Raw genomic sequence first — 570102 nt, 5'->3', positions numbered from 1 at the left:
TTAATTCAGCACTCCCTATACAGTGCTGTCTGTCTGTCAGTGTACAAACGTCATGAAGCATCTGTGTATGTGCTCATATGAAGGTTTGGGCATAGATGAGGGCAAAGCAAGAGTCTAAGTATATATGTGCATGTTTTGTGAGTTAGTCTGGGTAGCGCAGGGCATTGATGATGTGCTCTGCGGGGGGTAAGCCGTCTCATAAATCTCTGGATTTTTGCTCTTTCATGGAGGGTCTGTAACAGGAATGATAATGAAACATAAGAGACGGTGTCCCTGTCTATCATACGAACACATGCGCACACACATACTCAAATATCTAGTTTAGACATCTCTCGAACAGCCGAGTAGAAACTGTGTTGTGGATGTACAGGCCAAGGTTGCAAATGCAAAAGTTGCAATGTGCAAATTTTGCAGTATGCAATAAGCATTTCAATTCAGATATAATGTTGTCTTTATGGCTTATTATTATTCTGTTTGGGGTCTCGGAGAGTTTATTTTAATAGCACAAAATATGTACATATTGAAATATCAGGTTGCTGATGCTTGAAGGGATGGTTCAATTTTGTTGTCATTTTACTGACTTGCTTTTGTAGAACACAAAATAATATATTTTGAAGACTATTTCAGTTGTTTTTGTCCATATAATGACTAGAACAGTGGTTCTCAATTCCAGTCCTCGTGACCCACTGCTCTGCACATTTTGTATGTCTCCCTTATTTAACACATCTGAACCAGATCATCAGCTCATTAGGAGAGACTCCATGAACTGAACTGAGTGTGTCAGATGAGAGAGACATACAAAATGTGCTGAGCAGTGGGTCACGAGGACTGGAATTGAGAACCACTGGACTAGAACATTAGACCCTATTTATATTCATTTTATGGACAAAATATCTTAATTTGTGTTCCACAAAATAAAGAAATGCTTATAGGTTTGGAACTTCATGAGGGTGATTAATGATAACATAATTGGCAAACATCCCTAATAGTTTTGAAAACTGATTATAAGCAATATTTCAACATTTATTTGCTTTTGTAATTCAGCGCTCTCCATGTTACATATGTTTGGGATCTCAGACCCCAAATTTTTGCACGGGTCAAAACAGAAACAACGCAACTGATTACTGTTCTAATTTCTAAAAAAGTGTATACTTGCTTTTGCTTCAAACAGATGGTTAAAGCTTCAATAACATCTGTCTGATGGCTTTAGATTTAGGTTAGAAGAAAAATAAGTTTTAAAAAAATTCAATTGCTATTGGATTATTACCATAAAATGATACATGATGCCTTACAAGTAAACATCTGTCTGTTGAGCTTAATTTAATGAATACAATGTGTTTGGTTTATTTTGAATGAATATTTCCATGGCAGCATGTGTTAGATTCTATTCTTTGTATGTTAGTTTGTTGTCACATTAACCTTAAAAATAAGTATCCATAATTATGTGGAGAGTGATTAGGCTACTTGTAGTTCAATAGCCTGAGTGATCACTACACAGTTATCTGATCTCCAAATATATCTTAAAACACAATCCATATGTAAAACAGTACCAGTAGTTTGAAAGTTAGTAGTAGTATCAGTAGTTAGTCTTGAACCAGTAGTTTATATGGAAGAGGTCACCAATGAGTCTGCTGCAGCATGTGCATTTAAAGGCCTTAGTAAGCATACTACTTTGTACCTCATTTCAAACTGTATTGCTCATTTAGGCCTTCTGTATAGTTTTGCAAATGACCAACAAATGAGATGTTTCTGGCCATGCTATTTTTGGAAAACAGCCTGTTATGTCAAAACATATGGCCAAACAGCAAGCCACGGAACTGTGTGCTGCAGTCCCTGTACCTCCTATTGCATCCCATTAGCAAATATGTATCTGTATTCTAGGCTAATAAATCCATAAATAAGAATATTTTTCCTTTTATATATAAAATGAATGACATGAAACTAGCCAGTCAGCTTTATGGGTTACAAAAAATAAATAAAACCAGAAATAACATGAATCCATGAGGGGTTAAGACAGGTGTATTTGCTCTGAATTCAAATTTTAAAATGTAAACTCTCTCAAATATTAAACTGAAGAATTTTATATAGTTACTGTTGTATTTTGTAAGTTTAATTATATATTGTATGCTTTATTGTTTTATTTTAATTTATGAATATATCCTTTGATTCTAATATGAATTACAAAATGTAATAATCTTTAAATAATCTTGCTTTAAGAATTTTAACAAAGTTTTTGGTAACATTGCAATGAATATCGTTACAGGCTACGATAAAGGACAAAACATCGATAAATGCAAAGCAAACAAGAAAGACAAAAAATAGAGACTCGATGACAAAAAAAAAGAAAAGGAAGCTGGAGGTGGACAAAGGCAGGAGCGTCCGGCTGCAGAGAGAAAGAAAACAAGAAAGACTCTTTTGTGAGGAGAGGGTGCGGAGCTTCGCAGAGGTGAGTCAAAGTGACAGCCGAATGAGAGAGTGTCAGTCTGGGCCTGTGTGTGTGCGGGGTAAACCCTTTAGTCCTGCGACCCCGCTCTGCACAGGGACCACAGCATTTCCCTAATCCACCCGCACTAAAGTGACCGACCAGCTACTCGCAAGCCCCATTATGCAAGGCAGCCTTTAGGCACAGGGTCATTAACATGATATTAGGTGCCAGACATAGACTAGAGAGTGTGTATTTGTGTGTTTGTGTTCATGTTGGTTTAGCCAGTGTGTAAGCTGCACTGGTCCTTTCATTGCCCTCTCAGTCTGAATAGACCGAATGTGACAGTCTGACTGCATGGGGATATACTTTGCTAATATATTGTGTGTTAGAGCAGTAAAGCAATACTGAGCATACATACATAAAAAATTATTTGACATCTGTTACAATGATTTGTAAATATCAATTAAACAACATAAAAAACATAAAATACATAAAATGTTTAGGTTGATAAAAGTCAAATAGATTTTTTTAAACATTACACACATAATTAGGTGTTTGTGTTCACATGCCTTTCGTCATTTAATTAAATTATAAAGTAATGTTATGTAAAATATAGTGTGTGAAACAGTATGCATCTTTATCTTTTAGGATTGCTCAAGTGGATTCTCCAATATAAGTCTACTAAATATTTCTACAGTATTCTGATATTAATTTTCTCTTTACACAATATATCGTTCTCTGTGTAAAGTGGGTCTGTTTCTGGCTTTCCCAGCTCCAGGCCCATGCTGTGCACAGTTGGGGGGCCTGAAGCACCAGCAGCCACTTCTTTAGGGAAAGAAAAGCGAAATCTTCAGTGTTCCAGCCTCACTTTCTTCTTACAAAGCCACAGAGGACTGAACACGGACTTGGTCTCCGTATTAATTTACCTTAATTTTCTTTTTACACCATTTTATGTCTTTCTGGACCCAGACTTCAACCCTGGATCAGGAGATTCCAGTTTATCGAGTTAATCGACCTGCAAAAATTCCAGCCATTTGACAGCTGGGAATAACACATAGTTCTGAGCAGAAGGTTCTCACAAAAGATCTGAGGTATGTAAAAGTTAGGGTTATATTGTTCTGTGTAATGGAACGCTATTCTAGCAAGACACTGAGTTGCTAATGCTTGAATATTCGCATTCACACTATAGAAGCATAATGATGGCAGGTTATGATTTAATGGGAGGTTTGAGGAGATGTGTCATAATTCGATCGATACGGTACCTGAGGTAGAATCCTACAACTTTTAGGAGCTGATCAATATTTGGCTCACCTCTCCAGGTGTGCAGTATAAGAGGAGATTTGTGGTCAAATATCATTTAAAGTCAGCATATGCTCATATTTTCAGATTCTGCTCTGTGATAGTATTGGCTTGACTTCAAATTCTTGCCATAGCGGAGAGTCTAGGATATTTGGTTTGGTGGGAAGCCAATGCTGAAAATGTCATAATAGTTACTGCGGGCCTAGCAGCAACTAAACTTACAACCTATTCGAAAATTTTAATTTCTCTAGTCTAAATCTGTGATTAAAAAACAGCTCTGAAAAACAGCACACTTTCCTCAGGTGGATGAACTGTATAAAATGGAAACATGAAAAAGAACTGATTGTTGCATGTCACCCTCCTGTTTGCAATATACTCAAAGTGTACATGTAAGTCATTTCAATATCTTTGTGCTGTTAGATTTAACTCGAGCGAGGGCTTGAAATGGGCTGTTTTGCTTAGGATGATTTCAAGGCTTTAGTAGATGAGGTGAGAAGTGCTAACTGTTATTAGATGAAAGACAATTTATAATCCCTTGTATCCATCCAGATATCTGGTATTAGACAGATTCACATGAAACGCATGCCTAAAATGGAGCTCTACGGGTATTAAACTGTAAATTGTCGCATATCCCTTTCAGAACAATGTCTTTATTTTGTGTAATGTAACATAACTGATTACCATCTTGATGTAATCTGCTTGTTAACTGATCAAATCAAAATGAATTGTTCTATGGAATAAAATACCTTAAAACATTTTTAAAACCTCTTTACCCTTTAGGGTTTTATAATAATATTTTGTATTAATTTTACACTGTTTACATTCTAAATAGAAAATTTACAGCAATATATCTTGAATTTTTTTAAATTCCCATTACATCCATCACCTGTAATCCCTTATGAGATTACCGTGGTCTGTTATTATAAATGTAAAAAGCAGTTTGAAAGCACAATAAATTAGTACATTTAGGATAACTCTGCATTATACTGTATATTTAGTGTTTGAAATATACAACAATTTGTCATATATATTTTTCTGGCTCATTTTATTTGCCTGTTTAAAACTGCATTGTTCTATATCTAAGACCTAGTTGCTATAAAACTATTTGAGACAAAACCTGAACATTGTTAAGGCATGTACAGAAGTGTGTAATAATACTTAAATAATTTTAGATTTTTAATGGAATAAATTGCTATTTCTGTGTGACAAAGAGCACCTTTCTGGAATAATTTGAATGTTCATGCACACTGTTTTTTTTTTCCCTAATGCGAAACTCAAACACAGCCAGAGCATTGACTGAATTACTACTAATAAAAATAAATTCAATTACATTGCTGCATATGAAAATAGACATCATTATACTGGGAGTCTACATACTGTGATTTTAAATTTAAAAAGATCACAACTTTGATCTCTGCAATTTTCTCATTTTAAAGCACACAGTGTTCTTCGCCTACAACTCTGAATCATGCATTCGTTTCTCAAACCAATGTTGTAGCGAATCAGAAACGGTTATTTTGTGTTCATGTGATGTACTACCCAATCACAGATGAGGAAGGGTGACTGAAACTGTGCTGGCTTGTAAGAGGTGCAATTTGAAATATAATCACCAGCAGAGTAATTAAAACAAATTAGCTTGTTTTGTACCACAGGTTATGCAACCCATTTGAAACATACATTTTAAGATTAAGAAAAAACATAGCTCTAATTGAATAATACCAGTCTAAACAGCATATTTATTCTAAAAGTAGAGTCCTGCTGTACAGGGGAAACTATCCATCCAAATTGATCCTCACTGTACCTTGCTATTGTCCTGTACATTTTCTCACAGAATAATATGTTTATCGATATATAAAGTCTGGCAGCAAAATGGAATTTATGTCTCCTTTGACATAAAATGAGGCCTCCATCTCAAAGGCAGTTGTGTCCAAGGGCATCTTGAAGTGATGGGCTATTTGTGATATTCTTGTAGGGTATAATACAATCTGAAAAGGTATAGACATAAATTTTCACATATTTTCCACCCCTTTTTTTCTGAGCATGTTGACGCTAAATGAAGGTCATCATTCCAGCAGTGGCTAAGAATGCTCATGTATGTTGAAGATACATGTGTATTGGGTTTTATAGGCATGTCTTGATGTCAAGGTTCTGCTGACAGCATATATAAGTGTGTGAGTGAGGAGTGTATGTGTTCATGAATATGTGTTTTTAGCTTCACCTTGTACGTCTTTAATCAGTACTCGCATTAGAGAAGGATCATTTCCAATATAATCTGTTTAGCATTCCATGGAAGCTTACGATGAGTGCCTGATCTCTAAAATAAGCCTTCAGATACTCACATTTAGTGTGTGTGTGTGTGTGTGTGTGTGTGTGTGTGTGTGTGTGTGTGTGTGTGTGTGTGTGTGTGTGTGTGTGTGTGTGTGTGTGTGTGTGTGTGTGTAATAAAATTGCATATTGTGCAGCTTAGCTCAAGAACATACAGTATTTTCACATTTTATTTGCCTTAACTATAAAAATGCATCTGTCCTTTATTAGAGTCTATAAATAATGCAAAGTGCAGCATCTGTCACAGGATGATGTCCTATTTCTTGACGCACAGTCACACATATACAAGTATTGAGAAAACCGACAGTGATGGTGTGAATGATGCTGATCGGAGGGAGAAAATCTAGTTATGCTGTAGTGAAGCAAAATGGACACTACAAACATTAGCTTCACTTGTATTGTATCACTCTCTCAGACAGAAATACATATGCACATTTTAGATCGAATTCTGGATATGATTATAGTTGGGGATGAGGAGGAAGATGTGAAATGAAGAGAAATTAGACTCCCAAAAATGTATTGCTATGGTTTCAGCAATGTGTTGTTGGAAACGCGTAGCTTTCACAATGCACATTCACCCTCTCTCACTCTCAAACACATAAAGTCTATTCCAGGAAATGAATTAGTGCCACTGTATGCTTTTAATTACCAACAAAACTGTTTATGGCTTATTGCAGGGAAATTAAAATAAGCAAATGTGTCAAATTCATAACTATACTGACACTGGTAAAAATATATTTCATAAAACCGCAGTACATGGCGATACAGTTTACTGTAAGTTGCATAAAGCCAACACACCTAATTATGCGTAATTTCTAAGATATTTACACACAGTGTGTCAGAAATATTGGCCCATATCCGGTTTCTCTGAAAATCTGTGCTTTCTGTTGTTCAAACCTGTTTTTATTTCTATTCTTCTTAACACTTTACTGTGAAGTCTACCATCATTGGGTTTTAGTGATCTATTAAAAAAGAAAAAGGGTACCGAATTTAATACTTTTTTGTTTTGTTTTTGTTTTGATTAAAGGGTTAGTTCACCCAAAAATTAAAATTCTGTCAGTAATTACTCACTCTCATGTTGTTCCAACCCCGTAAGACTTTCGTTCATCTTCTGAACACAAATTAAGATATTTTTTATGAAATCTGAGAGCTGTCTCACTCCTTCGGCTACTAGGTAATTGCAATCTGCCAGCCCAGAAAAGTTAGTAAAGACATCGTTAAAATAGTCCAAGTGACTACAGTGGCTCAACCTTAAGGTTATCAAGCGACGAGAATACTTTTTGTGCGCAAAAAAAACTAAAATTACGACTTTATTCAACTATTCGTTTTCTTCTGTGTGGGCCTCTGACGTGAGTTCACGAGATCGCCACGACGCATGCACGAGAACTGAGAAGATATTCATAAAAGAAAGAAGGGCAGATGGCATTAGAACAACACCAGGGTGAGTAAATGATGGATTAACTTTCATTTTAGGGTGAACTATCCCTTTAAATGAAGTTCAAATTTTAAAAACATGCCATTTATCAATGCTGCGGTTCTGCAGTTGAATACTATTGTGTGGCATGGTGCATTTTTAAAACAACAAAAAATGGCTCCAAACAGGCGATTCGCACAAAAGGCGGTTTTGCGTTTTATTTCTCTGCATGTTTTTAAATGCTATTTTTATGTAAACATCCACTGGATGACATTTTAACCATTGCTCCGCTTGCTCAGCGTCTGAGCACCGATGTGAACACGTTTCAAAATTGTTACCTCTTACGTTTTTAAATGCAAGAACACTCTCAGTGTGAACAAACCCCTAAGAGGCCTATAATATTATGAATCCAGTCTAGGAAAGAGTGCACATTTGTTTGTAGGCAAAATATGGATAGAGAATAACAGATAAACATAATGGAAAGAGACTGCTGAATAGAAGTATTGTAGCACCAGGCTCCTTATCCAAGCAAAATCCTGCATCCTTTTCTGGCCAAATGTCCCGCTGTTCATTTGAAGAGCTGAGATGCCAACTCACTTCTCATCTCACACATTACCAAAACTCCAGGGTTGTGTCATTTGTCAAAAAGCACAAGTAAAAAGCAATATATATATATATATATATATATATATATATATATATATATATATATATATATATATATATATATATATATATTCAAAGCCCTCTTTTTTTATAAAAAAAAAAAAAAAACGTTTTTTTCTTTTGTGCCAAGTCCTCGTACTCTTTTCATGCTGGCCACCAAACCATGCCTAATGGCTCCTGGGGAGAGGAGGCCCAGATTGCAGCGTCTTTTCCCCACAAAAAGAGCTTAGAAAACTAGGCTTAAAATTTCAGGGTGCCACCCCCGCGAACCCACCCCTCCTGGAGCGCGCATATGCCCCTTCTATCCCAGGAGAAACGAGAGATGTACTCAGAAATGGATGCGAACGTTGAAAGCAAGCAATCTCAGTTCTCTCTTTTTTTGGCCATATACTGTAAAGTACATTTAAACAGAAACTTGCTTTTTTATACCGCAGGTGAATATCTGGGTTAATATGCAAATCTGCCCCTTCAGGAGTGGAGGAAGTTGCATTTTATATGGGTAAGATTTAGCTTGAATTCATTTGACTATGCTAATGTTTTCCTATTGTGGGTTTGGAGTAGAAATTAATGATGAAGACATATTATTCAGGCTCATTACAGTGTTCAAGAGATGACAGTGAAAGGAATGCAGGATATATTGTCGAAACCAAGATGGCAAAATAGTTGTACTATGATGATAATGGATACGGACAGTGTGTATGTAATGTAATGAAATGGATTATAAAGAGAGCAATTTGGTTGATTATTTTGAGTGTTTATGCAGTTTTACTATCACTGTTTTTGAATTAATATTTTCAAATAGGTCAGATGCTCAAATGGAACCAGTGGCAGTAAAACCTGAAATTACTTACATTGTGTTAATTTTAGCTTGTGTTTCCCACGAGAAAAACAGCTTAATAAACAAACTAATGCATGTTTTAATTAAAATATACAAAATGTAATAAGGTTAATGCAAGGATTTGATTTTGTTAAAGAGGTAACAATGGTAAATGTGTTGATATAGTGCACTTCCATCAGGAATCCTTAGTGGGAGAATACATGACAAAAAAGGTAATTTATTTGTTCATTTAAATACCCTATGTTATGTTAACATGTTAAGTGTGACACAATATTACATGAATAATATTTGAAGCAACCGTACATGAGAGTTTATTTGCAGAGTATTGTCAAAGCTGTATTACGAGGCAGCCGATTCCTTACGTCTGTTCGGCTATTTAAACACACACACACACACATACACACACACACTTTTAAGGCAAGGAGATGAGAGTTGATTGATTTTCTGCTTGGTTTAAGGTGTGCTCTGGTTTTTAAGAAGATCCCTCAAAAAAGGTGAAAGACAAACACAGTTCTGTGAAAGCAGAATAAGATATGGAGTCTATATTAAGATGACTCAAGAAGCCTTCCCTCGGTTTTTGTGGCATTTACAATGTAAATGAAAATGAAAAATGGGATATAGGAGAAACTAACATGGGCGTCAATATGAATCATATCTCTCCCTTTATTCTATACCATCTGCAATCGATCTGTGCTTGCTAATCTTCAGTACAAAGGCCTCAGTCTCGGTGATTTCCTCAGGATACACGTCAATGTGGGACTGTGTCATTTGTATTAAATAGAAAAAAAGAATGTGATGAGAATAAAGATAAGAAAAATCAACCTCCTTTGATAATTTTTGTTCAATATTTCTTTAACAAACCAAATCGAGAACATTTTAAATGTATTTTTGAATTCTTTAATTTAGGACAAACAAATAAAGTGTTTTTTACTGTTTTATTGTCATTTTATTGCCTTATTAGTTATAGAAAATAAATATGTTTGCAGCAATCATAATTTTTTACCTAAAAATGAAAAGGGTTATTATTTGTCATATCATTTTATGATGGTTATTTGGTTTAGATTTACATTTCACATTTAAATGTATATGTTTGATTAGGTTTTTAAAATCTTCAGAGTCCAAAATTAATTTTATAATTGTCCTTTAATGCTGACATTTTTAATGCTAAAGAAGGCAACAGATCCACTCCAATATAAAACCAAAAACAATATTATTCCCCCTAAAACGCTCAAAGCAGAATTGTAAGATGTAACAAAATCAATATTTTTAAGGTATTGTTTTAAATCTGCCTGTGAAAGTAGGATGAAGACAGACGTGACAGACAGATTCTGCAGGCCGTGGTAAATGTGGCGAGGAATAAAATAAGGAACAGGAGGAGGTTATTAAAATATGACTGTTTGAGTTTTGGTTGACTACCTCACACCTGGTAGCTCTCAGCATGAACTCAAAGCGAGGTGTACCTCTTGCCAAAAGACAAAACGGGTTAGATAAAAGACAAATTGGTAAATTTCTGTTTATTCTTTTTTATTATAATAAAACTGCATGGATTTTTTAAATATAATTTACATTCTATTATATAACAGAATCCTAACAAATATTAATAAATAAAAATGGGTGGTAATGATTTCATTTTCAAAGAGAAAATCTTTTCTTTCTTTTTTTTAATCATAACATCTTATTTTTATTTAAGATGAACAGGCCCATAATATAAGAGATCCTATCTCTTTTGATGTGGGTCATGGGGGTTGGCCTGATGAAAGGCATAAAGCACTTAAATTTGTTAAGGACACTCCCACCATTCAGAAACTTTGTGGCCACTGCCCAAAATGTGCATGCACAATTACCATTGGAGTGTGATATACGGAAACACACACACAAGCACTTATAAACACCAATTTGGGATGTCAAATGGCTTTAATAATAAACTGATGATGTTTTGTTACAACATTTCAACATGCTTTGTTACACCTAATTCAAGAATAATATTGTGCTAGCACAAATTAAGTGTATGCATCTAAAACTGTGATCTGATAAATTGCATCATTCCTGAATCATGTATGTAAGCAGTGGTTAATGCTTTTTTAAAAGTTTGTATCGTCAAATTAAAATGATGAATAACATGTTTACATTTTTTTGTTTGTTCTCGATTTCACCTGTAGATAATGTTTAACATTTATATTAAAATAAATTGATGCTCACTTGTCCGAAGTGCTTAACAAATTATTGCTTATTTTTCCCTTTTTTTTAAAAAACCTCTGCATACTGACTTTTGAATTTATAGTGACACAAATGAGGATCACACACACACACACACACACACACACACACACACACACACACGACCCTAACATCTGCAGAATACTTACTGATGGAAACCTGCTCCCCTCATCACTGTTCTCATTGATAACTGCTGTATATGTGTCAATTATATTCTGAATTAATGTGTATGTCTCATCTGGAATCTACTGCTGTATGTCTTCCTTATTGTAATGTAAACCAATCATATTCAAATCACCTGACATATTTTAATTTATCAATTTTTAAACATGATACATGAATTTTAGATAGACTTGAATTTTATTTTTTATCTTTGATCGTTACAATAAAAAATGTATTTGTAATATTTACAGCATTTGTGCTTGCTTTCTTTTTGTCTTTATTTGTGTTGTGCTATTTGGATATGAAAATATGTTGTGCTATTTTGATATGAAGTGTTAAATGCGTTTGTAAACAGTAGCTATTATTATTAGTAACATTATTTTTAAGCAAAACCACAAAAGGAAAAAAATAAGTGTCAAAACAAACAGCAAATTTTGCAGAAGTAAAAAGACTAGGGTTTTTTTTTCTCCAGAATTTATGATTATTCCAGTTAAATTACTTTTTTTTTAACCACAAAAAAAAAAAAAAAAAAAAACAGTGACAAGACCTGAAGGGCTAGAAGATGAAGGTCCATTGCATGAGCAAAATTATTAGCCTTCAGTGTTAAGTGCTGGTTAGGTCCTATGATTTAAGACATTATAGCCTAAGATAAACCCAGTATACAAAAAAGTTACAAACTATTTAGTAATAAAAAAAGAAAAGAAAAAACTGTGTAACTTAAGTTAACCATCCTGCAGCAGCAGTGTTTCCTGTATCCCTAATACAAATGTTACCTTTGTATAGCTGCTCCCGACATCCCATTCAAAACACCCACATTCCAACCTAATGGACGCACCTCGCCCTTCCTGTAGCTGCTATATTACTCCGCGCATACCACATTCCTGGTGTCGACTTAAAAACATCCAGACCTCAGACAAGGTACTCTGAATATGATACAGTATTTATTGATTATCACCTGTCAACGTATACATACAATATTAACGCTTAGTTTCATACTGGACGAGCCGCTGCTGCGCCCTAGTTTTTCACGTGCGGTAGGATACATGAACTGCATTCCTTGTATAAGAGCTGCGTCTTAGCGACGCCATTTTAAGGTCTAGATTTACATCAGCGCGGAAGGTTTGCAGCACCTCTAACGCAGGAGAATAGCTACCCGTCCGGGAATTTCACCGGCTGGCTTGGCTGTTTCGTTTCCTATCTGAATAACAACGCGTTGGTCATCCTTCGCCGGCCAAAAAAAAGGGGTTCGTCGTTTTAATTTCAGGTAAGCTTTTTAAATGAGGATTGATTAAACTCCAAGTAGTTTGATTGGAGGAGCGGGAGGATCTTCCCAGGTTTTTCCATGCGAGACTTGGGGTTGGATTTACCTTCCGCGACCTGGGCATTTAAAAACGCTTGGTTTAGATTTTTACTTTTTGTTTTATACTGGTTTTAGCAGGAGTTTGCAGGTTTATACTCGACGCACATTTACTCTTGTATTTGTTTACGGTAGCTTCGCAAACACTGGCTAACGTTAGCTTCATTCAGTTATGGCTCGAGCAGCGAGCTAACAGCAAACCAGCAGATCTCAATCGATAAACTAAAATTTATAATAAATACGCGTATGATTTCACCAGGGACTCCACATGTTGTTTTTCTATGCACATATTCTACCCATTTTTTTTCTTAACCACATCATGATTTTAGTTATCTCTCCTTCAACGGTTTAACCCATGTCGTCAGGCATACCGGGGAGTTTTTAACTTACGTTAACTTACTTGTTTTGTCTTTTGCGAATATTTTCAAATGAGTAAAAACTGAGCCGATCCGTTATGTTGTAGTTTGTAAGATTAAGGTAAGTTAAGTCAGTCGGGTAAAATTGTCAGCTAGAAATGCGCTTGTTTTATCAGGTTAGAATGAAGACACCCCCCCCCCCCCCCCCGTATTTTTATTTATTTTATTACTATTTATTTTTCTTGTTCTTTTTTTTTGCTCTATCGCACACCTCAATTTACGTGTATTCAGTTTGAAGAAGTGCAGTGTAAAACTCCTGAATCTCTCTAAAACTGAGATTGCTGGGCATTTTATTCAAAAGTGGATTGTTGGGTTGAATTTAGTTATGTTCATTAAAATTGCTGTTTTGACAACCCATCCAGCAACACGTACGTGTGTGTGGGTGTGTGGTGGGTGGGGGTGGTGGGGGGGGGGGGGTGTTGTGATGTTATAGTTGGTCCCATTTCGGTGTCATCCGATAGGCAAGTTTGCGAATGGGAAACTGAGTCAAAACATTTCAGGGTTCATTACTCTTTCTCGAAACAAAGGCACCGATGGCCGAATTCCTGCGTGCTTTTAGGAGGGGCTCGGGTTTCTCGGCTCCCAGAGCCCGGAACAGCTGTTTCACACACTTTAGTTAGACGTACCCACCTTGAGAGGCACAGCAGAACTGACCTTAGATCAGCCACCGTGCGCGTCTCCGCTGGAGGAAGTGTGGGCGGGGCTAAAGTCTATCGGCAGCGTGCGCTGTGGAAACTGAAGAGGTCGAAACTTTTCCACGATTGCGCGTGTGTGGTCGCTTTGTCTAGCGGAGAACGAATCTCGGGTTTCGTACCTGTGCGGGAAATACCCGCAGTAGTCTGTTTAAAAACAACCTCTGTTTCCCATAACACGCAGACAATGGTGGTTTTATGGAAGAACCTGTGGAAATGGTCTTTGAAAATAATTGACTGTGGATGTAGTCCATTTAATGTTGCAAAAATATAGTTCTAATAGTTTTTTTTTATAAATATATTTGACTCATGTTTACTTTTGTAAATTATAATCACTTTCCTCAAAACATAATTTAAGAAGATAGTTTAACAAAAAATCTAAATTGTCACTTCTCACCTTCATGTTCCAAATGTGTATGATGTTGACAAAAGTAGGATGATCAGTTTCATTTTATTGAAAAGATTCAGTGAAGCTGAATGGTGGCAAAAGGTTCTGTTTATAAGCGTGCGCTACTATGTTGTTTGCCTGATTTTAAAGGGTTAGTTCACCCAAAACAATGTCCCATAAATTACTCTCCCTCAAGCTATCGTAGTAGGCATGACTTTCTTCTTTCAGACAGCCAAACACAATCGGAGTTATATTAAAATATCCTGGCTCTTCCAAGTTTTATAATCTCTATGTTCTGCCGTGTTGACCATGTCTCCCTGGAAGAAGAGATTGTGATATCTCAATGGGATCTTCCTGGTTAAAGGATAGGCTAAATAAAATAATGGGAGTGAATAGTACCTGAGATTGAGCTGTATTACTTATGATGGATGGATGTGCTTTTTTGGGGCTGCTCGATTAATTGAAATTAAACCAATATCGCGATTTGGCATAGTGCGATTTATAAAATCCCAAAGGCTGCGTGCCTTTCTGTGCGAGGGCGACCTCTGGGGCTTCCAGTGTGAATTTGGGCTGGGAGAAAAAATGTTTTTTTTTGTTGTTTTTTTTTATTCTAAAATAGATTTATTCCAGAATCGATATTAATTCAAATTCATTTGCTTTATTTTTGTCCTTGCTTGTAGATGAGGTTGGCAGAAGTTAGCCACTTTCATTCCAACAGAGGATGAAATGTCATCTATGAGTGTTGAGTGACGTAATATCCCAAGTGGACGAATGGAAGAGACGTGAGACTGAAAGCACTGAAAAGCCCTCGCGCCGGCGCTACTCATATGCTGAGAGATGACAATAGAGCTGCACGATTCATCTTTAAAAGACTGATCTCGATTCAAACACCCACGCGATCTTTCAATTCGTCTGTCTATTAAACTTTGACAAAATCATATCGCAACATTCAAAGCTGTTGCCGCTGACCCTGATAGAGTTGTCATGAAACGGCTTCACAAACTTTTTAACCTCATTGTATCATCATTGCTGTGATGCAATAGTTAATTATCATAGAAGTACTTGGATAAAAATTTAAAGTTCAAATATGATCACTGATGTCTACGATAGTGATCAAAATCAGCTTTTGATAGAAACTTGGTGCTTAAAATAACGTATTTATCGATTACATTGTTTGGCCACTAAGTGATGATAAATGACTGTTAAATTTATTTATTGAATCATTTATTCAAGAGAATGTAGTATTGTATGATGCTTCTGAAATAAAATTCAGAAAGATGTGGTGATTTGTTTTTTGTAAATATGGCTCGGCTTACATGTACAGTCTGTATAAGTATAATTAAGCAATTCTTAAAAAATAAAAATAATAATTGCAATGCATATCGTATCGGCACCCAAGTGTCGTGATAGTATCGGATCGGGAGAGAGGTGTATCGTCCCAGCCCTAGTATGAATCAAACAGACTTGTGTTTGGCGCTCAGTTAATGCTTACTTCATTTTGGGTAAGAAAAAATTGCCTTTTTATTATTTTTCTGGTTAAAATTGCGATTTCCAACTGAATTTGAATTGAATTTGAAGTTAACCAGGGTGTGGAAACCCTGCCCCCCACCCATCCCCCAAACAAATCGTGCAGCTGTAGCATGGATTTGCCTATTCTCACAATTAGAAATGAATATTAAAACTTTATAGTTATAGTCTTTGAGGCTGTCAGTTTTGCCTAAAATCACCTATTTTCTGTCATCAAGCAATAGGCTACATAGCCTAAGTGTTTGGAGCAACTTGAAAGACCAATTTATTCATAGTATAGCTTTTTGACTAGCTAACCTAAACTTGCTTTGTTTGCACTGGCCCTGTGCAGCAGCAACATCTCTGCTTGTGTTAACAGGATACAGTGAATAAACTTTAAACAAGCCCATTAAAAGTGCTAATCAGGCAGCCTTCCGTTACTTTGAAGGTTCGGTTTCCAAATCCGTCCCATAATAACACAGTGATTCGTCTGCAGTCTGCACGTCTGCCTCCCGTGCGTCTGTGTGGAATGCTGACTGGTGCCGCAAGGAAAACCTTGTGAGTTTGCGTCTGACTTCCTTCTGTGTTTATTGTCTGGTAAATTAATTCCAGGTCTGTCTCACCACTGTGGATGATGATGCATTTTGCATAAACTATTGCAGCTACCTCTATTTGCTCTTGAATCAAACCATCTCCCTTCACACGCACCCTTAAAAAGCCTAATTTATTAACATTGGCATGGCTTCACAGCACTGTTTTTCCCGCTAGCAGGGTCTTTCAGTGCATGCCTGTATTTGAAATGCTGTATCTTGTGTCATGCAGACATACACAGACAGGAGAGGAATGTCCAGTGCTGACTCCAGGATGTTGTCATAAGGTTTTCCATTAATGCCTGTATGTGAAAGCAGCTCTTGTGTTGATGTTATATTTTGGATGTCATTCAAATTCTGCTACACTAGTGCTATAGATTGGTGTATGTACCATGTTGTTTTTTTCTTCTTTTTTCTTTTGTGGCTGGGTGAAGGATGACATTGTGATTCTACAGCTTCCCCATCATTAAGAGCTGTTCTCACTCAGCATTGTGTTCTCAGACAGCCTGGATACTCACCCAGCTGAGAACCAGCACTTAACCTAGTTGCACAGGTTTGCAATTTAGCTGAAGAGCTCTGGAGTGCATGTGACTTGAGCAGTGTTCTCATTCAGTCTCTCTTCACCCATGACCATGGGACAGCTGTAGAAGTTCAGTTCTTTTGACAAATGTGTTCATTTGGGATAGCCTACCTGCAACGTCCTCAAATGTCAGATTTTTACATTTTACATAATGGTACAGGCTATTGGTATGCCGATATCACAAACAAATGGTTTCAAGATTGTAATAAAGCATTTGTTCAGCAAAAAACAGGTTTTCATTCATTTAACGGTCATTTTAACTGATAATAATAATTGATTGTTTAATACTGAGAAACCATGATATTTTCTGAGACTGTTATCATACCGTGAAAATCTCATACTGTTAACAACCAAGGGTTAGGGATGGGTATTTTTGTTAATTTGATTTAATGTACTGATAGGTCTCAAAAACAAGTAGGCCTACTTGGGGGCAGGGTGGGGTGTGTCCTATAATGTTGATATTTTAATTAAAACCGTTACAAAACTTAATGTTGACAAAAATGTCTACCAAAATATGAAAATGACTATAGAAAAATAACACTGCTGCCAGATTATCAAAAATGCATCAATGTTTTTGAAAAAGAAACCTCTCTAAAAGCAATAGCTGCATCAGGTGAAGTTGAAGAGTGAATGAACACCAGTAAACGGAGATCCGTTCTATAAGATACATTCTACATAATGTTAATCAGATTTCCTATATACAAAACATAGGCTAAACGTTACTTTACCACCGTCTGCACAAAAGGATGCAAAATATGCAAGTGAACTTGACCCAAGTTACGTGCTAGCCAGAAAGTGTTACTCTTCCTGTAACAGCGTGCTGAAATTCACATTCTTTAGAGTTCTCATTATAATGGTATGTAGCCAAAATTGCATATTGGCGCTGCACATCTTGCACTTACTGTAACTGTATTTTCATCTACTTTATAAAGTGATTCTAGACATCCCTGCACATTTTCAAAGTCATGATAAACTATTTTAATTAAAATACTGTTTAAAAATGGCATTACGGTGTTATGGATTAAGATCAATGTTTTGAATAAGAAACATCTGAAAAGAATGACTCTTCAATAGTCAATGTTGGGCATTTGCTGTTTGAGCTGATGCTGAAGGATGAATTAATGAACAACGGTAAACTGAAAGAAATGCTTTGATAGCGGTAATATTACACCTTACATCTGCACAAATGTACATGAATGCGCGCGTGAACATGACTGTGCTTGTAGGAATGTGTAACTACAAATTCCCGTTGTTACTTTCTGTAACAACGCTGAAACACTGGCAGCTAAAGCACAAAGAACTTACAACATTCCATTACAATAGTGTTCTCATAATGTTATGTATATGGCAGATTGGCACTGCACATCTTGCACTTAACTATTTTTATGATCAAAGTGATTCCAGGCATCACTGTGTGCTTTCAAATCCATGGTTTCATTTTATTTTGCCGGTCTGGACATAAAAAAATAAAAATAAAAAATCACAATTTTAACCAGAAAAATCACAATTAGACTTTCCCCAAATCGTGCAGTCCTAAGTTCTTGTCTCCGCTGCGGCTGTCTGTCGTTCTTCTTTTAAATGGTGCCTCGCGTTAGGTTACAAAAGTCAGCATGGTAAAACGTTCTCCAAGATCATTCAGTATTCTCATACACTTGATTTGTAAATAAAGGTCTTTGGTTTTGCATAAAATTTTATCTTGCTGGAGTTTATTGCTGTTTCTAAGTCATGTTCCTTGCGTCGGGCTGTCTGTTAAGCCTGGCCGACGCCAACGAACTAGCGCTGACGAAAGCCGACTGTGTTGTCGCCTGCGTTTGGGGGGAAAAAAGCTACACTTGAACACACCAAGAGAATTACAGGTGACTGTCAGCTAGAATGCATGTTCTGCGCCTGCGTGTAAATGGGACAACTGTCTATTTCTGCAGATATATTAATCTATATTCGCCATTCAAAAAGGGAGACAGACGCTACGGGCTGCAGATACACAAACCGTAAACAAAGCAATGCGTGTTTACCGTTTTGAATATCAGTCCTGCTAAACACTTACTTTATTCCACTCCGCTCATGTTAATATTGAAATTCACCAAGGTACCCTTAGGTAAGATGACATTAGAACAGCCTTCTATCTGTACTACTTTGCTCGCTGTTTTGCTATTATTCTCGTGCACTGACTCGTTGCAAACTGTTGCATAAATATAAAACACTACGCATCAATATCTCCTCCCTGTGTTCTTTGAACTTTAATGCGAAGAGCTGTGCGCTTTGACTCTGTTCCTTAGTGCATCATTCTGCTCATGGGGATGCCCATAATTTTTGGTATCGGGATCAGATCAGTACTGAAATTTATCGGGGCATCCCTATTTGATATACTTGTGTAAATGATCATAATGTACTAATTACCGTATTTAAGTACATAATGCATATACATTTATTTTACAGTTAGTCATTGACCCCTAAATTTAGTGATGTTGGAATGTTTAATATGCAGTTTAATGCACAGTTCATATTGTGTGCAGTCTTTCACTGATCTCCCCTGCCACATGATGCTCTTCCTTTCCATGGCACCAAATCAGTGCTTAGATGACGCTTGCTTGCGGTTGGATTAACCACATTGATTGTTGCTGAATGTCTAGTTTAGTTGGAAATGAAGCTGTTGGTTTCTTGCCATGTTGTAGCCTACTTTTGCATTTAACCCTGATATCATGACGCATATCAGATATTTTAAAGCCTGCAAGATGTGAGGGCTGATGTTGTTCTTCACTGCAGCAGGAAACTAGATTGTCAACGTGTCAGTTTCCAATGCTTGTCCACTTCCTTGATGCTATGTGAAAATGTCTGCTATTAACTATTAAGGCTATTCACTAACCTGTTTATACAGAAGTTTAATCTAACGCTGATTTATACTTAAGGATGTTTTAGACATATATTTTATTAGTTTCTTTTCTTTGAGCTGAGGAGGGATGTTAGACTCATTTCATTGGTTTAATTGCTGCTTGGCGCGTTGAAGACTCGTGCAGGAAGGAAGACTGGCCCTGAAGCAGACGTGAGCAGTTTCCTATGGAAATAACTCGAACTCTCTGGTTTGAGGCCAGTGTGAGGAAACTTTTCACATTCTGAATGCTTGACAGCTTTCCTTTCGTTGCAGCATCTTTTCACGCTAAATATGTCCTTCCCCGTGAACTGGCATCACTAGCCTGAGGCTCTGCACAAGACTAAGGTTTACAGAGGTCATTACAGCACTGTGACTTAACTTCAAACACTTATATCAACTGTAGTAATAGTAAATGCTTAACCTACTGTTTGTAAATATGATTTAAACACTACCATTTAAAAGTTTGTGGTCAGTAAGATATTTTATACATGTGATTTTTGAAAGGTTTTATAATGTTGCCGTTATTTGCACGTTTGAGTATCTTGCAAATAAGGTTGCATTTTTAGACTGTTTCCCTGTCCCAAATGGCACTTCATATGCACTTTTGGTCTTGTGGACTACAATGGCTGTCGCATGCGCGTCCGCCAAGTCCAGGAGACCATAGGGTGTCCCATTTGTCATTTTAGGTTTCAGAAGGGTGCTCGCGAACACCCACTTTGCTGTCAATATGTGCCCTTGATGCGCACTTTTGCTGAGCCGCACTGAAGCGAGCTCCTCAGCAGACTTCTTCCCGACAGTCAAAGCTGCGTTACTTCACGAAAGTGCAGACTCGTAGGAAGAACGCAAGTGTTTAGGGTGCCATTTCTGTCTTGAGTTCCCTGCATTGTTCCATTCTATTGCACTCCATCCAGCTGCTTTTAACTTTTGAACAAGAATGTGTCTTGTGTGAGTACCCATTAAAAGTGTACTTGGAGATTAGTGTTAATTTTGTCAGTTTTTTTTTTAAATATAGGCTTGGTTTTAGTTCTGTGTGAAATGTACCTTTTTAGTTTTTATCATATATTTAGTAATAACAAATCAGAGAATGTCAACCCATACTCATGGTTCTCGCTTAGTTTCCTGATTTACTGTAGGCTGTTTATCATATAGGCCTACTGGTAAAACAAGAAGCTTAAAGTAGTTTAAAATGGTAATTCCTAGTAATCCAATAATTGCAAATTACTTTAATGTTTTAAAACAACAGCGAAAGACTTGTCACACAGAGCAGTGTGAACAGAACCGAACAGAGTTAGCAACGTAAGTGCATTTATTCAGCATCCACCATCCATTTTTTTTTTTTTCATGATTTAGGTGATTTGTCAAGTTTTTATTTATGGCATGTTGATGGTCGCATTTATTTAATGACATTGGTGTCATCACTTCATCGTAACCACATTAAGGACACAGTCTCTTGCTAGTTATAGTATCTGTTTCTGTAGTGATCTAAACCAGGTTGAAGATTTTCACCTATAAATGAATGGCTGACTATTTATAACCTAAAGATTTCAACAATAAAATGTAGCAAAATTGTCAAAGAAAACATACTTAATGCTTGTTTTCTTGTTAGTTGGGTCTAAATATCCTAGAATAATAGTCTGCAACCTATATTCAAATTTGCCAGCCTAGTAGGGTAACAAGTAAATTTGATTTCATTAGGTTAAGATCCTAGTAAGCAACGGTGTTTATTTCATGTCCCCTGGCTCTTTATAATCACATAATTTGTGATGCTTTATGCTGTATTGTTCTCATCAGCTTTGGATGAATGAAGCTGACTAACCCTGTCAGCGTGTTTTTACTGGTATTGCCAAGATGACTCACCGTCCCGTCTCCTACTCTCGACTTCTCGTGTGACACCCTATAGTCTAAATGAGGGGAGTTTCCCCACCATTTACACTACCTTTAGGGTATGTAATGTAGTTTGAAGCCTCTTTCTCGCTTGTAAAAAAGCAGCTGGTGTCTGAGGGGAATAGCCAAATGTTACTGCTAGTTTGTAAAATGGAGCATTTTCTTGACCTTTTATATGCTTGACCTGTTATGTAGTTTTATTCCTATCCTTTTTTTTTCTACAGGTTTGGAAGTCGCTCAGGCTGAGGGATTGAGACAACGATGGCTACCCAGTGTGAGTAATTTTCCAAAGTATCCAGTCAGTTTCAGCATGCTTGCCCGATGACTGTTTCTTGACGCAGACACACAAACACAGATAAGCTGATAAAGAACTGGTTTATTTACTTGACAATCCTAACCCTCAGAGAGCCAATATATCAGACACAAAGTAAATACCCCTTTTTATTGAATGTACCAATTGTATCAAATTTAGTGATATGCAAAATATTCTATATTAGTAGTATTCAAATGCAAAATTCTAAACTTGATTTTTTTTTTTTTTTTTTTTTTTTTTACTTCAGTCATAGGACAACTATGCAAATAACAAATTAAAAATTAAAATTTTTCTAACTTAAAGGTTATATGTAGTTACTGTTATGTTGCAAGTTTTTCCCCCTACATGAATTGTAGTTCTGCTTTGCAGGTATAGCAAAGTAGCAGAAAAATGCAATTTCACATACTCCACTGCCAGTTCAGTAAGATGTATTGTGTGCTCCTGAATCTTTAGTGTAGTAGGGCTGTCAAAATGGCTGAAACTAAATTTGAATTTGTGCTTAAATATTACTAATAATTCAATTATATTCAAATTTAAAAGGTGTAATTTCAGGTGGGGGAAAAAAGCTTTTGGCTTGTCTCCTGAGGCCACAAGAAGGCACAATGAGCAAAATATGAATGCACTGCAAAGCAAGGAAAAAACATAAGGAAAATAGTCAAAACAAAGACTGTCAAAAAAAAAAAGTGATTTTTATAACATTTATAAGTCGATATAATTTCATAAATTGCATAAAAACAATTATGAACAAACAGCATGTATGCATAGTTTAATACAAAGCCGAAGTGCCGATCTCACTTTAAAAAAAAATTTTTTTCTCAGTCTCCATGTTTTTAAGTCTAACTTTACATGGCTTTCTAAACATGCGGCTGTCGTGTGAAACAAGTGCAACGGTCAAAGATGTCCGTCTAGCGCATGCTTGCATGGAAAAGAATGGAAAAGCACCACTCTGTGAATGGCTTGGTTGTGGTTTTGACGTAACTAGTATCTTTGCTGCATGGAGCTTCTCTATTTCTGCAATATTTTGAATGAACAATGCAGCAGCGCCACATCTAGTCTAGTCTAACAAAAATATTAAAACGCAACAACGACTCTTACATCGTTGTGCATGATGCTCACCTACATAATTTTTTGTGGATTTTATTTTAAATTTGACATTCTAAATTCGTATTTTAATTTGACAGTCCTATAGTGTAGCAGAGGACTGCTGAGGAGAACCCATCTAAAAATGTATGTGGAACATTAAATTTGTGTCTTTGTATTGATCTCCTGTAGCTGACCTTATGGAGCTTGATATGGCCATGGAGCAAGATCGTAAAGTTGCTGTGAGTCACTGGCAACAGCAGTCCTACCTGGATTCAGGTATTCACTCTGGGGCCACCACCACAGCGCCATCTCTCTCAGGCAAAGGCAACCCTGAAGAGGAGGATCTGGACAACCAGGTGCTCTATGAGTGGGAGCAGGGCTTCAACCAGCCCTTCACACCTGAGCAGGTGACGGGTATGTGGCTGTATTTGCTTCCAACACCCTTTGATTCCTGTATTAGTCTAAAAATAAATATGGAAGCCCTTCTGCCTGGATATTTTCAGTCTTGCCATTTTCCTACCTGCCTCCTGTCTGGCTAAATCACAAACTTCCTCTCTTAGACCTGGATGGGCAGTATGCCATGACCCGTGCACAGCGTGTCCGTGCAGCCATGTTTCCTGAGACTCTTGATGAGGGCATGCAGATCGCTTCTACCCAGTTTAACTCTGCCCACCCTACCAACGTGCAGCGGCTGGCTGAGCCTTCCCAAATGCTTAAACATGCTGTTGTCAATCTCATTAACTACCAGGATGATGCTGAACTGGCCACCAGAGCCATTCCTGAGCTCACCAAACTTCTCAATGATGAGGACCAGGTTAGGAATGTTCCAATACTTAATGTTTGTTTCCTAAGGTGTTAAGCCATCAGAATTGCAATTTCCTTTGACAAGACATTTCTGCTCCTGGGAATGTTTATTTGCAGCTGAAGCTAAAAATGGAAGCTCTTTTAGCAAGAGCCTTCATTAAGATTATTTTTAGCCATATAGTGAATTTTAAGCAGTGACAATGCTTTCTGAATCACCTGAAGTTTTGCTTTTGGATGTTGTCAATTTCATAAGGTAATGTTTGCCTATTTGTGGATGTGAGGTTGGAAGAGTGAGTCAATAGTTTGAGGTGACCCTTGAAAGTTTTTTGCATTTGACAAGTAAATTAGTCACTTCAATCCAGGTTTCTCTGATTGATCAGTGTCTGCAGTTGTTCTATTAAAGCTCACTGATAAATGACAAGTTGCCAAATTCCAGTAGTTTCAAATTCACTCCATCTCGATTACCTTTAAGCACTCACACTTGCTGTCCAGGTGGTGGTGAACAAAGCCGCAGTGATGGTGCACCAGCTCTCCAAGAAAGAGGCCTCTCGCCACGCCATTATGCGCTCCCCCCAGATGGTGTCGGCCATCGTGAGGACCATGCAGAACACCAATGATGTGGAGACTGCCCGTTGCACTGCCGGCACCTTGCACAACCTGTCCCACCATAGAGAGGGTCTTCTCGCCATCTTTAAGTCAGGAGGAATCCCTGCACTTGTCAAAATGCTGGGGTAAGAGCAAAGGCAGGTTTTAGAGAGCCTTGAGTAGAGCTCCATGGAAACTCCTGAGACTCAGAAGATCCTAAACAAAGGCACTTAAGAGATTTTGATTACATGATTGTGTTTCCAGGTCCCCCGTGGACAGTGTGCTGTTCTATGCCATCACAACCCTGCACAACCTCCTACTCCATCAGGAAGGTGCTAAAATGGCTGTCCGTCTAGCTGGAGGACTTCAGAAGATGGTGGCCCTACTCAACAAAACTAATGTCAAATTCCTCGCCATCACCACAGACTGCTTACAGATCCTGGCATATGGCAACCAGGAGAGCAAGGCAAGTACTGCATTGGTCTTGCTAAATGGGGAATAAAAATACATAGATATATTTATGCTCTTATCTAAACTCTTACCGCCACAGTTGATCATCCTGGCCAGTGGAGGACCTCAGGCTCTGGTCAACATCATGAGAACATACACGTATGAGAAACTGCTCTGGACCACAAGTCGTGTGCTCAAAGTGTTGTCCGTCTGCTCCAGCAACAAACCTGCCATTGTCGAGGCTGGTACGTACTTGCCTGGTTGTGCCATTAAAGTGTGCATTCATGCATGTGATGTCAGTGTCTCATCTTTTGCTTCCTTGTGTGGTTCAGGTGGTATGCAGGCTCTCGGCCTTCACTTGACAGATCCCAGTCAGCGTCTGGTTCAAAACTGCCTCTGGACCCTCAGAAACTTGTCAGATGCTGCCACAAAGCAGGTACATGCTTGGACTGAAGCGCTAACAAAATGTGTAGATGAGTTAATGTAACTGCTGGCACCTATTTTTAAATTTCCCATTTTCTCATGGGTTGTAGGAAGGGATGGAAGGACTTCTTGGAACTCTAGTTCAGCTTCTTGCTTCTGATGACATCAATGTGGTCACCTGTGCTGCCGGCATACTATCCAACCTCACATGTAACAACTACAAGAATAAGATGATGGTTTGCCAAGTTGGTGGAATTGAGGCCCTGGTCCGCACGGTTCTCAGGGCTGGTGACAGAGAGGACATCACTGAGCCTGCCGTATGTGCGCTACGCCATCTTACCTCCAGACACCAAGATGCTGAGATGGCCCAGAATGCTGTGCGTCTTCACTATGGCCTACCTGTAGTGGTCAAACTGCTGCACCCACCCTCACACTGGCCGTTAATTAAGGTGAGTGTGCTAGATGGCATCTAGTTTTTCTGCATTTTCTGAAATGATTGCACATTCTAACAAGTCTTTCCACATCCTCGTAGGCTACGGTCGGTCTGATCCGTAATCTGGCACTATGCCCAGCCAATCATGCACCACTCCGTGAGCAGGGTGCAATTCCTCGATTGGTCCAACTGCTGGTGAGGGCACACCAGGACACCCAGAGACGCACTTCAATGGGTGGCACACAGCAACAGTTTGTGGTGAGGAGTTGTTGTTTTTTTTTGGGGGGGGGGGTTTGTGTAATAGTGGGAAGGCATTTGGAAAAACAAATGTTTTATACTAATTGTCTGATTTGTAATATTCAGGAGGGAGTTCGTATGGAGGAGATTGTGGAAGGCTGCACTGGAGCACTTCACATCCTGGCCAGAGATGTGCACAACAGAATCGTAATCAGGGGGCTCAACACCATCCCCTTATTTGTACAAGTATGACTTGACTTGCTCATTGTCTTCATGTGCACACATTCACCACCTAATTACTTCCCTACAAAATCAACATGCAAGATGGCTGCCATCTTTAATCTAGTAAACCCTGTGATTTTTGTTTCTCTTGCTCTGTAGCTGCTTTATTCGCCCATTGAGAATATCCAGCGGGTAGCAGCAGGAGTGTTGTGTGAGCTGGCTCAGGATAAGGAGGCGGCAGAGGCCATTGAAGCAGAAGGAGCCACTGCTCCTCTCACAGAGCTGTTACACTCCAGAAATGAGGGAGTGGGTGAGTGACTGCCCCCTATTGACTGTCAAATACTGTACATTACAGCAAATATATTTATATCCGTAGCACATAAAAACATATTTTATAATTATTTCTTTGTTGTGGATTGTGCTACCTGCTAAAGGGTGGAAGGGGTCTAAGACACAAAAGCTTTCCATTTAATCTAGACTCTGTCATGTACTTTTCTCTATATAGCCACATATGCTGCAGCAGTGCTGTTCCGCATGTCTGAGGATAAGCCTCAGGACTACAAGAAACGTCTTTCTGTGGAACTTACCAGCTCTCTTTTCAGAACGGAGCCCATGTCCTGGAATGAGGTATGAACTTTCATCTGCACACTGATGGAGAAATGGTCTCAATCACTCTATAAATCCATGTTTATGGAATTAAAAAAAAAAAAAAAATTTGTTTTAAATGTTGTCTTAGACTGGTGACCTAGGTCTTGATATTGGCGCTCAGGGAGAGCCTCTTGGATACAGACCGGATGGTAAGACACTTTTCATGGCACTTTATTTAAACATTATTTAATTAAAAGAAATCTGCAGATGTAATTATTAAAAAAAAATGATTTTGATCTGAACACGTTTACACTACTAATGGTTTTTTCGTATCCCTTTTAGACCCCAGCTATCGTTCTTTCCACTCTGGCTATGGTCAGGATGGTCTCGGTATGGATGGCATGCTGGAGCATGAGATGGGAAGCCACCATCCTGGAGCAGAGTACCCAGTAGAGGGACTGCCTGACTTGGGCCATGCTCAGGACCTGATGGATGGCCTTCCCCCTACAGACTCCAATCAGTTGGCGTGGTTTGACACGGACCTCTAATGGTCTAAAAGTATTGAAGGTAAGATGACTTTCAAAAACTCATTGCATTCTGCTTACATTTTAATATAAAAGTTAATGTACTTCTGTTTTTCCACAGATGTATGTTGAATGAATCTGCATTGTGATTTTGAAGAGTCGTGGAAGGTTTGCAAGAGGGTGGGCCAGTGTTTCAGAAAGTGCCTGACGCACAACACGCTTGTCACAGACGAAAGGGAGATGTCTAACAGGAAATTTTGGATGTCTGTCTCCTTAATTGCTATGACCCCTTTTTTATTTTTGCCCTGGATGGAAAAGTGCAAGTACAAGAGGGATTGTGATGTGGATACTGACGAGTGCACATGAAAAGGATCTTTTATGATGGAACTCTTATCTTTTTTTTTTCTTTTTCCTTAAATCAACCTTTTCATGGTACTGACCCCTAGCTTGGTTTTAAACCTGGCTATTTTTTTTTCTGCCATACATTTGTATTCAATATTTTTCTCTTTTTTTTTTTTTTTTTTTTAAATGTCTTCTATAGTGTTAAGTTGTAGTGGACTTGCCTCATTGGTTTCTGGATCTTTATCACATGCTAGTAAACAACACTAATCTCAGTTTCTATGTAATCTGACTGGAAGTGTAACAATGTGTAGCTTTTTATATGATCAATTAAAATGGTGGTTGTTGGGAGTTCAAAAAAAATTATATGCATTCTTACAAAATGTCTAATGTTAAGCAAGGAGAAGCAGTTTTCAATGTCACGATTGTTCCAAAAAGGGTGTGGGTGCAGCAAGGGAGGATGGGTGGGTGGGGGGGGTTGTAGATTGGGTTTATGAGGTATACACAGAGACAGAAATCTTTTCTATGCTATCTGGAGGTAGTCTCTATTGAAGCAATGTCATTGTTAGCCTGTGCGACTTTTTTTGGGGATCATGGAAAATGACATGGCTAATCAATAAAAGACTTTTATTCCAATTGTTTGTGTGATTACATAAATGGAGAAGGCACTTATTTTGAATTTTAAAACATGTTTAGGTCACATTACTACACATAATTCAATGTTAATTCTAATGCACCTTCCTTGCCTTCAAAGTGCTACAAGCAATGTATTATTTAGCACTTTTCACCCTTCCCCTGTTATCTTGATGTTTAGTCAGTTTTCTTTTTTCATAATGCAAGAACATTTTAATGGCCCTAAAAATACATGAGTGTATATGTTACCGGCAAAGTGTGAAATCCCGGTATTGTATAGAATGCCTAGGTAATCTATAGAATTCCTGATGTTTTTTGCAAAAAATACATTACCTAATTCTATACATTACCTAGGCATTCTATAGAGTGCCGGATTACACACTTCGCCGGTAACATGTATAAATAAAATGTTTTGTGCCCTGTCTTGTTTTTAAAGGCAGGCTATTTTATTTTTCTTAGTTTTTGTTATTCTGGTTGAAACTCTTCACATCCTGATACCAATCAATAATATAAGTGGCTGATCCGAATGCAATGATAGAATGTCTTACCTGACTGTCAACCTGTGTATTTGCATACCTCTGCGCACACATCAGCTTGTTCCATAAAGCCATGCAGAGTTATAGGCTGTGTCCCAATTTGAAGACCGCATCCTTCAAAGGACTCGGACTTCAAAGAGCATGCCTTTGAAGGACTTTTTTTTAAAGTTATATTAGTGTCTGAAAACAAAACCGGGATCGCAAACTGTCTAAATATGTTTAGTGGTCCATTTCTGTGTAATAAAGGGTATAAACTATATATAATATCTTAGTAAGATGTCAGCATTTGAACTGCTTTAAAGAGTTTTTTTTTTACATTTGTATCATTAGATATTTAAGTGGAAACCCAATACTTGTTTAAAAGTGTAATTTGGCAATTTCTCTCAAAATATTGTCATCACTGGTGCGCAATGAATTCGGGGGTAGGCAAGGCCGCGAAGGATCCACCTGTTTTATCCATTTCACGAGAAACAGGACGAATTAGGAGGCCACATTTGAAGGAGCCTTTGAATTGGGACAGCCTTCGTCGCACTGCGTGACGCAATTGGCCTTCGAAGGATGCAGCCTCTGAATTGGGAGGCAGCATTCATCAAACTGTCACCGAGCACTGCAAACAGACAGCAGCCACCTTTTACAGTTTTCCTGAATCAAAACAAACTTATGCTGCGTTCATGCCATGATTTGCATTTCTCTGGCAACATTATCAACGCTAATCTGCAGGTGGTACAAGTCTGAGCTCTAAGTCACGTTCATTAATATTGTTATTGTTATGTGCTTTGAGACATTAAGTAATTTAACGTTGTCTCTCGTGACGCTTTGCAGAATCTGCTCTGGGGGTTATTCCAGAAAGCAGGTTTTGTGTTAAGGGTAAGCAAGCGGATAACCTCAACACTCGGTTCCAAAAACGGAGGTAACTTTAGGGTAAGTTGCCATAGCACAAGGTAATATATGTCTATATTCTATGCTAATGTATTTCTATAATTTAAAAAAAAACATACCTTTCAAGCAATGTGGAAGCAATATGACTATACAAAAAATAAACATCTTTGCAAGCACAGACTGTTATTTAGTTAATCAGTCTTTATTTTTAATATATAATTAGCATCAAACAAACAATAGGCTATATTCACAATATAGTTAATATTCACAGTGATATTATTAAACGAAAAGATTGAAACATGATTGCACAACCACCAAATAGGTGGTGATATGCACTAAATATATAAATCACCAATAAACAAAAGAAGAAGAAAGAAGTATGTCGCGCTTTTACCAGAGTTTGGCTGCGTCCAAAAACTCATAAATGCTGCCTTCGGAGGACACATTCCAAGGTTGGAAGGCATCAAGGCACGTCCTAATGCAATGTTAGTTTCACTACCTATCTCCTGAAATACCTTCATCTGATCGATTTTTGAAGGCACCATAGATGTATCCTTCGCTGCCTTTGATATCCCACAATCCTGTGCTTTCCATTCTGTGACAGCTGAGCTAGAAAAATAAAGATGGCATCTGAAAGTTGCGGATGGTCGTCAGTTTGTGAGAAATTACTATTGTAGTAACTATTGTACTATTGTATCATTAAATGTTCTTAGTTTTCACCAAAGCTTGCACTATTTTGCTGTTACGATGCCTGTCCGAAATCAGTTTTGTGAGGTACCTGCGTAAATGCAGCCTGCAAAGTCATTGCCTGATAGGGCAGTGACGCAACAAGTCAGCTGCCTAAGTTTTCGGACTCAGTCATTGTCTTATAGAGTCGAGCAGATATGACGTCATTTTGTAGGCCAATCAGCAGTTAGGATAACACTGAACTTCCCTCAACAAAAACCCAATAGGATTTTTCCATAGGCTTTTGGATTATCACAACAAAACAAGCTCTGTGATCAACAAAAGTTTATGATACTTACACGTTTTGTCCATCAAGATAATTTTCACAGATGAACAGCTTTTATGAATTTGAAGCCTGAAGGCCCTTTCACATAAGCACATAAGGATAACTATAAAGATAATGTAAGCCCGTCTAAATCGGTCCAATGGCGGTATCTGATAGAACGGGTGAAGGTACCTGCGTGTTACTGTCTTTCCTTTCACGCAACACAACAAGATTAAATTAAATACATTTTCTCATATGTATTACCTCGTTATTTCATCTGACTCCATAAATGAAAAAGGTTTTAATGATATCTGAGCATCATTAAATGTGAGCGAATGTTTGATTATTCCTTTTAACTCCTTACTTATATTTTACCCGTTCATATTAGGATGCTATGTCGCTCTGAGGTCCTCACGCCTTCTGTTTAACGCGGGTCTCACGATCACAAGCTCATCAGTTTTAGTCATTAAACAGAGGTAATTGGCTATATACCTGAGATGGTCACAATTCACGCTTACACAATCAAAGATACTTTGGTATAGCCCCCGTGATTTCGCATACACTTGAATTTAACGTAACGTTTACTTCAGCCAGAGGTATGGCCACTACTACAGATATAAGTCGACCAACATTACTAGGCTACTCTTATAATAGCTTTGGACTGGCCATGCCAAGGTTTCCCATGTACACTTATCTAAAGTAACATTCAATTAAAACAGAGGTAAGACACACCCAAATTTAGATTGGTCAAACAGCATTTTTACTGTTCTAAATGAAAATTCACTTCTTGTCTTTGCGAACCAAGTACACTTGAATTAATGCCAAATATTAGTCTTCACTAATCTGACGCAGATTTTGCGGTAACGTACGAATCTGTTTAATCTACTTGGGAAAACAATTTCAGAGTCAGTCAGAATAAAATCAAATGTAACAATTTATTATGTCAGGTAAATGTATCATGCTAATCAGTCCAAAGATAATCAATATAATAACATTAAATGCTCAAAGATAAAGAGTAAAAAGATGTAGGCTAAACCCGACATTTAGAAAAATACATAATGCTGAAGTCTTTGAGGTCATTCAATATTATGAGATGATCTGAGTTACAGAATCGCCCTGAGCCTCTTGTTGCATTTCTTTATATAGACAGAAACTTCTTTCACATGGAAACATTTAATAACAATGGGAATTTGCATTCAGAGTTAACACCTTTTGGGAGCAGAATGCCATTTGCCTGGAAGACACACCCTCCTCTGTGTGCAAGTTATTTCTTAACTGATAAGAACTTTATTATCTTTTGGTTTACTTCACTGGGAATGAGACATTTGTATCAGTCACACTGAGACATTTCAAATGATACCAAACGTATAATATAAGATAATTATTCACATTAACCATATAGATGTTTGGGTGAATATCTGGTGGAATATCTCAGCGTGAGAGGGAGACAACATGGGGGAGGTGATTGACTCGGGGATTCTAGTTTCTAAAGAGAGAGTCAAATGTTAATTTCGAGAAAGGTCGTTCCTCAACCAGACTGCCCGGCATTTTCTAATTTCTCAGTTCTTACAATAACAATAAAGATATATTTCTAAAATGAATGAAATAGTTATTTTGAATGACTATGTAACCACTGGCAGCCTGGCTTTCTTAATTATGACAGAATCGTGGCTATCCGCTGGAGATACCAGTTTATTTTCTGAACTTGTTCTGCACAACTATAATTTTTTTCATTCCCCCCGACTTTCCAGCCGGGGGAGGGCTGGCATCTATTTTTAAGAACAGCTTTTGTTGTTGGACACTTGAAACAGACTTATACATCAGTTTTGAAGTTCAACTATTTTTATTGGACCAGATAAACTCTCTTGTAGTAGCCACCTGATTCTGTATCGGCCACCAAAATCAAAAAAAAAGATCTTATGAATTCTCTGACTTTTTAGGAGTTATTACTCCAAAATATGAGAGGCTCTTAATTGTTGGTGATTTTAATATTCATGTTTGCTGTAATCCTACTGTTTTAGCTAAAGATTTTACTAATCTCATTGATGCATGTGATCTTGTTCAATGGGTTAAGGAACCAACACATATCCATGTTCACACTTTAGACCTGGTTCTATCTCATAGTCTATCCTTTTTAACTATTCAAATTGAGGAGTTAAGTTTTTCTGACCACAGGCCTGTCGTGTTTACTACTGACCTTCCATGCTGCACTGTCAAAACTAGGAAACTTGTAAAATGGTCACGAGTGGGCCTTTTCAGCCCTTCGGCTGCTGAGGATTTCACTACAATGTTTGAAAAGGAATCTCATTTGATATCAGTAGAATATTGTGCTGAGGTTTTAAACTTCTTAATATGTTTAATTCGCTGTGTACCAGTGTCTTAGATACCATTGCTCCCTTGAGACCGAAACAATATAAAGATAAATATGACCCTTGGTTGAATAATAACACTCGACATCTTAGACAAGTCTGCAGAAGAGCAGAGCGGCGTTGGAAAAAGGACAAGCTACAGGTGTCTTATGAAATTATGCATGAGTCCTTAAGTGTATATCAAATAGCTGTAAAAACTGCCAGATAAGTATTTCTCTGAACAAATTACTAAAAACTTCAATATTGAACTATGACGAATCCTACAAATAACATCTATCTTTCTGAATATTTTTTTTGGAGTGAAAACTTTCTTAATTTTTTTGTTGATAAAATAATGATGCAGGTGTTCAGATAGCCAAGATTAAGGTTTACATTAGCCTTTTTAACTTGAGGCCCAAACACAATAACTTCGGTTTTGCCAGAATTTAAGCATAAAAAATGTGAAGTTAGCCAAGGTATAATGTCCTCTGTCCAGTTTTCCTATAGCCTTTTCATGTCTTTTTGCTTCAGAGGTAGATATGTTTGTATATCATCTGCATAAAAGTGAAATGACACTCCATGCTTCCTAAGTATATTTCCTAATGGGAGCATATACAAAGAAAACAGTGTTGGTGCTAGAATGGACCCTTGGGGAACACCACAAATCAAGGTGGCAACTGATGAAACAGAGTTTCCTATGCCCACTGAAAAAGTTCTGTCACACAAAAAAGATTTAAACCAGCTTAGGGCAAGTTCTCGGATGCCTTCACACTGTTCAAGACGTGTCGAAATAAATATAGTGTGATCAACTGTATCAAATGCAGCACTCAGGTCAAGTAAAACCAGAATAACTGAATCCCCATTATCAACTGATACTAGGATATCATTTAATACTCTTAGTACGGCAGACTCAGTACTATGATTTCTCCTAAAACCACACTGAAATGTCTCAAAAATACTATTTGTGTCCAGAAATTTTTACAATTACACTAATACTGATTTCTCTAAGATTTTTGCTATAAAAGGCAAGTTAGAAATGGGTCTAAAATTAGATAAGACAGTTGTGTCCAAATTTGGCTTTTTCAAGACGGGTCTCACCAAGGCATGTTTGCAAAAAGATGGGACAAACCCAGTAAGAAAACTCTTATTAACAATTTCTAAGACCCATGTCCCAAAGCAGTCAAAAATATGTTTGAAAAAATGTGTAGGATTATCTAAAGAGGAAGTTGTAGTCTTCAACTTATAAACTATATCCAATAAACAGGGCATAGTAATTGGCTCAAAAAAATCTAAAAACTCAGTAGTAGTCGAAGAGACAGGTAACGATTCAAAAGGAGATACAATGGACTGCCTGATAACCATTATTTTATCAACAAAAAAATTGTAATGAGCTCGAGCATTTAAAGGTGCATTGCGCAACATTTCATGTTAAAAATACCCGTTTTTCTAACCCATACATGCTTAAACAATTGCCTTATGGGCTGAATGAGCCCTTCTCTGATCACTGCGATTGCCTCTATAATCCTGTACAGTAAAATAAATAAGAGGGATTCGGGACGGAATTTGAAACTAGGCGTGACGTCATGCGCGTTCACGCTCACCTGGTAATGTCTGGCAGGTTTGTGTATTCGCCGCCATTATCCGTATCAGCGAAGACAACTCGAGCGACAAAACTTTAGTCAACTAACTTTCGACAAAAGTAGAAGATGGATTCAAAGAGACCGGCTTGTAGTTCATTCCAAACCCCAACGCAAACTCCACGTAAGACAAAGAAAAGAAAACTTTTGTCTAGTGCCACAGGCGTCGGAATAAGACGAGAGTCAACATCGGGAAGGCTTTCAACAAATGGAGAGATCTCCGGTCTGCACCTTACAGTCTATGGTCTGCACACTAGGAAGCGCCCGCGCCCTCAGATCACTTGGACGTGGCTGTGTACAAAAGGTAAAAACGATATAAATACTGTTCGTTGGAATCTCCGGTCTGCTCTAGGGCTCAAACGGGATCCTCAGTTGGCTTTTTTCTTGATAAAACGGTAAGATATAGCCCAGTCTCTAATGTCTGATACGGCAAATCTATGACAACAAACGATGTAATAATCTATGAATATTACCTTGAGACATTTGAGTGTACTTTGTTGACCAACTGTGTATGATATGATTATTATTTTGAGCTTTTACAAAGTAATAACAAAGTAATAAGTTATATTGTTCATGAACGTGTTTCCATAATAATACAATCATAAGTGGATACAGTAAACACATAAAACAGTTCAACATGGAGATAGATGGAAACAAAAACCGAAGTTTTCTACTACCCCCGTTTTCCCCTCACACATAAGTGTGTAATTTACTCAAATGCCTTTCCTTTCACATATTTATAATGACTTGCAGATTTATAACTTTATTACCTCTGAAGACATTATGACTGTAAACAAAAGATTTGTGCGGCTGATGCTCCTTTGGTTATGAACAGCTCGTGCGTGCGTGTGCGTGTGGTCCATGAGTGTGCACACCTCTGGTTGCAGTTTCGCTTGTCGCCAGAGGGGGCATAGTTCTGCAAAAACTCAGAGACTTGCGCAATGCACCTTTAAAGTGACAGACAAGCACACGCATGGAATAAACAGAACAATATCGCCCGTTGATGTGGATGCTAATATAGTTATCTTATAGTTCTTAGTGTGAACGGGCCCTAAATGCAGCTGCCAGAAGTAAAAAGCTAAAGGTAGGCTATAAACGAACTACACCACGGTCCCACGACTTTAAAATGATTTTTTTTCCCAGAACCTAAGAGTTAGAATAGTTTATAAGAGCACAATTATAAGCATAACAAGGCTGTAAAAGCGGACTGAGTTTACCTGTTCGGCGTGATGACTTTTAAGCTCCTCGACAGCCTGGTGGTAATGCCGTAAATGAGTCCTACCTGTCGCGACATTCCCTACTCTGCCTTCTAATTACATTTTTCTCACAGTAAAATCTACACATAGTTCCCAACAAAAGTATTGTTTAGTGTAAAACATGTTAAATATTAGCGGACAGGCAGTCGATTCATTAAATGATAAGCTATTTCTGAAATACCACCCTGGCTGTGTGCGTTCATTTGTTTTGAAAGAGACGTGGCTTTGGAGACGTTCTGAAGGGAGAGTGGGATCTAATGCTTTCAAAGCTAGCTTGCTGTTGCTAGCCTCTCCGAGTCCGAAATTGCCCACCCTACCTTTAACTTGGTTTTAAGTGACTGTGCAGTTATGTCAAAGAATTTCTTTTCTCTGCTGCCAGGCTGCTTGCTTTCCCAGGGAAATCAAAGTTTAAGGATCATTATCAATAAATCAGCCTTGGAAGAGTGAAGATTTCCTTTTTCTTATCTGAATGTAGAGACGAGGGTAGGCGATGAAAATCTACACTTGTGCATTGTAGGGGTGTGTTAGCTACCCCCTTTTTCTAAATCGGATCCATATGAGCCTCTGATCAGACAGCAGGTTTATCTTAACGGATGTCAAGTCAGACAGCAGTTCTGAATCTGATATGATGCATTAATCACATGTTTGGCGAGCTTTGCAATTGATTTGTTAAAGTCACATGTCTGTTGTCCCTAATAGAGTTATCATTCATTTTTAAATTTGAGGTTGAATTTAAGGCTCTGCAGTCTGCATAATTGTTGTTTTCACGAAAATATATTCTTACAAATATTGATTGTTTTACCAATAAATTAGCTGTTTAGAACCAGTATTTTAGCGTGCGCTTGGAAAGTTTTATGAACGTTTCCATTTTCTGCCTCCACCTCTTTTTTTTCGTTGGGAGAGGAATTTCACTGAGGCCTTGCCAAACGACGGCTGCAGTTTGAAGTGTTGCCAGAGCGCTTTGTGCTGAGCAGCCCTCACAGTCACCGCCTCCACAAAAACACTCATCCCCCTCTTCAGATAGAAAAAAAAGCAGGGGAGGGGGGGGTTGCCCAGTTTGGACAGGGGGCAGGGCAACATGTCTATACATTGGACTTATGTGAGCCTGGAAATTACACAAACCAGAAACATTTCTTCAACTTCAGTCACTGTGACAGGGGTTGATTTTTTTTATTCAAATGGATTTCAACTTTTTTCTTTTTGTTATATGATTTAATAATTATCACATAAAAGTTTTTTACATGATTATTGTTTAGTTTTCTTTTACTTTTCAAATGCATGTTATGTTTTTGCTGTTTTACCCTTGTCCCAGGCTCAAATTTTTTATTTTAACATATCAGAATCCATCATAGAAATATTGATGGTTAATTTACACCAACATTTTTGCCTCTAATAAAGTGAAAATGTATTTATATATATACAGAACTTGAAATGAAATATGAGATAAGTGATGTGTGAATAAAATAAAAGTACACTACCATTCCAAAGTTTGGGTCAGATTATTTTTAATGTTTTTTTTAAAAAGAATTTTGCATTAATTTGATCAAAAATACAGTGTAGAGGCCAAGCCCAAGCTTTAAGCCTCTGAGCTATTATCCCGGGGTTTGAGTATTTGACGCACTTTTACCTTATTTGATGAATGAAAGTCCAAGTCGTATTTGCAGTTAAAACCATGGGTTCTCTTACGAGAGGTTCTCTCGTATTGCGTAAGCTTGCTTACGCTGCGGGAAAGTCTTCTTTTCTCGAGATACTGAAGCCAAAATTATCCTTAATTCATATTTTGTCAACGCAGTGCAGCTGCGGGCAGCTGAGCTAGAGCGGCATACTGCACGCTCATTGGCTGCCGCGCGGCAACTGCTTAAGCCTACCAGTGAGCCTGGCGTGACGTCACGCCCAATGAGGGCGCGCGCGCCCTCGCGCGTCACAGCCCGCCAGAATGGGCGGCGTCAGAGCGTATATAAGGAAGGCTCGTAGGCTATATTCTCTGATTTCTGTCTTTTCAGCGAAGCACTCGCATCGCTGAACTCTGAGAGGAAGCCGTCGCCGTTGTCCTGCAAGGAACAGCTAACGAGCCAGCTTAGGACAGCCTGAGGAAGCCGGTCGAATCTCGCCGCCTTCAGCCTGCCGTGCCAGCTCAGCTATCCGGCGATATCCTTTATAAAGCTCTTTTTGTGTGTTTTGCTTCCGCAGCACTTTCTAAAAGAGCGGAGGCGTTGTTGCAAATGCCTCGCACCACGTGCGGCTCATGCCGCTCTACGCTCAGCGACAGAGACCGCCATCTTATCTGCGCTCTCTGCCTGGGACGGGACCACGCAGCCGTCGCGCTTTCCACGGGCGGCTGCACCTTCTGTGAAGAGCTGCCGATGTCGACCCTGCGGGCTCGACTCGCCCTCTTCACAGAGCCTGCTCCAACCGTCGTCGGGCCGCGGAAGAAGAAACGCCGCTCTCAACGACCACCGGAGCCCGAGACTCGAGCCAGGGCCTCGCCGGAGCCTCTCCCGCGAGCCTCGCTCTCTCCTTCTCCGCCCCCCGCTTCCCGACGCGCAGCCGACGGCTCTCGCCCTCGATGCCGTCGCCTCAGGGGATGAAGCGGATGACAACGCGCTACTGGACACGTGCTCGTTAATGGCGGCGGACAGCGAGGGATGGTCCGGTTCTGTCCGCTCCGCCTCCTCCACCAGAGCGTCCAGCAGGACTCACGCCAGTGTGGACGCCGAGCTTCTCCGCCTCCTCACTTTGGCAGTCGAGCGCCTGGGCCTCGAATGGTCTCCGCCAGCGGTGTCCCCGCCCAACAGGCTCGACGGATGCTTCCTGCCCGCCAGTCGACAAGCGCCAGCGTCCAGACCAGCGCCTTTTTTACCGGAGCTTCACGAGGAGCTTGCTAAATCGTGGAATGCTCCAGTTTCGGCCAGACTCCGCTCTCCGGCCTCAGCAGCTCTTTCCCGCGTGGATGGAGCCACGGAGAAGGGGTATGACCGGATCCCACCGGTCGAACAGGCGGTTGCAGCGCATCTTTGCCCCCCATCTGCTAGATGGCGTTCAAAGACTGCCCTCCCGTCTAAGGCCTGCAGGGCTACTTCGGCGTTTGTCAGCCGCGCTTTCTCCGCCGCTGGGCAAGCCGCCTCGGCCCTGCACACAATGGCGGTCCTTCAAGTTCTCCAAGCCAACCTCCTCCGCCAGCTCGACGAGGGAGAACTGGATAAGTCTGCCTTGACCGACCTGTGCAGTGCGACGGATCTCTCCCTTCGCACGACAAAGACAGCGGCCCAAGCTATCGGACGTTCCATGGCTTCGCTGACCGTCATAGAGCGCCACCTCTGGTTAACGCTAGCCGACATGGGGGATCAAGAGCGGTCCGTGTTTCTCAACGCCCCGCTCTCACCCACCGGTCTCTTCGGCCCTGCGGTGAGTGGCCTCGTGGACCGCTTCTCTGAAGTACAGAAGGCGTCACAGGCCATGAACCTCTTTCTGCCTCGCCGCTCGAGCTCCGCTGCAGGCCGCTCTAACACTCAGCCTCCTGCACGCAGCTCCACGCAGCGCCCGTCTCGACCTCCAGTTTCGCAGCAGCGCCAGCGCGGCCGACCTAGGTCCCGCTCCACCAGCCAGCACAGGCCGCTACCCCCGCGGGGTCCCCGGCCTAGAGTTTCGCTGAAACCCAAGCCTGCGAAGTCCTCCTAGCACTCGTCGAGAGGAAAAGACGGTTGAGTCCCGCCGCGGCCGGACCGACGTCAAAACTAACTTGTATCCCTCTGCCAGTCCCCTTGATAAAGGCTACTGCAGTAGTGTCCACCGCAGCCAACGAGCCAGTTTCTCAACTCTCTCGCCTGCACACAAACGCCGTTTTCACGGCGACCCAGATAAATCAAATAAAGAGTGTAAAATCTGGTCATTCGGCTCACGCCGTCAGTGTTATGAGTGTAGTAAACATGCCCACGCCCCAGTGTTCATTGCTACACACAAGCACAATCCCCCCTGTGTACCCCACAGAGTGCACTCACATAAAGCGCGCTACGGCCGCTCGAGTGTTAGTTGTAGGTCACGTGCCCACGCCCCAGTGCTCACACCTACACAGTGCTCGCTCTGTTTCACACATTCTGGTTCCAGAGCAACCCGTCACCGACTGTGTGTTAATAAAGAGCCCTGTGCCCGCTACACAGCACGCACACTCTCATGTGAACACTCACGAGCCCGCCCCGCTTCCGCGCCGCGAGCCGTCACACACAATACTCTCTCACAGCGTCACTCAGCCGGTTGCCGCTGTCAGCGAGCCCCCGTCTCCCCTCACTGCCACTGCGCGACTCGCGCACATACCGCCACAGGTTCCTTGTCCCGCGCTGTATGGCGGGCGGGACCCGGAGGCGATTCGACCCCTAGCTATGAGTGCGAATGCATGGAAAGCTATTCCGGGAGTGTCGAAGTGGATACTAAACACAGTGATAAAGGGCTATTCGCTTCAATTCGCTCGCCACCCCCCGCGCTTCCGTGCCCGGGTCGAGACTCAAGTGAAGGCGGATGCAGCTCATCTGCTTCACGCAGAAATAGCGAATTTACTGCACAAAGGGGCGATAGAGCGAGTTCACCCGCCGGTTACCGAGGCAGGTTTATACAGCCGTTATTTCCTCGTACCCAAGAAAGGCGGAGCGCTCAGACCTATATTAGATCTGAGACATTTGAACAAAGCGCTCATGAAACGACCGTTCAAAATGCTCACGACCAGTCAAATCCTCGCGCAAATTCGCCCGGGGGACTGGTTCATCTCTCTCGATCTGAAAGACGCGTATTTTCAGATTCAGATTATTCCCCGTCACAGGCCATTCTTGAGATTCGCCTTCGACGGTCAGGTATATCAGTACACCGTCCTGCCGTTCGGCCTGTCCCTGGCACCCCGTACATTTACGAAGTGCATGGATGCGGCTCTCGCACCCCTGAGATCGAAGGGAATGCGAATTCTGATTCTGGCTCATTATAGCGCACTCAACAGAGGAACTAGTTTCTCACAAGACAGCGCTTCTCGGTCATTTGGAAAGCCTGGGTCTTTCCATAAACTGGGACAAGAGCTCTCTAAACCCCAGCCAGTCTATCACTTTTCTGGGTATAGATCTGGATTCGGCGGCGATGACGGCCAGATTGTCAACACAGCGCGCGCTGTGTTCGACACCTCGCCGCTTCCATTCAAGTGGGGAAAGTTTTTCCCCTGAAAACGTTTCAGAGGCTCTTGGGCCATATGGCGTCAGCCGCAGCGGTCTTGCAGCTGGGCTTACTTCGAATGCGCCCGCTTCAATGCTGGCTAAAGTTGGAAGTGCCCCGCAATGCATGGTTTTCGGGCCGTGCACCAGTCAGGGTGACTCAGCGCTGTGTTTCAGCCCTGCAGCCCTGGCTGGCGGCCGAATGGTATCAGCGGGGAGTGACGATGGGGGTCATCGCACACCGCAAAGTGGTCTCGACAGACGCGTCCAACATGGGTTGGGGAGCGACTCACGAGGGCAGTCCGATTTGCGGCCCATGGTCGAACAGGGAAAAAAGCCTTCACATAAACTGTCTAGAGATGCTAGCGGTCGAGAAAGCGCTGAAGCACTTTCTACCGCTTCTACGGGGACACCATGTGCTAGTTCGCTCGGACAACATGTCAGTGGTGTCTTACGTGAACCGCCAGGGCGGAATCAGATCCAGAACCCTGCGCGCTCTCACAGAGCGCCTCCTATTCTGGGCTCAGGGCCCGCTGCGCTCCCTAAGGGTAGCTCATGTACCCGGTCGTTTGAACGACGGCCCGGACAGACTGTCCAGGGACAACGTTCCCCCAGGGGAATGGTCTCTACACCGCCAGACGGTACAAACGCTTTGGCGTCGTTTCGGCGAAGCGGAGATCGACCTCTTCGCCGCGAGCGAGAACGCTCAGTGCCAGAGGTTTTTCTCAAAACACGAGGATGCGCTGGCCCAGACCTGGCCCAGCGTTCCGCTGTATGCATTCCCACCGATCTCGATGCTGCCTCAAGTGCTAGCGAGGATCAGGGAGGCGAACTGCGCGGTGCTCCTCATAGCTCCGCGCTGGGAAAACCAGTCGTGGTTCCCCGAGCTAATGAGACTGGCAGACACAGCCCCATGGCCGATTCCGGTGAGGAGAGACCTTCTCTCTCAAGCCCGAGGATCGATTCTGCATCCCCATCCAGAGCACTGGTCTCTGCATGCGTGGGAAATCAACGGATATTCGTTGATCTGCCAGAAGGGGTAATTAACACGATCACGCAGTCCAGAGCCCCCTCGACGAGGCGGCTCTACGCGTCTAAATGGTCGGTGTTTAGCAGATGGTGTGTGGAAAAGGGTTCTAATGCTCAGTCCTGTGGAGTCCCACAGGTGTTAAACTTCCTACAAGAGATGTTGGACGCGGGCAGGTCCCCCTCCACGCTCAAGGTGTACGTCGCGGCCATAGCAGCGTTTGCCGATTCGGCGCGCGGCCGCTCGCTGGGCAGGAACGAACTCGTTACCCGCTTTCTGCGCGGGGCCAGGAGGATGAACCCTCCTCGGCCCCCGTCAGTTCCTATTTGGGACCTGTCCCTGGTCCTAGAGTCCCTGAAAGGGCATCCCTTCGAGCCGTTGGACTCTGTGGAGTTGAAATACTTGACGCTTAAAACCGTTTTTCTGCTAGCTCTGGCTTCAGTCAAACGAGTGGGTGATTTGCATGCGCTGTCCGTCAGCGCGTCGTGCCTCGAGTTTGGTCCTAACGACTCGTTAGTCATTCTCAAACCGAAGCACGGTTATGTCCCCAAAGTGTTAGGTACTCCCTTTAGGGCTCAAGTCATTACCCTATCGGCCCTGCCGTCATCCGGCGGCGAGGAGGGTGTTAACCGCCTTTGCCCGGTCAGGGCGTTAAGGTGTTATGTTATGCGTTCTGCAGCCTTCAGGCTCTCAGAGCAGCTTTTCGTCTCGTTTGGAGGGCGCGCTAAGGGCCGCGCCGCCTCGAAACAGACGCTATCCAGATGGATAGTGGATGCTATTGCAGCAGCATATGCATCAAAAGACCTGCAATGTCCATTGGGCATACGGGCTCATTCCACCAGAGGCATGGCCTCATCGTGGGCATGGTCCAGCGGGATTTCCATTCATGACATTTGTATGGCGGCGGGCTGGGCATCCCCCTCTACATTTGTTAGGTTTTATAACCTGGAAGTTCCCGCCCTGCAGGCTAAACTTCTGTCAGTCTAGTCGTGTGCATATCCTGCTCATGTGCGCAGGCTGTATTATCGATTAGCTTGTCTGTTGAGCTGCACGCTCAGGGTATCAGTATGCATAGACCGGCCGTGCCGTTCTTGTGTTCCCTAGGTGTGCTTATGAACATGTGTTGGCCCGCACCGCTGGCCACCTGTCATTTCACCTCTATGCTTTTCATAAAGAGTCATATGTGATCGTTAGGCGCGCACGGCGTGGACAAGGGGTTCCCGCAGCGTAAGCAAGCTTACGCAATACGAGAGAACCTCTCGTAAGAGAACGATACTTGGTTACTCACGTAACCTCGGTTCTCTCTAGAGAGGGAACGAGTATTGCGTTCCCTGCTGTGCTTAAAGCCTATAGCTCGTGTCGCTTCATTCGACAGAAAACAGAGAATATAGCCTACGAGCCTTCCTTATATACGCTCTGACGCCGCCCATTCTGGCGGGCTGTGACGCGCGCGGGCTGTGACCCTCATTGGGCGTGACGTCACGCCAGGCTCACTGGTAGGCTTAAGCAGTTGCCGCGCGGCAGCCAATGAGCGTGCAGTATGCCGCTCTAGCTCAGCTGCCCGCAGCTGCACTGCGTTGACAAAATATGAATTAAGGATAATTTTGGCTTCAGTATCTCGAGAAAAGAAGACTTTCCCGCAGCGTAAGCAAGCTTACGCAATACTCGTTCCCTCTCTAGAGAGAACCGAGGTTACGTGAGTAACCAAGTATCGTTCAGTTTATTTCCATCCATCGCCATTTCCAGACAAACTTCATTACACGTGTGTGACTTTGTACTGGTATAGTATGGTGTGTGCGGATGTGGATGTGGATGTGATCAAAAACTGTTTGTGCTTCCGGGTAACATCTAAGGAACCAAAAGACTGATTCCTATTTATACTAGGAGCGCTAATTGGCTCTTACACACCGGCCCCTTAATTGTAAATGACAGAGACATTACAATTCAAACAAATAAACAATAAAAAGCCATGTACAGTACACAAACATCAATATCCATGCATATGTACATCACCATAAATCAGACTACCCCTCTTTTATTAAGCACAGTTTAGTTATAGGTCTCTCAATAATATTGGTTTTGGTTTTTAGCTTGACAGAACGTACTAGGCCCCTTTTGTCAGGATACACTTCCAGCACTTTGCCAAGCGGCCAAGATCCACGTGAAGCTGTTGAATCCATGATAACTACCACATCTCCAGCAACTAGACTCCTCTTCCTTTGGCTCCACTTCTGTCTTTCTTGCAACAACGGCAGATACTCTCGGATCCATCTTCTCCAAAACAAATCTGCAAGATATTGAACCTGTTTCCATCTCCGTTTCAAATACATGTCTGAGGGTTCAAAATGTCCAGGTGGCAAAGCTGGTTTTCCCTTTAATAGCAGGAGATGATTGGGTGTGAGAGGTTCCAGATCGTTTGGATCGTCAGATAGCTGTGTAATAGGACGATCGCTTCCACTTCACACATAATAGTGTGGAGTCCATCAACATCCAAGGTCTGCTGGTGCAAAACTGATCTGAGAATGCGGCGTACCATTCTTATCATGCGCTCCCAAACTCCACCATGATGAGATCCCGCCGGTGGATTGAAACTCCATTCAACCCCAGCTTGAATGAGAGCTCCTTGGATTTGCTCATGATTTAATGCAGCCAGAGCCTTTCTCAACTCTCTCTCGGCTCCAACGAAGTTGGTCCCATTGTCTGATGTAATATGCGTGACTTGACCCCTTCTGCTGATAAACCGTCGTAATGCGTTTATGCAGGCATCAGTCTCAAGTGAAACGGCCACCTCCAAATGAATTGCTCTGCAAGCCATGCAGGTAAATATTACTCCATATTGTTTGTAAGTTGTTCTTCCTTTCTTTATTTCCACAGGTCCAAAATAGTCTACTCCAACGTTGGTAAATGGAGGTAAATCTGGGACGATTCTCACTTTTGGAAGATCAGCCATCTTTTGCTCCATAAGTCTCCCATTGTAACGTCTGCAAAAACTACATTCAGCAATAACCTTCCTCACGGCAGAGTTGGCTTTGGTTATCCAGTACTTCCTTCTTAGTGCAGATAATGAATGATTTCGACCACTATGACCCAATAGTCGGTGAATATCTTTGAGAATCAGCTTGGAAATATGCTGCTCCTTCGCAAGAATGAGGGGATGTTTTGTTTCCAATGGCATTGCTCCTTTGCTCAATCTCCCTCCAACTCTTAGGAGTCCATCTTCCAATATCGGATCCAGCTTATAGATGGTACTTTGTCTGCTTACTATCCCTTTCTCCGATAACAGGGAAGTGATTTCATCCTGAAACCTTTGCTGTTTCAAAATAGCGAACAATAGCCAACTCCGCTTTCTCCAGATCCTTTGGTGTCAAGATATCATGCTTCGATGTAATTGTAACCTTTACTCTTTCCCTTTGATCAGCCTGTACATTTCCAGTGGCCTCCAAACCCTTTCTTCCACGGCTGAGCTCCAACAGCATTGTCTTCAGCCTGAGAAACCAAGCCACTGCAACTTTAAGCCTCTTCCAGTCTGAAAAATAACTCACAAGACGATCTGTAGCTTTAAGTGTATCGTCAACCACAATGTTCACCAAGGCTTCTCTTTTGACCTCTGGATCATCAGTGTCCACTCTGATATCACCGTCATACCTTGCTGGCCAATCTTTCTCCAACTTCAAAAGAAACCTTGGACCCTCCAGCCAACCGCTATTCTTTAGGAAGTCCGGAACTTTCATTCCTCTGGATGCAATATCAGCAGGGTTGTCTTTGGAGCTGATGTGCCTCCATTGGAAAGGGTTAGAAACCTCTCTTATGGCGGTAATCCTGTTTGCCACAAAGGTTTGAAATCGTTTGTCTTCGTTATTAATATACTTAAGTACTGAAGTACTATCCGTCCAAAACACAGATTCCTCCAACTCAAATTGAAGCTCTGACTTCAGCATCACATCCACTCTGGCAGCTACAACTGCAGCTATTAGTTCCAATCGTGGAATAGTTATAGACTTCAGTGGTACGACTCTGGCTTTACCCAACAGGAAAGCTACATGAACTTCGTTTCTGCAATTCTGCAGCCTGATGTAGGACACAGTTCCGTAGCCATCCTTACTGGCATCAGCAAAGTGATGTAACTGCCTGTGTATGGGTGCTCCAAAGTCCTTCGGCCTTATACATCTGTCCAATCTGAATGAAATCAGCAACTTAATATCTTCCAACCACCGCTTCCATTGAGTCAAGATATCTGATGGTATGACATCATCCCATCCACACCTTCTCCTGCAGAGCTCCTGTTGCATCATCTTTGCAGACAAAGTGACTGGTGCCAAAATACCCAAAGGATCATACACTGAGCTTGTGATGGACAACATGCCACGTCTGGATAGCGGTTGCTGTTTTACTTCGACTTTGATCTTAAAGGAGTCTGACTCGACACACCAAAGTAGACCTAAAGCTCTTTCCATTGGAAGATTATCTCTATCAAGATTCAACTCCTTTAACTCCTTAGCCCGCTGTTCTTCTGAAATTGTGTGCAAAACTGCCCGGCTATTGCTGATCCATTTCTCCAGTACAAATCCACCTCTTTTACAAAGAGCATTGAGTTCTTTAACTATCTGGATGGCCTCCGTTTCCGAGCTCATGCTCATCAAACAGTCATCTACATAGAAGTTTTGGTGAACAGCTTGAACGGTCTTAGCAGAAAAGTCAGATTGATTGTCAGTAGCAGTTCTCCTTAGTGCATAACTAGCACAACTAGGTGATGAAACTGCCCCAAACAAATGTACAGTCATCCTATAGTCCTGAAGTTCCTTGCTCAAGTCCCCTTCTGGCCACCAGAGGAAACGAAGAAGATTTCTATCTTGTTCTACCACCTTCACTTGATGAAACATAGCCTGTATGTCCCCCATTACTGCTACAGGTTCCTGCCTGAATCGAGTGAGAACTCCTAAGAGTGAACTGGTGAGGTTTGGTCCTTGCAATAACTGGCTGTTTAATGATGTTCCCTTATAGGTAGCTCCACAATCAAACACCACTCGTAAAGAGCCTTTTCTGGGATGGTAGACACTGTGGTGTGGGATGTACCACACCTTACCACCTTCACACCGCAACTGCTCCGAAGGTACCTGCTCGGCATAGCCTTTGTCAATAACCTTGTTAAGATAGCTGGAATATTCTTTGTGCAAAGTTGGATTATTCACAAACTTCCGTTTTAACCCAAGTATTCTTTGTTTAGCCACTGCAAAGTTATTTGGTAAAAAGATCTCTGGTTTCCTAAGAGGCAGCTTCAGCCAGTACCTCTCATCATATAATGTTGCAGAAGATTCCATGATTCCCATAAATCTGCAGTCTTCTCTAGACATCTCTTTGTCCTCTGTGTTCTTCTCATTGAAGTCATGACTATACTGATTGTTCAGCATAAACTCCAAGTTTGATACAGAAATCCTATTCACCACAACAGAAGGACGCGCCACTTCAACAGCATTGCCACTTCCATTTAAAGGACCGTTGATGACCCACCCCAACACTGTTCTTATAGCATAGGGGCCACCTCCACAGCTGTTGACAACTTCCCATGGTTCCAATAACTTGGGAGCGTTGGTTCCTATCAACATGTCAACATTGACCCTTAAGCTGGGAATGTGAACTTTTGACAAATGTGGCCACCTTTTAACATCTGTAGTTGTAGCAATGTTGTCTGTAGTGACTGGCATCTTTTTCTGTGTGAGGACTTCAGGGAGAAGATAAAAATTGTTTTCCTCCAAACCAGACACCTCCAAACCACATAAGGAGTATGCTAGAACAACCTTTTCATATCCCATCGTTTTCAAGAGAAAATTAGTCTTTTTTCCTTTAACGTTTAACCTTTCCATCAGCTCCTCTGAACAGAATGTAGCTGAACTTCCAGGATCCAAAAATGCATACGTCTGTATGATGCTACTTCCTTTCGTGGACTTGACCTGTACCGGAACAATAGAAAGAACACAACTGTCCTTTCCGGCCCCTGTATGTCCACATGTCTGTGATACTGTTGATGGTCGAACTCCAGGTGACTCAGAAGTTTGTTCTGACTCCACATTAGTTTTCCTGATATGGAGTACAGTGGGATGCTGTTTATCACAGACTTCACAAGTCATACGCTTACCACACTCCCTACTTATATGTCCCATACACAAGCACCCAAAACAAATTCCTTTCTCCTTTAGAAAAATTATCTTGTCTCTGTGCTTCTTACCTTTAAATTGTTGACATTTCTCTAAAGGATGAGCACGTGTACAGCAATGACAAGACAAGCTCTGTTTCTTAGGGCAATTGGCTGTGGGTTTGTTTTCATCAGGATCCACTTCAGTCACCGTAGTGGCAAAACTGCTTCCTTTCATTCTGCTCTTTGACTGTAGCTTAAACTTGTTTGAAGTGTTTAAGCCAACAGCCCTTTGTGGTAGGCTTGCACCTTCAATGTCTCCAAAAATTGGGTCTGACAGAATTCTTACATGTCTCTCAAGAAATGCAACCATGTCTGGGAAATGAGCTCTGTCATTAGAGGCTTCCCAAATGTCATGAGCTTTGGCTCTCCACCGTTCTCTTAGCTTGAAAGGCAACCTGGACATAACAACTTTCATATTAGTTGGTATATCTAACTCTTGCATAAAGTGAAGTTCTTCCATCACATTACAACATCCGCGCAGGAATAATGCATAAGCTTGGAGAGCTCTGACATCCTCAGACTTGATGGTTGACCAAGATAAAGCCTTTTCTATATATGCAGTAGCAATCTTATACTCATTCCCGAAATTCTCTTTCAGAAGACCCTTTGCAACAATATAGCCACGTTCAGGAGACATGTGTTGGCAGCTACGAACCAGTTCCTTTGGCTGCCCTCTAGTGAACTGTTCCAAGTAGTATAAACAGTCCGCTCCACTAGCTTTATCCTCCACTCCTTGTTCAAATGCCTTAATGAAAGCCCTATATTGAAATGGATCTCCTTCAAATATGGGAATATCTCTTGTAGGTAAAGACAGCAAGCGCTGCTGCTGAGTAAGTGCTGCTGTAATTTCATTCTGCTTCTGCATAATAGCCACAACGTCTCCTGATGATATTTGCCCATGCATGTTTGCTTGATTTTCCAAAGTAATGGTTGAGCCAAGTTGCAACACTTGTGCCCTTTCCTTATCGGATTGTTTCTTGGCCTCCAATGTTGATGAAATATGCATTTCCCTTTGCTTTGGTTTACCATCCTGTGCAGGCAGTTTGCTTTGTGGGAATGACCACTTTGTTTGCTGTGTTTTCCATGTTTCAGGCTCATACTCCTTTGCCATGGGGTTAAGAGTGTTGAACTGTTCCAGTTTCCTTTGTTCCCTTTCAAAATAAGAGTTCATTCCATTTGACAATGCATGAGAGGAATGTTGTCCATCAGTTGCTTGCAAAACTGCCAACTTAGCAGTAGATGCAGCTAACTCTATTTCCAGCTTCATTTGCTCTTTTTTCCTCTTTATTTTAAGCTCCTCTTCCTCTAATGCATGTAACTTCTTCAAAGCTGCCATGCGTGCCATTACTGCAGCCCTTTCAGCTGCTGCTTTAATTTGCGCAGAGGATGTGGTACTTGATTTATTACTGATGTTGCTTTTGGTTTTACCCGTATTGGAAACGCTGTCATCTGGATTTATACCATCATGTTCACCTTCATCAGAATTACCATTTTCATTACCATCATTTTCAGAAACATGTTTTCCAACCCACCTTTGCATGTTGACAATAAACTCATCATTAAACATCATTTTTGCTTTAAACCAAATTTCATGTTTTTCTTTTTCCTCCTGTGGTAACAAACTCAGTATAGACCCATGCATGCATCTTATTTCATCACACAATGCAATGTAACCTTCAAAAGCATTTTGCACATCTGAATGTTTACCAGTTTCCATTAAACCTTGCAACATTTTTCTTAAATCATAAGCCTTATTTAGCTTTGATTTTCTGCCAGCTTGTAGTTTATCCAACTTATCAGCAAGTGCTTTAACAGACATTTTAACAACACGCTTGCTGCCTTGTGTTTCACTACTGGCCATACTGTCCGCTTTGCCAGCAGATAACGCACGCCAAACTGGCGCTTTGTCCATGTCCACAACACTTTCCGACATATTTAAAAGTCTGACAGTTAGCGATTTACAATAACCCGACCGACACAAAGCTTATTGTTCGTCCACTTCAGCAACCAATGCATTGGGATTACGCATATGTGTGCACACAAATAGTATATTAGATGGCCATTTAAACCCGGTGGTAGCGCTACCTTACCTCATCAGATGAACATACAGCTCCACAACAACCTCCATTCAAGTGTCGCTCCTCTCTGGCGCCCTATGCAGCCGATGAGCGTTGACTGTAGCCAAGCGGTCCCCTCTCTGCCGTCCTGATCAGCTGATTACGAGTGGTAGCCGCAGCCGATTAAACACTCCACACATTCTCTGTCTCCATTCTTCCTCGTCGCCGCCACCAATGATATGGAAACGTTCGTTCTTCAAAACTTAACCAAGCAGAAGTTTTTGACTTTAGATGTAGAGGCCAAGCCCAAGCTTTAAGCCCCTGAGCTATTATCCCGGGGTTTGAGTATTTGACGCACTTTTACCTTATTTGATGAATGAAAGTCCAAGTCGTATTTGCAGTTAAAACCATGGGTTCAGTTTATTTCCATCCATCGCCATTTCCAGACAAACTTCATTACACGTGTGTGACTTTGTACTGGTATAGTATGGTGTGTGCGGATGTGGATGTGGATGTGATCAAAAACTGTTTGTGCTTCCGGGTAACATCTAAGGAACCAAAAGACTGATTCCTATTTATACTAGGAGCGCTAATTGGCTCTTACATACAGTAAAACAGAAATATTGCCTTACAATTTTCATTACAGTTTAAAATGACTGTTTTCTCTTTTAATTTAATATGTAATTTATTCCTGTGATTGTAAAGCTGATTTTTAGCAGCCATTACTTCAGTCTTCAGTGTCACATGATCCTTATACACAATATGCCTCTTAAAAACATTTCTAATTATTATCAATGTTGGACTCGATCCGTTGAGGAGTAATTATGCTCGGCTTCCAGAAGGCCGAGCCAATCAAATTGCCAGGGCGGGCTTTAATCGATGATGGACCAGGGGGGCAGGGTTTTATATTATTTTGTTTCCCCGGGCGCCGCCATTGGCTAGCGGACCATCACCTGCTGTTAGCATCCCATTGACTCCCATTCATTTTGGCGTCACTTTGACAGCTTTGACTCTTACATCTGAGGCATTTAAAGACTCCATTTGTCCATTATTTATTTCTAAAGAAACACGAAAATGTATAAAAGGCTCCATTACCTTGTATCTTACATTATGGCCCTGTATGCAGTTTTGTAAAAATAGGCTAACGATTGCGTCATAACCACGCGACTCTCTGTCGCACAGTAGAGAGATTACCGTATGGACAGGAGGAGAAGCTTGCACGCAATCGGGGGGACGTGGAGGCAAAATGACAAAGTAATTAATCAGAATACTTAGCAAAAGTTACTCCTGCTCCTAGCTCATGGACAGCTCCTACTCACGCTCTCCGCCTCTGTAAGTTTCGGAAGGGAATGATTCAGATTTCTCTCGGCACAGCTACTAGAAGACAGACGGGTTGCTCACGTCACATCTACGTCGTCAAGCTCAGTTTGAGTCTGCGCAGTACGCTCGACCATCAGGAAGTTAGTGCTTCTAATTGACTTCACTTGTCTCCGTTGAATCCAATGGGGTCGCTGTGTCCAGTTTATATACTGTCTATGTGATGGACAGATGAGCAACGGTAACGTAATCATCCACGTCATCAAAGAGCGCTTGGGTTGAATTCGTTTACAACAAAGATGCATAGACAGTAAAAGAAAAGATGACTGCCTCTGGAGAATTTAGATTTCATGAGTTCACACTTACAAATAAGTCAGATAGAATAAATGCATATTTGGGGTGTTGTCCGAGGAGAGGGCGGGCTCGGTATTCGGCCCGAACCCAAAGTAGCCTAACGTTACTCCCCCCGTATTCCAGGCTGTGGAAGAACAAGCCAAGAGTGATTGGGGGGATGATGAAAACTGTCAAGGAATGTTAGGTGAGTTGACAGAGTGAATATATATATGCTTCCTCTCATGCTGATAGGGTAGACATGGTAATTGTTTGATGACAAGTTGATTGGATTGATTATTTGAACGTGCTCCTCCCGAACTTTGTTTATTAAACATCATGTGTAGATTCCGCCATCGCGTATGTTAACGTTATAGAAGATATCGACAGCGCATTAATTTTAAAAGAGGAACAGAGAACCGCGATCAAGGCATTTGTCGATCGGAAACATGATGAATGAAAAACATACGTCACTTACTCCGTTGCTCTGATTGGTTGTAGGTCTATCCAATTAAGTGCAGAGGCATTTTCTTTCCTGGTTCGGTTGAAACACGCCCCATAATCACAGCCCAATGGAGCAGTATCAGACTCATATTCTGACTAGAATCTGAGTATGACGACGTCAGGCTAGTTGTGCATTTTTTCAGGATTCTTTGAAGAATAGAAATGTCAAAAGAACAAGATTTATTTGAAATAGAATATTTTTGTAATATTATAAATGTATTTACTGCCACTTTTTGATTCATAAAGTGTTTCATGTATAATCATATTGTGTATTTAAAGCACATAGCCTAAAATGCTATAGCTAAAATTAGCCTAAACAAGAGCAAGGGGCCATTTTCATCCACAAATGTTTAAAATGAAATCTTGTCATTTTCATCAGACAATGCTATCAAAGGCCTATAATGATATTGTGGTGGAAATAAAGTTTCTGAAAAATTACACAAAATAAAATCCTGCGATGGATTTCCACTATTTGACGTGTGTTTTGAGTGAGATTGAGTACAAAGGAAAAAACTGGCCATAGTTGAAGAAAAACCACACAGAAATGCATAGTAAAATATTTTCTTAGAGGTCACATCGGCAGATCCCAGAAAGAGAAGGAGAGACAGAATACGGGATATTTCGGCTGCCCTGGAGAGAGAGAAAGACAACACAAGAACTCTCTGACCTTCCCTCCCACATATTCTCTTACCTCGAGGCAACACACCTGTGAGGACGTCTGTGTGTTTGAAAGAGACCGTCAACGAGATCAAAGCTCATAGACGGATCATGATCTAGTGTCTGTCAGTCCCCGCGCTGTGAAGATGGGAAGTGTCAGAGTAGAGAATAGTTTACTGCAGTTCATATTTCTTTCTCTGGAGCTATATGAGGTGTGGGAGGCACGTTCGATATTATTATTATTATTATTATTATTATTATTATTACTGAATTCACTTTAGAGTGCAATAGTCATTAAAACAGCACAAACGTGAACTGTAACCAAGGATGATAACTAAAACTATAAAGATTATAATTTTAAATATTGTTCTTAATGTAAAAGATCAGCAGAATCCACATCACAACATTAACCATAATGGCACAGAGGAACGATATCGTTGGAATCACTTTTCAGAACAATTTTTTCAGCTGTTCCAGAATCCATTCAACTTCAAAGAGCTTGAGCATTTAAATCGGAAGATACATAACTGGACTTATGATTTGTTCTGTTTTTTATGTGGACGCTAATATAGTTCTTGTTATAGTTATCTTAATATTTTTGTTCTGTGAGCAGAAGGCCAGCATCACTGTTACTTTTGTTCATACTAAATTATTAAGCTTAGCTTGACCATGCAGCTAAGACCAGCCTGGTCAGCTAAAACAGAGTGTCCAAAACCCCTCTAAAACCAGCCTGGGAGACCTGTTAAAACTAGCCAACCAGCTTAGGCTGGTTTTTAGCTGTTTTTCAGCAGGGACTCATCAGTCAAAATAAACTTAAACTTTTATGAAACAGCCTCATTCATGAGTTAGACCTTGTCCCAAATGTTACACTTCATGTGCACTTGCGGTCTAGGGTGTTCTGCTTGTCACGTAGTCATGTTGGAAAGGTCACATGTGAGTGACATAGGCGGAAGTACCGACCCAGTGTGGAGAAGGAGGTTTTTCCAACGTTAAAATTGTCCGACATCGTTGTTTTACTTTTTTTCTTTTTTTTTTGTAAAGGGCATTTGACCTAGTCTTTGCACGTTCGCTTTGTAAACACTGTGTCAGTACTTCTGCCTTCCGTGTGACCTTTCCAAAGTGATTACGTAATGCGTGAAGTTGTGGAAACCCATCGCAGAGCTAGTGCAAGACAAGCATTTGTGGTTAAAAAGTATATACATTTATTTATTTATTTATTTATTTTTGGAAATGTCTGATCGTTCCCCTAGATAAGACCCTTATTCCTCGGCTGGGTTCGTGTAGAGCCCTCTGAAGCTGCATTGAAACTGCAATTTGGACCTTCATCCTGTTGTACCCCATTGAAGACCACTATATGGAGAAAAATGCTGGAATGTTTTCCTCAAAAACAAAAGACATGAACATCTTGGACGACATGGGGATGAGTTAATTATTAGGAAATTTTTATTCTGGAGTGAACTAATCCTTTAATGCATCTTGACTGTCGTACAGTTTGACATTAATGACAACTGAGATCCTACAATGTGACATTGCTTACAGCGGGGATCATGTTCGTACAGTTCGTACAGTTTGACAAGCAACAGTCATGAAGGACTATTATAAATAATTCCAGTGCACACCCGGCATAAGCCATATCTAGGGATCATGATAATAGAGTTGTTGTTTTTTACTTGGGCCAGTAAGTAACCACCTAGCAACCTCCCAGAACACCCTAGCAACCACATAGTAATACCCTGGAACCCATCTTGTGCCAGCCAGTTTTGCACTGGCAATATCACTCACATTATCACCACAAAATAATGTTTAATAAAGAGCTACTCTCTTAGGAAATCTCTAATACACCAATTTAAACACCAAAAGTATTTTCGGTAACCCTTTACAATAAGGTTCATTAGTTAATATTAGTTAACTACTTTAGTTAACATTAACTAATAATGAACTTCACTTATACAACATTTGTTAATCTTTGTTAATGTTAATTTCAACATTTACTAATACTTTATTAAAGTCTTGTTAACATTAGTTAATGCACTGAGCTAACATGAACAAACAATGAACAGCTGTATTTTTATTAACTAACGTTAACAAAGATGAACAAAAACAGTAACAAATGTATTGTGGTTAGTTCATGTTAGTTTATACATTAACTAATGTTTAATAAATGAACGTTATTGTAAAGTGTTACTGTATTTTCTAACAATCTTCAAGATGCAGCAGGGCTGTCATGAGTGATTAGCTGACACAACAATCCCAGCAATGGCTGATTCACCATTCGTTTGCAGTTTAAGTATTTGCTTGAAATGTTTAAAAGGTCGGGAAGCCCCATAAACACACACACACACACACACACACACACAGAGAGAGAGAGAGAGAGAGACATGCTTATTCAGCCTCTCTGAAAAGAGCAAGGGGCCTGTTGCCTGGCAACCAGGGGGTTTATGGCAGGAGAGGCTCTTATAGCCACTCTCACACTCACTCACATGTGTGTGTGTGTGTGCAGGTGTCTATGTTGGTTGAGTGGAGATGCTGGGTGGGGACAGACATACACTTGAAACAGGAAGATGAAAGCCTGCTTTTTACTCAGATAAAAGAGATGAACTGAGAGATAAACCCAGATACACTGAGCTTTCTGCTAATGTACAAGCGGTTTAGTTAAGAGTGAGAGGAGAGAAGCTTCATTATATGTGCAAAGAGAGCTAGAGAGATCATATGAGGCAGTATATGATGTTGTTAATTAATTATGTCAGCGCTCCAGAACCAACCAACAGAAAAGAGTTATCTCTGTAATATCTGTAATATCTCAGTTGTTTCTCTTATGGCAACAATGCGGTTAATTATAAAATTGGAAGCAAATGAAGGCTTGTCCTTCTAAGATTTGAGAAAAATTACTTTGGTATCTCAAATGCACCTCTGGAGGGAAAGAAGAGATCTCAACAATGACTCAAACTGGATTTATATTTGTCAAGATAGATACCAAAGTCTATGATAAAAAGTTAGAGATTGTGATTCATTTTGATTCAAACTTGAATGTTTCAGCGTATTCCAGGAACAAATTATCTGGTTAATTATGTTAACTGTATCCACCTTCTTTTTAACGTATAAGAGCAGGTGCGACCATTTGTAAATTGCAAGGCTTCTGGTGTCATTTTCTTCCAGTTATTTTAAAGCAGTCTGTTATGCTGCTTTATACTGCAAACTGCTATCATAATCATAAAAACACTGGTTTGTCTGATGAATTGGAAGTCTCACACATTCAAGAAAATAGCTGCAATAGTTTGCCAAAAAAGCTTTCATATCTTTATATATTGTTATTGTGTTGTCAATTCTTTTTTGTGTCCATTTAATTACTCTATAAGGAATTTTAGGATACGTGAGACAAACATGAGGTATAATGGGGCACTCAATTAAGTCTGAGCTATGAAGGAACAACTTTTAAGCAGTCAAATTTTCCTTTCAGGATCAAGTAAAGCGTATTTAATAATAATAATCTGATAAGGATATATATATATATATATATATCTTGATCATAAATTAGATTGAAGTCACTAGAAAAATCTCTTTCTTTCTCCTAGTGTCTCTTAATCTCTCTGAGCTTTGGGCTGTAATTATCTGTTCAGTGGACTCTTTGTTGCACTGAAATGAAGGAAAAGAAAATGGGGGCAAGTTGCGGTTAGACAGCTGAAGGGGTCCTTAGAGAAGTGAGACAAGAATATCACCTGTCTTTTGGTGCACAGTAGCACAAAGAGGATTTTTCCTAGATAAAGAAAGAACCGGTTTATTGCACCTTAGATCATGTATTTCACAACTATCTCATATATAAAAACTTAATCAAACATGCAAATATGCAGATTCCTTATTATGTAATTGATATTCAGATTCCTTATGCATTTTCGCCTCCAGCGCCATATACAGGCCTTGAGCAGTGTGTGTGTGTGTGTGTGTGTGTGTGCGCGCATTGATTCTCTGAAACATACTGTATATATGACCTTCACAACCCTCACACTAGGCTTGAGGCAGCGGCAGTGTCAATCATGCTTTACTAGCAGTGATTCTCAGACTTAGTGCCAGAGGCAGGTTTAACGTAAGCCACACCCCCCAAATCCATGACAGTGCACAGGGAAATCAAACACACTGTGACCTATGATCTCTTGACCCGATGACCTCCCAGACTCCCCTATCTGCTCTAATAAGCAGCTCTCTGATATGTTTGAGTGTGTGTCTGTGTGAGAAAGCAAAACCAATGTGTGTTTCTCACAGCAGAGATCATTGTGATTGACAATCCCTCAGTCTCCAGTGAAATTTCTATTGCTAATGAAAGCTCAACTTACAATCCTACATGAAGTAATCTGCATGAGTAACATGTCTGCCTTGTAGTATTTCATGTCTGTCTTGCCTTGAGCTTGTTTGACACGCATTAATAAAAAATCCTACTGCATATAAAGTCAATTTTCCTAAGGTGTTCTGAGTATTTTAGCACATTGCCATGTGGTTGCTAAGGTGTTCTGGGTGGTTGCTATAGCATTGCATGCTGGCTCAAGCTAAAAGAGCCCATCCCAAATCAGATTGCAAATGGGATATTGCTTTAATAGCACAGAGCTTTTATAGAACAGTTCCATTAACAATATGTTGGTATTGAGTAAATATTGCCAGTATTGAGTAAATATTGCCAGTATTTTTGCTGTACCAATTAAGATTATTTCAAACGAAGAGTCAAACCTTGGATGTTTCCCAGCAACACACGTTAGTTTAGTTCCTGAATGAATCAATGTTTTTGAACAAATCGGTTGATTGAATGATTCAGTGGGAATGAATGAATCAGTCAAAGTGGCGTTAACGTCACAAAAGTGTGGACTTGTAGAAAGACCATGAGTGTTTTTAGGGTGTCATTTGGGGGCAATACTTGTTTTGTTCCTGAACGAATCAATGTTTTTGAAAGAATTGGCTGAGTGAAAGAATAATTGATTTACTCATAATACACAAAATGTCACGTCACTAGTAGCGTAACAATGTAACCTGCAAAGTCACTGACTAATCCCGGGGAAACTTTGCATTTCAGCAGGTACTTACATAAATGACTGTAAAAGCATCATCTGAATTTTCAGACTGTCCATCTAGATAGATTTTGTTCGTCTCTTTCTGTTTTTGTCTCCTGATGTATTGCATCATTAGTGGATTAAAAAAAAAAATGTAAAAATCTAAAATTCGATTACCTCATTGAATATGGCCCAGGGCTATGAAGTTCGACAACTCTAAAATCCCAGAGGGCAGGGAAAGTAGACTAATGAATACCCTTTTGTGGACCAGCTGCATTTATGTATATGTTGTACTTGAAGAGAGAGTCCATCATTTAATTGGGAACAGAAATGCTGCACTGAAAGTGAGGTGATTCATTTGACTGACAGCTCCTGGAATGAATTGGACAGGGGGCCTCGGCCCAGGGGATTGGAGATCTTTTTGATGGTTGGATGCAGCCACGCCCCTTTTTGATGACCAGACACTCCCTCCAGCTCCCAGAAGACTATACATGGGCCCCAAGAAAGACACAGTTCACTGCCTCTTCTCCGCTTCCTACTCCTTTTCTTTCTTTCTGCCTTCTCCATCTCTCCCAAGGGAAATACGGTTGGTTAGGCTCTCAATCGAGCAAGTTGTTTAAAAAAAACACACACAAAAAACAAGACGCAGCCATTTACTGACTGAAAGAAAGATGCAACTAACGCTGAAATTAATAAATGTTATTTTTTTAAAGTGTGCACCCATATGAAAGAAATGTCTTTGATCCTGAATGAAAACTTATACGCCTAATACAATTTGTCCACTAAGCAAGTCAAAATAATTTTCATCATGAAGGAATAACGTAATTTGTAGTGTGGGTCTGTGGCTCTTGTTTGTGGCTTGAGAGGGTGTTTAGATTGTAATGGGTTTTTTTTGTAAATGAATATGACACTAATAGACATAATTCTTGGCTGTGAACAAGGGGCTCTTTGAAGTAAACAGAGTCTGGCTAGTGTCTCGATGAGCATAAAGGCCCAGCAGTGATGTTGGGACTGAGCAAACACACACCCACACCCACACCCACACCCACTCACAAACATTGATCTTATATACATATTTATGCTTGACCACAAGTGACACCAAATAGGCAGATAATGAGAGCCACTGGGATCTCTGGTACCCCAAGGGAGAAGATTTCTCTCTCTCCCACACACACTAGACAGTGGTAATAAAGTTTGCCTCTAGACTCAGTGCCGTTGACTTCTAGAGGCCATAAAAACACGCACACACACACACTCAGGAAACACACTATAGAAACAATTATTTAAAAGGCAGGACAGTTTATGTGTCTCTGAATATCAGTGACACTAATATTGATTTTCTAGGAGTTCAGTTTTTATTTATGTAACTTACACTTCATAATGTATGAACATTATGTATGAATAATGTATGAACTATTCACAACTATTTTAAAAAGTGACCTAAGAGTCTAATTATTTTTTGGGACACTGTAAATATCCATCATGTATTAAATATTATGTAAACTTCTTTATTTAAGTAGGGGGTGATTTATTTATTTATGTTTTATTTTAAGTCACACTTAAGTTACTTGACTCACATGAAGTTGCACTAATATTTCATATATTTTTAAGAGTTACTTCATTAATTGTGGATTAAATATTATTTATTACAGTTTTTTTGAACTGCTTACTCACAAAATCCTTACTTGTCACACAATTACTGAAACCTGACACTGAAACACCAGAACCACACACAAAATCTGCAAAACCATACACTAATTCTCGGCCTTCGACTCAGTTTTCAATTTCATAAAACACTTTGCAAACCACAACACACAATTCTCTATGTAACACAAAAATCTAACAGGATGTATCTTGATTTCCTTTTTCAAACACAACCTATCAAAACGCCACACTAATTCATCAGTGCCTCTCACTAACTCCTCACTAGACTTGTAGTCAAGACCGCCTAAACCGAGACCAAGACACTACCAAGACCAGAGGGTATCAAGACCAAGACAGACCAAGTCGAGACCAAGACCGAGACCGGAGGGGAAAAAAACAGACTAGTGTTGAAGCTAAGCAATAACTTGTATGAATTCAAGAACAGCAGCATAGGGTTCAGCCGCAGTTTACATTCAATACATATGAGATGGTATTACTTCAACTACACAGGCAGAACAATACAGAGACAGACCATGTCATGTGTGTGACTGTGAGCTCACTGTAAATGTTTTTGCAGACTGGGTGAGATCAACTATGTGTAGCAATTGCATGACGGCTGTTACTGCACTATTAGAGGATTGAGACTCCCTTAACTTTTGTGTACTGTTGAGGACTGACATGACTGGTACTGACTGGTTCATCTGACAAAACATCAAACACCTCCAACACCATCTTGCTCCTCCAACAACTGTCTAAAGAATGAGAAATATGTAACCAATTGAAATTATAATGAATGTGTAGATGAAAACGTATAACATCAAATTAAAGATACACAATTATAAACTTGGATTAGGCCTAATGTTTAGTCAACACAACGGAGATATGCAGATGATATTTAAACGTACAGTATGGGATTTTTTCTCCACTAGGGGTCGCTAACCTATTTACAATAACAAAGGCGTAGTTTGATGACGCAACATTTGCTAAGAATTATGGATCTTGTCGTCAACGTCAAGCCGACCGATCTAATAATGTTTATGGATGACTGAATACATCGATGCTTTTATCATGACTGTGATATGAAGCAGTTCGGGATTGCTAAGAGACAGCTATCAGCTCCAAACGCGATGCGAGTCCCGCGGATATAAAAGGAATATGGACATTTCATTCTACCGAACTACACGCAGAATTACTACTCACAGGTCAGTTTATTAGACAAATTAAACTTGTGAGGTAACGCAGCGCTGTTTCACTTGGTCTAACATTACACTAGCACACTAAACTGCATTTGAATGTGTTGAAATGTATGTGTTAGTCTGTCTGTATGAGACTAGCAGTAAACTAGATCAACATTAGAATAACATACAGATCATATTCTGACATTTTATCATTGTTGAACTATATAACATTGATTAGTTTTATGTAAATGTGCTCACCTGTTTAATAAAGTACATGTAGGAGCGGTCGAAGTCTCGGACGTGGAGCTCTCGTTTATATACTGTCTATGGGAGCTCTAGGCATCTCGAAAACACCGCGCTGATATTGATTCTCGTTTTAGTTCTCCTTTTTTATCCAAAGTCTGCTTGCCATGGTCCATAATGTTTGAACGAAACAACAACAGCGTGCAGCTAGACATTGCAAACTACAGTGGTCCACGTCTGTCGTCTTGGTTACTATCAGAGGGCTCTGGTTCATAACTCTGGTTACCATGGCAGCACGAGCGGAAACCAGGGACAACGCGGATATGACGCCATTGACTGCGACAAAACGGAAATAAAGAAACGTCCCGTGTCTTCGAATTAAATTAAAATTTCTCCTGGTTTGAAAGTTGTTGGAAACAGTCGGGATAATGTAAGTACACAACTAAAAAAATATATATAACATAGATATAGTGATTTTTGCTATTTTTAAAGCAAAAAAGTTACATATTGTGCCTTTAAAAGACCATTTATTTAGTCTAACACCAACAACACAACATACACACACACACACAGATATCAAAGACACAAATTCATCTAAGCAAATGCCTGCCTATCTCTGCCGATTTCGGAGTCTCAGACTCCAAATGAACCCATTCTGCAACTTTTAAATACTTAATTACATTTTTAAAAACGAAATTATAGGCTTAAGTGCGGGATCCGAAAGTTGGTCGTTTTGTCGCTATAGTTACACACACACACACCGTTGGCGGTGCGCTCAAAGTCATCTGTCAGTTGTGTAGTTAGTTACCCAAAATTAATGACTCCTGAATGAAGTTAAAACCCATCATGTTACTGATATGTGTTTTTTAAACCAAGTGATCAAAGTGCTCGTTGCCGCTGCGATCAGTGGCCGCGGATAGGCTACAGTGTTTTCTCGTGTGGCTCGAGAACACGCCGCACTGTCAGCACTCGGACGCGCGCTTCAATCCATTCCGTTGCGGATAATAATGTTGCATTATCGAACGTTGTGTCGTCGTGGATATTGTAGTATTGTATTGCTAAATCCCCCGACCACTATGTTGGTCTGAGACAGCGAGACCTAGACAAGACCGAGACAAAAGACCGTCAAGGCCGTGACAAGACCGAGACCACGTAAAAGTGGTCTCGAGACATACATCACTACTCCTCACATGTGCAAACACACATTGCTTTACTACTTACAGTAGCCTAACACCAACCAATCATGGCTTTAGAATAGGCCTATAAATAGGCCAAAGGTCAAGTTATAGGTTTTTCGGACTGTAATACTGTATTCACAACCACAAATGCTTACAGTAAAAAAAGTTTGGTTTCATGCTTTCGTGTTTACCGTGAATTTTTCAACATCTCTCTGCCAATTATTTTCAATATTGTACAGAAATGTACATAGGAGCTCATGAAAGAAGAGCATTAGGTTTTGAATAACTGTGTATATGATGTATCCAAAAATATAACATTATGGCAAAGGTGTTTGCAACGTAAGACAAATGTTTGCTTTTGATATGTGTTTGTGATATTTTGAATCCAATGCTTCATTTTGCAAGAGATGTGAGGCATTTTGCATTTTGTGAGTGAAATTCTTGGATTTGTGTGTAAAGGTTTTTTTTTTTTTAAAAAGAGGCAAAGTTTTGAAAGTGCAGTTGAAAAAAAACTGTAAAGTAATCCAGAGGGTGATTGGACAGTAGAGACAGACATTAAATTATTGAGGAAAGAGAGATGGGGTCAGCGCATATGCAGTCTTGACCTGATCCCTCATTACCTACGTGGCACCATGGCTCAATGTGTCAGAAGCATGAGAATTAACCACTATGCCACAGATCATTTGGCTGTATTTTGGCTGTAAAAGAGCTGTATTTTGCCATGATTCTTGAATCAAGTTCTCGAGTCACTTGAATCAAGTATCCTTCATGAAAGGCTGCATTGGTCAAAGTCAAAGATAAACAGAAATGACAGCCGCTATACAGTGATATGACTGATGAAGAGCAACCCTGGTCGCACATTCACCCACAAACACACAATTCCCACTCCACACTAACAACTTCGACAGATTAAATATGGATTAAGCCTATTTGCATATGAATTGTGTTATCAAATATTTCTTCCAGGGATTAATAAAATGGAGTTTTGCTGCAGTAGCGTGAATATATTTTTCATTTATTTGCCGCCCTGTAAAACAATCCCTCACTTACTTGTCAAACTGAAGAGAATCGAAAAATGTGTCGTCTTTATTTGTTTCTTCCCATGTTCTTTGTCTTTTTTTGTCTGCTCATACAGGTATATCCTATAACCCCAATATATACTTGGTGTTTTTTGTTTTGTTTTTTTGTTTACTGTATTTTACTTCACTCTTAGATTAAAATGTTTTGAGACTATAAAAGCACCAAAGCTTGACATATATTGATCAAGTACTTGAATGTTATTAAATGAGAAGTGTTTGCATATGAAAACACATTTTATAAAAAGCATATAAAGCCTTTTATCAAATATTACCCTCTAGCTGCCTTTTTATTTACATGATTTTTAATCAAAACAAACTTCTTTACCATTTTGTTGTACAATAATTATTTTTCCCCATCAATTTTCAATAAGTACCACTAAATTTGGTGCAGAGGCTTCCAAAGCAGCAAAAATACAGTTGTATTGGGCTGCGTTTGAGTCAAAATTGTATGCCCTTCCCTTGCAAACTTCTCTCCGTCTCATTCACTCGGATGTACGTCATTGCTTACTTTGCATGAGTACCCACTACTGGCAGAACCCTTGCAATGTGTTTACAGTCTTTCTGAATTGCTTAAACACATTCTTTGAAACCATCACTCACTTTCTCAAAACCTTAAACACAAAACCAAATTTTCAAGCCACATTCAAAGAACCTCTGACTCTTCTGGCAAAATCAAACAATTGACTCAAAACCATTTTATCTGTGCTCAAAATCAAACAATGCTTTCAGATCGTACACACAGCAAGCCGATTTTATAAACAATACAGATCATTCGTTAGACACTGCATAAAAAAATGGAGAACACAGAATCCAAAGCATGCAATTACAGAAAAAAAAAAGTATATTGTAACAAAGTAAACTAATTTTGCAATTACGTAAAAAGTATAGTAATGACAACTTACAGTAGTAAGGTGAATCAATTGTATACTGTACCCACTGCAAATATAGTATTGTACTGAATTTTGTATTGAATGTCTGTATATTCAGCACTTGCATACTGTGAAAATTCAGTGACCCAACTGCAAAAAGATTACAGTAAAAAACTCTAAATGAAAAGCATGTTACAGTAAAGTACACTCAGAAGAGTTGTGCAACCGCAAAATCAAGGTCAGTGAGAGAGATTCATTCTGTTTCTGCATCATGTCTTCATGTTGGTCCGGCCGGAGGACTGTCCACATTACAGACAATGTCATCTCTGCAGGCAAAGGGAAAAACCCTAAAGCAGATCCAGCCTTGACAACATTCTCCACACCTTGCTCTTGCTCTTCCTCATCCTCTTCCTCCTTGTTCACCACCTCTTACTCATCATCTTCCTTCTCTCCCTCTTTCCATCCATTGTTAGTATCAACATTCAGTGCAAAATTTGTTTGTCCATTTTGGGACTCTGAACTGACTTGTATTTTGTACAGTTGGTTTGGTCACATCATTAGAAATAAGTGTGACCGATTCACACTTATCGAGTCGTTGTGTGTAAATGATGTGTTGTAGTTGTGTTTAACTTTTGTCTGCCTCTGTTTAGTGTTTTGAAACATAAGTGCATCACAGTGTGAAATGTTTTTTAGTGAGTGAGAATGTGTTTAGAGTTTTGCAAAAAGAGTGCGTGAGATTTGCAAACAGTGTTTTAACTACCTTGAACTTGTTTAATGTTTTACAGAAAGAGTGATTTATTCGGCAAATTGGTTTAGGCTATTGAGAATTTGGTTCAGGGAATGGGGAAATGGCAATTCAGAAATGGTTTCCATCCATTGTTGGGATCAACATTCAGTACAAAATTGTTTGTCCATTATGGGCCTCGTTTTAGTGTTTTAGCAATTCAGAAATGGAACTGTAAATGGAATGCACTAAGCCCTTGATTACTTGGAATACACAATGGATAGGGATAGCTGGAGGATGATGCAAAAAAATAAACTTTTGTTGTGTTCGCTGCATACGCTATATGTCTTACAATGGGTGAGGAGAGGAATTATAAGTTAGAGTGGGTATGCTGTCCAGGGGTATGGTGGGTGTGGGTTGTTAAATTATTGAATACCTTAAAACACTCAACACCCCCAAAGGATATATATTTTAAATGATAAGGTTTTTCTTTTCTTTTCTTTTCTTTTCTTTTCTTTTCTTTTCTTTTCTTTTCTTTCTTTATCCTTATTTTTTCACATCTCTCTCCTTGTCTGTTCTTATATTGTTGTTTATCTGTATTTTGTTTTTGTTCGTTTTTTGGTCGATGTGTGTATTTTGTTTCTGTATGTATTTATGCAATGATAATAATTTAAAAAAAGGAATATGCAATGAAGCAGATTGATTATATACAATTTTTTTCCTTATGAATTTGTTTTGCATACCATTCTATGGGCCTGTATGCTTGGGCTGTTGGAAAAAATATAAAAAATTGCACAAACAAAAATAAAAACAATACAATAAACTATAACAGTCAGCTTAGCATTATGCGGATAAATGTCAAAATAACTCCAATATCATACACTAGAGTTGTGCAGCTCTCCCTGTTCAGTTCCTTCCTTTCCTATTAATCCTGCGATCTCCTGCATGTTGGTCTGTTCTTTAATAAAGTATGTTTTGTTTAGGACTCTCCTTCATTGTGCGCTCACTATAGCATCGTAACAATTGATTTGTTATGGATAAATCAGTTTTTGAGGCAACTTAAGAATTCATTATTGAGCTTGCTTACGTCAAGTATGACCTTAATGCAGTAATGAGTAATAGAACAATAATCAGACCAGCTTTTATTCTTTCTTCAGCTTTGAATGTCAAGACAGGTTTTGATGTATTTATTCTTTCACTGAGGGCCTCCTATGTTTCACATAGGGAGTGTGTTTAGACATGTTTGTGTTAGACCCTCTCTCTCTCTCTATTTTATATCATAGAGAAAGACTAATTTTCTTACTCTCAGATCCACTCAAAGACGCTAAATCTTTTTCTTTAAATCTTTTCTTCTTTGTTGTCTGAGCACAGGTGGGAGAGGGGCCTGTAAGGACATGACTCTCTGTTTTATGTGGGTAACCTCACACAAACACGGGCTTACTGCACACGGCACATGATTTTTAGTTGTTCTAAACTATTCCTTTGGTGTTCTTTAAACGTATAGAGCTCTTCATGCTCGTTGGAGTGAAAAATATCAATGCAGTCTTTAACGTCATCCATGCGCCCACTTGCTTTGTATAAATTGGTTTCATCTGTGAATGTTTCGGTACAGAAGCCTCCAAACCAGATAGGCGGCTTCAAAAACTGAATCTCCTATAACTTTTTCTCTTTCCTCTGTACTCCTCTTTCTCTCTCCATGTCTTCCACACTCATTCCTTTCCGGCGTCTATCTGCTGAGTTGTTTCCCCCCTGTTAAACGAGCATTCAGCAGCAGCTCCATCACACACATCCACTTAAAGAAAAAAAAAAAAAACAGATTAAAATTCATAACTTTCTCTATGCAAATTTGCGACAGCCACTTATCAATCCAATTTCAGCCAATTAGACTTCTTCTCATTAATCTGCCTTCAAGGCAGCGAAGAGCGCTCAAAAAGGAATATTACATTTGATACAACAAACACGCACAGAGTATTTGACTGAGTAATGAGTGTGTGTCAGAATAATATGGGTTATGAATCTGAACATTAATGGATTACTACTTTATCTGTGACAGTAGAGAAAAGATATTTTCTGAAAATGATGCCAATCATTAAAACTGCAGATATGCACAGAGAAACTATGTTTGAGTGGAGATGTTAAGATCGTTCATAGAACCGTGTGCATTTATTGGGTCCATATTTAAAGTAAAATAACAACACAAAAGGATCTCATTTTGCTAGATTTGGATTTTCCTCTCATTGTTTAGACACCAACCTAAGAGGAACCTTAAAACAGCTCTAAACATTAAAAATTATAAAATTTTCAATTGTATCAAAAACATCAAAGCCATGTAAGCAATAGTATATTATTATTATTATTATACTATCTCTCATAATACATTATACAGACCATCATTTAAATGTTTAAAGTAAGATTTTTTTCTTGTTTTCTTATATTTCTCTTTTTTCTCTTAAGTCTCTTATACTCACCAAGGCAGCATTTACTTGATCAAAATACAGTAAAAGCAGTAATATTGTGAGAAATAACTGTTTTCTATTAAATATCATTTCAAATGTAATTTATTTCTGTGATGGCAAAGCTGAATTTTCAGCATCCTTACTCCAGTCTTCGGTGTCACATTCTTCAGAAATCATTATAATATGCTCAATATTTCTAATAACTATCAATGTTGAAAACAGTTGAGCTGCTTAATATTTTTGTGGAAACTGTGATATCTTTTTTCAGACTACAATATAGTTTTTTAACACTAAAAATGTCTTTACGTTCACTTTCGATCAATTAAATGCATCCTTGCTGAATAAAACTATTAATTTCTTTAAAATAATCGTACTGATCCTCAACTCTTGAAAGGTAGTGAATGCATTATAATTTTATATTATGTATATATTGTCCTTTAAAAATATTGTTTTAAAAATTGCACCAGAGCTTTTAGACTCTTTAAAATCCTCTCTTTTTATTTATTTATTTATTTATTTATGATTTTGTGTCTGTTTCTGTTGGATAGCCTAGCTATTCATTTTGCAGTAGAGCTGTGTCTAAAAAGGTTTCATTTGACCGTGGCTCCATCTAGTGGAAACCCTTATATTGCCCTTATATTTTTCTGCATTAATTATTATGCGAGTCATTATTAATGAATGCGTGCCATTCATTATGACTCACATCAAATATTTTATTTCTAATGGCAGCGGGAAATTATAACTCTGCGCCCCTTTCTCTTTCTTTTAATAATTTATAATTTCATCAAAATATTGACTTTATTCTTTTGCTGCATCGAACGGTCTGGTTTTTCCTTTAGGAAATGCAATATCTAACCTGGTCAGGTGTATTTCTGGAGGAAGTCAACTGTGGTTGTTAAAGATTGGGGTGGTCGGTGGGAGGAGTCTTTTCTGCTGCAAACTCAGAATGCAAATAAACATTTTTGATGGTTTTCAGTGGAGCTACTATTTATGAAAAGTATATGGACTCGTCATCCTCTGTACCTGGTACTGGCATTTAAAAAACAGACTACATATTTATCGGATGTTCCGCGATTTTGGCTCGTATAGGCCTACACCTGTACGCAGAAGAAGAAAAAAACTTTTTTTGGAGTGGAGCAGAAAGATTTTGGGTCGCATTCATGGCGGAGGATCCAAACTCTCGACCTGTAATAACCACCGCGAGCAGTCCTTACCTGGAATGCGGGAATTCAAGCACAGAGACCCCGTGGTACGACAAAGAGTCCATGCTGCGCGTGCCTATGTACCTCATCCTTGTTGAAGTTGTGAGTAAACTTTACTATCATGGCTTTAAAACTCGACTCGAACTTTATTAAAACGACTAAAATGGGCAATTGATGAACAAATCCAACAGACTTGTCGGAAAGAATCTGTGCCAGTTTTGAGAAACTTATACGGGTTGTCTGTTCTGTTCTCTTACCTTTTTGCTTTTTCACTGGAATCTGCGCGAGCAGAATAGAGCCATTCATTACGTGCGCTGGACGGCGCGGTTGCTAAGCAACCGAATGTAGGCTATTCTCCTATCCAAAACGAAGTTATGCAGCAGTTATCATAAGCCGTTCATTCAAAGCCGTTCGTGATTTTAGAAATTGTAATATGTTAAACGTTATTATTTTCACGGTGTAATTCACTCACCTTAAAGTGATAGTTCACCCAAAAATGACAATTTTGTCATCATTTACTCACTCTCATGTTGTTCCAAACCTGTATGAGTTTCTTTCTTCCGTTGAACACAAAATAATACATTTTGAAGAATGTTGGTAACCAGTCGTATTTTTTTTCCTACTATGGAATTCAATGGGTGCCGTCAGATGTCTGGTTAACAACATTCTTTAAAATATCTTCTATTGTGTTCAAGAGGTTTGGAACAACATGAGGGTGAGTAAATTATTTTTGGGTGAACTATCCCATTAAAATCAGTGATTCAGGTTGTCAAACATTGGTTGCGTGTTGATTTTAGATTATCACGTTAAAGGCAAATGTGCACTGTAAAACGCCTGCCTTTGTATTCAGGAGGAAATAGTAATGACTGAAGGGCTTCTAGCCTACACTGCATGGCTGGCTGTGTAACGTTAATCTTGTTTAGTTTTTAAAGATACGGACATCTACTTTGTATGTAGGCCTATAGCCTTGCATATGTGAGCTGCAAAATCCCCATAACAACTTATATGGAGAGATTTTGGGATTTATGTACGTGATCTTTAAGGAGAAGAAACCTAACCTACAGCTTAATTACAGCCTTCTCTTAAACTCACTGTGTGTGTGTGTGTGTGTGTGTGTCGCGGTCGGTGTGAATGTTCCTCTTTCTGTCTCAATGTAGGTAAGGTCGTTGCTGAGGAAGTGAGATTGTGATAGAGCTATGTATTTAAATGGCATGTGCTAATGGCTGGTTGATTTAAATGTCCCAATAGCCTAACCCAGTTTTGAAAAAGTAGTGGCTTCTGCTTTTATAGTTTAAATTTAATAATACACATTTTTGTTTTAAATATGTGAAGTGATATCTTTAATGACGTAACTTTTTGTTAAGGTTTTTTTCTGTGTATTTATTTACTTGTTTGTGTTTCTGTTCATCTGAACAGAAACTACAAATTGAGATATTTAACAACACCTAAAATCAAGATATTTCTTATTTTAATTCACACCCTAAACAACAAGGACAACAAAAAAAACTTAATCCTTATCCAGTAAATCACAAATTACTGGAAAATCATGGGGCATTCAAATACAGTTATGGACACTGGAGGTTTAAAAAGGTTGAGAACCACTGTCCCACAACCTTTTGTTTTTCCAGAGGATTAAGTAATTCAAAGCAACAGGAATTCTTCTGTTCTTCAGATTTTGGGCCTGCTGGTATGGGCACTGATTGCAAGCACAGAGTATTTCCATTTTTCCCCATTTGGATGGGTGATGTTTGTGACTGTCTTCTATTGGCTTCTCACCCTCTTCCTCTTCATCATCAACCTGGCCAATGGAAAAATACGTCACATTCCTTGGACTAGAGTGGTGGGTGCACTTCTATACAGTTAGTTGATTCATCTCTACAAAGTTGTGATTAAAAAGGATGCCATGATGGTAGGCTATGTGAAAATAGTTCTACATTTTGATTTAGAAAAAAACAACTCTAAATTTATTATTTTAATGACTTCCAAAAACAACATGGTTTAATGCAGGGGTGCCCAATCCTGCTCCTGCCGATCGACTGTCCTGCACAGTTCATCTCCAACCCTAATCAAACACACCTGCCTTTACTTTTCAAGTGATCCTAAAGACCTTAATTGGTTGCTTCAGGTGTGTTTGATTAGGGTTGGAGATGAACTGTGCAGGACAGTCGATCGGCAGGAGCAGGATTGGGCACCCCTGGTTTAATGGTTTTGAAGGAACAAAATTGTGCTAATTGTCTCAAATAATTGTAGTTCCGTCCCTGCTCTCTTAGGTTCTCATTTTTAACTGCAGTGCGGCTTTATTGTACACTTCGGCTGCTATTGTTGAGGCAGCTCTGGTCAATCGGGTGGTCAAAGGTCATCATGATTTTAACTGCTGGGCAGCATCAACGGTAATAATCATTTTATTGTTAGATGTGTGCGAGGCTGTAACCAACATAACATTGAGGGGAATATATCAGTGTCCGGCTGGTTTTCAGTAGTTTTAAATTCTTAAGCGATTACACTTGGTCTCCTCAGCCCAGAATATGTGGTTACATTCTTGATTATGTGAAATACGTTTTTCATTTACTTTGCATAAAATTGTTACAAGTTTTAATGCTTGCCTCTCTTTTTTTCTCCGTTCTAGTTTTTTGCATTCCTAGTATCTCTGAGTTACGCTGGTAGTGCGTTCTTCAGTTACAAATCCTGGCACAGAGGAGATGAATAAAATGTGATGGGCAGATTGTAGTTTTTAATCACATTTTTAAAAACATGGCTCATCCTTATATTGTTCAGGAATTGAATAAACTTGTAAAAAAAAAATATTGATGATTGTCTTTTTTATTAAAAATTAAGAAATTAACCTTTTGCAATCAAAATCTAAATACACAGATTTGTCTAATGCACAATAGATGTTTTGATATCTTTTTTTTTAAATAACTTATATGGATATTACTTTATATTTTATTAACTTTATTGAATATTGACTGGTTGTGAATGAATAGACATTTAGGCCTGGTTTCACAAACGGGGCTTAGATTAAACCAGGATTAGGCCTTACGCCTTGGTTCAATTTGGACATTTAAGTAGCTTTTACAAATGTGCCTCAGAAAAAAAAAAAAGATTACTGATGGGCAGCTTGAGACAAAACAATGGCAGTGACACATTTTAAGATATGTCAGTGCAAGTTGCTTTCAGGTAAAACAGCTCAAACATGCATTTTAGTCTGAGACTACGTTTAAGCCTTGTCTGTGAAACCGGGGGTAGATGTTTTACCTATGTGAATGTTGATTCTTATTTGCATGATCTGAAAGTATGTCGAAAAACCTCATGTTTGGACTTACCTGACTGACTTTTTATGAGAGCCTCATTGTATTTTAAGAAGCATATGTACAACTCTGTTTTCACAAAACATTTTGTCATTACATTTGTCCTTTGAAACAGGATCTAAGTCATTTACTTAACTTTTATATTTTCAAATGTCAAACTAGCTATTACGGTTACACACAATAAAGCAGCTCACATTTGGCAAAGCAGAAAAGGAAGTTCACAAAAGTGAATCCATACAGCCCACCACCACACAAATATGTATTCACTATAACAGGAATGTGATGCGATACTTATTGAGCTCATATATTATGTCATTACTGTGTTCCAATGAATTGTGTTTCATGCTCTCAGATATTGCGAGCATGTATGACTTGTGAATCATGATGTGAAATTGAGCAACGCGAGTTAAACGCGTCAGATGCGGTTTCCTGGCCACTTGACTAGCCTATACACGCGCGCTTTGTTCGTTTAAAGTGTAGTGATACATCAACCACCGAATGATGATGGAGTTTTTATTTTTGGACTACTTGCTATCAAAACAAGGAATTCTGAAGATAGCTCAGCTCGTAAGTAATTCAAACTGACACCCATGTAACATGACAGCATAAAACTTTGTCGCGTTTCATTTTTGTGAATTATAAAATCTGTCAACAATTATAATGTACATTTAATCGTGACTGCGAATCTTTATAGTGCGAGAGGAAACAGTATTTCATGTGTGTGCAGGTGATTCTCCTGGTAGCGTTCGCGTGCGTTCGCTCGACGTGGTACAACAGATTTTACGCGTACGGTTTCTATGAATGGGTCACGCTGGGTCACTCCGTCACAATTGTCCTTTACCTGTTCCTGACTGTCTTTGGGCTTCAAAAAAAGGCATCATGTGTGAACTGGCTCATAGCCGTGAGTATTGCTCCACATAATATGTGCTGCTACTCTATTTCATATCACTATTCTTTCTTACCTAAAGCTCACATCTATCTACCTTATAGTGAATTGTCTATATAGATAGTTAACGTATAACGTCCATGGACTAAATTATGTTAGATTAGGCTGGTGTAATTTTTTAACGCGTTCCAACAAACAACAAAGTTGACTAGATGTTGTTTTTGTTTTTTAAAAAAAGGTTGTTACTAGCTACCTTTATTTGATTTCCCAATCAGGGAAATCAAGACTTTAGTTGAGCATGTATATAAATGGTAAATGGACTGCATTTATATAGCGCTTTCATAGACCTATGGCCACCAAAGCGCTTTACATAGCCTCACATTCACCCATTCACACACCGACGGCGGTGTCAGCCATGCAAGGCGCCATCCAGCTCGTCAGGAGCAGCTGGGGTTAGGTGTCTTGCTCATGGACACCTCGACACTTGGTCAGGTGGAACCGGGGATTGAACCACCAACCTTCTGGTTTGTAGACAACCTACATGAACCACTGAGCCACTGCCACAGATAATCATCAAAAGTGCAGTTTAAAATAATTAATATGGAGTATAGCATGTCAAACTATGTTATACATGTCAACTTTCCATAGTTCTTCCCACATTTTCATGTCAAGTGCCCACATTATAATCATACCCACATTTCATGCCCACATTATAATCATATTAGTATAGTATATACAGTATATGATTATGGATGTTCTGATGAAGAATGTTTTTCCATTTGTTCTTCAAGGAGTTTGTGCTCGATACACTGGGATTCATCTTCATCTCCACTGGATCCATTATAGCTGCTTTGAAGTCTTTTGAAGTCCCCGTTCTGGTTGCCGCCTCAGTAAGGGCTTCATCACAATGAATGTTCATCAGTTTTATTACATCTAATCAATCAAACTTGTGATGAAGGAAAAGTCCTTCTTTTGTGAAATAAAAATGTATGTAAAAGACAGTTGTCTGGATGTTTGCAGGATTGGTGTTCTCATTTTAATTTCCATAACTGCTCACCTCTCTATAAAAGTTTTGTAGTTCTGTCAGACTGATAATATTGTAAGCTTTTCTGATGTTTGTTTTTCAGGTATGTGGTCTTCTGGCCTCATATCTCTTAGTTGGTAGTGTGATACTGTCGTTTGTTGCCACTCAACGCCCACAACCTGCGGGTAAGTTAAGAGCTGTGTGCATTTTCTGTATTTCAGCATATTAAGATAAACTGAACATAGCTGGATCTGTAAACTGTTCATGTGCTTCTGGATCCTGAACTGTTTATCTAAAATAATGTATTTCTATTCCAGATCCACCTGTATAAAAACCATGTTTTGATATTTGTAATGCTCCTTCTGAAATATCTAACTGCTCTCAACACTTGGATGGGGCATTTGGATGGGGAATTGAAAAAGGGTATGGTTGTTTCAGTAAATTTACATGGAATATAAAAGACTATCACAATATCACTTATTGCACTCATTTTTTATTGTAGCCAGATAATTAGGGGCCAAGCACCGAAGGTAATTGTTACTTCTTCCACTCTGGTAGTCAATAGTAGCCCATAGAACCGCTTGCGGGAAAGTTATGAAATTTGGCACACAGATAGAGGACAGTCGGATCTATCACCATAGCAAATTTGGAGTCTCTAACTCAATCCCTCTAGCGCCACCAACTGTCCAAAATTTCACTTAGTTTATGCTAATAACTTTTGAACTGTAAGGGCTAGAAACAAAATTCTCAAGCCGATACGATTTTCTGTCATGGAAATTTTCCTGCTATTTTGAATTTCCAGGAAAAAAATAAAATAATTCGACTTGGCCGTTAAAACTCCTAGGCCGTCGCTCCGATCTTCACGAAAATTGAACCAGATCATCTTCAGACCCTGTCGACAAAAAGTTATGGAATTCAAGTTGATTAGTTCTCGAATAACACGCAAACGAATTTGACATGCCAAAATGAACGTGAGGCTATATCTCCGCAACGCTTTAACATATTCTGACCAAACTTGGTGTATATTATGACAACCATGACTTGAGGGTACCTGCACAGTTTCAGTGCAGTGCCGCCTGGTCAGGAGCTTTTTTGCCAAAAATCCCAAAACTGGTCTCTTTAGATTCGGTGCAGCATGCTTAATCGAACAATACCCAATTTTCCCATATCAACCATATTGGGCGTCGGGCCATCGGCCATTTTGAATTTTGTCGTAAAATGCTTTATTTTACGAATGCCTTGGCATATCAATACGAATCTTGGTATGTGTCTTCAGCACCATGCCCTGACAGTACTCAAAAAGATTTGGGGCAGCGCCATCTTGTGGTTAAAAGTTATAATGAAAATTCCAAAAATGCTAATGACTTTTGATTAAATTAAATTGTTAATACATTCCTTGGGGAATGCGAGAACATAGATACCAATCTTTTCATAGTCGTTCGTACTTCCTGTCCGCCATTTAGATTTTCTTTAAAAAACTACTTTTTCTGGCTCCTCCTAGACCGTTTGTCCGATTTTCCCCAAAATCGAATCATCTCACTGCAGGCAAAAAGTTATGGATTTCGTGTCAATAGATTAAACCGTTTTTGTATACCGCATCAACAAATTTCATGGGATGATGCCAAAACGACTCTGAGGCTGTATCTATGCAATGCTTTGGCACACTGACACCAAACTTTGCAGGTGTCATTATCACCTTACTCTGACCACACCACATCAGTTTTGTAGCAGCACCACCTATTAGTCAAAAGTGATAAATCATTAAATCACATTACCTAAAAACATCTTAATATGCTTATAATTTCTCATTGTTGCAGTTGGTCTAATGCTCTTTATATGATGCATTTGATACTATAATAGTTAAATAATTTAATATTATAAAAAGCTATAATACCCTGCTAATAATTTACAATAATTTAATAAAGATTTATAATTTTAATCTTAAAAAGGGCCTTTATTTTGATCAAATTAAGTCTCAACATTATTTTGTTAATCACTTCTTTACTAATTTATTTTTAGTATTTCTTTGAGCACTTTTGTTTATTTTTGTTGGTTTGGGGCCAAATCTAGAGTTTGTCCAATGCTTTTTTTGGAAAAACAACAAACTTGTAAATATGTTGATCTCATTTCAGCATTGAGTAAACTGTTCCAAATAAGAACTTCTTTTTTTTTTGTGCTGAGATCACAGACTTCCTGTGTCGAAATGCAGGTTCCTATCTCTCTCCACCCACACAAAAGAACAAAGACAGCAACCATTCCCAATAAATACAACTTTAATTGAATGATTACAGACCTGATCCAGAGAAACATCACTACATCTTGTGAAATTACAGGACCATAATAGCATATGTTTATCCACCCCGCCCCCCCTCCCTCTCGTAAGAAGTTCGGTTGATGACTGTACATGCAGGTGAGCGTGTTCTGAGATCTCACCTGCCCTGCCACCTCTGCCTCGCCCTTCCCTTCCCACTACTAATTTCTAGCTGTTAAAGTCTCTAAACAGACAAATCCGGTTGAATTTTGCTCAACTCCCGCACACACACTCAGACACACACCAATGTAAAAACAGTAATACTGATCTTGTTTGCATGATCTCTAGTGCATCCATTAATAAACAGTGGTAGTTGAGAGATGAAAACAGACATACACAGAAACATCCAATTTTCAAGCTCTTAAGAACATAGAAAACAACAAACAAATTTTTTTTTACACTGGACATAGTTGTCAGTCCCATCAACAGTCTTGCTCAGCAGTTACACAGACGACTTCATAAACCATGTCTAAGCTAAAAACTCTCTCGCTCTCCAGTTAAGTGTACTATTTTGCTACAATCAGCATTGTAAGTGATTATTTTCAGTGTCATAGCCTAATATTGTGTAGTAGTGCAATATTTAGAAACTTACTGTATGCAACAGATCACAGGTGACGAATCAGACTTGGTGACTCTGTTGACAGTTTCTCAGCAGCAAAAAAAGGGGGTTATGAATATTCTAAAGCATTGAAATCATGTCAGTATGTTTGTTCTGGTCCTGTGATCGATACACTTTAGAATAGGGCAGATATTAAGAGTGCTAAAGATGACCATTTAATGAAAACACAAGGTGACCATATCTAATGAATCATTTGATTGAATTGTCACTCTGACTGAAATGTGCTGCTTCCCTTTATTTTTATTTTATTTATATTTGTTCAGATTAGACAAGGAAAAAACAGAAGCTGACTGATTTTTACTTTAGATGAACAGGATCCTTCATATAAGTTAATTCACTACCAAAAGCCAAAGAAAAGTCTAACTTGCATACAGATACACCTACGTTCACAAACCCCCTTCATTTTCTAATGCAGACTTGGCTCTACATCTCCATTTCCTCTCTAAGCCTCTCCTTTAGTGTCGAACGCTGATCTAGTGTCCTTCTTTTTATGACAACCCTGCCTCTGTGGTTAATTACGGACCTGTCCGCTGTACATGTGTGCGTGTGTGTGGAGACAGACATAGCAATCGCAATTTGTCCGACATGCAGCTTCAAGTCACTGGCCTTACAAGTAATAAACAGGAATAAATCCCCCTTCTGAACAAGATCAAGAGAAAGAGTGAGGGAGAGGAAGGGAGGAGAGGTGGCAGAAGGGAGGCAGGTTCAGGGGGGGCAGAGATAGCAGTGTAAAGGGGGAGGGGCTTGCCCGTGAGTAATCCCCGCCTCTCGTTCAGGATTCGTCATTTTCGGCAGGGGGTGTGGTGGCGTTAGGGGCTGAGGAGTCCAGGTCTGATTTATTGGAGATCCGGTCTAGCTCAGCCTGGACATCTGTCAACCCCAACTTGGAGCCTGTGAACAAACAAGATAAAATCGGATGGAATTAATACGAGTACGCTGACCACATTTCATATCACGTTATTTAGAAACAGTATACCAAAGCTTTAAAAGAAGATTCTGGGTTCAATACAAGTTAAGCTCAATCTGCAGCATCTGTAGCATAATGTTAATTACAACAAAAAATAAACACACACAAATATATCTATTTTGTAATTGAATCCCTTTAAAATATTTTTTACATTTTTGGTAACAATCATGGTTGATCTTATAATGGAAGTAAATGGGGCCAATTCTTGGAGAATTTAAAGGCAGAAATGATGTTTATAAATATAATGATGATTATAAAAAACATTTATTCTTCTGTTAAACCATTTATTTTAGCCATAAAGCTGGTTAAATAAATTGTATGGTTATAGGCATAAGTTGTAAAATTGGACATAGTTTAGCAAGATCAGAAAAGCTTAGTAAGATTTTTTCCCCCATGTTTTTATGTTAATATACATATTGTTTAAGTCTTTTGATTATACTACACATTGCCCCCATTAACTTCCATTGTAAGTGCCTCAGTGTATCCCAGATTTTGGCTTGAAGAGGGGACAATTTTTTGTGGAAATAAACATTATGCCACAAGTGCTACCAATTGAGATTAACTTGTATTGTACCCAGAATATTCCTAAATCAGTGACAAGGGATGGCAATTCACTTAAAACCTATAGCATGTCAGTGTTTATGAGTCTGTGAGCCATTGCTTTCCAATTGATCAATGTTAAGCAGAAAGATCAGAAATAAGATTTTGGAATTAAAAAGTTTTTTGGAGCTTGAAAAAGAAAAGTAAATACATAAAGATGGAATGAATGGAGATGAAAGACTGTCAATGAACCTTCACACAGACTCACACACGCATTCAGCCTGAAAGCTGAAATGAAAAAAAAATTAAGGAACATTCAGCCAACACAATAACATTAAGCATGCAATGAAAACTTTCACAAACAGACTTATTTTGAATAGAAATTGATCTGTGAATGAGAACCATCTGTGTATCTAGGGCTTTAAAAGGTACAATTCACAATGCTGAGATCTTCAGTCGTTATCACTGTTTGAAGGCTTATTGTATCTTAAGCCCAAAGTATACATCGGCCTTTATACGTACACGAGGGTCTGCATACAGAGTGCGTGACGCATATTTCGTCACCATAATAGTATGCACGAAACCCAATTTTTGTAACTATGCATACTTCTGCACATGCGAATTGAATTTGTTTTGCACCAATCAGTTGTTCCACGATCCGGGCCGCAGTGTTGCCCAATTGGCCGGGTTCCTGCCCAATTGGCCGGGTTCCTGCCCAACTGGGATTCTTTCGATCGGGTTGGACCAGAGAAAAAGACATTGGGCGGGTGGACAAAATTTGGGCTGCTTTTTTAAATAAAAACCAGCCTGAGCAGCTGCGTTTTTAGATTTTTTTATTATTGTGTCTTATGTGTAGTAATTTTACTTTAATACGTTACGAACATTATTGGTTATTGCTTCAGTTGAACCAATCAGGGCCAGGTAAGGGATACCTGTCAATCAATTTACTGTCTTATGTTGGTGAGATATGATGACAGGGTTTTGGCGCAACAAGGGACCAGATTTTTAACGTGTAGCTGTATATTCAAGCGATCGCAAAGTGTCCTAAATATAAGTTGCACGGTAGAGTGGGAAAGTGACTTGACTCAAAATGTGAATTACACTTGTGGTGCGAGATGACTCGAAGGCTCGTTGTAAATAATTGAATGATTTAATCAAAATCTGTCCAGCATCAGGATATCTTTTAAACCATCCAGGCTGTACTCGTATACTCAGTTTTGATTGTGCAAAGTTCTCCATTATGCTCTACATTATGTACTTCACGTACATAGACGTACTATTGTTCTGTCTGAACACAAAGGTAAGCGCATTCTTCTTGTTGTTAATTTTTTGTTGTTCAATTTTCTTGGAGTGGGCGGGTTTTGGTAATCTTTTGTGCTGGAAATCGTCGACTCAATATGGCAACACTGCTAGGCCATTGTTTCAAGTAGAAATCGAGACTAAAGAGACGGAACAACAACAGATGCCCGCACTGACAGGCGCTTGTGTGAGGGGGTTATGAGATAGCCACAACTTTAGTTTAAAATAAAAGACATTTTTAGCAGTCATAACCTCTGGAGAAAAATAGCGCAGTCACTGGACAAAGATGAAACTTTCTAGAGCACGTGTCGACGGCCTGCGTTCTCGCACAATATCAAATATGAAAGGCTATGTGTTTGACTATACGCATACACTAGCGTGCACGTAAAAAACCAAAGTATACTTCATGCTTTAAGTTTGCTAATTATGTGCTAGCAATTAGCCCTGCAGCAATTGTGGATGGCACCTTACAGGATTTAATTTGCTTGATCTTAGTTTTGACATAATTCTTCACCTTTACAGTGCCGGAACGCAACATTTACTTATTGTCATCTACATTTACACATTTGGCAAAGTCCAAAGTGACTTGCATTGCATTCAATTTTTATCAGTTTATGCATTCTCTGGGAATCAAACCCATGACTGATTCCCTGGGAATCAAAGTACCATGCCAAATATATAGTGCAACTAAGAAATAGTGTGGTCACACTAGTCTTTGTGTCATTCACTATTAATATGCATGCAACCGGAAATGCAAGAATATACAAATACGTTTGAATTTTTTAACCTTTCTGAACCAAACTGATGTCTGAAGCATAACTAAAGACATTTGACCAACAGACCATCTTAATGTCACAGACTGACCGGTTGGATGAACACAAACTTAAAAGCTGCATGTTTTGCAGTGTTGCGGGTCAGAAGTAATTTTGCATGCACAAAGCCTAGTGTGACCTCGTCTAAAGACAAACTTAACCGCGGGTAAAAATAGCTAAAGAAAATATACACTACCATTCAAAAGTGTGGGCCAGTAAGATTTTTTTTTTTTTTTTTTTTCACAAGAATGCAATATATTGATCAAAAGTGACAAAGTACATTTATAATATTATTTCAACTAAATGCTGTTCTTTTAAACTTTAAACTATTAATCAAAGGATCCTTAAAAAAAATATCATGGTTTCCACAAAAATATTAAGTAGCACAACTGTTTTCAACATTGATAATAATAAGACTTGTTTCTTTAGCAGCAAATCAGCACAGGATTTCTGAAGGACCGTCTGACACTGAAAACTGTAGTAGTGAAGCTGAAAACTCAGCTTTTGTTTCACAATATTACTGTATTTTTTTTTATCAAATAAATGCAGCCTCAGTAAGCGTAAGAGATTTCTTTTAAAAACTATTATTATTATTGTTGCATATAATTTACATGGTAACACTACAATAAGGTTTAATTTGTTAACATTAGTTAATGTATTAACTAACAAACTAACCATAAGCAATACATTTGTTACTGTATTTGTTAATGTTAGTACAATAGTTGTTCATTGTTTGTTCATGTTAGTTCACATTGCATTAACTAATGTTAACAAAAGTTGAATTTGAAATTGTGTTGAAATTAACATTAACTCAAATTAATAAATGCTGTAGAAGTGCAGTTCATTATTAGTTCATGTTAACTAATGTAGTTAACTAATGTTAACAAATAAAACCTTATTGTAAAGTGTTACCATTTACTTTTCAATTAGATACACTGAGTGTAGTAGTAGTACCAGAAAATGCCAGGACCTTGTAATCAGAAAAACATGCCAAATTAAAAGATAACCTATGGATTTAATGAAGCTTCATGCAATGATTATTAGGAGGCCTTACATTGTGTAATTTGAAACTAAGTGTTATTAAGTGTTGACGGACAGTGTTAATAACAAAGGAGCAAGACGAGGGGCCCGAAACGAGAAGGACAGTGATGTATAACACATGCCAAAGTTAAACATGCTCAAGTGTGTAAAAGTGCTAAAAGAAATTCATAGCTGTCATAAAAAGGGAGATGCAGCAATGGTTAAAGCAAAAGGAAGTGAGGGAAAGTAGCCTAACACACACCTTAGCGTGGCCAACATCCCCTGGCTAACACACATGATGAAAGACAGTTTGAAGGGGTTAAATATCATGACTGGTGAACATAGTGCACACGAATGTTGTTGCTCACTCATTCATACATACGTACGTACGAAAGGTAAAAAAGGGTAAAAAAAACTATTACAGATAGACTTACACATAGTAACAGAAAGAAAATCAGGGCAGAGATGATGATGAGGTCACTGTCACCAAAGACGTACTTTACCTTTAATACACTCCCATAAAACCAAGCTGCATTATGGGTTCAAAAACAAACCAAGATGCAGAAGCATAATATGAAAGAACACAAAAGCGTGTGCCGTAAAATGACTGTGTTAGCTGTGTTAGTTTTAAAGCCTGAAAGTTGAATGCTAAATCTGTACAAACCCTTAGTGAGCATGTTAAACATATGCGTTTCAGCCCAAACTATTGTTGTTTAATTGTTTTACTCTTATTACTTAAGCTCTTGTTCCATTTTAAAGGTCAAAGTAATAATTCATTAAAAAATGTCCTTCTTTCTTGGGACACAAAATAAGATATTTTTGAAGAGTGTTTTAACTGTTTTTGTCCATATAATGAAAGCCCTTAACAACAATGAACCCCCTTAACTTTAATTGTATGGACAAAAAAAAGTCATTTTCAAAGTATCTTCTTTTGTGTTCCACAAAAGAAAGTATATCATACAGGTTTGGAACAACATGAGGGTGAGTAAGAGATGACAATTTCATCCATTTAAGGTGGTTGCATGTACGCTAATTTGCTCTGTTGCATTTTGGGATAGATTACTGGGTTATTAGTAATCTGATGAACAAAGAGGTTAACATTTTAGCTTGAATGATTAGCTGGGTTTTTAGCTGCACATGCAGAGGAGATTTTATCAAATATATTTATTTTACCGTCACTGATGTCAGAGATCTGGGATGGGAGGATAAAGGTACAGGAGAGGAGGGTGATGAGGACAATATAATGACAAACAAACAAAAAGGGAGAACGGGACAAACTTAAGTGACCTCACACGTGTACAACATGAACAAGACAAGATTTGAAGTGTTTTGAAGATAATCTGACAGACCTGTTCCTTCATTTGCAACTTCAAGATTCTATCATCTACTGTGTCAACATAACTCTTTCTGAGGGATGTATTTCATATGAGGTGGGTCTTTAGGGAGATATTTCTCATTTTGAAGCCATGACTCGCAATCTTTAAAGACTAAAACACACCAAGGCTCTTAGTCCACAGAAACAGTAAATCTGTAAATTGGCATGGTCACAATACTGCTTTTACAAAATGAATGTTGAAAAATGGCAGATATTCTCAAAAACAGGCCAAAGTACAATTTGTAATTTTGTATCATCTATTTGAGTGAAATTCATCAAATTAAGTAGTTGTAAAGGTCATTTTACAAGGTATGTGATTAGATTGTTTCCACTGAGCGATTGTTGAATGTCTCAACGTCTGCACAACGATGCCCACTATTGCTTCAGCTGAATCCTTGAAAGTCAATAAAGTCAATAAGAAAAACAGGACTAACAAAAAAAACTAAATTTTATTCTCCATATAATATATTATTTATGTTCCCCTCCATGTTCCAATGTTCATGACCATATTCAGTCTTATGGTACAGTCACATTTTCTGTTGTTCTGTGATTTTTTTGTTAACAAAATCCAGTCATTTCCATAAATAAAAAAAATCATGCAATCTGGAATTGCGAGAGCACGAAAGACTTCCCCATGCAGATTTAACAACAGTTTCATCCCTTGATTTGCTGCATTGACCAACAGAAAACTGGTTGGTTTGAAAGTGACTTCTGTGTGAGCTGAGCTTCATACATCGCTACACTATTGGAAACAGACATTGGGCCTTTTTTGCCTGCAAAATTTAACCAAAATGTGACCACACCTTTAAACTCGTCAACAAAATTACTGACAATAAAGTTCATTATGGATTCTGATTTTGCAAACAATAAAGAAGATGAGACAAAAAAAATGTCCATTTGATTTGTAGTACATAAGCAGTAGTTCAAAAGTTTGGGGTCAGCAAGATTTTTGTCAAGTTAACCAGAGGACCCTGACTAATATATATATATATATATATATTATTTTTTTTTTTTTATTATTATTTTTTTTTATCTCTTTTCTGGTGAAAGAAATACAAAAATGAAGAAAGCCAAAATAGTAAATGTCATGGATAAACATTTACCAAGTAATCCAGTATTTTGCAGAGGTTGTGATAATGACAATTTTCACCTGAGATTTGGATTACAGGGGGATAAAAAATACTTTAGAAACATGGTAGCATCATTACAGCAGCATTATATGCCAATAGTTAAAAAATTGGAAAAGCACTTTTTGTGTTAGGCCCTATATGGTTAATTTCCAGAGAAATGGGGATTTCAATGTATCTTCAAAAACCAAAAGTGTGCCACTTGCATATAGCTGAAGGAATGTCTGAAGAAAAAAATTGTGTTCAAACTACAAATGTGTCTTGTTTCCAAAAGCAATTGCATAAAACATACCAGTCTGAGTTCTCTTTTGGAATCTTAATTTTTAAGGCCATATGGTTCAATCCCAGAGATATGGGGTTCCCAATATGACCATATTCAAATTGTTGAACTTTACCCATTTTCAATGGTTGAAAACCAAATATGGGTCACTTTGCATATAGCCAAAATGTATTGTATTACAAGAAGAATCTCTGAAGAACAAATAATATTGAAAGTAGAATATATTTTGTTTCCCTTTATCAAAACAATTGCATATAACATACCTGCCTGAGTGGCATTTTTTTTTTTTTTTTTTACAAAGTTTGCCTGCCTGTAACTAAAGAAGTATTGAAGATATCTTAATATGATTTTAGATTCTGTTTCCTACGAAATGGTTCTTTTGGAATCTCCATTTTAAGGCTATATGGATCAATCCCAGAGGTATTGGGATCTCATTGCGGCTCCATATCCAAATTGTGGAATTTTACCCTTTTTCAGTGGTTGAAAACCAAATGTGATTTGTGTTTATCCAGTCATGACTGTTGACACCGCAATATATGCAAATAAGAACAGTAACCCAGGGTTTAGGAATGTATAGAGTGACATGTCAGATTATGAATAACCAGGATTAATTGTTAACTCTAGGTAAAGTATGAGCAGTGTGAAACATAAAATAAGGGCCTGGTTTCACATACAGGGCTTAGACTAAACCAGGATTAGGCTTTAGTTCAATTGGGGCATTTAAGTAGCCTTTATATATATATAAGTCTTAGGAAATAAACATTACTGGTGTGCATCTTGAGACCAAACAATGGCACTGAGATATTTTAAGATATGTCAGTGCAAGTTGATTTCAGTTAAAACAGCATTTTAGTCTGGGACAAGCTTTAGCCTTGTCTGTGAAACCGGAGGAAGATAACCCCAGGATTACATTAACCCAGGGTTTAGAATTACCCAAGGTGAACCATTTCAAGTGTGAGAGGAGAGCCCTTAAATGTTTAAAAGTTTGAGGTATTGACAGTTATTCCTCCAAATATGCCCCATAGCAGTGGATGCTAATCGATTTACGACTATGCTTCACATGTTATAACAATAGGAAATTGTAATACTTAAACAATCCAGGTGAGGCAAATCTTGGTTTATTGATGTGAATACAATGTGTGGGGAGAGCAAACACACTTTCCTAGGAGGCATGAAATTGTTTCAAACATGTAGGTACAATACTGCATATTTGAACTCTTGCTATCTTCAGAAGCTGTTTAAATTAACAAAACCCCTTCTTCCAAATATCTTTGTTCATAAGATTCAATATTTCAATTGGTTTCAGACTACTGAGAACAAGTTAATGTGCCACAACTTTCAGTGTATTTTGGCATTCAGACGGGTGTGTTCTATAATGTGCAATTGTTTTGATAAAGGGAAACAAGCTACATTTCAGGTTTCAATATTATTAATTCTTCAGACATTCCCCTTTAAATACAATAAGTATCAGCTGTAAGCAAAGTGACTCAGATTTAGTTTTCGACCATTGAAAAGGTGTACAATTTAACAATTTATGCTTCCAATATCTGTGAAATTAAACCATACAAGGCCTTCAAAATGAAGATAACAAAAGAAAAGTTGCTAAAGAACCAGAATGTAAAATCATATTAAGATAATTGAGATTAATTAAGATGTTTGTCTTTCTTCAGAAAAAATATGAACAAAATAAAAAATTTGTGCCAGGGAAGTTTCTGATATTTGGTTGATTTGACAGAATGACCCAATACTTTTATTCAGCAAGGATGCATTAAATTACTTTAAAAAACAAAACAAAACAAAAAAACCTTACCGACCCCAAACTTTTGGACGGTAGCGTAAATCCTCTCTGACTGGTCATTAGCCATGTTTCCATCCAACTATGCAAATGTTTGGATATTGCATTAAAAAAACGCTGGGTGGAAATAATTGAGTCGGTTGTTCATCTTTTTTTATACAATAAGAAGACATGCGCATAAACTTTGATGGAAACACATTTACCAAATAAATCCCTCAATATGCAAAAAAAAAAAAAAACCTTGGGTGACTTTGCCTCAACAGAGGATGTGAATAAATAACTGGACTAACCAGTGGATTAGTTTCATTGCACAGAATCTCAAATGTTGTATTAACTCATTTGAAATGCCTAAGCCAAAGTCTGCCATCAAAATTATTTGGTATAATGACCTCCCAGAACTGTCTCACATGACAGCATTTACAAAAATCAGGCATCCGAACGCAAGATAACAGGACGCCATTTATAGTGTTTCATCTGCACACTCTGAGGCGCAAGTCATTTATGATGTAGGACATAAGAGCCGGGCTTCCCCAATTGCAACAACTTCCATTTTTATTACAGATATTTTGTGCCAATTTCCAAGATTTTTTCCTCTTGAACGCATGGAATAGAAACGGTGCTTTATTTGCAAATGTTTTATGCAATATTTCAATTAGGTGCATACGTTAAATTCGCAACTTTGGATGGAAACATAGCTAATGATGTCACAAAACATACAATTGTTTAATCCAGCATGGTGATAAAGCTAGGAGTCGTGCACGACAACACGTCCCGCTGCGTACCATGCAAAACAGGTTTTATCCACAATTTTCTGTTGTTGAAATACAAAAAGTCAAAACACTTCAAATATATACCATGATAGTGGACATTTATATGAATGTGTGAGTGATATAGTGTCAAGAAGGATCCCTCACCTGACTTGCGGACTGTTCCTGGTGTGTTGCTCCCTCCTCCTGTAGGTTGGCCGCCTGGGCCGGGTGAGCCTGCTTTCTTAGTCAACAGACTGTTGAAGAAGTTAGCCAGCACGCCCTCACTTGTCTGACCTCCTGCCATGAAAAATGACAATAATTAGCACAATCATTCAAGCTGAAACTAGCCTAAACTAGTTTCAGATCAGTGCAAAACAGTAAAATGTACCGACCCTAAGTTGGAATTAAAAATGTGTTTAAAGGAGGTGAAGTCAAAATGAAAGTCTTAGAGAAATTCAGCAAGGAAACAAGCTTTAATCCCAACAATCTTTTCTAATCCTCTCCAAACATGGCAGCAATGTTCCTATGATTTAAAACCATGAGAGTAGAGTCCTCCTTATCTGCATACAGGAAGAGACCCTGAAACACAATCTCTGGAGACACTGAAAGTGTATTCATGATCACTGCGGCCCAAAACAAACTAATATTTTCCCATAAAGCTAAATAAATAAGCTTTGCCACAAAAAAAAAAACAGGATGGGATCTCATGTTGAAGGTCAAATGTTACTTTTATTCCCAAGATGAGAGGGTGATGAAAACCAGGAAACCAGATCCAAGAAAAAATAAATGTTCAGGAAGTAGAAAGGTGTGACTCCAAAAGCTCTTGCTCCCAAAGTTGGAAAGATGCAGCCGAGGAGAGAAAATAGAGAGCGGGATACAGAAGGAAAGAGAGAAAGGTGGAGAGAAGACGGAGGCATGCATCCTGAATACAGCGTTCTTATACACACCTTTCATGTTGGGATCAATCTTCTTGGTACCTGATTGCATGGGCATGACGTTTGCCACATTAGCTGCCGCTGAACGGTTGGTCGTCCTTGGTGAGCCGGTGGGAGCTCTGTTTGTTGGGTCCTATTACACACACACACATACAGAAATCTTTTAGGATTATAAAACTTTATAATAAGAAAAATTAACTAAAGGAGTAATTCTGTAGTCACATGCAAACAGTGTGCAATAATTAGTATGGATCTTTACTTAAATTGCTTTGGATAAAAGTGTCTGCGAAATTAATACATGTAAATGTCTTGCAGCAGAAAAGGTCTCCACCCAAAGCATGATTCAACATTGAGTAACACTGTGGGTTGAAATGTAAATGGAGCACATGTAAAACACTCACCACTGGTCTTCCGGCACTGACTGGAGGCTGTTTAGATAACAGAGACTGAGAACAGAACAAAGACAGAAAAATCATTCAGAGATTATTTCTGTCCTGTTTGGTAATGATTTGTTTGACAAACAAGTTTCATGCATCACTAACAAAACTTCTCAGTTAACTAGACTTATAAATAGTGAGCTATAGTCTAAATCTCACTTTATGCCACATTTCGTTTTAGACAGGAAAATTAAACATTTGGGTAATGTTTCTGTCTGTGTGTGTACCTACTTAACTATATTTTGAGGACAAATTTGTACCCAGAAGTGACCAAAACCTGACAAAATCTCCAAAAACCTCCCTTTAGGGACGTCCTCATTTGTAAATCTGGTATAATAGATTAGTATAAATAGTTGGTATCTGGTATAAATAGTAATTAAAATGTAAAAATGCAGAAAGTTTTGTGTGATGGGAACAATAAGGTCTATGGAATGTCCCCATTTAGATAGCTAAGTAAACGTGTGTGTGTGTGAGAGAGAGAGAGAGTATATATATTTTACTTTCTATTCATTTTGTATACATTCAGCTTTGCCATCACAGGAGTAAATTATTTATATTTTTAAATATATTCAAATAAAAGTTATTTTAAATTGAAATAATACTTTACAATATTACTATTTAAAAAAAAAAAATCCCAAAACTTTTGAACGGTAATCTATGTATACAATTGCAAGTTTAAGAATAAAACATCACACCACCCAGGCACTTTGGAGAATAAATCAAGATTTTTTTTATGATGATGATATTATAAAATATTTAGCAATTACCTGCAACTTAAGTAGAAAAACTTGGTCATCTTCAGCTTGAACTTCCTTCTCATGTACAAACTAGAAAGACATGTCAGAAATGAGCAGTCGCTAGGAAAGAGAGACTCTATAGCTAATTGCACAAACACTGGCAAAGATCTAATTAGGACCGAGCCTTTACCTTTCTAATTGGAGGTTTCACTATTACATCTTCAAAGTTGTCATCTGCTTTTACTGACTGGAAGTTTTCATGCAGAATGGCGATCTTTTTTTCATTGTCCCATCCTGACGGACTGAAAGTGAGACACAGATAATAATACATTTACCATTTAAAGAAACATTTGAATGACAGCCAATTTTACACCAATAATCTGATATATTCCAGGTGAAGGAAAATATATATTAATACAAATAAATTAATAAAACATTTATTACATTGTTTTTTACATAACAAAGATTATAAACAATTTGCAATTGATTTTGATTCCATGTGCAGACTTTAGCAGTAAAATAAATATCTACATGTTTCTTGACATCCAACTACTTACATAAACACAGAGTCTTTCTCTACCACCTGAGCTGGGATGTTGAAGGGAAAGCCGTATAACCTGTGAACAAGGTATTTGTATAACAAATCTAGATTTTTGTTCTCCTTCATAGATGTGTAGAGTAGTGCTGCCCCATCTGAAAGGTCACTTGTGAAGGAGAAAAACAAGATGAGGTTACATTTAAGCAGAAACAAGACTCTCCCTATTTGTACAGATTTTTTGGAAAGCAGCCATTGTGGCAGGTCAGCTGATCACGTTACCATCCTCTACTGTTAAAAAGTCGACATGAAACGGAAGTTGTCATACTCTGTTCTTCCCTATTGTGACGTATATCTGAGTGAAACAACTTCTGGAATGAGAAAAATGTAGGGTGGGATTTGATTTCGTCCTTCGGGAATTGACTGGATCGTAGGAAGTTGGGTGTTGCTAACTAAATTGAGGCCGATCTGAATGTCAGTTTGCAGTCAGTTGTGGAGGATATAGAGACGTTTTTGATTAAAGATTACAAAGGCATATGAATTTTTAAAAAATTATGTGAAGGGATAAATAATTTATAATAAGCACAAAAAAATAAGAATTGTAAATGTTGATTTTATGGCGAATTTAAGAAGCAGAACATCTATCTGTGCAGCCCCTGTTGTTGTATTCAGATGCACACAAATGTACACTTCTGACGAGGAATGCTCAATTATGGCAAAAATCATAACAAAAAGTAGTTTTGGTCAATATTGAAATCACGATTATTTAACACGATTATTGGTGGGCGATATGATCCAAGTCTTATTTCAAGATATCAGTCATTTTAAATATCAGTGAAATTTCAAATTGATTGATACTTCAGCAAAAAATAATACTAGGTTAACTAATGCAAGTAAAAGGTCCTCAAAATAATTACATAAGACAAGTAAACAGTCAGCAATACAATAAGAACAAAAACTAATTCCAAACAAAACAGACAAATAAATACAATAGAACAAAAATGCTAATTAAATAAACAGTGTTTTTCAGGAAAATTTACTAACAGTATTCAGATAATAGACTACAACAAAAAAACACTGTATAGTCTTACTGTACACATTAAATACAGATTAATCCTTATACTTAAGTTATTCAGTCAAGATTAGTGAGTGATTTTCCTTTGTCGTTTGATTATCAATGACATACTGCAGTAGGTATTTAGGCTGCTGTCACTTTAAGAGCTAATGCACGGATCCAATATACTGTTACACATGCGTTTTCTTTCTCAACTGTGTACGTTTACTAGTAAAGACATAATCCACTGTGTTTACGTGAATACTCTCCAAAAAGGCATTTTGACATTTTTGTGTACACATTTAGGCTCATATCCAAAGCCCTTTTGCTTATCAGTGTTCGGCAGAAAGCAGTCTGTGGGCCAGCGTCTCTTTTTGCTTTTAATAACACTGTTTAATATCAAACACATCCAGTAGTTTAGCAACAGTAGACTGCATTTTACAACGCTAACTTATTTGGCTGATTTGGATGTCATGTTTGAGGTTTTAGGGAGGAACGAAAGCGCACCACTGTGAAGGAAAGGAAGGTGCGTTGGATGGAATGTGGCACAAAATAGTTTTAATTATTTAATTATAGTTTGATTAATATGATTAATCACACTGCCCTACTCCTGACATTTAAAGATAAAACTGAACATGGAAATAGCCTGGCCATCAGATGACTAAGATGTGCAGAGTGAAATATAATTGTCATTACATCTTTGGTTTAGATGTGTTGATGTGTAAGGATACACTGCAAGCAGAAACGTCGAATGTGAGACTGGATGAAGTCTAAGTGCTCATCTTTATAATCGTGCTCCTTCTCCAAAGTGCTGATCGCATCACACTACAGAGAAAGAAAGAGAGAGAGAGAGAGTGAGAATTATGAAAGGGATTCTCCATTAATATTTTAGCCATCCTTGTTTTGTAACTTGATATATTTGGGGCTTATAGTGAAAGTAAAAGCAAAATCATCTTGGTAAACAATGGACAGTAATGGCAAGATGATCATATTCTTTGAAATACGTGGGGTCCAATAGTCTGAGAGCACATTGGCAAAATCCAGAGTAATAAACTAAAGGCTTTAAGTTTCCGGAAATATTTAAAATAATGAAAAAGAATTAGAAATATACAGAATTCTGCACCCTTTCTAGTTTACCAATGACATTTGTGACATTGAACATGTAAATTGCTATGTACAAAAGGTCAAATGTTAACTTTTCACTCAAACTGTTATGCTAATAATATAAATACAATATTTCAAAAATACAGTGTTCAAAAGTTGTTGTTTTTTAAGAAATTCAGATTTTTATTCAGCAAGGATGCATTAAATTCACAAAAAGTGACATTAAAGACATTTATAAGGATGTTATAAATGCTGTTCTTTTAACATTTATATTAATTAAATCCTGAAAAGATTTCCACAAAAGTATTAAGCAGCACAACTGTTTTAACATTTGTATATTTGTATCAATATTAATAAAAAATGTTTCTTGAGCACCAAATCAAATCAGCATATTAGAATGATTTCCGATGACAATGAAGACTAGAGTAATGCTTGCTTTAAAAATATATATTCAAATATATAACATTTTAAATTTTAATAATATTTCACAATATTAATTTTTTTCCTGTATTTGAATCAAATAAGCATAAGAGGCTTCTTTTAAAGCCATTTTTAAAAATGTTACCGCCCCCAAACTTTTGAATGATAGTGTATGAATGCATCTGGTGTTGTATGTAGCTGCTCTTTTAAATACAATTTAATAACATGTCAGGAGTAGTTTGAGGCAGCAGGTGTACCTTAGTGCAGACCACCACTATAGGCAGGCCCAGGTTGTGTGTGAGTGTGTTATCTCCCAGAGGTAGCAGGATGCTCTCTTCCTCTGACTCAGGATTCCTTCTCTGGGGCACAGCCTCCAGGTCACTTCCTGGTTCCACATACTCCTGGAACTGCTTTGTCACTGCATGCACACACAGTCACATTCTAACTGCATTTACTATAGGTTATTTACTAACTGGAAACTCATTCAGTATAAGAAATGCCTGCAGCGATCTAAAAAGGACCATCACAGATCAAAATGCATCAGCACACTACATCATTCTTACAGGGTACTTGGCATGCGAACACGCTCACAATCTCAAAGCACACACAAAGAAGCTACTCACATCTGAGCTCCAGCTCTCTCATGGTTTCAGGGGGAACTCTGAGCTTGTCCACAAAATCCCTCACCACGCTGCCCCATTTCTGCAGCGAATCGATGGCCAGCCAGGGCCGGGACAGATCCACCACAAACACAACCAGCGAGTCCTCCAGGTTCTCCGTCGATACGGCGAACTTCTGCAGGCCTTTGTGGTACAGGTCCCCATCCAGCACCCATGCATTACACCGTGCATGATCTGCCAAAAAGAGTTTCGTTAGCTTTAGCATGCCTGTTTTGAATTTCCTAATGTTGGTCATTAAGGTGCCTCTATACTCACAGATTACAGATATGTGGATAATTAAGTTGGCAAAACAGTAACAGTATTTATACTTTAGATTGACTTAAACCATGCATAATGGTGCATCAAAATTAATAAATAAAAAATGACACAATAAATTTGGGATCTCAGAGCTCAATTAGGGCATTTATTATTGTTTACAACCAACACCTTCCCATTTCAATAGAGGACATGACTAAATACTTACTAACTAACTGCTAAAACATTTGCTTCAAAATACTGCAGTGTTAAAAGCTATTGATTGTTTGTAGTGGATCACAACCAGCTTTCTTTAATTCAGTGTCATTTAAGATTACACATCAAAAACTGTCTATATATTGCCAATATGAAACTGTAGACTGTCTAATCCTTACCATCTATATCATCATCGTGAACATTGAAATACAGGTACTCTAAACCCCGGCCCTTCATATACTCTTCTACACCTTGTAGTTTGGCCACCAGGGTGGTCTTACCGGACCCCACCTCACCTGTAAAACAAGTCAGATTAACACGCAGGCAATTATATCAAACATTTAGGAGCTTAGATACTTTTGGATTCTGAAAAACATATGTAAGCATGCTGCATTACTCTTACCTGTTGTTATAATAACATGCAGAGAAATGCATGAAAAAACAAGTGAATTGAAAACTGTACATATGGCTGCAGTGCTTTTATAATGGCTGATTTAATTTTATAGCTTTTGTTACAAAGTCAAAACAGAGACATGTAACTCTGGATTGCTAATAAAATATTTAACAGACATTTACTCCTTAAGTAAATCATAAAAAAACATACAACAAGGGTCTGAAATTAACCAGAGATTGAGGCAAAAATTATGATTTCCTGTTTTTTTGTTGTTGTTTTTTTTGTAACGACTGGTACTATATTACTTAAATACATGTCTTATTATATTTTTTATTATATTTTGATGGAGAATTTATGGAATAATGCATAATCATTTGTTAGCAAACATATATTCATTACTTCAATGAGCATTATTTCTGCCTTAAATTATTACATTGTTTAAATTAATACATTTTTAGCTAACTGTGTGATTTGTTATGTACATTTCTAAAATACATAACTTAGACAGCTACCTCTGATCAATACCACAGATCAATCTAAATTGTAATGTGGACTCATGCATTTTCTGTAAAGCTGCTTTGAAACGATGTGTATTGTGAAAAGCGCTATACAAATAAATGTGAATTTAACTGAATTAAATGTGAATTCAGGTATTTGTAAAAGACAACAAAGTGTGATTATATATGGTGAGAAAAACAAAAAAGGATTGCTCTCTGCACACTGAAATTACAACTCCAGAAAGTTCACTAATAAAACATTATTATTATCTTAAGATGGTAAGAAAAAAACATGCCCAGAGCATAGTTAAAACAGTCCTTAAAATAATAATGAATTATACTAACAAAATATATATATTTGAAGATCTTCAACAGAGATGACAGTATCATGTCTGGCGCCCTATGAGTAAAGAGCACTGAGGCAGCAAATATGAGCCATTCACTAGCTGCGTCTCAAAAACTAGTGAGCTGCCTACCTAGACATCATTTTTAGCCATCATAGACGCCTAGACAGCACTTTATGTGCATCATGTGCGCCCATACAGCCTTTTTAGTATCTCATACGGTTCGAGTGCAGCATTTGTTCATCGGAACACACCTATGATTCTGTCTAGGTAGGCTGCACGATAGGGTTTGAGACACAGCCCGTGTCTGAGAGTGCGGATTATCTCTATTCACCAAAACCGACAGTCTGTAACGCATGTAAACCGTTGAGACGGAATAAATGTCTGTTTATTTATATAAAATTCACGCGACAGACACTATTGTCTTTTGTGCGCGCGGTGTCTGACAGCGATGACTGGAGTGGAGACAATGACGTGCGCTCATTAACAATAACAGCACACTTACAATAACATCAGTGCCATTAGAGCGAGCGAACGGCAGCGTCAATTCAGTCAGCATTGTATGTTTTTTAATAATAATGAATGAACCATTGGATGCAGGTCAATAGGATGCACAGCAGACATGAAACAGCATTTATGTGTGACAAGAGGAAAAAACACCCACCCATAACCACCACATTCTTTCCTGACGGCAATTTTGATCGAGATCGCGTCGACACCTCACTCAATATCGATGACCTGGACGTAAAGGAACACAGAGTTTAAATCACGTTGCTTTATTAATTTTGCATCCCTGCGATCATTGATTCAGACTGGCCTGTGTGTACCTGCCCGGCTGGGGCAATTTGCAAGTTAGCGGCTAACAACTGTCACATGCGGCTCTGGGCCACCTAAAGCCGCGTTCTGCACATAACATCCGAGATTGAATGGGGGATAAAAGAACTGGCTAGGCCTACCATAAATTCTGTCCGTCATCCTCCTCAGGGTTTTGGCTTTCGGATATGCTGTTATTTACATTTGAGCTAACCGATAGGAGTGTATTTCTGCCTGTCGTCGCCATCTTCGCAGGCTTGAGTGACACCCCTGAATGAGCCCCGGATGTGTCGCGCAGAGCCGAGCTTTGCTTTTCTGCTGGGCGTGGACCACTGCGAGCCGCAATCACAGACCCAAAGCTCAGATTCATAGAATACAATCAAATCTTTTCAAAAAAGGTACTTTATTAGCAGCTATGGCTACATAAAGAACATTTAGCATCCATGGATCATTTCAATTGCACAAAAGGTGGAATTAAATTAGTAGATAAAAAGGTTCTTTAGATTATGAAAAATATTCTTCATAAGAAATAAATGGGTCTTTTATGAACTTTACACTGAAAGGTTCTTTGGGGAACCCAAAAGGATTCTTCTATGGCATGCTTTGGAATCTTTATTTTGAAGAGTGTTGAATAGAATAGAATAGAATAGAATAGAATAGAATAGAATAGAATAGAATAGAATAGAATAGAATGATTATAGGCCTACTATATTATTATAGGCTATATAGCTACTTTAGAATATAATTGAATGTGGTTATTAAATAGAACAGAAAAGAAAATAATGAAATACAATAAAGTTTTTGATAAATTATTATATAAGCCTCTCAATTCATTTCATTTCAAACAACTCATGGGATAAATAGAACCAACAAACTCAGAATAGTTTTGTGTGCAATGAAATGAGAGGACATTAGATAGCCTATATCAAATCATCAAAGAAAGAAAGAAAGCGGTAACATTTTACAATAAGGTCTCATTTTTTAGTTAATGCAATAACCAACTAACAATTAACAATAAAGTAAAATGTGTGAGTTCACAGTGCATTATCTAATATTAACAAATACAACTGTTGATCTTAATAGTGTATTAGTAAACGTTAAAATTAACATTTACTAAGATTAATAAATGCTTTACATGCATTTAGTTAGTTAATGTTAACTAATGTAGTTATCTAATATTAACAAATTAAACCTTATTTTAAAGTGAAACCAAGAAAGAAATGAGTGTGGACCACTGTGAGCCTCAATCGCCTGAATCAAAGCTCAAATTCAATCACCTGAATCAAAGACTAGAACATAATAAAAATTTTTTTAAAAAAGCCATTGAAGAGAATGGATTTATAAAAATCTAAATTCATTAATTTGAAATAACTCAGAATAAAGAAATAAACTCAGAATAGAACTATTGTATTGAATGGATGAACAGAGGACACATAGAAATGTCAAAACATCACAACAAGAAAGAAAGAAAGAAAGAAAGAAAGAAAGAAAGAAAGAAAGAAAGAAAGAAAGAAAGAAAAAGAGTGCCGAGTAACCTCAATCACAGCCTCGATTCAAGCTTAGACATGATATTGAATAGAATAGAATAGAATAGAATAGAATAGAATAGAATAGAATAGAATAGAATAGAATAGAATAGAATAGAATGTCATTGATGCCTATTTTTATGTTCATCTCATCCTGGGCCGTATCTGAGCCCCTTCACTCTGGATCTTTTATTTAAATATATTTTACACAGGAAAACAGACTGATGTGTTGGCAATTGTTTTGTTTCATTAAAAAAAGTTGAAAAAGAAATGAATCATGTAGGCCTACTCGTGCTCATGTGGGCAGACATGTTAAGACATCAGACATGGGACTTGGGCACCGAATCATTCCAACATTTCACAGCATTGATTAGCTAAGGCCCTGCTTGCATTCATCAAGATACTGTACTTTTCACAAGATCTCACACCAATTGTAATTTACTGAACTAACCGCCAGAGTGCAGGATTTCACTGTTCGCAACTTGCACTTCCTCTCCACCTCTCACAGTGGAGGATTAAACAGTGAAGTTAACTGGAGTGCGCGCGCCTGCCCTGCTCTTATGTTGAGAGAGGAGACTGCGGGTCGGACTATCCATCGCCTTTTTTAACGCTCAACCCGATGGAAATGCTTTTATCACCGTAGACAATCTGGACATGGAATCGGATGGAAAATGAGTCCAGTGCGCTAACTGCACTCAGACCGATCTTAATACTGAGGAACTTTTTCTGGCATCCCTTGGAATTTGTTCTTATACTTAAACAGTGGGTAAGTTTTATCCATTTTATATCAAAACGCGCAAGAATTTGGTGATGTTTTACGCATTGATGGAATAACCATTTTACCTCACAGTGTAATGCATATGGTCAAATATATTGATGTATGGACACATTTTGCATTTTATGTATAGCCTATATACGAAATATTATTCTGACAGTAGTGATTTTGTAAAAAAAAAAAAATTAAGTGCAGTTCAGACTTGTACTGTTCGAATCCCATTGAGGTAGAAAGAAGGCGCACTGAAAGGCTGAAATCCTTGAAAAAAGAAATGATGGCATAAGTAGTTTGGAATACCATTTTATTATTATAAAAAAAAAAGAAAAGAAAAAAGATAATGAGGGAATCAGTTTTTTATATAGCACTAATATATGGGAAACTTTTGCCTGCCAAATCAAAAGTTTGGCGTAATATATGCTACACTATATGCTACTGTATTTATATATTTATATACTGTATTTATATAAATATATATATATATATATATATATATATATATATATATATATATATATATATGACAGACTAATATATGTAGGCTATACATAAAATGCAAAATGTGTCCATACATCAATATATTTGACCATATGCATTATATATATAGTGCTGTCAAATCGATTGTTATCGATTGAATCGATGTTATGTATATTATATACACATACATATACACACATTTATATTTTATAAACACAAACTTTTATGTTAGATGCGATTAATCATTTTGACAGCCCTAACACACACACACACACACAGACACTCATTTATTCCTAATCCACATAAAAACAGAGCACTTGGAGGCTTTGTCTGTTTATTTTGATCTCTACATTTTAGTAGTTGCGCAAGTTTTCCTCTGTCACTGCAGACAGAGATGAATCAATTCTTGTATCCCTCATTTGTAAGTCGCTTTGAATAAAATCGTCTGCTAAATGAATAAATGTAAATATTTACATACTATATGTAGCAAATCTGCAGCTGTTGTCCATTCACCTTTATAGCACAAATTAACACCATGAAAACTAGACCACTGGTGCACGTAAGGCTGTCCAGCAGCACAGCTCATATGAGTGCTTGATTATTCATCATATTTCAGGAAACCCCATGCTTTCCAGGATTATTTCAATATATGCAATGCACGGGAGCATAACAGTGCCCGAACACCTGCACTGGGGCTATTCACACGCAGTCACCTCAATTCATCTGGCCAGGTGCATTCAAATACTGCATCAAAGTGGGACACGCTTAGGATTGCTTACTGTAAGAACTGCTAGAGGTTGCTAGCAATGGTTTTGTCCATCTTGCAGGGCTAGAAGGCTCAGGAGGGTTTCAGCAGCCCGTAAAGGCACGTCGGCCTCTTTTATCTAAAAATAACAATAATGATAACAAAAATGTTGCTCTCAAAGGAAGCAGAGGGCATGAATAATTAAGTGACACACAGATACACGTTCTCTGTGGTGTGGTCTCAGAGTATTGGGGTCAGCTCCTCACTCTGTGTTCCAGGGAATCTCTCCCACGGGTTGACGCTGAGCTCATTCCACACGATGCCTGACTTAAGAACAATTTTCTTATGAAGCAGCATTATCGGAGTCTCTGACTTAACAAGTCACCCCCTTTTCTGTTTTAATCAAAACACTTATCATGCTCGAACTTGTCCATTGTGTAGAACTTGTCCAAGTGTAACATGATTAATTCAAATTATTTCAAGGACTGCCTTCCTCTAGAGACTACAGTGTAGCTAAAAATGTTTTGTCAGCTAACCTATAAAACATGCTTCATCTTAACATGACTGAATTTATCTGAGTTCAAACCTTTTATTTCATGTGACTGAATCAACCTGACTACATGAGGTTACACCAATGAAAGTATTTTTTAAGTGTCAGGTCAGATAGATATAGCTTCTTAAGTTAAGTGTATGGTGAATGAACGAAAAGTGGGGCAGTTTTGGTAGATTCAAAATGGTGCACTGATAAACAAGAAAAGAAGAAAAAAAAACAATCTCTTGCTCTCAGTTTTTTGTGATTCAACCATCGAAATAAATGTAAATATGAAGAGTTCAGATGCAAAAGCCTCTAAGTGCCATCTGAAATTTTCTTCTAGAATGATCATTTTTATCAAGCTTGTCTATTTAAGTTCAGTAATTTCACTTAAATTACAATTAATAGGTAATTTTCATTGCCATTTAAGTGAATTTACTGAACTTAAATATACAAGATTGATAAAAATAATCATTCTAGAAGAAAATTTCAGATGGCACTTAGAGGCTTTTGCATCTGAACTCTTCATATATTAAAAGTGTAATAATAATATTAAAATAATATTTCATGTAATTCCTATTTGGTAATTATAGACCTTTGAACACTGCATTAAGCATTAAAATGCTTAAAATGCAAAAAAACCCCAGCATTATTATTTATTTTTTTCCATTTATGAAGTATGTTTGCTGCAATTTAAGAACTACAGAAAATATTCTGCTGGAAAAGCATGTCACCTTCTCTTAATGTGGTCAAGGTGGCTTTTCGAAATTTGTAGCTGGTTCATTTTGATCAAAGTGCCAGGTCAGTCTCTGCATCACTGAGATGATTCATTATCTTGGTCGAGCTAGAAACTGTGTAAAACCAGCTACTACCAGAAGGACGACACACACTGTAGGCTACAATATGTACACTATAAAGTTTGGGGTCGGTAAGATTTTTATTTTATTTTTTAGACTGAAAGATGTCTCATGCTCATCAAAACTGCATTTATTTGATTAAAAAAATACAGTAAAAACTATTGTGAACAATTATCATGATTTGAAATAACAGTTTCTATTTTATTATGCTAAATTATAATTTATTTCTGTGATGGAAAAGCTGAATAACTCCAGTCTTCAGTGTCACAACACTGAACACTTCATTTTAATATGCCGATTTGCTGCTCAGATAACATTTCTTAATATTATCAATGTTAAAAACAGTTGTGTTGCTTAATATTTGTATGAAAACCATGAGACAATTTTTGATTATTTGATGAATAGAAAGTTAAAAAAAACAGCATTCATTTAAAATAAAAATTGTCTTTACTTTTGATCAGTTTAAGGCATCCTTGCTGAATAAAAAATGTGTAAAATGTATTTAAAAAAATAATGAATAAAAAAATTATAAAATGTATTTTAAAAACACTATAAACACACAGGTGATTATTATTATTATTATTTAAAGAGATTTATATGTATCCACTAACGCTTTAGCTGAAAATTATATTTTCTTTCACAGCTTGAAAACAGGAACGGAAAATGAGTAACATCTATGAGTCCGCTGCCACCACGCTGGGCCTCTTCAACAGCCCATGTCTGACAAAAGTGGAGCTCCGTGTGGCCTGTAAAGGAATATCTGACCGAGATGCTCTGTCCAAGCCTGACCCCTGCGTCGTCCTCAAGATGCAGTCCCACGGACAGTGGTTTGAGGTGTGTTATTTTTTTTAGGTTTTGTATGCTCTAGCACAAACAGTATGATGTTTTTCATGAAGGAACATCTCATTTTCACCTACACAAAAACACATTCTAGAGTGTGATTGTCATATGTGTGTTTGAATACCTTTTTTAACAGTTTACAATGACTTTTTTCATACATCAACTGTTTGTGTGTCAGGCAATCACACACTCCCTTTCTTCACATTGAAACTGTGTAGTGAAATATTTCAAAAAACTTCTGGTGTTATTGTAAAAGTTACATACTTCAGTAACAGTCCTTTCACGAACACTAATCTGGACTGAACAGAAGCTACTTATACAGTGCATGAGAACCAGCTCTTTATGGAACCGTATGCCCTTATGCATGTGTGTATGACTGTTAAAGGCTGATTAGTGTTCTGAGGCTGTAGTCTATGCTGTGATGTGAAAGTAATATTAAACAGCGCCGTTAGATCACAGAAAACGTTCTAACTGTCACGCTGTCTTGTGCCTCGCTAACAAAAAACAAAGGCGAGGTTGTGCACTTCTGCAGTAACTCAAGTGAATTGGCATGTTATCAGGGCTGGACTGGGACCAAAAATCGGCCCGGGCATTTTGGCCCAGACCGGCCCACTATATGATCATAAACACCACCCATCTTTGCACGCCCTTAATTATATGCATACCAACTCCTATTCATTAAAACCACTAATGCCATGTAATGAGTGAGTATAGGAACGAGTGAGAGCTAACAGATGAAATAAGTAAAAATTTGACATTTATTAATACAGTCGAACTATACTTCACAGTGGTGAATCCTAAAACAAGCTATAATCTGCATTGGCATAGCAATACAAGTGTTTCTTACAGGATTTTTGGTAAAACTGTGGTGGGTGGACCTCGGTCCTTCTAGGGGGGTTTGGGGGCATGCCCCCCCGTGAGAAAATTGTGTGCATTTTAATGTTAAATTCATCAATCTGGTGCACTTTGAGAGTTCAAAATTAAAAGCTCCAACCCATATTCAGTGTGCAAATTAAACAAAGAAAAATTCAAACTTTTAGTTACAGTGTCTATTTACATTACACCTACTACATAATAATAGTTAATAATATTAATCCAATGACAGTAATTGCCATATTTTGTAAAACAAATGCACTAAAAAATAAAGGAAACTTTCATAATTAGTTTTGTACCAATTTCTATACTTGAAAGAGATAAGCACATGATCTTTTATTTTGACGCAAACTGCATCAAGCTTTTATTTTGGTGGAAAACATGGTTTACAAACGCCTCTCATTAGATTTCTAGTGAATTGCGTAATCGTCAACTATGCAGATGTGGAAATAATCTGTAACTCGGTTATGGGTTCCTACACTCATGACATAGCCTAAGTGTTTTGAAAGTAGTTCTGCTTACCGCAGGCTCTACACTTTCTCATCTCTCTCCTGATCCTCCTCACTATCATCATCTGCCACTGGAGCTGATGAAGGAGCTGATGAAGGTCAGAAAACATATATTTTGACACATAAAGCGTCTGCTTTAAGGGCCTGGTTCTATTTTTTCACGCTATTTCTCTGCACATTCCTTGCGTTTCTTCTCCATCTCGCTGACTATTTTGACAGATACACACTGACGCTGCTGCACGCTCGCACACCTGTTTAAAGTTGTGATTGGGCCAGCCCAGTGTCAATCAAGAAAAGAGCCAATGGGCCGCTGATCTACGTGTTTCATGGGCTGGTCTGTCAGAAAAAAAAACTAACACGGACTTTTTTGGACCAATGCATTACACCGGCACAAACCCAGCGCCGCCAATTAAGCAAAACGAAACCAAACGAATGTGCCGCCGATGTACAAATTTTATGGGCCGTTAAAAATAAATAAATAAATTATGTAAAAGTATGAGATGTATCGGCCCAAAAAGCACGTCGGCCCACCGGGAAAATGCCCGGTATGCCCAATGGCCAGTCCAGCCATGCATGTTATTTTTTGCTAGGTGTCTGCGAAAGGTTTCAGTTGCAGCACAAAACAGGTGTTTCTGACACATGGGGGTTTTGCTTGGCACAGTTAAGGGTATGATCCATAATTAATAAGGCAAAGCCATTTTATCTCCAGCAGTGAGCACTGAAGTTAAAAACAAAGTGATGGCACAGTAGTCTCATGTAGAATGAGAATCTCATGTAACCTGTCAATAAAATGTTCGGCTCATTCATAAGCAATACGGTTGTTTTCATTGTGACGTTACTTTTCGGGACAATTGAGCATTCCCCTGCATTCATTCCCACTACTGTGAAGCTGTCAGAGTTATATTCTGTTTTGGTCATGTTTTTTTGTGTTTTTGGTTCTGTCAATGTTTCCCTGCGTGCCCGTTAATTTGACACAGTTTCCTAGAGTGTCTGATTATTGTATTCAGTTCATCTGTTGTCTAGTTAATTATCTCATTAGTTCCTATGTATTTATACTCCTTGCGTTCCTGCTGTCTTTGTCCATGTCAATGTCGAGGTCTTTTTTGAAGTCATTTTCTCTGAGTGATTGTCAATTAAAGACAATTGTTTCCTGATATATTCATCTTCGTGCGCTACTTGTGTACAATAACCCGTGACAGAAGCAACAATGAATCTTGTTTTTATATTCTCATTGCCATAATGTGACTAAAAATATATATTATTTAAAGAGATTCACAAAAATGAAAATGCTGTCATTTACTCACCCTCATGTTGATCCAAACATGTATATGGCTCTTTCTTCTGTAGAACAAAAGAGGATATTTTGAGGAATGTCTTTGTGTAATTTTTTTGTCCATAAAATAAAAGTCAATAGTAACCAAAACTGTTCCAAAAATATCTTCTTTTGTGTTCCGAAGAAAGAAAGTCTTACAGGTATAGAACAACTCGAAAGTGAGTAAATGATGACAGAATTAAAAAAAAATTTGGGTGAACTGTTCCTTAAAATTATACTATCCCTTAAAATTGAAAAATGCATATATCATGGTAGTATACAAAGACTCAAAGATTTTGAAAATAAAATAAAATAATCACTTCCATTTATTAACTGTTATTTATTAGTTCATAGGTGCAAGTAAATGCGAACTTAGCATAGTACAATAAAAACACAACAGTTTAAGTCCCCACAGACCTTCTTCAGTGTTAATTTAGTCTAATACAAGTAATATTTCTAGGCTTTACTAAAAACCAACACATGTGTAATCAATTGGTCTAATACAAACAGGTTAATCAGTTGATTTGTAAAGCAGTCTACACATTAGCAGAAAAACTTTGCTGATGAGTTTTATGAAGTTTATTGCACATCACACAAAAGATGAAGAGTCCGCTTTCGCTTGTCACTTTTTTTTTTATAATTCTCTTTTTTATATAGTTAAATGTAAGTAAGTTGCAATTTGAGTATTTGTTAAACTGCCTTCAATTTATGCTTATTTTAATTTAAGAAAGCTGTACAATACAATGAAAAAAATAATGAATATAATGGGAGTAGTCAAAGAGAAATGGACGGATGCATTACAGTAATGAGAACTGATTGATTGAAAGATACATGTGCTTAATTGTCCTGGAAATAATATCACAATGCAACAACAACAAAATCTTAATGTAGGTTTTTGTCATATTCTGAGTTTGTTTTATTCATGTATCCTGTTCAGTTCTTGTTTTGTTGTCATTGCTAATTGGTTCTGTTTGTTTTGTTCCCTTCTGATCCATTGCTATGGTTACACATTGATTGTAGTACTCTATTTAGGTATTTATACCCTCTGTCTTAGTTTACCTCTTGTCTGGTGTTAGTCAGATTTAGTTGTTGAGTGTTAGTATTTCTTGTACAATTTCTCAGTTTTTGGGTCTAATAAAGGCTTTCGGGTTGTTACTCCGTCCTCGTGTCGTGAGTATTCCACACAGCATCCTGACAGTTTTATTGTCTTTATGTAAAATGTATTTATTTACATTTTAGAATTAAATATCATTAGGGCATATCCTACTATTCAAAAGTTTAGTTGGGGGTCAGTAAGATTTTTTTTAATGTTTTTGAAAGAAGTCAGAAATGCTGCATTTATTTGATCAGAAATACAGCAAAAACAGTATTGTGTAGGCTACTGTAGTAATATTGTGAAATAGTATTATAATCTACAATAACCATTTTCTTTTAGCAAAAGAACCATCTTCACCATCTTAATGGTAAAGCTGAATTTTCAGCCTCATTACTCCAGTCTTTAGTGTCAAATTATCCTTCAGAAATCAATATAATGTGTCGATTTGTTGCGCAAGAAACAATTCTTATAGGCCGCTGTAGGTAGCCTAAAAGAGGCCTAGAAATAGGGTTTCGTTCCGACAAACGGGACACTACTTTTTCTTTTGCTCAATATGTTCAACGTTAATAAAAGGTATCCAAGCAAAAAGTTCTCCACGCATTATCCTGCAGTTAATGAGAAAAGTGTAATTTATTGGCGCACTATATTGACTGCGTATTGAGACATATAAAACTGTTGAGCTAGATTTTCAACCAATCAAGTCAATATCACTACGCACATGTAAACATGGAGGAGGACGTAAGCAGCGCATCTTCATCTGATAGCGGCGATCAAGCTCGATTAACACCTGTAAAGTGTATTCTTCATGTCGGAAAAGATGGTGGGAAAGGTCCGCAGCCCTTTACTGAAGTCCGATGGGAAAAAATCAAGCAATGTGCGTAGGAATGGCTCAAAACGTCGGACACTACGGAGCTAACGTTAGCTATTGCTAATAAACATGTTGCCCTCCTGGACAAACCGGTCTCTGATGTCCCAACAACTACGGGTTTCACCCGGCCTGCTATCTGCGTTTTATAGACAAAAACCGCTTGACTTGTGTGTATGTGTGTGATGGGTAGGTTTAGGGGTCGGGTTATTGTGTGTGTGTGAGAGAGAGAGAGAGAGATGGGTAGGTTTAGGGGTCGGGTTAGTGTGTGTGTGTGTGTGTGAGAGAGAGAGAGAGAGAGAGAGAGAGAGAGATGGGTAGGTTTAGGGGTCGGGTTAGTGTGTGTGTGTGTGTGTGTGTGTGTGTGTGTGTGTGTGAGAGAGAGATGGGTAGGTTTAGGGGTCGGGTTAGTGTGTGTGTGAGAGAGAGAGATGGGTAGGTTTAGGGGTCGGGTTAGTGTGTGTGTGTGAGAGAGAGAGGGGTAGGTTTAGGGGTCGGGTTAGTGTGTGTGTGTGAGAGAGAGAGATGGGTCGGGTTAGTGTGTGTGTGTGTGTGTGTGTGTGAGAGAGAGAGAGAGAGATGGGTTGGTAAATAAATAAATCAAAATCTTGTTTACAATAATCATTCCTGTGAATATGTACATGTAGTGCAGTTACTGCTCGTGTATGCAAATTAACAATTCACCATTAAATGTGTTATTTTTAAAAGTGTTTTTATTGTATACTTTTGAGTTTAACTTGGAGTGAGATTTGGGGAGATTAGGGGGGGTTTGCAAAAAAAACTTGCATCACAATAAGTGTATTGTGATTGTCAAAACATTTTAATAACTAAACTGAATTTTATTAGGTTTAGTTACAACATGTTACAATGTTTATATGGTACAATTTCTGGTAAGCTATGTTTTTTTTTTTTTTTTTTTACAAATTTCTTGAAACAAATTTCACGATTTCAATTCAATTCTTGTGATTTGATTTAATATTGACTCATTTGGATAAATATTAGGTACACAAGATAGGCGTTAATTTTTCTCAAGAAAAAAAAATACATAGGCTACATACAGACAGCCCTATCAGCTGGAAGTATTATTTAAAGGAGTCATGACCTGTAATTTTCACTTTTCCACAAGAATCAATGTATGTTATGATTGCCTAACGATTATACACTGGCCGGGAAGCCGATATTTAAAAGTGAAGCGTTTGTTTACCCCTGGGTTCGTAAACCAGCCCACGTGCACGCGCACTCAAATACGAGATTTTAATTTCTGCCCCGACTTGACGTCAAGACGGGGCAGGATATACCATATATGGACACCGCAGACCTATGCTGCAGGAAGCCCGCCCTGCCCCTCTCCCCCTCATATTCAGACCATAGACTGTAAAAAAATATGGACGTAGTGTCCGTGACGTCACCCGTAGGTTTCTGAAGAGCATTTTTGAAGCCTAAAGTGGGCGGAGCCGTCCATCGCCATCTTGGCCTTGCGTCACTCCCGGATAACAGAAAATAGACGAATCCGGCGAAACTACCGGAAGTAAGCGGGCGCCATAACTGAGCTGTTGCTGGGTAGCGTTGCGCCATTGCCTCCTATTGGTTTGTTTGCGTCCACTGGAATAAACAGCCCGCGATTTACGACTGTCACTAACGTTACATCTACAACTTTCCTATTCTTCCTCTGCAGAGTTATTTGTACAGAATTAGTGTTGTTAATGGTCTGTGAAAATCGGACAGGTCCTTTAAGAACTATGTGTTTATCATCTGGTAGAGTGTGCATTATTTGACCAACCCATCCGGAGCTCAGATAATTTTTTTGACCCTCTATCAGTGACCTGTAGTTGGCATTTTGTGGAACATCGGATGCCCGGCGAAGGAGAAAATACTCTTGAATACCTTTAAAACAACAGAAGGGGCGCGTTGGGGCAGTAACATTAATGTCTGATGTTAATGTTTGATTTGCTTGACTGTGACTCTCACTCTGAGAACCAACAACGCTAGCAGTTAGCTGTACCTTACCCTTTCCTTTTGAAATGTGAAAATGAGATAAATAATGGTCACAAATGAAAAACCTGAATTCGTTTATTTGATTTCATTCATTTATTTTTTGTTGCCAAATGGACAGATCTTTTTATAGTTTCCTCGTTAGCTAGCCTAGCTAGCATAGTTATTGCCAAGCTATTTTCATAAATAATCTGTAAAATCGTTTGTACCTTCATCTGTGACTGGAGGCCACTGTCTAACATCATCAACCCAACAAGTCATACTGCCCGGCTGTAGCTGTCATCGAGGGTGCGTTATCACGGAGGTTTGTTTACATACCGGGTAACAGCTCAGTAATGGCGTCGACAGCTCAAGATGGCAGCCTACACAGAACGCTCGTCGGATTCGTCTATACATAGTTCCCACATGACGTCACAACATACGGGCATTTGCCGACCCGGCGCCATTTCTGAGGGCAGAACACAACATTCTTACAATGCAGAACATGAGAAGAAGAAGCTGAAACGGAAATTTTGTGATTAAAAAGTGAAAATGGTCATCTCCTGCTGGGTCAATGGATGTTCCAATCGTGCCGGAGGTTCAGTTAAATTTAGTTCCCTATCAAGGCGGAACTTCGACATTACGGATGTCGTATATGGGAACTCCCTCCTTCTTCACATCTGCTGAAATCTTATAGGCTAACGCCAGCTGACACAGCTGGCCAATTGACGCAAAATATGCAAATACTGGCAAGGCACCTGGCAGTATAAATTGCATAAACGCGCCAATTGCATCAGAATCTCTCATTTCACGCTCAAATCAAGTGTGCTATATCGACTGGAATATAAAATCTACCCTGCCATCGTTGAAGGTGCACCGAAGATACCTCACTGTCTTCAGCATCCGATGGCGACCATGTGCAACCTGTGCGCGGGCCCCATCGTACAGCCCGACACGCACCTTTTTTGCATCGCCTGCATGGGCCTGGCTCACGCCGAGTCAGCGCTCACGGACGACCTCGCGTGCGACCTCTGCGCTGATATGCCCATGAGAGCACTCAAGGCCAGGCGGGAAGTAGCTCGTGCAGCAGCGGGGATTGGGCCCACCGCCGCTAGCGGGCCGCTGGTGGGTCCCCCCACCCCCGGGGACAAAGATCAGGACGCGGTGAGCTTCCTAGATGCCTCCTTCCACCCCCCTCGCGAAGTCGCTGACTTCGTCTCCTTTGGAGCCAGCGTGGAAGATGACTCGATGTCCCTGTCGGCTTCAGAGAAGGACTGGGCGTCCGAATCCGTCAGGCCGGAGGAGGGCCCTGCAGACCTCCATGAGGAGCTCTTCAGGATCCTCAGCAAGGCGGTGTCCGAGCTGGACCTCTCTTGGAGCGCTCCGGATGAGCCTACCAAAAGTAAGCTCGACTCATGGTTCCTCAACTCGAGCCGCCGTCAGGCCGCATCGAAGAGGGGAACCCCCTTCTTCCCGGATGTGCACGACCACGTGGTGAAGTCGTGGGCTGTGCCCCAGTCGGCGCGCACCCTCGCCTCTACCCAGGCCATGTTCGCTCACGTCGACGACGCGGAGGCACACGGGTATCTGCACGTGCCTCCCGTGGAAGAGACCGTCGCCGCCCATCTATGCCCATCGGCACCTGCTCTGGGCGCGGACCGCAGCCTGCCGTCCAAGCCCTGCAGGTTTACTGCTCATCAGGCGGATAAGGCATACGGAGCGGCAGGAGAAGCAGTGTCAGCCCTCCACGCGATGGCTATTCTCCAGGTCCTCCAAGCAAAACTGCTCAAGTCCCTCGATGACGCCGCCTCAGTTGACGCTGGCGTCATCCGAGACCTCCGCTCGGCGACGGACCTCGCCCTGATGGCGACCAAACGCTCCGCCCAGGCTGTCGGTCGCGCTATGGGGTTTCTCGTGGTCCTCCACAGACACCTGTGGCTCACCCTCTCCGACGTTAAGGAAGCGGATAGGAAGACGCTGCTAAACGCGCCGATCACCCAGGCCGGGCTTTTCGGGGACGCCGTGGAGAAGGTGACGGAGCGCTATTCGGAGACCCAAAAGCGCGCGAAGGCCATGAGCCACGTCATCCCGCACAGGGCAGCGCCGCCTCAGAACCGCTCCCGCTCATCGTCTGCCTCGCGTCGCCCACAGCCCTCAGCCAGTCAGCCAACGGCACCCCGCGCCGAACCAGATGCTCGCGCGGGACGGAGGGGGCAGTGGCAGGGGCCCGGGAGAAGGAGGCTGAACCAGCGGAGGAGTCCGCGCCGAGGGAAAGTCAACACGCCCCCCTCGGCATCCAAGAAGTCTTCCTGACGGCCCGGGCAAGAGGGAGAGAGAGCGCCAGGGAGGGCCCTCCCCCAAGCGCCGTGCTCTCATGTTCCACGTCCCTCAGAGTTCCTCGCTGAGCGACGAATGTGTGAATATTGTGAATGTTGTTTGCTGTTCAGACAAAATATATTCAATAAAGCATGCTACCACTTCACAAAAAGAGCTCTTTCCCCCTCTTGCACCTCTCACCGTGTATCCCGTCCTGCCCGCGAGCAGCACAGGGTCACGGTTCATACCTATAAGGCCACCTCGCGAATGCGAGGGGTCCCCAATCGTTCTCAGCCCACCGGCAGAGGCGATGACCGCAGATCTAGACACGGCCCCGTTGAGTCACTTTCAAGCCGCGTGGGCGGCTATTCCGGGCATTTCGCCGTGGGTAATGAACATAATTCGGCACGGGTATACGCTTCAGTTCAAACGCAGACCACCCCGCTTCCGCGGCGTGATTCCGTCATTGACTTTGCCCCAAAATGCCCATGTCCTGAGACAGGAAGTTCGCGGCTTGCTCGAGAAAGGAGCGATAGAACCGGTTCCCCCGAGCGAGAGGGAAAGCGGTTTCTACAGCCGCTACTTTGTGGTGCCGAAGAAAGGAGGAGGTCTCCGTCCCATACTCGATCTGAGACCCGTCAACAGAGCGCTCCACAAACGCGCGTTCAGGATGACGACGCTGAAGCAGATCCTTGCACAGGTTCGTCCCGGGGATTGGTTCGCTTCAGTGGACTTAAAGGACGCATATTTTCACATACAAATAGTGAAGCGTCACAGACGTTTCCTAAGATTCGCGTTCGAGAACACGGCTTACCAGTATTCGGTGCTTCCGTTTGGACTGGCTCTAGCCCCCCGCACATTTTCGAAATGTGTAGATGCTGCGCTTTCTCCCCTCAGGTCGAGCGGAATGCGCATTCTGAACTACCTGGACGACTGGCTGATTCTAGCTCACTCGAAAGAAACGCTGATCGGTCATGTGGAAGCTCTGCTTCGCCACCTGAGTACGCTTGGGATGCGAGTAAACGTCCAGAAGAGTGTGCTCACGCCGAGTCAAACCACTACATTTCTGGGGGTGTGTTTGGATTCGGTGAGGATGCGAGCCCGTCTCTCCACGGAGCGAGTCGAGGCTTTAAGATCATCTCTGGGTCTCTTCAGACTGGGCAGGTCGGTCCCACTGAAAGATTTTCAGAGACTACTGGGGCGGATGGCAGCAGCTTCATCAGTTTGTCACCTGGGTCTGCTGCATATGAGACCGCTTCAACTCTAGCTGAAAGATCGAGTCCCTCCGAGTGCGTGGTCCTCCGGCCACAAGCGTATCACGGTTACCCACAGCTGCGTTCGCGCTCTGGCGCAGTGGAAAAACACGGAGTTATTCAGCTCAGGAGTCCCCCTGGGCATCGTGACGCGGAGCATAGAGGTTTTGACGGATGCGTCGTCCTCAGGCTGGGGAGCGGTCTGCCTGGGTGAGCCCGCTTCGGGTCAGTGGCCAGAACTGCAGAAGAAGTGGCACATAAACCGCTTGGAGCTCATGGCGGTTTCCCTAGCCCTCAGAGCTTTTCGGTCTCAGTTGGAACAACGGCACGTGCTGATCCGGACCGACAACACGTCAGTGGTTTCCTATATAAATCGCCAAGGCGGAGTGCATTCCAGAGCCCTTTTCAAGCAGGCGGAGGCTCTCCTGCTATGGGCAGACAGGCACTTTCTCTCCGTGAGAGCAGCGCACATCCCCGGTGTCCTGAACCGCGGGGCGGATATGCTGTCGAGGGACGGGATTCCTCAAGGAGAGTGGAGGCTTCACCCGGGGACGGTCCAGCTGATTTGGAACCGTTTCGGCAGAGCAGAGATCGATCTCTTTGCCACGGTCGAGAACACGCACTGTCAGGCGTTCTTCTCTCTGACTCGTTCCCCGCTGGGCAACGCGCTGACTGCGCGCTGGCCAAAGACCAGACTCTATGCATTTCCTCCGGTGAAAATTCTGCCCACGGTGTTGTGCAAGATCAGGGAGGAAAAAGCGTCAGTGATCCTTGTAGCTCCCAACTGGCCAAACCAGCCTTGGTTTGCGGACATGAAGGAATTACTAGTGGGAACGCCATGGGAAATTCCTCTCAGGAGGGACCTGTTGTCCCAGGCGAGCGGCACGATCTGGCATCCCAACCCGGGGCTGTGGAACCTCCACGTGTGGCCGCTGCGAGCTCGCTGAGCGGCCAGGACGCGCTGCACTCGCGGGTTTTGAACACCATTGCCGAGGCGCGGGCGCCGTCGACCAGACGTTTGTATGCTCTGAAATGGAGTGTTTTCTCTAAATGGTGCCAGGATGTCGACATCGACCCAGGGAACTGTTCTGTGTCGGATGTCCTGCGCTTCCTTCAGCACAGGATGGATAACGGGAGTTCACCGTCCACTCTGAAGGTGTATGTGGCCGCTATTGCAGCGTTTCGCTCCCCGGTCGACGGAAGGTCGATCGGTAAGCATGCGTCTGTGATCGGGTTCCTTAAGGGAGCTAGGAGATTATTCCCCGCGCGACCGCCTTCGGTACCGCCGTGGGATTTGGCTCTGGTTTTGAAGGCTTTGTCTCTTCCGCCGTTCGAGCCCCTAGCCTCGGTGGCGATCAAGGAACTCTCCATGAAAACGGCTCTACTCATAGCTCTCGCTTCGGCGAAGCGGGTCGGAGACTTACAGGCACTCTCGATAAACGACGACTGCATTCGCTTTGGACCGGGAGACTGTAATGTTACGCTTAGACCGAGACCTGGGTATGTCCCTAAGTCGCTCAATACCCCGTTCAGAGCGCAGATTGTTTCCCTGCCTGCCTTATCTGCTGAGCCTTCAGCCTCGGGTGACGCTGATGCTCGGAGTCCTGTTTGCCCGGTCAGAGCGTTACGGACGTACATTACTCGCTCGGCCGCTTTTCGGCAATCGGACCAACTGTTTGTGTGCTTTGGCGGGTGTAACAAAGGTCGGGGAGTTTCGAAGCAGAGGCTTGCTCACTGGATTGTGGACGCTATTGCTTTGGCTTACGATCGCATGGGGGAGGAATGTCCCCTTAGCATCAAGGCCCATTCGACAAGAGCGGTTGCCTCTTCATGGGCTTGGACCAAGGGTATGTCTATTCAGGATTTGTGCCTTGCGGCTGGCTGGTCTTCTCACAATACGTTCGCCAGATTTTACAAATTGGATATACCCTCTGTAGCATCTCAAGTGCTTTCGGTGAGTTAAAAGCTTCCCTTACACAGTTACAGTTGTTTTACTCTGCGCTTTGCTCATGAGTCATCTGTGTGTTTACTGTGTTATGCTTAGTGCACTGTCGCCGCTATGCGTTGACTTGTTCTCTGATTGAGTTGTGTTGCCCTAAATGACTGTCAGTGCATCCTTCTCCTTATTATTTTGCCTGGGATATGCAAATTCTAGCAGGGTCTAGATTAGCTTGCTATTGGCCAGTTTCGGCCTATCAGGGTAAGAGGCATGCTATTGGACAGCTTCGCCCTATCAGATGATCGCATTCCCAGAAGGACGGTTATTGGTTGTGGGTCTGTCAGTCTCAAGTGGTTTGCTCCACGGCGGGATTCTATACAGTTCCCATATACGACATCCGTAATGTCGAAGTTCCGCCTTGATAGGGAACGTCTCCGGTTACTTTCGTAACCTCGGTTCCCTGAAAGGCAGGGAACGAGACATTACGCTAGCCGCCGTGTTCGCTTCAGATTTAGCGTTTTTCGTTATTCTGATGCAATTGGCGCGTTTATGCAATTTATACTGCCAGGTGCCTTGCCAGTATTTGCATATTTTGCGTCAATTGGCCAGCTGTGTCAGCTGGCGTTAGCCTATAAGATTTCAGCAGATGTGAAGAAGGAGGGAGTTCCCATATACGACATCCGTAATGTCTCGTTCCCTGCCTTTCAGGGAACCGAGGTTACGAAAGTAACCGGAGACGTTTTTTAGCATTTGCCGACCCGGCGCCATTTCTGTGGGCAGAACAATAGTAGAAGAAGCTGAAGCGAGTTAATTTCGTGATAAAAAGTGAAAATGGTGATCTCCTGCTGGGTCAATGGATGTTTAAATCGTGTCGGAGGTTCAGTTAAATTTGGATTTTACAGTATACCCGTCATTAGACTTCATGAATGTGAGAAGACTAACGTTAAGCTTTTGTCAGAACAACGACGGAGGTTATGGCTGGCGAGGATAAACAGGAAAGAAACTCCCTCAAAACACGCAAGAATTTGTTGTTTTTTATTGCGAGTGTACACAAATATAAGTTAACACTTTGCAGTTTGAATTATGTCCTGTATGAACAAAATGACGAGATATTAAAAACATACAAAAACAACATTGTTTCCACTGTTCGATCGTGCCCGCGACTCTCTCACTCTCACACACACACATTCCAGCACGGCAATCTCAGATTATGTCCCTAAAGAACCCGCGTATAAAGTAGTTCCGCATTACATTAATTAATTTGCACGCGAGTTTTATTTATTTTCATACCGTGTATATTACCGTGTATATTCATATTCATGCACATATTTCCAGGCTCGGAATTGCTCACATGTATTAAAACTCCTAGCCAATACCAGATAATGATACACATGATAATACTGTATCTGCTGCATAATCAGTGCTAGTGCTTCCTTTGTTAGCGCATACGGATCCACACCATTTATGACTGAAATTTTCGCATTGTAACGTTACCTCTCTCTGTCTTGTGTTAATAGAGTCTCTTTATAATCTCTGTCACTTTGTCTCTTCATGATTTTCGTAACATTATAAATGGAAAGAAATATTCGAAATTTGCTTGTAAAATTCATAGACAGTATGGTAAAACATTGTAAACACAGCAGCTTTTGCCCTCAAAGATGGCGTCTCCGGGGAGGTCACGTGACATTAATTGGCCTGTGGGAACTATCTATAGGCAAACAGTGCGTGAGTGGAGCTGAGGAGCCTGGCCATAGATATGAGCCTGGCTATCTGAAATCACCTAGCTCGACGTGATCGAGTTAGCTGATGATGTAAAGCCAATTAAAAGTTCCTGTTTTTGCCCTTCGAAATATTATAATAGTTAAAATACATGGCTACAAGTGAGACTGTGTATTACTTCGAGAGTGTTTGTGTGTGACAGTGATTTATGTGCATACATGTCAGTCACTCTTTCATGGTCCGTCAGCGCGGCATCGCTCAAGTTCGTAGAGAGCTTATTCAGTCCATTTTAAATTCTGATTTCGGCCGCCTCTCAAATGGGTTAAACCGTTAAACCATAGATATATTGCCTTTGAAGTGCAAGTAACGTTAAATGCGCTAGAAAATCCGCGCTCATTCATGGATGTGCATTTATTGCATGAACGGAGAAAGCGCCGACGCCTGCATGATTTCATCTGACGGTACATAAGCATATAATCCATCTGTTCCGTGAGAGCAGAACGAACGAGCCTTTATTGACGTTTTAAATTTGAAAACCCCAAAAAGTAACGAAATTGTCAGACATCCATTAATGCCTGTTCACAGAGGAAAACAACTGAAATACAGCGCTGGTTGTTCTCTCAAACGATACTCGACGACAACGACTGAATCCAAAGACGTTGGCTTTGTACCCAAGTATTAAATTGTATGAAATAATCCCGAAAAAAAGCACAAACACTGCAGAGAAGGCAAGTTCAGCAGCTAACATTTGCTGAGGTGAAGTGACGGCTAGTAACAGCCATAGGTAACAGCAGACAAACGGCTAGCATTGACATCAGCGGGAATCCACCTGTCACTCAAGTGGCCACACCCTTAAATTTAAATATTAATCAACTAAACGGATGAGTTATAAAAAAATTCACCCCCCTCACAGTTGTTATGAAGGGCAAAATTAGCTGTATAGACCAAAGCCACAGAGAGAACCAGGCTGTAAACATGTTTTTTTCTGCTGTAAAGTTGGTAATTTTAACATGAGGGAGATACAGATTTGACTCACTTCTGCAGCCAGGCCAAGCGGCCAGTTAATGAATTGCAGTTTAACTCACTTCCGTGTTGGTTTCAAGAGAGAGACGGGGGAGGTTGCCGCTTGATTCAGACGAGCGCCGCCATTACTGAATTCCGATTCGAAGTACGCACTCGACCGTGAAAGATGCAGAAACGTGGTGCACACGTGAGTTGCTCTGTTGTTGACTGCCGCGGCCAGGTCGGGTTCATTCACAACTTGCGCCATGATGTCATTTTGGAATGATATGCTGAAGCGTTACCTGCGGTGTCAACCCCCCTCCTTCCTGCCACCAATCAACGCGCCCCTCATTTGCATTATTACAATGACCGTCCACGACAGCCAAAATATCGCATCAGATCTCGTGAGACAATAATGCCTTCAGAAATAAGGGTCAGAGGAGCTCTGTGTTTATTTTTTATCAACTTTTCTTTTTTAGAAGGGCCTGAAAGACTATAATAGAGCGTGGGAATCCAAGGTAATACTAGGTTATGACTCCCTCTGGGGTCCTTCGTGTAACAGTCACACTTGGGACCTTCGGGTCCAAATGGACCCGAAGGGCGGGATTAATATATAGAAAAAAAAATCATAATATTTTTTTTTTTACTTGTTTTTTATAATATTTTTTCTTTTCTTTTTTGGTGTTTTGAAATAATTTTATGATTTATAATTAATATTTATGCAATAATTATGACCCATTTTTTCCCATTGAATATAATAGAATTTTTTTATATATATATAATTTTTATTTTATTTTTATTAAAGCTGTATTTCATTTTAGAGTCAAGCCTAGGCCTCATGAAAGCAATTTTTGAAATGAGATGGGCGCCAACTGGTGGACACACTGAGCATTTTTATCACGCAATAGCACATTTTTACCACTAGTGGATATACAGCTCTCTGTAGAAAGGCTTGCGAATTCTAGTGATTTTTGCCTCAACATATTTAGTCTGTTTTGCACTCTTGATGTTTAAGAGATTCACCCCTTCACTGTTGAGTCCTTTTTTCTTCATCCTGGCTGATTTGTAGATTGTATGCACCAAAAAACTCTGTGTTTTCATATTTTTGGCAATTTCCCATTCATTTCCTATGGGGGTCATTTTTGACCAAAGAGCAGAAGTTTGATGACCACTTAGTATGCTTGGATCATGACCTCAATATTTTTTGTGCGTTCACATACCTAATACCATAAAAGTCACCTAGTTTCGTAACATTCCGATGAAGCTGTGATTTTTAAAAATTCAAAACAGATTTTTGTAATCTGAATTTATTAGTGTGTATGTGTATAAAAGTGTGTTTGTGTGTGTGTGTCTGTGTGTGGATGTGTCTGTTTTGCACTCTTGATGTTTTAGAGATTCACCCCTTCACTGTTGAGTCCTTTTTTTCTGCATCCTGGCTGATTTGTAGATTGTATGCACAAAAAAACCTCTGTGTTTTCATATTTTTGACAATTTCCCATTCATTTTCTATGGGGGTAATTTTTGACCAAAGAGCAGAAGTGTGACGACCACTTAGCATGCTTGGATCATGACCTCAATATTTTTTGTGTGTTCACATACCTAATACCATAAAAGTCACCTAGTTTCATAGCATTCCGATGAAGCTGTGATTTTTAAAAATTCAAAACAGATTTTTGTAATCTGAATTTATTAGTGTGTATGGGTATAAAAGTGTGTTTGTGTGTGTGTGTGTGTGTGTGTGTGGATGTGTCTGTTTTGCACTCTTGATGTTTTATAGATTCACCCCTTCACTGTTGTGTGCTTTTTTTCTGGATCGTGGCTGATTTGTAGATTGTACGCAAAAAAAAAACTCTGTATTGTCACATTTTTGCCAATTTCCTATTCATTTCCTATGGCGGGTCCATTTGGACCCGAAGGTCCTGAGTGTGACTATTTTTTTTACAACCGCTTAGACTATTCAAATCCTGTCCCCAATTTTTTTGGGTGTTCATATACCAAGTACCAACAAAGTCACCAAATTTCGGACCATTCCGATGAAGCTATGATTTTTTACATTTTTTTATTTAAACGCTTCGGGACCATTTGGACCCGAAGGACCCCAGAGGGTTAAGGTTAAAAATAACTCAAATTAAATATAATGCGTTTTTTATTATAATAACTTTATTTAATGATATAAGTACAAATATAATATGTAATATAGTACACATATTTAGCAAAATACTCTCTATAGCTCTTTTTCTAGCCAACTAACCTGCCTATATTATGGTCATTAAATGGCTTTCCTGAGGTAATGGTCATCATGTTTACTGTCCCTAGATAGCAACTTCAGGTATATCACACATTTCAAACTGGTTTATTTTGTACTTCAAGTGGTAATTCGGCATTTTTGGGTTTATATGATAAACAGGTTTGAAAGTGCAAAATTCCCTATGTTTTCCCTTTTTTCAAAATGGGCACCTTTAGCATAATTTTTCTCAAAAACTGCAAGGTTGTGTGTGGAGAACTTTTTCCTAAGGAATCTCTATATATTTCTGATGTTAAATATAAAGAAAGTAGGTAGTGCCCCACTTGGTGGAACGAAACCCTATTTCTAGGCCTCTTTTAGGCTACCGACAGCGGCCTAACACTAACCCGACCCCTAAACCTACCCATCTCTCTCTCTCACACACACACACACTAACCCGACCCCTGAACCTACCCATCTCTCTCTCACACACACACTAACCCGACCCCTAAACCTACCCATCTCTCTCTCTCTCTCACACACACACACTAACCCGACCCCTAAACCTACCCATCTCTCCATCTCTCTCTCTCTCTCTCTCACACACACACACACACACACACACACTAACCCGACCCCTAAACCTACCCATCTCTCTCTCTCTCTCTCTCTCTCACACACACACACACACACACACACACTAACCCGACCCCTAAACCTACCCATCACACACATACACACAAGTCAAGCGTTTTTTGTCTATAAAACGCCGATAGCAGGCCGGGTGAAACCCGTAGTTGTTGGGACATCAGAGACCGGTTTGTCCAGGAGGGCAACATGTTTATTAGCAATAGCTAACGTTAGCTCCGTAGTGTCCGACGTTTTGAGCCATTCCTACGCACATTGCTTGATTTTTTCCCATCGGACTTCAGTAAAGGGCTGCGGACCTTTCCCATCATCTTTTCCGACATGAAGAATACACTTTACAGGTGTTAATCGAGCTTGATCGCCGCTATCAGATGAAGATGCGCTGCTTACGTCCTCCTCCATGTTTACATGTGCGTAGTGATATTGGCTTGATTTCGGCTGAATCGGCTCTGACATACTTACATTTTCGATGCTGATTGGTTGAAAATCTAGCTCAACAGTTTTATATGTCTCAATACGCAGTCAATATAGTGCGCCAATAAATTACACTTTTCTCATTAACTGCAGGATAATGAGTGGAGAACTTTTTGCTTGGATACCTTTTATTAACGTTGAACATATTGAGCAAAAGAAAAAGTAGTGCCCTGTTTTTCGGAACGAAACTGAACGATACAGCTCACGTACAGCGGCCTATTATTATTATCAATGTTGAAAACAGTTGTGCTACTTAATATTTTCGTGAAAAGGAAGATTTTTTCAGGATTATTAGATTAATAGAATGTTCAAAAGATCAGCACTTTTAAAAAATATTTTTTAACAATATAAAAGTCTATATTGTCACTTTTGATCAATGTGTCCTTTCTGAATAAAAGTATTAATGTCTTTCAAAAATGTATTGACCCCAAACTTTTTATGTCACGGATGCTGTGTATATAATCCACAAAGAGGATGTTTGACTCTAAATGAAGTCACTAAGTCTAAATGACCATGGTGGAGCCAGAGGGACAAGGGAGCCCGGTGGAGCCTGAGAGATGACAGACCATTGTGGAGCCGAGGGAGAGTTGATTCAAGGTGGAGCCGATGGGTCAAAAGCCCCTGGTAGATCCGTGCAGCTGAGTGGAATCTCTGGAGGTGCCAAGGGGCTAAAGGGAGACAGTGGAGACGAGGCTGAGGAACTGGATGGTTTTGGCAGAGGAGGAGGGAGACACAGGCTGGGCAGGACTATCCGCCACAGAGTCTTGGAGCTGGACAGAGCCAGTGGCGAAAAATGAGACTTGGTGCTGGATGACAAAGAAGACTTGGGGCCCTATTTTAACGATCTGAAACGCAAGTATCAAGCACGAAATGCAAGTAACTTTGTGGGCGGGTCTTGGGCGCTGTTGCTATTATACCGGCGAGATAAATGACTCTTGCGCCCGACGCAAATCTAAAATGGGTTGGTCTGAAGTAGCTTCATTATTCATAGGTGTGGTTTGGGCATAACGTGAAATAAACCAATCAGAGCGACATCTCACATTCCCTTTAAGAGCAGGCGCGCTTGTTCCATGGCGGATTGCTATTATAACGGCGGATTTGCCAGGTGCACACCAGGAGCGGTTCACAGCCGAGGAGACTGACGTTCTCGTCAGGGCCGTAAAAGACAGAGAAGTGACATTGTATGGGGATGGGAGAAACCCACCCAAATTAGCTTCGGTTAAACAGGCGTATAAAAATTTGGGTAAATGTGTAAGCTAGATTTATGACTATTTTTTCACATCTTCATGGACACAACAATGATTTCCCTCGTGTGTTAATATTTTTCCTTGTAATAATGTATGGTTTTCTAAAAATGAGAACTGCTCATCTACTGTGTGTAGATGAGATAAGCAAAGTGCATGCACATTGTGCACACGCTACATTGATTATGGACAAGTATGCGCCCTTAAAATAGCATATGAATAACATACTGACTTTAGACTAGGTTTTTCCTGGTCAGTGGCGGAATTGTTTTCTAAACCTGCAAAATAGCACCAGGGAACGTTTGCGCCGGAACACGCCTCCTCTTTTCGCTGCACCGCCCCCAGGAGCGCAAGTTCATTTCCTAATTTACCGACGTGCGTCTGTGGAGGGAAAAGTCCGCTGTGCGTGGGTGCAAAATAGGAATGATACATGCGTCGGTGTACAAAGTCAATTGCGCTGGGTGCAAGATAGGGCCCTTGGTGCTTGATGACGAAAAGAGACTTAACCAGTGGCGCAAAGATGACTTGGGACTGGACTGAACCAGCAGAGACAAAAATGACTTGGGACTGGGCTGAACCAGCAGAAATGAAGACGTCTTGGAACTGGACTGAACCAGCGGCGTGAAAGACAACTTGGAACTGGATTGAACCAGCAGAGACGAAGATGACTTGGGACTAGACAGAACCAGCAGAGACAAAGATGACTTGGGACTGGACTGAACCAGCAGAGACAAAGATGACTTGGGACTGGACTGAACCACCAGAGATGAAGACGACTTGGGACTGGACTGAACCACCAGAGATGAAGACGACTTGGAACTGGCCTGAACCAGAGGAAACAAAGACGACTTGGAACTGGAGCGGAGAAGGTAGACCAGGATACACTATATCATCCATCTCCTTAAATAATTTTTCCTCAGCGACCCAGCTTATAGCATGCACATAAGCAACAGGAGTGTGGACGGCGCTCCAATCCATTCCGACGATATATGCCCTCGACGACAGACGCTGATGCCGGCTCATACCCCTGGACAGACTCCGCATTGGGCTCTGACTCCGGGATAAAAGTAGCCTCTGGCGTTCGCTCTGGCTCTTGCTTTGTGGTGGGCTTGGGCTCTGAGTCTGCAGTGGGCTCTGGCTTATGCTCCGTCCTGGGCCTTGCTGAAGGCTGGCTGGGCTCTGGGTCTGAAGTGGGGCTGGTGTTGTCCTCATCCGCAATGCAAACAGTGTACGGAGAACCACACTTTACCAGCTCCCACTCCACAAATTGCAAAACTTCCTTGAGGACCTTCCATGGGCAGGTGTGACTTTAAATACTTGTTGAGACCGGTCTTATAGAATACGTACAGCGAGCGGTCAGGATAGTGAATGAGGCATGCCAGATCTAGAAAATCCCTTGTGTGATCCTTGAGGGAGCGATCCCCCTGCTCCAGCAGGAGGAGGCGAACAGCAGTTATATCCATAGTTTTAAATACTTTTACTGTTATAATCCAATATGTGATCTTGGATTCTGTCAGTGGTGCTGTGCATACAGTATAATCCACAAAGAGAATGCATGATGCAGAATGAATGACAAAAGGTAGCCTACTTTTAATGAACACCAAGAACTAGAATACAACACAACAAACCATTAACGTTAACACAAGACAATGAACAGAAGAAACAGAGGGCTTAAATACACAGAGGAAGATCATTAAGGAAATAGGTGAGAACTAATTAGAAACCATGACAACAAATGAATAAACGGAAACAGTGACAAGGAAAAGACTAAAGGACTAGAAAGTAAACAGAACAAGACAATGAAACTATACATGAAAAAAAACACTTCATTATTGATGGCACATACATGGGATTAAGTATAATACTATTTTAAGCAGTTTGTTATAGTCGTAATGCCACCTGTCATAATAGCCTGTAACAAATTAAATTTGGACTTTAAGTACAATAACCTATTTTGCACTTTAAGTACAAAAAGTCGTTCTGTGGCCCTGTTCAGCTAACATTGACAATTGACATTGACTTTAGATATGACTGAATGTGGACTGAATCGATTAAGGATATGAACCAGATTGAGTAAAAGGAGGTAGATTGAGCAAAATCCTTTTCATCATTCAAACATCCAAACAATCAGCCTGGAGGACTTCGTTGATCCCAGAGCGGAATATTTTTTGTAAAAAGATCTGAACTAAATGCCTGAAATTTGTATTAAATCAAAACACCAGAGCTGGAATGTGACATTTGCCATGTTCTGATTGGTTCCAGGTGGATCGGACAGAGGTTATTCGCAGCAGCATCAGTCCGGTTTTCTCCAAAGTCTTCACAGTGGACTACTATTTTGAGGAAGTGCAGCGCCTCCGTTTTGAGCTCCATGACATCAGTAGCAACCATAATGGACTCAAAGAGGCTGACTTCCTGGGTGCCATGGAGTGTACGCTTGGACAGGTGAATGCATGAAGGAGCGGCAGAGTGCACACTTAACTGAAGCACAGTAGGGAAGATGAAAGCTTGTGAATGGAACGAGTGCGTGAGAGAGAGGATGAGTACATGAGAGGGATTGTGTGGATTCAAAAGGGTAGCAGAGAGCTGACAAGCGCATGAAGGTGCCTGGTGGGCAGATGGATTATTACTCCAAACTCTTTTTATCTAGTCTATTATAAAACAAGACTACAACCAGTGGTATATAAAGGAACATAAGAGGGTAAAGAGGACTTGAGTAAAGAAGAGTTCATGAGGACAAGAAACTACAGGATTTGGATGGTAATAACAGACGTTTCTTTCGTTTCTCGCTGTTAAAATGATTTTAAAATAATTTTCAGTTGAAATCACTTACAGTTGACAAATAGTATATATTAGATGGTTTGAAAATACTTTTTTGTGAGTTGAACATGCTAAACAAGGTACATTTTAGGAGATGTTTTGGTAAAACTTAATTTTAAAGTGACGTAGTTACATGTTACTACATGTACTTACTATAATAACAGTTATGCATAATTACAACTAACCCTAAACCAAACCCTAACTGTAACTCTATAGTAAGTACATTTAGTTAATTAGTACTTACTTGAGTAACTACATTACCTTAAAATAAAGTGTAACCAAATTTTGTTTCCAATACTTCTTATTGGTTAAGTGGTCTGAGTTAAGTGCACATTCTTATTAAACCTGAGTGGTCCTGCTCACTAGGTTACTAGATATTTACTTTACTATTTAATATTACTATCTAAAGCATGTGGATAAATAGCCTTGTTGGTGATTGTGGTGTAAATGTGTAATTCAAAATACAGTTAAAGCACCTGTGAAAAATCAATATGGAAAATTACCTCAGGTTTTTGGCCCTTATTTTTTGCAGACGTTTCTTAGACTAAGTTCATAATTTGTTCGAGTTTACGGTCTGGTTTTCTGTATAAGTGTATCTGCTTGCCTCATGTCCTCTCCTTTTCCTTCATAGATTGTATCACAGAGAAAACTATCCAAAGCTTTACTGAAGCAAGGAAATACATCTGGCAAATCATCTATTACAGTAAGATAGACATTTCACCCCCAATTATTTCACACTGCAAATTTGTGCTATTTCGTAATCTGAACTATGACTTCTTTGAAATCACAGGTCACAGCTGAAGAGCTGTCTGGGAATGATGACTACGTGGAGCTCGCCTTCAGTGCCAAGAAACTGGATGACAAGGTGTGATCTCTGTAATAGCTCAACAGGCACTTTACAACAATATTGAGAAACAATCAGATAATGTTGGTCTTCATACGGTTTTACGGTTTTACGGTTTTATCCCAATGGTTTATGAAAAGCCAAAATTCAAATGGAGCAATGCATTTGCTAATTTATTAAAATATACTGCTCTTTTTAATGTACCATAATTACAAAATGACGAAAAGTCTAAATACACAGTGGACCATTCAAAAACAAGAAAGTATGTGCAATCTAATATAGACTCTAAATAGGAGAAAGTCATTACACAATAAATGTGCCTGGGATTGATGTATGAATCAATCAAAAATTCATTAAAGCTCAAGTGTCATTTCTGTGCTACTTGTGGCACCGAATAAAATTGCAAAAATAATGATTTAGATTTTCAGAAAGGCTTCTAGAACACGTATTTAATATTTGCAGATGTTACATTAACCTTAAAAATAAGAATGAGTTTGATTCTTTGTTTGTTTAGGACTTTTTTAGCAAGTCGGATCCATTTCTGGAAATCTTCAGAGTGAATGATGATGGAACAGAATCACTGGTGCACAGAACAGAAGTGAGATTGATAGAAAGACATATGCATCTGCAAACATGCATATTAAATTCTTATTTAAGATATATAGTGTACATGTATTAACTGATCTCAGTATTTTTCTATTCGCAGACCATTATGAACAATCTAAGTCCTGTCTGGAAATCATTCAAAGTTTCTTTAAACACACTCTGCAGTGGAGACCAAGAGCGGGAGTTAAAGGTAGGACAGCTATTTCAACTAGATCCACTAATAATTTATTACATTATTATGCATACTGTTATGATAACTATGCTATTCGAGATATTTCTGACATAAAGCAGTGAATCATCTAATCGAAAGATAAACACACTCTATACAAGGCTTTTATGTCAGTGTAGTTTTGAATTATTATTATTTATTTTTTTTGCTCTTTATTCTGGTCTCAGCGTGACCATTTGGTCACATTAGATTAGAATCATCTTGGCAGATTTATGTAATGGCAGTCCTATCCATTCTTCCTCACCATTGCAGCTGACATCTTTCATAGTGAGCTAATTATTGAGCGGGTAAATGGAGCCCGGCTGTTCGGAGGGTCCTGACAGTTGGCTGAGAGAAGCAGACATAGTGGAACCAGTGACAGAAATTGATGTTAATGCCCTTTAGTCCATTCAAGCCCATACTGTCCTTCTGGGTTTGAGAACTTTCTGTCCCTGGGTCCAGTTGTATAAAAGAACATAGGGTTCTATGGAGAGCAAGAAGCTGTGTTATTCACCAGACAAGATTGATTTGGGATCAGAAAGTGAGATTAGACTCAAAGTCAGCCATGGCTCATCTGTAAGGGCAGGTGGTGCAGTGCCCTGCCAAAATATTCATCCAAAACGTAGACCTCGATATGAATTGAATCAATAATAAATTGTAAATGTGTTCAGCATTCTGTAACATATATTTTTGGATTTTCTAGACTAATTTAAGTCATAAAGTGAGCAGGATATATTAAAATTAGGCGCATGTATTATGATACTTAGCGTGGCAGAGGGTGCTTGTGTCCACCCCAGCTCTACAGCGCCCCACAATTTTCCAATGTAAATCTGTGGTGAAAAATGAGAGCCATGGGGCAGATTTTAGACTGCCCCGTTTATTTTCACTTTACCTTACGTAAACCTTGCTCCAGACCAAGATGATATCAATCTGCTTCAGAAGTGTATATTAGTCTGCATCAAGTCAGTAACTATTTGGTATGTCTGTTCTTCTTATCAAATTAATGAAAATTTAAACATGCTAATGTGAAGAACCTTTATATAGTTTGGTTGTGTTTGTTTTATGTTTTTTATCTGAGCATGTCTAAATTAATGGTAATATTTCTGTAAATAAGGAGGATTTTTTTTTATTTTTTTTTATTTTTTTTTACTGAATGATCATGTGACCCAAAGACTGGATTAATAATTACTGAAAATCCAGCTTTGCCATCACAGGAATAAATTACATTTTAAAATATATTAAAATAGAAAACATTTATTTTAAATTGTATCAATAGTTCACAATATTAATTTAATGTGTTTTTTAGACGGCAGCTATTACCCTGTAGCCCAAGACAGGTTGCCCACAGAAGCTAAGCAGGGTTGAGCCTGGTTAGTACCTGGATAGGAGACCTCCTGGGAAAACCAGGTTGCTGCTGGAAGAGGTGTTAGTGAGGCCAGTAGGGGGTGCTCACCCTGTGGTCTGTGTGGGTCCTAATCCCCCAGTTTAGTGATGGGGACACTATACTGTCAAAAAGCACAGTCCTTCGGATGAGATGTTAAACCGAGGTCCTGACTCTCTGTGGTCATTAAAAATCCCAGAATGTCCTTTCGAAAAAGAGTAGGGGTTTAACCCCGGCATCCTGGCCAAATTTGCCTCCTGATCATCCCCATATATACTGATTGGCTTCATCACGTCTCCTTTCCACCAATAAGCCGGTGTGTGTTGGGCGTTCTGGCACAATATGGCTACCGTCGCATGATCCAGTTGGATGCCGCAGATTGGTGGTGGTTGAGGAGATTCCCCCTTCCATATGTAAAGTGCTTTGAGTACCCTGAAAAATATGATATTTTATGTTCATATATACATGCATTATATATCAAATATTTATTAAATATTTATTACAATTAAAACACAGCTTCTATACTGAAAGCACACTTTTATAGTAATACTCCAAAATTCTATTGAACAAACCTAACGTGTCAAGCTCTAGGTTTTTATAATGTATGAAAGGGGATTGAAAGGTTCAAACCACAGCATTACAGTTTTTCTGAATTGCTAAAACACATTTCTCTGAACCATCACCCACATCACAAAACCTTAAACACAAAACCAAATCTTCAAACTACATTCAGAGGACCTCTGACTCTTCAGGCAAAATCAAACAATTGACTCAAAGTCATTTTATCTGTGCTCAAAATCAAACAATGCTTTCAGATCATACACACATCAGTCAATATATAAACACTACAGATCATTCATTAGAAACTACATAAAAAAAATGGAGAACACAGAATCCAAAGCATGCAGTTACAGAAAAAAAGGTATATTGGAACAAAGTAAACAAATCCTGCAATTACATAAAAAAGTATAGTAATGACAACTTACAGTAGTAAGGTGAATATATTGTATACTGTATCCACTGCAAATATAGTATTGTACTGAATTTTGTATAGTATTGAATGTCTGTATATTCAGCACTTGCATACTGTGAAAATACAGTGACCCAACTGCAAAAGTCAAAAACGTTACAGTAAAAAACTCTAAATGAAAAGCATGTTACAGTACACTCAGAAGAGTTGTGCAACTGCAAATCTCTCAGTGAGAGAGATTCATTATGTTTCTGCATCATGTCTTCATGTTGGTCCGGCCTGAGGACTTTGTCCACATTACAGACAATGTCATCTCTGCAGGCAAAGGGAAAAACCCTAAAGCAGATCCAGCCTTGACAACATTCTTGCTCTTTCTCGTCCTCATCCTCTTCCTCCTCGTCCACTTCCTCTTACTCATACTCTTCCTCCTCTCCCTTTTATATTGTTTCCATCCATTGTTAGTATCAACATTCAGTGCAACAATTTGAGTCAGTTTTGGCTCTCTGAACTGACTTGTATTATGTACAGTTGGATTGGTCACATCATTAGAAAGTGTGTAAATGATGACAACTGTGTTGTAGTTATGTTTAAACTTTTGTCTGCCTCTGTTTAGTGTTTTGAAACATAAGTGCATCACAGTGTGAAATGTGTTTTAGTGAGTGAGAATGTGTTTAGAGTTTTGCAAAAAGAGTGCATGAGATTTGCAAACAGTGTTTTAACTACCTTGAACTTGTTTAATGTTTTACAGAAAGAGTGATTTATTCGGCAAATTGGTTTAGGCTATTGAGAATTTGGTTCAGGGAATGAGATTTAGAGTTTCAGCAATTCAGAAAGTTTTTTTCCCCTTAACTATATATAGTGGTATATATATCGTTACATGTATTTAGGGTTTCATTGTTGGGAACGCCTCTGTGTGATTGCTTCTGAAACGTGTGTTAACTAGTCCAATGGGGAGACGGAACGTCACGGGTGGGTGCACATCTGGAATGACTAGCTTCTTTGCCTCAGCAAGCGCTCTGTGTCAAACTGTGTGTTTTATTTATTGTTGTCTGTCCCGATTTAGTGCAGTACACAAAAATCACACTTATTATAGCGAACCAAACATTCGAGCCTTGTGCTTCTCCCTGCCCGCGCTTCCTAATGGGTGGGGATTCACATAACTTGTGTGTTATGTGTTTGGAAGCGGATCATGCTCTGTTAGCCTTCGAGGGGGCTGACTGCGAACATTGTTTGTCAGAGGCTGCCGCTTCGCACACTCCGCTCCTGACTGTAACTTTTCGAGGAAAGTGTTCAGGTTGATGTTCCTGATGGTTCTGGCCCCTCTGCTGCCGAGGCAGCACTAAGCTGAGACGGGCGCCGCTCTGGTAACTCTGGTGGCCACTGAGAGGCATTAATGGCTCAATTTCTCTGAGATTAAAGAAAAAGACCTGCTATCGCCCTCTGGCCTCTTCATGACGCTGTGAATACGGTCATCGAGAGGTTCTAGTAGACCAAAAAGCAGGCGGAGGCATTCAAGCGCTACCTCCCTTGTCATCCCCAACCCTCCCAGCAGCCCCAGCCTTCAAACTCCTCATACAGGGCACATCAGAAAGAGAGTGTCACATCTCGTGCTCCACCACAAAAATCATGTGGGCCGGGACGACACTCTCAGCTGAAGCCTTCTAAGCAGAAGCCAGATCTGAGAACCGTTCTTCTCGCGAAGAAGGCACCACCAGCACTTCTGAGGGCAGCCCCCCGCGGGGTGGAGCGGTTTACATCTCATTATACGGTGCCCACGCCACTTCGTTGCCCTCAGGAGTGCATGACTCAAGGTCTACAAGACGTTGCATCAGGCTCGCGCCCTCTGAGGAGGGTCAAAGAGCAGTCAAATCAGTCGCTTCCTGACTCTTTGCTTCAGGTCATCGAGGTGGCTGCTTTGTGTACACCAGAGACCAGCCTCGAGAGGCAGAGTGGAGGCTTCTGCCAAATGTATCTTGATGGGTTTTGCAGATTGTAGAGAAAGGTTACAGAATCCAGTTTGGTTCTCGTCCACCGCTATACAACAGGGTGTTACTCACGTTAGTGCATCCCGAGCAGGCTCTGGTGATGGAACAAGAAGTAAAATCTCTATTAGCAAAGGAAGCTATAGAGCGGGTTCCTGCTTAATTGTTCCAAAGAAGGATAGGAGGTTGCGTCCTATATTAGATCTTTGTTAACTGAATCATTCAGTCAAGAGGCTCAAGTTCAAAATGTTGACCGTGACTGGTGACTGGTTTGTCACGATAGATCTAAACGACACATACTTCCATGTCTCCATCCTTCCACAACACAGGAAGTTCCTGAGGTTTGCTGGGGCAAAGCATATCAGTATCAGTGTATCGATGTATTGATGACATCACTGTTTTCTCCAGAGTGGGTATATATATAAATTAACTACATTTTGTACTTTTTTACAACAAAAATGAATCATCACTGAACTTACTTAAACCAGATCTGCTGATCTGCTTACCAGATCTCCTGAACAGCAGAAACAAACTCTGTTGCATTATTTTCCTGTTATCACTGTAAAGCTGCTTTGAAACAATCTGTATTGTAAAAAGCAGTATATAAATAAAGGTGACTTGACATGACTATGATCAAGATCACACGGCGGTGTCTCCGCGCCTTGGATATATGGAGGAAGCCTTGGTTCCTGTCCCAGGGTCCTGTGTTAGGAGCTTATTGTCATCGAGTCACTTTCACGACAGATGCCTCTCTCACAGGCTTTGGAAGCGGTAATGGAAGGCCGCTCAGCTCAGGGTCTGTAGAGGAGTCATTATCTTCCGTCGCACAGAAATTGCCTGGAGATGATGGCGGTCTTAATGGCATTGAAGCACATCCACCCAGACCTAAGAGGCCATCATGTGCTTGTCTGCACAGACAACACATTGGTGGTCTCTTACATAAATCACTAGGGGGGTCTGCGTTCGCGTTCAATATGCAAACTGGTGGACCAGATCCTCCTGTGGTCCCTAGGTAAGATGCTCTCCTTGAGAGCAGTGTACATCCTGGGGTACCAAAACATAGGAGCAGACATCCTGTCGAGGCAGGGGCTGAGTCCAGGGGATGGAGACTTCACTCTGAGGTGGTGAAGCATATTCCGGCCAAGCGGAAGTGGATCAGTTTGTGTCTCAGGATATGACGCACTGTCCACTTTGTTGTAGAGACTCAACTGAGGTTGTAGAGACCATACTTTCCTCCAGAGCTTCGTCCATGAGGAAACTTTACACCCTGAAGTGGAAAGTTTTCACTTCTTGGTGCAGAATGCAACAGTGGGATCCAGTTAACTGCCCGGTGGGTTCAGATCTAGAGTTTCTACAAGATCGCATTTTGGCAGGGCTATCCCCTTCCAAATTAAAGGTTTAAGTGGTGGCCATATCGGCTTACCATGTCCCTTTGGGTGGTGCATCCTTGGGGAGGAACCCTCTAATAACGCGTTTATTCGTGGCACTCTGAGGCTGAGGTCTGCAATTCGTACCAGGGATCTTGCTTGGGACCTGGCTATTGTTTTAGAAGGCTTATCTGCAGCTCCCTTCGAGCCCCTTGATATGGTTTCAGAAAAATTTCTGACTTTAAAAACAGTTTTCCTTCTAGCCATTTCTTCTCTTAAAAGAGTAGTAGATCTTCAGGCCTTATTGGTATCCCCCACTTGCCTTGAGTTCGCACCGGGGATGGTCAAGGCATTCCTTTACCCTAAAACGGACTATGTCCCTAAGGTGCTGACCAACGTACCACGGCCTATTATTGTGCAAGCCTTCTGTCCTCCTCCTTTCAGAGATCAGGACCAAGAAAACTGAAGCTTCTCTGTCCAGTAAGAGCACTGGATACATATGTCCACAGAGCTGCCCTGTGGAGGAAATCTGATCAGCTGTTTGTCTGTTTTGGATTGCTTAAAAAAGGTCTTCCTGCTTCAAAGCAGACAGTCAGCAAGTCGAGGCTATCTCTCTTGCTTATGAGGTCTCTGGTTAGCCTTCACCTTTGGCTATCAGAGCTCACTCTACTAGAAAGTTTGGTGGCCTACAAGGCCTTAATTTCAGGTGTATCCCTTCAAGAGTTTTGTGTTGCGGTGGGTTGGTCTTTCCCATTCACATTCGTAAGGTTCTAAAGCCTGGACTTGGAAGCTGCCCCAGGTGCTCAAGTCTTAGTTGTGCCACAGTTTCACACGGACAGGCACTTGTAAGTATGGCGTTTGGGCATTATCGTTCCCAAAGCGCCATCAACGCAGTGCAAGTTCCCTTGAAAGGGAACATCTCAGCTCACGACTGTAACCATAGTTCCCTGAAAAGGGAATGAGAAGCTGTGTCGCCTTGCCATACTTCCTACATCCCTGTGATCGACTTGCTTCGGGTAATTGAAGCTAGCGCCGGTAATTCCGGATGTGCTTGTCATTAGGATACGTACCAAAAACCTTTAAGCTGGCTATGATTAAACCGCTTGTTAAAAAACATAACTTGATCCTACAGAATTAGTCAATTACAGGCCGATCTCGAATCTACCTTTTCTGTCAAAGATACTAGAAAAGGCAGTATCCTCACAACTATGTTCCTTTTTAGAAAGAAATGGTATCTGCAAGGATTTCCAGTCAGGATTTAGACCATACCATAGTACTGAGACAGCTTTCATTAGAGTCACAAATGATTTGCTCTTATCATCCGATCGTGGTTGTATCTCTCTATTAGTGTTACTCGATCTTAGTGCTGCATTTGATACTATTGACCACAATATTCTTATAAATAGACTCTAAAGTTATGTTGGCATTAGTGGAATTGCACTAGCATGGTTTAAATCATACTTATCTGACCGTTATCAGCTTGTAGCAGTAAATGAAGAGATGTCTTATCGATCACAAGTTCAGTATGGAGTACCACAAGGCTCAGTACTAGACCATTGCTGTTCACTCTGTACATGCTACCCTTGGGAGATATCATTAGGAAGCATGGCATTAGTTTTCACTGTTATACTGATGATACTCAGCTCTATATTTCCTCAAGCCCTGACAAAACTTACCAATTCACAAAATTAACGGAATGCATAGCTGATATAAAAAACTGGATGACTAGTAATTTCCTACTACTTAACTGTGAAAAAAACAGAGATTCTAATTATTTACCTCACGTAATAACCTAGAATACTCTCTAACACTTGATGGCTGCTCTGTCAAACCTTCGTCGTCGGTTAGGAACCTTGGTGTGCTCTTTGATACCAATCTTTCATTTGAAAGTCACGTTTCTACTATCTGTAAAACTGCATTTTTCCATCTTAAAAATATATTTAAATTACATCATATGCTCTCAATTACAAATGCAGAACAATTAGTTAATGCGTTCATGACATCAAGATTATTGTAATGCTCTTATGGGTGGGTGCCCTGCATGCTTAATAAACAAACTACTGCTGGTCCAAAACGCAGCAGCTAGAATTCTTACTAGAAACAGGAAGTAAGATCATATTAGCCCGGTTCTATCAACACTGCATTGGCTCCCTATTAAACATTGTATAAATATTGCTGATTACTTACAAAGCACTAAATGCTTTAGTTTCCAAGTACTTGAGCGAGCTCCTTCACGTCTATTGCAATCTCAAAATTCCGGCCAGTTGATAATACCTAGAATATCAAAATCGACTGCTGGCAGTAGATCCTTTTCCTATTTAGCACCAAAACTCTGGAAAAATCTTCCTAGCATTGTCCGGGAAGCAGGCACACTCTGTCAGTTCAAATCTAGACTAAAAACACATCTCTTTGGCCTAGCATACACATAACACATTATAAATTTCTATAATTCAATGTTAGGCTGCATAGATTAGGTCAGACGGAACCGGGAACACTCCCCATGAATCCTGATGTACTCGTTACATTATAAAGAATGACGTCTACGCTAATATTAGTCTCTCTTTTTATCCCTAGGTTTACCGCAGTCCGCCGGATCCAGGCCCTCTTCTCCTATATATATATATATATATTTATTTTTTTCTTCAAGGCTTGCACCTTGGAACCTATTTCAAGGTTTGCGTTCTCGAGCCACGGGCACTGTTGTTGTGCGAGTGAGCGGGCCCCAAGTTAATAACTAATGATCTTTGCAAAGGAAGTGAATCGATCAAAACTAACTTTAGCTGGACAATAACTTTATTCTAGAGCTGCTGTTAAGCCAAAACAATCTCTGTTACTTTAATTTCCTATTGTAAAGCTGCTTTGAAACAATAGGTTACTATCGTAACCCCGGTTCTCTGAAACATTGAGTGGAGAGATCCACCTATGGGAAGGGCATCCGTACCTGACCTCTGCAGAAGCATCCAATTGCACCAAGTCTGGCTAGACAGACAGAAGCGCGCATAGCTGCTATTCCTCAGTAAGTATATTCGCTTCTCGTGCGGCAAGCGGGGCAAAGCTGGTGGATCTCTCCACTCGATGTTTCAGAGAACCGGGGTTACGATAGTAACCTATTGTTCTCTTTCATCATCTCGTGTTCGAGATCCACCTATGGGAGAGACATGGACAGCTCCCCGATTGCCCAGTACACTCACAGTGAGGTTCTGAAAGCCAGAGAAAGACGGTCACCTTGGGGAGGCGGTGCCTGACACGTCCCTTAATCATGAACCTGCAAAGGTGACACCACACCTAACTGCTGTGGACAAGCAGGACATGAAACATGCATGAGACACATACATGATAATAACCCCAACCCACCAAGGCACATAAACTATAGCCATGAAGGGAAGTAAATGTTTGGTGACAGGAATGAACATGGCCAGCCGGCCCATTCACTCTTATTGTTTTTTTACCCAACAGGGTTGCAGGGAAGAGCTAAGAAGGCCCCACCCCTAAAACCGAATGTGCTACCGAGGTTCTGGTGACATCCAGCCGGTAGTAACGCACAAAGGTATGAGGAGAGGCCCAACTGGCAGCGGAGCAGATGTCCTGCAGTGACACTCCCCTAAACAAAGCCCAAGAGGTGGCTAAGCCCCTTGTGGAATGAGCTCTGATGCCCCTTGGGGGCTGCACTCCTTTTGCTTCATAAGCCATAGTTATAGCGTCCACAACCCAATGTGAGAGACGTTGCTTCGATATGGGACTCCCTGAAACAAAGAGCTGGTCGCTCTTCCGGAAAGCGCTGGTCCTGATCATATATGCCTGTAAAGCACGGACTGGACACAGAGCATTCAGCCTCTGATCCTCTGGAGAGGTAAAAGGTGGAGGGTGAAAAGCGGACAGCTCCAACACCTCCGATGTGAACGCAGGGAAGCACTTCGGCATGAAGGCCGGGTTAGGCTTAAGGGAAACCTTATCTCCACTGAGGGAGAACTTAGTGCACGAGGGGTGAACCGAGAGTGCATGTAGCTCACTGACACGTTTAGCAGATGCCAAGGCCAAGAGCAAAGCTGTCTTGAAGGACAGCAGCTTAAGGGAAATACTCCCCAGAGGTTCAAAAGGATGTTGAGACAGTGCTTCCAGCACCATGGAGAGGTCCCACTCCGGAACAGTTCTCCTGATGACTGGCAAAGAGGGGCGTGCACCCTTCATAAATCTGTGGATTAGAGGGTGCTGCCCGACAGTAGAGCCCTCAAAACCCACATGACAGGCTGAAATCGCAGCCAGGTAGACCTTAATGGTGGAAAAAGACCTCCCTTTTTCCATGAGGTCTTGAAGGAAACATAAAATATCAGGCACCGAGCACTGATAAGATGTGAGACCGCGCCCATCGCACCACCCTTCGAACACTTGCCACTTACAGCCATATAAGGACCGTGTAGAGACGGCCCTGGCATTCTGAATAGTGGCGATCACACGCGGCGAAAGCCCAAGTGCGTTCAGGTTCGTCCTCTCACGGGCCAGGCCCAGAGAGCCACCCTGTCCGGGTGGGGGTGGTAAATCTCCCCGTTGGCTTGGGACAATAGGTCCGTGCGAGCGGGAAGGCACCACGGCTCGGCGTATAACAGAGGAATTATCTCCGCCAGCCATGGGGCTTTGGGCCACCTGGGTGCTATCAGAATGAGAGATAGGCCCTGCTCTCTCACCCTGGCCAGTGTGGGAATTATCAGGCACAGGGGAGGAAAAGCATACAGGAGCACTCTGGGCCATGGGTGGGCCAGTGCTTCTACCCCGAGGGGCGCGTCCATGTCCCTTAGCGAGAAGAACATAGGACAATGGTAGTTTTCGCGCGAGGCGAATAGATCTACGCTCGCCCGTCCGAATATCATCCATAGCATTTCCACTATCTGCGGGTGAAGACACCAATCCCCGTAGATTGGGTTTCCTCTTGATAGAAGATCCGCACCTCTGTTCAGAATGCCCGGAACGTGAGTTGCGCGTAACGACAGGAAAACCCGTCTGCTCCACACCAAAAGCTTGTAAGATAGAGCGTGAAGTTTCGACGAGCGCATGCCGCCCTGACGGTTGATATAAGCCACAGCCGTGGTATTGTCGCACCTTACTAGAACGTGATGTCCCTGCAGGCGAGGCAGAAAATGATTCAGAGCTTTCCAAATGGTTAAAAGCTCTAAATAGTTTATGTGCGCTGAACGTAGTCTGTTTGGCCACAGACCGTTCACCGTTCTGCCTTCCTGGGTGGCACCCCAGCCTGTTAAGGACGCATCTGTCGTCACAACTTTCCGTATCGTAACCGCCCCCAGAGGGGTTCCCCGTGCGTAAAAGTCTTCGCTCTCCCAGTGGCGCAAGGCTGCCGAGCAGGCGCGTGTCACTGTTACCGAGCGGCAAAGTTCGCGAATCGGGCTGAAATGTAGTGACAAAACCCATTTCATGAACGCCCTCATCCTTAGGAGTCCCAACGGCACAACTTGGGTGGATGAAGCCATGAGACCCTGCAGCCTGAGACATGTGCGATATTGCAGACAGTTCATCAGAAAGCGAACGCGCTCTTGAGAGAGACACGCTCGCATGGAGACCGAGTTCAACTCCAAGCCCAGGAAAATGACATTCTGACTGGGCGTGAAATTGCTCTTGCTCACATTCACTTGGAACCTGAGCGATGTGATGTGCGCGAGCACACGGCCGGTGTCCTGCAACACCTTCTCCTTTGATTCGGCTATGATGAGCCAATCGTCTATGTAAGTCAGGATTCTCAGACCTGATATTCTCAGCGGTGCTAAGCCCGCCTCCGCACACAGACAGAAAGACCGGGGACTCAAACTGAGCCCAAACGGAAGAACTGTGAATTCGTAACATATGCCCTGGTAGGCGAAACGAAGAAACTTCCTGTGCGGAGGACAGATGGTTATGTGAAAGAAAGCACCTTTCAGATCGACTGATGTGAACCAGTCGTTCTGTTTTATGGCACGGGCGAGTGCGCCTTGTGTCAGCATTCTGAAATTGTATTTCCTCAAATGTTTGTTCAACACTCGAAGGTCCAAGATAGCGCGGAGAGAGCCGCCTTTTTTTGGGACCAGAAAATAACGGGAATAAAAGCCCTGGTTCATCAGATTGGGGGGCACCACCTGAATCGCTTCCTTGTTTAGGAGAGATGATATTTCCTCTTTCAGAATGTGTGAGGCGTTCTCTTCCGTGTGAGAAAAGAGAATGCCGTTGAAATGCGGGGGATTTATTGCGAATTGCAATCTGTAACCCTGCATTACTGTACGCATCACCCGCTTCGTGACTCGCGAGTACTCCCGCTCGGGCCAGAGCGGAGCTATGTGAGACCAACCGGTTTATTTGTGATGCAATGGCGCCATCTAGTGGGCACACTAGAGGCGACATGCAGGGGTTCGGAGGGATTTCCTCTCTCTGGTCTTCTCTCCGAAACGAATTCATTTGATTCGTATTTTTGTGTGTTTTGTGCGTTTTGTGTTGGGCAAACACTGGGGCCGAAGCTTTTATTGACAGAGTGAGGGGAACAGAGTGTGAGCAGTGTGGTGCCACTGTGCTTAAACTTCCCCTCACAAAGGGCCCCCTGAACGTGGGGGGAAAACACACATTTCCTGAACACACAAGCTGGGCAGTCTCGACAGGCGGTGAGCTGACCCATCCGCGGGAGCCCCTGGGTCTTTTGGACGGGGGTCCTAGAAAAGGAGGGGAGTCCGAAGGGCTCGCGGCCCGTGAACATAGACTCGATGCCCCCATCGGCTGAACATCAGGCAGGCCGCTTGTGTTTCGAGTCGGTGGGGTTGGGATTCGCAGGTCTCCCGGCTGCGGCGGGAGCGGACTTACCCAGTGCTTGGTAGGTGCTGGGTTATTTTGCCGTGGGGGTGGTTTGTTGCGGGGCTTTTCCTTGCCCTGATGAAACTGTCGTCCCGTGGCAGGTGGGTTAGGCAAACGCACAGGGGGCGCCTGGCGTGGGACCGCCTTACTGGGAAGGCAAAGCTTGAAAGCCTCATCCTCCTTCTTATCGCCACACCGTTGTTGCATCAGTGCGACGGCGGGGCCGAAGAGAGCCCGGCCGGGCTCCACCGGCGCGCCCGCGATGCGCCGCTTCTCGCTGTCAGGGAGTCCCGACAGGTTCAGCCAGAGCGCGCGCTCTCCCACCACGGAAAGCGCCATGGAGCGCCCGCAAGCTTGGACAGCCTGCCGAGCGTTACGGAGGACGAGGTCGTTCACCGTGAGGATCTCCTTCCACAGGGTCTCAGAAGGATTCCCCTTTTCCAGTTGTTGCCCTAATTCTTCGAGGATCTCCGCCTGGTAGGCAGAGAGGAGCGAAGAAACGTTTAGGGCCCTGACAGCCACGGCCAAGGACTTATAAGCGGCCTGGTGAACAGAGGCAGCAAAATGGTCCATCTTGTTGGGCAAGACCGGCTTAGGGGGAGAGAGCAGGCAATATAAGGTGCCTGGCGATGGAAGGCTCAACGGCGGGGGGTTCGCCCATACCGTGAGCTGCCATGTCGTTAACCTCGAGTCCCGTGAGACCGTGTCTGAAGTCGAGCGAGTCGCTCCAATAATTTTTCATGTGCTTCGCGCACGCCGGGAGGATGGGGAAGAGTTGTTTCCTCGGGCCGGGAGGGGGTCCCAGCACTTTCCCATCATATATATCCCTCTCCTGGTCGGTGGCACTCTGTGGTGCCGGCCATTCAATGTTGAGATGAGCGGCCGCTCGCTCACACACTTCCAGGAGGATGGCTTGAAGCAGAGCCGCGTGGGCACTAGCCTGGGGAACACCAGAGGGTGGGATGGCCTCCTCGTCCTCTGAAACCCCAAGAATGGCTGCATCCTCCTCTTCGCCAGAACCGGGCGGTTCGTGGACGAGAGCGAGGTTGTCCTCGAAGATGTCCTCTTCGGGGAAGGCGGGATTGGGCTGGTCAGCCCAGATGAGAGACGTTGCGCCCCGGGAGGCCCCCGGGAGGCCCCCGGTAGCGCGTCGTCATCACCGTGTCCCCCGTCCGAGTCAGAAGGGCTGAGCCCGGTGCACTGTGTCACAGCCACCTTAAAACGGCGTTTAAGCAGCTTTCTAGGCAGCATGAGGCAGAAACTGCAATTCTCCGGGTTCTCCAGGGCTTCCTGAGCGTGCTTAGGACCCAAACAGACCACGCAAAGCTGGTGAAGATCCTTAGCTGCGATAAGGGCATCACATGCGGCCGGGCAGGCCCATGATAGGCTATCTCCTGGAGAGGCTGCAGGCTTAGACAGTGACATGCCAGCGAAGAAATCGGAGAAATCCGTGGCGGGCAGCCATGAGGAAAAGCGGTGAAAATAGCGAGAGCATGGGCGGCTCCGAGTGCAAAGCAGCAGCAGTTGAAAAAGACGACTGTCACGTCCGGCGGAGGCTGATCTGGCCGATATGTCCTCCTGAAGACACGAGGTGAGCAGTGTAAAATCCAACCGAGCTGTGAGATGCAGAGATTGCGAGAAGCGAATGTCAACTGAGGAATAGCAGCGCGCCCAGCCATTATATGCCCGTAGGTAAAGGGGTGTGGCCTCACCTGGCATTGGCTGCACGCTTCTGTCTGTCTAGCCAGACTTGGTGCAATTGGATGCTTCTGCAGAGGTCAGGTACGGATGCCCTTCCCATAGGTGGATCTCGAACACGAGATGATGAAAGAGAACAGTCCATATTGTTTAAAGCGCTATATTAATGAAGGTGAATTGACTTGACTTGACTTTTATTCTTTCCTGGTCGTGACGTCACCCGCCCGTGACGTTTCCTCTCACCATTGGACTAGTTGACGTGCTTCAGACGCAATCACGCAGAGGCGTTCCCAGAGTGGCATTGACGCAGCATCTTGTTCCCTTCTCAGGGAAGTATGGTTACAGTCGTAACCTGATACATTTGTTTGCTTATTAACTCATGAATGCTCCAAACTGGGGAGTTTTCATGAGTAAATAAGCAAACATTCCCTCTCTTCTCTTTCTCTCTCTGTCACATACACTTATTCAGACCTCAGAGTCAGCACTGCAGGTGTAAGATACTCATTGGTATGCCAATGCAGAAGGGGGGTTAGGAGAGCTGTATTGTAATAATCTGGCACTAAAGATGCTTCTCTTTGTATTCTCATAATAGAGTTTAGATGAGATTTAGTCTGCCACACCACACTGAGATTCTGCACTAAAGATGTTTGGAACTAAAGACTTTATAAAATGTTCACATACTGCACAGGAGACATTTTCGAGAAAGTAAAAGATACAGGCCAAGAAAAAGACAGAGAGAGCAAAATTAAGAGCTGATGTCTCAATATGTTTATTTGAGAACTGAATCCCTTGATCAGCTCCACGTTGGCACATTACATTGCTGCTCTCAGCTTTACATGAAAATAACCACCACTTACAGCAAATTAACTAATACTTTAAATGCTTGGAAACAAGCCACTTTGAATTAAGTCTTTGGCAATTATATCAAGTGGCTGAATGAGCAGTTGTGCAACATGTTCACTTAAAGTTGGTTAAAATAAATTTTCAATCTAATACTCAAACATTGTTGATTTGAGTCCAAAAATGTGTAGATGATATTGAAAAGGTCAAGGACATGTATCCAGACAGATGGGAAAACAGTTATTTTAGGTGACATGTCCCTGAATAAACATTAACTGGTTTGTTTAATATTCATGCCTCTGCAGTGAAAACACATTTTGAATTCAGATTCACTGAGTTACGGAGCCACTGCAGTTACGTTTTATTCATGTAATGAGACTTATCAATAGATTTATAAGACAGAGCAGTTAATGCGTCATGTTATATTGAAACAAGCTCACAATCACTCTGCTGTTTGTCCTTTTTTTGTGCAGATTTTGACACAGTCATTTATCATTTAAGCACTTTATTAAATCTTTGACAAATATTGATGCAACTGCCCAAAGGCAACAATATTTTTTAATAATAATTTAAAATCTAGTCTGTATGCTTTTTCCTCACTATAGACTGTTACTGTATTATGTTGTTAGAGCTTTGATCGATTAAAAAAATGTGTTTTACTTGCACATTTGGAATCAATTGAGGTAACACTTTATTTTACAGTGACTTTGTTACATATGTTATATGTAGTTACTATAGTAATAACAGTAAATTATGCATAATTAAATGCAACTAAACCTTAACCAAACCTTAATCCTACCCTAACCCAGTAAGTACATGTTGTTAATTAATATTACTCTGTACTTAAATATATAATTACACTGTAACAATGACACCTTAAAATAATAGTGTAACCTCAATTAATAGTATGCTCTAAGAAAAACATTTTATTTTAGACTAATATTGCAGATTATTGCAGACTAATATGTTATTTTATTAACATTATATACAAATATTTCATTTTAGTTTAGTTTAGTTTAGTTTAGTTTAGTCTGGAGCCCAGGGTAAATGAAACACACCATCGCTTCATCTGTCTTTTGGGGATGTTTTCAAACTTTATATTGAGAAGAGATGCAGGTGTGAGTTTTGCATGGTGAGTTATTGCTGGTTCTCGCTTCTTCAGCTGAAAAGTCAACCACAGCATCTCTGTATTAATATTTTAAATGGCCTTCAAATTTTGATTACCACCCGCTTATGTCCCGGCATCAATGATTCATTAACAGCAATGCTACAGTGTGCTGTCTTCCTGCCACTCCTGCCACACACCAACACTCACAATGACACATATACACAACGTACAGGCATGGCTGTTATACTGTATTTTTAAACCAACAACATGACAAATAATATTAAAATTCAAGAAGTGTTATGAGAACAAGATGACCTGTTGCAGTTTGTCTGTACATCTGTCTGTACACTATCACAATCCTTTATTATAGATCTTGAAACTTTAGAGTCTTCAGCTTGTTCCAGATTCAGCACCGACTAGATAAAAGATCTTCTAAATGAACTGTGACATTTCATTTTCACTATAGCAAGAAAAGCTGATGCTGTTTCCATTTTGCTACATTTGTGATGTTATTAATTATCTCAGCATTTAGTTCTTGGACACACTGTTTACTTCGTGTGCATATTTACACTCTGTACAATCTATCATTTCTGAGACAATACTATTTTTGCTCCTTGAAGCAACTCTAGAATTAAAACAAATGTTTGCAAATGAATGCGTATGAGAAGGTTTGTGGAGGTTAAAAATTCTCATAGTTGTTTAGCTGAACTGTGTTTTACTTTTATTCCTTCATAATCCTAGTAGATTCGATCTTCAGATATAATTTAACTCTTGTGCATCTGATGACTTTCCATATCCCCATAATGTCTTCTTTTTTTTTTTTTTACTCAAACACTACACAACCATTTTTCCCCCCAGTATTTTTTTCAATAAAATATCTAGAAAAAAAAATTGGATAGTAAGACTTACAGTTTTTTTTCAATTGTTTACACACAATTTTGAAAACCGGGTTCTTTTTTTCAAAATATAATCACAATTATCCAAACACCACACTCAATTTGCATAATTCCTAGATTGTTTGCAAAATGACACACTTCAGTCAAAACATATACACATATACATACACATTTTCATTTAACCAACACAGTCCTCAATGATCAGACACTATTGCAGCCAGTTTCACACTGCTGTGATAAATAAAAAACACATTTGTAAAAAAACTAATTTTAGGAAATAGCATGTGCTAGATTTTTGGCCAGACATTGTTATGTAAGGGATAATTTAGATGAAAAAAAAAAATAGTGACAAACCCACAACATTCTTCATGATTAGTTTGAGATATAGGGAGAATGTACACAAATAGGCCTACTATAAACTTACCAAGCACTGCACAACACTGATGCTGCAGACTGAATATTTCAAGTATTTATTTCAATACTTACAGTATTTCTTACCATAATCAGTTACAGTAATCAACCAACAATGAAACAAATAAAATCTGTAGACAAATAAAAATTACTGCATGAAGTACAGTGGTGTGAAAAAGTGTTTGCCCCCTTGGTAAATATGATCAAATATGGCTGTAAAAAATAAATCTGCATTTTTAATCCTTTTGATATTTTATTTTAAAAATGTGCAAAAATCTAACCTTTCATTGAAGTAAAATAATTGAAAGTAGTATGGAGCTTATAATATAACAAAATGATTTGAATTTGAATTGTGTAAATTTGAATTATTTGCAAGTGTAATCTAACAAAATAGAATTTTAGGTGGTAGTTTAAATAGTTCTGAATTTGATTTTTTTTAAACGAATATTGAACATTTGAAATTTAACCAATTGAAATGTCTTTATGGCTTAATTTTATAGACATGTATTTTCAAACAGATAGTTTTTTTTGTTCTGAATTCGTATACTGCAAATATTCAGTTTAAAAAAATACAGATTCAAGTTTTCAAGATGAAGAAATTCGGAACTTCAAATTCAGTTTTCTAAAATTCAAGTTAAAAAATTCAAGGTCAAAAATTCAGATCTTACAGAAAGTAGGTCACAGGTCATCCACAGGGAAGAGTAAAGGATCTCAGATAAGTCGAACAGAGCATTTTGGCTGCAGTGCAATAGTTTTCTGCCGCAAACGCGGTGGTGGTTCAAGAGAATCCGTGTATCTTTCGTTCAGTCGTTTTTTTTATTTAATATTAAGAGTAGAAAAATGAGAAAACAGCTTTAGTATTAGATTTCTAATATTCTAGTAATAATAGTCCGCTGCAGCAGTTGCACGGAGCTATAGTGTATTGCAACTATAGGCTACATTTAATTTTCTCATCAAACAACTAGACTAACGAATGGCTCGGTACAACAGAAGAGCCTAGAAAGGGCTTTTTCTCTGTGTAGACCAGCAGTTGGTCTGAATTTGCTATAACCTATAGCCTATTTTCTGGACTGTATAGGCTAAGTCACGTTTTATCATGAAACACGCTGTGATTTATTCCAAAGTGACTCGGGCATATATAATGCATTTAACGTTAAATAATCTAAATGTTGACTTTCAAAAGTAGGCGCGCCAAGAAGGCTATTCTCTGTATTTTGGTTCATTTGTGGTGAGCGCCAGAAAGATCTAAAGAGACCGAGACGCGCTAAAGCAGCGCATCATGTTGTTTTATTTATTTTTCAATGACATGATATTTTGTAGTCATTTTGAATGTACACAAATAAAACATTTTACTGTTCCGGATGATGTCATATTATCTGTATGACTATAAATAACAGAGTATTAAGTTAGGCTATTTCCCATCAGTGGAACAAATCCAAGTGATGGCGCTCACGCTTCGCGCTCTCACACAACATAGTAGCCTATCAGTTCTGGCGTTGCTTCATATCGCAGACTGTTCATTATCAAAATGAAACACAGTCAACCAAACATATAAAAAGTTATTCTGCCTAATTTAATTGGTCTGTACAATATAAAGGGCAAGCTGTGCCGCACACAGTCCTACTTGTTATTCCAAACATTTCCCTTGCTGTGAAGACGCTGATTTAGCCTATAAGTGTATTTTGGGACTCGACTGAAGTATGAAGCCTTCTTTATATTAATAGTTAGCATCCACATGTTACATTGCAAATATGAAAACTTTTGACTGAATGAGAGATGCGCGACCGTTTCGATTTAAATAAATTTGTTTAGGCTTGGCATTTAAAATAGGCTAAATGTTGTTTGCAATAAAGGGCACAATATAGGCTATTTTTATAGGCTATGTAGCCTATATTATTTTATTATACATGGCTACTTATTTTTCATTCTTGTTGTTTTCTGCATTCATTTGTCATACAGTAAGGGAAAGTAAAATAGGCAACACATAGCCTACATGTTAATAGTGTTTATCATGTAAATGTTGTATTTTATTTACAGGTCTTTTACACTATTGCTGAATAGGCTAATATTAAAATGTTTTTTTTTATGACGCGTTTCTCTCTCAACATGATCCGGTGTGACTTGCACTCATGTGCATGTGACTTATTTTCTGGCAAATACGGTCAGTTAAAAAATGTTGCTGTATTATTACAAAATGCATAGAGTGGAGACCATTTGGGCAAAAAAAACAAAAAAAAACATATTGTGTTCATTACCCCCACACATATTTGGGCTTAATCACTGTTATTATTAGGAAATGTATTTAGGTGTAGACAAAATCAGTTATGTTTATTTATAAATATGAACGTACCTCGCATTTCCCGGACACTAGCCGTTAGTCTACTTCTTTGGCCTATTTTTTTTAGCTGGCAAATTCTCAAAATCTGTGTGGAAAAGCTGCGGAGCACGGAGAGAACGCACAATGGCTTTGCTTTGGAAGGTTTTTTTTTGGTTTTTTTGGAAGTTTAGTTGCCAGTGAAAATAACACACCGTTTTGTTTAACATCAATTGATACTCAATATTAATTAAATAAATAAATATATAATGTCAGAGAATGCACAAAGCGCATCCTTTTGAGATGTAAATTATAATACATTTTAATAAAACACACAGGCCTACATCATAAAACTCAGAAGATTATGTATTTTAATATATTACATTATAATACAAATAAAAAGGCGTCATACTTCAGTCGAGTCCCAAAATACACGTAGGCTATAGGCTAAATCAGCGTCTTCACAGCAAGGGAAATGTTTGGAATAACAAGTAGGACTGTGTGCAGCACAGCTTGCCCTTTATATTGTACAACAGACCAATTAAATTAGGCAGAATAACTTTTTATATGTTTGGTTGACTGTGTTTCATTTTGATAATGAACAGTCTGCGATATGAAGCAACGCCAGAACTGATAGGCTGCTATGTTGTGTGAGAGCGCGATGCGCGAGCGCCATCACTTGGATTTGTTCCACTGCTGGGAAATAACTTAATACTCTGTTATTTATAGTCATACAGATAATATGACATCATTCGAAACAGTAAAATGTATATTTTTATTTGTGTACATTCAAAATGACTACAAAATATCATGTCATTGAAAAATAAATAGAACAACATGATGCGCTGCTTTAGTGCGTATCGGTCTCTTTATAGATCTTTCTGGCGCACACCAAAAATGAACCAAAATACAGAGAATAGCCTTCTTGGCGCGCCTACTTTTGAAAGTCAACATTTAGATTATTTAACGTTAAATGCATTATACATGCCTGAGTCACTTTGGAATAAATCACAGCGTGTTTCATGATAAAACGTGACTTAAGGCCTCATTATACTTCTGCGTCGGACCTACGCCGGAGCCTATACGCCGTAGGCAACGTGTTGGTTTTAATTTATACTTCTGTGTCGTTGTCCGCGTTGACGCGCACCTAGGGAGCATGTGAAACCCCGAGGGAGGGGTTCTGGCAGACCAATCACAGCGCTTGTGTCCGCGTAGAATTGACACGTTGTTACATTTTTGGAGAGGTGCACGTCAGGGTACGCCGTAGGGTACGCGCGCTACACACAGCCTACGACGTAGCTACGGCGGCAGTTCGACGCAGAAGTATAAATAGGTCTTTAGCCTATACAGTCCAGAAAATAGGCTATAGGTTATAGCGAATTCAGACCAACTGCTGGTCTACACAGAGAAAAAGCCCTTTCTAGGCTCTTCTGTTGTACCGAGCCATTCGTTAGTCTAGCTGTTTGATGAGAAAATTAAATGTAGCCTATAGTTGCAATACACTATAGCTCCGTGCAACTGCTGCAGCGGACTATTATTACTAGAATATTAGAAATCTAATACTCAAGCTGTTTTCTCATTTTTCTACTCTTAATATTAAATTAAAAAAACGACTGAACGAAAGATACACGGATTCTCTTGAACCACCACCGCGTTTGCGGCAGAAAACTACTGCACTGCAGCCAAAATGCTCTGTTCGACTTATCTGAGATCCTTTACTCTTCCCTGTGGATGACCTGTGACCTACTTTCTGTAAGATCTGAATTTTTGACCTTGAATTTTTTAACTTGAATTTTAGAAAACTGAATTTGAAGTTCCGAATTTCTTCATCTTGAAAACTTGAATCTATATTTTGAATATTTGCAGTATACGAATTCAGAACAAAAAAACTAGCTGTTTGAAAATACATGTCTATAAAATTCAGCCATAAAAACATTTCAATTTGTTAAATTTCAAATGTTCAATATTCGTTTAAAAAAAATCAAATTCAGAACTATTTAAACTACCACCTAAAATTCAATTTTGTTAGATTACACTTGCAAATAATTCAAATTTACACAATTCAATTTCAAATCATTTTGTCATATTATAAGCTCCATAAAGTGGGGGGAAAATCACATTATGAAATAAATGTTTTTCTCCAAAACACGTTGGGAACAATTGTTTGCCCCCTTTTATTAAATACTTTTTGCAACCTCTTTTTTTCCAAGATAACAGCTCTGAGTTTTCTCCTATAATGCCTGATGAGTTTGGAGAACACCTGACAAGAGATCAGAGACCATTCCTCCATACAGAATCTCTCCATCCTGTTCTCCGTTATAAGATTTCTAGCACAGGCTGTCAGGTTTAGATTTTTTATCTGTTGGTATTTGATCGAAATCCGTGATGCCATGTATCTGAACAAGATGTCCAGGACCTCTGGCAGAAAATTAAACCCACAGCATTAAAGATACAGCAGAGTATTTCATTTTACACATGGGGTACTTTTTTATCCCTGTGTGCACCAAACTCATCTTAAGTGTTTGCTGCCAAAAAAGCTAATGTTTTTGTTTCATCTGACCATAGAACATTTGAAAAGTAACTGACACTACTGGAACTTTTTGGCAGCAAACTCTTTGTCCAGCTTCCATCAGTGTCAGTCCATGGTTGATAACATGGTCAATAAGTGTTGCACGGATTTCTTGAGTCAAATTTGGTCCTCGTCTTCTTTGTTCAGGTTCTATCAACTCTTCAAGTCCTTCTTTACCTCTTCCTCTACCTAGGCCTCTATCTCCTTCTTCTCCTCTTCCTCTACCTGGGCCTCCTCCTCTACCTCCTTCTCCTCTTCCTCTACCTCTACCTCCTTCATCTCCTCTTTGAGCTCCCCCTCTCATTCTCACTCTTCTTCTTCTTCTTCTAGCTCCTTCCATTTTTGTTGAAGACAGGTGAACTCACCTGCTGCCTTTTATAGCACACCTGAGTGCTGCGTTTTCAAATTAGCACGTGTGCTTCCACACCTGGTGGATGTGATTATCCAATTCGTTCATTAGTGTGGTCATTGGCAATCCGGGGCTTTGTAATGACAAGGAAGTAACCTCACAATCCTTATCTGTGTCTAAGGTGTGTAATGTTTTGCAAAAAGGGTGAAGCAGACATTGTGTGTAATGTTGTGCAAATCTGTGGAGGTGTTTTGCTCATTGGAGTAGAATTTAGCAAATTGTGTGGAAATTTTTATTTTAGTGTGTAAACAATCGTAAAAAACTGTAATAATTATTAGTTAAATATTTTATTTTTCTTATTCTATTGGCAAGGTATTTTTTTCCATGTATCAATCTACATTTTGCTTTAAACAAGAAAAAACTAATTGCCAGTTGGGTAAGAAGAACAAACGTAGGCTCAATATTGCAGGTGCATCATAAGAAGAATATTGTATACGTTTTTGTGCGTGTGTGTATGTGTGTGTGTGTGCGATGTGTGTGTGTGCGTGCGTGTGTGCATGCGTGCACGCTCGTGCGCGCGTGTGTTACCTTTAGTACTGTTATAGGAAACTACTCAGCACAGGATATTTATCACAGTTCTCTAGGGACTGACGTTGCACACCTTCATGCACAAAGTAAAAAATATTCAGATATTTATTTACCCCATAAAACATGTGGATCAGCATCTTATAAATGTAGGATAATGGTGGTTTCTGTGTTTCAAAAAGCAGTTATATTTGAATAAACTCAGCTCAGCTGTATCATAAACATCATGTTTATCATAAACATGATGTATATTGTCAATTCTATGTGATTAGCTTTTTTACACTTTTGTTTATTGTTGTAGTGTACAGTATGGGACTGGGATTCTAATGGAAAACATGACTTCATAGGAGAATTTCAAACCACCTTCAAGGAGATGAAGTCAGCCATGGATGGGAAGCAGGTAAAATAAACATACACACACAGTCACAAAATGATCCTTCTTCCAAAATTCTCTTATCAACACAATAATTCAATAATTCAACGCAATACAATTGTTCAACAAGTCAAGTCTAGTCACCTTTATTTATATAGCGCTTTTTACAATACAGATTGGGGGGCAAGGATATTATACAGTTTTAAAGCACTGAATATACCCTGAAGCACATGGAACTGAGTAAGAGCAATAGCATGTATTCTTCATAACTCCAGCTTATGGATATGTGCTAAGAAGAAAGCCTTTATTAATAAAAACTCATATCACATCATCTAGACTGGAGCTTGCCCATGGGTATGTGAAAGGCTGTAGAATTTCAAAGAACCAGACCAGATTCTGTGGTCTCATGAAGCCGAAATTGAACCTTTGAGCCTCAATGCTAAGCACCCTAGATTAGAACACACTAACTGCATATCTACAGGCTACCACTCTGAACACTTAGCAAAACGTTGACAACCATCCTAATGCCCTCTGAAGGTAAGGTAAGGTAAGGTAATTTAAAACAATTAAAAACAACGGGTAGTTGACCAATGTGCTGTACAATTTGTAAAAACATGCAAAAAGCAAATGTACAAAACATTTATACAACATTATGCAAATATTTAACTACTCTCATAAAACAAACAATCAACTAACTCAGCTATTTGGTTTAGACAGGAAAGCCAGTGAAAAAAGATGAGTTTTTAAAAAAGATTTAAAAGATACCACTATGGAGGCAGTTCTAATATGCAAAGGCAGCCTATTCCAGAGTTTCGGAGCCAACACTGAAAACACTGAACACCTTAACAACCACATAGCAACACTCTGGCAACCAATGAAAACTTAGCAACTGTATAGCAATGGGCTAACAACCACTCTGAACACCATAGCAACCACATATCAACACCCTGGCAACCAACCAGAACACACTAGCAACTGCATAGCAATAGGGTAAGTAACAACCACATAGCAACATTCTGGCAACCAACCAGAACACCTAGCAACAGCATAGCAACAGGCTAACAACAACTTTGAACACCTTAGCAACATCCTGGCAACCAACCAGGGGTGCGTTTCCCATACAACGATGTAACTCACTGATTAACCATAGTACGATGGATCGTTGGAGAAACTAACCAATTAGTCACAACTGTTTCCCGAAACTGTGGTAACATGGTCACACCTCTGTCATTTTAACCACACTGGTTCAACAACATAGGAGTGTTGACACACAAGTGATATCTTCTGCTAATGTATCCATTCAAGATCTCTGAGATGCTGCTGAAACGTTTTTGTTCCATGTCATTTTGCTTTATTTGATGTTTGAGTCATTGCGGGTTCCCTCATACGTCATACTCCGGAAAACGGCACGATTGTTATTAACACGCTAAAATAAATAGATTAAAATATACTATATATTTGAACAGAATGAAAGATATAGAATGTACTGAATGTTAGGTTGGTTATTGTGCCCAAGAGCATGATCTAATTAAGTCCATATTCCATTTAACAAGAAACTGTGCTTCTAACCACAGCTCGAGAGTGTGTACAGTTCCAACCACGTGAGTTTGCAATGCTGTTTGCAAATGTTCGTTGGAAGTATGATTTCAGGAAACGCCAAATCGTTGAACTATGTTGGTAACGACGGAACTTGCGACCATAGTTGGCTAACTATGCTTTCGGGAAACGCACCCCAGAATAGCTAAGCAACTGCATAGCAATGGGCTAACAACAACATAGCAACACACTGGCAACCAACCATAACACCCTAGTAACTGCATAGCAACAGACCACTCTGAACATCTTAGCAACACCCTGGCATGACAGCAAGTTTTGCATAGGCAAGCATCACTCACATTTGTTTGAGAAAATAAAAAACGATCTATCTTTTTGTTCTCTGTTAGAATAATTAAGCAACATATCAGGTTCCCCCCCGTTTGACTCAACCTTGGTGAGCATAAGAGACTTCTTTCAAAAACATTTTTTTTTTTATGTTTCCAGACTTTTTAACAAGTACTATATATATAATTAAATACAACCACCATAACTAGATAATTCTATACTGGAGTCAATCCACTATACCACCTGATCGTATAGTGTATACTCAAACACACACACACTTACTCTGCTCCGTTGCTTCTCTCATTTGAAATCTATTACCGGCTGTGCTGATTAGTAGTTAATGTGTGGCTTTAAATTCCATTAACTTCATATTCACAGTCATCCCCTTGAATGCTCAGAGGAGCAAAGTCGACAGGCTTCAACATACGCTTCTCGTTGCATTTGTTAATCAGTGGAATACCTTTTCCGCCAGCGTGTGCTGATTGCACTGCAAGTGGGGTTCACAAATAGGTGCTTCATTTTCAGTGGGAAACTCTGATGCTTTCAGTCTCCAGGCGTGGAAGAAAACGTCTTGCATGCTCTTCAGTGAGAATACCTGATTTGAGATCTTTAGAACAGGCTGAGATAATTGTGCTTGGATCGATCATTTTAAATAACTCATGGATTCGAGACCGAGATCTTTGGATTGTTTGCATCACTAGGTTTTCACTGAGCTATTGTATTAACACTAGAAATGTAAATTAAATGAAGAACTGTTTGGCTGGGATAGAAATATCTCTTTTTTTTGTCCTGACAGGCATTATCACAAGAGAAACTACCAACTGATCTTGGCCAAAAGGTGACTTATTAACACTGACATACTTGTGAAAGTCTTGCCAGCACTGCTAGCTTACAGCCAATCACTCTCATACTTTCTGAAAGCTCAACTGCAGACACTATGTTATACTGAGTCTTTAAGACATCCGTCTGTCAATGTGTCTCTCAGGCTTTGGGCATCTTCCTCTCATATAGATATATCACATACACACATCAGACCAGATGAAAGACTTGCAAGCCCAGGATAGATTCATGTGGAGTTGGAGTTCACTGCAGAGTTGAATGAGTGGCATAGTGCTGTAGTGTTATTTTACTGTAACATGTTTCTGACAGATCCAGTGGGAGTGTATTAATCCTAAGTACCAAGTGAAGAAGAAGAACTACAGAAATTCTGGAATGGTAATTCTTACCCTGTGCAAGGTGAGTAATTTTCACACTCTTTTTCTAGCACTAAATAAATTAATGAAGGATTTTAGATCTGGGTTAAATAGGAAGTGTAAATCAATCCTTCTGTACCACCATTATGACTGTCCTTGTAATCACTGCACTATAAGTAATTTTGGGTAGAAAATATGCGTTTTTTACCATTTCTATTACAATATCTGGTCCATTCAATTGGTTGGAAATGCTTTGTATGTCGATCTGTGTAGAACACATTGCATAAATCAAATATTACAAAGGTTTTTTGTAACCGTCTTTGTTTTTATTTAGCAATGTAATTTTTTGTTAGATAAAGGAGTTTTTAACAGCCAATTATTCTTGGATCTAAAACAAATTTTGTGAATTTTTTTTATTTTTATATTTTGTTTACATTTTAAAAAGCAAAGCTAAAGTTCAGCTAATTGTACAAGTATATGATGAATTTTAATAGCTTATTAGAAAACATATGTGTGAGCTGGGCCAAAAAATGAACACTCGCCAAGCGCCAAATGCGAGTAAACATCAAATGCGGAGTTGGTGAGTATATGAAACGGTGTCGAATGCCAGTTGGCCGGTAATATTTTAGTGAATTCTAAAAATGCAATTTTGTGAACATTAAAAAACATGAACGACGCTCGGGACAGTTGGCAGGCCAGCGCTACATCGTCACAAGAGTTTAAACCTTGGCAATTTAAATATTTAGACACAAGATGCAAAAAGGAACTCAATTCTTTATTTGCAGGCTGTGTGGAAAGTTTTGTGTGCACAAACATCCGAAGTGCTCGCCCAGAAAGCTGCGTCTCAGACAACGGACAAATTCACACAAAATAAAAATGTCCGTCTCTATCCTAAACATAGTTGGTTATGGCTTAAGTGAACATAAAAAGTAGAGAAAGATGTGTATCAGTGTATTGGATCCATGCATTCAGTCTAAAAGTGACAGCAGCCTACTATTTCTGCTGCTGTCTTGTTTTTTAAAGGACAAAGCAAAAAAAAATTAACTGCTTTTGACTGAATAACTTTTGTAACTTTAATAAGGATTACTCTATTTAATTCATAAAGTGAAGACTATCCAGTGTTATTTTAACACTGTTCTCTACCTGAAAACTAGCTGTTACTTGTCTTTAATAATGTTTTAAATTTATATTAGTTAGGCTAGTAGTTTTAGCTGTGGTATCAAAATTGGAATAAAGATTTTTTTGTACAAAAAATGATTGGAAAACAGCTTTTATGCACAACTGGAATGATCTGTTAACTGATCAGAATCCAGGACCAGAACTATCAGTTTAATAATTATTATTTTATCTCTGTTTCAGATCATAAAGATGCACTCTTTCCTGGATTATATCATGGGAGGTTGTCAGATTCAGTTCACAGTAAGTGGTTTTGCATGGCTTTTGGAAGGATTTCCCCCCACTTTTTTATCTTAATGTCATCTTAAGCTTAAACCAAACTCCACTCATATATACATTGCAAAAAATGCTTTTCTTACTTAGTATTTTTGTCTTGTTTCCAGTTCAAGTATCAAAAAATTCTTAAATCAAGAAGCATTTACTAAAGTAGTAAAATGCCGTAAGATATTATGTCTTGTTTTCTGTTTTTGCTTTAAAAAAAGCAAAATTATCTGCCAATGGGGTAAGAAAAATAATCATGTTTCTGTTTGAATTAAGATTATTTTTCTTACCCCATTGGCAGATAATTTTGCTTTTTTTAAGAAACTACTCACTTAATTTTAATTAATTCCCTCGGAAAAGAAGACATAATATCTTATGTTATTTTTGCTCATATAGTAAATGCATCTTGATTTAAGAATTTTTTGATATTTGGCCTGGAAACAAGACAAAATTACTAAGTAAGAAAAGCATTTTTGCAGTGTAGTCAATATAGGTGTAAGGATCATACCTAGTTTTCATGTTTGTTTCGTTCTCATTCAGTTCACCTGTTGTTAATTAATTATCTCATTTAGCTTCCTCATTTGTTCTAGTATATATACTGCCTATGTCTTTCAGTTCTTTGTCCTTGTCTATTTGTTTTATGTCAACATTAAGTGGATGTATTTGCCTGTTTCTTTTGTCTTTCCCCTGTGTGAACTTATTAAAGACTGTGATTCTGATTTCTCCTTCATCGTGCGCTACTTAAACTCATGTTACGTGACGTGACAATAGGCTGGATCTTGTAATGTAAATCATTGACTCCGTTGTTGTCACAATTTTCCTTGCAATTGCATGAATAGATGCAATGTCCTATTCATGAACAAATTCTTTTGATTTCAATTAATTGTAGTCAGTTTACAAAACCATCCTGAATGATTTGTTCGCAAATCAGACTTGTTTGGTTCTTGAGTTCAAATTAAAGTTCTGTAGGGTTATCAGTGAAGAATTAAATTTAAGTCTGTTCATTACACAAAGCTATCGTATGACTTGAAATATAGTGCACAGGTCCTATATATACAATTTATTTATTGTGTTTATGCATCTATTTTTGAGGCTTTGGTCATTGTAATTGTATTGAAAAAAGCAACCAGTACAGTTCTTCAAAATTTTATTTTTGTGAGAAGAAAGAATGGCCGCATTTTCATTTTTGGTGAACTATTCCTTTAAGTGGTGTTTAAGTGTTGTTGTTCTGCAGGTGGCAATTGATTTCACCGCCTCAAATGGTGACCCTCGAAACAGCTGCTCCCTCCACTACATCCACCCTTATCAGCCCAATGAGTACCTCAAAGCACTGATCGCTGTTGGGGAGATCTGCCAGGACTACGATAGGTAACCCACCACTCAATCCCTCAATCAGCCCGTCAGTCAACCAATAAATCAGCTAATCAATCATGCAACCAATCAGGCAAACAGCCAAACCTTGAATTTTACCAAATTAAATTTAACAGAGTCTACTATTACTCTACTCTCTCATGAAATGTTTACACTTAGTACAGGCCATTAACCAAACGTTCAAACCATTAATCAGTCAATTACACATTACATCAATCAATCAGGCATTTAGTCTTATGACTGCCAGCGCCTGTAGTATGCAGAGCTGTCATGTCAAGGATTGAGTTTCTACACTTCAATCACTCTCTCACCCAAGATGTCACTTAAGCTTGGAGTCAATTATATTTGACCCCTCACAATGTCACATCCTTGCTCACCTCATTGCTCATCTCTGGGGCTCAATGCACACTCATTAATCCTTCCTCCTTCTGATCTGTTTCCAGCGACAAAATGTTTCCCGCTTTTGGCTTTGGAGCCCAAATCCCACCAGACTTCAAAGTAAGTTCATTATTTTTATGTGTAAAAAATAGAAAAGAAAAATAAATAAATAAATAAATAAGAGGTTTTTTTATGCTTTAAAAGGATATTTCACCCTAAAATGGAAATTCTGTCATCATTTACTCACCATCAAGTTGTCCCAAACCTGTATGAATTTCTTTTTTCTGCTGAACACAAAACAAGGTATTTTTAAGAGTATGGGTAACCTAACAGTTGATGGGCCCCATTGACTTCCAATCCATACTATGGAAGTCAATGGGGTCCATCAACTTTTTGGTTTCCGACATTCTTCAAAATATCATCTTTTGTGTGGGACAACTTGAGGGTGAGTAAATGATAGAATTTTCATTTTTGGCTGAACTATCCCTTTAAGTGTAAACCATTTTTACATGTAACTAGGTGCAATTTTGGAGGACTTTTTGGTACTTTTAAATAACTTTGCTTTCTTACTGTGATTCTAGTTTTCATTTGACTGTTCGACTTGTTACATACTAAGAAGTCGAAAAGATCATTTAAGATCAAATTATAATTTAGTGATGCCCTTCAAAAAGTATTTGAGCTATATCATTTTAAAAACAAATTTATTCATTCATTTAATGGACTCTGGTGAAATTTAATAGACTGAATTTGTAACCTGATTTTAAGACTGCAAGGAGATTCCCATTCAATACAATAAATCGCTGGGGAAACCAGAGTGCTCTGAATCCCTCGCTGTTACCTGACCAGAGATTTCTGAATAATTCATGAACTGCTGATGCCCTTTTACAATAATCACCTCATCATTCCTGCTAATCTATGCCAATCACTCAAAATCAGGTCATCTGATTGGTTGCCATGTTACAATCAGAGGTCATGGCCACAGCGTGGTTGGATGTGACTCTAAGAATGCATTTTATTTGACCGCAGTTTGAGCCACAGGGAAGCTCCATGTTTTATGCATGGCCTTATCCAATTCGTTGGCTGCAAAGACACTGAATATAAATGAACCTAAAAAACTTCTGAATAAAATAAAGAAATAGTTCTATAGTTCTTCCAGTACATCAACTTTAATATCATAATCTAATATCGTCAGGGTTCAAGTTTAAACCCTGCCTTTTAAACCCGAACTTTTTCTCCATGCCTTTTGAACGAAGCGTTTTGTTTCTAAAAGGAGTAACTCTGCCATCACTGATCATTGAGGTTTTGGCAGTAAACTAGGTTTTTCTTTTTCTACTCTCTTTAGGTTTCTCATGATTTTGCTGTGAATTTTGATGAGGATAACCCAGAATGTGCCGGTGAGTAAACAACATAATTTCATGCCTCTACAAACATGTTTTTTTTTTTTTAAGTTCAGTGAACTCCAATGCTTGCTTAATGTATGAGTCAAACCCACACACACTCAATGGCAAAGAGAATATGTTAGGTTTTTGATGCATAAACCAGTAACTTTTTAACTGCATACTCTTGCATTTACAGTTTTTCTCATTCACTTATTTTTAAAACCGTCTTAACATGCTCAAAACTGTAAGTTCAATTGTCACAACTTCCTTGCCGGAACATCAGAACCTTATTGCATGTCTGCAAAATGTAACTCACCCAAAACATTTAATTCATGCTTCAAAACGCCTCGGTTACAACTGTACCTCGGTTTCCTGAAGAGGGAACAAGATGCTGTGTCGATTGATGCTGAGGGAATGCTTCGCGTGATGACGTCTTGAAGCACAGTCTGAAGTAAGTCGCTGACAGGCACGTAGGAGATATGGCAAGGTGACACAGCATCTCGTTCCATCTTCAGGGAACCGAGGTTACAGTCGTAACCGAGGCGTTCCCTTTCAAGGGAACTCGCACTGCGTTGATTGACACTGAGGGAACGTCTATACCAACACCACCATAGCGAGAAGTGTCTGTCCTGTGTGAAATCGCGAGGAGCAGCTCTAGGACGAGAGCACCTGGGACCCTGGTGTAGAGTCCAGGTCCAAAGAGTAGAACCTTACAAATGTGTGCGGTGAGGACCATCCTGCCGCATCACAAACATCTTTGAGAGCAACTTCTGACATAAGGGCCTTAGAGGCCGCCATACTCCTAGTAGAGTGGGAACGGACAGCCATAGGTGAAGGCTGTCTGACCGACTCCTAAGCAAGTGAGATAGCCTCGACCACCCACTTGCTCATTCTCTGCTTAGATGCAGGGGACCCTTTGTTAGGGGGCCTGAAACATACGAACAACTGTTCAGATTTACGCCACAGGGCAGCTCTGTGGACATAGGCATCTAGCGCCCTGACTGGGCATAGCAGGTTATTCTTTTCCTGGTCTGAGTTTTGGAAAGGAGGAGGACAAAAGGCCTACAGCACAATAGATCTAGCCACATTAGTGGGGACCTTACGAATGTATCCTGGCCTAGGATGAAGGAATGCTTTAACCATACCAGGTGCAAATTCCAAGCAGATCATCAGACTGGAATGAGAGGTAGAGTTGTGTGTCGTCAGCGTAGCAGTGATAGGAAAAGCCATGTTTCTGAATCATAGATCCTAGTGATGTCATGTAGATAAAGAAGAGAAGTGGTCCAAGCACTGAGCCCTGAGGCACCCAACAGAGCATGTGAGCGGAGTGGAGCGGGAGCGAGCGGGGAGCGGGAGCGGGCGGATCTTGGACAGAGCGCAGAGCGGCATTTTTAAAAGGACGGAGCGTCGCCTTATTTCCCGCTCCAATTTCGCTCCAATTTCGCTCCGCTCACACCACGAGTCTGAAGCATGCTCAGTCAAACCTAAACCAGGATCCATCTGTCTTGCACAGTCATCAACAGTAGACTATTTTCAGTCAAAACTCGGCTCAATAATGGAGTTCAAAAAGTAGGCTACTTCAAAAAGGAAAATGAGAAGTCATACAGGTCAGGTGTACTATTAATATAACTAACTAACAATGATAATGTGGTACAAGAAAACGAATGTGGAGACATCGTTTTAGTCAGCAAAGATTCATTTTGGAATCTCAAAAGACACATGGGGGAAGAAAACGCTGGGAAGAAAACAAAAGGTTAGCAAATTGAATACGGTAACTTGTAACAAAGTGTAAATTAAATATAGCGTAATATTCAAACAAATTCGTTTTTTCATTCAAGTAGACCTAATGGTTCATTTTATTTAGCCGAATTTGTGTCGTCCGTAATAATATTTATATTATTAGGCCCATTTATTCGTTTAATTTTACAGCAGTTTGTGTGTATGGAAGCCAATTTAAATTTTAATCGTGCGCGTTGCGCAGAAGTTCACTTATCAAAATTCTGGCCTTATAGTTAATTTACTTTTAAAAAATGTATCATATTTTTGTTTATATAATTTTTATTTAGATTATTAGGCCCATTTATTCGTTTAATTTTACAGGACTTTTTGTGTAGGCTATATTCCTTCTTAGGCCTGTAATTTGAAATAAAACATTTCTATTTGAAAAATGTTGTTGTTACTCATTAGTTCTTTAGGAGGTAAGGCTGTGGTCTAAGCTAAAAGTGATATACATGTAGATTTTTTTCCTTTTTTGGAGCGAGCGGGGGGCGATTTGAGTGGAGCGCGAAGCAAACCTTGTTGAGCGCTGAGCGATAATGAGCGGAGCGGCCTGATGTAGCTTTGAGCGGGGGAGCGGAGGGGTGAAGAGTTCCGTGAGCGATGAGCGGAGATTCTCACCGCTCCACTCCGCTCACATGCTCTGGCACCCAAGTAGCTAGATGTTGGGTCTTAGACACCTCAGTTTGGAGACTTCTGCCTCTGTAAGCAGAGAGAGGGAGGGTAGAATGTGTGTGTTAGCTGGTAAGATGTGTGAGTCAGTTTGTGGTTTGGTAAATTGGCCAGTGATGGTGGTTGTTTTATTTATGAAGAATGTGACAAAATCGTCAGCTGTTAGGGTTGATGAAGGAGGAGGAGGAGGAGGGTTGAGAAGAGAGGAAAAGCATGCGAGAGTCAGAAGAATTGTTAATTTTGTTGTGATAGTAAGTCATTTTAGCAGTAGAGATATTAGCAGAGAAGGAAGAGAGGAGGGATTGATAAAGACCAAGGTCAATAGGATCTTTCGATTTGCGCCACTTCCTCTCTGCACCCCTGAGTTTAGAACGATGTTCGCGGAGAACATCAGATAATCAGGGGGCAGAGGGTGTGGCGCGGGCTGGCCTGGAGGAAAGGGGGCAGAAGTTGTCCAAGCAGGATGTTAAAGTGGAGAAAAGAGTATGAGTTGCACTGTTAGTATCTAGTGTTGAGAGCTGATCGGGTGGAGGAAGTGTGGATGAGACCAAAGAGGATAGGTTCTGAGACATGCTCTGACATTTGTGCTTATTTCTGTTATTTATATTTCCATGGCTAAAGTCTGATTACACTGTATTCAGCACAAACTCTACTACAATATGTGAGCAGCATGTATGTAAAAGTTTGTAGTTTTGAGAAAATTACGTTTATGCTTGTTTCGTGAAAAAAAAAAAAAAAATTATATAGGGTCATAAAACCCATATTGATTATTTCTTCACAAGACTTTTAAAAATTATATCACGTAGCCTAGAATATTTTCTTCAAACTATGTGAAAATCATCCTGCATTCTCATTCAGATTAAACAATATATTGATTGAAAATTTGTAAGACATGTTTTGTGTAAGAAAGCTGTATGCGAGGAGGGCGTGAATCATCATGAATATTGAGGGAAGACAAAGACCCTCCCCTAATGGCCCTATCAGATGGGACTGTGAGGGAACTTGAACAAAGAATGAGGAGAGATTTAAAAAAGAATGGCTTTTTGATTGTTTGGATTTATTTACAACACAACATAATTCAAAGGTACATAACGAAGGACAAAAAAGCAAATTATTGAACACACTGATCTAAAGACAGAGACTTGAACAGTCACACACCTTTGTGCCATTCCTGAAACAGTTCTTGTTCAACATACCTGTCATTTCCAAGGTGTTTGCTTTTTCATTTTACCATGTTCATGTACAGAGACTCATGTGAATGTTTAAGTCAGCAGGACTCATCAGTGGCATCTGGTCCCTGTAAAAACAACAACAAAACAACTGTGAACATGCTGATATCAAGAGAAACTTATAGGGTTGTGCGATTTTGGGAAGAAAATGTAGATTTTTTTTCTGGTTAGAATTGCTATTTAAATTTCACAAAATATATAAATAATGAACAGGTTTGTTGTGCATATACTTGTAGGGCTGCATACAATAATAATAACTATAATAATAACTATAATAATAATTTTTACTTTACAGATGTAAGCCCGTCTAAATCGGTCCAATGGTTGTATCTGATAGATGGGTGAAGGTCTCTGCGCATTGCTGTCTTTTCCAATTAAACTTATCTGACTCCATTTTATCACAGCCTCGAATTTAGGTTAGAATGCCAATTGGTTAATGGTCATAATAGTTTATAATAATAGTTTAGCAGCACATTTGATTATTTTTTTCAACTCTTTACTTATATTTTACCTGTTCATATCAGCCGCGGCGCTACAATTGGGCCCACCCATTTTAGGTCCGGGCCCACCCATTTTCTACTATGGTTTTGTACGTTTCTTCATTCAGATCTATTTGCGATCCATTCCATTCTAAACAAACAACGCAGTTTACATGCTTCTCCTTGTTACATTATTCATTAAGATAATAATTAATAAATGCACGCATAATTATCAGTGAACTTGATAAATGTTGCAGATATGTTTTACATGCATGCACAAACAAATGCCTTTCAACTTATGTGTGCAAAATTCAGAATAAAATGAATGTGCAGCAATTTGTACAAATAGAGAGTCTGTAGGCCTACTGTGTTGTTGCCATTAAATAAGCGCATTTAGTTTCATATTTGTTCAAATATTATAATGTTATTTTTTCATCTATGTTGATTATGAAAAGTGAACCGACATGGAGCGGGTCAGACATGATTTTGACCACTTAATTAAGTTTTGTTTTGCAGAAAGACTTTTTTTAAAGTGAATTTCGTTTTGTATAAATTGTATCTTAATTTTCATATTTTTTTTATCAACCAATTGCCTGGACTTAAAAATAAAAATATAGCAGACAACACAATCATAGAGGCGCCCGCGCGGTCACTTGCATTGCTCGTGAACAGGAGCGCATCTCATCCTAACTTAACGAAACTCAGCATATGCCTCACAGACATGAAATATATCTTAAGAAAGCTTGAAATGTCTTTTTAACAATTTAAAACGAAAAGAAATAGGCTACTCTCTGGTTATGTAATCCATGATGTGCATTTCTCTCTATAGGCGCGTTCACTATACGGAGATGGCGATCGTCAACTTCATCTTTACAGCTGTTGTTGCTGTTAATAAACTAAAAATAATAGGCCTATAATTTTATTAAACAATAAATTAAATGATATTGTAATTGTATTAAAAAAGCAACAAAAAATTCCTGTTTAATTTTTTTTTAACCTATGCTAATTACGCATTAAATTCAGGTAGGCTACTGAGTCGCTGTCCTCAGTGCCGCAGAAAAGCGCTGAAACGGAGATGAAGGGGAACCCGTTTTTTTTTTTTTTTTTGCCTTATTTTAACTGGCCCATCCAGTTTTCTGGAGTCCCACGCCCACCTACAATCAAAATCCTGGCGCCGCTAGTGGTTCATATTAGGAAGCTATGTCACTTTGAGGTCCTCACGCCTTCTGTTTAACACGAATCTCACAATCACAAACTTGCCAGCTTCGGTCACTAAACAGAGGTAATTGGCTATATACCTAAGATGGTCGCATTCACGCTTACACAATCAAAGATACTTTTGTATAGCCCCTGTGGTTTTTGTATACACTTGAATTTAAAGTAACATTTACTTCAGGCAGAGGTATGGCCACTACTACAGATATAAGTCGCGCAACATTACTTCTCTTATAATAGCTTTGGATTGGCCATGCCGTGGTTTCCCACATACACTTATCTAAAGTAACTATTTTTAATTTAAATTTAATTAAATTAAAACAGAGGTAAGACACACCCAAATTTAGGTTGGTCAAGCAGCATTTTGCTGTCCTAAACGGAAATTCACTTCTTGTCTTTACAAGACCACGTACACTTGAATTAGTGCCAAATATTAGTCGTTACTAATCTGACACAGATTTTGCGGTAGCATACGAATCCGTTTAATCCACTTGGGAAAACAATTTCAGAGCAAGTCAGAATAAAATCAAATGTAACAATTTATTATGTCAGGTAAATGTATCATGCCAATTTCATAATCAGTTCAAAGATAATAATACAAAACATCAAATGCTCTGGAATAAAGAGAAAAGACGTGAACCTGACATTAGAAAATTCATGATGCTGAGTGTCTTGCCCACGCTCCGCATCACAGGCTAATTTGAGCTACAAATCGCCCTGAGCCTCTTGTTGCATTTCTTTATATAGACGGAAACTTCTTCTACATGGAAACATTTGCTAACAATGGGAATTTGCATTCAGAGTTTAGGTGGCTGGATGCGTAAAGGAGAACCAGAGTGGACAGTGAGACGTCTCTCGTGACGCAAACAGATCCACTTCCGCCTGGCCGAACACCCTCCATATCTGCTTCACCACCTCGGGTTGGAGCCTCCATTCCCCGGGCCTCAACCCCTGTCACGGCAGGATGTCTGCTCCTATATTCTGGGCCCCAGGGATATAAGCTGCTCTGAGTGAAAGTGGCTTCCCCTGGGACCACAGGAGGATTTGGTGTGCCAGTTTGCAGAGTGGATGCGAGCTCAAACCCCCCTGATGATTTATGTAGGCAACCACCGATGTATTGTCTGTGCGGACAAGCACATAATGGCCCCTGAGGTCTGTGAGGAAATTCTTCAGGGCAAGAAATACGGCCAACATCTCCAGGCGGTTGATGTGTGCCATGAGAGATGATGGTCCCTCCACAGACCCTGAGTTGAGCGTCCTTCCAGGACCACTCCCAGCCCGTCGACAGGATGGACTCTGTGCGTGCCGGTGAGAGGCATGCCTGGATCGACATTGAGTCCCAAACCACGGCTAGAAAAATGGTCCTCTGTAGTGGAGAAAGCACACTCTTTTTGCCGTTTAGCTGCAGGCGCAGAGGTGCTAGAGCTGCATCTACGCATTTTGTGAAAGCACTGGGTGATAGTGCTAGGCCGAATGGAAGAACTCGATATTGGTATGCTTTGCCCACGAAAGCAAACCTCAGGAACTTCCTGTGATATGGAAGGATGGATATATGGAATATGCGTCCTTGAGATCTATCGTGACAAACCAGTCCTCGGATCTGATCTGTGGAATGATTTGTCTCAACGTTAACATTTTGAACTTTAGCTGCATGACTGACTCGTTCAGAACTCACAGATCCAAAATGGGACGCAGCCCCCCATCCTTCTTTGGAACTATGAAATACCAACTGTAGAACCCGGTTTCCCTGCTGGAAGGGGGTAAATGTTCTATGGCCCCTTTCTCCAAAAGGGAAAAACACTTTTCACTTCTTGTTCTATTACCAGAACCCCTGCTCAGGGCCCACCACAGTGGAAAGGACCCCCATAAACCTGGGCGGGCGAGACCCGAACTGTATTTGATAACCCTTTTCTATGGTCTGTAGGACCCAACGGGAAAAATTTGGCAGTAGCTTCCACGCTGCCAAAAATTCTACTCGAGGTACCAGCCTCTTAAGACTGGCTTCTGGTTTTTGTTGCACATTTAGCCCAACATGTGTATGTGCTCGCCAGAGACCGCCGCGCCCCAAAACACACAAGGTGGCGGGGTTGGCATATAAGCGGGCTCCGTATAATGAGGTGTAACCGCTTTACTTCAGGGGGGACTGCCCTCTTTGGCCTGATCCCTCAGGCGTCAGGACCTTTTCCCCGCAGCCTTCTTGGAAATAATGGTGGTCCTCAGATCCGTCTTACCCCTTGAAGGCTGCAGTTGAGAGCGCTTTCTCTCTCCCCACTCTTTTTGAGGGAGCACAAGAAGCTAGCTTTCAATGTTTGGGGCTGCTCCCGCTTCGCAAACTGGAGCGTCTCTTCCACCTTTGGCATCTTCCCATAACTGAGCTCTTTATAGTTTGATATAGAAGAGTAGGTAGATGTTTGTGCACTATACACTCTATAAGAAACTGTTTTTTCCCACAATCTCGACACCTCGGTGTGAAGATCGGGGAAAAACAGAAAGCCCTGGCTTTGAGGTTGTGAACAAGATGGCAGGAAGCGTTCATCTAATTTACTTTTGGTGCGAACGTCCTGCTTATCAGCTGGTCAATCGATGCTTAATCTTTCCACAGCTCCCGTCACAACCTCAACTAGCTCCTCATTGCATGAGACTGAGGTGGCGAGTCCTCAGTATCTCCTGGTTCGACACTGACAACATCTAGTTCCTCAGAACTATATAGCTGCAGTGTCGGTGCCTCAATCAGGGAGGAAGTACCCGCAACACATGCTTCCAAACCCTGAGAGAAGACACTGGATCGATCAGGTGAAGGCAGAGATAAGGCTGGGCCCATCTCTAACCCTGTTGATAGATCCATTTGCGAACCCCAGGACTGAAGTTGCCGCTGTGCCTCGGCAGCAGTGGGACCAGAGCCCTGAGTAAAGCGAGCCTGAACGTCCTAGCGAAAGAACGCCAAGTGGGATCGGAGCGTCCGCATAGGAAGCACATCACAGTGCTCACAGCCAGCGCTCTCGAGCGCTGACTGTGCATGCTCCTCACCCAAACAAGCAACACAAAGGTTATGTGTGTCCCCATCCGTTAAATAACGTGGGCATGGGTGCACAGACACTCTAAACTGCTGCTTGCTCACCATAATCATTGATATATAGTGGATGTATAGACAATACAACACCAAATAGACAGAGACAGTTTCATACTGAGCGCTTACTGAAGACACAGAAGCTAGAGACTTCAAGACTTCATCACGCAAAGTGTTCCCTCAGTGTCAATCGACGCAGCGCGAGTTCCCTTGAAAAGGAACCAAGTTATTGTGTCAGTAAATTGCCAATGACACCAAAATAAAAAGTGTTTTTGTCATTGTGTGAGCCACACTGGTCAAAATGTTTAAATGTTGGAAATATTTGTTGTATACAAATTTCATGTTTTTTCTACTTTTTGTTGACACTGACTGCTTTCTGTACTATACAAGAATATTTGTCTGTGTATCACAATGAGCTTTTTGGATACAGATTTCAACAGTAGGTAAAAATATACTGGGAAAAGTCAATACTATAGTACATTGTACACAAAAAGACATTTTTATTTATACAGTACATTTATTTCTGTAAAAATATGTTACATGTAAACTGAAAATTCTCAGTTGCTTATTTTTTTTTTTTACTTGCTTTATCATGTCTTCCCCTTAAGGTGATGATGCAACTTTTTGAGCAATGTTGCTGGCAATCTTGCCGAGCGATTGTTGCTTGGGCACTTTCCCATTGAAAATGGGCAATCAATTTCTATCTGGATAATTTAGATCGGTCGTGGGCCCTGTGTCTCATCTGGTTGCCCTTTGACGGCAACATTGCCCAGCAACATTGTTCAAAAAGTTGCTCTGTGTATCATCACCTTAACACTACCACCACCACATATTCTTACATTATCTTCCTACTGCAACTGTGAATCTTCAGTTTACATGTAACACATTTCTATAAAATAAATGTACTGTATAAATACAAATGTATTTATACAGTACTGCTGTAGCTGCTGCTGTTTTGGGTTGTGACGTTCCTCCATGTTAAAAAGTAGTAGTAATTGAGCTGGGCAGTCCATATATTTGCTTCCCAATTTGAATGGTAAGATAGTGATTCCTCTTTCATTACTAATTTAGCAAACATTACATTCCTATTTCATTTGGAAATTTAGCAAACATTACAAACATTCCATATCAGATATTTATGGAATATACATGCATGTCTGGCAGATAGTTATTGTGCAAATTGTAGGCAATTTTACTTAATGTTTTGCACACAAGTCTGAGGTCAAAGGCTATGTTTTTTTTATTTTCACATAGTCAATAGTTGTGGAATTTAAATGACAACCAATGTAATAGAAATGGGCAATATGACATCCATTCAGTGTGTCACATTACAAAACTGATAGTTCCACTCCTGGGCGATAATTGGTCATTGCAGCAGCCTGGCTGTGCTAAGCTAAGCTAAGCTAAAATACAATTTAAATAGCTTAGTTTTTTCTTATACCAAATTTGATCAATTTGTCATAAATTGGCATAAAAATCATTACAAAATTTAGTGAGTTTTATGCTTAATTCAAGATATTCAACAACAAGTGTGTGTATTTTGGAGATGACCTGACTGGTTATGTGTGTTTTACAGGTATTCAAGGTGTTGTTGAGGCTTATCAGAACTGCCTCCCAAAAATCCAGTTGTATGGTCCAACTAATATCGCTCCCATCATCCAGAAAGTTGCCGACTCAGCCTCCGAGGAGATGCACACCAAAGAGGCCATGGTTAGTGGAAGAGAGAGAGACTTTGACTTTTAAAGGTCTATTTATTTACAAAAAGTAAAAAAAAGAAAAAGAAATGCATTGATTTACTTTGTATTTAAAATTTTCCATTTAACTCCATTTTAATACAAGATTTTAATAATCCCTTTCAAATAGACACCACATCATTTGACACGACACCACACATTTTTCCGTGACAACCATATAGCCAGTTTTGCCTGCCCAAATGAAAAGTTAATTAAAACATGAGCTTCCCTCCTACTTCTGCTGTATTTTGGCCCATAAATGAAATAAACCGGTGTAAACACTTCCACCAGTCTTGTACCTCTCTTCCGAGAGAGAGAGAGAGAGAGAGAGAAAACACATTTAATTAGACTGAAGAGCTTAATTTCTGCTCAGCACCATATTGACACCATCTGCTTTACTGCTGTTGCCTTTTTATAAAAAATAACCAAAGTAGCTGATATATATACGTTTGTGTGTGTGCATAAATACATAAAGAGCATAGAAACATTATTACTTTATCAGAATTTTTGTCTCACTTTCATGTAAAATTTTAAAACATCCTTGTATCTATATACATTTTCTTGAGAATCAAACTGCATTAGATGTCAGGGCTTGTTCTCAGAAGATACTTATTGATTTATTTACTTTTATTATTAATGAAATAATGCCCCACTGGCAAATTTAGTGCCGTATACAGTATGCTGAAAATAAGATACAAAACAATTTATTGGTTCTGAGCGCAAAACAGACATCAAAACCTGCTGATCATATTTGTAAATGTTTTAATGTTCTCTCACATTTTTTTAAAAATCACTTTCCTCATTTGTCCCGTTCATTAGGAATACTTTATACTGCTAATCCTGACGGATGGAGTAATCACAGACATGGCAGATACACGAGAGGCCATCGTTCACGCCTCCCACCTACCCATGTCCGTCATCATTGTCGGCATTGGCAGTGCGGATTTCAGCGACATGCAGATGCTGGACGGTGATGATGGAATCCTCCGCTCTCCTAAAGGAGAACCCGTCCTGAGGGACATTGTGCAATTTGTGCCATTCCGCAACTTCAAACATGTGAGTATAAAACAGCAGTATCCAAAACGTATACTTCATTCAATAAATTCTGTCATTATTTACTCACACTCATGTTGGAATAACAAAATGTTTCTACACAAATCTGTTTATGAATTGAATTCACTTTAAAAGAATCCTGTCAGGATATGGTGTAACCATACAGATAGAAAGCAAAGCCTAAAAGTTTTACTGGATGCCTTATAAATCAAAGCGTAATGAACAGATGTGTCTTATGAAAATAAATGCTTCATGCCAGGTTTTCTTATTTAAGAAACTGTATGGTACGTCCGGTCAGGGCATAGTCAGGAAACCAAACTACAAGAGGATGCCGTACATCTGAAGGCATCCTGGTTTCTTTTCATCTCTCTCTTCTCTCAGGTCAGTGCGTTGCTCTCACAGCTGTCTGTCTGAGCTCCAATAACAAGCATCTCGACGCTGGAACACAGGGAAGGAAAACTTCAAAGCTCTTAGATTTTACAGCCCTGTTTAGTTTAATTAAGGAGTGAGAAATCGTTCATGTAGAACAGTCTTCATTATGAAAGCATTTTTTTTAAGTGACGTTAGGCGTATTCTGTCCTGCTTTGACCCAGAAATATCTTTGCCTCTGAAGTTTGGTTCATGCAAAGTTCAGGTTCTTTTTATGCCATTCAATACATATTTTTTTTATTTATATAAAGCCTATGTGAGTTAAAATGAGACAAAATGATCTCAAAAGTCTAGTATATCATTAATGAAGGTGTAATTTTATTTATTTCATAAATAAATATTAATGTAGTGTTTTTTTTGTGTTTTTTTTGACAGCTGTGAGATGAACTTGAATTCAGTCGTTATATTTTATCCTAAAATGGATCGCATTGGCTGCAACATGAGACACGGTTCAGAATTCATTTCAATACAGTAACATTAGATTATAACTAAAATAAACTAATAGTGCATAATTATACATGACACACAGATAATGCATTTTCACAACACTTAACTGTTTTTTTTTTGTTTTTTGTTTTTTAATTGCAAAATTTATCTCATATAGTCCATGCTTTTCTAGGATTAATGTTGATTTGGGTTCATTTTTGGGTTATTTGTTTTATTTTAAATTATTTTTTTTATTTTACATAATTATTTAAAATTTTACATTGAAGATATATTGATGCCTTTATATTTTAGGGAGTGTGAGTGTCTGTGGCATCAAAAAGTTGGGATTTTGCTCCAATATTTCCAGTTGTCCCTCCCACAACCTTGAAGTGTGGCCAATGGCTTGTTTTTGGCATTTCTTCAGATTATTTCATGAGTATGCTGTATTTTCTTAGTTGTTATGTGACTGGAGGTGTAGTTGTGCTTTTTAAATCTTCAGGTAGGTTTTTCATTTGATTTATTGAACCTTTCGTACAAGGTGTGCATTTCTTGTGCACTAAACTCCAGAGAAAGGTTTTGTTTTGCTTTTCTCCACAGTCAAGAGAACTGCTGTGAGGAAACTTGCTACCTCAGGTCAACTTCTGCAATATCACACAATTCATAAATATAGCGCAGCTCTGGAGGTGTGAAGTTGGCTGTCCGATACGAATGCTTCGGCGAGAAACAGAGAGAGTGTGTGTGTGTGCGTTTATTTTTAGTTCTGTCCTGCTGTGTTTTCACCGGTCTGTCTCCACCTGTTTTGCAGACAGAGAGAAATAGGAGTGACACCTTTCCTGTATCAGGAAAGGTGTACTCAAGCACAATAAAGTGTGAGATTTCATCTATATTCGTTTCTCTCATCCTTGCCTCTTGTCTTTTCTTCCACACAGGCTTCTCCTACAGCGCTGGCTAAAAGTGTGCTGGCTGAGGTTCCCAATCAAGTGGTGGATTACTACAATGGAAAAGGCATCAAGCCCAAATGCCTGTCGGACTATGAGTCTTCCAGGGCGTTCAGTCCCTGAGCTACGCACAGCCATATAAGCAGCTACAGAGTCTCAGCTTCAAGATATCTTCATTGATCATTTCAGAGCTTGCTGCATTAGTATAGGTATCCACAAGCAGGTCCATCCTTGTTGTTGTTGTTGGTGTTGTTGTTGGTTATTTCACTCAGGTTTTCAATAGCATTGGGCAAAAATGTCCACTACTGTTCACATTTTCTTCTTACGCAGATGTTAGTGATATTAAAGGTGCATTCAGTCTTTTTTTCTTTGGTTTGCCTGGCAAATATGGCAGTCGTCTAGGACTTAAAGTCACCATGAAATCAAAATCAACAGTTCTTGTTTTGTTCATGTTTATTCTAAATGATTTATTTGTGCACATCATTTTTTAATTCACGTGCCCTCTTAACTTCCCTTCCCTATCGCCAAAACATCTCTTCTCTGAATCCCTCTCTTCCAGCAAACTTTCACTCACATGTGATCGCAGCAATTAGCAAACTCCGATCCAGTCAATTCCCAATGAACAAAATTAAGTCCCGACACACATGTATTATCTAGGGGTGTTCAATTCTAGGTTTCTCAGAGTCGACTCCGTTTACTTTACACCAAAACAGGGTCAGGAATAATACAAAATTAAAGTTGTTATTACAAAAACAACAATTCTCCCCGGACAAAAAAACCCTATATTCCCTATAACACACTTTTGGCATGACTGTCCAAATTTGTTGAATTCAGGGATTAGCCTACATTATCTTGAGTGTATAGCTATCAACATCGTTACCTAGTTGTTGCCTATATATATATACAGTATATATATATATACAGTATATATACAGTATATATATACAGTATATATATATATATATAGTGTGTGTATATATATATACAGTATATATATACAGTATATAAATATATATATATAGTATATATATACAGTATATATATATATATATATATACAGTATATATATATATATACAGTATATATATATATATACACAGTATATATATATATATATATATATATACAGTATATATATATATATATATACAGTATATATATATATATATATACAGTATATATATGTATATATATATATATATATATATATATATATATACAGTATATATATATATATATATATATATATATATATATATATATACAGTATATATATATATATATATATATATATATATACAGTATATATATATATATTTTTTTTTTTTTTTTTTTTTTACAGAGGTAAAAGTCACGAGAAACAGCCGTGAACAACTTTTATGTCCAAATTAAATAAACAAGAAAGAGGGTAATGTATTCTTTAATGAATTCGTCTCATTATAATGTTTGGCGATGGCACTAAACGCACATGATCATGTTTAGGCACAAAAAGCTGTTTGGGCGGAGAGTTAAGATAGCTACTGAAAATAATACATAGAATACATACACTACATACAGTAATGTACTCTTATTCATGCGCTTTGATGTGAGTTTTTTATGATTTATGGTTAGTTTAATGAATGTGAACAACTTAGGTTAACATGGGAAACCAAATGTATATTTTTTACATTGATAACATCAATTACTCTACAAAACTGAGGTATGTATAATTACAAACTAAAGTTATCTAAGATTTATTTCTGAAATAAACTACATGTAGGATAAATGCATGGTATAATATGTGTGTGCGACTGTCTGTTTCTTTGCAGTGCGATAAAAATATTTTTTACATAGCATTGATGGCATGCAAATGTTCATGTCAGTCTGAACAGACATATTAACATTGAAATTAAAAGGCTTATCAAATCTTCTTACCAAACGTTCATCCTGGTGTAAACAGGCCTTTATTCGTACACTTATTGGTGTGAATATAGCATTACACAAAAGCAAAGGTTTGCACTGCAGTCACTGATGCCAATTTAGAAACAATCTATTTGCAGTCAGCCATGATTATTTTGTTCCATAAGTGTAAGTGTCTGATAACAGGGGAGTTACCAATATAAAATGAGTATAGTATTCAGCTGAGGCATAGTATTCATGAGGCGACCCACTCTCCTGTGAGATGATTTTAAACATTTGTTTAAATTACGATTAATTATGTGTAAAACTTTTTAATGGGGTAGAAATCGCTGAGTGCACCTTTAACAGTGGGATAGATTGCTTTCACTGCAACCAAACCAATCTGCAAGCACCTTTTGATCTGCTGTAACCTACTCTGTGTAAATGGAAGAAAAGCCGAAAACTGTGGACAGTGTTCCTTTAGATTCAGATGCCAGACTGATTCCAACTTGCATTCGTTCATTAGTGCTGGCTTTTTTGTTTGTTTTTTTTTGCTAGATATCATTACTTTATATTTGGTGGACCTGCTATACAAGGGCTATATGGTCCAATATAGCATAATATTCCAATACGTAATAGTTTAGGAGGCAAGTGATTATCAGTTTTTGGCCAGTGCATGACCAATGCTCAGTTAGTAAACACTGTTAGTCCTCTATAATCCGAAGTGCAACCATTTAATTGCTTTATTTAATTTACCTACAAAAAGTTTGGAGTCGGTAGATTTTAGGTTTTTTATTTTTACGTTTTCTTTTTTCTTTTTTTTCTTAAATGTTATGTATTCCTGTGATAGCAAAGCTGAATTTTCTGCAGCAATTACTTCAATCTTCAGTGTCACATGATCCTTCAGAAATCATTCTAATATTCGGATTTGGTGAATAGAAATTTCAAAAGAGCAGTATTAAATTGAAATGGAAATCTTTTGTAATATTTTGAATGTCTATACTGTAACTTTTGATCTATTTAATAGATCCTTGCTGAATAAAAGTAAAAAAACAAAATAAAAATCTCACCGACCCCAAACTTTTGAACAGTAGTGTATTTATTTTTTAACTTATTTTTGATGTGAGGCCTTTACGACTTACAAATGTTACATACAATTAAGTGTATTGTATATAGCTCTATAAATGAATGAATATTTATTGGAAAGCATGTGGAATGGACTCAATTCTGTGAATACAGTATTTAGGGATTATTTGTTTTTGTTCTTTTCTACAGGTTTCTTGACATTGGTTTTACAGAGTTTCTTAATCTATAATAATAAAGTCCCTTTCAGATGTAGGTGTGTATTTATGGTGTTGTATTAGACACATTTCTCTTTTCCTTTCTCGCATTTCTTTCTTTTCTTCTTCCTTCTGTTCAGAGAGAGAGAGTGTGTGTGTGTGTGTGTGTGTGTGTGTGTGTGTGTATGCTTGCTTACTACAGCAACCAGGACTGTATTTTGCATGTTGCCAATAAAAAATGTTTTTCCCACATTTTGTGTTTCAGCTTTTTGTTTTGATACAGATGTTCACTGGATGCACTTGCTCATCATCACATTAAACACACACAGGTCTCTCACGTCCGCTCATATTGATCTAGAGTTTTTCTTAAATGCTACATTACTGTAATTCACTAAATGCTAAATTTAGGGATGCTTGAATGTACAGGCTCTTATCAGAAGACCATGAGAAACTGGAGTCCTGGAGGTGTGATCGACTCTTTATGAGTCAGACGAATCTTTGAAGTCTAAACACACAAACATGCACACACTCCTCTTCACACACACACAGACTCTGAGCTCACTCCATCATAATTAAACACTCAGATCACCAGGACAAGACTATAGGGGATATCAGGAGAAATTGGTCATCTTCTTTATCATATCCATTAATCAAGAGATTCAGATAATTATTTCTTGTTAGTAATATTGCAGATGCTTTCTTTTTCAAAACAACTCTCAGCATTAACCACAGAGGTTGAATGGGCACAAGGGCACAGTTTTGCTGGGAGACCCCCAATTTCATGAATATTCACTAAGGTGATATTGTAATGATTTAGTCCACTGGAGGCAAGTTGAAGTGAGAACCCAAATGCAATTTATTAAAGGGGTGGTATAATGCCCTTTTCACAAGATGTAAAATAAGTCTCTGATGTCCCCAGAGTGTGTATGTTAAGTTTTATCTCAAAATACCCCACAGATATTTTTATATAGCGTGTTAAAGTTGTCACTTTTTGAGGGTGAGCAAAAACGCACCGTTTTTGTGTCTGTCCCTTAAAATGTAAATGAGCTGCTGCTCCCAGCACAGAGGGCAGAGCTTCAACAGCTTGTGTCCTTTTACCTCACACAGACATGCACTGAAAATTTCAAAAACTTTTAGCCTTTTATGTTCAAACCGGAGTCAGACAAAGATGGAGAGACTCAAGAAGAGGTGACAACATGTAGAATGAGAATGCAATAGAACATTTCTGAATGGTTAGTTGATGAATTTATGAAGTTGATGTGCAGTTATCTTCTAGTCATTGATTAGCATATCTGTAACGATAATCTATAAACCACTTTCCCAGGGGCGGGTTTATGTAAATTTTAGGGTTAGTGATGTTCACTAACCCGGGAGGAATGTCTTGTAGTCCATACCAGCCATTTGTTGTAGGCCTAGTCCTTAAAAAGTGATTTCTTTAAAAGCAAATATCTCCCTTTGTTTTGAACTTGAGCGTTGTAACTTTGCAGATGTTGTTTATGCTCAAACAGCAACATTACACACTAAATTTAGAAAAGTGAAATCATATTCAACCACCCCTTTAACAAAATGTGATCAAACTGGAAACTGGGAACAATCACTACTCAACAAAGACACGGGGCAAACGAGGGCTTAAATACACATGCTGAGTCCCAATCGCATACTATCCGTCCTAAATAGTATGCGAAACTAGAATTAGTACGTCCCAAATCGTAGTATGTTGAAATGAGTGTTCCAAAGATACCCGGATGGTCTACTATTTCCGGTTAGAATTCGAAGTGCAGATCAATGCACACTCTAACGGCTAATATTGCCCACAACCCATTGCGTGCGGGAGGGAGGAGCTTTGCGGTGATGGTGGTGATGTAAACCTGGCAGTCGGATGCAGCAGCGGAGATATGCCCTCAGTTTTGAAGTGTAAGAATTCAAATGTTTAACCCTAATAAAAGTTATATTTTATTGTCTCGTAATATTAATGGGTTTATGTTGTGCCAAAAAAGTACCGTGTTTATCTTGTAGGGTCCGATGAAGATACTGAGCGCCTCATTGCAGGCTACAAAACAATAAATAAAAAGGCTCTAGTAAAGTGTCATGCAAGTGTCTTTTTTATGTATTTATTTTGATGTTTCTGTCTGACTTATTTGTAGTAATACTGTGGCTGTACAAATGTTAACTTTATCAGTCCAACCAAAGAAACTACACTTTTACTATAGTAAAAGCATGGTTCATTTTCATCGGGGTATTTTTAAGTATTATACATAAGTATAAGGTTAAGTATAAAATACGTTAAACAATAGTTACATTTTAAACTTTAAATATTTTAACTCAGAAAATAAGTAGCTTTCGTTAACTTACACACATTTGCACATGAACGTCAGAACCAGCCGCCTCACAAACGACCTGCGTCTGGTTGATCTACGACGACGCCCTGCTTCACTCCTCAATTTGGTAAAACACATTGTAAATGTATTGTGGAAAAAAAGATGGGAATAGTAAATAAAATTATATTGGACATATAAGAATGAATGAAATGTAAAATGTTTTGTTAACAGTCGAGGTGTGCGTAACTAGGCAACCACGTTCAAGTTCACGTTGCATGATGTCATCGAAGTATGTCCCAGAACGTGCATACTCTTTTGCTACACACTCAAAAGTATGTACTTTTTCCTCACAAAAAAAGTACATACTTTTAGGTCGTAGTATAAGTAGGCGAATTGGGACTCAGCAATTGACTAATTACAAGACAAGGAACACCTGTGAACAATGATCAGATGATTAACCAATGACAAGACACATGGCAGGATCACATGACAAACAGGGATCACATGACAAGACACAGCAACATGACAATGACAAGAACAAGATACAAAACCCAAAACGTGACAGATATCTATTAGATAATGAACATGAATATTTACTAAGATTAATATTTGCATACTTTTTTTTTTCTTTGATTCACTAATGATTGCCTCCAGGATTTGAACTCACAAACCTTTGGTTAGAATGTTCAACATTTAAAAAAACATAACACAACAAAACATAACATGTCATTAATCGCATCTAACATAAATGTTAGTGTTAAATGTATGTGTGTGTGTGTGTGTGTGTGTGTGTGCACTAACACTAACATTATGTTAGATGCGATTAATGACATGTTATGTTTTGTTGTGTTATGTTGTTTTTTTAAATATTAAACATTCGTACTCGGTTACTAACGTAACCTCGGTTCTCTCTAGAAGAGGGAACGAGTATTGCGTAAGTTGCTTACGCTACGGGTAAAGTCATCTTTTCTCGAGATATGAAGCCAAAAAATTATCCTTAATTTTGTATTTATTGTCAACGCGTTGCAGCACCTAGCAGACCTAGAGCGGGCTAACTACTAGCGCGCTCATTGGCTGCCCTGCGGCAACTGCAGCAGCCTACCACTGAGCCCTGCTTCGCGCCCTCATATGTCACAGCCCACCAGAATGGGGGGTGGCTTAGCGTATAAAAGGACGGCTCGGAGGCTGCTTACCTGGTTTTCATCTACTGAAGCGAGATCAGCTCGTGGCGCGAGCACGGCAGGTTACGCAATACTCGTTCCCTCTTCTAGAGAGAACCGAGGTAACGTTAGTAACCGAGTACGTTCTCATACGAGAAGTTCTCTCGTATTGCGTAAGTTGCTTACGCTACGGGAACCCCTTGTCAACGCCGTGCGCGCCAAGCATCCACCACATAAAGTCCCAAGGGGCACGCCCGGGGAACATAGATTAGTGGGAATAGACGCCAACTAAGTGGGGCTCTACATGTACAGCACAAAGCACATAGCGTCATGTGGCAGGGAATACGGAGTGGCACAGCCGATGAACGAATCTTGCCCCGTGTCTTTACCCGCATGAACGAATCTGAACAGCACATACTCATAAGTTAGACTGACAAAAGTCTAGCCTGCAGGGCAGGGACTTCTAGGTTATAAAACCTAACAAATGTAGAGGGGGAGGCCCAGCCTGCCGCCATACAAATGTCATGAAGAGAAATCCCGCTGGACCAAGCCCACGAAGAGGCCATGCCTCTAGTGGAATGAGCCCTAACGCCCAAAGGGCACTGCAGGTCTTCAGACGCATATGCTGCCGCGATAGTGTCCACTATCCATCTGGACAGACTCTGTTTCGAGGTGGCGAGGCCCTTGGCGCGCCCACCGAACGAAACGAAGAGCTGTTCAGAGCGCCTGAAGGCGGCGGAGCGCGTGACGTAAACCCTTAACGCTCTAACAGGGCAGAGGAGGTTAACATCGACCTCGCTACCGGATTCCGGTAGAGCCGATAATGTAATAACCTGCGCTCTGAATGGAGTGCCAAGCACTTTGGGGACATAACCGTGTCTCAGCTTGAGGATGACTTTGGAGTCTCGAGACACGCAGCGTTAACGGATAACGCATGTAAGTCACCCACACGCTTGACTGATGACAGGGCTGTCAGAAAAACAGTTTGGAGCAAAAGGTATTTCAGATCCACAGTCTGCAAGGGTTCGAAGGGATGTGCTTTCAAGGCCTCTAGGACTATAGAAAGATCCCAAATAGGATCCGATGGGGGCCGCGGGGGATTCATCCTCCTGGCTCCTCTGAGGAAGCGGATGACAAGCTTGTTCCTTCCTATTGACTGGCCGCGCGTTGACTCTGCAAACGCCGCAATGGCTGCAACGTATACTTTGAGCGTGGAAGGGGTTCTACCCATATCCAACAGCTCTTGAAGGAAACAAAGTACCCCCGAGACTCCACAGGTCTGTGGGTCTAGGTTTTTGTCGGCGTACCAGCTAGTAAACACAGACCATTTAGACGCGTAGAGCCTTCTCATAGAAGGAGCTCTAGACTGTGTGATCGTGTTCATGACACCTTCTGGCAGAACAACCTGGTATCCGTTGATTATCCATGCATGCAGAGACTAGCGCTCTGGATGAGGATGCCAAATTGAGCTGCCGGCTTGAGAGAGGAGATCCCTTCTCACCGGAATCGGCCATGGGGCTAAGTCCGTCAGCCGCATCAGCTCCGGGAACCACACTTGGTTTTCCCATCGCGGGGCTATGAGGAGCACCGAGTGGCCAGTCTCCCTGATTCTCCTGATTACCTGTGGTAACAGCAAGATCGGGGGAAAAGCGTACAGTGGGCAGCTGGGCCATGCTTGGGCCAGCGCGTCCTCGTTCTGCGAGAAGAACATTGGGCAATGAGCGTTTGTCCAAAGGTGCCTCTCCGTCACGGTGAGCGAGGCCATGCACCTCCCGATAGCCTGGGCCGCGGATTTAGTGGCACGAAGGGAAAGGTCCATCGCACTCCTTAAATCCGAAATGGCAGACTGGTCTGAGCCTTTCTCATCCCACTCACGGAGGAGATCGGCCTGGAGAATCTGGAGAACGAAAGCGCGGCCGACAAGAGCTGACGTGGCCCGGCAGGCTTTGGACGGGAGGGCAACCTTTGCACGCCATCCCGCAGAGGGCGGACAAAGGTGCGCTGCTACCGCCTCTTCCACAGGGGGGATGGACTTATATCCCTTCTCACTGGCGCCGTCCACTTGGGAGAGCGTCGAGGAGATGGACGAGTGAAGTCTCGCGGAGAATGGTGCATTCCACAACTTCGAGAGCTTGTTATGGAGCTCTGGCAGGAAGGGTGCTGACCTAGAGGCGGGCGCGTGGCGGCGGCTAGGTAGAAAGCACCCATCGAGCCTGTTGGGGGCGGGCTCCTCAGGCGGGGACCACTCGAGGTCGAGTTGGTCGACGGCCTTGGTGAGGAGGCGAATTAGTTCAGCGTCCACGCTGACCCGAGTCCCCCCGGACTCCTGGAGCGAAGGGGAGGGGTCCGTACGGCTAGATCCAGACCAGTCTTCAGGAGGGAACAGCTGTCATCAGTGGCGTCTCCTTCCGCTTCATCTTCATCAACAGTGAGGGCGGCGGCCGGCATCTGTGCGTCCGTCAGGGAGCGCGGAGAAGGAGATAGCGAGGCTCGAGGGGAAAGTTCCGGCGAGCACTTGAACGCCATGGCAGGCTCCGCTGGTCTCTGGGAGCGACGCTTCTTCCTGTGCGGGCCGGTAGAGGCCAGCGGAGGTGCAGCTTCAGCGTCGAACATGTCCAGTCGAGCCCGCAGGGTCGACACTGTCATGTCGTCGCAGTGAATGTAGCCGCCTGAAGACAGGGCGAGGGCTGCGTGGTCTTGGCCCAGACAGAGAGCGCAGATCACATGACGGTCTCCGTCGCTGAGCAGGGCTCTGCAAGAGCCACAGGAATTGCGAGGCATTTTAATAAAAACGCCTCGCACTCTTTTAGTGGAGAGTGTGCGTCGCAGCGGCAAACACACACAGAGAGCAGTAAAAGGATATGACGCCGGATAGCGTGGCAGGCACGGATGGCTGAAGGCGGCGAGAATCGACCGGCTTCTTCAGGCGCTGTCCTCTGCTTGCACTGTCGCTTGCTTCGACGGCGGCGGCTTCTCTCAAGATCCAGCGATGCGGAGAGCTTCGCTGAAGAGATGAAAATCGGGTAAGCAGCCTCCGAGCCGTCCTTTTATACGCTAAGCCACCCCCCATTCTGGCGGGCTGTGACGCGTGAGGGTATAAAATATACATTTTATATTTACAAACTTTTATATTAGATGCGATTAATCGTGAATAATTGATTTGACAGAACATAACAATAACGTGACATGACATAGCGTAATTTAACGCATCGTGATGTAATATAACGCAACGTAATGTAACACGGTGCAACGTAATGTAACGTAACATAACATAACATAATAATATTAACAATTTAGCTGTTCCTATGATTTGACCTCACAAACATTAGGATTCAAAATGTATATAATATAATATAATATAATATAATATAATATAATATAATATTATATAATATAATATAATAATATTTTTTTAAATATATAATATTTTTTAAATATATAATATTTTTTTAAATATATAATATTTGTAATATAATAATAATATAATATAACAAAAAATTAACAATTGGTTGCTTTCAGGATTTGAACTTATCTTGAAAATATTTACGTATTATATCATATATTTTCTTATATTAACAACTCGTATTTATAGTCTTTGTCTATTCAATATGTGTATATTATTTCGTTGAAAGTGTACATTCTATTTGATTAAACAATCCTATTTAGTTCATATGTTTTATTAGGTAACAGACTGGTCTGTGAATTATAATGTTTATATACAGTATGTAACACTGTGGCCCTGTAAGGCATGACATTTTATCCCTTTGTATGTCTCAATGGAATGACAATGAAGCTCGCTTGACTTGACTTGTCATCAGGCATCTGAGGCTGTGTAACTCAACAACTTCTAGGAGTGAAAACAGGCTTATAGATATCCAAAATCTTTGTGTGGTCAGTTTATCCTGATATCTGGAATCATCTGCTACTGCTGCAATATGTACATACTTAATGTTCCTCAGAGCCTTATGTGAACATCAATGGCAGCGGGCAGTACTGTGAACATCAGTTGTGAGAGTGGATTAGGCAGGGAGCAGGGTGGATGAGGAAACCGCATGGTAGGTAGGTCGGAGGAAAACGCAACTGGCAGGTAAGAGGAAGAAGCAGCTGGCAGGGTGGATGAGGTAGCTGGCAGCATGAAGGAAGTAGCAGCTGGCGGGACAGAGAAGCAGCTGAGTTGTGGTTAGGGCTTAATCTGCAACGGTGCTGAGGTTAGGAGAACCATGGTAGAAGAGAGCATGTGGTCCTCCTCAAATCCTTCACCCTCCTAATCTTTTACATCCTCCAGCAGCTGGTTGGTCTTTTCTCCATCTCAGTTTATAATTGGAAGTTCACAAGGTTTTAAATTAGACTAGTTCTCCTTAAAAAAAGGACTACTAAACAAATTCGTCCGATGCGTCCTTACACAATAAATGACAGGAGTTCTGCTGAGATATATATATATATATATATATATATATATATATATATATATATATATATATATATATATATATATATATATATATAAACAGTGGCATGAGAAGTTTCTTTCTTCTGCTGAACACAAAAGAAGATATTATAAAGAATGTCAGTAACCAGACAGTTGACGGTGGCCATTGACTTAGTAGGGGAAAAAAATACTATGGAAGTCAATGGCCACCGTCAACTGTCTGGTTACTGACATTCTTTATAATATCTTCTTTTGTGTTCAGCAGAAGAAAGAAACTTATACAGGTTTGGAACAACTTAACGGTGAGTAAATGATGACAAAATTTTAAAAAAAATATATAGTTTTGAGAGTGCATGGAAATGCACTTGTAAAATGTAAAATGAAAAATTTGGTTTATTTTATGGCAGTATAGTAACCAGAGTTACTGTTCAGGGACTAAGAAAGCTGGTCCAATTTCTAGGATGTAACAACTGCTTAGTCTAACAATGTTTATTCATGTGAGCAGATTAATAAATTATATTTTTCATTGTAAGAAACAATTTATTTTATTTATTTATTTTTTGTTACAATTTAAAATAATATCACATGATTAGCCTACTTCTTTATTGAATGTTATTATGAAGTTTGGTTGGTGTTGCAGAATCTAGCCTATATTAACCACATTTTATTGTCATTTTATTTTATTGTTAAATCAACAGATCATACTGAGAGACCAACAAACACGTTTAGGCTGGTAAGTACTAAGAAATTACAACAGACCTGTAAATGATAAACCCAATTATTATTTTGCTTTCAACAACAGCAAAAAATAACACTCTACTGAGTGCTCAGAGAACTAATAATTTAGGGGAACAATATTTTGAAGTAGGAGAAACCAGCGACCGTATTTCCGTGTAACACCGGAAGTTGAAGGAATGACATTCTACTGCAGGACAAACACGAGACTGTCATTTTGAGTACAATGATGGGATCGGGCTGAATAATTTGAGCTGTTGTGTGTTGTATGATAATTTTGTAAATAATAAAAATGACAGCGTTGACGTGTAGATTTATTAGTCTTGCTGATGGTTTGCTAAGAGGAGCGCCAGTAATCGTTTGCCGAACTGGAGCAGCGCTGCAGAGGTATTTGATTACAGTTAAAAAAAAAACAGAATGTTATCATAAAAGAATATAACCTTACCTCAAGATCGTGTAAATCTCACATATACCATATACTCGTTTAATAATTTGATATCAATAATTTTGAGTTTGAATTGGTGTGCATATAAAGCAAATCTTATTATTTAGGTGTATTGGTAAGTAGGATCACATTTAACAATTTTATGTAGTCTCACTGTCAGTAGTATCACTTTTTAACGTGATATTTACGTAAAAAGCGTGACAGTTACCATCATGCAACTTTTTTTTGTTTTGTTTATATCTCAGCAGAACTCCTGTCATTCATTGTGTAAGGACGCATCGGACGAACACATGGTGGGATGAACACCTCACAGAAGATAATGCTTCATTTCTGAAGAAGATTATTACAGATGAATACCAACAACTGACCGCAGACAAACTCAACCCCCTCAAGGATGAACCCTGGCCCAGACATGAGTGGGTGGAAGGTGGGTCAGGTCAGGTCACATCGCACAAACTTTTAAGGACTTATTTATAGATCCAGAAAAACTTAAAAAATATATATATATATTTTTAGCACAAGCACATTTTAAAGATTATTTTATAGAATTGTACTCACATTCTACATTTTGGTTTGGGTTTTTTTCAAGTTGAATTTTATAAAATGTTTGTTTTCATTATATTGTATTTCATTATATATTATGTTGTTAAATGTTAAATATGTAGGCTGTCTGCCATGTAATAGCCAGTGATGCTGATATGGCAATAAACTCAAATACTTGACTTGGGTCACAACACAAGAAGTATTATGATGATGATGTTTATTTCAAACCTGCACACTAATTTTCCCACAAATCAACATAACAGGCAACATAACAGACAAATTATACAAGTGCATGGTTTGAAAAGGAGGTGGACGAAGCAAACGCTTATATAATTCCAAACCCCCTCACATTCAACACAAAATACAATACAAAAACAATATACAAACATAATAATTCAAGAACAACAGTATTCTTGTACAATACATACAGTAGAACAATTGTCACTATATAAATGGTATAAGACAAGCAAGACAAAACACACACACACACAACACACACACTTACAAGAGACACTGGCCCAAGCACTCTCTGACCCATTATGTGGTTGTCATTTGCTCTCTGGTCCTAGAGGAAGCAGCCTGCAGGATTGTTTACACTGATGCTTGATTGATACTTCAGTTTTTGTGGTTGTATTGATTTGTAATCTGCATCTCCTTAGGGAGTCGGAGAGTCGGTCTTGTGGCCGTCAAACTCGGAATGATGCCTGTGTGGACCAAATCTGGAGAGAGACATGTGGTTACCATGCTACAGGTAAACAGGATCAAGTTCATCACTTTATTACAGAGGAGGAGATGACATCACTGCTATAGATCTTGTATAAGATGTAAAAAAAAAAAAACAAAAACAAAAAAAAAACAATTATACAGAGAAACACAAAAGTTTTCAGGTTTAAAAGCCATTGCATTGCTAAGTGAAAGGGAAGAAATTAAATTGTATTATTGTAAAATGAATGCACTTATATTTCTTTTATTAATCTATTCACAATTAAATAGATTTATAATATCCACAAAAAATGTAAAGTGTTTCACAAAAATTTATAAAATTCACAAATTAATAAAATGAGATTTGCAAACAAAACAATATTTACAAACCATTGTAATGCTCTCCTAGCAAGTCTTCCAGCTTGCACTGTCAAACCTCTGCAACTGATCCAGAACGCCGCAGCTAGAGTGGTCTTTAACGAGCCGAAGAGAGCACACGTCACTCCTCTCCTCACAAAATTGCACTGGTTGCCAGTTGCCGCTCACATCAAATTCAAGTCACTGACGTTTGCTTACAGAACAACCACTGGCTCTGTTCCCTTTTACCTAAACTCATTACTTCAGACTTATGTGCCATCCAGAAACTTGCACTCAGCAAGTGAACGCCGTCTTGTGGTGCCATCTCAAAGAGGCACAAAATCTCTTTCTCTGACCTTTTTCTGGTCTGTTCTCTGCTAGTGGAATGATCTGCCTAACTCAACCAGAGCTGCTGAGTCCGTGACCATTTTCAAGAAACGGCTGAAGACGCATCTTTTTCGGCAACACTTGATCCATTAATACTAACCCTTTCTCTTCTATTCTATATCTATTATCTTTATATAAAAAAAAGTACACGTACTGCGTTAGATTAAACTGGGAAGGGTCATAGCACTTGCATATTGTTGTCCTATTGTTAGTTTAACTGCTTCTATTGTTCTCATTTGTAAGTCGCTTTGGATAAAAGCATCTGCTAAATGAATAAATGTAAATATGTTTTATGTCACAAACACTACTCTGCATGGCATTCATTTGTATTCATTGTTTCCTGTGCATTTGTTGATCCCTGCATGCATTTGTGGATTTTGAAACACTTCTAGCGTCAAGACGTGCAGACAGACCGTCTACTTAAGCCAATCCGATAACGTCCCCATTGCTCTGACCAGTCATCGCCCGCTCTCGCTCCAACCAATCACGATTAGCAAAATTTGCTTTTGCGGTCTTGCCCTGAAATAACTTTGATCAGATGTTTAAAAAAGATAAAATTATATTTTATGAGCCTTTGAGAAGGCCAGAGAAACAGCACTTGACATCTCTGTTATAGGAACGTCACGTTATTCAAGATAGAACAGAAAAGCATTAATAAGTAGCTGACTAATGAATAACTCATTCAACCTCGTGATAAACGTGAGTTTGTGTTGCTTGGTTTTTATTTTTATTGTGTATATGTAACTATTGTATTTTTATAATTCAGTTTTTGCCATGAAGATAGCCACAGATGCTGACATGGCATTAAATAAAACTATACTGATACTGTGAGTTTGTGTATTAGGTGAAATTACTGTCACACAACATGCATACATTATACACTCACAAATCTCAAGTACAGCTGCAGCGAGACATACTGTAACATCACCCGGTGATGCTTGCGTCCGGTGTAGAGAGGGTTTCACTGATCATGATGCTCAGGATCTGTGAATGATCATAATTTGTGTATAATCCTGAGTTTATCCTGATTTGCTGATTCTGATGGAAATATAAAGAAGCCTTAAACTCCAATAATCTTTTGGAAACGGGGTCTTTTAACCACACAAACAGCACTTCAGCTCAGTTTGAACAAAGCACCCATAGAATACAGTTCCTTTCAGTGGTGCAAAATGAATCTGTTCCTGCACCGAGTGTAAAGCCAAACGTGATTGGTTGTAGCGAGAGTGTGCTATGATTGGTCAGCGCATTGGGGCCGTTGTGGCGTTATCTTATTGGCTTGAGTAAACAGTGGGTGGAGTCCACTTATTTGTGTATTTGTCTGCACGTCTTGATGCTAGAAGTGTTTCAAAATCAACATGAGTGTGCGGGATCTACAAATGCACAGAAAGCGATTCACAAATGAATGCCAGGCAGAGTTTTTTTTGTGACACAAAACACATTTGTAAAAAAAAATTACTTGCAAATCTCATTTTATCTATTTGTGAATTTTATTTATTATTGTGACATTTTTTACATTTATTTGTGGATCTTAATCTATTTATTTGGAATAATGCTACAATTCTAATCTCATATTCCTCACCTAAAACAGTAAGTCAAATATGTATGCATGTGTGTTTTAATATAAACATTACTGTGCAGAAGACACTACAGTAGTTATGAATGTTATGTTAGTAGTTAAAAAAAAAAAAATTGTTATTTATATCTTTTGCTGTAGTGTTCCAATAGAAAACATCAGTTTACATTTCCAGACTTCCTTTTTGACATTAATTGTAATAGTCCAGTGAGATTTTTGTTTGCACAAGCCGATATGTTCCTCTCAGAGATCTAAACTCACCATCATTGAGTCCGTCTGTGATTACATGAAGAAACTGAGACAGACTAAATCCAAAAGAACTGCGGCAACGTTGAAGAAACCTAGTTGCAAAGCTACAGTACTGTGAAAAGTTTTAGGCACTTGTGTAGTGCTGTAGTATGCTGTGAAGTGAGAATGTATGCCATAGTATGGTTAATTAAGATTCAAAAACTCTCATCAGAAGTTTCTCTGGCAGTCATGCTGTGAAGTGTCTTAAAATTCAGCTGAAAGTTTATTGATTGTTATGAGATTAACTTATCATCACCTATTATCAAATTACATTTTTAAACTTGATTTTTCTTTTACCTTGATACTAATCTGTTTATCTGTCTCTCTCTCAGGTGCAGGACTGTCATGTGGTGAAATATCTATCAAAGGAAGAGTATAATGGGAAGACTGCAGCTCTGATCGTGGGTGGAAAAAACGTCTCTCCGTTTCACGTGAGTTAGAAATGTCTTTAACGTTTTTCAATAAGACTGATCTTATCCACACACTCGTAACGAACTCTTGTTTCTTCACCTTTCTGGCGATCCTCGTCCTCTCTGAGGTGGAACATGATAATAGACTAGAGCTGTTCTGTTTCTGTGGAGAGGAAGTATAATAAGACCTGAAGAGCTCCTGGAGAGAAATTACTGAGTAGTAGATACAGAGGTCACCTTTATTTGTGTGTGTGTGTGTGTGTGTGTGTGTGTGTGTGTGTGTGTGTGTGTGTTTGTGTTTGTGTGCGCGCACGTTAGGGGAAAAAAAACATCTAAAATATAATTCTATGGAGATTGTAATGAAAAAAAAAACTTTGCTCTGTGTCCCTTTTTTTAAATTTTTTGTCAGTAAGCTAGTGTGTGTCCGTGTGTCATCTGTCTATATTTGACATCTGCCACCAAGTGCTGCTTGAAGTGTAATTGTCAATTGTCCTGACCTTTAGTCTGAGCTTTCAGTCTCTTTGCAGTCAGTCATCTCCCAAAACACAGTAGAGCAGTTTAGGTTTAATGTATTCTCTTTCTCTTCTCCTTTTCTCCTTTTTAAGGATTATGTAAGTTAGTAAATCACTTGAAGCAACTGAAAGTCAATCTGTCTTTCCCTCAGAGGCCAGAGGGATATTTAGAGATTTTCCGGAATGCAGGAGTTCCTCCCAAACAGAAACTCACCACATTTTGTGTGTCAGACAACAGCATCATCAAACCAGGTAAAATCAAGTCACCTTCATTTATATAGCTCTTTTAACAATATAGATTGTTTCAAAGCAGCTTTAAAGTGATAATAGGAAATTAAAGTAACAGAGATTGTTTTGGCTTTATAGCAACTCTAGAATAAAGTTATTGTCCAGCTAAAGTTAGTTTTGATCGATTCACTTCCGTTGCAAAGATCATTAGTTATTAACTTAGGGGCCACTTACACAACAACGTTTTTGCAGAAAACCCTTAACGCGCTCCGGCCCACTCACTTGCACAACAGCAGTGCCTGGTGGCTCGAGAAAGAAAACCTTGAAATAGGTTCCAAGGTGCAAGCCTTGAAACATTTTGAAAAAAAAGTTATCTCTGCGCGAACTTCAAAAATGTGAACCTGTGAAAACGCTGACAGCGTGCACATGCGTATTACGTGTTTAGTCTATAGGTATGCGCATTTGAATATATATGTGCGCAGGCATGTAGTCTTTCTTTACAAATTGACCTCAACAAATAACTCGTCAGGCCGTCGTTTTTTATCGCTTCTGCGTAGCCATGTGAACTGGAATTAAAGTCACCTGTCAGAAGTCTTTACTTTTGTTGTTTTAAAGTTGTTTCAGCTGTATAATTACACGTTTGAGCGAATAAACCTTATGATGTTTGCGTTTTAAACCATATGACATTATGTGTTCGTGTTTTTATGTTTTGTATTTTGTTTTGTTTTATCTAGGCACTCCTCTCTATGCAGCTCACTTCCGTCCAGGACAATATGTGGACGTCACAGCGAAAACGTGAGTCAAATATAAACGCGCACAGAGCACCTTTTAAGTTGTGATGTCATTTTCTCATATATTCCAGCTTAATATGTAGAGACTATAAAACTATAAATAATCCATCTGTAGATTCATCTGACCTTTAAACAATGTGGCTCGATCAAAAAATGACTCTTTGTTTGACCAGCCCAGCATTGTAACATTGGCTCAACCAATGGCGTGAGTTTGGGATAGGACTCTCTATCTGCTCAACCAGTGGAAGATGGGAATTATTTCAGCCATTATTTTTTTGAATTTCCATTTAGTGATACTAACATGCATGATGTTTCATTGATGATTAAACCAACACCATGGGCCCTATCATACGTCCGGCACAATGCGGCGCCAGGCGTTACGCAAGTGTTTTTTGCTAGTTTCAGCCTGACACAGTTATTATTTTCACGTCCTACACCACGTTGTTTAAATGGCAAATATATTTGCGCCCATCCGTTTGCTCTCTGAAGGCGCGTTCAGTCTTTCTGCCATGTAAATAGCGAATCCGCCATAGTGCAAGTGCAACTGGCTTTTAAAGGGAATGGGAAATTACACTCTGATTGTTTTTTTGCACGTTACGCCCAAAACACACCCATTACTCATTAAGAGAATAGGGATAACCCTTTTAGACCATGCGCTGGGCGCGCCGACCATTTTTCCTGTTAAACTAGCAAAAGTGGATTCAGACAAGTGCACTTGCGCCTTGCGCTTAGATCGTTAAAATAGGTCCCCATATATTGTCCCCTCATTCTTAGATTAATTTTTAATTAAAGTTTTTTGGCAGAACTGTTTTTACACTCTGACTTAAATGATATGAAAGGGAGATGCGTTTTTCAAACTGTGACAAATCTTTAAGATTGACTGATATTTTAGTCAGTAGAAGCGTGCATCCTACTGTTCCAAATGGCCTGATCTCTCTCTCTCTCTCTCTCTCTTTCCCTTTTACCCCCTCCCTTCCTCCATCCATCTAATTTGAAGAGCTTCATCTTCTCATCAAATAATGAGTGTGTGAATCTCAGGGAGCGAGTGCCAGGGTCGGCTCGGCTGAGAGTCACTTCAGCTCTTTCTGCAGTAAATCAGCCTGAGATTTCCTTTCTACACAGATTTACACTTGATCACTTGATTATATCTGTGAGAAAGGCCTTTGAGAAACCACAGAGAGACTTTCTCCAGCCAGCCTGTAGGTCATTGATAAAACAGCAGTAACTATCCTTGGGAATTCACAGTAATTCATTGTTATTTCTCTATCTGAATAATAGAAAAAGTATCATACTCAAAAATACTTTACAATATGTGCAATTGTGCATTTTAAAGGGGACCTATTAGGTCCCCATAAAAAATAGTAATAATAAAAATTTCCCCAGAGAGTGCCTGTGAAGTTTGTTCAAATTACCCCACAGATAATTTATTATACCATGCTGCAATTGCCCCTTTCTGGGTGGAAGCAAAAAAAAAAAAGCAATATCTTGTATATGTGTATCTTTAAATGCAAATGAGCTGCTGCTCCCCACCCCGCTTTCCAGAAGAGGGCGAAGCCTTTACAGATCGTAAAGGGCATCAACTAACAAAACAAGTTTGTTTTTGATCATCTTGTATTGCCGTTACGCTCACGTGACATTGCAGTTCTTTGTCATCATGAAAGTTATTTATTTGTTTGCGTTTTAAAGAAAATCAGGATTTTCTGAGCACACACATCTGACGCGTGCACATATAAAGCCAGCTGTCACACCGCGTGTAGTGTGAGCACTAAACAAAGTTCTCTTTCGCATCTTATTGCGCTTAAACTGTCAAATATACACAGTTCACATAAATACTAGGGCTGGGAATCACTGGGTACTTCACGATACGATACGCGATACATTGTTCACGATACCGATAATATCACGATATGGCGATACTGCGATAATCGATATATTATCAGTAATAACTCACAATATATCATGTTTTAAGAAATAAAAAGTTTTTTTTTTTAATTAGGAAAATGAATCTCCATTTCGTTTTTGGATGAAACACAATAACAAAAACAACTTGTGTCTTATCAGTTGCAACAAAACAGTCACAGACACTATTTTTGTTTTGCTGCAGATGATTTTTTTCACTCGGGAGAAATCGAGTGGAATCGGTGATGCTCGCATGGTCGCAGCTCGTAGCGTGCGTGTGAGAGGAATTACAAGCCGAGCCGAGCACGTTACGAGCACCTCCCGACCTCCCGATAATTTTTAAACATGTTTTTTCACCAGCTGTCCCCTATTGCCAAATCATACACAACCACGTCGATGGGGCTATACCTCAGTGGCAGCAACCATACAGCGTGCGCATACACTGTCACTGTCACACACACACACACACTTTTCTCTCTCTCTCTCTCCCATTCGCAACATGACGGTTTAGCGCGAAAGCCCACGTGATTGCTGCCGGCTCGGGATAAAATTCATGCAGGACAGTCGTGCCGTGTACCAGCTGCTTTGACGCGATTATCAGTTAAACTGACTCGCAACGTGTGCAATATCTCACGACCTCCCGAGTGTCCGAACTCGCACCGTGTACGCCCGCCCTAACGGCTTTTAATATCGATACTTGGCAAGAGCGCATCGAGAATCGATCGCGGGAGAAAATATCGCGAGATATCGCCATATCGATATTTTGGCGCACCCCTAATAAACACAGTAGGTTATGTCTGTGAACGTAAACAGCTGGGAAAGAAATCACATGTGCATATTAGATCTGTGTATAAAGTGGCTGCCGCTGAATGTACAGTACCTGCTGCTCTATGCTGTTAATCTGAATCAAACAACAAAAGAAAAACAGAAAATCACTCACTGTTCTTAAATCACTCACTGATCTTAATTGAAAAACTTTAGTAGCTTTAATAAGAATCAATTTCTTACTTGAATGCTGCTGTTAAATGCTGTACCGAGGACATAAACATGGCTAAGCTAATAGGGCCGATTCCATCGCCAGTCGTGGCCAGGGCCTGTTATATTGTGACGTCACAATGCTTAGCATTCCTGAACAGCTCATTTTGAGAGACTTTTTCTGATTTAAGGGGAAAAATAACAAACGGATGGATGGATTTTTACCAAAATAGGGTGGCTGCATAACTGACACGTAAAAACACAAAGAACTTCTGTTTGTTTCTACATATTAAGCTGGAAAAGAATTAAGTATTTTGACATTGAAAGTAATTACACCCATCACCTTTTTGAAGAGAGCCTTGCTTCAAAGAACTCTTGATTAATCATAGCATCTGAGTTGTGTCAGCCCTATTTCACACCTGAGATCCTGCCTACCTCCAGCTCCATCCACATATGTCTTATGTTGTTACACAGCATAAAATAACTGAACGTTCTTTTTACATCTTTACGGCATTACACTGTTGATCTTTTTAATTGTAGAATTGGCAAGGGTTTTCAGGGAGTAATGAAGCGTTGGGGGTTCAAAGGTCAGCCAGCTTCCCATGGACAAACTAAAACGCACAGGAGGCCAGGCGCTCTGGGGCCGGGAGGGGTGAGTGTTTTTATTTCTGTACTTGTAGTGTCACTTCATGCTAATAACTACCATTCAAAAGTTTGGGGTCCGTAAGATATATTTTTAAAGAAATTACTTTTATTCGGCAAGTATGCATTAAATTGATCAAAAGTGATAGTAACAGTGTTTACATTGTTACAAAAAACTTTAGAATTTTTCTATTCATCAAAGAATCCTCAAAAAAGTATCCACAAAAATATTAAGCATTACATATTAATATTTTTCTGGCATCAGCATATTAGAATGATTTCTGAATGATCATGTGACACTGAAGACTAGAGTAATGATGCTGAAACTTCAGCTTTGCCATCACAGGAATAAACTACATTTTAAAAATATTTTAAAGACCTCCTGTGGTGAAAATCTGGTTTTTAATGTTGTTTATATGTCTATGTGGTGTTTTTAATATGCTTTAAGACAAACCATGTGAAAATTCATAAGTTGACACCATTGCTGAGTATTTGTTACTTAAAACTGCAGTTTACCAAAGAGAGTCTTTGAAATTAGAAGTTTGAAATTGCCCGTTCTCTACGACGCAAACATGTTGTAACCAATCCCGTCAACGTGCAGGGTGGTATTTAAGGGACACTTTACCTCTGGAAAGATGAATGTGTATTTAAAATAGGTCATTTATGTAGAAGAAATGTGAAATTATTTTTGAATTTGGAGCTTTCTAGACTAAGAAAAGCCAGAAAATGTTTTTTTGGCTTATGTGGATGAAAGACAACAACTCCCAGAATGCACTTGCTTCGCTGCCCTAGGAGGCCACTCCCAAGCCACGCCTACCGGTAAGAGAGGGCAGTTGACAACAACAAAGCTAAGCTACTAGCGAGTCTCCGTGATGAGCATGAAGTGCTCTGAAAATGTCCTGGTAGACGGCTGCGTTGAGTGGACAGCACAGTGGACCAACACCAGCCGATGACATGGCTCCCCAAACCAACACAGACTGTGGAAACTTCATACTGGACTTCAAGCATCTTGGATTGTGTGCCTCTCCATTCTTCCTCCAGACTCTGGGATCTTGGTTTCCAAATGAGATGCAAAATTTGCTCTCATCAGAAAAGAGGACTTTGGTCCACTGTGCTTTATTAAATCCAGAGTCAACGCAGCCGTCTACCAGGACATTTTCAGAGCACTTCATGCTTCCTTCATTTTCCAGCAGGATTTGCACCTGCAAACTGCCAAAAGAACCAAAACCTGGTTCAATGACCATGTATCACTGTGTAATTACTGTGTGATTTCATGTAATATTCAATTTTTTTGAAATCCTGTTTTCGTGGGTTTTATGAGCTGGAAGCCCAAATTATGTACAAATAAACAACTAAATACTTGAAATCGTTTAAGTTGTGGGCCCTGAATCTATAATCTATGGAAGTTTAATGTTTTGAATGGAATTATGGAAATAAATAAACTTTTCCATGATATTCTAATTTTTTGGAAAGGGTCTGTATATATATATGTGTATATATATGTATATATGGGGCGCAGGTGTGGCCGCTCAGCCCATAACGAGCAGGTGCAGGTGTGACTGCTCGGTTTCCAGGGCGACGCTGACGAGAGCTCGGGACACGTGTCACACTCCCCCCCTCTAAGCGTCGTCCTGTTCCTATGGAGAAGCGGGGAGATTGGGGAAGGGCGGGGAGTGGACCCTGACAGACCTGCGAAAGCTGCCCATATCCGGGAAAGTCCGTCGGCGTTGGCCGTCCCCGCTCGGTGTTGCACGGTGAAGCTGAAGTCCTGGAGCGCGAGGAACCACCGCGTCACCCTGGCGTTCGTCTCCTTGGCCCGGGCCATCCACTGTAGGGGAGCGTGGTCGGTTATGAGGGTGAAATGGCGGCCGAGGAGGTAGTACCTGAGCTCCAGGACTGCCCACTTGACGGCCAACGCCTCCCTTTCCACCGTGGCGTACCGTTGCTCCGCGGGGGTCAGCTTTCGGCTTATGTAAATGCGTCCGTCTGCAACAGGAAGGGGCGGTTGAAGTCGGGGGCTCGGAGTACCGGCTCCGTCGTGAGGGCTGACTTTATCTGGTGGAACGCCGCCTCCGTCTCGGGGGTCCACGGGACTTTCTCCGGCTGCCCCTTCCTGGTGAGGTCTGTTAGGGGAGAAGCTAAGGAGGAGAAGTTAGGGATAAAGCAGCGGTAGTACCCCGCCAACCCCAAAAAGGCCCGTACCTGAGTTTTGGAGGTAGGCCGCGGCGCGGAGAGGATAGCTGCCACCTTCTTCTCTTGCGGTCTTATTAGGCCGCGACCCACCTGGTACCCCAGGTACTTAGCTTCGGCGAGGGCTAGATGACACTTCCGGGGGTTGGCGGTCAGGCCAGCCCGGCATAATTCCAACAGCACCCTCTGCAGCCGCTCCAGATGGTCCTCCCAAGTCTCCGAGTGAATGACGACATCATCAATGTAGGCCGCCGCGTATGCTTGATGCGGCTGTAGGAGGACGTCCATCAGCCGTTGGAAGGTTGCCGGGGCCCCGTGTAGGCCGAAGGGAAGGACCCGGTACTGCCAGTGACCGCTTGGGGTCTAGAAGGCCGTCTTCGGTTTGGCCTGTTCCGTTAAGGGGACCTGCCAGTAGCCCTTGGTGAGGTCGAGGGTCGAGATGAACCGGGCCCTTCCCAAACGGTCCATCAACTCGTCGACGCGGGGCATTGGGTAACAGTCAAACTCGGAGACTTCATTAAGGCGGCGGAAGTCGTTACAGAAACGGAGGGTGCCGTCGGGCTTTGGAACCATGACGATGGGGCTGGACCATGGGCTGCGTGATGGTTCAATTACCCCTAACCTCAGCATCTCCTGTACCTCTTCCTCGATGGCGTGTCGCCAAGCCTCCGGGACACGGTAGGGCCGCTGCCGGACGATGGTCCCAGGTGGTGTGCGGACATCGTGCTCCAAGACGTGGGTCCGCCCAGGCTGGGGGGAGAACACATCAGGAAACTGACTGACCAGGTGTTGCAGCTCGGACTTCTGGGCGGCGGAGAGTTGAGGATCCATATCAACAACCACGGGAGTCGAGTTGATGTAGGCAGAGAGCTGAGGCCCGGTTCCGGCCCAGCGCTTCAGGAGATTGATGTGGTAGAGCTGGTCCTCCCTCCTTTTCCCCGGCTGCCGCACACGGTAAGTAACGGGGCCGACCTTTTCGGTGACGGTGACGGTGTACGGCCCCTGCCAGGTGGCCAAGAACTTGCAGGCGGCTGTGGGGACCAGAACCAGTACATGGTCTCCTCGCTGGAACTCCCGTGGTTGGGCCGCCCGGTTGTAGTGTCGCTGCAGGGCTTGTTGTGCCTTGACGAGGTGCTCCCGGACGATGGGCATGACTCGGTCGATCCGCTCCCGCATCTCACGCACGTGTGGTCCACGGTGGTGCGGTGTACGGCTGGCTGTTGTTCCCAGGCCTCTCGGGCGACGTCAAGCAGACCGCGGGGTTGGCGGCCGAAGAGCAGCTCGAACGGCGTGAAGCCAGTGGAGGCCTGAGAAACCTCTCGGATACCGAAGAGCACGTAGGGTAGCATCTTGTCCCAGTCCCGCTTATCTTCGGCCGTCACTCGGCGCAACATTTGTTTTAGGGTCTGGTTAAACCGCTCGACGAGCCCGTCGGTCTGGGGGTGGTACACTGTGGTGCGGAGCTGTTGGACCTTCAAGAGCTTGCAGAGGTCTGCCATCATCCGGGACATGAACGGGGTGCCCTGGTCAGTCAGAATCTGGGATGGAATGCCGACCCGACTACACAGCAGGAACAGCTCCTGGGCAATGGCTTTGGTGGTGGCTTTATGGAGGGGAATGGCCTCAGGGTAGCGGGTGGCATAATCCACGATGACAAGGATGTGTTCATGCCCCTGGGCGGACTTCGGCAGCGGTCCCACCAAATCCATCCCAATCCGCTCGAAGGGCACCTCAATGATGGGGAGCGGTATCAGTGGGCTGGGGTCCAAGGTGATGACCGTTGGCAAGGTTGGGCAGGCTTGGCAGAACCGCCGGACTTCGAACCTCTATGCACGGCCAGTGGAACCGGTCGCGGAGGCGCTGGATCGTCTTCTGAGCCCCCAGGTGGCCTGCCATAGGGTGTGCGTGGGCTATTTCCACCAGTCTTTTCCTCCCCCCTCCGCTGCGCGACACAGTAAAGCAGGCCATTTTTCACCACAAAGTGAGGAGTTGGGTGGGGTGCCGGCTGCAGCTCTCTTCCTTCTACAACTCTCACTTGGGCCCAACAGTGTTTTAAACGGTCGTCCTCGTGCTGCTCTTTGGAAAAAACCCCGGCCCCAGTCACCTGCTGGTAGAGATCAAAGTAGAGGTTAGAAGATGGAGGGGGTGACTCACCATTCCTGGGGCTGTCCGAGGCCAGCAACACGGGACGCCGTAGGGACCTCTTGCTGGGCTTCCGGGTTGGGCGGTTCCCGGCAGGGCTGGCAGGCTGAGTGACGGCGGCGAGTAAGCGGTCGAACCCCGGCCAGTCCCGACCGAGGAGGACCGGTACTGGCAGATCCTTGACGAGCCCGACGTCTATTGGCCAGGCGCCGGTTGGCGTAGCGATGGTAACCCACCGCGCAGGTACTCTGGTATCGCCGTGCACACAGGTGATGGGCAGCTTTGTTTTGGCTTCGGCCCGTGGGGGTAGGACCGACGTGTTGACCAGGCTGACCGCGCTGCCGGAGTCCAGAAGAGCGAGGAACGGGCGGCCGTTTACTTTCACCTCCGCCCGCGGCGCGTTCTCTGTATGTACGGCGCAGCCTGCCAGCCAAGGTCGTCCCGGAGAGCGGGGTGCTTCAGTGGGCATGGGCTCATCTTGAGGGCCGGGAACCGCCGGCCTGCTCACCGGTCGCTGGGTGCCCTCCGGCGTGCGCTGCTCCTGAACCACCCTTCGGGAAAACGGCGGCACTCAAGTTCAAGTTCAAGTAGACTTTATTGTCATTTCAACCATATACAGTTCAGTACACAGAGAAACGAAACAACGTTCCTCCAGGACCAAGGTGCTACATACAACATAAATTAACAACACAAAAGAAACAGACAGCAAAGTGCATGTGCAAATGTGCAATCAAAAAGAGCTACAGAAAACACAACAACGTAACACGTTACAGTACTTTTTGTGATGAGGTATGAGTTGAGGTAGTGGGAAGAGCAACAGTAAACAACAGTAAAAACAACTGACATTCTTAAGATAGCAACAGTAAGAGCAGATCAGGTAGGTGGGTATGGAAGGTGGTGAGGATTGGTGGTGGAAGCTGGGCTTTTCTCAGCCTTCTCAGGAAGAAAAGACGTTGTTGGGCTTTCTTGTGCAGAGAGCTGGTGTTGAGGGACCAGGTGAGGTTCTCTTCTAGGTGGACACCCAGGAATTTTGTGCTCTTGACGATCTCCACAGAAGAGCCGTCGATGCTGAGCGGAGAGTGATTGCTCCGTGTCCTCCTGAAGTCAACAACCACCTCTTTTGTCTTATCGACGTTCAGAGACAGGTTGTTGTCTTTACACCAGTCCGTTAGCCTCTGCACTTCCTCTCTGTATGCTGACTCGTCGTTCTTGCTGATAAGACCCACCACGGTCGTATCATCAGCAAACTTGATGATATGATTGGAGCTGTGTGTCGCTACACAATCATGAGTCAGCAGCGTGAACAGCAGGGGACTGAACACACACCCCTGGGGGGCCCCAGTGCTCAGTGTGGTGGTGCTGGAGGTATAGTTCCCGATCCGCACTGCCTGAGGTCTTTCGGTCAGAAAGTCCAGGATCCAGTTACAGGATCCAGTTCCTCTCTCCCCAACCTCCCGGTGTTGGGTGGCCTCCGCCAGCTCAATGGCCTCGACCAGCTCGTCCACATTGGTTGGGTTCCGCATACCGGCTGCCTGACGAAGCGGGCGGGGAAGGGCCCGCAGAAGGCGGTCGACCACTACACGCTCCGCTACCTGGTGTACGGTGGGACCCCCGGCCAGTAACCAGTGCTGGGCGAGGCGGGAGAGGCTAGCCGCTTGAGCCCGGGCCGGCTGCCGCGGGTCGAAGGTCCTCTCGTTGAAGAGTTGGGGCAACTCAAGAGTTGGATTACTTAACCACACGTTCGGTTTCCCCTTGCCGGGAAGCCATGTGCTCCATAATTTGCTGCTGGCGGATGCTCACCTCGGTGAGGTGCTTCAGCAGTTCTTCCATCGTTGGGGGAGGAGCGCCACCTGGGGAAACCAGAGAAGATACGTGAGTCAAAGGGCGCGGGGAATAAAAAAAACCCCAAAACAACCAAACCAGTCCAAAAGGGGAAACACCGCGTGGGAAGGGGTCGTCGCGAGGATGCAGGTGAATTCCCCGAAGGGTGGATTTTATTAAGGGCAAACTGGTGAAAAGGCGTTGGTGCTCGGTGCTTGGCTTCCTCTTCGGTTGGTGCGCTTGTGCGGTGTGGGTCCGTGCTCTCCCGTGTGCAGTGGGGCTGCCGCGGGTCGAAGGTCCACTCGTTGAAGAGTTGGGGCGGCGCTGATTGGTGACAGCCCCATCCGGCCCAGGATCTCCTTCCTTAATTCCTCATAGGAAACGCTTTGCTCTGGGGGAAGCGCGAAGTATGCCCGTTGTGCCTCTCCCGTCAGCAGCGGGGCCAGGATTCGTGCCCACTCCTCCTTGGGCCACGCCTCCCGGGTGGCCACGGTCTCGAACATCTGGAGATACATCGTTACATCATCGTGCACCGACATCTTTGGCAGCAACGGTGCTTGGACACGGGGGTCAGGTAGCGGAGTTCGCGGGGCGGTGGCCAGATGGAGCGCGGCGAGCTCACGTTCGGTTTCCCCTTGCCGGGAAGCCATGTGCTCCATAATTTGCTGCTGGCGGATGCTCACCTCGGTGAGGTGCTTCAGCAGTTCTTCCATCGTTGGGGGAGGAGCGCCACCTGGGGAAACCAGAGAAGATACGTGAGTCAAAGGGCGCGGGGAACAAAAAACCCCCCAAAACAACCAAACCAGTCCAAAAGGGGAAACACCGCGTGGGAAGGGGTCGTCGGTGACTTCTTCACTGTCTTGCCCGCATTCTCCACCAGTGTGGCGGGGTGAAGGACATGACGCGAGGATGCAGGTGAATTCCCCGAAGGGTGGATTTTATTAAGGGCAAACTGGTGAAAAGGCGTTGGTGCTCGGTGCTCGGTGCTCGGTGCTTGGCTTCCTCTTCGGTTGGTGCGCTTGTGCGGTGTGGGTCCGTGCTCTCCCGTGTGCAGTGGGGCTGGCGGTCACACACTGCTCTCTGCAGAAACAACAGAATAAGGGGGTTAGCCAAGTCTTGTGGAGACATCTCTCACCTCTGCGTTCGTTTGCTGGGTTTAAATAACCAGAGCTTGATGGGGCGCAGGTGTGGCCGCTCAGCCCATAACGAGCAGGTGCAGGTGTGACTGCTCGGTTTCCAGGGCGACGCTGACGAGAGCTCGGGACACGTGTCACAATAAATATATATATATATATATATATATATATATATATACATACATACATACATACATACATAGAGAGAGAGAGATTATAATTATTGACTACAGGGGGACTTCAAGATAGGAGTTATCTTGTAATAGGCCAATAACAGTTATAGAGTAATAAGTATAGATTTAAAAAAAAGATTTCTTTAAGTTTTCTGCAGTTGTACCTGCTTTAAAATTAAAAGCAGCCACTGTATATGACCTTTGGTATCATTTAAAGAGCATAAAGATGTCATAAAGTACCTTTTTTTTGCAGTCAAAATGTAGATCTATGTCTAATATTGGCCTATATATTGCTTTCAAAATACTGTATATGTAATTATGGATGATCAGTATCTGTTAACATTTCCATAATGCATTTATCAATGTGCACTATTTTTTTTTTTCCTGTTGATCTTGGATGTTAATATCTAGGCTGGATCTGTTGCAACAGAAGGTGCCGTTCAATCCTGATTGGAAATTTTGTCACAGAGATACTAGGAACTGATTGAATTTTTTTCACAGGAACACAATATATCCCTCTTAAAAATTTTCAGATATTGAAGCATTTTCTCAAAGGTTTCATATCAGTCATTTCAGCTTGCCGTAACTGTCCTGTATGGTCTCTAGAGTGTTTAGCGTGACCTCAGTGTGCTCTTTGAATGGTTAATGGATGAGTTAAGTGACTTGTCTCCTCTCCATCAGGATCCAGCAAAGGTTTTCAAAGGAAAGAAGATGCCAGGCAGGATGGGAAACATATATGACACTGTTCATGGATTGAAGGTACATCGATTAGAATGCACAAAATGCCTTTTTATATCTTTTAGATATAGCACACACAATTTCAAAGCTCAGCTGCTGTATCATAATATCTTGTGCTTAGGAGGCATCTAATGTAAAGTCACCCGGTGTCACAGTGAAAAATTGTGTGTGAGTGTTTTGTAGTTTCACTAAGGTCTTTTCTCTGGCAGATATGGAGGGTGAACACCAAGTATAACGTCCTCTACGTCAACGGTTCCGTACCAGGTCACCGCAACTGTATTGTTAAGGTAAAACGCCTCACACATACTCAAACTCCTAAGTATGCCAAGTAACAGGTACTTGTCCTCAGATAGAATATCTTTTCGTGAAGGACCTTCTCCATATTTGCTTTTATCTTCTCTGCTTCTTCACTTTCAGCAGCATTTAGCTAAAAAGATTTGTGTACTGTACTGTCCATGCCAACACTAACACTGACCTTGGCATGCTAATACACACTCGTGCTGAATCATTTATCCATATCAATGCACAGAGGCGTTCGTGTGTGCAAAGTGCATCAGTGAATCGATCATATGTAGTCAGCATTTTGTCTCGTAGAGTTTGCTTGCATACACACTCAACCGAAAGTTGAACTATCTCAAAGTGCGACTTGTTCAGCAAATGATGACATCATAGTACTTAGTCGAGTGTAGTAAAAACGGCATTATAATCTTGAGGCAGTGTTCTTGCCTAGTTGTCTAAACGTTGTGCTTACGTTCACTCGATCAGGTTAGAGACACGGTTCTGCCCACTCGGTTTGAGAAGAACAAGAGCCCGCCGTTCCCCACGTTCTTTGCTGATGGAGACGAAGAGCTCCCTGAAGACCTCTACGATGAGGACATGTTCCAGTTTGGGGAGCCCATGCCTGAATGAGGTTGTGATCCCACAAGTCTTCTTGCTTACGCTGGTTTAAAGGACACTGGCATGACGTGACCCTTGAATCAGAGTCTTTCATCTCTAGTGGATTCAGCCTTGCTGAGCTCAAAGACTTTTAAAGTACAAACATAAGAGAGTAAATTCATACTTCTGTGTTACAACTGGATCATGTTAAAGTGTCAAGCGCAGTTGTGTATTTAAACAATAAAACCTGTTTGATAAAATCTCTGCATTTCTTGTATTTTCATATGTTGTAGCATTAAAAAACTTAATTAAACAAATACAAAAATGTATACATTTGACAATCTCTGGAAAACTAGAAGATACTCAACATTAATACTTAAACTAAACTGCATGCACACATGCATCTTCATCTTATTTCAATTTGTGTGAGTTCAAAACATTTGATAAATGTGATAAATCTAATCCCCTAATATGAAGCTCACCTGTAATTAAATCAGCTAAACCTTTTATTGATTACTTAACCTCATTATTATAAGTTGTTTATTTTTGTGACTGCGTATGTAAGAGTTGTCAGCATTTCTGGACTTATTTGACAATCTGCTTAATGGACATAAAGTTGCAAATACATCAAACTGACAGCAAAACTCTGTAAGGATACCCTGATGGGACACACTGTGCTGACCTCTGTGCATTAGAAAAGAGAGCGGGAGGAGGCGGCGCAGACGGAAGGATGAATAGATGCTGACAATGGTTGACATTTCTCCCTCTCTCTCTAAGTGAGGGGAATAAATCAAGGCATTAATGTTGCATGAGTTAAAGCTCACTGACTGATGAAGGGAACGAGTGTGTGTGGATGGAGTGGCTACATTAGTCCAAAGCCCTCAAACACTGTTTGTTACACAGCTGTATACAGCATTGTAGAAAGGTCATGTAAACACTTTATATGTATGTTTTCTTCTCCCATATTTGTCTTTTTCTAAAGACACACCAGCATAGTAACGGATACAGCTGGTGGGCATTTTCTGGAAGTACAGCAAACAAAACAAAAAAGTACTCAAACTAACAACCTTTTAAACATGTTATTTGACCGGAATTTTTATTTTAATGGTAAAAATTCTACAGTAATAACCTGTTAATTGGTTAACTAAGTAAAATTGCTATAGATAGATATTGAGCACCAAATCAGCGTATTAGAATGATTTGCTTAGGAAAATTCAGCTTTGCCATCACAGGAACAAAACAAATTTTAAACCCTCAAAATAGAAAAAATTGATTATTGACATAGAAAACGTTAATTTAGATAATATCTTAATAATAATACTGTTTTTACTGTATTTCTGATCATATTTTGACTTACCAAATATATTTCTTTTTTTTCTATTTTTCCTTTATTTTAAAGTGTTTATGTAGCATGTTTTTAACAACAATGCATGAATTGAAAGTTTGCATTGAGATGAACTTACAGCTTACTTGAAATGAGACTATACAGTGAGGAAAATAAGTATTTGAACACCCTGCTATTTTGCAAGTTCTCCCACTTGGAAATCATGGAGGGGTCTGAAATTGTCATCGTAGGTGCATGTCCACTGTGAGAGACATAATCTAAAAAAAAAATCCAGAAATCACAATATATGATTTTTTAACTATTTATTTGTATGATACAGCTGCAAATAAGTATTTGAACACCTGTCTATCAGCTAGAATTCTGACCCTCAAAGACCTGTTAGTCTGCCTTTAAAATGTCCACCTCCACTCCATTTATTATCCTAAATTAGATGCACCTGTTTGAGGTCGTTAGCTGCATAAAGACACCTGTCCACCCCATACAATCAGTAAGAATCCACGGAAGGTTCCCCTGCTTAAACCAGCACATGTCAAGGCCCGTCTTAAGTTTGCCAATGACCATTTGGATGATCCAGAGGAGTCATGGGAGAAAGTCATGTGGTCAGATGAGACCAAAATAGAACTTTTTGGTCATAATTCCACTAAACGTGTTTGGAGGAAGAAGAATGATGAGTACCATCCCAAGAACACCATCCCTACTGTGAAGCATGGGGGTGGTAGCATCATGCTTTGGGGGTGTTTTTCTGCACATGGGACAGGGCGACTGCACTGTATTAAGGAGAGGATGACCGGGGCCATGTATTGCGAGATTTTGGGGAACAACCTCCTTCCCTCAGTTAGAGCATTGAAGATGGGTCGAGGCTGGGTCTTCCAACATGACAATGACCCGAAGCACACAGCCAGGATAACCAAGGAGTGGCTCTGTAAGAAGCATATCAAGGTTCTGGCGTGGCCTAGCCAGTCTCCAGACCTGAACCCAATAGAGAATCTTTGGAGGGAGCTCAAACTCCGTGTTTCTCAGCGACAGCCCAGAAACCTGACTGATCTAGAGAAGATCTGTGTGGAGGAGTGGGCCAAAATCCCTCCTGCAGTGTGTGCAAACCTGGTGAAAAACTACAGGAAACGTTTGACCTCTGTAATTGCAAACAAAGGCTACTGTACCAAATATTAACATTGATTTCAAATACTTATTTGCAGCTGTATCATACAAATAAATAGTTAAAAAATCATACATTGTGATTTCTGGATTTTTTTTTTTTAGATTATGTCTCTCACAGTGGACATGCACCTACGATGACAATTTCAGACCCCTCCATGATTTCTAAGTGGGAGAACTTGCAAAATAGCAGGGTGTTCAAATACTTATTTTCCTCACTGTATGTACAATACAATTACTAGGGTGCACATATTATTATTATCCAATATAGGCCTTTTATAAACTATAAAATATACTGTGACAAACATTACTTCATGCTATGACTTCACTGTAATGTGAAACATGGCCACTGTATTGTTACTGTATTGGTAAATAAAAAATGGTGGAAACCAGCTGCCAGTTTACCATAATTGCAACAAGATTTTAACCGTTTCAAAGTCATTAGCCCTGGAATATCTGAGGGCAACAGATGTGCTTTCTTAAAGATAACAAGCTGCGACCCTCATGCATAAAAACAGAGCTGTCGCATATTGTGTTCATGTATTATTCAGTCAGAAATGTTCGCTTGTTTGCACTACAGTTTGGAGACACTGTCATTACCGTCTGCACTGTGCATTACATTTTAAAACCAAATCTTAATTTCTGCCTAACTTCCCTTTTGCTCTGCTTTTACTTTTCCCCATCATAATTCACAACTGTCAGCGTGGATTTCTTAGATAAGATGTGAATGTTGGCCGTTTAGTTATGTGTCTATTTATAACAATTCATGTTTTATGAAATGTGACACATGATAACGCTGCTTTGTTCAAGGGACCCGGTTTCTGTCAGAAAGACAACAGCACATCGAGGGTCTTCGGATGCCACACTGCTCTTATAATGCGGTCCATCAAGATTTAACCCATATAAATCCTAACAGACCCACATACGCATGTGTCAGATGCCTGACCTAGTAATATGTTTTTGGGCTTCTCGTAGACATACATAATGCAAAGAGTTTTTTTTAAATCTCAGTACCATCATCGCATGAGTGAATTCCCTGATGTCAGCACTGCACTAAAAACTGTCTTATCAAGCTTGAACGGCACTCGGTTGGTTTCTGGCTCTGCCCCCCTAAGCATGGAACATCTTACAGAGTTTCTAGGGGTGTGCGTGGACCCCAGTGAGAGCATAATGCCAAACGCTTTGCCAATCTCCCAATCTAATCCTCTGAACACACACACATCCTGTCCCTCCAGATTTCCGCCCCAAATCGCTCTTGATCACTCCACTGAACCTCACAGCGGTCACACCCCCTCCTGTAACCACACCTGCTCAGCACAGCACGCCTCCTCTGCATACACACTTACACACACATCTCTGCCAGATGTTGATGGAACGAGATATAAAAGCCAAAGAGGCACACCGGTGTCCATTTGTGTCAATGGTCAGAGTGCTAGAAACCACCGAGGAGGTCATCAACAGTGAATGATGGCTCGTTAAAAAGGGATAGTTTAGCAAAAATGAAAATGTATTTAAAATAAATGAATAATGTATTACTACTACTTTTGTGTAACATAAAGAAGATATTCTGAGGAACTTTTAACTGTTTTGTCCAAACAATTTAAGTCAATGGGGTACAAAACAACATTGGCCCCCATATGTACTTTTATTGTATGGACAAAAAAAAAAAAGTGACATGAGAATGTATAAGCAATGACAAAATATTAATTTTCATCCAATTCAAAACCATACCTCTCACTGTAACACTATAGCGTTCAAATGTTTTGTCGTCTTAATTTACGCTACCAGTCAACTTGGCAACATTTCAGCAAATGTATATTCTCAGACTTAAAACAATTTATCAGAAGGTTTATGCTTAAATGTTTGAAATTATTTCTATAATAGATGATTTGGAGTAGATAATGAAGTAAAAAGCAACCATCAAGTGTGGTGGTTGAATAGTTTTTCTCTCTCAAATTTCACAGACATCAGGTGATTTCATCAAGTTCAACATGTTCCTGGATCAGCATCTTTGATTATCCTGGAGCGACATCCAATCAGCCAATCAGATTTGAGGGAGAAGTTTAAAGTTTATGGCCTGGTTTCATAGACAGGGCTTCGATTAAGCCAGTATTCTTTAATTAAATTAGGACATTTAAGTAGCTTTTATAAACGTGACTTAGAAAGAACATTACTGATGTGCATCTTGAGACAAAACAATGGCACTGACATATTTTAAGGTATATCAGTACAAGTTGCTTTCAGTTAAGACAGCTCAAACATGCGTTTTAGTCTGGGACTAGGCTTGAGACTTGTCTGAAAATCCGGCCATTAGGCTAGTTTAGGCTTACAACCAGGGTTAGGTGCATCTACATCAGTGTTATTCTGCTATCATTTCCCTCCGATTTTAGAGATAACTTATGGGTAGGTTATGGTTTAGGGGTAGGGATAGGGATTGGACACAATTTTCAGACAGAAATGTTGTTCCAGGATCAATAAAATATGTTGATAAAGGAACATATCTTACTTGGCAAAATCACACTTCTCTGGAGTTGACATTGTCATGGGTGTGTGTGAGTGGTTCCTCTGAATGCTGTGTACACACACACACACGTACGTTTTCATGTTTATGGGGACATTCCATAGACATAATGATCTTTATACTGGACAAACTATTCTATCCCCTTACACTAACCCTAATCCTAAACCGGTACATCACAGAAAACTTTCTCCATTTTTACAATTTAAAAAAACATCACTTTATAAGCTGTTTTCCTCATGGGGACCAAAAAAATGTCCCCACAAGGATTTCGGATATTGCCATCTTTGTGGAAACATTTTGTCCCCATTATGTAGTTTTTACCAAAACACACAAATTCAGATCATTATATCCACCTTATTTTGCAATGTGGAAGTATGCCGTTTTCTGTGACACCGGAAGCCTTGCACGTTCAAGTTACAAATGGCCATGTCCGCTCATGTTAAAAATGAGGTGAAAGACACGTGAGATTATAGTCTACAACTTTCATAGCAAACCAAAATCCACGTATTATTAAATAACAGGCTGTGTGAATGACTGAGAAGAAAGCTCTGGGAGAAACGGTGGGGGTTTAATCCAACAATCCTGCTACCTCAACCAGGAGAAGTCCTGTGGCCTGCGCGCTCTGTGTTACCCAGCATGCACTGCTCTCTGCGATTAGCATCTATTAATATTAAAGAATGTGTTTTTTTCCTTACAAACCAGCACACATTACAACATCCAAGTCCAATCATCCAATCATCACGAGCGTAGAAATGCCACCACCATTCCAGAGAAAACTAATCCTTTGATCTTCTCCTTTCATGGTTATCACTCACACCTCCGTCTTTCCATTATCCTCTTATGTAGCTGTCAAACACACACTCAAACTTTCTTGCTTTGTTAACCCATTCAAATCTTTTCTTTTCCTCTGTCTCTCTCTCTCTTTTTAAATTTATAATATATTCAAGTCATTCTAATTCTAGGAACTCTGATTCAGTTCAGTAAACTCCAATTAAAGTCTCCAAGTCTTGAGTCCATGAGAGACCAGGTGTCACCATGGTTACGGTAGAGAGACTGCTGGCTGTCAGTCATTGGTTAGTCAGAAGCAGGACCCAGCTGGGCTTATGAGTGATGAGATATAAAATATTAACATCATATTAATTATTGGCAAATGATTTCAACTCATTAAAATACATACACTTTTTTTGGATGGTCACCGCAGAGAATCCACTAAGCTTCTGAATATTTTACATCGAATATCCCTTGATATTTCTGTTCGAGAAGTGGTCTTTTTGCTCATGTCAGTTGTATTAAAGGTCTGTCTGATTTTGAGAAGATTGCATCATTAAACGATTCGCTTTACAAATGGATGTCATTCTTTCCCTTTGATTGTCTCATTTCACACTAATTAAAAATGCATCCCAAAGTAGACTTACAAACATGAAAAGTCTAACCTACCAATCAAAATAAAATAGTGCTAATGGACTAGTCGTGTCTCACACACGGGAGATGTAAATTAGTCATCAATATTTCACATAGTTAAACTCTAAAGTGACAGCATCTTTGTCTAGATTTGACTCTTTATAGATCTCTCTTTCGTTTTACTCACACTCAGATGCATCTCTCTCTGCTCTCCTGCTCTCGTAGCAGAAGTCATTGCCTCTTTGATTAAGAGTTTATTATGTTCCCATAATTCCTGGGTAAATGTCATGGTCACCCCATGCAGGCAGATTAGCACTCCACCCCGCAGAAGAGGGAGGAAAGGAGGTCTTGCGCTCAGGAAAGACTGTGGGATGTTAAACAATCAATACAGAGCGCCAGTGCTCTAGACACCTCTGGAGAAACAAGGACTTGAAGAGCGGGACATTGTTCTCCAAACAGATCTTTAGACGCATCATGTGTGCTGTGACCTTGCCGCAAGTTTCATTTTCAGTCATCACCAAGCATCAGGAAACTTTACTGCAGGCCACATAGCTGCAAATATTCCAGTTATTACCAAATAAACAAAATAAATTGCCTTAAGGTTAAATCTCCTTAAATCTCGTTTTATAGCCTATCTACCAAAGCGCCCATGTGGTTAAGTATATCTGCTATATAAACCATCTATCATACAAACTGAAATATACGGTGCACACACACATATTCTTACACGTACCGGTGACATTTGTCTGCTCTGAAAATAAGTCTTTTACCAGCTGGAGGGGAAAAGACGCAGGACAAAAGACCTGAGCAACAAAGGCCCAAGACCAGCCATGTGTAAGAGTATTAAGTGTGCATGAGAGAGAGAGAGAGAGTGTGTGTGTGTGTGTCAGAGAGAGAGTGCGTGTGTGTGCATGAGAGAGAGAGAGAGTGTGTGTGTGTGTCAGAGAGAGAGTGCGTGTGTGTGTGTGTGAGAGAGAGAGAGAGAGTGTGTGTGTGTGTGTGTGTGTGAGAGAGAGAGAGAGAGAGAGAGTGTGTGTGTGTGTGTGTGTGTGTGAGAGAGAGAGAGACACGATCACCCTGTGGTCTTTCACTGTGTAGGCTACTGTATGTATGTGTGTATGTATTTTGATCTTTAGAGCTTGCCATATTCTTTCATCACCATCATCTGCTGTTTGAGTTTTTATCTATGGAGAGACATAGTGACACAAACATGCATTTTAGAGAACTACATACAGTTGACCTTTTAAATGTTACACCTAATATTTTTAAGGTAACTACATTTTCTATACCCCGTATTTCGGAGAGTTAATCAACAGATCATAACTTATATTACACACAGACATTTTAAATGCGGAGGCTATTTGTTTCTTAACTTAATAAAGAACTCTTTTTTTTTTTTTTGGCTGATTATAATTCCTTATTCAAAACACTAAACTGATACGCTGCTGCCACCTAGAGCATACACGAGAAAAAAACAATAATAAATGTTATTAAAGTTCAACATTTCTGAGACATAAAGCAATAGACCCACGTACATTCAATGTTCAAGACTGTTCAGAATAACATTAATGAACATTAATATAAAATGTCCTATAATATAGCCAACTCGTTTTATGTTATATTATGAAATATCACCTATTCTATGAAACATTAAATATAAAAGATCAAGATTATTAAAAATTAGGTAAAAAAAAAGTTTGAAATTTGATACCTTTTGTTTGTGTATAAAAAGTTGCCATATAAAATGGATCAAATTACAACATTAATGTATAACAAATGATTTCTTTGAGACTGAAGTCGGCTACTCAGAATATCATAAATCAAATTAGAATTTTTTTTTTATTTTGAGTATTTTTAATACAGTACAAATAGTTACATATTTGGAGACAAACAAGGTAATAAAGCTAATGTAAATCGCTTATGCTATGGATGTTGACGTACTTCCGGTGACGTACTGTTTTGAAGACGAGTCAAAGGTTGGAGCGTCAGGCGGATCGGGGCGTCAAGTTTTCTGATCAAATCGAGACATTATAATTAGCTTCGTCTTTTTAGGTAATTAAAAACAAGTTGTACGAAACCGCTGAAAACTCGTGTTAAGTTGAAATAGTACTTCGTGGAGTCGAAATGGAGGCCGTTCCCAGGATGCCGATGATTTGGCTGGAGCTGAAGGAAGCTGGAGAGTTTGAGTTCAGTCCTCCTGTCAGACAGGTGAGAAAGAATCCGCGTCACATTAATCCAGCCTGTTACACAAGTGATCAGCTCCAGAGAGGATCATTCCTGTTATGCACACTAACGTTATCTTTTGATTTCCGTAACATAAACTCAGTAAGGAATAGGTATTTGCCTGTATTGTAATTTAGGGAAGTTTACTAGGTATGGGTAAAAGTATTTTTATTTATTTATTTAATTATTTTCACAAACGGTTAACTGGATGGAAAGCGATGAAAACATACACTGATTACAAGTTAGGATAGTATTATTAAGAAAATGTTTTGTTTTAAATATTTTGATATGGATGTAGACATGAAAATGAAGAAACGCCTTGAATATTGCGCAATATTCTAACGTCAGTTTCATGTTTCACAAATTAATATTTGCCTCTTGAAACATATTATTCTATTAATAACTACTGCATAGCACTCAGACTCAGATCTGTATCGTAATTTTATGCAAGGAGCTGATTTCAAGGTTTATGTTACTCGTGGATCCATTTAACAGCAGTTGTTATGAAACTGATATTTTCACAGCCTTTGTGCTTGTGTAACCTGGTCATTTGAAAACCAAATTATCTCCCTCGCTTTCGCTAGTCTTATTTTTTACACATTTGCATTAAGCCAACTAAAGGACCTTGCCTGATCAAGATTGTTTCATATTGTGTATGACAGTAACATTGGATTGCAGTAGAATAAAAATATAACAGTATTCTTTCCCCCTCTTTTGTCCCAGTACATTCAGATAAACTATGGTGAGAACCCTGAGAACTACACTGAGTCACTGAAGAGGCTGGAGCAACTCAGACAGGTGGGCTAGATCAATGGGATAGTGGGAAATGTAGTTGAACAGTTGTGTCTGTGGTTAACAAGCTTTAAAAAAGGTTCTTTATTCTCATTCTTTAATCTTATTCTCAGAGTGTGGTAAACATCCCGAGGGATTTTGAGGGCTGCAGCACTCTTCGAAAGTACTGTGGTCAGCTGCACTTTCTGCAGAGTCGTGTTCCCATGGCAGCTGGCCAGGAGGTTGCAGTGCCCGTGACTTGGTAAAATGATGTCGTTGGTGCTCACTTTGATATAAGACCATACTTGCTATGTCGACATGCAAGATGTGTGGTAGTCATGCCGTTTTAGCTTTCGTGCTTTCTTTCTGCTCGCAGGACGGACATCTTCTCAGGGAGGAATATCACACATGATGATATTAACTATGAGCAGGCTTGTGTCTTGTATAACCTGGGTGAGTTAAATGCAGTCAAAGCTTCAGCACATATATGGGTTACTGCAAATTTGTTTTGCTTAGTAATTCATCTATCAACAATCCCTCTAATGCATTTTAGGTGCATTGCACTCGCTGCTGGGAGCTGTGGATAACCGCCTGTCCGAGGAGGTGAACATGCACTCTTACATATATTTGCTCTTAAGAAATCTTAAGAAAAATGAAATGATTCACTGAAATTTCTAACCTTTTGCTCCTTTTGTGTGCATGCGTGTGTTGGTGTGTTAAGGGGATGAAAGTGTCCTGTACGCATTTCCAGTGTTCTGCTGGGGCTTTCACTCACCTCAGAGACCACTACAATCACAGCTACAGCTCTGACATGAGCGGCCAGGCACTTTCAATCAAAATCAGCCTCATGCTGGTAAACACAGTCCATCACACAAATGCTACTTTTATTACCTGGGAAAATCCCCTTTAATCTGACAACCTCTCGTCTCTTTTTCTGTTTCTATCGTTCTCTCTGAAGGCACAGGCTCAAGAGTGTCTCTTGGAGAAAACTCTACTAGACAACAGAAAGAGTCATTTAATAGCAAAGATTTGTGCTCGGGTATGAAGTTCTGGACATGTGCTTATCTGTCAACATCACAGCAGGTTTTTGATTCACAGAGCCCATTTGCCACTTCAACCCTAATGTCTGATTGCAGGTGTGTGACTATTATAAGGATTGCCTGAGGCTGCTGGATAATTCAGAATGTGTGCCAGGAAGGATTCAGAAAGAGTGGGGGAAACTCATCAGCATGAAGATCAGCTACTTCAGTGCCATCACACACGTGAGACCATCACACTCACCATGCGGTTTATATTAAAGGGATAGTTCAGGCAAAAATGAAAATTCTGTCATCATTTACTCACCCTCAGGTTGTCCCAAACCTGTATGAATTTATTTCTTCTGCTGAACACAAAAGAAGAGATTTTGAGGAATATGGGTAACCAAACAGTTCATGGATCCCATAGACCTCCATAGTATGGAAATACAAAGTCAATGGGGTACATCAACTGTTTGGTTACTGATATTCTTCAAAATATCTTCTTTTGTGTTCATTACTCATATAGGTTTTGAACAACCTGAGGGTGAGTAAATTATGACAGAATTTAAATTTTTAGGTGAACTATCCCTTTAATGCATGTTCATAGACTTGTTGGTTATTTTCATAAACCATGCCTCATTTTATTTTCATTAGTTACACATGGGGAAGCAGTCAGAGGAACAGCAGAAATACGGAGAAGCAGTAAGTATGTGCTTATGTGCATTTGTTTTTAGCTGACATTTTGAATTGAATGGGCTATTATTTTACTATTATATATTATTATTAATAGTAATATTTTTATTTATGTTTTGCTGGCTGATATTTGACATTACTTGGTGTACCTGAGTATCACTGCACAATATGGGCATAATATTCTCTGATGACAGTGTGAGGTCGCCTGCTGTTTCTCCACAGGTCGCATACTTTCAGTACTCTATCGACAAACTTAATGAGGCAATTAAGCAGAGCAAGGTAAAGATTCTCAAACGCCCGCACACAACCCACCTGTTCATTAAGCACTTTTACATGTGTACTCCTCAACCTTTTCAGGGTCAACCAGAACTTGTACAGGAAGCTTTGAAATTCACCATGGATGTGATTGGTGGAAAGTAAGATCTCACATTTATTACTATGATAATACCCAAATTACACCCTTAAGGCCCTTTCACATTGGACGCGATTTTGACGCACGAATAATTCGCGCGATGGGTTTATTTTTTGATCAGCTGTTTGTGTAATGAGTGCTTCCACACCGAACGCGAATGTGCTGCGGCGAAAAAACGACTTTTATTTTTTTCGCTTCGATGTCGATTTTTTTTTTACTTTTGCGGCGACAGAATAGGCTTCAGCCAATCACACACTACAAGGACAACAATTTGAAAGACGATGTGTGGCGTAGCATTGCCAACCAACTCGGTTATCTTGACTGTGAGTATGTTGTGTGATAGTTTTAGTCGTTGTATAGTCCTGTGCTGTGTAGGCTAGCAGGCCAAACTACATTTGGGATAGAAAGCGAACACTATTATCGTCAAAGATAGAGACAGAGACCGTGTTTACTTTGAACACGTAACAAAATGTAGTGAGACTATTTAGGGCTGCTTTTAGTATACTATACATTCTTTCTGTGATATCTACAGTTTCTAGTCGAATGATTTTTAACTTACTTCGTGTGTTACATGTAATGTGTAGTGACATTACAAAACGCACTGTGTTTAGTTGAAGACGCAAAAAAAACCTGTGCACATTAGCATACTCCCCTTCAGACTCTCTGTTCTGTAAGATTGGGTGCACCCAAAACCTTCTTTTCTGTCTTTTAAATAAAATGAAAAGCTCGTCTTCACTGGATGCTATGACTATGACTGGATGATGATGATGATGATGATGAAGTGTCCATGTTTTCTCAGCTGTCGGCGCGATTCGCGCGAAAGTTTTGGAATGTTGAAGCTCTCTGAACGTCACAGACGTCGCAAATTCGCATCGCGGCTGATGTGAATGGTTTTGATGCGAACTATTCGCACACGAACTATTCGCTTTTTCGTTTCGCTTTTTCGTTACGCATCCGGTGTGAAAGGGCCTTTAGTCTTACAAGTTTTCAGTGTATGCTGTGGTGTTTAATCTCTCCAAAAGTCTTTTTAAAAGTATTTGATTAATGTCATTTTCCTACTTTTTGTCTGTTTCAGATATAACTCAGCTAAGAAGGACAATGACTTCATTTACCACGAGTCTGTGCCCAGTCTGGACACATTGGTGGCAGTAAAAGGTATACAAACAGCTCTTATATCTCTTTTAAAATTATCTTACAGACCTTAGAAATGATTATTTAGTTCGCATTTGTAAAATCTGCTACACAGGTGCATCGTTGGTGAAACCCCTACCTGTGAGTCTAACTGATCAAAGTGTCACTGGCCCTGACCTCTTCTCTAAACTTGTTCCCATGGCAACTCATGAGGCATCATCCCTTTACAGGTCAGCTGGTACATTGGTAACATGCTTCACTGATGTGTTACTTTAAAAGTGTATGTAGAAAGTTTCTGTTTTTAACCATTATACCTCTTCTTTTTTCTCTCTCTCTCTCTCTCTCTCAGTGAGGAGAAGGCAAAGCTACTCAGGGACATTGTGGCTAAAATAGAGGACAAAAACCAAATCCTTGAGTAAGTTACTCATAAAAACAAATATTGACCTAAAAATATTCTGTCATAATTTACTCACCCTCAAAAAAGGTCATCCAGGTTTCCAGGAACGATGAGCAAATAATGACAGAATTTCTATTTTTGGGGGAACTAACCCTTTAAAAGTGAATTCACTCTGTGTATCTATAGGCTTTTACAGTAGCTGACATTTTTTTCCTCTTCTCAATTTATGCAGAAAATTTATGGAGTCTCTAAGCAGTGACGCGGTGTATAAAATTGACATGTTTAAATCTCTGCCTGATGTTGTATTGGAAAAATGTGCATTTCTCAGTGTACGACCAGACACTGTTAAGAACCTCGTCCAGGCAATGCAAGGTGAGAATATACACATAGACAAACAAAAACTTAAAATGATGACAATTTTTTTTTAAATTTGTGATAATTAAATGTGCAGTCTGCCATTTTACTGTGTGTTTAGTTTTTTTTAGAAGTCATTTCAACATTAAAACAAGGATTCTATGATCTGTTGTTCACAGGGATTCTATCTGTGAAATGTTATGTCTATGATATTTCTGACTAATTACCAATACTATTATAATTTAATTTATTATTTACTATTATTGTTTGATTTTTATTTTGATGCTTTTTATGACTTCCAATCATTTGTGTGTGTTGCAGCACTATCTAATGTTTACACTGATGTGGGTTCATCCCTGGATGAGGTCCGTAGTGCCCTTGAGGAAGATGAGGCCGGAGAGAAGAGTTTATTAGAGGTTGTGGGGCAGAAGGGATTGCCGGCCAGGTCTGCAGTCTTACAGGAGATTCAGAAAGAGTTGAAGAAATATGAAGCTGCTCATCAGACAGCCAGCAACACCAACACCGAGCTCCACAGAGCCATGAACCAGCACATACCAAACCTACGCCTGTTACAGGGATCTGTTGAGGAACTCAGAAAGAGCCTGCCCCAGCCACAACTCAGTCAAGGTAAAAGTGTTTTTTACTGATGTACATTGAAAGACATAGAAGTTATCTGTTGTGAGTTCATTCATTATCCCTAAAAATGTAATGATCTCTTTTCTTTGTAGACGAAACATCATCCTTGCAAAAATTTAAGGCTATTCTTGGCAAAGTTGATGAAATGCGAAAGCAGAGGATCTCATTGGAGAGTCAGCTCCGTGACCTTATTCATAAAGATGACATCACTGGAGTCCTGGTAACCACAGATCGTGCTGAGATCAAGGTTAATGACCAACTGAAACTGTACTGCCTTTTCTTTATCGCTTTGTGCTGTCGATTCAAATTGAACGAATGACCAATCAAAAATGTCTTTCCCTCTATCCTCTCTTTCAGACATTGTTTGAGGAGCAGTTGAAGAAATATGATCAGCTGAAGGGATATATAGAACAGAACTTGATTGCTCAGGATAACATCCTGAAAGCCCTGACAGAAGCAAATGTGCAGTACGCCCCTGTCCGCAAGACACTCATTCTCACAGAGCAACAGTATGTTTTTGTCTGTGTATTTTCATAGTCAAAAGACTCAAATTTTAAGTGTTAGTATCTGTTTCAGTGACATTGTATGCAATCCTCTCATTTTGTCCTGAAGATGGAATGGCACTGTGCAAGCCCTGATTGCCTCATTTGAGGCATATGAGAACTTGATGAAGAAGGCGGAGGAGGGCAGAGACTTCTACCAGGATCTGGACAAGAAGACCTCTGGCTTGTTGGACAAAACTAAGTCCTGTTGCCAAACCAGAGAGAAGGAGCGAGTTGCCTTGCTGGAAAAGTAAGTTGTCTCAAGTAGAAGGGTATGATATTGTACATATATATATATATATATTTTTTTTTTCTGTACACTGTTTGAAGAGACAGTCACCTGGATGTACAGGATCAAGTACCTTGACTTACAGTAGACACAATTCAGATTTCAGTAAATTTTTAGATTGTGGGATGCCTATGTTTAGATTGAATCTGAAACATACTTATCATCAGTGTGAATTATGAACCAGTTGACTACTACCACTTAATACTAAAGGTATTCATTTTCAAATGGCTGTTTTTCAACAGTGTATCTCATTCCATGCTTGTCTGACATATTACTTTCTGCAGGGAGATTGAAAAAGGGCCGCCTCCTAGACCTGCTGCCCGAAAACCTGTAGTCGGCCAGAAAGTTGTTGGTTCTAGAACCGGCCCTTCCAGTCTTGAATCTGTAGGTCCTTCTGTTGCCTCTTTTGAAGATCTCCCACAAGAACTACAAAGCTTCCCTCCAAATCTGAATTTGCCCAGAGGTCCATTACTTCCCAATCCTGTTCCCCATGGTGGAACTCCTCTTAGCTGGCCACAAGGGGAAAGCCCATTTCCCCCAACTCGGTTTCCAAACCCCCAATTTCCAACTACAGATCCAAAGCAACAGTTGTCCCACAATCTCCCACAAAATCAGGCACCTTATGGCCAGCCCTTTGCTCCCATGCAAATCCCTGGGCTGCCACCACAGCAGTTCCAGGCAAGATCAGCTGGAAACATCACACATGTCCATCCGCAGGTTAATCAATCGAACACCGCACAGGTGCCTTCTCAGGGGTACAATCCAGCTCTCTGGCAGCAAGGTCACGGTGGGCCCATTGCTGTTACAGGAGGTTATTCTGTGCCTCCACAAATGGGACAGATTCCTCAAAATTCCATTAGGCCTGGTTTACCTGGACAACCACAAGTATCCTTGCCAAACTCTTTTGGGCAGCACATGCCAGCTGTCATGACTCAGTCTTCCTCTGTCCATCAGATCATACAGGGAACACAGTGCCAAAGCTTTACCACCCAGCCTAGACAAAGCATCCCCTCAACCGCACCAAGAAGTGCATTTCCTGGGCAAATCCTTCCCCCCTTCCCACCTGGACAGGTCCAACCTCCCATGCTAGGCCAAACACAGCAACAGCCTGGCCTCCCCTCAGGTTACCGACCCGCATTAGTTCCCCACATCCAACCCCAGCATGGTCTAACAGGCCAACAGACAGTGTCCCATCCTCAGGGAGCCCTCATTCCAGGACAAGCTCAAACTCAGCCTCAGTGCAGTCTTTCCAATCAGTTCCATCCTGGACAACTTCCACAAAACATGCCTCAGCCTTATATGGGGTATGCCGCCACATCTTTTCCATCTTTGCAACCTAGGCAAATCCCTGCACCCCAACAAGTACATCCAGGCTCTCAAATCTTTCCACAGGCACCCTTGAGCCAAAATCCCCAAATTCCTTATGGTGCTCGTCCACTTAGTCAGCCTCAAATGCCACCAGGAGCTGTACCACCACAAAGTAATATGTATTCATTTGCACCAACACACATGGGTCAACAGACCATTCCACCCCAATTCAATACCATGTTTAATGGCCCAGGGGGGCAACCCATGTACACTCCTGGTCAAAGCCAAATACTTGGCCCTCAAAATGTGACTCATCCGTCATCAGGACAAGCAGCTGCCCCAATGATGGACAATCCAGTTCCACTATCACTTGCCAGCACTCTCATTCCTATATCATCACCTGTTCAGGTTTCATCCCAGAACCAGATTTCCACTCCTAGACCAGGTGTGCCATCCTCTTCCACATCAAGTGCTGCTCCAACTGATGAGATGAGGTCCGACTCCTCTACTGTTCTGAATCTTATCCAGAACAAGGTGGATAATCTCAGCATTGAGTCCTAAACTGATAGCGGAGTGGATAAATGATCAAACTCAATCATAAAAGCAGTCTCTTGCTGTGTCCCATACCAACAACTGTACATAAGCAGTTAATGATAGTCAGGATACCACACAGCGCACAATCAAATATGATAGGGGTGTCAACAGGGGGTTGCTGAAAAAAATAGATTTTTGGTGATTTGGATTCTTTGTAGTCACAACACAAGATCTAATGCCTGAACACACACTAACACCTGCCTTTTCTACATGTACAGTACTGACACAGAATTGCACTGTACTCTCTGAATCAGTAATTACTAACTTACCAAATGTGCTGCAAGAAAAAAAGGAAACTGCTTTCGCTCTGTAATTCTATGCAATTCTCTAATATGTCAAGTATCACTCTTTGTATTTCTGTTCCTAAATAGCACTTTAGTCTGCACTCTGAGAGTGATGACAACGATGATGGTGATGAGGAGATTGTGTTTTTCTTTTTTTTAATACCAAAACTATTCTAGTTCTTATAAATTGTAAACACTGCTTTCTTTTAACTCTGTATTATACCGTAACAAAACCGTAACATTTTCATTTTATAAAAAGGGAAATGCTTTTTGATTGACTTGCACCATTATTTTATGTGGAGATGTTGCTTCTGTATAAAATTCAATATTAAATAAACTAGCTTACTTGAAAATATGTTCACATGTCTACCTTTATAGAAAATTAGCAGCTCTACGCACCTGGACTTGTGCAGTTGTTCTCTTCCTTATAGACCACTTCAAGCTTGCTCAAACTGTATGGGGAGCATCTGTGAACAATCTTCAGGTCTTTCCCCCTTGCAGTGGCATCCAGGCCAATGCTTTGAAATTGTTCCCTATGTCCAGAGTTGTTTTAGGGTCCTTATAGTGAAAGGTGAATTTTCACTAGTTTTAAGCTAACTGTCCTCCCATCACTCCACACCACACCCCACTTTATGTACTAAGACCATTCTTGGACGTTTCGCAGTATGCGTTCCTTATTAATACAGTATACAAAACAAAACCTACAGATTGTGGTGGATAATACAATAAACATACTGTTATGTGCTAATGCACCATTGTTGAAGGGTATTGTCGAATGCACCACTGCCTTAATATGGCCATATGATGGCACTATCTGGTTATGTTCTGGTCATGTAGGGTTGTCTAATGAGCTTGTTTGTTCCCTCTTCACGGGTTCCTGGAGCTGTCTAGATTAAATCAATATGCTTCATTTGCTTCAGGCACAAAGAACCACAGAATTACTACACGCACATCCTGCAGTAAATGTCTGTAAATAATAAAACAGAGATGCTCAAATTGAGTCAGATCTTTAGACTAATCAAGTCCATAAACATTTGCATCTTTTTTAAACACTCTTAAACTATACTCACAAACAGGTCAGAGAAAGGCCTAAGATAAGAGGTCACAAAATTCACTCTATGCTTAATGGGTAGTGACTGGAATCTAGTATTGAACAGTATTGATGTCTCTCATTGCATGTAAACATGAAAATGGCACATACAAGACATGAGCTAGTCAGAAATGGTTTTGTCTTAGTGAGCTCAAGAGCCCTTTACTCTTCTAAAATACCCAGTCTTTTATTTCAGCAGTCTGTGCACGCCGTCCCTTGCTTTTGACTTGCTTTGATGGAGTGAGCGCTGGGAGAGGAACTGACCCAGTTTTTTCTCAATAAGATGGTTTTGGCTTGAGCAGAATAGCACAAATATTAGCATTGATGTTTTGTAGAGGACTTGGCTAGAGAACATGGTATTAGTTTAGATTATCAGCATACATCAGTCAGTCCTCTCATAAACACTGACAACTTTTTGACAAATATTGATGCACACTGTAGTTGTTTAAAATTAAAGAGTTTAGGGTAAGTTATAACCGGTCTAGATTTTTATTATTAATATTTTAAATCTTTTTTTTTTTTTTGCAGTTAAATAGTTCTGCAGTGTGACAAATGTGACCATATTCAAATTAGAATTTTTGCTAAATAAAATTTGAAGAAAAAATAAACCTTTCTACAGATGATGAAATTATTATATCACATTTTTGTCCAAGGAACCAATAATAAACAATGTCAAATTAAACAATTCTAAAATTCTTTATTTTCAGTGAAAGTATTAATCTAACATTAAAAACTCAAAAAGCACCTTGTTAATAATAACAGTTATCAATTTGTTTGTATACCCTGAAAGTTTACAGGTTACAGATGTGTATGCATGTGTGTGAATATAAATGTGCCGTTTGACAAAATACAACATAAAACATGGCACCATAACACATTTGAAAACCACTTTTGTATATGTAATACCAAATTAACAGTTTTTCAACTTCTTATTTTCCCTTTATATTCCTGTTGCACAACACTGCTACTTTGTCTTGCCATTTCTATTAACCTTCATGGTGGAGCTGTGCTGTTTCATATTCAAATATTGTTTCATGTCCAAATTAATGTCTAGTTCATCCAAAACACTCACTTGTTAACAATCAATGTCTCATAATTTGTAACGGTCAAGACATATTTCTTTTGTTCAAGTTGTCGTACATCAGTGTTGAAGGCTTCCAGTCGTATTAAGGTGTGTAGGCCGTGCCCAGGTGAGGGCTGGATGACCCGGAGAGCACTCCCGGTAAGGAGCGCGTGCTAATGGGGCTGTAGCTGGGTTCGGAGCTGCGTCTGGAGCAGAGCTGGGACAGAGGCCTCCCCTGTACGGATTTGCCCATAGGCTGGCACAGGCCGGGGGACTTTTTAGGGGATTTAGGGAGCTTGTAGAGGAAGACGTTGTAGTGAAGCGGGGGAGTTGTTTCAGGGAGCATTTTCACCTCTCTGGGGAGGAGCAACTCTAAGTCGATGGTCACACCACCCTGGACACGACACGTACACACACACACAAAGACACACACAAAGTACACACAAGCACAACAACACAAACATAGGAATCAAAAAGCACACAACACACGATTATACACAGATGGACAAACATATGATACAAAAACAGAAAAAAAGCAAGAAAGTATAAAGAATTTAACAAAAAATAAAGCACATAAATTGTTGATAACTCACTCATGAGCCGCTAAAAAAATAATCCGAGTAAAAACAGGAAGTCATTGTTTTAAGAATATTAGTTTAAGCTGAGTGATTATTTCAGTGTTGACATCAACCTGGCACAAAATATATGAGGTGGACATGACTCAGGAGCAAGTAATCAACTTGCAGGAATTGATCTCAGATTATCAAACATATGCAAGTAAACAAAGGATTGTACTTCATTTGCACTTTGTGTTAAGTAGAGGGTCAATCTTTTCAAGGCTTTTGTAATACTTTATTTTGTGGCTCATTTTCAACTTCCAAATTTACTAGACTGATTACCTACTTGTTTCTATCTAGCCTGCTCTTAATTGCTATGCAGACGTCACATCTGGCATTAATCACCGAATGAAATCAAATGTTTAACTGCTTTATCAGGAATTCAATTGTTCAAAAGCTTCTGCACTAATCCTAACCCTAACTCTCAGGGGAAGGGAGTTTGTCACATTCACATAACAGATGGGAAACTTTGGTATTAGCTTAAAGTGCACCTATTATGCTTTTTTGAAGCACAACACAACAGACTGGGCTTTCTGACCAATCAGAGCAGAGTAGGCTTTCAGAAAGGAGGGGTTTAGAGAGACGGAATCTTCAAACTAACTGTTTCAGACTCTTTGAGAAATGAGGTGATGTGCAATGCATATTATGAGAAAATGTAAATATTTTTTGACGGATGCACGTAAAACTATTGTAGATAATTCTGATCATAATTTCAGCCATCTTTGTATCTATATATCTATACACACACACACACGTTTTATATATACTGTCTATAACTGTTTTCAACATTGATAAAAATAAGAAATTATCTATTATTTCTGAAGGATCATGTGATGCTGAAGACCGGAGTAATAATGCTGAAAATTCAGCTTTACCATCACAGGAATAGATTGCAATTTAAAATAAATTACAACAGTATGTATTACAACAGTGTGTGTGTGTGTGTGTATTCACCAAGGCTGCATTAATTTGATTAAAAAAATACAGTAAAAACAGCAATATTGTGAAAGACAACAATATAAAACAGTTTTCTACTTTTCCCCCAAGGATTCTATGAATAGAAAGTTAAAACGAACAGCATTTATTTGAAATAGTTTTTCATAATTTAAAAGTCTTTGTCACTATTTATCAATTTAATGCATCCTTGCTGAATAAAAGTATTAATTTCTATTCTATTCTATTCTATTCTTACACACACAAAATTTTAGAATGATACTGAATATTTATTTTGTATAAGTAAAATAAAAAAAGGAAAAATATAAAACAGATCTGTTACGGTTCAGAAGCAATTTAGTTTTTCATTTACATTTTTAAACATTTATGATGTGTGGATTTGTAGCCATTTTACTAATTTTCTTTGCCAACTCGCAACCAGATTGGACAGCAAATGACAAATGTCATGAATATTATTCATTCATGAATATTTTTGTCCAAACCCAATATGTAAAGTCAACCTATAGCGCCAGCCATAGCGCGAAAGTTTGAATCACGTTACTGTACATTCGCTCCTTAGTGGTCAGCTGCTATAGTCTTACAATAGACTGTTGTTATGGGGGTGAAATGTCCAGTATGGTTAGAAGCAGAACCTAATGAATGCTATAGCCATGCATAGGAGCGAAGCAAAACAGTGAGGAGAAGCAGTGAAACTGAAAAGGAGTCAAAATGGGAGCAGTGGAGTTTAGGAATAAACTGGCACTCAATTGTATTGGTAAAATGTTTTATTCCAAACAAACTTACTTTATTTATTCTCATTTGTTTTATCTCAATAAAAAAAAAAATACAAAAACAATTTCCAATACATCATAATTAGTAATCAATTAGTTTCAAGACAAAATAGCTTTAAAACTGTATGATACCGCATATAAATATCAATCCAAGCAGTATTTCTAAATTTATATTCAGACATACACTGAATAAGTCAACAAACATCTACAAATCTCAGAAATGTATTTTTTAACTGTCTAAATAGTTATGTTATTTCCCACAGACGTTTTCTTTTGCACGAAAGAACACCAATGCATGCTGACTTGAGTAAGGCAGGACAGACAGGAGTTCATAAGGTGAAGGTGTCACAGCGGTGAAGACTAAAGGCAGGGTCGTCAATTGGGTATGGCAGGGTATGGTGTCTGCCATACCTTGGCTTCCTGGTCAGGTCAACGATTAATGGAGTTATATTACTAAGGCTACGGTGAGATTTAATTTGTAATTGTTTAATAAAAGAGAAAAGCAAGTAAATTAAAGCGATCTGGTTGTTATATTTGTGTCACATGAGTTCAACGGCGCTGCAAATGTGTCTATTTACAACATGATTTTGTAGCGTTTGAGTATTGTAGCCAATCACAGGCATTTCTGTTGAAAATAATGTCCAATCAGAGGAATTTCCGGTAGTGAGAATCCGCTCAGTATGAGTAATGAGTTTGTTTAGTGCAAGTTTACTTAGTTTTACATGCACACAAATCCTCTCATTATAACAAACACAGCGAACATGATGTAAATAAAAGATTCATTGTGAAGTTTAGTCAGATTCATTGTTTAAAATGGGAGTTTTCGCACTCAATGAGTTTGAACTGAACTGAAATTAAGCACTCTTAATGCTCTTAACTCGCTGCCTGACTGTGTAATTTCAATTGCAATTTCAAGAAAAGTTTTAGTTTTTTTTTTGATGAGGCTTAGTGACCTTTCCTACAAATATATACTTCCCACTTCAGTACAAAGAGTGACAAAAATTGACAAAAAAAGGGGAGTGGAAATGGCTAATGAGCAAATACGTGCTCCTCTGCCACCATTGTTTGTATTTCAACAAGTGTTCTTATTCTTACATCGTGAAACTTTTAGTTTTAAAAATTCGGACAATCTTTGAAGGATGAACAAAAATTATTTTTGGTCATCACATTAAAACTAACATTTAAATTGGATAATATTCAGACTTTTGAGCTTTAAGTAATGGAAAAAGTTAGCATAACAGTGGTCTATAAATGTCTAATTTGCTGGGTTATGATCAAAGCTATATGTGATTCATCACCACACACAGTTGTCGTCACGCCGAGGAAGCAAGATTTTGAGATGCCATCAGAGTTCGCCATACCTTGAGTTTGGTGAATTGACGCCACTGGCGGCCAAACCTTTGCATTGTGGGGTGAAGTGTTTCATAGCATAGCGTGACTTAGCGTGACATACATAGTATAACAAAGCTTGACATAACATGATGCAGCGTGACATCAGCAGTGACAGCAAGCAAGTACAAAGTGAATGTAGCAACGCCAACGTGCTGGTAGGGTACTCTGGCAATAGGAACTTCACTACGCACAAAAATAAGTTAGCATGCAAGTTCAGTGCTTCATTTGTAGCGGTGTTCCAATTCAGAGGCTGCATCCTTTGAAGGCCAAATGTGTGTCAATGGTGCGACAAAGGCTGTCCCAATTCAAAGTTTCTTTCGAATGCGGCCTACAAATGCTTTCTTAGTTTTCCCGGGCCACGAAGGATAGAACGAGTGGATCTTTCACAGCCCAGCCTATCCCAAGATTCATTGCATGCAAGTGACGTCAGGATTTTTTGAGAGAAAATGTTAAATTACACTGTTAGTTTGTAAGTATTGGGTTCAAACTTACTTGAATATCTAACGATACAAATTATTATTATTTTTTTTTAAGTGGTTCAAATGTTGTCATATCTTACCAAGATGCGATTTTACCAATAGATAATAGTTTTTATAATGTACATAAATGGACCATCGTGAACATATTTAAACAGGCTGTGAATATAACTTTCCAAAAAGTCCAGTACAAACATTAAAGCCGCTCGTCAATGGCAGCTGTCACAGTTGCTAGGCGACAAGAGCAATCCTCTATACGCTAGACCGTCCCATTTAACAATGTTAGTTCCGACCTTCGAAGGATGCAGCCTCTGAAATGGGATACAGCTTGTGTATTTTAAAGCTCACATTGAGCCACCTTGAGGTGACTGCAAGGAAGAGTGCCATGTCAATGCTTAGTCAACTAATTAGAGTTAGTTTTTTTTTGCTTGTTTGTTTTTAACACCATGCCAACTTTTGTGGCTATTTTCATAGCAAGAAAAATGTATGGTAAAACTATATCAGGTTACAATTGATTTTTTCCACTAATTAGAGAATTTTAGTAATTCCAAGGGGCCAAGTGGTGTCAAATGTGTCTCGTTACAGTCACAGCACCAGCCTGTGGCAATAAAATGTTTCTACACATTGTTCATGTTGTTCTGCAGTGAGTTTACCTCCCCTGCATTGTCTTCTGTGGCGGCCTTGTCGTTTTCGAGTTTTGCCGTGAGTGAGTTCTGGTTGTTCAAAGACTCGTCCTCTTTAGGGGGACATTTGCATGGCTCTTCTTTGCAAGTGTCATCCTGTGGAGCAACACACACACAAGATTACTACAAGAAAAAGAAAGTAACAAAATGCAACACCCTATAACCTATTATACCTAGCATTAACATCTCAAATGTTTTTTCGGTGACCACTTGCAATGACACAATCATGACATAAGTATTTGATCACCTACCAACCAGTAAGAATTCCGGCTCTCACAGACCTGTTAGTTTTTCTTTAAGAAGCCCTCCTGTTCTCCACTCACTACCTGTATTAACTGCACCTGTTTGAACTCGTTACCTGTATAAAAGACACCTGTCCACACACTCAATCAAACAGACTCCAACCTCTCCACAATGGCCAAGACCAGAGAGCTGTGTAAGGACATCAGGGATAAAATTGTAGACCTGCACAAGGCTGGGATGGGCTACAGGACAATAGGCAAGCAGCTTGGTGAGAAGGCAACAACTGTTGGCGCAATTATTAGAAAATGGAAGAAGTTCAAGATGACGGTCAATCTCCCTCGGTCTGGGGCACCATGCAAGATCTCACCTCGTGGGGCATCAATGATCATGAGGAAGGTGAGGGATCAGCCCAGAATTACATGGCAGGACCTGGTCAATGACCTGAAGAGAGCTGGGACCACAGTCTCAAAGAAAACCATTAGTAACACACTATGCCGTCATGGATTAAAATCCTGCAGCGCACGCAAGGTCCCCCTGCTCAAGCCAGCGGATGTCCAGGCCCGTCTGAAGTTTGCCAATGACCATCTGGATGATCCAGAGGAGGAATGGGAGAAGGTCATGTGGTCTGATGAGACAAAAATAGAGCTTTTTGGTCTAAACTCCACCCGCCATGTTTGGAGGAAGAAGAAGGATGAGTACAACCCCAAGAACACCATCCCAACCGTGAAGAATGGAGGTGGAAACATCATTCTTTGGGGATGCTTTTCTGCAAAGGGGACAGGACGACTGCACCGTATTGAGGGGAGGATGGATGGGGCCATGTATCGTGAGATCTTGGCCAACAACCTCCTTCCCTCAGTAAGAGCATTGAAAATGGGTTGTGGCTGGGTCTTCCAGCATGACAACAACCCAAAACACACAGCCAGGGCAACTAAGGAGTGGCTCCGTAAGAAGCATGTCAAGGTCCTGGAGTGGCCTAACCAGTCTCCAGACCTGAACCCAATAGAAAATCTTTGGAGGGACCTGAAAGTCCGTATTGCCCAGCGACAGCCCCGAAACCTGAAGGATCTGGAGAAGGTCTGTATGGAGGAGTGGGCCAAAATCCCTGCTGCAGTGTGTGCAAACCTGGTCAAGAACTACAGGAAACGTATGATCTCTGTAATTGCAAACAAAGGTTTCTGTACCAAATATTAAGTTCTGCTTTTCTGATGTATCAAATACTTATGTCATGCAATAAAATGCAAATTAATTACTTAAAAATCATACAATGTGATTTTCTGGATTTTTGTATTAGATTCCGTCACTCACAGTTGAAGAGTACTACCTATGATAAAAATTACAGACTTCTACATGCTTTGTAAGTGGGAAAACCTGCAAAATCGGCAGTGTATCAAATACTTGTTCTCCCCACTGTATATAAATAAAGGTGACTTGGCTCCATCTTGTTTCCCTTTAATTCATTGTGATTCTTTTATTCATTGTACAGCACTTTGGTCAACTTCGGTTTGTTTAAATCTGCTCTAAAAAATAAACATTGATTGATTGAAAATTAGGTATGGGTGAACTATTCCTTAAATTTCTTCCTAGCTGGTTTAAACCTTTAGTTTTAGTGCAATTATGTGTTATGTGTCTGTGGCTGCATCCAAAATAACATACTTCTCTACTATGCAGGAGGCGAAAAACGGTATGTGACAAAAGTAGTATGTCCGTATTTACAGTACTCATAAAAGAGTAGGCAAACAATACCCGGACTTATTATTTGAGGCGAGATTTGAGGCATTCAATAGACACTTATCGGTCACATGAGACCATGAGGGAGGATATATGAATGACAGTGAAGCTAAGCAACTGATGCTGGTAGGTCACATGATTATGACAACGTGGCAATACAGTGAGGAAAATAAGTATTTGAACACCCTGCTATTTTGCAAGTTCTCCCACTTAGAAATCATGGAGGGGTCTGAAATTGTCATCGTAGGTGCATGTCCACTGTGAGAGACATAATCTAAAAAAAAAAATCCAGAAATCACAATGTATGATTTTTTATCTATTTATTTGTATGATACAGCTGCAAATAAGTATTTGAACACCTGAGAAAATCAATGTTAATATTTGGTACAGTAGCCTTTGTTTGCAATTACAGAGGTCAAACGTTTCCTGTAGTTTTTCACCAGGTTTGCACACACTGCAGGAGGGATTTTGGCCCACTCCTCCACACAGATCTTCTCTAGATCAGTCAGGTTTCTGGGCTGTCGCTGAGAAACACGGAGTTTGAGCTCCCTCCAAAGATTCTCTATTGGGTTTAGGTCTGGAGACTGGCTAGGCCACGCCAGAACCTTGACATGCTTCTTACAGAGCCACTCCTTGGTAATCCTGGCTGTGTGCTTCGGGTCATTGTCATGTTGGAAGACCCAGCCTTGACCCATCTTCAATGCTCTAACTGAGGGAAGGAGGTTGTTCCCCAAAATCTCGCAATACATGGCCCCGGTCATCCTCTCCTTAATACAGTGCAGTGCAGAATGTGCAGAAAAACACCCCCAAAGCATGATGCTACCACCCCCATGCTTCACAGTAGGGATGGTGTTCTTGGGATGGTACTCATCATTCTTCTTCCTCCAAACACGCCCCAGCCCCACGCCCAAGTCCGAGGGAGATTGACAGTCATGTTTAGCTTCTTCCATTTTCTAATGATTGCTCCAACAGTGGACCTTTTTTCACCAAGCTGCTTGGCAATTTCCCTGTAGCCCTTTCCAGCCTTGTGGAGGTGTACAATTTTGTCTCTAGTGTCTTTGGACAGCTCTTTGGTCTTGGCCATGTTAGTAGTTGGATTCTTACTGATTGTATGGTGTGGACAGGTGTCTTTATGCAGCTAACGACCTCAAACAGGTGCATCTAATTTAGGATAATAAATGGAGTGGAGGTGGACATTTTAAAGGCAGACTAACAGGTCTTTGAGGGTCAGAATTCTAGCTGACAGACAGGTGTTCAAATACTTATTTGCAGCTGTATCATACAAATAAATAGTTAGAAAATCATATATTGTGATTTCTGGATTTTTTTTTTTAGATTATGTCTCTCACAGTGGACATGCACCTATGATGACAATTTCAGACCCCTCCATGATTTCCAAGTGGGAGAACTTGCAAAATAGCAGGGTGTTCAAATACTTATTTTCCTCACTGTATATCCAAATTTCACTCATACTACACACATTCATTCTACATTTTCTGCACATTTTTAGTGATTGCCAAGTAATTACTTATTCAAAATAAGTACATACTCAAGAGAATACGCAATTTCGGACGCAGCCTGTGACTCTTTCAATTGTCCAAGCAGTAATAAAAAAATAAGGACAACTAATAACTTAAATTTTTATTTTCAATAGACTTTATTTCATAGTAATAATTATGAGATAAAGCAATTAAAGTGCCCCATTATGGTTTTTCAAATATTCCCTTTAATGCAGTGTAATATAGCTGTTTGTTGAAGTCGAAAGTGTGCGATAAATAAAGTTGTTTCCAAAAAGAAAGAATCGATTCTGAACCGCCTTAATGAGTCGTCTGTAATTCGAATCCCACTGTGTGATAGTTCAATGTCACTAGAAAATACATTTGCATAATGCCCGCCTATGTTTTACGTTGTCAGCCCGCAAACATAATTTTACATCACCGCGTCATTTTTCTGAAGACTGCTTCTCAAATCTCAGAGTTCAACGTGGGATTTGCAAAACACTTGCTCTTGAAAGATTTATTTGGTTTGATTTATTTTATTCTTGACCCAGTTTATTTGGACCAGCTTGCTCCTCACAGTTAACATGTTATTACTGTCTTACTGGAATACTTCTGCTAAGCAGCTGTGGCCAGCAGCTGTGTGTCTATTAATGCAGATTGTCTGTCATTCTTACTACCTTGAGTAAAAGATGGAGCAAGATTTGTTTTACAAATGTTAATTTTACACAAGTCATTCACGAGCTCGGCTAATGTATGCACCGTTATTGATACAGTTCCCGCATGTGCACTGCAAAGAAATATACACATCAGTTTGTTGATGGACATACACTTATTAATGCTGATGGTGAGGAATTAGAGTTGAAACTGATAATGTACATAATGTACCTCAAACTGAGTAGTGTATCACTGAGAAACGTCCTGCTCAAGTCGTCCTTGCGATGAAGGTTCGGATTGAATAACTAGTTCTTCCAAAGTTTTATCATCGGACTCGCGCTCGGATTGATATGGTAAACAGTGTGTACAATCGGTGAGCTTTAGGAAGCCTCTGGACGGAGCTTAAGTTCAGTTATAGTAATGGGCGTTTAACTCCTGAAATGTAAGCGGTAGACCAATCACAACAGACTGGACCATCTGGCCAATCAGAGCAGAGCAGGCTCGCAGAAAGGAGGGATTTAGAGAGACTGATTCATCCATCAAGTCGTCTGAGAATCATTGAAAAATGTGGTGATGTGCAATGTATATTGCGAAAATGAAAGTGTTTTTGACCTTTGATGCATGTAAACCTGTTGTAGGATTAGGAGCCTTTAAAATGGCATAATAGGGGCACTTTAAAACAAAAGATTAACATCCAATTGACTTGTCAACAAGTCGATTTTAACTTTTTTCTGTTTCACATTTCTCATTTAGTATCTCAATTTCAACTGTTATGATTGACTTAATCTCATAATTGTAACTGTCTAAATTATGAGAAATTCAAAATCAACAAAAGCCATAATTATGACACAATGAAATTGAGAGTCAATAGATAAGTATTTTTTTTGTTTTAATTGATTTTTTAATTGATTAATTAATTTATTTTCTAGTAATAATGACTTAATTACGACAAAGTCGTAAGTCAAAATTATGATAATAACTTGTGTCCATTTAAATGATCTTTTTTTGACTTTGTGTCAATTATGAATCACCAAAAGTATGATTTTTTTTTCTTTCTTGTGTGGTGGAAAGGGGCTTCCATATGTGTGGGATGCTACACATTTGAAGATGTTCATCCTAAGAATGCATGGTCTGATCACTCAAACTGACTTGTCAGATCACCGGATGTTAATACTAGCTGTAAACAAGGCCCTGGAGAACCATAACATAAACAAAACTGTCTGGAGTTTATAAGTGCATGGATCTGGATTCAGTTTTTACTCCACAGCTCAGAGGAGGAAATGCTAAATTTCAGAGCATAAACTGATCCACAACCAGGAATTTCAAGGGATATCTGCAGTTTTCCCCATTTACCAAGAGACATTAACACAATATAAGCATAGTGGTTACATTAACTGGATAATATGCCACGAACAGTAAACCTTGCTCATTCATAAGGCACTGTTATAATTGTTAAGCAATACTTAGTTAAAATTATTAAATTTGGTGTTTTTAAAGCACCGTTTACTGCTGTGAGTGTGAGACTGTCGGATTAACTAATTCTAGGCATTAAAACACAAGTCGATTAAAAGCAAAGCTTTTTTGAATATTTTTTAATATCTTGCTACCTGTAATATCCCTTATGAAACCACAAAGGAAAGAAAATACTTTATTCACGCTACTGAAATCAGAAGTGTAAATACTTATTCTCAAGAGAGAGAAGATAAAAAAAGTCAAATAAATTCTCCCAGGAGGTGGAAAGACAAGTAAACAACTCATAAGTAAACAAAGCCACCTAGGGATATTTTCATGGCTCTTTCGTCAACAGTCTGTCATCAATCATCCCTCATTTCTTGCCTCATCTCAGTTTTGCTCTATTTCTCCTCCCTATTGCACAGTGAAGCTGTCAACTCTCTTTTAATCACAAAAGAGCCTTTTCCAGTACGTAATCATTGGGGGACTGGGCCGACAGAAGTTGACTGAGGTTAAAAAATTGCATTTGTGAAGGCAATAAAAAAAATACCAAAAGAAGAATGGGTAGAAACTAGACTAGTTTTTATTTTCAATTCAGAATAAATAAATGGCCTAAATCAAAGTACTGGACAATAGGGTCTGACAAGGTTCACCAGGTACTGCAGGGTAATTGGTCCCTAAGTGGGTGAATATAGAAGTAAGACAACACTTTGGTCCTCCTTTAAAGATCAAATGTTACACACTAGTCTGTGCAACATTTATTCATGGCAGTCTACTCTGAAAGGTTACCAAAAGATGGGAGCACAGAGCTTGTACTCTTGAACCCAAAACAGAAAGTTTAAACAAGGCAGAGGCAATCCAACCCTGCTCCTGGAGAGCTACCGTCCAGCAGATTTCAGCTCCAACCCCAATCAAACACACATGAAACAGCTAATCAAGGGTTGGAACTAAAGTCTGCAGGATGGTAGCTCTCAAGGAGCAAGGTTGGGGAATCCCTGAAATAGGGCTTTTTACACTGTGCTTACAGTATAACAGTGGGTTATTGTTGTTCTTATAATCCCTGGTAGAGAAACGTTTCACACTTGTAATTAAGATGTGGGGTTAGCACTGCTTTTTACCCAGGGTTATGAAACCTCACTCCAGAGCAGGGTTAGCACTGCTTTTGCGATGTTAATGTGAAGCAAGATAACCCAGGATTCTGTTGACCTGGGGTTTAGAATGACCCAGGTGAAAACCCTAATGTTTCTCTTGTTGTTTCTGTCTCTAATGTTTTCTTTTTTCTTATGTGGCGGAAATGGGCTTACATACGTCTGGGATTCTACAAATGAGAAGATACACAACATTATAATGTAGAGTAGGGGTGCGCCAAAATATCGATATGGCGATATCTCGCGATATAAACTCCTGCGATCGACTCTCGATGCGTTCTTGCCAAGTATCGATCTTAAAAGCCGTTAGGGCGGGCGTACACGGTGCGAGTTCGGACACTCGGGAGGTTGTGAGATATTGCACACGTTGCGTGTCAGTTTAACTGATAATCGCGTCAAAGCAGCTGGTACACGGCACGACTGTCCTGCATGAATTTTATCCCGAGCCGGCAGCAATCACGTGGGCTTTCGCGCTAAACACAGAGACCGTCATGTTGCATGCATGCAGGTAAAGCTTCAGATAGAAAAATGACATAAAGGTGTGTGCAAATGATTTGTTGAAAAGCAAAGATAGCCATTCCTTTCAACATAAAAACTTGAGAGAGAGAGAGAGAGAGAAGTGTGTGTGTGTGTGTGTGTGTGAGACAGTGTATGCGCACGCTGTATGGTTGCTGCCACTGAGGTATAGCCCCATCGACATGGTTGTGTATGATTTGGCAATAGGGGACAGCTGGTGAAAATCGGGCCGACTCCCCGAATTTTTTAAACATGTTTAAAAATTATTGGGAGGTCGGGAGGTGCTCGTAACGTGCTCGGCTCGGCTTGTAGCCTAATTCCTCTCACACGCTGCGAGCCGCGACCATGCGAGCATCACCGATTCCACTCGATTTCTCCCGAGTGAAAAAAATCATCTGCGAGCAAAACAAAAATAGTGTCTGTGACTGTTTTGTTGCAACTGATAAGACACAGGTTGATTAAAAAAAAAACTTTTTATTTCTTAAAACATGATATATTGTGAGTTATTACTGATAATATATCGATTATCGCAGTATCGCCATATTGTGATATTATCGGTATCGTGAACAATGTATCGCATATCGTATCGTGAAGTACCCAGTGATTCCCAGCCCTAATGTAGAGTATATAAAAAAATATTTTCATTTAGAGATTTTCTAACGATTATATTTAACAGTTCACAAGGTTCCTACATATTTTTCATTTCAAAATTCTATTCTCAAATTTCCAAACCACTCAGTAGATTTTTTCAGACCATATTTAACATACATGGTTCATACAGCATTATTTTCAGCATTGTATTTGGCATAGTGTACAGTCATCTCATCTGTAAATATTTTAATTTTCTTTTTTCATTAGTTTTCTCAAAGTGATTATATGATGAGAAGAAACCTAAAATGCTTTATAACCTGGATATGTTCACCTCTGACACACCAGTTTGATACAGTAAATGTGGTTTGATTTTGCACGATCACCAAACAGCAAAGTACAGTCTGATTTACAGTCTGCTCCTTTATCTGTTGCTGGTTTGAGTGAACATTCGTTTAGTGAAGTTCAAAAGACACTTACTTATGGTAACAGTTTAGCATAATGAAAATGTGCGCCCTGAATTCGTGTTTGACTAAATACTTGTTATGCTTGTAATGCTTTGGCCTAAACTTTTGCTATGAAAACACTGCTTGTATGACAAATGTATTTTTTGAAATCCTTAATTTTACTTCCATACTTCATTAAGCTGCATATAGAAACCCAGATTTCAAGTCATCAAATTATTAGGTTTTTTTTAAAGGATTAACTGGACATTACATGATGACAAAGGTAATCTACATGTAATAGAGGAAATTAGCATGCACAATTAAATATTCAATATTTAATTAAATATTTCAGATGATACAAAAAAAAATGTATATGGCATAGACATTACTCTGCACAAACCTTGTAGAGTAGTCAACACAAATTTTAACAAGGTCACTGTGTTGTTAGTGCTTTTGATGATGCACAAATTTTAACAGCTGACAGTGACACTATGCTGGCTAGCAAGATGTTAAGTTACAGAAATCAAGTTCTCACACTAAAAAGTCAAAATAGCAACTACGGTGAGGACGTCTCTATTTTTATCCAATTAACTCTGTTCTTGCTTTTCTATATCATTTCTCAGTAAGGGGAAAAAAAAGAAAAAGTGTTTTAACAACTATTACTTTTAGAGGTGAGTAATAACGAAGCTACAGGATTAAAGTCTAGCAGCAGGGTATCAAAGCAGATTGGGAGGTCAGTTCGAGTCATCTTACCTCACTGCAGGGATCCTCTTTGGGTTTATATTCCCACGTGTATCTGCTCATGGTTTTCTAAGGAGTGGGGTGGCGAGAGAGGATTACTCTACTGACACACTTCTAGAACTTTGTTATCATGCCCTCTTAATTAAATCGGCATCCGCCTCAGCAGATACTCCATTATATTCACTGTATCCTGTATAAAAACAGTTAGGACTAAAACTCTAATTTAGGTTTATCCATTTGACAATCATTGCATTGATTGCCCAGCCACACAACACAACCGGTAATAAGATCAGTATGTTTGGAAACACAAAATTCCGCATTATTCATGCAGCCTGTAGTACTTCACATGGCCTCAGGGGGAACAAGCGAATCAATGACAAAGAGATAGCGAGGAAGAAGAAGGTATCTCTATTTATCATTATCGTAATGATAAAGAGAAGAGTGGAAAAGAAAGATCTCCCACACAAATAAAGAGTAAAACTATAAGAGAGAAGGCAGAGACAGAGCGAGCATTTTCTCATGCACAGTGGAAAACAGAGGGAAAGACAGGAGAGGAAGTTACCTGACACATAATGTTATCATAGTAAGCCAAATCACGGGCATGGGGGAGGTTAGTCGGGGTGTCACACAGTTTCCTTACATTTGCCTGAGAGCCCTCTGCGACGGTGGACAGCGAGAAGCTATCGATGTGCTGCTCCGACTTTGGGCGGCATTTACTGAAAGACAAAGAGAGAGAACAAGAGATAGTAAAATGGATAGATCAATTAAATGGGAGCTTAATTCTGGGAGATGTTACTATTAATGATCCAATTAAATGCTTTTGATAAGCACAGTATTTCTTTCCTATGGAAGCTTGTTTCCGCCACGGAATAAAACAATTAAAAAAGATAATTGCGATTTTTTATCTCCCTACTGCAAGATCACATCTCATTTAATTTCTCAGAATTGTGAGACATAAACTCGAAATTGCGAGTTATTAAGTGAGAATTGCGAGACATAAACTCGCAATTGCGAGTTATAAAGTCCAATTTTATTCAACTTTTTTTTCAGAATTGCGAGTTTATATCTCACAATTCTGACTTTATTTATCGCATTAGCGACTTTATATCATGCAATTCTGACTTTATAACTTGCAATTGCGAGTTTATATCTCACAATTCTGAGAAAAGTCAGAATTGCGTAATATAAGAATTGCGACTTTATTGCGAAATTATATCACACAATTCTGATTTTATAACTCACAATTGCGGGTTTATATCACACAATTCTGACTTTATATTATGCAATTCTTACTTTATAACTCGCAATTGCGACGTTATATCAAGCAATTCTGATGTAAACTTGCATTTGCGAGAAAAGTCAGAATTGTGAGATAAAAAGCCGCAATTACCTTTTTAGTTTTTATTTTGTGGTGGAAACAAGCTTCTATACTTTCCTGTGTTGATATACACAACCGTTAAAAAGATTAGGGGTTGGTAAGATTTTAACTTTATTTTTAAAAGTCTCTTATGCTGACCAAAACTGCATTTATTTGATCAAAAATATACAGTAAAATGTGTCATATTGTGAAACATTACTATTTAAATGACTTTTTTTCCCCGCTGATCAGCAGCCAGCACTCCAGTCTTCAGTGTCAAATGACCATTCAAAATCATTCTAATACGCTGATTTGGTGCTTATTATCACTGTTGAAAACAGTTGCGCTAATATTTTTATGCAAACGCTGAATAAAAAGAACATTTGAAATAGAAATCTGCTGTAACATTTTTAATTGTCATAATAAAATGTCTTTATGGTCACTTGTGCTCAATGTAATGCATCCTTGATGAAAAAAAAAACTGAACCCACACTTTTGAACTGTTTGTTTCCTATTGAAACAGGACATTGTGGGACAAACAAATAAGCTTGTTCTTTTTTAATTTTTAGCTAGTTTGCAATGGGAAAAACTGTAACAAACTACTTGGCAGCACTGAAGAGAGCCTTCAAAACTATTTAATTAAATTTTTTACAAAATCCCCCCAATAAAACATGATATGACTTTCGCTAGTTCTAGTCAGAAGCAGGTGATATTCTACCATCTTTCTCCATTGATGGCCATATAAAGGTAGCTGTGACAAATTATCTCAAGCAAACTCAGATGGCCTCAAGGCAAACAAACATGAGCTACTTTGATTTTAATTTCATAGGGTCTTTAACTTGGTATTCTACTGCAGTGACTTGGACATTTTTGCTATATTTAATGCACTGGATTAAAAGCTCATGTTGTTTCTGCAAGCTCACAGATGTTACCTGCAGCAGATTAGAACTCAGACTTACACAGACTTTTCACTGTTGTCATTTTGTCCTCATCGCTATGCTCCCTTCCCTTTCTCTCCTCTCCTTTTCTCTTCTAGTCCTCTGCTCTCTATCCTCTCTAGGACTGTTTAAATGCCTTTGGCAGCACAGTATATAGGTCACCCTCTCAGTCACACATACACACACACACTCACTTGTGTTGCACTGTCAGATTGGCCTACTTTTAGCAAAGAACGGTGATGTCATTGTGTTCAAATCTCATGTTAACACTGTACATTTTATTGTACTACTCTATGTATGCGCCAATATGTATTCAGCTCAATCAATTGATAATTAAATCGCCAAATCTGAAACTAACTGTACGTTCACACCGCCGCCGACTTGAGCTTCCAAAGTTACCGGAAGTCATTCATTTTCAATGGAAGCTGGCTTCTCTCAGCTGCAAGGAGCGTCAAATCCATCGGCGTCGCGTTTTGGGCGTTTTGAGCGTTTTGAGCGTCAATCTGAAAGTTGAAAGTAGCTCAACTTTATGGTAATGAGCTATGACGCGGTTCAGCGGCAAGCAGCGGCCAGAGTGGTAGAGAAAACAGAGTGGCGACACTCCCATAGGACTCCGTTGTAAAGCTTTTTGCCACCTACTTCCGGGGTATGCAGCCTCGTAAAGTTCCCGGAAGTTCGAAACAATTCATTCAACGCGTGGAGATTTCCATTGCTGGCCGTGGAGTAGGCTAACTTCTGAGGTAAGTTTATTAAATTACTAACAATGTTGAATGGTCCACTGTCTATATTTTATCAGAGGCCCTTTATGATGCATATACTTATCTTATTTGTATATGCAAAACTTAATTATATATATCTTGGTAGACGACTGATTGATCCGGCTAACATTTTGTGGTTAGCTAGCGAGATTATATCTACGTTATATTTTTAATGTGCAACAATTGACGTTGGAAACAAGCAGTAATGTGCTCAACAACAATTTATATAGCTAATTATAAAAAATGAACCAGTTCCCTGGAGGAGATCTATCAAAACGAAAACTAAAGGAGAAAAACAGACTTGGCCCACGGCCTAAAAAGCTTTTTTTGGCCTTTAATATGGTCGCCGTCATTAAAACATCCACACGCGATTTGCAGGAAAACCTTTGCTCATTTTCAAGAAGTTACAGTAAGAATAACATTTCTATTGTTACTAATTGTTTCAAATGAATAGTTTCTGTAATGAAACAATACATAATTACCTAACAATTCATTCTCTATATTACAGTTTAATCAAGCAAAACATGTGTGTATCAAATTTGATACTGCAGGTTTATGGGTGCTTTATCCCTGAACTTTCATGTAACATTTCTGTAATGAAATCTACATATTTCCCACCACAATACAACCACACACTATTTTGATGATTTAATTAATGCCTGAAATGCCATCTTAAAATACATTTTGGGTATTCTTTCAATAAATCAATCCAACAACATCCCATAAATGGCCAAGCTGCAGTGTGATTTTTTTTTTTTTTTTTTTTTAATTTTTTTTATGTAAGATGGGGTGGCATTGATAATTTTCCAACATGGGAGACCTGACATATGCAAGCACTGCACCAACAATCTCTTCTCACATGTCTACTGTGAAAAGTGTAAGGTGCATCTTTGCCTGAACAAAGCCAGAAACTTTTCACAAAGTGAAATAAAAGACATATTTTATTTTAAAAAAAAAAGAGAAACTGCCTGAAATCTTCTATAGGATCATTAAGGTTGAATAAAATGTTTATTAAACAGTGTGACTAATTTCTTCTATGAGTAGGGAAACGCATTGACCTACAATACAGCGCTTGTCTACTGATTTGTGCTCTGCTGCATGTGGTGGCGGCTGGTGCTGGCGATGGCTGCTGAAATGAGAGGAGACTGGAGGCTGTGGACGGTGTGCCGGGAATGGAGAGGCCAAATACATCCATGGCAACCAGTAAGGTTAAATTTTTTTCTCACAGGGTAATTTTTATTTTGGGTGAACTATCCACGATACATATTGTTGCATTTTTGTCTTGCGATATATTGTGACATGATATATTGTTACACCCCTAACATTTTGTATGCAAATCCTCGGAGAATCCCTGCCCACTGGTTGTTTTGAAGCTGGGTTTACTAATATGAATCTCTCTCTATGGCTCTGGCAGCGGCAAACGCCAGCAACCAATCGGAATATAGACGTCCTTCGCGCAGGCTGATTCCGGAGAAACATACGATGTAAACTTTCGTTCCTACCAAAACATTAGTTCAGAGAAAACGGAGGAGAAGCTGATCATCGCCGTTGCTGGGTCTCCTATCATTATCGGATTAATTGCACAGTTTAACCATCACAGAGTGAAATTTTATCATTTTATCACAGAGTCCTGACCAGTTTAACAGGGCGCGCTTGACAGGGCATATAAGAACGAGCAGAGAGAGAGAGAGAGAGAGAGCCCCGGCCGCGCGCGCGCACCCACTATTAATAATAATAAATAATAATGTGACCAAAACGGTTATACAAATGCGGTCATTATAAAAGGTTTCTAGTGTCAATGTATTGCTTGTTTATTCTGTTTACTTTTCATGGTGTGACACTTCTCTTCTCCCATGAACGAACATAGAACGCTGCTACGTCAGAGCGGCCAAAGCGTCAACAAGCTTCCTCGTACTTTTTGACAAGCGTCCTTGACAGGGCGGCCAGAGCTTCTTTGCCGCTCAAGTCGGCGGCGGTGTGAACGTACAGTAAGACTCTAGGAAGTGTCCTTAGGAGTGCAAGTTTACATGTAAGTTTTACCTGTGCTTGCGAAGTCGTCGGTTTTCAGTCTTAAGCATGTGCAGCCTCTTGGAGAAAAAGACTATAATCATGAAGAGGAGGAGCAACATGATGGCGGCTCCGCCCACTGCTATACACATCACTTGGAAGTCTGAAATAACAGACTCACACCTGGAGCCCTTGTTCCATATATACTCCTGAATGTTACACCTGCAAAACAAGAGAGATGTTAGGGAAAAAATGCAACATATACAACATATTTCACATGAAATTGTCACAAAAGTGAATTGTTAGTCTATGAGCAGAATTTGGGACAATGCAGTCTATGTGAACACAGAAGTAAATCTGGTCAAGAGTTTTGGAAACAACCAAAGAACTTGTTAAATGCAATAGAAACTGAACTGAAATGCAATAGAATAGAAACTAGACTGAGAATTATTTACTGAAATAATTATTTAATTTATTATTCAATTAGAGAATTGTACAGCTCAGGAGAACATGTTTAATCCTTAGGAAAAAATAAAATGGCTATACTGTTATGTGATGATGAGTTCATATTAAAAATCTTCGGTTTTCGATGGAAAATCTTGAAATCATGGCAAATCTGAGAATAGTTTGTGACATTGAGATCTCAAGATAAAGATCTCATTTGTGATTTTCATTACCTATGGGAATATACACTCACCTAAAGGATTATTAGGAACACCTGTTCAATTTCTCATTAATGCAATTATCTAATCAACCAATCACATGGCAGTTGCTTCAATGCATTTAGGACCATTGTGGTCCTGGTCAAGACAATCTCCTGAACTCCAAACTGAATGTCAGAATGGGAAAGAAAGGTGATTTAAGCTATTTTGAGCGTGGCATGGTTGTTGGTGCCAGACGGGCCGGTCTGAGTATTTCACAATCTGCTCAGTTACTGGGATTTTCACGCACAACCATTTCTAGGGTTTACAAAGAATGGTGTGAAAAGGGAAAAACATCCAGTATGCTGCAGTCCTGTGGGCGAAAATGCCTTGTTGATGCTAGAGGTCAGAGGAGAATGGGCCGACTGATTCAAGCTGATAGAAGAGCAACTTTGACTGAAATAACCACTCGTTACAACTGAAGTATGCAGCAAAGCATTTGTGAAGCCACAACACGCACAACCTTGAGGCGGATGGGCTACAACAGCAGAAGACCTCACTGGGTACCACTCATCTCCACTAAAAATAGGAAAAAGAGGCTACAATTTGCACGAGCTCACCAAAATTGGACAGTTGAAGACTGTCGGTGGTGTAATGGTGTGGGGGATGTTTTCTTGGCACACTTTAGGCCCCTTAGTGCCAATTGGGCATCGTTTAAATGCCACGGCCTACCTGAGCATTGTTTCTGACCATGTCCATCCCTTTATGACCACCACGTACCCATCCTCTGATGGCTACTTCCAGCAGGATAATGCACCATGTCACAAAGCTCGAATCATTTCAAATTGGTTTCTTGAACATGACAATGAGTTCACTGTACTAAAATGGCCCCCACAGTCACCAGATCTCAACCCAATAGAGCATCTTTGGGATGTGGTGGAACGGGAGCTTCGTGCCCTGGATGTGCATCCAACAAATCTCCATCAACTGCAAGATGCTATCCTATCAATATGGGCCAACATTTCTAAAGAATGCTTTCAGCACCTTGTTGAATCAATGCCACGTAGAATTAAGGCAGTTCTAAAGGCGAAAGGGGGTCAAACACAGTATTAGTATGGTGTTCCTAATAATTCTTTAGGTGAGTGTATTAGCAACAGAAACAATGAATGTAGAGGAAAAAAAAGAATGAGTCCAAAGCTGTCATATAAGTTGTCATATAACTCAAACAAATTGGCCACGACAAACCCATCTGTGCATAGATAAAAGAAAAAAATAGATGTAAGTATCCTTGTTGACTATAAGTGTGCTGTGAGTGTGTTATGTGGCCTGTTGACCCATTTATCATTACAATGATTCTTCTGCAAGGTTAGTCCTACAGAGCTTCCAGCTGCACGACTGGACAGATGGTCCTGTCAAGGATGTGCATGTGCTGGTCCCACAGAGAATAAAGCACCTGAGCTATGCACAATTCACATCTTCCAAAATAGATTTCCAAATTCTCTCATTTACCATATTACAAAAGTGTTGTCATTATTCTAGTGTCTGAGGTGTTCAATATCTTATTGAAGATGCTTGGTCTATTTTTTGCATATTAGCTCATATTGTTTGTCCGTTGAGACGGAATCCAGCAGGTAAATCGCAGCCAGGTTAATACTCAAAAAGTAGTGTGATTGCGAGTGTTATATTGCTTTCATACGACAGTTCAGTAAACAAGGGGTCACTATTGAGTAAATTACATTTTTAGACATGATATTGCATGTTTTTGCTTGAAAATTAAGCCAAATCAAATAAATAAATGTCATCAGACTAACGGACAATGCAACAAGAATCACAAACCACAAATATACACTTAGACTCAGTAGTACACTCAGCATGGGTAAATTTTGTAATGAGTGAAAGGCCCATCAATACTACAGAGGAAATCATGCTCAGTGTGCATGTAGGCCATGTTTACTCTTTAGCCTAAAGATATCAATCAATTTGAAACTCAGTTTTATGGTCTATTACTAACTACCCCTCTATTTAGTGCAAGCCATTGGCCTGGTTAAACAGAAACATTTACTATTTCAGCAAATGCACACATATCAGCAAATAATTAAACCCACACCACCCTCTGGATCCCCCCAAATAGTATGTTCATCTAATAGGTCATTCTTTACATGCCCTGCAGATGGAAATCTGGGCTTTTCTAATAGCACTGACCCCATTAGTGTAGACAGCACCCTGTCACTCTTTCTCTCAGCGATCGACAAGATAGCCCCGCGGCATGAGCCACACACCGAAGTCTGATTGAAAGTTGCCCTTACAAACTACAATGGAGCCTCACTGAATGGGGGTTTGCTTAAATATATAAATGAATAAAGTAAAAGAGATCAATTAAAATAAACAGATCTTTACAAAATTGCCATTTTATTACTTATGCCCATTTTAATTTTTGCTATGAATAAATACACATAAAATAAAATTAAGTAAAATAGATCAGTAAAAAAATCTAAGTAAAATAAAAATAAAGTAAAATTGATTAAAATTAAAATGAAAAGATCTAAATATTTCTAATATTCTACTATTTTTTCTAATTATATATTTAATCTAATCCATTTTATTTTCACTTTTCTTTTTTCTTTTAAATAACTAAACAAAATGAATAATTATTTATCTAATTATTTCTATTTTACTTTCTTTTTCCCCATTTTATTATTGTTATTATTATAAATAAATTTAAATTAAATAGAAAAATAAATTCTTTCTTTTTTTTTTAAACTTGTTTACTGACCTTAATTTTTCATTTATTTTACTTATTAAACTTAATAACTTACTTATTACTTATTTTTATTAAAATATATAAAACAAAGAAAAATGTTTGGTTGTTTTAAAGTAAAGATCACGAAGCCAAGCTATTCTTTTGGAATAATGTGCACAGATCCATTACAATAAGACAAGGAAGAAAGGGATTTTCATGGGTATGAGCAGTATCCCATGCAGAGCTAGTGGTCTAAATGGTCTAATACACAGCAGCTTAACACATCACACCATTGTGGCTTCACTACACACAAATAAGATTCCCCAAACCCCACTATTATGGCTCAGACCACCAGCTCAAGGCAGGGTCTTTAGCTCTTAAACTGAAATACACACATTCACAGATCTGGGCTCTGACCCAAATCCCTTTGAGCAAATGTTTAATAAGGGTCTGCATGGGCCTCTGAGTATAGGGTTGTGGCAGTAGTGGAGGCTGGTTTAATAGAGTGACATGCCGCCAAGCCACTATGACAGGCTTGGAAATTTCAGAGTGTGGAACTGAAATTAGGCTATAGCAGTTGAGTGTGAATGAGATAAATGCTAAACATTCTTAACATGTACACAGGAATTCAACACAGATAATCTCAAGAATGATGTATATATCAGTATTAAAGCATTTTACCAATCCCTATTGTGCGTCAAACTGGTTAAAAAAATAAAAAAAGATAATGGAGATTGAAAAGCATGTTCAATTGGTTACTACACTATTGAAATTATTACTGTTAATAGCATTAATGTAATTTTTGGTGTTTCATAAGTATTTGTATTTTAATAATGGCAGATAGACTTTTAAAGGCACTGGGGATGTATTACTGAAGGTCACTGGTGAAAAACTAGATTGTTTTGTTCTACCCAACCACACAACACATACTGGATCAAGTATATTTAAGGCAACAGCTAATGATCGCTGATATTTCTAGCAGATGGAGGGAAAATAATAAATTACATAAGTGAGCTGTTTTTCCTCAACCTACAGCAACAGAGTGTAATAGCAGCAAGTTGCTGCTTCATGTTCATGCAGCAGCAACTTGGAGAACTTAAGTCCCCCTGTGTTGAAAATCAAGCTTTTAATGTTGTTTATATGTCTATGTGGTGTTTTTAATGCAAACCATGTGCAAATTCATAAGTTAACAACATTGCTGAGTATTTTCTCCTCAAAACTGCAGTGAACCAAAGACAGTCTCAAAAACACGGTTTGAAATCGCTGGTGTTTCTGACGTCACGAACTACCTTGTAACCAATCTCGTCGACGTGTAATCGTCAACGAGAGGATCTCTGAGCTGGTTTGAGCGAGTGGAGGTGGGGCTAATTTGCATATTCATAGAACCGCGTATACTAAATGAGGCAAGGGTGTAGTTACATTCAAGCTATTTCAAGGCATGACTACATTTTTTTCAAGGAAAAAACATTTGATTAAGTCATTTTGGTGATCAAATGTAAGTTAAGGGATAAAATGACTGACAACAGGGGGACTTTAAACAATGATGTAGCCTGTCTGATCTTTTCCTTTACCATATTCAAAACCAATAAGTTATACATACACAATAACAAAATGTCAGAGCGGTGGTGTTACATTAGGATCAAAACATTGTGTAATTGAGCTTTTAGATAAAGGCCTAAAGCTTTCCTATAAACCCTATGGCAAATGACGCACAGTGTAAAAATGCTTGCATGACCTGGTTAGCCCAGACCCACATGTTTGCATGAGCTTGGCCCAGTTTCAAGATCATTGAGGATAGGCCGTTTTACTACTGTTCCCAAGAGATGCCTTCAACTGAGACTCAATCCGTCTTCAATCCCAACAGTTGACTTTGGGACATTTGAGAGACCAGCACTAAGCTTCTCTTGAAAATGTAAAACAAACATAATCCCGCACCCTGAACAGATGTATGAACACAACCAAAGGATTGAGTTACATCTTCAAACTCATCAGTATTTAATCAGATGCTGTAGATTTCTAGCAGAATAAGTCCATTGAACATATTTTTGGAGTGCATTATGATGACCTTAATGAGATAACTGTCACTGTCAAAAGCCCGTTCACACCAAGGACAAAAACTATAACCATAAAGTTTTAGCCTAATAATCATTCTAATTCTATGAGAATGGGGAAGTCCACACCACAGCTATAACAATAACAACACAGGGGAAAGATAATCACTTTCAAAACCAATTTTTCCAGCCAATGAATGATAATATTGACAGAATCCAATCGACTTTAAAGAGCTTGAGCATTTAAAGTGGCAGATGACAACTGCAGCACGGCTTATGAAAAACAGAATGTCACTAGTTATTGTCATATTTATTGTTCTTGCTGTGAAGGGGCCTTTATGCACATGCATGCGTCTTACCGGCAAAAGGCGCCAATACCGTCAACCACATAACACTGTCCCCCATTGAAGCAGTAACTGGTGAAGATGTCGCACGGTGAGACACATGTGCTGTTGATACGCACAAATCCAAGAAGACAACCAGAGTTGTCAAGCATGTCCGATACTCCAGGTGAAGTTTCTCCAGATCCACCATCATCAGGGTTCAAAACTCTTGTGTTGGAGGGAACCGCGCTGGCAACGAGAGGAACGTTTTCATCATCCATGTCAGGTGGCGTTGGTTGGCTCTCCTCTAGGTAAACTTCGGTGGGTGAATAGTCTGGTGACAGATAATCATAAAAATCAGAAAGTGTCCAGGAGGTTGGATCTCCTCCCTGGAGCTCCTGAACCCAAGGAGGAGGATCATGGACAACGTGCTGTTGGTGAGAAGGGTTGTAAAAATTCACTGTGATCATTTCTTCTGGTTGGGAATGGGTAAACTCAGGAGGAGGAATCGTGACTTCATCAAACAACGTCCCATCTGCTTGTAGTCTCTCACTCTTCCAGTGAGGGGCACTATCCTCAATTCCCTCTTCGCTAAAGTCTAGCTGGGACAAGCCAAGTGCCCGGGGTTCAGCCAGAGTGGGCAGCCAGGCAGCTATGCCATCTCTCGGCAGGTCAATGAGGTGTTCCCTTTCGGCTGAATCAACACTGATTTCCTTCACAGCACTGGTTGAGGTTTCTCCACCACTGCCGGACTCCTCCCCAGCTCGTGGTTTCCGAGAGTGAATGTGGGCCTGGGCAATAGGTGTGACCTCAACAGGAAGTGCAGGCTTAAGTCCAACCCCATTCAAGTCTGAGGAGTTAGTGCCAGTAGAATTGGAGATAAATGAAATGCCTGAAAAAAATACAAATAAAATAAAAGTTATTGACAACCTTATACCTCAATTTATATTTGCTGATTGTTCAATTCAATTTATTTACCAATATTGGGAATTAATTTCTCCATTTCTACTCCAGTTTTCACATACCATTCTTTTTTTTTTTTAAAGAAACTAATACTTTTATTCGGCAAGGATGCAATAGATTGATCAAATGTGACACTGAAGACATTTATTATGTTACAAAATATTTCTATTACAAATAAATGCTGTATATGTTCTTTAATAAATAAAAAAAATCTTTTGAACTTTCTATTAGGGATGCACGATATTGCATTTTGGCCGATATTCGATATGCCGATATTTTCAAACGAATTTTGTCCGATGCCGATACCGATATATACACATTTTCCCCCTGATATATTTACACTTTCATTTTACTGAAGGGAAATCCAAGTCTCTCTCCTGTGGGGGGGTTTGTGGTGTTTAGATATGCCTATGTTTTTAAATATTGTTTAGGTGTGTGGTGTTGGGAAAAACTGGTGTAAAATTGTTTGAAGAGAAGCATGTTGGTATGACTCCAGGAAGAATAGCTGTACTTGTTACAGCTAATGGAGATCAAAATAAATACAAATACAAATACTACCTTTACCATATTACACTCATGTGTTGTAGATAAGGCAATACACAAGACAAACAAAACAACATTTGATTCTACCATAAATGTATAATTTAACAAATGTGGACAGACATTCACCCCTGAAAAATAGGTAAATTATTTCACTTGGAGAATAAATGATATGCCAGTGCCACATTTTATTTTTAAATTCAGACTTCAAACTTCAGTCCTTAGGAGTAAAATAAATAAAAATAAATTTTCAAATAAAAAATTTACATCTTCTCCTACTTGAACAGGTCTACCAAATGCTCCCCTGTTTTCGGTGCTGATGCGGTGGTGACCCGTTCATGTAACATGTAAGGGTGGTGCTGCCAATAAAGCAACTAAAAGCTGTCACAAAGAAGCGCAAAAGTAATTATTATGAATATGTCAAATATAGCAAGGAGACATTTTAATTGTTTATTAATAAACAAGTGTTTTCTGTGTCGGCTGCAAAGATGAAGTTGACTGACTCGCGATCTTCGGAGTAGGCTAGTGAACGCGCCAGAGAGAAATGCACATTTCGGATTACATAGTTTTCTTTCGTTTTGAATTGTTCTGTTTAAAAATATGATTTCAAACGTTCTGTAGATAATATATATATTTCTTCTCAGGTCTGTGAGGCAAGTAGGCTATGCTGAGTTTCGTTTCATTTATGAGACGAACTCCAGTTCACGCGCACGCCTCCGTGTCGTGATATCTATTATCTATTATCTGCTTTACTTATTATTTATTAAATCCAGGCAATTGGTCGATGAAACATTGATTAAAATTAAGATACAATTAATACAAAACGAAATTCACTTAGAAAGGCTTTGTGCTTTCTGTTTGAGGTCTCTGTGAAAGCAGTCTCTTTTAGTGCCGCTTTCAGAGCGGTCACGTCCGTAACCGAGAACTCTCACTGTTTTTCCTCATAAATGCGAACACGAAAAATAAAATAAAATGAATATTTTATGCTCTGTGGAGAGCATAGTAGCTTGGAGAGCTTACATTAGTAAGCTACAGGACATCGTCTTTCAAAACATGATCTGCACGAAAGAGAAAAAAAAATTCTGCATCATTGTACCCAGCACTTCTGAAAATGCACTTGCGAATGCGTCTCTGTCCCCAGCACATTTCAAACCAAACCGGCTCATGCTCGAAATGCCTCCACATGTTGGAAGTTTAAGTTGCTGGCACTCATGCTATGTTCACGGTCGTCACGTGCACATAGGAAACACGCCACCCTATCGGCAAGGCTCATCGGCAGAAATATTCATATCGGCCGATGCCGATGATGGTCATTTAAAGCTTTTATCGGCCGATACCGATGTTGTGCCGATATCATCGTGCATCCCTACTTTCTATTCAAAGAATCCTGGAATAAAATTATCATAGTTTACACAAAAATATTAAGCAGCACAACTCTTTCAACATTCATAATAATAATAATAATAATAATAATCGTGTTACACTGAAGACTGGATATATATATATATATATATATATATATATATATATATATATATATATATATATATATTTCAGGATCATTACTCCAGTCTATCACATGATCCTTTAGAAATCATTCTAATATGATGACTCATTATCAAAGTTGGAAACAGTTCTGCTGCTTAATATTTTTTTATAACCTGTGATACTTTTTTAGGATACTTTGATGAATAAAAGTTAAAAATAAAAAAAGCAGCACATTTTTTAAAAATAGAAATCTTTTGTAACAACAATATACACTACTGGTCAATAATTTGGGGTCAGTAATTTTTTTCTTTTTAAAAAAAAATAAATCAATACTTTTATTCAGCAAGGATGTGTTAAATTGATAAAAAGTGATAGTAAAGAAGATTTATATTATTAGAAAATATTTTTATATTTTGAATAAATGGCGTTCTTTTTAACCTTTTATTCATCAAATATATTAGGCAGCAGAACTGTTTCCAACACTCATAATAAATCAGAATATTAGAATGATTTCTAAAGGATCATGTGATAGACTGGATGTCAACTGTGACACTGAAGACTGGAGTAATGATGCTGAAAATTCAGCTTTGCATCACAGGAATAAATTATTTTTTAAAGTATATTCAAATAGAAAACTATTATTTTAAGTTGTAATAATATTTCACAATATTACTGGTTTTTTTTCTGTATTTTTGATCAAATATACGCAGCCTTGATAAGCATTAGAGACTTCTTTAAAAAATATAAAAAAAGTAATGTTTCCAAACTTTTGACCTGTACTGTATATATTCAGCACCATTACTCCAGTCTTATATATACTTGTTACCATAATAACCTGTTACCATATATATATATATATATATATATATATATATATATATATTAAAAAAAATGTAATCATATATATAAAAAATTAAATAAAAACCAGAATCATAATATATCATTCACTTTTCCATTACTTAGCGAAGCATCCTAAAATCCTAGTGTGTGAGAAATCAGTAAGATTTTAGTTTGTGAGAAATCCAAGTGGCATAAGAACACCTTCGCAATCAATTACTTGTTACCATACTGCAAACTCAGCAACTCCACAGTCATGCAGAGAGAGAACAAAAGACAAAACACATACTAAGTATCACACACACACACACACAGACACACAGACAAATCTGCTTAATTATACACTGCTGTGCGCGAGGCCCCAGATTTCTTTCCAAAGCGGCTTGTGGTAGCTGGATTAGGAGCTCTGATTTACTAATGTACCCTCCTGACTGATTCAGATTAGGATTAAGGGCTGTAGGTTGAGACTTGCATTGGTCAGTCTGGAGAGAGATGGGTAAGCTTTAATGCACAAAGATAAACACACAATGGGGAATTCCTCTTACACTGGAAAAATCTCACTGACCTAATTGATTGTCTTTTAGAGGCATTTACTCTTGATGCTGTAATCCAATCTAATGCAATGCACCTCATGTGTGTCAGGGTTTGGGGTTGAGGAGATGAGGCGAGGACTCAAGTGCAGGAAACAAGGGCTTCTTTATTAATAAAATAAAACAGACATCATAAACTATAGACTAGACTAGACGACTAGAAAACAGACAGGAGGAACATATAAGGTAGAATTACAACGACGAAACCAGCACAGGACTGAAAACACAAGGAGAATAAATAGGGAGAGCAAACAAAGCAGGTAACGAGGGAGGACAGGTGGGGCAAATTAATCAATCAGGTAACAAGATGGGCGGGGCAAGACAAATTGACAGGAGAGCACATGGCAAGGGCACAGCAGACAGCGTTGAACGGGCAGGCACAGCTGGCAAGGCAAGATACTCGGGCGGCTCTGGGATGACCTCCTTGGCCGTTTCTGTGAAAGCAGGCTGCTCAGGGACGACAGCGGGCTGCTCAGGGACGGACTCCAGGAGCTTGAGCCGAGCCGGCATGACAGGCAGCTTGGGCAGAGCCAGCAGGGCAAGAAGCTGTGTGGTCATATTGTGGAGAGCAGGGAGCTCTGGGGCCACCAGGCTTCTTGAGATGGAGGAAGCCTTCCTTCTCTTCCTCCGCTTTTGCTGCCTCAGAGGGAACTGCAGCATTCACGGCCACCTCTGGGGGAACTGCAGCATTCACGGCCACCTCTGGGGGAACTGCAGCCTCTTTAGCTGAAGGATTCCCTTGACGATCGAGGAAATCCACGAATTCCCCAAATGTCAAGTGATCCAGCCCTCTCATTCTCCACCAGTTAAGGGGCTCATCAAGGGCATAGCTTAGTAAGTCCTTAAGAGCCACATCATTAAACTCCAGTCCCTCTGTAGCAGCGCTGAACTCAAGAGCAAACTCCCTCACATTAGTCCCCTGTTGACGAAGGGAACTCAAGGTCTTGAATTGGAGCATGCATTGGTAGAGAGGGCTGGAGACAGTGGAGACTGGTGGATGGTGTGGTCCCATCTTCCGCTGAGACCTCATATTGGCTGGTTTATTCTGTCAGGGTTTGGGGTTGAGGAGATGAGGCGAGGACTCAAGTGCAGGAAACAAGGGCTTCTTTATTAATAAAATAAAACAAGACCGACTTGACTTTAGAATTACCTCTTGAAGGTAGAATTACGACAACATACCAGCACAGGACTGAAATCACAAGGAGAATAAATAGGGAGAGCAAACAAAGCAGGTAACGAGGGAGGACAGGTGGGTCAAATGAATCAATAATCAGGTAACAAGATGGGTGGGGCAAGACAAATTGACAGAAGAGCACATGGCAAAAGGAAACACATGACAAGCCATGTGCTCACACAAAATGAGACATGAACACGCAGCCAATGAGAACACTCATAAGCCACGTGTTCACACAAAACATGACAACATGAAAGCACACAGCTAGTGTAAGCACAAGATGCGTGCTACACAGCACAAGACAAAACACGGCATGAAAGCACATGAAATAAGGCACACAGACAAGACAAAACATGAGTGTCAGGGCTATGTCACAAAACCAAGAAATAGACTAGACAGAAGTGACAGAACCCTGACAATATGAACACACATTGACATTTCAATTCCTGATTGTCTAATATATTATATTATGAAATAAATATTCTACCATCCAAAAGTTTGGGCTCAGTGAGATTTTTTTTTTTACTTTTGAAATAAGTCTCTTGTGCTCACCAAGACTTCATTTATTTAATCAAAATGCAGTAATTGTGTAAAATGTGTGAAATATTATTACCATTTAGTGTAACTATTTGAATATATGTTAAAATGTAATTTATTCCTGAGATGCAAAGCTGAATTTTCAGCATCATTACTCCAGTATTCAGTGTCACGTGATCCTTCAGAAATCATTCTGTTAATCTGGTGCTCAGGGAACATTTGATTATCATTGTTGAAAACAGTTGTGCAGTTTGTGCAATTAAACGGTAAAAACTTTTCCTTTTCAGGATTCTTTGATAAAACCTGTTGTTTTGAACTTTCTATTCATATGAAATAGAAATATTGGCAACACTTTAGTTTAGGGTCCAATTCTCACTATTAACTAGTTGCTTATCAGCATGTGTATAACTAGGATATTGGCTGTTTATTAGAACTTATAAAGCAAGCACATATTAATGCCTTATTCTGCAAGACCAAATTCTACATCCCTGCATCCTGCCCAATACCTAAACTTAACAACTACATTACTAACTAATTAATAAACAATAATTAGGAGTTTGCAGCAATAGTCGTAGTTTATTTTGTATCTAAAGTGTGACCGTAATCATTTGTAGTATTAGGCCTATAAAATGTTGTTACTGTCACTTTTAATCAATTCAATGCTTCCTTGCGGAATATAAGTATTAATTTATTAAAATTTCTAACTGACCCCAAACTTTTGAAAGGTAGTGTGTTTTAAATAAATAAGCCTATTAAATAAATACAATAAAACAATAAATTAATACAAAATTTGATATATATAATAAAGCATGCAAACATGAGCATTTAAATATCCTTGTATTTGTGCACACTTGTCAAATAAATTCTGATCATTTAAATTCAAACAGTCTCAAAAAGCAGAATTGAGGAATATTTAGTAAAATTTTACTGAATGACTTTTAACAATATACTTTAAAGTATTTGACTGACACTGTGAAATTCAGTTTTCATGGTTTAATTCCTCTTCATTGTAAATTAAATGCAAGTCACACATCAACCCCTAACAGACACTCACACACAAAGTTGCCAAGAAGCAATGTAAAGAGGCTGCCATTTTGGAACATCTCAAAAGCCATGTAAAACAGAGACCCCTCTGTCCTATCCACTTGAATCACTTCCTCTCTTTCTCCCATTCATATATTCACACAGTCCCCCATGAGAGGGAAACGGAGATGACCGTGTATGCATGAATCATTTCTCACGTGCCTCACGTGAGGTTAAAGTACTCGATTAAATTCTCATCTAGGTTCCCACCAGCACAGAGTTTAATATAAATGCAATATTTGTATCCTTTTAAATCTATTTTGAAATATTTAAAGGCTAAATGATACAGAGTCACTGGATTGATGAATATAAAACACTGTCACGACACAAAGACAGAGCAAGAGAGAGGCTACAAGAGGAAAACAGTTGTTTTGATTTTCAAAGGGTTCAGCTGACAGAAAAGAGAGGTTGGGGAAAAAGAGACGCTGAAAGAAAAATAACACAAAAAACACAAGCTGTAATGGAGTGAAGATGAGAAAATGTGACAGCGAGAGTGCGTTTCTCTTTCCGCCCAGTGCCAAAGCCTTTGAGAGGGGTTTCAGTCGCCTGTTTAGTAAGCATGTCAAGATCGCAAGAGAGAGGGGAATAGTGAGGTGTGGGGGGGGGGGGGGGGGGGTAAGATGATTGAGAGTGATAAAGGAATAGAGAAGAGAACTATTTTCTCATGACCTCACCAGTGAGACATTTAAATTTTGTAAGAGTGTGTGAAAGTATGCGTTCTTCATTATCTCACTGTTGCCTCTATTTACAATCAATATCATATATAATTAGGATAGTAATTTAATAATATCAATGAAGACCAATGTAAACATAAAGCTTTAGTGCTACAGTACTGTAAAAGCAGCACTGTACTGTTGAATGTAATCCATCTCAATGTTCTCTCTTCATCTTCATTAAAAAACAGCACATAAAGTTCCTCTCTCAGTAGTTGACATTTTTGGCTTATGTAACACTCTTGAGTGGGTAAAAAACTTATTGCAGAGCATAGAAAATTGCAAATGTCAACTTGTCTTCCTCTCATCTCTCCCACCAGCTTTCTCTCTTGGAGGGTCTGTTTACACAACACCGTTTTCAACTAAAAACTGAAAACTTTTTATGCATTTTGGCAATTCATTTACATGACAATGGCGTACTGGGGGCCTGAAAATGCAAACTTTTGAAAACGGGTTTTAAAGTGCAAGTTTTTGTCGGTTTAAACTACAAAAACGTGAATTTGTGAAAACAGTGACGTCATGTGTATTACGTGTTCAGTCTATAGGCATGTAGTGTTTCTTGACCTCGCCAACTACTGGCCCGGCAAACATAATACAGCGTTTTTAATCGTTTTTACATTCCAAAGAGCTCCTTATCAGCCCCAAAGTAGAAAATTAAACCATATCCGTACCGGCACGGGTTGGAATGGTTAAGCAAATAGAACGGTTTGGCCCGACGGCAGAAAAGCGTCAAAAGCTTCTGATGGCCCGAACAGACCTGCAATCTGGGTAAATATTTGAAGGAACATGTCAAGATGCTCCAATGAAATGTTCCTGTACACAGATAATGCATTAACACTGGAATTACAAATTATCATTATGAATATAGAACATAAAGAGAAACAAAAGAATTGTCTATATTCTGAAGTTCAAAAGAACACTGGACCCCACTGACATATTTTTCAGAATATCTTTTGTGTTTCACAGAAGATTATGGGTAAACTATCCTTTTAAAAAGGCAAAAAATATTTAATATATAGGCTGTATGTATGCTTGGCTGTTGGAGAAAAAAAAAATTACACAAACAAAAATGATAATACAATAAACTATAACATTCAGCTTAAGGTAGCTACAAGTATTATGCAGTTAAATGTCAAAATAACTTCAATATCATACACTAGAGTTGTGTAGAGTGAGGGTAAATTAACCGCGATCTACTGTGATGCCACAACTGTTGCATTGTGGTCTATGGATCTGCACTACAGGCACATATTGAGTAAACTCACTCCCTCTGTCAAAATCGAGGGGTCGAGGGTTTGTCTAAATACACTACCCTCGCCCACTTGACGAAGTTGAACGCACTTCAAAATAGCGGCATGGATTCCTCCAAGGGGAAGTGCTTAGGGAAGTTTGCGAGCGTATGTCTAAATGTGGAGTTAAATGGAGTCTGTATGTGAAGGATGCAGGCTTGAAGTTGATCATTATAGTTACTGCACGCTTGAGTACTCGATGGCTTCTGAGAGTGCAGACTAGTAGCATAGCTAACTAGTTTATGCAAGCAAGCCCTAGCTAGCATTCAGATCTGCCTCTATCCAATAAACAACCGATGGATAGAACCAATTCCCTGCCCTACATGTTATTCTTTATTAAAAAATCTGTTTCACACATAATAATACAGAAAAAAAGATTTTCAACATCACTAAAATGCACAAGGGTTAGAGAACATGTTGAACTTTGTGAATGGCGCAGCGCGGGCGCAGATTCCATGTATGCTTGCCAATTAGTTCAACAATGCAGCCAATGATCTTTATGCAAGAGACTACTCAACATTTAAGCCAGCTCACCTTCATTTTAAATCTGATGATTTAACCTAAAGGCAAGTGTCATTCTAAGCTCTGCTGAATAAAACACACACTGGCACTCATGTGTTTATTTATAAATAGTACTGTGATGCTGCTTGGCAGGGGAGCTGGCATGAATGTCTCTGGCATCGGGGACAGGGTGTACTGTAGGTTCACAGCAGTATCAGCGAGAAACCGAACAGAGACATATAGAGATGCCAAACCTGTTGGATTAACAGTGCCAGAATCATGCACCCCATCCACGAAACCTGCAAAACTGTTGTACAGTATGACCCACTAATAGTTATGCCACTTTAATCAAATATTTGGGTCAAAAACTGCACTCAGTGCATTGAGAAATTTTAGTTTTGGGACATGCATCAGCCAGTAATGAACATTAGAGCAGATAATTTGAAAATCTGATTTTCAATGCACAACCTTTTTTAAGCCTTAATATTCATGAATGTTTGCTTTTAATAATAATAATAATAATAATAATAATAATTAATATATAACATTATTATTGTTATTATTCATATTAATATGAATATGAATATAACTTTTTTTATTTTATTAAATTATAAATGTATATTATAAAATAATATTTCATATTATACATCTAAAATGTAGCACACATACAGAATTACTTTTGTTTGAACATGCACATATTAAAATACTATTATTAAAAAAGTCAAAAATTAATTTAAAGCCTTTAAACAAGTTAAGTGTTAAATAACATTTCAAACACATTATTCCTGACTCCAAAATATGCATTACATCCATTTTAAAAAGATTTAAAAAAATGCACTTACATTATATTAATCAGAATTTTCTGTCTCCGCAAGCGTTATTTGGAATATCTGCTGATTTCCAAACACAGAATAGTATTAACTTCACCTCCCAAAAGATGTCAGGTGGTACAACCAAATATTTGTAAATATATTCCTAATTTTATGTCTAAGTGAAATCTTAAAATAACCCCTAGAGTGTCTACAGTGCCTAACACACACATTGTTATTTGATGGCTGTGTATTTTATACATATTAATTTATCATTACTGCATTTTAGTGGCCAGGTATTTAGTATCTTTAGCATCCAATTTTACTTTTAAAGACAGACAATAATCATAAGTATACAGATAAATGTATTCAATACAATAACCATTCACAATGTAGTTTTCAGCCATTTGTTCGCTTTGACCTTTATTTGTTGGTTTAAATCAAGAATTTACATGGTTGCACCACCTGACTCCATTAAAATGCTAAATACTGGATTTTTTTCCCCATTTCAATTACAAATACAAGTTGTTCAGGCAACAGTCTCTAATGAAGTAAAAGTATTACATTTATCAAAACAGAATAAATCACGTTATTATATTGATACAAAAAGAATAATCAGCTCAAGTCAGTTAAAACATCAAAAATGCATTCATCAAAATGTTTAAAAGATGAAATGCATAGCAACAATATAATGGAACACAATATAATAATAACTAATAAAGAAGATTCATCACATCTCTTCTCTTTTTGCAAGATATGTTTCTCTTGTAGCCACATCATTTTTAATACATTGTGTCGTGCTGAGTTTTTAGTCCCACTTTATATTAAGTGTCTTTAACTACTACTAACATTTAAATTAATCATTTGGTACAATGAACTTATCATGTACATACATGTGTTTTTACATTTTACTTGTATTTAAAAATAACTGCATATTACATCTGTAATTAATTTCTGTAATGACATGTATAATTATTGTTAACCTTTCCCTTACCCCTTAACCCTTAAACCTACCCATTCCAGCAAACCTGTCCCTAACTTTACCCGTATCCCACCTCAATATCAGTACAAGTGTTTTACAAAACAACATGAACAAGAACATTGTAACGGATCACGATCTCATTCTGTTTTAGTTTCGTTTTCATTTATTGTCATGTTCCGTTTTGCCTGATTTCTCTGAGAATTTTAGTTTCCATGGTTATTCATTATACTTTCTCTCCTGTTTCCTTTGATTACTCTGTCTGTGTTAAACCCTTAGTTTCCTCTGGGGTCAGTTCTTTGTACGTGGATTTCTCAATTAGCTGGATTTCATTGTTGACGATTTGACATGATCAGAATTGTTAAATTCTTCAAAGCTCATCCGTAAACACAAACCTACTCTCGGGAGCAGACTTATTTCATGCAAACAAATTAAACTGCATCTTTTTAAGCGGAGGTGATACTTAAAGTCTGTTCCAGCCACCGCTACTTTCTTACAAGATACCCTAATGAACCGGGAATGATAATAATTTTAAATAATAATAATGATTTAAAAATACATGTGCAAATAATATTATAATGTTGTGTAGTCTATTATAATATAGACACAGCCAGTTTTACTAATTGAAAGATTTTTTTTTTTTTTTTTAATACTGTCTGCTGTGCCATAAAAAAAAAAGAAAAAAAAAGCTTGACCCTTAAGAAACTAATTAATGCTGTCACGAAAAAATGTAAAGCCTGTAAAAAAAATTATAGAAATTGTGAAATAAGTACTTTTCATTTATCTATTATAACCTTTATGTTGTTTTGGTCGCTTGGCTGCTTCCTTATAAAGGTCCAGAAATTAAAGTTTTTCGTCAGGTGTGTGATGTTCTTTTTTAATATGATGTCATTACGTTGCTGTCTTGCCGACAGCCAATCGCTACAATGCTGATCATGGTTTCAAGTATCGATATAGGCCTATCTCCCCTTTCCAATGAACACAAGAACGCACAGTAATCTCATATGACTTAATCGAGATATTTTAATCAAATCCGCAAATTCGTTTGAAGAACCGAATTAGCCAGAGATCAGTTATCACGATTAGAAGATCTGGCATCATGATTAGATCATCACCTCTGATGTATTAAGCGAGGAAAGAAGAACGGACCCCTGTTCATTGTTCCATGTCGTCGTAGTTTAACTTGGTTGATGTTTATATATCCCTGTGTTATACTGTGTTCCCTGAGCATTGTTATTAAAGACATATTCTAGTATTTTCATGTTTCGTGCAATTTACTACAACCAAGACGCCTGACAATCATACCTAACAATTTTTTGACGTAACTGCATAGTGGTTAAAGACCTTGTGACCATTTTTTTTTTTTACTTGATTATTTAAAAATTATTTATAATTATTTAAATATTATCATCATGAAAATACTTGAAAGTGTAAAACATCCTAAACTTAAAACTAACATTTTAGAACAATAATTTAAAAAACAAAAAGAATAGACAATCTTAGCTTAAATATATTTAACTTAAATAATGTTTTTTAATTCATATAAGGACATTCATTGCAGTTGCACCACCTGACTTCCTGCTTGCGCCACCTCACTTTTGCAACTAATTTTCCTTTGAATAGGCTTCTACTTGGATGTCTGTATTAGCTTTTGCTTTCATTAGCAAGTTCACGCATATAATTTATAAATACAATAAAGAGGTTTATGATGAAATTAATGTTCCTAATTTTACACTGCTTGCACAGCATGACATGAAATGTGTACCATACTTGAAAGTAGCCATTTTTATCAGTATTTGAGAGAGATCTACAAACCTTTTCTCTCTGCCACAAACATAAATTGAAATGATCTGGATTATGCATTTTCATGCTTACTGTTATTATCGTTTCACTTCAAAATAAAAGACCTATATTTGCAGTTGTGCCACCCTGACATTTGAGAACATAACATATTGCCATAACATAACATAACATTTTTTTTTATCTCAAAAGCTTTAAAACTGATATTTATAAAAAAAATTGCTTATAGGAAAGGCTTTTACAAATAAAATGATGACATAGTATTTTATTTTGAATTTATTATTATTAAAACACCATTTTAAATAGTCTGTGACATTTTGGGGGTTTAAGATACCAAAACATAAAACAATACTTCTTATATGAACGTCATGTTACTGACCCATATAAGCTGTCGTATGTGGATTTCTAGATACCATCATTTTGTCATAATCAGGTTAATGTGTTTGAATGTGTTCATAATCAGAATGCCCAAATTCCAGTCAATGCAGGAATATTCTTGTGCATGTAAACATGATCAATGTGTGTGCACTGCACATCATCAGGCGTTCAGAAGAGATCGTCCCCTTGTCAGTTTAAACCTAGAAATGTTGAACAAGTACAAAATTGGATCAGTGACATGCTTAATTCGACTGTAATGTTTTGCACAGACGCTGAAGATCAGCAAGTGTCCAACAGGTTATGTAGTTCCATAAGTTTCCAACAGTGTAGGCAGCTCTAGTGTCAGCGTCTGGCAGGATAAATACCATTGGCCCTCACAGGGAGCTCCATATGGGCAGGCTAGGCGGGCGCTAACACTTGCTCGTTGATGCTAATGCTCATTGACAGTCTCTGCTGTTATGAGACCGCAGTGGCAGATGGCTCTCTTGTGCAGTGCATGGAAAGGATCTAAACAACTTTAGGGAGAAAGTGCCCTAAAAACGATCAGAGGTTGGTTTTAGAGGTTTTAAAATAAACATTCAGACAGACTAGTGTTATTGCATGGTTCAAAGACTAAATCTATGCACATTTTTGTGAATGCATCCTCCCTTTTTGTCTTTTTTTTCTCTCTCTCCTAAGGTTGAGGATGTGTGTGCCAGGTCTTGGCAAAAACACAAAGTACAGTAACAGCCTTTTGTCACAGCATGTCCACTAATTTCAGCTAAGCACTAACAATGCATGTTTCAGTTGTAGTAATGATTGTCCCTAGTTCAGAATTATAACAAAAGAGACAAATCATGAACAGAAGAAGGTACAGTAGCTACCCCTGCACAACAGTCAACAATACACAAGACATTTCAACTAAATGAATAACTTGGATAACAAATATGTTTGACTGAACTCTCCAAGTATACTTCAAGCACTCAGCATGACTGAGTGCATGAAGTCAATTTAAAATGGTGTTCGCAACACATTTTACTTCTTTAATGTCACTTATTTCTAAAGGAATCAGAGAATGCTGTGGGCAGGACTTGTTTTCAAGAATGGATAGATTGTGAAAAGTGGTGTATTTGACAAGTAGTCAGTGGTGAGGGGTTGAAAAAGACAACAAACATCTTTTTCTTTGGAATAATGTGCACCAATTAATCGTTCACAATAAGTGAGTGCCACAAGAACAGTGTATAGCAAAGTCCATTTTGATTTTGCGTTGACTTTAAAGTAGTGGTCGACCGATATATCACTACTGTTTGGCAAAAACGTTTCGGATTTTGACAGGAATGGGACTTTATTTGGACAGTGCCCAGAAGTGCAGACATGAGCATTTTTTTATTTATTCTTGATTGAAACTATATCCAGTTTGCTGTCATGTCACTGTGTATTGTTTGTAAAATTAGCCTTACCTGGTCTTTATTTGAGAAAATAAGATTCCCAGTGCGCACAAACTTACCAGATTACTCAGTGTATTGTTGGTTATAGCGTTTACCTTTTTATTTATGTTTTAACTATTTCTGTGTGAAATATACTATAATATGATCACAGAATCAATAGGTTTCTAAAGAATAAATCTGTTTATTTAATTATAACTTTATTTTAAAAAAAATTAAATATCAATTAGGCTATTTCTTATTTAGCAAATATATGAAAATGTTTAAATTTAATTGTAGCAATTGTTACGCATATTATTGACAGTAAATAGTGCAATATAATATATATCAGACATCCTGCTCTCCAAGATATCGGTATCAACATGGCTATCAAAAACTGAATATTATACAACTTTAAAGCCACCTATCTACAGCTAATCAATACTGTCAATCATCATTTACCACCAAGTGTGTTAATCAATACTGTCAACCATAATTTACCACGAAGTGTGTTAATCAATTCCAGCAACATGTCAGAGGAACTGTGCCATTTACATGTTCCAATCCCCACATGCATACACCCTCAGTTACAGTTCACTTCTAAAAAAGGAATTTCAATGAGAGGGAAAAGAGATCTGCATGGAATGACAGACCAAACTAGAATCTGCAGTAGTTACAAAAGCAAACTAAGCAAACTAAAATAAAAACAAGAGCACTGAATTTGTTAAATGACTTGATCATAAAAAGCAACCTAAAAGGTTAGAGTTGTGTGCTTTTTATAAGGGCATTTTGAGTTCACCAAAGTGCTTGGGTCAGTTTTATCATCAGAGCCCAAGCGTCTTATGTTGATGCAAGATGCATGCAGTGATGCTATAAATATAATACATAGACATTGGGAAGTCAGCCAAGAGGTCAGAGGTTCAGCTAAATGCAACTGTTTAAAGCTCCTTATGCAAATGATAAATTCCTTCTTTACACAGTCATTTGCTTGGCCAAGGCAACAGTAGTGTGATGCAGGTCAACCCCACCAATGTGAAAATTTAGTAGACATGCAGCAAAGCCAGTGAAAAAGAAAAATGTAAGAACCAAAATTTACCAGAATACTGCTAATTTATAAAACGTGTACGTTATTTGGTCCAAGATTAGCCATGGATAAATACACTGAAATTATATTTATAGAAATGCTAATAAGAAAAATAATACTTGAATGAACTGAATAAAAGAACTAGAATGAGGCTGTGCTTTAGTAAATGTTATCTCATTTACGTACATTTTAAAATATAAATAGTTCCTAAATTCCCAGATAACTCGAGCTGTCTCAAGTATTATAAAATACATATATATATTTTACATAGCCTAAGGTAATTCATATATAAACAGTGTTTTTGAGTGATATTTTTAGAGATACAATTCGCCGGAAACAATTTTAAAGAATATATTATAATTTTGTTTAAAATGTTTGAAAGTACATTTTATACTCCATTTGTCTTCGATGGCTCTGATTCCAACAGGTCACAAACGATCTGTTGGAATCTCTGTTAAACGCAGGAAAGGCAAGAATTTAGAAATATTCTATAATAATAACAACTCAAACATGTACTCACCATTAGCACACAAAGGAATGATGTGCAGAAGCAGGACGCTGGACAGCACCATCGACTCCCAAACATAGACCGTAAAAAACAACGTGCGCCTGGAATTCATCATGACACAAACGGTCTTCAAAAACACTTAAACTGAACGAGCTGGATCTCGTATTCAAGATATAGTCATAAGGGAGATATCTGAGCAATAATCCTGGACATAAATCTCCTTAGAACGAATGCGTGACGAAGCGCACTACTTCATGCCAACTTCGGATGTTGTCTTCAGTTGTTATTCCTCTTTGGTTGAGATTCAGGCCACCTTATGCGTCGCTAGGGACCCGTCATCTCTTATCCAACTCCAAAAAGACGTTAAGACATGTAAATGTGTCTCATTGGTAATGAGAGCCAGTATTAGGCAACCACTAAGGAAGCGGAGAGTTTCTGTAATATTTGCACGCTACAACTAACGGTAATTCCAGCGGACGCCTCGCGCGCACACTTAACCGCGCGCAGCCCGCAGCGAGTTTTATCAGTCGAGCTCAGTTTGTGTGTGAAGTCATCTGCGCATGCGTCTCATTACCAACACAGTGCCCTGATTACTGAACTAGGGAGCTGATTGAGACACCCAATTGTGTTATGTCTGATAGAATCACTGCAAAAGTCAATCAACTCAGGAGTAAATATCGATCATTTACTGTCCTCAAATGCAAAGAGATTCACTTTGAAAATATAAATATGATGATACAGAAACCGTTTAATTATAAATAATTTCAGTTATGCTGCTTGGATTGAGATACAAAAAAATTATGCAAGCGGGTACCACAAACAAAGCATCTGAAATTGGGTCACCCATAGACGCCAGTCCACACATAAGCAGTTTGTTTATATGTGCTGAAAGGAGGGACAATTAACAGTAACCTAGCTTCTACATTATGAATATGAAATGGAACAAAATTACTTTCTTACCAGTGTAATTTTAGTATTATTTATATAGAAATATGGTATTAAGATTTTTAACTTTTATTTAATTTTTCATTAGCCTATTTTTTTATTTATGTAGATTTTATTTCAGTTTTAGTATAACAATTTGTAAAAAATAAAATAAAAAAAATAATGTACTCACCCTTGAGTATGTTGTTCCAGTGAGTATGTATGTTGAAGTATACTTGGAGAGTTCAGTCAAACATATTTGTTATCCAAGTTATTCATTTAGTTGAAATGTATTGTGTATTGTTGACTGTTGTGCAGGGGTAGCTACTGTACCTTCTTCTGTTCATGATTTGTCTCTTTTGTTATAATGCTGAACTAGGGACAATCATTACAACAACTGAAACATGCATTGTTAGTGCTTAGCTGAAATTAGTGGACATGCTGTGACAAAAGGCTGTTACTGTACACCCATGTTGTTCCAACCATGTAATTCTTTCTTCAGTGAAACAGAAAAAATACATGAATGGAAATAAAGAAGCTAATTTTTTTTTCTCATTTATGAGCTCCACAGCTCCCAGTCCCATCCCCTTCACTCTCATATGTATGGAAATTTTTCTCTTAAAAATTTAAAGCAGCAAAAATTCATCTGAAACAGATCAAGGAATGGTGCAGCTCAGTTTTCTTCATAGTTTACAACAGTTCATTGCCGCAAAATTGCGAGATACTTTTATCACAAATATCAAATTAAATGTTTTAAATGTAGCAGAGAATAAGCCGCCAAATTTAAAATATAAAAGTATCAGAAAACCTTCTGAAGTAAACTCTTCAATAGATGAACTCACAAAAAATTATAACTTCATATAAAAGATTTATTCAGCCACAAATGTTTTAGTGCTTGGTGGCAATACAAAAACAGATCTACAAACATTAAGTACAGACAGATATGACAATGAAAAGCCTCAAATCATATCCTTAAATGCCAGAATCAATGCTTTAAAAATATTAAATATACACAGAATAAGTGCTATTGTAGAGGTGAACGTTGGTAACTTGTACATGATGTGACCGTGTCCTTCATGTGATCTTGTGAGTTTGGGTTTCAAGGCGGTGAAGATCTAACTGTCCGTTAGTGGACATTACATGGGTGCGGCCCCATCAGCCTGTGAGGACGGTGGAGTTTGGTCTGGGTTGGAGACAAAATGAAACTTTTCGAACACTGTGCCAGTGTTGATTAGAATTTGAGTTGTGGCATGTGTTACTCACACATGCCATTGGGAGCTCCAGGCTGGCGAGCACCCATCATCTGTCCAGCACCAGCACCAGCACTGCCCACCGGACGTCCTGAGAGGGATGCAAAAAACACAATATTATGAAGGTTGACATGAAACGGACTTTGCGATTGTCTTATCATCCCTATTATACGCATGTCCGAGTGAAACAGCTTTTCGACTTGATTGGATCCAGTGGTTTTCCAAAGTAACAAGCCACTCAACATTTTCATTGGCCACAATTTTGTTGTTGGGAAACAACGTTTTATATGATTAAAGTTGACCAAGTTGCTCAAATTTACTTGAGCTAGATTTACAACCCTTTTAAATGTAATTGATCACTGTACACACCCAAATCAAGACTACATGAAATGTATAACACTACAGGTCATTGTCAAATATTTAGCTCTGCTGAGGTTGTGTGTAAAGCAAATTTTTTATGAAAACATGCAGTCTATTAAGACATAAAAGAGTAGCGTCTTATCGCATATGATACAAGTGGTGCAGGAGTGAATAAGATTAATTGAAAAGATAAAAATTAAATTAAAAACACCTAGACAGAGAAACACGGTTTAAATATTTATTAACAGCTGTAAATAGCGTAATGCAGAGTAGAAAAATAATCTCTGCACTAGAAGAACTAACACCGCCACACTATCTTGTAGTGAACCAGCAGTCCTCGCCCGTTTTAGTCGATATGCAGCCGATATGACTAACGGATATTTCATGGAACTTTATAGTCAGGTCTTTAAAATTAGTTGTACCAACCACAAAAGAGACCACGTCCTACAACAGTACATGATTTTGTTGGCAGGATCATATACCAGCCATTCTCGACCTGACTTCCACTAATAAATATAAATAAATATATAAATATATATAAATATAAATATATATATATATATATATATATATATATATATATATATATATACACACACACACACACACACTGATCAAAATTATAAAAGCAACACTTGTTTTTGTCCCCATTTTTCATGAGCTTTTAATGAGCACTTCTCCTTTGCCGAGATAATCCATCCACCTCACAGGTGTGGCATATCAAGATGCTGATTAGACAGCATGATTATTGCACAGGTGTGCCTTAGGCTGGCCACAATAAAAGGCCACTCTAAAATGTGCAGTTTTACTGTATTGGGGGGGTCCGAAAACCAGTCAGTATCTGGTGTGACCACCATGGATGATAATGGTCATGGCACAACAATGGGCCTCAGGATCGCATCACGGTATCTCTGTGCATTCAAAATGCCATCAATAAAATGCACCTGTGTTCGTTGTCCATAACATAAGCCTGCCCATATAACCCCACCGCCACCATGGGCCACTCGATCCACAACGTTGACATCAGCAAACCGCTCACCCACACAACGCCATACATGCTGTCTGCCATCCGCCCTGTACAGTGAAAACCAGGATTCATCCGTGAAGAGAACACCTCTCCAAAGTGCCAGACGCCATCGAATGTGAGTTTGCCCAGTCAAGTCGGTTACGACAACGAACTGCAGTCAGGTCGAGACCCCGATGAGGACGACGAGCATGCAGATGAGCTTCCCTGAGACGGTTTCTGACAGTTTGTGCAGAAATTCTTTGGTTATGTAAACCGATTGTTGCAGCAGCTGTCCGGGTGGCTGGTCTCAGACGATCTTGGAGGTGAAGATGCTGGATGTGGAGGTCCTGGGCTGGTGTGGTTACGCATGGTCTGCGGTTGTGAGACCGGTTGGATGTACTGCTAAATTCTCTGAAACGCCTTTGGAGACGGCTTATGGTAGAGAAATGAACATTCAATTCACGGGACACAGCTCTGGTGGACATTCCTGCAGTCAGCATGCCAATTGTACACTCCCTCAAAACTTGCGACATCTGTGGCATTGTGCTGTGTGATAAAACTGCACATTTTAGAGTGGCCTTTTATTGTTGCCAGCCTAAGGCACACCTGTGCAATAATCATGCTGTCTAATCAGCATCTTGATATGCCACACCTGTGAGGTGGATGGATTATCTCGGCAAAGGAGAAGTGCTCACTAACACAGATTTGTGAACGTATTTGAGAGAAATAGGCCTTTTGTGTACATAGAAGACATCTTAGATCTTTGAGTTCAGCTCATGAAAAATTGGTGCAAAAACAAAAGTATTGCGTATATATATACACATATATATTTGCGCGTTCTTGAAAGCTTATTGTTCGTATGCGTTTTTAAGCATTGCGGGTGATTTTAAACTGATGAAGCACAATTAGCAGCAAAAGACATCTCATTTCAGTATATTCGCACACTCTCTGAGAGACCGCTGTCTGAGAGACGCGTGACATGAAAGCGCTGCTCATAGAGTGCATGAGAACTGAACGGAGTGCTTTTTGCTGCATAATTGGGCTTACCTTGAAGGTTAAATACACATCTAGACACCAATAAATAAACAAGTGACCATGTATTTGCAACTAAACAGTCATTTATGCCATATGTTAACATTAACAGTTGAGAGAGAAAACGCAATAATTTATTGGATATTTATGTAGTATTTCTAGTGCTTGAAGTTTTTCAGGTAGGTCTATTTCATTATGTCTATTTTCATTTACGCATGTGCATACAAAGTATGTGCGGTTACAAAAAACGGGTGACGCGTGTACTATTCTGGTGATGATATTTGCATCACGCGCACTGTATGCAGACCCTCGCATACGCGTAAAAACCGAAGTACACTTTGGGGCTAAGGGTGTACCTTGGTGAAGAGGGTTGTATGCAGTACTGCTGTTCTGTGTGGCTCCCGCTGGCTGCTGAGGTTCCACGGTCTGTCGTGCCTTCAGCTCAGCATATTTTACCTGCTCCAGGTGGAAGTTCTGCCTTTCTGACAACAACTGTTGTCTTTGCTGCTCCAGCTACAACATACAGATATCTCATTAAGTTTAAACATCCTGAAATGTCTACATTAAAAATGCTGTTGGCAGTCAAGAAGATCTTTGGAAGGTTTAGAACAACATGAGGGTGATTTTCTCTTTTAGGTGAACTATCCCTTTAGGAGATTAATGAAAATTATGAATGCATTATTTAGCACAAATAACTTCCAAAAATAAATGAATAGCAATTAAGACGCAGGTCGTAAAACAGTGCATTAAGAGAGAAACTAGTGTCCTCTCAAACGTTTCTTGAAGACTTTCTTGAAGAGATGCCAGATCTTGTTTGAATGAGGCACACTGACTCACAGCCTCTTTTTCTCGATCCATAATGGTCTCTAGCTCTTCAAAGTGTCTCAGTTTGATCTCCAACTTTTTCATCTGAGTCTCAACCAGCAGAGCCACCAGAGATTTGATCTTCCTCTCTTCTACTGCAGCCAAGTGCTAGAGGGACAGAAGAGGAAGAAAAAGAGTGAGTTCAGAAGAATCACTTTTTTGGTCTCTGTTAATGATCGTGGTTCTTTAGGGGTCACATGAAATGAGGTTTGACATTCACCTTTGCTTTGGTAGCTGCAGAGGCCAGTGCTGAAGCAGCAGCTGTTGCGATGTTGACCTCCACCAGCTCAAGCTCCACCCTCCTCTTCATCTCCTCCCCATCCCCTTGGGTGAGGCACATGTCAAAACTCTCCTCTGGAAAGACATAAAGAGTATGAAATATAAAGAAATTCAGAAATCATACACAATCACACTGCCTACAGTAGGGACTACTTGCATGACTACTTGATTTTTTTTTTTCACTAGTTGTCTAGAAAGTAATAAACTTTGTAAGAAGAAACGAGCAAAGATGACACGGGTAAGGAACAAAAGCATGCATATACACTACTGTTCAAAAGTTTGGGGTTAATTAGATTTGTTTATTTTTTAGGAAATGAATATGTTTATTTAGCAAGTTAGACAGTAAATGCATTAACATTGTTAAAAAAAATATTTCTACTTTAAATAAATGCATTTTTTAAATCAAGGTATCCTAGAAAAAATGTATTACTGTTTCCACAAATATATTAAATATTAAAATATCATGTGACGTGAAAACTAGAGTAATGGCTGCAAAAAATTCAGCTTTGCCATCACATGAATAAATTACATTTAAAAAAATATTAAAATAGAAAAAAAAGTTTTAAATTGTAATAATTTCACAAAACTTTCAAAAACATTAGAAAATCTTATTGACCCCACAAAGCACTTCTAACATGCTTTGTGAATATTAAGAGCTACAGGTTTACTTTGTTTTTACTCTGTTTGTAATTCCAAATATAGTTGGCATCTAGATTGTTATATAAATCTATGGGGGAATGTTAGGGAGAAATGTTAGATAGCATCACATAAATACAGAAAATTTGCATACTATGCATACTGAATTCCGTTTAGCATCAGTTATGCCCTGACCTGCTGTGCTCTCCTCTCCTCTCTCTCCTTCACTCTCTTCTTTCTCCTCGTTCTTCACACGCGCTCCCTCTCCCAAGATGCTGTCACCCTCAAGCTACAACAAAAATACATGCTCAGTGACAATCATATTTTCCTTTTTAAGATTTGTAAAGCAAGACTATAAAACAGCAGAATGGATGATTATTTGTATCTGAAGAAGCTTCTCATACCTTTTCATGCTGATCATATTCAGTGTTCATTGTTTCTATACCACTCCCATCTAAACAAAAGAAAAAGAGAACCATATTTTAGTCATATTCCTAATGTTAATCATAAACTTTATTATATAATATTTGGTGTATAGAGGTCATATAAGGTGATTGTTAAAATGGCATTAAACATTATGAAAATTCTTCTTTCATTTACTGCCCTCCCCTGGATTGTTTCAAGTACAACCATTCCAAGGACTCCAAAATGGCTCTTGTTTTAACATACACAATCTTTTAAAAGTTTGGAGTCAGCAAGATTTTTTTCATGTTTTTTAATATTCTAATATATTTCAGTAGTAATTTAGCCTAATTTACAGTGCCCATTACTCCAGTCTTCAGTGCCACATGTCATTCTAATATGCCGATTTGGTGCTCAAGAAACATTTCTAATTTTTATCAATGTTGAACATTGCTTATTATTTTTGTGGAAAATCAAATTTTTCAGGATTTTTGGATGAATAGGAAGTTCAAAAGAAGAGTGTTTACTTGAAACATCTTTTGTAACATTATAAAATGCCTTTACTATCACTTTAATGCATTCTTTATAAATGAAACTATTAATTTCTTTAAAAATCTTATAGATCCAAACTTCTGGAAGTTAATGTACATCTCAGGTAATTTGATACTTACAGCTGGTTTTAACATGCATTTCAAATGTGAATTCGGGGGAAGAGTTTTGATGTTGTGACTACATACATTACTTTAAAAAACATTACACGCATAAACAAGTGAGATAAATACCAGTCTTTTCTGAATTGTCATCAAGTCCTGCAATCCCGCCTGTTTGGAGCATAAAGGCCGGATCTAAATTATGCCCAACTCTCTGTGCTTTGTGAAAGCTGGCAGTGAATAACTCTGGCGGGGCCTCTTCTCTTGCTCTCGAGAACTCCTCTGAAAGACAGTTAAAACATTACATACGTATTTTATCTCACCACACATATCTTCAAATCAGTACACACACTAACAAACAAACAAACTCTTACCTAAAGCTGCCTTGGCAGCTGCAGAGGCCACTCGAGGGTCCACCACAGATGCAAGGAAAGCAACAGTGCTCATTACAGGGTTCCCTGACTGGCTGAAGGGAACAGGCTGATAGGCCAGAGGACCCATTGAGGCTTCAGAGTTCTCTAGGTATGGGTCCTCTATGGGCAACCGCAAGAAGTGAAGAATACAGTCATCCTGTGTGCGGCTGCCCACGTGCTCCGACACCTTATTCCAGTCATCTTTATACATCTCCAAAGCCTGAGAAGAGAGATATAGCATTCAAAAACGACAAATAATGAAAACCTATTTCAGGCCATGGGCCTCTTAATGGTCAGAGAGCAGATACTCCCATTATACTCGGTTTAAAACAGAGTCCGAAATTACATACTCTCGAGTAGGTACTTACTTTGAATAAGTACTTACTTTGCAAGCACTAAAAAAAGAATGAATATACAACATTCACCATGTTGCCCTTATCATGTGACCTATCAGCATCAGTTGTGTTGCTTCACTAGCTGCGTTTCCATTAAAGATTTGCGCAAACCTGTTGCGATATTTTCTAAATGTCGATAAACTATTGCGAAATGACGGTGTTTCCATTTCGTTTATGCGACTAAAACGTCATTTTTTCCTCACGCAATAAGTCATTACAAAAATAATGGCAACTGATGTTGGTAGGTTTACGCATATCCCAGCCACCACACTAGCCATTATTTTTAATCGAAGGAGACGTAGGCGTGTTATCCAAGCATTATTGGCAAGGAAAGCCCCCTATACTTGGGAGCAGCACATATGAGGTGTTTCTCCCTCCTATCTGCTTCAAGGTCTTGATAAATTGTGGCATTTCTTTGTTGTTTAGTATCCAGTATTCCCGTAATAGTTTTGTCTTATGAGTTTAATGAAGAACTCTGTCTCGTCTTCTGTCCAAACATACCGCGTCATCTTTAAAGAATGATCAACTTTTACGTACGTCAGGTGACTGTAAATGCAAAAAAACTGTTTCCATTGCAGTTTTGCAAAATATTCCTTTTTCGAATTGCCTGAAAAACCACATCATGCGATCGTAAAAACTTTTTTCTGATATATGGGAGTTTTTGCGAAATTGACACGTTTCCATTGGGCGTATTTTCAATTTGCACAATTTAGAGGAAATGGAAACGCAGCTAATGTCATTCATGGGACAGTTGCCTCATGGGATAGTCAAGTGTCCATTGTATGCGCACTTCTCGCCGGTAGCAGTAGGTCATCCGAATACTTTTTGCCTACTCTTTTATGAGAACTGTAAATTCGGACATACTGCATTTGTCACATACTCTTTTTTGCATACAATATAGTAGGGAAGTATGTGATTTTGGACGCAACTCGGGTGTTGCATTTTAAACCTGACATATCATAACATTTGTATTAGTACCCATATTAAGTTATTTAGCTAAGCAATAATATGATAATCATTATTATATATTATGACAATTATTAAAATGATAATAATAAATTATTATTGCAGTACTGCAGTGTCATTTGCAATTGCTTGACATCAAAAAAAATATTGGCAACCTCCTGCAGTACTGCAGTTAAAGACTCCTGAATACAAATCTTTAACCGTTAAAAAAAAAATCTTGTTGACTGTTTGAATGGCTTACCTCCAAAAGCAAGAGTGTTTCCTGTTCTGTCCATTCTCTCCCTGCATTTGCACCTTTACTCTAAAAGATGAAAGAAAAAGAAAAAAAATAAGACAGAAAGCAAGCATGCAGTATTGAGCTGCTAAAGCTCAATGCAATCAATAGATTCTAGAAAGTTCCGGTAAAGCACTGTTAAACTGAAACCATGAACGTTGCAAACACATTGTTTTTGTTTTTACCTTCGGATGTTTCTTAGTATAAATGTCAATCCGTAGACCAAAATTCTGCAGGTCAGATGGTTTTTCTCTCAATTTCTCTGGGAAATGCAACATATGCTGAGAGGCTGAAACCTTTCAACACACAACAAATAAACAATATATCAAATTTATTAAACATTTTGTAGAATGACCATTAAACTGTATAATTGTCCTAGGCAACTGATTGCTTTCAACTGAAATATATATTTCATGTCACTTTGTTAGATACAGTAAGTAGACAAGTAATAATTGGAAAAATGTACAGTCAAAACACTTTTGGGATTTATTTTGTGACAAGGACTGGCTGAATGTAAGAGGTGATCATTTAATCGAAGAGGTGATGATTTAGGGTGCTTTCACACAGTCAGTTTAGTCTGAAACGGGGCACGGTTTGCATGAAAAATTGGTAATGTGAAAACTGACAGCAGACCCGGGAGCCCAAAGGAGGTGGTCTGAATTTGGTTGCAATGGAACTGTGGCACGATTTACATGAATGTGAAAGCAATTCAGACTTGGGGGGGTGCACTTGTTCAGGAAGTAAAGTAACCTGTGCATGTGTTTGAGCAGATGGATGACATCACTAATTCAATGATGATGATGATGTTGATTCACCTTGGATATAAGCGAGCAGTGTCATCGTGTAGAGTGAGTGCTATCTATCATGCGCCGTGCACGTTTGTGATGACATAAGATGAAGGCAAATGCACCAGGGTTCGATAGAATCAAATTAGTGTGAAACCAGACCAGTGCTTCGGGGGGCGCCGAGAACAATCGTACTCAGACTCTGACTTGTACTGCGGCAAACGTGCCCAGTGTGAAAACCCCCTTTAAGCACAAATGTCATGTTTGTCAATACCTGTAAGGGTCTGTGTTGTAGTGGGACGAGTCCGGATGGTGAATCTGTAAGAACGTTAAAGTGTGGCGTTGGGGGTGGGCCCATGGGGAGGGGTCGACTTTCTGCATCTACCTGATAATTTATCAGCCCCCACTGCTCCAAAAACGAATGAACCCTAAAATGCACATCAGCAAGTTTATAAATTAATTGCAAATTATTTATGCACAGGTGTCAAAGATACAAGTGAATACACACACCTTATAAGTGCACACACATCTCCTGTCAGGTTTCGTCTGCAGGAGGCCGAGGTCAGATACTCCTGAGGGTTCAGCCGGTATGTGTCAATCATGAAGTTGCGGTATGCAAGATATCTACAAACAAAATATGAACATGTTTATTTTAAGTTCAGTATGGTGAATCTGATGCAGATAGTAAGCGCATATATGCATATTCACACTGACTTACATTTCTGGTGTTTTGGACTTATTTTTCACATTGAAGAACTCGGGCAGAGCTCGTCTCTCTATATGATGAATACTAACACACACACACACACAAAAAAAATCATCTATTACTCTATGTAAAATTGTATAGGAATGGTAAATGCCTGAGTATGGGCAGAGCACTAGGCCTCAGCTCTGATATCCATGTAAAACTGAGAATTTGAGTTGGTGTAATCTGGACACATGTTCAGTTAAACCCTCACCAGTTGTAGTCGAACCATGAGGTATAGGTGGGCACAATGATGTGATGCGTTTGCTCTGTGGCACTCTCCTCCCCCTCCATCCCACGGCCGTACTCCCTCTGCTCTTCCTCATCCTACACACACAATAGGTCAGAACTCACATATTTGAAGACTGTAGTTGATCTAGTTTGACTGTAACTGGGTTCTGGATGTAGATTTTGTGTTAAACTGGACAGAAAGCAACCATGACAAACTGACTCACTCTGATACCAGAGAGCAGGTCCTCTTCTTGGTCATCTGAGAGGAGCACATAGATATTCTAGGTTACTACTGAAATCACATGAATACAAACAGATTCACTGAACAGTGAATTCCACAAACAAACTTACCTAAATCAGCCATAATGCCTCCTTTAACTGGAGTGTTTTCACTGTCTTTTTTCAGGTTCACTGTAGCCAATGAGAAATAAATGTGTTACACTCCCGACATCAACATGAGCACTAAGCACAGAGTAGAAAAAAAGAACCATACCATTTTTAGGCAGAACGACCTCCTCCATGTTGGGGACTGGCGTGGGATCCTCCATGTCTTTAGTGAGATCCTCCTCTGGCTCCGCCTCTTCTGGTTGACCACGCCTCTTATACACCCCTGAGCTATTGGGTTACACCAACATAAATAAGTTACTAAGAATCAAATGTAATCCTGAATCAAATCACTGGGGATTTGATTCACTATTTCAAAGGAAAAACCTACAGTGATTTAGCCACTAATGCTCCCTGACTTCCCGCATAGGTGACCAAAAAATGTGACATAGCAGTGACTACAAAGATGTTCTTTAACCTTTTCTTTCCTCCCTTCTTCTTAGACTCAGAGGATGGTGGAGAGGGGGAGCGCCGCCGCTTCTTCACAGGTTTCTGTTCCTTGTGAAAGAGAAAACAAATAAAAGAGTCTAAAAGGACAAAACTACAAACCAACTGCAACTACAAACTAAAATAAACTTTGCAAAACAACTAACGGAGTTTAAAAAATGAGCATGAAATTAGACAAATTAACATACCTCTGTGCTTTGGTAGATACGCCTGCGGAAACTCATACTAATCCCATTCTCGTCAATCTCATAGTCTTCCTCGTTCATCCACTCATTATATATGTCAGTGTCAAGAATCCATCGAACATGAACCTGAGAAAAGGGTGTTCGAGAAAATATTCACACTTTCCTACCATTAGAAATAAAAGCCCATCTTAATCTTATCTCATATTTTAATTAGAGATCCACCAATGTATCAGCTGACGATTTTTATCCGTTTTTTTATTTATTTATCAATTTAAAACCTTTAGCATGTCTGCTATTATAGCAAAAAAAAGGCTGAATATAAACCCATAGTTTATTAATTAACTGCATGAAGGCACAGAGTTGTGTTGTCTTTCTGTTTATAAAAAAAAAAAAAAGATTCTATAATAAGTCAAATATGAGTAAATGATGTTAATAAGAAATATTTGATAGCAAAAATAACCTCTGAATTTTGTCATGTTTTTATTTGCATTTTCTTTTTTATCTTAATGTGTGCCTCTCTTATATTGTTGGCCTGTTGAATATTAAATTAATTCAATCCATGTTCAATGAAAATGATTTGATGATGCAGCAATAAACTAGCTAGTATACCTTAAAGGCGCTGTATGTATTTTGTTTTTGTCTGGACTAAAGCATAAAAATACCACATGTTTGAAGATATTTAGGAAACATTATGTTCACATACTTGTTTCTTCAAAAAACAATGCTACAGCCAGTTATTATATGTCAGAATGTCTTTTTTTTTTTTTGGTCTGTGTGATCTCACCCACTACCAATTTACCCAATAATATTTCGATACACCGGGTTGCCAGTCGGAGGAAAACAGCGTACTGCAGACATGGAAGAGGCGAACCGGGTCAGAGATCGCAGATTCTACCAATCCTAAAAAGCCTCTGCATCCATCTAAAAATCTCTATGACCAGACAGGGGCATATTAAACATGGATAAATCAACTCAACAAGGCTTGTCACCTTCCATTGTCAATTGGGCTTGTTCCTGCTGTGTGTCCTCAATATGGCAACCCACATGAGTATCTAGTCTGAGGATTTCAAATTTTGACTGCACTGAAGTACCCATTTCAACCACTAGCTGTCAATAATACATACTGCACCTTTAATTCATGTGTTTTTGAACTTTGCACTAATGAACTAAATTAAAACAGTAATCTATTTGAATGACATAAAAGTAATGAAATATTACTTTTTCAAATAATTGAGCAAGTGACAAACTGATATCGGAATTGGCCGAATAGTTGTTCGTTAAAATCGGTATTGGCAACAAAAAAAAATTATATCAGTGGATCCCTAATTTTAATCATTTGGTGGGACCCAACAACAGACAAGACATGCAAAGATTAGTGTGGGGGGGATCATGGGAACTCAAGGTATTAATCCTTGAAGAATTTTTTCACCTTCAAGCACCTGTCTGGGTTGGGAGGTTCCTCCACTTCTCCATCTATTTCATTTGCTGATTTAAGTGAGTCATAACTAATAAAATATGAAACATATATCATCATTGGGCAACAGAGCAAATTGTAGCATTTTCTAATCTCCACATTTAGATTACTTATGCGAATGTGTGATGTATTCTCTACCTGTCTGGACACATGCCCCAATGTACCATCACATGCCGATCCAATCGCATGACTGGTCGAAGCCACTCTTCTGGAAAAGGCCCAAAAGTGAATGTTATACATAGGGAGATATGAACAGTTTTACAGATACACCAAGATACTGCACATTTAACCAATAAATATACATCCATCCTTCCTGCACAGACAGAAAGATGAAATTATGTCAGAACCACTATCATCAAAGATTATTGACAAGTAGCATACAGTTTGGATTGGCAGTAATGTTCTTTTCTGGATTATGGTTTTTCAAATATTCCCTTTCATTCAGTGTGTAATATAGCTGTTTGTGAATGTAAATGTTCTGCAAAGTTGTAAAGTCGAAAGTGCACGATGAATAAAAGTTATTGTCACTCAGAAGAAAGAATCAATTCTGGACCGCCTATACGAGGCGTCTGTTATTTGAACCCCACTGTGTTACCGTTAAACGTCACTAGATAAGACATTTGCATAATGCCCGCCTATGTTGTACGTTGTCCGGCTGCGAACTTGACCCCCCATCAAACACGTCACTGCTTCTCAAATCTCGGAGTTCAACGTGGGATTCGCGGAACACTTGCTCTTGAAAGATGGGTCAGTACCCAGTCTATTTGGACCAGCTTGCTCCTCAGAATCACAACCTGCAAGTATGATTAATTATTGATGTATATATTGTAGGAAACTTTTTCTTCTTCAAAGCAGAGACCAGGAGACGTTGGGATCATGTTCAACAGAAGTTATTCTTTATTGAGAACTCCGCTGTACGTGGCTGCAGTACTTCCAACAAAATCTGACTAAGGGAACTTTACATGGTATCTTATAGGCAATTCAGTGGGCAGTCCTTAAAGGTCCACTAAGACCACTAAGTCTAATCATCTAAAGACAATAGAGTCAATTACCCCCAACTGAGATAATGGTACCCCCCAAATTGTATAAACAAACACATGGTCACGAGAACTAAGACTTTGTAACATTCACACATAGTTCATCTCTTAGTAGGAAGATTAAAGACTAACAAAACCCCTTCAAAGGAAACTGTGATAGGTGTTGTATTCCTTGTATAGGTAGACGTGGAGCAGCTGAGAGTCAGTTGATGTGAGCTTGAATGACGTGACCTGCCAGAACTAAAGCTATGCTCAAAATAAATATACACACCTTCATCTGCTGTGGAGGATGATGGGTATACCTGGTGGGTGGCTTGTGACCTCTCCTCTGTCACTGTGCCCTGAAAAGGCAAGACAAATTGTGTATACAGTAATCAACAATGTGCATATTAGGAATATGCTCAATAAAGCAACTAGTTGAGTATGTGGCATAGATGTTACACATTATTATTAGATTTTAATCGTTTTTTTGTGTGTTAAGAATACTTGACTACAAAATTACTCTAAATACCAATCTGTGTTAATGATTATATTTCTCAATTTCTTTGTTTTTCCACTGACCTGGTGTCGCACAACAATGTCTTTGAGTTTAAGAGCTTGCTTCTGTTCAAGATCAGGAGACAGGTACACCACAGGTCTGCTTAATAAGTTATTCTAGCAAAAACAAAACACAGAGGTCAAATACTGCACCACACTTAGATTTGCTTATGATCTTCGTCTTTGCAAAAAATCTAAGCTCAAATACCTGTATGAGAGTTTTCTCCACACAGACGAACATCTCTACATTGCGTTCCACTCTGGATGGATTCTGAAGATCAAAGCGTCTCCTTTGATAAAAAAATAAAAGATTACACAAGATGAGATAAATTTGACAATCTTTATCGGACACTAAATTTTATTAGATAATGAATCACAGTTTACATTTGCAGTTAGCAGTGGGAGGTATGATGACCAAAATCTTACGTCATGGAACAGTATAAGTAAAAAAATTATTATATCATCATTCTAATATATTTTAAATCATACATACACTACCATTCAAAAGTTTGGGGTTATTTTAAGAAATGAATACTTTTATTCAGCAAGGATGCACTAAACTGATCAAAAGTGACAGTAAAGACACATTTATTAAATAAATGCTGTTCTTTTGAACTTTCTAATCATCAAAGAATCCTGAAAAAAATGCATCACAATTTGCACAAACCTATTAAGCAGCACAACTGTTTTCAACATTGATTATAAAAACAAATGTTTCTTGAGCACCAAATAAGCATATTAGAATGATTTCTGAAGGATCGTGTGACACGTAATAATATTTCACAATATTACCGTTTTATTTTTAAGCAAGTAAATGTGTTGGTGAGCACAAGAGACTTCTTTAAAATACCTTAAAAACTCTTACTGACCACAATCTTTTGAATGGTAAAGTATATATAGACTTGATGGACATAAACCTAAAGATTTCATATTAAATACAAATAAATGGTACATTAGAGTCTCTACATACACATTGTACACATTTCCGCCATTATACCATCCAGCACCATTCTGCATTAATACTAACCAGCCCTGTTCTGTCTTAAACTTGTAAACCGATCCCAGAATATGACAGAGAGCACTGCCAGGCCTCAGATCCCGAAAACACTTTGCCTGAGGACAAAGAAACGATGCTGAAACAAACTCACACGGATCACTGATAATTCTGCAAATCTAGGTGTCATGCTTTGACTGATCTGGGTGTGATCCTTGACTCAGTCAATCAAGTTACAGATGAAAAAACACATACATAAATTTACAGGAATAAAGGTGCTTATGTATGGGCTTGTCAGAGAAAGAAGTGAAAAAGCAGCATCTCACTGGGAGTTTTGTGAAGCTTGGGTTATTCGCTCGCCGGCCAAATGTGTCTTCCTGAAATTGCAGCAGTTGGATGACCAGACCAGACAGAGACTTGCTGGAGGGAGCATCAGTCTGCACATACTTGAGAGGGGGAAAAAAACTAAATACCGTAAAGTTGTCTTACTTTTAAAACTGCACAACAAATGCAAAGAGGCCTATAACCTTAAGAGTGTTTATGAGCTTTCTCTACAATGGTCTTTGCTACTCACTGTTCTGGTTTATACATTTTAACAGTTTAAAACATCAGATGCATCATAATACGTGTTACCTACAGTGGATATTGGGCAGGGATGGCATGGCACTGAGAGGGGGTGTGTCAGTCAAGTCAGGTAAACAAACACCTTTTGACCACAAACCTGTTCACACAAACTTCAAGCTGCTAGCATCTTGCTAACATCAACATTTACTTAGGCTACATCGCGTCATATTGAAACTACAAATCAGTTTGATTTTGTTTTTTATACTGAATCAAAGGGTGGAGTTATGGAGCTGGATATAACCATAACTTTATTGCTAACATGCACAGAGGATGATGGTTGTGACTTCTGTCCTGTCAATCACGTATTCTGTCGAGTTAGCTTTTCATTTCTGTACTATATAAGACAAACAGACAAAATACCGCCACATAAAATATTATTTTAAGAGTCAGTTTAAGACGTTAATTAGAAACAGAAAGCGACAAAAAGAGCAAGACAACCATAGCTGTCTGTAAAAAATAAAATAAAAAACAATTAAATCAAAGAAAGCTTCGGGTATGGGGTCCTCCGGCTATCTAGCTAACCTTTTTATAATGCTTTCCAATCCAACTGCGAACTGTTTCCATCTGGGAGATTATTTCCGGGCTCTCCCAGAATTTACAGCACGGTCCACCGTCCATTCTTCTGCTCAATGAAGAGCTGCAACTGGCTTGACTTGTCGTAGGTCCCGCAGCAGCCATTGTTACATGCTAATTAGCCTCCGCTACCCAGAATCACTGAAGACTCCACAGCGCCTCTAGCGGTTAAACCAAAAAAGGCGCCAACGACGCCTACTGCATACTACGCAGTACATACTGCATAATGGCCAGTAAGACCAGTCCTCAAAGTAGAATTAATTAATAATATGGCCATGGACATTTTTAAGAATGCCAATATGGTCATTTTTAAGAATGTCAAAATATCCTTGAACATTCCTTTTTCAGAACAGCCTCACGCGTGAGATTGCGTCCTCTTCTTTTGAAGACAAGTTTAATAGATTATTAAACCTTGTACATTTTTAAATATATAATTATTTTAAATACTGCACGCAATAAAGATCAGCCCATAGCGTGTGACAAACAAAGAGAGTGCAGGGAACTAGTTTTTGAAATACCCCTAATTCTGTACTGAAGGTTGGGCCAGTGAATGGCGCATGCTCAGTGCGAGTAGGGAGTGTTGGAGACAGCCAACAGTGCAGGGAAAGGCAAGACGGGTGAAAAGAGAAGCCCGTCTTCCTTTCGAAAACGAAAAACTACGTAAACGGAGCTTCGTTGAATGTCGTCGCTTCACACCCGGCCATGCCAACGACACAGCGATGTATTATTATTGCAATCGGAATAAAATGAGCGCTAGTGCAGCCGGGCCTGGAGTGGAGAGTTGCGGGGCCGGGTGTCCGCATAGCGCCAGCCGCTGCTGCGGGGGAGGAGGCTGCGGTGAGCCCGTAAGCGTTGACGGAAGCTCGGCCGCTGCGGCTACAGCCACCAGCGCTGCCCCAGTGCGGAGCTCAGACAGGGAGAGCAGCGTAGCAGAGGCCCAGGCGTTCCGCGAATGGGACGATGCCACCTCAGTTGTTACGGATCCGGCCCAGATAATGAACGAGGACGGATTTTTTACGAACGGCGCTGCTGATATCACACGGGAGGGAGACGAATGCGCGGAATCGGGGGAATACGGTGGAGGACGCGGGCGTTTTTGTAGACAAAGCGCTGGAGCGGGCGAGGATAACAGCATTAATATTGATCACGAAGGAGCTGGTTTGCGATGTTTCATGAGCGCTACCATACGGAGGGACGAGCGCAGACCGAGCGTGAGACTGCCGCCGGTGCGCACCGCGAGAGCCCGACGAGGACACACGGCGCACGCCGAGACCGAACGCGCGATGATGACGGCCGCTGCAAGGTGTGGTCACGGGAATTCTGACCCCGCGGTCATTAAGCGCCGGGGATGCAGTTTCACCCGAGTTTCCAAGAGGGTGTGTTTCTCGGGCACGTACTGCGGCAGCTCGGTCGCCGCGGCCCGCGTTGGTTCCAATGGTGAAGCTCACGTGAAGGGCTCCGCGAGCACTGCCGAGACTTTCAAGCGCACATCCTTACGTCGCATCCAGTGCGAGAACACCACCGGGGCACAAAAAATGACTTTTGCAGCGTGCCCGCCTGATGAAAATGCCCAGCTGCCCACATCCAGGACGGCGAAGGGGCGCGTCAGACTGTACAGGGTGCGCTCCTTTCTTGCCAGCTCTGCCAACCATAACAACGGGGTCAGCGGAAACGGTGCCCCTCACAATAGCCTTCCACCGCAACCCTCCCCCCAAGCCCCCGAGCCCGAGTATGACCTACGTGACTGCGTAAAAAAGCCCATGTGTGCCCTCTCTATCAGTTCTTCTCAGGCTGTTAGTGGGCCTCCTAACGGGACAGAGCCAGAGCCACAGAAGAGTGACGGTACAGGTGTGAGCATTGATGCTGAGGGGACTGAGGGCCCCAGCACAGAGCAGATAGAGGCAGTGAGGGGTGAAGCCGAACGCAGGCAGGCTGAGCTGGAGGGTCGTACCGAACACCTCTGGAGGCGTCTGCAGGCCGTGCAGGTGAAGCAGGTGGAGAGGCATGTCACACAGCAACTGTGTGGCCTATACAGGAGCAAGGGGTTGAGCTGCCCCAGGAGGCCCAGTGCCGTGTCCAGAAACTCGACTGAGTTGAGCAGGCTGGCACGGAGCTGCAGCGAGATCCTCCGGACTGCTGAGAGTGCTCTGGACTCGGACCACACGGCCAGCAGCTCTGGAGGTGACAGTGACAGTGAGGAAGATGAGGGATTGGAGAGCGGGGGTCGTCGCTTTAGACCCCTGTCAATCAAATCAATGTAAGCCTTCCACATTATGCTTAGCACCAGGTTAATATCTCTTAACCCTGAGCTAAGGAATGTTTTAATTTTGAAAGGAGCCAGCAGTGCTTCATTATGATATGCCAAAGATAAAAAAGAAAAGAAAAACAAAAGCCCAGGGTGATGGAACAAAATAGCCAGGGTTAAAGGGATAGTACGTCCACCCAGAAATTAAAATGCTGTCATCATTTACTCACCCTCATGTGTATTCTAAACCTGTAACAGTTTGGTTCCCATTGACTTCCAGTGGGTTTTTCAGTGGGTTTCAATAGGAACCAAAACCGTTTGGTTATCGACATTCCTCAAAGTATCATTTTTTGTGCTCAGAAGAAGAAATTAAGTCATACGGGTTTGGAATGACATGTGGGTGAGTAAATGATGATGGAAATGTGGAATGGGGGGGGGGGGGGGGGGGGGGTAGACTATCCCTGTAAAAATGACCCTTTTCTATCTATTTCAAACACTCTGCCTTCTTGTATACATGCATGCACACCTACACATATGTACAAAAAGCTTCAAGATGAGTCATTGCATGTTGATGTTGCTTTTGAATCACCACTGTACTGTACAATATAAATGCTGTACTGGCAGTTGATTCATGGCCGCCACGTTAAAAGGCTACAAAGCACTTTTTCTCTGGGCTGTCGAGAATAAAATGGGTCAGAAGATGGTTCATTCTCAATTCAGCAAGAGCTTTTTTGCATTCCTGTAGCTCAAACAGTAGAGCATGCCGCTTGAAACGCCAAGGTCATGGCTTCGATCATATGAACTGATAAAACATAGGCTACCTTAACTGTTAAATAAAGTTTGTTTACTGGCATTTATGGTTCCATGAAGAACCTTAACCATGGACCTTACCATTGCACAGAGTTCTTTTTAGATAAAAAGGTTCTTCTGATTATTAAATGTTCTTCACAATAAGGAGAAAAATAGTTAGTGTAGTTAGTAAGTCATTTTGGATAAAAGCATCTGGCAGATAAGTAAATTTAATATGTAAATGTTTTATACACATTACATCGAATATTATGCATATACTCCCATTAATTTTCTCCTCTTTCAGTGTCACTGGCAAAGAATGGCAGTGGGCGGAGAGGAGGGCGTGGCTTGGCAGCAGGTGGGTGTGGCTTCAGACTCAAGTATCAGAGCTGGAGTATCGGATCCGTGCGCTGACGGAGCTTTACACACATCTACGACAGGGAAAGGTATTCTGGGTATTCATGTGTGTTTTTGGGTGATTGTGTTTTGTTTGAATCACTCAAAAAAATAAGCTGTTGAATGAACTTAATTAAATTAAGGAAAACTTTTCCACAAAATTGAATTACATTTTTCCAACAAAATCTAATTACTTTGAAATGATTTGTTGTAATCTTGTTGTATGAACTTAAAATCATTTAGTCAAGACTATAAAAAAAAAATATTTCCTTAAGTTTTGCCATTCCTAATAGAGAAATTGTTTTCCTGACTAGATAAAATCGCCAACATTATATCTAACTTGACTCTACAGTTACTTCCAATGAAAGTGAAATACTTGTTCAGTTAAATTAAACCCCTTTTTACATAGTAACAATAAATATTACTTATGTAGGTACAAGTGTGAGATTTTAATGCATATTGTATACTGAGTGCCCACAACACAGTCACCACTCTTCTGCATAATGGTAACCACACAATTCAAAAACTTTACAGAAAGTCCTCTAAGTTTCTAATATAACTGAACATTAAACACAAACATTAACTAACAACATCTTACTGAAAACATAAAATAACACTTTAATCCCTAAATTTACCCTCCTAATGCAAAGCATGCTGGGAACTACAGATCCACTGCCCAGCTAATTGTCAATGATTCATGTAGTTTTCACACAAATGAATTAAGTAAACTTCAGTTTTAAATATATTAGGTTGATTGAACACAATTAAATTAAGTTGTAACAAAATGTTAAAAACCGTGTTACTTTAGCTTATTTTATTGGTGTTCATCTATACTTTTTATGTTTCATCCAGGTGCGGTCCACTTACTCTGTGCCTGACACACCACTCAGAGCATCAAATTCCTCCCCCACATCACACAACAACTGCAAGTCAGTAGACCTTTTAACTTGCATAAAACACACACTGATAGATTTTTGGATTTGACATTTAATGTACCATTGTGCAACCCCCAAGGTTGTCCTCTGCTGGTGATTCTAACAGGAAGTGGCAGTCAGAAGACCCCACCTCCCCGCAAACAGTGCCCTGTCCACCTTCTTCTGCTGCACGGGTTCGACCGTTACTCAGGCAACGGCGACACAGACTCATTCGCCTGGAAGATTGCGCAGCGCTGGGGTCAAAGGTGAAGACAGTCTCAGAGTTGCCCTTCCTACTAGCTTTCTGTTATGCAAAGTAACTCATATTATCGGCTGCTCTCCATTTTATATTATGCATTGAGGATAATAAAACTGAATTCTTGCATTTGTGTGTCCCTCTCAGGCGGTTTCGTTACAGTGTTGGTGTGAACCCCAAACTGTGTGTGTGTTATGTGGTGGTGCTCCTCCTCGCTCCCCATCAGACAAGGAAAAGGGTCTGTGGATGCGTCAGACTTTGCTCGATATGTCCGTTCACCCTGTCCTCTCAATGCCATCAGGTGAGATCCATATATATATATAATATATCTTTTATCTTTTATCTCTTTATTATTATTATTTTATAAGCACAGAACTCAATTTGCATATCATTTATCTAATTTATGCTATCTATATTTAGCTTGTACTTCAACAGTACAAACTGTACAAGATTTTAAATGTCAATTTGATGTCCTTGAAAGTTATCCTCAGATGTGGCTTTCACATTAGTGACCCTTAAAACAAATTAGTTTTATCATTTAATATATATATATATATATATATATATATATATATATATATATATATATATATATATATATTAAATGATATCTGAGATCATGAACTGAGAATTAACTATTCTTCTACAGCATTTATTAATCTTAGTTAATGTTAATTTCAACATTTACTAATACTTAATACTTATTATTAAAATCAAATGTTGTATTTGTTAACATTAGTTAGTACTGTGAAGTAACATGAACAAACATTGAACAGCTGGATTTGTATTAACTAACATTAACAAAGATTAATAAATACTGTAACAAATATATTGCTCATTGTTAGTTAATGTTAATAAATAAGACTTTATTGTTAATATTATTTGCATTATTTTTAATTATTTTATATTATTTTATTTATTAAATAGACAAATTATCCAATCAAGTAGAATCTGTAAATAAGTGGTGCTAGGAATTTTCTCACAACTAATTTTACTTTTATGTAACATTATTCTGCCTTTTTGGAAATACTTTTACCAATCAAGGTGTATTTTAGTGGTTAAGAATAACTGACTTCATAAAAATTAATCACACATGTCTGGTGTGGTTCCATCAAGACAATAACTGAACATGTTCCAGTAGCGTTTGACAACCAAGAAGTGTCTTAATTTTGAACAGCATACCTATTATTTTATTCAAAAGCGGTGAATTTTGGTTTGTTTGATATTTTGTTGTCAAATGCAATGACATGCATATATTTGTAAGTGTGGATTAAGTGTACTTATACTTTTTGGGGCCACTGTGGATGAAATGGCTTCATGCTTTGAATTTCCTCCATTGCAGATTCACCCCTTGCACTGCATTGTGGGATACGCCCGCTGGCCGGGCACCATTCTCATAATTCACTGCAGTGGACAGACATGTCATCAGCGTCCTCTTGGCTGGGGAGGCGGGGCCAGGGACGAGTTGGGAGAGTGAGGAGGCGACTAGTTTGTCCCCGTCCGCCTAATGCACTGCCACCTTTATTTAACACACCTGGTAGGTTAAATATATATTTACACTTATATCAATAAACACACACATACAATGTATAGTACACTACTGTTAAAAGGTTTGGAATCAGTAAGATTTTATATATATATATATATATATATATATATATATATATATATATATTTTAAAATCTTTATTTATATTTATTTATTTATTTATTTATTTATTTATTTATTTATTATATATATATATTATTTATTTATTTATTTATTTATTTATAATTATTATTGGAAGACATTATTACTTAAAATCAGAAAGGATCCATTAAATTGATCAAAAGTAAAGACTTAATGTTTTTTTTATTATTATTTATTATTATTTATTATTATATATTATTACAAATTAATGCTGTTCTTTTAAACTTTGTTCTTCAAAGAATTCTGAAAAAAGTTTCCACAAAAATATTGAGGACAACTGTTTTCAACATTAATTTGATTATAATAAAAATTGTTTCTTGAGCAGTTTTCTGAAGGATCATGTGACACTGAAGACTCAGTTTTGCCATCACAGGAATAAATTACATTTTAAAATATTTTATGATAGAAATCAGTTGGTTTAAATTGTAATAATATTTCACAACATTAGTGCCTTTCCTGTATTATTTGGTCTAATAAATGCAGCCTTGGTGAGGATAAGAGACTTCTTTAAAAATAAAAAAATAAAAAAAAGTCTTACTGTTTTCAAGTTTCAAGTTAACAAAATTGCTTTTGTAGGTGGTTCCGGGTGCAGAAGCCAGAGAGGTGTTATTATTCCAAACTATCTTCATCCACGAGCTCCAGATTTGCCAATCTTGCCGGCAACACCCCCAGCGACAGACACACCTGTTCAGGTAAATCAGGCTGAAAAAGGTCAATTGTCAATAGCTTACTATTCTCTTTGTTAGCTTCTTAAATCTCTCTTGTCCCTCAGCCTTTGCGAAGGAGGAGAGCGGAAAGCTCGTTTGACATCGACAACCTGGTAATGCCTTTGGGCCTGGCTGGACTAGGAGCACGAGTACAGAAATTGCAATACAAGGAAATTATCACCCCAAGGTACAGATAATGCAACCAGAACTCCAAAACCAGCACAGAGAATATGTACTTGCTCGAAAATATTACAACAAGAATTAGTGATTACATCATTTAGCTTTGAGTTGTGGTCCTTCTGTCAGATAGCCATTGTGCAAAGTAGCTTTGGTTTCAAGTCATTTCCAATCAATTATTCAAACACTGTGCCTAGTATCCACTCTTTCCTTGTGTCCCATCTTTCATAAAGTAGTAAAGGTACATTCCAAACTAGATCCAGTAAAGAAAGAAAAGAACTTACTAGCATACTGATATGAGTTTTCAGTGGCTGATACTGATAACATGAGAGGACAGCAGGATAGTATATTGATACCACTAATAGATTTCTGAAAATGGGAAAATGTGGCTGTTATTAGATTTGGTATGTGAGAGAATTAGGAACTGTTGTGTCTGTTAATTGCAGGGTTCGTTTAAAGTACTTGAATTTTACTTTTTGAAATTGAAGTCCTGGAAAACCCTTGAAAACGGCTATATTTAAGAAAAGGTACTTGAAAAGTGCTTGAATTATTGAAAGACAAGTAAAATAAGTGTTTAATTTTATTGATAAAAGAATCTTTTCACACAAAATTAATGCTGCAGCCTGTCTAATATAGAGCCATTTTGCATGGCTATGAGCGTGATTTTTATTGCTCATATAAATATCTACGTATATGATACAGCTTTCATTCTTCAGGTCGATCATATATTCATGGCAATAAATCAGTTTGAATAAGGAAAGCGATATCTTTGTCATCGTATCCTTTCAATGATTAAAGTTTCCACTGTCATTGCATGTGATGCACTTTATTATTTGTACCATTTTGTTTTATTAGTTTATTTTTATTTATTTAATTTTTTTTAGAATTTAAAAGATAATAAGATATTGTTTGATAAGTGAGATCTCAGTCCTTGAAAAACAAAAAAGTAGTGCTTGAAGTCCTTGAAAGTCCTGGAATTTAATTTTACAGTATCTGTACGAACCCTGTAATTGGCCAAGCCAGCAGATTTTTATGGCTGATGTTGATCATCTTAAAATGTTGGCTGATATATTAGTATAGCACTATTGTTAAGTATTTTGGTTTCTGATGAAAAATGTGTAACTATGTCTTGTGTTTAGCTGGAGAGAGCTGGACTCTCTCTCAGGGGTCTCTAAATGCCAGGAGGGGCCACATGCCCTGTCGTTGAATTACAATAACATACAGCACCAGCCCAATGGGGAAGGACTGGACAATGAGGAGGAGGAAGAGGTGTGTATACTTTTCAAGTTTTTTGGAGGGATTTTCTTTACAATCTTTCTCATTTTGTCTCTTGGTTTTCTCGACCATTCAAAGTGATCACTCTATACTTGTTTACAATGTAACTATAGGTGGAGGATCTCTCTGAATCTCTGTTTCTGAGCCGCCATGCAGTGTGTGAGAGCCGAGAGAGGAGTCGCTGGGGGAGTTGGGCTCGCAGACGTCGCCGGGGCAGGTCAGAATCATCTGTGAAAGAAAAGCATATGTGATGGAGAATGCTTAAACTGGTGTCTCTGTCAGAATAATGTTTTTTTAAACGGATCTTTTGTAATGAAATCTTTCAAAATGCTGTTTATTTGGAAAAAATAGTTAGAGCTGGTTTGTCAATTAGTTCACTTTCACCAACATAAAGCCACAGGTCTCATGAGGATGATACAAGTTCAAAAATAAATGCAAAAAAATAAAATTAACATAAACACACAAAAAAAATCAATACTTTTATTCAGCAAGGATGTATTAAATTGATCAGTTAACACTACAGTGAAGACTTTCATAATGTTACAAAAGATTTCTGTTTCAAATGAATGCTGTTCAACTTGCTGTTCAAATGCATCACGGTTTCTACGAACATATTAAGCAGCACGACTGTTTTCAACATTGAGAATAATAAGACATTTTTCTTGAGCAGAAAATTAGCTTAGAATGATTTCTGAAAGATCATGTGACACTGAAGACTGGAGTAATGATGCTGAAAATTCAGCTGTGCCATCACAGAAATAAATTATATTTTAAAATATATTCAAACAGAAAATGACTATTTTAAATTGTAGTAATATTTCACAATATTACTGTTTTTACTGTCTTTTGATCAAATAAGAGACTTTTCAAAACATCTTACTGACCCCAAACTTCTCAATGCTAGTGTATTAGAACTCTAAGTTAAGTTAAAACTACACTGTGTAATTTTTTTAAGTTGATTCTTAGCAAAAAACACTTTTTTCTTTCAAAATGATATGTGCTCATTAATGTGTAATTACTTCTACCAACTAATCAAGTATTCTCGTAAGCGTAGAATCTGCCATTTAGAATACATACGAGCGAGTCGCTCGAATGGCGGCAGCCATGTTGCGCCTCCATCTTGAAAATACATTAGCCAAAGAGGGACATACCTGGAAATTCAAGCTTCGCCTTTCGCGTTTTGACACTCAGTGGCACCGTGACGAATGCGAGGGGGAGATTACTCGCGACTGCCGGCAGATTTGAAATAATACGGCCACCGTAGGAGTTAAAACGCCCTTGGAATGGGAGGGGCTAGAAAGTAATATTCAGTTGGTAGTCATAAACAATTTCACCGCTAGATGGGAGAAAATCCTACACAGTGTAGCTTTAAGTTAAGTTAATAGAATATGTAAATTTGTGTAGTTAGCAAATAACTTGCACATGAACCTTTTCAACATCAAGGATGTAGGTTAAAATTGACATATGTATAAAATATGGTTTGTTGCTGAAGCTTACATCATCATAAGCCATGTACTCTCTCAATTAATATGTGGCCATAAAACTAGTTTTAAAACGGTTTTAGAGTCAAATCAAGTCAAGTCATCTTCATTTATATAGCGCTTTTAACAATGTAGATTGTTCCAAAGCGTCTTTACAGTGATAATAGGAAATTAAAGTAACAGATAGTTTTGGCTTTATAGCAGCTCTAGAATAAAGTTATTGTCCAGCTAAAGTTAGTTTTGATTGATTCACTTCTGTCACAACGATCATTAGTTATTAATTTAGGGGCCGCTAACACAACACCGTTTTAACAGAGAACTCTTAAAGGGACACTTCACCCATTTGCATTAAGCTTTGTATTGTTAAAAACCCAGTCATATATTATAATAAACGTGGATTTTTCATTCATTTTTCCCTGAGATGGGAGAAATAAGGATTTAAGTGTTTTACTTCCTGCTTATTATGACGTAAAAATCATCATTTTGCGTCATAATAAGCAGGTAGTCACATTTCATTGAAAAGTGTAGAGACTACAAACACTAGCTCCTCATTATTCCAGGGGGCGGGACCCGCTCACGCTACAGGCCTATTACAGATCAGTGGGTGGGACTTCACTTTCTGAAACTAAAAGCAATATCCTCCATCTTGTTTGGAAGCTAAGCTAACAGGCACTGTGGAGCCAGCTGTGAAGATATGACAATAGCGGAGGGTAACATTACTCAATATGATGTAGAAGAAGAGGATTTCGGAAGTCTGATGCTCGAATCAGGTGTTTGTGGCTACCTTTACAAGCCGCATAGCGAAGAGCAGCCGAGGCAGAGGACCTGCCTGTCGCGGACGAGAAGCCCAGACTGGCTCGAGCTGGGGGCGGACTGGTGGCGCCGGTGATCTCACTATGCAACTACTAACACAGAGATAGAGTCCGTCTGCTGCAAAGAATTTCAACGATGCCAATTTCTCCTGGACGAAATCTCTGAATCAGACGAGGACACGGACGTTTGTGTTGTGAACCATCCTAGTTTCGCACCGCATCTGACTGAACATCCCGGTAACGTTACCATGCAATAATTCACCACTTCGAAAGAAATACAAATGAGGAGTAATTCACTAATGAGTTCGCCAACTAACTAACGTTAGACATTTTGTGTGAAATGAATTTCAAGCTCCGGTGGTAGCTAGCCTTATAGACGGATGAGTGATTCATATGCTGTTCTGGATTAGTGGGAGTGGCTTGCGCAGCTGTGCAATGTGGTGCATTGTGGGAGTTGTTGTCTTTCATACAAATGCGTCCTGAAGTTACTTTCTTTCTTTCCTCGATCAAGAAGGCACCAAATTCAAAATTTATTTTACATTTCGACTACATATATGACCCACTTTCAATAAAGATCAATGTTCCCATGGGTGAAATGCTCCTTTAAGTTCTCTCTACGCAAACTTTAAAAACGCGAACCTGTGAGAACGCTGATGGCGTGCACATGCGTATTACGAGTTCAGTCTATAGGTATGTGCGTTTGAATATATATGTGCGCAGGCGTGTAGTCCTTCCCTACAAACCAACCCTCAACAAACTACTTGTCTTGTTTTAGATTAAGTATAGCATGTGAAACTGCAGGACGCTGCGGTCACTGCTCGAGATTTCACTCTCTGCTTGACTTCCTCCCTCAGATCTTCTTCCTCCTTCCATGGGGATGGGAAGAGCTCCAGGGGATATGAGCAGACACCTGGCTCTCCAGACTCCAGGCAGAGTCATTTTGCAGAAGGAGACGTCTCGCCACGCAGCCCCTTCTGTACTGGAGTGGAGGATCCCTTCAGCCAGGCTGAGGAAGAACAGCAGGTGTGTGTGTGTGTGTGTGTGTATGGAAGAGGACTTGATGTTCTATTAAACTTCATTATTGCTGTAACCATGGCAATTATTTAGCTGGAAGAACATTCTTTAGTTAAAAAAAAATGTCTGCCGTTTTCTCCATGTATCATAAAATCCTCAAGTCTGCTTTTGCTTTTGTGATTCTTGAAAGATGTATATGTTTAATATTCTTTACATTGTACTAGACTATGAATGCATATAATAAACCCAGGGTTTTGGAAAACCTTCATGAATCATCATCCTCTCTTGCGTTTGCAGGCTGTGCTGCCATGGGAACGCCGGTCGTTCCCCTTGCAGGAGTCGGAACTTCAGTGGCTGCAGGAGGAGGAAGAGGCGGAGCCTGACGAGGACCCGTGCACCGCCAGCGGCCGCAGCCAAAGCACGGACTCAGGCATCTCTGTGGGCAGCCTGGAGCTCTCCCCGAGGACCCCTCAGCCACCTCAGCAGCACTCAGGCACCGAGCGAACCACTCTTCACACGCTGTCCTGCAAACCAGCCACCCCGACGACAGTCTCTACAGCTCAGGATTCTCCCACACTTCCTCTTTCCTTATACTCGTCCTCTCCGTTATCATAGCGCATTATTTGTCCAGCCATTTTTCCTGCTCTAATATGAAAACGAAACCACGACCCTGTCCTCCCCATTTATCTAACCATGAGCACCGTGTGTCCTTACATCCTGTGCCCTTACCCTGAATCCTCTGGAGCCTTACATGAAACCACAGAGCCTATTATTTATAATCTTCCCTCAAACCCTCACTCATTTGCCCAATAACAGCCCAGTTTCCCTATTGAGCATCTCTGGTCCTTCCTCTGCATCATTTCAAGTCTTCTTCACCAGCCTGCCCCCGGTTACAGATGCTGTTTGAACTGACTGCTGTTATCCCCAAAAAGAACAGATGGTGTCTGTTTCTCTGTTGTTTATTCATTTTTTGGACCTGTCTAAAGCTTTTTCTCCTGCTAACTATGTCAGTCTGTCATTTTGCGTTTTAGTTCAATCAGTACATTTCGAGCTCTAACCATTTTTTCCGATCAAGAGGTGACGACAACGTAGGGCGAACCCCATTTGAAAGCTCTTAGTTATTGATCTCCTTATAAAGGCACTACATATTACACTCGTTGTAATCATTTTCTGTGACTTAGTTACTTTATTCATGTGTTGTATTGTATGTATCCCGTGGAGATGTATGCATACTGCCGATGAATCATAGCATTTAAAATCTGTTACATGCTCTCTAGACGTTACCTTTGTCTTTCCTCCTCCTTTGTGAGCTCAACACAAGAAGTATGCTTTTGATTTCCAAATGACGTGTGTGTGTGTGTGTATTACGTTAAAGAAAGAGTGATCAGAGAGTGTGTGTGTGATTTAGACAGGTCTATTGCTGCATTAGGGGGTAGTGTTGGTGAATAAAAACATCATTTTGTAGGAGAATACAACAAAACACAAGAAGATTAAAGTAATTGGACGTTCTATTCAAAACGGACATGATGTTCTCAATGCAGACGTAATAAAAGGAATAAACACATAAATGAGAACTACTTTAGCTTGATGCGTATTTACTTCCTGCCACACAAGAAAAAAAGCATGCTTTGTTAAATCATGTCATAGTCTTATGAGATAAAGCCAAATTATGAGATAAAATGTATGTATAATTGACTTTTTGTCATAATTGAAATGCAGTCATAATTATGGTTAAATTTCGAGTTGTTAGCTTCGACAGTCTCAATTATAATTTAGTATGTTGAAATTTCTACTTTTTCTGAAATAATTTCCAGTTTTTAGATTATAATTAATACTTAGTATCTCATAATTTTGCCTTTTTCATAATTATGACTTTTTATCTCATGATATATCAAAGCATGTTATTTTCTGCTTAACTTGTCCTAAAGATGTATACAGTATTAGTAATAGTAAAAAAAATGATATATCATTGTTTATGGTGCCAACCACTGATTTGCAATGACTGGATTCATTGCGTTCTAAATTGTGAAGTGTTTGCGGGTCCATATTTCTATTCCCTACCGACAGAGGGCTCCACAAGCTCAAAGAGGACCCGCTGTGCAGCCTAAAGTTAATCAAAGGATGTGATTTTAGTAATTTATGTGCAAATTTGTTGTTTTTTCTTCTACAAGGCAAGAGTCTCAACAAAAATGTCTCCAATAGTGATACCATCGGACACTTTTAGATGGTCTCTTTTTGTGTAACACAAAATACAACATTTTAAATAGTATTCATAGTTGGCCATACATTTTTGGCCATATAACAAAAGTGAATGATAAATGGAAGGGGGATAAATCTCAGTTTGTTTGTAATGGGAATGAACCAATGATGTTTTCTAGCTAGTCTCATAACCAAACGTCATGATGTCCACATACTTGCTTTTCAAAGTGAAAAATGACTTATATTTCAGTCTCGCATCCCACAATGGCTTCGGAAATTTTGGAATGTGGTTCAAGTTGAACGGGCCTCTTTTGCAATCTGATTTGACGCTTCATAAAAGCCAATACCCATCCACTGCATGGAAATGACCAACAATTTTCCCTTTGCATTCTGCGGATGAAAGTCATTTATACAGGTTTTATTTTTATTTTTTACCCTTTAGTGCTATGAAAGCTTTCAACGTCTGTGCCAATTACTGATATCAATTTGGCTTTTTGGCTGGAACTCTAAGAGAGTAGGGTTGCCTCTTTGGTGTCGTTCACCTTAATTTAGACAGAGAGTGTAAAAGAAGTAGCCTATATAACAGAGAACGAGAAAATCATTTCTAAAAACTAAAACCTTGTTTTTGAACATATCCACAGAAAGATGCCTGTGTTAAGGGAAACCAATGACAGTGTCCTTGCAGTGAGGACACTTCTGACACCACAATAAAGTCACCACAATCATGCTCCAAAAACCAATGAGCACAGCTACTGCTTTGGAAGTCCAAAGACCCTCACTGGAAAATTGCTTAAAACAATCAGAAAATACCATAAAAATAACAGAAGCACAAAAAACAAAACAAAAAACAATCAGAACGACAGAGAATGGAGCATTTATTCTTGAAAACTGTCCTGATGTGCACAAATCCTGAAGAGAAAGAAAGCTCTTTCATAATACAACCCAGCTCTTAAGTCGTTCGCACTCACAATTCTATTCAGCTAAGGCATACAATTATGTCAGAGAGACCTTCGACTTAATGGGGTTGCCTTACCCGTCCTCGATAAGGAGATGGTGCAGCAGCAACGTAAGAGATTCTGGATTCAGTGAAGAGGAACTAGCTTATAAACATCTGCAGCAAAGGCCTAGGGACAGGAAACACCATGTGCACTAATAATGGACGAAATGGCAATTGTGAAGCACATTGAGTAGATGGCAAAAGCTCGGCCATGTAGACATTGGCACAAAAAATAGAAAGAACACCAATATGGCAACAGAAGTTGCATACTGGTATTGACAGCTGTCTGCATTCAGACTACTGGAAAGCTCCAATGGCATATTTTTTTTAACACACTGAATGACTGGGTCAGAGAAGGCTACTCTTCTCTATATAGATCAATGTTGCCAACCCATTTTCTTCATTCTGTGAAACACAAAGATCTTGGCATCTTCATACATTGAAAGAGGATGTTGGAGGACAGAAAAGTAACAAAATATACTTATACTTTATACACGTAAAAGTATACTTTATACACGTAAAAGTAGCCTACAGTAGGTCTAGTTGACAAATAATCAACTAATAATGTTCTAAAGACAATAGCTTTGAGTGACGACCAGACTGATGTGTTTGGATAACAACCATAACAAACTGTTATGGTTTTTACTGTCTTTTAATTCCGAATTTCCGCCCATGACATATTAAATTATTTTACTTGACAGGTTTGCAGGACTGTTAACGTTTTCTATTTTAAGGTTAAAATAATTACAAATAAAAGCTTTTTTCGATGTTTAATTTTAGCTTTTCGAAGTATTTTTGATATTGCAGAGCGCTGAGAGCGGTAAAACAGTGCCCTCTTCTGTCAGCCATTGATAATATGAATTGCAATAGGTGGCGCTAATGCGCTGTCTCGCCCAAAAACAAAAACAAAAGAAGAAAAAAAGCTAAAAGGAAGTAAACACGGCGTGATAAATTAACAGCACACTGGTGAGTATGACAAGTAAAATAGATTTGATTGAACACCAATACTGAAAAAAATAATACTTATGCGCTATTTAGATGTTGCACTGGTGCTTGTTTTATAAAATAGACGGCACCATTGTTTTCTTATTTAAAACTTGTGCAGAAAGACACAATGTAAGACACGTCGCAGTCAAGTGAAAAATTAACGTTAGCCATTAAAACATAAATATATATTTGCCGGTAACGGCTCCAAACCCACTATTAATATTAATGTACAACCTTACAAAAAAAAGCATATGGTTCTTGGTTCGAAGTATTAACTTTCAAAAGTTATTCACAGTGAATTAGAGACATAAAATCAACTTAATAGATGATGAAACTTAAAATGTTCGATACAGAATAAGTACAATAAATTGTCTTACAATGTAAATGCACATTTATTGACATCCAGTTTATTGATCTACAAAAGGAATTCTTTAGTAGATATCCACCGTATTTATATGAAATTATGACTTGGCTATCAACCATGTTTACCTTACTTATATGACTTTTTATTTCTGTTATATTGTTTTATATCAGGTGGAATTCAGGTAAATTAGGCTATGCAATATATGTCTGCATTCTGCAAAATTAGACAGTGTAGGTGAAAGCACATATTACAAAGTCAGTAATGTTGTGACTGAAAGTAGGTCACACATAATCAAGTGATTACCAATGACGTTAGATTATGCCTACATCCTGCCAACTATGCCAAAAATGTTAGATTAAATCTCCACATCAGAAATATTAGATCCAGTCTTTTACCAGATACCTTCAAAAGATATCCGTTTTGTCTGATGCCAAAAAATAGTTAACAAAAGCCTAAAGGGTTGACAGAGGAAGCTGTGAAAAAGCATGAAGCAGGAGACAAAGGGATGATGATTATAAATGAACAGGGTTTTACTGAATATTCTTAGTGGCGTATGTTTCAATGCTCAGACTTTGTCTGAAAAATCAGACAAGTGTTATTATACCAAAGCAAAATGTGGAAATGTCTTGCTTCACAACATCATCCTATGGACTGAAGTTAAAAACCTTGAAATGGAGATTCTCTTATCTATAAATCAGGAAGACAAATATCCTTTAAAACCCACACAATCATAAGATTAAACAGTATTAAAAAACACTACTAGAGCAAGGAAAATAAGTAAAATATTAAGTATTATAATAAAATTGATTCATTGATTATGATCAACAAGTATGAATAATAAATTAGTCAAAAAACCAAGACAGATGTATGGTCACTGTTTTTAAGCTACTTACACTGGTTACTATTAAGAATCCGTAGATCCTTCAGTAATGAGGGAATACATTAAAATTCACTGTCCCATTTTGTTATTCATTACATTTCAGTAAAAACAAGCATTATATTGTGCTGTTTCTTTTAAAAATGTCGCTTGGCTAACAACCTTTTTTGTTTCGCTTGCAGCATTTCTGTGACATCATGGGGGTTCATGGACTTACAAGCTTTGTGGAAGGAAATCGTCAATTCTTCACAGATATGAGACTGCGAGACTGTCGCCTTGTGATTGATGGGTGTAGCTTGTATTTTCGATTGTATTTCAACTCTGGATTGGATCAAGCACGGGGTGGAGACTACGACATGTTTGCGGAGTTGGTTCGACAGTTTTTTGCAGCACTTTTTGAATGCAGTGTGCAGCCGTTTGTCGTGCTAGATGGCGGAATGGACCAGACGGACAAGAAGTTCAAAACGCTGCAGGAACGAACCCAAAGCAAGATCCGAGAGGCTCACTCTCTTTCCAGAGGATCTCACGGTTGCGTTCTCCCTCTGCTTGTCTGTGAAGTCTTCAAACAGGTCCTTGGCGAGCTTGGCGTGCCCTTAGTGCAATGCATTTCCGAAGCTGATTTTGAGATAGCCTCTCTTGCCAAACACTGGGGATGTCCAGTTCTGACCAACGACAGTGACTTCTACATCTTCGACCTGATAGGTGGCTACCTACCATTTTCATTCTTCCAATGGAATAACGTTAGCGGTAAAGCCACAGAACGCTACATCCCTGCCCAGTGTTACACCGTGAACCGCTTCTGCTCGCATTTCAACCACATGAACAAGCATCTCCTCCCTCTATTTGCCGTCATCACTGGGAACGACTACACAACTGGCAAAATAACCGAGATTTTTTTCAGCCGCGTGGAGCTTGAAAGAGTACCATCTGGTCAGAAGACCGGACGTAGTTCCGGTCCTCGAATCGGGGGCTTTTTGCTCTGGCTGTCTCGGTTTACCAGCCCAGTAGATGCTCTGGAGGAAGTTCTGGAGATTCTGGGTGGACAACAGAAAGGAAACTTGCGTATGCAGCTCTCTACAGGAATGCAGGACTACCAGCTTCCTCATAATAGCAGTTTGGCTCAATACTTCTCAAGTCCTCAACCTGCACTTCCAGATGCCCAGGGGCTCCCAGCGGCACTGGTTTCTCAGCCCGAGTGGCTTTTAAGGATGGTTGCATCAGGTAAGCTGTCCTCTTTTGTCTTGGATGTGCTTGTACTCCAGAAGGTTCTGCTGGTTGCGCAAGTGGAGAATAGTAACCTGCCTAGCAGTCATACAACCTCATTGAGTATCCGAAAGACCATCTACAGCCTGCTGCTTGAAAAGGCAAGACAGGGCAGTCAAACGCCACAGGCAGTCACCCAGAGAGGAAGAGGAAGGGGAAGAGGAGACCTAAACAGACAATCTCAGGGTAAAGGAGGACAACAGTGTGACACCCCATGTGTTGATGAGTATGACAGACATGAACTGAATCTAAAGAAAAACACAGTGGAGGTTGACCGACCCAACTCTGTCACACAACTGAAACTTACCACTATTGACAAGGTGAGAAACATTTTCTGCATGTAAATATACTTTGTCTGCAAAAACGCTCCTCCAATTGTCCAATCTCCAATTTTTTATTTTATTTTAGGCGTCTGCACAAGTGAAGCTGCAGGTGTTGTTGGGAACACTGGGTGTGATGGACCACATTTTACAGCCGTTACCCCCTCACCTCTGCCTTCCAGTGTGTGTGACGTATTTCTGGATGAATAACTGTAAACCAAAGCCCAGTCACCCTCTATTTCAGGCCATATTGCTGGGAATGGTGTATGGAGAACTCAGCTGGAGAAGGGCCCATCCTAATGGTGATCCCTTTTTTACTCAACATCTGTCTCAGGTGTATGGTTTGAGATGTTGAAAAAATATTGACATACATTTAAAAAAAAAAAACTTGTGCATTTACTTTACTTGCTTATCAACTTGACAACTTTAGTTTGAGCTTTAATCACCTTGAGCCATATTGTTTTGCTCTCTCTATCTTGCAGACCCACTGTTTGGCTGCAAAGCTTCTGCTTCTGTATGTCAGCGATTATCTCAGCTGAGGGTCATTCCAGGACAAAGGAGGGGCCTAGATATGGGTGTGGCCCATTTGCTCAGCCAATGGCAGTCCTGCATGTGGGTGGCGATGTTCCTGAACCAGTTACTATGTTTCCCACTACCTGAACCTCAATGCTCCTGGTATGGTATGGCCATAAAATGATCCCACTGAAACATTTTGTAGTTCTCATCCTTGCTGTTTTGATTAAATCATCATCTTCTTTATTCATCAGATTTACAGTAAAAAGAGTACAATATTGAGGTGAAAAATACAGTTTTTTTTAATCATAATTGTATGTAACGTAATTGTACATAATCACATATATACTGTAAAATATATATATATATATATATATATATATATATATATATATACACACTGTGTTCCAAATTATTATTCAAGTGACATATCACTTGGGATTTCAGTACGATAAACATTCCGATTTTCGTTTTTTAAAGAAAGTGTTTGTTTGTTTTTATTTCTTGTATCTTTTTAGAGAACTGGTATCAATCATCAAAGTCATCACTGGTATCCATTTATCAAAGTAAATGGAAACCCTACTTAAAACCCTACTTGTTTTCCTGTAGCTCAAACAGTAGAGCGTTGGCGCTTGCAACACCAAGGTAAAATGTGTACCTTGAAATGCAATGTAAGTCGCTTTGGATAAAAGTGTCTGCCAAATGCATAAATGTAAATGTAAAGAGGTTGTTACACATTATTAAGCAAGTCACAGTTCTCATGCAATATGGGGAGGAAGAAAGATCTTTCTAAAGATGAAAAGCATAAGATTGTGCAATGTTATGCAAAAGGCATGAAAACAACTAAAACTGAATGGAGAATATCGAACTAGCGTAAGATTTGTGTGTGATTTACAGCACAAGAGAACTCGGTCAGATAAAGGCTTATGGAGGAAAGTTCCTGTCAAAAATATATTCTATTAAAAGGACCGCTATAACAAAAGCCACTGTTGAGCAGCAAACAGGTATTTGAAGCTGCTGGTGTCTCTGGAGTCTCAAGAACCTCTCCATGCAGGCTGGCAGTTGTGCGTAAAGTTGCATTTCAGCCAAACCAAAGCTCACAAAGAGAAACGTTCTGTACTGAAATCCTACTGATATGTCACTTGCATAATAATTTGGAACACAGTATATACATGTATATACACGCCGATGAGCCAACACATTATTACCACCTGCCTAATATGCTTGCCAAAACAGCGCTGACCCGCCGACTCGTGGACTCTCCAAGATCTCTGAAAGATGTCATGTGGTATTCGGTACCACAATGTTTGCAGCAGATCCTTCAAGTCCTGTAGGTTGCGAGGTTGAGCCGATAAAACTTTCTGGTCTAGCACAACCCACAGATTGGATTGAGATCTGGTGAATTTGTAGGCCAGGGCAACACCTTGAACTCTTCATCATGTTCCTCAAACCATTCCTGAACAATGTGTGGCAGTGTGCATTATCCTGCTAAAAGAGGCCACTTCCACCAGGGAACACCATTGTCTTGAAAGGGTGTACCTGCATCAGTGTTTAGGTAGGTGGCATGTGTCAAATTTACGGCCACATGAATGGCCAGACCCAGGGTTTCCCAGCAGAACATTTCCCATAGCATCACACTCCCTCCACCGGCTTGTCATCGTCTCAGTGCATCCTGGTGCCATCACTTCCCCAGGTAAACGGAGTACACGTACACGGCCGTCCACGTGATGTAAAAGAAAATAGGACTCATCAGGAACAGACGACCTTTTCCACTGTTCTAAGGTCCAGCTGCGACGCTTGCGTGCCCATTGCAGGCGCTTTCGACGGTGGACAGGTGTCATCATAGGCACTCTGATTGGTCTGTGGCTATGCAGCCCCATACACAGTAGAGTGGGATGCACTGTGTGTTGTAACACATTCCTCCCATAACCATCATTCAAATTTTCTGTGACTTGTGCCACAGTAGACCTTCTGTTGGCTCGGACCAGACGAGATAGCCTTCATTGGCCTCGTACATCGATGAGCCTTGGGCACCTGTTTGTGGTTTGTCCCTTCTCAGTCCACTGTTGGCATGTTCTCACCACTGCTGACCAGGACCAACCCAAAAGATACTCAGACCCAGTTGCCTAGCCATAACAATTTGGCCCTTATCAGAGTCGCTTAAATCTTTATTCCTGCCCATTTCTCCAGCATCCAACACATTGATTACAGGATTAATAATTACCATCTAATCTACCCAGACCTTATTATGTGGCTTGTTAGGAGAAGATCAACACTATTCACTTAACCTGTGACTGGTCATAATGTTTTAGCTCATCAATGTGTATATATATAATCATATAAACTCATATAATGTAATCTAAAGTAATAATAGTACATTTATAGTATTTACAATAACATTCCAATATTGCTTTTTTAGTAATGTTGGTAACACTTTACAATAAGGTTCATTTGTTAACATGAACTAATAATAAAAAATACCCTTCTAAACCATTTATTAATCTTAGTTCATGTTCATTTCCAAATTTAATTTACTAATATTTTTTTTTAAAGTATCAGTTAACATTATTTAATGCACTGTGAAGTGAACTAACATGAAAATGAACATTTATATGAATTAACATTAACAAAGGTTAATAAATGCTGTAAAATATATTGCTCACTATTAGTTTGTTAGTTAACGCATTAATATTAATAAATGAGATCTTATTGAAAAGTGTTACTGTAATGTTACAATAGTGTGTAATATCTTAAAACAAATCACATTGATAATATCAGTACATTTACAGATGATCAGATTTACCCTAAAAATATATGTTTGTATATTTTATATGTATTGTATTATATTGCTCTCTCTCTCTTTCTCAAAGGGTTTTCAGTGGCACTCTGCTGCATGGTCTTGAGGCTGCCATAAGAGGGGGTCACCAGTGCGAATCTCTGCTTGCAGGGGACTCTGTTGCTTGGCAGCTCTATTCCATCCTGCTAGAGGCGTTAACAGGTCCTGCAGTATCAGCAGCGAGCAAGGGTAGAGGAGGAGGAGGAGGAGGAGGGGGGCAAAGAGGGAGGAGCCATGGGGGGAGAGGACGGGGCAATGGAGGAGGAGGGAGGGGCAATGGAGGAGGAGGAGGGAGGGGCAATGGAGGAGGAGGAGGGAGGGGCAATGGAGGAGGAGGAGGGAGGGGCAACAGAAGCAGAGGAATGACGTCTTCCGACAGTGCTTTGGACAACAGGTTTGCACTGTTGACCTTTGATGGCTGTCAGCAGTGGTGGTCTTGAAATGGAAGAGGAAAATGATAGATTAGATTTGAGAGAAGCTAATTTGGGAGAGTAGAAAAACTAATTTCAGAGATTGTCTATATCTACGTTCTTGTGCGGCCTTACACTTTATAAATTCATGATGTGGCTGAGGATGTACCTCTTTTCAGATGAAAGTAGGTTTTACCAACACTTGATTTGTGTCATGTGAAAATATTTTACTATGAGAGCCGTTTATGCACTAAGCTTACTTGCACTAAAACTATTTTGCAGCTATCATAAAAATGATGTATTTAATCTAGCCTTTTATACTATTTAATTGAATGAACTTTTATCAAGAAAAAAAAAAGAGTAGACTTTGAATATTATCAAATGCCTCTCTTACTTTTGGGACCAATGTTTTTGGTGCACTACTGCTCTGTTTATGAATTATTTTATGGTGCTTGGTGTAATTTGCTATTATCATTAATGTTTTTAATCAGAATATGGTTCCTCTCAGTTATGTAATGCTTGTATTTGAGATTACATCCAATACGCTGTGAGTACAGAACTTCAGTGTCATTCTGTTTGAAAACAGCACATAATCTCTTGCTTACTGCTTTGCTGTTGCTCTCTGGCGTTAAATCATACTGAAATTGAGAGTCAAATTCTAAAAGTTTACACCATTTTATTGTAAAGTGTCATTTTGTGCCAACAAGAGACTTGCCTTAAGTGTCATATCTCTTGGCAGAAGCAGACGTTTTAGCCATTTTTCATAAAATTGTGTATCATATATCGGGGGCTTTGCCTTGAGGTAACAACATTACTGGGATTCTTATAGTGAAAGTATCATTTTTATTTCCAAGTACTTGTTTTTGAAATTTCTGATTGCACTTAACCATGAAAAGGTGTGTTGAAGACTAGACAAAGCACAAGTTAATTAGTAACACAACTAGAACATTAAAATAGCTATATTACTCTTTACAAGCAAAAATAATCATGCAAATTTCTTGGCTTGCCCCATGATGTCAGATCTGGTCGATACATTTTTGTCTAGAGATGTGTTAAATGTAACTGACTTGTTTCCTTGTCCTGGCTTTTTAAAAATTAGCAACTGAATATAATATTGTTGTATTCAAATAAAAATAAATTTTTGTAGAACTTTAATACATTGAATATCTGTTCAATTTTGGGTTTATTCAATAACATTGAATTGATTGATTGATTGATTGATTGATTTGTGTTACATATTTAAGGGAGATCAGAGCTAGTTGTCACAAAGGATATTAAAAGGTTTTTAATTGGCTCTTACCCCATGTAGTGTCATCCTATCCCAATAAATGGACACAAAAAAAAAAATCTGTAAAAAGTGTGACCGCTTGCTCCGTTTTCCAACATTGATAATAATATTCCTTACCAGGAATGATTTCTACAGGCTCATGTGACACTGAAGTCTAGAGTAATGGCAGCTTTTCCATCACAGGAATAAATTACATTTTAGAATATATGAAAATAGAAAACAGTTATTTTAAATTGTAATAATATTTCACAATATTACCGTTTTTACTGTATTTTGATCAAATAAATGCAACCTTGGTGAGCATAAGAGACCTCCTTAAAAAATCCCACCCAAACTTTAGATTTGCAATGCATGTAGACGAAAAAACATTTTGCTTACGGGTATATAGCCTACCTCATTTTATAGACACTAAATTTACAAATCATGTGACCATGCTGTCTAATAAACCTTGCGAAAGTTTCCACAGTGAACAGCCATCACCTGGTGCGTTTTTAGGATGTGAATGATATTGTGATGATCGACAGATGCAATTCGTACAGTGATGTTTCTTTTCTTAAACTGCGTTTTACAAATACATTTAAGAGAGTTCATCACATGCTTGCCCTGAATTATAGCTGGTCAGTTTGTTGGCCTGTGGTATGAAGTGTATAGTGGTAGTACGGGGGTCTAATCTTGGCATGAGGTGCTGGAGAGGGTGGATCAGATGTCAGATCTCTGACTGTAACAGCAGTCGCGCTTGGAGATTCCCACAGACTCCGTGGGAAGCATTCTTACGACTTAATAACAGCTACAATGACAGACGAGACCGAGGCAGCAGAAAATAAGGTGTGAGAGAGGGAGAGCTGCTGGTATTTGAAACTGGATGGGAGAGAGATTGAGCAGTATAGGGCGGGCACCGACTCAGATCTGTGTATTTTTGACACACTGATATAGGAACATGGCCATGAGCAGGATTGGGATACAGCTGCAGTTTCTGCTGTACTCTGTGTCAGCCTACCTTTCAACGTACAATCTGGATAATATCCTCCCAATTCCTACAGGTATGAGAGAGAGTGAGAGCGCGGATGCGTGTGCGCGCTCGTAAGTGATTGTCAATTTGTGATACTGAGAACGTGTGGTTTGTTTTATATATGCGTACGTATGTACTTATCTATGTATAGCCTATTATATCATATTTTTTTGGAAAATAGACGTAAATAGTGTATATGTATGTGTATGTGTGTATTATATACACACACACATACACTATTTACATATATTTTCCAAGAAAATATAATATATACACATACATGCTGAACTGAACAATTTACATTAATTGCTTTGTAGGCTTTTTGTTTAATTCACAGCTCCATGAACGCCACAAATTTGTGCAAAATATTTAAATATTCACATGGTCAAACAGTGCAATTAAATATTAAAAATGGAATATTAAATCTTAAATATTTGTATTCATTCAACATCATGACCCTACTGTATATTTTCTACCTATATTTTATATGTAGCCTACATTAATGTATATTCACATTTCTTTTATATGCAGGCATGAATTGATTCCCATTACTGAAAATTATTATAAATAAAGCTATTGAAAGCCTTGTTATTCCTATTTGCACTTTCTGCGCTGGCATGACCTTCATAAAATGTATGCTTACAATAATTAATACAGTATGTCAGTACAGTATTGTCAGGATTAATTCTTATATTTCAACGTAAAGGTTTTGTCAGGCTTAATATTTCAGAAGTGGAATTAAGTCTTGTTTAAGTCTCATGTTTAAATCTATTGTCATTCATCCATAAAAGCACATATCCATATGCATCCGATCAATTCTCTGTTAAGTTATCGACCTGTGTGGTATGGTGATTTTTCATATCGATGGTGCATTAAAGAGCACTTCACCTAAGTCACAGCGTTATTTCACCCCATATGCTTGCCAATAAGATTATTGAGTATCCTTTATTCTTCTCTGTCGTCTTTTTGGTTGTGTGGTTTATTCTTTAGCTCGGAATCCAAATGATGTCTTGAAAAGATTTGACCCTTGTTGTCTGCTGGCCCCGCCTCCCCCTCCTTTGTTCCCGCCCCCTCCTGGTGTCTGGAAAAGAGAGCCTGTGAGTGACACAATATTATAATTCTAGCCGCAAGAAATCACAGTATGTCTGTTAATCTACCTTTAATATCTGTATTTCAAGGCCTTACCCAGTCCTGTGGAAAGGATAAGAGGGAGAGGGGAGGATGAGGAGCAGGTGAAGGAATGTGGTGTGATGGGACCACCAGGACCTCCTGGACCAGTTGGACCACAGGTAAGGAACAGGAAGAGGTACTGAAGTCCCCTAGCCAGACAACTAAACAAGATGAGGAACAAAATACAACTCCTCATACATACATTCAGAGGTTTTTCTTTGTTTTAGGGTCGCATTGGCATCCCAGGGATGAAGGGACCCAAAGGAGATAAGGTAAGACGGTTAAACATCTGGTTTAAGGTGCAGTAAGTGATTTCTGAGAATCATTGTTGAGCACTGCTGAATCAATTTGAAATCAATCCAAACAAACACACCCCTCCCTTCATTGCTCCGCCCCCAAAATGCACGAACATGCAATGCAAGAGTGGATGTCTCTTTACCATAACAGAAGCGAAGCAAAATTAAGCAAGAGGTCGTTGTTAGTCGCCAGCAGCACATACTCAAAAACTAATGTTACTCACGTATGGAGCGGAAACAACGCAACTTCGGCATCCGTTTTCAGGCCTTCTCGCTTAGGTATCTCCAGCACTGGAAAGCTTTCCTAATATTAACGCGGATCGTAAAGCTCTTGCCTGATCATAACCCTTCTTTTTCCAGTGATATTCCTCTGAGCTTTTCTCTTTTGTAAAGTCTCTCAGCCATCTCTCTTTCAACAGTCTTTCTTCAAATCTCCCTGTCTCCTCCCCCATCATGAGTGGACACGCCCCCTACTGCTGATTGGCTACAAGTTTGTTGTGGTGCTCGGTCTGATCCACTTTCAACAGCGTTTTTCATAAATCGCTTTTCAAAAATCGTACTGCACCATTAAGAGGAACCAGTTGCTTCAGGGTCTGTTAGTTGTGAAATCTATTATGAAACTAAATGATTTGCTCTTTCTTTTCACTTTAGGGTGACATAGGACGACCAGGGTCAAAGGTCAGATTCTCATCTTTGATCTCCTGAAGTGCTATATTTGTGCCAGATGCATGGATACCACCAGTAATGATAAAAAGTCACGGATGTCTTCCAATCTTCATAGAGCACATATGGAGCAGAAGTCTTGGTTCAAAGTTCATTTCTTTCATATAAAATGTCTGTTTATGATGAGACAGGTTGCATTTTGCAGTCCTTTACGCTGTTTATGGCATGCTCTCTTGGTGCATGTAATAGTTTTATAGGATGCTGTTTGATTGGCTGCAGTCCACTGCAGTTCTGCCCTGCAATATCACTTAGTGCTGAACTCAGACATTAATCTCAGTCCTGCACTGCTGCTCTCAGTCTAAACACACACAGCTATTTAATTGCACTGAACTCTCAAGCACCTCAAGCAAAAAGAGGGGAAGGAGTTTGGATCACAGGATGATTTATGGGTGATGGCAAAAATATTTTTAATCTTAATAAGTGTTTTTATTTTGATTTCCAATATAAATCAAAATTAATATAATGAATAATGAAAAGTAATTTACACGAGAAGCACAATTGCATAAGATTATAACACTTTTTTCCCCCAGAGAAAATATCTTTAAGAATATATGTAGGCCTATTCATTAATTTTTATTTCATTTTTGTTTATTGTTGGCTTTTTTTTTTCTTGTTAGGATCTTTTACTGTTTTGAAAAAAGTGTCTTCTGCTCACCAAGACATGCGTAAGCCTTGACAGTAAAAACAGTAATATTGTGACCTATTATTAGAATGTAAATTAACGGTTTTCTATTTGAATATATTTAAAATGTAATGTATTCCTGTGAGGGCAAAGCTGAATTTTCAGCAGCAATTTCTCCAGTCATCCTGAAATAATTATAATACTGATTTGGTGCTCAAGAATAATTTATTATTATTACTGTTAAAAACAGTTGTGCTTTTATATTTGTGGGTTTTTTTCTTGTACACTTCTGATCAATTTAATGCATCAGTGCTGAATAAAACTGTTAATTTCTTACTAACTAAATTCTTAATGTCTTATAAATATGAACATTGGTGCATTTTACCATAATGCAGTTGCTGCCGTTTAATAACTTATGTTACTTATGTCTGAGCGTTACACTGATTTTACCATGAGTAAAGGCTTTGCGTTATGCTAAGAACACCCCTTACCCATGAAATGCACAACCTCTCATCGCCTATTACTTTATTATTTTACACAGTTTTACTTCTCAAGTAAAGCTTTCATTGGAAAACCAGACCAGAAATAAACTACATTTTTTTTACAGTACAGAGGGGATAGAGATAGAATCTAGTGTTAAAAGCAAGAGAAAGAGAGTGTTTGAGTATAGAACCTGGAAGGCATTCAAAAAGAATCAGAAAGATTAGATAGGCTAATGTTTTAAAGGAATTAAGAGGACTGCCGAGAGGCAGGGATGCTGAGTAGATGGTTTGTGTTCGATTAAAGCTGCTCTGTACACTCAGCACTTCCGCCACACTGCCAGATCTGGTTGGGTTGTGGTTGCGGTGTGTGTATAGGAGCAAACTAGCACACAACTATTTCTTCCCTTTGTCTTTGTAGGGTCGTACTGGGCGTCCAGGTCTGCCAGGGAAACCAGGCGCTGCAGGGCTGCTCGGCCCAGAGGGACCTAAGGTGGGTGAGTTTTGCCTCTGCACGCAACTGACCAATGTAATCTAGCCATACACTGCGCTAACCTAATTAAAATGACAAAATATCTGTTATCACCGTCACCTTTGGACGTCAGTGTCTGCATTTCAACATTATTGCTAATGACTGTATCACAGTAACCGCTAGGTCTGAGATTAACTATTTTTCCCTCCAGCGCTTTTAAAAAAAGTTTCACAAAACTTTCATGGCCCCCAAAATATTTAGCTGTATGAATATCTAACCATGAAAAGAAACAAGAAAGAACAGAGCTTTTCCACTTTTTCAACTTTAGTTAGTCTGTAATGTTGCTGTTTGGGCATAAAAAAGATCTGCATAGTAACAAAGCTCAAAGTCCACTCCAAAAGGAGATATATTATTTAACAGAATCCCCTTTTCAAGAACTACAACGAACGGCTCGTTTGGGCTTCAACACGGTTTTCCCGGATCTTATGAAGCCACAATTTTACTCATTTAAATAATCCCCAGCCACAGAATACGCAAAAAAAGGGACGAGGCCTGGTTAAGCTGCATTAGAAAAGACAGTGTTGTCGCTATGTCAAAGAGACACTGTTTTTTTTTCCACAATCTTTCCAAAACTGATTTGTTTGACCTTCCTAAGGATGACAAACTTATAGTGGCTGAAATTTATTTTAAACACTGTTTTGAACCTGAACATTATAACTCCAAATTGGTCTCCAATGGTTATCTGTGCACTGCACATTATGGAGAACAGCTTGTTTTCTGTTCCTTTTGTAAGCTCTTGCTTTTGTAAGCTCTTGCTTTTGTAAGACGGTTCACCGCTCCTTAGGAAAATTAACCATGGTTTTTAATCGATTACTGTTTCTATTACTTTAGTTTTCTGACAAATATCACGATTAAATGGTGGATAACATCGTATCTATAATGTATTAGAAACTTACAAAAAACATACCACTCTGAAATCCGTGCTAACAAAGTCTGTGCATGAAATCCGTTCTGCACGATCCTCTTATTCGTTAACATTGTCAGGGTCTGAATCGGGCTCGAATTGGTTGAAATTGACGGCATCCTTATTTAAATTTACACTAGAAAAGAACTTTCAGTTATAGAGGGGCAGGACATTTTCCTGAACACGTGCTAAGTGATGCCAATCACAACACACTAGGCTAGCTAAACAATCACAGCACATTTCGGAAGGAGAGGTTTCATCGAAATCGGCGTGTTTGAGCCAGACTGGGGAGAGAGGTGCTGTAATGTAAAATATGTAAAAAATAATGCGTTTTTTGACCAATCAAGCATAAAAAACAACAAGATAAAGAACAAAACAAATCAAGACTTCGTAAAAGGGCATAATAGGACTCCTTTAAACAAAAACAAAACAAAAATGTTTTAAGGTCCGTTCACACCAAGAATGATAACTATAAAGATAACTATGTTGGCGTCCATGCCAGCGGACAATATCATTCTGTTTATTCTAAGCATGTGCTTGTCTGACGCTTTAAATGCTTGAGCTCATTACAGCAGGATGGATTCTGATTGGCTGTCAATGTTTTTGTCATTCATCAGCTGAATAAAATTGTTCTGAATGTGATTCCAACCATATCGTTTCTCTGTGCCATTATTGTTATAGCTGTGGTGTGAACTCTGCTATTCTTTAATATTGAGAATGATTTTTAGATTATCGTCCTTGGAGTGAACGGGCCTTTATTCTAGCTTCATGCATTCTTTTTTCCATCAACACTTGAATGTGGGAAATGTTTCATTTAAAAAAAAAGCAACATTTTGGACAAAAAGCTGAGAAAATCACATTTTTCAAAGACAACAACATGCATAAGCAATGCTTTTATCGCTTGTTTCTGCTATTTTTTTGGTTTTGATCCGGAGATTCTCTACACTTTCAGAAATTGCGTAATAGCCCCCCCTACTGTATAACAATTGAAAACAAGGAAAGCCGGAAAATTCCAAGTGTGGTTATCTGCTGGTTGGAGCAGTGGGTTTGACGAAAGGTTGGGGCGTGGAGAAAGCTGTCTCTTAGGGTGTGGGGTAGGGTAAGGGGTTAGTAAATATCTCATTAGAGCCCCTTACTGTTTATATGACCTTATTGGCAGGGAGATAAAGGAGACCCAGGACTAATGGGAATGCCAGGAATGAGGGGACCAGCTGGACCTAAAGTAAGTCAAGTTCTTCAGGTGTAACTGGTGTACAGTATAAGGAATGGCGTCTTATTATTTTTGTGCTTTTTTGGTAATTACAGTAATACCTTTTCATCTCACCTATCAATGAGAAAAGAACCAACAGGGAAATAATAATTGTCTTCTTTGTCCCATTAGGGATTGTCAGGCTACAAGGGTGAGAAGGTACAGTATGTCTGTTAAACAAAACAAAAAAATATTTAACTTTGTACAATAGAACTAAACTCTAACTGACTGTACTTAACTTCTCTAAACTTATTCTTATGGTTTCAGGGAGCACGGGGGGATTTTGGACCTGCAGCTCCAAAAGGAGACAAGGTTAGAAATTAAAGATGCAATCAAATGTTTTTCTTATTAACTGTGTTTCCCCTAGCAACAAAATAGAAACACACTAAAATGTATAGAACATACTCAAAACCACCTAGCAACCACCAACAACCAAATAGCAACACACTAGCAACCACCTAGCAACTACCCAGAACATCCTAGCAGCAAAACAGCAGCATGGTAAAATATTTAAAGCACACCTAGCGACAAAATAGCAACATGCTACCATCTACAACACCATAGCAACCAAATTACATCTTTCTTAAACACATTAGCAACCATCTAGGAACCACAACAGCACACCTTAGCAACCACATAGCAACACTTAAAAATGCCTAAAACAAGCTTGCAAACACCTAGAAATCACTCAGAACATTTTAGAAACCAAAGAGCAACACGCAAAATAATTTTGAACATCAATCTCTAGAACATGTTGAATACAAGAGGAACCACCTAGAAACCTATTAGCAACATGTTAAAACACTTACAGCATGCTAGCAACCACCCAGAACACCCTAGCAATCCCATAGCAATAAAATAAACACCAAAGCAATGAAATAACAACACTCTTAAACACTTAGAACACAGTAGCAACCATCTAGGAACCACACCAGGACACCCTAGCAACATGTTAGCAACCAACCAGAACACCCTGGCAACCACATAGTAACACTTAAAAATGCTTACAACACGCTTGAAACCACCTAGAAATTACTTAGAACATCTTAGAAACCAAAGAACAACACACTAAATCATTTTGAACATCAACCTCTAAAACACTTAGAATACAAGAGGAACCACCCAGCAACCCATTAGCAACATGTTAAAACACTTACAACATGCTAGCAACCACCCAGAACACCCTAGCAACCCCATAGCAACAAAATAGCAACATGCTATCATCTACAACATAACAACCATCTACAACACCATAGCAATGAAATAATAACACTGTTAAACATTTAGAACACAGTAGCAACCATCTAGGAACCACACCAGGACACCCTAGCAACATGTTAGCAACCAACCAGAACACCCTGGCAACTACATAGCAACACTTAAAAATGCTTACAACACGCTTGAAACCACCTAGAAATCACCCAGAACATCTTAGAAACCAAAGAGCAACACATCAAAATCATTTTGAACATCAACCTCTAAAACACTTCGAATACAAGAGGAACCACCCAGAACACCCTAGCAACCCCATATCAACATGCTTACAACATGCTAGTAACCACCTAGCAACCACATAGCAACACATAAAAAATACTTACAACATGCTTTCAATCACCTAGCAATCTCTCAAAACGTCCTACCAACAAAAAAACCTATGAGAAACATGCAAAAACATTTTAAACACACCAACAACCACCTAGCAACCATCTAGATCACACTAGCAACCAAATAGCGACACTCTAAAGCACTTAGAATACACTGGCAATCACCCAGATACTGTAGCAGCCAGCAGCCCCTAAATCACATATATGTAAGATTTATTTTCTCTGTTCAAAATGAATATGTTGAATCTAAGTTTAAACATATGTAAACGGTCCTTTTTTAACCCGCTCCAAGCGGGATTCGAACCGGCGTCTCCAGCATAGGAGGTGGGCATGCTAACAAGGACACTAAAGACCGCAGTCTCTAGCACACTTCTTGGGGCAGGGGAGTGAGGTTTACACGCACAGCTCTTACTGTCTTGCCTCCATTACACTCACCCCCGCTAAACCTCACTCCCATCCGGGTCATGGCACCAAATGTAACCCGTCCCACTCAACCCACTCCAAGCAAGATTCGAACCGGCATCTCCGGCACCGTTTAGAGCGCCTCTTGGGGCAGGGGAGTGAGGTTCACACGCACAGCTCTTACAATCTTGTCTTCGTTACACTCACCCCCGTTAAACCTCACTCCCATCCGGGTCACGGCACCAAATGTAATCTGTCCCGCTCAACATGCTTCGAGCAAGATTCGAACCGGCGTCTCCGGCAACGGCTAGCGCGCCTCTTGTGGCAGGGGACTGAGGTTTACACACACAGCTCTTACTATCTTGTCTTCGTTACACTCACCCCCGCTTAACCTCACTCCCATCCGGGTCTCGGCACCAAATGTAACCGGTCCTACTCAACCCACTCTGAGTGGGATTTGAACCAGCATCTCCGGAATGGGAGGCAGGCACGCTTACAAAGACACCAAAGACTGCAGTCTCTAGCATCAGTCTCTAGCATCAGTCTCTAGTGCACCATTTGAGGCCAGGGGAGTGAGGTTTACACACACAGCTCTTACTGGCTTGCCTTTATTACACTTACACTCATATTCACGGGTGTATCTGGTCTGCTCTCTTTAGGGAGCAAATGGACTGCCTGGGATGCTGGGACAGAAGGTATGATTGACATTTTAACCATTAAAATCAATGTGATATATGTAACGCTAAGATGTTTTGGATGTCACTGATCTGACTCGCTCCTTCTCTCTGAACCTCCCCCTCCTCGTCACTCCCCCAGGGTGAAATGGGACCCAAGGGTGAGCCTGGCGTCTCAGGGAAGCGTGGCCCCACTGGACGACCAGGCAAGAGAGGCAAACAGGTGAGGACCCACACAGCATTCGACACCGCATCAGATCTCCTCTAGTTTGTTTTGATATTGAGACCTTGAGTCTTTGAGTGATAATAAGGGAGTGGATTATTGGCAGAAGAAGCTTCAGACTTATTTAAAACCCACATGCCAACAAAGTTAACCTGTCGGCCTCAGTCAGCAGGTCAGTCTGTGAGTGTGTGTGTCATTTCGTAAGTAACCTAAGAAGCTGAAAGTCTCATCATGCTGGTGGCTGGATTTGGACCAGCAGGGCCTCTGATGTTGAATCCAGCCCTGCCGATCGTGTTTCCAAGCTCTTGTATTACACTGTGGATAGGCACTTCCTGGGAATGTCTTTACTAACTGCTGGGAAATACCTGGATTGTTACCGTAGGCCTTAGATTCCTACTATCAATCAGCCCAACGCTGTGACACATGCACATTTAATGTTCCTTAGATCACTGCACAGGCCTCAGACTTGAATGTCATTTCAACACCAGCAACTAGCTTGATGACTTTTTTTGTATACTACCATTTAAAAGTTTGGGGTCAGTATTTTTTTTAATACATATTTTCATTCAGCAAGAATGCATTAAATTGATCAAAAGATTAAAAAAAAATATTATAAAAGTAAATACTTTTATATTGTTTCAAAAGATTTCTATTTCAAATAAATGCTGCGCTTTTGAACTTTCTATTAAAAGAATTCTACAAAATGTTAAGCTGCTCAACTGTTTTCAGCATTGATAATAACAAGAAATGTTGCACCAAATCAGCACATTAGAATGATTTCTGAAGGATCATGTGACACTGAAGACTAGAGTAATGATGCTGAAAATTCAGCTTTGCCATCACAGGAATAAATTACATTTTAAAATTGTACTGCATGTCTACTGTATAAAATAAAAGCAGATATGGTGAGCATGAGAGATTTCTCTCAAAAAACATTTTTTTTTAAATCTTATTGACATAGGGGCCTGATGGAGAGAAAGGTTTTCCAGGGCCAGTGGGTCCCGCTGGTCCACCTGGACCTCGGGGCCACCCGGGACCTCCTGGGGTACCTGCATCAGGTGACATAACATTCATGCTCGCATGCACTCACACAGACATGTGTATTTAGCTATCTAAAGGAGGGCTTTGTTGTTTTTTATATAAAGCTAATTATAATTACTACAGACCATTATTCAATTGTCCCTCAGCTTCTACCTTATGCATTTAAAAAAAAGAAAAAAAAGAAACACTATTATTTAAATATTTATGAATCACCTTTGAGGATGTCTGAAGATCCAAAGTGAGGTTTTGTGAAATTTAGCTAACTTCTGAAGGCAGTCTTTCTACATACAGGTAGATTAATAAGTAAATCAGTGCATTACTGCTCTAGATTAATATTCATGTCTGATCTCTATTTCCTTTTGTTTGTTGGCATCTCATGATGTACAGGGCTGTTTGTAGTTGGAGAAAAAGGTGAGAAGGGACTTCCCGGTCCTCCTGGAGTCTGTGACTGCAGCTTGCCTTCTCTCAGTCCAGCCAGTGCCCCATTACAATACCGTAACAAATATGACAAAGTTCAAGTAAGCCACACAAACCCGCAAATTATTTTTTTATGCTGAGGACTTTCCATTTACTTCTTAAGGTTAAAGATATTCAGTAAGAAACTTGATTTTATCCATTCGGAAGTGGTCGCTACATGCAAGAATGAAACCCGAATAAATGCAAGTTTGCTAAAAGGAATGTAATTTCACAGGATGAGCATGTTATTGCATTTTGGTTAAAAATTACGAAGACAAACCAATTTTTCTTTGGAAAAAAATGCATGGATGATTTATTCACAATATGACCAGAAACATGTATGCAAAAGTAAACAGGGTTAATTTCATGTTGTCTTTAAGTGAATTACTAACCCTGCTACACCTAGTCCTTAAAAAAACCTTTTGGTATTTTTCGATTTTTATTAAGACAGTATATAGTCCCTTAATTGAGCAGTTTTCATTGCGAGGAGCTCCAGATGATTTCGGGTTTTATTATCATTGTGGGTGCATTTGCTCCTACGCACACATTTTGTTTCTAATGGAATCAATATGGCTGTTTGTTCACTCTTTACATCTGCTTCTTCATCAGTTTGTGTTTCCTGATCTTCCTGGTCAGATATTCGTTGTGAGCAGTGAGGAAGAGCTAAAAGGTCTCCACGAAGATAATGCACTCGCCTTCAGAAAGGATCAGAGGTCTCTTTACTTCAAAGATAAAAATGGATGGAAGCCCATTCAGGTATAGGACTGTTTTGAATACAATGCCATGAAACATGCTGCCAGACTGGCATTTCGGGAATAGGAGCTTTTTTGTTTTCCAGCTGATGCCACTCCAGGCGACAGAGAGGATGAGGGATGGGAATGGAGTCTGTGGTGATGGAGAGCTGCAGGAACTCAACGGGGAGGAATGCGACGACGGAAACAAGGTTGTTACGGACGACTGCGTAGGTGAGTCACGTGATCCCAGAAACCATCACATACTGTAGCTAATAATGGATATGCCTAAACATAAAATTAATTAGCCGTATTATATTTATCTTGTTTCAAAAGTGTGTAGATAACTTACATTTTACACAGAAAAGCAGCACCCTCATTTTTTCTTGTTCATTCTTTGAGCGTGTCTTATCAATTCTTCACTCACTCCACTTGACCACTTCTGTCTCTTTCCTGTTCTTCATCTCTGTCTCTGTGAGTAGGCTGTATGAAGGCATACTGTGGTGATGGATATCGTAATGAGGGTGTGGAGGAGTGTGATGGGAAAGACTTTGGCTACCAGACCTGCAAATCATATTTGCCAGGGTATGCACACAACACATACACAATTTCACATGCATATTGGGTAGACTTTTTGTAATCAACAGATTTTAAGCTGAAATTTCTTTTTTTAATGTAATTTTAATTGTAATTATTTATTCATTTTTACCTTTTCGCTTTTTAAATGATCCAGGGTGTGACTTTAAAATTTTAAAAGTACAAATTTCTATCCTTTCTATTCATTTTAGAGATGCAAAATCCTTTTTTCAAAGTAGTTTTAAGAGGAGTACAGCATGTCACCCCTCAGGACATGCCAACTACCCCAAAGTATGTCATATCAACACCCAATATAATTAACGTCTCTATCTTTTTGTACACATAGCACCTTTGGGCAGCTCAGGTGCACCGACTCCTGTTTCATCGACTCAACCGGCTGTAAATACAGGACCTGAGGCCTACAAAAGTTTCACACAGACTCACACACAGATATGAGAGAGAGTCTGCTGAGATCAACAGTATTTAGCAATGATCTGAGAGGATTTGGCTGTTTCTGTCTCCCTTGCCTCCTTCACTCTCATCTAGACACACACACACACTACACTATACTATAAGGTACAACTCAGCGGGGACTGGACTATTTGCAGCACGTTCTTTGATGCTAGTATGTTTTAATGGCAGCTGAGCGGGGGCTAAATGTTTAAAGTTTGGAGCTGTGTAATGAAATTATATTTATTTAAATGAATGTATAATATGTTTATATGAAACTTATTTATTTGTTTGGTATTGCAAATGCATGATTAAGCTTGTGAATGTTTCCATACATGTAACATGTTCTTATTCTCATGGAACAACAGACTAAGCAGTATTGCATTGGTTCATGCCTTGTAAAGTATGCATTGTAAAAGCAGGTATTCATTGTATTTATTAATTGTTTTATTTATTGAACTGTGTCCAGACTTTTATGAAATTATACTTAATTCTCTGCTTGATCATTTTTCACAGAAAAAAAGTATGTCTTGTAATGTTTACTTGGGTTAAATAATTGATTCAGTCAGAGCAATAAATTGCAAGCATGTCCAGTGGGTGGCACTGTTTCCCAGATTCTTCCTCCTTCACATTCAGAGCTTTATTTCAATATTTCATACTGGCAAAGATTTCAAATACAGGTAGATGTAAAAAAAAAAAAAAAAAAAAAAAAAAGGGAAACCTAAGACTATTTTTTCTTTGGTGTTTCAGAAAATCTTGATTTTATGAAGACTCAGTTACATAGGGCTCCAGCAGCCACAAGAAATAAAAAAACGTGTTAGTTTTAGCAGATTAATTCCATTTATGTACTATTCCATCTATAGTTTCATCCATTTCAACCATTTATTCTGACCACCTTAGGCCTAAAACACACTGTTTCACTTTTACAGGTGAACTTTCTTCCATTTTACAAAAAACAGATGGCCTTTATTAGAAACTGTAAGTCAGTGAGATTTCTCAAATCTGCATGCACAGATTCAACCTTTTGATTTATTTTGTAAAGCCATGATTTAAACTTTTACTAATTTTTATTAGTTATTAATTTGCCCTTTTACTCCATTCAGTGTATGTTGACAGCTGATGGGATAATTAATAAAAGCCTTCTCGGGTATGATAAGCAAAATTAATAGGAATTATTAGGATAACACATTTGTTCCAGATATATTAAATGTTAAAGCACTTATTATTGGATGCAGAAGATTAATAAACAGGTAAACAATTTTCAATAAGAATCAGAGGTTTTAACAGGGCTGCAGCTGTAATGGGGAAACTCATTCTTGAAATGTGGATGACTAGTTTTACATCAAACTAAAATGTTTTCACAGATAATGTGAGTTGATTTTACCTACAGATTTGGCTGCTGTTCTTCCTTTACCATGAAAATGATGTAAAAAAAAAAAAACTGTCCTGATAAAGGTTAGCACCAAGCTTCATATTTCATCTTAAATGAGTCCTCATGGCAGGAGGTTGTGGGTTGACTGTGAAAACAAAACAGGAATAGTTCAATTTCAACAAGACAAGTCGTTTCTGTATTTTAAATGAAAAACAATCAACTGAGGAACTGAGAAAACAATTTTTGTATGCACAATTGTTTCAATTTTTGAATCTGATAATTGAATCTCATAATAACTGGTTCTGAAACAAGCAATTTGCATTAAAACAGAGACTTACATTTTACACTACAGCGGTTAATGATTTAGATGTTTATGAAAGAAGTATCTTGTGCTCCCTGCATATAATTGATCAAAATTTACATTATTACATTACATTAAAAACAGAAATATATAACTTAAATATTATTAAAATTGTAAATAATTGTTTTCTTTTTAAATATATATTAAAATGTATTTTTTTTCTGTGATATAAAAAGCTGAATTTTCAGCATTATTACTCCAGTCCTCAGTGTCACACTTTCTAAAATGCTGATTTGATGCTCAAGAAACATTTCTTATAATTAATAATGTTGAAAACAGTTGTGAAGCTCAATATATTGGGGAAACCGTGATACGTTTTTTTTTTTTTGGATGCTTTGATAAATATAAAGTTTAAAAGAACAGCATTTATTTGAAATAGAAATATTTTGCAACATTATAAATGTCTTTACTCTCAGTTAATGAATTTAATGTGTCTTTTCTGAATATTAATTTCTTTCTTTAACATCTTACTGACCCCATCATTTTAAACAGTACCTTTAAGTATTAATTGTATCACAAGCTATGTTTCCATCCAAAGTTGCGAATTTAACTTATGCGCAAAATTGGGATATCGCATAAAACATTTGCGAAAAAGCGCCATTTCTATCCCATGTGTTCAAGAGAACAAAATATCTGTAATAAAAATGGAAGTTGGGAAGTTGAACCAAATTATTTTGATGACAGACTTTGGCTCAGGCATTTCAGAATGATTAAACCAACATTTGAGATGCTGTGCAATGAAATTGGTCTGCTGGTAAGTCCAGTTATCCAATCACATCCTCTGTCGAGGCAAAGTCAAGCAAGTTTTTTGTTGCGCATCAAGGGATTTATAAGGTAAATGTGTCTCCATCGCAGTTTATGTGCGTGTCTTCTCATTTTTAGAATTTATGTGCATCTTTGACATTGCCGTTCCACCATTTTTTAATGCGATATCCCAAAATGTGCATAAAATAAGGTGGATGGAAACATAGCTATTGTGTTTTAATATGCACAGTTTGCTGTCCAATTCAAATACATTAATACTAAATATATTCTGGACTTTGTTATGAAAACATCCATCTTTTATCACCTGTTTTTTCAATTGTATATAAAAAAAAGATCATCTGCCTCAAGCCTGTCTAAATGAACAGAGCCAACATTGTGAGCACTGTCATTGAAGAGACTTCACCTTTCTTCACGTACACTCTCACACACAAAGAGTTTGTTGTACCTCTGTTCTCCTTGCTGGGGTAAGTACGTGGGAAGGGCCTGAACTCTTCAGGAGGGGGGAAGTCCTCTATCGGATGGAAGTGAAACTTTGATTCAAAGTCATCTGAAAAGTAGACAAAGACACTTCTGTGAGTTGAAAAAAAAAAACCCAGGAATACCATGTTAAATCGAATTGCTTTGCAGGTGATCACAAACATACAATGATGGATCACAAACATTGACACTGTATGGTTAATTTCCAACTGCTTGTTGCTGTTCATCAGAAGGTAATAGCCCATTTAGGCCTTTAGCTTCATCATTAATGCTGACCTGACTCACCTAAACTGTGCAGGTGTCCGTTGCGTACTGAGCTGGGCGGAGCTGACTGTGGGAGAGGAGGAGGGGGCGGAGTCCTAATAGAGAGTTCAGTGTTAGGAGAGCGAGCCGGGGGAGCAGGGGGTGGAGCCATCCGTGGAGGACCTGTCAATCCAAAAATCTTGATAAATGACAACCTATAATTCATTTCACTTAGGTTTTCAGTTCAGTTTTTTTTTTTTTTATTATATACATATTTATATATACATCAAAGGATTAATTTCATTTGAAAATATATTCACAATATTACTGTTTTTACTATACTTTTGTTTTTTTCTTACAAAATTTCCTAACAATCAAAAGCCAACAGTAAATAAAATTGAAATGTAAATGAATGTATTTAGATGTATCCTTAAAATATAATTTCTCTGAAAACAAGTGTTATAATCTTATGCAATTGTGCTTCTTAGCATAGATTTCTCTTGTTTTAAGGATGTTTATATTTTTACTGAAATTCCCAAAAAAATCTTACTGACACCAAACTTTTGAAAAGGGATGTGGCGATCCGATACTCAGTATCGGTATCGGTCCGATACGGAACTTTTTTGCTGGATCATGTATCGGTCAGCACAGGAACAATCGAAATTCGATACTGTGTGTTACCCATGGTTGTTCAAGTATTCTGAAGCCATAAAATTGTTTTATTTGAGGAACAGATAGCTTCCTATGATAGCTTTGCGCAAAATATCTATCATGTCAGTTGTCCTGTTAAAAATCTCCACCATGCATTTCAAAAGAAGAGCATATAATTGTAGATTAACAGTAATTTGTAATAGTTTTTAAAATCAAGATTTTACCAGATGTAGCAGTAAGAGGTGTGTGTGTGTGTGTGTGTGTGTGTGTGTGTGTGTGTGTGGTTCAGGTATGCCCTACATTATGAAAACATGAAAAAGTGGTATCGAGCAATCCCTACTTTTGAATGGTAGTGTATATATACAATATTTGCAAATATATACAACAAAGGTCTTCTACCTGCAAATCGTGGCACTGCAGGGGGGCGCCTACTGGGTGCACCACAGGGGTAGGAAGGTGGCAAAGGTGGTACGCTGGGCCTGTATGTAGATGAAGGCATGGGAGATACTTTCTGAGGTAGCGGAGGAGATGCTGAGGAGGGGTGACTGCACGCAAACGAAGCAGGAAGAGGAGGTGGTGGGGGAGGAGGTCCTAATGTACTGTCCTTCAGTTCTAACTGCCCTGGCGAAGGGGGCGGAGGGAAGAAGACTCCAGATGAGCGGTTAGGGAGCGAGGATGGAGGTGGTGGAGGAGGCGGTGGGTAGAAGACACCAGATGACCTGTCAGAGAGCGAAGATGGAGGGACTGATGGAGGTGGTGGAGGAGGTGGAGGGTAGAAGACACCAGATGACCTGTCGGGGAGCGAAGATGGAGGGACTGATGGAGGCAGTGGAGGGGGCGGAGGGTGGAAGACACCAGATGATCTGTCAGGAAGTGAGAACGGAGGAACCGAGGGAGGGAGTGGAGGAGGCGGAGTCGTGGGCATGGGAATGGAGTGTGATTGGACAGGTAACCAAGTGGGTTTGGCCATTTGAGGAGGAGGGGGTGGGGGCGGGCCGGTGGGCAGAGAAGGCGGTCTATTATTGGGCCGCTCCTGAGGAGGAGGAGGTGGAGGAGGGGCAGAGGAAGGAGGAGTAGAGGATAGTTTGAAAGTAGGATGTGCAGTTTGGCTGGGGGAAGGCGGAGCTGTGTATGAGGAAATAGGCCGAGCTTTAGACAGTGAAGAGGTTCTCTCCAAAGGCCTGTGGGAAGGGGAAAGATCAGGGGCGCTTCCTCTGAAACCATCTCCTTGTGATGGAGGGTTCCAGAGAGGCTGCTTCAGGCTGGCGGTAGAGCCGGAACGAGACACTGAAACACAAACAAGCCATAGTCATTCAAAACTTTTCCAGCACTGAAAACCTTTATTTAGCATGACAATAAATAGATCTGACTTCAATACCTGGGTTGTGAGGTGGCAGTTTCTCTCTTTGTCCGACTGGTTTGAGCACAGGAAATCCTCCAGCAAACAGTCCACCCCGAGTTAGACCCATTGTAGATGGAGTAGATCCTGCTGTGTTTGCAGAATTCCCAGCAGACACATTTCTTCCACCGTCATCCACGCTATTCACTTTAGGTTCTGCAAATACACACATCACCGTTATGTTTACAGCCATTACACCAAGTAGAACATGTTCCTGGATCTATCATGTATTGTATATTGTAGGGAAGCGCGGGGCACAACCTAACGCGGGGTTAAATGTAACACGGATAGTAGTTAGTAAATGTAACACGTTACATAGTTAGTCAGGGTCAAGCAGGTTGTGTTTCCGCTTATTTTCTCTCGCTGCCAGAAGATGATGTCCCGCTGATTTGTGGAAAGTTTTGATAAGATTTCGTGAAGATACTGGACAAAGAGTGTTTTGACACCATGCAAGTACATTTTTTCATCATACGTTTTTTTCGGTTTCTGAGTTGGGTCACCAAATCTAACTTTATATTACCTTAATCACTGTGTTGTTGGCTAAAACATAGCACCATTTTGAAACATGTCAGCAACTCCTGGCAACTGTTAGCTAGGCTTAAAATATTTTTTTACACAGCGGGGTTAGTTGTAGCACAGTGTTACAACTAAGCCGCCAAGTGTACAACGATAATGAAATGAAAACAGGGAGCCACACAACTTTTCAGGTTTGAGTATTTATCTATATATTTATTTTGCCACATTTAACTTTGTCGGACTTTCACAAACAATGTTGGAATTTAAATGTCAAAGTATCATTTTTTTCACATTTGTTTACTATGCATTGCTCACTTGTTTATTTATTAAGAATATAGCCTGTTTTTCATGCAATAAACCATTTAAAATGTGATTTTAAGCTCGTTTTTATTATTATTACTGTTATTATTATTAATAATAATCATTTTGCATGCAGCTGCCACACACAAATACAATTCAATTGCAATTACAATATTTGATGATTTTATTTATTTATTTATTGCAAAAATGTGCAGCCCTTTCCTATATCTCTATCCATGATATTGATCCATAATAGAAGGATGATTGGATGGATGTATGGATATCTATCTATACAGATGCACAAACAATATCAAACTATACAGATAAAATCGTACTGAATTATGTGTGTTACACACAAGTGTTACAACTAACCCCTCTGTCTGTAACAATTAACCCCGCAAATGGGGTAAGTTGTAACATTTGCACTTTATGTCACTTTCAGTGCAACTGTACGAAAATGGTAGGTCCTAGAAAAAAACTTTAAGTGTTCGTTTGTAGCAGAGATGTGTATGTTGCTTGTGAAAAAAAAAAAAGATTAATCTAACTTAATTCTTTTTTTTTTTAAATAATTGAGCCAAAACCAAAACGTGTTAGGTTCTGCCCTGCTCTCCCCTACATTATGCAATCACACACAATATTGTGCAGTTTTTTTTGTGTGTGTGTGTGCAATTTAGGAGGGTCTGTCCGTGACTTTAAAAGAAAGAGAGCGTTGTAACTTGTAACTTATTTAAAATGTACAGTAAGCGGTTTTTGAATATTTTGAATATTTTTGATATTTGAAAATGACACCCAAACAAACACACCCCTACCCAAAGGAAACACACCCCTCCCCCAAAATAACGAACACACTACGCAACACAGGAAACATCAGACTGCTCGCGCAAGTATGGGTAAATCAGCTGTGATTCAACAACAACAATAGCATCTTGGTTCTGGAAACATACCGTAGCAAAACAAATGTTACTCACATATCTCCCCAGAGATGTTGTTGGAAAGCTGTTCCAATATTAATGCAGGTCCTAGCTCTTGTCTCATCATAACCCATCTTTTGCCAAATATATTTCTTAGACATTTTCCTCTTTGTTAATATCTCACCCATTTGTCTTTCTACAAATGTCCCGTTCACTCACTCTCTCTCTCCTATTGCTATTTGGCTATAAGTGTTGTGGTGATCGATCCAATCCACTTTGTATTTCTCTTATTTACACTGACAGGACTATGTACAAACACTATTTTTTTCAGGCACACACACAAAACAGAAATTAAATATTCACAAAATTGTTTGTTTGGGTGCTGATTTGAATTTTCAAACGGGTTTCTCAGAAATCACTTACTGCACCTTTAATGTTGTGCAGTTCTAATGAGTTTCACTGTCCCTTTAGTTTTCTCTGCAAAACAGGAATTGCAAGCTGAAGTGAGCAAGTGACTTTTTAATGAGCATGGCATGTCCTGTGCATAAAGAATACTGCTGTCCTTTGTAATAAAGAGGAAGACGAGGTGCACTGTCACCCCACGGTTTCTGTGTGATCCTCGCTCCAGAACTTCCTGAGGTCTTGGCCCTTTATCTACCACTGTGCATTTCCATATAGATAGAAAACCTATGTGTCTTTGTGTGCACATGAGTGCTTTGAAGTGTGAGAACCCACTGGCTATAGACCTTGAGCTCAAATATAGCTCTGCCACTGATAAGCCCTTACAACTTATTAGCCATTCAGACTTTCTCTGACGCCTGGTTTTCTCTTCATAATTACTCCTTCTTTCTCAAACTCCTACAGTTTCATTTTCACAAGAGAGTAATTTAATACACATTCTCACGCTGATACAACGCTCTCATCATAAATCAACAACTGCTGAAAATGAATATGCAATGCAGGTAGCTCTGGTTGGTTACACCAATAAACAACATTCCAGTGTTGCCATCATACAGCAGATATATGCCAAATCAGATAATCAGGAAATGAACCTTAGTATCAGTTTAGTATTTGTATTTCTCATGCTTGCAAACAGACAGATTGTTGCCAAGTGACTCATTTCACCTGATCGGTTAACTTCTCAGTTGTTACATTATAGAATTCTTAATTGAAAATTGAGCTTCTGTGAATGAAATTTTAACTCACTGTCAAGGACTGGTGCGCTTCTGTCTTTGACCTGTGTGACCTTTTTCAGCCTCGCCCCCTTCTGAATGTCAGACAGGAGTGCACAGCGACCTGCTCCCTCAGAACGCTGGACTTTAGGAGGGTCTGTCCGTGACTTGTAAAAGAAAAAGGAAAAAAGTTGCAACTTAATTCATTTTGTGCAATTCTAATGAGTTGCAATATGCCTTTAGTTTTCTCTGCTATGGTTTTTCACAGTATCCCATGATACACCAAAATAAAACTCAAACTGCATGGCAACAAATAGTCTAATCTAATCATGTACTGAATGATATGTAAAACAACATAACATGGGTATGACTTAGAAAGCTACAGGATTTATAAAGCGTTGACAGTTTTGAACTCCATTGACTTTCACTGTATAGACATAAAATATTTTATAGATATTTTATAAAAAATTTCTTCTTTGTTGTTCCAGGGAAGAAAACTAAAAGTCATACAGGTTTGGGACAACATATGGGTGAGCAAATTAGTCACAATTTTTACTTTTAGGGGGAACTTCCCCATTAATGTTGGTTTCAAATGTGCATTTTAAAGTGTTCAAAAATGTCATTAGTGTGCGCATGCATTAAACAAGAAAGTCAAATCTGACCATGTGACACCTGTGCTGTATATCCCTGTGTGTGTAATTTTATCTCTAATTAATAATGCAAATCTGGCCAGGTGGTTGCCAGGAGGAACTGGGTGACGGTTACAAAGAGAATGACAGACAGAGAGAGAAGGCAACACACAGATGGAGAAAAAAAAGAGCTTATTATATACAGAATGTTTAGAGTCTGATGAACTGTATTACATTAACAGGTATCTATGAGTGTGTGTGTGTGTGTCTCACTTGTGCAGGAGCTGTAGCAGGTGGAGGTGGGGGTGGGGGTGCTGGGGGAGGTGGTGGAGGAGGGACAGGCATTGCTTAGGAACCTGAAAAACACATAACACATAGAGTTACAGTATCTGTGACCCTTACCTACCGGACCACACTATTCAACCTCTTTTCAAACAGATATTTAAATTAATATTATATCTTAAAATATATATTTTTGTAATACAATGGTTCAATAAATGCAATTTGAAAATGCTCATTTACAGTTAAAGCTCCAGCTAAACACAAGTGTTAAAGAATGTCATGGTGGTTTCGACATGACAAAGCGATCTCCCCCACATTCCCCTCTCTCTTCATGAATCATCTACATGTTCCTCTTGGCAGGAAGTGTGTCCATCACAAGATGCACCCAACAGGAACCCTCCCTTCTCTTTTAGGAAAACCAATCTCCTGCTTCCACAATGGGCCGTAAGAGGTTCGAAAGGTCATCTTTTGTAGAATCTGCATTTAATCCTGAACTAGGGCCATCTCTCACATATAAAACACTGAACTTGTCCTTTAAAAGGAATTGGCATAAAAAAGATCTCAGATCAGAGTGAAGTGGAACCTTATCAAGAGCTGGTAGTCTCCGGAGATAACAATGGAGTCTGTTGTTTGAGGAAAAAAAGCTGCCCAACTTCTGTGAGCCAAACAGCCAATCAGAGCTATAGTGTGAGAAAGAGAAACATGCTAAACACAGCTGAGAAATGCAGAAAGAATTTAGCTAATATGTTAATTTCCAGGAATGTTTATTCTTGCCAAAAAAGAGAAACATTGTGTTATTGTTCTATTGCTCTATTGAAGCACAAAGGGACAAGTTGAAGCATTGGGAAACTCTAATGTCAAATTAATGTTGATCATTAATAGGTAAAATCCCAACATTGTTTAAGAGTCACATGAAGAATTCAGCAATTCATTATTTGGCCTCTTTCATGATATGATTGTCCAAGATCTTGTGGTTTACATTTCATCCAGCAGCATAGATCTTTACAACTCTCTCTCTCTCTCTCTCTCTCTCTCTCTCTCTCTCTCTCTCTCTCTCTCTCTCTCTCTCTCTCTCTCTCTCTCTCTCTCTCTCTCTCTCTCTCTCTCTCTCTCTCTCTCTCTCTCTCTCTAGAGTCCCATTAACAGCTTTCCCATGGAGATGTTGACACACAGCTGGTCCACCCATGTGGGAACAGAGACACGCTGTATAATATCAGGCCAGTGTTAATATAACACTTGTGAATGTTTTGTATTCTATTTGCTATCATTCTGTTTGTAATCATAATTCCTATATATACCGGTCAAAAGATTGGAAACATTACTATTTTTAATATTTTTGAAAGAAGTCTCTTATGCTCATCAAGCCTGCATTTATTTGATCAAAAATACAGAAAAAACAGTAATATTGTGAAATATTATTACAATTTAAAATAATGGTTTTCTATTTTAATATAGGCTACTTTAAAATATATTTTATTTATGTAATGCAAAACTGAAAATGTTATCAGTCTTCTGTGTCACATGATCCTTCAGAAACCATTCTAATATGCTGATTTATTATCAATGTTGGAAACAGTTGTGCTGCTTAGTATTTTTTTTTAATAACCTGTGATACTTTTTTTTTTTTTTTTTAAAGTTACAAAAAAAACCAGGATTTGTTTAAAATGGAAATCGTTTGTAACAAAATGCACTACCATTCAAAAGTTTGGGGTCAGTATTTTACTTTTCTTTTTAATATGAATACTTTTATTCAGCAATGATGTGTTAAACTGATAGAAAGTGATAGTACAGATTTATATTGTTAGAAAAGATTTCTATTAAGTTTTATATACTGAATAAATGCTGTTCTTTTTAAAACTTGTTATTCATCAATGAATCCTGAAAAAAGTATCACAGGTTAAAAAAAAATAGTAAGGAGCGCTGTTTCCAGCATTGATAATAACCGAGTATCAAATCAGCATATTATAGAATGATTTCTGAATCCAGATACTAAACTCTATCACTCGAAGGGGTGTGAAATATGAGGCTGTTTAAAGGCTACATTTAAGGCTACTACTGTCCTGTCAATGACGCTCACTAACAGTGTCCAGCTGCAACGTAAACCAATGAAGTAGTCTTATCCTACTAAACATAACGGCAGTGGTTCGCTGTTAACTGTAATGTAGTTTTCAGAGGCAACTTTACCTTAGTGGTTTGCAAAGTTGAAATTTCGTGCGTTGTTCTGTTCCAGTGGACGCAGGGAAGTTTTTAGAGTCCAGTCGTGGCGCGAGGCTGGGTCCGCATAGCGCGTCGTTGACCCTCGAGATACAGTTACTGACCGCGAGCTCGTGTTATAATTAGGAAGACGCCGAGGACGCAGTCTGTAGCCTACAGTTTCACGACGACTATTTTCGTCCAATTTTCCGTTAAGTACTATACGAACCGCACAAAAAGTATAAATTGCTAGTCAAACAAATATATTTGAAGAAAACATTTGGATTATATCCTCTCCACTTGGTAAAAAAAAATTAAAAAAAATAATAATCCACTGGAAATGTTTGATTTTTAAAACACTTCGTGAATCGTATCACTTTCCAAAAGCTGTCCTCCTTTTCTCGGCTAGGAATTTATGTGTGAACTGAACTGCACGCGCAACCTGTAGTCCGCCTGTTGCGTGTAGGGTGCACGCGCAACGCGAGCGCGTACAATAAGCAACATACAGTATACAGGCTGCGTGGTGGGAGGTTGTCTTGACCATGAGCCTGGCTGTTTCATATCTTTGATTATTTACAATTCTAAACCAGACAGCGTTCATTAAAATGCATGTAGAGATAATATGTCAAGTTTATATAATTAAAATAGAATAAAAATAAAAGGTCAATGCATTTATTAGTTGTTTAACAGCAAAATAAATGTTTATGGTACTTCAGGTGGCTGTATGTAGGTTACTGAAAGCTGTGCGCGACCAGATCGCTCTCTAGTGGTAGTTTCTGACAAGGTTGTGCTTGTGTGTGTAGAGTAGAGGCATGGTTAATTAAAGATGACCTCCAAACCAGATTTAATCAGAAATAGGGTCAAAACAGTATTTGAATGTTTCATTAAGTGAAAATCAAATCAGCTACTGATAAAAAGTGTGTCACAACAACACTAAAATGTACAGTCACAACTCAAAAAACCTTAATTGATAGGCCTAATTTCTGATAAGAAAGAATTTATACTTGTAGATTCATGCAAATTAGGCCTATTTCCACCTGTTAGGGAAAGACAGAATAGACACTCTGGCTCCCTGTGAGGAACCTGTCCTTTAAGAGGGAGGAATGTTGTGACACAGGGTTGATGAGGTTAAAGATGACAGCCTCAGGCGATGTGATGAGCGTTATAGCACACAGTTTCAAATACTGTAACTCTAATAATGACCAATTGCTCTCGGTTTACTCCACCCATAACAAACACTCACGTAGGCTTACACGTAACCACATTCAGAAGCAATAACACATAGCCTACATGCAGTACATGCAGAACAAATGGATGCATTAAATGGAAAATCATCTGTTTATTTAAAATTTGATGTAGTAACACTTCCCAAAGCTGAATTTGGCAAACTAATGCATAAGACCAAAGTACATTGTAAACTTGCCTACTTGCACTGAAACTGTGTCTAAATCTTCATTGATGCATTTTTTGGTTACGTTTTATGAACACAAATCTCATTACACAAGCTCAATGAATCTGAACATTTGAATAACCCATTTTTCTTACAGCTTTGCTTATAATATGAGAACATTATAAGATCTCATATAGCTTGATCACAGTTTTTTAACCCAAGTAATCAGGTTCAGTTTTGATTTAGAATTCAAGGCATATTTAATATACTCACTGTTTGCAAAACTAACAGCTTATCATTTTGTTATATTGCGTTTCTTGACTGCTCTGTTATCTCTTTAGATATTTGACTAAACATATATTATAAGAATAGAATCTTTGGTTTGTCTAGCACAACTACTTTTGCAGTGGGAGAGCTAAATACTAGTATCAAAGTGTCCTGGATTCATTAAAACAAACTATACAAGACAATGCAGGGCTTGTTGGATCTGATGTCTTATGGATGACTATCATGGCATAAACAGCCTTTGATTCAGGATGGATAGGACCACCACCCAAACCCCCTCAAACAAAAACAAAAAAAGTCTGCAGCAAGCATCCACAAACATTAAAACAGTTCTAAGCATGCTAAAGCTGTGCACACTGAATACCGTTAAAATAATTGCTTCTAAATCCTTCTAATGTAAATTCCTTCATAAAAGATTGCAGTAGGCTAACACCACAAAACAGTGCAATTATATGACAAAGTTTTAAGAACTATGTTGTATATCCTTCACAAAAAAATATAACCTATATCTTATAACCCTGCTGGGGGGAAAACAACTTATGGTTTTCTGGTCTTAGGTTTAGACTGGTCTTTAGTCTCCCAGACTGGCCTATAGCTGGACTGAAGTGCTGAAATCCCTTTAAAACCTGCAAAATGATAAGCCTAATAGGCTAAGAGACTTTCAGCAGGAAAATGTCATTATTTCCAGCATTTGGAAAAAGCTCCTGTGATATGGATAATTTAGGTTATTCAAAGAGTTTATACCCTTAACTTCATATAAGTGCATTCATAAGTCAAAATGTTCAAAAGTGTCAGTCAGGAGGTAGTGCCGTAGCCTATATCGTGCTCTACCATCGGGTGTAAACCGAGGTTCCAGTCAGTGCTTTGACTGAACGTCGGTGGATTTGACAGCTGCAGGTTTCCCATCATCTTCGTTGTTCTGTGGAAGACTCGCGCGTGTCTTCCGTTTCTCTTTGAAGCGACCGGAGCGGGACACAAGGAGATTTCGGCGATTGGAGAGCTCGTTGAAAGTTGGCTGAACAGCGGAGTCGTCATAAGTTTCGTCGCTAGGTAAGCAGTTGCCTGCTTCTTTCGCTGGATGTGTGGTTGAAGGGAGTTGTTGGTCCGGCTCCTGGTTACGGAGGTCCTGTTCCAGTATCGCTGCCGATTCTCTGGCTGTTTTTCTCCTCTTGCCCACGAAAGACCTCCACCAGGGGGCTGTTTTCTCCGTCATTGTGAGAACTAAACAGATCATATATAAATAAACAAGCACAATCAGTTTACTACTTCAACATAAAAACTGAAACGACTATAGTTGTTGTAGCTATATTTATAGCTACATTTTAGTCTATTAACCCACGCTTATGACGCTATGACGTAAGAACAACAATAGACACAGCACGTCTATTCAAGAATAACAACAACACAGTGTAATCCGAGATAGCTTATCTGTAATAGATGTAATATGCTTTATTGAAATAGGCTAGGCCTACATCTCCACCCTTAACTGGATATCCTACATTGGATAGCCTACACAAATTGCTTAGGGTCAATGATAATAGCCTATCCAAGATGGAGAAAACTTTAAAAAATGTAGTTTAAGTTCTTAGAAATAGGCCTACATTCATGTCGGTTTCATATGAATGCGTATATCTTCTACCAAAACATAATTTTGATATAGATATAGAATAGCCTATATATGTCACAGAGTGTAGGCTACATAAGCTATAATTAAACTTGGATTTTTTTCTGAAAAAAAAAAAATATAGGCCTATATATATATATATAGGCCTATATATATATATATATATATATATATATATAAAATATAATATAATATAATATAATATTTTATATATTATATTATATTATATAATATATATATATATAGGCCTATATATATATATATATATATAGATAGATAGATAGGCCTATATAGCCTATATTTTTTTTTCAGAAAAAAATCCAAGTTTAATTATAGCTTATGTAGCCTACACTCTGTGATATATATATATATATATATATATATATATATATATATATATATATATATATATTAACACTTGTGTCCTTGTGTACTGGTTTCTATACAGGGGTATGGGGTAGCCTACTACCTATTTAGGATTTTGTCACATGACAACAAAATGGCTTCCTTCATGTTGATTACACCATTTACATTAAAAGTACTTTACTGTTTTTGAAAGAAATAATAATAATAATAAATCATAATTAAACATTATTCCAAACTATTTATGCAAACGTTTGATTAAGTAAATGTTTTTTAAATCTCCAAAGAGACTATGCACCTTGACATCTTTTAATTTAAGCAAAAAAATCAATCAAAAAAATTCAGAAATTGAAAGCATGTCTATAGAATATCTGTATTCAAGTCATATATGGGATATTTAAACATATTTTTGAATACAAAGATCAATACCAAACGAATGAGCGTCACGTCATACATGACAAACAAGGATAATTGTCCTGCGATGCAGAACAGGTTTAGAGCGCCATAACCTCAAGAGAGTATTTTAAAGGTGATGATTCATGCCACAACAACAAACCTGATCATCAGCCTGAGCGACTCACCTGGACAAAAATGATGAGAACAAGATAAACGCTGCCCGAGGTTCCTCTAAATGAAAGGTGTGTTGAGACAACAGAGACGCTGAATCCTCAGAAGAAATCTCAGTGCGTGAAAATCATCTTTCACTCCCACTTATCCGAAGACTTCAGTCACTGAGACGCAGTTTTGCCTCTTACTTTTGCCGCAGTATTTTTGTCTCTGAGAAAGCGTAACATCATCCTTTGCCCAACATCACCTGGAGGAGGTTCTGAACATACCACGCAAATTTTGAACTTACGTGAAAGACTTTATAGTGCCGTCGCAGTTTACAAGAGCACCTGAGATTCCACCTCCGAAACTACAATGAGTGCACCTGTCCCCTCTTCTGATTGGTCGACCGGTCTGGGGATCGGTCACGTGAGGAGAATTCAGGTAATTCTACTATGGAGGTAGGTTGGACTTACGGTTGCCCTGGCAGCGAACAGCGAGTCGCTTTTTCTTCGGTGAAACTTTTTTTTCTTTCTTTTTTTTTTTCAAGGTGGGGAGCATTCTTGTGTGATCTAAACAATCGAGCCAAACCCTCATCTACTATGTCAGTGTCTATTGATAGACAAAACCTCGAAATTAATCGACACTGTAGCTTAAACAATTTCACATTGGACAAAGGCAATAGGCTATCAGCTTCACATAGAAGAGTAGTGTTCCCACGAGTGGAGTGATGCCACATGCCGGTCTTAAATGTTACAGAGATGACAATGGAAAGATTATTAGGCTGCCATTCTTATAGCCCCACATGAATATAGAATGCAGTGTGTAGGATAGAACAGTGACTTGTTTGACACTTTACTGTGAATAGCCAACTAATGGTGTGACATCTGTGGTGAGAAGTTATATTTCACACTGACTGCATTAAAAAAAATTATTAAGACAAAGACATTTCAGAGCTAAACAATCCAAGACCTCTGTGCATATCAGTAGGCAGTCTCAGGGTACTGGCATTGTTTGAGGGAATCCCTTGAGGTCTTGCAACATTGCAACTCCCAGCTTGTCTGAAGTAAGAGTTTAGTGTTAAACGGAAGTGTGGAGTGATGCCAGTTTCTATAACAATGTTCCAGTACAGTCACTGCTGTACATAGTGAACCGTCAAGATTTACGACACATTTTTATTTAAGTATCTCTTTCAGTCTCAATTTGTGTCTTCCTCTCTCTTTATCAAAGGCAATCACAGATATACAATAAATATAAATCACATTTGCAACCGAAAGATAAACATAGATTTGAGCATTCAGTGAGTACATTTCCATAGCAACATTTTCATTTCATTTTCAGTAATGCTGCTTTCTAACCTGCAATTAGATTTTTGTTGTCCTATTCTTTTAAAAAAGCTTTCTTGAAAAGGTAAAATATAGATAATGATTAGTAAAATGCTCATTTTATTTGAAGCACTTAAAGACAAAAGTACAGTTTTTGGAAGCTATGATATTTAATAAAATATTATAATTGCAACAATCTTTTAATATTGGATTTTTGCTCACTTTTAATTACATCGATCCAAACTTTACCATTACAAGGCTGATTTAATTATTTAAATCGTTAAATCAGCATCGTAATGTGTTTGAAAACATTGAGCAGACACTCTTTGCTGGGTGGCCTGCAGGGTCATGGGTTCATCTGAAAGGCAGATGGAAATCTCCTGATTTCAGAAGAATGGGTCAGAGGTGGAATGGTCAGGAATGCCTCTCTAGTTAGTTTCTCTACACCATGCACCAACAGGAGGTTAAGCCAAGGAATGCCATCTGAAATAGTCTCTGCTCCATGTGAGCCAGTACCGGGTACAGTGAGGAATGTCACTCATAACAATTTCTCAACTTTTCTGTGTGTATGTGGAACAAAGAGAAAGAATGAGAGTGAGAATGAAAAAAAAGAGAGGAAATATCCAGGAATGTGGTTTCCGCAGTATCATTCAATTGAGCGAGAGGCTGTCCAGGAAGAGTTTACAATATATATATGTCACCAGTCCAGCTGCATACTTGAGGGACTCCCTTTCCTCCACAGGGATCGAAACCACACATACTCGCCATATTACATGAACACATTACAATTAATATGCACTGCACACACAAATAGAGTTGAGGAAAACTACTTGTTTATATCACAAGTATATGCATGCACTCGCTGCATGTTTTATATTGTATTGCCAAATGTTGCAAAATTATATAAATACATTTTTGAGAGATATTATTATATCTTAAATAGACATGCACACATTAACACCATCTAGTATATGATTAGGAGTAAAACATTTACTTGAGTGTAAGAGAGAGATACCAATCTATCTATCTATCTATCTATCTATCTATCTATCTATCTATCTATCTATCTATCTATCTATCTATCTATCTATCTATCTATCTATCTATCTATCTATCTATCTATCTAAAAATAATGGAAAAAGTGTCTCAGAAAGGTGAAGTCCTGAGAAAATCTGTAGCATCAATTTTTTTGCTGCTTTGATATTTTGCATATTCTGTAATAACATAGTTACAAGTGTGCAGAAGTGTTCACATACTTTTGTCCAAATACTCTGTATATATATAACTCTAAATACTTTTCAAATATGTACCATCACTTGCCTGCAGATGTACTAATGCATTGCTGAAGTAGTTCACCATTCAATGTTTGCCTCTTGGTGTTTTATTTCACATGGACATCAAAACAAAAAGGTCTTGGCTGAAATATGTCATCTCTCTCTTTCTGTGTGACCTCTCCCTCTGTCTGTCTTTTCTCTCTCTTTCTCTTTGAGCATGAGAGAGGAAGAGAAGATAGAGAAAAACAGCCTGTTGGACTGGTAGAGTGGGTCTCTTCATTCAGAAACAGCCATTTATCTCACTGTACAATGTGTTTACTGTGCGTGTGTGTGTGTGTGTGTGTGTGTGTGTGTGTGTGTGTGTGATCTGTATTTTTGCATGTTCATGCTAGTGTGCAGTTGTTATACCATTGTGATTTAAATTAAAAATGTAATATGAAATTAGGAAACGTTTATGATTCTGTCACAACTTTGCTTATTTGATTGACTGATCATGTGAACACTGTACAGACGATCAGATATTTGTGAATCCATTGAAGCACACGCATTTTGGATCATCTCAAACCATGTTGGAGAACATGATCATCAGGTTTTAAACAAACTTGCAGAGTTGATGTAGCTTGAGTGCTGCTATTCAACTTTTCACTCAAAATTAGATGCTGGTAATATCATAATGGGGCAAAATCATCCAATTAGAGAAAATGTAAAATAGAAGCATTTTACCCCACTGCATACAGAGACAGAGGGAGGGTGGTCTGCATACTTTGCATACATACTCATGCCATTTCTATGGGAAGACCAAAGTCATTTAAATAGCTGTTTTTACAACAAAAACACAGCTGTTTTCCACAACAATTAAATCCAGACGCACCATATAAGGTACAAATATCATCGGCAGCTTTTTATTAACATTTTTTATCCTTACACAACCTCAAAGATGATTATAATGTTGTTCAGCCATGCTACATGTGTCAAAACGATACTAAAAACAACCAGCAGATGGCACTGCTCGCATTTACTCAGCAAATCACCCACTGGCACAAGGAACAACATCTTGAAGCTTATGTACTTTTTTGATTCTTATCAGGCATTTTTTAAAACCTCAAATTTGTTTTAGTTAGTCTTTTGTGCGTATGTGTGTTATCTAAAAAGAGTAAAGAGATGAAAGGAATCATTTGGTACAGCGCAATGATGTGGAACATCAAACTCAACAAGAGCTGCTTGCATTCCTCTCTCTCTCTCTCTCTCTCTCTCTCTCTCTCTCTCTCTCTCACACACACACACACACACACACACACACTCAGTTTCTCTCTCCCCCTTCACATCTCTCTTGGTGTAAAGGTTTTAAGTTTTTCCAGATGTATCCCTTTTCACTGGTAACACTAAGGAGAACAACTGATACTTCTCTCCAAACCATCTGTGGCTGACTGTTACAATGTTGTTGGTTTGTTTCTTTCACGCCTTACCAAAGTTACAGTATTTGCATAAAACAAAAACAGCAGTAGTGTTTAATAGTCATGAAACCTAATATTAAATCACTGTGACTGTAAATCACTTGCTGCTGTGGTTATTGTTGTGTCACTGTTCACCAACCACTGTGGCATGAGAAACAAAAGTGTGTGTTTTAACAGCCACAGTTCACAGACACTGTGACCAGAAAAAGAAATGTGTTTCTACTGCCTCTTCAACACACTGTTATCCGTTTTAGAGGGTTTTTTGAGAGAAGTATCTAGTATGTATAGCATATAGTATATAGTATGCATATAGTATGAATGTATTTTATTATTTTTTTTTATTTTTTTGTCAGGTAAGCTAAAAATCTAGATACATTTTTATATTTTATAGTTATAATAATTTTATAGTTTTATTCAAATCAGAAATATTATTTAATATACAGCAGATAAAGGCCGGAATACTATACAACTTTTATTACTTTTTCATAATACACTACAAGACTTTCAAGTCATTTTGAACACAACAAATGCTTCGCTTTGAGACGCACCACAAATGAAAACAATATCTAAATTCAGCTCAAAATATCAAACATGCTTGGTTGACTGAATCTGAAGCTTAAAATCAGAGTCTGTGCTCATCACTACGCGATTTTCTGTGAAATCTGTCAAGTCCGACTGCCCAAATCCTGAAGACTGGCTTGGAATTTCTGCAAATATTGAAAAATCTTTGCAAAATGATGCTGTGTTTTCCAGCCTTAAGTGAAATTACAACTTGAGGATCATAACAGGTAGAAATAGCTCTTTTTAAGGATAGATCTTCATAAAAATGTAAACTCACCCTCATTTAGTTTCAAACCTTTTTTAAAGGGGTCATCGGATGCCCATTTTCCACAAGTTGGGAATATTCTTTAGGGTTTTCGTGTAAAGTTTGTAACATACTTTGGTTAAAATTCCTCAATGGTTGTGTAAAACAACACCCTTTTTACCTCCTCAAAAACAGCTCTTTTCACAGCAACCCATTTCAGTGCATGTCTCTTTAAATGATAATGAGCAACTGCTCACCCCACCCCTCTCTTCCATGGGGGTGTTGACACAAGACACTTAGGCCCTGTCCCAAATGGCACACTCCGGACTTGTGGACTTCCTCAGAGTCCACACTTTGGTGACGTCATGTAGTGCAGACCTATAGGGCCCTTGGTGCGAGTCCACAAGGGCACATTGAGAGGTATTTTTGGGACAGACTCGATCGTCAAGCCGGAAAAAACGGTCTGGTTGTTGTTGGACAGGAGAAATCACATTTTTGCGCTCCGACGTCTTATCTCCATGTCAACTACACAGCCTAATTTTACAATTCTATATTTTGATATTGTGCATGCCACCTGGGCATTAGACAATAGATACATCATGCCTATTTAAATGATGTATACAGCTGTACATAATAATACATAATGTTCCATTTGAACTAAGATTACAATTTTAACACACAATGAAAATGTGCATGAGTTTCAGATGAATTTACAGGTTTCAATATTCATACTATGTTTACATATGACTCAGTAAAGCCCTGACATTCGGTTCTATTTATTTAATGAATCATAATGTGATCGTATTATTCAATGCACTATTATTATGTTTGAGACATCAACCACTGGTCGATGACCATAATGTTTGTATAAACTGTAGGTAACAACTAGTAAAATGTACATCTAGGTCATAAAAACCGTAATATTTTCTTCTCACCCATGTCAACAATTATCCGTGAGCGAAATCTCCTCCCATCTGTTGTCTGATTGGCCTTTCGCAAGGATTCCTGGGTAGTTAAAGTATGTGGAGCCTGCATCTATGCGGGCTTTGCGGAAGACCGCTTCAAGGGTACAAAGGGGCGCAGCTGAGCACACTTCAGAGCATTAAAATGCTGAATGGGACAGCCTACGGACTCATAGACTCGGCGAGCACGCGCAGTTTAAGTCCACGAGACCGAAAGTCCACATGAAGTGCGCCATTTGGGACAGGGCCGTAAAGTGCGGCCTCGCAGAAAGTAACGACTGAGGGTGGGAATATGCTAATACAGGAAATATGCTAATATGGGACAGTCCCTCAGTAGTTGTGGGCGGAGCATGAGCAATATGACATCATATTGCTCAGAAAATCCAAAAGGCTTGATTATTGAGAGTGTTTAGGCTTTTTGAGGATTAAAAAAAAAGGAGTGAATGGATTTTTTTCATTGTATGGTGGTTGTGTCCACACACTGCAAAGACACATTCATATGCAAACACCATATAAAAGTGAATTTTGCATCCGATGACCCCTTTAAAAGATATTTTGTAAAAAAAAGTGTTTGTTTGTTTTTTTAAATAATGAAAGTTGTTTTTGACCCAATTTACTCAATATCAAAATATCTTCTTTTCTCATTCTTTTAGTCATGAAAATGATTTAAATTTTGAAATGTAGTTTTTTTGGATGAACTGTCACCTAAAGGATTTTGCATGATGCCAAAAGTTGAAAATGCATGCATTATAGTGCCATAAGTCCATTATTACCTGTTTTACTGTGTCAGAAGTTATTAATACATTTGTGCATTCACTCCACACACTCACTCATACTGTGTAAAGGGCAGTAGAGAGTTAAAGTCTGTGGAGCAGATCTAGGTTAAAGAACTTAATGACCCAACCAGCTGCTGCTCATGTCAACCCCTCAAATCTCTTTTCCTCTTCTCCCCCTTTTTCTCTTGTTCTCACGAATACCGATACTGAGATATACACAGTTACAAGCGCTAAAAATCCTGCAGACAGACAGGAATGTAAAATAATTCACACTTTCACTCATCATAAGAGAAACATGCATAAATATGTCATATTTTATAGTCAGGGTTTGGGAGTTTATCATCTTGCACTTGGATTGTTTGGGTGAATGAATTACTATAAATGAGTGATGTGTTTTTATGGAAAGCTTGTTCATCAATAAGGCAGCATGTGTTTCCAATAGACAACCGCCCTGCTTTCTCAGAGAGGGTGAGCGTATAAGAGACATGCCCCCAGAGAGAGACTGAGAAAGAGATGTGTTTGCATGTGTGTGTGTATGCATGTATGTATATGTGTTTGTGCTATGTGAGCTGAATTAAACATAGTGTACTGAGATGCGACAATGATGATGTCAGAACAGAAGTTGTGCCCAAGCTAACAATTTTGGTTTCAAGAAGGTTAGTTTATGGTTATAAAAAAGAAAACCAAATAACCATTAGACAACATTCTGTAGAGTTGCTTGTCACAAAAAAGCTCCATGCAACATTTGAAGAATGTTAGAAGATGGTTAAAAACCTAAAAAGAACATTTATAGAACATTAAGATAAAGGAAATAACCATTGTTTGCTTGAGTACTCACATAAAATATATTTTCATGATTTGTTATCAAAAAAAATTTCTGTGGTTCAGATAACATAATATTTTGAGTTTATGTTGATTAAACCAATCTCCTCCATTGTATTAACTCAAATTTGTTATTTGAATGAACTCAAATTTTTAAAGCAACCAGATTACTTACTATTTTTGTTAAGTTAAACAAGTGTACTGTATGACTTTGTGCATATATTGATTATTTTACAGTAAGCATAGAGATGCTAACACTCTGATTAGCTATTTTTAATTCACAGACTTGGTTCATGAAAACCATCTGCATCAATATCTGGCAACAGGCACGTTATTACACATCCTGCCATTTCTCATTCTCTATCTGTCTCTTTCTTTTTTCTCGTAGCCTATTTCCCCTTGGCCCCTTTTACTTTTTTCTCCTCCTTCTCTCACTCCTTTCCATATCTATTATGTTCTTTCCATTTCCCATGCTATCTGTTTTGCAGTTTTCAAGGATAATGCCACATGGCTTCTTTCTCTTTCTCCCCTCATTTACCTCCTTCATCTGTTGTATATTCTTTCCAGTGTAATTTGAAATTTAAAGCCAGTTGTGTGTGGTCTGTGTATCATATTATTTTGTCCCACAAACACATTTTGTATACGCACAACAGTTTTCTTCATCATGGCTTAGCGTGTGCAGTCACAAATCCAAGTGAGGACAGGACAGGAAATGACCCCTGGGTGTAGGAGTTCCTGGAAACACACACATGCAAACACATTTCAAAGTGCAGAGATATAAGTATGTTTGTCCATGCATTTTTCTGCATCTTTCTATTTCAAGACATTGAAATGTTTGGCATTTTGGCAAATAAAATTCATAACACCAAATGCGCCAATCAGATCCTTGCTAATCTATAATTTCTTTGACATATAAATATATAGGTTTTTTTTAGAAGATCCAATCGGCAGTCAAAATAATTCTCAACACTGCTCGTGGCAGCCCTCCTCCATGCTGAATGTTTGAGTTAAAAGGAAATTTGAAACATCTGGACCTTTCGCTTAATTGAGTGGACGTTATTTATTATGTTCTTGTTGGATTTAGAAAAGGAATGAAACATTGAATTATTCCATGATAACTTTTCTTTGACAAGCTATTTCTACTTCAAACTTATAAATTCAAGTGTTTTGTAGTTGAGTGAAGTCTACCCACGCACTCAAAAGAGCGCGCTCCGCAATCCTTCCCACGACCTGGCACACGGCCTGAGACAGAAATTTGGTCTGAAATTCCCTTTCTTTACTTTTCCATTTTCTCCCTGGCAGAGATTGAGTCTCACGGGACCTTCATGGGAAGAATGTTCGTTTGCTTGGTCTATACACACATGTAGGGTTGGGGACCAACTTCAGAACAGAGCTGGTTCCATTAAAAAAACACACACACACACACACACACACACACACACACACACACACACACACACACACATATATATATATAACACAACTAAGTAATTTTCATGATGTTCAGTGCTGTTATAAGTCGGCATGACAGGGAAGTTGCAATAGTCTTTTGTTCCTATTGTGTCGTATATCCGAGTGAAACAGCTTCTCGAACAAAAAAAGTAGAGCAGGACTTGATTTTGTCCATTGGGATTTGATTGGATCATTGTCATTTTTGCTATTGTTGCGTTCTCATGCGAGTGACAGATTGACCCGCCAGTAAACAAAAGGGAGAGGAAGTTAGTTTGATTACATGAATTAAGAAAAAATGATGATGTGAACGGATAAATCATTTATGAATACAGCAATATTCCATTGAGGTTTGATTTCATGGTGACTTTAAACATTCTGGAATGTGCATTTTTAGTACAGAACACTGCATTAAAAATACTCTGACCATATTTCCTGCAACACTACTAGCAAGGACGCCACTAGAGATTCATGGATGTTTTTGGCAGGTCTGGGCATATTTCCCCAGGGGTTGTATTTTAGTAACAACGGTGTAAAATTGATTGAAATAATGTTATTTTTGGTCAAGGTTGACTAAAAGCATACCTGTCTAATAGTTTGTCTCCAGACACTGATCTTAAATATGACTTACTTTATTTTTATCCCAATAAAGAATGTAAAGTCCCCATCCATCCAACACCAACAAAAGGAACAAAAAAGACTGCAGTAAAAATGGCTACTAGTAGCCAAAACACTTCTTGGATTATCTGGATGTAATGGGTGGTTTTTGACCTATAGTCCAACTGTGGACCCAATGGGTGGAGTTTGACCTAATTAATAACAGCAATAGTATAGAGTGTGAGTATGACGTCACATTGTAGGCCAAACAGCAGTTAGCATCACACTGGTTACCTTGACGAAAATAGGATTTTCCCATAGGCTTTTGGATTATTGTAAAAAACAAGCTCTGTGATCAACAAAATTTTATGAAACTTGCACGTTTTGTCCATCAAGATACTTATCACAGATGAACACATCGTAGGCTATAAACGAACTACACCACGGTCCCACAAATTCAACGTCACCATAACTTAGCTTGAGTTTACCTGTTCAGCGTGATGACGTTTAATGTTCCCGACTGCCTCTGTAGTCCCATCGCCACTTGTAAGCAACCGCCTTTTTCAAGACACATTACAGCTTCAAAAAATCATGAGTCTAGTAATACTTATGTGTTTTCTGTCGTAGAATAAAACGTAAAAGTGTCTTGAGCTTGTGTTCACCGCAGACCTTATTCCAGCCATTTAACCAAAATCCCATTCAAAAAACCCATTGACTTCAGGATGATGGAACCCAGAAGTGCTAAAATGCTAACTAGTTTTCACGTTTTGGCCTTAAAAGTGATGTCATACCTGCATAAGGGATAGGGTTATGGGTAGGGTTTAGGGTGTGGCTGGACCTTCAAGCTCCACCCATTACATCCAGAGAGGGGGTGCTGGACATCAAGCTCCACCCTTAGTGAGCACCACTTGTTTTACTGATCTCTTGTCAGAGGGCTGAAAACATTGAGGAGAACATCATTTTTAATCTCACTGAATTTCCAGAATTGTTATACCCTTTAAAAAAATATCATAGAAAAATGTAGACTAAAATTTAAATGAAGTTAGACCAGTGCAGTACAATTCTCGAAAGAATGACTCCATTTTTGACTCCAAGAATGACAACCAATTCTGGTTGTTTTTTAGTGAATAAAAAACCTACACGTGACCAGTGAGGTCTGATTACCGAATGAATGACTCTTAGGAGCAATTTTTTTGAGAATAAAAAACACTCATGAATCTGTCTCGACAGTTACCGACCCACTAACTAACTGATTCTGATTCGCACAGGGGCGTCGGACTGGGGGTAAAACCAGTACTGATTACCAGGGCCCCAAAGGGAGAGAGGGCCCTTGAAAATTCTGGAATATATTTTATGTTACCTAGATATTTTCATTTCCTAATTACATTTCATAATGAATGTCAGATGAAATGTAAAATTTGTGTATTGGCTGAATAACTTTGTTGATTGACTGACTGGTCCCACCCCTTGCTAATGCGCCAAATGGTTTAGTCCATCTGCACGCATTTTGTTTATGTTAGTTAGTTGAGCATCTGGAGGAGTGCAAACTTCTGCTGTAGAAATGTCTTTCTCAAAGCAAGGCAAATCAGGCCCCCCAAAATGAAAGGAACGACATTAGAAGGAAAGAAAACAAAATGAGGGGAAACAATTGGTAACTGACTTATTTTCAAAGAAAGGTGAGCACAATCTAGAACACGAAATCTGTAGTGCTAAACTGCTTGAATATCTCCACGATCGTTAGTGCTAAAAATCAACTGAGACAACCCACTGAAAGAGCAGAACATACACTTTCAGATGATAATTTGGTTATAGATGTAATCTGAGGTAAAGGCTAAATAAATAAACTGTAGCCTACACTAACAATGCTGTTTGCACAACACACCATTATAATAGCCTAAATTGAAACCTGTTTAATTTTAAATTAATAGGCTATAATATATAAAATTAGCAATAATTAGCAATTATGTAGCCTACGTTGAGTGTTCTATACAAAAAAAAATTGTAATATCATTTAGCTTAAACTTAGTAACCACAGTAAAGTAGGCTAGAGAATGTTGAAAGGAGGTTTGAAATGTGTGTGCACACATGACAAATTATCAGGCTACTCTAAGCATTTACAGTTAATAGTTATTACGCTATAAATATCTAGGTCTACAGATTCATGTGTGCAGAGGCCATATTATTATTATTATTTATTTTTTTGAGGAACATGGGGGCCCATCAGGACTGCCTATGCATAGAGTCCGGGATCTTGTGCTACGCCCCTGGATTCGCAAGTCATTTAGTCACTTTGTCAGGTCCGTCCATCTAAAAATATTTGAACCATTAATTAATTTTATGAAAACATTTCATAAAATTAATGAATTAAGTATGTTTCGATTTTTTCGTTTTAGTATTTTTAGGGCCAGTTATTTGAATTGGATTCATACTGCCTCTAAAAGTTTGCAAAAGTCATTCTAAAGTCTGTGTGTAAACAAACCCTTGGAAGAATTGTTTTCCTGATTTATTGTGTATAGGGCCTAATATGTTGAATCGTTTGGAAACGACTGATCAGTAAATGCAATAGGAATTGCGTTTCTTCCCCTACATTTTTAAAATACTAAAAGAATCCTTAACGCAACCTAAGGAATCGTTCAGTCAGATGAATCTGAACCAGAATCTCTAGATCCGTGTGTGTACCCAGCAAACACGCGACGTCAGATAGACGTTCAGATCATGTCTGTATAACGTCCGTCAGTTCAGAACCACTTTTGTACGTCCTGTGGACGTACAAAACAGGTTCAAAATTTGAACGTCTGACTAAGACCCCCTATGGATGTCTGTGGACGTACAAAACAGGTTCAAAATCTGAACGTCTAACTAGGACCCCCCCTGTGGACGTCTGTGGACGTGCAAAACTGGTTCAATATCTGAACGTCTGACTAGGGACACTTTTGGACGTCTGTGGACGTGCAAAACAGGTTCAAAATCTGAACGTCTGACTAGGACCCCCTATGGACGTCTGTGGACGTGCAAAACTGGTTCACTATCTGAACGTCTGACTAGGGACTCTTTTGGAGGTCTGTGGACGTGCAAAACAGGTTCAAAATCTGAACGTCTGACTAGGACCCCCTATGGACGTCTGTGGACGTGCAAAACTGGTTCACTATCTGAACGTCTGACTAGGGACACTTTTGGACGTCTGTGGACGTGCAAAACAGGTTCAAAATCTGAACGTCTGACTAGGGACTCTTTTGGAGGTCTGTGGACGTGCAAAACAGGTTCAAAATCTGAACGTCTGACTAGGACCCCCTATGGACGTCTGTGGACGTGCAAAACTGGTTCACTATCTGAACGTCTGACTAGGGACACTTTTGGACGTCTGTGGACGTGCAAAACAGGTTCAAAATCTGAACGTCTGACTAGGGACTCTTTTTGACGTCTGTGGACGTGCAAAACAGGTTCAAAATCTGAACGTCTGACTAGGGACACTTTTGGACGTCTGTGGACGTGCAAAACAGGTTCAAAATCTGAACGTCTGACTAGGGACTCTTTTGGAGGTCTGTGGACGTGCAAAACAGGTTCAAAATCTGAACGTCTGACTAGGACCCCCTATGGACGTCTGTGGACGTGCAAAACTGGTTCACTATCTGAACGTCTGACTAGGGACACTTTTGGACGTCTGTGGACGTGCAAAACAGGTTCAAAATCTGAACGTCTGACTAGGGACTCTTTTTGACGTCTGTGGACGTGCAAAACAGGTTCAAAATCTGGACGTCTGACTAGAACCCCCTATGTACGTCTGTGGACGTGCAAAACTGGTTCACTATTTGAACGTCTGACTAGGGACTCTTTTTGACGTCTGTGGACGTGCAAAACTGGTTCACTATCTGAACGTCTGACTAGGGACACTTTTGGACGTCTGTGGACGTGCAAAACAGGTTCAAAATCTGAACGTCTGACTAGGGACTCTTTTTGACGTCTGTGGACGTGCAAAACAGGTTAAAAATCTGAACGTCTGACTAGGGACTCTTTTTGACGTCTGTGGACGTGCAAAACTGGTTCACTATTTGAACGTCTGACTAGGGACTCTTTTTGACGTCTGTGGACGTGCAAAACTGGTTCACTATCTGAACGTCTGACTAGGGACTCTTTTGGAGGTCTGTGGACGTGCAAAACTGGTTCACTATCTGAAAGTCTGACTAGGACCCCTATGGACGTCTGTGGACGTGCAAAACTGGTTCACTATCTGAACGTCTGAATAGGGACTTTTTTTGACGTCTGTGGACGTGCAAAACTGGTTCAAAATCTGAACGTCTGACTAGGGACTCTTTTTGACGTCTGTGGACGTGCAAAACTGGTTCAAAATCTGAACGTCTGACTAGGGACACTTTTGGACGTCTGTGGACGTGCAAAACAGGTTCAAAATCTGAACGTCTGACTAGGACCCCTATGGACGTCTGTGGACGTGCAAAACTGGTTCACTATCTGAACGTCTGAATAGGGACTTTTTTTGACGTCTGTGGACGTGCAAAACTGGTTCAAAATCTGAACGTCTGACTAGGGACTCTTTTTGACGTCTCTGGACGTGCAAAACTGGTTCAAAATCTGAACGTCTGACTAGGGACTCTTTTTGACGTCTGTGGACGTGCGAAACTGGTTCAATATCTGAATGTCAGACTAGGGACTCTTTTTGACGACGTGCAAAACAGGTTCAAAATCTGAACGTCTGACTAGGGACTCTTTTGGAGGTCTGTGGACGTGCGAAACTGGTTCAATATCTGAACGTCTGACTAGGGACTCTATTTGACGTCTGTGGACGTGCGAAACTGGTTCAATATCTGAACGTCTGACTAGGGACTCTTTTTGACGACGTGCGCAACTGGTTCAAAATCTGAACGTCTGACTAGGGACTCTTTTTGACGTCTGTGGACGTGCGAAACTGGTTCAATATCTGAACGTCTGACTAGGGACTCTTTTTGACGACGTGCGCAACTGGTTCAAAATCTGAACGTCTGACTAGGGACTCCTTTGGAGGTCTATGGACGTGCAAAACTGGTTCAATATTTAAACGTCTGACTAGGGACTCTTTTGGACGTCTGTGGACGTGCAAAACTGGTTAAATATCTGAACGTCTGACTAGGGACTCTTTTGGCCATCAGTATTCAGTAGAATTACAACCCACTATCAAGTGGTGCAGAGCACGATTCATGATTATCTGGATCTTGCACATATGGTTGAGCCCACAAAGGGCCTAAAATATTACAGATTTATATTGAAAATGTTGGAGTGGGATCATATGTGTATTTTTGTTTTTGTAAAAACTCCTAATTTAATGTTGATTTAGCACATATACTGCAGTTATTAGTTTGACCATGTCCTGATGTCATTGGAGGACACAGAATCCTTTACGGATGAACAAATATAGCAAATATGTGTGAGATTAGGGTTAGGGTTAGGGTAACCCTAATCCTACTTCAAAATATTTAAATATACCGCAAATTAGGAAAATCAGAAGCTAAATCTATAATAATGAAAGAAGTTATGAGAATGTGGCAGGAACAATATAATAGAGGAAACATGAATACTGGTTTATGTAATAGTTGCAGGTACCTGATCAACATAGCATTGTTATGATGTGAATATGATAGTCAAGAGGGTTAGGGTTAGGGTTAGGGTTGTTAACCCTAGTACAAAATACAGCAAAGTTGTACAGAAAGTTACAGCAAGTAGGAAGCTATAATCGATAATAAGAAAGAAGTTATGAGAATGTGGCAGGAATAGAGGAAGGGACTCTCAGGTTGGGGTAAGGGTATGCAGAAAGAGGAAACCATCAAGATTTTGGTTAGGACACACTGCAAACTCTACACCTGATCAGCAGAGTGTTGTGCAATAAATATGATAGCAGTAGTCAAGAGAAAAATTTAGGACATGGAAGAGACTTGCATATTTGCATTAAGCGCTAGCACTTGCATATTTGCATAGCATTTGCATATTGTTTATCTGCTTCTATTGTTCTCATTTGTAAGTTGCTTGGATAAAAGGGTCAGCTAAATGAATGTAAATGTAAATGAGACTTATTAAAAGAAATGTTAAATAAATCGTTATTTATTTGAGTTTCTGAGAGCTACCAAGCTAATATATACACACTACCGGTCAAAAGTTTTAGATCGGTAAGATTTTTAATGTTTTTAAAAGAAGTATCTTCTGCTCACCAAGGCTGCATTTATTTGATTAAAAATACAAACAAAAACAGTCATATTGTGAAATATTATTACAATTTAAAACAGCTGTTTCCTATGTGAATATAATAGTTAAGTGTAATTTATTCCTGTGATCAAAGCTGAATTTTCAGCAGATACTCCAGTCTTCAGTGACACATGATACTTCAGAAATCATGATAATTTGATGCTCAAGAAACATTTATGATTATTATCAATGTTGAAAACAGTTTTTTTTTATTTTTTATTTCATGATGCTATGATGAATAGAAAGTTCAAAAGAACAGCATTTATCTGAAATTGAAAGCTTTTGTAACATTAAACACTACCCTTCAAAAGTTTGGGGTCAGCAAGAATTTTAATTTTATTTTTGGGGGAAAGAAATAAAATAAATCAATACTTTTATTCATCAAGGATGAGTTAAACTAATCAAACATTACAGTAAAGACATTTATATTGTTAGAAAATATTCTATTTTAAATAAATGCTGTTCTTTTGAACTTTCTATTCATCAAAGAATTTTGAAAAAAAAATTGTACACAACTGTTTTCAACATTGAAAATAATGAATGTTTTTTGAGCATCAAATCATCATATTAGAGATTTCTGAAGGATCATGTGACGAAGACTGGAGTAATGATGTTGAAAATTCAGCTTTCATCTGAGGAATAAATTACATTTTAAAATATATTTATATTTTTATATTTTATACATTTTAAACATTTTATATTTTCATAATATTTCACAATGATACTTATTTTTTTATTATTTTTTATAAAATAAATGCAGCCTTGGTGAGCAGAAAACTTATTTTAAAAACATAACAAATCTTACCGATCTAAAACTTTTGACCAGTAGTGTATATATAAAATATTATTATGAAAATTATTATTTTCTTCATAATAATAATAATAATAGAATAAGCATGATCATTCATAAATTGGGGGTGGCACGGTGGCATCGTGGCACACTAAAACAGTTTGCGACCATATAGTTTGCGGCATTTTGCGACCACCGTTAAAGAAAAAAACCCAAAGAAGAATCGCCACACCGCAACGTCACCTGAAAGGTATATCAAGCGAGACTGGAGACACGTTGATATCCAGAGACTCTGCTTTTATTGAACGAAATCCCGATACAGGTAACAAAAAAACATTAATTTGATATGTTATTCAGTTGACATCAGATGTAGTGAATTAAGTCACATGCCTCTTAATACCTTGAAATACTTATTAAAACGGAGGCATTTTGCGCGGGGTCGACAAACGCGCCGGCGTTGCATACAGACTAAGAAATGTGGGAAAAAATTACAAATTTATCGAAACAAAACTTTGTGCTTAAACATCTGACCCTCCGTTAAGTTTTTTTCTGGAGCACGTGTCTAATCTTAAACAAAACTCAGCAAACAGAGGCATTTAAGCAATATATCTTTATAATATAAGTGTCTACTTTTAAATGATCGAATTCTAAACTAATATAAATATTTTCTGTTTATGTAATCTGTATAAAAAGAGAGAGATGTCCGTCGTTCTCTCATCTGCTAAAGGTAGGCCTAATATGTGAACACGTGAAGAGCGCGCGCTTTTCAAGCAAATGTTCTGAGGCAATCCATGAAAACCTGTCAAAAACATATCAAATTTAATCAGATTCATGTACTTTATGTCGTCTTGTGACGATATTAGGTATAATTATTGCGTAATAGTAAGTTAATATAATGTTAATCTTGGAAAAATCGACCTCAGAAGTGGATTTTCACTTCGAGGAGCATTGGATCCAGCTGTGAATAGTAAGTTATTCTTATGTGCTAAATTGTTCTAATCGCTGAAATGTCTGAAAAACCGTAAAATGTGTGTTTAAATATAAAATCACGACATTTAAATATGTATTTGTAAGCAACGTATAACTGCAAATTAAAATGTATATGCTCTATATTAATGTAGCCTATAATAAAAATCATATGTTACAGACGAAATATGTTTAGACAATTTTCGTTTACTAGTTTTGGGTAGATTATACATTTTTTTTTTGTAAACCATACTAAATATACTATATATTTAGTCTAGTTTAAAGTAAAAATTGTATAATCTATCCAAAACTAGTAAACGAAAATTGTCTAAATATTTGTCAAAAACAGACAAACAGTTTTGGATAGATTATATTTTTTTTTACTGTAAACTAGACTAAATATATAGTCTTTTGTCAAAAATAAAGTAGGTAACGTTTGTTCCAATTCAAATCCTTTGAAATATCTATGATAAAATGTATGCTTTTACAAAGAAAGATTACACTTAAATATTGTTAAAATTGTAATTTTGTTTGACTTATATGTGAAAACTTTAATAAAATGGCAAAACATTTATATTATAAACAAAATCTTACCCATTAAATTATTTTTTTATTGTGTTTTATTAGTGACGAATTTGGGGAGAGAATAAATATTCCAAAACTTTCTGAAAATACAGTATGAGAATTAACTGTGTGTCCTCTTAGCTAAAATGTTTTCTGAAATACTCTTAGAAAAAGTCTTAAATGTTGGACTGATATGCCCATTAATTTTAAGAGTTTATCCTAAAGTGGCACATTTTTAGTCAGAAGATATTTTTTTAATACGGCCCCTGATCTGTATATTTCTGTATATAAAATAGTTGTAGAATTTGAAATATTCTTTATCTCTTTTTTAGGTTGAAGCAATAAAGACAGAAAAAGAGGTAAGTTTATGTTGAAGCAGAAAACCTTTATCATATGTTGCTTCTCAAACGAAATCAATTGTACTAGGAACTAGTTTGGTTTGAGCACAAACTAGGGCTGCTCGATTATGTAAAAAAAATCATAATCACAATTATTTTGGTCAGTATTGAAACCACTATTATGTATCTCAAATACATTAAGGCCCAGTTCCAGGAATGCACTAATGTTGTTGGTAGTACCAGTTTGCAACAATTATTAGTTACCACTAAGTTGTTAACACTCTGGAATAGGGATGGGACAATTACCGTTTTCACTATAAACCACAATAAAATGTATTGACTGTTAGTAATATTGTTTAAAATTGAATTATCATTAAAGGGATACTCCACTTTTTTTTGGAAATAGGCTCATTTTACAACTCCCCCAGAGTTAAACAGTGGACTCTTACCGTTTTTGAATCCATTCAGCCGATCTCCGGGTCTTTAGAAGAATGTCACATTGACTGGTCCCATTGACTGGTCCCATTGACTTCCATAGTATATCTTTTTTCCTATTATGGAAGTCAATGGGACCAAAAACTGTCTGGTTACTGACATTCTTCCAAAGACCCGGAGATCGGCTGAATGGATTCGAAAGTGTTAAAAATCAACTGTTTAACACAGCTATAATTTCAATTTATTCATATAGCCTACATCATTGCGTGTTTTACGTGACATCTGCATGTTAATTCCATTTGCATGACTGGATTCAGGGATGCGCTCTGCAAACGGGACATACCTTTATCTGCATGGATAGATGGTCTACGTTTCCTCCTTTTAGAGCCACATTGCGTCCACATTTTCAGCAAATTGGATATCTAACCATGCGTTTTTCCTACATCTAAAGTATTCACATAGCCTAGCCTACTGGCCATGGTTCGCTTCATAATAATTCGAGGGCGTTTCTCTTCCAGCTGAGTCAGCGTCTTTTGCACGTTTGTTCTCCCGCCCTTCAATCAATGTAGCAGTTTCCGGAGCGCGATTGTTTTTTTGTTTGTTTTTTTCAAACTTTGTAAATTATTATTATAATATAAATATTTTTTTTACTGAGTAACGGATGTGATTTAAAATGTAGCAAAGTACAATACTTCAAACAAAATGTACTTAAGTAAAAGTAAAATTACAGATTTTAAAAACTAATTGATACACATTAACAGACAACAAGCAACAAACAGACAGGGATGCATAGAAATATAAAAAATACAGAAAAAAAATATTTTAACATTCAAGCTGAGAGAGTTATGGCTTCGGAAGGGGCGGATGTGCGCGTGTCATCCAGAACACAAGCCAAAATAAGAGTGTTCATGCAAAAAAAGAACATATACTAGAACATACTATTTTGGTGATTGTTGGGAGCCAATATTGAAACTCAATTAATTGCACAGCCCTAGCTGAAACCCCTCTTCATCATTACACCAACAAGTACTGATGACTGATTTTTGTTTTAATTTTAAAATAAAGTATAATCAATCAAATTTATGCTATAGTCCAACTACGTCACGTAAACCTTGACTAATGCATGACTCTTTCAGTGACATTCTAAATACATAGATTTAGAGCTTTGAGAACTGTTGGCATAGTAAAACATTTTATTGTGAGGAAGGACATTTCAGAATCGAATTCAGGATCAAACTATGTATTACAGATGGCTTATTTAAAAGCATGGCGCAAAAGGAAGGCAGAGATGGATCAGTTCCTGCATTCTGACAGTGATGATGACCATGAAAGTCAGAGATCAGTTAAAGATAGATCAACCTGTGGCTTACATAACCAGGCTGACAGTGCAAGCAGTTTTGAATGTATTTATTCAGCAACTGAAAGTTCAACAACAGATGAATCAGACTTTGACACTGATGTAGAGAATGCGTCTTCTGATTCAGAAAAAGAAGTTCTAAATGATGATGCTGAATTGGATGTTCCCGATTTAGAAGAGAACTTAAGACAATGGTCTACAAAGAACAAAACCACACAAAGATCCTTAAATGAATTACTGACAATATTAAGAAAGCAAGGACACCTGCTACCAAAGGATGCAAGAACACTCCTTGCTACACCACGAGCTGTAGGATCTGAGCCAAAATGTGGTGGGCAATATATTTATTATGGGTTAGAAAAGGGGATTTGCCATTTACTAACTCAGACAATGACTTTCAGACATGATCATGATTCAATAAACCTCAGCATCAATATTGATGGTGTCCCACTCTTTAAAAGCAGCAAAGTCCAGTTCTGGCCAATACTTGCGAAGTTTCACAACTTTGAGCCATTTGTGGTAGCTCTCTTTTGTGGAGACAAGAAACCGTATCCTCTTGAAGAATATCTTGATGATTTTTTGATGGAGTGTAAACATCTCACAGACAATGGTATAATTCACGAAGAGAAGAGCTACACAGTTAATATTCAAGCATTGATCTGTGACGCACCAGCAAGAGCTTATCTGAAGCGCATTAAGAATCATAATGCCTATCACAGTTGTGAGAGATGCATCACCAAAGGTGCTTATGTCACAAGAAGAGTGGTATTCAATGAACAGGGGTGCCCCTTACGAACAGATGAAGCTTTCAGTGCAGTAGAGTACAAGAACCATCAAACAGGAACCAGCCCCTTCATTGCTGCTGGAATTTCTTGTGTTAGCTCATTTGTCTTGGACTATATGCATATGGTCAACTTGGGAGTAGTTCGACGGATGTTAATGTTCTTGACTCGGGGCCCAACACTTTGCCGCTTATCTGTAAGGCAAAAAGAACAAATATCGCAAAAGCTAAATGGACTAAGAGGAAAAATGCCTAGTGAATTTGCTCGCCAGCCCCGCGGCCTAGAAGAGCTGGACAGGTGGAAGGCCACAGAATTTCGGCAGTTTTTGTTGTATACTGGACCAGTTGTATTGAAGAATGTGTTATCTCCTGAAAGATACTACCATTTCCTGTCTTTGACAGTAGCCATGTCAATTATGTTGGACTCTGATGAGAGCACTCGCAATGCATACCTTCAATATGCCCATGAACTCATCTCACACTTTGTCATCCGCTGTGCTGACCTGTACGGAAAGTATTTTTCAGTATACAATGTACATGGACTGATTCACCTTCATGAGGATGTCCGCCACTTCAATTGCTCATTGAATGACATTTCTGGTTTCCCTTTTGAAAACTATCTCCAACAAATAAAGAAAAATGTACGGAGTGGGAAAAATCCCCTTGCGCAGGTGACCAGGCGATTATCAGAGATTGAATATGCAAACGCTAGCAAGAGCAAAACACAGCCTGAAGCACGGCCCCGAATGTTTGTTTCTACAAAGGAAAAGGACAGTTGTTTTCTCTTGCGAGGTGAAAGATTTGCTTTTATCAGAGAAAGAAGAGGAGATGGGATTGTGTTATGCGATGTCCTGCACCAGCGTAACACATCAGCGTTGTTTGAAAAGCCATGCAGCTCAAAACTGCTAAATATAGTGTACACAAGAAATGAACGAGGCAAGATGAAAAGACGACAACTGCTTGAAACTGATCTGCTCCGCAAGGTGGCCTGCCTCCCTCATGAAAATGGTGGTTCTGTCCTCATACCTCTCCTCCATGGTATAGAACACAGAATTTGAAGGTTTGCAGTTTTATCTTAATCAACCTCTTTGTAGATTTACCATTCTATATTTTGTTATAACTGAGTTCAGAACACTTAAAGGTGGATTCAACAATGTTTAACAATGTTTGAAATTGGGCAGAAGCAGTAAGGTACATATATACTCACAATAATGAGGTGTGGTGGAGGAGAATTTTATATATATTATATATAATCAATTTCTGGTGGCATTTGTGTTTGTAGCAGTTTCATAGATAAGTGGTGTGGAAAAGTGCTAACACTTTATGAATGTGCTTTTACTTGCCAGATCATGGTGTATGCCAGGGCTGTGTGGGTGGAGCATGGCAAGGAAGTGGAGGGAACTGCCCCAGACAACTGGATTGATGTCGACAACAAAACTATTAGATGGCCAAAAAAAGGGGAAAAGGCAGCTTTCCTCAATCAACACCCCCCTCAGGATGACTGGATGACATTCACCTTGGTGAAGCGTAAAATGACCTCTGGTAAGTTTTTGCAAATGATCTAATGAGATTCATTCCTCTGTCAAAATAAAAATTGTAAGGCAAAAATTGTCAGGTGAGCACCCTTATCAAGATTCTAGTAGTATGGTCATTTTTATTGTAATTGTAGTGTCTGTGTCTTTAACCTTACAGTTAACATTCATGAATGTGATGATTATGACATGACGAGCTGTGTTGAGGAGGAGGAAGAAAATGAGGAAGTACAAGGAAGGAAAAAGACCAAACGCAAGTTTGATGACTATGTTCTCGGTATGCTTCTATGATAATTGTTCAGAATCAAATTCTATACACTGAATTAATTTGAGGCACTCTAGTTTTAGGTCACTTAAAAAAAAAAGTAAATGTTAATTTGTACAATTACAGAATCTGACGATTTGGAGGAAGAAGAGAACGTGACTGGTAGTGATTTCCCAAGCTGTTAACATTGCACACCTATGTAGTTCTTATAGAATTGCAATGTTTTAATATTATAAATGCTTTTTTTATGACTGGTACTCCCATTTATTTAATAAACTGCATCTGTTTAGGTGCCATTATCAAGGCGCCCTCTTTTCCCATTCCACCAACAAAGGTGACAAAGTCCATCCAGATGGAGTCTGCTAGCAAAAAAGTCACTGGTAAGTATCCATCACTTGAATCTACTAATTTCTTACATCTTTTTGCATATTTATAACATGAAGGTAGTTACAAAATCATTGTTAATAATTTACATGTGCTAATTTTCAGACACTGGACATTCAAATTCAGCCAGGTCTCACACGGTCCAGGGGGCTGGGTCCAGGGACAGGTCCACAGGCAGTGAGTAATCACATTAAACCAGTCCCCTCGAACACCAAATCATATTATCAACCACAAACAATTTAATTAACCACATTATGTGTAAATCCAGTTGAATCTCCATAAACGTGCATTTAACTCTAAATTAACTCGAGGTTTGTTTTTCAGACTATGGACATTCGACAATAAACGAAGCTAGTCAGTCGAGGGGTGCTGGGTCCAGCCACCAGTCCAGCCACAGTGATGGATCCCAGCCCAGCGACAGCCACGGGTCCAGGGAGAGCCACGGGTCCAGGCGGAGCCACGGGTCCAGGGAGAGCCACGGGTCCAGGGAGAGCCACGGGTCCAGGCGGAGCCACGGGTCCAGGGAGAGCCACGGGTCCAGGGAGAGCCACGGGTCCAGGCGGAGCCACGGGTCCAGGCGGAGCCACGGGTCCAGGGAGAGCCACGGGTCCAGGGAGAGCCACGGGTCCAGGGAGAGCCACGGGTCCAGGCGGAGCCACGGGTCCAGGGAGAGCCACGGATCCAGGGAGAGCCACGGGTCCAGGCGGAGCCACGGGTCCAGGCGGAGCCACGGGTCCAGGCAGAGCCACGGATCCAGGCAGAGCCAGCAGATGGGACACAAGCAGTCCAGGCACAGTGATTTGTCTAAAGAAGGTATTCCTCCGAATGCAATTCACTGTGGCAAGAGTGTAAATGTTCTAAAGTAGCAGCCATGTTATAGTGCATATTTTTAACAACTGGTTTTAAGATTCTGAGCTTCATGGTTGACCTTAATTTATTCTCTATCAAGTATCATCATGGCTAAAAGTATATAGGTCTTTTTGCACTGACTGCTGAGTACAGCAGAGGCACACAACTCGCTACAAGAGCAATATCCATATTACGAACAATAATGTAATAGACACATTTTGTCTTTCAGATTATGACACGCCCATCCAAAGATCCTCTGGGAGGTCTTTCTCAGAGCAATCCTCTGCACATGAAGCCAGTACAGGGCCTTGTAGGGACCTACGATTTCCAATGTCCATGGCAAGTAAGTACTGAAGTGTTCGAGCTGGTATCAAAAACTATAATAAAAATGAATTGAACAGGACATACAGCATTAGTAGGTCTAACTTTGAACATCTGTTTAAGAATAACAGTAGCATAATTTTCTAATTGGCTTCTTGTCAGCAGTTTAAACCGACATGGAGACTTTTACATATGTGGTTCTTTTTGTTTTCAGAATTTCAAAAAAAAGTTTTGACAAAGCTAGTTGACATCCACCTCGAGGTGAGAAGGCTGGGGAGAAGTGAGCCTCCCCAGTCATCTGCCCACATCGAGCAGCTAGAAACGATGGACGAGTTTAAAAGAGAGGAGGAACGCCTCAAAGATAAAGATGCCTTTGAGTCCCTGGTATGCACAATCTAGAAGTGATATAATTTTATGCACCATTTAATTTATAAATATTATTCTGTGGTATATAAGTCAGAACTTGTTATAGGCTATTGTTTTTCTAACATGTCAGGAATGTTACACCCTCTCTTTAAAGGTGCTTCAACTCAGCAGAATTGGAGGGAGAGATCTGAGAGATGGAATACATAAAATTTTAGACAGGTATTTTTAACAAGATCCCTACATATAGGAACATGTTACATGCAGAACACAAAAATGTGTTACATTTATTGTCACAGTTTGCTGGTCGACGGAGGATGTGACGCATCTTAACCAACTTATACTATACACTTTATTCACTAGACCACTGTCCGAAACAAGAAAGCTGTGGAAAAATAGAAAAAGCTCCAGAAAACTGCATTGACTGCCATTTTCATATTCCATAAAAAAAAAAGTTAAACAAATGTAAGTTGCCTCTGTCATCTGCCCATATAGTGCAGCTGGAGACAATGGAGGAGATTAAATGCTTATTAATTATCTGAAATGCAATCATGAGTCCTCAAAGAAACTTGATGTGTAAGGTATAAAGAGGAGGGGATTTCACAAGTGCAGGGACAGGAAAGTATGTCATTGGAGCTATAAAATGGTCAACTCTGTTGTTTTCTGGAATCGATTAAACAGAACCATATCTCTTTAGTCTACTCTTGGCACTCTCACCCATGCATTCCTGTAGATTACCACACACGTGTCATTTCTAAATGGTGAATTTGTTTCCTCAGGCTCTTCACCAACCGGCTAATGTCGAGTTTTAACATGAAGGGGAAGGGGAAGAAGCAAAAACTGCCTCTAGAATCAACCAAAACATTTGAAGCAATTAAAGGTACACAGCAGTTTCCCACGTCATTTAAGTTTAATACTAACTCACTTGTTTTCACTACCCCAACATATTCTAGTGTCAGTGTTAGCAAAAATATTGCAGTCTTACACCTTCCAAACATACAGCGAAGCGAGTTTACAGAACCAATCTTCAGTCAGGTGTATGCTGCCATATACCACACCAGTCACCATGGGTCTGTGCAGTATTGCCACTTAGTTGATATTTGACAGGAGGAATAAGGAACTTCTCACCTGGATGTTTTCACATAAAATATTGTATGTGAAGTCATTGCAATGTAACACTGGTTTTCTATCTATCTATCTATTTATCTATCGATATATATATAAAGATGTATATACTTTTTTGTTTTTGTTCAAATCTTGCAGCGGCTGTCTTGAAATGGGACGCAAATGCGACTGAGGCTACAATCAAGCTCCATGCCGCAGACCACCTAAAGCATGCGCCGGGAAGGAAGGGAGGGGGAGGGCACACAGGGGTTTAAATATTCTATAATTTAGGGGATATTATTATAATTTTTTTGTTCACTTGCCGTTTAAATAATTAAATACATTTTATTTATTTATCAGCCTGTTCAGCGCTGAGAAGAATGGGAGGGGGAGGGCATACAGGGGTGGTGAAATTGTGTAGTTAAGTGAAAATTGTATATATTTTTGTTCACTTGCTTTTTAAAAAGTTCATTGTTTCAAATTTGTTTTAGTAATCAGCCTGTTCAGATTTTTTTTTAAATCATTAAAGATGTAAAAAAAAAAAATTGGCATTTCAAACTATTTATTTTTTTTTTGTCCTTTTTAATAGATCAGATGTCATTTATTTCCAATAAGGATACTAAAATGTATTTGCATATCAGGTGCGGGGATAGGTCATTTATTTACAATTTTAAAGCAGTAGTGCACACTGCTTTCACTATGACTCGAGTGAGTTTTATTGTATACCATGTGGTCATCCAACCTTGTAACCTGATGAAGGTTTGATGACCAAAACATGGTTTAATAAAGCTAATAGGGTTAGAGGATAAGACAGGCCTCATTAACAATTAAAATAATACAGTTGATTTGTGACATCTGAAATCAAGAAATGTGTCAACAAATTGTGTGAATGTCCTCTAGACATCTGTAGGTGACATTGAAATGACTTAAAAACTTTTATTTAGAACCCTGTAAAGATGTTGGACGTCAATAATGATAATTTAAAAAGTTCAATGTGTACGTCAATAGTGAACATTAAAAAGACGTTGCAAAAACTTTCATTCTGGCTCCTCAGTGGACATCTTCTGAACGTTCACTTTTTATGTCACTTGGACGTCCATAGTTAACGTTGAAAAGACGTCTAAAAAAGACATTCGTTCTGGCTCTTCAGTGGACGTCTTTTGAACGTTCGCGTTTTGTCACTTGGATGTAAACGGTGAACGTCAAAAAGACGTCAAAAAAAGACGTTGCAAAAACTTTCATTCTGGCTCCTCAGTGGATGTCTTCTGAACGTTCACTTTTTATGTCACTTGGACGTCAATAGTTAACGTTCAAAAGACGTCTAAAAAAGACGTTTAAGCTGACTCTTCATTGGACGTCTTTTGAACGTTCACTTTTTATGTCACTTGGACGTCAACATTGAACGTCAAAAAGACGTCTAAAAAAGACGTTGCAAAAACTTTCATTCTGGCTACTCAGTGGACGTCTTCTGAACGTTCACTTTTTATGTCACTTGGACGTCAACATTGAACGTCAAAAAGACGTCTAAAAAAGACGTTGCAAAAACTTTCATTCTGGCTACTCAGTGGACGTCTTCTGAACGTTCACTTTTTATGTCACTTGGACGTCAACATTGAACGTCAAAAAGACGTCTAAAAAAGACGTTGCAAAAACTTTCATTCTGGCTACTCAGTGGACGTCTTCTGAACGTTCACTTTTTATGTCACTTGGACGTCAACATTGAACGTCAAAAAGACGTCTAAAAAAGACGTTGCAAAAACTTTCATTCTGGCTACTCAGTGGACGTCTTCTGAACGTTCACTTTTTATGTCACTTGGACGTCCATAGTTAACGTTCAAAAGACGTCTAAAAAAGACGTTTAAGCTGACTCTTCATTGGACGTCTTTTGAACGTTCACTTTTTATGTCACTTAGACGTCAACATTGAACGTCAAAAAGACGTCTAAAAAAGACGTTGCAAAAACTTTCATTCTGGCTACTCGGTGGACGTCTTCTGAACGTTCGACAAAGACGTTGTAATGACGTCGTTTGGACGTGTCTGTGCTCAGTGGGTAGGCTATGTCGTGTGACTGTAATGTGGACATCTGGAGGGGATGGGGCGGGGTGATCCGTGCCTGAACTCGGAGATGACTATAGTGTGTGTGTGTGTGTGTGTGTAATCTGCAACAGATGACTTCTTGGGGGATGAGAGAGTCTGACGGAGGCAAATGTTTCCTTGGTTGGAACCAGATCAGTTTGCAACGGTTGTGCATGGATATCTCAATATAGCTTCAAATCGCTATGCCATCGTGCTACACCTAAACATAATCTAAATGTCTGTACTCGGGAGGCACTGCATCCGCAAAGCTTTAATTCCCGGCGAGGAAGAATTTGGCGAACCTGGACTGAAACAAAGGAATGTATTGAGAGTGTTGTTGTTTGCGTGTCACTGGAATGGCATATTTGCTCTACAGCTTTCTTTTGTTGGGCAGTGGAGCGCTTTTATTCTTCGCGCCTGTTTGCGCCATTTGCCCTGAAACATGCGACTGCCAGCACGCGCAGCATATCCTGTGCGCTAATCGCGGTCTGCGCGCGGTGCCCAAAGCGCCACAGGTGGAGCGCGCAGGGGACGTGCGGGTTCTCGGCCTTGCGGGAAACTTCATTCACAACCTCAGCGCCTTCGACTTCATGCGCTATGGCAACCTAATGAGACTTAATCTCCAGTTTAACCAAATAAGGAATATACACCCTAAAGCATTCGAGAAACTTTCCAAGCTGGAGGAACTATATCTGGGCAACAACTTAATCTCGGCAATACAACCTGGGACTCTACAGTCGCTGAAAAAACTCACAATATTATATAGCAATAACAACAAAATAAATGACATTACTTCCGAATCGTTTAGTCACTTAAACAGTTTGGTCAAACTGAGACTTGATGGAAATTCTATAGAGTTTTTAAAAGCATCCGTTTTCAAAGGTCTGACAAATTTAATGTTTCTGCACTTAGAATCGAACCAGCTTCGCCATATTGACCGCAATGCGTTTTCGCGGCTCAGCAAACTGCAGTTTTTAAACCTATCAGACAATAAACAAACAGAACTGCGAGATATTTTTATGTTTTCCCATCTTAAGTCACTTACAGCTCTTCTAATAACAGGCAACCAAATAAGGCACATTGGAAATAACGTCTTTCAGAATCTGAAAAAGCTAACAAAACTTTCGCTGAGCCACAACAAGATATTAAAGCTGGACAACGACGCGCTCAAAGGGCTCGCGCGCGTTAAAGAATTCGAGATTGACAAGAACGAGCTGACAGAGATCCTGGCCGGTCTGCTGGACCCGCTCGAGCGCATCGAACACCTCGACTTCAGCGACAATCACATATCTCACGTGGACCCCCGTGCTTTCATCCACCTTTCACATCTAAAAACCTTAAAATTGAAAAACAACCGTCTTATGAATCTCTCCGGTGGAATTTTCGCCACAAACGGCGTTTTGTTTCACGTAGAACTGAATGGGAATAACTGGACGTGCGACTGCCGGATGGAGAAGCTTAAAAGTTGGATGACGCATGCGCATTCTCAGGGAAAGCTGTTGACCGTGTTTGTGCGCTGCCTTCACCCCCCAGCGCTGGCGGGAAAATACTTGGACTATGTTAGCAACTCGCAGCTGAGAAATATGAGTGGCTATTGCGAGTCAGAACCTCTGTCTCAGCCAATGGAGAGCCGTGGAGCAATAGCAGAGACATCTATTCTCAAGGAGGAAAGAGAGAAGCGAGAAGGAGAAATACATGAACAAGTAGGGGTCCAAGGGGATGAGGGGAAGCAAGGGCTTGTGACAACATTTGAAAGAAAGAAGAAGAGGAAACTGGTCAGCTCAAGACCAAGACCCACAGCTGGGAAAAATGGCTCTTTATCTGATTTTTCCTCAACAATGTCCACGTTCCTGACGGGCCACGTCCACAACCACAGCAACTTTGCTTTGGCCCAACAGGAGCAGTTCAACCTGCCCTTTCAGGACAGAGCCAAGCATCATAACTCAAGAATAACAATGATCACTGATGCTTGTCAATTCAACCATCACTCCATCCTGAATGTTAGCGTGGAAGACGTCACTTCCAGTACAGCCACAGTCCATTGGAGCACAACTCCCGATGTTGGACTAGTTCATGGGAAAGAACTTCTCTTCCGGGTTTTATTTGACCGTTTCGGCCATTCTTTCCGTTTCCCACGCTATGTTTACACAGATGGATCTGACCGGGCGGTGATCCTCCAAGAACTTCGCCCAGACTCCACCTACATCACCTGTGTGGAGAGCGTAGTGGACGGGGCTGTGTGCCAGGTTGCCCCCAGAGATCACTGCACTGGATTTGTCACACTTTTGCCCTCTGTGACAAGTGAGGTCAACCTACAGCTGGTCACAGTGGCAGCCCTTACAGCTAATGCTCTGCTCCTGCTTCTGCTGGGCATATTCTGGCTGGGGCGTGTGTTGAAGAGGCGGATCAGAAGCAGGAAGTCGTCCGCTCATGGACATGTACGTCACATGTACTCAACCAGACATCCGTTTCGCTCGACTGTGGCTACTACCTGTGTCTCTTCTGAATTCAGCGGTTACCAGAGTGGCAGACAACTGGCCGAAGAAGGTGACCTCATCCAGTTCCCCGGCGAACGTTTCTTTGACAACAGCCCCGCACGAAGAGATGATGATGTCATAATGCTCAGATACTCTGACTGAAGTGTCTTGGGTGTCTGAAAATAGACAATTTTAACAAAATCATTTAGGCCTCAAATGATTTTTTGCCAAAACCACTGAAATTACAGATCTCTTTTCTTTTCTTTTTTTGGTTGATTGTCTAAGCCTCAGCTGCTGGTTGGCAGAATTGCTTGGTTTTGGAATGAATGTATTTTTGTCCTTGTTGAAAATGTATTACTTATTTACCCTGTACAGATATACTGTATATCAATTGAAGTACAGCACAAAATTCTTTTGTCACAGTTTTTTTTTCAACTGCTTACACACAAAATCCTTACTTGTCACACGATTTCTGAAACCTGACGCTCAAACACCAGAACCACACACAAAATCTGCAAAACCATACACTAATTCTCGGCCTTCGACTCAGTTTTCAATTTCATAAAACACTTTGCAAACCACAACACACAATTCTCTATGTAACACAAAAATCTAACAGGATGTATCTTGATTTCCTTTTTCAAACACAACCTATCAAAACGCCACACTAATTCATCAGTGCCTCTCACTAACTCCTCACATGTGCAAACACACATTGCTTTACTACTTACAGTAACACCAACCAATCATGGCTTTAGAATAGGCCTATAAATAGGCCAAAGTTCAAGTTATGGGTTTTTCGGACTGTGTAATACTGTATTCACAACCACAAATGCTTACAGTAAAAAAAATAGTTTGGTTTCATGCTTTCGTGTTTACCATGAATTTTTCAACATCTCTCTGCCAATTATTTTCAATATTGTACAGAAATGTACATAGGAGCTCATGAAAGAAGAGCATTAGGTTTTGAATAACTGTGTATATGATGTATCCAAAAATATAACATTATGGCAAAGGTGTTTGCAACGTAAGACTTTTGATATGTGTTTGTGATATTTTGAATGCAGTGCTTAATTTTGCAAGATATGTGAGGCATTTTGCATTTTGTGAGTGCAATTCTTGGATTTGTGTGTAAAGTTTTGGGGAAAAAAGAGGCAAAGTTTTGAAAACGTGTGTAAGCAGTTGGAATAAAAACCCTGTACATTTTATACATTTCACCTTTATCATTGCTTTTTTCCCCCAATAAATATATAGTTGTTAATAGTGATTGTGAATGCTAGTTTGTGTGTAATGGTTTCAATATTTTTCCCTTTATAATTAATTCAACTCTAATCTTATATACCCTTCAATGCCAAACTGGATACTGCCTAGCTTTTCTGCAAAACTCCACCATAAGATGGCGCAATAAACAATAAAAAGTTTTCACAAGCCTTCAACTCCAACACTAACCACAATTTAGCAATCATTTATTTCAACTAGCACCCATGCATTCAAACCCTCAGAATAATTCAGCAATAATTCAGGTAGTTGGAGAAATTTTAATTTCTGATCTTAATGTCACTGTATGTAAAAAGCAGGGCACAATAATAAAGGCAGTTGTATCACAGCATTATGAAATTATGATGAACCATGAAAAAAGAGATCAGAACATATGGATACAGATATTAAGTGCTTTAATTAAACATGGCCACAAATGTGTACAAAAATAGATACATATTTAAAAAAAAACTGTACATGCATAAAAGTTTAAACCTGCAGTGTTTACAAACATTCTTTTTTTTTCTTCCAGATTCATAATTCCATATTCCACAGAATGTATAGCCATATAAATGCTTTATCTAAGCATTTGTTATAAGAGATAGCACACATGCTTGCATGTCATTTCCAGGAAATTTCTGACATTTTGATTGTCTGTGAACCAGTTAGTGTGAAATGATGTAGCTATGCCGTATTGAGAATACTGTAAGACATTCCTAGTGCCATGAGTGCGATTAGTAATACAAGAGTCCTTTACCATCATTCCTATACATGATTCTGAATTTGGCTATATAAAATGCATGTTGCATGTTCTGTCAATCCAAAATTCACATGTGACACACTCAGTATTAGGTAATGTGATACCTGATCATTTGCCAAGGGGCCACTGACAATATTTACAGCGAAGACAAACATGTAACAAAAGCTTTAGCTGCATCATCATTAATTTATAAAACTAGAGATTCCTATTTACAATTACAGATTCACAACTGCCCTGATTCAATGCATTTCACACAGCCTTGCCATTAGTTTCAGGATTTAGCACACACAGCTGTCACTGAAGCTAGCAAAGCATTTACACTGAAAGTGGCCAAAAAACGACACACACACACACACAAATATGCACACATACTCCAGGAGTAACCTAGATGAGTGTCCCTGAGAAAGATCAGCTGTAAAAAAGCACGAGGAGGAGTGTAAGAAGACAGACAGAGGTACAAAGAGGGTGAGAGACAGGTTTGATAATAAGAAAACTAAATTTAGTGAGTGGACAGTTTGTTTTCCAGCACTGTTATTACAGTTTTTCTTGATTGCTTAAACACTATAACCAGGCTTTTGAACTAAAATTTTGAAACCATAACCACGCCATTTATCAAAAAGCACACCCATTTCCCTAAACTATAAACACTATTCCCCTGTTTTGACAGATGAGTCAGATTTGTTGAACTGTCACTGCAAAACTCTACACACAAATCCCTTTATTTCTCATTGCCTACACCATGTTGTCATTTAGAAAGCACTAGCATTCAATATTGTTCACTCGAGTCAGCACAGCTTCAGCTCAGTTAGCACACAATTACCCAAGTGGAAACACTAAGAGTCAAAATTGATCACACACCAATCAGAACCTTCAATAGATAGATAAAAGGGCCAGAGTCAGCTCATTGGGTTTTGGAACAATGGATCCAGAAAGAGATGAAGGAAGAGGTTGAGGACACTTGAGTGGAGGAGGAGGAGGAGGAGGAGAAGGAGGAGGAGGAAGAGGAAAAGGAGGAGGAGGAGGAGGAGGAGAAGGAGGAAGAGGAAAAGGAGGAGGAGGAGGAGGAAGAGGAAAAGGAGGAGGAGATGGGAGTGGAAGAATAGGTGAAGGAAGAGGAAAAGTAGGAGGTGGAGGTGGAGGAGGAGGAAGAGCAGTAGGGAGTGGAGGAAGAGGATGAGGAAGGGGAAGGGCAAGGCCAAAGAGACAAGCAGTGCCACTCTAGTTGCCCATGTCTTTGTCCATGGTATGACTATGAGGGAGGCTGGGCAACGAGTACAGCCAAATTTGAGTCGCTTCACCATCGCCTCGATCATAAGAACCTTCATGGAGAAAAACAGGTACAGTAGATGTACTTCAGACTGCTCTCTGTAACTTTTGAGTGCAGTACACTGTGCTGTTACAACACATACATGTACTGTAGCTGTTGCCCTATACTACTGTAATGAAAAGAAATGCATCAAATTGCCTCACATACAGATAGAGTTTTCTGAATGCTTCCATTTTGTAAAAAGGATGTGTTACAGTTACAGTAATCAGTACTTCTATTTTTCTAGGACACAGAGACGATGAAATGGAAGAAGCCTGCCAAATATTTCAGTTGATGCGTGTCAGCGGGGAACAGGCGTAAGAGGATTTTACCCCTCTGCCTGGCTAGGGCCAATATAGCCTGTGATGTGGACGAGATTCTCTGGCCTGTCCCAGACCAAAGACGGGATGCTGGGGCAGAGTATTTTGTTTGTTTGTTTGGTGTATTGTACTGTACAGTACATTAAGGAATCAAAAAAAAAATGTTGGTTGTGTCTTTTGTGTTCATCATGTGAAAAGGTTTGTGAGGGGGGGAACCACAAGCAACATAACTTACCAGTTTTGGAAATGTTGTTTTGAATTTATTGCACCAGTGTGTAAGTCTATGTTGTTGTGTGTGTGTGTTTGTGAGGGTTGTGTGTGATGTCTGAGGGCAAAGTTTGTTTTTTCAGCAAGAGTGAATGTTTTTGAGTGTAGAGCTTCATTTTGACCGGAAAATAGGAAGTTTGGGGAATTGGGTGAAACGTTATGGATTTGTGTTTACTGTTTTGAGAATAAGAGGCATAGTTTCAAGAAATGTGTTTAAGCAATCGAGAAAAACTGTAAATCACAGTGAGGTAAAATAAAACCACTGGAAACACCCATCTGACCCTTGGATAATTTCCTGAGATGACAAGGGCCATAAATATAAACAAACTTTTGATGAATTATTCCATTCTTTAAAGAGTGATGCATACATTCCCTTTTAGTCATGAATCCAAGTTTATAACTCTGGATTCAAAATTTTGCTGTTCAGTTTTGCTTTTGCACTGAAGGTACCTACTAGGTTATAGGTGCCCTGACCATATGGCTCTGAAGATGAATTGTATTTTGTGTTCTCATCATTCTGTGTCTATATAGAAACATGTTATAGTTGTGTGTTGTTAGTTAGGTGGGAGTGTGTGGTGAGGTGAGTGTGTGATAGAGTCGAACTTGAGGTTGAGATGCTGTTGTGTTGAATGGCATGTTGCTGGACGGGACTTCCTGTTGGGCTATTTACTCCACCTAAACGTGAATATCAAAGGAGTTCATGAAAATGATGGATTTTCAAAATATATAAAATAATATACACATTAAATGTAATAAAACACAATATAAATACACTACCATTCAAAGGTGTGGGGCTGGTAAGATTCTAAAAATGTTTTTGAAAAGTCTTTACTCTCACCAAGGCTGCATTTTAATCGAAATACAGTAAAGCAGTAATATTGTGAAATATTATAAACACTTTAAATAACTGTTTTCTAATTTAATATATTTTAAAATCCTGTAATTTATTTATGTCAAGTCATTACTCCAGTCTTCAGTGTCACCTGATCCTTCAGAAACATCTATATTCTATCATTGTTGAAAACTGCTTAATATTTTTGTGGAAACTGTGTAACTGGTTTTTTTTTTTTTTTTGTAACAAAATTCTTTACTGTCGCTTTTGATAAATTTAATGCATCCTTGATGAATAAAAGTATTAATTACTTTAAAAAAATCTTACGGTAGTGAAAAAATATTGAATTAAATAAATATTTTATTAAAAATGATATATATATATATATATATATATATATATATATATATATATATATATATATATATATATTAGAATTTCTTTCTTTCTTTCTAATTTAAAATTAAAATTATAATTAAAGAAAATTTGTTTCTTATTTACTTATTGTTATTCTTAATTCTATAAATGTTCCCATTATTGTGATATGGTTTTTATTTATTTATTTTTACATATTTTAATTTTTATATTTTTTATATAGTATTTTAAATGACTATAGTTCAATTATTATTTTTATTTTCAATTTGCTTTTTTCTTTACATTCAATTTACATCTTTCTTTGCAAAAAAACATAGTTGTCCTAAAATAGGATTAATTTTTTAAGCAATATATACTTTATTATTATTATTGTTATTATTTTGGGGTGAAATATGAGATGCAGACATGTTCTCCACAGGTTTTAATGTGATTCAACCAAAGAGAAGAAAGGAGGAGAGAATGACAAAATGATTCATACTCACTCTGCGTTTCTCTCTGTCTCACAGAGACAGGACAGTCTTTATGTGCAAGAAGAATTTGCTTCAGTTGAGTGACTTCCGTCCTGAGTGATGTCACCTCATTCTAAGAGAAGACAAAAAATAAATGAAAACAAAGCAGCAAACGCATGAATCTATCATGAAGTGTCAATTGTATTTGATATTGCAAGGTAGATATGTAAACCAATCGTGAATGTGTACCTGTAGCTGTAAGTTAGTGTGTGTAAGCTCCTCAGCCTTCCTCTCCAACGACGATACCCAGACTTTTCTCTTCTGTCTGCACCGCGTAGCAGCAGCTCTGTTTCTCTCCAGAAACTTCTGTCTGCGCTCATCCGGGTCGTCTCCTGCTGTCCGTCGGCGTCTGCTCGCGGTCGGCTGGGGAGGAGACTGCGGGCAGTGTGTGTGTTTTGGTGTGGAGGACATCTATAAAACACAAACATTGGATTAAATAACACAATAGTTTAATACAAACTGTAAAAGTCAGAGTTTGGCGCAAAAATCTAGACCTGTGTAGGTATTGGCTGATGTGAAAGGGGAGGGGCAGTCTGGTGGGAGGAGCCAGGATGCAAGTGCGTGGGTGGAGAGTGGTGAGCATGGCTGTGATGTGATTGGTCTAGGCTTTGACGTTGATGTGCAAGTCTTTGCGGTGATTGGCTGTGGCAGTGCTGCTGGTATGCGTGATGATGAGATGAGGATTGTAAATGCGACAGTGGGTGCTGTTGTGACGACATCATCTCCATCATGTGGCAAAGAGGATTCTGACTGCCATTGGAAACTGCAGGCTGGCTGTGAGCTGGTATGACCTTTGACCTCTGAAGGATTAGAGACGGGGAAAGATGGGTCAGAAAGGCTCATGGGGTCACCGTCAACATCAATGTCATGTAACACTGTGTATAATTGCTATTTAAAAAGGGAAAAGCCTAAAGCCAGATTTGTTTTACCAACTTTTGCAGGCAACCATGTGTTTTTAATTTCTACATCTAAGGTTTCCTGTGAGTAGTGATTGTTTGCGATGGTAAGATTGCTTGGCACTTTAAGTTTTTCAGAACACAGAGAATCTACAAAGATGGCTTTGAAAAGTCAGATAATAACCAGGTCAACCTGAAGCCTTTGAAATTTAATCTCCTCCACGTTCTGAAGAGAATCAGCGCATGAGACTCTCCTGCATGTGTTAGTGAGTGTGTGTGTGTGTGCATGCGTGAATGCTGCTTTTTAACAGGCAAGACCGCAACATTGCATGTGTCTGAATTAGATAACACAATCAAGATGTCTACATTAGTTACAAAGCACTGTGGCATTATAAGCCCTGTCTGACTTGTAATGTTTCTATAGAGACATCATAATCCTGTAACCATGGAGTCAAATCATTAGTATGGGGCTGTACCTGAAGGGAGGAGCATGAGCCAGAGTGGGCGGGGCCTGGTATGCCAATCATACTGGAGTTCATTGACAACTGCGCCTCCATCTGTTATTTTTAAAATATATGAAATTAATGCGCTGACGTAAAAAGAAATAGAGCTCTTACTTTCGATCATTATTTTACTGTGCAGGTGGCTTTGAAATGCTTTCAGATTTACTTACATTCATGGCTAATGTCCCAGGCATGGTGTTTGCCTGGGTGCTGTGCAGACAGCTGGGTGCAGATCTGAAATGAGTTAGAGGGATTCAGATAAGTAATGGAAAAAAAGACTAAAAGTACAAACAATAAAGTATTTACTCATGGGGTCAGTTTAAAGCAGTTTAGAAATTTTCAGAAAGTTAACACAGGGCTGCTATTTGTAGGGGACTTATGTCCCATTATGTGAAAAAAAGTATATAATAATTTAAAGGTTAAACATTAATTTGCAGTATTTTTAACATCTTTACAAAGACAAGCTGGCAAATTCTAAAGATGCAATGCTACATTAAAAAAATAAAATATTCTGAGTCCCATAAAATTAAATGTATGATGCTGTGTTGCATTAAATGACTTACTTTTTGACTTACTTTGTACCATGAATATATTCTGTACCCCCAAAAGTCTGTTTCAGTGAAAAGTGACCTATAATAGGGGCCAGATCTAGGCATGGGCAGGGGTGGGCTGAGCACACCCAAAAGTCTTGCCACCCAATCAGACGTTAGGCAAATATAGCGTTGATCTTTTTTATGATTTGTGCATTGATTACAAGCAATCTGAGGCAAGCTGCGTGCTGAGAAGTTTGAGGATGGGCGGAAGACTGCCCTAACAAATAATATAACCAGGAAATTGCTGTATTTTTCCTTTTTTAGATGAAAGCAAAGCTGCATTATACACAAGGCGGCTTCAGTCTGTTGTGGAAAAACAGAGGCTGACCATCTCACGAGTGATAACGGGCAGAGATATTTGCCTGCTATCAAGGTGCGAATTATGGGTTTAAAATGTATCTTAATATGCATCTTCATATTTACTTGTAAAGCAAACTGTCTGCTTAACCAGAATGTTAACAACAGCACTGAAGTAAGAGTGCGTGGTTTATCTATGTCATGTTTGTGTCCTGTTTTCATTCTGTTACCTGCCTGTCTGAGTTCTCGTTAATCTCCTTATTGATTAGTCATTCTGTTCAGCTGGTCATTATTAGTTCCCTTTGTTTGCCTCTTGTATTTATACCCGAAGGGGCTGTTTACACGACACCGTTTTGACAATGGTGTCGTCTGTACGTGGAAAACTCAAAGGAAAAACTTCTCAGTTTTAAGCATATCGTTGTCGTGTAAACGTACCATAAGTTTCTATCTTCTTTTGTCTGTTCTTGTCAATTTTAAGTGGTTGTGTTTGCTTTATTCTCCTGAGTTCTCCTGTAATTCTTGACTGTTGATGTAGTATTTCTATCGTCGTCCATCGTTCACACGTGACAGAAGAACGGACCGATTAAAAGACTTATTGGCAGTCCAACTGCAGTGCCTGGACCAGGAGCAGCAGACCCTTGAGGCCCACACCTGGAAATTTCAAATACTGGCATGCTTCACAAACTTCCCAGACCAATCACTTTGCACTTTCTACCTGACCAGCCTGAACACGGAAAAGAAGGCATGCCTGCCTGGTGTAGGTGCTTGGGGGAATTTCGCTGAGTTTGTGGAGTGGGTACTGTAAAACAGTAGAGCGGCCCACAACACTGCCCAGCAGATGATCTCAGCCCCACTCCCACAGATCCAGAACCCAGCCAGCAATAATACTGCCACATGGATACGACACCCGAGCCTCCTGCAGACGGAGAGACTGAGGCCACCACGATGCATGAGCCAGCGCTAAGAAAAGGGTATGAGCCAAACATTGCCGCAGAACGTGAGCCTCCAGAGGCGTCTGAACAGGGGTGTGAGCCGGCAACACTGTGTGACGTCTTGGGAGCATTGCTGGAGTTCGAGGGAATGGAGGAAGACCCCGCCCATACTACCACCGCTGAGGGTGAGATGCTGCTGACTTCTGCAGTTAATTTTTATGAACTAGAAATGGAATTTTACCTTGATCTACCAACCCTGATAGTCATATTTAGTAAGAAATCTCCTGTGTTAAAGCTGGTTCCACCCAGTTCAGAGTCTCCTGTCCTGCACCCCCGCTCGTTCTGCCCAGCACAAATTCTCCTGCATCTCCAGAGTTCCCACCCAGCCTCCTTCTCCCACCTCCTCTTCAAGCTTCAGCCAGTTCCTCTGCCCAGTCTCTGCTGTCTCCCGTCAGTCCCTCGGCTCCTCCTCTGCTTCCCCTCTGTGGCGTGGATCCACCTCAGGCCTACCGGCATCCAGCTCCTCCTAGAAGAAGGTGTCCCCTGGCTCCGCCTCCAGCCACTGATTCCATCACTCCACCTTGGCCCATTGTCCAGACTCTTCCGTCTTGGCTCTTCCCTCCCTCAGCTCCACCTGGGACCATCTGCCTTACGGCTCCACCGGGCTCCCTAGATCCTCCAGCTCCACCTCGGTCAGATGTCCAGACTCCTCCACCTTGGCTCCTCCCGCCCTCAGCTCCATCTTGGAGCATCGGCCTTACAGCTACAGCTGGCTCCCTCGATCCTCCGGCTCCACCTCGGTCAGACATCACCTCGCCTGCACCACGGACTTGCAAGCTGTCCTCTGCCCTCCCTCTGGCTCCACCTCAGGTCCTCAGTTGCTCCTCTACCCTCTGGTACCAAGGTTCCTCTACGGACGGTCGCCGCTGTGGCTCTGTCGCAGCCGATCTGCGTTCAGGGCTCCATCTCCATCGCTTGTCCCTATGATGTCGGTGAGGGCTTCTCGACCATGTTTCCTCCCTCCGTCGATGCTGCAGTGGGCCTCCTTCCTGGCTGGACTCTGGGCTCCTACATTACCACTCATGCTCCTGGTTCCCCTCTGGCTACTCCCTCCCTCCACTTCCCCATGGACTGTGTTTGCCCCTGACTGTGTCTGTTCCCGTTCTCTTCCACGTCCTCCTCCAGAACCCTGCCCTCTTTCCTTAGTTGGACCTTGTAAGGCACGAGGAAGCGCCTTTCCAGAAGGGGGGTGTAATGTCACTGTGTCCTGTTTTCATCTGCCTGTCTGAGTTCTCGTTAATCTCCTTGGTTACTCATTGATTAGTCATTCTGTTTCTCTGTTTCCTTTGTCTGTTCTTGTCAATATTAAGTGGTTGTGTTCGCTTTATTCTCCTGAGTTCTCCTGTAATTCCTGAGTGTTTTATTAAAGATTGTTGTAGTATTTCTATCGTCATGCGTTTTATTCACCAGTCACATGTGACAATCTGTCAATAGATAATATTTATCTATTAACTATTGGTTTACTCTAGCAACAGTAGGCTACTGTCACATTTATTTTCAGAATTGTCATTGGATGGTTTAAAAGTAAAAACTGTTTTATTTACAGTGAAAATAAGATATCTACATGCAGAGCTGCAGACAAAGCACCAATGTTTTAAAAAATCTATATATCTAAATTCAAATAAATAAAAACCAATTGCCCATCCAGGATATCTGCCAGCTCACCGTTCTATAGTCAAGAACTGGTCCTGCCTTTAATGGGAAAAGAAGAGTATGGGGGTATTCAGGTAAATGCGTGCTATACTCACTGTTTATTTGAAGTGGAGTATGTGGCAGTGCATTGAGACTGAGTCTGTGAGCTGTGTGTGTGGAGCTGGTTCTGGTTCAGATGGGCCAGAGCACACTGCTGCTGTTGCTGAGGCCGAAACTGATGATGTTGACCCTGCTGAGGTTGTGTCTCAGTGTGAGGCTGGTTCTGACCTGACACCTGAGCAGAAAAGTTCTATAAGCAAGAATATTTGTAGAATTTAGAAAACATTTATATGCTAAATATTCTATACATATAATACTTTACAAATATATTTATAAATGCTAATTGATCTAATTTCTCCTTCCTCTGCCCCTCTATTGACCTCTCCATCTGTGTGTGTATGATAACTGTTTGATATTTAATACTCTTAATATGATCATCTGATAATCTGATCTGATTGCTTGGTTTTGTTTTTCACGCTACCATCCACATGAACACATACACACAAGCAAGTTCGGAATTTACATTTTTGTTAAATGTTTGCTTACTTTTTGTTTTACTATTTAATACTACTTCATACAGCATGGACTTTTATGCAAACATTTATTTACTCGCACATTTGTGTAAGCTTTTGAAACATGTATTTCCTCTCACCGGTTTTGTCTCCTCCTCCGCCTGTGACTGGTTAAGCTCCAGGTCAGTAAAGAGGCCCACTTCCTCACAGTCCCGTAAGAAACGGGTCGGAGTTGGAGTCTGATCTATAGATGAACAAAGAATACATGTTTATCATGTATTCTCATAAAATGCTACTGGCAATATATAAAGGAAGTAACAACCCAATTGAACAATGAGATTTTTATTAATTAAGGCAAGGCAAGTTAATTTATACAGCACATTCACAATGGTAATTCGAAATGTTTTACATAAGAATTGCAGATAATAATAATAATAATAAAAAATCATAAAATAATTATAACAGATAGATTCACAAACAATAAAAATAACTATAAAAATAAAAATGGATTCAAACTTGTTTTAAAATGAAATAATAAGTAATAAGAAAAGAGAAGAACATGATACATGATACATGTTACATGATACATGTATAAATAAGATGATACAGTGCAATCAGTAGGGCGTAGCATAAATTCAACATTGTATTAATTGTTTTATATATTTTATCATATAGGCCTACTATATAATATATTATTATAAATAATATATTAATTAATATCTATGCATATATGGAAACTGTAAATGAAAATTAAAGTGCTGGAAAAATCTAATTTAAAGTTAAAGTGTAGAAAGGTATGTAGGATAAATAGATAAGATAGAATTAGAATAAATAATAAATTAAAAAATATATATATAAAAAATATATATATATATATATATATATATATATATATATATGTATTTGTGTGTGTGTGTGTGTGTGTACTAAACACATGTAAACTGAGGAGGCATTGAAGATTTCTCAAGGTCATAGAGTGAAAACTTTAGATCAGTAGATCAATATCAAGTAACCTTCAGGCTTTCTAAACAAATGTTAAGAAACTAGCCCTCTACTCAATGTCAAGAGCAGAACTTGTCTAAAGTAATCTTCTGGCATGCTGGGAAAATGTTAAAAATTAACCCTATGTCATAAACACGAGCCTGATTTTGCTCGTGTTGTTTTGGTAATTTAGAGGTAGTCTAAACGAAACTGCTTTTTCTAGACTACTATGAAAGGGGTCAGAAGGTAAAGTTCTTCTTTTGTTTTTTATGTAAATGTTTCTGTCGCTGCAATGATGGCTCACAGACCCCGGAGGTCAAGGGTCAGGCTGATGTTTATATATCAGACATTGGGTTTCCAGGGTAACAGACACTGTCTAAATCCTAAATTAAAGGAGATGGAGAGCATGACCTATCATTACACTCACACAGGCTATTATATTACTGACCTCGATCTGTAGATTGATACTGGTTGCATAGAAAATATTAATACTTGTTGATGATAAAACGTGTGTTTTTGTGTGAATAATTGCGTACCCACCCTTACCTGAAAGCATATTGTCACACTTAATAGAAGGGAATTTAAGGGTCATCTCATGTTTGTGTCTGTGAATTATTAGGTGATCTTCTCTTTGAAAGCGCTATGAGAACAAGAAACATGGTAGGCCGTGACAATACTGAAAAAGCACAGCCGCTGTTTTACATGAAAGATATTACATAAAAGATACACATGTGTTTTCTGATATGAATTGTAATTCTTCAATTTACTGCACTCCAAGTGATGGCTAAAATTTACGACAGCATACATAAAACACATAGTTGTTGTGGCTCTTGTCTAGATGTCATATCGTCTAGAGTCTAGACGACAAGACAACCACCAGCAAACTGGACATTTGTCACTTACCTGCGAGCATCCAGGAGCAGTGCACACATATGGCCTGTCCTGATCAATATTCATCACTGTGATCTAAAAAAACCTAAACGTACATATACACACACATGCACACAGACAGACAAACACATGCACACATGGGAGATGACATTATAAAATGCTCATGACAAATAAACAGACAAACAGGCAAATAAAAACTACACTAGATAAATATAGTGTCAAATACAGATCTATCTATCTATCTATCTATCTATCAACATACTTTCATGCAAATAAACGACAGACAGATCATATATATACAGAAAGATGACACCTAGTTTTTAAAACGCACGAGCTATTTACATTTCTCTCAGTTCTCTATATTTTGCTCACATTTCCTTGTTTGAGTTTGAGTTCTTTTCTTTATGAGTTCTGCGTATGTAATACGTCTTACATCATAGTCGCGCCATATAAAAACACCCGCTACTTGCCCAATCCCTCATAACGTGAGCATTCCTCTAGTCATGACATCATCATTTAGTTCAGCCGGGCCAGAGTTTGAATTGGCAAGACTGGTACGGTGCTAAAGCGTCTAACCGGCCTGCAGAATGACGTAATGTCGAAACCGGAGGACTCACGCGGTGTCAAGAATTTTACAAACCCAAACAACTGAGATCAGACATTCAAACCAGGGGCAATAATGTGACATTTTAGCGGTGAAAACATCGTGAAGTTGTCTGAATCACTTTGGAGTAGGCTATAGGCTACGTGTCGGCAGGTGTCATATTTGGGGGGAAAAATATAGCTAATAATTATAATAGCCTAATAATAATTGATTAACCCAAAGTAAATGCTAAGGCTTAGCCTACTACTCCCTCAAAACATGCGCACGTGTCCGATCAAACATTTAAATATATTTAAAATTCAAACAGACATTGAACGGTTAACTGTCAAACAGCCATTCCCCTAAAACGTTGTTGATGACAAGTTTGTTGACAATCTTTAGACTACTAAAGATTTACAAAGACACCCTTTTCGGATAGTCAAAACCTTTTTATTCTAATACTCGTTTTTAATCTGTTTTTGGTGGTGTCACACCCCCTCAAATAGACATTCACACAGTTTACGAACATCTCAATGAAACCGGCACTTTGACAGACACTAACTTGATAGTAAAACAACAACAACAGTAACAAACAAAAATACCAACAGCACTGTACAAGAAACGCGCTCCAATTGTGTTCGGAACTGTGGAATCATATTCACAAGCGAGTGTAAAACAGTAATACTAACTTACCTAAACGCACGCAGACTGAGACTAGCAACGCTCCTCGCGCTCAGACGAAGCACGCTGAAGTGAAACGCGATTACAATATGATCTATTTACAGAAGCATTACATCACCTCACGGTGACGTCACGTGGGATTCCTGAACTTCTAAATCATTGCGGTCCGCTTTTTAAAAAGAGGAGGGGTTTTTAGACCGCGCGCACCCGCCCACCGTAGGATGTAGCGGGCGTCCGATGCGGACATTGGCGCGTTGAGAGAAAAAAGGGAAATGGGAGGCGCTTCGCTCGGTGCGTGCTGCGCCAACAGCTGTCTGGTGCTGTGCGCGGGACGGTCCCGATGAGCGAATGATAGAGAGGAGAGAGAGAAAGGGCATGTATGAGCGTGTTAGCTCTTGGCTTAACTCTTTTAATTCCAATTTATTTCCAGACAGTTGTTGTTTGGTTTTTGGATGGTCAATGAAATAAACTGCTTGCCTTTTTTTAATCGGTGGAAAACTATAGTCATAGTCACACAAAAAAAAAGAAAGTCAAAAAGACCCAACAGAAAGTTACAAATCATAACATACATTTTTTTTTATATATCAGTAACATTGGTTAGCCTAATATTTCTTTACATTTCTTTTTCATTTTATTTTGTTACCTGTTAATGTAGCAATTAGATTTGAGATATTGTTGTGAATTAATTGTTATTAATTCAAAATTGGGCTCTTTTTATGAATAAATTGATAACAGCTTTAGCCTATACAAAATATGTATCAACCCAGACAGCAACATAGTGTCGGCCCAGATCCGGCCCACATCCGGTACATGTGGATTCTACGCGTACCAGATGTGGGCCGGATCATGGCCGACACTATGTTTTATGCTTTATAGAACTTTGACACTGATATCAACTTTTAGAGGGGTAAACAAAAATTAAACAGCTCTGATCATGTGACAGTTTATTGTAATTTGTCATTTAAGACAGTCTAAACTTATAATGATTACTGACAGCTTTAAGTAAAATGCACACTATTTTTTGGACTGTTCAAATGAAAAGTAAATTTGGTTAGCTGTGGATTTCGAGTTCACTTTGCAGAATCAAGGCCCATTGTGTTTTTTAAAGGGAATAATTTATAATTTAATTAATGGTTCTGACTTATGCTATAGTCAAAATGGCAGAACTTAAGGCTTCACAAACAATAAATGTAAAGCCACAAAGTGTGACCCCATCTGTCAGATATGCTTAATATGATGACATTAGCCTGATAATGAAAACAGTTTTTACATTTAATAAAGTAGGTTTTCAGTTTAACAGTGACTAACCATGTTGTGTTAAACTACAGATGTCATGTTTTCATTCGAAAGAATGTGGATTCATTCAGATTAGAGGGGTGTGTCTGATGTTTCAGAACAGCGTGGTCGGTCCTTTCGTGGTTACCGCTAGGGAAAGAGTGCAAGGAAAAGGCAGAACAAGTGGGAGGGTGAGAAAGAGAGAGCGTGATTCATTAGCCTGCTGTAACTCAGAATGCTAGTAGCTGTTTCCTCAGCAACGCCACAAAACAGGAAGTGGTAATGATGTCACATCAAGCCTCAGCCTTAGCTAACTCCTACGTCTTTGAGTATGAATCATTCACACACAGAGACAATGCAGCGGAGGGCATGCACCCACAAGTCTCATATGACATCATCCCTGTTTCTCCCATGATATAATACACTGTAAAAAGGAACTGTGTCAAGTTCAACTATTGTTTCACCATTTAAAGAATACAAATTGGGGATTTTTTTTTTTTTTTGGCTAATTAACAAAACTATAACATAATTTTTTTTAGCAGATGCCTTCCAACGTGACTTACAAAAGAGGAACAAAACCAGACAACAATAATAAACAAAAACAAACATTTGACTCTGATATCAGATGTTTATTCTTTTATGTCTTCTTCAATGGTTGGACATATGTGTGTGTGTGTGTGTGTGTGTGTGTGTGTGTGTAGCAGGTCACATGTCTGTTTGTAATTTTTCCACATGATCCTTTGTAAGGTCTCAAAGTAGAACTTCAAAGGTCTTAAGGATTTACTGCATATGAGTGATATTGCACTGAATCAATCAAGAATTTGGAACTATATAAATCCTCAACTCTTTGATATTGTTCAATCATATTGTTTGACCTGGAATGTCCGCCTCACAGTTTCTAGCATCTGGCATCGGCTGCTTATGTGTATCTTGTGTGAAACAGATGGTTGAATTTACTAACATCTGACTGGCTTTGCATTATGACATTATAAGGCACATCCCAAACAGATGTCTGTACGTTAATGAGCTTTTCAGTACAATTTGAGTCTGGATTTGGGAGTTAATCAAATTATTCAACTGAAGAGAAAATATTGTATTTCATGAGCACGTGTTTATGCAAGTCTGTTTGTTTGAAAACAGTGCCGTGGAAAATATTTGGCCATTTAGTCTCTCAGGTATTTACATAGCCCAACGGCAGAGAACGTTTATAACAGGGAGATTTAACGGATGATTAACAAGTGTTGGTCAGCACACGGTCACTGTCACAGGCTGATCAAAAGGACATTCCTCCTGCTCTTTGTGAACACAGCAGCTTACATGGGTGTATGTGTCACACCTGACACATTCTCAGTCTTTTCAGGGTTTGAGGAAGTCCAAAATTTTCTGCAGTAAAGAAATGCCAATTAGAGGTCTAATACTTATGTCACAATATAGAGGAGTCACATGATGCTGTGTTTGATTCAAATATGCGTGTTTACAAAGTATTTTCTGTAATTGTGTTTTTGTATAGAGCTGAAAACATTTACCAAAGTTACTGAAAAGATAAAAATGCTGGTCAAACATTTACACGTAGCAGACAGCATGAATCCAAAATAATTAGTGGCACAGAGAGCTGCATTTGAAAAGTGAATTTACAGTTTAATGCTGCAGAGAGAAGACATAAATGTATATGATTTAGTTAACAAAATATAAAATTAATGTATATGGAATTATGAATATAGAAAAATCAAATGAATGCAATTAAAAAATTATATTACACTAAGGCCTGGTTTCACAGAGAGGGCTTAAAGCCATTGGAATAGGCCTTAGCCCTTGTGCATCAATTAAAAAAAATTAAGTAGGTAAGTATCCTTAGAGGACATGTCATAAAACTGTCATAAAAATGTGAAGCTTTGGACTTAAGTTTGGTCTCATTTTAAAGAAGACCCTTGACTGATTTTTGTTGAAGTAAAAAAAAAAAAGGTAAAAAAGTGAAACAAAAAAGTTATAGAGGTTTAAGTTTATGAAAATGATATATGAACATTATTTTATATAAAAATAAATCTATATTTGATAAAACATGTTGAACTCAAAAACCGCTAGAAAATCAAATCCATAAATCTAATCAAGTTGTGTTCCAAATTTGAGGTTGATATCGAGCTTTCAGTAAGATTTTGATTGGATGCCAGCAAAGCTCTGCTGGTACACACAGTGGTTGGATTTGTGATTTGCAGTACAATACAGTAAAGTACAGTACAGTACAGTTTTTCTCTCTCAAATATTACATGCACACACACAATTGTTTTTTTATTGCACACATACAAACCACACTCTGACATCCATACAAACACAGGCGCACAATTATAGCTGCAGAATTTAACCAATTGGCTCTATAACAGAAAACAGGAATAAAGCGAGTATTTGCTTTATAGGCCAAACCTGAGAAAATTGGCATCATCTGGTAAAAAATAGTACATTTTTTAATTTTGAAGCCTTGTCAACAGAATGAAAGCGGTTTTAATGGGTTTCAATGGGGACATTTTTGTCCTTAAGGTCTATTTTGTGTACCTACAGTGTACAATAGATTTATTAAAGGAAATAGGGGTGAAATAGTAAAATTCCAATAAAAATACACACTTGTGCCAACAGTTGGCATAAACACGATACAGATACAAATGATACAGAAAATAACAAAAATTACCATAAGGACACACAAGGGTTAGTTAAATTAGGACATTGACAGATATGTCAGTGCAAGTTGCTTTAAGTTAAGACAGCTCAAACATGTAGTTTATTTTAGTCTGAGAATAGGGTTTAAGCCTTGTCTGTGAAACGGACATCATTTTTTTAAAGATAGGCACCAAAAGCTGTGAAATTAATGACCACTGCATTACAATTCCATATGAAAAGATATGCAGAAGTAAAGTGCTTAATGTATGAACACTTGGAAGAGTCACACAGTGTAATACCTGTGTAATGATCATTTTAAGTTTATTAAGTAAAAAGTTAATCGGGATTGTTTCTGCATTCCCAGGCAGTGGGACTATTCAACCTTACACATTTAAAGGCAGGGTAGCAAAAGATGCACTGAAATAATCAATAATATAGTTGCTTATGTGTCCCTTCCCAGGTGAAAAAGACGTACTATTAAATATATAAAAAATGTACTTGAGTATGTTTTTAGTACAATACAAATATACTTTAATGCATTTTTAATACATTTAACACGTCTTTTTCACCTGGGTTCTCAGTCAAGCATTCCTCGTTTTTCTCCGCTCAGGTGAATTGAACAGCAGCATGTTTGTTTGGCCGTTCCTCCTCCTCCTCCGTCATGCTGCTTTGCCCCCCCATCCCCCTCCCATTGGCTGCCAGCCGTCTAAACAGCTCCAGCTGCAATCCCCGCTGCCGCTGCTGCTGCAACGAGCTGCCGGCTATTAGATCACCTCATCCCGCACAGCCTCTGCCTCCGCCGGTCTGCAAGCTCACGGACCATTGCCAACACATCCATTATGACGGGCGTCGCGGCTGCCTCCTTCTTCTCCAACGTTTGCCGGTTTGGCGGATGCGGGCTGCACTTCGAGTCCCTGGCCGAGCTCATCGTTCATATCGAAGATAACCACATCGGTGAGTAGCGCTCCGCTTTCGGCCTGCTGTCGCTCTCAAGCGGCGAGAAGGCGCGTCTGTGCGCTGAGCATTTGGCTGGGTTGTATGCAGTGACGCGCTAATTCACTTGCATGAACTCGCTGCAAATTTAAAAACATTAGCACCGACTCAATTTAATTAAATGTCGATAGATAGTCATAAGTAGGTTTTAGCGACGGGTGCACGGTTACTAGACGCTGCTCTGTTTAGATCTAGGCCTGTTTGTGTGTGGCAAGCTGTTTTAACATGTGTTGCTTGAAGTAACTAGCAGTGTTAGTAATTTTAGGGTTTCAATAGTCATAATTATGAATAATCATAATTATTCATTTATATTATGAATAATCATAATTATAATTTTTGGTGTTACTAATTTATAGATTGACTACTAGTGTGAATATGTATTCATCACATAATAGAACAGTTACTATCTGTTCATTAAATGGACACTAGTATCTATCGATCAAACTTTATTAAACTGTATTCCAGCTGAATAGTTGCTGGTATGTATTCCTAGAAATGGTATAGGCCTACATATGAATACTAAATATATAAATAAATGGAATGAATATTTAACCACAGATGCAAATATAATTTAATAGCAAAGTTTTCAGTTCAAAAGCACTCGGTTTCAAAGCTGCACTGTTCCGGTGTTAAATTAAACTTGACAGCGCTTAATGGTGCACGTTCACAGCTATAATTAATGCCATTTCACACAGGACGCGGCAGTCTCAAGTGTCTTGTTTGTTTTCACAGAGAATGCGTTTTTGCATTCCACTGCAATGTTTTTCTATGTTAAGATACGCTAGACAGACATGTTTGACTGTTTGGCTCGCGTCTTTGGCAGCATCACGTGCAAGACGCAGGGTTATAAGCATGCGGTTAAAAAAACTCAAGTTAAAATAAGTTCAACTTTTGAAAAACACGCCTCTAGAAGAATAGATTTAGCAGCAGAAATGGCCTGTTGAGGCATCTGTGCCTTTGTTCATATGGACATATGACTACTAAGTAGGGTTTGTGTTTTTCAGCAATAATGTACACCCTTACTTTACTGAGAAAAGAAGGTCAGGGAAACATCTGAAGATGGAAAATCTTAAAATAAGTGCCATTTGTGCATTTTGTGTTTGTTTTTTTCTACTTGTTACTTTGCACAAGGTTTATTCAAGTTTTTTTATTTAGGATATTTAATTTTTTGGCACTTCAATTAAAGTATCTAAATATTCTTAAGAAGTAAACTTTCCTTGTCATTTGAAAGTGTGTTGGCCTACTTGCATTATTATGCAGTTATATTATGATATGATTATATAATCAGTGGCGTACAATGGTCTTAAAATTACAATAATATTGTTTATCGCAGTTATTTCTGGGACAATATATCACCCAACAAAAAGTAGTTATCGTGACAGGCCTGTAAATGTATGCTAGTAACTAGTAAAAATACATTCTTGTTAATGGAATAAATGTAAAATTGGCTTGCCATGTCTATCGTAATTAGTGCTTGCTGTGGAGAGCCATTGTTTATGCTAATGTTGTGTATTCAAGCTGTCTGTCAACTTCCACAGGAATGATTCTCTGTTTAGGTGCTTAACAGCTGCGTGAAGATTTAGAAACAACATTTTTTATTTTTATATTAATCCCAAGTTAGCGATCACTATATGAAACAGAATTAACTTTAGGTTTAAGCGGTGTGCACTGCAAAACTTGGTACACTAAAAGAAAATGAAAGTGCACTGTGATGCCAAAGTTACCACTTTGAATCGAATTATTGATGTAGAAATTCAAATTGAAACTCTGAAAGCACATATAGTTGTTATAACAAGATGATGAAAAAGTATTGTCTCCGCATCAATGCAAGGAGTAATGTTAAATATATATTGTCTATGGTAATTATTGTTTTAGTATTCAGTGACCTTACTAATACCCCTACTAAGACCTTTCTTAAAAGAATATTTGTATGCATTGCTAATCTGTGATGGAAAAATGCATGTTTATATTTAACGGATATGCAGTTTTTTTTGTTTTTGTTGTTGCTGTGCTTCTCTTATTTTGATGGCTGTGCCACACTTGTCTCCATAGTGACTGGCTGCAGACGTCACAATGGAAGGCCTCTGTCAGAATGAAACACACCTGCACCCCAGTCTGTGTCTGTCACTGTAGCCTCATAAAAGATCAGCTGGCCTGATTTCCCTCAGGGGGTCACAGATCTGACATTTGGGGTTAGGGATTTGATCTCAGAGCTCTTGTTTTAATGAGCACAACAATGAGAGACCCTTAGCTTTCCACAAAGATCATTAATACTGCTAATCAATAATAATCCTATTGAGTGGAAACCCCATGCTGTGGCTTGGTTTGGCAGTTTGCCAGTCATGAAGAAGATTGTTAAAATTTAAATTCAAAATTGTATGTGATTGTCATGATAAAATTATAACTTTAAATTATTAAGCAGCACCTTTATGCTTGAGTTAGTGTTAGTTTGTTCTTCACTATAGTGTTGGGAGATTAATGTGAAGCCTGACTGAGACAACCTATATTTTAGACAGCTGACATAAAAAGCAGGATACAGACTCCGTCTACATCTCCTGAATTACGTCCCATGATTGTCTCCAAATCCTTTCTTTCATCGATTTAGGAAACCGCACACACGTGTTACAAATGAAGTGTTAGTGATGGCAGGTCATTGCTTATCATTTTTTACTGATATAAATGCATACAAAATGTGAATTGATAAAATAGCTACAAACAATTTTAAAACAAGGTTCCTTGGAAAAGTGACTTTTGATCTTAAGTCCCATCAAGAGCCCTGGTGCTGTTTATAGTTTAGTTTTGTCTCAGCAGTGAAAGCTATTTAGATGCATTTTGCATAATATATCAGAACAATATGAGTTGACATGGCCCTAAACTTTTTTATTTTTTGACAAATTTTATTAAAACTGCATTTACTGTGTTTAATACTGTGCATCAGTCAGTTAGGTTTTTTAAAACCAGTGCATTTCTAATATTAAATGTATTTATTTTCAAAAAGTCTTCATGCTATATCCAATATAACTTTATTTAAATCATTTATTAATAAATAAATAAAAACAACCAGGACTTAGTTGGAACACTCTTTTCGTTGCAATAGTATTTGTTGTGTGTATTATGTGTTCACTGCACACCAGTATTGTCTTGACTATGTGCCATAGTTGTTAATGTGAATTCATATGGATAGTTAAAAATAGTCAAAGGTTGTGTCTGCTTGCAAACATTTACATTTTGAATAATTTTACACTAATATTCTTCAGGGAAGCTGTTTGATATGTAGATGAGATTATTTATTTTTTTGTCCTCAAGGTCATTTAAGTGATGTTAGGCAAACAGATTTACATAATTGTAGTTATACAATTAGGCTACTTCCAGAATAAAGTGTTATTGCAGTGTTACAAGCAATATCATCTCAGATGTTAAGACGTCATGTTGGTGTTTGACCAACTTTTCTTGTTACACTAAGTACTGCAATTTGATTTTGCAATGCTGTTTCTGTCAAAGTGAATGCACTTGATCTGAATGTGAATGGTGTTTTTGTGCATTTTCATTCCTTTTGTTATCAAGTAGACTGTAGACATTGTAAAATAATTAGATAAACTGCCTTGTCCTAGATGTTTTTCAGATTGACCAGTTATCTGTGGGCTACAGTTTCATGCAGTCATTCTTTCTTTACGCTTTGAGGGAGTACAAAGTTACATGAACTTATGTAATATTGCCTCCTTGTGGTAAAATTGTGGTGTTTTTACCACGACACGCCTGAGAGACGTTTGTAGACTGTCAGATCTGTGCACTTACATTAGGTAGCCTAATCAAATAGTACCAAGAAAGAGATGTCATGTTGCCCCAAATAGAAAACTAAATTATATATTTGCTTTATTGACATATGGTTTGAGTAAAATATATGGATAATTTGACATGAGGATCAAAGCTTCCTCAAAACACAGCTGTGCGTCTTGATACTGGTCAGGGTGAGTTTGAGAAAGAGATGCATGCATACAAACAAACACAGAAAGAGAAAGTTCATTGGGTATATCTGTGTTAGTTGCCTAGGCCGAAAGGAATTTTGCATTATGTCATACCCTCCCCGTGTCAGCGAGATTGTCCTCTGGGTACTCAGACATGTATTTTGGTAAGTTGTTGTTTAGTGTTGTGACTGTGGAAAATTGTTCAGACATGCCTGTCTCATTTGCTCTCTGTATTTACATGTCGTAGGTAACAGGTGACATAATTCTAAACAACTGAGAGCCGTACGGCCTGTGTTTGTTGTCGTCTCTTAAAGGGGACGGGAACCTATTATGCCCCTTTTTCCAAGATGTAATATAAGTCTCAGTTGTCCCCAGAATGTGTCTGTGAAGTTTCAGCACAAATTACCCCACAGATCATTTATTATACCATGTTGTAAATGCCCATTTTTAAAGGTGCTCTAAGCGATGTTGGGTGACGTCACTTCTTGTTGACGTTCGAAGTATTGTCAAACAAAACGGAGGCTAGCTCGACCCTCCCTCCCCTTTGCTATTTGTTCATCGGAACGTCGTCTCTTTGGTCGTGTGTCGGCCATATCAAAATTCAAGAGAATATAATTCTAACATTTAGGGCTGACTTCTAATAGTCGAGGATTCGACGATTCGATTCGGAGAGGTCTGATTCGACTATGAACCTCATAGTCGAATACATGGGCGTCAGTTTGGTTTGAAATGTGCTGGGGACAGAGACGCATTCGCATTTTCAGAAGGGCTGGGTACAAAAAAATATTTTCCGCTTTCGCGCAGGTCATGTTTTGAAAGACGATGTCCTGTAGCTTACTAATGTAAATAAATAAAAATGTATTCAAAAATCTGCTTCACATTTTCAGCAGGGCTGCGGAGCGGCTGTGAGTTGACTCCACACGGTTCTCATGGGCTTTATATATAGGCTAAGTCCTAACGTGAAAAAAGCTTTACGTGGTTTAATGTACCTAAACAATGATTACCAAATTTCCCTCTCATATTGCTCCTCATAACCACTGAAAATGGTAAAAAAAAAATCGAACCCAGAGTCCAATTATTATGGACGTTATCTGATATTAAGCGTTTCTGCTTCACATTTTCAGCAGGGCAGCGGAGCGGCTGTGAGTTGACTCCACACGGTTCTCATGGGCGTGAAAAAGCTTTACGTGGTTTAATGTACCTAAACAACGATCACCAAATTTCTCTCTCATATTGCTCCTCATGTTTATGAAATGTTATGATATATGTGTGATATGTTTTGTTCATCTGGCTTTAAATGAATAAAAGGTATTTGTTACACACCATGTTTTTCTTTTAGCTCTTTTGTTTGAAATGGAAAAAATCTAGCTGCTATCTAAAAAAAAAAAAAAAAAAAAAGGTTCGACTATCAGTCGACTACGGCAAAATCTAACGAATCAGATTCGACTATGAAAATCCTTAGTCGAAAACAGCCCTACTAACATTAGTCGTTGTCTAGGGCATCTCTCCTCTAGCTAACTTCCCTCTTCATGCTTCTCTCTCCTCCACTGCCCACACCCCCCTTCATGTGCACATGCACTAACCCCCCAACCCCCACCCCCAAATCATTCTTGTCGGTTATTGGCTGGAACACTGTTTGTTATGTTTCGTGGTCCAGGCTGGGCCAATTTGTTTTTGTTGCCGTTTGTGGAGCCTGGGCTGTCTACAGAGACCGCGTTTTTTTACAGTGTGTTCATGGGACAGGCAGCTAGCGGATAGTGAGGAGATGTTTGCTGTATGTGACAAAAAATGTTTCGGCCTAAAAAACACGGGACATCGCTTAGAGCACCTTTAAGTGGAAGGAAAAACATGCTGTCTTCGTGCATGTATCTTTAAATGCAAATGAGCTGCTGCCCCCACCCTGCTTTCCAGAAGAGGGCGAAGCCTCCAATACTCGGTCAAAAACTAAAACATCTGTTCGGTTTTGGTTAGGGGTGGGAAAAACCTTGAAATTTATTTAGTTTTTCTTCCCATTTTAGTCAACCCAATATTATAAAACAAATGCCCTTTAAGCTGACTAAAATCATTATACACAGTCTTCTGTAATAAAGCAAGGCAGACAATTTTATTTTATTTTTTATATTAAAAATAGGAACAACGAAGTAAATTACAAACAATAGGACAAATACAATAGAAAAAATATACAAATTAAATACACTTTTAAGTTTATTCAATTATTTAACATGTAGTAAAAAATAATACCGAAATTGAATAATCAAATGTAAAAATTAAACACTGTATATTCTTCACTGTATGAATTAAATACAAATTGATTAATATCAAAGATAAAAAAGTGATTCAGTCAAAAGCAGTGACACACATCCGAAGCACACACACTAGATGTCAGACTGCGAGTTTTAAACCAAGTTCTCTTTCACATCTTATCGCGCTTAAACACTTGTCAAATACACACAAGGTTATGTCAAAAACACACGAAGTTCAGGTAAACACAGTCGGTTATGTTTGTGAACGTAAATGACAAGTAAAGAAATCACATGTATATACTAAATCTGTGTATTAAAGTGAAAGCAGCGTAATATACAATACCTACTGCTATATATGCTGTTAATATGAATCGGACAACAAAAGAAAAAACGAAAATCACTCACTGCTCTTGATTGAATTAGCTTTAGTAGCTTTAATAAGACTACATTTCTTACTTGAATGCTGCTGTTAAATGCTCTGGCGAGGAGATAAACATGGCGGACTGTTTACAGCTCATTCAGGGCAGGGTCTAGGCATTTGCAATGTCACAAAAGCAAGAATCTGCAAACGGCTTGTTCTGAGACTGCTTATGATTTATGGGAATTAAAAAAAGAGTGGGTGGATTTTTATCATTATAAGGTGGTTGTGTACACACACTGCTGACACACATTTATGTTCAAACCATGTAAAAGTGAATTTTCCATAATAGGTCCCCTTTAATATTATCTGAGCATTGCATCAATGCAGGTTTCTAAGCATTTTCTGCTGACAGCGCAGCCATGGCAACAATAAAACTAAATTAAACTTTGGTGAAAGATGAAGGGTTTTAGTAAAACACTGGAAGAGATAAGTAACAAAACATCAGCCCGAGCAGTTTTTAATAGTCACCGCTAGCATAAACACAACTCTTTCACGAGTCACTAAACCATTTAAAGCTAAACAATAAATCAGCGCTGTTTGGAACTGTTTAAAGAAATTGTGCTCATGCTACCCTAGCATAATACTTTAAATGCTGTTATTTTCTTAATATAACCCTAAGTAAGGAATTTTGTGTAGACAGAGTGAATTTTGAAACTTGGGCGTGTTTCTTTCAGTGACCAGAAGATGTCAGGCTTGTTACACAATATTTGTTTGCCCTAGTAGCTCCAAAAAGTATGGAAAGGCTTGCAAATGTCCAAGTTTTATTCTTTTGAGGCCCAAAAAGTAGTATAACTAATTGCACAGTTCTCGTATAGCTTTGAGGTTTGGTTGAGGTTGGTGATGAATAATCATGGCATATCCATATAAGGGAAGTGTTGCATCTTTATTACTCAGTATTGTTTCTGTTTACCGAGTGATATTATGGTGAATATTCGGTCCATATGCTGTTCTTAATAATTGTCTGAAGATATACAATGGATTTTGGGGCGTCTGTCTGAAATAATAGTCGCAATAATTGCTATAGGCTAATAGTTTATGAAACTAATAGTAAGAAATTACAACTATAATTTTAGAAGTAAATTCTGTTCTTCTCTGTTTAGATCATTATGATTTAATTGTGTGTGTATCCTCAGGCCTCTTTATGAGGCAATTAGTGAGATCCAGTGGAAAATCCATTATACCAGCTTTCCTAGTCCCACCCAAAACCCAGTGTGTGTTTGTAAGTATGTGCTGGTGTGCATGATTTGTGTGTGAATGCTTATGTTTTTGTTTCCTTTCTCATATGTGTGCTCGTCCTTGAGCTTGCTTGTGTTTGCGTGTACATACGGAAGTGTTTGGAGCGTTGTATCCTGCTGAGCTCCGAGAAGTGTAATTACAGTCTCGTTTAGAGTTCTCTCCATCCCCTCCTTCCCGCCTGTCTTCCCCTCCTCCCCCCTTCCCTCCATCCGGAGACCTGCTGCTCTCCAGCGCATTAAAACACTCCCCTGCTTTTTAATTAGCCGTCTGGAAAACAAACCCGGCATTCCTGCAACGCCGCTCCACGCCAGGCTCCTCTGACTTATGCACAGACTCACACTAACAGGGACACACATATTGCTTTCTGTTGGTCTTTGTGCTGTTCTCCACCACAGGGTGGCACATTTGCTCTTCTGGTGGTTTCAGCCCTCTTAAAAAGATTCCAGCTAATCCAAAATGTTCTTACAAGGATGCATTTCCGTCTAATTTAGATCCACCTGATCCCATATCAGTATTCAGGACAGCAGTAAATAGGAGAGGATTTAATGATATGGCTGGGAATAAAAGGCATGTTTATGGGAGAAAGTTCTTTAATGTCCTCACAGAGGGCCCAGTATTATTAGCCCTACATAAAGATTTCATAGGGATTTAATACTGGTCATGGCCCATTAAAATGCAATATTACTGCTACTGGTTGTGACGAGTGGTGCTTTCAACTCAAGTTCCTGCTGCCATAAGGATGGTTGTTGTTTGTACTGAATTATGACGGCCGCTATTGCTAAATGTGAAAATTAACTCCGGGGCGTTCAGTTTAAGAGGCACTGAATGTTAAGTGTGTGTGTGTTTCTTTCTGTATTTCCTTGCTACTTTTCCTGTGGAAAGACCTTGTGTGCCTCCATTTTCTAGGTGAAGGGAAATCATAAAATTGGAAAACATTAACTCTGCCCTCCCGTCACTGTTCTGCACCTGGCACACATAATTACACTTCCCCCACGCATAATACCAGAATAAAGTTACGAAGATTTAAAGGAGCAGTTCAACCCACAAAAAAAAAACTATCATCATTTTCTCACCCTCATGTTTTTGAAACCTGTATGACTGACTTCTTCCATGAAACACAAAGGAAATATTAATAGCAGAATGTCCAGCAAAAAACATCTCTTTTTCATATAATGACAGTGAAAGTGAACCAAGGCTGCCAAGTAGCATTTAAGTATGTTCCTTAAACAAATCTATCACACCACTTAAAAGACTAAGTAATATAGTGTTTTATCTTGTAATAAAAGTGAAACGGTCAACTTTTAGGATACTTTTACAATGCTTTTAATATATTAATCAGATCTTGACAACTCTGGGGTTCCATCCACTGTTTTTGTAATGAAAACGAGCAGCGTAAACATTCTTCAAAACGTCTCTTTTTATGTTCCATGAAAGAAAGGAAGTCATACTAGTTTGGAATGACATGAGGGTGAGTAATTTCTTTTTATTGTAGCTCTCTAAACTCTTAGTTCAACTTTTCAACAAACCCCAATATACAATTGTGATGTTTTGCAAGAACGTCACTCTAGATAACTCATTGAAGGTGAATTTGTGACTCTAATTTGTGTGTCTTGTATGAAAATTTTAAGGGAAAATAAATATAGAATAGGGGAAAAAATGCTGATGTGTTGGTTAAACGAAAGATTCAAGGTTAAAACTATACTTTCATACCAGTAGAGTAATTTTTGATAGATAGCCCACAGATAAGTATTTACTATTTGTTGTATTTCATTTGAACCATTTAGTTGAATTTTTCACTTAGTTTTCATTTCTTAATTGCTAAATGTGAAGTATGTTTAAGATTGAAAGGGCACACCACACCAGCAGGTAAAATGATTCGGAAACGCTAATAAACCACTGATGAAGACCACCTCAGTGGACCACCTGAGATACACAGATGTGTGTGTGTGTGTGTGTGTGTGTGTCCTCTTTATGAGGTGAGGAAGGCCTAATCCATGCACTGCCGACACCAGAAAGCACTCTGATGAGATTAAGGCAGAAGCAGACACAGGTTGACTGGTTTCCTTTAAAGACGTCAAGGAAACTTAGCTACTCTTCTATTTTTACCATTCATTTGTCTTTTGGGATTCAAGTCATGCTTATTACAGATTATGTGAAATGTGACAGAGCGGAAAATATATTTATTCACATGCAAAATCTGGCACATTCTACAAAGCATTAAGTGTGCGTAGAAGTTGCTCCATGTTAAAGGAGAATAATGGTTAAGTGAACATGTTGGAATGCTTTTAATGACTTTGAGGAATACCTCATTTAGACATATGGGACCTATTATATACACTGCCTGTTATAGACAAATATAACTGTGCACACACATGCAATGCAACCCATTTGAACGTGAAAAACCCTGCTTTTCTTTTTCTTCTTTCTCCACATGGTCATTGAAACCTCTGTAAAATAATTGTGCAGAATGTGCCAGCTTCACTTACACACACTCAGCAGTGTCTCTTTTTTTCTCTTTGTGAGGTCTTCTGTGCACCATTTATGTTTTAATGAGCTCTAAGCAGCAATTAACATCGTACAATTCTCTCTCACACACACACACACACACACACACACATACAGTGAGTGTATGGTAAACAATAGCCTCGTTAATTAACATTTTGTGTAAGTATGTGCACACATGTAGAAATAAGACACATACTGATCAGTCATCATAAGGGAGACTGCCACATGAGGGCAGTCTCAGGCCATGATACAGACTATAACCAGACACACACACACACACACACACACTTGGCAGAGGAACGTTTGAAGCATTGCCTGGTGTGCCTCAGGCACTGGAAGCTGCCTGCTGTCACAAGCAGAGTGGAAAAAGTGTGGTGGCGGTTGTGTCGGGCCTGCAGGGCATTAGGGGTACTTGTTTGACTAAACTTACAGTAAGCACAACGCAAAATAATGTTTCAGGATGTTGCAAGATGTGATCACCAATGTAATACTGCATACACAGTGTTTGCCTTGAGCTATATGTGTACATCTTTAACTTCAGCTTTATCCTGTGTGTTTTACGGTGATATATGTTTGTGTTTTCTCTCTTCTTCTCTCAGATACAGATCCCAGAGTTCTGGAGAGGCAGGAGCTGCAGCAGCCCACATACGTTGCTCTGAGCTATATTAATAGGTGTGTATATTGAAATATGTAGTATATACTAATTTGCGTAATAAAATATTGATAAAATTGTAATTATACTGTAAAATTAAAACTATATTCAGAAGTTTGGGGTCAGTAAGATTTTTTTTTGTGAAGAAATCAATAATTTTATTCAGCAAGAGACATTCATAGTTACAAAATATTTCAATTTCAAATAAATGCTGTTCGTACTTTATATTTTTCAAACAATCTTCAAAAATGTTTCACAGTTTCCACAAAAAAACTAAGCAGCACAACTGTTTTCATCATTTGTAATAATACGAAATGTTTCTTTTAGCACTAAATCTGCATATTAGAATGATTTCTGAGGAATCAAGTGACACTGAAGACTGAAGTAATAATGCTGAAAATTCGGCTTTGCCATCACTTAAAATATAGTCAAATATATGTGTTTTTAAAATTGTAATATGTATATTTAATTGTAATAATAATTATGACCGCCGCTAGCGTAGCTAGCGAAAGCAGTCATATAGGGATTGTCAAAGTTTTTTTTTTTGTTTTTTTTGTCACCTTACTGAAATTTCCGTCAACGATACCAGGGACACCGAAACACCGGGGAACATGAAATTTGGTGGGCATGTAGCCCCACTAGACTTGTACGGAAAAATTTCGTTTGGTCCCCGGGGGCCACTCCCCCCCCGCGCTGGGCCCCCCCAAACCCAAAAAAATGCAGTTTTTCCTAAATAACTACCTGAACCGTGGCACCGAGGATGAAGAATTTTTTATGGTATGTTGGTCTACTAGACTTTTACGGAAAAATTTCGTTTGGTCCCCGGGGGCCACTTCCCCCCCCGCGCTGGGGCCCCCGTGAGTTTTTCGCCAACGATACCAGGGACACCGAAACACCGGGGAACATGAAATTTGGTGGGCATGTAGCCCCACTAGACTTGTAGGGAAAAATTTCGTTTGGTCCCCGGGGGCCACTCCCCCCCCGCGCTGGGCCCCCCCAAACCCAAAAAAATGCAGTTTTTCCTAAATAACTACCTGAACCGTGGCACCGAGGATGAAGAATTTTTTATGGTATGTTGGTCTACTAGACTTTTACGGAAAAATTTCGTTTGGTCCCCGGGGGCCACTTCCCCCCCCGCGCTGGGGCCCCCGTGAATTTTTCGTCAACGATACCAGGGACACCGAAACACCGGGGAACATGAAATTTGGTGGGCATTTAGCCCCACTAGACTTTTACGGAAAAATTTTGTTTGGTCCCCGGAGGCCACTCCCCCCCCGCGCTGGGCCCCCCGTGAATTTTTCGTCAACGATACCAGGGACACCGAAACACCGGGGAACATGAAATTTGGTGGGCATGTAGCCCCACTAGACTTTTACGGAAAAATTTTGTTTGGTCACTCCCCCCCTGCGCTGGGCCCCCCCAAACCCAAAAAATGCAGTTTTTCCTAAATAACTACCTGAACCGTGGCACCGAGGATGAAGACATTTTTATGGTATGTTGGTCTTAAGGGCCCACATCAACCTAGCCCATAATCGATTGTCAAAGTTTTTTTTTTTTTTTTTTTTTCTCATCTGAATTTTTCGTCAACGATACCAGGGACACCGAAACACCGGGGAACATGAAATTTGGTGGGCATGTAGCCCCACTAGACTTTTACGGAAAAATTTCGTTTGGTCCCCGAGGGCCACTCCCCCCCCCTCGCTGGGCCCCCCCAAACCCAAAAAATGCAGTTTTTCCTAAATAACTACCTGAACCGTGGCACCGAGGATGAAGACATTTTTATGGTATGTTGGTCTTAAGGGCCCACATCAACCTAGCCCATAATCACTCATTTGTGATTTGCGCCCCTCCCATAAAAAAATTAAAATGCAATATTATTCTGCTTTAATCGCCCCTATCTTCAGTGGAGATGTTCAGAACTGCACCATATTTCATGTGTATGATTAACTTGACATCCTCTGGGGGTATGCTAAGTTTCGTAGAATTTCATCCATGGGGGGGTATAAAATAAATTCATTTATGTGCACATTTAGTGACTGTACACTCATCGGCCTGTAGATGGTGCTGTTGAGCGAAGGGTTGCTGGTTTAGGATGATACTGTCACACACACACATGCAGGAATACAAACAAACGCAAGCATGCACACACACTGACATCCACAGGCACAGACACACACCCATACACACACATACAAATCCACATGCACAGACACACACACACAAACACACACGCGCACACACATGTACGCACGTACACATACACGCACAGACACACACAGACACACACATATACAAACACACACACATACACACACACACACAGACAGAAATGCACATACTACTACTTTTTTTAGGTATCAGCCATATACCCGATTTACCAATACCCAATGTGTTATGCTTGGGCAGTATACTAATGACGTGGGTGGGACATGTTTCATGCCATGTTAGATCACATCCTGAGAGTCTACGCTTTCAGAAAATATATAGTTTATATAGTTGAATCAGTTTTCTCTTCATGGTACAGACCAAAATGTATTATGTGTACACTTTCTTCACCTAAATCCATAAAATCCCATTAATTTCAATGGGACATTTACTTAAGTGTTCTACTAGGTACAGTGGGAATGAGTTTAATTTTGTTAACATTGTTTTTTTAAAACTCTGGGACCAGGGCTACAAGATAAAACCACTTTTTTGGGGAAAAAATGTTTTTTATTTCAGTAAAACACAACAAACCCATGCCAAAGTCAGATAACAGACTTTTACCATCAACAGGCACCTCAACCGTTTGGTAGAGGTTTGTATAAATTGAATGGGAGGGTCCTTTGAAAAAAAAACCCACAGATTTTTCATACTTAGTATGTATAAGTATAAGTATATATACTATTTTGATCCCGTGAGGGAAATTTGGTCTCTGCATTTATCCCAATCCGTGAATTAGTGAAACACACTCAGCACACAGTGAACACACAGTGAGGTGAAGCACACACTAATCTCGGCGCAGTGAGCTGCCTGCAACAACAGCGGCGCTCGGGGAGCAGTGAGGGGTTAGGTGCCTTGCTCAAGGGCACTTCAGTCGCTTTTTACTGTTAACCACTGTTATGGATGTGACGTTTTCACATTATGGATGTTAAGTGTCTAAACTAATGACTTTTGATATAAAACTTAAATAGTAATGGCAAATAATTACAAAACTCTAAATTATCCATGATCCACAGGAATACTCCAGACAGTCTTTTAAAATATACAACTTATATACATAAACACGCAATACAGCCAAATTGCTCCACGTCATTTATTTTTGTGGAAAGCCAGTGCAGGCCTGAGCGGCGGTCATATTTTGTACCGCCATGCGGTACATCTAGTTACTGAAATTTTTGTTCAAATAAATTTAGCCTTGGTGAGTATAAGTGACTTTCAAACACATTAAAAAATATTGCTGACCCTAAACGTTTGAATGGTATATATATTGCTTGCATATATAAATTCAAAATAACATGTATATGCATTAAATATAAATAAATAAATGAAGCACTTGGGAGGTCAGTACAGAAGGAGGCCATAGTATTTGACACCTACAATTGTAGTTTTTCTGTTTTGCATTAAAGATTTAAATCACTGTAATTCCATGAACATAGTCCTCAGGTACACCAGTACCTGCACATTCAATCTCTTAATGTTGCTTATTGTTTGTTTGTTTTTTAGATTCATGACTGAAGCAGCCCGCAGAGAGCAAGAAACTCAGAAGAAGAAGGTCCAACCCAAAATTGCTATATCAGTCACGGGAGGTGTATCGCGTAACAGTACAGCGACGCCTCCGCGGCATAGCAACGGCAGCCTAACTCCACCCGTCACCCCTCCCATCACACCCTCATCCTCCTTCCGCAGCAGCACACCTACAGGTTATTGGAGTTTGTGGGATTTTACATGATTATAAAGTTAGATTTATATATGAATATACACTAATATGAATATGCACTAACTGAATGTCAGTGTGCATGCCCTCAAAAGTTCCCATTGGTTTAAATCCAAGCTTTTGGTGACATCCACACTTCCTGCACCTCAGCTGCTCCATTCCCTGTTTGTTTTATGCTGTTTAAATAAGCCAGTGTCATTTAGTTTCAATTGCGCTGAATCTATGATGCATAAAAAGTGGTTATTTTAGAAATATTAAAGGGGTCATGATGAACTGCATTATTTAAAAATCTTATGTTCTCTGAGGTCCACTTGTAATGTAAGCAACATTTTATATTTAAAAAGTCAGAATTTAGAAGCTATATGCTATGTTCTATCCAGTTTTTGACCCTTTCTTTAAAACACTCTTAGGCGGACCGCATTCAAGTCTTGGAAGTAAACACCCACTGTTATGATTGGGTAACAGTTTTGCATTTTAAAATAATTTTCAGCGCCATTACACGTTTCTGATGTTGAAAAATGGCAACTGGTGAAATTCAGCCTTACATTGTACATTGAGTTACAGTTACAGTTCACAAAGGATAACTTGCGGTGTTTCATGTAAACGAATTATGAATGAATGTATCATCGTTTGTCTTACTGTTATTCTTTCATCGTTTTTTCAGTAAAGTGAAAATAAAGTGAGTACATATCAAACGATCTGTATCAGACAAATCAATAGTGACACATGGTAAAAACATTGTTAGTCGCACACACTTGTGAGTTGCGACATAACTGTCGAATCCAAATAGGGTAGTCTCCTGCGTCAAACTGTGTCTTGTTTAAAAACGAATCCACAGTAAAGTGAAGTAAACACTGTCTGCAGAGGCAGTCTTTCGTTGCACTAGGATGCCATACTGAGACAAATCTGAAACGAGTCATTTTGACAGCTTGGTTTATAGAAAAGCTGTTTTTGGACTAATGAGGAAGTTTTGAGTTCTGAAACTTACAGGATATTTTAAAGAGGTCATTTTTACTATGATCTATTATATGTCAAAAGGTCAAGGAATATTTGATTTCTTAATTCATGACCCATTTAAGTCTGAACTGAACTGTGGCAATAAAAACACATTAGAACCCTAATGAAGAAACATTGGATAATTGGAGCAAAGGGCACATTTACACTCTCAGTTCTCATTAGTTCTTTCATCAGCTAATATATGAAGCAAATAAATGACTAATTAAAGAGTTTAACTTTTTGGTGCGCCTCAGGCAGTGAGTGTGATGAGGAGGAAGTGGAGTATGAAGACTCTGACAGCGACGAGTCCTGGACTACAGAAAGTGCCATCAGCTCTGAGTCCATCCTCAGCTCCATGTGTATGAACGGAGGCGATGAGAAACCCTTCGCATGCCCTGTTCCAGGATGCAAGAAGAGATACAAGGTACTCCACTCACAACTATATACATAATGTATAGATATACTATAATATATAGTACTATATGGACAAAAGAATTGGGACACACTTGAAATTTGGCTTTTCAATCAGACCCATTGCCACAGGTTTATAAAATCAATCACCTAGCCATGCAATCTGTATTTACAAACATTAGTGAAAAAATGGGTTGTCCTGAAGAGCTCAGTGAATTCAAGCGTGGTACTATGACAGGATGCCACTCTAAGTCAGTCCATGAAATTTCATTCCTGCTAGATATTCGATGGTCAACTACAAGTGGTATTATTGGAAAGTAGAAGCGTTTAGGAACAGCAGCAACTTATCCACAAATCAGAAGACCACGTAAAGTTACAGAGAGGAGTCACGGAGTGCTGAGGCACATGGTGCGTAAAAGTTGCCAATGCTCCGCTGATTCCATGTCTGAAGAGTTCTAAACATCCATGGCATTAATATCAGCACAAAAACTACGCAGCGGGAGCTTTGTGGAATGTGTTTCAGGGGTTGGGCAAGGCTCCTTACTTCCAGTGAAGAGAAATCTGAAAGTCCCCCTGTGGTGAAAATCAGTTTTTAATGTTGTTTATATGTCTATGCTGTGTTTTTAATGTGCTTTAAAACAAACCATGTGCAAATTCATAAGTCAACACCATTGCTGAGTGTTTTCACAATTTCTCAAAAACGTGGTTTGAAATCGCTAGTGTTTCTGACGTCACAAACTACCTTGTAACCAATCACGTCAATGTGCCGGCGGGCTTTAGCATATCATTAACAGCGAAGTAGCAGGGAGTCTCAAGAGATGTCAGGCTATCCCGGTATATTTTTTTTGTTGATATGAAAAATCGGCTAGATTTAGCAGTGTAGCGGGTGTATGATGTATATTACGATGTTATGATGAAATATATGCCTTTCTCCACTGACGTTCTGAGTTGTTCAAAGCGTTTCTGATGATTGTTTGAAGGCAGACTGAGATGGCGAACGGGAACATAGTTTGTGTAACATTAGCAACACATCATAAGCTATTTGATAACAGTCAAGCAAAAGGCCAATCATATAAATTACCGTTATGTGTCCGACGTTGTAAAGAGCGACACCATTGTGCAGCGTTTATCTCAGTAAGTTGGCTGTGTGAATCTGTTAGCTGGCGTGAGTGGAGGCGTGGCTAATTAGCATATTCATGGCTTGCATATACAAAATGAAGCAAGGGTGTCAAGTTACATTCAAGCTATTTTAAGGCATGAAGAATTTTTTTCACAGGAAAAAAACTTTTAAATATGTTCTTTTGGTGATCAAAGATGAGTTTTAAGGGATAAAATTATTGACTACAGGGGGACTTTAATTCTTCACCATAGCTAGTCATTTTGGACAAATCTATGCTTTCAACTTTATGGGAACAGTTTGGGGAAGGCCCTTATCTATTCCAGCATGACTGTGCCCCAGTGCACAAAGCAAGGTGCATAAAGACTTGGTTGGATGAGCTTGGTGTGGAAGAACATGACTGGCCCACACAGAGCCCTGACCTCAACCCCATCGAACACCTTTGGGATGAACTGGAACGGAGATTGCGAGCCAGGCCTTCTCGTCCAACATCTCACAAATGCTCTGTCTACTGGATGAATGGGCAAACCTTCCCACAGAAAAACTCGATGGCCCAAGTGTTATGATCAGGTGTCCCAATACTTTAGTCCATATTGAGTGTGTGTGTGTGTGTGTGTATATATATATATATATACACACAGTAGTCAACATTTGAAGTGGATCAAAAAAGTTCATCAAAGTTGTCCTAAGACAAGAACGGGTATTGTTCAAAATTCATGTATAACCTAGATGAAAGGTTTTGATCCACTTCAAATATTGACTACTGTATATATATACTCTAAATGTTCTTTATTTCTGGAAAGTTCCTTAGGCCTGGTCTCATTCTCGCTTTTCCCTCTAACTTCTCTTTCTTCCAGAATGTGAATGGTATTAAGTACCATGCTAAAAACGGACACAGGACACAGATCCGTGTGAGAAAGCCCTTCAAGTGTCGCTGTGGGAAAAGCTATAAAACCTCTCAAGGCCTTAGACATCACACCATCAACTTCCACCCACCCCTGTGATACACACAGTCATTTTCACGTTTACCTATTCATCATTTCATTTACATTTCTGGATCATGTTAACTGGGATCAAATGCTGATTTCGTTTTTTTTTTTTCTCTTTCTTTCCTCTTTATGTGTGTGATTTTATGTATGTAGATATACTTGTACATTTGCACATTCCATGTATATCATTTCTTTTTTAAAGTATCCTTTATTTTTATTTAATTTTTAAGTGGCACAGCCACTGATAAATGAAAATTACTAGGAAGATTAGGACAACAAACATTTGTTTCTGATTTTAAAGTCAATTCAGAGAAAATGGTTTTAAATCAGAAAAGAAGAGTTGAGAGATTCTAGGTAATTTCTTTTTGTTCATCACACCTACTTCAAGTGAAAACTACAGTAGGTACGTTGAAACGTGTACATATAAAATTATATAAAGACATTTATATATATTAGTAGCTAAGTTGTATTATCCAAATATTTTATTTTCCATTATATATTTTGCAGAACATTTATATTATGTTTTATACAAGAACGTTATCTCCTTTTTATGGACCATTTCATATTTTTATTTGCTTTGTAGAGAACCGTCTTTTATTGTCTGAATTGGAAGGACATTGATCTCAGGTCACAATTACAGCTGCCAACTTTCTGACAAACAAACCAGGAAACCGGAGAAACTCACTTCCACTCACTTCGTTCCAGAACATTCCACACACAATATCAAAACGGCTGACATTACGCAGTGTAAAGTTACCTTTCCAGAGTTTGTTTTGCATGCGGCTAGCATGAAGACAGCATCTTCAGCGTAAAATTCAATTCTCTGCATGAGGCCTTTTCCAGCAGTTATGTGACGTAGACATGGTTTCTGGCTCATGCGTCTAGTTTTATTTGAGTTCTGAGCAATATTTTGTACCACGATCCCCGAGTGAAATCACACTTTTGTTGAAGCCAACAATAATCGCATTGGAAATGCGGTGCAATGTCAGCCTAAAGAGAGACAAAGGGCAGATTTATTCTGCCCTGTTACCCTGCTGATATACCAGCATTGCAGAAGTGCCAAGTTATTCTTCTCCAACTGAAAAAGAAACATGGACGATCTGCCAAACACAACGGGTCACACCTGGCTATCCGATTGGTGCCTGTTAGTGGAGGAGCCTTAAAGAGGACCTAAACTTCTGTTTGTGTACTCAGCCTTGCAGTATTTTTGTCAGTTTTTAGCTCGTAGGATCCTTATTTCGGTCGTTGCTGTTGATTCGCTTTTATTTTTGACACATTTGGGACTGTCTTTGTGGTTGTTTTTGTGTAAATGTATTTGTTAGCCCTCTGCTTGCCTTGTATTCTAGGCTTGCTAGCATGACATGACTTCTGGCTTAGCTGCTCTGCTGTCTCTTGGCTTGTAGTCTTACTGTTACAATCTTTGTTGTCAAAAGTATTAAATCTTTACTTTATATTGTTACTGCTAGTATTACAGTTCGATAGTGCCAGATGCATAGCTACGCCTGAATATATTTTCTCAACTTTAATTTGCATCGGTCCTGTTGTCGGCCAAATAAAGCATACCACAGTTTACAATAGTAAAATGTCTTTAACAACTTTTAAGAGCTTCAACTTTTGGTGCAGAGAAGGACCAAGTAAGCTTTCCTATCCACTAGTCTGTTTTTCTCGGTAAGGGTCGGTCAAATTAAACAACACGGACCAAAAATGGCACTGCCAAATCTCCAGATATGAAGCTTGGAAAAACAAGGTGCTGTTCATGGTACAGTGATGGTATCAGATTGTGTTACCATGGATCTTTGATATGTATACCTTGGTATTTATATGGTACTTTAAGTTATTATCAGGGTACATGTCCAAAAACATGGTGATACATGGTACTTTTTTGTCAGAGGTGCTAAGATGGGACACAGAAAGAAAAATTGAATGAATGGATAGTTTCTATAATTCAGATGCCAAAAACTGGAGCTAGGTAATGAAGACAGTATTGGATGCCTATCTGTGAGTGACTCATTGTTGATGACTCACTGTCCTCTTATTTTCCAATTCATCCGGTGTCATGTTTGTTTGTATGTGTGTATTTTTGGACGCTGTACCAGTAACCACATTTGTACCTCTTTTTGGCTACAGAGTCATTTGGTCGCAGCTTTGACACACAAACTAAAACCTGTTAAACATGATTTTACTGGATAGGATCCGTGTGATTCCTCACACCTACAATGTAGTAATGTGACTGAGATGCATTTATTTTGGAGGGAGTTTGATATACTATATAGTGAATGTATTGTATTGCAAGTCTTTTGTAAAGTGCTTTTGAAATTATATTTTCGTACTGTATGTTTTTGTGGAAAATGTTTTGTGGAACCGAGGCAATTTGTATGCGAGATGATGTATAATGTGTGCGTGTTTGTGCGAGCGAGTGAGAGACTCTTTTGAGATGTCTTTATCCTTAAGCTGCAATGTAAACTTTAGGACAATGTTACAAAAATAAAGAAAAGCAAACAAGTATGGTGCCTGTTTCTGCGTTTTATTGTCCATACAGTGTTGACGTGATGATTGGTGTGTAATGTCTTACAGTTGCAAGGAGAAACGTTCAGTTCAATGAACTGCTGCTTGTATTCTTTATTAATAAACATACACTTGATACACACAGACACAGAGCAACCCTAGGTTAAACATCCTGGCATACTTACAGTGTGAAGCATCAGCGGTGTTGGATAAATGGATTTTAAGCAGAAAATGTGCGATGGATAGAATGCTGAAACTGATAACTCCATCTAAATGTTTAATGCAAGATGTTTGAACCAATGATGCACTGAAAAGTTGCTGCTGAATACATAGCTATAGTTTTAGCACAGTGGTTCTCTGGATTGAGGATTTTTGTTTTTGTTTTAGCTGAGCTTCAAGGAAGAGTTCACCTAAAAACTAATAATTATCATGTAAAAAAAAAAGAAGACATTTTAAAGGTCACTGAATTATTGAAAAAAGGTACCAGTAGAATAAATGGAGACTGGCGCTTTCAAGCTTCATAAATGAAATGAATTCCTTCAAAACCGGTCTGAATGATTCATTCACAAATCTGACTGATTCAGTTCTTTGGCTCAACCTAAATATGTTTAGACCACTTTTATGATATTTTTGTGTCCTTTTTGAAGTTAAAAAGCTCCAGTACATGCGTGCGTGGTAAAAAGCACAACATTTTGTTTCGCAGAAGAATTTCATATGGTTTTAGAACGACATGAGGATGATTAAATGACAATTTTCATTTGTAGGTGATCTGTGCCTTTAAATCAGTGTATTAGTAAATGGTGTTTCACACAGAAAGGCTTCAATGCCTCTGAGGTAACAGTTTTAGAGTCATTTTTAGTGATTAGGTTTATTAATTATTGCCATCTTTTTTTTGGCCGAATAAACTTACATCATTACATCATTGGTCCTTTAAAATAAATACTTCATTTTCATAAACAATATCCTAAAGCTTTCTGCTCTCATTTTACAGTAGTACACAAAATGTACAAAAAAAAGTGCTTTTCATTTTTTTTTTCACATCTATTACACCTGAAGACCATTAATGTAGTATTCTGTCCCTTAGAAGTTTAAATATCTAAATTAATGCTTGTTTATGTGCAAATCAAATATTCTGATGGCGAGTCCTCCTGACATGAGTTGTTCAGCAGTTACAACAAAGTGACAACATCAGCGTGTTTCGAACAAAACACTGAAGCCCCTGAATCACCTGAGGCATTTTATATTGAACTAAAAGCAAATAGCAATTTTTTCATCTCTAATCCAAGTTGTCAAAGTTGAGAACATTGGCATCAAAGTGTGTGTGCACATGCTTTTCGTAGAGATGCTGTTGGCAGTCCAGAGGAAACTGCTCGCTGCAGACGGGACACACCCTCCAGTGAGACTCGACGTGTCGTTCGAAACTGCTTTGCTCAAAGTGTGGTGGGAAGATCACCTCACAAAGGGGACACCGCTTATGAACGTCAGGTCTGAGTGAGGATGACAGAGAGAAGGCGTTTTAATCAATACCTACTAAGGTGAGAAGTGTTTGGAATAAAGATTGCTTATCGTTTACTGCATACTACACAGTACTGTTTACTGCGCACTGCAAGTTTACAGTAGAAACTATAAACATTTTCATCTAGTGCTGTCAAATTGTTTAATCGCGATTAATCTTATCTTATTAAACACACACACACACATATTTACAAACTTTTATGTTCGATGCGATTAATCACAATTAATCGATTTGACAGCACTAGTTTAAACTGCTGTATGCTAAACTGTCACATCTCACTATGTTGACTGTTTATTCAGCAAGTGGTACTCAGTTATTATCTCAGATGGGGGGGAAAGCATTTTATCCCCATTTTGTGTATTAAAATGTCTTAACTTTTAGCAGTCAGATAAAAAAACAAAAAAAATGTATCAATACTCAACAATTCCAGGGCTGTTTCGAGTTACAAACTAAGCTAATTGGTTAATGCATTACATGGGTAATTATTATTAACTAAAACAAAAAACATAAAATAAAAAACATTTTCATTACTTGAAATAAATGAAACATTAACTGAAATAAAAATTTAAAAACACTTCTTTTATTCAGCTACAGTGTAGTTGCCAAGGCAACATTTCTCATTTTCATTGATTTCCACAAAAACTGCTGCACACTACAAATAATCTACTGTAGTATCTACAATATAATAAAGGTGTTAGAACAAACTATTCATCTGTAAAAAATTGTATGCTTCATTGTCACATGACCTCAACCTGCATGTTTATTCAGCAAATGACCGTTCTGACAGTTTTCATCTTAGAAATAGGCATCTAACATTTTTAGATTTTGGGTAAAAAATATTTTTTTGCATGTTTTCCAAAACGTTTGGTCCGATCCAATAATGAGTCAAAAATACCAAGAAATTTGTATAAAATAATTATAATAACATCAACACATCATAGTCCTTATAAAAATGAAGTCTGTTTTAAAACAATTTTCATTACCTAAAGCAGGGGTTTTCATTTCAAACTGCAGAGTTTAGCTCCAATACTAATCAAAATCACCTGAACCAGCTAATTAAAGGGTTAGTTCACCCAAAAGACCCATGTCTTTCCAAACCTGTAAGACTTTCATTCATCTTTGAAACACAAATGAAGATACTTTAAAGGAAATCTTAAGACATTTGTGTCCCTTCATTGACAGTCTACACAACTACCGCTTTGACGCTTCAAAAAGTTCATAAAGAGATCGTAAAACTAATCCATATGAATTGAGCGGTTTAGTCCAAATTTTCTGAAGAGACACGATCGTTTTATATGATGAACAGATTGAATTTAGGCTTTTATTCACACATAAACATTGATCAGTGAACACAAAAAGAACCTCAACCAAACTTGCTTGACGTGCGAGAAAAAAACGAATTTGTTCTTGCGAAAGCTCAATTGTGCTGCGTAACATGAGAATGAACTTCATTGGCTCTTGAGCTTCCGCTGACCATAACTGATGTTTACATGTGAATAAAAGCGTAAATTCAATCTGTTCATCATATAAAGCGATTGTGTCTCTTTAAGAAAATTTGGACTAAACCGCTCAATTCATATGGATTAGTTTTACGATCTCTTTATGAACTTTTTGAAGCGTCGAAGTGCTAGTTGCGTAGACTGGCAATAAAGGGACAAAAATCTCTCAGATTTCTTAAAAAATATCTTCATTTGTGTTCTGAAGATGAACGAAAGTCGTATGGGTTTGGATCGACATGAGGGTGAGTAAATGACAGAATTTTCATTTTTGGGTGAACTATCCCGGTCTCCAGGATTACTAGAAAGCTACAGGCAGGTGATTTTGATCAGGATTGGAGCTAAACTCTGAAGGAAAGCAGATCTCAGGGACCGAGTTGCCCAGCCCTGACCTAAAGCTTTCTGCTCTCATTTTAAAGCACAATTTTAGTTGAATTTCAGTACACAAAATAAAATAAAATATTAAGTTTCAAAATAAAATAAAATAAAAACTGTTATCACTAGTCATTTGTCACTTTGGAAATGGAAAGTCAAGTCCATAGCATTGCATTGTGGGATACAGTAGTTCATGCAGTGTGCTTTGTTGTATACCACAGATTTCGGCAAATATAGTACTTCTAGGTAGTCTGGCTATCACCAGACCAAGCTCATTCTTTTAAGATTGAACATTAGTCTGGGGAGTCTGCTCTGTATTTTCTACTCCACAAGAGGCGTGATCAACAGGCATAGTTCAAATGACTCTGTACGCAGTTGGATAGTCCTTCAACCAATCAGACCAACGATCCAGGTGACGTACATTGCTTCTCAATCGTCATTGTGTTAAACACGCCAATAGGGCGCCAGGTGGATAAGCCAGTTTGTGATTGGTCCCCGCAGATTTGTAACGGAAGCAGGATAGAAAAATGTACAGGTTTCCAGCCTGAGCTGCAGGGCGAAATCAAATCGTCGGCACATCGGGCTGGGTTTACCCAGTCTAACTTCTAGGTATTCTATGCATACGAACGCCATACAGTATACATACTGCAAACATAGTATGAGTAGTATGGTAACATGCAATTCTAAAGATTTACCTGGTGTCAAAGCAGAAGCTTGTGTGACTCTCATTAGATTCCAGACTCTGATGATCACAGACTGCAGGGGCCTCACCATCACCTCCCTAAGAAAGACATAAAACCAAAATGAAATAATTTCTTCTTGACTGAGACATAACAATACTATGTTCTTCAGCGGACACATTTAGCTAGCTGTCGCCTCTCTATTAAGACATAACAGCTATGATCTCTCAGACACACACACACACCCACACACCGACGAAAAGCCACGCCTGTCTGCACACAGGCGGCTTCCTGCAAAGGTTAATGGGCTTTTAACGCAGCAAACGAGAAAGGAGGAGAAAGGGGTCAGTGCCGATCTGCACCCTCAAATATCACAGGCCGGCACCCCCAGCCAATTAGCATAGCCCTCGTCAACATCTCTCTCTAACGAGCCTCTACCCTCGTCACTCTAATCCACTAACGAGCTCAAAAGAGAAAAGCCTTAATTGCCGTTTCATGCAAATTAACCACCTCTGTTTTCACCTATGAACTGAGGTCTGAGGGTGCGGGGAATGCAGAGGGCAGTGAGGAAGAGAAGACGGAAAAAGAAAAAGAAAAGGAAAGAGTTTGAATCAAAGGACGACAAGTCAAGAGGAAGGGTTGAAAACAGAAAGAAAGGAAGAAGTAGTCACAAGTAGTTGCTGAAGAGTTACAAAAAAACAATTGCCACATATCAATTTAAAGACTGACACAATAACACCCAGTTATTATCTCTGAAGCTTACATAAAGCTTCAACATCGATGTGGATAGATACGTTGATTAAATGACTAGTGATACAATGTATCGATGCTACAGTATAAAAATCGATATTTATTTTTAAGATGCACCTTTATTTTATCTACAAACATTCTCTGTCAACTGTTACAACACATTACTCTCAATGTGCGTGTTCCAACAGGTTGTAAAATCTAATTGGCTGTGTAAAATAGGCACATAATATACATATATATTTATGGTTCCGATGGTTCCTTTTAGAATTTCCTATGGGTTTTTCAATTTATATGTAAAATAAAGCCTGTGGTAAACATAACTTGACTGTACTTGGACGTTTTGTTACAACATTTTGAAGCAGTTTCTAATAAGTAACTAGATAAGTCAGCTTGGGGTGTGAGTGTGTGCAGAGTACGTGCAAAATGTCAAAGTTATGTTTACCACAGGCTTTATTTTACTCATAAATTGAAAAACCCCATTATAAAATCTCGAAGGAACCATACTTCAACCGTCATACCTGCACCACTCTATATCGTATCGCTGTCTAGGAGAATTAATGTTGGATCCTACTGTGAAAAAAAATCTGATTTAAACCCTTATTAATTAAATAAATAAAAAAATCTAAATAGTTAAAAAAAATTAGTTTAAATTTTAAAATACGTTTTTACTAAATTATAAAATTGAAATTAATTTAAAAACAAATCAAAATAAAACACTGATGAATCACTAAATGTTATATGGCCATTGACCAACGTCAGAAAACCACGAACAAGCAAATGTATTGTTCAATTATTGAAATATTAATTTAAAGTAATTTATGTCGAATGGTAAAAACAACAGACAGAAAAGTTTGAGAATTCTTGCAGTACATTATTAGTAAAAAAAACCTTGAGTGTTATCAATGGGCTGTAACAAAAAAGAAAAAAAAGAAATCACTGATCTAAAGTTTTAACATCACAAAAACATCTGCTAAATGTCATTCTAACATCTGACAAGATGTGTTTTAACAACGTACTGCAGATAAGCAACCACTTTAAAAATAATGCTGTCCAGATTAAAACACGATCTACCCATCAAGCTGTACTTACAGCAGTCTGAAGTTACATTAAAATCAGATCATGTCTATTGTACATCTATGTAGCTGCCAAAATAATGTACACAATAGAAGCTGTTGTGGTGCTTTCTAAATATTTCCACTGTCCTTACATTGGGCCGCTCTTCAAGGGGATTCTCCAGGCCATCAGGGGGGCTGAGACTGCGTGATGGCTGACTGCAGACCACAGGACCGCCCCAAGGTGGTGGAGCCAAGGGAGGGGGGCGACAGGTTTCTTCTGGGGATAATGCCCCATCTGCTCCATCTGAGGAACAAGAATTCAGTTCAAGTTTTGAACAGGGTTGTCACATTACATTACATTACATAAGTAGTTAGATACTGATACCACTGAAACTTTCTGGTCAAAAACAATTATACTACACTTTTATATAGACCACCGTTCAAACTACTGGGGTCAAAAAAATTGAAATGAATACTTTATTAAACTAAACTGATCAAAAGTGACAGTAAAGACATTTATCATGTTACAAAATATTTCTATTTCAAATATATAGTGTTTTTATACTTTCTTATTAATCAAATAATCCTGAATACTAGTTTCTAAAACACCCACTGGTGCAATTTAGACACATCATCAGTGATAAACTTCTTATCAAATGTTTATTGAGCAGAAAATAAGCATATTAGAATGATTTCTGAAGGATCATGTGACACTAAACACTGGAATCATGGTTGCTGAAAATTCATCTTTCAAATAAATACAGCCTTGGTGTATTCAAAAACATTAAAAAATCGTACTGACCCCAAGCTTGTGACCGCTAGTGTATGAATAATTAAGGATACACCAATTTATTGGCTAATAATCGATATCGTCCGATAAAAGTAATTATTTTCGCTATTGTTGAAAAAAAAAATTAAAACAGCCAATGATCAGGGCCGACTATATTCTGTAAATCAAAAGGGGGCGGGAAAAAACGTGTCAGACTGCAACTTATACTGTATGTGAAGAAAATGTCTCATGTTGAATTCAGGGCTGTCGAAGTTAACGCAACAGCAGTTAAAAAATAGCGACAAAAAAGCAGGCTTGAACCTATGAATCACCCGTAGTTCAAGCCAGGGTTGCCAGGCACCCAGTTTTTCCCCTACATAACACAATTATTTATGAGTCTCCCATCTAATAATCTCCAAGAGCTTCTGATAAGAACCAAGTCTCAGATTTCAAATTCTGTCCATTTTATCACGAGATTTAAGCAATAAATGATGTCTTGACGCCCTTAAAAGTGACGTGACAGATTGCTGTAGCGCCTCAGTTCAAGCGGCAGCACGGAGCACGAGTCTTTTCTACCACTTTAATACAAGTTATAGCATGAAAAGACATGCATGGATATCAAAAGGTGTGTACAACTTACTGAAATGTATCATGTCTCATGTAATGTACAGTTACTCAGTTCTTATATACAGTTAATTATAGTAATATACCAAATGAGAGAGTTCTCTGTATAGTTCACAGCATTAGCTTTTTTCCCTCAAGTAAATATTATATACTTTAGAAATATATTTCCTAATATTAGGGCCCCCAGAAGTCTAGGGCTGGCACTGAAGGTTAGATAATAAAAATGTTCTTGTTCATGTTAGTAGCGGCAACTAATGTTAACAGATGCAACTTTTGATTTAAAAATTGTATTAGTAAAAGTTGAGATTAACATTAGCTAAGATTAATAAATGCTGTAGAAGTATTGTTCATTGTTAGTTCATGTTAATGTAGTTCACTACTAGTTAACTAATGTGTTAAATTAAACATTTTATTATTTATTTACAACCCCATTTCCAGAATAGTTGGGACATTTTGTAAAATGCAATAAAATCAAGAATCTGTGATTTGTTAATTCTCTTGAACCTTTGTTTAATAGTAAGTAAATATTTCTAATGTTTTCACTGACCCTACTTAATTTTATTTTGTAAATATAAACAAACTTTGATTTTGATAGCAGCAACACACTCCAAAAAAGTTGGGACAGAGGCATGATTACCATTGTCTTTGCCTAATCTCACCTAATATAAAACATCTGCTCAACAGTCCGCGGTCGTCGCTGTCTGATTCTGCTTTGGATGATATGCCATACATTTTCAATAAGAGACAGATCTGGACTGCAGTCAAGCACATCCACTCTAGAGTGTCTAAGAAACCACTGTTGTAGAACATGCTGAATGAGGCCTGGCATTGTCTTGCTTCCCAGGAAAGATATCATCTTGATGGCCAGAGGTCTCTGTACAATCCAAATATACGCCTACACCACATCAATGTACATACAGTACCTTCACACACATGAAAGTCACATGCCGTTTACACTGATGCACCTCATATGACAGATGTTTGCTTTTGCACCTGTCGCTGATGAAAGTCAATGGTGAAAGACATAAATTCTTTGCAATCTTGCATTGAGAAATGTGATTTTTGAATTGTTTGACAATTCTCTCATGATATTTGGCATAAAGTCATGAGCCATGACCCATCTTTGCTTGCAAAAACTGAAAAGCTCTTTTACAGTCAACCACGATACCCTCACCTATTACCTGCTCATCGTGGACTGTTTTAAAAAGAGTTTAACTTGGATATTCTATAATCTTTTCACTTTTATTTTGCCTCTGTCCCAACTTTTTTGTAGTGTGTTTCAGCCATCAAAATCAAAAATAGTTTATATTTACAAAATACAATTATGTTGGTCAGTGAAAACATTGGAAAACTTTTCTAAAAAAAAAAAAAAAAAAGTTCAAGAGAATTAACAAAATCATTGATTGTGGGTTTCAATGCATTTTATAAAATGTCCGAACTTTTCTGGAAATGGGTTTATAAAATAAAAAAGTAATAATAGCAGACTGAAGGGCGCACCCACCCCGGGTCTCTTGCTCTGAATAGGGGTTCCCGTACTGCAGTTCAGCAGGCTGTTGGGGCACCAGTGGAAGAGGAGGCGGGTCTTGTGGATACGGCAGTGGGTAACGCAGCACCACTGGCTCTCTGACCTTTGAATTCCGACTCCCTGCTGTCTCTCCTCTGTTCATACACTGCCGCAACTCCTGTAAGAGAAACAAAGAGTCAACAAAATGATTTGTAGAATGCATCTCATATGATCACAAAGTGAGTTTTCAACATACCCGACAGGGAACACTTATAACATCAGTAAAACTAGCTAATACAAATTTGTAACCACTAAGAAATGACTGAAATTGCAAAAGGTTTGCTGAAAATTGGCTTGATGTTTAAAAAAAAAAAAGTGCAATAATCTCATTATGAATGTTACAAATGAGACACAGGCTATTTAAACACTACATGAAACTGAATAAAACTTCTTTTGGCCAATAAATTCCAACCAAAGAAACTGAAATGTTGAGTACTAATGTAATACATATTCAATATTACCAGTCTTTAAATACTACTTACATATAACTCATTTTCCTTTTTTACTCTTTCTCGTTTTCTTTCTTCCCCTCTCCTTTGACCCCATATCCGTAAGCCATGATTAGAAGAATTATTCACACATTTAACATTTAACACAAGTGCTGATGGGTAATCAGGGAACCGAATGTGGCATTTAGCTATGACTCTTGGGGCTCAAACATTCACACTCAATCTGATTTCAGTGTCTTACCTGCTGAGAATCAAATTAAAGTATTTCATATTTAAATATACTCGTTAACATTTAGCCGATAGAGCTAATAATACCAGCTTTGGAAAATATTAGAGCTTTTTGAATAGCAAATAAAGAACAAAAGACACAAGTATACAGCAACAAACTGTTCATATAAGAACAACAATGACAAGAACAGGTTTGTACTATAAATGCTTACCTTTTCCAGTCTCTCCTTCTCCCTGGTCACCACCACAAGACTTTCCCTCAGAGCGGACACCTCTCTGTCCTTCTCTGACACCTGAGTCTATTAAGGAATTTATATGATTTAATTTGTGTGACATTGGACATATATTTTATAGCTGCACCTGAAAGTGAAGTGTGCAGTTCTAAATCACTAGAGGCACCAATTAGAGTTGCAAAAAGTCATACATTAATAACTCATCATTGTTTGAGCCAATGTTGTTATGGTCGACCCGGTTGGCCAGCTCAAACATACAGACTGCAGTTGCTTTGCTGCCGCGAGTGTTACAGAACTTAACCAACACACCTTTAAATTCCAGAATTTGTGTAAACATGTCGCTATAGAAGTTTAACCTTGATATTTTATGCATCTCAGAATTTGGATGTCAGGGCTCTAAATGTCACTAAATGCCAGGCCTCTGACATTTTCTGACCAACAAATTTAGATAAATTTTCCATGTCTTTTGAAATGACAGGTTCAAGGTTTTTTAAAACAATTTTATAGAGGTCACACACAGTTCAAAAGCTGGGGGATGGCAACCCTCTCCGTACGGACACACTGAAGCTCGAGTCGCCATTGGCTAGTACATTTTTTTTATCTTACTCGGCAGACTTTTTACATGAAATGCAAGAACAATGCAAATAAAAAAATTCTACATAAAAGTAATATTAAATATAAATATAAAATATACATTTAAAAACTATTAAAGTAAACAGTATAATAGAACATAAAATGAAGCTACAAGCAATAGCACAAATAAACACAACAGAACAAAGATGCAAAAAAAATAAAGGTTTTTCAGGTAGATTTAACAGTAGTTAGATACAGATTAGGTAGATTATGTAGATAAATTTAATGAAGTAATCAAATGTGTAAAAATAAAAAAACCCACTGTCACTGCATAGTCTTCACTGTATAAATTAAATATAGATGAATCCTTGTTAAAGTTATTCTGTCAAGAGCATTGAGTGATTTTTTTTTTGCGGTGAGTCTGTTGTTTGATTAACATTAAAAACACAGACAGCTGCAGGAATATTAGGCTGCTGTCACTTTAAGATATAATGCAGGGATCCAATATACTGATACTGTACACATGCGTTTTATTTCTCGACTGTTTACGTTCACTTAACACGCAACCTACTTTGTTTACTATGATACTCACCAAGGCTGTCATTTTGACATAATTCTGTGTGAAATTGTCCGATCAAGCGCAAGAAGACGTGAAAGAGAGCTCAATTCAGCATTTGCGTGATGTCACACGCAGCTTTATGGGCACGCGCTCCAGGTGTGCAGTTTGCGCACACAAAACTTCTCACACAGCGTGCACAAGTTATCTTTTGTGTCTTCTTGCGCTTGAACGTTTAAATTGTCAAGGCTTAAAAAACGCATGCATTTGATAAACTTTCATGACGACACAGCACTGTTCCGATCGGGACAGAGACAGTTCAGTCAACAAGCCCTGCATGTGCTCTCTCTATCTCTCACGGTGAGTGCGTGTGTGTGCGTGTGTGTGTGTGTGTGTGTGTGTGTGTGAGAAAGCGACAGAGGGCGCTCTCAGCCAAGCGATGGTGCGTAAAGCTCAGCAGGCAATGGATTTAAATCTGCGCTAAATTTATTTAACAACTAATAAATTTAACTCAATTACAGGCAACTGTGATTGTACAATGTAATTTATCCCAGTCTTTAGTGTCATATTATCCTTCAGAAGTCATTCTAATATGCCTCTTAAAAACATTTAATTATTATTAATGATGAAAACAATTGTACTGCTTAATATATTTGTGGAATCCTTTTTTTTAGGATTATTGGATGAACAGAAAGTTCAAATGAACAGCATTTAAAATATAATTTTTTGTTACGACTTTATTTTAAGGTGTCTTTGTTACACTGTAATTATACATTTAAGTACTCAGTCATATTAAGTAACTACATGTACTTACTAAAGGGTTAGGATTAGGGTTTGGTTTGGTTTAGGGTTAGTTGCATGTAATTATGCATAATTAATAGTTATTACTATAGTAAATACATGTAACATATGTAACAATGGCACTGTAAAATAAAGCGTTACCTAATTTTTTTTGTAACGTTATAAATGTCTCTGCTGTCACTTTTTGATCAATTTAATGTGTCCTCGCAGAATAAAAGTATTCATTTCTTTAAAACACACTGACCCCAAACTTTTGAACGGTAGTGTATATTAGACTATAGACATTTTTGGATTTTGACATTCACTGTTGTATCAAAAAGAGCCTGGACAATCTATTTTTGCATTTGACAGAAAAAAAAAGAAAAAAAGAATTCATGGCTTGCGAATTAGGGTTCGTATTTAAAACATTTTTGGTGAACTGAGACGTCAGGTTTGAGCTGATAGTATGTATAACTGAGACAAATTGATAAATGGGCTGCCTGCAACCTCCTTACTATGTCTTTGTAACTAGAGATCTATCATCTAACATCTTATTTTCTGCTGATCTCATTCTCTTTCTCTCTTTCTGAGTTATCATCTTGTAAATGCCTGTTTGGGTTTGAAGTTTAGTTGAAATGGCTTTACTAAGATCTTACTCTGCTCTGAAGTAAACAGTCATAAAGCATCCGGTGAGAAAGTGTGTACGCGTTTAAACACGCTGTAAATAAAAGACTTTCCTTTTGATGGTGTCTCCAGCTTTGTCTAAATACTCAGACAAGAAGAGACCTTTATGACCTCCTTTCCACTTGGCCAACTCTGTCCTTTATGAGTTCCGTTGCGCACACACACGACTGACGGAAATGTGATACCTCAGTGAAACGGACCTAAAAAAAAATCGACCCGTGGAAGTTTTTGTTCTTACGCAAATGAATGTATGTATCTGTGGCTGGCTCTTCTCTGTGGGATTAAAGGAACGTGAATCATGTATGTGCCTCTGTGTGTGTGTGTGTGTGTGTTTACATACTTGAAATCGCTTCTCCTCATTGGCTAGCAGAAGCTTCAGGTTTTCATTGATGGTGCACTGCTCTCTCCATTTCTCCTCCATGCAGGCAAGCTCAGCTTCTACTGAGACGCTGCACTCCTCCTCCTCTTCATCATCATCTTCCTCCTCCTCCTCCTCTTCATCTTCCTTCTCCTCCTGTCCAGGTCTACCTTCATCATCCCTCTGTCTCTCGGCATCTCTTTGCACTGCAGGTTTGATCTCAGCAGGATGTTGATCTTTCAAATATAAGATGTTAATGCAATAACAATAACAGCCAATAACAAACAATTATGTACATTTTGAAGCCAATAACAGATATATTGGCCTATATTTGAAATGTACTTTACATTTTTTGAGACCAATTACAACAAAAGTATCAATATGCTTCAGATGACACTACTATGAACTATTGGAATAAATATATATAATTAAAAAGTTATGTCGTAAAATCTTATTACAATTTAAAATGACTGTTTTCTGTTTGAATATTGTAAAATTACATTTATTCTTGTGTTGGCTGAGCTGAATTTTCAGCATCATTACTCCAGTCTTCAGTGTCACATGACCCTTCAGAAATCATTCTAATATGCGGATTTGATGCTCAAGAAACATTTCTTATTATTATCAACGTTGAAAAGAGTGTTGCTGCTTAATATTTTTGCTGAAACTGATTTTCACAGGATTTTCAGGGTTCCTTGATGAATATAAAGTTCAAAAGAAAGGCATTTATTTGGAATAGAAATCTTTTGTAACATTATAAAATGTCTCTACTGTCACTTTTGATCAGTTTAATGCGCCCTTTGATGAATAAAATGATTTATTTCTTTATAAGAAAAATCTTACTGACCCGAAATCTTTTATTGCTGACTTTGAATTCTTGAAACTTCTACGAACGTTTGGTTATATAACGGAACTAGTTTGATGATGTGTGATGGAGATTAATTTCTGAGCGTGTCAATACCTGTGGGAGGTGTCTCTGCATCTGGGGTGTGTAACTCCAGTGTGGTCTCTGTAGAGGCATCATTCCTGCTAGAGTCCTAAAACATGTGCAATATTTTTAGATTTCTCTCAGAACTTGATGTCAAGCTCTACGAGGTCTTTCATCATTCTAAGAGCATAAGATTAATTGTTGCATTTTCGTGAACAATACAACTGGGTGGAGCCGTAACTGCAGTAACTCACCCCCTGCTGCGTCTCCTGTTGCTGAGTTAGTTTGGTGACTTGTCTTCGTAACCGCTGGCACTCTCTGTATTTCTCTTTGTAATGCTCTGCAGCCATATTCAGACGCAGCTTTAGTTCCTCAACCTCCTTTTGTAACTCCGCCTCCAGCTCTGACGCCACACCCACTCCAGCCCTGTCCTGAAATTAAAATAAACCATAAGAGAGTTATCTCTGAGTTCACATTGGGTCTAAACAATCCATGAGTTCTTTATATTGTTATTAATAGATCTTCACAGTCAAATAAACATAAGGGAAGGTCAGTTCTGGTTACCACTTCCTGTGATGCCTGACTTCTCATCCTGTCCAGCTGATTCTGAGCATGCCTGCATTCTTCCTGGGCTTCAGCTAAACGGGCTCGTAGGTCTTCAGCCTCCTGACGGGCACGGTACAGCTCAGCCATGGTGCGATCTCGCCCGCCGGAGGCGTCACGTAACTCAGAACCCAACATGGCTGCCTGTTGCCGCGTGGCCTGGAGCTGCTCCTCAGCTTGACGCAACCGCTCTTTGAGACCCTGGAGATGCACACAAATGATTTACACTACTAGTCAAAAGTAGAAGTGGAATAATTCCGATTTTTGATATATTTTTTAAAAAGTCTCTTATGCTCACCAAAGCTGCATTTAATTTATTCAAAATACAGTAAAATAGTAATATTATGAAAAATTCCAGTGATAGCAAAGCTGTATTTTCAGCATCATTACTCCAGTCTTCAGTGTCACGTGATCCTTCACAAATCATTCTAATATGCTGATGGTGCTCAATTATTATTGGTACTTAATTATTAATAATGGTTCTTATATAAATGTTGCAACAGTTTCTTCTACTTAATATTTTTGTGGAAATATTTTTTTCAGGATTCTTTGATGAATGGAAAGTTCAAAATAATCACATTTATTTTCAATATAAATATTTTATAACATTATAAATGTCACTTTTGATCAATTTAATGCATCCTTGCTGAATAAAAGTACAAATTGCTTCTTCTTTTTTTCTTACCTCAAACTTTGGAATGGAAATGTATCATGGTAACGTTTTGATTTCTGAAGGATCATGTGACACTGAAGACTGGAGTAATGACTGTTGAAAATTCAGCTTTTTCATTGCAGGAATAAATAATATTATAAAATATATTACAATAGAAAACAGTTATTTTAAATTGTAATATTTTTTAAACAATATTACTGTTTTTACTGTGTTTTTAAATAAATGCAGCCTCTGTGAGCAAAACTGACTTCTTTCAACCCTCTTAATTATTCCAAACCTTTGACCGGTAGTGTATATGAATATACAGTACATTTATTGTATTTGCATATGAAGACCTCAAATGCAAAAACCTCTAAGTCTGTCTGATATTTTTCTTTTAAATGAGCATTCTAATGTTTTTAATTATACTCTTTATCAGTGACATTTTTTAAAACAAGGCATTTCAATAACTGACTAACAACCTTTTCATTGCCATTAAAGTGAAATTACTGAACCTAAACATAGGAGCCTGATAAAATGCTAATTTAAAAGAAAAATGTCAAATGGTTTTTGCACCTGAAGTCTTCATATATTCTTTAAACAGACGTCTCTTACGGCATCAGTGGGGTGTGTGTCTCTATCCGTGCGTAGTCTGTGCAGTTCCTCCTGGTACTGTGCGATGGTGACCTCTCTGTTCAGCTCCACTGCCTTCAGCATCTGCAGCTCTGCACTGAGTTTAGTGTTTTCCAGCTCGGCGCTGCGCACATGAGACTGCAAGTGTGCACACACAACGTGGATCAATGCATGACATACGACTGATTAATCACACTTCATAACCTGCAGATACTACACACACTCACTTTGTAAAGATCCCTCTCGTCTCTCTCATTCTTCAGTTGAGCTTGAAGACCGTCCCTCTCAGAAATCACCTTCTGCAGCCTGTTTTTTAAACTGGACGACACAAAAAACTAAATACAGCACATAAATCCTCCCCTTTCCATATATAGTACATAGAGAATAAAAGTCTGGGATTCAAAATCAAATTCAAACCTGAAAATAACCTGAAACATTATGGAATAAAAGTAAGATTTTTTTGTGTGTCACAAATCAAGTAATCAAATTTGTGATCACATGAACTCTTCTGTACAAATGATCAGATGTTTTTGCCTCCGCTCATCTTTGGATGATCATCTCAAATCATTCTGGAGAACATGATCATCAGGCTTTATAAGTGCTGCTGTCATTAAAGCATTGAACCTTGTGAAATTCATGTTACTTCAAATAAATTTTCCCTCAAATTGTCATGCTGATAATAGAAAAATCTATTTTTATAGCACCTTTCACAATACATATTGTTTCAAAGCAGCTTTACAGAAAATTCTTGTTTCAAATGTTACAATTTAGGAAGTATTCAGTCAGATAAATAAATTAATAAAAATCGGGGAAAAAAAAGAAAGAAAAAAAACACAATAAAAGCAACTAGTTGTCTCAGACGTTTGGAACCCGCTGTAAATATGTAAATAACATTAATTATATTAATGTCAGGTAATGTGTGTATGGGCCTTACCAGTCCAGTTCGGTCTCTTTAAGAACAGCTTTTTGTGTGATTTCTAGCAGGTCTTGCTCAAGCTGTCTCACTCTGGCTTGAGCCTCCTCCTTCTCCTCGCACAGGCCTTTCTGCAGCTCCTGCTATTGGACAGCAAATGCTATCAATCATACCTTCCAGCCAATCAAAATACTCAACAGCAAAAAGCTGCAACGGCCAATACTGATTCAAAAGTGTTTCAAACAATTATTTTAAACAATTATTTAAAATTATATATATATATATATACACACACAAAATGTAAAAATGTTATTTCCTCTCCCAAACATTTTCTTCTAACAAACAGCTTATAGGTTATAAGTCTAGTAACAAAGGGTCATCTGTAGGGAATGACAGAATTCATAGACACTTTTAATAATGTGGTAGCTTATAGGACACTTAATTGGAAGAGAAGAAAACAATGATAAAAAAATGACAGGTATTAGCCTGAATCTCCAAACTACATTTTTACAATAGTATGATGTCAGAATGAAAAGAAGGGGGCTTCGATTTCACTTTTGTTGCGGTGGCTCATATTTAACAGTCGTCATCAGTAAATCACAGTAACATCTGGTTCTGAAAGCACGCATACACGCCTTGTCCTCCGGCTAATCTGGTGACTAGTGGTGTTTTACGGCCGATGATGTTTCGGAATTGCAGCACAGGCAAATAAAATGTGCGGTCGTAAAATTAGCAGCCACAAAATATATACTTATGTTCTCACGATAAAGAGGAAGTCTATTTTCATATGTAAGTTCTGACAGTTTAACAGACACGCGCACACTTATGGCATATGAAAGGGTTTGTGTGACTGGGGTGTGAGAGAGAATTATAAAAGTGTTAATGTTTTATTTGTGGTGTTCTTTGTCCTTTGAGACACTCATAATTCACACTTACACACTTCAAAAGGGTCTCCAGAAGAAACACTAGGGGGCGCTGAAAGACCAAAAAAACAATCAAATCATATCCTGCTGTTTTCTGGGCCCTTTTTTGAGTTGAATGTGCTTTGTTGTGCACTCAAACATCGGCACCACATCAGAACCAAATGGAATGACTTTTTTTTTTTGCATATTCTTCGCTGATGTTGAGGGAAAATCCAATTTTGTGGACAGGATTTAAACATGGTATAAAGTAGTAAATGGATTAAATTAGCCAAACATATTTAAAGGGATAGTTCACCCAAAAATTTTTATTCTGTCATTAATTACTTAATGTCGTTCCAAACCCGTAAGACTTTCGTTCAACTTCGGAACACAAATGAAGATCTTTTTGATGAAATCTGAGAGCTTTCTGTCCCTCCATAGACAGCTACACAACTGACACTTTGACGCTTCAAAAAGTTCATAAAAAGATCGTAAAATGAATCCATATGTATTGAGCGGTTTAGTTCAAATTTTCTGAAGAGACACGATCGCTTTATATGATGAACAGATTGAATTTAGGCTTTTATTCACATATAAACATTCATCAACTCACACATCAGTTCTGGTAAACGTAAGCTCAAACATGTTCGCTTGACAAGCGAGAACCAATGAGGTTCATTCTCGTGTTACGCAGCATGTTTGAGCTTCAGCAAAAACCAATGAGGTTGATTCTCGTGTTACGCAACACTTTGAGGTTTGTTTTCACGCGACAAGTAGGTTCGGTTGAGCTTCTTTTCATGTTCGCTGATCAATGTTTATATGTGAATAAAAGCCTAAATTCAATCTGTTCATCATATAAAGCAATCGTGTCTCTTCAAAAAAATGTTACTAAACCGCTTGATTCATATGCATTAATTTTATAATCTCTTTGTGAACTTCATGAAGCATGAAAAAGTGCTAGTTGTGTAGACTGTCAATGGAGGGACAGAAATCTCTCAGATTTCTTTGAAAAGGTCTTCATTTGTGTTCGGAAGATAAACGAATGTCTTACGAGTGGACGACATGAGGATGAGTAATTAATGACAGAATTTTCATTTTTGGGTGAACTGTCCCTTTAATAAATAATGCAAGGTACGGGGAGCACCACAATATTTTTTGGTATTAATGGTACTTACATGGTTTTATTTATTTACTTGTTTTCTGCCATCAATAGAGCTATTTTCATGGCAAGAAAATGGGAAAAATCTGTTAAAAATAGGTAAATAAATAAACAATTAAAAAGGGATGAGAGATAAATAAACTAGATCAATTATTTTATACAATAAGATACCATATAAATATTTTTAAATTTGTGCATTTAAAATTGTATTTAAACATGAATATGGTACATGAATATGGTAATCATTTAGTACAACGATACACTACTGTTCAAATGTTGGGGTAAGTAAGTAAGAAAATAATACTTTTATTTAGCAAGGTTTCATTACAGTTTTTCTCAATTGTTTACACACAAATACTGGTACTTGAGACACAATGACCACAACATGTAACTCATGCACCAACCCCCTGAACCAATTCTGCTAAACTACAAGCACAATTCCTGCTTTACACTCAAATTGCAGTTCTAAAACACACTTTTTTCAAAACACTACACACAATTCTCTGCATTTGGCACAATTTTCATGCAGAAAATCTCTTGTTTTCACAAGGAACACACTTCCATTCAAATATGCACACAGACTCATCACATGGGCAAACACCTGTCACACAGTTTTACAATTAGTAATCAGAGCTTTTGCATGAAAGGTCAACAGGTGAGCTCTTCTGTTTTGGAGCAATGGATGCCAACATTGGAAAAAGGAGGAGGACGAGGGCGAGGGCGAGGAAGGCCAAGGACTGTAAATCTCTGATGAGATCCGAGCCACTTTGGTTGACCATGTGGTCAACCATGGTCTAACAATGAGGGAGGCTGGGCAAAGAGTACAGCCAAATTTGAGCAGGTACACTGTAGCATCCATCATCCGGACTTTCCGAAATGAGAATAGTTAAGAAATCTACTCTCACTAGAAAATTGCAGTACTGCATATCAATAGAGTACTCAATGAGTACAGTAGTACAGTATTGCCTGTGGACTGTTCTGTAGGACTGTAAAAATAAAGTACGTTTCAATTATTTGGGAAATGTATTCCTACTTTGTATTCCTGCACAGTATTTACATAATTTTAATATTTGTTTGGCAGAATGTGATGTTCCCTCCGCGCTGGCCGGGGACTTCAACAATGGCACGCTATTAAATTTAAAATAAACATGTATCCAAATGAGTCAATATTGAATCAAAATCGGAATCAAATCACAATAATGGAATTGAAATCTTGAAATTTTTGTCAAGCAATAAAAAAAACTGTATCCTACCAGTCACTGTGCAATGTAAACATTGTAACATGTTGTCACTAAACTGCATAAAATTCTATTTAGTTACCAAATGTTTTGACAATCACAATTACACTTATTGTGATGCAATATTTGTTTTTACATATACACCCCCCCACCCCCCCCACCCCCCAAAAAAAATCTCACTCCAAGCTAAACTCAGCCCTGCGTGTGTGCCGAACCGAAGATATTGATCCGAACGGATCAATGATGATCCGTTGCACCACTAGCAGCGATTACCCACCACGGCGTCATCCATGATCACCATGCTACCCTTGGCCCCTAAAACACTGCCCATCTGATCACATTCCTGGACACCCAACACAACACACTCATTCCACCAGATCAGATAGACGGCCAAGAGCAGCTCAGGTACCCGGGTTCGTAACTGGCTCACTGCCCACCCACGCTTTTTAGTTGTTTATCTCCCTCCATATTCTCCATTCCTCAATCCTATTGAGGAATTTTTTTCTGCCAGGAGATGGAAAGTGTATGACCGAAATCCACAAACGCGTACACCCCTTCTCCAAGCTATGGAAGACGCATGTGGAGATATAGCAGTTGATGCTTTCCATGGCTGGAATCGCAATGCTAGGTGATATTTCCCCCGCTGCTTGGCCAGGGAAAACATTGCTTGTGATGTGGATGAGGTGCTGTGGCCAGACCGAAACAGAAGAGAGGATGCAGCATAGTTTTTTTTTTTTTTACTGTAACTGTATACAGTAAATTCTTCTGTTGTTTTGTATGTAGACCACTGTATATGCAACTTTGTGTTGGTTGGAATGTACACTGTGTACATTGTTTTTGTGGGAAAAATAAAATAAATTTGTTACTGTGTATTTGTGTGTTCTGAGTATAAAAACAATATTCTCAAATATTTTACAACACACTTATGTATGTACTGTCTGTAGTAAGTATAACACTGAACAAAAAAAAAGGTCTAAGTCATTATGATGAATGGAGAAGTGTTTTCCATTCATCATAGTGTTTTACATTGAGCACATCAGTGTTCAACTGGTTCTTATAAATGTCTATTCATATGATGGTTTGTGTGTGTCATTTGAAAACAAAATACCATTTTGAGAAGAAATAACATTGTTTTGAATGTAAAGTTACATTTTGCAGGAGAATTGAGGGGTTTTGCTCATTGTGTGTGTTTTTTGATTTGTGTGTAGAGTTCTGATAGTATGAGGCATGCTTTCAGAAAATGTGTGTAAACAATCCAGAAAAACTGTAAATTGATCAGATAAATAAATACATATTTTAAGCAGCACAACTGTTTTCAACATAATGATGTTAATAACATTTTTTTACTTGCGTTACACCAAATCAGCATATTAGAATTAAGTGTGAAGGATCACATGACACTGAATATTGGAAATTCACCTTGACCATCACAGGAATTAATTACATTTTAAAGGGGTCATGACATGGATTTTTCTGTTATTTTAATAGGTTCAGGTTCACATTTAATGTTAATAAAGTTTTGCACAAAAAACAACTATATATGAAGAAAACCAATCATTTTATCCTTCATTCTGATCCTCTGTCTGAAATGATTTATTTTTAAGGGGCAGCTCCTTTAAGGCTTAGTAAACGGCCACTGTTATGATTGGCTAACGTCACTGCATAGGAAACAGTATCAACGCCCACTCACTATTGTACGCGAGTAATGGTTCTGAAAACATATAATCCTCAGACGCGATCTGTGGCCCCATAAAATAAAGCATCAACTTGCTGGGATCTTTCTGAAGTCTGTAAACGAGCTGTTTAAACTGGACGCGTCAAAGCGAACATTCTTTCACTCTTTCATTTGTCCTGTTGTCGACAGACTCAAGGGCGTGGAATGTGTCAAAAACTGGACGCACATCTTTATATTGCATCCAGTGTTGACAGCGTCAGTGATTATAATGAGTTCTATTTGACGTGATGAGACACTCACATCCAGTGTAGGCAAATGTCAGCCGTTAAGCAACTGAATGCCAATGGACGGGGCCTATGGTGTGATGATGTACTATTCCCTGATGTCGTATGCAAATGTATTTGAATGCGTGACATCACAGATCCCGCATTTTCAAAACAAGCCATTTTCGGAGCTTGATTAAAAAAAAATGCTTTGTTTATAATGAGGACATTTTAAGCTATAAAACAGGATGTAGACCTCTACTATGTCAAAAGATCAAGGCAAATTTGATTTCTCATGTCATGACCCCTTTAAAATATATTGGAAAAGAAAATGTTAAGAATATTTCACAATATTTTCAAAAACATAAATCTTACAGACCCCAAACGTTTGAGCGGTAGTGTATATAGCCTACATTAAAAGTAACATGACCGTCACATTCCTGTTTTTTGTAAAGGGCAGTAAAGACTAATTTACAGGTACAACAAAGAAAACAAGGTTGAAAATTAATGTTTAGTTATTATTGGGAATGAACAAATATAGCGAAATCAACATTAACCAACAAAATGAAAAAGTTTTTTAAAAGACGTTAATGCATTTAACTTGACATTGACAATAATAAAAAAGATGTGTTCGTGTCTTCTGGAGCGTCTCACACATGACACAGCATTCTAAGAACGTGGAGCTAGACCTTACGTTTTTTTTCTCTTCCACTACCCGACGTTTCTCTTTTTTAATAGCAAAAATGTGTTCTGTGTGAAAGGGCCCTAAGACAAGCACTAGGCTGTCCAAAAGACAGTTGTGATTTCTCAGGACACCTTTCAGCAATGTGTATCAGGTAATAACTATTGACATTTTATGTGTGGCATTTCAAAAAATAAATCACTTACAGCACCTTTAAATATCATCAAAATAAGTATGAAAAACTGAAGATGAGAGAGAGAGAGAGAGAGAGAGAGAGAGAGAGAGAGAGAGAGAGAGAGAGAGAGAGAGAGAGAGAGAGAGAGAGAGAGAGAGAGAGAGGAAGAGAGAGAAAATCGCGTGACTGGCTGCTGTTGTCCCAGACTCCCAGTGAACGGGTAGGTCTCCTCCTTTCAGTTGAGTGGTTTTGGTGGACATTTACTCCTGGCTGTGTGTTCACGATTGACGTCATGTCTACCCTCTGTGGTTGACATGGCACCGCCATGATAACAGTTGCCCAAGTCAGCTTTTCTCTGTCTCTCTCTGTTTCTCAAACTCCCAGTTCTCTTACTCTCAGTAAATCATCCACAGCACCGTCAGAATTGCATATGGATAAATCACATGACTTTACGGGGAAGGTCAGTAATGCACACAGAGACACGCATAGCCATTATCTGATAAGATAAAGTGCTCTGTGGGAGTAAGTTCACCGTCAGTCAAACAGAAAGGCGTTTTATATTTGGAGACAGAAAGTCTTAAAGCACAAATGTGAACATACACACACAGGAGAGCGCTTTGATGTGCAGATAACTTGAACTTGTGATCTCTGGTGTGTTATACGCTGCGCAAACACTGTTTGTGTGTAAGCCATCTTTGCTGCTTCATTGGCTGGCCAACATTATATGCGAGTGTGTGTTTAGTACCTGGTTCTGTTGTCTCTGCCGCTCCTGTAGCTGATCTCTCTCCTGCGTGAGGAGGCGTAGTGCTTTCTGAAGCTCTTTGCACTCCTGTTGAACTTCCTCCACACGCTGCTGCTCACAAACACACAGATAATAAGCCAAAAAATAACAGACACGAGATCTGTTCCAAAAACGAATGAGCTGACTTGCAATCTACATAGGCAGCTGCCTTCTAAGACAGCATCTGACTGTAATGGAAGGTGATAGATGACTGATTTGGACACTCAATGGCAGCAATTCTGCACACCACAAAACTAGAACTCCACACTTCACAACTTATTTGGATAATGTTTAAAACTTCCTTTTTGCTAAGATAAAAGTTTGATACTGTAATAAACATTAAAACTCAGAACACATGAATATTGGCTAAAATAATCCATGTTAATTAATCTGAACTACTTTTTAGGGTGTGTTCACACTTGGCATGTTTGGTTTGATTAAAACGAACCCTGGTTCAATTGCTCTGTTAGTGCGGTTCATTGCAATTCAAGCGACACCGACCAAAGACATGTAAACGAACCAAAAACAGGAAGATGAGACCCTAAAAAGGACAGAATGCTCAAGCATACCTGCTTTTTCTTGTCATAGTCATGATGTTGCCATCACAGTTGGATACAGGCATCAGAACCGTGTCTCCTCGCAGCAGATGTTTGTTTGTGTGTGTGACAGAGGGATTCCTGCTGCTGTTTTGACTCCTTTACTGGTACCATCATCCATCATATGTAGGCTACACACATACAACAAGCTCATTTATCCCAGCACACAACATAGTTTGTTCTGGATGTTTGGTAAGTTCCATTGCGAAATATACATAATAAAAGCCGACCAATCAGGTTGTGAACATATCCCTATGCCATTAGGTTCGGTATCTTTAGGTTCGGTGTTAAAATGCCAATGTGAACGCTAAGCGGACCAGGACTAAATGTTTTTTTGTGTGGTTTTTTTTTTTTGGCCCAGATTAAACGAACCAAGCGGACTGAACTACAAGTGTGAACACACCGCTAATCAATGCTTTTTACTACAGAACTAAACAAATGTTTAAATATTTATGAATGTATTCATTGTCGTCATGAATGTCATTTATTTTTAATCACTCTAATAAGTACCTAACTATGTATTGGAACAGGGCAAAGGTTTGCACTCTTGTGTGTGTGATTTGCATACCTCAAGTAGTCCGCTCTTTGTTGTCACAACCAGTATGTCCGAGTTCCCCTCATCTTCCACTGTCAGTAGCTCCTCCCCTGTGGGCGTAGCTGGGCGGAACTGGAACGGCGTGCTCGCACCTCTGATCTCACCCGTATGTGTGACGTAGCAGAACTGATAAAACTCACCATCACTACGGGGAACATAATAACCTAGGAAACAGCATGCAGAGTATTTGATTACCCAGTTTTGTCTTTATCGAATGTATTCTCTAACTAACAACAAAAAAGCCATTTGAAAACAAAGCAAAACATAAAACACTAAATGCCCCAACAAATCAAAACATCAAAGATTAATTTAGCAACAACTGTCAAACAAAGGTACAGTACGTAGTATTGACTGCTAGTGGTTGAAATGGGTACTGCAGTCTAAATTCAAAATATTGGAGAGAGTTCACCCAAAAAGGAAAATTCTGTCATTTATTACACACTCTCATGTCGTTTCAAACCCATAAGACTTCTGTTCATCTTCGGAACAATAAATATTTTTGATGAAATCGGAGAGCTTTCTGTCCCTCCATAGACAGCTATGCAACTGAAACTTTGAAGCTTCAAAACGTTCATAAAGGGATCATAAAACTAATCCATTTGAACGGAGCGGTTTAGTCAAATTTTCTGAAGTGATTCAATCGCTTTATATGATGAACAGATTGAATTTAGGCTTTTATTCACATATATACATTGATCAGTGGACAGGAAGAGAAGCTCAACCGAACCTGCTTGACATATGAAAACAAACCTCTTGCTGAAGCTCAAACGTGCTGCGTAACACGAGAATGAACCTCACTGGTTCTCGCATGTCAAGCGAACATGTTTGAGCTTAAGTTTACCACAACTGATGCATGAGTTGATGTTTATATGTGAATTAAAGCCTAAATTCAATCTGTTCATCATATAAAGCGATCATGTCTCTTCAGAAAATTTGAACTAAACCACTCAATACATTTGGATTAGTTTTACGATCTCTTTATGAACTTTTTGAAGCGTCAAAGTGATTTTTTTTAATTTTTCAAAATAATTTTTCCGAATTTTTGGGTGAACTATCCCTTTAACACATCGGCCTACTAACATATAACAGGAAAGCTACTTGCAAAACAACAAAACAAAAACAGCAACGATTCCTTTTGGATGAACTGTGTCTTTATGACAAGATGAAATCTTTTAACTTAAAATAACAACAATAATAATAAAAATAATCAACCTGGTTTGTGCAAAAAGCAACAACAAAAAAAGAACAAAAAATGTTGTTGTCATAATGTAATAACATTAATAATAGCACCCATTTTCACAGTCCATTCAAATCATGATAGATAAAAGCAAGTTTGACCATCCAATCAATTCTCAAGAAAAATATGGAAGTAAAATGTGTTGTATAAGGCATTACATATTGACTTTAGGCATGTGTGTGAGTGCATACCCTGAAAGATGATGGTACGGTGAACAGTGGATCCCTCAGTGTAGTTTTCAGGCATGGGAGACCAGAGGAACGTATAGTAGTCTCGTGCACTGCTCCAGCCCACCTAACACACACACACACAGAAAACATGAAGTGAGTCAGAACTAAAGCTTCCGTGACCAGACCAATGAAGGCCTTTGAAAACAGTTACAGTAAAACATATAAATCAAGGACTAGTTTGGCCATAACAATACAAGTGAAACTACATAAACAGAGACTATATAAAAGTTTAAGGAGCACCCAGTCAATACAGAGATGGAAAGAGAGGGAGAAAAAAGACAGAAACATTACTTACTATCAAAACATTAAACACAGACAGTCTCAGCGAGAGATCTAAAGTCCTAATACTTTGTGTCATATCAATTTCATAGGTTATATATATCAATAAGATCAGGGAGGAATGGAAACACTTAGCCTCCCTTCTGCACTTCTTAGCCAGCAGCGAAAGGGGGGCGCAGTGTGTGTGTGTGTGTAAGGTTGGAAAAGGAGGCGTAATGGAAAAAAAGACCGGGAAAAAGGTGAAAATTTTACACTTGCTTCAAAGGCGCCTACAATTGTGTGGTTACTCTAAAAAGTGTGTGTGCATGTGGATTTCATCATTTCTGCCTTTGAAGCAAGTGTAAAATCTTCACCTCCAAAACCACCCATTGTGGGTGCACAAATGAGTGATTATATGCTTTTATGCTTTTTTAAATGAAATATGATGGAAATGAAGTACAGATTGTAATCCACCATCATAAACATGCCACATACAGTTACATCTTACAGTTACAAACAAGATACACACACACACACACACACACACACACAAAGTCAGCAATTTGTCTTCATAATTTTTCACAACTCTACCTGACATTTACTCTGATTACAATTTATCACATCTGTAATCTCTTTTTTACGGAAAGTATTCTGCTTTCATCTGGCACACAGTCATCTGTGAAGAAATCACCTATTAATTACAGAGAAGAAAAGAGGAAAGAGAGAGAGAAGGCACCCGAGTGTGTTTCAAACAAGCCATGCTTGTACATACAGGACCGATAAATGATAAATTAAATAATAAGAGGGCTGACGTAACTATAAATCAAGTGCATAAGAACATGTTCGGCATGTGCGCGACAACTTAATTATATAGTACCTGTTTGAGTGTGTGTGTGTGTGTGTGTCTGCGCACAAACCTATATGTATGTGTATATGCATGATTACACAGCATTTTTGAGAATTGCTTAAAGGTAGCCTATTTTTTAACGTGCCTCAACATCCTCCTTGATAAAGAATACTATGTACGTTCAGCCTGAAATATTAAAGAACAGAGATTTCCATTTTTTTAAAACCACTGAACACTTTATAAAACATGCACAGCACAAATGAAAAAGCTGCAGCTTTCTATAACTATACAAATAAAAAGATCAAATACAATTATTTAGATATAATAATAACATATATTATTTAAAAAATGCTCTATTAAATGATATAAAACTGAAATTTTCAACGAGTTTCAATCATTTTAATTATATTTTAGTTAATTAAAAAAAATCTGCACACAGAAAATGTAAGTAATTTTTAAACTGCTATGCAATTCACCACTGTCTGTTCAGAGCAGTGCCTTCTCGATACCACCAGAGGGAGCCTGTTGTTCACTAAGCACAAAGCACAGGTTAAGGTGTGTATTAAATGTGTGTGTGTGTGCCTGAGAATAATTCCTATATTCCCTCATTGATTATTTGAATATGAGTCCATAGATATTGTCAGAATTTATCCATCCATTTATTATGGTCTATAATAAGTCTAACTACTATTATCTAAATATGATTTATACATGGCAGGTAATACCTGTTATTTCACTAGATACAAATATGACAAAAGAAAATACTAAAGAAAAAGCATAAGGAAGGATTCAATTGTCAAACGGCAACAGCATCCAGCACAACAGCACATGCCCGCAAACAAACACACACACACACACACACACATTCACACCGCAACCCTTTTCCCTCATAAACTAACCATCAAAAACGAGTAATATTGAGTGGATTAAACATCTTTTTTCCAATCCACATTTTCCCCTGCAGCCCACCACTCTAAATGCTGTCTGGAAAGATCTGGTTGATTTGAAGTGCTTTTAATACGAGTCATAAACTGTCATTGTATCTTAACAAGATGTAAAGTTTCCGTGCACTCATTTCCTCTTGATTAAGTGCGAGATTAAATTTCAACATAAAAGGAAGAGCGAGAGAATAAATCGGATGGAGGGATATCGTTTTCTAACAAAAAGCATTCCTGTGTTATGAAAACCTGAATGTTGCAGGCCATGCACAGACCAGATATTTGTGGACTTGGATGAAATAATATATATATATACTAACCTTAAAGATGCCAACCCAGTCTTTGGGATGTGGGGTGATGAAAGAGGTGAGTGTGTAATGACATTCAAGCGCTGCCTGCGGGAGGAAGCTTTTCCCAACATTCTGGAAGATGACATGGGCAAAGTTAGATGTCTCCATGACAACACTTCCTCCTCCACCTGCAGATACTCCCGTATTACAGGCTGACGACATCATAAGTGCTCAAGGAAAGCCTGTGATGGTCTATCTGAAACAAGAAGGAATAAAAACTCACAAAGAAATAATGAAGATTGAGATTTTCTCTTTCATAATAAAAGGGATAACGTTCAGTCAGATGGTCATAATTGCGAAATAAACCCCAACTGGGACCTGTATCACCTTGAAGGAGTTTTTTTTTTTAATTATTATTCTGCATTATTACTTATCTATTTACCAAATAAATAACAAAATGGACTTGAAATATTGATTTGATTTGAAATGAATTATTAATGCTGTCAAATCGATTAACTGATTGATTGCATCTAACATAAAAGTTTGTGTATGCACAGTATTGTGCAAAAGTCGTTTGGCATGTTAGTATTTTCATTAAAAAAATGGTTTTAAGACAGTTATTTATGTATTTATTATATACATAATTTATATATTATATATTTCCTATGTCAGTAGGCCAAACATTCCTTTTGGCATTAATTGTAATAATCCAGTGATCTGATCTCACCATCATCGAGTCTGGGATTACATGAAGAAACAGAAAAAACTGTGGCAACGTCTCCAAGACGCTTGAAGAAACCGACCTATATATATATATACATATATATATATATATGTGTGTGTGTTTGTAAATGTATATTTGTATGTATATATATATATATTATTTATTTATTTTTTACAGACTTTTTTGTTAGATGCACTTAACCAAGATTAATCGATTTGACCGCACTTGAAATGATCTTATCTTACTTGTAGAGACCATGGAAAAACCCATAACACAGGCACAGCTATGTAGAAAACATAGCTGGAATTTGCCCTGGAAAATGCCCTGGAATTTTTTTTTAAACATTTGTTGTGATTAACCAATCAGAATCAAGTATTACATAAAGCTTACATAACATATCTCCTGATTCATTTTAATTCCCGAGATGTTCACATAAGTTTATATTTAGTTCACGATGTTACCGTGAAAGTTTAGTGATATTATAGGCTAGAGGAGTTTTTACTGAAAATTGCATGATGGTTTGTTTAAGCCATACACAAATTGCAATAAACTATATATCGTTCTACTGAATAAAAATGTTATTAGATGCTTAAGTATTTCCTAGCTGACATATATTTGGTTTACGCCTAAGAGCAGCTGCATGAAGAAGACCTGGCCTGTTTCAGGCCGGATGGGGCGATGCCGAGAAGGCCTGTATAGATGCCAGTGCTGCTGATGCTGCTGTCATCACTGTTCAGGCCTTTCACCTCAATGACAGCGAGAATGAATGAATATAGAAAATGATATACGCGATCTGAACTCATTACACGTAACATTTATTCTAGATCTTACTAAAACATGATATTCTTAAACCAAAAGCCACTTTCTAGATACATTTCACTTGCATCATGTTGCTAACTACCAAGTCACTGCGGGTTTTAATGATAGTTAGAAGTATACTAGATGATACAGCATTTCTTCTATATATCATTCGACATAATCACTGCCGGTGTCCTTAAAGGATGAGCTGATAAAATGAGTTTTAATCACTGCACTGCAATCCCACCCCTAAATACATCGAGATGGGCCGCATGCAATTCCATCATATATTTCCAAGATTATCGCTATATGTAAATATTATAGCCGTCGCTCAATAAGTCCGTTATACCTGTAATCCATGTTTACTTGAAGATCTGTAACTCTTGTTGGTTAGATTGCAAGACAACGCAGATTAAGTGAGTCTCTGTCATGTAGCTGAACCGGGTGTCAACATGTTTTGGGAATCTAGAAACGTCACTGCTACTTCCGGTCGGTTGCGCCCTGTGATTGGTTTATTTACTCTTGTCACAGAAATTCGCTGTTTACTATTGGTTAGTGAATAACCCCAACAAAATAGGGATGGGACTGGGAGGTCCGACTCTTTTCAGCAAATTCGGTTCTTTCGGACTGGAACCGGTTAAAAAAAACTCGGTTCACTTCAAATTTTCTGACCATTAGCTTACTGATTTCGTTCGATTCGTAAACAAATCCTTTCAATCCGACTCAAAAGGACGATTCGTTAACGAATCGGGCATTGCTTCAACCAAAACATACGTGGGAATTATGGAAATATGCCAATCATTACCCAAAACGTTTTGGAATATAAAATGGTCATTATGCAACCTTTGATCATTTAATAGCCTATATTTAGTGTGAAATTATATTAGGAAGTTAAAACTTCCTATATATGTACGGCTGTGTGTATCAAAAGTGCATAGTTTAATATAGATAGTTTTTTAGTACGTAGAAAGTATGACTTTCTTGATACTGGATAAAATATTTTTAAATCATTTTTGAATATTAACCTCACAAACAACAGTTTGTAGTGAAGATATATTTTAGACATAACTAGTAAAAAATTACCACGTTTATAAAGGGAACCCTAAACTATTGGTGCAGTCAGTGATTTAGGAAAATTTGTTTTGTTTTATTTATTTATTTATTGCACATTTTTTCAAATATTCATAGCACCTAGAACACCGAAGAGATTAGCACAAACTGTCACTCTAGGATTTGGAAATGTGCAAGGACAAACACGATCATAAGTTCACTTAGAAGCTTAAAACGTCTAGCCATTCTTAATCTTTAAAGAAGTATTACCTTAACTTTATTCAAAGAAATCACAGCAGGAGGAACTCGGGGAGAAACTGCCTGATATCTCGCCGACAAATCCTTATCAGTGATTGGAGGAATGGTGCTGTCAATCATAGAGCCCGCCCCCTGAGTTCCTGACTCGTTCACTGTCAATGAGGCGCTGAGGTCAAGAGAAATAAGCATGGCCGCTTTGTTAAGAGGGTGTCGGAATTTTTATAAAAGAAGCCATAAACATGTGGAGCTCACATTGGGTATGTTATTTCTGCATTAATTCTTAATTGACAGTCCAACGGGATTAAAGCGCCGCTGATGTATTGCACAGAGCACTTTGGAAATTCCATTTTTTTCATCTGATTTGTTTGTCAGTCTGCACAATTTGTGAACATGTATAAATATACTTGAGCTTTTATGTCAAAATATATGAACAGACATTGTGCACAATAACCAAGTCACTGTTTGCTTTTTATGCATCAGAAATGTAAGTTGTGAAATGCAGCTTGGGGTTAGAGAGTTTAACTGTAAACTAAACAGTTAAGTGTTATGAAATGAAGACACTTGTCACCCTTCTCACCAACTTCAGATAATGGACTTAAGCTTTTTTGTCACCTCATTTAGTCAGTTTAAACATAATAAATATGTTTATTTTGAGTTTTCCTCCAAACATCTGGATCTGTATGGTTTTGAAAGTCTTTGAAAACTATTGATATAATACAAAGACTTCTTAATGGTGCTCAATGTTGTATTATATGAATTTGATTGATTAGACCCCTGTAATACTGACAGTACATTGATTTTTACAGGATTGCTCTCACATGTTTACTGATTTATAGACCTATGTTAAAAACATCTTCTGTTGTCAGTTTTGGTGCACTCTTTGACTATTATGGCTTTCGGTTTAAATAGAGAAGATTGTATTTAAAAAAAAAAAAAAATTCTTTGTGTGGCTTTTCAGTATCTTGTAGTAGATCAATGGCCTCCAAGACCCCAGTGGGTTTTATTGGACTGGGTAACATGGGGACACCTATGGCTAGAAACTTACTGAAGCATGGATATCCTGTCATTGCTACTGATGTCTTCCCAGAGTCTTGCAAAGAGCTTCAGGATTCAGGAGCACAGGTATAAGTGTATGTTTCTCACAAAATGCTCTCAAAACAAAATAAATCACCATCAATCCCTGGTTTGCTTTATGTCTAGACTGTACAGATCTGTGCATGAGTCTATGGAAATAATTGCCCTGCTTTTCCTCTCAGATCTTGGATACCCCCGCTGAAGTGGCCGATAAAGCTGACCGCATCATCACCATGCTACCATCCAGCCCCAATGTCATTGAGGTTTACACAGGTTCCAATGGCATTCTTAAGTATGTCCTCTCAGAAGAAACTGTCTGCAGTGTTTACTCTTAAATCCATAGTTACTGATTTTTAACAGATTGGAGAAAGTGCTGAATTCCTACATTAGCTAAATTAGTTTCAATTGCATATATGAATCTGCACAGTACTTGATCTTGATCATTTATAATGATTAACATTAGTCCAAGAATAAAGAGTTTCCTAGGCTTAAATCTGGGAAAATCTGGTCTGTAGTGTTTTACAGGAGAATATGAGCTTGGAGGGGAGGCATGTAAAATGTAATACTAAAGTAACATTATATGTAATAGTATTGGAGTAATAGTTTACAGCACTTCACACTAGTAGTTGGCCAATATTTGCTTTTTAATGGCTGATGGCTAATATAATGCTGGTTTATACGCTACCATTCAAAAGTTTGCGGTCAATACAGTTGTTTTTTTAAAGGATTTTATACTTTTATTTAGCAAGAACCTTAATTATTTTCATCAAAGAATCAAAAAAATGTATTGCATGTATCATTCCCCAAAAATATTAAATTGTTTTTTAACATTGATAATAATAAATAATGTTCATTGAGCAACAAATCAGCATATTAGAATGATTTCTGAAGGATCATGTGACTGAAAACTGAAGTAATGGTGCTGAAAATGTAGTTGCCATCACATGAATAATTGACATAAAATTTAAATTGTAATAACATTTCACAATATTAGTGTTTTTACTATATTTTTTTATCAAATAAATGCAGCCTTGATTAGCATAAAAAAATTATTTCAAAAACATTTAAAAAAACGTACTGACCCCAAGCTTTTGTCCGGTAGCAAATAAGATGAGCTTATTTTACACAATATTCATTTAACATATTTGTTTATTATATATACTGATAAGTAAATGTTTAGCTCTGACATTACTTGGAACACCAACTTTTCTATTTCAAGTTAATATTTTTGGTAAGCGGTTCAGATGAAAAAAAAATCCTACACAACATCCATCCATCCATCCATCCTAAAATATAGGCCAACGTAACATGTCTAAATTTGGATTGCACAACACAATAGACCTGTTTAAATATTCCTAAGCTTCTTGTCTTTCCTATGATATTTAGCCTTCTGTTTCTTGATTTTGTCCTCTTCTTCAGGAAGATAAAAAAGGGCACCCTTCTCATTGACTCCAGCACCATCGACCCATCTGTGTCCAAGGAGATGGCTATTGCTGCTGAGAAGATGGGTGCAGTGTTCATGGATGCTCCAGTGTCAGGAGGTATGACCAACCTGGAAACAACCTCTTATTACTGTCAACGTAATATTCTCTTTGAGTTTGATTGTTAAGATCACGTTGTTTCGATTTCTTGGAAATGCTCACTGTGGAGATGCAGTTACAGTGTTACGTGTTGTTTAATGATTGAACTGTGTTGTCATTTAGGATTTATTGTGGTCAGTAGGTTCACAGATGTGCTGCATGTGTCTGGGTTCGTCTGTTCAGTGATGCCATTTTGGATATTTGTGTTACTCATTTTGATTACATGTACCTATAGATACTTGTTCCTATGGCTAATGCTCTATTTACAGATCAGTTAGATATAGCAACACTGAAGTTAACCTGTAAGCTCAGAAAGTTAAAATTTTGTAATTTAAGAAAATTATTATTATTTTTAATTTTATTATTAAGTAATTTTAGTCCCTTTTAATGTGCATTTATGTTTGAATTTATGTTTGTAATTGTTTACCTTAAAGGTTGGGTAGGCAATTTCAGAGATGCTAGCAATAGCAAGCTAGCTTTGAAAGCATGAGATCCCTTCAGAGCGTCTCCAAAGCCTTGCCTCCTTCGAAACACACAAATGCACACAGCAGGGTCTGCAAAGCATCACGAGAGACCGTGTTAAATTACCTCATGTCTCAAAGCACATAACATTACAATAATAATGAACGTAAACAATTTACAGAGCTCTTACTTGTACCACCTGACTGCTGCAGATCATTTCGCCATTGGTAATGTTGACATAGAAACACAAAAAATCCAAGTCTGAGGACACGAACATCTCCGGGTAGACCGTCACGGCTGCCATCTCGTAATTACGGTTATTACATGGCATGAATGCAGCGTAAGCTTGTTTTTTTAGTTCAGGAGGAACTGTAGAAGGTGGCTGCTGTTTGTTTGTGGCGGCTCTAAGTGAATGTATGTCTATAACTCTGCATAGCCTTATGGAACGCGTTTGATGTCTGCGCGAGCAGGGTGCGTGGAGGTATGGATATACATATGTTGACAGGCAAGTAGGACATTGTATCATTGCATTCGGACCAAATGCAATGATTGGACAGGCATTTTTTTTTGGCCCTGAGACTTCCACATAAGTCTTCTATTACTGATTGCTATCAGGATGTGAAAAGAGTTTCAACCAGTATAACAAAAAGTGTTTATAAAAAAAATAGCCTACCCTACCTTTTAGGCACCCACACACTAGAACAGGAATGGACAATGTCGGTCCTGGAATGCCGCGGTCCTTCAGAGTAATACATTAAAATAAATTAATTAATTAACTCGCCTGCCTGTAGCCTTAGTAATCCTGAAGATATTGAGTTTGATGAGGGTTGGAGCTAAACTCTGCAGAACAGTGGCACTTTCCTGTGGTGTGATCTGTGTTAAGAGTGATTGAATCTGCTTGGAAGAATGTCGGCACCGGACTGATGTCAAATTGTGAATATCCAACATGTAGAATCAGAAATCCTGTTGTGTGGGGGGAACCCCAACGACAAATGCGTACAAACTCTGTAGATTGTCACGTGGAACAAAACGATACCCAATCAGAAAGGGAGCTAACGGAAACCGTTTGTTTACTCTAAAGTCACGTTTGACCACAACAGATTTTTCAAGATTTCCCGTGTTCGCAGTTGGGACTCTGGTTGTTTGTGAATGAATCTGTTATGTGTGTGATGTACTGGTCACGTTGCGGCACTCCACATACTATAGGAGCAGAACTGTTTTTGTTTTTGCTTGTTTATCGTCATGTTCGTGGTCTCTCACATTTTGAAAATCTGATGAGATTTTAAAAGTCTTTTAGTGTGAACCAGCCTCTAGTGTCAGTGCAGCGAAATCAATTTCTGTAGAGTTAATATAAAGAAACCTACAATTTTCCAGAAACGCAAGCACACTCCAGTTGTATTATGCAGATTCTCTGGGAAGGCTCTGTGACAGGGCCTTTAATGGCCTGAGCCGTTATGGAGGACAGCGCTGTCAGTAGATTTCACTTTGATGGAGCCGTAATGTTGGCTCTCCCAGTGCCTGGGCCTTTCATGTAGATAAAAGGCCATAAAGAGCTGAGAAACTGCCCTGGACAAGCACATGTTTAAGATGCACAACTTGTGTGAGTGGGGAAACTCCTCAGGCATTAAAGGTTTGCTGGATGTATGTTTACTGATTGGCGTCTGTAGTGCAGACAAGATTTTAAAGAGCCTGTGTTTGGACTAGGCTATAAAAAAGTGAATGGGTGTATGTGTCCATGCCCTTGGACTAGACTGTGATCTAATCCCTCCTTAACATCTTAGCAGTTACGATTTGCCATTTTCCCCAGATTAAATCCTTCTTTCCTTTTGGTTGGAAGCCAAATGGAGGGGTCAGAGACTTGTAACAAAACTTTTTTGCAAAATAAAGCAATTATCATGATGCAAAAAAGTAGATTTTGTTTTTAAGACTATCCTGGTCACTCTTAATTATAAAAAGTGAATGAGGACAATCATGCTCAAAGATGACAAAAAGAGTTAGCTATAAAAGTAGTCCGTACAACTCCTGCACCATAATTCCAAATTCTTGGAAGCCATAAAATAGCTTTTTGTGGAGAAAAGACCAAAATTTAAGTAATTCATTCTTTGGTAACACGACAGTTACACATTACTTATATGTATTACACATTACTTATTGCTACATTAATTATATGTAATTACTATAGTAATTACAGTAAATTATGGATAATTACAAGTAACTAACCCTAAACCAAACCTTAACCATAACTCTATAGTAAGTAACATGTAGTTAATTAATATTTCTCAGTACTTAAGTACAATGTAACTACATCACCTTAAAATAGTGTAACCCATTTTTATCAGTCCTATTGTAATTGCATAATTGCGTTGATGCATCATTTAAAAATTCTCTTTTTGTGTTCCACAGAAATTCAAACAAATGAAGTGTCCCTTTTTTGCCCATTCATTTGCCCAAAAGTCATGTCAAATGCATTTAATAGATCACTTTAAAAGTGCTATCAGATCAAAAATACAACACTACACATAGTATGAAGCAATCAGCATTCAATTAATCCAAACATAGTACAGATAAACAATAGATTATGAGCTGAACTTTAAGAGAGAATGAATACGCGTCAGTAGTGCGGGACAACAAATAGTTTTTTATGGCCTCCACACTTTTATCAGGTCTATGGGGAACATTTATCAGACCACAAAACACAGCTGCACTAGCACTTCTAAACAGAGTGTCCAGAAGGTGGCACTCCAGCCATCATGACGCCACTGTGCCCGTTCACAGCAATCTCCCATCGCCTGTCCTCTCAGGTCTCTGTTGTGGAAAGGAGAATTTTCATGTGTGTGTGAGATCATGTTGTATTTTTTTAAAAGCTGATTTTCTTTTGATATAATTTTATACTCTTGGTTTTGTGTTCCTCTCTCTGTGCGTCACTAAGGTTTGGCACGTCAGACTATGTTTCTCAAATAATACACTCGTAAAATGACGAAGGAACTCTGTCTCTCTTTCTTTTTCTCTCTCTTTGTCCTCTTTTGCGTAGATTTGTAATAAACTCAAAGGCACAAACCTCACTGTCTGCTGTTGCAGAATTGGACCCACAACAAACCCCCGGCTAACGTCACACTCTCTGAAACGTGGGGTGTGTGGCCATTGCCGCGTCTAACAAGTGCTCGGCTAGTTAACAGTAATTACCCACATTCCTCGGTTTTTGCTGAGATTGCGGCCACACTGTTGCTCACTCTCACTATGAAGCTCACGTGGGAAAACTTCGACCCTCTGTGCGAGAGAGCGTTTGTGTCACAGTTTTGTGTGTGGTGGGACTGGGTTAAATCTGTTTATTTTGCATTTTGTAGGGCAGTGTTTGTGCTTTGCTCTCATGGTGTCTTAACCTCAAGTCAGTGTGGTATTTACTAACGTACGTAACTCATAATGTATATTTATCTAACGTGGTCACTAACGGTGCCATATTTGCGTTTAACAGTTAAACTACCCTTTGTTTTCCTTGTCTCAAATTTAGGCCCTTACTGAATGTGTGAAATTGTCTTCTTTTCTTCTCTCCTCTCATTTATTATCACTGATCTAACAGCCTGCATGCATGAGCTGTCTCAGTGGAACAGCCTTCACCCATCAGGCCAATATGTAGATCAGCGCTAATAAAGGAGAAAATAACAGTCTCAGGTTTTCAGATGGTCCTTTCAAAATGCATTACAAGTTTATGTGTTAATGTGTCAACTAAGTCCCTCATGTGACCAAACAGACATGAAGAGAATATTTACATATTTGTTTTATTAAATCAGTTCTTTAGTCAGACCAGTTTTGACTGTTAAATGTGTGGGGAGTTTTTTCATCAATTTTCTAATTTTCATACGTAGCAAAATGAGTAAACAAATACAAATTAAAAGTAATATTAAATATGTTAATCAGACAGACTAATGATGATATTTATTTATTTACAAAAATAAGTTTTTGGCAGTCCCTACTCCCTAAATCTCTGCCAAATGAGATTTGAATGAATTAGCAAACCATTAAAAAAAACAAAACATTTTAAAATCATTTAAAAAATAATTTTCAGTATTTTCAGTGCTTTTTCTTGAAAGATACTTTTTCTATATATTTTTCTAAATTGTTTAACAAAAATTATAATGGAACCTTAGAACCAATATTATACAAATGTATTATTTATGCATGTGTTCCAGCATATGTAACACATCCTTTCATTTCAGTTTTTAAATATGTGTGAATCTGACAAGAGTTTTCACGTTTCATGGCATTCAGTGTTAATGGGGTCTGTTAAGCTGTTAGCTGATAGTATTAACATAACTCGCTCATAACGGTAGATTCGCTATCCTGATGGGACAGCAGATGCCCCTTCACAATAAAAAATCTGGTTTTCAGACTGACCAGAAACAAGATCACTCATGGAGAGGTGGGACCCCAGATACGTCCTAATGTAGATCAGCTTTCCCCGTGCCGGTTTTGGGCTCCGTGAGTGCACTCATTAATATCTCTGCCCTCTGTCGGCCGGAGCAGGAGGGGGAGGAAGAGGCTGGCTGATGGATAGGTGAGTGACAGAGGAATTAGCATAACAAGATCCTCGCTGGGAAGGCCAGGGACTGGGAGACGTGTGTGAAGGGGGTGGTCGGTGTCTGTCCTGAACTCCAGATGGAAACAGACCCATAGCAGCTGTCTAACCAGGACTTTTATAGCACTGTGTGTGTGTGTTTGTGTTATATTGTTGAGTCTGATTGAGCAGGAAAGAATAATCAGATTTTACGATATCAAGCGTTTTTAAGCCTAAGTCTCTCAATGTCTGTATATTCTGATGCATTATCTGTTCATGATTGTTACTAAGAAGTGAATTAATAGCTGTCCGTCATATTCTGGCGTCATCTGGTATGCACTCATGCCCCCTGTCGAGGAACTGTCATTCACCCCCTCCACACACACTTAAACAGTCACTGTGGATCACAGAACTGTGTGTTTTTGTGTGAGAGTGTGTAAAAGATGAGTGTTATTAAGCAGCTTTTAAGTCCTCAATTATGGATATTTTTAAAATGCTGATGATGGTACTATTAGAGGAACATGTGTGCATGTGTGAAGGGCCGCTAATCCGCATCCTTAGGAGCCGATACACTGATGGCTCCTGGCTTGGGAGAGCATTGATTCCAGATCATTCTTCACTTGTTGTCCACACTCAAAGGGACCGTGCGGTCGCGTGCAGAGGATGTGGGTTACGATAGTGGTGATTAAAGTCCTGCTTATCTGAATGATGAAGATAATCCAATAGCTGCCTCTGTATGTGCAAGACTCTTGTGACCGTGTGAAGGTTTACATTTTTGTGCGGTGGCTTGTAAACTCTTTTGCCTCTGTGATTCTGTCAGTACGCCACAAGGGCTGCTGGCGTAGAAACTATTAATCCATGTGAAGTTCTCATGAGCGTGTTTTTATATACAAAAAGAAGTGTATTAAGTTTTCTTGGAGTTTTAATTTGTCTGAGAAAATATCTCCTCTTGGTTGTAATTTGCTTGTTTTAATTCGTCTGAGAAAATATCTCCTCTTGGTTGTAATTATAAGGTTTAGCCACATGAAGCTAGTAAATATGTTTGTTCCTGTTACGCTACTAGTGTTCCCACTGCATCAAAAGCCAAAAAATACAAAAAGGGATAAGTTTCTTAAAGGGATAATTCACTCAGGAACTATGCCAAAAACAATCTTATGCCATAATTTACTCACCCTCATAACGTGTATGACTTAATTTCTTCTGTGAAATACAACGGAAGATCAAGGTCAAGTAAAAATTATTTCTACAGAATTTCAATTTCAGGATGTTAATGTTTATTATCCTAATAACTTCATGCCTTTTAGTCACATTCAGCATATTAGAGCTGGACAATAATATTAAAAAGCGAGTAAGCCATTGAGATATTATGTATAGTATGTATCGCACTATGCAAGTAACTGTATGCATGCTGAAAAAATTATATATAGTTATATCATTTATATATAGAGCTAGGCAATAATATAGTTACATTTTGGCGACAAAATACATCAGGAAGTTGACATTTGCTATATAGTATATCGCTTTATGTTATTGTACAATATGTATCCATATAAAGTTGTATACTAATATACTAATATATATATATATATATATATATATATATATATATTATATACAGTGAGGAAAATAAGTATTTGAACACCCTGCTATTTTGCAAGTTCTCCCACTTAGAAATCATGGAGGGGTCTGAAATTGTCATCGTAGGTGCATGTCCACTGTGAGAGACATAATCTAAAAAAAAAAATCCAGAAATCACAATGTATGATTTTTTTTAACTATTTATTTGTATGATACAGCTGCAAATAAGTATTTGAACACCTGAGAAAATCAATGTTAATATTTGGTACAGTAGCCTTTGTTTGCAATTACAGAGGTCAAACGTTTCCTGTAGTTTTTCACCAGGTTTGCACACACTGCAGGAGGGATTTTGGCCCACTCCTCCACACAGATCTTCTCTAGATCAGTCAGGTTTCTGGGCTGTCGCTGAGAAACACGGAGTTTGAGCTCCCTCCAAAGATTCTCTATTGGGTTTAGGTCTGGAGACTGGCTAGGCCACGCCAGAACCTTGATATGCTTCTTACAGAGCCACTCCTTGGTTATCCTGGCTGTGTGCTTCGGGTCATTGTCATGTTGGAAGACCCAGCCTCGACCCATCTTCAATGCTCTAACTGAGGGAAGGAGGTTGTTCCCCAAAATCTCGCAATACATGGCCCCGGTCATCCTCTCCTTAATACAGTGCAGTCGCCCTGTCCCATGTGCAGAAAAACACCCCCAAAGCATGATGCTACCACCCCCATGCTTCATAGTAGGGATGGTGTTCTTGGGATGGTACTCATCATTCTTCTTCCTCCAAACACGTTTAGTGGAATTATGACCAAAAAGTTCTATTTTGGTCTCATCTGACCACATGACTTTCTCCCATGACTCCTCTGGATCATCCAAATGGTCATTGGCAAACTTAAGACGGGCCTTGACATGTGCTGGTTTAAGCAGGGGAACCTTCCGTGCCATGCATGATTTCAAACCATGACGTCTTAGTGTATTACCAACAGTAACCTTGGAAACGGTGGTCCCAGCTCTTTTCAGGTCATTGACCAGCTCCTCCCGTGTAGTTCTGGGCTGATTTCTCACCTTTCTTAGGATCATTGAGACCCCACGAGGTGAGATCTTGCATGGAGCCCCAGTCCGAGGGAGATTGACAGTCATGTTTAGCTTCTTCCATTTTCTAATGATTGCTCCAACAGTGGACCTTTTTTCACCAAGCTGCTTGGCAATTTCCCCGTAGCCCTTTCCAGCCTTGTGGAGGTGTACAATTTTGTCTCTAGTGTCTTTGGACAGCTCTTTGGTCTTGGCCATGTTAGTAGTTGGATTCTTACTGATTGTATGGGGTGGACAGGTGTCTTTATGCAGCTAACGACCTCAAACAGGTGCATCTAATTTAGGATAATAAATGGAGTGGAGGTGGACATTTTAAAGGCAGACTAACAGGTCTTTGAGAGTCAGAATTCTAGCTGATATACAGGTGTTCAAATACTTATTTGCAGCTGTATCATACAAATAAATAGTTAAAAAATCATATATTGTGATTTCTGGATTTTTTTTTAGATTATGTCTCTCACAGTGGACATGCACCTACGATGACAATTTCAGACCCCTCCATGATTTCCAAGTGGGAGAACTTGCAAAATAGCAGGGTGTTCAAATACTTATTTTCCTCACTGTATATATACACTCACCTAAAGGATTATTAGGAACACCTGTTCAATTTCTCATTAATGCAATTATCTAATCAACCAATCACATGGCAGTTGCTTCAATGCATTTAGGGGTGTGGTCCTGGTCAAGACAATCTCCTGAACTCCAAACTGAATGTCAGAATGGGAAAGAAAGGTGATTTAAGCAATTTTGAGCGTGGCATGGTTGTTGGTGCCTGACGGGCCGGTCTGAGTATTTCACAATCTGCTCAGTTACTGGGATTTTCACGCACAGCCATTTCTAGGGTTTACAAAGAATGGTGTGAAAAGGGAAAAACATCCAGTATGCGGCAGTCCTGTGGGCGAAAATGCCTTGATGCTAGAGGTTAGAGGAGAATGGGCCGACTGATTCAAGCTGATAGAAGAGCAACTTTGACTGAAATAACCACTCGTTACAACCGAGGTATGCAGCAAAGCATTTGTGAAGCCACAACACGCACAACCTTGAGGCGGATGGGCTACAACAGCAGAAGACCCCACCGGGTACCACTCATCTCCACTACAAATAGGAAAAAGAGGCTACAATTTGCACGAGCTCACCAAAATTGGACAGTTGAAGACTGGAAAAATGTTGCCTGGTCTGATGAGTCTCGATTTCTGTTGAGACATTCAGATGGTAGAGTCAGAATTTGGCGTAAACAGAATGAGAACATGGATCCATCATGCCTTGTTACCACTGTGCAGGCTGGTGGTGGTGGTGTAATGGTGTGGGGGATGTTTTCTTGGCACACTTTAGGCCCCTTAGTGCCAATTGCCACGTCGTTTAAATGCCACGGCCTACCTGAGCATTGTTTCTGACCATGTCCATCCCTTTATGACCACCATGTACCCATCCTCTGATGGCTACTTCCAGCAGGATAATGCACCATGTCACAAAGCTCGAATCATTTCAAATTGGTTTCTTGAACATGACAATGAGTTCACTGTACTAAAATGGCCCCCACAGTCACCAGATCTCAACCCAATAGAGCATCTTTGGGATGTGGTGGAACGGGAGCTTCGTGCCCTGGATGTGCATCCCACAAATCTCCATCAACTGTAAGATGCTATCCTATCAATATGGGCCACCATTTCTAAAGAATGCTTTCAGCACCTTGTTGAATCAGTGCCACGTAGAATTAAGGCAGTTCTGAAGGCGAAAGGGGGTCAAACACAGTATTAGTATGGTGTTCCTAATAATCCTTTAGGTGAGTGTGTGTATTTTATTATTATTATTATTATTATTATTATTATTATTATTATTATTATTATTATTATTATTATGTATGTATAAAGATGTGGTTCAATTAAATGAAGGAGAATTTCAAATGCCAAGAATTAGTCTTTTAATAATAAACTAAAATAGGTATTGTCAACAAGAACGGTCAAGTGGCTCAACTAAACAAGGGGTATATATACACAGGACTAAACGAGTAAGTTAACAATGGGCAGGTGGACACAATAGGTTACTATGCTAACAGATAGGCGCACACTAGGAAACTAGGAGTGCATCTCAATCAGCTCCCTAGTAGTCAGGGCTCTGATCAATTGCAGAATCCTTTGAGGGCAGTGAAACGTTCGCTTCCTAAAAAGTCCCACAATGCACCGTGAAAACCAGGGAGCATCTATGGCCACTGTTTACTTAACAGAACGTGAGCCAGCTTACTATACATAACGATACGTGATAGATGTTTTTAAAAATACAAACCATTATTTCATCATATTTCAGCATAAACATGCATCACTAGACAGGTAATGAACATAATATAGCTAACATTTATAATTTATTTATGGTGCTTAATGTAGCACTTACAGTGCTGGTCAGAATTATTTGCCCCCTTGGTAAATATGATCAAAGATGGCTGTAAAAAATAAATCTGCATTGTTTATCCTTTTGATATTTTATTAATATCTATTTTAGCAAAAATCTAATCTTTCATTGAAGTAAAATAATAAAATGTTTTTCTCCAAAATGTGTTGGGAATAATTATTTGCCCCCTTTTATTAAATACTTTTTGCGACCTCCTTTTTCCAAGATAACAGCTCTGAGTTTTCTCCTATAATGCCTGATGAGTTTGGAGAACACCTGACAAGAGATCAGAGACCATTCCTCCATACAGAATCTCTCCAGATCCTTCAGATTCCCAGATCCATGTTGGCGCTTCTTCTCTTCAGTTCAGCCCACTCATTTTCTATAGGGTTCAGGTCAGGGACTGGGGTGGCCATTGCAGATGCTTGGTTTTGTGCTCAGTGACACATTTCTGTTTTGATTTTGATGTTTGTTTTTGGATCACTGTCCTGTTGGAAGATACAAACATGGCCCGTTATAAGATTTCTAGCAGAGGTTGTCAGGTTTTGATTTTTTATCTGTTGGTATTTGATCGAATCCATGATGCCATGTATTTGAACAAGATGTCCAGGACCTCTGGCAGAAAATTAGGCCCACATCATTAAAGATCCAGCAGAGTATTTCATTTTACACATGGGCTACTTTTTTATCCCTGTATGAAGCAAACCCATGTTAAGTGTTTGCTGCCAAAAATTTTTTTTTTTTGTTTATTATTATTATTATTATATTATTATTTATATATATATTATTTATTTTTTATATTACCGTATATTTATAATAATTATATATAATCACAAAATTTGGGTTCCCAGTTTTTCCAGGAATCACAGTTTTTATTAGATTTTTTTTTCCCAAATCCTGAAGCCCCATTTGTCAGTGGTGGTGGTGGTGTTTTTTCCTTCTTCTTTTTTTCTTTCTTTTTCTTCATACAGTATTGTTTTGGACCCCAATGGCCTTCATTATATGGACAAAAACAACTGAAACATTCTTCAAAATATCCTCTTTTGTTCCACGCAAGAAAGACAGTCATATAGTTTTGGAACATGCGGGAGAAGAAATTACAGATTTTTCATTGTAAAAAGTGCAGTATGAGAAAAACTAAAATGACTTTTGAAAACTCATTTTGAGGAGTTTAAGTGGCATGAGGACTGTATGCATTTATAGGCCTGATTATCCAATATGGACAAATATAGCTTTGATCGTAAAACTGAATGAATCATTGACATCCTCTGATTTAGCGTCTATTTTATCGAGGTTTGCCTAATGTTTTTACAGCAGTGTTTCTGGTATTGGAAACACAATAAGAGCAGTTCCTAGAATGTTCTCTCGAGATCTCTTTAATGCCCTGCCAGCGCAGTCGTTTAGAGAGACAATCACTTTCGAATCCCTTTTGTCTGTTTGCAATCAATGCTGGTCTTTTTACAGTCAAAAAGAAAAAGTTATTGATCAGCTCAGGAGGCTAGCTGATAGATCGCAAGTGTGTTTGTGTGTGTGTATGCGTCATTGCGTCTGTTGGGGTTGGCTGGAAAAATAAATGATTTAGTAATTTAGAGTCTTTATTACTCTCCGCAGTTCTAGAGGTTTGTTGAAAGATGACAAGAGGTTGCATTGAGGTTTTATTTACACACAATTAAAGATCAGAGATCTACACGCTCGTTGAGGTGGTTCAACGTCTCGTACTGCCTGGGAAAAGAGGCTCATATCCACAAATGTAGTTTAATGTAACTGTGGCACTAATTAAATGTTTTTGGTGTTTTAAAAAGTACTGAAAGCTTTAAGTGGCTTTTTTGAATGTTTAAGATGCTGGAAAGAGAGTTTTGGGTAACTAACACCCACAAACAACTGTGTACGTCTCTGTCAGCGTTCATGTGGGTTTCTTCATTATGTATTTGCTGTTATAGACTTTGATTTGACTTTCTACTTGTTTGAGTACTTTGGCTAACTAGATTATGTTTTCGGCTTCTAATAAGAGATGCTCAGTCAGTCAAGTTTAACACATTTTACCATTTTAAATATTAATTTTGCAATGCAAAGTTAATTATACTTTTATCTCTCTTATTAAATGACTGGATGAATACACAAATGCAAAGAAATGTCATCAAATTAAATACAGATTTCAACTGACATTATTGTATTATGTGGCTTTAAGTCTCAATATGAAACTAGCATTGTCTGAGACAAATGCATAGTTTCAATAACATAGTTTAGAAGACATTATGCATAACTGACAGCAGAATGCAGAAAGTATGTCAAAGAGCCACGTAATAAACTACAATACGTTCCTCCTTTGATTTGATATTTGTATTTTTGTATGCCTGTCTGCGTTTGCATTTTGTTTCTGAATTGACTTTACATGGATTCTTATTAGCATTGTAAATATGCTAATGTGATGTCTTCATTTTATGTGATAAACCAATTTAATTTCAATAATGTGCACATTTTTAAAAAGGTAAAACTGTATATTAATGCTTGTTTATAGATAAACAAAGCACACAAATACGCACACATTTACTCAGCATAAGGGAAATGACAGACACGCTGAGTTAATGAGAGAATTATTGATGACTGATAAGTACGGCAAAAATCAATACAGGGGAAGTCATAAACTCTCTCTTTTCCTTTCTCTCTCACTCTCTTGCTTTATCCCCATTTCTCTCAATCTATCTTGCATCAGCTCTTTTCTCTTGGTCTTTAATAATTAACTTCAACATTATTAGCTTTCTTAGTATAAACAGCCTATTCATTAGTGTTGACACACAAACAGACCACTCATCTCAAAGCACTGCATGCTTTTTCTCCCAGATCACATTGTATCCAGTGTTTGATATAAATTAGGATGAATTGGATTGTTTTATGTGGGTATTTAGGGTTTTAGTGCAGCAGATGAGGTTGTAATGTAAAAAAAAAAATTGGCCAATTTTATTGCTTTAATTGCATTCTAATCGGGCAAATCCCTGGACACACATATCTATGTCAGTAGCATTAAAAGCACCCCTCCCATGTAGAACATGGCACGCTTTAACGTGATTGGCCACGCTTGGTCTTCTTAAGGCGTGGCGCTTAATTGAACATGATAAAGTGTAAAGTTAATTACCCCTTAGAGCTGTCACTCATACCCCAGGGGGCGTGTTCACTTAGGGGGAGGAGTGTCGCTTTAGGCACAGCTGTCGTACGCAAGTGTATGTGTTTGTGGGGAGGAGGACAATGGGTCCTTGTCCTTAGAGAGTTGTGAAGGATGATTTGGACAATCGGCTTTTAAAGGCAAACACTCAAATGCTGTCCCGCTGGTGCCAGACAGCTTATTAATACCCTCCTCTGCCCCAAAACACACACACATACAATGTTGACTGAATCCTGATCTGCTTTAGTTAAATTAGCAGGTTGCGCTTCTAAGTTATAAAATAAGTGTACAAATTAAATGATTACATAATGAAAAAAATCTTTGGATCTTTGAACATGTAACATGTCTGTACTATTGTTTTGGGGTTTTTTGTACCATGTTGATGTGTACCATGATTTTCTTAGAAGTACTTTGGAGTACCATGTAAATACCATGGTATATGAATATATTTATTTATTTATTTATTTATTTATTTATTTGTTAATTATTTTATTGTATTTATTTTATTTGGTTTTATTTTAATTTAGTATCTTGACATAACCGTCTTGATGTCATCATTATAATGATTCCACCACAGCACTGAATTAAATGGCAATTATTGATTTTTAGCTAATTTTGTAATGATTTTCAAAAGCGTGACTGTGTTCTGTCCAGGTGTTGGTGCAGCTAGTCTGGCTAAACTCACCTTCATGGTGGGCGGCGTCGAGGAGGAATATAATGCTGCCCAGGAGCTGCTCACCTGTATGGGAGCAAAAGTAGTGTACTGTGGCCAAGTGGGAAGTGGACAGGTAAATGCACGCAAACATTAATGTCCTTTAGATTGTAATTGATTAGATAATGTAGTACAGTGATGGTGACATCACCATTACTTCAAAGAATACCATGGGAAAAAAATGACTTGCTATCTTCTAAAATGCCAAAGACAGTGTACTTTCTGCTAAAAGACATTAAAGGTAAAGTAAAGGTGCTAGCAAAAGCAAGTTAGCTGTGAAAGCATAAGATCCCACCCCCCCTTCAGAGTCAAAGTCTCCAAAACCATGCCACCTCCAAAACACATGAATGTACACAGCCATAGCAGAGCATGCAAAGCATTACAAGAGACGGTGTTAAATTACCTCATGTCTCAAAGCACATAACATTACAGTAATAATGAACATAAACAACTCTGACTTGTACCACCTGACTGCTGCAGATTAATTTCGCCGTTGATGGTGTCGAAATGAAAGGATTGCCATGATTGGACATTTTTTGGTCCTGAGACTTCGACAGAAGATACATGTAATTTAAAAATATCTATATATTTAGACCACTTCTATTATTGATTGTTATCAGGATGTGAAGAGAGTTTTTAACCAGTATAACAAAGTGTTTATGAAAAACATTGCCTACCCTACCTTTAAGAGACATTGTTGTCTATTAATGGGGTCATTTTCCCCCCAAGAGATTTACTTTTTTATGCATTTAAAACATATTCTGTCATTGTTTTTGTACATTTTATTACCCTTTGCGACTAGATAATGAAACAATCAGTTAAGATCACTCTAAAATGGTCAGGAATCTTGTTAAAAGTAAACTTCTGCTGCTCATTTCCAACTTTTCTCTAATTTTCCATTTTTATATTGTTAGTTTTTCTGCCGTTTAGAAATAAAAGCTTCTACTATATCATGTGTCAAGTTTATGAACACTCATTAGCAGTGGTGGGGGTAACGCATTACAAGTAACAGGAGTTATGTAATCAGATTACTTTTTCAAGTAACTAGTTAAGTAACACATTACTTTTAAATTTACAACAATCAAATAAGTAACACAGTTTTGTTTTTCCCATTTATTGACTGACACTTCTCCTGTCCGCATGTTGAGAGAAATTGAGAGTGAGGTGCAGAGGCGTTGTGTGCACTGTGTAAACATGATTCTTATTGTGGTTCTAGACTAAATGTCAGCATGCATTTACTCCTCGCACTTGCACAAAAACAGATTCACTATTCCTTAAAATGAATAAAAACAGTGAAATGCAATAATTAAATGTTAAATACAAATCTACTTTTATCAATTCAATCAATCAATCAATTCAATTTTATTAAGCCATTTCAACTGAGTTGATAGGAATTTGTCTTGGTATGCCCACATACAGCTTAATTGACATAATACACTGACGTTACAACATGTTCCACACATACTTCACAACAACAACAATATACACGGACATAAAAGCCTCATATTGCACATAAGATGAGTTAGCGGAATGACCAGATAAAGGGTGCTTGAAAACAGAACCTCATAAAAACATTCTGGGAGTAAACTGATGTAAAGCATTCGGTATCCTAGCCTCAGACCATGTTTAGGTGACGTATGGCCTGAAGATAGAAAAATTACAAAAAAATTTATGTATTTAATCTCACTTTATTAACCAATGTCTTTGCTGCTTACCTCCGATGATCCAATTCAATCATATTAATAAGCAAAAATGATTTTAGATAAACATCACATTTGTGTTTCAATTTTTTGTTTTTATTACTGAAGAGTGTTGAACTTTCTTCTCCTGCGTCGTATTTTTCTGCAATCCAGAAAGGTTTGTTTTGAGCTGCGCCCTCTACTGTACAACCGTAATTTGCATTTCATTCAGTCTGAGGCTTATCCATTTCACTTTTGATGGTAAAGGGCCTTTACATTTTCCCAAAATAAAATTTTTGTTTTGTTTTTTTTGTTATTAAAAAGCAAACGAGCAACCCCAGCCCAGGTGAGAAAAGTAACGCAAAAGTAACGTAATACATTACTTTTCATTATAAGTAACTAAGTAATGCAATTAGTTACATTTTTAGGGAGTAATGCAATATTGTAATGCATTACTTTTAAAAGTAACTTTCCCCAGCACTGCCCATTGTGAATGTTTTGTGTTGATCTGTGATCTGATCTGTGGAGATGCATATTATTAGATGGCATTAGACTCCTCATGTGTTAATTGATGCATAACAAATTTCTAAAGTAATGACAATAAAAGACCAAATGTTACTACAAAGTCTTTAAATTAAATGACTTCTATGGCTGAACTGATGTTTTTCAATTTTCTTTTTCAGGCAGCAAAAATCTGCAACAACATGCTGTTAGCAATTGGCATGATTGGTACAGCAGAGACCATGAACCTCGGAATTAGGTGAGTGAGAGAGAGAGAGAATGAGAATGAGGGTGCTGTTTAAAATGAGAAAAAAAGTTTTAAAAGTAGACCAAATGTTCTCTGCTCTAGATTCAAGCTGCTTTAAAGGAACACGCCGACTTTTGGGGACTTTAGCTTATTCACCGTATCCCCCAGAGTTAGATAAGTCCATACATACCTTTTTCATCTCCGTGCGTGCTGTAACTCTGTCTGACGCACCCTCTGCCGCTAGCCGCAAAGGCTAGCCGCAACCGCTAGCCTAGCTTAGCACAAAGACTGGAGATAAACGGCTCCATCTAGCATACTGCTCCCAATAAGTGACAAAATAACGCCAACATTTTCCTATTTACGTGTTGTGATTTGTATAGTCAGCGTGTACAAATAACAAGGTCACATGAGACAAAGCCATCTTCTAACAGTATACATACTGGGAACTATATTCTCAGAGGGCGAAGCACTGCTACTTCTGCGGAGTGATTTACTCCAACTCTGAGCGAGCTCTCTGCTCCTCACCACGGGCTTTTCAGGTGCTGCAAGCAAATCACTCCGCCCAAGTACCAGTGCTTCGCCCTCTGAGAATATAGTTCCCAGTATGTATACTGTTAGAAGATGGCTTTGTCTCATGTGACCTTGTTATTTGTACACGCTGACTATACAAATCACAACACGTAAATAGGAAAATGTTGGCGTTATTTTGTCACTTATTAGGAGCAGTATGCTAGCTGGAGCCGTTTACCTCCAGTCTTTGTGCTAAGCTAGGCTAGCGGTGGGTGCGTCAGACAGAGTTACGGCATGCACAGAGATGAAAAGGGTATGTATGGACTTATCTAACTCTGGGGATACAGTGAATAAGCTAAAGTCCCAAAAAGTTGGCGTGTTCCTTTAAAATGCCACACGATAACTTTGTGTAAGAAAAGGACTGAAATTTAAGGGGTCATGCCATGACTTTATTTAAATTAGGAACATTTTACCATGATGTTCACTTATAATGCTAGTGAAGTTTTTTGCCCCCAAAAAAATACATATTCGCAAAAAATTAATTATTTTCTTTTTTTTATATTGACCCTTTGTTGGAATCGCTCCATTTTAGTGCTGTGGCTCCTTTGAGGCTTTCACTGAAAATCTTGCCATCCGCTCTCAATTCTCATTTGCGTTCATTTAAATTCGGTTCGCCACATTTGACAACAGTGATGACAGACACCATTGTTTGTTGTAACAGATCACCATGCGCCATGTGTTTTTAAGCTTAAAAGAGTTTGTTCTTAGTTTATTGCATTTAAAAGACATCCTGTGACAATGTGTAGGCAATATCTTTTCTTCTTAGTACTGATGAATGCAGAACATGATTTTTTAAAAATATATATTTTTAGAGTGAGAAGAGGGTAAAATGATATCAGAAGATATTGGTAGGCAGTTTTGCTTGCATATACAGCTTAACAAGGTTAGACTCAACAGATTCACTTGTATATGAGATATGTTTTCATATTCACTTGAGTGCAGTCTTAAAATCTAGCACACACCAAGTGATGTTATCCCTCTTTTCAGGGATATCAGGAGGGGGGTGTAGGCATATGCACACTCATATACACTTAAGCAGGCTCATTTAGATGCCTTGGGTTCCTGGCTGTCATAAATCTCCCATGCTGCACTGCAGCCTGTCTTTTCATGCAGCAGACTGCACATAGAGAATGTAAAGAGGATGAATGTTTGACTGAGATATTATGATTTTTTTATTTTTCCACCGGAAAGCAAAGGGGATGCACGGGAGGAATAATCAATCTCTCACTATGGAGAATTATAATAATAAAAAAATGTCCACCTTTCATGTTCTTTTCTTTTGCTCTTTCTGGGTTTTACCTTCATTTTTGGGATTATTATTATTTATTTATTTTTCCAGTTTTGCTGCCCTCTTGCCAAAATGGAGGACGTCTAAATTTTAAGTATTCATTTTAAATAAAATTAAAGTAATACAATTTAAAAATACATAAAATAGAAATGCAATGTAACATGTAAAATTCAAGAAAAATATTTGTTTTGTTGTAAATATTTCAGCAAGGCTGAATGCAGTCAACACTAACATTTGTGTAAAAATAATAATAAAATGGAATCAGATTATTTACTTGTAAATACCATAAGTGGTAACACAATAAAGTCCCATTAGTTAACATTAACTAACAATAATCAATACATTTGTTAACGTATTTATTAATCTTTGTCAACATTAGTTAATAGAAATACAACTGTTCATTGTTAGTTCAAGTTAGCTCAGGTCCAATAAATAACATTTACAGATACAACTTTTGATTTTAATAATGCATTAGTAAATGTTTAAATTATATTACTGAGATTAATAAATGCTTTAGAAGCATTTTTCATTGTTAGTTAATGTTAACTAATTTAGTTAACAACTAATTAATGTTAACTCATGGAACCTTATTGTGTTAAGTGTTACCCAATTGGATCAATAATTGAAAAGTGTTTACTGTGATTCATTCAATATTGAATTTGTATTATGTCAACATTTTGGCCTATATGATTTTAATCAAACCCCCCCCCCCCTCCCCCAAAAAACATTTGATTTGCCTCTAACACTTTAAAAGAGTAATGGGACACTGTTCCCTCTTTGTAGAAAAAGTCATTTTACTTAAATTTTTCCCAACGAGTGCTGGGTGTCTCTAGTCATGCATGATGTTTCGTTTGGAAAAGAAGTGTCCCCAAATGACCGTTATCTCCCTTCTCGCTCGCTCGCTCTCTCTCCATTTATCTTCACTTACGCATGCATATGCTGCTGTCTACACTTTACAAACAGTAGCAAAAACTGAGAATGAGCCCTATTTTTTAACGATGCCACATACACACTGAATTGAGAGGTTCTGAATTGAGAAGTTCATCCACTACACAAACGCCCTCACACACACACACAGCCTGTGTACAGATGTTTAAAAAGATAATTGACATTTGGTAATAAACTCGTTTGTTGCCTCTTAAAGACATTAATAAAATTGTGGCCTGTGTGTGTTTGCTTATAAGACTATGTGTTTATAATCTTGAGAGCATCAGGGTTTGATGAAGATGAAATGAGAACAAGAGGCATAGTGTATAAACATAAGTCTTTAACAAAATGGGGCCCCCTTCTAATGCAGTGATCAAACATCAAACGCCTCTAGTTTATTTCCTCCTTTCCTTATTCTTAAACTGTAATTTACTCATCCTGTTTAACCAGACTCTCACATCTGTTTTCCTTTCCCTTGCTGCCATGGTATTAACCTGCCCACACTTTACACTCGGTTTCATCTGCCAAATTTTCTGCCAAATCTGCCCGAGTGTCTTTTAGAAAGTGTCTCTTTCATGTTTAAATGGTTTGGATAATATCCATAGGAGCAGAATGAGTGCTATACAAAGTGACGTTTAGCATTTTAACTGTGAAGGTGCTTCCTCTTCACACACACACACTCGTTTCTCGTGCAGAGAGAGTGATTTGTGTTGTAGCAGAGAAGCCAGGTTGCAGTTGAGGCGGTAACCTTTTCAGTCACTGACCCAGAACGTGTGTGTGTGCGCGTGCGCGCGTGTGTGTGTGTGAGCGTGTGTGTATGAGTGTGAGCTGGGGGAAGGAGGGGGACGATGTTGAACATATGTCACCGGTTGTCCCCAAGAGACCGAGAGACACAGACATAAAGGGAGAGTGAGAGAGAACAGGAGATTGATACGAGGTCAGTCAGTGGGCTGTTTACAGACATTAAAACCCCCCAAAAACAACTGTCAAATGACAACATAGCTCACAAACACACACACACACACACACATTATTGAGATTTAAATTTTCCAAAACAGTCTGTAAAAACAGACAGAGTGAGACGGACGGATGGATGGAATAATAGAAAAGGGAAAGAAATAGACTTTATGCACAGATGTGTGCCCTTGTATCTTAATTATTGCATAGACTTATAAAAGTCTTGGTGCATGTGAGTGTGTGTATGAAGGCGCGGCCCCCTGAATGAGAGACAGGTGGAGTTACTGTATAACTGCCCTTAAACACTCATCATAGTTTAATAGACATAAGAAAGCTAAAAAGCGCACTTTACTGTCTCACCACCGCTGCCGCTCCGGCGTGAGTGTGCACGCACACGCGTGTGTGTCGAGTTGCTCTTGATGTGGTCATATTTATGTTCTTGTTAAAGCAAAAGGCGGCAGCTCTTTGCCCAGTTACACATCATCCACAGATTTCCCTCTTTTATCCCTCTTCTCTTCATCCTTTTCTTTCAGAATGGCTTTTTGTCAACTGCCACATTTTTTTGTCTCAGTAAACAGTCTGCTAGTTGACAGGGGTTTTTTTGTTGTTAGTTTATTAGTGGTGTTTTGGTCAATATTGTGATCCTCTTTTTTTTTTCCTAACTGTTAATTTATTCGAAAATACATAGTTAGTTTCTGGGATAAAGTTGAAAATGTCACAGTGAGACAACTGTCCCAATCTATCCTCATTGTCCCTATTATAATGAAGAATATTTTGTCAAAATATTTGATTATTTCTTAGAAAAAAATATTTTCAATATTTTTAAATCTTTTAAAATGTCTATGTTATCAGATAATTTGACCCCTTTGTCACAAGCCAAGGACATTTCATGTTGAGTGAGTGTGTGTGTGTGTGTGTGTGTGTGTGTGTGTGTGTATATATATATATATATATATATATATATATATATATATATATATATATATATATATATATATATATATATATATATATATATATATATATAATATTTGTGTGTATATATATATATATATATTTTTGTGTATATATACAGTATATTTGTGTGTATGTATTAGGGATGCACAGAAATGAAAGTTATGGGCCGAAATATAGGCACTTGGCCAAAATCTGAAACCAAAAATACTTTTGAAAAATTATTTATTTAATATATTAAATTAGGTTTTTTTGGTATACTGGTATTAATATTAGACTTTAATGAAATTCTATATTAATAAAAAATTAATGAAATTCAATCATTTTAATGATACTGAATTTTTAAAATACAAGCCAATAAAAAAACATACTTTTATTGAAAGTAACACTAAAATTGTGCAGAAAATATATTAATATTAATATATTTTTCTTTATTAAGTTCTATGCCACAGATTCAGATTTAACAGATTTATTTTTTGACCAATTATCCAAATAATGTATAGTCCTACAAAGCTATTATTATCGGAGCATGTGAGCAGATAGCAGGGAGTGGATCAGTGAACGAGAGGGTGGCGTTGCCCAGCTCGGCTATACCACACCATGTTACAGCACAGAAGGGCTATTGCAAACAGAAACAAGTCTAATACATAGAAGTTTCATGTCGGCACGTTATTTGAGCGGAATTTGCTTTTCTGGTGAGCGGTTAAAGGAGAAGTTCACTTTCAAAAAAACTTTTGCTGATAATTTACTCACCCCCATGTCATCCAAGATGTCCATGTCTTTCTTTCTTCAGTCGCAAAGAAATTAAGGTTTTTGATGAAAACATTCCAGGATTTCCCCCCATGTAATGGATTCTATTGGGACCCAAACGGTAGAAGGTCCAAATGACAGTTTAAGTGCAGCTTCAAAGGGCTTTAAACGATACCAGACGATGAATAAGGGTCTTATCTAGCGAAACGATCGGTCATTTCCAAAATAAATAAAAAAGTTTAAGTTTTATAAGCACAAACGCTCGCCTTGCTCTGTTCTGTGATGCGCGTTCGTGACGTCACGTAATACGCAATTACGTTGAAAAGGTCACGCTTGACGTGTTTACAAATGTGCAGAAGGAGGACCATATACACATTTTCAAATGTATTTGTGTCAGTTTATCGTTTAAAATGCCCATTTCGTGTGCGTATCCTGGGTGTTTTAATATTAAAAAGCCAAAAAGAACATTTTCTTCAGGACAGAAATTTTTCAAGCGTGACCTTTTCAACGTAATTGCGTATTACGTGACGTCACGAACGCGCATCACAGAACAGAGCAAGGCGAACATTTGTGCTTATAAAACTTAAACTTTTTTATTTATTTTGGAAATGACCGATCGTTTCGCTAGATAAGACCCTTATTCATCATCTGGTATCGTTTAAAGCCCTTTGAAGCTGCACTTAAACTGTCATTTGGACCTTCTACCGTTTGGGTCCCAATAGAATCCATTACATGGGGGGAAATCCTGGAATGTTTTCATCAAAAACCTTAATTTCTTTGCGACTGAAGAAAGAAAGACATGGACATCTTGGATGACATGGGGGTGAGTAAATTATCAGCAAAAGTTTTTTTGAAAGTGAACTTCTCCTTTAATGAGTGGAGCGTTCGCATGGGCCGTGAGCAACTGAGCCGAGTGTGTGTGTGTGTGGGTGTATTTATGATTTATTTTGTATAAAAAATTAAATATAAATAAGTGTTTCATAATATATGCATAATTTTCAAAGTGTAAGGTAAATATGTCATTATTTTTCAATTGATGGCTTGATCACATAATATATTTAGAGTGATTAGATCAAAAAACAACATGGATACAAAGAGTATATTTCTAAGAACTTGGCACATGTCATTTTCTTGAATCTTAGTGCTTTTTTGCACACTTTTGACTTAGCCAGTAAACAAGCACCTAACAATGCCCTAGCAACCACATACTAAGCCCTGGCAACCACACACTTATCATCATGACAACCGCTTTCTTTAGGAAATGTCACAAATAGTTGTGTTTGCTGTCTGTCAGTTTCTTTCTTTATTATTCAATGTTATTTAGGTGCACAATCATCTGTAAAGGAGCAAGGCCCATTTCACTCAGATCTACTTTAAATGCAGGACTGAAATCACCCCGGTTACTCTTATAGGGGGACAGATTGGTGGGGGTGAGTTAATAAGACAGCTGCTTGTGTCAGAGTTTTATTACCCCTGCATTTGTGTGGGGGACAACAAGCGAGAGAGTGGAAAATGATGAACTGCAGCTCCTGTTAAATATCAATACTGTATTATCCAGGCCCACTTTCCACTTAGGGATGATCTAGTCCTGAGCCTAAAGGTCAGCAGTCTGTCTGACCTCTGTCCTTTGACCTTTTTCTCTGTCTCCCTTTTGATCAGACTGGGTTTGGATCCGAAGCTGCTGGCGAAGATTCTGAACATGAGCTCAGGGCGATGTTGGTCCAGCGACACATATAACCCCGTCCCAGGTGTCATGGAAGGAGTGCCGTCCGCAAACAACTACCAGGGAGGCTTTGGCACATTGTTAATGGCTAAAGTAAGTGAAGTGTTTTTTTTTCTTCTTCTTTCTTTTAAACATACATATATATAGGTTTAACCTATCGGTAATAAAATAAAATAAATTAATAAAATTAATGACATTTTCGACTTCATTGGGATTGGGGTTGAATCGTCAGGGAACCCGGTTTCTGTGCCCACATCATTTATAAATTAACTGGGCTTCAGACTTATTGCACAGATAATTGGTCCTTTTGCGCAAATCTTATTACACTTTTGAAACACGCTGGTGAACGTGAGCACAGTGCGGTGATTCAAAATCCTCTCAGGATACCTGGAATCAGTGTTACAAGTACCCCAGGCACATAGTTTTACCATTTTTGTAGCATAAACACCATCAAAACGATGAGATCATCGGATCTTCCAATGTTTCTCTTTGGCGCTGAAACCTAAAGGTGTACGAGTTCCGGTCCCCGTGCAACTGATACTCAACTGCCATTGGCTCATCTGCGTTCTGGGAGGGGCTTACCGATAGGTCAATTAGAAGTGTTACCTCTGGATGCTGCCAACTTCATCAGGCAAAGTTTACAGATTGCCTCATTAATGTTTGCAGGTTCCCTATTAGCATTGGGTTTAAATCCACAATATGGCCAAATAGGTGCTTTTACATTTTGCTTTGAAACCAAATCTTCCACCACCGTCTTGTCAGTCAGCTCCTCACTCTTGTCACGTGGTAAATGAAATCTCCTGCTGCTGATCTGTGCTGCGACCCTCGTTCGGCTCATGCTGAATTGAGCAGACGCGTTCGGTTTTTAATTGCCGCGGTGGGCAAGTGACATAATCCGTGTGCTTCTGAACACCGCGTAACACAACGGTAACACCGACTATCGCAGCAAGCCTATACACTGTATTTCTTGGGGAAAAAAATGCATTGTTGCAAAAAAAAAAAAAAACGTGGATAAGTTACATCGAATATTTCCCATTTTATTATTACATTCAGAAATAATGAAAAATAACATTAAATAAAATGAAACATTTACAAATATTAAAAACACTATAAACATGCATTTTATTTTTTCCCTCACTAAAAAACAAATACTTTACATTTAACAATATTGAGAACAGAAAAACAATGAAAAATACAAGTATAAAACATACATAAATTATAGTGCCATTCATTATAAACAACATTTATTATAAACGGCTATATACTGTATATTTATTGTGTGTGTGTATGTGTGTATATGTTTTTGTTTTAGTTTTTTTTTAACAAAAGAATATAACAATGTTGTGTTCACAGGATCTTGGTTTTGCTCAGAACACCGCGACCAGCACTCGGACCCCCATTCCTCTTGGTTCTTTGGCACACCAGATCTACCGCGCCATGTGTGCTGGTGGCTACTCTAACAAAGACTTTTCCTCCGTCTTCCAGTTCTTACGAGAGGAGGGGGTACAATAGGTCTGTGTAATCCGGTTCAAGTGGATGTGACCCAGACTCTGTGTGGGTTAAAACAGACAGTATGATAAGCCGGTTTAGTATTGATATGCATGTGTGTCTGTTTTGAAAGGGATGTTGTATGTTGAAGCTAATGAGTGTGACATTGAGAGTCTGATAATTCTGTTTGGTTGTAGCCTGATGTTGACATTCAAAACTTTTCAGAACCATTTTTAACTAGTTCTGTATGACCGGTTCAAACTGTTACTCAAATACCTAAGCTTGCTTACACCACACATTTACGTGCAATCGTTTACAGTAATGCGCTTTCATTTCATTTTACTTCAACCCAGTTCTGAGCCAAAATTGACTTTAGGTCCTGATCAGATGCTGCTAAAAATGCTTAAGGATCCATAAGACATACCTCATCCGTGCCAGTTTTGCTTAAACTGAATCTAAACTGTGAAAAGTGTTACAGAAAAGTTGTTGGTCCCTCATTTTTTTTCTGGATTTTGCGCACTTCACATTAAAACTGACCTATTTTACATTGAATAGCCTTGTTTATATATTTACATCTCTATATTATTTTTACCTGATTCCGACCATAATTTATCTCGTTCTCCATTTCTTTTCCACTAAACAAAAGGCTTTAAGCCACCCTGGTGTGTATGTACATAATGTATAAGGTGCTGTATTGAGAATGAGCAGTGTTAATTGTCTCTGCTTTATAGAGGTCCTGTTGAGACTCGCACTAAGAAGAGACAGATGGCATCTGTGCTCGGCACATACACTGGCCCATGTCCTCTATACAAAAATGTTCTTGTTCATATTTTGTCCTCAATAAAGAAGTTAATTAAGTTATTAACTTGACGAAGGTTATAATACTGTATCTGCATTATCAAACAGATTTTCAACAATGATGAATGCAACTTTTTCTGCCATTGATCTGGAAAACGCATCGTCCCGCCTCGAACTCACACTGTTTGGTTGCATGAATGTGACTGTGTTAGGCTGGTCGGAATGGTCAAACGAAAAGAACAAAGTTTTGATAGCCCTGCAGTGTTTATGGGTTGGTTCGATGAAATCAGCCTAAAAATGGCTTATTTATAGTTGTCCCTGCAATTTAATCTGAGAGTATTTTAACATTTAAACATGACCTTTATGCTGTCTCGCTGATATATTGCTATTTATAACTTTCGCCTATATATGAGTGTTTAACAAGGCTGCGTTTGTGTTTGATGTCTGTTTAACTAAAGGGCTGGTGTGTATCGGTTAGGTAAGGACAAGGGACTTGACATCACTTTCAGGTTTAGATGTTAGCTATAACAAGAAAATCAAAGATTTACAATTCTACATGTAAAAATGATCACTGTTTATAGCTTATGATGTTTACAAAAGGAGAAGTAAGGTTGAAGTAACAGTACAAATGCCCTCTGACTTCCTGTCCTGATGCTGGTCCTCCGATGTCTGCGGCTTTTCCATTGTTCTTTCCACGTGCTCGCATGCACTCATGCTCCACAAATGATTCCCTTATTTCCATCATCACAATCAGAAAGCCAACAAAACAAGGCATCACCCGTGGGCTCTTTCTTTAATAGTGTTTTTGGTCTTTCGTTCTTGTGTTTTTATTATTTCGGCAGTGCTGTTTGTGTCTGTAGACAGCCTCAGACAGGCCAACCCAGTCTGAACTAGTGTAGAGGTCGTTAAAACCGCTCTTATCCTCAACTTTTAATTGTAGGACTTAATTTTATGACCAATGCTCGTGATGTGCAGTTATGTGGCTGTAGTCTCAGACAGTCCTACACACTATAAGTGCACTAATTGTTTAACTGAGACTGCCGGTTGTTAACTGGGAGCTTAAAGACTGTAGCTGGATAAGCGTGTTTTAAACTGAAATGCAGACATTATAGCTTTAAAATGGTGAGTTTTAGTGAATAGTGATGCTTTACTGAATGTTTTAAAAAGAAAATGTATTAATTTAGTTTTTAATAGGAGCAATAGACCTCTGGTTTGCATGATCTAATTATAGATCACAAAGTTCATAGTCCACACCCTTTTTTAACTTAGCAGTAATGTGTAAACATCTAGGCCACGCTGTTGAGAAATTCAAAGGGGCTATAAACTATAAGTCTCATATAGCCAGATATATGTAGTCTATAGCCTCAAAAATCATTTATATTCAAAGTATTATAATTTTAGGGTGTGTTCACACTTGGCATGTTTGGTTCTATTAAAACGAACCCTGGTGCGATTGCTCTGTTAGTGCGGTTCAGTTGAACATGTGAACGCTGCCATCCGAACTCTGGTACGCACCAAACAAGTGGACAGAGACCGCTGAAAAAATGGGTCTTGGCCCGCTTCCAAACGAACTCTGGTTCAGTTCGAATTATATGTGAACGCAAGACAGACCAAAGACATATAAACAAACCAAAAACAGGAAGATGAGACCCTAAAAACGGCAGAATGCTCATGCGTATCTTTTTTTTTTCTCATCATAGTCGTGATGTTGCCATCACAGTTCGGTACAGGCATCAGAACCGCGTCTCCTTGCAGCAGATGTTTTGTTTGTGTGTGTGACAGAGTGATTCCTGCTGCTGTTTTGACCCCTTACACACATAATATAATAAGCACTTCATGAGTTCTTAGCTGTTCAAAATACCATCATATTCAGGATACATACGCACATACAACAAGAGCTTTTATCCCAGCACACATGTTTGGATGTTCAGTAAGTTCCTTCTCAAAATGGGCAATACGTCATAATAGCAGACCAATTTTTTATCCGGACCAGGCGAACCAAACTACAAGTGTGAACGCACCCTTAATTACCTCATTTGTCGGTGAATCGCAGAAACTCTCCAATTGAATTTCTCACCACTGTTATTTGTTATGTGTTTATTTTGTTATTGAGAGGAAAGCACACAACACATACTTGCATATTCATTATTTAAACGTTGCTCTCAGCGTGGATAGCATCGAATGTTCGTTAACGGTATATCGCTGCAAAGGTATTTCCAACTTCTTTTTACTGCTAAGCAAAGAATGAAAAACAACTTCACCGTGAGTATATTGGGTATTGAATCACATTCAGCCTCTTGTATGTTACGTAGGGCACTAGTGTGAGCACGAGGAATAAGTGTCTGGCTGCAGTTCACTCAATGGCCACCGGTGTCGCTAACAACAAGGGTCTGAAATCTACATAATAATAGCCCTTTTAAATGTAATTACAGTACCGTTCAAATGTTTAGTGACTGAAGAAATGTAAATGCTTTTGAAAGAATTCATAATAATAATAATTCGTTACATTTATATAGCACTTTTCTTGGCACTCAAAGCGCTTTACATAGAAGGGGGGAATCTCCTCAACCACCACTAATGTGCAGCATCCACCTGGATGATGCGACGGCACCACACACCAGCTTATTGGTGGAGAGGAGACGTGATAAAGCCAATATATATATGGGGATGATTGGGAGGCCATGATGGACGGAGGCCAATGGGCAAATTTGGCCAGGATTTACCTTTGGCCAGGTTACACCCCTACTCTTTTTCAAAGGGCATCCTTGAAATTCTCTTATGCTCATCATACAGTTAAAATAATATTATTAATATGAAATACTAATAGAATTTAAAATAACTTTTCTGTTTCAATATATTTTAAAATGTAATTTATTCCTGTGATGGCAAAGCTGAATTTTCAGCATCATTACTCCAGTCTTCGGTGTCACATGATCCTCAATCATGGTCCAGCGTTAAAAACTCTTTTGCTGCTTAATATTTTTGTGGATACATTTTTTGATGATTAGTAAGTTCCTTTTTGAATAATATATTTTTTAAAAACTGCATTAATCCCAAATTTAGTGCATTTAATTTTGTCATCTACTTTTAAAACACCATCTAAATTCATCAGGAATAGTTTCGAATGGAACCATATAACTTGTATTTATCTTAAAGACAAAGTTTTTTTTATAGGTTATACTTATATTAAAGATATAACCAAACATTTGCTAAGTTGCAGCAATAATTCAGACATGCCATGACTGTGTGTCATTAGCTGCCCAGACGATGTGCTGTCCAGTCTGACCTCGGAGAACATCTACAACTTTTGAGCGTCAGCCATGTTGAGTGTGATTCATATTTGGGGTTTAATTTGTCGTCGTTTACAAGGGGAATGCTGGGTGCTGTGGTTTTCTCATTAACAGGACATGAAAGGAGCTGTAAAGACTGCAGCGGTGAAACCGGCCCACACTGACGTCTATGCATTCACACACACACACGGACATGCAGACTCTTTAGACAGGCCTGGTCTCACATCCACTGCAGAGGTCATAACTATCTTAAGCATCTCAACCCACCCTGCAATCAAGATGTCGTCCAGTTATAGACATGATAATTTAAAGGATCTTTTGATATGAGCTACTGTTCAAAAGTTTAATGTCAGTAAGATATATACTTTATATATATAATATATTTTCTGTATATTTAGAAAATATTACTTTTATTCCACAAAGATGCAATAAATTGATCAAAAGTGACAGTAAAGATTTCTCTTTCAAAAAATGCTTTGTATCCATCAAAGATAAAACGTGTATCACGTTAATGTTTCTATAAAAATATGAAGGGTTACACATTTATTTCAATGGTCCACTTTAGACATTCTAGTAACTTTCCAACTACACATCAACTGACTAAACTGACTTTCAGACAGAGTATTAGTAGACTGTTAGGTGAGGGTTAGGGTTAGTAGAATAAGTTGACATTTAGTTGCAAAGTTACTCATATTCTGTAGAATGTCTGTTGGGGGACCATCAAAATAAAGAGTTAGCAGATATTAAGTAGACAAGTCTAGTAATACTCTGAGTTAGTTGACAAGTTGCAAAGTTACTTATAGTTCTTTGAATGTCTAAAGTGGACAATTGAAATGAAGTGTTACCATATTGAGCAGCACAACTGTTTTCAACATTTATAATAGCAAGAAATGTTTCTTGAGCAGCAAATCAGAATGATTTCTGAAGGGTCATGTGACACTGAAGACTGGAGTAACGTCTGATGAAAAGCTTTGTCATCACAGAAACAAATAACATTTTATTTAAAAAGAAAACAGTCATTTTTACCGTTTGAACTGAACGTTTATACATGTCATGTACAGTTGCTGCCTCTTCAAAGATACACTTACACAAGGATTAAGTGAGTTTCAGGCCAGTTGAGAGAAACTGTCACTTGTGCTTTTGGGCTAATACTGCAATGTCACTAAATGTTACTTTTTAAAACTTGCACACCTAAACATTATCCAGTTGGCTAATGATCACTTGTAATAGACTTGGAAGCATCCGTAAGAATGGTTTGAAATGATAAACAATCAGTAATGTTTTGATGTAACATTTTATGGTTTGCTCGATACATACTGTACGTACATTGTACAGAGCACAAAAAAAGGTAAATGAGGCTGATAATGAATAATTTTAAGGTTTTATATAGTTTGTATCTTATATTATACATAACACTTTAGTTTTAGTTTTTCATTCCAAATATTTTCAAAAAACTAAAAATATTATATTTCAGAATATTTGATTTGTGAGTCTCTGCCTTTAAATTCCAGACTATTTAATGCTGGGAAGTTTTGATTGTGGCTGATTGTACAATATGTATTCCTGTATCTCTCCATCTTAATAAATAACTGAAATATAGAGTTTCCCTTTACAACAAAGACAGCAACAATATACCACAGATAGGCCTATCATCGTCTGAGGATGGATACCTTTTAAAGAATGTACAAGGGGAGAAGGCTGCTTAAGCAGTGTACAACAGGAAGCCTGTCAAAAATGGACAGATGGGAAACAATTGTGGATTAACAATTGCGTTTAAGAATCGCTGATTAATGGTGGAAAAAAGGGATGAAAAATAGAGAGAGAGCAGAACGAAAGAGGATGAGACATTCTGCTCTACTGGTAGTCTGCGGTTTTCTCTCATTACATTCCTGTTGCCCAGCCCTTTAAAAGTGCTTAAGATGATTAAGTGTGTGAGAGGCACTAGATTAGCCAATTAGTCACATCCCACGACATATCTGCATATGTACTCATGTTGTGCAGTGGGAGGTCCCTCTCTGTCTTCTTGTGTGTGTGTGTGTGTGTTATGGGGGTCAGGTAAAAAAAGGCCTACACTAATTGCCCTTTCCCCAGTGAGTATATGTATGTAGACTCATTTAGATTCCTCTGTGGTGAGCCCTCAGTTCATTCCACTGTGTTCATTATCATACTCTAATAACTAGAACTGCGGCTTTTACAGATAGAGAGATGCATGCGTAAGTGCCCTAGGGGTAGGAGGTGGGGAGGGCTGTTCAGGCTAGTATATCAAGGGCCCTTGATTCATTTCCAGTGTCTTGAAAGGGCAATCTGTAATTTCAGACACTACATCACTTGGTGCTTCCTAATGCGTCTTGTGTTTTGGTACACAGCGGTGGCATCTCCAAAGAAGTGTGCATGCTGTTAATCAATAATAATATAATATAATATAATATAATATAATATAATATAATATAATATAATATAATATAATATAATATAATATAATATAATATAATATAATATAATATAATATAATATAATGGCACTTTTTTGGGCTAGTGAACTTTTTTTTTCTTTTTTTTTGTTCTTTTTTTTTGCTGTATTATAAATATATCGTGCCTTTCCTGAGCTTTTTTTTTTTTTTTTTGGAGCATGTGCTTGTTTTGTGTATTATGTGAATCTTTTCCCATTGCTCTCTCTCTGTATAATGTCATATATGAGTAACGAGCGACGTGCACCAAAATTCATCACCCGCTCTTGCACGTGTTCGGAGGGTCTTCATTATATTAATTACTCTTATTGGAAGAGTGATCATCGACCCAATCAGAATCCATCACATGCTGGTTCCCGTGGTGATCAGAATCCATCGCCAGCCGGTTCCCATGACGATTGGCCTGGTAAATGATGACAGTAGTGTAAGAGCTGATGGCACACTGTACCCCACGGGGTGGGTATTGTACATTTATTTATGTTAGCACAGGCTAGGCTAACAGCAGTCCACTGCTAGCCGATACTTCTCTGCCAAATTTTATAGTGCAACTTATTACTCTGGCAGGTTTATTAAAATTTCCCAGTGCTTTTGTGTGTAAAAACCCATTTTTTAAATCGTTTGCAGCTGTGTGTACCTTATTGTGATACCTGGGCCTTCAGAAGCAAATATATCTGACACTAAAATGCTCTCACAAATGCTTTATTGTTCCACATAATAATTCTATAAACCAGTGATATGCATTCTTCAGATCACATTTTATATTTCCATGTCAATTGTAGTACTCTAGTGGGCTTTCTTTCTGACAATTTTTGGTTTATTTTTCTCCTCTTTATGTTTCAAAATTGACTTTGACAGCTTCTAAACACTTCTTCAGGGATTGTTTGGCGACACTAATTGGGTTGGATGAACCAGGGCAATCAAGTTGTATAAATTAGGCAATATAACAACGTAATCAATACACCTAAGCATGCCACTTTAACAGCGGAATTCACATTATGGAGATAAAGCTCTTAAAGCCATCATGTCGTAATGAAAGAACAACTGTTTCCAATACCACTGCTGCTGCACTTGATGTTTGCTTCATGGTCAATTGACTTGGCAGTTCAACCATGCCTCTGTTAATTGAACGAGGTAAGAAGGCAAGAGATAGAGAGACTGAGAGGGGGAGTTGGTGTTGAAAAGATGGTAGAAAAATGTGTGCAAGAGAGAGAAAGTGATTTAGCACTAAAGCACCATTGATTTGCTGTTCAGCTTTGCAGTGTTTCTCGGCCAACTCAGCCTCATCACAGCAACACAAACACATAAACACCCATAATTGGCTCATTTAGAGATGGGAGGAGCCTGTGGATAATGGACCCGGGAATTAGCCATTGTTCTTCAGCAGGGATAGCCAATGAAAAGCTTTTAACTGTGTGTGTGTGTGTGTGTTTTGCGTCTATACAAAAGCAAAAGCGAGTGTGTGTGTTTTGAATAACAGAGAGAAAAGATACGGAGGACAAAGGTGGTCACAGAGTATCGTTTTCCCTCCCTTTTCCCACAGCTCCAAACATTCATCACCCCATCATGCCCTCTCGATGGGGTGGAACTGGCCAGGGGCTTCTGGGATACGGTGCTGGACAGGGAATGATGGGATAGCGCAGTCGCAATGTCATCACTAATCTGGCGCTCTCATCCACTGAGCTAAATCTTCATCTATCAGCGAGACCCTGTGCCATTAAAGATGCTGCACACACTTACACACGCACACATACAGCTCAATGAAGCATTGGGCTGGGCAGATGGAGTAAATATAGATAGAATTGGTTTGATTGGAATAGAAAAGGCCAGTGAGTTCCTGTGTGGCTGTCAGAGGGTAAAGATAATAAATGGACATGGGGTTGCCCTCTCACTGCCTTTCTAACACACACACAAACACAACAAATACAAATACACACAAAACGTTTTCCTTGCACATAAAAACATCTCTTGTTCTTATTAGCTAACAGGTCGTTTTTAAACAAACATTCACACACTGGAAATTCTGTGCTTCTATATTGCATTTGTAATATCTGATGCAGAATTTCTATTTCTGCAGTGTATGGTGCATGAAGTGTAAATACAATACAAGTCAAACTCTTGACTGGATGAAAGGTTGAGATGGGTGAGATGGACCAGACAGTGAAAGCAAAGTAGGCTACATGAGAACAGAACACAAAACATGGCCAAATATCCAGAAAAGTTGTCACACTACATGTGGTGCAAGTTGCCACAACAGAACCATGCCTTAAAGGGATACTTCACCGTTTTTTCATATTAAACTATGTTATTCCCTTAACTAAGACGAGTTGATACATACCTCTCTCATCTCAGTGTGTGCACTCAATCGCTCTGGCGCGGCGTCACTTTGATAGCACAGCTTAGCCCAGTTCATTCATTAGGGACCAAACAGAGATGAAGTTAGAAGCGACCAAACACCTCCACGTTTTCCCTATTTAAATACAGTTACACGAGTAGTTACACGACCAAGTATGGTGACACAAAATAAAACGTGGCACTTTTCTAAGCGGGTAAAAAGGATAACAATAATGTATGGCGGAATAGCACTTGAAGTTGGAAGCACTTCGACTCGGCGCAGTAAAAAGTCACACTTGAAAAATCCTCTCCCTCTCACTTCTGTCATTAGAACCAACGTGACTTTTTACTGCGCCGCACCAGGTTTGACAGTGTATGGATTTTGTCAATTACGCAAGTTAGCTAATGTAAGTGCATTTTATAATGTGGCATGTGTTGCCTGTATTACTGTAATTATTTAAGCTATATGGGCGATTTGAAACATTTATCCTAGTTTGCTATTGTATGAACTAATTGTTAAAGGGGTGGTATAATGCCCTTTTCACAAGATGTAAAATAAATCTCTGATGTCCCCAGAGTCTGTATGTAAAGTTTTAGCTTAAAATACCCCAATAAGTTGTCACTTTTTGATGGTGGGCAAAAACGAACCGTTTTTGTGCCTGTCCCTTTAAATGCAAATGAGCTGCGGCACCAATGGCGGAGCTTCAACAGTTTGTGTCCTTTTACCTTACACAGACATGCACTGAAAATTTCAAAACCTTTTAGCCTTTTGTGTTCAAACCGGAGTCAGACAAAGATGGAGAGACTCAAGAAGAGGTGACAACATTTCTGAATGGTTTGTTGATGAATTTATGTAGTTTATGTGTAGTTATCTTCAAGTCATTGATTAGCATAGGCCTATACTGTCTTGGGCTGCGTTTCCCGAAACCTTAAAGGACAAGTTCGGTATTTTACACTTAAAGCCCTGTTTTCAGATCGTTTCTGATGAAATAGAACGGTTAAGATTGAAATTTGGACACATGCTGCTGGCCCGAGAATTTTCGGTTTCTGTGGTAGCACCCCCCCCCCCACCTACACAATGGCTGCATAGGTGCACTGGAACAATCCTTCCTAAAACGCATTAAACTTTCGTTTACAAAGACGTGAAACTCACCGAGTGGTCAGGGGTGTTCACTGATATGCTCACACAAAAATCGCTGCAAAAGATGCTTTCCAACAGGTTTTATGGTAGTTTTTGTCCAACTCCATTGACTTGTATTGGATGTGCTGTGAGGTACGGTATCACTCCGCCGCTATTATTCAAGCTCTCAACGGAAGAATGTACGGGTGTGAGGCGTTTGGAAAAATAGGTTTTGTGTGAGCATATCAGTGAACACCCCTGACCACTCGGTGAGTTTCACGTCTTTGTAAACGAAAGTTTAATGCGTTTTAGGAAGGATTGTTCCAGTGCACCTATGCAACCATTGTGGAGTTGGGGGGGGTGCTACCACAGAAACCGAAAATTTTCAGGCCAGCAGCATGTGTCCAAATTTCAATCTTAACCGTTCTATTTCATCAGAAACGATCTGAAAACAGGGCTTTAAGTGTAAAATACCGAACTTGTCCTTTAACGCTACGTCGTTCTTAAGTTACACCTTAAGCTGTAGCCTACCTTATTGTTAATACGTGTTTCCCGAAACGTTCTTAGTTAAGTATACCTTCTGTAAGTCATACGTTCGGAAGGTTGGTCTGAACCACTCTTAGCTTTACCGTATCACTGATGCAGTTTAAATACACCCAGACAGTGTTCAATTAGGCTAATTCAAGTGTTTTCATGCAAAGAATAAAATTGTCGTTACACTGATTGTTGTCAGATTTTTAATTATATTATTATATATATTATATTATTAATTTAATTAATTAAAGAGCGCTTTTAAAAGCCAGTGAAAGCATAGGCTACTGTTAAGTCCTAGGCCTATTCGGACGCTATTGTTTCTGGGCTTGTACGGTATTTTAAACATTTAAAGGGGTAAGTCTGTGATTTTAGTGCCATCCGAATCCATAATATCAGTGTTTTTTATATCACCCAACCCGTGTAAAAATCCCTGGCCAAATTAGTACCTACTGTTTTTTGACAAACAGGTTGTGTGGTAATTTAATTGCCATCTGAATCCACATCTCTGAGTTTACAAGAAGAGATTCAAAATCCACTGTTTAAATCCTTTTTGATCACTGCCGAGCACCGTACGCAAGATGTACACTTTTATTACTGAAATGCTGGAAAGTATTTACAAAAACAATATTTTATCGCAGCTCCACCTCAGCGAACAAAAATGGGAAAGAGAAGAAAGCACGTAAAAATTTGAAATGGTTATTATGGCAGCAATATATGATACAATTTTAAAATATGTAGGCTAGGCTATTATAGGCTATTATAGTTTGGATTATTTTTTATAATATCCCATGAGTCCTAATAAATGCAATTTCAACTATTTCTGAAGTGCTTCTTTTATAAAGAACACCGCTTTCTCACATAATGCAGTGAAACAGCCCCTGCACAAGAGAATAATTGATTCTGGAGCCATCGATATCAACCAATTCAGCACCATGGCCACGGACAGCACCGTGTAACGTCGCACATAAGAAGGTATATCTTAAGCAGCTTCCTAAGGTATGGTTCGGGGAACACGCCTATGGTATATACCTAAGAGTCTTCGTAGCGTGCTAAGAGACAACATTATCAGGAAACGCAGCCTTGATAATCTCTTAATGTGTTCCCGGGGGCGGGGTTTATGTCAATTTTAGGGTTTGTGATGTCACTAACCCGGGAGGAAGCTCGTGTAGTTCCTACCAGCAGTTTGTTGTAGTCCTTAAAAAGCGAATTCTTTCAAATAAAATATCTTCCTTTGCTTTTAACTTTGAGCGTTGTAACTTTGCAGATGTTGTTTATGCTCAAACAGCAACATTACACACTAACTAAAGTTAGAAAAGTGAAATCATAATCAACCACCCCTTTAAAAGTACTAAATTGAAAGAAGATCATTTGAAGATCATTTTGAAACAATGGTTATGTGGACTGAAAATATGTATAACTGTGAAGAATGAGATTAGGTTTTCAAAGAATGACTAGCTGTGTTACAAGTTTGATCAGTTTGGTTTTTGTAGAGTTTTGAAAATGTGCACATTACTTGTGAAAATAGTGCCAAAGTGGCTGTAAAAAAGAAAGGTTCCAAAAGGTTTTTTTTTTCTCAGTGATGCCAAAGAAGAACAATTTTGGGTTCCACAAAGAGCCTTTCAGTGAACAGTTCTTAAAATAACTATATATATTTTTCTGAGTGTGAAGAACATTTGCATAATCTAAAGAATATTTTTCCACTATAAAGAACCTTTTGTGAAACATAAAAGTTCCATTGATGTTAAAGGTTCTTCAAGGTTGTTCATGGAACCATCAATGGCAATAAAGAACATTTTATTTTTAAGATGTTTAAAATAAGATGGAACTGTTCCATTGATCAAACACCTGTTTAATTACTGATAATAAACTGGGGTAAATAATGTCAAGTGTATCCAGTAAAACGTGGGGAGAAACAACAACAATGTGAACAAAATGTGCTTCCAATGTTGGAGAATTTACACCAGATTACTGTGAGATACATGAGAAAAATACCCCATCTTATTCCTTCAATTTTATCCATAAAAACTTGAGACAATTTTCACAAACTGTGGGAGTAGGATCAGGAAATAGATTAAGTAGTATTTTGGGACTATGGATATTTTGTGATATGATCCGAAAAATATTTTGCTTTTGCAGTCTTAATGGCATGTTATTCATAAGAGACTGTCACTCGTTTATTTATTTTCCACCTTCCTGAATTTCTGTCTGGTAACATGAGTTTTATTATTGAGACGAGGTTGTACTCAACTTTTTGATATCTTCAATTTAAAAGGAGCAACAACATCCAGAATATTAGAACACACCATATTGAACATGCTCACTAGCTCATCAAAATGTACATTAAGATAGGATGACTTTATAACATAAGTGATGGGAGGAAGTAATGAGAATTTTCTAGCTGCAAAAGTGAGTTAAAAGAGCGAATGTGTCGACCTACAGACTCTGTCTAATTAAGGACTAGAAAGAACTATGTTGAAAATAATAGGCTTGTGATCAGACAATAGAATTTCTTCAAAATCCACATTGAAGACCATATTAGAGATATTTCTTCAATATCTATATTAATCAGGTTAAATTATTGCAAAGAGGTTCGTTTGCCAGAAATATTAACTTTATCACAAAAACCCAAATTTCACTGTTTTCTGGCCCTTGCACCAAATGACCATCATTCTTATTGGATTATAAGAACAGACTGGTTGTTATAAAAGGAGGGAAGAAGTCCTTCCAATCCTTGTGTTCTTGTGTTAGCGATGATTCATACCAAAGAAAGACACGCAGCCATCATTGCTTTACATCAAAATGGCCTCACATCAAACTGCTGCAAATTATTGCACCCGAAAGACCCATTTACCGGATCATCAAGAACTTCAAGGAGAGAGGTTCAACTGCAGTGAGAAAAGCTTCAGGGCGTCCCAGAGAGTCAAGAAAGCAGGACCTCCTGAAGGGTCCGCTATGGCATCATGTCACCACCAGTGCAGGGCTTGCTCAGTATTGGCAGCAAGTGGTTTCGAGTGCATCTGCACACATAGTGAGGCGAAGACTTTTGGACTTGTGTCCAGCGGGGCAGCAAAAAAGCCACTTCTCTCCAAGAAAAACTTTAAAGACAGACTGAAATTCTGCACGAAGTATAAGGATTGGACAGCAGAAGACAGAAGACAGCAGAATTTTCTCAGACTGTTTGGGACATCTGGAAAATCAATTGAAGAAAAGGTGAACACTAGCATGAGTCATGTCAGGCCAACAGTGAAGCATCCTGCGACCATCCATGTGTGGGGTTGCTTTTCATCCAAGGGAGTGGGCTCTCTCACAGTTCTTCCCAGAACCACCACAATGACTTGAGAATGGTATCAAAACGTCCTTCAAGAGCAACTTCTCCGAACTATCCAAGAGCGCCTTGGTGATGATCTGTGCATTTTCCAGCATGATGGAGCACCTTGACAGAAGGCAAGAGTAATAATGAAGTAGCTCAGAGATCATTACATTGAAATTTTGGATCGGTGGCCAGGCAATTCCCCGGATCATAATTCCATAGAGAACCTGTGGTCAATCCTCAAAAGGCGAGTGGACAAGCCAAAGCCCACAAATTGTGATCAACTCCGAGCATTAATAACATTGTTTAGATCACCCTGATCCAGATTTATTTCAGATTACCAAATCCAGATTATGTGGGCTAGGCTACTATCTATGTAAAGAACAACAGGTAAAACATTCAGTGTAGGGTCACATTACGTGCTTTTATTTGAATAGGCAAAAACAGCACAATAAACAAACACCCCCTTCCATTTTCTTTTCTTTTTTGAAACAGTCCGACCCCTCATCTGACCAAATAAACGCGAACAAACAAATATATATACAATAAGGGATGCAATTGTTAAAATCTAGGCCTACTTTTAAGTGGTTCATCGTTGATGTTGGAATGATGGAATGATGGATGAACTAGACGGCGTCCTTGACATCATCGGGAATGTTCTGAGAAAGTTCTGGGAACATCAAATTTCCAAATAAAATATGGTCCCCGAATTGTGTTGAATCACTGTCTGCACTCCCATTGGTGGTCTTTGCATTGTGTTATTGCTCATTTACATACAGTTTACAGAATTTTCTCCTAAGATGACAGTGGTCCATGTGACCAGATATAGCTTTAGGGAGCAAATTGCTGTTAGAGTGAACAGATTACCCTGCAAACAAGCAACTTAATTTCACGTAAAAACATACATAAACTTATAAGGGATAAGGATTACAAATAAGGCTTTTTTTTTACTTCTGCTTCAGCCTACAGATGAGTATCATATGACGGTCCACTTATGGTGCAAACTGAGCGGACTGACACGCACACACACACTTCTTTAACACAGCACATTGAGGCTCTATCTATCCTCTAAAGCTCATTGATTCTGTCGAGCTTCAAATGGAGAGGAGTCCATTCAACCCTCTCTCTCTCTTTCTCTCGCCTTCCTGCCTTTACCACCCCAACATGCCCACTTATTTTTCCTTTTCTACCTCTCCATGCATCCTTCTCCTTTGCTTTCCTCTATTATTCCCCCCTTTCATTCCCTCTCACTCACTAAAAATCAATATTGATTATTATTTTTTAAGAGTCATGTCTAGTCTGCAGCATAGAGAGAAGCGAGGCAGCATGGCTGTATTTTATTTCACATCATCATCATATCTACTGTGCAGGAGTTACTACTTATCAGTGCGCATAAATTCCAAGAGAAGAGAAAAGAAGGATGCGAGGGAAATGAGAATGAGGAGGAGAAGAGAAAGAAAGACATACAACCTAAGGCAGCCCATATTGATTTCTTTTATGAATGGAGAGGAAAGTGTATGTGTTCGAATCACACATTAACTTTATATGCTAAGTTACCATTTCAGCCTTATTGCATTCAATTAATATTTTCAAAGCCATGACAAGCATAATCTTAATATATATTAAATGTATTCCAGAGAACGTGTACTTTGAACTTGTGTGTGCTAACTTGAATGTGTGTGTGTGTGTGTGTGTGTGTGTGCGTGTGTGTGTGTGTGTGTGTGTGTCCTTTCATGGTTGGAGCTCCATCACACTGTTTCTGATTGGTCCATGATTACTATTGACACTCTGATGATGGACATGAATAAAAGTGACTGTGATGAGATAAGACTTTTACAAGGCTATCTCTCACCCACCTTTATCACCTGTGTGTATGTGTGTGTGTGAGTGAGTGTGTGTCTGAGTACTGGACAGGGCATTCAGAGAACAGGGAATGAGAATAGAGTGAAATGGTGAGAGAAAGAGAGTTGGGAGCTCATATTCAGTAGGTTTTTTTTCCAGCTGTCGCTGATAAATCTAATGCCGTTGACACTTTCAAAATCTGCAAAATCCATCAAAGTGGAGGTCAGCCATTAATACCCATATACCTTATTGTTCGAAGTATTACTTTCTGTCATTTATGAATTTTGTGCATGTAAGGGAACTGTAAATCTGCTTGCAGTTTGTGGTGTGTGTACCTGTCTGTAAAACTGACCCTGGATGTATTATTTGAAAGGGGATGATCTTGCAGTTTTTGTAACAACATTTTCCATTAGGTGAAAGAGACAGAATAGAGAGAGAGAGTAAAATTGTAAGTGAGACCCATAAAAGTTCCATTAACCTGTTCAGAGTTAAGAGCTTGTTCAACTTGGCTACAGACAACTAGCACAAACAGAACATCACCATAAAAACCAAACACGCATACAGGTTACACTGGAGTCCTGTTATCTTCAACATACTTGATCTGGTCGAGCTTAAAGCCGTGCATTTCCTCTGAATGAGTCACAACATAGAGACGCCAGTGTGTGTGTTGAAGTTTGTATGTGCGTGATTTAATGTGCTTGACTCCTACTCTCAAAGTGAGTGGCTCAAACACAAACAGTGAGTTATCTTTAAAGTTGTCCATTAAAGATGGAAACTCAGATCCACCTTCTGTGCTTCCATCCCTTTTTCTTTCATCCCTTCTTTCCTATTCTTCTTCCTTTTCAAAAAATCTATTCTTATTCCATTCAAACTTGGGTTTTGTAACGCAAAACTGAAGTCAGGCCCTGTCCCAAATGGTACACTTTATGTGCACTTGTCTTGATGTCCATCATCGAACATTCTTTCATAGTGTCACTGAAATAGCATATATGTATGGCATATGAGTCTTGTCACCGAAGATTTACTTCAGAAAGTTATCGTCATGCTGCTATGAGAATAAAATGCTGCTAAAACATTTGTATCATTAATGGTTGTAGACTATTTAGTTGAGATAAGAAAGCCAGTTAAATTAAATTTAAATTCCTGAATTTGAATTTTACAAATGGCATGTGGAAATCCAATTTGAGTTTGATGAATAGAATTAAAATGAAATTCAATTAGAAAGAAATTCAAAACTGTATTTTTTAAGTGAAGAATGTCAAGGTAAACTTTAAAATCCTTGTTTGAGTGTCACCTTGAAATTTGCATTTAGTTAATATATTTTATCATATTTATTTATTTTTTACCATAGGGTGCATTAGAATATGTTAGCAGAATACATGTGTTGAATTTGAATTGCAATTTACTCAAATTCCTCTTCCTTTCATTCCAACTGAAATTCAAATTGTATGTGGAGTGAAGCCAGTTGAATTCAATTCAATATAGTTCTTATGTTTTCAATGTGACACAGGGCTGTCCATGTGAAAATGACAATGTTATGCTGCTTGCTGAAATCTGTTATTCTTGCTTGATTCCATCTGAATATGAAGAAAAAAGTGTATATACTATAATAAGTATAGCTTAATCTAATTAAAGCTTGAGCAAGCAGCTTAGCCAGTGCACATAGCTCATGTCTTGAATCTTTAACAGCAGCTAGCATGTAGAGGGGGAAAACCAGGACACCCCTGTCATGCGCCAATGATTCTCCTGTCAGTGTGCGCGCCTTGTCCTGTTGCCTTCTGGGGGTTGGGGGTTGGAGCATATCGGACACAAGTAAAAGGGCCAGAGAGCTGTAATGAAAACACATCACTTGTTCCCAGGGTTACAGCATCACACGCATACAGTACTCGCATACACACTTCTCTATTCACCACTTCTTATCATACTTTCTAAAAGTTTAGGTAAAATATTCCAACGTGATCTCATGAGAATACGTGTGTATTTTTACGTAAAGTGTAATTCTACCATACGTACATTTACTTACGTTTTATACACACAGAAACGTATAATACTGACGTATTTACAGCACTAAAACGTAAAATATTTACGTATTAACAGCACAAAAACGTAAATTATTTACGTATGAACATCTCTACCGACGTACATATTTGTACGTATTCTTATTTATGCATATTAAAATCGTGGCATTAATGTTACTTTTGACTCTATTGCATTCAAATGTCTTATCAATTACGTTTTCAGTCGCATTTATTAAATGCAGTTTACTCAAGAAATAGGCTAATAACATTTCGCTCTGTTCGTGCCTTCTGCTGCAAACTCGTTTCGGAGGATTAGCCTACATGCAGTTAAACAAGAATACACTTTAAAACCTTAAAAATACCTTATTTAATCGTTTAACCATTTTGTAATATTTAGTTTATTTACAGTGACACAAAATGCGTTTTCTCCAATAGAACAATAATGCACCAAAACCCAACATAAATTCAAAAAAGACATCAATTTTATTAGCTTGATATTATAATCCAAATCTTTAGAATCCATACGTTTGCAAGAAAGAGATCCAAATTCAGCCCTTTATCCAGTGAGTGATCTTCATCTCCATTTCACAGGCTATCACAGCAGCGCAGTCCGTAACTGTCAAATCCCGCGCTCGTGATGAATTCAAATTCAAAAATTGCGCCCTCAAGAAGCGTTACGACATGTTTTACGGCAGTGATATCAAACGCTCATTGGCTCTCGCCACAGATTGCGACATGCCGTATTTCAGTCGGTATACTACATTTGAAATGGAGAAGCGCGCGCGCCTTCACACAGAGCGAAGCCGGATGAACATTTTCATGGATTAATTAACTTAAATTCTGCTCTGTACCTCATTCAAAACTATTATATACTGAAAGAGAGGACTGTGACTTCAACACATCGTCATGTGAACGACTTTTGGTACCGGTTTTGACATTTTCGCAATAAATAAATTATTGTGATTACACATATGTTGTTTTTCTTCATAATTGTAGCCTAAGTTATGTAGTTTTTAAGAAATTGTTATGGGTAGGTTTAGGGGTAGGAGTAGGATTAGCTGCTAAAAAAATCTTTTAATGCTATATTGTTAATAAAATTGCCATTTCCCTACACATCTCTGTACGTTTTGTCCTTTATATATTCTGTATAAAATGGGTAACGTTATGTTTAGGTTTGGGAGTAGGGTTAAGGGATCTTCCATTTATCTATAAAACGGTAAAAGGTAAATTATACAGATATCTTAATGATATGAAAGATTCGTAAATATTTTACGTTTTGTAGCTGTAAAAAACGTAATAATGTTACGTTTAATTGTTGCAGATACGTCCATATCATACGTTTTAGCATCTATCCAAACGTACAAAACGTACGTTTTCTATCTTTGAAAATTACGTATTAATACTACGTATTAACAATGAGACCAGGCTGAATATTCATCTTTATTAGCAATTGCCAGTAGAGTATAAATACTCACAAGCTTTGTTTTTGAGAACATTCATTGAACTGTACATTTTTACAATATATGGTATACATTGATATTCTTCAGCATGCATCAAGTTATTTTGATATTTCACAATGCTATAGATTTCTCATTTCTCAGAACGGATGGGAAAACTCAGGGTTTGGCATGGTTGCCGTGCAGCTCGGCGGCATGGTTGCCGAGTAATAAAGCATAGTGCTGTAAAATAAAACGAGGTGTGGAGAGAGCTGGAGAGCACTGCAAAGCCATTGGCTGCCTTTGTCATCATAAAACAATAACTCACTCCCATAAAACAAAGTGCTTATTAAATTATTTTAGACAATATCGCATGATTTGGGCGCACTTCAGCTGTGCTTCACTCTTGCAGCTGCGTGAGAAAATAAATTGAAGAGGAACTTCAGCAGCATTGGCACTTACCAATGTACATGAACGTGAAAGCAATAGGATATTTACACATATTCTTAATCGTGATCACAATTCAGTTGTTGTAGGTATAATCTTTTTGAACTGTGATTTTTTTGTTGTTGTTAAAAACAGGAATTTCAGAAAAGTAATTTTATAAATAAAACATAAGAATATTATAAACTGAACTGATGTACTTGAATAGTACCATCCTTAATAAAAACCTAATTATAACTTAACACAAAACTGGTCAGATGGATGTTTGCAATGTACTATTGTTACAATAGATATTTGGGTTCACACCGTTCAATTTATTTGTGTTCGCCGACTAGTGCGGAGACATAAGAAAGGGGTGGAGTTACTAGATGAAAAAACAGACAACCATGACCTTGGCTATTGATTTTATATTGTTGATGGCACTAAATGATTTTTGTTTTAAATGTCCTTAGAGCCTCAAATAAAATGGGTTTATTTTCAAATGAAAATGTTTTACTATTTCTGTCTTCATAATTAATAATGACTTAACCAGTGTGCAATTACAAGTCCAGCTTATCCAAATAACAGTTTTTAAAGCATCTTAATCCCATTTTATTTGTGCAGTGTTTGGACTATAAGATTTCCTCAACTCTGTATTCACCAAGTCACCAAGGTGAATAAATAATATGAACCTTGTGCTCTTTATGCTTTCTTTTCAAAATAAAGATTGGAATTAAATATAGCTATGGCTTAAATATATTGGATTCCGTCTTTTATCTAATAAGATTGTTTTGACATTTGATAAACAAAATGTTTTCTCATAACTCAGGTATGCCTCTGGATCCAGAATTACATTACATCCATACACTGCTTGGAAGGTGAAATTAACCATCATACTGTCACAGTGGACGGACCAAATTTGTATCTTCTACATCCTGAGCCAAAAATGTTAATGTACCATATGCTCATAATTCCTTTTTGTGGATTTTGTTTTTAGAAGCTACATAAGTGCTCATATCGAGATTGCGATAAAATTTACGTCAGTAACTATCATAAGCTCTGGATATTTGATACATAAACAGACTATCACACATCAGAAATTATCGCGAAAAAAGCCAGTCAGTGCAATTCGCTAATATGTGCTTTTGCATGAATAAACAGTGCGGATTCGTCTGATACACAAACTCACACTTGTGACGCCCACTGTGTTTTCAGAGTCTGCCATCTCATGTGAACACATCTTCATCTCCAGAGCTGCTTATAGAGTCACTTCAGAAGCTTTTCACCGAGAAAAACAAGCATCAAATACTCACTGAAACTGAAACTAAAACTGGAAGATCTTCACGACAAACTGTCAAGTTTAACTTCAACTAATTATGACAGACATATATTACTACTGTATACTAAAATGTACACTGTAAAAAATGCCAAGGAATTTACAGCATTAAAGAGAATTGTTTTACAATAAATTACTGTAGTCAGAAATGTACTGTGAAATCAATGCATGCTGGATCATTTTCTTACAAATTGCTGTGAATAAACTGCAGAATGATGCTGTAACTCACTGCTCTTGTTTTACTGTGATTTCAAATTATAATGTTGTCTTTAACCATGCCACTGTAATAAATGTTATTATTTACCACTGTAATTGTTTTGAAGTCACCATAGAGGTGTGATTAGTGTTCCATTGGCTTGGGATCTTGGACCATCTGTATTCATATTCAAATTTCTGTTCTAGCCAAGTCAGAAATGTGACAAATAAAAAAAACATTTGTTAAAAGGATGACAAGCTAGAATATGAAATAGTTTAGTCAAACTATTCTTAGCAAGAATATGAAGATTTTGTTTTTAGTATTATTTAAGCATGAAGATTTACCAATAACTTTTTTCAAATTCATAACTGTTAAATGATCTTTCACAATAGTGAAGAAACTGCTGAGATTCATCTTTGAAAGAGGATTTCATCTTATAAGCATCACCTAATGATGCACAGACATTAAACCTTAACATACAAAACACAACAATGTTCACCATTGCCCACTGAACAAATAATGAAAACACTTATACAACATAAACCAACATTATCAAATCTACCAACAACACAAACTGCTAAAAGAGAAGCAAAAATAAGTTCAGCAGCACAAAACCAACAAGAATCAAGAAACTCCACTGCATAATCTATTCATGCCGCACTGCATGCTGGGTACCTTCATAGTACATATACACTGTAGAAATACAGTATGATGCTGTTTGTTTAGAATAAATAGAGTTGTGTGTTTTCCAAACTCTTAGTAAACACAGTAAAATCATGTTTCATCACAGTAAAATCAACTTTTTTAGTGCAGTTAGATACAAGAAAAGTCCTACTGTGAAATTAAGTAATGCAATTATTAACCTATAGAATATATACTGTAATTTCACACTAAAATGTTTAACAGTGTATACTTCTCAAAGTAATAATGATACTATTATTATTTCTTAGGAATATTATACAACCCGGATATTTTTCATACATTTTAAATGTGTACAGTGATGTTGCGCAGTATCTTATTTGACAAAAAATAAAAATGAAATGTTTTGTTTAGTTGTAAATTAATTGTTATATTTTCATTTGATGACATTTTAAAAGCTTAATTAATTATTAAAGTTTATATACATTTTTATTAAATCATATAAAATGGAATCCCCCCAAAAAATATAATGGAAAACACAGAATTTAGGGTTTCATGGGGCCTTAAATTTAAATGTATATACTGTGGACTGTGCTGTAAAGTTTACATGTTTACATTCATTCTCAAGGTCTGACAAATATGTGTAAAGCAATTCCTTCCCCATTGATGGTAAATTAATATTGTGATAAATATCTATATCGAATGATATGGAAAAAAAATATTGACATATCGCCCAGCCCTACTACACTGTTGTTTGTTAGTAGATACACATGGAATATGTCCACTTTGATCAAGTTTAATAACAGTCTTCTAAGCAAGAGCCAATGATCCAGTGGTCTATCTTGCACCCTAACCAGCAGGAGAGATTCTGGCTTCATCTCAGCTCTGAGCATTGACCGGGTTAAACACATTGCTTGGCCTCTGTCTCTCTCTCACTCACTGAAGTAAATGAAGAACGTGGGGGCATCGACCGGCCCCTCTTTTGATATGGGAATCCATCAGTATAGGCAATGAAGAGCTGGACAGAGCCACTATTACTACTGCATCTACTGGAGATGGACACAGTAGATCTATATAGAACGAGAGAGAGAGAGAGAGAGAGAGAAAGAGAGAGAGAGAGAGAGAGAGAGAGAGAGAGAGAGAGAGAGAGAGAGAGAGAGAGAGAGAGAGAGAGAGAGAGAGAGAGAGAGAGAGAGAGAGAGAGAGAAAATAGAGAAAATAACTCTACCGGGGGTTTATTGCTAAATATTATTTATGACTCTCTGTGGTGAAATTGACCATACATCCTTAAGTGTGCATTGATAGCCATGGACAAAGCACTGAACAATAGTGTTCTAATACAGCACTGAATAATTTAATTGACTGTGTATATTTTACCTATATGATTTTGCTCCAAGCTTTAAAGATCACCAAAACACATACAGCAGTCTAACATTATGTAATCATCATTGGGATTTACAGTCTCCTTCTCAAAGTAAAAAATAAATAAAAATCTACATTATAGATTTTATTCCAGAAAAATATTGCTCAACAATTATGCTAAGAGGCTAACAAACAGTTAGATTTTGATAAATATTATCTGGAGTCTTTTATTATTATTTATTATTTGGAGTCTCATTTGGATCTCTTTCATTGAGTATCTACAACATATTTTACATACAACAATATGTTTTTTTTCTTCTTTTTTTTTTTTTACAATGTTTACCTGCTTGATTCTTGTTTACATTTAAGGATGTTGTAAGATATAGGGTTTGGCTTCTGGTTCTGGAGTACCTTGGCATTGCACATTTTGGATATCTCCACCCATCTGGCGCATCCAGTTCAGGTCTTGGAGCCTCAACTATCAAGTGTGTCAATTAAGGTGTGCATCTAAAATGTGCAATGCTGGAGTACCCAGATTGAAAACCAATGTTTTAAATGATCATTTGGGTGCTTGAGTGAGATTTGGATTTACATTCTGAAGGCAGGAAAACACCTCAGCAACATGATTTTATCTAATGCTTGAGAGCAAAAGCAAAGAACAAAGAAATGCTTGCTATATTAATGATTAATGATTACCTAATATATTAAATGAAATTCCACAAATGTTTTTCACCTTAGTGAACATATACCACAGCACTATTGTTTGAAATCATAATATTTATTCAGGTATTACTAATCAGAATGTTTAACTCCTTCTGGCCTTTGTGTTTCTACAACATTTTCCTCAAGCTCTCCAAGGTAACTAATGGTGTGAACCTATGTTTGAGTGCTTTGTTACCAATATAACAGATCCATATAAAAAGATAAATAGGTTATTTGAAGGACTGATTAGCCAGTTGCCTAATATTCAGTGATGTTTCTGAAATATTTTGTTTTTACTATTATCTCGTTGCAAAATAACCCACATTTCAAATGAGGCTAGAAGAGTAAAGCAGAAGGTTTGGAAAATGATCAACCCATTCTAATTTCTTACAGTAAATGGTGCAGATCCATTTAATATTCTTCAAGACATCCTTTAAATAGTATTTTTTTATTAAACAAATCTTATTAAAATGATCATGCTGTGAAAGATACGATTAATTTTTGGAAAATGTTCTCAGATATGTATGGAGGTTGCAAATTTGACTTAGTATGACCAACAAAATCTGATTCTTGAATTAGCCTAGGTGATCAAGACTGCTTTTGAGACATGAGCTTCCCTCTTCACCTGGGAGGAGGAAATTCAATATGCTAAGCAGCGCCAATCTCAGGCCTAACTTGTCACAGTGTCTGGGTTTGTTCCCTGGGTCACCACTAGATGTCCTCCTTCCCCACGGTGTCTGTCACAATTGAACTACATTCCCCACGATCCTTGTCTCTTCATTGCACTCAGCTGTCCCTTGTCACTCATTATTACACTCAGCCAATTCCCCATTAGCGTTGTCATTCACCTGTGTATTTATACCCTGTCTGTTTAGTATGTGTTATGGAGTCCTTGTTGTATGTCACTGCACTTTTGAAGTCTGTTTTCCTTGCCTGTTCTTGTATTATTTCTCGTGTTTGGATTGGAATATATGGATTTTGACCCCCTGCTTGGATGACTACGAGATTGGATTACTTTTAATAAACTACTGCTATTGGATCCTCCTGTTCCCCGTGTGTGTTCGTGACATAACTTGGCTGCCTTGGTAAAAAAAAAAAAAAAAAAAAAATGAACAGAATAAGCTGTGCTGAAATGCTATAAATAAAGACATGCACTTCAATAACATATACGTTAAATAACCAGACCAGTTCTATAACAATAAAACGGTATTCATCATGCTTGCTCCATTTTGAGTAAATTACAACGGACATTTTTTTTCTTGGCGCAACTGACGGTGCTTTGTTTCTTCAGCCTGGACGCACTGTCTTCGATGCGCCGTAAATAACGCGGATAGACGCCAGAGGAATATGACTTTCACACACCCGATTGATTTAATGTGACCTCTACTTTCTTAATACCACTGGATGCCTATTTAACCAGATGAAGGCTCAGATTGTCCAGTACACTTGTGCATTAATTCCCCATTCATCATCATTAGGCAGTGAGCGGTCCATTCACGCCTTGCTCTGCCTGCTGTAAATTAGAACGTAAACAGCCTTTTAAACAGTCGCCGCTTTGAGATGCGCTCTAACGGACAGATGCGCGGGACCGCCCCTGCCTACGGAGTATTGTCGTTCCAGAAAAAGGAAACGAGATGTCAAATCTTATTCTCACATTTACAGTCATATGATCTTCAACACGCTCTTTTTCATAGATGTAGTACTGTTGGTGTGTACTATTATCATCTGACTATTTTCATTCATTAGGCTATTACATTTTTAAGAAGATGGATATGCAGAGAGGTGACATGCGCCGAGGTTACATCAGAGAACAGATAATTATTCCGAGGGCTGAAAGTAAGCAATTCTACTTGTATAAGACTGAAAATAACTAAATGAACGGACATAGGTTTTATTTTATTAATTATTATTAGGCCTATTTTATATTTTTTATCCCATATTGGTGCAGGTAAACCGGCGTTGGTTACGCGCATAAAATGTCACATTTTAAGTAGGCTATCAAACATGCTGAAATTTATTAGACGTTGGTGAACTATCAGCCCCATGTGGTATTTTTTCCCTTTTATTATTAATTGTCAGTTGAATCGTTGGCCATTTCTTACCTTTGCCTTTGGTAATTTAATGTAACAAGCGGACATAAATCCGACTTTGAGTTAACTGCTCTGGTTTAAATGGCGTATTATTCCAAACATATGCATTTTAATCAACTTGGTCACACTTACAAGAGCTGCTTCTAATAAGGCCATCAATCACGTGCGCAACCAGGACGTTCCGGTGGGGGCTCGAGTGTGGGAGGAGGTAAATTGTTTGGGCAAGCGATCACAAGCAATTGTTGACATTTTGTTTGTAACATATCAGATGAAAAGAGCCAAATGGAAACAACTATTTTCAAATAATTATGTTAAAACATATAGCCTAGTTAAAAGTGACTGAACATGCTATAACCCATACACGGTTAATTGAAAAACAAACAAACAAGATTATTATTTATTTAAAAAAATAATAATTAAACAGCTATGCAATAACTGCAATTCTGAAAATTGTAATGCATTTTAGTTTGTCTATTTGTTTTTAATTCTGTATACTGATACAGGGCAGTCACTTTTGTTCTTTTTTATATTTGATTTTTTTAATATTCTAGTTTTTGCTTAGGCAGTTCAACATGTGATGGTTAGACACAATATCCAACCTTCTCTATTATGTCAAGAAAGCTTTAATTTGCCGCTCCAGGTGCCACAATTACGCAGACAACCCAGCTAATTAACGTGAGTTGATTGGTAAGGTGGAGCCATCATCGATCTTTCTGCATTCCAATATTTCCTCTAGACTTTCCATTCAAATCTTTCTATTAACAGCGCCGGGATATTGCTTGTACTAACGGTGCCCGGCAGGGGACTACTTAACAGCTCCTTCAGATAAAGATGTTCAGTTATGTCCAAGCTATTAGATCTTTTCACTGTTTCAGATGAAAAAAAATAGAGGCCATATATAAGAGATAAAGGTGACAAACTGTCATTTGAAAGCAATACTTTGTGTCATATTTAAGATTGCTGCTGTCCTACTTTTATTGTCGTTTACTCGTCGGTTTTCATTCATTTTCATTCTCAAATTCTTCACATCTGAATGATTTGGCGCTTGTTCGTCTTTCAGAAAGTCTAAAAAGATAGCCTACATTTGCGAATAAAATAAATTCATTCTACAAATCTTGGAAGAAAGTAGCTTATTACTTACAGTGTTCCATCACTAATATAAAAGATTTTCAAATTACACCTTTGGCGTTTTAAGAATAAACATTAGTCACTCGTCACTTTTCGTTTGAAATAGTTTATTATGAAATTCAACTTAACCAGAACACTACTGACCCATTTTTCGCGCATTTTCCACAACCCGAAATCAACCTAACTGAGCAGAATAGGAGTATGTAGGCTAACTATACATAAAAGAAAACTTGATGCAAGAGTTAAATTCAAAATACATAAATGGAAAAACATTATGGTCAATAAATCAATAAATAATGCCATCTGATTATGTCCATAAATATTAGCGTTATAAATGCGGGATTTACCATTTTACTTGTGTGTAGCCTATATTTAGGCTATTGTATTGTGTGTCTCAGAGCGAAGGTGAAGCCGACAGCAAGGCCGGGAAGAGAGGGTACGGGATGGTATTCAGCTGACGGTATGCGGGGAAGACAGACATCTCTGGCTCGCCCCAATTTGCCGCATCTGATTGTCCAATGGATCTCTAGCGCATGTTCTCCCGTCAAGCCAGCAAGCCTCGCATGGAGCTTCTTAATCCGCTCCCCTGGCGCCTTGTTACCGGTTTGGCAGACAAGTCTCTGAGCGTGCAGCATTATCATTAATTCAACATTCAAAATTTCTCCCTTCCGAATACATCACTCCTTAATTTCCCTCGCATCTGCACATTTCGGTGTGCTACCGGGACCGGGTGTTCGTGGAGGAGGAATAATGAGCCAACCGTGCTCGGTTAACAAATCCCCTTGTTAAAAAGCTAGATGAAAAACATCGTTTTAACGTAAACTGCATGTGGGTCAATTTGGTTATGAAAGAGTATAAATTATCATAGATTCTTGCGCTATATCCTTCAGTCATTTTTTTACAAATACATTTCCTTGTCTCCTTTGTCACATTTTTGTATAGGGTGTAGCCTACTTAAAATGTATTTGAGTTAATATGATATCTCTGTTATCAGTAGGCCTAGGCTATCTAATTTCTCCAAAGATTATTTAAAAGTCCGTGACCTGACAGTGTTAAAATAAGACTCTGCACAACATATAGCTTCTTAACTGGAAAACATCCACAGTTTCGAAACCTTAACTAAAGCAGATTGCTTTTGTGTTGTGCAAGCTGCTTTGAGTAGTTCATGCGTTGACTTGTTAAATACTGCCAAAGTGCCCAAAGCTGATCCGGATACCCGAAGAATCCATGGCCTCTTTCTGTCGTCTTATCTGGTTAGTGGCACTTCCTCCCTCTGGTCCAAAGACACTGAAGTTGATTTGCTGATGACTGCTGGCGAGAACGTGAGGAAGGCCTCAGTCCTGGTCGTAGGCGAACACGAGAAGTCTGCGTTATTGGACCTATGTGGGAGCCCGTTTGATTGACTGGCAGCGTGACAGGCAAGGCAAGAGCATGGACTTCCCCCAGGACCAAGCCCGTGTCCCGGGCTGGGGTACAGTGATGGGTGTCTGAAGGCGCACAGTAGCTCAGGACGCGGGTATGGATGCGAAAGCACCCGAAAGCTGTCCAGCGAGCGCAGAGGATTGGAGAATGGACTCCCAGTAGCAGAGGCTGAACCTGCAGTCACACCGCTGAGTGGAGAGTAGTAAGGTAGAGGAAGGTGAGATTGGAATGGATAGGGCAGGCTGCCCGTGGCTGCAGCATGGCTCATCATATAGGTGTAAAAGGCGGGGTCGGCAGGATGCGGCCATGTCATAGCCAGCCGCTGTCTCTTGTCCTTCATGCGACGGTTCTGAAACCAAACCTGTAACCAAAAGCAGCAAAGAAGGCGTAAAATAATAGTAATGACTGAGGCCTAGTGCATGTAAGCAAATCCAATTTGGATAAGAAATAAACCAAGAGGAATGCTCCCATAATTAAGCAAAAAACAGGTATGATGCATATTTCATATAGAATTGTGATCGTTGTATTTCTTATCGTAATTTTAAACCATTCTCATTGTTTGATGAATTGCCCGCATTGATTGATTGGAGCAATCTTGGCAGAGTTTTTATACTCATTGCTCGTAGCCTTATCAATCAGTTCACCTTTTTCAATATAGAATCGGTGGCGCAATGCAATACCTTTATTGTTGTTTCCGGTAAATTTAGGGCAGCTGCCAACTCGCACCTACGTGGCCTGGACACGTAATTTTCCCGGTAAAACTCTTTCTCCAGTCGTGATATCTGATCCCTCGTGAAAGCTGTTCGATACCTTCGCATCTGGTCAGAAGCATAGTTGAGAGAACCGGGGCCTGAGCCCATCTTGTTGTCCACACCGACTTCTTTACCGTGGTTCGGCGAGCCCATCGCCAGTCCTTACAGAAAATAAACATTAGTAATTTTAGGACATAAATCGGTAAGCAGAAACCTTGCATTGGATGTATTAATTAAAAGAGTTCATACTACATCTCTTGCTAATGATTTTTGGTTGCATGATAACAAAAAATATGAGTCTGAATTCAGTTCCATATTTTAATATTACGGAATCATTTCGGAAAAACGATAGCGCAAACAACAAACTACAACAACAACAACAACAACAAAAAAGCATAACAGCTTCAGAGATTAAGACTGCATGTTTTTATTCGCTTTTCTTTATCAAAATCTAATAAAACATGCACTCTTAATCTCTAAACATATTATGATTTATTTTCGAAATATAGACCAAACAAATGGTCTAATTTGAATTAATGTGCACTTTGGAGGAAAAATTATTTGAATCATTCATTTGTTGATTATATGCATATCCTACTTAAAAACAGCAAGATCATTCATTAATATTTGCACTATTTCGTTCAATAATGTTTAATAGTATGAAATAGTATGAATTGAGAGACTCCGTAAGATTTTTAAACAACACATTATGATACACTGAATAGTTAAATGCAACCGTATTTACAAAGAACATTCTTAAACAAAAAAAGGAAAAAAGTTAATGAGTTGTTAGAGATTGGTGAAAGATGACTTAACAACATGTTAAAGCCCAGACAACACCCCAGATACACAGTGGCCTTGGTAATTGACTCGTTAATTCAAAAAGCGTGCAATAACGTTACATGAGCTGACAATCTAACGCGCTCACAAGCAGTGAGCTACACGGCAGATCGATTAAACGTGATAATATGCTCGCGTGTATTCTCTCTCAGCGATAATTTAAAAACATGATAAGAAAATGTGAATAAATAAATGCAAATAAAACAAGAATACTATGAGTCGTTATAAAACATTTTTTTGATGTTGTTGTTGTTGTTTTTTACCTTGTCCACTCGGGTAATCCATGCTCTCTGGGGTACAGCTGACATCTATTTCCTCATAGAGGTCTGATTCCGCATCCGAGCTGCTGGCCTCTTTGTTGGGAATGTCTGACAGGTCTCTGTCCGGCGCGGAGGGCTTGCTAGCAAGTGTCACATCTCCGTACTTTGCGCTACGGTGTCCCTTTGTCGCGTCATCCACTAGGTTTTGCGAATAAGGCACTGGGCTTAGTCTGTTCTGGTTAATCTGTTTGTCCGGTAACTTGCGCATGGGGTCTCCGGTAGCTTCCGTCAAATTAGAGCCAGTTTTGGCAGACAGTGTGCCAATCTGACCACCCTCGGCGCGCATCAGCATGTCCTTAGCGCTGTCCATAACCGGTAGACGAGAGCAGACGGCCAGATCTCTCGGAGATTGGTAAAACAGTTTGGAGCAGCAAACGCAGACGAGGAGCTGTGCGATGCGAGCGCTCGAGAGTGCTGCACGAACTCTGGGAGGGATCACCATTGCCCTCTCTCTCCTCACGCGCTGTCATTGTTAATAGGGCAGTCGTCATAATAGAAGGCTCAGTGACGCCACGCGTCGATTTAGAGTGAATAAACAGAGTGGGAGAGTAGTCTAGCAGAGACAGAGGTGAATTCAAGGCTACATCACCGAATACTAGAAGCATGAAAGATGCACCAGCTTTACCTTTTTTAACACGTTTAAATTACAAGATGTTCACACTTTATGATTGTGTCATAATAATAAAGTGTTTGACTCAGCATTGTTCATATTTCTACCTTAGAAATGTCGTAATTGAATTGAATGTGTTTGTTATTATTGTGTTAGGCTAATTAAAATGATCATAGTGGACCCAATATAATAACCAGAATATCAATGGAATTTTTGTTTTACTGAACTCAGATAATCTTCTCACATAAGAGAAGAACGTGTGGTTGAGGGCTTTTTGATGGATTAAAAAAAACTAATGTCCATTAACGAGGACAGTCAAGGTTGGAATAATGTGATAGAACGTAGATATGGTAAAACCCTATCTATTATCTCCCTGTCTTAAGCCCACTTGGATAGGAAGGAGTCATAATGGCAGCCTTTCGGAATATATTAGCACATGTTCTTCGCCGATCAACACAGTCAGTGCGCGTTGGAGGACGTCAGACTGAATGGGAATATTCCAAAGATGAGGAGGGCTGTCTCTCTGCCAGTGGCGTAATTTGAAGTGTACAAGTTCCATCCTTTCTTCAACGCACCATCTCAGTCACGCTCTCTTCCCTTCGCTTTTCCTCCCGCCCTAACTCGATCTTCCAAAGTGGTGTCAAGTAAAGTGCAAAAAGGTCAGGCCCCCGTGACCAGGAGTAAGAATAACAGGCTATTTGACATTTAATTAGATTTGTTTGAGCCGCGCCAACAATGCATATACCCTCACCGCCTACTGGCGGGAAGCAGCTTTCCAGTTTTATTTCTGGAATGTTTAAATTTGAACTCTAGGTTTCAGATGATTAGACTCTATATTCACAATTATTAACACGTTATTTTTTTTGGTTACACTTTATTTTAAGGTGACGTATTTACATTGAAATTACTCAAATAAGTACTGAGTAGCCTAATATTAATTAACATGTAGCCTTCTATAGAGTTATGATTAGAGTTAGGGTTCGTTACTTGTAATTACGCATAATTTACTGTTATTACTATAGTAACATGTAGGCTAATAACGTGTAATACGTCACCTTAAAATAAAGTGTTACCAATTTTTTCCAATAGTGTTATAATTTCACGTATATCAAATGAACCACAATATACGTAATAAACAAAGAAGAAATAGACCTATATAAATTATTGGTCTTCAAATCCTGCCCATCATTACAATATGCAAATTAGTTATTTTCCCCTGTAGGCTATTATTACATTTTATGTTGTTTATGATGTTCTTCAAAGCGTTTTCTTTACAAATCTTAGATTCCATTGTCTTGTTTTATTTTTGACTTGTTTTGATTTATTTTTATCTGCATGTCTCACATATAGCCTATTAAGCATGAGCAGACTGAAATGGACAAAGTTCAAAATCCTGTTCTGTCTCTTGGTCGTTGACAAAACCAACCCTTTAATGATAGCGAGGCTTATGAGTTTCGGGCTCCAGGAGACGAGTCTGTCGGGTATATTATATAGACTGCAAAGATAACCTAGCGCACTGCTTGCTTTCAGGGAGGAGGCTTTGATGTTGGATTTCGGGCAGTAAAAAATCGCAACAAAGCTGTGATGAAGTTCAATAGCTTTAAATAACATGGCCTCAGTAGTTTAAAACTTGATATTGCTTCTCAAACCAAATGGCTTTCATCGTTTTGGTGGCGTAATATAACCTGCTACAACTGTGTGGTTTTTCCTTATAACCTTGTAACACTGTTGATACATCACATAGGCAGCAATAGAATCATAACCCACTGGGATGTAATTAGCTCGACTTCTGTATCTTAATTGCACACAAACCACCCATCTCTCTTAAAGAAAACATGTACGACATTTTCCAAAATTGCCCAATAGCATTTCATTTCATTTTAATTAAGTTAATTAAAATAATTCACGAGATCGTTAAAAATGCCAATAGAGTAAGCCTAAGTGACCATATCAGGTTAAGGGGTGGTTAGTAGAGTATTTTATGAAGTTTGCGTTTCAAATGCTTTGTTGACAACAGTGATTATTGTCTCAGTGATTATTATCTTGTATGCAGTTCAATGATTCCGTCTTCTCATTTTTCATCAGCCTTCTTTCACGTCCTCTCCTGTAGTTTAGCGCATGGGAAATCCGGGGATGTTTCACGAGCGCTTCGGGTGCGCCTTGAGTGGATGGGACGCGCATGTTGTGCAGTGACGTCAGACGCTCTGTTTGTGTGGCCGCGGTGACAGATCTCTGAATCATCAAAGCTGTCCTCGTGCGCCCTCGCCTGTTAGGAAAGATAAGAGCACTGCAACTCTCTCTCTCTCTCTCTCTCTCTCTCTCTCTCTCTCTCTCTCTCTCTCTCTGTATTGACAAGGAAATATGTATAGCTGCTTACAATGAAATGTACAAAAACAACAAATTTAACGTAAAATAATGATAGTGCATATAAAAAAGTAATGTTAGATAACAAAAGCAACCCTAGGGTACTGGTTTCAATTCTGCTAAATGCGTATGTGAACTTTAAAAAGGAAAAAAAGATTCAGATTCCTTACTGTCCCATATTGTGGCAGACAGACACATACAATCACACAGCAGTGCTTGTGTTTCCCTTGAGAGTTTCTCACTGTAAGATTGTCAAATGTGCAGTGTATGTTTAAACATTTACTGGATGATTCTGTCATTTGTGAATTTTGGCAGAAAAGTGGGCGGTAACACTATTTTAAGGTGACTTAGTTACATGTTACTACAGTATAGTAATAACAGTAAATTATGCATAATTACAAGTGACTAACCCTAAACCAAACCCTAACCCTTATTGTAACTCCAAAGTAAATATACATGTAGTTCATGAATATTACTCAGTACTTATTTGAGTACAATGTAACTAAGTCACCTTAAAATAAAGTGTAACCAATTGGGCTCTGTCTAATTTGATTGCAGTGTCCATTTCTAGCGTGGTTGTGTCTAGTGTTAGTGTGGTTAGGACTTAAGTTGGCGTTGTATTCTCTCTCTTGCAGATTTACTCTCTCTCTTGGTATTGCAGAGCTTTATAATGAATTTTAGATGGTTTCAGAATGTGATTGGCCTTTTTTAATTCCTTAATAATCTGTAGACTTGTGTATCTCTTCTTTTGTTGTCATGTTTTTACCTCAAACATGGACCTTTTTTTAGCTTGCAAAAATATATTTAAGTATCAATGCAACAAGTTATCTTTTGGCTGTACAAATACTTTGGGACAATAAGTAGCCTATCAAATCTCTTAACAAGAGGTGCCATCCGATCTTCAAGGTCATAAGGTAGAGAATAAAAGTCAAACCTAAACTGCTTAAAATTATATAAACAGAACAATTGTATTTGAATAAATGAATATGTTTGGCCTGACATGGCTCACACAACATGGACCCTGATTTACATTCCTCATGTCTCATTTTGTGTACATTCCAATAAACCTTTTTGTGGGCAGTCCTTGCAGGCGTCCTTGAACTTTAAACAATCATATATTTGTAATTCTCTCCTGGAAAGCACAGGCTTGTACTTTTTTTGCTCAATCAAGTCTTTAAATTCAATGGACAAATTCGCAAATTATTTTCAGTTATATAGAGGTTGCATAAATTCCTCACACACTTTACTCTGCTGTTCAATATTTTGGAATTTTATCGCGACTAATATAATAATAATAATAATGATTCTCACATTCTTAAATTAAGAATCTTTCTTATTTCTATTTTTCCCTTCGAACGATTTAAATTTTAACACAAAGTTTCCTCTATAGAAATCGTATCTATAGCACGTTTAAATTTACCATTATACTTTTGTAGTATATTCCCAATTCCACTTTTTTTTTTTTTTTGCCACCAAGCTTTTTTTTCACGTTTTTTTTTCGAAAGCATTCGCTTTCTGCTACACGTGTGAAACTGATGTAGCATACCATCACATGCTTAGGCCTAGTAAGTAATAAATCAGTAGCCTAATATTTAAACTCTTAGTGGTAGGCTATTTTATTGATTAGACGACAATATATTTCTCTTTTTTTATGTAATCACTCCCTGGCCCCCATGCAACAGTGTTTCCTTTCTTTGGTTGATTGACAGTTCAAGTGATCTATTAGCAGAATGGGAACACTGAACTCAACTTGCTCTCTAGTTTATCGTGGTTTCTTCTTGACAAGTCTCTTTCCTTGTCAATCCCATAATGTTAATTATGGGATTAAATAGCAAAATTGACTCATAAGATCTTGCGGTTTCTGTAATTCTGGTGTGAACGCAGATCAGAGGGGAATTTTAGGCCTTGTCGCTCGTTGACTGAACCAGGTCCGCCCATAGTGCTTCCCAAACTTCCGCTAGAAGTTTAACAACAGTGCCCAACTTGAACTTGACCATGACGCGCACAGAATAGTCTCCACTACAACTTCACTTTCCCACTTTCAAATATGTAGTAATTTAATACTTTTTAAGCAGACCTATTGCACAAAAAGTACATATTCTAAATAAAAAAATAAAAAAAAACTCTACATCTGCAGTGATCCAGTGGCCAACTAAAGGACGCTTTACCAGAAGAGACGGATGTCAAAACACGGTTTCCATTTATCATAATATCATTTACTTTGGGAGGATGTCCGAATTTAAAGCGTATCCGAAATCTCACTGGCCTATACATGCGTTAAATTCATTTTAAGACGTTCATTTGTATCGCCTTTTGTTATGAACTTTGTATTTGATACATGCTTTGAATTTGTCTTTAACTAACACGCTAATTTTGTTTAGGCCTATAAATGACTTTTGTAAATAAGCCATGTGGATAAAATACATACAAGACTAATCGAATTTTACAGAAATGTCGTCTCTAATTTGAAACCTTTGAAGGAAATTAAATGCTGAGTTAAAAATGAGAGCGAGGGGAGTAGGAATAGCCTAATAATAGATCGTTTATAGCCTATCACAAAATGTGATAAACAAGTGATATATATGCAATATAAACAATGTGATATATGTGTTGATTATATTACGCAATTTGATATCAACAAGGTTTATTTTCAATGCCTTCCTTGAATTTGGGCCTGACAACGACAACGGTTAACTTGACGAACGAGTGTTAAATTGTTAAATGTCGTTTTTATTGTTCTAGGATGCGTCAAGGTGTCATACAAATGCATATTTAATGCAAATTTAAAACATGAAACAATATCAATAAACAAAACATGTATTTGCGAATTTGTTCAGTTCATCAACTCGGAAAAATATAGCATTTACTGTGGAATTTATGTTGTGCATAATCGATTATTTCGTTTAAGGCATTCGTTAAAAAGACTATTTGGTCATTCATGGGCAATAAAGCAACTGAGATACAACTTGTAAAAGTAAAGGCAGCATCTTTAGATTTTGTAATCGAGAAAATAAATGTTTTTGCCTTATGCAATGAACCATTATTTAACATTATGTTTGTGTGTTCATCTTTACTGAAAGGTTAGCCTAATACACAAAAATAAATGTTAACTACTGATAATGTTTGATGATTGAGCATTGTCCAATGCTATGCATTGCACTTTACTTCTCAACGCGTTTGACTTCATGCAGCTAAATATTAAATATTTATATTTTCTATATTTTCCCAGTACAATTGATGATAACCGCATGTCTTATTTCCATATTTGTATGGTTAAATATGTTGCTTGTGGCTACCTCTGTTATTTCGTAATAATCATTATACAAACATTCAACCTATTGTTTTTAAATATTCATTGCAGTAGCCAACAAGTTGAAATGCACGTTAAACAAATATTTTATTAAAATTTTATTTTGGTTTTGCAGTGAAAATAAGCCTTTCGATGTTATCTATTTTGTTGCCTAAACAAGAAATATCGCCTAACATGTGGTGGGAATAGAATTCATTGAGTGATATAAAATATAGCCTACCTATATTTACTCATAGGCTACTCTTCTTCTCTGTTATTGTCTTGCTGCCCACAGATCACAACACGCACTATACGCACAGCGCTTCCCTTCCACCCCACAGTATTATTTAACCTAATTTTCTAAAAAAATAATAATAAAAAAATGTTTAAATAGGCCTATCACTAGCGTTCACATCACATCACGTTCACTAGCCTGAAATCATAGTAAAATATTTGTTTTATATACTACTATAGCTTACTATAGTCTTACTGCTACTACTACTACAAATAATAATAATAATTATAATAATTATAATAATAATAATAATAATGTTGCCCGTGCTGTGTGTTTCTCTGGACAAAAAGTCTGAATGAGTATTCTGCAGGCTTTTGTAGTGTTGTTGAGGTTCAAAAGTCGTCCGATAAAGACAAAAGATGCGTTTACTTTTAAATCTTTGCATTGTCATATTAATACATTCTAGTTGAGCATGTGGAATAATCAGGAAAATAAAGAAATAACATATAAAATATGTAATTATAAATATGTAATATAATAATAAAATATGTTTATATAGGCTACATATGCGCTCACCATAATAATGAGGCCTACTTATACGTAGGCCTATATTCTTAATAGTTATTTACGCATATTCTTATTTTGTCTGCGAAAAAAAAGGACATAGAAAATGTCTCGGATAATGCGATTGTGTAGTTTTCGAGCTACTAAGAAAACAAAAAGTAGCTTAGTTTACACATCAGGAAGTAATTACACTTAAAAAAAATTATGTAGAATTACATTCAAGAAATTTCGCGCGCTCTGGACTGCAAATTAACTGTAACTAAATTAACTGAAATTTCTGAAGAATCATCTTCATGCAACATCAGAACCCAATACTAATTTGTTCCTGCATTCAAGCATTCAGAAAACATTCTATGCGCCCGCCCAATATTTAGTTTGACGCTTTTCAACCTTCTTACCTATAGGCTACATCGTTTTCTTCCAAAAACAAAATCGAAAGGAAATCGTATTAAATTGTAGACCAAGTTATATTAATTCTCCACAGATTCGCTAACATTTGTGATACAAAGTGGCAGGCCAGACTGGCCAGTAAAATTAAAAGGCTTCTGTGACGTATCTCATTCACCAAAGATTTCTCACCATTCGACTCTTCTCCTTTGTAAGCTTTGAGACTAGCCATCAAAGTCTGAATAGGCCAACAGGCACAGTGTCGCGGTCAGACGACAACTTTCAACTTGACCTTGGCCTGCAGACGCGTCAGCTCCGCACGTAAAACGCACAGACGAATACAGGGGGTGTTCTCTGTCTCCGCATCTTGTAAACAAAACGGAAGCCATCGCAGCAGGACTTCATGCCACGTTCAAAAATTGGACCTTTTTCTTTAACAGCCATCACTTGCAACCAATTTTCTAAGTAGGCTAATGTAAAAAATAACCTGTAGATTTCGTTGTTAACCGTTAAAGGGCACACCTGGCTTGCTGTAGCACACAGTTGTATTGCATCATAAGTCGTGCAATGCTTACAATTTGATGAACGAGTAGGCTATAGCCTGTTGTTTGAGGATGTACAAATTATTCGAAGATTTAGAGAGTAGCCTAAAAAAAACTGGGAAAATGATGTAGGTCTACTTTTTAAACCTCTCTATTGAGCAGTTAACAGTGAGCAGTTTTTTAAAAAATCTTAAAAATTTCTGTTGAAATCTTAATCTTAAAATTGATTGCAGGGCCACCAAGGGCTGAACAGTGCCAGCCGCTCACAAATGGCGGTCGTGCACAAATGGATGTTTGCAAAAAAATGACTGGAATCTTGTGCGCTTATACAATTACACAATATTCGTTAAATGTTTACTCCAGCGCTCGTGACTATTTTAAATATCAAAACAGTACCAAATGAACCTTTTTGTTGTAGTTCCATGAAAGTGGATACAGAGATGACATCGCATGAAGGACCACATCTGGATTCACCATTTTCCGTTTATCTATCCATTCAACTTCTTTAACATATTTAAACGGGTAAAATCCTTTGACAGATAGTAATCTCACATCACGGCATTTTTCCTCGGTTTAATTGTTAGCACTTGAGGTGATTATCGTCCTAGTTTACATATCACATGACCAGTTTTGAGCCAATCGAGTCGTGATCCTGGACGTGCTCAGGGTGCGTCAGAGCCGCTTGACTCTTGCGGAATCGACTGTCTCCTCTTTTTCAGTCTCAGGGCTTCTCAAAAAAGAGCCACACGTCTCAATGTCCGACGGGCTATGACAACGTCACTGCTTCTCCGCACGCGCTGGATTGACCCGGTCATGTTTCTCTATGATAACGGTGGCTGCTTGGACGACACCGGCAAGAATATGGAAGGGTTCACGGGAGGTAACTTCTCGCCGAGCCCGTGCAGGAATTTGATGGCTCACCCTGCCTCTCTTGCGCCCAGCGCTGCCTATACCTCAAGCGAAGTGGCTGCCGCTGGAGCGGGTGAGCCTGGTAAGCAATGCAGCCCATGTTCAGCTGTCCAGGGTTCAGCCAGCGCTTCAATTACATACGGATATTTCGGTGGCGGTGGATACTATCCTTGCCGAATGTCCCACCACCACGGGGGCGGTGGAGGTGTGAAGCCATGCACCCAATCCCCCGTCTCTTCCTCACCTTACGGGGAAAAATACATGGACACGTCCGCTTCTACAGGCGAAGATTATACCACTTCACGCGCCAAGGAGTTTGCCTTCTACTCGAGCTACGCCTCGAGCCCGTATCAGCCGGTTCCGAGCTATCTAGATGTGCCTGTAGTCCAGGCAGTGAGCGGGCCTGCAGAGCCCCGGCATGAGTCCTTATTACCAATGGAGAGTTACCAACCGTGGGCTATCACAGCCAGTGGCTGGAACGGGCAGGTCTACTGCACCAAAGAGCAGCCACAGACTGGAAACGTGTGGAAGTCTTCTATACCAGGTAAGGCTATTGTCAGAATAGCGCAAAAAAAAAAAAAAGGAAGAAAAAGTTTTATACAGTATTACTTTTTTTCCCCAGCGTATCAGAACGATGTGTTCATATTGCATCTATAACAAAGCACACAGTATTGTGCATTCATCCTTAAACACATTTCAATACTCTTATTGCAATTTTCTTTTCAGAGGCAGTGTCTCATGGAGGGACAGACGTCAGCTCCTTCCGCCGCGGGAGGAAAAAACGTGTTCCATACACCAAGCTGCAGCTAAAGGAGCTGGAACGGGAGTATGCCGCCAACAAGTTTATCACCAAGGACAAACGCAGGCGGATATCCGCTCAGACCAACCTGTCTGAACGACAGGTCACTATCTGGTTCCAGAACCGAAGGGTAAAGGAGAAAAAAGTCGTCAACAAATTAAAAAGCAGCAGTTAGCTTTTACTCTGTGTAAATGTAAGCGAACAATTGTAAACAGTGATGGCCCACACACACTCAAAGCTATGAAATTATAGACGTTTTGACGAATACATGTTTTCCTTGGACTACTGCTTTGAAGTGATCACTTTGGATCGGACAGGGATGATAGTGACGCGGTGCGTCATTTCTGCGCTGCAAACGGTGTATGGCCATATTCCCAACTCAGGACAAAGAGGGCCAAAAGATAAGTCTGTTTGTTGAGATTATTTACTGCTCACCAAAATATCTAATGAAGAGAAATACATTGGATATTTAAATTGTGATACTGTAACTCTTTACAGTGTGGTACGACTTTTTTTCCACCACCCCTATTGTCGATTATAATTGATATTATACTTTGCTTGAAATCTCAAGTTCATGAAATTTCGTATCATGCTGGATAATATGAGGCATGGAGCCTGTAGTTTATCAGTTCCATGTACAATCTGTGGTCATATTTGTGCCAAAATAATATACACTATAAACTTACTGTGTGTGTTAAAGAGTAGCCTACCTTATGTGTGTTTTGTCGTTGTATAGTGTTGCGCAAAATCCGTCCTAATAAACCATTCTTAAGAAAAATATGTATGGCGACGTATTAATTTATACCCTTGTATTGCAACATCAAACCACATGACAAAAATGAACCATTAAAATGGCAAAAATACAAAACTTGAACTTGAATTGCATTTAACGCTAAGAATCTTTGTAAATGCAGCAGTTGATGCAAGCAAGTAATTGACCTGTTGGATGGTATCCAAAACTTTATGGACTGTAAAAGACGTAGCCTATGTCTTCAGCATGACTATACTATGATTTTTTCCCCTGTCCGTAGGCTGTAACAAGAAGTGATGCATTCGAATTTGCTCTTGAGTTATGTAAAACTAGGTGGGTGCGTACCTCAGCCGAATGATAGAGCAATTGCGCCATCTTCTGATGTACATTTGTAAGTGAAGCAGCCGGCCTTAGTCATTTTAATTATTCAAATTAATAAGCCTAAAAGGAAACATTTGTACAAATTGAATCCCACATAATGATCTGTTATGTATTAATGTATTAGCTACTCACTTAGTTTACTTTTGCCTGTCTTGGAGGTTAATTTCCACAGAGCGTATGCAAATTGGTTAATAGGCCTAAAATAAAAACAAGAAAACAAATAGGCTATGGACTCAAAATAATTAAAATATAAGCCTATACAAAAGAGCGATCTCGGGGACAATATTGTTTTTAACAAATGTATCATAAAATTATAATAAAGTGTTACCATCATCTGAGATCGCTTGAATCTGTTCACGTTGCTTCTCGGTCAAGAACATTTCATGTACGATTGCATATATGTATTTTATATACATGAAACATTTAAGTTGCAGACTATTTGATTAATTGAGACAGAAATTAAGACTTGTAGATAAATGTCAATTTGTGCCAATTACACATGCCGGACAAAGAGGACAAATTCTAAGAATATCGTGTGCATCGAACGTATAGTTTAGGACAACATGAAGATAAAACTGTAAATTTGCTCATCAGGCTTGCTTTCTTATGACATAGCTACAAGGCATAAAGTGTAATTTAATTTAACGTGATGTTAAGTTTAATTTTCTTTAATTATAGTTACATCTTTAAAGAATTTTCAAAAATAGATTTCTTTTAGAAAGCTTATAGAATTTGGAATAGCCTACATTTTGTTTTATAATAGAACGACTGCAGCTGAATCCTCTCGAATTCTGTTGTTATGCTCTGGCTGTTCATTTTAGTTTTGGAGTACAGTATAGTTTTTGTAGTAGTACTTTATTTATAATCATGTCATGAGTAATTTTTAGATCAGGTTTCATGGGGAATTAATTCTTTTTTTTACGCACACAAAAAAGGACGCACACAAACAGACGTGCATGTAAAATGCTTTTTAAAACGTATTTATTTTAGCCATCCTTTGTTGTGTTTTTTACGTTTAAAAATAAAGTATACTGATCAACAAAATTTAACAAAGTCATTTTTATCAAGATGGTCAAGATTTATCAAGATTTTATCAAGAAAACTTTGAATTCGGCTGACTGCTGAATCGTTATCACAGACACAACTGTTTAGTCTAAACAGACTTTAGGCCAAAATATTGAATAATTATAAAAATATTTAAACCTTAATTTAACACGCGATTGGCACATTTAGCATAAGTAAATTTCAAAGTTTCAAAAAAAGAAATTATACCACCCTGGTGTAGCCTAACTTTAGGCAAACAGAATTTCCTTATTTTGCAGCATCTGTGTGTAGCCGATAGGCCTATCTTACAACCTTCATGGTATGGTCCCGACGGCCCTCATATGAATTTCCAAAATAGTTTATTGTTATTACTATGGCATGTAAACAAATAAATAGGACTATAGGCTTCACCGTTTCTAGGTTCTTTATTGTAGGCTACACACCCGATATTGATCTTTAGCTAGGCTATATATTAGCTAGATTTTCATAATTAGGTAGGCCAACTGACTTGATGCTGGAGATGAAAAGATGCTTAGGCTATGCCTTCCAAAGTCACGTTTCAGTTTTTTTTCTGCGTCAGCCTGTCTGTGTGTGTAAGGTCTGTTGTGTTGTGTTGACGTAATGTCTCGAAAGAGTGAATGCATTTGAACCATTCGCGGGTCCTTTGCTCACTAGTAAATCTGGTTTCTGGCGCCATCTACAGAACAAAAATTTAACCGCACCTTCAAATCTTGGGGGGGTAATTTTATCTCTGGATTTCCTTTTCTCTCTCTCTCTCTCTCTCTCTCTCTCTCTCTCTCTAGATTTTGTAGGCTATAGTTGTCCGTTAGTGAACGATCAGTCCGAATTCGATTGTAGGCTATTGTAGCCTACTGTCCTAAAACGGACCTGTCATAAAACATTGTTTTTTGTTTTAATCATTTTAATGTGATTTTTTATTTATTTATATAAAACCCTTTCACTTGTCCGTATTGATAGAAAACAAAGAAACTGAAAACTTTGATAATTATAGATGAAGATAATTTAAATATAGACAACTGACCAAAGAAGTAGCCTATAGCCTATTAATTGAAACTAGTAGGCTATTGCATATGTTTAGCTATAATTCGGCGATACACAAGACTTTGGCTCAAACACCCTAATGTTTCAGGAGAGAATTTCGGAATGTGTTGTGAGAAAGATTAGAGATTTGTGAATGACTAAAATGGCGCGGGTATTTCTCAGGTTTCATTCTGTGAGCCATTATAAGGGGTGAAAGCTCAGGGTGGTCGTCTAGACAATGAAAGCCAAGGCCACATGCAATATCTCAAGCGTACGTCTGGTTTATCCATTTTATTAAAAATAGGCCTATATGTCTATTTTATATTTCATAACTGTTAATTAGTACTCTCTTGACAATGTGTTTGATGTAGAATTTCATGACGCAAAGTCTTTGTCAGACACAGAGATATATTTGTTAGATGCATGCGCATTTATCGCGCTCCTTTTTAAAACACGACTCGATCAAATAATAAACGTATTTAAAACACTTCTAATGGTGAAGGAGATGGTAGAGATATAAATAGAAATCATAACCTCCAAATTCAAACATAAATTATCCCAACACTATATTCTAAACAACACAGAAAAAAACTTAAAATGCTCTTCATATGGTAAAACGTTATTTATTTGATCTTGTTCTAATCAAAAACAACATCGCTGAATATCAATACATTATGTAACACAAGATATAAACTCTTAAACTTGAAAAAGTCATTTACAATTTTAAAAATCCCATATATATAGCCTATGTGTGTGTGTATATATAGCTTATATATATATATATATATATATATATATATATATATATATATATAATTCTTTTTGCTTTAACCATTTTAAACAAATAGTTCATGAACATTTACATGCATGTGTTTAAGTCATGAATTTATTGCATCCTCAGTCCCCTGAATTGTCGTGCACTTTCAAAACAATTTTCTTTGACAATATATTTTTAAAAGTGTCAAAAAATACAAAGATACAGGTTTTAAGCGGTCACTTTAGCCTGAAATTATACGCATAATATATCTACATGATACGCTTTGTAGATAACACAGGAGTTACTAATCAGTGAAATTAAATCCGTTGTAGTTTTAGGATGTTTGGGTAGCGGATGTTGCATGGCAATTTCAAAAGTCTTTGTAGCTTAGTTCCAAATATAATCGAAAATTTTAGAATTAATTCCATCTTGGTATTCGTTTTTTTTTTTTCGTTTTTTTTTTCGTTTGATCCTCAGTGGAATGTACAAAGTAATGAGACGCTAAATGGCATTATTTAGCGTTATTTGCAATTGTTTGACGACAGTAAAATTATTTATTTTATTATCATTGTTGTTAATTATTGTGTAGGCTACATTACACTGTTGTTTTTAAAAATTGGTAATGTAATCATATTAAATCACAGTAAATTATCGTAATATGCTGCATGCATTTTAATATATAGGAACATTTTACAAATAAGTAACTTGTAATCTAATTTGAAGCTAATTGCAGACCATTAATTCTCCGCCCTCATGCCCAAGCAAAAAAAAAAAAAAAAAAAAGCAAAGGGCTCATTAACTTTTCTGCTGTTTCTGCATTTGTGATAGACTTGCTCTTGCAATGTTTCGCTGAGGTTAATGGGGATTTCTAGAATACAACAGACAAAGTTTTGTAGAACTAAAAGTGATATTCATGGGGATCGGCCACTCCGTCCAGTTCCAAATCCAGTTTGGCTGCAAAAACATGATTTCTTTTTCTTCTTTTGATTATATTATATTATTTAGCTTCACACTGATTATTCTTCTTTTTTTACGGTTACTAAAAACGGCGTGTTGCTGCGTGTGATATAGGTTAGGCCTATTCAATTATTGTTATGAATTACTTTGTGGCATTAGTGTGAGAGAGACTGTAGCCTATAGCCTACAATTTTATTTGGTGGTTTCGTTCACTCTCTTTTTTTTTTCCTCAAGTGCCTGTTTTCCCCTACTTGTCACGTTATACTATTGCTTTCTGTCGTTCCCTTATGTGAAAGCGACATTTGTGAAACTCCATCCGGGGCATAGAGTGGCTTGCGTGGCGTTTGTTGTTCATTCTCTTTTTCAGACTTGCGCGGTGGGCGGTAACCCGTCCCCCTCCCCGAACTTGAAGTCGACCCTGAGGGAGGGGGTGCGGGCCGCGACATCAGACTAGACATAGATACACTGGGGAAGAGAAAGCCAAAAGAGCAACAGAATGACATTATGTCATAACTTTATAGCAAGTTGATACAATCTCTTACTTAGAAAAATGTAGGCCTGTATGTAGTTGGATATTAATGTCCGTGTGGCATTATATCGTATTATTCATATAGCCTATTCTTATTATTTCAGTCCATGTTCCTGTTATTATAAATAGGCTATTATTTTGTCTAAACTAATCTTACCTTGCTCTTAAACTGTAGCGCTTCGCTATAGAGTCGTTACTTACTTTTTTGGAGTACAGAGAAATTGTTGTCTTTAGCTGAGATATGCGTCAGTGTTACCCATTCATCTCGGCTGAGCAGTAGTTCTGTAAAAAAAAAAAAAAAAATTATAAAAAAAACATGTAGCCTACAGGGGGTCGCACTATATAGATCGTACAAATTGCATCAAAGTCTCTGCTTGCCCATCGCAGGTTTCCGTTGCACTAGGTCCCAAATGCTGGAAGCTCTAAAGCACACGGCGCGGAATTTGTCATGAGTTGACGAAGAGGCGGAGCATCTGGTCTCGGGGCCACCAATTTTGTGTTTGTGTCATTCTGCTATTTGTCGTGAAGAACCTATTACTGGTGGTAATATATAATCGTATAATCAGAATATTTTAAAAAGCCCGACAATCACACCGTGCAAATATTATAAACGTTGCACTAAACGAGGCTCATGTTTCTCACCTCCCTCTGCGTTCCTCGGAGGCACGGATGGGGATTAAGGGTAATGCGTTGTGGAAAAGCGAGGCCTTTATACCGGCCTAATCCAGGTTTAGAACCTACGGTTAAACTTGTTTATTCTCGGGTCTTTCAAAAGTAAAAAAAAAAAAAAAAAAAAAAAAAAACTTTTCTAGAAGAGCTGCCAAAACAAAATGTCACACACATGATATTTAAAAAACAATAACAGAATTTTGTTAGGCCTATATAAAATAAGGTCTGTATTATATACACTATATATATACTGTGGAATTCTTGAATTGAAGTTTAAATTATGTATCACTTATTTTAGTAGACCTAGACCTATGTCAAAACTTTAGGCCTATCGCGTTAACGCACAAAGTGGCGCATCTGAAGATACGCGTCTGAAGGTATTCGTCAGTCCTATACATTAATTGGTACTGGAATGAGTATTGCAAAAACTGAACAGAGAAGTAGCCTAACCATCTAGGCCTAATTATTACGAATAATCATGTGTTCAGATTTATATGCATAATCATTAACTGTTAAATGTCATGCGGTTAAATGTAATTTCACACTTAATGAAAACAAAATAAGAAATATGATTGAAATACTGTAAGGTATAGTGAATATGTTTCTAAATGTTTTGTTTTAGGCCTATATGATTTCTGGATTACAGAAACCATACACTTTTCTCAACAGCCTTTATATAAAAAGACTTGTTTGCTTTTCTTCGTATTGATGCCGTTTGTGGTATAGCCTAGCATTGCTCGCTCGCAGTCACAAACAATGTTTACCTGAATTATAAACTTATAAGCTTATAAGAAAATACAGCAGGCTATTCTGGGAATACTTTATAGCCTAATTGTTTTTTAGATAACAGTAATACATCATAACGTCTATTTTCTAGTTTAAAATATTCAAATATCCCTGTCAATTGAACACAATCCTGATTATTTGTGTTCCGCCGCCTCAACAGAGATTTTTTTAATCTTCGCAAACTAGTTTTCACAAAGACATTACAAATAGCCTACATTCGTAATTCATGGATAGCTTTCTCGTCAATTTACAAACAGTGAGCGAGTCTATCAATTTATTTTCCAGATCACGTGATCCTGGCCTCAGTTGGACTGGACAGAGATGAATTTCCACGTCATCTTACGTCTCAACATTTCTGCCTCTCTATACCCCTACAACGCGGGTAAGAGGCACGCGCACATGAGAGCATGTTGTGGGCGTTGCGTATAGGTCTCGCTAGCCCAAGCTAGACGCTGCGCGGGTACAATGATGGATTTTGACGAGAGGGTTTCCGTTGGCTCCAACATGTATCTGCCCAGCTGCACGTATTACGTTCCGGGTGCTGATTTCTCCACGTTGCCCTCTTTTCTATCTCAAAGTCAGTCTTCTCGTCCCGTCACCTACTCTTACTCCTCTAACCTGCCTCAGGTACAGCATGTCAGAGAGGTTACATTCCGTGACTATGCTATTGACGCGTCCGGTAAATGGCCTCACCGGGGTCCACTGGCTCAGTGTTATCCGTCGGAGGACATTGTACACAGGGAGTGTTTACCAGCGGCAACAACAGTTGGTGAAATGTTCCCCAAAAATAATGCATCTGCGTATTATCACTCTACATCGAACTCGACCTCCGCGCACAATTTCTACGGCAGTGTTGGAAGAAACGGGGTGCTTCCTCAAGCATTTGACCAGTTTTTCGACAACGCTTACGGCGGCTCGGACAGTGTAGCGAACAGCGACTTTGCAGCGAGGGATAAAACGCACTCCAGCAAACAGCCAACGCCAGCGCCCGCGCCGGAGCAGGACTCCGAAGGAAAGGAGCGACAGGAGACCAGTAGTCCAGAATCTTCTTCCGGAAACAATGAGGAAAAGACTAGCGGTGCGAGCAGTAAGTATGAGCTCAGCGAGACTGTCATGCGAGAAAGTTTGCAATCTTGCCGCTCCTGTTAAATTTTTATATGCTGTTTTATAAGCGTATAAGGTTTATAGAGGGCCTGAGATTTTCCCAACAAAACCTAGGCTACTTATAAACTGTGAGAATCACGTGCTTGGAATTGAAATTGGCCATGAAAAGACTTGAAACTTTTAACTTGAACTTTAAAATACGTTTAAGTGGCCGCAGTGATTTCACAGGAATGCTTACAACATTTAGAGTAGCAAGCTTATGTCTCTGGTAATTCATGCATGTTTTTTCCCACTGGTTCAAAAAATAAGAATATGCTATTTATATATATATATATATATATATATATATATATATATATATATATATATATATATATATATATATATATATATAATTTTACAACGCTTTTGATAAAAAATATGTAGCTTGTAGGCTAAAATAAAACGGTTCGACTTATTATTTTCGTATTTAGTAATAACGCTGACAACCATTAGTCTACTAACATTATTAGCCTATTCATAATGATAATAGGCTATATGAATAATATAGTTATATAATAATAAAGCCTATGTAATAATAAATTAGGCTATATATTCGTTTAGCCTATATTTATATATTTTACATTAATAACCTCAATAACCAATATTTTATAGCCTATAGGCTATTCTTATCTTTCATAATCTAGACTAAGAGCAATGACGTTTTTCCTTTTCTATTTTTGTTTTTCTCATTGTCTCAGGTGGACCCAGGGTACGCAAGAAGAGATGTCCCTACACTAAATTTCAAATTCGGGAGCTCGAGAGGGAATTCTTCTTCAGCGTGTACATCAACAAAGAGAAACGACTTCAGCTCTCACGGATGCTTAACCTCACCGATCGCCAAGTAAAAATATGGTTCCAGAACCGGCGCATGAAGGAAAAGAAACTAAATCGGGACCGGTTACAGTACTACACCAACCCACTGCTCTAGAACAAGGAAATATCAACAGATAATATACAACAGCTGCAATAATGAGATCACATACGAGACGTTACTGACTCTCAGCAGTTAACTTCAAGTTCGTGACAAGGCACCATTCACTTGTATACAATTACAGAGAGCATATAGTCCATATGACTGGATTTAAATTCACATAATTTATGTACGTTTTATGCTCGTAATAAATAAATGTATACAATTTTGTGGCGAACAGAAATTATTTAATTGTAAGCTCGTGATACACACTAAACAAGTAGGCCTACTTCTCCCCTTGCATTTATGATGGACACGCGAAGATTGAGTGCAAATGGCTGAAATATATGGGTCTAAACCAGGAAAGACTTTTGACAGGCCATTCGTATGGCGTGTTAATTTCTGTGGAGGAATGTTGTACAAGTTGGCCTAATGACTTTGGTGTGACCAAATAGAAGAAAAAGTGCTAGAAGCAGACTGCACCCAATTTTCGAATTATTTATTTGATTTGCTAGCAAATGGAATTTCCACTATCGTTGTTATTGAACACTTTAATCAATAACACTTTCTTCTACATGTCGTCTCGGGATTGTAAATTTAAACTCATTACAAGCAACTATGTAGGCTACTCATTATATTCAATGTTTTCACTTGGTGCAAACTCTGAACAAAGAGATAATAAGCTCATTGACTGCACGGAAAATGCAAACTCGCTCAATCTCATCCCAGTCATAAACAACATTTCCGGACTCGAATAAGGTCATCTTTAAGAAGTGGACTCTTTACATAACTGTTCTCACAAGAAACTTATTTGCCCATGTTCTTCTATACCGTGATGTACATTGTCACGGGGTTAAAATAAGGTTTGGCCGATTGTAATCCAGAACATCATCACCAGAACATAATGTTTAACATATATTTCCTAAATTAAATAACCAAAGAGTTACAAAGTATATTTGTAGTACACCGTTTTCTTATAATTGTATATAGGCAAAATATTGCATGAGCATAAACATGCGCATTATGTGCATTCATGAAGAACAATGATTATTGTTGTTGTTTATTGTTGTTGTTTTTATCTCCTTTTTTTCTCAAGAACTCTCTCGGACCATGGGATAAAGCAATTGTTACCTGACAATTTTTCAATAGCACTGTGGTTACAGTATTTGCAGTTATCATCTGAATGTTGTTTATGGCCGTACTCGTAGCGTTCATACATGGCATCCTACGAGCAATAAACTAAGTCAGAGGGAGGGAGAAAGTAGAAAGTATAAGAGGGGGAGAGAAAGACTGAGCTTTATGGTTGCTTGCTGCAAAGCGACTTGGCCTGGCTGGCGCATCCTTTGAGGCGCTGAGGTATATCCGCCTAATTACGGGGACATCCTCCTTGTTGCTTCAGCAACACGACCATAAAAGCTGTCTGTGTCTGGAGCATTTGGGCAATTGCAGTGTGGTGCCATAAACTGTCTGAGAACCAAGGTTATTAGCCACGATTCCAAGGGGACAGGGGTACAGAGGCAAAGAGATATTGAGGGGCGGCATTACGAAGTGCTCGTGTGCACTGCTTTCTGTCTGTTGTATTAATTTAACACTTTTTTTTTTTTTTTTTTAGGCGCGTTGTGCTGTTTCATCTGCTTTATTTCCTTTTTTGGAAAATTAGTTTTTCTGTCTATATTTACTTGCAGTAATAACTGTCCCATCATGAGCATGTTCAAATGGCCTCCATTGGGAGGCACTCGTGAGATCAATGTCATGGCCGTGGAACATCGACTGCAGACTCAAATCTTTTGAGATCTTTGCAGGTGTTCCAACCGATCTCCCTTAAATTCAGCAAGTCACTAAAACATTCCACAACTTTAACTGTCTGGATACAGAACACGCATTAAACGTCTACTGTTCTTATTATATTAAATATGATAGTGTAAAATATGAGGGCATTAACACTAATAACACAACTTTTACCACTAAATCAAAAAGTTTATGGCAAATTAACTATGCTCCGTCGTTTAAGAAATCCATTAAGGATACGAAAGATATGCGTTTTCGCTTATATATTTTAGGCAAAATTATTAGATTAATGTTTTACAAAAATGGTTAAGGTGATTTATTGCCAGCTGTAATCAAGGATTTATTGTGGCCTCAGAAATGAAGTAGCTTACATTTTCATTCGAGCTTTCAGCGATCATTGAACATTAACTGGAGAATATAGCTAACAGTGAGTAGGCCTATGTTGTCTGCACATTTCTTTTTTTTTTCTTTTTTTTTCTCGTCGGTTGACAAATTGCATTATAAATGGTGTTTGTAATTGTGATACATTATCGCGACTTCCCGCAAGAGGGATTCAGTAACAACATGAAAAGGAGAGAGCAGGCGAATGGGTAGTGTTACAGTGCGTGTGGACTATTTGTCTCTGGTGCAAAATAAATGCTTCCGCTGATAGCAATAAAATGAGAGATTTTTGTTCTTGGGTTTCTCTTACAGCGAACTCGATCTTGGGAATAAAGAAACGTGCAAAAGTGCTAAGTTTATCTGACATTTGAACTTCGGTACCTTGGCCTATAACTAAAAGACATAGGCTATCAAAGATAAGATTTAGATCGACAAATATTAAAGAAGGAATTGATCAGCTGTTGTTATTTTGATGAGGACTGAAATAGTAATGCCTAAAAGTTTGTGTAGTCCCCAAACTAAGCCTTACTTTGTTATTTGACCTAGTATTTATTTTCCATAGACTGCACGAATCTAACCACTAAATGACACAGGGATAGCTTAGGATAGCAACACGATAGCAAAGCAAAAGAATATTAGTTAGTTTAATATCCATAGTTCCTTAAATTACACGGTTACATTTACTTAATAAAGGTTAAAGGTTAGATCGCCCTTATTTTAAAATCAACTTAAAATATCGAAAGAGAGATAAATGGTCCTATGGTGAAATTTATGATTATCTTACAACTATAAATCCCCTTTTCACATTTTTTTTTAAACTTGAATTTTAACAAGCCTCAGCGTCACACTCTAAAAAAATTCTGGGTTGTTTTAACCCAATTTTGGGTCAAATATGGACAAACCCAAACGTTGGGTTAAAAATGTAACCCAACGGCTGGCTTTGTCCATAACAGCATTTTTTTTAGTTCAGTGTCATATCGGACTGCGTGTGTTTTGCAACCCAAGAAACATTGTGTTGTCAGGGTTTTGTTTGTTTTATTTTATTTTAGCATGTGGATGTTTTAAAGAAAATGAATAATAGGTCTATTCTGGCCAAGTTTGATGACGGTAGGCTACTTTGTACCTATCTGTGCACCAGAAAGTCTGTCCCACACATAATTCTACAAATACGTATTAATTAAAGAATCGACATTATTATTTAATTGTAACACGCACGCTGATGGGAAATGACTCTCCCGATTTTGAGTTGGCTAGGCCGATATGTTTTTAAATAATCTCTAGCGTGCATCTTAAAATAGTTGTTTGGTCGGTTTAACAATCTAAAAAATGCTGGGTTGTTTTAATCCTTGTGTGGGTCAAATGTGGAGAAACCCAACCGTTCGTTTACATTTTTTACATTGTAATTTTAAACCCAATGGTTTGTCCATATTTGACCCAAACATCTGTTGAGACAACCGAGCATTTTTAGAGTGTGAGCGTTGGGTATTTCTTCAAACACTGAGGGTGAAAAAATGTTTGTGGCAACCCGCAATTCCACACATAGCTACACACCTTTTAGCTCTACTTCGAGAATCTAGCCGTCCCACATGGTCTTCTCTGCAGTCCAAAAGTTGCTGCTACACCACTGACAGGTGACGAAGGCATGGAAGGGGTGTGGCTTTGTGTTTCTAGGCTTCCACTGGTTGAAATGTGCGCACTGAATTGAATGAGGGCACCTTTTTACATCCAGTTTGTCAAACGAAGTAGGCTATAGCCTAAATGACGCCCATCCTTTCTCATCTCCAAACACTTTCCGGTAATGGCGTGTCCAGTTAGCGGGGAGTGAGCGTCATTTGGATTCCTTAATTAATAAGCGGACTGAACCTGGCAGGTTGACCAGCATTAGCAGCTGGAGTTTAGCATCTGACTTGGAAGATTATTTTATAAACCAACAAAACTAAACAAATGGGTCTGTCCAAACCATTACCACTATGGCGATGTGGTCTGGAGAAGCTCGTGTCGCATCGTGAATAGATTTTTACCTCTGTCCTCAGGACATCAAAGAAAACGGGCATGTTGTTCGAGTAGCGGAAGTGCACTAAAGAAGCAGCCAGCCACAGTGAGTGAGGATTATGGTTCACGGGATGCGTCGGACTTATACATCCAATAACTTTATCATGGTATCTTGCAGGAATCAGACAGGCCATATCATATCAGACGTCGAATCCTGTCTCTACTATGGCTGCTTATAGGCTAGTATTATCAAGGGACAAGATGGAGATGAGGAAGATGCACAAGAAACAAAGCACGTTTGGGAAATATGTCAAGCCTACAGAACTTGATACTTGATATAGCCTATTGTTCGGTGCAATGTGTCAAAGGTAAGGTAATCGGTTTGTAATTGGTCTGCTCTCCATACCTTTAACTTTACACTTAAAGCCATTAATGTAAGAAACTGGTGCAGAAAATAAATGAATTTATTTAATTAAAAGTAGGCTAGGCCTAATATATTTCCAGATATTTAGTTTAAGGTAAATATCATAAACAACAAACATATAGGTAAATGCTATATCTGCATGGCTCAAGAAAAAAGGTTTAGATACCTACTAAAGCCTACTAAACTGTGTTGAAACGGTTTTAAATCATGTCGTATACTATAGGCTAATGAATTACTAAAATAAAATAAAATATATTTAAAAAGAATGTCACTTTTGGTTAAAACTATTCTATTAAAAATGTATACAGAAATAAAGATCAACTGTATTCATGCCATCAATCCAGGCCAATAGGCTACTGAAGATTATTGATATTAGTTAGTAAACCCTTCTAAAAATCGTGATCTAAAATATTGTTACTTTGTGTTTAATTTTGAAAACAACACTCACATTTATTTATTATGTTGACCATGAAACACTCACTTTACTAATTCTGTATCTCATACAGGAAACATGGAGTGTTCAACAAACTGGCTAACGGAAGACTTCCCGGAAGAAGAGCTGTCCTTGTATTAAACAACAAACCTTACAGCTGGAGAAGAGGTTACTCTACATAGGGTATGTAGTTTGACTCAGGAGCGCCGCCTAGAAATTGGCTGCAGTGTGCACCTGACCGATAGGCAAGTCAAAATAGTTCCCTAGAACCGCCATGTATAAAGTGGAGAAATTACCCGCGAAAAGACAAAAGACCCGCGAACTCTAGCACGGTTATGAGTTTTCATCATGACCAGAAGCCTAGCGACATATTTTTAGGTTACTTGTTTTCTGCATCTTCTTTTTCTTCGAGATTTTGTTATCTAATTTTCGAGATAGTGTTGGATAATCATGTGGTTCAAAGCCTATACTAACGTATGGAATGTAATCGATATATCTTTGTTCTTACAATATGCCTAGACAGCACCCAGCATTGTGAAAAAGAAAAAAATATAGGGCCTAATTGAAGATTATAGATTATATTGAAATGGATGTATTAGTGTGTTTATTTTGAATTTAATTGTAATGGTAGGCTATGCATTTTTAAAGAATCATATAGGCCTAGCTAATACGTTAAAATATTTTGAAACCGTGCCCGCACAGGCGCTTTATTTTTTTATAGACTACACATTACTATGGCCTATCATTGGCTACTAGCATAGGCTACTTCTATCTATCTTTAAAATACCAAGGTCATTGAACGACGAATTATAAAATGAATTAAGAACGACATAAACCCTCGACGAAAAAGAAGAAGAAGAAAAAAAGTGGATAGTGGATAGTGGGCTACTGAATGTGCTTGAATAGGCTACAATGTTGCTTTTGCAGTGTGTGTGTGTGTGTGTGTATAGGCCTATTTTGCATTTGTGTTTACTTGACATTTGTTGAGTTTCGCTTAGAGAACATAGGCTATAGGATTTTCAACATTTAATACGTTCTAGATTTTTTAAGTCATAAATTTCGTTTCCGTTCTCTCCGGCGGAAATGTATTTAAACCAAGGCTACTTCAGCGACCGGCCACAACAGTTTAGTCCGCTTTTGTGGCGTTTTATTGCTGGCTACTTTATGAGGCTCGTCACTTTTCTGAGTGACTATACCCTCAGTAGAGTCTGGATAGAGGTAGGAATAAAGACGTTCGGATTTCAAGCGTTGGAAAACATTCCATTTTTGGTAATTTTTTTTTCAAGTTAACACAGGTAAGGTGCTATTCTGACATTACTGGTTTTGGCTGTTACGAAAAATGCATGTTGTTTGATAGTTCTTTGTAAAGATTAAATTAAAGACAATGCCGGAGATTTGTTTACATAGCATAGCCTACTATTAGTTTTTTTTTTCCCCGAGGATTTGAACCAGACTGTCGAGTGGTTTAGGTAGTTTCATGTTGTTGGGATTGTATAATTAAACCCTACAACACGAAACTGTCTTAATTGCCCCAGTTTCATTCGTCAGTAACCTACGATCTTTTTTTAACAGACCGAGAGCATTTAAATGATCAGTATACATTTTACAGCCTTGCTTTTTCAATTGTACGAAATGCAACCTCTTTTTGAACATAATCGGTATTAGTTTTATTTATTTATTTTTTTTTTTTTATCGCCCTGCTAGTGAACCGGGCTGATGGCAGAGACTGATTTTTCGAACTCAATGTAGACAGCCTTGACAAGGCCTCGGTTACGTCCAATACACCGTAATCGGCCACGTCTGCTGTAAGCAACAGCGACTTCGGTGGCGTTCCACTGAGCTAAAGAAATTGCCTTTCCTGGCTTCCGCCTAGCGCCGTATAAGTGGCTGAACACAAAAGACAAGATTGGCTTTATGGTGGCACTCCAGTACAGCTAAAGGACCTAAAAAGCATGAATAGCGCCTATGGTAAAACTCGGTTGTGTTAACAAACACCCTATCGCAGTTTACGGCTTCAAAGGGCCATGCTGTTTCCGTCTCTTTTTCTCTCTCTTCTTTTTTTGAAAAGTAGTGGTGTTTCCTGCTGTAAAATGCTTCTGACTATCTGTAATCACTGGTGGACCAATAAGCAATATGAAAAATTATTTAATTATATATAGTTATTAATTATATATATAGTTTGTTTTTGATATAGCCTTTGTCTGCATTGTCATCAGGCCTAGGCTACTGTACGAGGCTCATAATACTGAGCCGATGCACATTAGACTTTCTTTATTTGTATTTATGGCTGTTGAAAATAGCCTACCTGATTAAAAAGTAAAAGAAAAAAAGGTTCAAAAAACAGTAATTAGGCTACTCATTTTTCTTGAGTTTTCTTGTATTACGCATTTTGTGTTTGCTTTTGCCGTTAAATAGCCTACTAAATGTGTGATTCTGTTTTTTTATTTATTTTTTAGGCTACCATGATTTATATCTAAAGCATACAGTGAATACAATATAATCTATTTATGGGCAATGTTTGCCGAATAAAACGTACAACAACAACAACATTTATTATAATAATATTTAAATATAATATAATATAATATAATATAATATAATATAATATTACCTGATAGCCTATTATATTTTCAATAATAATAATAATATTGCATCGTTATAATACTATTGCAATTTACAATAAGGTTTTATTGGTTAACATGAACTAACAATGAACAATAATTGGACAGGATTTAGGCTATTAATGATGTTAATCTCAACATTTACTACTACATTTTTAAGATCGAAAGTTTTATCTCTTAACTTTAGTTAATGCACTGTGAACTAATATGAACATGAACTTTTTATTAGTTAACATTAATAAAGGTTAATAAGTGCTGTAATAATATTTCGTTAGTTAATATTGTTAATGTATTAGCTAATGTTAACAAATGAAACCTCATTGTAAAGTGTTACCTTTACTATTTTACTGAACAACGAAATTTAGAGGGAATAGTTACACTATTGTTAAAATAAAATGGTTGCAGTTGTTAGTTACATTGTTATATCGTTTGATGTATTGTTATGGACACGACGACCTGAATTAACGGGAAGCTACCATGGTCAGCTAATTCTGTTCATTTATATTTTCACTTGGTATTCAGCAACAAGCTGTTGCTGGTATACTATCTAAAGAAATGTGTGTCCTTTATGCATTCAAATATACTCTTCACATAGTACATTATTCCATGCAACATATTCAGTATGAATGAGAATATACTGTAATGGTGGACTAAAAGAGATAACTTCTTATTGATTATCCAGAATCTTCTGTATTTGCAAATTTATTGAATATCAACAAACTGCAACAAACTGAAACAAGAAAAAATACACAATGCACATTGTAGCCAAACAGAAGCCTTACATGTCTCAAGCAATGTATAAAATCCATAAAGAATATGACGAATGTGGAAAAATACAATTTGACAGTTAATGGCTATACATTATAGGCATTAACGATCAACTCAATCGAATAGACAATAAAGTCAAAATGGTTATAACATTCAAACTGACTTGGTACAGAAAATGTAAGGAACACTTATGAAAAATGAAAGAGCTTTTATTAATATTAATACTAATCCTATTAATAAAAATAACAGCATAGTGTCAGTTTGATTACATACATTTCTGGCAATGTCTCTTAACCATGGCTTTTGTCTGAAGAAAGAAAAGAAAACCTTTTGTATAGCTCTTTTTGTATATTCTTATGTATTAAGCTTATTCGATTGTGGTTTATACAGGTATAGAAGAGTTTAATTGGAACCAATGCAACACATTTCACTTTTCTTTTCTTTTTTCTTTTTTTGAGAAATTCCATTGATTTTTTTTTTTTTTTTTTTGTGCTGTCCCAATGGTCACGTGTGTACCTCACCCAATCAAATGGCGGTTTGCTCTCAACTTACTTGACTGGGGCTTTGCGAGGGGGAAGTTGCCTCTCCATTTTCACAGATTGTTATTTTGTGAGCGTGTTACTGTATGTGTGTGTGAATGTTTTTATGTGTGTGTATGCATGAGAGTGCGTGCCTGCCATGTCGACATCTGGAGCTTTGACAGGATACTATATTGACTCTCTTGTAATGCCGGACAACGAGGAGACTCGCTTTTCCTCAGGTTCAGAGCTCATTCAGCATAGGCCCTCCGTTTTACCCACAGATCATACAGAGATCGGTCCCTGCACATTCCCGGCAAAGCAAGCCGTTTATGGTGGCTCAGGTTGGGGCCACATCCCAACGCATTTCTCCAATGGTGTAGGCCTACCGTCAGTGTATCAGCCGCATACACAGCCTCCAGTAGCTGGGGATTACGTGCAGTCTTGGCTTTTGGACTCTGCATGTGGGCTGCCTTTCACTGAGCTACCGACGGTACATCATCACTATCATACCAAACCCGATACAAATAGAACGAATGAGGACGGCACTGAGGCCAGTTCACATGCTGTACTCCCTCCCGGAGGCTTCATTAACGGGGGATGTTCTACCGACACAGAGAAAGTATCTGGCCGGACTGCTGAGAAGGGAGGCGATATCGAGGAGAAACCAGGCGCTCATCCAGGTAAGGCTGACCAGATGGTGCGATAGTACAATGAAATTAAACTTATATTATGCACCTTTCTTATGTATTTAACACGATTCTCGTAGTTAACTGCTGCAATATTTTTGACGGCGAAATATTTTACATTGTTTTAGACGTGACTGTTACGAGGCTCTGAGACATAGGCGGTAACTGTGATTTAGGCTATGCCATCGTCTGGATTTTAGATAGGGTATTGTGTAAAAAACTATTCACTATTCGCTTATGATTTCGAAACCCTCCTTCCCATATGCCTCTATACCTTTCCCCAGACAACCCGGTGTCCAACTGGCTTCACGCGAGCTCAACGCGTAAAAAACGCTGCCCCTATTCTAAGCACCAGATCCTCGAGCTGGAGAAAGAATTTTTATTTAACACTTACCTCACGCGCGACCGGCGGTACGAGGTCGCCCGTCTACTGAACCTCACGGAGAGACAGGTCAAAATTTGGTTCCAAAACCGCAGGATGAAGATGAAAAAATTTAAAAGAGATGGAACGAAGGACGAATGAAGCACTTCGTGTATGTGAGGATGTGAGATGATACATCCTTTTAATGAAATGATTGTCGTGGAATTTTACATTAGGTGTCATTCTTTTCAAACAAACCATATTTGACTTAAAGCATGCTGGGATCGTGTTGTTGTATTGAGTTATAGGCTATTTGTCATATGTGGATCACTTTTAATGAATACGGCACAAATCCATTTTTCAGACGTTCGCTGATGCAGCCTTAAACAATCTGTATTTAATTTAGACCTAATTTATTAGGAATTAATAGCCTAAATATGTCGGAGCTATATGTGCTATTTCTTCGATTGTAGGTGTGTATTTCAGACCTTCAATTAACATTTTCTTTTGTTCTGTAACTTTTCCTATAATTTGTCTAGAAATATTTGGCCCAGTTTTATGTAAAGATAATACACTTGAGATCGTGTGACCTTAGATTTTTTTTTTTTTAATATGACATTAGGCTACCACTAGTCACTTCACTACCTATTTGTTTTGAATCGACCAACGTTTTCACGCCATATCACACGATGTGATAATGGGTGAAGTCTGCGAACTTCAGGGATCAAGTAAAATTAGATACTGAGCTGTAGATATAAAAGCACTGTAGGCAACTTTACAAATACCTCATGGTCTGTTGACCGTCATATTTTTATTTTATTTTTGTTTACTGTTTACCTATTTTCTCAGATGTCATTTGTGATTTTATTTATTGAATAATAAAAGCAATTCATATCTCCAAACAAGTCTCCCTTATATTTTGTATTCCTCGTGACATTTTTGAAAGAACAATTAAGTTTTAATTGTGTAATTTTTGGTAGATTTTCTTGTGCTTTTCCTTTTCAGACTTTTTCGTAAAGTTGTATTTTGCATCAAGGGAAGGGAAATATAGGCCTATGCCTATTAGATTTGTTTTTTTTGTATAATTATTACAATTATTTTATTTTTATTGGTTGCTGTTGGTTTATTGTTTTACTTTAATAGATGCTGTGTAAACAGTCCTAATTAAAAGGATTCATTGAGAAAGATGATTTTTTTAAAAGCCTAGTAGGAGCAGCTGTTTTTTGGAGGGGGAAAAAACGCAAAACGATATGTAAATAACAATAATAATAAGAAGAAATAGAAGTAAAAGAGTGTTCAAACCTTAAAGTCTTATAGACGCTAATTTTGGCCTATAATTTACTCAAACCATTTCACAGACCTGCCGTCAGCTCTTGAGGAATGTTCTCTGAGGCTAGGGTATGCCGGGCGAGTTTGGAGTCGGGGAGAGCAGTCTTGTAGACCGGCCTGGTAAGATGAGGTTGTTAGCTGCATGCAGCCATAAAAGACAATTACTGCTATAACCGTTTATGGTGTGCAAAGCGCTGCGAGGCGAGAGAACGCAACACAACAGAGATATTATGAGACTCGACAGCTGGGCTAAGTGAACAACGCACCATGTGTGCATGAATCTGTGGAATTAAAAGAACAGACCTGTCGTTTGGACCTCCATGATGAGGTGATTGATGATACGGAGTTCGGGGTGTTCTGTTCTGTTCAGATTCTGTCTGAAACAAACCTTAAAGTATATGAATATGTAAGGCCTACTGTAGGCTATAGCCTGGAGGAAGCCCATAAGTGGCACAGATATAGGCTAGCGGATAGACTTTGACTTCAAAGGCCTCCTCATGGAGACAAGGCAATGAATCGCAGACGCGGCAACAGACATTGGCATTCCGTTTTCAATGGCTTTATGGCCGTCCAGACACAATTAGACCGTTTCCAGAGGCCCGACACCCATTTGGAGAGGTGCTGTTATTTTCTTCAGTTACCCTCTGCTTTCAGGAAGACTCGACTTCGTGCACAAAAAGCCAGCGGAAATAATCTAGTTTTATTGGTCTCTAATTGCAGTTTACTCTATATGGCACCCTTTGTGTAGACCTATACATGGTAAAATGGAGGCGTCAGTGCAAATTCTCCAAAAAGAAGTTTCAAAAACAGTGCTCACTAATAAAATGAAAATGATGAATTTTTTTCATATTCTTGCTTTCACTTGCGGGAATTATTTTGGCCATAACACAATGTCTAATCGTGGATGCCCAAGCAAAAAATGAAACTATATCGTAGTTATGGAGGCCTACAGTTGCTTGCATTGTTATACAGTTTGGCCACTTGATGTCAGTAAAACCTCATAATTGAGAAATGTTTTGAGTGGCCCTAGCCTATTTCCAATAGCTTCCATGTTCTTGTTTTTTATGGCTTCATTTGTTTCATTTTTGTTTGATGAAATAAAAAAAATAAAAAAAATAAAAAAATGTTGATGCTCTCTCTTCTATTTCTATTGTAAATGTAAAGCAATAATTACAACTTACATTGTAACAGTGAAGCAAAATCATTTGAGCACCGTCTGGATTATGAGTCAAGTCTGGTTTATAGCCTATTCTCGATTTTTAATTAGTCAGTAAGCCTATTGAAGTAGGCTACCGAAAGAGATTTATTTATTTTTGCATTTAAGGCCTATGTTAATTCCATATTAACTATCCACTGTTCCATATTCTATCCATATATCTTGGTAATAGAAAATGTCTATTTACTGACATTCCGTTTAAAAAAAAAAAATATCTCGCAAAAATATCGGGTAAATTTGATACAGAACAAACTACAGATTAAACTACTCCAGTTACGGTTTTGTAGAAAATCTATGAATGCATATCGGCACAAGCCTTCTTCAGAGTGTGTCAGTGTGTGTGTTTTCAAATAGGCTATTTTTTTCTAAATGTGACCAGCCAAAACAACTGTAAAGGCTTTTAAATATTTTGCAGTCTACTGAAGTGCTAAGATGTTTGACTAAAGAGCACCTTCTGGGATTTTTATACGAGGTCCTTCCAGCAAGTAACCTATAGCGTAAGATGTTTCCCTCTGAGACTAACATCGATCTAACATTGAGTTATTCTACAAGTCATCTACAATTTAGACTAACATTTAGTCTACTATGCACACCCAAAATTACTTAATAACTGGTAATACAAATCTTTATTTTGTAATAAGTTTTCTTTGTCTTTCAAAATGCATTAAAGTCCACACAATAATCATAACATTGACATTTTCGGAGGTGAAATGAGCACATAAAAGCAGTGGCATCTGAGGATCAGTATGAAATTGCATGCTAATTTTCACGTTTGCAAAGTGACGTCGAATAAAAATATACAGCGTTACAGAAATTCGTAATATGCCTATTTGGCGTTATCTTGTGTGCTCTCCAGTGAAAATAAATAAATTAAATAAAATAACACGCTCGACCCGGCGTTTTTAGAGTGTAGATTTACATTTAAACATCGCACTTTAAACTTTTGCACTTTTGAAAATGCTCTGATTAACCTGTACTTTAAATAAAAGCTTAGTAGGTCTATGTTATTGTTTGGAACGCCCTGTGTTTTATTCAAAAACTGTTTTCTTTTGGCAAAATTATCTACAATATAAATTCCTTCCATTATATTTTTTATGTTACATGTATTCAGGGCTCGTCTTTTAAAATAAAATTAGGCTACATTTTATGCAAACATCCTGTATACTTCATTTTTCCTCCTTTCTATTTCACAACAATGAAATGTAGCATATAAAACGAAATAAATACCGAATACTACAATGGAATTTTAATAGTTAAAAAACCTGTAGTAGTAACCTGTTAAATAAATATACTTCTAATAATAATAAAAAAAAGAAATAGAAAAAAGAAATAAAAGACTTAAAATGTAAGATGTGTTCTGCCAAATCAATGGATTTTTTCGAAGACTTTCTAAATAAGTCAAAAACGATCTAAAGACTTATTCTTCTAAGTCTCATTAGTATTTCTATATTTTTAAATACTAATTTTCATAAGAATTCTGATAATTTTCAGCAGACCATTGACTGATTTGGATATTAACTACTCTTGCAAGCTGACGAAAAGGCAAAAGCAATGCTTATTGGCTGTTTAAGTGCTTGCGGAGTAATCATGTGACTTCATGGACCCAATGCCAGTGAAGTGGTATTTAATATGAACTCTGGCTGTAATGGGATTGTATATCACCCTGGCTCGTAAAAACGACACCAAGGATTCATGCTCAACAATTCTGCACGATGAAAAAATATGAATTTGAATTAAATTGGAATATTTGTCACAGGCATGGGCAGGGCGCACTCACTCACTCTTCTTCTTCAGCACTGGCCAGAAATGTTGCTTTGTGTATAACAAATGGTCGTCTATACAGCAGGAGGAAATGACTAAAATGTTACTTACACATGACATGGCCAAGATGTGGCTCATCGGGGATTTAGAAAGGAACTTGGATATATCCCGCCCCAAATTCATATGGCACGGACAGAACCAGTCGGATGTGTATCTTCAAATGAGAACGCAAGGTATGACTTTCACGTTTGTTTGAGACAGCTTGTAGTCTATCTTGTGTAGGTTTTCTTATATTATTGTGTCAGAGGCTACAGAGTCGTGTCCTGTAACTGCATACCCAAAGCCGCCGATGCAGCTGTTCATGCATGTGTGAAGTCGTAAACGTTTTAATGTCTTGGCTCTGTGGTAATAAATTAATTACTCAGTGTGTCTTAATTTAGAGGATCTCCTATGCGTATCTGGTTGCATAATTGATTTCGCTCTTTGTGTCTGCTTGCAAGATTTATAGCATAGCCTACTCTGTTAAAGAAACTATTCTATCTCCGATGTTATTGTGCCTTATAGGCTACTGCAACAGATGGCTACATTATAATCGAGTAACTACTGACCAGAATACTATTTACAGCTCACGGGCATATCATCTTTTAAACTGTAGGCCTAATATAATCTATTAACACAAAACCAAGAATAATTTATATTAGCGATGATATGTATGATCATGACACCCTAATACAAGGCTAAATAGAGTGAATGTCTCTCTTTGGAGTAATCGTGCAGTTTAAAATGGTTACATCTAGAAATGTTTAGATCATTTTACGAATTTACGCATTTTACGTAAAATTTCGATCATTTTATATTGACAAGGCGACAGGCCAACATGACCCAACGCCATAGACTCAAGGGACACCAAATGTGAAAACTCCTAGGCATATTTGCGCATATCATATTTAGATGCTATTGTCTTAACACGTTCAGTTAGTCAATCATAGCCTAAGTCAAATGGCCACAATTTAAGAATTAACGCGTTAACTCGTCTTCTTTATTGCTCTGTTAAATATGAATTTTCTAAAATCTGGGAGCATAAAGGAAACTTAACAACTACAATGGTAATGTAGACACTAAGAACACTGATCGGTTTTTCCATTAAATAGCCTAATACAAAATCTTCTTCTCACCTTTTCTCTTGTAACCCTGCACTACCTACCCTAACTGAATTGGACATGCCTATGTGTTAAAGCAAAATATATTGTGTAATTATCTATTTTCTCTTCTAAAAACACCTGAATGTTACTGAATGAACTGACCAGTTATCCTCCACAATATTTCGATAATTTAAAATCCTCATGTTTCCGTTATGATTTCAAATATGTTTTTACTTATATTTTATTTTAATAAAGAAATTATTTTATTATTATTAATAATAAATCGGTGTCTATATTATGGTTAAATTAATAGCAATATGACAATTTCAACAATTGATGAAAAAAAGTTGTTAATACACTAGCTACTGCGGATAAGTCTTTAGAGTTAGGCTATTTTCCTGTGAGCTCCTCCTCTCTGTAAAATGGCGCCTGGCTGAAAACATTGCTTTCCCAGCCCCCACCTCTGTCCTATTCCCTGGAGAAGCTATAAATCTGTTGTTGTTTATGAAAATTTACTACTTTGCCATACAACTTTATGAGCTGCCGCTAGCTCCTATTGGCTACCACGTTGGTCACGTGTCTGAGGCCACATGAACGTTAACTTTTTATGTGAATGTATCCCTACCCAAAACAGAGCAGCATACTTCTTCTGACCTTGCTTTGTCTAGCATTCTTTTACCTCTGCTTTTACACACAATTTCGTCGTTGTTATTTTCTTGTCTTTTTTTGAGGTAATATTCTACATTCGCTGCCAACGAAGTGAGCACTGACTGACGGAAAAGAGAAAACTGCTCATCCTGTTTGGCACACTGTGGCATGATAGAGAAGCTTTCCGAAGATCTGTGAAGTATTTTTCATCAGCTTTTGATTCTTGCCTTCGTCGACCAACATACACTCTGAACGGTAAGGACTTGGGTTGTTTTTGTACTATCGCACTGATTTTGATGTAGGCTAATGTATCTAATATTGCACATTTTGTGGAAAATTTAAAATTAGGTTTGTTTGTTGATGTTGTTCTGGTGATGCTGTTTTTGTTTGCTGCTGTTGCTGTTGTTATTTGTTATCCACAAAAGAATGTCTACTGCTGTTCCTTAAAAATTGTTGGGTATGTCATTTGACTGCAGTAGCCTAAACGTTGCAAAAATGGTCATGTCTTGATAAATACTTGATAAGAATAGAAGGCTGCTTATTATTATTTTCCTATTTGGAATAAGTTTACAATAAGCTATTTGTATTCGAATAAGAGCCTACTATTCAGTATGCTATTTTGTTTAATTAATTAATGTAAAGGCAAGAACTGTGGTGTGGTCCTTGTTTCAGAAAAGTTTGAGGATTCGAGTAATAATTATTGTCATATAACTTAGGCTAATTAATCAGATTGTAGATCATGTTCTTAAAAAGAAGTCTAAGTAGGGTATATAAACGGCTAATACAAATAGCCTAATAAATTAGAAATACAGTAATTAAAAGCTTATTATCATTAGGTCTTTTGAAAATCGTAGTACGAGTGCTAAAGTGCATAATGATATAGGCCTACATGCCGTCACCTGTAGGACAACCGCAAAATTACACCTCAGTTTAAAACGGGTTATAGCCTTCATACAATATCCGATAGGGTAGACTATAATGGTACTTTTAAATCATTCATGTTTTTATTTTATTTCATTTCATTTCATTTTAGTTGTTTATTTTTTATTTCAGCACGTTATAAACAATGCAAGCAAAGCGTAAAAATCTCCCCAAACGAGTTGAAGATATAGGCCTAGCATCTAATCGGAAATGGAACCTATAGGATGTTTAATTTATCCCATATAATCTATTATTACAAACGAATACAATTCATAAGAGATAGGCATAATTCTATAACTCTTCAATTGTGAACGAATGACGAGGTAAATAATGGTACATCAAAACCACCACTAGATGGTGATCTACTTTACTGGCTGCACTAGCAAGTGGTTTAAGTTCACTTGTTCAAGCTATGTTACAATGTAACATACCGAAATGTGAAGTGAAACGGCAAGGAATCTATCTAGATCTTTGCCGATGATACAGCTCAAAAACATTACTTTTCATAGCATTAACAGCATTACATTTATACAGAGAATGGTCTTGCCTGAAACATCTGGATCTATCCTATTCGAATAGCCAGAATGTGCAGGCGTCTTGTGTTACCACAATGTAACAATTTGCATGTTGCATTTCGGAAGAACAAGTATAGCCTAAAATAAACATACAACGTAAATAGGCCTAAGTAGGCCTATATTTGAATTATTATTAGTAGTAGTAGTAGTATTACTTAGGCTATTATTATTATCTTTTTATTTATGTTTGAGTTTTATAACGTTTTCGCGCTGCATTTCACAGTTAATCTTTATCACCACATTTCCATAATTATTGAAGCTTAGCTAAATTAATCAAGCCAAAGACAAAACAATGTGTTTTCTGTAACGAATCGTGACCTCAAGGTCATTGGAACTATCTTCGTGCGTAATTATACGACGAGCACCGTAAAACCAGCAAGTAGATTGCTCGATATTTACGGGATGCTGAACTAGACCCGAAACTTAAGCGAATATCTCAGGACGCCAACTAGTTGTTTGTCATCTTGTCAAAGGAGGCCTAAATAAGATTTTATATAATGCAGAACCAGCAGCTGCGGAGAAGAAAAGTTGTTTTTAAGGTGAATTTTAACGATGCATAGGCTATATAGCATATAGTGCCGTGTATTGTTAATTACGAGGTTACAATGTTACAAAAAGCATAAAGGGGCCAGCTACTTTGTCACCGCTTTGCTCTTTTCATCATCATAAGATCCTGCTGATGTTATTGCTGCATGTTGGCATTGGCAGTTTGTCAAGGAAACCGGTAGAACACATTCATTCATATATGAAAGTTATCTTTTTTTCTCTTTTTTCCTCTTATAATCAAATAAACTGTAATTTTGTGAATGTGGTATTCCCTATATATATAGTTAGCTATATTAGATACATTTTCCCTCTGAAGCCATTGGCCAACATATTTGAAACATCAGTGGTCAGTTTTATTTGTCCCCATAGGGAAAGTAAGTTTGCAGCATAATCACACGGACTTCAAAGAATCACAGTTGGCATATACAAACAACAAGTACATTTAAGTGAATTTAATTTAACCAGACCAGATGGCCATCAATTAACAGTATTAAAAGAAGAATTAAATATTTTAATTCAGCAGTGGTTTTTATACTATGTATATTCTATCCCCCTACACTTACCCTAACCCTAAACCCCACTACAGAAAGCTCTGCTATTTTAGATTTTCAAAAAATATCATTCTGTATGAGCTTGTTTCCTCATAGGAACCAAAAAAAGGTCCCCTGCACAAGGTCAAAAATGATTGTATTGCCATCTTTGAGCATGACGTAGGGATTACCAGGACCAGACACACACACACAGCTCAACATATTTAACAATTTCCATATATGTTCTTGTTTTATAACATAAGCTACTATATTAATTAGCGATGATCATATGTTAAAATTAGATAATATAAGAGCGTGTGGTCTACCTGATACCGAATTACGTAAACTCTTTATTTGATAAGCCTATTTTCCTTATAGGCTATTCCTTATTATTTTAAGTGGGTATAAGAATGGTATCCTTTGGTATTATAGTTTTATATCCTTGTCGGTTCTTTATTTCAAACAAATTTGTCTTTGGATCTACTGAATCCATTAGACATTCTGGTGCGTGTTTTGTGTGCAGGTCACGGTGCATTGTTTCACCAGATACAATTTTTCTACCGCAGAGTCGTTACCCTCTGAATGACCCCATCGCGTGCTCGCTTCCAGTCTGATGGTTTATGTAGTACCGCTTTTAACCAGAGGGTGGCGCGCGGCTCCAATCTTTAGTGGGGCAAACAACAGCTAGTTCGGCGAAACTCTTGTTGCGCGCTCCCGTATCCAAACAATTCCACCCTGATTTCCTGCTTACGCGTGAGTTTACCGCTGGAGGTCACGGAATAGGATTTACGACTGGTCAACAAAAACACGTGACTCTAAGCCGTACCCCATATTTGGGAGCCTACGTAAGGGAGCATTAAGTCTGTGTCTCACTCATTTCCATAATTCATCATAAATTGTGCAAGGGTGTAATAGAAGCTCAAAACCACCAAGAGATACAAATCAAACACAGACGGCAGCATTGTTCTCTCCATCAAGGTAGTTGTAGTAACTAAAAATAATTATAAGGTAATTGTCAACCAATGAGCTCTTATTTTGTGAACTCATTTTGCGGTCGCTATCCAAATGGCGCGGACTATCCCTTACATAACTATGGAGACCACAGTTCTAGTGGCCAATGCAGAGATTCTACGGGCATGCATTCGGGCAGGTATGCTTACGGCTACAATGGAATGGATCTCAGCACCGGGCGCTCTACCACCGGACACTTTCTCTCATCTGGTGAGCAAACTCAAAGCTACACAGACAGTCCAACTGCGACGCCTGTCCGGTACAATCAACCGGTTACCGCGAGCAGCGCCGAGACTTCCTCTGACCCTCTCCCCTGCTCATCCCTAGCTAACTCTCCTGTCAGCGAGCAGTCACACCGCGCCCTGAAAACCTCACTAGCGAGCACCGCTGGCTCTGCGACCAACAGCGTCGGGACGGTTCTCAGTCGCGAGGACGTCTCTAAAGCGTCCATGGAGGAAGAAAAGCCGCCGGGAAGTGCGCAGACAGCTTCACAGAATGTATCCGAGGCGCCGCAGATTTATCCATGGATGCGAAAACTTCATCTAAGTCATGGTAAATGGAAAACAAAGTTCTGTTTGTTATGTTTGTTGAAGTAAGACGGAGTAAGGTGTGAATGAACCCCTGTCAAATTACACAAATTCAGTTGGGGACGTCTAATGCAAATACAGTAGTTTACTTTGGTTTTGGACAGTTATATCGAAATTTGTCACCTCCAGCATGCTGTCATGTTGTGTACTGACTTAATGTCTCGGAACATAATATAAAATATATTTTATTTTATTAAAATGAAAGAACCCAATTGTAGCTATTATCAATTGCCCTGTCTATTATCCATTAATGAATTGGCTGTGCTATTAAATTCATTATATAAATCTGATTTCATTTGAGATCATTTAAGGAAATAAGACGAATTAAATGTTATGCTTTCTGTCATTGCACGCATACTTTGTAGATGAGGCATGTCCTTTCAACCATGTTTTGTGTTGTGATTACATGGTATGTATTATTTTAGGCTGCATTAAATTATAAAAGTGAAAATGTCACACTTTTGTGTATAACAGACAATTTGACCGGACCGGAGGGGAAAAGGCCCAGGACAGCCTACACACGCTACCAGACACTTGAGCTTGAGAAGGAGTTCCACTTCAACCGGTACCTGACACGTCGCCGACGAATTGAGATTGCACACACACTCTGTCTCTCAGAGAGACAAATCAAAATATGGTTTCAAAACCGCAGAATGAAATGGAAAAAGGACAACAAATTGAAGAGTATGAATATGGTGGCAGCAGGAAGCGGATACCGGCCCTGAAAATGTGTATATTGTAAATGTGCATATAACGAATAAATTAAATCTGTTAGTGTTTCAATACGTGTGTACGCGCACCCGCGCGCACACGTATAAGTGTATGTTTTACAAGGGGATGAAGGTTTTTCCCATTTCACAAAATAACTTTCCACTGGTCGTGAGAGAGTGTTGCGCCCTGTTCTGCGGCCTTTGTCGGAATAACAATAATAGTAGTAATTAAAACAAGTCCCCTCTGTGTTTTCATGTAATGTTGCTAATGTGGATGACCTTTGCATTGTCTTAGAAAAGCCACATAAAGGTGTCGATTAATATAACACGTTTTGACGAAAAATGTTTGGTGCATTTGGTAAGCCAACCTGTAAAAGTTTTTGACTCTTGCTAAATGAAGCATAACTTAAATGCGTTTTTTTTATGTTTCCTGTTTGTACATATAAATTGATGTATTTAATGTATTTATTTTAATTCGATATTAAATATCGATTGTAGGCCTATTTAATTCATTGTAAAGTTGAAGTAGAAGACTGTTTCTTTTTCGTGTTACTGTCATTTTTGTGTATTGATAAAATCGTTATGTTCAGACTTGTCCGAATATTTGTCGTGTCCTCATTTTTATACTTGAATATGTTTGTGTGTTTTACTGAACTGTTCAACTAGAATTATTTAATTTACCTTCTTGTGAAATTTGAATGATAACTGGAAGTGCAGAAAACAATGTGGCCAACGATAAATGCAATGTTCATAATAATAAAGTTTTTACCTAAAATGTTAGATCTAAATTTGTTGTCAGGTTTGTACCATAAGGATTGTGTGTATATAAAAGAGTCAAATGCACCACATAATTGTTCGATTATTGATGTAAGGGTGAGTATTAGTCATAAAATGCAAAAATACCACTTTCAAAACCTAAATAAAATATGTAGCAAGAAATTTTCAATTTCTAGTTTGTTTACAATTTGTTTATTTCTGTAAAAGTTTGAATGGTTCAACAGGTATGGGACGCACTAATCACTACTTTACTCACCCAGTGTGGAAAGGGTACTTATGTTCCCCTTGCCAACTTCTCAACATGAGTGTGCGTCCACGCCCAGTGTTTCGCACTCTTCTCTTCTCTGGAAATCTGAAAAGGGTTTTAGCGGGGGTTTTAACTTTAGACCCTTTGCCATTCTGGATCCGTGACATTGGCGGGTAAGATAAATAATGAGGTTTTCTCCACGAATTAGATCGTAAAACTGCAGATAGGCTCACTGGCCATAAAACAGTCACGTGGTGGCAATTAAAGTCAGTTTTATGGTTTTGGGGAGTCGACACTATATCGCATATAAAGTTTAATCGCACTGACGTGGAGCTTCGTTCTCTTTCTCTGCAGACCTTAGAGGTGTTCATTGACTGCTTACCACAACTTCTATTGACACACCAGATTGCTATGGACTGGAAACACGTCGACCGGATTCACTCGGGTGGACGAGAGTCAGATCCTGGTAAGTTCAAGTTGGTTTGTTTCGGTTTTTAGTTTCTGTTAAGAGATATAATTTACTTTAGGCCCTTAGTGAAAAAATGAGCAGAACATGAATGCACTCAGTTTCAACTGTGTTAATGAGGGTTTGTACTGTGAAGACCTGCTTGTCCGGCAGATGAGTGGTAGGGGGCATTGCTCTCTGACTGTATAATTGCTTCATTCCTACTGCATAAAATTACGAATTGTAAAGACGTTTTTGGTTACTTTTTTTGTCAGTTTTTCTAGTATCAGCCACACCCTTCAAAACTTTTTGGTAGTAGATGTTGATGCACAAATTTACCGCCTGCCAGACCTGCCTACAAGTTTTGAAACAGAGGATAGGGAGTTGTTCTACCTGCCTGTCTGTCTATCTATCTATCTATCTATCTATCTATCTATCTATCTATCTATCTATCTCTATCTTTAATGGCAAAAATATAGGCTATTTTTCCTACTTTTTTAGCAAGATCATTTTATACTCTCAATATGGATAATTTGTTAATATTTCTGGATATTTTAACCAACTGACAATCTTGTGATTGAGTAATTATTATTCAACAAAATCTTATAGCACCACTACTGCTCAGGAACACTGTAGTTATCATGATCAGCGATGCTGTTTTATTTTATCTTAACGGCACATAAAACGCAATAGGCTATTGTCGAAAAATAAAAACGTTAATGCAGATGAGATGAAAATGCGCATATAACTTCCACATACTTAAAGCGATGTGTGAGAATGAGTGGGAGATAGACAGAATTCGATAGACAATGAAGGAGAGAGACGTGCTGAAGAAAAATGTCTTCGCTCCTGGTTCACCGTGAGGTCAGCGGCGGCAGGAAGATGAATGTGCGCACGCCGTAAACCACCAGCAGAGCTCGCTTTTGGCCAAGTTCAGTGTCACCCGTATTGGCGCCCCTTTTCCCTATAAGGATAAAAATGAGAGAAAGAGAAAGAATAATAACTCCTGCACACACCTTTAATTGCATGGACTCTCAGTAGAATAGAAATGGTTCACAAATCTTGATGCAGCATGGATATCAGCAGAACGACATTGATGGCTACAGCAGGCCAAGCTGTCTGCAGATATAAAAGGTTGTTTGATACCATATTAATAGATTTGGCCTAATATTAATGGTCATGATAAATGGAAGATATAAAAGATGCATTGGGAAAACAATAGCATAGATTGAAAGAGAGGGAGAGAGAGAGAAAGGGCGAAAGAAAGTTGATGAGTTCGAAGGCTTGTTTGTGTCCATCTGTTTATTTGTGCTTGTTTGTCTGAGAGAGAGAGAGAGAGTGCGATTGTAAAGGTAGGGGGAGGGCCGGGGTCAAAAGTTTACGTCAGAACAAGTAGCTGTCATCTGTTCTTGTAGAGCGCAGTGCCACTTTTATAATGGCACAAAAGATGGAATAGCTGTGAATCCCGTGAGTTCTGGTCTAACCTCGCGATGAACTCTGCAAGCTGGGTGACCCTGGGTTAGCATCCCCAAGAGACTACCTCCTCCGCCTATGCCAGAGATTGAGCATTCAGGTTTTATTAAGGGGTTTGATTGGTGAATTTCCTTTGAATAAATCGCATTTGATGACCAAAAGTTCTGCTAGACATTTGCATTTAGGATTGATCATATTTCCGCAAAGAGCATTTCTTTGTTCTGAAGCGTTGATCTCTCTTTGTCTGGATTCTTGAAAACCAGACATTTGTTTAGTTTAATTGAATAAAAGAAAAAAGGGAAAAAAACAATACAAGGAAAATAATCTGTCTAACATTATTTACCGGTTAATTAGGGATGAACGAGGCCGAGACTGTATTTAGATTTGTAATAAAATGACTTGGAATTGTCTTACAAATAATTTTTGGCTATTTATCCCCATCTCCTTTTGGATATGCGAAGAAGCATCGACGCCATATATATGTTTTAATTCTCTATATTTCTGTTATAGCGAATACAAGCCTCATATCTAAAGCCTCGAATTTGGATATCTTTATTGGATCTCTTTGGGGTCATATAATAGGCCTATTAATTGCTTTTTTTTTAAAAGAATGCATAGGCCTAGGCTATATTTTGTGCAATATCTGATATTTCCGGAAAAAAATACAAAAGGTAGCCTATAATTTTGTAATAGACTACAGAAAATTTCAACAACAAATGGCATTAATGATAGTGATAATGATAATGATATGACGATCAATAAAGCTGTAGCCTATCACACACATTTGTATCGGCAAAATTTGTTTAATGAAAGTAATTTCGAATAATTTTGTCCAAGGTTATATTCATTAAGACAGCTTAATTTACGGGTCTTACCTCAGGTTTATGGTTTACAGGAGACCCGATGACACTTGCTATAGGCGGAAATTCCATTTTTAGTTGTGACACGGAGAAATACTGCGGGGATCTCTGTAAATATAAGATCGAAATGATTTGAATTGAAATACTGAAATGCTCTCGATTTAAATTATTTAGATTTTTCATTGTATTTTGGTTTCAGCCAACATTATGTTGGAATTCTGTCCTCAAATCGGAAATTTCAATACCATAGTTTTTGTAAATCCGTTTTTAACGGGTTTAAACTGAAGGTGATTAATCTGTTGGCGAAATATATGTTACCTTTTACATTTTTCGTGTTTCATTCACTGTTGATTTGTTTAATGTTTAAGCTTCTTTATAGTCGATTTATTGGCAACTTATAATTCTATGTAATATGACCAGACGCCGTTTCTGAAATTGACTTTCAATACTCTGAGAGATAGGTATTCATTGGAGTAAAAAACTAACCACGATCTCTCTTATTTATGTTTTATTCATATATCAATAAATAACAGTTGTAGTTGTGAGATTTAAATATCCATAATCAGGATTTTCTTTCTTCTGATCCTCTGATAAATTGTTTGTTTTACCTGATTTAAATATGTAAATACTGCAGCGTGTTGGTGTTTGTTTTGAGTTCTCCCGTTTTTTACACAAAGGAGTGAAGTAGGCTATATAATGAATAACAGACGACATGGTATCTAAATATTCTTTTTTTCTTCTTCTTTTTTTCTTTATTTTTAATTGTTTTGTTAAAACCTTGCAGGTTTAATTTATCAAGAGGTTAAATCAAATACAACTACTTTATAATAACATTTGTAATAATAATAGTAACAATTATTATTATTATTATTATTAAATATGTTGTTATAATGAAGTTGAAAATTAAGTTAATGATAAATGTTACATTATATAGGCCTATATATATGTGTGTGTGTGTGTGTGTGTGTGTGTGTGTGTGTGTGTGTGTGTGTGTGTGTGTGTGTGTAGGGACCCTGTTCTAAATGAAGTCCAAGGCCGGGGTAAATGCAAGGTCACTGCGTCTAACAAATATGAAAATGTCACCTTTTCACGGGGCACGCCTTGTTGTTTAACAAAGACTGTCAATGAACAAGATTAATAAGGGACGAAATGGACGCTGAGTCACGGAGAGGTCAAACCGAAGTTATCTCTGTGTAGCTAAAGAAAGGTAGCCAGAGCGGTTCTGAGGCTGTGGGTCCTAATAACGTGAATCTTGCGTGGATGCTTGAACAGGAGTTTTCCGTTCGGGGTGGCTGGTGAATCACTACATGGAAATATTAAGGATAAAGAAGCGTTACATTGGAACTACCTGTCGCAAGAGGGATGTTTCTTTATATTCGTTTATCTGGGCAGTCTTATCAGCTTCAAGGTCAGAAACATTATTTTGCTCACGAACTTAAACAAGGTAGGCCTTCTCATATTTTAGTGTTCATATAAACATTGAAATTCAACAAGTCCAATAGAAATATGGTAAAGTTATGGAATAGATTCGTTGTTGTGCATTTCACAGGAAAGGGGAAATATACAAAAATCAGTGATAGTTTTAACACTTCTTAACATTGAGATGCGTTCCATAGAGATATTTCAAGACCATAAACGTGACATTGCAGCCATTATTATAACGATTTTGAAATATTTTCATTACCATTCAAGCAATATTCATACAAAATAACTCCATCAAGACTGTTATGTATTGCTGTTAAATAAAAAGCCTACTGCAATAAATACAACTGATAGAACTAAGCAGTGGCTACCTTCAAACATAGTTGAATATAAACTATTGTGCAGAACATGAAAGTTCTTTATAAGTTGTCCAGTTTAACTGGACAGTTAGTTCATATATATATACATACATACATACATACATGTGTGTGTGTGTGTGTGTGTGTGTGTGTGTGTGACCAACGTATTTCATTTTGGGACTTCTGTGAAAGAATGCCATATTTATTTATTTAGACTAGGCCTACATTTATGTATTTTTGCTTTTAATGAAGACATAGGCTATGTGAGGTTTTTCTTATACTAATTCGGTACTAATAATCATTTCAAAATCAAAAGATGCAAATTTGTGACACTGAAAGGCTCGTGTATGCATTCGTTTTTATTGACTGCACATCCTTGGGCTGCTTTGAGCAGATCGTCTAGATGATGATATTTCGTAATAATTGACGATGCCAATGGTAGAACCTCTACAACTAAGTCCGTTTATTGTGTCTGTAAAAACTGTTACAAAAGACGTGTGAAATTATTGGTTGATGCTGTTGCTGGCTTGAAAATAGTCTTTGTCCTATTCATTAACAGGTGCATAGCCTACTATCACTGTGTTAGTTGCTTTGTGAAAGTGGTCATGGGCCTTCTTGAAGGTTCTTTTTTTGAGGAACCTATATAAATTTGAACGTCCCTGTAGGAACTGTCCCCAGAACTGCAAGTCGTGGTACACAACAAACGAGATTTATTTTTTGTACATTTGTCATCAGAAAGGGCATTAACACTGGAAGGGGATGCTTTCGTGATAAATCACGTCTTCTGTTGCACTCAATCCTTTAGCACTGTATATCATTTTAACATAGATCATATACATTCAGCCAGCTGTTTCATTTTCTATTCAATGTATATGCTAACTATATCGAATTAATTTCTCATTTTAATTCGATAACAAAAAGAGACGCATATCGCTCGAACACATTTTTGCTGTGATGATGCCTGGCCTGCTATTGGTGCTTGTTTACACGATGCCCACAGGAGGCGCTGATTGGTCGCATTTCTCACGTGACCGACCAACTTTGTACATTTGACAGAGGAGTAGGTGGGTTTTGGAGAGATCAGAAAAACGACAGCACGATAAAAATTAGAATTGTTGCACTTTTCAAATTAATGATCATGAGTTCCTACTTGATCAATTCAAATTACATCGAACCTTCTTTCCCACCCTGCGAGGAATATCAGCAGAACGGATACATGCCCGTGTCCTCTGATTATTATGAGCGGCAGAAAGACGCGGGCTTCCCCCATCACGAGGAGACATCATACCCGCGATCAAACTACCAAGAGCCGAGCTATGATTACGGTAATGTGTCAACCAACGGCCTCAACGATTTCACCGACCGTCATCACGCGCAACCTCAATCCGTTCCGCAGAATCATGGACCCCGCCTCACCACAGAGAGCTGTGCTGGTTCAACTGCGAGCAAGGATTGTAGCCTCGTGTCAGAGGCTCTCCCAGGCGCACAGAAGGGTAAAGAGCCGGTGGTGTATCCCTGGATGAAAAAAGTCCATGTTAATACTGGTAAGTAATGTGCACGGGCAATAAAAGCTCTAGGAGCCCTGTGGAGGGCATTTATCGGAAGGCATGTAGGGAACAAACCCAGTTGTAATTGCTCATTTAGAGGATTTACTGCCATCGAGATCCCGGGGATAAGGAGTTCTCGCACATTTGATTTCCCTCGATGTTCCGCCCGGGCCATTTGCCTTTTGTTTCTTATGAATCAAAAGAAAGTTTATCGTTGACCATATTCACACCAAACAGGCCTTTTAATTGAGCTATTTTCCCATAGGCTTTGACTCATGTTGCAATGCTACCAAATTAGTTACATCAAACCTACTGTCGTCGGCGAACGACGCGTATCCATTGTTTCATACTCTACTCGTTTAGTGCTCTTCGAAAAATTCAGTAAGTGTACTAATTATCCGGCATCTCACTTATACCTGAGAATGTCAATAACACCTGCTTGGTTGTGTGTTTATGTGTTTAGTGACCGCCAGCTACTCTGGAGGAGTGCCCAAGAGGTCTCGCACCGCCTACACACGACAGCAGGCTCTTGAGCTTGAGAAAGAATTCCACTTTAACCGATACCTGACTCGACGTCGACGAGTGGAGATAGCACACACTATGTGTCTTTCTGAGCGTCAGGTGAAAATCTGGTTTCAGAACCGCCGTATGAAGTGGAAGAAAGACCACAAGCTGCCCAATACAAAGATCCGCTCCTCGAGCTCTGCGCCCTCCAACCAACACGTGAAAACGGATGCCACTCAGCAGCAGCAAACGCTGCTTCCAACGCCGTGTTCCTCGAACCTATAGTGCTAGAAGCAAATCGACACAGACGGAACTGAACAAGAAAGAAGAACACATTGCAGTATTAGGATCGGAATTTCACAGGGTCACTTTTTATTCAGTGTCCGACGAGGCAACCTAACTTTGCCTTCCCAACCTCTTCCTCCACTCTAATTTGAGCTGGAAATCACATCCTTCCTGTAAAAATAGTTTTTTCTCCCTTAAAGGAACAACAGTAGAATGTACTTTAACTTGGACAATGGATCGTTATGTTTTCTGTCTTTAACCGAGGCATACCGAGTCTTGTTTGTGAAGATCAACGCTATAGTGACGCGTGTACAAACTGACATTTTAACATGAAGGCACAAGTATAGGAACAATCTTCCTGGAGTAGATATCTTATTTGTCTTAGTTACATATTTTAGAGTATTGTTAAGTGTAATTACGTCATCAAAGCTGTGAATATTCGTGTATTTGGTTATTTGTATATTGGTGAATGATGTCAAGTTGTTTTAGTAAGCCTGTATGCAATTGTAGGCTACCCGTGGAAATAATAAATATGACTTTATTGTGCATTATCCCTTTAGGTTAATCCATAGAAAGGACTAAGGTGGCCTTTGTTATTTAGTTGTTGACTGAGGCATAATACCGTTTTATTCCAAGTATTTTGATAATCCAAAACAAAAACAAAACTTTATATAGCCTAAAACTGAAAGGAAATTTTCGCATTGGACTAAAAGCTTGCCTCCGAAATTTGTATTACGCATATTGCGAGACCAATACTGTTTAGACCAACGTTTTATGTTTGCTAATTTGATTTTCTAGACATTATAACATTATATAAAAAGGTGCACTTCACAAATCTAATTACTTTTCCACCAAACATGTGAGTTTTTATTTAATCAAATAGACTAATATTTTGGGTTTTTGTTTATAAAATAATTAAAACGCCATACGCATAATGGTTATATTAGTGTTCCATTACAAGCTTTAATGGTTATATTTAGATTTACCTTTACAAGCTAACTTGTAATACGATAAAACGTTACAAAATTCCGATAGCTAAGCTTGCATTGCTGTTTGTTGAATTATATAAATTAATGCAGTATTTTGCAGTAGTTTTTTCTAAATATTCAAACTGTTAGGGTATTGTGATGAAATCCCATACATTTGTTGTTTTACAATTTGACTAATTCGTGATTTCACTTATTTTAAGTGATATTTTCAATATAAACAGACCTCGTTTGTGTACCCAATCTTTTTGCTTTTTATTTGTCAGGACAAAGACATTTTTTAAATTCGATCCCAACTGTAGCGAAATCTCTTTTGCAGTCACTTTCTAAAATCAAAATGTAGGCTATTTAAATAACAAATAGCATTAACTCTTTCCCACATAGAAGTCTATTGAAATAAATTAGAGACGGACAGTAGGCTACTTACCGGTGTAAACTACTGCTGGGGTCAAGCAAAGGACACAAATGAGCTGTCCAATCATCAAACTGAAGCACTGTGTACGACCCCTTAACCTCTGACCTCGCCATATTCAGCACCCTCACAGACCATGGTCCTTTTATTTCTCGAACGCATGGGGCAGTAGTGGAACTTGAATATGGCCTATTTGAACATTTAGGGGAGACCAAACGTTTACTTTGTTCATTATTTGACAAAATATTTCTTAAATGTTCAAATCTTCAAAATTTCTCGCCCTTGAACAAGCTAATCTAAGAGGTTAATTATAGAAAACACAAGAAATCTAGACGTGAAATAGACAGATCGAAGAAACTAAAGGAATGGTCGATCATTTAAGAATACCAATTTAGGGATCTAAAGTGCACTCATAATTTTTATGTGTAATTATCACCAGAATAGCAAATATTATTACACAGAGACAACATTGGATTTTGATTTTGAACAGTATCTGGTCTTTTTACGATCTGTTTATTGTATGTTGCGGTCTGTTTGTGGCTTTTGAAATCAGTAAGGACGACTTTAAGGATGATGTTTGTATAAATATTCAGATTTCGAAAGAAAATCCTTAAACTGCAGCCACTATGAGAGTCACAGTCCGTCATCATTGATTCAGATCTTGACAGACAGGAAATTTAAACTTCCATCATGACACTAGCACCTCACCTCTCAATCTACCATGCTTAAAATTTAATTGACTGGCTCACATGACCTTATTAAATAATAGATAGGCTACATCTTGGTTAGAAATAGACACAGGAGGTTCGGTAGGATTTTTCATTTTGCAGTTGACCGTCGACTTAGTCAGACCTCTCAGAACCGACCAGCTGGTCCTCTTCCGGTCAGTCTTCAAAAAGGGGTTTTGGAGTAAGTAGCCTAATCTAATCTTTTTTTAAATATAGCTAATATTGTGAAGGTTATATATGAAAAACTATGCAGAACATGTCTGAAGTGCAGGTTATGCAGATGTTGTTTGTACTGATGTGAACTAACACAATTATCATGGCGATTTTTCCCTGAATAATTGAGATTTTTGAGGTTAAGTAGGCTATAGATGGTCAGTTTATTTGCAAACGTTAAATAGTGAAGTGGTAGTGTTTTTTGACTCATACGCATGGCAATTGTAAACAGTGCAGTAACGTATAACAATAATGATAATAGTAATGTGTTGTTCGTAAACCACAAAATAATTTCACTGTGTAGGCCTATGTGTCAATGTCTTGTTTCTAGTAAGAACTAAACACAGGATACAAAGAAACGTAAGTATATATTTCAACTTTTTATTCCATTCACATTCAACAAACGTCATCCGAACTCATAGGGTACATCCAATAAGCAGTCAAAGATCATTGCCTTTTTCACTGGCAACATGGTCAAACTGCTTTGAGCTGTACGTCATTATTAGCTTTGATGATGACCACGGTAAATCCAAGGAAAATAATTATCTTCGTCTGCGTGTGGTAGTAATCTTAGCTTGCTTGAAGAGCTCCAAATGTCAGCATTGAGAACAGATTTGTTCTGTCCCCTGGCGATTCTCCACGATCCATTTAGAGTGAAAATACAGCCATGCCTGTTGGCTTCTTTAAAGCCACTTTGTTAAGGGGGGGAAAAAAAACACTACATTTTTTAAATATGTTTATGTTGGTATGCAGTTAATAATTTAATAATAATAAAGTCATATAAAAATAAGTGATGTTATCAAAATTATAGGCCTTTTAAAATACGAAGAATATTCGCACCCCGCTTTGTCCTGGTTCAGAATGGTTTGTTTTAAAGCCTTCGTAGTGCACTTGGTGCTCGGGTGAGTAGGATGGAGACATGCTGAAATGTATGGAGGCAAACAGACAGCACCAGGGACATCAGCAGGTTCGCGTTGGGTCTCGCAATACCCCAGGGTTTCTAGTTATAACAGGCAGGTGAATACACCTACAAAAAATTAAAATTAAAAGAAGTACGACTAAAGCGGTTTTTGAAACATTGTTTACTCTTTTAAAATATCTGACTTTCATAAGTCACGCTTGAAAGCACGCACATCAGTAACTCATCTACATCAAAATGAAGATGTATTTTGTATCGCCTTTGCACTGTTCACTCAAAAAAGGACAGCGCTGGCCTCTGTCCAAAGATTATTATTGTATTAATATGGAGTTAAAGTGATAACATAGTTCAGCTCATGTTCAAATCTGGAGAGAAAAAAGTTTGTACTCCTTCAAGTTATGGCTTTTGAGAGAACAAAGCATTGGTGCATGGGGGAGAAGCGGTCCTGCCTGACTGAGGTGATTAATTATCTACAAGGCTTCACCACGTCTGGTGGATGAGCTTTCAGTAAACACTCTGCTGCCGGAAAACAAGCACCAAATGGTGTAAAGAGTAGGCCTCTTTTCGGGACGGGTCTTCTTTCTTTTGTTTGTTGAGGTATGGACTTGATAGATCACTGCTCTGTAAAAAAAAAAAAAAGAAAAAAAAAAAAAGATGTAACTTTACAGCGACTATGACTCTTGTAGGCTAACTAAAGTTTATGATGTCCACGATAGTAACTAACATAGTAATTAATAGTAACACAATAGTATTAACACATACACTATTGCATATGCGCATTTGTAATTTTTAGTACTGCAGAGTTGACAAGAGCAAATAAGGTCAGAGAGAGCAGATGCTTGGTAGGTCCGCTGTTAACACGAACTTCCACTCGCAGTCTTGTTTGACTGATACACCGTAATCACCGAGAGAGGGCCACCTTGCACACACGAGTTCTTTACAGGTTGGCTATTTAGTAGGATAACAGTGGTGTATTAGATTTTAATATATGTAGTTAGTTGGTAGCAAGAATTTGGATGGCGCATTTTTAAGAGATGGTCAGAGGGGAAAAATAGGGGGAAATCTGATTGTATTATTATTATTAAGAAATAAGAACTTCATTTGTTCTCTGCGAATCCATTTATTTCCTTTAGGAGTAACACTGGCACACAAGCAGACTATTAATGTTATGAGGTATGGTTTTAAGACACCCCACAAACCCAAAAAACACCCAATGTTCTCACATGCAACGGACTACAACCAATCTCATTACGTTTCAGCTAATCTGTGATGCGGTCCTTTGGTTAAAAAAGGCCCAAAATTAAGACTTATAGAATATTACATTTCGACTTATAGTTCAAGCACAGGACTTCCATCGTCTCCATCTTTGTGATCCTACTCAAAGGGGACCAACAATAGTCTCTATTAATGATTCACAGATCAAAAAAGGTTTCCTTTTTAATAGACACTGGGTCACGTGAGTGGGGCGCATAATATGGTTGCGATATTATGATGAAGGGGGTGGATGGCATGCGAACCCCGGTCTGCTGCTGTGCTGATAGCGCTAGCCTACTTTACTAAAGTGGGGTTGGGTCATTGTTGGACTTGCTGGAAAGCCGGAGAGATAGAGAGAGAGAAAAAAATTAAAAGAACGAAAGACCCTGGTACGTTTTGCGGATGATGTTATACAGCTGTCATGAACGGATATGTTTTTCCTCACAGAAAAAGACAGAAAGCCCTGCGCACCATGAGGATGGATTTTATTTTGAGGTATTTCCGTTGATTGTTCATTAGTGAGTTTTTGCGGCTCAAAGAGAAGGTCAGTTACCGTACAATGGCGGATAAACACAGGAGAGAGTAGGACTCAAGATCATTCAAATAAACTCAACTTCGAGCATATTAAAGAATCAACCTTTATTCATCACTTAACCGGCACCGAAACAACCATTACACTCGTAATTGTACATCTATTTGTGTTTCATACATTTACATGAATGTTACGTTGCTTTAAGCAACACTTTACAAAACTAATATTGTTTAAAAATGTAAATAAACTTACACTGATTTTTTATTAAATAAAAATGTATTAAAGTCATATAAATCAGAATGAATCTGCTTCATTTCACAAAACCTGAGGAACAAATGTTTTTTTTTATCACTACCTAGTCTGCATGTAGGCTAAATAATAAAATATAAATGTAATATAAATGTAACTAAATGTTACTTCATGGACTTGCTATTTTATATAGTTTCTAATACATTTCAAACGTTTCAAAATTTGTCTGCAGCCCAAAAAACATATTCTCTCACACCATTATGATTTAATTTGTTTTTTGTTTTTCAGAATAAAACTATTATTTTTTTATCCTAACGTTTTATTTTTAAATGTGTGAATTATTAATGATAATATATTTGTATTGCACGTGGACTCAAATCGGCAACACTTGTGCGTGGCTGTAAAGCTCTCTAGGTTGTGAGGGTGTGTAAACTGGGTTTTCCCAGAAAGAATAAATCACCAGACAGCGAATAAAATTCAGCAGAGCAGTGGCGGCCGGATTGTTGCGGAGCTCGCATGGGAAACGAGGATATAATATAAGGAGTATCATCCAGAAGCACGCTGCCTCGCGAGGTCACGACGCTCGAGTCTTGATTTATGGGCTGGGGGACTAAGGGCGGCCGCTGCTTGAGAGCTAATGACTATTCGATCTAAATTCTCTCGGAAGGAAACACAATGGAGGAGAACTCGATGCATTTGCCCGAGTATTTTATTCCTTATGATATTCCTAATGATGATGCATTCTTATTTTCACACCTGCATCAATATTTATCTTTAACTGTAAAAATACATTCATTAATTTGATTTATTTGTGCTGTTAATCCTAGGGGTTTCCATTTATTTTTATCATATGCATTTGATATATTAGTAGTGTAATTAATTATATTAGCAAGGCAAGAATCATTTTTAAAATTGATATTCATCACTAATGTTTTTTAGCTTTCGTTTGTTTTTCATGTTTATACAAACCTTAAGGATACGTTACCAAGATCGTTTTCGGTAGTAGCCTAATACTCTTTATTAATATCTGTTTATTATGTACGCTATTTGTGTCAGATATAAGTTGAAGTTAAAGTAGTAACCATTCGTAATGAGTTCAAATGGATTTAGAGTAGAAATAGTGCAACCCAGCTGAAATAAAAAAGAAAAGAAAAAAGTATTTATTGTCTAAATTATTTTGAATTGCATACTCATTTTAAAATAAAATTAAAAAAATACATAAATGAGTGACAAACACAAGCGAGTTTATTTTTATTTAGAGAGTATCACAGTGCGCCCACTGAATTGTTCAGCTAAGTGTCATTGACATAACTATTTACATTTCTCCTGGTTCTTGTTGATATGAGAAAACACAAAACAAAGGTATTGTTATGAGAAAAGACAAAAAATGACAATACTTTTATTTTTTTGTCGTAGATCTCCAAATAAATGAATGTGTCCCATCACTAAGCCTGCAAGAGACTGTGTTTTGCTTAAGGTGAGCTCTCAATTGCATTTCACAACCACCGTGTCTTGCTTTATTATTTAGTATCATTCCAATTATTTAAAGGCTTACACATGCACGCATGCACACACCTAGGCTACATGTAAAATGAAGACAATTTATTTCTTGCCACGTTTCTATGGTCCAATTGTCATTATGAAGGAGTCTGCTGCAATGCTCTTAAGCTAACGTGAGAAAATGGTTTTAAAAGGCTACGGATTAACATAAGGATTAATACGTGTTTTGCTGTAAGACACATCTAATATAAGAAGTTAAATTGCAGTGATTTAAAATATTTTTTATTTGAAATGTTTGACAAAAATGACCGATCATTTAGTCTATTTCTCATCAGTTTCCGCGCCATTAATGAAACCCCTTAGTCATCGTTTTAATGAAAGAAAAAAGGAAACAATGGTGCAAATGTTCAAAATGCTGAAATTGTAGGAAAACCGCATACACAACGATTTTTTAAATCCCACTCACCAACCCACGCCGCCCGCTCTTTTCTCTTTAGTTTTGGCAATCTGTAACCCAGTGGGCCGCGCGAGAACAGGAATCTGCCTCTGTGTTTACTGCCGTGCTGCGTAAGGACATAAATCTTCGCGTCTGACCGAGAAAATACACAAGCTGATGTTGGTAATTCATTCGTATGCAGAAGAGTTTGATCCATAACCTCCCGTCCCCAGCTCGCGGCTCCCTTTTTTTCTTCCTGCTACTTTGGAGGTCCGGGAGTTTTATTACCTTTTTCTGTGTGGCAAAAAAACATCCTTTGCTTTTTATTGCCGATAGTCCTTGATTCAGTCTTCATGACCAATTGTTAATTGTTAATAAATGTTAAATAATGTATTGAAATGTTGCAGTATTATTATTACTACTGCTACAACTATTATTATTATTATTATTATTATTATTATTATTATTGTTTATTATTAGCTACTATTAGGCCTATTATGGTTATTGAGTGGTTGGTTTACTGCTGCGATGTAGGCTATAATCTCCTTAAAAAATTTGTGATTACTGTAGCCTATTAGTAATTAGTAATTCAGTCTTTTTCAGTATAATACCTGTATTGCAGTTTTGAATTCTTTAATAACTAATAGTTTACAGTGTTGCTACGATTAGGTTTGACATAGTTTCAACAAATAGTCCAGTTCTGAGCTTAGTTTAAAAGATTTTATGAAGTTGTATGTATTCCATCCTGACTGTGTTCACAGGGGAGTAAAGCAGCTTTCTGTGCTTGAGAAGGCGCTTCATTTGCATAATTTTTCTTGTCTACGGTGACGCTCTGTTTCGAGGGAGTTCACTGGGGTGTGCATGAGTATGTGTTAACGTGCTAGTTTGTGCACGTTAGTGGTACACGAAAGACTCACTAGAGCGCAGCCCATGGTGGCATTTAGTATAGGTCCGAGAACACAGGCGGTCATTTAGTAGCATGTAATATGTGTGTATGTGTGAAGGTGCTTAATCTTTACGACCAGGGCGCACGAGACAACTTTCGTTATCTGGCTGCTATACTGATTTACGTCAAAAAGAGAAAAAGACAGAAGGAAGGAATTTGAATCCTCGAGCGCGACGGAGTCGCATCTTTACTGCAGATAAGTCCCATGACTTCAAGTGCAGCTCTGGTTTTGTTGTCTTCCCGATTTAGCTTTACCCTGGACCGCTGTTTGATCGATTTCTGCCGCTGAATGAGAGAAGCTCGCGCCGTGCTGCGCGCTGCTCGTCAGAGAGGAAGGTAAGCGGGACAGAGGCAGAGTTCTCGCATGGCTGTTAAATGGCGAGTTTGTGATTTATGACCGCGCGACTGAAATCTCGGTTCAGGAAGAGTTCATTCTCGCACATACACACACTCACTCACAGTCAAGCCAGATTCCTCCCGTGCAGCAGCTGGGTCTCCTGCTTTGTGGCTTTAGTGGCTTTTCTTTTAGCTTTCCTGTGATAGTGCCAGAGAGTGAATTATTGGAAGTCAAACATGGATGGCTAATCTAGGAAATAAGGAGGCCTGTTGGTTTGGTTTTATGTAATTATGTGGTCTCATGTAGGCTATGGCATTTGGGCCTGATATCAGTACAGTTACATCGTTGGTTGTAAAAAAAAAAAAAAAAAAAAAAAAAAAAAAACGCTTGTTTCTATTTTTTTTTTTTATTATTATTATTATTGAGCCGAAATTTATTGTTATATATTATTATTATTATTGTTATTATTATTATTATTATTGTTATTATCGTTGCTGGTATTATTTGTTATTATTAACGATGTAATTCCTGAAATAGTCCATGATTTAGGCTACATGGTTTTTATTGTGCGCTAAGTAGATCATGATTCTCTTGGTTTTCTTTCTTGTGATCTTATCTTCGTTTTGTTTCTTATATAAGCATGTCGAATTCTGGGATATATTTAATAGGGTTTTAACCTTTCAATTATCAAACTTCGGAGTTGAACACTGTACCAGGCGAATGTAGCCTAATTCGTTTCAGTGGTTACTGCCGCGCTCTGCATTAGATCTGGGCCGTGGCGATAGCATTTTCCAGGCTTGACGACTCCTCATGCATCCACTGATGCCAGTTAACTATCCATTATTTTTGGTCGGCGAGGAAGAGTTCAGTGTGGTTATGGAGACGCGCGTCTGCCCGGTTTTTCAGGTTTCCTGCAACAACTTTCAAACCCAAACAATACACGCAGGGGCTTGAATTTATGTAGACTAAAACGTTCTGGAACACCTTAAGATCTTAAGAACAGATTAACTTGATTAATGAACTTTGTTTAGAATAGAAAAAAAAATGTAGAGTCAACATTAAAATTAAAAGGCTATCTAAGACAAACTCAGCACAAGCACGCAAAAAGTAATTTCTTTGTATAAATAGCACGACAAACACAATGCGTGCTAGATACGCAGTAGGCCTACTAGGAGATCGTGTTGGAATAAATGTCGCATTAAATTCACGGCAATGGTTGTTGCTATTTATCGCTCTAATACTTTATTTCGGTTCACACTACTCATTTACGTTAACACAATGCTCTATTTTACAGGAAATATTAGTTTTATGTGCTAATTTGTTTATTTATTTTAACCTGTTAATATTGACTATATCTTATTTTGATTGGACAGTGTGATTAAGTTAAATATTTCAAGCAGTTATCATGCTCTCAGTTCTCTTCACTTATTTTGGCTATTGTTGCAGCTGGCCATAAGGTAAGTGGTGAGTGGCTCTCCCAGTCTCGCCACAGTGTCAACCGAGCTTTGAAAAGTAAGATGGATAGGCTTTATTTCACCCGCTCAACGTATCTTCTCTCACCGTAGGTTCACCCGTAGAGCCCATTGGCGAAGAGGTGTCACGTGACTACGTTGAACCAATGTTCTTCTACGAAGGTGTCAGGACCTTGTCAGAAAGTGAAATAAACATTGGGAAACGGCGAGATGCAAAAAGCGACCTACTGCGACGGCTCGGCAATTTACAGTGGCTTCCCCTATCAAAGCGCAAACGGTTTAGGTTATGATGCCAATCAGCAGCAATATCTCCAGGCCCTTCATGTGGAAAGTGAGTACCATCGACCGGCCTGCTCCCTGCAGTCCCCTGGTGGCTCTGCAGCTCTGCACAAACCCAATGAAATCTCCGAGGGCTGCCAACGGAGTAACGGGACACAAGCCCCAGTACCAGACATCCCCGATAACAACCAGCCCCCTACTGCCCCTTCCGGGCCATCATCCCCCAGTGCCCTGAACCAAATTCCGAGCAATGATACCACCACCGAGAATCCTGGGCACTCACCTCCAACGCCAGCTACAAGGAAACACATTTTTCCGTGGATGAAGGAGTCCCGTCAGAACACAAAGCAGAAATCCTGTAGTACCATTTCAGGTGATTACATGTATAGCCTAGATATAAAATGTTATAAAATAAGATAAACGCATACGAGCCATATTACGCATCTAATCTTAGTTGAGTACTCGCAGCTTTCTGTTTTTTTATTTATTTATTTTTATAACATGATGCCAACTAACATAAATGTCATATGTAAACACGCATCTGTATGCTACATGGAATTTACCATTTTCTACTTTTAATTGGCTCCAAGTGACAATTCAGAGCTTAGCATTATTTCAAAGGCTTATGAGCAGTCAGACTTACAGATGACACATCCAACACACACGTATGTCTACCGGATTTACTTTCATTCGGTTGGCAACCATTTTATTTGATAATTACTATACTATGAATTGCAAACACAAAGTGCTGAAAAGTTCAGTCATAGCACATTTGTGGGGGAAAAAACTAGTTGCCAGGTGATTGTACTCTCACTCTGCCCCACTTACGGAGCAGACTATCCCACTTTCTATACTTATTTGTATAGAATATACATGCTGCGAAGAAGCAATTAATGATGTTTTCAATACAGTAATCATGTGCTTGTTTTACCAATGATATCCTGGTATTACTCTATAATCTTTAAATTGATGAATGATTTACAGTGAGCTCAATTTAGTGGGGCATACACAATAACGTTTTTCGCTTTACGTTTTTTCCTCAACAGTAGAGAGCTGTGCTGGAGACAAGAGTCCCCCAGGTTCTGCCGCCTCCAAGCGCGCTCGTACTGCATACACGTCTGCTCAACTCGTAGAGCTGGAGAAGGAGTTCCATTTCAACCGTTACCTCTGCCGCCCGCGACGAGTGGAAATGGCAAATCTGCTCAACCTTACGGAAAGGCAGATTAAAATATGGTTCCAGAATCGCAGGATGAAGTACAAAAAGGACCAGAAGGGGATTGGAATGATGCCCTCTCCTGGAGCACAGTCCCCTCACAGTCCCGTTGCTCTGTCATCTGGTGGCGGAGGAGGGGGTGGGACTGCATATTTAAGTTCAATGCATTCTCTGGTTAACAGCGTGCCCTACGACTCACCCTCTCCAGCATCGTATAGCAAACCCCAGCCTAATGCGTATAGCCTGCCTACGTCATATCCACCTCCTCTGAATAACTGCCCGCCTCCTCAGAAACGGTATCCGGGGACTGGCACAGCCACGCCTGAATACGACACGCATCATCTTCAAGGCAACAACAATTACGGAACGCAAGTGCAGGGTAGCCCGGTTTATGTCAGTGGCGGTGGAGGCTACTCTGATTCTTTGGTAGGTATGGGGGCCTCGGTATTTGGCCTGACACATCTACCCCATCCACCTCAAGGCAATATAGACTACAATGGCGCTATCACCATGGGAAACAGCCATCAGCAAGGAGGGTGCGAACCAAACCCATGCACATTCACAGACCTTACACCGCACTATTCTCAGGGAAGAATTCAGGAAGCGCCCAAACTGACGCATCTATAGTGTTGATTGATACAATGTATTTCTCTCCCCGTCCACGGCACACATTTGCATCCCCGTTCTGACTGCGTTTTCTGCCAACTATTTGGTTCATAGTTTTCCTGACGTAGCCTCAGTTGAAACGATCTTGTTTTATGTTCAACTTTACATATATAGAAAATAAGTTAAAGTTCCTAAAACCGTAGGCTAAATGTCATGGCATATGTAGGGCTATTTGAATTGATTTAAGTTAATCTGAAACAGGGTATAAGAACACAGTTTTATGATGTTTTTAAATTGATTTTGATTTTAAAGTTTTTAAATTGTCCCTATAGTCCACGATTTCTTTTCTGTTTTGCATTTTGCACTTGAGGAAGGATGCATATGTACATGTTTTTTTTTCCCCAACAGTTTTGTTATACAGCGTGAGCTCGTGTCTGTCAGTCCTTCAAATGTATTTATTTGTTTCCATGGACAGTGGATTGTTTGTGTTATGTAGCCCAAACCCTTCAGATATACAGAAATGGGTAAAAGGAAAAATGCATCTGGGGATTTTCACAGTCATGTCAGCGCTTAAACATATTGTCAAGTGCTAACAGGCAAGACTGTTTATCAAAGGTCAGTAGGCTATGTTCGTATATTAATCAATGTTTGCGAATGTTAATCATGTCTTGCTCAAACAGTCGAAAAAGACATCAGATACTTTTTATTTGTTCGAATATTTTTGATGTCACACATTCCATGCTGCTCCACTTCTGAAAAAATAAAAGAAACTAACTGACGAGATTATGTATTTGCCTTCGTAGAAAATGGGTTACACAACAAAAGCATCAAAAACAGACAATTAGCAATCAAAATAATCATAATCAGCAGATAATTGGCTTAATGCATGCCACTGTTTGGTTCAAATTAAGTAAAATGTAAAACTTTTTTTATTTTTTTATTTTTTAATGAAAAATATGACTGAAAGACTGAAAAAGGACACAAACAGGCAACTTTTGCATATATTTAATGAGTGGTGAATCGTCATTTCCTGCAGGCTTGCAGTATGTGAAAAGTGCACCAATTCCATCATTTGTAGTGGCAGTCTCCTATAGGCCTCCAGCAGTGCCTGTGAGAGTAAAAAAAAAAAAAAAGTCTTTAAAACTCTGAAATGCTCAAGTCCAACCCCTTTTGGGGTCAACAACAGTGCAAGAAAAAGAAAAGACAAGTTACTGCATAAAATATAATGCTATTATTAAATAATGCGAATAATAAGAACGCAGAAGTATCAGAAACAATTCAATTGAAATTTTATTAAACCATAGTCATCAGTACTCGAGACAGACATACACAATTATTCCTGTTAACAATTTTAAGTCGACTGTAGAGACGCTTTCTTTAATATCAATAATGTAGTTTTGTAATTTCACTTTACATGAAAAGGCGATTGATTAATCTCATTTACACAAGTCGCACTAACACAATTGCTAGTAAAAAATACTAACTTTAATGTCCAAATATTAAAAGAGTGTCATCTTTGAAAATATTGGTAGGCAAATAGCTTTTTTTCACTAGCCTATATGTTTAGCCTATACATGACTGTCCGATGTAATGTTATAAATCATTGCAACACTTGGACTTAACTGTAAAATGCCCTCATTCTATGGTATACGTTTAGCAAGACAAGTCAGGGATAGTGTTGGATTTTCTTGAGCTTGCGCGAGACATTGGGATATCTAGTTCACGCCGTATGAAAAACAAAGTTGATCGATTTAAGGACATTAAAGATGTAGCCAGTTATAGGTTTCATGAAAACAGGGCCATGTTTCACTGACTTGGAGTTAGTACCAACTCCCTAACCTCTTTTCTACTCTCACAATCCTAACGATAACTACTTAAGAAATAACACTAAGCCTTTATCACAACAAAAATAGCGCATCCTTTTATCAAATGATGCAATATAAAAGAAAATGACTTACTCTTCGATAGCAAATTACTGTTCATCGAAAGTGGATGTGGACTTTAGGTTTGTGTTTATGAGAGAGATAGAGGCAAAACTCTGTAATGGAGCCTCTCGTTCTACCAGGATTTGATTCGCGTAGAGTTAGAAGGTTTAAATGTGTTTTGGGGGCATGAGGCTGTCAGACCCTTTGGCAAGTAAGATTGATCGCGTGCAGGCTTCTAGAACTCTTTGTTTAGTATATAAGCACTAAAACAAACGACCAAGTAGGCTACTCGTTTCCTAAAGTTTAAACATAATCCGCATATGCTGTATTCAGCACAAACAAATTTAAATAAAAATAATTCAAACTTTTACTTCACAGAAAGCCAAACAATATTCATAGTAGACTAATGTAAGGTTAGTAGAACGAGCTAGAGCAGAGCATACAGAGTTTGTATGTGATGTTACGTATTTAGTAGCCTATTTACTCTGATCCACACTGTTCAAACATTGCTCTGTAAAAAAAAAAAAAAAAAAAAAAACTTCTAGCCTATATATGAAAACATCTGGTATCAGGAAGCTTTTTACTTCAAATATTTACTGAGAACGACGTAGGTCCCCATCTTAGAGAGCATAATTAAATATACAGACTTTTAATTTACATGTTATTGCACGGTATTTTATAAATACGTGGATAGATTAATAATGTATTTTAGACGTTATAATGTATAAACGTAATAATGTATGTTCTGTTAAATATGAAGCTGTACGTTTTTGTCTAGCCAGTGTAGGCTATCCTATCGATAGGCGGAACGTTACATCAATAGATTTGGGTGGGGGAGGGCTATATGTGATTCCAATGCATTATGTGCAGTATTATGGTAAGAGGAGCTGGGCTGAAACCGCCGTCTTTTCAGGTCACATGAGATAAAAAAAATAAAATAAAAAATCTCTGTCAGTAGGCTATAGCAGGTGTAACTTATTCGGCTAATGTATTGGAGCAAGACTGGTCCACTTAGGCTACTTTATTTGTGATACGAATACACAGACCGAATGCACGATGGCAGAAAGGAGACTCTAGACGCACCGGCGACCGGTTTTGAGTCTGACTAGGAAGCTTCAGGGCCATTGCCTTCACCATGACACCGATGTACATAACAGTGACCTCCCTCTTGAGAGAGGAGTTGCTGGAAGAAGTTCTTCGGATCGATATGTCAAGCTGGATCCTTTTGAATAAACCTCAAATTGCCATTGGGTAGAGGTAATCATGTGACATGACTTTTCAGACTTTCCAGTGTCTTTTTGAATTCAATATTGTCAATAGTAAGCGGTCAACATATGGCATGAATAGTTAGGCTATATTAAAATTAATAGTTTTAATGTTATTGTTTTCTTCAAATAGCCTGCATAATTTAATTGAGAGCGAAAAATCATAGACTTCAACGAAGCCAAACCTTACCCGCGCTCTCGGGGCAAGAGACAACAGGTTTACAATGAATTACGAGTTTGAGTGCGAGACGGGTTTCATCAATAGTCAGCCATCGCTAGCAGAGTGCCTTACTTCTTTCCCCCCTGTTGACGACTCATTTCATAAGTCATCAGTCAAAAGCTCAGCGCTCACGAACCCTTACCCTCTTATCCTACCTCCTTTCGAGCACACCACCCCAAGCTTAAGCCTCAGGAGTCAGCCAAGCCATGTAGGGCCCCGGTACAGCATAGATGGGGGAAGCCCACTGTACTCCAATTCTCTGACCCCGGAATACCCGTGGATGAAAGAAACCGTCCTCCTACACCAACCGGCTCCTTGACTACTACAGTGGGAGTCATTTGCTTCTCTCCAAACGGTGAGTTTAGGAAAACCTAACCGAAAAGAGAACTAATGTAATTTAAGGTCTGAGAGAAAAAATGAGCATCGTCATATCCTTCTTTACATCTGCACTATCCTCTCGCTGTTTACCTCGTAGCTGCAGTCTATGTGAAAATTATATAAAATGTTTGACTATCTAGTTTAATTCGAATCAATAAGGTCTTTCTGATGTCTGACGTCTAACGAAGAATGATAGATTACTGTTGTGGCGCAAGGGACGGTTAGGCATTCATTAGAAGATACTGGTCGGTACCACGCACACACTGGCGATGCTGTTTGCGGTCTACAGTGTTTTTCACAATGCTTTTTAGTTTATCGGCTTTTTATCGCATTTTACAGGTAACATTACATTAACATTTCGATAGAAAAATACTAGGTATTTTCATGTTATGCATTGTTTGTTATTGTATCTATTTTTGACTATGTAACAAAACAATTCGTGTTCTTTTTTGGACTAATTTTTCCAGGCTTACCCGCTCTTCCCGAGGGCGGCTTGTAGTGGAGAAGGAGGTTCGCGCCGCTTGAGAACAGCATACACAAACACACAGCTTTTGGAGCTGGAGAAGGAGTTCCACTACAGCTATACCTTTGCCGACCTCGCCGTGTGGATATAGCCGCGTTGCTTGACCATACAGAACGCCAAGTCAAAGTGTGGCTCCAGAACCGACGGATGAAACATAAACGCCAGACCCATACTTCGGACATATATGGGCAGCTAAGCAAGACGACTGTCGTTGATGATAGTGGTGAACTGAGCGACGAGGACGCCTCCATTTGTGGCCTGCTTCATGGTAGACTGGGTGTCGAACGAGAGTCAAACTCTTTTCAAAACGACCTGTCAACACTCTCCGGGCAGCCCTGTAATGATAACGACATGCAAACTTTTGAAATGTTTTCTAACAGCTTTATGGAAAAAAGGCTGAAAGCCACCTACTGCTCTGGGCAAGGGGACAATAACACACAACCGATGTGCCAGACCGGATAACTGCGGTTCCCCGCATGTTATGGACGCGGCTGTGCAGGATTTCGAATTTTTTTCTTCCGACTCACGTTTGTCTGATGCAACTTCGCCTACACTTTTCAATAAGTCTCTGGAATGTCCAGATGATATACCAACGGGGTTTTATTTTTTTTAACGGATTAATTTACCACATCTGATTTACAAAATGCAAACTAATGATTATCAAAGTGGATCAGTGGACAAATGGGACGGATAATTAAGGAGTTTTGAAAGTTTTTGTTGTTGTTGTTGTTATTTTCAAGATGGGTGATAATCGACACGATTATCATAACATATCGAAGGTAAGATATAAGACCTGGGCGCTGTATTCAGTAATACATTGCATAGGCCTAATTCATAACAGAAGGGGTAGTTTAGATTCCTTGTATTTTTGTATGTTGTCTGTTGCTTATTTTTGTAAGAATAAACACACTTTGTAAATACTAGTTTCAAGACAATATTCTATTTTAAAATAAAAAACACACAGCAACAGCCTATTAGGCCTATTTGTAAGTATATGCTACGAAATGTAAACACGTTATAATCATTACACTTGAACCAAATTAAAATGAATGATCAGATTCATGAAAAGAAGAAAATGAAGAAAAGTCACACAAATGTGTGTGAAATGCACACAGATTTTATATTTTTACTTTTTTTCTCACTTACATGCTGCAGCAATGTAATTAGGGGCCATGGAATCAGCGCTAGGAAACTTTTTAAAATTTATTTAATTTCGTTTTTATTTAATAAATATAATGATTTATTTAATTTTCTCAATGAATGTGCACTACGTAAATATTATATTGTTTTGTTTTCCCCTTAAACGATGCAAATTAATATAAACTCTATAATTATTCCCACCACATGTGATACTATACATACTGGTGTAAACTTTTCAAGTGCTATATTTTAAGTCGTAAAACCGTGTTCAAGTATGGTTTCTTCGCCAATGGTGCGCTCTTTGTCTTAGACTCTTTTCTCCGCTCCGCGCGGGGAAATGCCAAGAATGTATCTTTCCACAACGAGCTCATAAATCAAAGTCTTTCAGGCAAGCTGACAGCACCAAGACAATCACTGCATGTGAAACGTCTACCCAAATAAGCGTTTTCACTCTCTGTTTATCATTGAGAAGATTTTGGATCATGAAGTACAACCCACGTGGACGGTTAATAATTCATTTTTATTGCCGTTTTAACACCCGGCATTAGGATTACACAAACCACTCATAAACTATTTCATTGTGCGTGCCATACGCAGTTTGTCTTAGTCTCTTTTAAGCTTTTTTCTTGTCCTCCTAACCTGACTGAAATATTGTGATAGAAATGGTTTATAACCATTATGGTAAAAACCCTTTTCAAATGTTTTTTTATTTTATATATTAATAAAATATCATTATAATAAAAGCAGTATTTTCATGTTCCTAAACATCTTCCAGAAAAATATTGTCTCATGTGAATTGACAGCATAGCCTACTATAGTTTTTTTATTATTATTATTATTATTTATTTTTTTCACTTCGGTTTCGTAGTCACATTTTTTGCTTAAATGCATTGGCTGTGAAGCTGTTTTAATTATGTATATTTAATTCTTGTTTATACTATGTTAATACTCTGGCTTGCTTGTTTATGAAGGACCATGATTTTTTTTTTTTTTTAAAGAGTGTTAAAAAGAGGGGATGAGAAATACTAGGCCGTCAGAACCTTGTGGAAAGCGCCATTTTGAGGATTAAAAAAACATTGGACATCTGTAAGAAATTTTCCCAATTTCATCCACAGGGGGCGCATGTCTCCCTGCTCCATCAGGCTAGGAGATATATACTCTCTCTTGCTTATGATAACTGATCGCTTTTTGACCACTGATCACAAAACACACATTCAGCAAAACAAGCAATAAAGTTAATGTATCTTATCGAGTATAGCCTTTGTAACAAAGTCCGTTTCCTTGTTGAAATTCACATAGCCTATAGGTTTTAGACATAAATCGCTTATAGCAGTAATAAATAGGCTGACTAGCACAGACTTTTTATTAAGTAAGGCTCAGTCTTATTAAATTATGAAAACATTCTAATGAAAAGATAGTAAACAAAAATAATACAATCAGTTCAGCATTTTTATCTTTTTGACAAAAGATGATGCATAGCCTACAGCCTAACAGCCCCACAAAGCAGCGCATAAGGAAAAAAAGACATTCCCTTTACATTATTTTCCTGTGGTTCATCTTACCTTACGCATTTCTTCAACATATTTCCCCACAACAGTATGTTGATGCTGCCTGGACGTTGTCTGTGAGACACTTGCTCCTCTGCCAGCGAATCCATCCTTTCAATTGGGGGTTAAGGTTGGCCTACGTCATGTTGATCGACAAGAGGTCGGCATTTACATAAGTCTGGTCTTTAACGACAACCTGTCAGTGCAAGGCCACTTAAGATCAAGATGAGACAGAGCAACTGATCACTGGCTGACCCGGCCCACGTGACTGTCACTGGTCATTCATATCACTAGCGCGCGGACACCCCCAATTCACGACTGATTGAAGGAGGCAGAAGGGTGGCTCGGCACAACCCTGGGTGAGTGGTGAGACGTTAATCAGTCCCGGGGCCCAAATATCTGTCAGTGTGGCAGCCACGCGCAGAAACGCACAGGAAGATGCTACAATGAGCACATTCTTAGATTTCTCGTCCATAAGTGGTGGTGGAGACGGAGGTGGCGGAGGCTCGTGCTCAGTCAGAGCGTTCCATGGCGACCACGGACTTTCAACATTCCAGTCATCGTGTGCTGTTAGGGTAAACAGCTGCAGTGGGGACGAGCGGTTCATGTCCAGTAGATCATCACAAGACGCAATTAACCCTCAGCCACATCAAGCCAGCTCGTACCAGTCCCCCGGGACTTTGTCAATTACCTACAGCGCCCATCCAAGTTACGGGACTCAAAGTTTTTGCTCCGGATACAGTCACTATGCCCTAAATCAGGATGTGGACTCGTCTGTGAGCTTTCCCCAGTGCGGCCCTTTAGTTTACTCTGGAAATATTTCCTCCACTGTTGTGCAGCACCATCGCCATGGTTACAGTGGCGGAAACGTTCACCTCCATGGCCAGTTCCAGTACGCCTCAGCCACATATGGTAATAGTCCAGATCAGGCGAACCTGACGTTTGTGGCGGGCTGCTCAAATCCGCTGTCCCCACTGCATGTATCTCATCACGATGCTTGTTGTTCACCTCTATCAGATGGCGTGTCCACAGGGCAGACATTTGACTGGATGAAGGTTAAACGGAACCCGCCAAAAACAGGTGAGTGCCTGGAGAACTTTCAAATGTCAATGTCTGTTTTTTGACTGATATAATATTTATGCTACGATTGAAAAGAAAAGTACTTTCCAAACACCCTGGCTGTGTAAAATTGTGGGGGAGACTAGACTGAGAGACTGATATGAAATGCATGCGCACTCATTTTTTGTAATCTGTTTTTCGTCTCTCTTCAGGGAAAGCTGGGGAGTATGGATTTGGTGGGCAGCCAAACACTGTACGCACCAATTTTACCACAAAACAGCTGACAGAGCTTGAAAAGGAGTTTCATTTCAATAAGTACTTGACTCGCGCGAGGCGTGTGGAGATCGCGGCTGCGCTCCAATTGAACGAGACTCAGGTGAAGATTTGGTTCCAAAATCGCCGTATGAAGCAAAAGAAACGCGAAAAGGAAGGTATTTTGCCTAAATCTCCGCCCGAACTGAAGGATGGTCTCGAAAAACCCGAGGACGCATCCGAAAAGTCGCTCTCCGCACCTTCCACGCCCTCTCCCACTTCCCCGCCTGTTGATGCCTACTCCTCGAATTAAACGGCGTTTGTTCTGCCAACCTGTTATTGCAGAACTGTTACTCTTGTTTCAAGGTCATTGTCAAAATCATCATGTGACATACAGAGACCATTGCACAATTTTGTTTCGACCTGGACCATTTTGACCACTCAGTGTATTTACCTGTGCTACTTTGTGTTATTGTGAAATGACTGTTAATAGTCTTGGGCACCTTGTCAAGCACCTAGATAGAACAAGTGGATTGTGCATTTCCGTGCACAGTAGCAAATGCTGCACCTTTACACATGTTTTTTGTCGGACTTGTACACCACTTGTCAAAATGCCTACCTCAAGAACAAAAAGAAATAGCCTAGTGCAATATATTTAAGTAATGTATTATTAAGAGAGATTAATCAACTGTAACTCTCGGCAAATGCTTGTTTGAAGAAACTGACAACTTTTCTGGACCGTGAATAGTGTTAACCCTGATGTTGTGAATGTGTTGTGAGAACATGATGCGCAATTCTTTTAAGTTGTCGTTGGTCATACTGAGTTTTATCAGTCGGAGATGAAAGCACAAGTCTCCGTTAGAAACATGCTTTAGAAAAAGATCAAGATACGGGTGAATTAAATGTGTGAACTAAAAATTATCATACAATTTGTCTGAACACTGGTCCTTTACTCTTGATTGTATTAATGCCTGTCATATCCCGCACACAGCCACATTTAACTTTCAAAAATACTACTGACAATGTGATAGGCTTTACATTTGAACCCGGCCATCTACAAGATATAACGTTTACATAACTGTGTTCATTATAGAGTTTTTTTTGTTTGCTTTTTGTCTGGACTGTTATGTTTGAGTCATCGATTTGCATAATCTACCAATACCTCACTCTCTGGCTCCGTAACTGATGTATGCGTCCGCGCGTTGTTTCTTCCTCAGGGACAAAAATATATTGGCACATGGTAAGCATGGTTATCCACGAAAGAAGATGCGCAGTGTTGTCCCCGTCATTCGTGATGACAACCCGATTGACCTGTTAGTTTATCGAATTAAGGCAAAGGAATGACAAGGGGTAAAAAAACTCTCTCTCTCTCTCTCTCTCTCTCTCTCTCTCTCTCTCTCTCTCTCTCTCTCTCTCTCTCTCTCGTTGGTACACTTATCATCACGAGGACATTCCATGCGTAATGTTATATATATATATATATATATATATATATATATATATATATATATATATATATATATATAAACTGTATATTCTATCCCTCTACACCAACCCTACCCCTAAACTTATACCATCACAGAAAACGTTCAGCATTTTTACATTTTTAATAAAACATTGTTTGCAACGCTTTTAAGCCATTTTAATTACGAGGACATTACGAGGAAATGTCACCACATGTTTATGTTGTAATACCAGTGTAATAGGCCTACCCATGTCCACACATTTATTCTATATCTTCTATCCCCTCACACTAACCCTACTCCTAAACCTACCCATCACACAAAACTTTCTGCATTTTTACATAAAAAATAATAATAATAACGTCATTGTAAATAAATGGGACGTCCCAAAGGGAGGTTTTTGGAGATTTTGTCAGGTTTTGGTCACTTCTGGGTACAAATCTGTCCCCAAAAAAATAGTTATGTACACACACACACACACACACACCTTAAAAGTTTCGTTTAGTTAACTTATTTACTTCCTTGAGTACAGAGAGCGAAACAGCCCGACATTTTCACTACGCACACTACACAACGGTCTTGATTGAGCTTCACCTTTACCTTAAAACCACCTGCACATGAGGGTTGCGTGTGAGTAGCCTACGTGTGGAGCTGGTCCGGTTGCGTCAGTTCTTCTAAGACTAGACGTGTGTTTGTATGTTTAAAACAATAATCGTATTAATGTATTTTCTTAACTGAATATTATTAAATGAGAGAAAACCTTTCCATTCAACTTTATAAATAAGTGTGTGGGGGGGGGGGGGGGGGGGCATTGCACTGACATTGCAGTGCACTGACATTCTGACATTGCACCCCTGAACGCGGTGAAAATACTTTGAATAGTTATCGATTTGGTTTGTTTGGTGATGCTGAAGTGATGAAAAGTCAATTATAACGCAAAAATATGACCCTCTTTGCCATTTTTATGCATTTACCAATAGTAATATATTTATATGCATGGTTGCATTGTGTTAAAGTTTAACAAAGTTACCCAAATAATTTGATCAAAATAACCATAAATAATAAAAATCAACATTTGGCAAATAGGCCTAATTTACAATTATATAAAACCGAAGCAAGAATCTGAGGAAATAAAGCCAAGTCAATTTAAAGTCAAGTGATCTCCATGATGAGATTTAAATGTCTTCCTTTCGCGTCTCTAATCGCCAGACTTAAGCAGCAAGGCTCGTGACTGTGAAAACATAAATGTGATCATATTCTTTTCCGTTTAGGCACGTCAATAACAAAAAAAAACAAAAAAAACGGGCTACAAAAAAAAAACAAAAAACGTTTGTGTTATCTTTATAGTTATAAATCTTCATATTCTGCGATATTTAAATGTTATTTTGACATTGTTGTTTTTTAAGGAGACTGATACCAAAGGATTAAAAACTGAAATATGTCACTGAAATGTTAATTAAAATGAGACACTATTATTATTATTATTATTATTATTTATAAGTGATGCATTTGTTTATTAATTGAATTATTTAAAGACCTCTTTTAAATTAAACTATTAAATGAGCCTATTACATTCAGTTCTTATAAAAAACTAATAAGAGCAAATTCAACTCTATCCATTATCCCATGATAATAATATAATAATAATGTTTCTGTTTTGTAGAAAATAATATTTCGGTAAAAATGGATTCTTTCACGTGGATATTTATTTAAAGAATAATTGTTGCGGCTTTGCATTAAAGGTTGACCTGACCTTCGAAAGAAAACCCCGGGGTCATTTAGCCTATCGGTCACTGAGAGATAATATTTTTGAGATCTTTACACTGAGTGAGTGCTATCATACCATAATCTATCAAGCGAAAGAGGCCGTAATTTGCATCTCTTTATAAGGAATTTATATAAATTAAATTTACAACAACAAAAAAAAAGGTCATGGCTTAATGCAATTCCATATATGGCAATCAATGATTCTAGCTATTAAATATATATGATACCTATAAATAAATAAAAAATCTACCCATATACATTATATAAATCCTTTCCTATTTAATTGAATATTTGCCAATTAACATTCTCTTCTGACTGACTAAGATTGAAGTTTTTTTATGTGACTAAGATAGTCTTGCATAAGATAGTCTTTTATGTGACTGACCATTGAATTATGAATAAATATAACAACACTGCAACACATGTACTGCACGCTTTGGCCAATTTGAAATCACATGTCTTCTACAGTCTTTTTCTTTGTCTGTGTTGCTGAAGGTGGAACACCTGTTGGTCACTTTGGATTATGCACATGAGAGAGACAGAGAGTGCAAGAGGGGAAAAACAACAACAGCAAGGTCATCTAATGCGGACGCTGTTGTGGGTTTGATGTTAAAAACTAATGTCTAACATAAATTAATTTTATCTTAGTGGATTGATCCGAAAATGTATTCATTCTTTTGAAAACTCTAAACCTCAAAAAGTGCTTTTTTTTAAAAAGTAGTTTTTTGTCTGCGTTTTTGGTTAATAAAAAGTTACATTTCACTCAGTTTTAATCTGTTCTCTCTCTTTTTTTAAAATGGAATATATAAATTAAATAATGTACTCACTCTGCATATAGAAAGGTATGAGCCCACATTTCTAAATCAATTAGTTTTCATATAGGTGTAAATAAGGCAAAACTGAAGAATCAAGACTAAAACCTTTAATTTTCCTGAGGTCTTACTTTGATCAGTCACACTCTTAGCAACATACTTAGCCTTAAGAGTCAGAAAATTTGGACTGCAATGGAAATACATGCACTTATCTTGTCTCTGCTCTTTCCATTATGTCAACAAAGAATTACATCATTTTAAGGCAAGGATGATAGGGAAGGAATAAAATAAATATAAAACATCTCTCAAATAATTTGAGAGGGAAAAAAACAAGTATTATATGCTTAAACGATGCTTGTGCAACTTAAACTTAAGACTTTTCCTGTGTTAGAAACAATAGCATTTACGAAAACATCTTCAAATGTCCATCCCTGCAGCTGACAATGGAAACCACATGTTAGAGAGCAATGGACAAGACATGTTGTATCAGGTTAGTAAACACTTTAACTTTTCCACTTCCTTAGTGTTCTTGTGATTTTGTAACCGTCCTTTCAGTAAAACAAATTGTGTAATAACACACACATAATTTACATATTAGACATATATAGACATAGACATATACATAGATATATTCTCGTTGTCATACCTGAAGCCTATAATTTAGCCTAAAATTGATGAGAGCAAAGCTGATATAAGAAGAACATTACAGAGGGGTGTTCAAGCGAGAATCAAATAGAAAAAGAGGAAGAAATGGGGGGTAGAGAGAGACAGACAGAGTAAAAAGGACAGAAAGAGAGAGGTCCATCCATCACACTGTCTTAACCTCACAGTGACCCCAGCCTGGCAGCCAATGAGGCACCTCTCCTCTGTGCAGGAGATCGGGTAACCGTGGAGATGGACTGAACGTTTTAGCATGCTCTTTTTGTGCGATCTGTCAACACCTCCCAGAACGTCTCGCTACAACTTAACGGATGTGAGTGCCACTACTTGATTGAAATGACTAGACCCACAATAACTTAAATAAACAAAGCATCTTAGATCATATCCATATACGAACACAACCATTTATATGAGGGTGGAAAAGGAATGCGCTCATACACACACAAACTAATGGGCCATTCTACAGAATTGGTGCAAACTGCTGTCCGACAACCAAAAAACACATTTAAAAAGCATTTAAGTATTCAAATTTTAAATGTTTACTAAGATCCTTCTATTATTATAAATCCCACAATAATATTAAAAATATAAGTAAGCTAAATATATATAAAATCATAATTTATTGGGTACTTTCAATTGGCAGGTGGCTGTCCCGAACCTTAACCCCTAAATTTCAACTTGTGAAAATGATATTGAAATATTATTTATTTTTTTTAAATCATGAAACTTTTTGTAAAAAAAAAAAAAAGTCCCCATTTTCATGTCACTACCAAAACAGTGTGTGTTTTATTCCATTGGCTGAGACTGCTTGTAACCACACCCCTACATTTTTGATCAGGAAATATTCTTGTGTGCCTCTCTCTCATAGCCTCTCTTTCATTATAGATAGGTACCATCATTTTGAGGGTAATGTGTTCAAAAGTCTGAAAATATGTGTGTAACTTTAAGGGACGTCACTACCAAACACCTTTTTTTCTGCAATTAAGCAAAAAATTTAGTTTTTTTGTGTGTACAACTGTTCAGAACTGTGCTAGGTAACCATGTGCTGGCTATCATCTTTGATCTAGGTTCAAAAGTATCTAATATTGTCACTACCGAAACAGTCACTACCGAAACGTGGTGAAGTTTCGGTTGTGACATCATGTTTTTTTTTGTGTTTTTCCATAAAATTTTGTTGTTGTGTGTGTACAAATGTTCAGAACTGTGCTAGTTAACCATGTGCTGATTAGCATCTTTGAGTTAGGTTCAAAAGTATCTAATATTGTCACTACCGAAACAGTCACTACCGAAACGTGGTGAAGTTTCGGTTGTGACATCATGTTTTTTTGTGTGTTTTTCCATAAAATTTTGTTGTTGTGTGTGTACAAATGTTCAGAACTGTGCTAGTTAACCATGTGCTGATTAGCATCTTTGAGTTAGGTTCAAAAGTATCTAAATTTGTCACTACCGAAACAGTCATGACCGAAACATGTCATCATTGTTTTGGTAGTGACAAAAGGGAACACATAATCATTTATTTGGGGGAAATAAACAAAAAATGTGTACAGTTATGCAAATCATTAGTACCTTAGTATGTTTTAGTAGTGTTTCAGTATTTGAGTTAAAATTCTGTAATGTGATGTGGTCGCTACCAAAACAGTACTGTCACTACAGAAAATGTGCCTTCATAACCGAAACATGGATGTTTTGTCTAAAATAAAGTATACTGAATTATCAGCTAAGATGTTATTATAGTGTTTGGTTCAATGTATATTCATACTAATGAATCCTTAACTTTGAAATCAGTATGATAATGCCTTAATGCCTTTTATAAAGAAAGATTGGGTTCAAAATACAACAAATCTTATAAATTACACTTGAAATATTGTTAAAATGGTAATTATTATTGATTTACCTGTGAAAACTTTTTTTTAAATAGCAAAAAAATATATTTACAAGGTAGATGTAAACAAAATATCAATAGGTCAATATAAGCCTTCTTATTAAATTATTTATTATTGTGTTTTGGTAGTGACAAATTTGGAAAAATATTCCAAAACTTTCTGAAAATACAACATGATAATTAACTGCACAATTACTAGAAATGTGTACCTTGGATATTATAAAATTTGCATACATACAAAATTTGTGGAAAAGACACCTTTTTTTCAAGACGTTTCCAACTCTGACTTTGAACCAACTCTGTAGAATGGCCCATATAGCCTATTAATTTTAGAATATTTCTTATCTGAAAGGTTCATGCTTAAACCGATCATACATTTAGTAATAAACTTGTCTGATGCTTTTTTAAATGTATGGCATAAGAATGGCTGTAGGGCAATTTTTTTTGTCATATACCTGTGCCTGTTACTGAGAGGAGTAATCGTGAATTGACAATAAGCTGAATTAAAGCCTTCTGATTTTCAAAACTATATACAACTTTTGAAACCAAAACTCCACAGAGCTCTGAAATGTGTTTGAAGGAGCTTCTGCAAATTCTTGTTCTAAATATAGTCAACAGTCCAGTCAAAGGGCCTGTATGGATAAGCAACTTTATATAATATAATATAATATAATATAATATAATATAATATAATATAATATAATATAATATAATATAATATAATATAATATAATATAATATAATATAATATAATGTTCTATTAATGCACTTCAGTGAAAGAAAGAGGGGGACAAAAAGGTTAGGTGATGAAATGCGGGGGAAATTTCCATAGTCAGTTTTTCCTACAAGCAAAACCAAAGTTCATCAGATAATACTGATTCTGTTTCAAGTTCAGCTCACCTGCACCAATTAGCCCTGAGGAAATAGTCTTCCTTCCTTGCAAAGAATTCACACACATACACAAAGCATACAAGATCAAAATGAAAAATGACACTCACATGCCTTTTGACAGGCCTACCATTTAAACATTGTATGCGGATTTGGTGCAATTATAGTCCTCTGTGTGACAAATTGATGATTTGATTATTATTATTATATATTATTATTATTATATTTTTTCTGTTGTACATGTATAGAGATGTGGAGCTTTCAGCTATCAGAAGAGTAACCAATCCATTTAAAAGCATAGGCTATATCTTGCTTTTTCAAGATAGAATATATATATATATATATATATATATATATATATATATATATATATATATATATATATATATATATATATATATATATATATATATATATATAGGCTTAGATAGGCTTCAGGAAATGCATTTGTTTCATAAAGATCATATAAATAATACGGAGACCAGTAAAATGACGGTCAGTTATGCTCATTTTAAGGTATGGTCTTCAATGACAAGAATGACTGTAGGGCTAGAGGTACATTAGTGTTATCATTTGTACATCATGGTTTTCAACAACTGCTTCTCTGCTCCCTATTAATACCAACAATAGTCACACTGTCAAGGTCTGAGTAATAATGATATTCTTGTTCTTAGAAGAATGGAAATGCAACCCGGGGAGGCTGTGACACTCATATATTTATGAACTGAAACATTATGTCTTTTCACACGCCTACTCACTCTCACACTAAATGTCTTTTACAAAACAGAGAAAGGCAAAGACAGACAAGCTGTCAGACATCTACAGTGAAGCTATGCAAGAGTAATTATTGCCTGTCCCTTCTAGGCAAAGCCAAGTCGCACCTAACACACACCTGCATGAGACCGGAATGAAATGCAAACTACATCTCCCACGAGGCATTGGCTGTTCATAGTTGACTTGATGGCTTGGATATGATGGACAGGTTACTAAACTGAATCATCACCAGGTGCTGATCTAGACTTGGAAGACAGGACACTAGAGACATTAAACTGGTTAAGTCTGCAAATTCAGACAAATGGATAATAAGATAAATAGAGGGATTCCTAGTTCACCCCCAAAAAAATGTAAATTCTTTGGTAACACTTTACAATAAGGTTCATTAGTTAACATTAGTTAATGTATTGACTAACATGAACTAACCATGAGCAAAACATTTGTTACTGTATTTGTTAATCTTTGTTAATGTTAGTTAATAAAAATACAGATGTTCATTTTTTGTTATTTAAAAATGTTAGTTCACATTGCATTAAGAAATGTTAACAAGATTTTGATAAAGTAATAGTAAATGTTAAAATGAACATTACCAAAGATTACAAAATGCTGTATAAGTGCAGTTCATTATTAGTTCATGCTAACTAATGTAGTTAACTTATGTTAACTAATAACATAAAAGTGTTACCAATTCTTTCATAATTTACAGACCCTCATGTCATTCCAAACCTGTATGATTTTTTGTTTTTCTGTAGAACACGCAAGATATTCTGATGAATCGTATTTGCTTTCGACGGAAGAAATAAAGTCAATGGGACAACACAAGGGTGCATGAGAAAATTATGGGTGTATACAGTATTATGGTAGTTTACGGTAGTAAATATAGCTTGTGATATTTTTGGCCATTGACCACCATGATCCTCAGAATATGTCTAATGACGATATGAAGTTATCTACTTTTGAGAGGTCTGCGATTAATAGAAACCTTCTGGCAGTTCCTTCCCTTGTTTTGTCACTTATAGTTATAGGTTAAAGTCTAGTGGCATTTCATCTTACAGACAAATAGCTCACCATGAGGATGAGTAAACTAATGCTCTGCTGCTGTTTTGTTTAGCGTTGGACCAGAAAACCTCAGTAGGCTCCTCGTTTTTTAAAACTTTGCATAGACAGCCTAGGTCTATTTGCAGATCCTGACCTCTTTGGGCTTTTAGGCTCACACCTGTGCACTATTATCTCCCCACATTATAATTTGTGCAACAGTGGTTAAGTGATTCCCAGTACAAGCGAGCATTTAATGACAGAGCTGTCTTTACCCTGACCATCACTGCCGGACGTTGGCAGGGATCATTCCATCGGAGCGTGACGTGTCACCCATGTGTCTGTGTGGCCGGTGATGTGATCTTTAGTCCCCTCATGATCTATAGACTGGCATTTTGGTCGTTTAGACACCAGACCCCAGCGTGCATGCTAAACACTCCGTCAGCCAATATCCTGACAGGAACTTAACGCAGTCACGGCAATACTAAGACAGGACAGGGAGAGGCTGAAGACACAAGCTCCAATAGCCAACTGGCAGCTGGCTGCTGAAGGAGATAAAAAAATAAAAATAAAAAACCTTCAAAAAGTCTAATAACATTTTTTTTTTAAAGCATATTGTTCAAAAGAGACCATTTGTCTGATAAATCTATTAATCACTAGAGTTTTATGAAGAGGTCATTTTTAGGACAGTCTATTATATTTCTGCCTAAATAGGTTGAAGAACACAGAGGAAATGTAATCATGCTAAACTAATAACTGTGTCTTTAACTTACAGAAAATTCTTTTACTTACAAGTTTTACTTACAAAAAAACCTAATAAAATATACAGATAAGCTATTATTTAAACCCCCATAAATTAACATTTCCAGAACTTTGCAGGGAGTGTTTTTCTGACACAAATATGAATTTATATTTTATACATTTTACATAACCAAATAAACATTTCTGAAACATTCTTTGAGCAAAAATGGTAGGGGGAACAAGAGTGCTCTACGAACTACTCTAAACAGTCTTGAACTGTTCATAGTGTGCATTGATGAAGTCAAGTCAAGTCACCTTTATTTATATAGCGTTTTTTACAATACAGATTGTTTGGACAAAACAGTGATGTCCTGCTCAGTTCAGTTCTCAAATAATGGTGTCAATGCAGGCAGATCAATGATATTGTTGAATAAGACTACATGTATGATATACCAAAGTACATCACAGTACATTTACTATGGTCAAAGTACACAAAACCTGAATTGTCTTTCTTTTTTAAATACATATACAATGACATTGGAAGTTATATATTTACTGACCCCTGAACTACAAATGTCCCTGATTTTCAGAAATCAACTTAACTTAAAGGGATAGTTCACCCAAAAATTTTGACATAATTTACTCACCTTCAAGTTGTTTTTAACCTGTATGGGTTTCTTTCTTCTGCTGAACACAAAAGAAGCTATTTTGAAGAATGTTGGTAGCCAAACAGTTGATGTACCCTACTGACTTCCAGTATTTTTTTTTTCCTACTATGGAAGTCATTGGCTATACTGTCAACGGTCTGGTTACCAACATTCTTCAAAATAGCTTCTCTGTGTATGAAGGTCTCTTCATTTTTGGTTAAACTATCCCTTTAACTTAGTCTTATTTTCTCTGTTTTTGTATGGGGATGAGGGTCAGAGGAACAGGGTGTGTGTGTCCATTTCAGTACCTTTGGGACCATCTGTCCATCCCTCCATTGACACGTCCATGGAACTGTGAAGTGATCTAAATGCGTGGAGGTGTGCGCGCACATGTCTGAGCCTTAGGTCAATAAAGCCCTCATCAGGGATTCCTTGGCTCGAGCGTTTACATAAACAGCCGCTTAGTGGGATTAGCATGATGTTAGCCTGTTAGCTTAGCGACGTAAACAGCGGTTTAATCTTTTCCCAATGTCTCAGGGGGCTGACCAAGATGACCAACATCTCATTAGGTTAGGATATTTTTTTATCATCCTTAGGTCACAGGTTCAAGTCACAATTGAGAGGGCCTATTTTGGAACGGCAATCAATTTGTAGTTAAAAAATAAGGTTTAAGCAGAGATATTCCCCTCACACTCTGCAGTTACAACATCCTGGATTCAAATCTTATCAATAATATAGGTAAATCGGTCATTTAAAAAAAAAAGAAGTAGAATTTACATTAATAAATAAACCTTAATTTACAAAACATATTCAAACAACCAAAAGTTTCCCCATAAGAAGATGCTGAAGGCAATTGTCAGTGTTGTCTGTGTCCAGATAACAGGTCCTCACAGGATTCTAAAGGAAAAAGGAGAAAAACAAAAAGTATGCATCTATGCTTAAATTAGCTCGGGGAGTTTTTACTGCTGGCTCCACAGTTTTCACTGTTAATGTATACTAGTGGAAGACAAAATAGCTCATGTTCTCAAGACTGATATTATGTGACAGGCCAACACGAGAGTTAAATTACTTTTTTTTTCCTCATATAGGAACCATCTTAATGATTGAATGCTCCTAAACTATGCACTGTACAACCAACCCCACACCTCTGAACCAGTTTCAAATGGGAATTTCTTCAAAGCCCTGCAGCCACATGTAATGCAGAGATGGAGGTAATATGTTTCATACATTTTGGTGACCCACAGTGACTCTTGTTGAAGTTTGCAGCTGTGGTGTCTGATGCCTTAGGGACATGCCTCATTTCAACCCCTCTTTGTCTTTTGAATGATTATTCCTTGATGTGGTTTTCATGCATCTCTTCACTGTACTTTACTTGTTTCAGCTCAAATGACCATCATGAATATGGGGCATTGTCCAGTATTTTCAAATATTTTCATTACTTTCATATACTACTAATTTTCATTCACTAATATCAGTATTCAGTGCTAAGTATACAAGATTCCATCGTCT

The 570102-nt window shown here is 38.6% G+C and overlaps 27 protein-coding genes, 1 long non-coding RNA gene and 1 pseudogene across 57 annotated transcripts; 21 read left to right on the top strand and 8 right to left on the bottom strand.

Annotated features, from left to right (window-relative positions):
- The first annotated feature begins 12432 nt into the window (after nt 1–12432).
- On the top strand, nt 12433–28265 carry ctnnb2 (catenin, beta 2). Its single transcript, XM_084130369.1, has 16 exons — nt 12433–12610; nt 21853–21902; nt 23214–23438; nt 23585–23838; nt 24321–24559; nt 24678–24879; nt 24964–25108; nt 25196–25299; nt 25397–25735; nt 25819–25977; nt 26083–26202; nt 26338–26488; nt 26684–26805; nt 26915–26975; nt 27109–27333; nt 27412–28265. Exons 2-15 carry the CDS (start codon nt 21890–21892, stop codon nt 27312–27314), a joined length of 2340 nt encoding a protein of 779 aa, XP_083986495.1. The 5' UTR covers nt 12433–12610; nt 21853–21889; the 3' UTR covers nt 27315–27333; nt 27412–28265.
- A 40102-nt stretch (nt 28266–68367) lies between these two features.
- Nucleotides 68368–71578, top strand: LOC311093403 (MARVEL domain-containing protein 1-like). The gene is made up of 4 exons (XM_084130761.1): nt 68368–68888; nt 70459–70626; nt 71057–71176; nt 71413–71578. Exons 1-4 carry the CDS (start codon nt 68745–68747, stop codon nt 71491–71493), a joined length of 513 nt encoding a protein of 170 aa, XP_083986887.1. The 5' UTR covers nt 68368–68744; the 3' UTR covers nt 71494–71578.
- Nucleotides 71579–72448: 870 nt separating this feature from the next.
- LOC311093402 (CKLF-like MARVEL transmembrane domain-containing protein 7) lies at nt 72449–74477 on the top strand. Its single transcript, XM_084130760.1, has 5 exons — nt 72449–72661; nt 72822–72995; nt 73772–73870; nt 74108–74189; nt 74322–74477. Exons 1-5 carry the CDS (start codon nt 72593–72595, stop codon nt 74333–74335), a joined length of 438 nt encoding a protein of 145 aa, XP_083986886.1. The 5' UTR covers nt 72449–72592; the 3' UTR covers nt 74336–74477.
- Nucleotides 74478–76259: 1782 nt separating this feature from the next.
- On the bottom strand, nt 76260–95592 carry dync1li1 (dynein, cytoplasmic 1, light intermediate chain 1). 4 transcript variants are annotated; one of them, XM_084130758.1, is made up of 14 exons: nt 95442–95592; nt 95150–95223; nt 93430–93546; nt 92744–92974; nt 92378–92538; nt 91328–91421; nt 89565–89700; nt 89198–89309; nt 89038–89097; nt 88235–88279; nt 87846–87966; nt 87064–87195; nt 82746–82764; nt 77213–77825 (listed from the first exon to the last, which is right to left on the bottom strand). In XM_084130758.1, the coding sequence occupies exons 1-13, from the start codon at nt 95543–95545 to the stop codon at nt 82757–82759; spliced, it is 1395 nt and encodes a 464-aa protein (XP_083986884.1). In that variant the 5' UTR covers nt 95546–95592; the 3' UTR covers nt 77213–77825; nt 82746–82756. The 4 variants fall into 4 exon arrangements, with proteins under 4 accessions (XP_083986882.1, XP_083986883.1, XP_083986884.1 ...); XM_084130759.1 differs by having other exon boundaries at nt 87876–87966; XM_084130756.1 differs by lacking the exon at nt 82746–82764 and having other exon boundaries at nt 76260–77825.
- A 5263-nt stretch (nt 95593–100855) lies between these two features.
- On the top strand, nt 100856–170174 carry cpne4b (copine IVb). Its single transcript, XM_084131912.1, has 16 exons — nt 100856–101041; nt 122755–122934; nt 123941–124012; nt 124100–124174; nt 124668–124751; nt 124860–124949; nt 148561–148659; nt 151310–151351; nt 151663–151749; nt 153066–153125; nt 154378–154511; nt 154958–155012; nt 156235–156286; nt 166286–166419; nt 167262–167498; nt 169280–170174. Exons 1-16 carry the CDS (start codon nt 100871–100873, stop codon nt 169409–169411), a joined length of 1704 nt encoding a protein of 567 aa, XP_083988038.1. The 5' UTR covers nt 100856–100870; the 3' UTR covers nt 169412–170174.
- An 11062-nt stretch (nt 170175–181236) lies between these two features.
- mrpl3 (mitochondrial ribosomal protein L3) lies at nt 181237–200176 on the top strand. 2 transcript variants are annotated; one of them, XM_084130555.1, is made up of 10 exons: nt 181237–181475; nt 181779–181960; nt 182736–182827; nt 185716–185814; nt 186458–186557; nt 187268–187328; nt 190739–190850; nt 198984–199061; nt 199250–199327; nt 199806–200176. In XM_084130555.1, exons 1-10 carry the CDS (start codon nt 181381–181383, stop codon nt 199947–199949), a joined length of 1041 nt encoding a protein of 346 aa, XP_083986681.1. In that variant the 5' UTR covers nt 181237–181380; the 3' UTR covers nt 199950–200176. The 2 variants fall into 2 exon arrangements, with proteins under 2 accessions (XP_083986681.1, XP_083986682.1); XM_084130556.1 differs by having other exon boundaries at nt 181258–181475; nt 181782–181960.
- An 8115-nt stretch (nt 200177–208291) lies between these two features.
- ptpn23b (protein tyrosine phosphatase, non-receptor type 23, b) lies at nt 208292–217346 on the top strand. The gene is made up of 20 exons (XM_084131905.1): nt 208292–208546; nt 209285–209359; nt 209467–209594; nt 209709–209785; nt 209886–209935; nt 210054–210185; nt 210291–210371; nt 210469–210594; nt 211006–211053; nt 211267–211323; nt 211402–211460; nt 212532–212611; nt 212703–212817; nt 212937–213002; nt 213217–213356; nt 213660–213965; nt 214067–214221; nt 214332–214483; nt 214587–214766; nt 215090–217346. Exons 1-20 carry the CDS (start codon nt 208463–208465, stop codon nt 216672–216674), a joined length of 3696 nt encoding a protein of 1231 aa, XP_083988031.1. The 5' UTR covers nt 208292–208462; the 3' UTR covers nt 216675–217346.
- A 1407-nt stretch (nt 217347–218753) lies between these two features.
- Nucleotides 218754–261109, bottom strand: cspg5b (chondroitin sulfate proteoglycan 5b). Of its 6 annotated transcripts, none has more exons than XM_084131906.1 (7): nt 260558–261109; nt 243906–244761; nt 238148–238336; nt 233617–233770; nt 233067–233123; nt 224007–224132; nt 218754–219538 (listed from the first exon to the last, which is right to left on the bottom strand). In XM_084131906.1, the coding sequence occupies exons 1-7, from the start codon at nt 260658–260660 to the stop codon at nt 219248–219250; spliced, it is 1776 nt and encodes a 591-aa protein (XP_083988032.1). In that variant the 5' UTR covers nt 260661–261109; the 3' UTR covers nt 218754–219247. The 6 variants fall into 6 exon arrangements, with proteins under 6 accessions (XP_083988032.1, XP_083988034.1, XP_083988035.1 ...); XM_084131908.1 differs by having other exon boundaries at nt 233695–233770; XM_084131909.1 differs by lacking the exon at nt 233067–233123 and having other exon boundaries at nt 233695–233770.
- Nucleotides 261110–262317: 1208 nt separating this feature from the next.
- Nucleotides 262318–278221, bottom strand: smarcc1b (SWI/SNF related BAF chromatin remodeling complex subunit C1b). 2 transcript variants are annotated; one of them, XM_084130212.1, is made up of 28 exons: nt 277962–278221; nt 277142–277261; nt 276849–276934; nt 276030–276111; nt 275846–275938; nt 275556–275625; nt 274386–274455; nt 274203–274278; nt 272777–272899; nt 272560–272639; nt 272251–272372; nt 272109–272168; nt 271982–272016; nt 271741–271853; nt 271500–271571; nt 271292–271405; nt 271056–271209; nt 270182–270292; nt 269964–270023; nt 268323–268581; nt 268081–268230; nt 267301–267350; nt 267092–267185; nt 266202–266335; nt 265955–266089; nt 265474–265630; nt 262733–262810; nt 262318–262652 (listed from the first exon to the last, which is right to left on the bottom strand). In XM_084130212.1, exons 1-28 carry the CDS (start codon nt 278115–278117, stop codon nt 262606–262608), a joined length of 2901 nt encoding a protein of 966 aa, XP_083986338.1. In that variant the 5' UTR covers nt 278118–278221; the 3' UTR covers nt 262318–262605. The 2 variants fall into 2 exon arrangements, with proteins under 2 accessions (XP_083986338.1, XP_083986337.1); XM_084130211.1 differs by having other exon boundaries at nt 272560–272633; nt 277962–278164.
- Nucleotides 278222–278554: 333 nt separating this feature from the next.
- LOC311093086 (uncharacterized protein) lies at nt 278555–291344 on the top strand. The gene is made up of 12 exons (XM_084130210.1): nt 278555–280269; nt 281351–281492; nt 282295–282371; nt 282457–282622; nt 282760–282913; nt 283955–284149; nt 284878–284993; nt 285074–285195; nt 286325–286454; nt 286574–286677; nt 289608–289776; nt 290065–291344. Exons 1-12 carry the CDS (start codon nt 278570–278572, stop codon nt 290380–290382), a joined length of 3393 nt encoding a protein of 1130 aa, XP_083986336.1. The 5' UTR covers nt 278555–278569; the 3' UTR covers nt 290383–291344.
- Nucleotides 291345–293821: 2477 nt separating this feature from the next.
- aste1b (asteroid homolog 1b) lies at nt 293822–301688 on the top strand. Of its 4 annotated transcripts, XM_084131992.1 has the most exons (6): nt 293867–293929; nt 295374–296774; nt 296863–297076; nt 297257–297449; nt 297542–297570; nt 300158–300251. In XM_084131992.1, coding segments are annotated over exons 2-5 (1794 nt in total). In that variant the 5' UTR covers nt 293867–293929; nt 295374–295388; the 3' UTR covers nt 297543–297570; nt 300158–300251. The 4 variants fall into 4 exon arrangements, with proteins under 4 accessions (XP_083988115.1, XP_083988118.1, XP_083988116.1 ...); XM_084131989.1 differs by lacking the exon at nt 297542–297570 and having other exon boundaries at nt 293822–293929; nt 300158–301688; XM_084131990.1 differs by lacking the exon at nt 297542–297570 and having other exon boundaries at nt 297257–297454; nt 300158–301688.
- Nucleotides 301689–301862: 174 nt separating this feature from the next.
- LOC311094219 (uncharacterized protein) lies at nt 301863–316379 on the top strand. Of its 3 annotated transcripts, XM_084131998.1 has the most exons (18): nt 301863–302646; nt 302755–302861; nt 303821–303927; nt 304009–304119; nt 304228–304272; nt 304948–304974; nt 306542–306613; nt 308716–308778; nt 308938–308964; nt 309073–309117; nt 311471–311506; nt 311628–311708; nt 312670–312766; nt 313137–313267; nt 313815–313961; nt 314044–314170; nt 314419–314521; nt 314859–316379. In XM_084131998.1, exons 2-18 carry the CDS (start codon nt 302759–302761, stop codon nt 314926–314928), a joined length of 1392 nt encoding a protein of 463 aa, XP_083988124.1. In that variant the 5' UTR covers nt 301863–302646; nt 302755–302758; the 3' UTR covers nt 314929–316379. The 3 variants fall into 3 exon arrangements, with proteins under 3 accessions (XP_083988124.1, XP_083988123.1, XP_083988122.1); XM_084131997.1 differs by having other exon boundaries at nt 301863–302861; nt 313842–313961; XM_084131996.1 differs by having other exon boundaries at nt 301863–302861.
- Nucleotides 316342–326719, bottom strand: wipf3 (WAS/WASL interacting protein family member 3). Of its 2 annotated transcripts, XM_084131995.1 has the most exons (9): nt 326225–326694; nt 324624–324720; nt 324032–324114; nt 323164–323296; nt 320210–320386; nt 319231–320118; nt 318223–318363; nt 317906–318007; nt 316342–316479 (listed from the first exon to the last, which is right to left on the bottom strand). In XM_084131995.1, exons 3-9 carry the CDS (start codon nt 324101–324103, stop codon nt 316439–316441), a joined length of 1554 nt encoding a protein of 517 aa, XP_083988121.1. In that variant the 5' UTR covers nt 324104–324114; nt 324624–324720; nt 326225–326694; the 3' UTR covers nt 316342–316438. The 2 variants fall into 2 exon arrangements, with proteins under 2 accessions (XP_083988121.1, XP_083988120.1); XM_084131994.1 differs by lacking the exon at nt 324624–324720 and having other exon boundaries at nt 326225–326719.
- Nucleotides 326720–351133: 24414 nt separating this feature from the next.
- Nucleotides 351134–356737, top strand: LOC311094217 (uncharacterized protein). Its single transcript, XM_084131993.1, has 12 exons — nt 351134–352424; nt 352711–352906; nt 353057–353173; nt 353288–353323; nt 353452–353541; nt 353651–353722; nt 353870–354358; nt 354624–354737; nt 354930–355099; nt 355236–355300; nt 355858–355958; nt 356342–356737. The coding sequence occupies exons 2-12, from the start codon at nt 352714–352716 to the stop codon at nt 356455–356457; spliced, it is 1563 nt and encodes a 520-aa protein (XP_083988119.1). The 5' UTR covers nt 351134–352424; nt 352711–352713; the 3' UTR covers nt 356458–356737.
- A 1644-nt stretch (nt 356738–358381) lies between these two features.
- On the top strand, nt 358382–361463 carry tril (TLR4 interactor with leucine-rich repeats). Its single transcript, XM_084131988.1, has one exon. It carries the CDS (start codon nt 358615–358617, stop codon nt 360895–360897), a length of 2283 nt encoding a protein of 760 aa, XP_083988114.1. The 5' UTR covers nt 358382–358614; the 3' UTR covers nt 360898–361463.
- Nucleotides 361464–362391: 928 nt separating this feature from the next.
- On the bottom strand, nt 362392–375082 carry creb5a (cAMP responsive element binding protein 5a). 4 transcript variants are annotated; one of them, XM_084131999.1, is made up of 11 exons: nt 374995–375082; nt 373731–373803; nt 373374–373467; nt 371987–372090; nt 371391–371584; nt 367931–367994; nt 367734–367814; nt 366856–367161; nt 366551–366772; nt 366335–366434; nt 362392–365320 (listed from the first exon to the last, which is right to left on the bottom strand). In XM_084131999.1, exons 2-11 carry the CDS (start codon nt 373782–373784, stop codon nt 365184–365186), a joined length of 1356 nt encoding a protein of 451 aa, XP_083988125.1. In that variant the 5' UTR covers nt 373785–373803; nt 374995–375082; the 3' UTR covers nt 362392–365183. The 4 variants fall into 4 exon arrangements, with proteins under 4 accessions (XP_083988125.1, XP_083988126.1, XP_083988127.1 ...); XM_084132000.1 differs by having other exon boundaries at nt 371391–371569; nt 374995–375081; XM_084132001.1 differs by lacking the exon at nt 373374–373467 and having other exon boundaries at nt 374995–375026.
- Nucleotides 375083–379597: 4515 nt separating this feature from the next.
- On the top strand, nt 379598–400853 carry jazf1a (JAZF zinc finger 1a). The gene is made up of 5 exons (XM_084131343.1): nt 379598–379860; nt 390869–390941; nt 394627–394823; nt 396088–396257; nt 398219–400853. The coding sequence occupies exons 1-5, from the start codon at nt 379746–379748 to the stop codon at nt 398363–398365; spliced, it is 702 nt and encodes a 233-aa protein (XP_083987469.1). The 5' UTR covers nt 379598–379745; the 3' UTR covers nt 398366–400853.
- Nucleotides 400854–400954: 101 nt separating this feature from the next.
- tax1bp1a (Tax1 (human T-cell leukemia virus type I) binding protein 1a) lies at nt 400955–431152 on the bottom strand. 2 transcript variants are annotated; one of them, XM_084131341.1, is made up of 17 exons: nt 431012–431152; nt 429171–429396; nt 426769–426871; nt 425314–425504; nt 424114–424221; nt 417296–417417; nt 416589–416679; nt 416344–416499; nt 415038–415277; nt 414728–414904; nt 414507–414582; nt 413528–413781; nt 410574–410660; nt 409622–409802; nt 406880–407031; nt 404938–405023; nt 400955–402342 (listed from the first exon to the last, which is right to left on the bottom strand). In XM_084131341.1, the coding sequence occupies exons 2-17, from the start codon at nt 429363–429365 to the stop codon at nt 402132–402134; spliced, it is 2430 nt and encodes an 809-aa protein (XP_083987467.1). In that variant the 5' UTR covers nt 429366–429396; nt 431012–431152; the 3' UTR covers nt 400955–402131. The 2 variants fall into 2 exon arrangements, with proteins under 2 accessions (XP_083987467.1, XP_083987468.1); XM_084131342.1 differs by having other exon boundaries at nt 417296–417414; nt 431012–431150.
- Nucleotides 431153–432090: 938 nt separating this feature from the next.
- Nucleotides 432091–460507, top strand: hibadha (3-hydroxyisobutyrate dehydrogenase a). The gene is made up of 8 exons (XM_084131903.1): nt 432091–432227; nt 432929–433092; nt 433227–433336; nt 434464–434585; nt 448496–448629; nt 450916–450992; nt 458086–458242; nt 459503–460507. Exons 1-8 carry the CDS (start codon nt 432158–432160, stop codon nt 459659–459661), a joined length of 993 nt encoding a protein of 330 aa, XP_083988029.1. The 5' UTR covers nt 432091–432157; the 3' UTR covers nt 459662–460507.
- A 27398-nt stretch (nt 460508–487905) lies between these two features.
- evx1 (even-skipped homeobox 1) lies at nt 487906–490303 on the bottom strand (the record flags this gene model as incomplete). Its single annotated transcript, XM_084131505.1, has 3 exons — nt 487906–488442; nt 488762–488994; nt 489937–490303. The coding sequence occupies 3 exons, from the start codon at nt 490301–490303 to the stop codon at nt 487906–487908; spliced, it is 1137 nt and encodes a 378-aa protein (XP_083987631.1).
- Nucleotides 490304–498752: 8449 nt separating this feature from the next.
- Nucleotides 498753–499867, top strand: hoxa13a (homeobox A13a; the record flags this gene model as incomplete). Its single annotated transcript, XM_084131421.1, has 2 exons — nt 498753–499437; nt 499626–499867. The coding sequence occupies 2 exons, from the start codon at nt 498753–498755 to the stop codon at nt 499865–499867; spliced, it is 927 nt and encodes a 308-aa protein (XP_083987547.1).
- A 3909-nt stretch (nt 499868–503776) lies between these two features.
- On the bottom strand, nt 503777–507640 carry LOC311092992. Its single transcript, XR_014608353.1, has 4 exons — nt 505795–507640; nt 505531–505689; nt 505354–505434; nt 503777–505088 (listed from the first exon to the last, which is right to left on the bottom strand). It is a non-coding gene; the product is annotated as an uncharacterized lncRNA (long non-coding RNA).
- Nucleotides 507073–509699, top strand: hoxa11a (homeobox A11a; the record flags this gene model as incomplete). Of its 2 annotated transcripts, none has more annotated exons than XM_084130047.1 (2): nt 507073–507694; nt 508452–509699. In XM_084130047.1, the coding sequence occupies 2 exons, from the start codon at nt 507073–507075 to the stop codon at nt 508679–508681; spliced, it is 852 nt and encodes a 283-aa protein (XP_083986173.1). In that variant the 3' UTR covers nt 508682–509699. The 2 variants fall into 2 exon arrangements, with proteins under 2 accessions (XP_083986173.1, XP_083986174.1); XM_084130048.1 differs by having other exon boundaries at nt 507073–507685; nt 508452–509666.
- Nucleotides 509700–517655: 7956 nt separating this feature from the next.
- On the top strand, nt 517656–519537 carry hoxa9a (homeobox A9a). The gene is made up of 2 exons (XM_084131248.1): nt 517656–518271; nt 518562–519537. Exons 1-2 carry the CDS (start codon nt 517749–517751, stop codon nt 518798–518800), a joined length of 762 nt encoding a protein of 253 aa, XP_083987374.1. The 5' UTR covers nt 517656–517748; the 3' UTR covers nt 518801–519537.
- Nucleotides 519538–524970: 5433 nt separating this feature from the next.
- Nucleotides 524971–550394, top strand: hoxa3a (homeobox A3a). 7 transcript variants are annotated; one of them, XM_084131236.1, is made up of 5 exons: nt 524971–524989; nt 530993–531104; nt 544243–544303; nt 547611–548169; nt 548843–550394. In XM_084131236.1, exons 4-5 carry the CDS (start codon nt 547728–547730, stop codon nt 549634–549636), a joined length of 1236 nt encoding a protein of 411 aa, XP_083987362.1. In that variant the 5' UTR covers nt 524971–524989; nt 530993–531104; nt 544243–544303; nt 547611–547727; the 3' UTR covers nt 549637–550394. The 7 variants fall into 7 exon arrangements, with proteins under 7 accessions (XP_083987362.1, XP_083987367.1, XP_083987364.1 ...); XM_084131241.1 differs by lacking the exon at nt 544243–544303 and having other exon boundaries at nt 524975–524989; XM_084131238.1 differs by lacking the exons at nt 524971–524989; nt 530993–531104 and adding an exon at nt 539501–539840.
- hoxa5a (homeobox A5a) lies at nt 528012–530542 on the top strand. 2 transcript variants are annotated; one of them, XM_084131247.1, is made up of 3 exons: nt 528012–528527; nt 528645–528869; nt 529379–530542. In XM_084131247.1, exons 1-3 carry the CDS (start codon nt 528329–528331, stop codon nt 529627–529629), a joined length of 675 nt encoding a protein of 224 aa, XP_083987373.1. In that variant the 5' UTR covers nt 528012–528328; the 3' UTR covers nt 529630–530542. The 2 variants fall into 2 exon arrangements, with proteins under 2 accessions (XP_083987373.1, XP_083987372.1); XM_084131246.1 differs by having other exon boundaries at nt 528016–528869.
- Nucleotides 536257–538081, top strand: hoxa4a (homeobox A4a). Its single transcript, XM_084131249.1, has 2 exons — nt 536257–536741; nt 537208–538081. Exons 1-2 carry the CDS (start codon nt 536330–536332, stop codon nt 537531–537533), a joined length of 738 nt encoding a protein of 245 aa, XP_083987375.1. The 5' UTR covers nt 536257–536329; the 3' UTR covers nt 537534–538081.
- Nucleotides 550395–551578: 1184 nt separating the features above from the next.
- LOC311093021 (homeobox protein Hox-A2a-like) lies at nt 551579–555787 on the top strand (annotated as a pseudogene). Its single transcript has 2 exons — nt 551579–553341; nt 553871–555787. The product of its transcript is annotated as a homeobox protein Hox-A2a-like (transcript).
- Nucleotides 555788–555929: 142 nt separating this feature from the next.
- On the top strand, nt 555930–558911 carry hoxa1a (homeobox A1a). The gene is made up of 2 exons (XM_084131245.1): nt 555930–557693; nt 557885–558911. Exons 1-2 carry the CDS (start codon nt 557060–557062, stop codon nt 558235–558237), a joined length of 987 nt encoding a protein of 328 aa, XP_083987371.1. The 5' UTR covers nt 555930–557059; the 3' UTR covers nt 558238–558911.
- The last annotated feature ends 11191 nt before the right edge of the window (nt 558912–570102 follow it).

Source organism: Abramis brama (assembly GCF_963993115.1).
Source record: "Abramis brama genome assembly, chromosome: 12".
Classification (NCBI taxonomy): domain Eukaryota; kingdom Metazoa; phylum Chordata; class Actinopteri; order Cypriniformes; family Leuciscidae; genus Abramis; species Abramis brama.
The sequence above is the reverse complement of the archived record's forward strand: the minus strand, read 5'-3'. Positions and strand labels throughout refer to the sequence as shown.

Bases quoted from the DNA above. Each gene is read 5' to 3' on its own strand.
- ctnnb2 (XM_084130369.1), top strand. The intron at 25,978-26,082 runs GTGAGGAGTTGT...TGTAATATTCAG, and splicing joins GCACACAGCAACAGTTTGTG to GAGGGAGTTCGTATGGAGGA. The intron at 26,489-26,683 runs GTGAGTGACTGC...TTCTCTATATAG, and splicing joins CTCCAGAAATGAGGGAGTGG to CCACATATGCTGCAGCAGTG.
- LOC311093403 (XM_084130761.1), top strand. From the start codon at position 68,745: ATGGCGGAGGATCCAAACTCTCGACCTGTAATAACCACCGCGAGCAGT. The intron at 70,627-71,056 runs GTGGGTGCACTT...CTGCTCTCTTAG, and splicing joins ACATTCCTTGGACTAGAGTG to GTTCTCATTTTTAACTGCAG. The intron at 71,177-71,412 runs GTAATAATCATT...TCTCCGTTCTAG, and splicing joins ACTGCTGGGCAGCATCAACG to TTTTTTGCATTCCTAGTATC.
- LOC311093402 (XM_084130760.1), top strand. From the start codon at position 72,593: ATGATGATGGAGTTTTTATTTTTGGACTACTTGCTATCAAAACAAGGA. The intron at 72,662-72,821 runs GTAAGTAATTCA...ATGTGTGTGCAG, and splicing joins TTCTGAAGATAGCTCAGCTC to GTGATTCTCCTGGTAGCGTT. The intron at 73,871-74,107 runs GTAAGGGCTTCA...TTTGTTTTTCAG, and splicing joins CCGTTCTGGTTGCCGCCTCA to GTATGTGGTCTTCTGGCCTC.
- dync1li1 (XM_084130756.1), bottom strand. From the start codon at position 95,545: ATGGCGACGACAGGCAGAAATACACTCCTATCGGTTAGCTCAAATGTA. The intron at 93,547-95,149 runs GTGGGTGTTTTT...CTTGTTTTACAG, and splicing joins AAAGAATGTGGTGGTTATGG to GTGAGGTGGGGTCCGGTAAG. The intron at 87,967-88,234 runs GTGAGTGTTTTA...TGTGTGTAATAG, and splicing joins TCAGTGCCGGAAGACCAGTG to GACCCAACAAACAGAGCTCC.
- cpne4b (XM_084131912.1), top strand. From the start codon at position 100,871: ATGAGTAACATCTATGAGTCCGCTGCCACCACGCTGGGCCTCTTCAAC. The intron at 155,013-156,234 runs GTAAGTTCATTA...TACTCTCTTTAG, and splicing joins AAATCCCACCAGACTTCAAA to GTTTCTCATGATTTTGCTGT. The intron at 166,420-167,261 runs GTTAGTGGAAGA...CCCGTTCATTAG, and splicing joins TGCACACCAAAGAGGCCATG to GAATACTTTATACTGCTAAT.
- mrpl3 (XM_084130555.1), top strand. From the start codon at position 181,381: ATGACAGCGTTGACGTGTAGATTTATTAGTCTTGCTGATGGTTTGCTA. The intron at 187,329-190,738 runs GTGAGTCAAATA...TTTTAATTGTAG, and splicing joins GTGGACGTCACAGCGAAAAC to AATTGGCAAGGGTTTTCAGG. The intron at 199,062-199,249 runs GTACATCGATTA...TTTCTCTGGCAG, and splicing joins ACACTGTTCATGGATTGAAG to ATATGGAGGGTGAACACCAA.
- ptpn23b (XM_084131905.1), top strand. From the start codon at position 208,463: ATGGAGGCCGTTCCCAGGATGCCGATGATTTGGCTGGAGCTGAAGGAA. The intron at 210,186-210,290 runs GTAAACACAGTC...TTCTCTCTGAAG, and splicing joins TCAAAATCAGCCTCATGCTG to GCACAGGCTCAAGAGTGTCT. The intron at 212,818-212,936 runs GTCAGCTGGTAC...TCTCTCTCTCAG, and splicing joins GAGGCATCATCCCTTTACAG to TGAGGAGAAGGCAAAGCTAC.
- cspg5b (XM_084131906.1), bottom strand. From the start codon at position 260,660: ATGATGAATTCCAGGCGCACGTTGTTTTTTACGGTCTATGTTTGGGAG. The intron at 244,762-260,557 runs GTGAGTACATGT...TATTTTTTTCAG, and splicing joins CATTCCTTTGTGTGCTAATG to GCATTTCATTTATCTCCAAT. The intron at 224,133-233,066 runs GTAAGATGACTC...GTTGCTCCACAG, and splicing joins AAGAGGATCCCTGCAGTGAG to GATGACACTTGCAAAGAAGA.
- smarcc1b (XM_084130212.1), bottom strand. From the start codon at position 278,117: ATGGCTGCTGCGGGACCTACGACAAGTCAAGCCAGTTGCAGCTCTTCA. The intron at 272,640-272,776 runs GTATGTTAATTT...CTCTTTCACAAG, and splicing joins GTATCTACCAAAGCACAGAG to GAACAGAAACCTGTGAAGAA. The intron at 266,090-266,201 runs GTGAATGTCAAA...CTGTCCCTCTAG, and splicing joins CTGCAGCTACCAAAGCAAAG to CACTTGGCTGCAGTAGAAGA.
- LOC311093086 (XM_084130210.1), top strand. From the start codon at position 278,570: ATGCTCAGTGCGAGTAGGGAGTGTTGGAGACAGCCAACAGTGCAGGGA. The intron at 281,493-282,294 runs GTATTCTGGGTA...TGTTTCATCCAG, and splicing joins CACATCTACGACAGGGAAAG to GTGCGGTCCACTTACTCTGT. The intron at 286,455-286,573 runs GTGTGTATACTT...ATGTAACTATAG, and splicing joins ACAATGAGGAGGAGGAAGAG to GTGGAGGATCTCTCTGAATC.
- aste1b (XM_084131989.1), top strand. From the start codon at position 295,389: ATGGGGGTTCATGGACTTACAAGCTTTGTGGAAGGAAATCGTCAATTC. The intron at 296,775-296,862 runs GTGAGAAACATT...ATTTTATTTTAG, and splicing joins AACTTACCACTATTGACAAG to GCGTCTGCACAAGTGAAGCT. The intron at 297,077-297,256 runs GTGATCCCTTTT...TCTATCTTGCAG, and splicing joins GAGAAGGGCCCATCCTAATG to ACCCACTGTTTGGCTGCAAA.
- LOC311094219 (XM_084131998.1), top strand. From the start codon at position 302,759: ATGGCCATGAGCAGGATTGGGATACAGCTGCAGTTTCTGCTGTACTCT. The intron at 302,862-303,820 runs GTATGAGAGAGA...TTTATTCTTTAG, and splicing joins TATCCTCCCAATTCCTACAG to CTCGGAATCCAAATGATGTC. The intron at 312,767-313,136 runs GTGACATAACAT...CATGATGTACAG, and splicing joins TCCTGGGGTACCTGCATCAG to GGCTGTTTGTAGTTGGAGAA.
- wipf3 (XM_084131994.1), bottom strand. From the start codon at position 324,103: ATGCCTGTCCCTCCTCCACCACCTCCCCCAGCACCCCCACCCCCACCT. The intron at 323,297-324,031 runs GTGAGACACACA...TTCTTTTACAAG, and splicing joins CTGCTACAGCTCCTGCACAA to TCACGGACAGACCCTCCTAA. The intron at 318,364-319,230 runs GTAGAAGACCTT...TTGGATTGACAG, and splicing joins TGCAGTGCCACGATTTGCAG to GTCCTCCACGGATGGCTCCA.
- LOC311094217 (XM_084131993.1), top strand. From the start codon at position 352,714: ATGGTGTATGCCAGGGCTGTGTGGGTGGAGCATGGCAAGGAAGTGGAG. The intron at 352,907-353,056 runs GTAAGTTTTTGC...TTAACCTTACAG, and splicing joins GAAGCGTAAAATGACCTCTG to TTAACATTCATGAATGTGAT. The intron at 354,359-354,623 runs GTATTCCTCCGA...TTTGTCTTTCAG, and splicing joins CAGTGATTTGTCTAAAGAAG to ATTATGACACGCCCATCCAA.
- tril (XM_084131988.1), top strand. From the start codon at position 358,615: ATGGCATATTTGCTCTACAGCTTTCTTTTGTTGGGCAGTGGAGCGCTT.
- creb5a (XM_084131999.1), bottom strand. From the start codon at position 373,784: ATGAATATTGATCAGGACAGGCCATATGTGTGCACTGCTCCTGGATGC. The intron at 367,815-367,930 runs GTAAGTAAATCT...TAAAAATAACAG, and splicing joins CTGGGACATTAGCCATGAAT to ATGGAGGCGCAGTTGTCAAT. The intron at 366,773-366,855 runs GTCTAGATTTTT...TGTGTTTTATAG, and splicing joins ATCAGCCAATACCTACACAG to ATGTCCTCCACACCAAAACA.
- jazf1a (XM_084131343.1), top strand. From the start codon at position 379,746: ATGACGGGCGTCGCGGCTGCCTCCTTCTTCTCCAACGTTTGCCGGTTT. The intron at 379,861-390,868 runs GTGAGTAGCGCT...TTCTTCTCTCAG, and splicing joins TATCGAAGATAACCACATCG to ATACAGATCCCAGAGTTCTG. The intron at 394,824-396,087 runs GTTATTGGAGTT...GGTGCGCCTCAG, and splicing joins CCGCAGCAGCACACCTACAG to GCAGTGAGTGTGATGAGGAG.
- tax1bp1a (XM_084131341.1), bottom strand. From the start codon at position 429,365: ATGATGTCGTCAGCCTGTAATACGGGAGTATCTGCAGGTGGAGGAGGA. The intron at 425,505-426,768 runs GTATGCACTCAC...GCTGTTTCCTAG, and splicing joins CCGTACCATCATCTTTCAGG to GTTATTATGTTCCCCGTAGT. The intron at 424,222-425,313 runs GTATGCAAATCA...GTTTGTGAGCAG, and splicing joins CAAAGAGCGGACTACTTGAG to CAGCGTGTGGAGGAAGTTCA.
- hibadha (XM_084131903.1), top strand. From the start codon at position 432,158: ATGGCCGCTTTGTTAAGAGGGTGTCGGAATTTTTATAAAAGAAGCCAT. The intron at 432,228-432,928 runs GTATGTTATTTC...GTGGCTTTTCAG, and splicing joins ACATGTGGAGCTCACATTGG to TATCTTGTAGTAGATCAATG. The intron at 434,586-448,495 runs GTATGACCAACC...TGTTCTGTCCAG, and splicing joins GGATGCTCCAGTGTCAGGAG to GTGTTGGTGCAGCTAGTCTG.
- hoxa9a (XM_084131248.1), top strand. From the start codon at position 517,749: ATGTCGACATCTGGAGCTTTGACAGGATACTATATTGACTCTCTTGTA. The intron at 518,272-518,561 runs GTAAGGCTGACC...ACCTTTCCCCAG, and splicing joins GAAACCAGGCGCTCATCCAG to ACAACCCGGTGTCCAACTGG.
- hoxa5a (XM_084131246.1), top strand. From the start codon at position 528,329: ATGAGCTCTTATTTTGTGAACTCATTTTGCGGTCGCTATCCAAATGGC. The intron at 528,870-529,378 runs GTAAATGGAAAA...TGTGTATAACAG, and splicing joins AAAACTTCATCTAAGTCATG to ACAATTTGACCGGACCGGAG.
- hoxa4a (XM_084131249.1), top strand. From the start codon at position 536,330: ATGATCATGAGTTCCTACTTGATCAATTCAAATTACATCGAACCTTCT. The intron at 536,742-537,207 runs GTAAGTAATGTG...TTATGTGTTTAG, and splicing joins AAAAGTCCATGTTAATACTG to TGACCGCCAGCTACTCTGGA.
- hoxa3a (XM_084131236.1), top strand. From the start codon at position 547,728: ATGCAAAAAGCGACCTACTGCGACGGCTCGGCAATTTACAGTGGCTTC. The intron at 548,170-548,842 runs GTGATTACATGT...TTTCCTCAACAG, and splicing joins ATCCTGTAGTACCATTTCAG to TAGAGAGCTGTGCTGGAGAC.
- hoxa1a (XM_084131245.1), top strand. From the start codon at position 557,060: ATGAGCACATTCTTAGATTTCTCGTCCATAAGTGGTGGTGGAGACGGA. The intron at 557,694-557,884 runs GTGAGTGCCTGG...GTCTCTCTTCAG, and splicing joins ACGGAACCCGCCAAAAACAG to GGAAAGCTGGGGAGTATGGA.